The following is a 423682-nucleotide window of genomic DNA, read 5'->3' as shown; positions in this document are numbered from 1 at the left end:
AGTGATACTTACTCAATTCCAACTTGAATGATAAATATAAACAATAAAATTATCTTGAACTTATGGAAAGTTGATATAAGATATAACTAAGTTACCGATTACCTATATATATATGACTTATATTGACTTATCTATATAATTAATTATACAAACTTAGTATAAAATAAACATTATAATAATTTAAACTATGATTTTCATCCTAACTAATAATCATCTTTGACTTTCACTGAAATCATAAATAATACAATATACATTGCTCAACTATTTGTCGAATTGTATATACTGTGTATGCTTACACCAGTTAGACCTTACTGTCCTAGTATTGTATTTTGTTCGAACTTCATATTTATTTTATACTCCGGAACTATTAATGAGTAGTCAACCTAATGTACACGGATGAAAAACGAAAACTTTAAAATTTGTAACTATGATTACAAAACAATTATTTAATCATAGTATTGGATTTAAATAAAATCCCGTATTTTCTTATTTTTTTTCCCCCGATAATAAAAATAAGTGCTGAAAATTTTTAATTGTATCCTCTTTAAAATACAAACTTGAAACTAGATCCGATTTTCTATCCATAACCACCATCAAAGTTAAAATTCATTTATCGATTACTTAACGTGTATATAGACATAGAAAAACACACATCATTGTAAAATCAATAATTCATCGCTCTACTCACAATCTAAAAGTCAAAATATTTAACAACAGTTACTAAAATTCTGTCTTTAACTAGGTACTATAAATTATAATACATGTACGAACAATATTTATTTCGAAACTACTAAATTTGTTTTTGGATCACAATATTCATAAAACGAGTATAGCGTGTACTGTGTTTACAAAGAACAAAGGTATCTGACTATATTATACCTTATACTTCAAAAATTGAAAAGTGTATCAACATTTTGATAAATCAAACAAATCACATTCATTTTTAAAACTCAGAAAACATTTTATCAAATATTTAATTTGATTCGAGATAATAAAAGCCTTAATCTAAAATATACTTTTCGAACATACGGTTGTAAAACATTCGTACTCGTTTCATATTTTCGAAATCAAGTAGGCGCGCAATCAACGAATCTTTAAAAATTTAAATACTAAAAATGTATACAAACATATTCGGAATCACATCCATGAACAATAAACTACAGAATGGTCGGGAACTTGGCGGATTACCTGAACACCTATGTAATAAATTGATACTATTCTCCAGGGTTCTTTCTCAAATTGTAGAGCAATGAAAATTCAGTAATACTACATATATACATTGTATAATATATTACTATATATACTGTATATGGATAGATACCATATTCTATAATATATCTCATCGTTCTGAACGTGAAATAAAAATAGCATCATAAACACAAGACCTATATTACAATAACACTGCTATTGATTATTTATTTATTATGAAATATACAAGCTGATCCCTTTCTAAAAATGTCGATAACTATGTAAAAAAAACATATGAGGTAGACATAAACAATTAAAATATAACAAAATACATACAAACATGATATGTCTAAGTATAACATTTATATAATATAATATAAATATTACAGAATATAATACATATACATCTTTGTTTTGATTAGTATGTAAAAAACAATTAAAAATTATAGGTGAGTTCCGTATACCTATTATCGAGATACATGAAATGTCTTATGGTTTATTACATATTATATAATTGGTAGAACTGAAAAGTAGGTATATGGAATGTTGAAGTAAAACGAGAGGATATAATTGGGAAATTTTAAAGTAAATCAGAAAATGTAACTATTACCACTAATGTAAGGTTGGAGAATCAACAATAAAATACGTTTAAAAAAGGAGTTCCCAAAATAGTATCTGCGCTGAGCTAACAGACCTAAACCTAAATAATAAAATAAGTTACAACGGGGTAATAATCATGTGGAGTACATTGAGTACAAGCAATACCTTGAATAAGTATTATCAATATTATCAATAGTAGGTAAGTGGGTTCCAAATATTGCGGTACCAGATACCTACCATACTTAAGTATTAGTCGGACGATAGTGCTATAGAGAATATCTTAATAAAAAATTAAAGTTTAAAATAATTAAGCAGTAAACAGTTCCATGACTCGATCTATGTCACTTTGAAGAATAAACTTGATTTAAACATAGTAGAGGTACTCTAGAGGATGCTAAAAATATATATTTGATCTAAAATTAAGTAATTTCACCTATTGCAGGTAAATACATTATTTATTATACGTAGGTACAAGGTTTTTTAGGTTGTTTGATTCAAACTTTAAGAATAAAATCACATCAGTGAAAACCCGAAAACCCGTTGGATAGCTGGGTATACTTTGACAAACATATTTTATGTTTTATTTTAACAGACATTAAATTTAAGAACACACCGATAGCCAATAAATAAAAGTTGAAATATATAGGTAATTAAAACCATAATACATAATATGATATAGTGTGAATGAAACACTGGAACAGGTAATATATTATATTTATTATTTATAGACATTATAGATAATATGCATTATTGGTATGCGTGACAAAAGCGATTTCCTACTACCAACATTCCAAGTTTTTAATTCATTAAAATATTTAAAATATAATATAATATAACAATATAACCCTTCAACCCCATATGCATACATAACATAATTAAAAATATACATATTTAATATATTGTATTTGTATTATTGTTATTATATATGTATTATTATATTTATTGTATCATTAATATATATATATATGAATGTACTTACCTATATTCTGTTAAATAAATAAATAGTAAAAAATTCAAATTTCGTAAAATATGGTCGTTTAATTTAAGTAATGAGTTGGACGTAGGTATATATTATCCTATGATGTATACTTAGTCTTACAAATAATTTGTAAAATTTTTAAGTACAGTTTTTTTACATTAAATAATTAAAATTGGTCTTCTAAAAGTTATGTTACTAATGTAGGTACTAGGTAGGTATCTACAAGGCTACAAACATAACTATATACCTTCCTATAGTAAATACTAAATTATCGTAAATTGAAAAATTCTTGAAAGCGCTATTTTTAGATTTCTATAAAGATTAAAATAACATATTATGGTACAACATAATACGCCATACCATAGGTACCCATATACATTTCCATAGAAAATTAATTGAACATTTCTAAATAGTAACAATACCTACCTACCACAGAATTAAATTTGATTATAAAAAGGCGTTGGAGCTATGATCCCTTAAAAAGTTAACTTAAATAATAGGTACTTACCTTTTATCTATCTATTCAACTTCTAACTTTTACAAAACTAATATTTAACTTTAAATTTAATCTTAAATTTTTCTATATTAACCTGTTTAGCTGGCCACAAAAAATCTATATCATACCTCAATACCTCATACCTCAGTACCTCACTGAGTCCACTGAGATACCTGTTATATTTTTCCAATCTATCCAATGGATAATATATATTACGAGTAATGTCGAGTATATTACAGACGCTTTTAAGAATTTCAACTATTTTAGGTGCCGTTCGGTGGTCATAACAAAAAAAAACATTTGTTCGTGTGTTTGTTAAAAGGAATGAAAAACATGAATAAAAAAAGGTCACGTAACACACTATGTACAAGCTACAGGCACCAATATATTATGCACTCCCTAAGGCACCCCGCCGGAATAGAAAGAGTTCGGTTACTACACCTTATACAATATTATAAAATAAAATAATATATATATATATAGTCATTTACGGTTTAGTAAACCTTATACAATATACATACCTAAATGCCTGTATGCCTAACCCACATAATACATATATGTATATAGGTGTAGGTATATATTATACACTGCAGCCCTCACTAGTCTTATGACATTTTACGACTGTAAGCATGTATTATATTGTTAAATCCAGTCGTAAAACTCGTCTGTCGACGATAGACAGTCATATTATCTGTGTAGATATAATATTAATTTATTATTGCTATTATTATTGTAATATAGCTATACAGTCGATATACAGACCGATAGTCGATACCCTAATATTATGTTATTTGCGACCATATAAATGTTATACATTTGGACGCCAATAAGAAGCAGGTCTACCATCAGGACCAACACAAAAATTTATACTTTAAGCCTAAAGGTACCTTATATTATAAAATGTAATCAATGTTGTGATTAAAGTGCATCACAAATTCGTGAAAATGGATAAATTCATAATACGAATAATTTTATAATTGACTATATTAAAATAGGTACCTACTCAAAAGTAGGCATCACATAATATTAACATAATAATCAGTAATATATTACTGTATTATTTATATTACCTATTACTTACAACAGTGGCGTGGTGAACAGTAATTTCAGAGGCAGAGAATCAACAAAGAAAAGCATATCAACAAAAATATAAATGAATAGGGCCTGACCAATATAAATATAGGAAAGGAAACATATTATAAGAAAATTAAGAGACAACTTATCAAATTCTCTCAAGAGAAAATCTGAAAAAATTGTAAGATATATGTAAGTGGAATGAGACACCTGGGGATTGCAATATTGATTGGTGATGAAAAAACTTTCAAGTACTGGCCGTTATGCGGAATCAACACCTCTATTCTGATAGGATCCATATAACATCATAAGTGGACTATCCTAGAACATCTACAAAGGCACAAAAAGACAGGTACCAACATATTATAGAAACTAATTAACATAAAAAAAATAACATAAGATATCATAAAAGAATAATTAAGTACTTGGCCTAGATAGAATACTTGGTAAAAGTTATTACATTAAATTTATAATATATACATAATATTATTATTATTATATAATAATTACCCATAGGTATATAATTTTATCAATCAATAATAAATTGTAAAACTAAAAACTACATATTTTGATTCATCAATTAGGTATCAATTATCAAACTTGAGTCAAAGATAGAAAAAAGTACTCATTTGATTCAAAATTAAAATTAAATAAACAGATTACAAAGTATACTATGATAAAAATAAAGAACATTATAAACTTTTTTTATACACATAATATTATTATGTATAAATTTTCAAGTTACAAGTAATCCTTTTTTTAACCATTACATTTTTATTAATTGTTTGATTTCTATCTTAACTTCTTAGATGGGCAGTGGCGGATCCAAGGGGGGTAATAGGGTAATTACCCCTCCCTTGAGCTTATTATATTGAAATTTATTACATTGTGACTTGTGATAAATAATAGTTATATTCAATGTTACGTATCAAATTAACCCCCCCCCCTTGATAAATTTCTGGATCCACCCCTGTAGATGAGTACTCCAGTGTTTATTTCAGATGGTGACCAGTCACTGGTAGGGGTTATTACTCCTTCCCCCAAGAAAAATGTATGCAATATTTTCAATTCCCTTCATCATTTAAACTATGCCATACTCTCTTGAAAATGTACAATATCTCCAGTCTCCACCCTCGCACCAAAGAGATAGAATATTAGAAATAAACACTGGCTGACTAACAATCCCCTTTCGTCTTTTTCTTGATTTTAATATTGTTCACTATGGTTTTTAAACGTCATGATTAGCTATTTATACTGTTTAAGTAAAATATCACATCATGAAAGTTACTAATTAATATTAATTTATTGTTATTATTTTATAGTACAATATTTTATATTGATGCTTTATTTAGTTTCCACAAATTTCCATTATTGTTTATAGAACCACAACAATAATATCAACAGTATACACCTTCCTATTTTTCTTAAAAGATCATAATAAACATTTTTTGTCATTATTCAGACAATAGAAAAAATAATAATAATTTATTTAAATAACTAATTTTTTTTCAAATATACTCGTATTCTATTGTTTTTAAAATAAATAAATTTAACAACTTATTAATGTAAACATTAATAAAATTAATGTCATTAATTGTTGATGAACTAAATAAATTTCAGTTTTTCATTAGTTTTTTTCCATTAAAAATAAAAATATTAAATATAAGTGTAAATAAATTCAATATGATAAAAAAAATTATATTTAATGAAATTCTTCACTGGTAACTGAACAATTATTTACTGGCCTATTGCAACAAAGAAACGATTACCTACTGTTTTATTATAATAAAATTTGGTAATCTTGGGTTTTATAAAACTGAAATATTAGTTCATATTTTGAACAACACCTATGAAAACAATATAAATAATATATAATATGTAGTAGGTACCATAGGGCATAGACAATGTATAATGAGTTATTTATCAATAATCAACAATAATACATATTATGAAATATATTGAATTATATTTAAATGGATAAATAATATTGGTCAATATTAAATAAATAAAATAAACAAATTAATTATTATTAAGTACAGTTTTTAAAAAAAACTATATTACATAAACAAATCAAATAAATATCATTAATTTCTATAAAAATGTAATTGTATTTATAATAAATCAAAACCAAAAATATAATAATTTAAAAATTTAAAATAAAAAGAATGAATAAGAACACTAAAAATATTTAGTTTACGTAGGTAATTTAGTATCTAAAAAGTTACTAGTTATTTTCTTAATGGTATTTAAAAATATATTTACAATATACCGTACGGTTTAACAATATTGAGTAGATACTCACGGTGGAGGAATAAACTTAATGGAAAGCACAAAGTTGTTTTTTAACAATTAAATTGATACCGTGCAGGACATATTGCTCACTATTTCAACAGTCCAAAAATTATTAATTAGGTATGGTAAATTGGTAAATGTAGAAATACACACATTTATAAGTGTATATGAATTTAAAACAAAATTAATATAAAAGATAATAGTTACAGATACCAGAGGCAAGATTCATTACAATACAATAGTAAAAGAATTAATATATATATTAATTACATTTTAATATATATATAAATATTAAATCAAATTTTAAATTCATACAAAAATAAAATTAAAATTTTCTTCCTTAACAATATTCCCATCTAAGAAAAATAAATAATAACTAAAAAATACTAGTTTATTAGTTCATAAAGTAAGCACTATTGGATGGACATAATGTCAGGGCACTTAATTAATACTATTAATCACCAGTAATCAAGCAATAATACATATTTATAGAAACAAATAATATACTAAATAAATGAATATTTTAATAAACAAAATCCATAAAAAACTTTGAGCAATGCATTAACAGCTTTAATAATGGGTTTGTTCGTAATTAAACTATTAAAGGAATGTATTCAGTAACAGATATTGATGACATTTAAAATTTTATTTGTTTATAACAATTGTTTTGAGAAAAAAAAACTTTAAGTTCATAATACATAATAATACTAATGAGTATTGATGCACGTTTTAATGTTGTATAAACTTAAAACAAAAAATATGGCAATTTCTTGGGAAATGTGTACATTCTACAGGGTTGTCATCATCATCAATTAAAATTAAATGATGTTATTATTGGAATAAATAAAATAGTCAGTTAGTGATTGCTTAAAAATTACGCTTTTGATAAAATTCAGGCAGTAATATTCATTTATATTTGGATAACACAATTGAGCTTCATTTGTTTAAAATTTAAACACTATGGAAATGAAAAACAATTTGTATATAATAAATACTTACAAATTATTTTATTACTCAAAAAATGTGTGTATATCACGCATATTACAATTATCAATGATTCGATAAAATTATTAAGACTAAATCATTAAAACTAAAGTAGTAAAAAATAAAAAGAATATTGTTATTATAAATGTGTTAAACACACACATTATTGGTAACAAGTTTGACAGTCTAAGTTACATTACAACTGTTCAAACGAGATTGTACCCGATTCATACAACTTGGTCGAATAATAATAATAATAAATAATAATATGATTTTATACATATTATTATGGCACTACTCGTTTCAGAATAATCCTTTTTTCTTGATTTTTTTCTCCTTTCCATCGGTAGTCCTGAAATATAAATCAACATTTTGTTAAATATTGTGTCAATCTGATTTATTAATTTATAAGTTATAATAATTGAAGTAAGAAATATGACATACTCTCTTTCTAATGACCGCCTTCTCAGTTCGTCAAGACTAACACCACTACTTGATTCCCAGTCTCTGATTTCTACTTCAAGTTGCCTACGCCTTTCATCCAATTCACTAGCTTCAGATTCTAATCTTTTCAACATTTGTTCATTCTTTTGTTGCAACTGTTGAAAAAAAAAATTAATATTTTTAACCATGCAGTCGGTATGAAATCCCCTTAAAGTAAGAGTAAAATATAACTAACAGCAATTTCTGAATCTTTAAGTTTTTGTTTTTTTTCTTTGACTTTCATTTCAAACACTTGTTCCATTTCAGTTTCCATTTTCTTAAGTTTGGCATCATGATCACGTTTCTCGTCTTCCATTTGGGATAATGGATTCCTATTATTAAAAAAGACAAGAACAAATTATGTAAATTCAAATAAAATAGATTTAGAATGCTATACCAATTACGAAATTTCTTTATAATCTTAATTTATTATAAATTTATTGGACTAATTTTTGGATGAGGGAAAAAGTTATTGTTTCTTTCATACTATTAACTGAAACTTACCAAACAGCAACGAAGGAATTGTTGATTGCTCCTGGGGCGCACGAGCTGGACCAATGTGTAAGAAAATAATAATAATTTTTTTTTTAATTTATATTATTAACATAATCAGTATAATGGTTTTAAAAAAGCTTGTGTTCACATAAAAAGCGTTCAATACTATGAACTACAAAATACTAATCTAATTTTTTATTACATTAAATAAAATATATTTTGATATAAAAATTTTTAAAAATGTCCAACATACTCATATAAATAAATATAAAATGATAATGCCATTTCCTAACATTTTACTTTTTATCTCATGATGCAAATTATTTTTAGTAAATATAGTGAAACTGTGAAACCACTAAATTAGAACTGTAAAATAGTGAAATAGTTTATAAAATATATAGAAGCAACTTCATAAAAACATCTTAGTTTAACTACTGATCAACCAATTAAAAAACAATATTAATACTTAAGAGTAAAGAGTATTAAGTATAATTATATAAACATTTCAATAATTAGGTAATTAATAAATCAAATTATTTGATTCATTTTAAGCAATTATTTTTTATAATTAATTACTAAGCCATATTAATCTGACATACACTTTATGACAGATGTTAGTATGTAATTGACTATCAGAAGAATAATTTAATGTTTTTTTTTGATTAAGGGTCACAATATCATATTATGTGTATATCTTGTCTCATATAGGGATACGCTCTAGTCTGCACACAAAAAGCAACGCTATCAAGATTATCTATTTATTATTCCAACACCTAGAATGAAATTAATGAAGATTAACAAATCCATTGTTTGACCACTGTTATACATTAAAAAAGAAGAAAGGCATAGGCATACTCTAAGCGAGTAGATTAAAATCAATCTTTACTAGAGTTTAATATTGTATGATACCAAGTATAGAAGAAAAATGTATGCTTTTCAATGGAATCTATTTTATTATATTTATATTTAAATAAATATTTATTAAATACTTATGTTTCATTTTTAAATAAGAAATTTTAATTTAAATATAATAACAGTTCATAGCTTAAAAATATCAATATTATACATTATAATAGTTTTGTACATATAATATTAATTGATAATAAATGAAAAATATTGAACAGCTAATGAACAATATTTTGAACATTCACAAATTTTTAAATCTGAGTATCAGATTAAACAGTAATCACAGGCATAACTACAGGATGACAAGATACAACAATGCCCCAAGGCCCTGGACTTAGAAGAGCCCTCAACCTTTGTAAAAACAATTTATATTAACAAAAATTTTAATTTTGTTTTCAAATTTACGTCATACTGTTTAAGGACTAAAAAATGTAAAAATTTGCAAAATATATCACATTTCATATAAGAGTATGGGCTGGATTGAATTTTTATACTATTAATAGAAAAATGTAAATAACACAAAATGAAAAAAGAGTTACATTAAATTTTACTTTATTAATATGAGTGTATGACTGTTCAATAAGACATGGTACATTAATGTGAAATTACAAAATTTAAATTAATTAACTGAAGAAAACTTCTTTTTTTTTAAATTGAAAAAAAAAATGTTGGTAACATATAAAGACGGAGGCCAACACTTATTAGATACTGCCCCGGAGAAAGGAAACTCCAATTTATAATTAAGCCTCGGACAGTAACACATAGGTATTTTATTTTATCTGTAGTATAATAAATAGTATATTTTTATCAAACTAACTCCTATTATTTAAAGAACAAATATATAAGTAAGTACTCTGATAATCTGTAACTACATTTTGGAAAAATAATGAAACACTAATACACAAGCGAAATAATTATTTTTATAATAAAATAAATATTTTAGAAACAACTAATTTTGCATGTTCACACATACCTATACTGGTTAGGATTTTTAGCAATTCAGTATACTGAAATTCTACATTTCAATTTATAAATAGCATATTTGACTTGAGACAAAAAGAAGTTATTATTTTAATTTTATTTTTTATGGTCAAAAAACCCATGCAAAACTAATAAAATAGCAAACAAAACAAATATGTTAAATGTTTATAATGAAATAACATTAAATATATTTATGCAACTATTGTAATTTTTTTTTTTTTTGAGGGTCTCATCCAAAAATCAGCCAAATAAATGATAAACAGATATTATTTGGATACATAGAAGATGGGATATTCTATAAATATGAAATGGGCACAAACCACAACCTTGAAAGGCTATCAAAAACGCTTACTCATATATCATAATATATTAACTCACTTGGTCATTCCTTTTGGACCATCAGCTGAGAAACAAGCCAACTTTCTAAATCTGAAGTTTTCATAATGTACATTACTAGTCACTTCTTTTAGATCTTGTAAATGTGTTCTCAATAACATATTTCTTAAGGCAACAAAATCACAATGATCAAGATTTTCCACTGGAATATAGAATAAACAATAATTATTCATTCTCATACTTTAAATGAACTTAAATTTTAAACACACCTTCAACTAAACCCCAAGGATACTTTCGACCACGCACTTTCTTTCCATCCACTTCATGAACTTCAGTTGATCCAACAACAGCAAATGGCACTCGTGCTTTGAGTTTTTTTAAATTTTCACGATCTTCGTCTTTGTCAGAATCAGGAAAATCATAAATTTTGATTTTATGCTGAGCAATTTCTTTTAAAATCTAATAACAACAAAATGTACTCATTTAAAATATTAAACATAATTTATCATATAAATATAAATATAAAATAGTGTATGTATAAAAATATAAACCTGTTTTTTGTACTCTGTCACTTCATCTGGAGTCATGGTGTCTGCTTTGGAAATAATAGGTATTATATTTACTTTGTCATGAAGTCTCTGCATAAATTCTACATCTAAAGGTGTCATTCCATGACTATTTGACTCCAAAAAATATAAGCAACAGTGTACACGGCTATCATGTTGTACTTTTCTATTAACTCTAGATTCGGCATTTAAGTATTCTTCATACCTAGCATTATTAAAAAAGAAATTTCAGATAAACATTAAAATTTAATGATAAATAAATTAATAAAAAATTATATTTACCTTGACTCAATATATTCAAGCACCGGTTGCCAACAATCAGAATTGTCAACAGCATCACCAAATCCTGGTGTATCAACTACAGTAAGAGAAAGATTTACACCTTTTTCTTTTAACATACATCTATTAGTTTCAACTCGTACTGTTTTACCAACACGTAAAGAGGGACCAGGATGTTCTTTGCCATATATGTCAGCCAAGAACATTGTATTAATTAAGGTGGATTTACCAAGACCAGATCTACCTATAACAATTTTTTATATTAAAATTTAACTTTAAAAAAATGCCTGACATCTGTGCTAATCCAAAATATTTAAATGGAAAATAAGTAGTATGGTATAAAGTGCATACAAAAAAATATAAAACTGTACAAAAATCTAATTAACTTACCAACAACCATCAGCGTGAATTCAAAGCCTTTCTTTACAGCTTTACGATATACTTGATTAGGTAAATTGGCAAATCCAACATATCCATCTAATTTCTTCACTTTCCTATCGTTAACCTTTCCGGTACCCGACGTATCTGTCTTCAAAAGTTTTTCTTTATTTTCTGTAGGCTCCGCTGATGACTCAGCTACATATTTAAAAACAAAACATTAAAGTAAAATACTTAACAAGAATGAAAAGACATACGTTTAATGGCAACTGGTACTCGTGGTAAATTCATTGGTGCGGTTGGTGGTAAATTTGTACTTTGATTAGTTTTTATACTGGTAACAGAATTCTGATGGGGAACTGGAGAAGTTGAATTGGAACTTGATTGAACAGCAGATTGAGTTCCAGAAATTGTACCGTTTGCTGATACGTCATTCTTAAAGAACAACTCCCGTTTGCTTTGTAACTAAACAATTAATAATAAAGATTAAACATTTTAAAAAGAACAACAAACAAATTAAAACTATTTACATGCATTTAAGACAAATTAATCAGATTCATTATATTATCCCACAATCATAAAATATTTGATAAACTCAAACACTGAATTATACTAAATTATTTATATTGAAATAATAAATTGATATTTTTTATAGTTAGCATTAAAAATTAATAATAATAATGATTGGTAATTAATAATCTCATAATATATAATTCTAAAATTATTCACGATAGAAAATAATATTTTAATGATTATATAAAAGTTAAAAAAATATATATACATATATTATACGATCATGAATTTAAAAATGATTGCAAATATCAAGAAGTCTAATCACTTAAATATACCCCCAAAAAGGGGGGTAAATTATTAAAATAATAAATCCTATATAATACTAATTGTACAACTTTACTGTAAATATTAATATTACACATAAACCAATAATTGTACTATAAAAATAAAGTATAAATATATAATATTATAGAACGCAATAAATACGATTAAAAAACTCAAAGGTGGTTGGATATATTATATGATAACTGTTTAACAATAGCAGATTAACATAATAACTATTCTTATGAACGATATGGATTTTTAAAATATTGTTAACCAAAAATAATAGTAACCTTAGGGTCCATCAGCAGTATGGTATAAAAATAATCACATATAGAATAGGTAGTTGTTTTAAATAGTAATATTATTAACTTTAAAATAAATAATGTATAATTAATAATGTAGAAAGACTACGATGTAACGTTAATACAATAATTATACGATGACTGACAGAATCTAGATAATATGATACACACATTGCTTTCTGTGAACTATTTAGTAATATAAAGCACATAAAATGATATCTCTGTTTATTACTCAAACTTAACTTATTTTCACACAAACACTCACACACATTAATACTAGAAATAAACATGTGTAATAAACTAATAACTAATAATAATAATAATCATAATAATAATATACTATGATATTATGATAAACAACAATGAGTTTAGAAATAATAACGACTGTAATAAAAATCGATCACAACTAATTAAATGATTAAACATATTTTGCCACCAATAGTGTCCCAAGAGTGACGCAAGTCAAATGGTCATGTACGTGTCAAGAGCTGGTATGCCATAAAAATATATAATTATTTTTTTAACCTAGTTTAATTAATCTTCTATTTAGTCATAAAAAAATATATTTATAACACATCACTATTTAAAAATTTAACACAAAATTATATGTAAGTATACAAGTCTCGGCAGTCTCGCACACAAAAGATAACCAACTATTTCACGGTCGATCATTTTGAATACATTTTGCGTTCATGCAGAGAACAAAACTATTTGTAAGAACCAACTGGTAAAAATATTATCCCTAAAAACCTGTATAATAAATACAGTTTTGTGCCGAAATCAATTCAGCGGGCTTACACAACAATTAGACTCAATCACGTTTCGAAAAAAATCACAATAGCATTATAAAATTCCAAACCAAAATAAAATAGCTTATCTAATTATTCCAATTTATCATTACTGTCACACTCATATTTCATAATTTAAATTTATTATACTTTTGATTCATGATTTGAATTACGTTTTATAGGCGAATCACTCATAAAAATTAATTGCGTGGTTTATAAATTTTATAATAATAACTTTTTTACATACCTATAATATTAGAAAATATTTTGAGCTGAAAAATACATTTTTAAACGCTCAATAACATTAAACTATGGAAGATTAGAATAAATTTAATTATTAGTTAACAATAATATTATTATGTACATAAACAAATTACAATAATAAGAAGATATAGATAACATATCGCCTTCACCAACCATTATGAAATATTATTATGTATCTATATCAAAATGTAACAAGGCGAATTCTAATCAATAATATTATTTGTAATTTTATAAATTATAATAATAAAAGTACAAGTTTGGCTCCATTCACTTCCAGATAATAACATTGAAATAGAAACTAACAAAGATTTTTAAATTAAAAAGAGAATAATAGATGACAATAATTAATTAATAACATTTTCCTGCGGTAAAAATAAAACAATGTCATTTTATTTTTTATTTAAATTCTTTTGTATAAATACTATTAGAAAGTATCCAAGCTATAATATTATTTTTATGAAAATATACGTGAAATATAAAACAAGATAACGTGATTAAAATTATTAAATAATACAAATATCATAACCTTAACATTAATCCGGAAAACCTATGATCTAATGTATGTTCGACGATCCATGATAAATAAATTAAACTACAATGGGTTGTCCATTCACAAATTTATTTTTCTCACAATATCATATCATTTTAAACATTATCTTTATTTTAATGTACAAAGGCGTGGTTATATTATAATTAGAGCACGATGACGTAATTTCAATGGAAGAGCTAGTAGTACAAAAACAGAACACATGTGAAGAAACCGTAATAAGGGTTAAGAAGTCTGGGTGTAACCGTACTGACATTCCCTAAAAATCAAAATTATTACCATAGTTCAAAATGTTCAAATACTACATAGCATATAATATTATACTATAATAATCAAAAAACAAATTTTATACTAGATTTAAAAATGTGTAAAACATGATTCTATTCGATACAAGTCGGTCGAGGTAATATTTCTTAATAATTATTTTTCTGAGTTATTTTACGAAGGAGCACATGAAATATTTTATTTTCAAGATTATATTTGTTGTATACATTTAAATTATTGTCTACATTTTTTACGTTATTTTATTTGTATAAACAAAGTAAAGCATAATTGGTACTACATGATTTGAAATGTCACTTAACGTTGTCAAAAATATTACTAAATTATTTTGCATTAGATATCATCTATTTTACAAGAAATTGTATCAATTCAAAATACCCTACATAGTTATTGAGTATTGTAGTTATTGACTACAATTATTGTTAAATCATCTTAATTTAGAACAACTTCATGGATTTAAATATCTTCGATTGTATCGCATTTCAAATTTTAACTGTATCTATAAATTATCAAAATCTTTTTTTTTTTTATTTATAAAATCTTTAAGAAATATTTGCACTATACATTAAAATATTCTACACTTTTGCAATATCTATGGACGTCCTTACACATATTCCGATCGATTGAAATCATGATGTATTATTTTTGGGTAACAGAACACCCACCGTCATAATTTGATTGAATCCATAGATGTTAGTGAAAAATACATTCTACGATTTTATCAAACAACCAACCCTCTTTCGTTCAAAATTACCCTTTTACGTTTCATCCAACAAATAAAATAAAATATCTGTGAAAATAGTTGGCAAATAACTTTACAAAAAATATTTTAATTCTATTTGGGGAATACCTAGCGGGTTTCTTCATTTTATGATTATATTTTAGTTATTAACATAAATACAGTTACTTTATTTCACATAAATATTAATACTAATACATATTAAACAATTAATATAAGTCATGTACTTATGTAGAGAACAAATACCTCAACAAAAATCTAAATAATTAAAATTTTATAATTGGATTGGATAAAATATTTATAATTAATTTATATAGGTATATATAGGTATTAATATACATAGGTTTATTTTTAATTAAATATTACATTAATTAAAATGTTTTTCGTTAAAAATTTAATACAGAACAAATAAAATATTGAGATTGAGAATTAATATTAAAAAAAATAATAATATTATATTTCACTCAGTGGTAATCTAATACTGATAAAAATATGTTATGTATTTATTATAAATCCAAGGATATTAAATTTGTCATTTTCCAAACAAAACCCTGATAACTGTAATAAAAAATCTGAATAATATAATTATTCATCTACCAGTAACTATTAAATAATGACTATATTACTTATGGCCTCTGACAACCAGCATTTTATTATTAAATAAAAAATATATATGTATAACTATCGACATTGTATATATGTACTTCAAAAATTGTATTCAAATGCTATCATAGTTTTACATATCAATGATATTGTTCATTAATCTACATTTAACTATACAAGCCAATCCATATTTTATATTTTAATGATAATAAAATATAAAAAATAATGAGCCCATTGCATAATTATATATTGTATTATGCCTCCTCTAGCTTTTACCAAACATCTAAACTCTTAAGTGAATATAATAAATGAATATTCCGCAGTTCATTAAAATAGTATAATTTTATAAATAATATACTAGGTATGATTTATGAAGTATCTAATTTTATTTTGACAACTAGGTTACAAAAATTTCTATTTTTATTATAGATACTATTATTTATTTTTAATAAAAATTATGTTTATATAATATTATAAATAATAACAATATAATATTCACTATAGGAAATTTTCCGCCGATAGCATAATAGCTACCTATAATAGACGTGACTTAAAGTGGAATATAAATATTAAATACATTATGTAAAACTGTTAATCTCTTAAGTAAGTGTTGTAATATGTAAATAATAGTAATAGGTTTTTGCGTCGAAAGTCAAACCATCTAAGTAAAAGTAGTAAATTCTACGAAACCAAATTATTAAAAATTATAAGCACCGCGAAAATTAACAGCACGTGGTGTGACAAAGTAAGAATCAAGGTTAGAATTAAATAAGCGGACGCATCGAGAAACGCTCTTAAATATTAGTCAGCTGTGGTCGCCATGGTAACGCATACGCATACGATCGATTTTCTCCCCCGGAAAAGCAACTAAAATCAACAACACCGCACAGAGCAACCCTCTGTAGTTTTTTTACATTTCAAGGTCAGTATTCTGTTAAATTGCTCATTCAAATATCACAACGATTATATTAGAATTAAGTTGAGTTACTAAAATAATAGTAGTGAATTATATTCAGTAATACATTACAAGTATAAAGTTTATACACTTAAACAATTGTAACTATATTTTAATTTATAACACTACGTGTCTTTAACGGCTACCACTGAACGATAAAACAATAAATATCAAAAACTTTGACGAATTCAAACCAAAATTAAACAAATTAATTTATAGATATCCGAAGAACAAACATAATATTTGGCAATAACAAAATATACAATATAGCATAGTTATACCAACAATATTACATTAAATAGCTAGTATTCATAAAAAAAATTGCAATATTAATATTTTCTAATACTAATACGTCAAGTGGCCAAACTTGGACACAAATCGAATCTGAAAGACCGTATTATACGCGTCGATTTCTTAAGAATGTATACGTCACGTACATGACATATTAATATATCTTTCTTAAACACGTCATTATAAAATATTCTAAAAAAAAAAAAACAATACCTAAGTTTAATATTAAACAAATACACAACAATGCAAACTAAATGTGATGATTTTATTTGATTTAATTTCAATTTGCACGAGGTTATTTAACAAGTCGAAGAATTGAGGAATTTTAAGTAGTGAGATAAAAACCACAATTATACGGTTTTACAATATGTTTACTAGTGAAAAAATAATAATGTAATTTTCCGTTGTAAGAATTTATAACAGCTGCTATAAAGACCATTTTCAATTACAGTTATTACCACTGTTAATTAATTAAAACAAAAATATGAGAGAAACACTTATATGTATTTAAAACATGTATTAAACCCTCGAAACACAATAAGTACATAATATTAAAAATAACATCTATGAAATATAAAGGTCCAGAAAAAAATAAGATATAATTATCATTAAGAGGAAACACTCAAAGTGTTCTCGATAGTTCTTTTGATGGAATCAGTAAAGAATCATCATCATTAAAAATAAACCTTGAAATATTTATCTCCGTTGATGGTGATAAAAATTATTCACGTACTTATAGTCAACAAATTATTGAGATTTAAATATTTTAATTTTGGTAGTCAGTAAATTGTATGTTTGAGTTCATAAATAGAACTTTTAATAAATCAAATATACATCACAACTACCTATCTATAATATGTTAACATATGGCTCGAATTAAATATTAGAAAAAGACGAAATACCGCTAGTTATTAGAACTTATTCAGTAAATGTTATAAAATGTATACAAACAATTAGCTCAAGAATTCAATAAAGTAACCAGTATGTATGTATTGCAACATTTGTAATTCATGCATTTTAAATTATGCCCTAACAACGATGCCTATTGGTAAACACTGCTGCAATTGTACGATTTCACTTCACCTGCCCTCTATATGGTAACATAAAACATTAGGTACCATAAAGTATAGCTTGTAAGAGTGTGACTCATCACCTTGTTTAATGTTAAAATAATAAAGTCAAGTTTTCCACAAATTATTACATTGAACAAAAGTGTACTATATTATGTATTTGATCTTGTGTATCCTGTGCATTTGTATACTTAGAAAAACATACTATTAACACGAAAGCTATTTTTTAAAGTTTTAACAAAAACATACGTTTATTTATCAACAAAATGGTATGATAATTTTGCTTAAAAAATGTCCATTAATCATTAATATACATACTTAATAAATTTATAATTTTAAATTCTTAATGCACCGATATACTAAGCATCTACTATTTCTAGTTTTAAATTTAGCAACAAGCGCAGTAGATCCTGGTAGTTCCTATACCATTATGGCATTATTACAATGAGTAATAAAACGCTGCACTTTGAGTTCAATTAAAAACCATAAAATCCTTAAATTTATCTAATCCAATAAATTGGACAACAAAAATCTATAATGTTATGATTGCCTATCAATATTTAAATAATAATCAACTTAAATAGTTGATTATTCATTATTCAATTTTGCACTTTTGTTAATTTCGAAAACTACAAAGACTATCTTATTATAATTATAAATTATAAATATATAATAATTATAATAACATAAAACTAGAGATCAGCAATTCGTGAACATATCATTAAGGAAAATATAAAAAAATTAATGTATAATCAAAACATTTATTATATGATAAGTAGATACTTTTCATAATGTATTATAGTAATATAATACATTACTAATGATTAAATGATATATTGTATATTATATATTATCATTGGCATAAATGCACATAATAGTAACTAGATTTTAAGTTAGTGACAAAAATGTTCAAAACAATGAATCTTATAATTACTAAGATTAATTATAAAGATCTAGAAGTATAAAATATATTATGCCGTAGAAATCTAAATGGCCGCAGTATAATATAATAATATAATAATATACTGTATATATATAATTTGCAGTTACATATTGATTTAAATGATAAAATATATAATATATAGGTAATATAGTCCTTGTGAATTATAGAGCAACATAGAAGTATAGAAGTTAATTATTTTAGTATGCTTAGAATATAACAGTGTTAAAATAATATCAACTTTTTTTAGATGTTTAAAAATTATATTTTAAAATATAATGAATCCATAAATACGCAAATAAATCAAGAAATACACATTGTGATGAGCGAGACTGGGAAGAATGCAACGGGGATTTTGTTTTCAAAAGATCGTTCAGAACATATGTATTATAAAATTATAAATATAAGTTATAGCTTATAACTTATAACATTAAATTTACTAATAAAGCAAGAGTTAAAACTTAAAATGGCATACCCCTGAAAATCAATTACAAAATTATCAGTCCCTCAAATGTTATTATACATTGTTTTCAATAAAATGTAACTAATCAACCAATAGCAAATTTAATTTGTAATTTGGAAAATAAAACAGGTTATAATTTTTAACAGTCGCGTGTATTTACGTATGGTAAACATTCTTTGCGAATTCATGACTTTTAACGTTTAAATGTTTACTTTTAAAACTAATAAATCTTAACTATTAATAAATGTCATAATTCGTTTTTAGTTTATAATGGTGTCAGTTTAAACATAAACCCTAAAAAAATAAAACCAGACTAATAAATAGTTTAACGTTTAACTTAAAAACATATTCATTTAAATTTATTTTATTTTTAAACATGAAATTTAATGTTTCTAACCTTTAACATATACTTCATTGACACGGTATTATAGGTACTATAAGACAAATACAAAAATTAGAATTTAAAACCATGTTCAGAAGTATTAAACGACTGGCAGTTTTAATAGTTCTTCATCAAAAAATTTAATGAACTAAAAACCAAACCTTTAATTGAAAAATAATTGTCCATTGACTTAACAGACCTCGGACTCGACCGATGAGTGTGTTACGATGATTACTTCCATAAAAACTCGTAATAACGAATAAAGAATAACGATGAATCGATGAATTATTTTCTGGCGAAAACACGTGTGACTCAAATAAACCAGTTTACAACAGTCGTATTATTGAGCTACTGTGTGCACGGTGTAAAATATATTATTCGCAATGGAAAGACCTCGTCACCAAGTAGATGTGAAAGCTTCAGCGATACCGTCGGAAAGGTCGCGGCAGCGTCTCCTTGTCGGTCGCTATAATAAAATTTACATCAAAGGACAATAAAAAGTAGGATATACAGCTAAACATAAAACGAGATGTATGATATACCGTTGGTATCAGAGTAAATAATAATAAAAAAATATACACAATATAGAGCATATCGCCTATACAACGACAAAATATAGTTAACTATATAGACGAAGAGTGAGTTGAGTGACCGGGGTTTAACGTAGTTCTACATATTATAATAATAACCACACAATAGATATACGACACGTGTGCGAAGAGTTTTGTATTTATTTACGATAATGGAAATTTCTTTACGTGTCCAGTAAACAATGCAATCCGATCATTTAAGTATAAAGTAGAATCACTGAGCACGGACGTAAATACCAGCCAGGGAAGATAGTAATAACTCACCAAATTGAAAATAAATAACTAAATAACTGTTTTGATTAAATTAATACTCACACGTATAACAACAATTTGTACGTAGGCTCAGTATGTTATAAATTCTCAAGTTTCGCAACGGATCCTCGAAGGAGATTCGTCAAATTTGAATAAGAAAAAGTGGATTTAAAAAAGCAGACGAGCGCGTCAAATTGCGCGTTGACATTTGTCAACATACAGGTGGTGTATAAATACTCGTAATAAAATATGATAAACAGTATGGTTATTGCCCAGTGTCTATACATACATTATAATGACGGAACAACTGCAAGTCGATTTAAAAGTATAACACACGCTCACATATGGCACAAACAAACAACACTGTGCAAAGTATCTGACAAATGACGAGTATGATATACTGATATGTAATAAGCACGACAATGATATTACAATAGACGGAACGCCAAAAAAAGAGACTAACTACAATTCAACTTGGTTACACCGACAACACGATACGACAATAATTTATAATAGTTGTAACAATATTGTCATCGTCATCGTCACATCTATATCTACCGGTGGACGGTGAAAAGGGTAAAAAGAACATTAATAACTAAATAACATTAACGAAAAGAACTGACGGGTTTCTCACGGATTATAATTATATCATTCCATCTGGAATTTTAAAAAAAATGTATAGGTAGGTATACGTACGTATTATTATATTTATACATGAGAGTGCTACATCGGGCGTGTGTCGCTTTTTTATTCGTTACTAAAAGGGGAAGAATATACTTCGTTCAGAGCGTCAGAAAAAATTATAAAACGTAACCGTTCGTATATACCAGTGTACAATATTGTATCAACTCTATTCGAATAATCACTCCCGAGTTCACGGCCTCCGCGGCTCGAGTGTGTCTTATCTACGTCGATTTCCTGCACATTTTGTTATTTCATTCCGATCAGCGCAAAAACACGATAATTATTGTTGAAGTACCTAGGGAGCACATATCGATTGTTATGAAAATATAACCAAACGAGCGGTTTTATATAACACACCATACACACACGTGTGCACAACAACACTATACGATTGCATCCGTCGTTCGGTGTATTATCACCGCGGTCGTCGATTAGGTGGTTAATTAATTTAGCGACAACACTACATTACATGCGGTCGTCAGCGAAAGAATTCGATAACGAGACGTTTAAAATACACATCATAAACCGACCACCACCATCGACGTAATCGTATCAAGGTTGATTTATATACATGACATTATAAACGTCCACCTCGGTGGTATACATACGCAGCACTCGCAAGCCCAAGGTATATAATATGAATAACGACGATTATTATACATTAATATTTTAAAATCGATAGGAATAACATTTTTTTTTTCTTTCGAAACCATTTCGAAAATAATAATTTTATATATTATTACTACAAATTCGATTATGCCGTCGCAGAGTGTATAGTGACGAATCGCGCGTAGATAAGGGTGTGACCTTTAAAAACTAGTAGTCGGTGGGGGTGAGGGTGCGCCCCAGCGTGATCTCTATACGTACAGATCGGAAAACCAGCTCACCTACCTCTCACCCAACCCCCCCTGACCAGAACACCCCGAGATTCAACCTCCTAACCCCGCGCAACAGAAAACGCGGTGTGGCGCCCGCCCGGGAAAAACTTGCAACGAGTAAAAGCTTGCCTTGGTGCCGAGCACGGGTTTAGGTGCGGTGACGGGCGGCGGAGGTCCGGCCGGCGACGACTGATGATGCTGGTGGAGATCGTCAGCAGACGCGGTGGCAGTGACGGCGGCGGCGGCGGCGGCGGTAGTGCCAGTGGCGGCGGCCGCCGCGGTGGACGAAGGCGGCGCCGGCCCGCCCTGTTCGAAAATTCGCTGACGTTGGGCCAGGCGTTCCATGCTGGCCAGACGATACGCGGCCGCGGCGCTCGGCGTGTAAGACTTGGGCAACGTCGGCGGGGGCGTCGGTTTTGCCACTCCGCCGCCGCCGCCGTCGCCGCTCTCGCCGTTAATCATATTATTATTATTATTATTGTTATTGTCGCGAGCGTCAAGCAGCGACGACGACAGAGTAATTTATTGTTATTCGAAAAACGCTTGAAAACGAGAGCAATACACGAGTAGCGACACTACGGGCACACCGCACTGGAAACGCGCCACCACAACACGCGAGGGTAGTAGTCCCGCCGAACGCGCCCGTCGTTGGTATCGTCGACAAAACGTGCACGCAGCGCGAACGCGATCTCTTTACTGCGCCGGCTGCGGATTACACGGTGGTAAGAAGTCGACGCGCGGTGACGGCGGCGGCCACGGTGACGAGCGCGCTCGCGCGCGGTCGGGGACGGCGGGATTTCGATGCCTCGCGCGCCAGATGCCCAGCCGACGGTCACAGTGTTGCCACACGGTAGGAGCGGCGAGACGTCTTCGTGAATAAAGTGCGTATTTTTTTTTTCCGGGCGATTATTTTGTTATTATTATATTTTATGACGAGCGATGACTAAATATCGCAAAAAAAAAAAAATAATAATAACAATAATAATAAAAACGAACACAAATACTCTATCCGCGGTCCGAACATCACGTCCGAGAACGTTTAAAAATTTAATTAGTTTAAAACTTAAGTGCAACAAACATAATATTATACAGACTTAATAAACATATTGTGATAGACGACACTATAATATACGATTGTGTAGAGTAAATATTTTAAAATTAATAGGTATATATTCACACAACAGTAAACCATTGCGTTTTCGGTGTTCTTAGTTGCCGTGATAAAAAAAAAAAAAGAGATAAACGGGTTTTAGCAGATTATAATAATATTATAACATATGGTTTGCAGTTGTGAGTTGAGAACTCTGTACGGAATAATTTTAAATTCAAATTTATTATAAAAAAATAAACAATTATTTAGGAATAAGAATTGAAGTTTTTATAAAATTAAAATAATAACTTAATAACATTTTCAAACATACATACTATTTTTCTAACCTAAATATGGTCAAAATGCTGTTTTCAAAATGTTTTTATTATTACTAAATTATACGTAGGTACCTATATATATATATATCACCCATCAAGGAATCGAAAATAATTACTCAGGATTATAATTTTTTAGATTAAAATTGATTTTATATCAAACAAAAGTTGGTAAATTATACTATTTAGGTATTTTTAATAATATATTCTTAAGACTAAATAAAATAAATTATTCTACAGTTAAGATTACTTAATTACTTAATTACTTGTTTAGTGAACTAACAAGTGAAGTCACTGAAGTACTTTCATCTTTCATTTCTAAAAATTTTCTAGGAACCTACACAACATTTTTGGAGCACTATTATTTATTCTAAAATAATAGTAACAAGCATGATTGCTAATTAAATAAATAATTTAACACTACAAAGTACACTCAGAATCTAAATCAAAAATAAACTAAAACATTTAAAACTTAGGACTTGAAAAACATAAGTACACGAAATATTACCAAAAGTATACAATAATTATTATACAAAACATTTAAATGAAATTGTTAATAACAGACTCCGTTGGAGGATTGTATTTTATACCTAATATAGGTAAAGAAATAGAATTGAAACAACGATATTTCAACACTACTATAACAACAACGGATTGATTTCTGTTAAGAAAGTACCGAGTCCGTAAGTCGTAAAAGATGATACGGAAAAATAATAAGTATAAGATGACTAAGAAATATATGGCTTCGATCGATCTAATAAAGAAATTCCTATGGTTTAATAATTTGTATTTGTAAGTTGTAACAAAAACCTACGAGTCATATATGTCAGCATGTAAATACAATATACATAAAAATATAGAATGCATGTCTCAAACCAGAGAGGATATTATATTATAATACATACATTTATTTATGAATATATTAGAGTTCTAGAAAATAACGGTTTAGCAAATATAAGTTATAACTTATAAGCATTCGATAATTTAATACCTAACTATGAATATTCAGTGAATGCCACCCAATATCGCCAACAATTTACGGAATAATAAATACCTCAATAAATACGGATGACATTTTAAATAAAGTAAATAATTAGTGTTAGAATGTTAGAAAGTATTTAAAAATAAGTTATTCTTTAATTTTATTAGATTAATTAATTAACGCTTAAGGCATTAACCGATCACTGACTACGATTTACGAATTATAAAAACAAAATACCAATTCATTTCATCGTCTTCATTATAAAACTACAATTCCACACCAAAAAATGCTCTTAAAAATATTATACTTTTATAAATCGTTAGTAGTTTCAATGTTTCATACTATAATCATTTAAAATAACTATTGAATTTTAAATTTTAAAATTATTCTTAATGTACGATTTAATTACGCACAAATAACCTAATTCATTTGCATAAATATGTATTCACCTTATCCAATATCCATGTATATAGGTACGTACAAATATATAATGAAATCAACAGTAATAAACTAAGTTAATCAATCACTTATAAGAGGACACCACACTCACTGTATTGTTCCAGTCTTACAAACGAATTAAATTTCTCTAATATTTAAACACAATATTGGTTCTATTGAACGGAACATGATGTGTTGTATATTTTTAACACATAGCGGGAGTGACGTCCTCTTAAAAAAGGTAAACCACAATATTTTACACATATTAACAGAAATATATATATATGATCATTAGTTTAAAAATATTGTTTTCAAATTCTTTTTATATAACAGGAAAAAAAATAAAAAAAATAAAAATCATAATAATATGATTTACGTCACATAATATAATCAACAATTAAAATTTTTTTTAAAAAAACATAATATGCCATTATTATTATTATTATTATTTTTATAATAATATAATACATATTATAATATATATGATACTTTTTTCTAAAAAGTCCTAAAACATTGCTTTCCAAACATAATAAATTAAAATGTGTTTCATACCAAAATTATTCAAAACTATATTTTACAGTTTTCATAGATATTATAAGAATGGATAAAATATGATAACAATTTAAATTTAAATTATTCGCCTAAAAAGTGACAAAAAAAATTTAATCTTATTTTGTAATATTATAAATGCATTAAATCGTATCATTCTAATGCATTTTTCTTGTTATTTAAAGAATTTAAGTCCATGCCTTAATTATAAGACGGCGTATAAAACTAATAACATAATATGAAACATTGAGCGTTAATAGTATATATTAAATACAGTAGGACCATTTCATGAGGTTATAAGTTTAAGTTTCTTAATACATATCTCTCGCTCCTCCAACACCCCTCTCCAATTCTTTTAATACATATTTCAATTACAAAATGCAATAATTAAATTTATCATACGATGACTAATTTATGATTATTATAATAAGTATACAGCTGTCATTTTCATTTAATTTATGGTTTTATGTTTAACAAATGCAATGCGTAATCCATTTTTATTCAATTAAAACATTAATTGCGATGATTTGTATTCACTTAGGTATTTATAATATTTTCTATTACCTATTTAAAAATTATGAAGATATTATTATATTTAAATCAATATGATAACTTTAAAGATAATGTTTCTATTATATAATATAAAATATACATATTATACTTATATAATTATATAATTATTATTATTATTATAAGTATATTATTACACATTTTTAACTATTTAATTATTGTTGTAAATTATAATGAAACTATAAGACTATTGTTACTTATAAAGTTTCTAATGTAATGTTTATAACTTTGGGAAACAGACCGTATTTTTGAAAAAAAAAATAGTCATCTCTTAACAAAATTACTAGGCACCTCCCTTATTACTGTCTACTAGAATCTAGTCACTAAATTAACTTTTATAAAAAAATATTTAGAACCAGGTATGCATATATAAGATATAAATATTATTTAAAGATATCTCTGAAGTTAACAATTTTTCAAATGCTCCATATACATCAAAACTTCCGAACGGTGGAACTTCCGTGTAACGATCATTTTTTTTGTCCCGTCAAGTGTTATAAGGAAAATACATTAATACTTCTATATAGCGGGCACTATAAATAACGATGAAATTATAAGATAAAATAATAGAAAATTTATGCATGTGTATAGCAATATCAAGTCATTCATCACTAGAAATAAAGAGGAGGAGGAACTTAATGGAGAAACCGAGGAAAATTCAAAAGAAACTGAAGAATCTGTGTGCAATATATCAAATTACTCAGAGGTCATTAATCAAATAAAACAATTAGCTCTTTTTACTCTTCAAAATACGTTAAATAACGTTGATGGTTTAAATTTATTAAAAACAGCAGAAATTTATCTCGAAAAAAATTGTTCAGAAAATAAAAATTTAGTTTAATATTACTCAAAATTGTTAATTTTAATATATTTAAAATAAACACAACTTTTAAATTTAAAATTGTACATACATATAAGTAAATAACTTTTGTCATAAATACATTTTTTGCATGTGCATATTATTGCGCGAGTATTTTGGTTTTTATGCGCTCTATATAGCGGTCATCTGGTAGTATTGTACTTATTTTAACGGTCACCTCGGTAGGACGGCGTCTTTATTTTCGGTCCCTTCGGAGATCCTTACATGGAAATTTTACTATTATAACTAATTCAATTAATTCAATACACAAATTTCGTTTATCTACTATTGCCTATTTTATTTAATGCTTAATAGTGCAAGTACGAGTATACCGTGCACACATATGAATAATTTATAAATTACGTGCGTTGTCTTACTTTTTTGTGGCCACCAATAGAAAAACGGTCAGAGAGTGGCAAACGGAACTCGCAAATACACACAGCACAACACTATGGACTTAAGTGTAAAAGAATTTTATACTTGCTAACGTCGGTGTGAAAACGGATGATAGTCCGAGAATCGGACACTACAATACCACGGACGCAGAGAAGACGACTGCGGACTGACCAACCGAAAAGACTTGGATAGTCGGATTACCCGCTGGACGACGACGGTCATCTATACCGGGTTTACTGCGGTTGATTAGGTCGAGTTATTAACCACGCCTACACAGACGACGTCCAACACTCGGTTACTCGGACAACCACGGCATTTTCCATAGGACAACCTTGGGAATATATACCTAATTCGGCATTATCCGATTTTCAACAGTTTTCTATCAAACCATTTTCACGAATGCGTATCATAGCAATATATTATAGACTGATAGAGTGTAGACATATTTATTAATATATTTTTCAAGGTTCGTGGTATAAAGCGACAACATTCCAGCGACAGGAATATCGTTTTCCGACGATTATACCATTACAAGTGCCGGAACCAAGATAAGACTCACATGAGCAAACTAATATAAATTATGATATCATACTATTATTCATAAATTCCTAGTAAGAATATCTGTAATTCTATACAGCTCTAATGATTACTTAAAATATATTGTATTTCAAAATGAGCTTCTCAGCCTAGCTATGAGTTGTACAAATAAAAAAATGAGACGTCTAAATAATTATAGATTTTTAAAAAAGTGTTATAATAATAATTGGTCTTGCATCGAGAATATTAGATATTATCGAATACAATTGTGTAACAGAAGATTATTATAATAAATATCAGAATCTCTTAAAATAATCAGTCGACTAATGGCGATGTTCATGTATTTAAAACGAAAATTCAAGTGATAAATAATAATTTTTTTATGCTATTAGTCATACAATTAATAATATAATTACCTACCTAATATTACGCGTTTCATATCTTAGTACCTACTTTAAAAAGAAAAAAAATACAAAATTATATTTGATGTTTTAAGAGCACTTTGTTATCTCTACAACCTATAATACTATTACAAATTAAACATAATAAAACTATTGTTCAATAATAACAATAATTAAATAAACTAAATATAAGTGTATATAGTTAATGACAATAGATATATAACTTATTTTAATTTGTTTATACAGGGTAACTGACAGGAACCTGACGTTTTTTTTATAGGTTTTTACTACATACAAGAAGATGGACACCATCAACCCAACATAATCTTTCACAATTGACAAATGTTTCAAGTGACATGTAAAACAACCTTAAAAATTAAAAGCCAATTTTTAGTAAAAAAATAACTGAATACTGTTTATTTAAAAAACGTCAGGTTTTCTTAGGTAACCCTATATAAAACTCTATATTCTGCAATGCTATAGTCAAAGAACTCGAAGAACAACTGGAATTACAAGTAAACCAAAAAGAGCTCACTTCCGATCTATATAAAAATAAACCAGTTGACAGAGGTGTAGACAAGTTGTCTACTCGTCTACAAAGGAAACTCGATTTTATTCAGACTCCAAAACCACTGATTTTATATACCATGGTTGAACTCTTCCCCGTGGTGTACAATAACATGACTCACATGAACAACTTTCTAGTAATTTCAAATGACAATGTACACATTTTATATGTCTGTGATTAATATTAAATGCTTCAGATAAAAAAAATTATTTAGAATTTTAGATTCAATTATAATTATAGGTACCTATAATAAATAATTATAATAGTTTCATTCACCATCATAAAATATAATTAAACAATATAAGATTATAATACTTGATCACATAAACATAGAAAGGAAAAGATAGTTGATAAAATATTAAACATTCATTAAGTATCCACTTCAATTTCAATACCAGTATACCACTTTAAAAATATTTATACATATCTTTGTTTATTTTAAGTTTTTACATAACATTTTCTAAATTATTCTAATCATCACTCAAAACATTCAAAACTCTTTCACAAAATTACAAATAACTAAGTTGTCAAATTTAAAAAATAATAATATAATGAATACAATGAATGCTGTATAATTCATTAAATAAATCATTGCATGCTTCATTTAACTAAAATAATAGAATACTCTTAAGTAACCAAAACCAAACTGCCTAACAAACCACATATATACATACAGACAACCTACACAAACATTAAATTAACAATGACAACTGGTAGGTGACTACTTAAAATATAAAATTAGTTGAATATGACTAGATATGTCAATTGGACACTATTATTCACCTAATTTAAAAAATTAAAATGATTTAGATGTTATTTTCAACTACGGACATTTTTTTAATAATTTATTATTATACCTATGTACCTATTTATATTTTATTTAAAATGCCTGAAAATGTTTTAACCTCGGTTTTAACACTCATCAGTGTGAATATCACATAATAATATTTTATGGTTTTAACTTTGATAACAATGAATACAATTAAATATGCTTTTCATAATGCCAAGCAGACAATAGATTAATAATTTATTATAATATATAGGTAGATACCTAATAATATATTCAAAGTTATTTAACTATAATAATACTTATTTCAATCCTATAAAAATAAAGTATATGCAATATGAATTAATTATTTTAAGTAAAGCATAGAATGAATTCAAAGAATTCAATGGGTTATTTATTAAATAAATAACTTATTAACTATAAATAATAGAATAGGTAGATTATGAACTTATATAGTTATTTAATTATATTATTAAATATTAATCTATCATATAAATATATATATAATATATACCTAATAATGTATAGATTACTATGAATGGTAAATAAGAATAAATATTGTAGTAATTATAATAAATAGGTAGGTATTTACTTACTCTCAATTAATTATATATAATAATGATGATTATAAGTAAATACCTACCATAAATTTACTTATAGTCAAAAATCTGATTACTCTATTACATTTTTTAAATACCTACAATTATTGTTAAAAAATCAATGATATAATTTTTAAACATAAAAAATATGGAGAATGAAAATAGACATAGGGATAGACTTACTACATCATAAATCATGTAAATATTAAATACTCCACTGACATACAATTATAATTTTAATATTAATAAAATTTTTATTAACATAAACATATGCAATAATGTTTTTGAATATATTTAACGTCTCATTTGTACATTTGTACCTACCTACCACCTAGTTAGATCACTCAGAATCAAATCTAGATATATAATACTAATATTGATGTAGGTACTATCTTTGTGGAACATTTCTATGGTGAACTTTAAGGGATGCACCAAAAGTTGATAACTGGAATCAGCTTTACTTGGCCAACAAATAGGTAACTAAATAGGAATCGGAACTCGGTATGTTTAACAACGATAGTACTCAAAGTGATAATAACGGATAGCTTAAAAGTTAAAAGTTATATTTAAAAAATAAAAAAAAAAATGAATACGGTACTTACAGCTGCACGAATATTTCGAAGAGAATTTCAAAAGCCAATGCACAACACGAACGGACCAAAAAAAAAAAAAAAACAAAAAAAAAAAATAACAAAAATATACAAATACAAAACAAAAGTACACAAAATACAAATCAACAAAAATGTTTTATGGGTGAGTTAACGACGTGAACAACAACGACTACCACCGCAACAGCAGCGTTCACTACGACAATGATTATTATGGGGAAACAAACAATAATACGCAACAGGGAATCCGATTTTCGCGCGACGAAAACGGAACCGCCGAATCGGACGTGTTGTCCTAGGAGTCGCGCGCAAAACGCGTCGTCACCGGCAATATACAGCGTACACTGAGCGTCGAAACGCAGCCGACATCAAAGCGTTCAAACTGTTCAAAGCGATTCGCTTTCGGCGGCGGCGGTGACAACGACCGTTTCGCGCGGACGTCGCGTCGTTTTCGTGCGCGAAAAATAACGGATTGCCAGACGCGATGGATTATTGGATATTTTACTCACCGCTCCTCTGCATCGCGGTGAGGTCGAAAAAGTCAACGGATGCGGCAAAAATTCGGACGGGACGACGCGAAAACGAAAGAAAATTTTTAAATTTTAAAAATCCGCACGTCACATTATCAAGTATAGACGATGGTCGGACGGTAGCGCCGGGAGGGACGGACGAATGCGCGGCGTGAAAACGACAACAACTCCGTTGTATACGGTTTTGCGGGGGTGGGTGGCGGTACGGCCATGGAAAGAAAAACGATTCGGCAGTGATGAATCGGACTATCGATTGGCGCACAATCTTAGAATTGGCGAAAATTTTACCATCGAAATCGGATTAAACTTTTGTCACGGATCTGTTTTAAATAACAGCCTCTAGTAGCTGAGGCCCTCTACACCTTGGATCATAAATAATCATAATATACAAAATATGTATATTCTCTTTAGATCTTAATAGTTAATTCCTACGACAACTTACTCTATCGCTCTCTCGATAATACGAAATTGTTCGTTTTGTTTTTAGGTTAACATTAACCTTGTCTTGTGAACCATGATAACAATTTTTTCCCGATAACGTTTATTTACATCTTACAATTTTTATTATTGTGTAATGTGCATTGAACATATTTTGAACATTTCTATTTTTTATTAATCTTTGAAGTCTTTTCCCTTTACTGATTGCACTCCACGCAGGTTTCGGCCATTTCACGATATTAGTCGTTACGGGATCATTTGATTTTTGATAATTCTTACTATTTTGCCGGAAAATGAACGGTTTGCGATTATTCAGACGACTAGCCAGCAGCATGTCGGCACGCTCCAGCAAAACAGAACGTGCCATCGTCGTCACTGACGACGCGTCTACTATAGTGTGTTATCATCCAGAGAGTACTTTTCCATACGAGTTCACCAAACCTCTACCGGTCAACAATGTGCAGGACAACTCAGTGTTACGAGTTCAAAACAAAGATTTTTTGCACGAAGTGTTCAGTAAGCCCAATAAAGAAATAGTGCAACAAGAACTAATGAAAATGACGTACACCACCAAACACCGTTGGGTGCCACCCAAGAAATGGAAAAGAAGGTTTGCTCATCAAAAACTTGTAGACAGAGAATATTTATAATCCGATATAATTATGTTTATTATTTTTAAAAATGAATTAGTTCACGTTTTTTTAGTATAAGAGTACACACCAAAATTGTTTTATAATGATTTTGTTGAATAAAAATTGTATAATATCAAAGATTAAGATATTGTAAGTCATAAAACAATATTCTTTCTTCTATTTCCAGCTGTAACAGAAAAGCACATTTTTAATAATAAAATGTATAGTCAGTAATTATTAGTACTATATGATAATAAGTCACCTCAATAAGTCCGTTAATGATGGTACAACTGGTGGAATAGTTTGACAAACTTTTGGTTGATGTGATGGTTTTTTAAGTTTTAAATTACGATGTTGTGGGAATGTAGGCATCAATTTAGGATCAGATGCTAAAAATATAAATATTATGTTAAATAATATTTAAAAATTGCTAAATTAATTATTATTGTTTTAGATTATATAAGTTAAAATCTTGATTAATAACTAGGGATAGGATTTTGTTGCACTTAGCATTGTTCCTCAAAGCTACTGTGCGATGCTCGTATTGTCACTTAATTAGTGATATGAACATTAATTTATGGTTTTTAAATTATTTTCTATTTTCTTTAGACATAATTAAATTTTAAAGTCATTGTTTAATAATAATAAAATTCAACCCTTAATAAAAATGTAAACATTAATTTAAGATTATTACCCATAAATCCCACTCACAGACTAAAAAGAAAATATTAGACATTTAATTACCTAAATTTAAATAAAAATCCCCAAAATTATAAATCACATAGGAAAGAATTTAACCTATGTCATAACATTTAAATTTTTTTGATAGCATGAAGTTATCAGTTTAAAACTAAGGTTTTTCACTTAATTATTAAAAACTATTGGTTACTACTATCAAAAAATTAAAACGCTACAAAACAGATAAAAATCTTCCCAGTGCGGTTTATAGTTTTGATATTATTATCGAGGGAGTAAAGTCATCCCGCCTAAATTCGCTATTAACTATTGTACGCATGCATAAGACAAAAACAATTCATATGGGTGTGGCATCTTCTTAAATAAACAAAAAAAAAGGTCATTACGCAATGGTGGTTCAACAAAGTATGAGCTCTGTAGACATTCTTCAGCTGTTCCTCTTCTACTCGGTTCATACATGAACAAAAAGTTCAAAAGACGAATACCAGCATCTGATAACCACGGAAATCTGAATAAAAAAAATTTTATTTGAATTTGTACGATAAAAGTACTTTTAAATGTCAAATACTTTGGTCTAATATTATTATATGGTTGTGGTCTTAATGTAAAATTCTTCAGTGCAGGTAACGTATCAATTTCAGGCCATATTGAAGCATTGGGAGTACCAAGAAGTTGACATATCAAATCAAGTTGATGTATTTCGGTACGACCAGGTAATAATGGTTTGTGAACTAAATTATAAAAAAATTAAATAATAAGAAATTTTGTTCTGAAATAACAATATAATAACTAGCGTACGCAAAAGTTCAGCAAAAATACATGCAGTTGCCCACATATCAATAGCTGTTGTCAACTTAGGAGATCCCAATAAGACTTCAGGAGCTCTGTACCAAAGTGTTACCACTTTAGCTGTCATTTTCTTTGGTGGCACACCAAAAAAACGAGCTAATCCAAAATCAGCTTAAAGATAAAAAAAAATATTAATACTATAACTTGTGTAAACTATATTGACAACTAAATTTCAGTAAAAATTATATTTACCTATTTTTACACATCCTTTGTCAGTAATCAATAAATTAGATACCTTGAGATCACGATGAATAATGAAATTTGAATGCAAATACTTAAGTCCTTTTAAGAGCTGTAAAAATATACATTTTACTTGAGACTCAGTGAATGCAGTAGCCATGTTGTCTAATAAGCTGGATAAATCGTGTTCACAATATTCCATAGACAAAAATATACTAAAAAAAAATAGAAAACAAAGTTATAATTAAAATACTATAATATTACAGATATGAGACTAAAACTAAACATATTAAAAACTAGAATGTCTTAGCACACAGAAAATAATTAACAATTTTTAAATTTATATAACTGACAAAATAAATTGTATTTATTATTTTTCTTCTGAAATTAATGAAATTAAATACATCAAAAGTTTTAATTTAAATGTTAACATATATTATTATTAGCCTGATAGTTTTAGTTATAATAATAATTTTCATACATATAATGTTTTGTTAATATAATTTATGTAAAGTATTTTCTAAAAATAGATTATTTCATAATATTGAGTCCTTAAAAGGTTAATTGTTAAACCATGTTTTTGGTACCCTATTCACAATATATGTTCTTCCTCAAATTGTTTACTTAGAACAAAATCATCATTTTTACTAAGAAGGACAAGATGTGCAATACAATAATGTTTACTTTTTATAAATATTTACCTGTCTAAACTTCTGCCAACTAAAACTTCTTGTAGGCGAACAATATTCTCATGATCGCATTTCAACAATAATGATATCTCACGAAGTGCACTCATTGGTAATCCTTCCTTTTCATTTTCCATGCGAACTTTTTTTAATGCAACAATCTTTTCTAAAGGTGATTTTGAATCCTTTGCACGATCTTAAAAATACAATGCAGACTAATATTCTTTATTGGTCACCAAACTTAGTCAATAATTGGTATACAAAGACCAAATCAAAAACTAAGAAAAAGATATTAATAAAATAATAAATTTAACTTACATACAACACCGTATGTTCCTTCCCCAATGCGATTCAATTTTTCAAACTCAGCTACAAATCGACAACGTCCAAGCTAAATATGAACAATTTACAATGAAATATAAACAAAATAATAATAAATATAGTTATTAGAATTGTGCTTGCACAAACTATAAATTCTACTAATAAACCAACAAAAATTAATTAATTAAAAAAGATAAAATTATGATTTAAAACAGCTCATGTGTGGTCCATTTTACTAGAACAGTCTTAAACATTCAATTCAGGAGTTTTGTTGTATGTGATTGAAAACTGTAAGTTGTTCAGTTGAATACATAGCAAGAACTAAACAGATTATGTAAGGAGCACTTATGTGTATCATAAAGTATATATACTACTAACAAGGTCTTTTTCAGGAATCGGAATAGGTTTAAGTTCACGAAAAGAGTATAATGATCCTGAAAGCGTAACTGGACCAGTAGGATCATAATCTGCCAATACTTGTTTTGATTTCTTAATGCCTCCAAATTCTACAGTTTTTTCTTTTTTGCTTTTTTTCGAATGTTTCTCTATAAATTAACATGAAAAATTTTAAACCAAACAATTTGATATCATCATTACAATATTTATTTAATTGTACAAGATTCACCGCATAAATCGAATATAAAACATACTTTTTGATTTCCCCATGTTGGCCGAAGATTTGTTTTAAATGGAAGTTGAAATAAACAAATAACACATCTATTTGTAACAACTAAGGTCTAAGACTAACAAATGATTAATGAATTAAGATTTAAGTTAATTCAAGTATTCAACTAACAAATTGAACGACGTTTGTACTTTGTATCAACGATTCTGGTGTTTGCGGTTCGGAGCAAAACGCCGATTGTTATTACCACGGACCAAGATATTTTAGTCTCTTTTCTATGTCCGTGGTTATTACCATTATTACTTGTTATTATCAGAAGCAAGTGTGCCCGTTGAACGGAATAAAATTACCAGTATCGCGGTGTAATTCAAACATAGACAATGTTTATGAATTCAAACAATAAATAATAATCAAGCCAAATCTAAATTTTACCAATTTTATGAATAGGTATATTTTTTAATTCAAACAAGTAAATTATAAACTATATTTAAATCATGTTTGAACTGCAAATTATAATTTTATAAATAAATATATGCATTGGTTATTTCTAGGGTTGAGGACTTATAATTTTTCATATTTTTTTTTAGAAAAATTGTAGTAATCAACAAAATATGTGTTTCATAACATCAAATCAAATTTCAAATTTTATTTTGCATATTTTTTCATTGTTGCATAAAAATACATATTTGGGTATATTAGAAAAATTAAGAACATATTTGGCAAATTTTTGAAATAAATTATAAAATTATCGGACAAAATAGTAAATTTTCCATTTAAAAATAATATTTTCATTATCGGTTACGTAATTTTAAATTTACTATCTGACTAATAATTAATAAGCCGATAAAACCGTAATTCATATAGGAAGTGAACTTTAGTTGTCCGTCATATTTTGGCGCGTACTAGTTTTATCATTGAGAGCACTGCATAAAATATTTTCGTCGCGTACCCCATCTACATATTTCAAACTTTAAATATTATTTTTTCATTTTCAAATATGCAAAGAAAAAATAATCATTGCCTTTTCGTTTAAAAAGTTATGTTTCGAAGTTTAATGATTCTCTACATAAATATTATAATTAGATAAAATAATAAAATAAAAAAGCATATTTTTAGCTCATATTCTTGATGTTTAAGTGCATAAGTGCATACATACTTTTAGATTTTTAAGTACTAGAAGTCCAACTCTATTTATTTCTTTCATTCTAGTTCGAGTAGTTCTATTTTAAAAAAGTAACTTTAAAACAGATTATAAGACATAATATTTAATAATTTTTTGGCCGTCAGTTTGAATGAACGGATTCAAGTATATTTTAGGATTTTAATATTTAGGTCAAATTTGGTAAAGAAAAATTCAATTATTTGGTCTAAATTGGAATTACAAAATAAATTCAGAAATAAGGAATTTCTTAAAATAGTTTTTTGATTTCACGTTTTTAAAATTAAATGAAGTTATGAGAATTGTTTAACAGACAATTTTATATTTATTTTATGATAAATAATGTAACCGTAATATGGTAACCGGACAATTTCCCGCCGACTGTTTTTGGCATAGTAGGACATTTTCCCCCCATTTTTTTTAAGTTTATTATTTAATAAGAAATTATTTTTTTCATAAATATAATTAAAATGTAAAAAAATGTATACATATAGGTAAGTAAAATAGATTAAAAATTTCATTTTTTTTTCATAAATATAATAAAAATTGTATAACAAAAAGTAAAAAAATTATATAAGTATAAAAGGTTAAAAAATATTTATGAAATATAGTCTAAAAATTTCGACATAAAAATGATATATTTTGTGAAACACATTTAATTTCTGATTTGAATTTCTGTTAAAAAAACCGTATCTGTTTTAATTTTTAATAGTTTATTAATTGCCATTGAATTTGACTTTTGTAGTGCTTCAATGAACATCCAAATATTTGCATGCTGAGTTCTTACCAAAGTTTTAAATTTGTTATTGAAACCTTCACTCATATGCCTTCACTCTTCACTTATATTATTTGTTCTACATTTGTTTTTCTTTGTAGCATTATGTACATTCCATAAATAAGGAGGAAATATTAGTGAAGATCGCCATAATGACAAACCATTTGATTGTGTAGTAGTTCTCTTGTAAGTCCCATCGACGTACGTTCTATCAAAGTATAACAATAGTTCATCGATATCTGGATCATTGAAGTCTTTTGATAAATCATACAACACAGACATACCTAAGCAATTAGTATAATAAAACGTATATAATAGTAGTTATTGTAATAATATTATTAACATATTATATAATAGTACATACTTTTCTTAACATATTTTAGAGGTAATAATGCTAAACCTTTAATCATGGCAACCATTTAACGAACATTTTCATTTTCTTTGTAGTTTGTACTTTTTAGCTAATCCTATGTTTTGAACTACCTATACGCCAAATACTTTGGGAAGATGATAATAACAGCATTGAATATTAATGTCGACAAATACTAATTCAATCATTGATTGTTTAAAATCAATACTTATAGTTTTTAATTTCAACTCAGACAACATACTTTTAAGTTTTAATAAAAGTTCAACATAGATTTCTTTATTTTTTCTTTGTAATAAAGCATAAACACACGAAATTGATGTGTTTTTAATACATACGTGAATTATGTATACTTGATGAAATTCTTTAGGACAAGTGAAAAATGTTCCATCCATATACCACTTGGTCAATTTTGACAGCTCTAACATTCCTTCGGGAGACGCAAAAACAATTAATCGATTGTCATTGTTTTCATTATCAAATAATAAAAATTGTTTTGGTTCGGCACCTCCTGTAGTAGCCCAATTACTATTTATTTTCAATTCCGATAAAGGGCATAGTGAAAGGTACTATTTATTCCGAATTCTTCTTAGTGATCTTTTGATCGATTTTTCATCTGTCAATAAAACCATTGCTTCATTTGATAAATTAGACGTTTCTTCTGCAAAAACTCTGGAAGAAGTATCAAAATTGTTTTGGGCTTTAGTATACATATTCAACATGGCTTTTGTTGCTTCAACTTGGGCTGAGGACGGTAGATGATTTTCATATTCAATATTTTTCAACACATTTAAAATCGATTGATCTATTGTTATACTACCTTTACATTTTTTCTTTTTTTTTTCCACACACTCCCATCTAATTTTGTTGTTAGCAAGATTTTTTTATTTTGTATAGGTATATATAATCATTAAAACAATCTTTAAACCTCCCCTGTCAGTTTTAATAATTTCTATTTTATCCACGATCACAAACAAAAAAAAAAAATCTAACGATTTTTATTTTATATATTTTTCACTTTACGAATTACGAGTTACAACCACTAAACCACTACTAAAAGTCCAAAACCTTTGCTCATGAAGATATAAGATTGTAGAAGAATCTTATCTTAATAGTCTAAATCAAATAATAAGATAATTTTTGACAGCCCAGCAATTGATTGGGTTTTAGATACAATTTTAGATTTCAATGTTACTAGCGAATAATACAATATGCTAGTACTATTACTTTTTTATTTAGACTATCTTTTAAATATAATATTACTATTATTTTATTTTTTCAAGTAGTTGAATTGATCAAAAATATACATCTACTATAATAAGCAATTATAGTATAATTGATTTTATTTATAAAAAAAAATTATATTTTATTGGAAAAAATAATTTCTTATTAAATATTAAATAATAAACCTAAAAAAAAAATGGGGGTTCGCATCGAAAATATGTTGGGGGAAAATGTCCGGGTTGAAATTGTCCGCCATTCAAGCAATATAATATGCTTATTACACTTATATGCACTACTGTTTACTGTATTAAAATAGCTGTACTTTAAGCTTCTGGGGGGGCTTGGTTTCTGCAAGCCCCCCCCCGATTTCCGCCTATGTGGTGATACTGAGGACAATGTATAATAAATAATAATTAATTAAGCATATTCAATAACTCAATATTCATCAAATTAAATTAAAACTATATAGGTACCTAAAAACTATTTTTTTTTTTAAACAGATACAATTACCAATACACAGTTGTGAAGTGTTGTATAATATTATAATGTCATCATATTAGGTACCTAGGTAATTAATCCTAATGAAGCGGGGAAAGAAAAGTATTTGCATTAAGTTTGCTTTTGATTTTCACTAGAAATCTGAAATAGAGATAGCAAGACGTATTTCTGGAAGCTTCGTGTGATTTTGATTTTTCGGAGGAAAGATTTTCGTTTTTCAATTAAATTTTCATTTCACACAACTTAGTTACCGAAAAATTTAAAAATTTACTAGACAACAGGTACAACTTCGTGTAAGTACCTACTAAGTATCTATAATATAGTATATAAATAATAAATATAATATCGGTTCATGGTATGTGGTGGTCTCAGTTTTAGATAATACTAACGAACACTCGAGAGTCGTGTCCGTTACGTCTTATCAGCTCGGTACGGTGTTATCTGCGGTAGTGCGGTAGTTATTTCGTTATTTTTGTGAGTTATCGTGATTCGTGACACGCGTAAGCTGCTTCATACACTGTCACTGGTGTTGGTGTAGTACAACTTTTACTTTTTACCATTAGTACACAGTTCACAGTTTTGGTGTTTCCACTTAGTATTTGGGAACTCTTTCCAAGACGTTTTATTGACTGCAGTCGAATTATTTTTAACCGAGAGCTTTGTGTAAGATTTTTGTCTGATTACTAAGATGTCTCTAGAAGATGTGGAAAACATTAAAAAACGCATCGAAAACTTCAAGAAGACTCTGATGGAGTTAACTGAAGCGCCAGTCATGACCGAGACGGCGGAGCATAAAGTCCGGGAGATGTCCGCCGAAGTGGTTGACTCGAACCCCTACAGGTGAGAGCTGTTTATGACGTCTATTATTGAGGTTAATAATTTAATATTTATTGTATTTGACGTGACAATTCCAATGATTACAGCCGATTAATGGCCCTTCAACGAATGGGCATTGTGAAGAATTATGAGGATATCAGGAAATACACTGTGGTCGTGGTTGGCGTCGGTGGAGTCGGCAGCGTTACTGCAGAGATGCTTACACGTTGCGGCATAGGAAAGGTAGTGTTTGTTAATAAATAGTGTATCAGATATTTTTCCTTTAAAAAGAATATCAGTACACTATTAATTCATAATTGTTTCCTCTCTGATTCATAAGCAATATTACAAATTGTTGTTTAGCAGAACTAATCTTATGTTTTGAACTTTTGAACTATTAGTAAACAGAAATTATTTTAGATCTTTTATCCCATGAGTGGGTGGGGGTATTGTATATTTTCAAGGGGGCATGCCATAGGAATAAATAATAAAGGGAAATAAGAATATTGTATACATTTTTTTTTGTTGGGGTTGTCAGTATATGAAATAAACAAACACTGTTGGTGAATTTGCCTTAAATTCAAATTTAATATTGGGTCAATTTTCTCTTAATATTAAAGCTAACAGCTAACAACACATTTGAATACAAATTTACTATGTTTTGCCTGCATAGGTCTAAGAAAGAAAAGAAATATTGTTCTGATATTTATTTTGTCTTTTTTGACACGTGTGTTGATTTCAGTTAATACTGTTTGACTATGATAAAGTAGAACTAGCTAATATGAACCGCCTATTCTACCAACCATCTCAAGCAGGTCTGAGCAAAGTTACAGCAGCTTCAATGACATTGACAAAAATTAACCCTGATGTTAAGATTGAAACATACAATACAAACATTACGTTAACCACCCAATTTGAAGAGTTCTTGAACGTCTTAAAGTGTGACTCAAATACATTGTTTTAAGATATGAAAAATTACTTACAATTATTTTGTCTTTAAATAGGACTGGAGGAATTAATGGTGAACGAGTTGATTTGGTATTGAGCTGTGTAGACAATTACGAAGCTCGAATGACAATTAATACAGCATGCAATGAATTAGGATTAAAATGGTTTGAATCGGGTGTTAGTGAAAATGCTGTATGCGGACATATTCAGTACATTGTGCCTGGAGAATCTGCTTGCTTTGCGGTAATATATTTTTCACATAGATACCAAAAAAAACATTGTCATAATATGACACCTTTGAATTTATATTTATCTTATGTCCAATAAATCATGAGTAATATTCATTCACAGTATTATTTTACAATAATTTTTAGTGTGCACCTCCATTAGTTGTAGCTTCAGATATAGATGAAAAAACATTAAAAAAGGATGGAGTTTGTGCAGCAAGTTTGCCGACTACAATGGGTGTCGTTGCGGGATTACTCGTTCAAAATACATTAAAGTAATTTTTATTATTTTATTAATGGGCTAGTGATTAATATTTATAAATGGATTTATTTTTTTTATAGGAAATTATTGGGATTTGGAACAGTTTCTTGGTACTTAGGATATAATGCTTTATCTGATTTCTTTCCAAGCATGATGATTAAACCAAATCCAAATTGTAGTGATAATTTCTGTTTAAAACAACAATCAGAGTTTAAAAATAGAGTTAAAGAGGAACCCGAATGCACAAATGTAGATCCACTTGAAGATGTAGTTACCCACGAAAATAATGAATGGGGTTAGTATTAAAATATATTAAATACCCATATCACAACTAATTACAATTTCATTCTGACTAATTAAAAAATAAATATTTAAGGCATATCATTAGCAGAAGATAAACCAATAGTGTCAAATAGTACAACTGAACTCATTGAAACAGAAACATCAAAAACTGAAAATGTAAATAAAAATAATAGCATAAAGAGTGAAGAAGAATACCTATCACTGAATGATGGAATAGAGTTTGCGTACCAATCTGGTGATCAAACAGCTCCAAATGAAGAATCTTTAGTGAAAGAAACAGAATTAAGCGTAGATGATCTAAGAGAACAATTATCATTGTTATGATTACAGTTTACGTTAAAAATTTGTCTCTAATTCACCTCTCATAAAACCATTTGTAATTTAACATTTTTTCCAATATAGACCAATGATAAAGTATTTTATATTAATCCATACATAAATTCCAATTTAAGATACTTAATAATAATTTAATAAAATATGTATTGTATGTAACATGTTATAAAAAAAAAATACTGTGTGATACAAATTATTGTTTACTTTTTTTTTTTTTTTTATAATTTTTATTGTTGAATATATAACAGGCAATTTTATTAAATTAAAAATTATATAAATAAAAATATTAATTTTTATTGATATATATATATATTATAATGGATGGGCCGCTTAAATAAGTTGAGCCATAGTAACGGTTATCTTTAAAAAATTATAAAAAAGAAAATAAGACTGTACACAATTTTGAACATGTGCTTTTAGCAGTTTATTATATAGCGTACTGTAAAATATAATAAATATTAAAAAAAATCATAATTAAGTAAAAAAAAATTAAATAAGAGACTCTATTAGTAAGCTTCATCATCATCATGGTTGTTAGTATCAACCTCTTCTGGAGCAGCAAATCCTTCCTAAAATAAAATATAATTTTCTTTAGAGCAATTGTTGATTAGATTAAATAGATTTTTATAAAGTAAGCAATATTGAAAAAATGTACTGATGGACGAAAAGGAATTATCCCCTTATGTGATAAATGTGCTATTAACTTTTATTAAACCATGGAAATTAAAGCAAAATTACTTTTATTTTAACAATGTTAATCATTATCCAGATAATCTTAGGATAAGGAGACAATTCCTATTACCTAAAAATGCTTATATTAACACGTAATTTTTTTATATGCTTAAATTGAGGGAATCCACTCAGTGATTTTCTGTCCTTATCTAACACACATTACATGATGTTGATAGAGCATTAATTATTATGAATAAGAATAACTATGGTTACTAAAGTGAATCAATGAATCATTAATTTTATTTTGATTCTAAATATATTTATAAATTTTACTTGCCGGGTTCAGCTGTTAAAAATTGTATTTAAACATTTAATTGCATTGCGTCTAGTGGTTTAAATTAGAACAAAATTGTTAAGTTAAATATATTTTTGGAATGTCCAGTGACTAATGTTTTTAGCCAATAATAAGCACAAAATTCTTAACAAAATAATTGAATATTAGCCAAAAAAAAATCCTTAAAAACCTACTAGTGAATATTTAGTTATTTATAATGAAAATGTATTATAAATTACAAAATATAAACAATATAATGCCTAAGTATATAATTAAACATAATAAGTATACAATATAAAGCCTATTTAACGTGAACATTTATTATCAAATATTAATTGTAGATGATAAAAATCTGTTTACACACATACCTCTGTTGCATAAAGAATTTCCAATACTTTGGAGAATAATGGATGTTCACTTTCTTGTTCCTGGCATATCACCTCAATGTCACGCAATTTACCAAAATAGAAATCGCGTTCTTTTTCCAAACCCTCAACTGTAACTCTCAATTCACTCATCTAAAATCAAAATAATTAAATACATTGAATTGTTGTAATAAAATACAACTATATTAAGACTGAACTTGCCTGTCTAGTAAGTTCATCAATTTTATGATCGCCTCTATCACGCTGACTGGCTGGTGCTGCTGGTCTTGTTGAGGGTACACGATTAGACACTAAAAACAATTTTAGTAAATTAAATAATAGGTATATTAAAACAAAAATGAGTTGTAAATTAAAGATAATAAACTAAAACCAAGCAAACAAAGCATAATATTGGGAATCTGGGATAATTTCGAGTTAAAAATACGAACTATTGCTGTTACTCGCGGGACGGAATAAACGGTTTTGGGTGGTGGCATTTCTAGGCGGTACTGCTGCCGATGGTTTTTTGACAGGACCTGCTCTGGCTGCTGCGCCGGCTGCTCCCATTCCCTCACCACTGCGCGCACCTACTGGGTCGTAATCATTCATTTGGTAATTGGTATCAAAAAATTTTTTGAACCATTGCAAAAACTCGAAATTATCCTGAAAACGCCCCTTGACCAGCCTATCTATAGGTACTATCTGCAAAATAAAAATAAAACAAAAAAGATGAAATTTAAAAAAAATAATAATAAATAACTAAAAATAATAATAATTAATTAATTATCAACTATTTTTCAACTTGTTAAGCTTTTTTCCACAAATTTTCAATCTCAACAATTATATACATTAAAAAATAATTGATGTATTTTAATAATTGGTAACCAAAACTTATGAAATAAAATGTTAAAATTAAAATACAAAAATTATTCAATCTAAAAGAACTGAACAATATTAATTTTTAAGATTTATTAGCATTTTAGACATTATATCATGAGAACAAAACAATGAAAAAATATTTGATTAATTTTCTTTTAAAAGTATCTATTTTACCTAGTTTATTATTTATCATGAAATATTTCTAAAACACATATACCTAACCTAATTAATCCTTTATGATTTTAAAAATAAAAATAAATACAATTTCTATTAAAATTATATACGATTTTCAAAATATAGTGAACAATATGTAATCTATAATTGTGAGTTAATATAATACCTCTATCACGCAATATTTAATCCCATTAAAAATAAAAATGTATTTTAAATCAAAAATAAGAAAAACAATAAAAAAAAAAAAAAAAAAATATTAAATAAAATAAAACTTTAAATAACATCATTAACTAAAATTTAATTTAATCATGGAGAAAATTGTATACATTCCATATAATTTATTTGCTATTATAAACATGCAGTTATATTTTAAATGAGTAAATAAACATTTACTTTATTTCTTTATGAAAAAAAAAAGATCAAACTAAGTTTTGAACGTTCACTAATTATATTATCCTGACTAATAAACACACAAAAACCGAGCATATATGAATACCATGTCCATAGGACGGGCTTTTATAAGCACGAGCAGCTTGTGGTACACGGTATGGTGGAGGTGCTTGAAAACCACACACTTCTGCAGCACCAGAGCCAATCATAACACCACCACGTGCATCAAGACCATCATAATCACGTCCATCATAATTAGCATCAAAGAACTTTTTGAACCATTGTAAAAATTCAAAATTGTCTTGGAAACGTCCTTTGATTAAGCGGTCAACAGGTATCACCTGCAAAGTAATTGTTTACCATCCCAATTGAGGGTAAATACAAAACCCAAAACTAGAATACCCAGTATAGTATAACTGATACACAATATGTTATTAAATTACTATTCATAAAATGTACTATATTGTTACTACCCAAGTTAAATCTTTTCTAGTAAAATGTTGACTTATTTTAATTCTTAATAAATTACATATTTAAAAATTAATAGTTACATACCTTGTCAACTGCCATTTTTTTGAAAGCTCCTTGGAGTATTTTAAAATTTTGTATATATTCATGTTCAAGATTTGTTCTAAATTTGACTCGTTTCATTTGCACACTACCTAAAAAATCAATGATAACAATCTAATATATAAAAAATTAAAAAGTATATAAATAAAACTTTATGAAAAGTTGATATAATCTATAATCATAAACTATTTTATATGATTATATACTATTATATAAATAATAATATTAACTATAACTATTTATTATAAATAAACACAGTCAAAATTATTCATTAAGGTATGTAAATTTAAGTACTAATATAATACTTTTTTATGGATAATTATTTCAATTATGAACATATAAAAAAGTACAATAAACAATTCTAGGTTTAGAGACAAGTTTATGATGCTACGAAGGTCAAATTTATATTTTAACATAATTGTATGAATAAGTGAAACAATCATTAAAATTATGGTTTGTTTCAATTTAATAATATAACAGAAATCAGTTAAAATAAAAGAAAATGTTTCTGACAAATTGGTTTTAAATCATATATTTACTATTAGAAAAACAATATTGTAAATGATATAAATTAAATAATAAAAAAGTTGGAAGAGGAATTTTATACGAACATTGGATACCAAACCTATCTACAGAATTTTTTTAAAGTTAAAAATATGTCTATACACTTACAGGAAAAAATACAGTATATTTAAGATATTTCAATAAGAATTTTATGGCATTATATTTTACAAAAGAAAAATCATTATTAATATTTTTAAATAAAAAATAAAAAAATTAAATTAAAATAAAATAAATTTTTTTTATATTATTTAATATTTTTAATATTATAAAATATAGTTACACTTATATTAAAATATTCAAATTAAGGAATTTTTTATAGTTAAGTATATTTAGATAAAATGAATTATAAAAATTATGGATTTATTATATTCATCACAATAAGTAATTATTTAATCAAATGTTAATCAAAACCTTAATTAACATATTGACTTCAAATAAAAATAATGTTAGTATAAAAACTACTATATAGTAACAATATATACATATATTTTTTTAAATTAATGAAATGTTATCTTTTCAATTGTACTATGCATAAAAATTTGAATCATTAAGCTTAATTTTTTAGAAATACACATCACATGTAAGATGCAATTTGATTTTGTTCTTAGGTGGGGTTCATATTAACTAATTAAATTAACCTAAAAATTGGTTCGTTAGACATATGATTGGTAAATCATAAAGATGGATATGAAATGGAACATTTAGACACATGTTCTTTATTATTTAATATACATTTAATTAATAATATTATCAATTATATTAAGATAGTATAACAAAGAAAAAATTTGATCATTAAAACTTACTAGTATATGTCCTATAGGTAATATTATTTTGTATACATTTAAATTTTAAATAATATAAATTAAATATTTTCTATTTAATTTATGAATTAAAATTACTTACCAGGGAATAACATATCCATAAATTGACAGTAAGCAGCTCCTGAACATAGTTCTTCTATTTTTGTAAAACTTGCAGACAGAGTATCATTTACCCACGCTAACATGTCATGACGACTCAAGTTATCAGAAGTCACATTAGTTGAATACACATTTATAGCCATATTTGATTGATGTTCTAAAATTGTATAAAATATTTTTATAATAATAATTTAGATTAATAGGAAATATAGATAAATAAACAAATTTTTTAAAAAGTATTAAGTAAATAAAATACAATATAGGTAACTATTTTTACTTTTTTCTAATTCATAGATTCACATAATATAACAATGATCCCACATTAATATTATAATAATTGCTATAAGAATATTACAACAGTTTTAAGCACTTAAGAAGAAGATCCAAGATGGTTCTAATATTCATCAATTGCTTAATTGCTTATTAAGTGCCTACACACTATTTAAAAAAAATGCTCCCACATGTTATTTTAATAGGTATTATATACAAGTAACTATTAATTTTACAGATTGAACTATTTATATTGTATAATTTATAAGTATTTCAAATATTACAAGATACCCAACAAAATATTTCCCTGAAGTACTTCATTTTCATGCCTGTATTATACAGACATAACTAAAATAAGTAAATACATTTTATTTCATTGTATGGACATCAATTTCATACAAGAAAGCAGTAATCGCAATTTTATTAAGTGATACAAATTAAAATACCTAAATAAAAACACAATTTATTTTTAATTCTAAATTACGATTATTATAATGTTAGAAAATGTGTTATGTAGCATCTAACGGTTTTTCATATTATAATTTATGAAAATATACGGTACTTGCGCTAATTGGGTACTGGAACGGAGTAAAACAAGTAATTATTAGCGAACGTGATAACGTAGTTATTATTGAATTCAAAATATGGTGACGACTGACGACGACCGTCAGCGTTATAAATATCAATAGACGACAAACAAAATATTACCATATATGCACTAAGTGAAACAATCAGGCGATTAGGAGGTAAATGGTAATGCGGATTGCGGGTGACAAACAAATTGGAAAAACCTTGAAAAACGGCATCCGATAGATTTAAGGTTAAAGCAACTAGAAACTACCTATATTGTAACGGCGACTACAACTGCGATGACGATGATAATAATGATAAATTATGATAATAATTAATAGTAATAATAAAAGGAACGTCTACAGATGGGTGTGCTGAGACAACGCGCGACAATCATCGGCAAGAAGGGCGGTGGACGTTTAACGGCAACAATTTAGACGTTAGAAAATTAAAAGTGTTTAAATAAGTCAAATCAGTCGATGAACTCGAAAACGATTCACAGTATCACGTTCAAAAACTGTTTTGACTCGAAACGGGAGGAAATGGACCGTTTTACAACGGCCACCGATTCAAATTCAGTTATAGTAGCCGGTCGGTTGCCAGTGTCGTACGAGAAGAAACTTTAAAGGCTTCTCTATTAGCGCGAAAAACGTTATCACGCGTCTGTAGTCTGGATCTCTGGAGAACGGTTTTGATGATATATGTACAAATATTAGATACTTAACAAAATTTTAATTTTTATAAAAAATAACGACCTTTGCGGTACGCGAGGAAATCGGCGGGCCGCTTCACCTCCCCCACCAAGATTACGTGGGAGAATGGGTAGGGTATATGTTACATGCACAACGGTGTGCGGCAAACGCGGTTACAACTTACGAATAAGGTCACGTCATCGGGCGCCCGCGGGGAGGTACACTGACCGTGCTGGATTACTGTATAAGGCGAAGTTGCCGTTAAAAAACGATCGTATAGATTGATTGCAATTGACCGACGCCTACTCAGTGTGCGGCAAAACGAGAACGAACGAGTAATAACGAGGACTAATTTGTAAATGCACTTACCTGCAGAAACGACGATGCCGTCGAATGCAGTTGTCGTCCGGTCTTGTACTGTAACTTTTTTATATTTTGATCGGTGTTCGCCGTGAGTACGATTTCTCAATTATTGTCCGTGTGCTCGAAATGCTCAGTCAGAGTGAGTGACTGAAGCGATAAAGGAGTGATCACTAAATGTAACGACTAACGAGAGTCGTAATTAATCGTCCCGAATTCTTGATCAAAGAACGAGAGGACAGAAGACGATACTTGTTACTAAATAATAATAAAAAAAAAAAAAATTAAACGAAAAAATCGGAAATTTCCCACTCGACGAATCACGTCGGGATTCGCGATGACGGGCTCGGCTACGACGACGGCTGCCGACGAGTAATTTTTTCTTTTTGCGGTAGCTCGAACAACACCAGTTACCAGGTAAACAAACAACTGCGCGGGACCCTCGCCATAAAAACCGGTCAACGAGTAATAGTTGTAGTGTCAGAATTTATTACTCAAAAACTCCCTCTTGAAACGTGATAACAGCAATTCGATTTTTAGGAGAGCAGTTGAGCCAACGTTGATTTCTAAAAATCTCTAAAATAAAGTGTTTATAATTAAATTGAATTATTTTGAAATTCGAATTTATGTACATTTTATTATAAATTTTAATAAATGATTAATGAATTATATGTGCGTATTGTGTAGACGACGTACTTCGTGCAGTAGTAACTTCAACAATTTTTATGCTATAAACTTGAACACTTGATCCACCATAGTTTCCCTACAACTCTCCTAGACAAATAAAAATAATATATTAGGTACTTATTTGAAAAATTGAAAATGTTTAGATTATTGATTTATAAATATTACTAGATTATATTTTGAATAGATATACGTTCATTTTTCATGACGTTTGAGAATTCTGAATTACCTGTTCCAAGTATCTTCAAGAATACGAACAAATAAGGTCGTCCAATCGATTTACTATAAAAAAAGTACCTAGAACTTTAAAAAACATCCTATAATTTCCCATTGTTTTAAGTTTAATTTTTTTATTATTTTATTCATAAAATCTCTTGTTATGAATATGATAATAATTAATATAGTTAGTGTCTATTATAATTTTTAGATTTACATGATATAATCGTGTTTTAATAATAAGTAGCCAAGTAGGTAATAGATTATATTATTAAATTTAAATCGATTAAATAATTTTTTTTGTAAACAAAATTTACAATTTATACCACTTGGGCACAACAAGTAAACATGATGATACAAATATAATTTACTTACAAATTTCGAAAAAATACATTCCCACTAATAAAATAAAGTAAAATCAAAAAAAATTGTTGTCACTACAAAATAATTATTGTACATGTTAACATTTTGCCGGAATCAATAGCCAGAATTTTAGTCATCAGTGAATATTATAAAAAAAAAATAATAGTTCATTAGTACCATAGTTTGGGTACACTCTCATACCTATATGAACTATGCACATGGGCGCCCATTGGGAGGAGGCACTTGCCCCCCCTGGACAAAAAATATTAAAAACTTGTAACTCAATAAATGTTACCATAATATAATTATTATTTTTAAATTTGAGAATTTTTTATTTTGACCCCCCCTAAAATTTTATTTATGGGCGCCCATGACTATGCATACACTTTCCTGGCGCTAATGAATGCATACGATATTTTAACGTTATACGCTTTTTGACAAAGGCTACATTAAAAATCGTCTTTAAAGTATAATGTACAGCAACGTTTCTTAATTTTGGGGTAGTGATTACCTCAACTAAGTATCACGTTGGTTAAAAATTAATAAGACGCGAATTTACAAAACGAACCTTTTTATTTAAGATTTTTTATCGAATAAAAAAAATACTTATAGCTGTATATAACAAGTTTAAATTAGGTACTACACATGAAATGTATAAATTGATATTCGAAATGGTATAGGTATTTCTTTGGTAAATTGGTTAATGATATGATATTTGTAGTGTTTAAATTTGTACTTAATATAGATAGGGGGTCGCCAAATGATTGATCATATTTTATACCTATTTTGGGGGTCACGACACTAAAAAGGTTGAGAGACCCTGATATACAGTATTCAAATATGGTGGATACATTGGATTCAACCACTTCGATGTCAATTATTGTGTTAAATCGATGTCACTATTAACATGACAACGCGTTGTCGATGCTCAAGTTCCATAAATAACCTATTTGTTATTTTCTTCTGATGTAATTTATTGTTTTTCGTATAAGGACCTATCATCAAAGTGATGAATTTAAATATCACATAGCCTGCACATAGGTAGGTTAGTAGGTACCTGATATATGTATAATAATTCTTTACTCGATTTGTGACTAACTGTAAAATCGCATACGCGAGCTGGTGAACGGCAGAGTTACCTATTTTTTGTAGTATTAGAATTAAATAACCAGAATGACGTCGTAAAAACGAAACAATCGGTATAAATTTGGGGGGCGGCTACATCGTCGAATAAAATACGCGCTCCGTTTTTATTCTTATTAGGTCATTAGATCGCGCAGTTTGTGGTTTTCAGTCGACGTGAATAAATTATTTTATGTCAATGGTTTCGTCCATGAACCGGCGAGTTCGTTGTTGATAACACGTACTCGATTTTGATTACTCCGATTTCTCGGTGATAACTCCTCGACCACGTAGAAGATAGTGGTAATCGCAACTCGGTACTCGTAAACATTAGATCTATCGAATATTTCACGGTGTTTGTTTTTTTTTTTTTGTTAATTATAAACTATTGTTGCTGCATATTGGCTATAGTCTACTCTACTCGTCTACTTTTTAACTACAGTCAATTACGATTAATTCGTTATAGTGTATCACTAGAAAATCCAACAGTTTCTGAAAATGGCTAAAATTATAGGAATCGTTTCTAAGTTTTATGACGATTACACGAAGACAACATCCAAAAAACTTAAGATAATCGATGCTTATTTATTGTATATAATGTTGACTGGAATCGTACAGTTTGCATACTGTTGTTTAGTAGGCACATTCCCGTTCAACTCGTTTCTCAGTGGTTTTATTTCATCAGTTAGCTGTTTTGTACTCGGTGGTAAGTACTAACAACTCTTACTACCTTTAATGAATATTGTTAATTTTTTTATTATAAATTTTATTTTGAACATACTAAGATTACAATTAAACAATTACAGTTTGACAATCATTTGTTGATCTGTTGAGTTATTTTTAAACAACAGTCGTCAGACATTATCTTATAAACATTTATCATACGTTGGTTCGTTAAATATTTAATAATTCTTTGTGGAAACTCCCATTTTTCTACAATCCCACTTTAAATAAGGTTTTAAATTTATAGCATTAACTATCCATAAAATCATTACATTCATTTTTTAAATATTTAATAATTAATTTTAACAAAAATTTAATGTTCATATGAATTATATAATATTTTAAAATGTTGTAAATAATTTGATGGTTGCTTTCAATTTTACATGTTCACGTCAATGACCACCGTGGTTTGCCCTGCAGGTGCCCACCACCACTTGTAAAATTATTACATTTTTATGTTACTGTCAATACTGTTATGACTTATGACTGATACAATTTTTAAATTATAGTCTACAGTCTTAAGTTTTTAATCAAGGCGTAATAAAAAATGGATTATTGCATGTCAATATATTGACACCGGTCATGTTTACTCATGTTGACAGTGTCTTTTAACTTGCTATTGCACACAATTTATATTTTAGCGATTTAAATGGATTAGGTATTTCCCTAATTTAATACTAAAATATAACGATCAATATAATACATTTATGTATTATTATATCAATAATTTGATGTAATAAGTATCTATATCTGTCTTATTTATTTTACAATTTTTTAACAAGATTGTAAAATATTTATTTATAGAAATATTAGATATCATTAGTTCAATTATTTTCTCTATTTTTAATTATTTATGCAAAATCTTAACTAATTATTTTAATTTTTTTTTCAGTATGTTTGCGATTACAAGCAAATCCACAAAACAAAGCACAATTCAGTGATATAAGTCCAGAACGTGGATTTGCTGATTTTATTTTTGCACATATAGTGCTTCACTTAACTATTGTAAACTTCATTGGTTAAATTCAACATAAAAATTAAATTTAAAAAAATATTTTATTGTTCCATTTTTTTTTTCTAAAAACATTTTGTGTAAATAAAGGATTAAATAAATACAATTTATACTTATACACATTTATATGTATATTTTTTATTCATCAAAAATAATAATTTTAATATTACTTTTTACTTATATTAATAAATTATAATATACTATACTAAAATCTATACTATTCTAATAATTAAAATATTTAAACTTATGTTATAGGACTTACAATTTGACTAGGATCTGAGTATTAACACAATTCTGTCAATAAAATTACTTAAGTACATAAAATAATTTTAATTAAATATAGAGGTGATAATAAGTGCAATATCTTCTAATAAGGTTTATCACAAAAAAATATAATATGTTTTAAATATACATTACATTAATTTACATGACAGTTCTTGGCTTTATATAATACCTTTAATTTAATTACAATTTATTAATAAAAATAAATGTACATATATATATATGTTATAAATGTATGAATAAGAAATAAAAGACTCATATATTTATACCATGTAATGAAAAAATTATTTGAGAAGTGTTCACTTATTTAATGTTCTAAAAAAGTTTGCATCATCACAATGTTTTCTTGTGTAAATGAAATTAACTATAATCATGGGCTTCTTAAGGTTTTTTATGAATATATTAAAAATATATTTAATACGAGAACATATAATATTTGTTTTTCGTATTAGTTCTGTAAAATTTTCAAATAGTCAAAATATACTTTTTTTATTATAGAGCGCCTAAATATTTGTAGTGCTTTTCAATCTATACATTTAAAAATAAACCTAAATCCATATATGAAATCTAGTTTACTATTTATATCTTTTAAATATTGTGACAAATACTCTGCTTATAAAAAACAAATTAAATTAACACTGTATAAATATATATTATATAAATGTGTAAGACCAAAGCCTAATTATTGATAACAGTAACTATTACATTTTATAGTAGAAATCATTCAATCTTAAACTTGAAATTGTTAACAGTTGTAAATAGTTAACTTCAAAACCCTATACATTTATAATTGGCCCATTAAATTAATCGACATAACGATAATATTTTTGTTGAAACTAAAAATTAAACTGAGCAATTTTACAATGTTTTTATATCCATTATTAAAATTAAAATTTTAATTTTCCCATTTTTAATTGATAAATGCAACAATAATAAATTTAACAAATATTTTACCCCATTGAAAATATTTTTATTGTAAAATAATTTCAGGTGGGACTTAAATCACAAATGAAGTAGTAAAAGCATACAATAATATTCCCAATGAATAGTCAAATATGGGACATATTACATTCATAAAGTCAGAGCCAGAAAGCCAATCTTCAAACTTAATATTTTTTAGAAATTAGCTTTACATTTAGTTTTAGGTTAAAAATATCCAAATAGGTAAGTAAATGGATAAACTTTACCTATACCAAAAGTCCAAAAATCAAAGATGTCCGCTTGAATAAATATTATAATAAAATAACCCAAGTATAAATCTAGTCAATAAAGGATCTAAATCTCATCAATTGACAGTTATAGTTTATAAATGTGTGCAGAATCCACTAAAAAAAATTATTTTTAGTTATTTTTAAGGTGTATATTGTAAAATTTAACAATGATCTAGTATTTTCCAAACATATAGAACTCATTAATGTTATGAGTAGAGTAGATGTACTCCAAAAGATAGGATAAGCGATGACAATTTTAAATTGTCTAGATATCGATTTTCTTCTAATAGTTATTATATTTTTATTATTTTAGATATACTTAAGAGGACATTTATGTAGATTGGAATTTTGGACATTAAGATCCTGAACCTTATGTGTATTATTTTATATCCTTAAATTAAAATCAAATAATGGGTTTCTAATCACAGTCTTAGCTTTCTTTTGTGTGAGTGTATGTGTGCGAGTGTGTATGTGCCTTTACAATGTCATAATTAGTCAGTTTTTGATGAACTGTCTCCGTCTTTGCTCATGTACCTCTGCCTTGCCTTCATAATCATTGCTTGTTTTCGAGCTCTTAACATATTTTCTCTTTCATTGGGCGACTTGGAAAACTGGCTTCCCATACTCATAAGTCCATCTATGGCGGGTTCACTAGTATTTGTGTTAAAGCTAAAACAAAAATGAATACGTGTTTAATGTAGGTTATACATACAAAAAAAATATTTAAGATCATTGATAATATAAGTCAAGAAGATAGTAATTATACTAATGAATATCCTTCATATACATATTATATATAATTTGTATTAAAAGTGTCAATTTGTTCCCTACAATAATAAACATTTTGCAAAATAAATTTACTTAGCAGGAGTAGGTGCATTGATAAATTGTTCGACGTTGTTAACAATCGGTACATTTTCAACAATAACAGGTTCCTCTTCAATAAATTGTTGAGGTGCTACTAGTCTGCCTTCTAATATGTTATCAATAGTTAAATCAACAGAACGAGTAGTAGATAAATCTTCAATAATTGAATGCATAGTAAAGTGTGGAAATAATTGTAGAACCTAATATATATAAAAAAATATATTATATTATTGATACATTTAATTTATAAACAAATTTTACCTGTCGAGCCATTGTTTCTATTTGTGAAGTGTGTATTTGACTTGTAGGTCTTAGAGAATGTGTTACTTCAACAGAAAAACTGGGTAACCATGACAAATATCTAGATCCTTTAAATATAGAATTAAACAAATTAACAATTTTTACGTTTTATACATTGTCACCATTAGTTATTTTAATTGTTATATATTAGGTTTATAGGGTTGAGTTCTGAAATATATTCATTATTCATAATATTTTTCAATTTATAATATTATCTAAACTTTGTTAAATTAAAACATAAAAAATATAAACATTTCTAAATTTTTAATTGAATTGTATCTGCTGAAAGTTCAAAAAAATGTAAATTACCATCGAAGTGGAAAAAATGATGAGGAATGTGAGTAGTACCCAAAGGCTCTTGACCACCATTATTTGTTGAATTTGTTGGCATATTTTGATTTTGACCTAATGTTAATGACAATCTGCACGTTGGACATGATGGTTCTTGTTCCATCCAGGATTGTAAACATCCATTATGAAATAGATGACCACAAGGCAATTTTCTTGCTGAATCCATTTTTTCCCAGCATATAGCACAGTTATCAGAATTTGTATCTAATTCTTCATCAGTTGCCATAGGATAACTAAAATATTTGATAAATTTAACACATTAAATAATAATAAATTAGAAAACCTTAGAACATGATTGCATATAATTAACACAAATAAAATTGTACAAAATCAATACGTAAATTGCTAGTAAATTTGTATCATTTAATTTAAGGAAATGCCTAAAAAAAAAACGACCATTGATTTACACACAGTATTTATACCCCACGTGGAATTAAAAAATTTAAAAAATCCAATTATTCAGTATCAACTAATTATTTGCTAATTCTTATACATTTAGCATTTTAATTCTTTAATTTTTTTAAATGACTTAATTTATTCTCATAATTTCAAAACTAATAATTAAATTAAGATATTAATATCTCCCCCATAGGAGTACCTTAAGACATTATTTATTTAAACTTTTTGTTCATCAATTATTTCTATTGTGACTGGTGGATCAATAATATTCCTAACTTTCTTTCTTCCTATTTCATATTAACTAATAAATTTCATAGTTGAAGAAAATATTTTTATTATGCATTAGTTGATTTGAATTTTATGCTATACAAATAGTTTGATTATTAAGGGTAATGTGTGGCAAATGTACGTTAATAATTATGCGAAGTATAATAGAAAATATTGAATATTGTTGTACCTATATTATGTATTTTATAATTTATTCTTTGCTTAAAATATATTTTTAGACCATATGAGCTAATAACAAGCTTAAGTTAATAAAGCAAAAAGATGAACAATTCAATCAATTCATTTTTTATTTTTAATAATAATTGTCTATTGCCTCCTACCAAAATGTACCCTCAATAAATGTTGCAAATGTAACTAAGATCTCCTTGTTTGTAATATAATATTGTAATGATTATTAACTACAATAGTCTAGGTTATTTTTTTATCAAATATTTATTATTATAAAACCTATTAACGTTTAAATTTTTTTAAGTTTTTACTTTTTTGAATGACAACATAGATTTTGAATTTTATATTTTGAAGTAGAAAATTTTTCAGAGTATTTTGATACATAAATATCAAAATTTGGACGAGTAGTGTATGAGTTTTAAGTTATAAATTATAAACTATTTATCTGAAATTCGAAGATTTATCATTTCATTGACACAACATAAGTTATTTTTCCTAAAAGCGATATTGATAAACACATCTTAATTTTATATTTAATAGTCTATAACTTACTTTTTTTCTAGATGAGAATGAACCCAAAGAAAATTTTTATGTTTTTGTAGTCGTTTTTGAATATCACTGATCAATTGTCTCATATGCATAAATATTACAAAACCAGCCATTGTTAAATATGAACTAGTCCATATAATAGCATGAGAATAATGAAGGATCTCCATCACACGTATACCAAGATCCAAACTTAACTCAGCATAGTAAATCAATTTACCAGGACTAGTTGTATGGTTTATAGAATTACGATGAAAAAGTTGAATATAATGTCGAAGAAATATATGGACAATACTTCCAGCCAACATCAGACACTGTAAAAAATAATGATGATAAAAATATAAATACATTTGTTAATGGGAAAAAAAAATATAATTACCTCGATGACCATAAAAGCAAATATATGTTTCGATAAAGTAAGACCAACAAGGTATGCAAAATTTAACAGCAATAGAGAAAATATAAATCCGATAGATAAAAGTATGGACATATGAATATATTTCCAGTTCACTCTAGTTCCAGTACCCATAGACATCCACATCTATAAAAAATAATATTTTACTTATTACTAATATAATATTTTTATTTGTATCTTATGATAAAAACTATACTTTTTTGAAATATTAGGCATATTACAAAAAAAAATATATATTTATTTATTTTATGACTAGAATTTAGAAATATCAAACTTTAAGACGGACTACTTTTTGCATTTAAAATTTTATTTTTATAAAATGATTGATATAACTATTGAACTGTCAAAAACAATTTTATAGGCTTGACTCTAAATTTTTTTTATTGAATATTTATTTTTCAATATTATGAAAAAGGGGTAATAAAATATTTAACATTTAAAAATAAATCAAGACAAATTAAGCGTTTAATAACTATTTTAGAATAATGACCATATTAATTAAGTTAATAAATATTTACAAACAAGTATAATTACTAAAATATCGAGAACATTCCCCATCACCCTTAAGTTATATTGTACCTAGTTTTCACTCATTTCTACCAAGAAAGTTACAACTGTGAAAGTGTAATGTACTATTTTATACTAAATTTTTTCTATACAGGAAGAGTGGAGATGGAAAAAACTATATTATATTATTAATAGTCAATATTTCATGTTAGACCAATATACATATGTAGTTTCAATTTTTAAATTAATATTTGTATACCTACATTGATTTAATCAATAGTTTTATAATTAAATTGTTTAATTAAAAAACTTTTTAAAAAGTTATTTAAGATTTAAATTAATTAAAAGATTTAAATGGTTTAAATCAAATAACTGAATACAGATAAAATAAACAGAAATATGTTGTATTATCACATCATATTAATTAAATTATATGTTTTCATACCTATATCATTATGAAGTAATTTATATAATTATTTAATTATATTAAAATTAAATATTATGTTGTAGCATTTAAATTTTATTGATAGTAGTAACCAATAAATTTTAGTAATTAAATGAAAATGAAACCTTAGGTTTTCAAACCGATAGCTTTAATTGAATTCATGTAATCAAAAATGTAAAACGCTTTGATATAGATAAAGTTCTTCTCAATGCAATTTAAAGTGTTGGTTAGATCTTGATATGAATATTGAGGGGATCAAATCATCCCTCACAGAACAGTTTTCTAACTATGTTACAGGTGTAAAATACAGACAACATATGTAGGTTTGGCATTCTCGTAATATACGTATTATCCTATACTGAACTCCATAAAAATGATTAAATCAAATTATTTAAAATCTTTAAATAAGAAATAAAAATAAATAAATTGCACATAGTTCAATCAAAAATAAAATTATTTTTAAATGATTAAACCATTTCATTAACTCAATAGAGTTAATGTACGTTGACTTAAATCTTATTAACACTCATAGCTTTTTATTACTATATTTTCTGAAGTACAATACATTAAAATGTATTTTTTTTTTCTAGTAATTGATAATATAACATAAAATCATGTCAAGTGACACAATTATGCAACTAAATAAGGTAAAGGAGAAGAACATTAAACAGATAATACATCAAGTATATGTTGAATATTATTGTATTTCATAAAAATGCATATAGATTGAGAAAAATGAGTATTATATAGTAGATACATATTTAAATGCGAAGATTTATAAATAACTAGTAAAAAAGAGTTACAAATTGAATAATGAATAATAATATATAAGTACTGATTAAAATGATTAAGTAAATTAATAATTAATTAATAAGTGAAATGAATCAATGACATTTTCCTTTTTTTTAAATAGTGACATTATAATGCACATTACGAAAACTAAACAATTATTTAAACATAACCTATATTACCTAAAAGATTTATTATAAATAAATAATAATATGATAAAATTAGTTCTAAATAAATATTTATATACATATGTATTAATAGACAATAAGCAACAATACAAAAATATATACTATAGAGTATAAATAAGTAATTGGGTTACGAGAAAATAGATTTAGTACAAAATATGTCATATTAATTTGATGTAATGTCTTATGACTTTTTTTAGTGACAAAATTAAATAGAAACAAAATTGTTTACCTATTTACAAACAATTTATATTATTATAAGTTATGACTAAAAAATCTGTAACCCGTAAATATATACAGTGAAACTTCTATTTAACAAAATCTCACGGGGAAAAAAATTATATTATAGTTGAATTTGTTAAATAGAAAATTATGTTAAATGGAAGTTTCACTGTATTTCAAATGTAAATAAATGGTGAAGTATCTCGATGCCCTCAACAAATATAAAAACACTTATTTTAAATTTTAATGGATAGGTTAAATTAGTAAATTAGATATTTTATAAAATTTAGTAGATGTTTAAAGATGAATACAAAATCACACATGACATAGTAAGTAATCAAAAGATTTTTGAAAGTAAAAATGTTTGAATTTTTAACTTAAATATTTAAATGTCCACTTTTTTGAAGACAAAAAAACTATAAAAAAAACTAGTTTTTTTTATGCAAAATTAGTATTTGACAAAATTGGATTTCTAAGTATAATGCAACTCAAAAACAAAAAAACTATGAATTACTATTACTACTTACTATCTACTTGAAATTTCCACCAAATGTTTATACTATTATTTTCTATACACTATGCATAATAATATTACATGTTATAATCTTTAAAATCTTTTTGGGGTATTTATAGACATTTTAAATTTTTTATTGTTTCTATAAATATTAATTTAAAAACAATTCTGATAAAAAGCTTAAAAAAATATTACAACGTTCCTCTTCTCGTATACTGTTGTTAAAACTTTTTAAAAATATAAAAGATAAATAGGCACAATTTTTTTATAAGCATTTGAAATTAAAATTTGATCAAATTTCTATAGTTAAAAGAAAATCGATTTTAGTCATTTTGTTATAATTTAATAATATTATTCGTGAGCACATGACATTTTTAAGTGTATTATTATATTTTATTTATATAATGATATTTTCAAACCTGGCAAAAATTAATTCAACCAAAAATATTTACTACCTAGTACCTACCTAAAAATGTTTACTAATAAAAATACATCGTTTAATGTCTTTTACATCTTATGGACGTATCACCAACTGTATTATTTGATATATAAGAAAAAATAAATACGATTTTTATTATAATTAATTAAAATTTATGCGTCTTCCATTCATAGGGATATTATCTTGTCTTGGTAATAACATAAATTAATAAAGTATTATGTACATAATATACTTACATATTCAAATCGATCCTTACACAAACTGGTCATCAAATGAAGAAATCCTAGGGTAGAATACCAAAATAGCCAAAGCGCTACTTTATCCAATGTATAAGCTTTAAGGATTATAAACATAAAAATGAACTTATAAATAACCCAGTTCCATAGACGTTCGCGAAATTGTACGTGTTCTACTGGTCTTAAGTTACCAAGAACAAGTGACTGTATAACAGCACCTATCATCACTATGCTACATATTGCACCATTACAAAGAACCTGAAAAATATTTTTAAAAAAAATAATTAATAAATAGCAACCATCATATATGATGTTTAAGTGTTTATAAATAAAAGGAAACACCAAAATTTTAATATTAAGAAATTGTGAATTTGTTTTTCATAACAAATGTTTAAAATAGTAATTAATACAATAATTGAATAATTATCAAATACGTCAGAGATGAAAAAAATGAAAAAAAACATGTTATTATTTTTATTGGTATATATATATTTCTTCAACAGTTATTAAAAGAAATTCATCTTGTCAAATGTCAATCAAAGAGCTAATATTATGTAACTATGTTATTTATCTGAACTATGCGTAATTACGATAACCAATTCAGATAATAACAATTACTATAATTTATTACGAAGGATAATAAAATTATAATATTATAAACTGGGTAATAAGCAGTTAAAAACTATATTATATTAATTGCATACCTCAGAATCTAAAACTAAAATGAAACAAATTTATGTTAGCCGTTGGGAACCGATTTTTATTTAAATTTTGCTTTATAACATATTATCAAAATATAATGTTTACATAGAACATAATGAGTTAAACAAAACAATATCAAAAAATAAAAATATTTATACATCAACTACAAAAATAGTAATATAAAAATAACTTCTCTAGGTCAACAACAACAAATAACAATTTAGTAATAAATACATTTAATCTAGATCTAGATTATCTGAGCATGAACAACATGAAATACTAATGAAATAACTATTTTTATGAATATTTTAATGGTCTTTATACATATTATATTTTTGTTAGACTTATAAGTTATGAATAAGTGAACTAATAAATAATATTCAAATTCAAATGTTAGTATATAAGTAGTGCAAATAATCCCTACCATATTTTATAATACCGTCAATTCGATTCTTTTGCTTGAAAAAATGTATTTGAAATATCGTCAATTTACACTTATAATCGAGACATTTTATATTTGTTTTACAATAGCTTGACTAGTGATTAGACATAAAAATATACATAAATATTAATTATGTCAGGCGTGGGCCGTAGAGAAAGCAATAGGCAATACCAAATATACTTTCGTGGTACCTACCTATCTTCTGAATATGTTTTTAAGAAGTTGTTTTAAAATACTTTGATAGTCCACTCCTATATGACACCACCGGTGATTTGTACAGGTTTAAGGTTCAAATATAATATTTTTATGAAAACCAAGCTCCACGAAATTCGTTTTTATCGATCATATTCACTATTCGAATTAAAATTTTTAATGCACTATCACTATCTTGCGTCGAGTCACCATAAAGTTCTCTTAATTTCGTTAAAAATGAAAATTATATAGCTAATAGTAAGATATGATATTCCTTATAAAAAATTATTGCTTTTACTCGCGATTTTTTGCCCTATGTCTGATTTTCGCATATTTATTGTTTAATAATGTCAAGGGTATTTATTTATTTTTTATCGACTAGTGTCTAGTTAACCTTACCAGTTAAAATTACCTCTCTCCTTTACAAAAAATTAACGTTTGAGTTCATCAAACCGCGAGGTATTACTTATTAGTTATTAGTGTTATTACTTTATTATATTAGTATAGACGTATACATAGTTAAAGTATAATATATAATATTAGATTAATTTAAAGCTGTCACAATAATAAAATATTTTATAATCTTAACATTACAGATAAGAAATCATTGCTGTAAATTTATTATAATTATTTGTAATAATTTTAAATAATAGAATAATTATTAGTATATTTTTTCTTTTATAATAAGGATATGAAAAAATCAATTTAATATAATTTTTAAATGAAAAAAGCACGACATGTCCATAATATAACCACAATTAATAAATTATAAGCTAATCAACACCAACTTATATAATATGGGTAAATGATAATAGGTTAAGTAAAATATGTAAAACGATTAAATTATTTAAGTCAATAAGACAATAACACAATAAATTCAATAAATCATACCTTTAGAGATAAAAAGAAAAATACAGAATTATAGATAGTATCTATTATATTGATACATTATAAATTTATAAATGTGTTATGAACTGATCACATGTTAATATACGCCATTGCTTTGTATTATTTAAATAATAATGAATTATGTGTAGGAACACTTTGGTTTCGACGAATCAACAATAATTGATAATTCACCTCCATTCTTAGTCATTCTTAGTCACGACCTAACTTTTACGAAAAATTATCAGAAGCGATAATTGTTTTCAATATCCATCAATATAATTTCTATTAACTGTGATCTGTTTTATACATTTTTAATTAATAATTTGTAATTCTTGTAATCTATAAATATTAAATTTCACTTTCACTATAAGCCAAACTTTAAAAACTTATAAAAAAATATTTATTATTAGAATGACCAATACTATAGTTAATCTACAACACATGTATAATGTATATTGGTATTATATATTTACTTTTTCTATTTCCATATGATTTTTAGGTAACTATAAGATTATAGTTTTTAAAATAATTACAATATTACGGTCTTTTGATAAAATAAATAAGTACTTGAAATTTTTAGAACATTCCTTCAAAAGATAATAATATAATACTAAAAACAATCACACCAATATGGGCACTATGGCACTACCTATACACAATTGGAAAACGAAAAATTAATTTCTTAAGTTTTAATCAGGACATGTTACGTATCAAACTAAAAAGAGAAAAAATTGTTAGTACGTTTTACTTTATCAAAAATGTTATGAATTATAATCATCTTTCGTTACATTAACTACACCAGAAATAATTTTTTTTTCCAATAATAAAAATACTGAGTAAAATTAATGCCATAAAAATGTTTATAGGTAAAGCAATACCTTTTCATCATACTGCGTAATATTGCATAATTATTATACTGTATTTATTGTAATATTTATAATTTATAACTTTATAAGCATCCAATACATGTCTAGATAAGTGTTTTATCCGATATCGTATTCTATTAAATTACTAACTAAATTGTCTCCGTCAATCAAAATTATTATATATTTAACAGAAATTATATACGTGCTAGACGCTTTGTTGCTCTGCTGATAATTTCAATTTTATATACAATTAATGGTTTTGTGTGAGATTGAGATAAAATATTATTTATTACTTTAGTGTATTATAATTTATAACAAAAGAAAAATAAATATAAATTTAAAATTGTTACTCTATTAACAAATAATAATATAGGTAAATAAAAAATAATAACTAATAATAAACATAATTCAAATAAAAACATTTTCTATAATACGCAAATACAAACATATATATTAATTTATGAATTAATATTATGTTTATATAACTATATTAATTTACCTTGGTATAGATACATACATTTTTTAAATTTTTTAATTTAGATATTATAGATAGTTGAAAAATCACCAAATATATAGAAAACAACAAAGATATTATATATTCGGTAACTATTGAGTACCAATAGCTAAACATACCATACATATAATTGTGTACCTGACTGGATATTTCTATGAGTTGTAGTACCTAATGCATACCAATTTAACTCGATATTTGATAACTATTAAATGATTTAATGTTATATTCATAGTTAATCAATATTTACACTTATGAATTATTATAAATGATTATTTTATAAGGTTATACTTATCAGTTATCAATATTTGCAAGGGCCAAATCACAGTTGTTTCTGTCCATATTCATATACAGACATACAATATTACGACAATAAACTATTTCTTCTTTGTTTTTACATTACTGACATTACTATAATATATTATATTATTCTGATTTCTGATTAAATTATATATTATATTTATTATAATTTTAATAATTTAAAAGTTTTATAAGAATATAAATACCTATAGACTTAAACTTTTTACTTCAATACAATATTTTAACACAACCTTGGTAAACAATTATATAAATTTGAGCATTTTATGTTGTAACAAATGTTTTAACATTTAGTTGAGAAAAGCTAATGGACTTAGGAACTTGACCTTAGTCACGAAGTAAATAAAATTTTACTGAATAAGTATCATTATTTTAGATGTAATAACTTGAAACAATTATAATATTATTCTCGAATAATAAATATAAATAATTCATAACACACTTTAATGTTAATTATTTTTTTTAGATGATAGCAGATTTTTTATTTGTCCAATGACATCATTAAATTTAATAAGTAAATAAATTGTATAATTTTTATCATGTAAAATCTCATGTAAAATTAAATATCAAAACATTTATAGCGAAATTATTTTTTTATAAATAAATATTGTTTCTAAATTAGTCTATTAAAATAAGTAATAAACATTTTTTTTAAATTATATATAAATGTATTAATAAAGTATTTAGTATATTGTATATTATTTAAATATGCTTTTTAAACTTTAATTAACAAAAAATTATTTTTATAATTTACTATAGTTAACTGTAACTTAATTTTATACTTTTTAACTTTCTAAAGATAAATTTATTAATCGTTTAAATTATATTGAAGTAGAATTAAATATTTGGTGAAAATGTAAATTCTTTAATAATGTTATTCTTGAGGTTATTATTTCTTTTTAGTTTTTGAGTCACAAATATTGAAATGTACAATATAAAAATATTAATTCGAATTTTTAGAAAACTGGTGGTATGGGAAACACTGCGTTATAATATTCCAATGTCTCCGAAGTTATTTTTGTTAATTTTTTACGAAAATAAGACTTTGGTTCTCAAAAATGCCAATTACATTAAAAATTTTACAAGAAACTTATATCGTAGATTGAAGAATTCTCTACACCAAAATCGTTAAATATAAAAATAAAAACATCGTGGTAAAAACAAAACATACTCATTGTTTCGTCACACAAAATTAAAATCGTGATATGTTAATTTGTATAGCAATAAAAATTTAAATAAAAAACATGTTAATTTTTTAGTTAGTGAATTTTAGTTTTGTAGTAATTAAATATTACATAATTTATAAAAAAAAAAAAAATTATAAAACATATCGCCAATAAGTGTATTAGTTCACAAATAAAAACAAATAATGACTCGTAATATTCTTTTAAATCACATAACTTTCTTAAGCTATCTTCCTTTCAACTACTTCGTCTGTCATAAGTCATAACACAAATTCTTTTTACTGAGAAATGAATTTAAAGTTTTGTCAGTAAATATAATATTATAATAATTGGAAAGTAAAATAGAAAACATACATTTTAATACAAATTAAAATCATTAAATTTCTTCTTAAAATCAAACTTGTAGGTATTAAAATAAATAATAAAGTCTTACTAACGACTGAACGACCTAATAGGTAATATAGGTTATTATCATATTATATTTAGAGTTCATGGTTAAATCAATTATAAAATCATTTAAAGTGATTAATAAATAATAATTATTATAATAAATATTTTGTAGAATTTGAAAAATACTATAAATACGCTCTAGTCGCTTTAATTCCAACAAACCTTTCAGGAAATTTATAAACAACCTCGTAAATAATCGAATGCTAGTTTATTCGTAAAATTATGTATTTAGTATTTACTAATAAAATTAAATATTAACATTGGGTTACACCGTACACTAAAATATATTAATTATAAATAAATATCTAAAATAAAATCTATAATATTATGTATTAATTGTGTAATAATAATAATAATAATAAATAATATTTCAATATAATATTACTATATATACAGCTAAATATTGTGTTTCTAGGCTCTAGCTAAATATTTAAAATTATAACAAAGAAGAGGGTCTAGTGGTTCTATTTATAATAAGGGAGATGATTATTTTCTACTGTCCTTCTTAGTTACATATTATATTGCGATTATTTCGTTATCTAGACACGGAACGAGTATAGTTAAGGTCACCCAGAAACCAGTAAGTTAGTCAAACATTCAAAACATATAATTTAATTCTTTATTTCCTCAATCTTACATCCGAGTATTTTTTAACAAGGAAATAAAAATCACCTATCCCTTTTATTATAACTAAAAAATACAATATTTAAAATTATAAAATCTCTAAGCTGCTAAGTTATAAAGCAGTGGTTTTCAAACTGGGTGCCGCGAGTATCCACTATCCACTTAATGTGCCGCGGTTTTCCCATAAATTACCGATTGCATTGAATTGTGATATAAGAAAATAAATAAATAATTAATTCAAAACAATTTTGTTCATCTAAAAAACAGTCAGTGTGTCGTGAACATTTTTTTAAGTTTACGGTGTGCCGTGTATAATAAAAGTTTGAAAACCACTGTTATAAAGGATTTTCAACTGATAGAATTAAACTAAATAAGAATATTGAAAAAATACATTTGTCTTCAAATGTAAATTGTTAAAAGTCAATTCTGCACATAAATAAATTATAAACTGAAGTTGAATCTATATAATATTATATAACAATAATGACTGCCTGTATATCCTTTATGCATTTATATATGGCTGGACCAATTTTGATGAGATTGTTTGTGTATGATTGGTTCCGTAGATGATTTAGATTTTAGATTCACAACTGGACCCTAAAGTCCAACCCGGGGAGAAACTCAAACAGGGATTTTAAGATTTATGATGTAATTTTTTTGTTAATAAATATATTCGGTAGTTCATATTCATTTATAAGTAATTCATTACTTATAACATAAAAGTATAAAACACATTAGACATGAAATTTATAAGGGGCAACGAAGTGAACAAGATCAGTTAGTAATGTATAAAAATTAAGACAGCCGGCAAGAATGCAAATTGTTCAAATATTTTTAAGGATAACATCTTTATTTTTGTATATTATCTTTACCCTGGAAATTTAAGTTATTTTATGCATAAGTAGATGATACTATGATAGGAAGATCAATTTAATTAATTTAATTTAATATTCCTTATTTTTTAATAAATAAAAATAATATCTAATTTTAACAAGATGAATTTTACACCAAATAAGCTTATTAATATTTTACATTTCTACTAATTATCTAAGAATTAAAAATTATTACTGCATGAATTCTAAATAACTTTTACATATAGTAGTCCAAGATGGTGGTAAATTAGGTAGAAAATAATATGTATATGTATTTAATTAGTAAAGTTCATATTTTTTAATATTATTTAATTATACCTTGATAATATTTTCAATAATTAGGTATTAAGCCATTTTCAACTTATGAATAAACATGCAATGTATTCATAATTCATTAAAACTTAAGAGATTAATATTTAAACTAAAATAAACAATTTATTGAATATTTATTAATTTAAGTATACAAATTAATTTAAATTAACTGGATCACTTGATAAGTATAATAATTTAGGATTAAATAACTAATGATTGATCTAGGTAATTACTACTTAACATTAAAATTAAATAGGTTATGTATGCATCATTATATAATAACTAACATATTGGTAGGTACATACCTACACATAATTTATTAATTTTTTTTAATTAAATTATTAAATTCTAGAATCTGTACAAAATGTATTAGGTAGGTATAATCAGCTAGAAAGATAACATCTGAATCATTAAATAATTAAACTTAGATGTATAGTTAAAAAATGAGGAAATTTATAAATGAATACTTTTGGTGGTTATACTTATTAATTAAATATGTTTTACACAATATGTTAACTTACCAAAAAGCATAAAGGATCTTGCAACATAAATGCCAAAACATTAAGCATTTGTTCATAATATACATCCATTGGATCGGTTTTTGTAGGATCTGCATCAATCTGGATATTAGAATTTGATTCATGAGATGCATCAAAGCTGTATTTAACTGAATAATAGGTAGCTGCAGAAATGGATAACACAGTAGCCGAAATATATGTAGATAGTTTAGGAACAGGCAGTCGGTCAACCATCATGAATGACATACTCTTTTTAGCTTGTCTATTCGTAAAATATATATTTATTTTATTTTTAAGTAGTACACACACAGAATTTAGTATCTAATTCACGTCCCGAACATAATTTAAAATAAAATTATGGTTTAATAACCATAGTAGATATTTTAACAGTATCACTAAAGTCTAGAATTATATCGTACACGTACTAACATACGTAAATACTATAATAAATTATGTTCAAAAACCACTAATAGATAAATTTAAGCACAAAAAATCATAATTCGCAAGAACGACAACATTGAAAACGAACACGCAGGATGGGAACATAAAACTGGCTGATAAAATACTACGGTAGACGGTATATAGTTGTAGACAAGTCAAGTAGTACAACAATATTATCATGATAATAATGTGACGCGATCCGTGACGTCATAACGTCACGTTTGATTTGTTTTGAGCAGTAGCTCCCTCTATGGGTCATTCCATGTTACTTTATAACACGTAACTCAAGGCATAATGAATTACCTTCAGTGTCGCCGAACCCATAATCCAAGAGTTGGGAGCTCCCCCTCTTTTTTTCGGTGGATGGGGGTCCGTGTGTACTCAAAAAACTATTTATGTAAATTATAAATATATAATAATATTTACCAGAGGGATAAACAACTGGCCGACAAATAACAAACGCAACGTACTATTTGTTTTGGTAAGTTATGTAGCCCCATGCATAGTGAAAAAGGTGGTGGGCAACGAGAAATAATTTTTTGTCCCCCTGTTTCCTGTTTTAATTTTAGTTCGACACCTCTGATTACCTTGGTGGATAGGTTAACTATTAAATTTGTATTATTTCATTAAAAATGCAAACATATTTATGTATTATAGTCGTGTATGGTGTACAATATAATAAATTCATCATCACAATTCACAAATCACACGTCACATTATAAGACGTAATGCCATTGGTTACAGGTAAATATTATTAATATTCAAACGATACCAAGCATTATAAAACGCGTCCCTTTGGAACTCAATTTTTAAGGTGTTAAGGTGTATTTTGGTAATTTTTGCAAAACATAAAGGTCCAATTCTTTTAAAATTGATTACCAATACATAATAGATATTTTATCATAATTTATTACTCAGTACATTTCCAAATTGACATACGGTTAATACCATTGATTTTATAATAGTCTATACTCTATTATAAAATCAATATAATTATATCTTCTTAATATTATAAATTTCAATATTAAAAATTTGGTTTCCCATGCCTTTAACCTACAGTTAAAAATATATATTAATGGATACTTAATGTTATTTCGTTTAATTACGTGTAGTATTGTCGTAGCTAGATGATTTCAAAATTATTATCATAAATAATTCCATTTCTAAATATACATAGGTACTAGGTATTATACGGTTACTGTATCCGAGCGGCGAGCACCTAACAACTTGGTAATCTAATTTTTGTTCGAATTTAACGAAATACGCGAAACAGTGTATTTAGGTATCAGATAGTACCTACTATACACTGTACAGTGTACCTATGTAACTCGAGTCAAATTTGAACTTTTTTATCTGTAATATATATAGTTTTAAAAATTAAAAATAAAGCTTATAATAACATTGGCCAAAAAAAAAAACGGCGGGGAGGAGGACATGGTCCTTACTCCCACGTGGACGTCCTTGCCCTCCATAGGTTTGCTTGCATCAGTTGAATCATGTTTTTATTGGGATTTTATTATCCCCCCCATAGAATGATAAACCCGTAAACCTAGTTATAATTATTATTTTATATGTACATAACTAATAAATATTACAACGAAATGAGACATAGGTAGTCAAGTATATACAAAAGATGTTAAACAAGTATTATACACATCCGAGTGGTCAGTTTAATAATTTTAATTGAAATTGTATTTTGTAAAACATAAAAATACCGGAAACGAAGCAGAACCGGAACACTCACTGCGCCGCCGTAAGCTACGGATCGATTCCTTCTGGTTCTCATTAGTGTTGAATATTATTTATAGATGCCCTTGAACTGTAGTATGTCTGTACATCGTTATGACAACTCAACGACTGTTCAACACTTTATGCACTGACCGCGGGCGTCAATGTCTACAAGAAATGGATACTTAAAGGCTAAAGTTATAAAGGTATAACAAGGTGATCTCCAATAATATATACACACTTTTCCAAAGTATATTTTTATTTGATCAAGTGATTAACATATACCTACTCGTTGATGTAGTCAACAATGGCAACAATGGCAAGTTCAAATGTATATAGAATATTCGATATTAACCTTAAAATAACTTTAACCTCAGAAAATTATTAATAAATATTTAATTTTTGTAATTTAAAAATCAAAATAATTGAAATATCCTTTAAATATGTAGGTATTTTATTTTTGTACATTGTCCAATTTTCAAAATATTTAACTATTTTTAACCCATTTATAGGCTATAGGAATTTTTCGATTTTTTTTTTCATTATTGTCAATAAAAATTTTTACTAACAGGTTAAAACTTGCAAATTTAATACAATGTTCTTTGAATGAGTTGTAGGTAATTCATTTTGTTTTGTATTCATTATAATCATTATATTTATATTAATAGACATTTTAAATCATTTAAACATAAAATTACATGCTTAAACGAATAAATCATGTTAACTATTTTGTTAAAATGTAAATACATTATTCATCGAGACTTGACATTTGTACGTATTATATGAATTTTACTATAGTAATAAACAAACCTATGCGAAATAATATATAGATTCATTATAAGCTATTATACCTATTTATGCTATAAGCCTATTAACACTGTTTTATGGTAATTATTACATTAATGTAGTATTGACTAAAATATTAATAATAATATTATAATATATAGTAGTACCACTACAAATAATGCAACATTTTAGATAAAAATTAAATAAATCAACGGTACGTCGGTACCTAGGTAATATTTCAAATGGTGCCTCTGGCCACTTTAGAGCTGGGTACCACTCTGTTGTACATAAAGTGTCGAGCGGGTCACTACTATGGGTGTATTAAATTTAAATTCAATGATACATCATTGTATATGAAAAGACAGAAAAACTATTCGAATCCGAGAGGAGTTGCCTGTACTATTAATAACTAATAACTAATAAGTAATAAGTATACTTCCTGATATGTTTTATTGATATTCATATAGCTATTAAAGTAATTAATTTTACTTTTAGTATAACAGTATAATTAAATAATTATTAGTGTTGAATACTAGGTAGGTATTAAAAAAAAAAAAAAAATAGTATTTAATTATTATAAAAATATCTATTACTGTATCAATTTTTTTAATTCAAAATTAAACAATATCTTTCTGTACATACCTTAAAAAGTAAAATTCATAATGTCTTAAAATATTATAGGAAAGTAAAAGTTTAAAGTTCTCGATAACTTTTTTGAATTATAATATTGATATAACAGAATAATTAACATCATCTATTAAAAATAATTATCTATTTATAATTTTAAATTTTATAGTATCAGTATAAAAATAGTAATACAGTATAAAATATTTTAAAAATTTTATCGTAAATAAAATCCATAATAAAAACATTTGGTGAAAAATTCAAGTATCTACGGATATTCGCTATTGAGTTAGAACTAAAAAAAACCAAATCGATTTCGTCAAAAATTTTAGTTATTTCATACTTGCATAAAATTTTCCGTTTATTCTTAGTTTTTTAAAAAAAATTGTTTTAGTTTTTCCTTATAAAATTTATTTTTCGGATTTACTTTTGACACCTTAAATGGCTTAAATAGAAATTAAACTAGATTCAATTTTTTATCAGCTAGGAACCACTTCCATTTTTACTGCCCCAAAATGTGTTAACAGACACAAAAAACAAACACAACATTGTAAAATCAATACATATATTCATCGCTCTACTCAGAATTTAATAAACTTTACCCATCCTCCTAGCATATGAGTTCAGATGCTATATTTTCTTAGTTACGCCAACGCCACTGTTTAAAGACACAGAGCATATCAGCATATTATAGGTAAATCGCAGATCGTGTATGTAACTAATAAAAGTACCTATCTTTTTATCTATCAAAACGTCTGCAGAATCTTATCATAATTGCTGCAGTACCTATCTTTATTTATAAATGGATAATAAATTGTATAGCATAGCACAATTGAAATAGATGCAAATTGCGTCTTTATGTCGTTCGGTCTTTATTTCTAGGTTACTAAAAAAAGAAAATCAGCCAAAGGTGATAGGTCTCGGGTCACGTACAAACAATGTCATAGAATACGTTCATACAGTCATATGTATACTAATAGAAGGCAAGAATCGCACATGTGTATGAAATTATTATATTATATTATAATTTATAATTTACTCTTACAAGTATAAGCATAATTAGAATTTTGACACTCGTCACTCGTCATCGCGATTGCGATGAAGTGACGAGGACAACTGGTTTATGCTAGCAGTCAGCACTCGGCCCCATGGCTCCCAAAACCCGAACGAATACGAATTTGGTTTAAAATAATAGTATATTAATGTAGATACCTAGGTATATGAAAACGCGAGTAAACTAAAGAGTGCATATACTGTAAGTGTACTTTCTTATAGAGTGATTCATCAAGCATGCTCATCCCCAGCATGGTGACATCATCCCTATATTTTTTATAATAATGTATTTATTTAAAATTCTGATTTTTAGAATTTATAACAAATACATATTTTATTTTAAATATTATATTTTATGTAAAATGTCTTATATAAAATTATTTTTTCAAATGAGAACCACTTTTTTTTTTTATTGTAAATAGGTAATTCATTTCTCGATCAAAACATTTTTAATGTTATAAGTAATATTTTTTGTACCTACCTACAACTAAATCAATCATGAAGTTCAAATTATTAATATTGTTCAAGATTTTATAAATTAGAGTAGGTATAGTCGACTTGATAAATAATGATTTATGTGTCCCACACTCCCACATGACATACAGTATACATTGGATCATTAAAAATTCTAAAACAATAAAAAAAATGTATGAACTATAAACTAACTGCAATCTGCCAAGTTTCAAATTAAAAAAAAAAAAAAATAATAATAATAATAATAGCATGAAATTAATCAACAGCACGCAGTACATTAATTGTTGTAAAAACAAGGCTAAAATGTAGTAGTACGGTTTTTATAAGTGAACAAAAAAATGCATTTTTTTTTTATAGAAATTAATTTTTTTCATATTATGAACAACATTTAATTATAATTAAAAAATATTAGAGTTAACAAATTTTACGGCATATATTGGTAATTTGTAATGCACAACTAAGTGTACAATGTACGTACAGATACATAATATCGGTTAATAATTAATAAATAATAATGTTAATAGGTATAGGTCAATATAATTACCTATATAATTATATAATTTATAATTTTTTTTTGGTGAGACAACTTTTGTATTAATACCTATAGTATCATACTATCATACTATCATATTTTATAATTCTATAAGATCATAATATGTATACACTATACAAGTAACCAGAGCCAGATTAATGAAATTAAAAAGCCCTGAGCTAGGTAATTTATTTTTGGGAGTCCTAATTTTACAAAAAAAAAGTATATTTACAATAATAATGTCGATTGATATATTTATTAGTTAAATACAGAGGCGAATTTTCCGGACATGCTCAGCATGCTTAAGAATACAAACATTATTAGTATAAATACAAAAATTATTTTGTCATCAATAATAATAATATATCATAATATAACATCATAATGTTTGACAACAATTTCATCTAAACAGAAGAAATTATTATACTTGTCTGTGTTTTATTTTGATCGTAACATGTATTAACAAATAACAGAGCATGTGATAGCTGTGTGCGCAAGCTATGCAACGCTTGTTATTGCTATATTATGAAAGTAAGAAATATTCAATCAAAGACTCGCTCCACCATCAACCGCGGTACTAACCACCCAGGGCATGCTCAATGTGTTGTGCTTCGCCAATGATTTATATAATTTACGTTTACGAGTACGTTGTAAGTGCCAATTTTATTAATTTTTATAAATTCATAAATAAATATAAATTTCTATATTGTTTATCAATTATAAATTAAATAGAACTAAAAATCATAATGTAAAATGAGCATGCCCATATTCCGAAGTCAGCTTTTGCCACTGGCTTAAATAAAAAAAAACATTTTTTTCTCAGAGATAAATGAAAATGTACATTACATAGTTAATTTATTAAAAAATACAATTTAATAATATTAATAAGTGTTAAAATATAAAATATATGGTAACAATACAAAAATACAAATAAATGATTATTTAAAATAATTTTTCTAGATGCAAAAATATCTAAAACGTCATCAAAATATCAAATGAGTTTTTTTTTACACAGTATGTCTTTTTTAATTAACATAATTGTTTATGCGTTCAACCTATCTTCAATCAATTCAATCTGTGTAGATCTTAGTAGATTTTTAATTAGATTCAACTTTGAAAGTTATTTCAAATATCAAATGATTAATATGAATGTATCTTTAAATAAATATTATTAAATTCATTTTCTTTTAATCGTATATTTATAATTGTAGAAAAGCTGTGCAAGCCCATAATATTTTTATTTATTTTTTTGGGGGGGGGGGGTCACTGGGCCGTAGCCCTTTTAGCCCCCTTCCTTTAATTCAGCTATGCGTGTAACTCATCATTTATGCTAACTAAACAATAATATATATCTTAATTTTATAAATTTCTCCACTACAAATTAACAATACGATATAGTTAAATTATATAGGTTGGTGTAGGTAAATATTAAAAAAAAAAAAGATTCATATTAAAATATTTAAAATTTAATTCTATCCAAAGCTTTACTGAAGATAGACAATTGCTCTCAATATGAATCTCAACTAAATTAATTAGTTAAGGATAAAAGAGAATGAGGCATGCTTCAAGAATCACTCTACATATAGGTACCTACAAGCTAATATTCTGTTACCTATACGGCTATCGGGCTAACCTCTTGTAGGTACCTATAACATAATTGCAGTTGTCTGCGTTCTGTTTTCAATATTACCTACCTACACTATAATAATGGCGCCCATAATGAATATTATAATATTGTCTATCATTTCTTTTGTTCTTTTTGTTTCACGGCTTGTACATTTTTTGGTGTAATGTTCTTAATAATAATAATAATGACCTCGAAACGATGGTCCTTTGTTAGATTAGCAACCAATAATTTACCTAATACCTACCTATATAGGATATAGCTACATTATTTGTTAGGTTATTGAAAACTAAAATAGTCCCGTCGTCCGCTACAACTATAATAACTATATAAATTTGCTAATACGTTATACGTGTAAGTATAAATGTATTATTTATACTTTATAGGTACTATAATTTACCATTATTATTGTGTCCCTCTGAATATTAATCACTTTAAATAAAGTAATTTATTTAGTATTTAAAAATAATGGTTTATTAATAAATATTTTGTATAAAATATACAGGAAATATGGAACACATATTTGCAACGCTTAATTTGGAGAAACTTACCGCGAATAGGTACCTCCTTATAACGAGTAAATAAAGGTACGTCCTTCCGGCTACCATATTAAATACCTATTATCATAAGTATAATATACTAATTATTTACAACGCTGTTACGCCTACCAATATTATTTACGTCTCTATAAATTTATAATTAGGTACACATTATCTGTACTCTGTAGATGCGGATCTAAAAATAAAAAAGAAGTATTTAGGTGTCTTATACACAAAATAAACGCCATACCCGTCTTTTTGAATCAAAAATAATGCAATCGTATTTCAAGTGTTACTAAGACGTGATCAATAATAGATTAATATTGGTTATTGTGAAATGTTTGAAGAATCACAAGTTTTTTAATTGGCATTAAACTTCACTTTGTCTTATAGATGTAGGTATATTGGTATTTGGTATATGCATTCTGCATTAGATACAAAATATTTCAAACTGCTACATTGACAGTGACTATATTTTTTATTCTGAAATTCTTTATATATGACAAACTTTGTTTTTGTTTTATTATATTCTCATTTTTTGGTATGACGAATTATTAATATAAGTTATATAATTATACAATTAGTACTCACTACTTATAAAGTTGTAAGTCCTAGTTTTAAAAAGTGATAGATGATAAATAAATAAAATGTTCTGTCTAGTTAACGTTAGAGACATAGGCAAAACTTCAAATCAGGCCGTGACCTGACCTAATACTGGCTGGATATCATAGTATCATACTGACAACTGACTAAGTAGATAGAAGAATTTAAAATTAAAATTAAAAATACACTTGACCAGTCCTTATCAAATTCTCTGGTTTTGCCTATGGTTAGAGACCATAAATAAATTATAAGTGTATGATAAATTTTTTTATAAATCAAGTAATAAGTAATACAAACTAAAAATAGTTCTTGAAATAAATCTTAAAATAGAGATTTTATATTTCCTGAATAGGTAAATCTAATATGTGATATATTTAAGAAAAGCAGCAAATACTTAAAATATATATATTATAAATATAAAAGACCAATAGATGGTCACTAGAAGATAAATTGAACACAGTAATAACAAATAATAAAAACTTATGAAAATTAGTTAAGTAGTTATTAAGAGTAAGAAGAAGTAGTAGTAGTAGTAGTAGTTAGTAAATTGCACTAGGAACACAAATGTGTTTTTGATCATTTTCACAAAAATGATTAGTAGTATTTTCTGGGAGGTGATGCTCACATAAATAATTTTAGCTTAAACCCAAAACTATACGTAAGTCATTTGTCATAGAAAATATTTAATTACAAAGACTTGATCTATGGTTACAGATGCACAAAATTCAGTTTAAATCCAATTATTTAATTGCCTTTATATAAAATACTAGTAATTTACCAAACAAACCATAAACCCTATAATAGTACAGTGTAAGTATATTGTCAGCAAAATAGTTTTTTATTATAATTATTATTTTTTATTGACAATTTATTTTGGAAAATTAGAATACTTATAAAACAAAAAATTATCTTTTATACTTGAATGCTTTAAAACCGTACAAAATTATGTTCTTATAATTAACATTTAGAACTTAAATATTTAATTATTTAGCTTCATTCTTTACTCTGTCATAAATTTCATCACAATCTTCGTTCTTTATATGTTTCCATCCATCTTTGGTGATGTGATACACTAGAATTTATTTTCAAATTATTAAATTATAGAATCAAATTATATAAAATAAATAATATAATGTTTATTTAAATTTATTACCTCGAACAATTCCACCACTGTAAGCATCTCGATGAGTAGCATGGAAGATAGCTCTTTGACCAAGTTTTTGAGCTTCTTCATCAGTTAGATCCCATTTATAGCCAGAGTCAAGAACACCAAAAGCATAAATTGATCCAGAACCTACCGAAAAAACTTTACCTGGTGTTCTGGAACCATCATTGTCAATGTAAAATAAAGATGGACCCTATAACAATTATTTATTTTATAATAATTATTTTTTTAAGTTTTTTTTTATTTCTAAAGTAGTTACTTACATTTTTATCATATCCAGCTAACATCATTCCAATAGATAATCCATATCCTTTATAGTAATAAATCATATTTGACATAATTTTGGAAGCAGCTGTAACACTAATACGTTCTTTATTTCTTAACTCGTGTAATCTGCATTGTTTTGAGAGAACACGATCCCAGTAAACACAATCAGCTGCACCACCAGCTAATGTACCTAACATAAAATCATTGATTTCAACGATTTTTTTCATACATTGTGAACCAATGTACTGTCCTCCAGTAGCACGAGAATCAACTGCTAAAACTATGCCTCCTTGGTATAAAAATCCTAATGTTGTAGTACCATGATGAAAGTTTAACTCAATTGGACGACCCATTGTATCACGAGCTGTTATCATACGCATGTTTTCAACAGGCTAGAATATAAAAATAATAATATTTAGGTATAAATGTATAATATAATTATATGGGATACAAGCAATATTAGATAAATATTTTATAATGTTAAGAAAACATTTTTGCTACCTTGAGTATCACGGGTGTCTCACACCATGATACAAAAGACATAATTTTGACTATCTCTGATTAAGTACTATGAGAGTCACGAGGGACTCACATATCGTCATTATGTGTGTATCGTGTGAGTTGCGGGTGACTCTCAGATATTTCATTTTTTTTTAAAGTTATGTAGAATTCAATAACTAAGAAAACTTATATTTTTTGTGAGTCACGGGTGATACTCATGTTAAGTAAAAAAAATTTTTGAAATCAGGTGTGATAGCCAACGTGTTAAATGATTTCCATAGTTTTTTTCTGGTTATCAATGTTTTTAGATTAGCAGAGGACATAATACATATTAAAGGATATAATTATATGTTGAATTAAAAAAAAAATCAGCACTACCTATCACGTTACAAGTAAAAAGTTAAGTACCAATTAAATATATATTTTTATTTTAAATCAATGGATAGGTAGATTTTTCACAAGTTTAAAGAAATTAATTATTTTAATTAATAATATACGTAAATACGACATTTTTTTAACTATAATATAATTGTATTTTGTGACATAGAGAACTTTAAGTACTGTTTAGAGGCACTGACATAGATAAGTTAAATTAAGATTAGATTTCAGTGGCAAATCTAGGATTAAATTTTTTTTTGAGGAGGAGCATAGGTAGTAGCAGTTACCCACGGTTACTACCTAGATAGAAATATAATTTTGTCACATACTCAATTACTTATTTATATTTACTATTGAATTAATAAAATTTAACTTAGACCAATAGGGGAGAGACAAGGGAGGAGAATCAGTTAATCAGGATTATCGATTATCTGTAGTATTTTTTATCATAAAGTTCATAAACATAGTTTCTATATAAATGTATGGAAAACATTTTGTTTTAAAAATATCACTACTTTTCTTGTAACATGAGTTGCTTTGTTACTGATTTCATCCCAAGAGTCTACGAAAAGTAAGGTATCATTCGCATAATATATTACTATACGATCATGAATATTTAAATTACACATACTAACATACTATTAATTCGAACAATTTGTTTTCTATTTTTCAAGTAGCTTATTAAGTAATGTACCTAATAGATATTGGTCAATTCAAGTCTTGTGTAGAACAAAAAATAATGATTGACACTTACGTTTCCAGGAAGTGAGTACAAATTCATTTGGTTTACGGTATTGTCACTCTGAAAAGTTTCAAACGCTTCATTTTCTTCAACTTCAGATTTACTTTTGAATAGAGTGTCCTCGGATAACCCACACAAAGATAACATTGCCATGATTGCTAAAATTTGAATTCAATTTTATTTTATAAAACTTAATAAGCGAAAAAATAATATCGAATACTAACCAATAACGTTTATGGACTGAAGTTTAATAAATATTAATTAAAAACTTTATTCTTTTAATCTTAATGTTATTTCTGTCTTCTGATAATGCAAAATATATTTGTTGATTTATCATTATCAAAAAAACGAACATAACCTTACAAATATTTATAATGCAACGTTGTCTGTTTTCGTCATACAAAGTATATTTTTATTATAAAAAATAGTTTTAATAATTAAAGATTTCCATTCAAAATTAATTTTATTAATTTTTAATTAGTATATTAACAAAAAAAATTTGAATTAATTGTAATAAGTTTTTATAAGTACACAAATTTATTTTCACAATATATTTCATAACCACAAATATTGTTTTTACTTTGGCAACATTGCAGCGTCCACACTTCAATCTTCATTCGTATTTCGTGTTGTTGTGGAACAGGACAGACCCTGTTCCTTTTTTACTAATTTTCAGCACGCGTTTCGGTTACTCAATTTAGGTAAGTTCTTTTTTTTTATTTTTAATGAATTTATTTGTCTTTATTAATTATACTTTTAAATAATATTGATTTCTCTATCGTCTCCATAAATAAATTCAAAAACTAACTTTTATTAATTTGTATAGTTTCACGACGTGTGGTTTCCAAAACCCCACGTTATTAACTTTCAATTTAGTAATACTTTTAGGTCTGTACGATTCTTCAAGTTTTTTTTTGTAATAACTTTTTCCTTTTTTTTTTTTCATAATCATTAAATCTAAATGAAAGCTTTTCCTTCTAAAATATTATCGTAATTTTTGAGGTTATGTTATTCATTTACAGGATTAGGTCGGTCTCCTAAGATGGGTGGTTATAAATACGTGCAAGAAGTGTACCGAAAGAAGCAGAGCGATGTACTACGTTATTTATTGCGTATTCGCGTCTGGCAATATAGACAGATGACTCGCGTGCACCGCGCGCCACGTCCTACTAGACCCGACAAAGCTAGACGGCTGGGATACAAAGCTAAACAAGGTAATGTATTAACCTTTAACTCCCAGGTTATTAGTCAATTATTTTGCTAATAACATATATTTTTTAACGGAACAGGATTCTCCATATTTAGAGTGCGTATCAGGCGTGGTGGTCGTAAGCGTCCAGTACCTAAAGGTGCTACTTATGGTAAGCCTAAGAGCCATGGAGTTAATGAATTGAAACCTAAACGCTGTCTGCAATCAATTGCTGAGGTAAATTTTCTTTTATTTTAAAATATGATACGTATTCTTTCTTTTTTTCGTTAACGATTCAGTATGTTTGTTATAATCTATCATTTTAAAATAACCTTATGCTATATATTCAATGAAGGCTGAGTGATTGAGTAGAGTAGAACTGTAGTGTTAATATGCAATGTTACTTATTTAAGTTTTAGTTACAGGTGGTTTATCGTTTTCTTTATTGGCACCTATATAGAGAGTCATCACCCCGCCTCTTTGTTGTAGGCTATAGTTAAATCATTTTGTACAATTTTCCCTAGTGTTTGAATTTCAATAAAGTGTGTATTAAAGTAATAGAATTTAAGAAAACTCATGATTCATAAAAATATAAAGTTAGCCAACCGGTAATGGTAAGATTGCAATACCTAAATTTTTCTTTATATTGCATTACATGCTATTTTGATCCTATTGCATTCAATTTTGCTAACCCACATGATACTATTAATTTACCAATATTTTTTTTTTTTGAAAATTTTCTTAAGGTTGTTAAAATAGAAATATATATTTAAGTTCAATGATATTTGATGATTTTTTACCATTTTTTATTATTATCTTCTCAAAATGTTATTTTTAGTTTAATATAGACATTGATTTATTTAACTGATAGTTTTTTTTAAAATTCTAGTTTTGAAATAATACTACGGATGCTATGGTAGTAATAACAGTTAAAAATTACAAGCTCCCATTTAATATATTTCCTTATGCGTACAATTTGATTAATTAATAAGCTATATGATGTATTATGAACCATGCACCACTCCTTATTTCATAAATGAGGATATTATCTATTAAATTCTGATAGCTTATTACATTAACCTATTGTGACAATTTTCTTTGAAATAAAATGATGACAAAATATACACTACTAACTACTGATAGTCTATGAGGGGTTAAACTTCCTTGGATGTCTGAAAGATAATATTAGTAATATATACCTTATTATTTAAATCACTTTTATATGATGATTATGTACCATGCACCACTCCTTATTTCATTAGATGAGGATAATTTTCATATATCTGAAAAAAGTTTCACTTCTCTTAGTTAAATTTTGTGTGAAAATGCTAAAAATTATTGTTAATGATGATTATGTACCATGCACCACTCCTTATTTCATTAGATGAGGATAATTTTCATATATCTGATGACAAGCTTCAAATTCTTCTAGTTAAATGTTGTTAGAAAATGCTAAAAACTATTGTTTATGATGATTATGTACCATGCACCACTCCTTATTTCATTAGATGAGGATAATTTTCATATATCTGATACAAGTTTCAAATTCTTCTAGTTAATTGTTGTTAGAAAATGCTAAAAACTATTGTTTATGATGATTATGTACCATGCACCACTCCTTATTTCATTAGATGAGGATAATTTTCATATATCTGATACAAGTTTCAAATTCTTCTGTTTAAATGTTGTTAGAAAATGCTATAAACTATCGTTAATGATGATTATGTACCATGCACCACTCCTTATTTCATTAGATGAGGATAGTTTAATATATATCTGATAGTTGATAAATTTAAAGTCACTGTTATTATTATTTTTTTTTTAATAAAATATATTAATAATGTATTATTATTATTGGGCATCACACAATATTTTGTATTAATGCTAATAATTGTGAAAGTTTAATGATGACAAATATGTGTTAATAACTGCTGATTAAAATATGAAGGGTTAATCTTCCTTGGATGTCTGAAGACTAAATATTTAAGAATAAACATTTGATAGTTATTGTAAAATACTATATAGATATTATGATTTGATGCATAATGCTTTTTGATTATAAAAAATGTTAAGTGAAATGTATATGTTTATCCATTGATGAATATTGTGTATAATTGCTGATATAATTTTGTGAAGGGTTTATCTTCCTTGGATGTCTGAGGATACGCAGTATGTCTGTCATGTACTTTATATTTTTGTTAGATTAAAATAAAATAATAAAAATTATTTCTGCGGGCTTAATGGATTATTTTCCAAATATATTAAATAAGATTATATTTATTTTAAAACGTTATGGCATTGAGATACAATGATGGATGATAATCATGATGATAACTTGTGTTTTGTTATTAAATCACTGAAATAATAAATGTGGACAAAAATACATTCTTGTTCCCTTGGCTATCTGAAATTTTCCTTGTATTTATTAAACCTTACAAATTTAATAATTTAATAATAAATAGAACATTGTGTGATGATACTTTGTGTTTTGTTAGTAAAGCACTGAAATAATACATATGTGGACAAAAATACATACTTGTTCCCTTGGCTATCTGAAATTTAGAAATAATATTTATATTCGTTGACTTAACATGTCATATGTATTTACTTAATAATATACTATGATGATACTTTGTGTTTTGTTAATAAATCACTGAAATAATAATAATGTGGACAAAAATACATTCTTGTTCCCTTGGCTATCTGAAATTTAGAAATAATATTTATATTCGTTGACTTAACATGTCATATGCATTTACTTAATAATATACTATGATGATACTTTGTGTTTTGTTAATAAATCACTGAAATAATAATAATGTGGACAAAAATACATTCTTGTTCCCTTGGCTATCTGAAATTTAGAAATAATATTTATATTCGTTGACTTAACATGTCATATGCATTTACTTAATAATATACTATGATTATACATTGTGTTTTGTTTCTAAAGCACTGAAATAATACTAATGTAGACAAAGATACATTCTTGTTCTCTTGACCCCTTCCTAAATCCTAACCCCCCTGCACTGATCAATATTAATTGTTGTTTATGTTAATCTAAGTACAATATTGTACTTAATCATATTAAATAATAATTGGTTTAACATTTTTTTAAAACACATACCTACTTGATTTGCTGGTAACTTGTATGTGAGAGATTTGTACTAATTTAGTATTTATATGGTTTATTCTGGGCATAGGGAATGACAGATAAGCATTGCCCGACAAATTTTAGTTGCCAACCAAGCCTCCAAAACTGACTAATAAAGATTTAAATGAATATGTAATGAATTGTAATTAATTTGGTATGATATATTAACAATTTTGATATAAAATATAAAAGTTGCAATGATGATGATAACCTGTGTTTTGTTATAATCACTGAATAATAAATTAATGTGGACAAAAATACATTTTGTTCCCTTGGCTATCTGAATTGTAATTTGAAATAAGTTATATATCGAGAAAGGAGAAGACCAATTCAAATTATTAAATTATGTTTTTATTTGTGTTCTCCTTGTATACTATTTTAATTTATCTTATTAGTTGTCAGCTAATGTATTTTAATATATAACTATTTTTATTCTGTAATATAGGAAAGAGTTGGACGTCGTTGTGGAGGTCTCCGTGTCCTAAACTCTTACTGGGTAGGACAAGACTCTACTTTCAAATTCTACGAAGTCATCACTGTTGATACCGCACACCCAGTAAGTTCCTTATTAATTAAAAAATGATTTTAATTTAATGAAATAAACTATTTTCCTTTCTCTTTAGGCCATCCGCAGAGATGCTAAGATCAATTGGATCTGCAATGCTGTGCACAAGCACAGAGAATTGCGTGGAAAGACATCTGCTGGTCGCAAGTCCCGTGGTCTTGGAAAAGGACATGGTTTCTCACAGACAACTGGTGGATCAAGGAAGGCATGTTGGAAGCGCAAGAACACTTTGCAACTTCACAGAAAACGATAAATCCATTTTTATTATACTATGCTTTTTTGTATTGCGTTTATAAGACAACGTTGTATGTTAATAAAATGGTGTTTTATCTGAAAATGTTCCACAAGTTGTTTTTTTGTCATTTGTTAGTTTCTTACCATATTTCAATTTTAACCTAATTAGGAGTAGAGCAGAAGACTTGTAGCTCTAAATATGGAAACGCACTCACACACTTAAAAACCCTATTATATGCTCTTATATGTATTTTTTAACATAATAGGTTTGAAAATTAATTTTTTGAATATTCTTCTGACTTAGAAAAAAATAGAAGTCCTAGTATTTTAGTAAATATTATTAAAATTTGTCGATGATAGTAGATTAATAAGTCAATTGTTTAAGTCCGCATGTGTACCGGAGGGGGTCCATTGACGAATATTAAAAATACTAAAGTATAGTATATATAAAAACGAATATTTTATTTTTATTAAAGAGGTCCGGCAGAGAAAAAGCTTATGAAATGTTGGTTTATAATATTACTAGGTGTACTTCATGATATCATGTTTTTTGATAAGTATAGCTAAATAATTTTACAGCCATCACTGCAGTGTGTGGGAACCTTATTGCAGTAGGTTGATATACCTTGTTTCGGAAATATTACCTAATTTATTATAATATTAGTATTTAATTATTATAATAACATATATTTATACCATATTATATTAACTTATTTCACTCAAATTCTATGTTTATTGTTTGAATAATAATTTCTTAATTAGCTACCTGTATAATTATTTTTAGATTTTTTGGTTTCAGTATTGCGAAAAAATCTTTTATTACATTTTCCAAAGTTAGATGTATAAAGAACATTTTTATAAATAACTAATTGTAAAAAAAATTTAGGTCTTTTTTTATTGCAGTATTGATGAATTTCAACAAAATGCTAACTAACAATTTATAAAAAAAATTTTTTGTACAGATGTAAGAACAACTTAAATGGGGTTTTAGATAAAATTTTTAAGAATTTTTATCCAGCGAATAATTTTTATTAATATTTAAAGAAAAAAAAATCAAAAATGCCTATAGTAGCTTAAAAAGAGTCGAAATATTTTGAAAACTATACAATGATGATAAAAACATTTTGTGAAAATTTTAAGTATCTAGTTTTTCGTTTTTCAATTATAACAAAATATTAATAGTTTGAAAAGTAATAGTTATTATACGGGTGAATATATATTTACTATTTAGTATTTTATAACACTAATTTAATAGTTGGTAAATTACAAATCTTTTTCCAATAAAATATGATTAAATTATAAAAACAAGTATTTTATTTAAGGGTTTAAATACATCTATTATGGCTGTTTATAGTATCTTGTTAATTTTTAATTGTTATCAAGGCGATATTCTAAGAAGTGTATCAAGGAGACAATTTTTAATTCACTTACTATTCATACTCGTTAGGTATCATACTAATTTTTTACATAAGAATTTTTCGTATACCTACATTTCATTTTCTAGAGAAATAGAAATATCTAGTTATGGATCCAATCAGAAATGATATTGAATACGATAAATATTGTCCAGATGTGGAGATAATTATGACGTCGGTCGAAACCTCGACGTGTGAAATTGAAACTCCCGGCACCGAGATGGAAAAGGTCGAGGTGGCACCGCCGGTGGTGTGCCCCGTGGAAAAACAGACATTGTCGCCGAACGAGGAAAGTGACAAAGAGACGGAGACCACTATTATTGACACAGCCAAAACGGTGCCATTGCGAAAGAAAAAAAAAAGTCGATTCTTGTCGGCTCTGCGGAGAGGTCTCCGGAGGGTCTTCAGGACCATCTGCGGTTGTGGTTGCGGTATAACGTCATCGAACCACCCAGACGAGGAGGACTATAGGGACGGATTCGTCCACGAGGTCGGAAAATTCAATGACAGATGCTCAGTATAAGGGGAAGAAAACCCTTATTTATCGAGACCGTTAGACTGGTCAAATTAGATGTGGCGCATATTTAGCTAAGTATGGCGGTGAAACGGATGTCCGTTACACCGTGCAGCGTCCTGGCTAATCGGTGTGCGGCATCGGCGGCTGGCAGTTCGAACTCGACCGGCGGAGCACTTGGGCGAAAACGACATCGGACACGAACCATCGCACTGGTTCGCCGAGTTTTCGCCTCGGAATCCCGTCGGCCGAGCACGGGCGGCTGGCCGCCATCCGTTCCACACTTTTTTTCATATATTATTTTTTTTAAGTGTTTTCGTTAATTTATTAAAAACTAAAAATTATCTCTGTTATACCATTATGTAATAAATTATAATATAGATAAAAATGTTTGCGTACACAAAATAAAACTTTGTTTTTCATATTTTAATCGTTTATTATTATTCTCAAAAATAGACTCATAAATAGTAAATACGTAAGTTATACTTTATACCAACATTATTCGTCAGTTCAATATTCGTGAGAAAAAGTTGTACTATGTGTCTACTGTCTATGTATTTATGAAAAAAATACTGACAAAAGTATTTTTTAAAAATTAATTACTAAATGTTAGAATGTTAATTAAAAAGTAACTGACATCACGATCACTGTATTTTGTTAAAAATTAATTAAATTTTTTTCTCTGTAAATTACTTAAATTACTTGAGTCTGCTGCTAATACCTACAGTTAAATTAGATTTGTTTTTTTCTAACGAATGATAATAAATTGATAAGTCATTTCTTAGTTTGAAATTGTGTAATATTGTTTTTGATATTTTTTGAATTTGTCTTAAGAGGAGTACCTACTTAAAGTTATAACAATTCGTTAAAACATACGGGCAATACTATTCTATTGAAAATTGAATTAATTTTGTAAATAAATAGATAAGAAATTTATTTTAAAATTCTTATTTTTATAGTAATTATGATTTACGTGTGTCGTTGCATGATAATTTTTTACAGTTATGTTGTATTAATGATAATCGGTAAAAAAACAACACGACAATAAACGGCAAAGTGAAAAACAAAATTTTGGTTAAAAGTTGTTGAAATAATTGCAGTCATAAATAAGATTAATTTTAAATATAGGTATATAGAAATTAGAAATCACTTTACATATTTTATATTAATTTTTGCACTATAGATTTTGATTTAGTGATGTTAATACCTATATTAAATAAGTAATAATATGTAAGTTTTATTTGTTAATATATTGATACCTGTGATAAACCAAATTTTATCGTTAAAAATGTATTCTTAAGACGTTTTCGGTTTCGTCTGTAATATTTTATGTTAAGGTACCAACGAAGTTTCGATGAGCGAAGTCACGACGATAATATTAATAATAAAGAACAAATATCTCTCATTGTACCTTCGTAAAAATCTATAACTTATACTTATACAGTATAATAAGTCTAATTTACGATTTTTAGCGGGCTATTATCATTCCTCTATATGGATTTTATTGGTATTAATAAAAAAAATCTGATTAGAGGAGGTGGTAAGTGACGAATTAAAAATAGAGCAAAATTCACTGGGTATATTATGATGAAAAATGAAACAAAAATATATCTTGAATTACAGAATAAACTCAAAATTTACTAAATTTTTTAATAGCAATAGTACATAATATTCGACATCAATGATTTATTTTATTATTATTTACTTATTTAACTTAACAATTGACAATTTTATTGACTTATAATATACTTATACTTTGACTAATATTTGGAATTTAAAGTAAAATGCACTTGTCGTTTTTTTCTGGATTCATTATTATTTATTAATATACATAAATATTTAAAAGTTAACTTCAAACATATATTTTATAAATTTTTAGAGCTACAATAGTCTTCTCTCCTATATTATAACATTTTTATAAATAGTAAAAGTATACATATAATAATTATAATATTTAAATATGTATTATTGTTAGTTTGGTATTTTAGGTATATCAGAATTTTCATGATAAAAAATGTAGACTTGCAAACAACTGACATTAATGCATAATGTATTATGTTCTTTTTTAAATGGAAGGTTCAAATTTAGGGTTTGAAACACTTATATTAAAAAACAATAATAACTGAATAACTTTAGGAATCTTTTTTTTTGTAAATAAGCATTACATTTTTAAATTATTGAATGTTTAGGTGAATGTTGGTGTAACTGATATTTTGCTGGCAATCAAAGAATAAAGTTATTGTGGCTTAATCATGCAAATTGGTACCTACTTTTGATTAGTGTAAAAACTTAATACCTATCTAATAAATGTAAAATAGTAAAATAGTCATAATAATCAAAAGATAAAATAAAGTACGTGTGTATTCAATTTATTTATTTATTTTTTAATCTTTGGCCCACTTAACACAGCATAAAGGTATGAATATAATTGAAAACAAATACCTAATACCCAAAAGATAAGTATGAGTAACTCAATTATATAATAAAAAAGCTCACTTGATGAACATTAATAATTGTTTCATAAATTTGTATATATCAATGTAAATAAATATTAAATAATGGTAATAACTAATAACATATCACAGAATTAAGTTTTCAATAAATTGTGCTTAATGAAATGGTAACTTTCAACACGTTTAGTCTAGCAATGTTTTAGGAAATAGATTCATTTTAATGTAGTCATCAACAACCTGCAAACAAGTATTGTTAAAAATTATTACATCCGTTTCATATTCAATTTTATGCTAACCTCTTTTAGTAGTTCAACTGTAATTTTTGGATGTTTCAATACAAAACTTGAATCGTTCATTAATTTACTTCCATTCATTTCGATACGATAACCATTCAAGTGATCTTTATGAATGAATGGTGACAGAGGAGTGTTATGAACACCAGACTTTGAACAAGCTTCGGCCCATGGTACTGAATGTTTGTCATTCGCTTCAGACGCAATAACATCAAAATCATTCTTAAATAAAACATTTATTGTGTTTAAAATACTAACAATGGCATTTTGAAATGGAAATAATAATAGTTAACATACTTTACACAAAGACGAAAGAACTGAGCCCAGGAACTCGTGTTTAACTCCAAACAATGAGGACACAATTTCAGCAATCATATTTTGTTTGGTCTGACCACTATCCACTAAATTGTAAGTTTCCCCTACAGCTTCTGGTGATTTTAACAAATGCCATATAGCTCTACAAATGTCTTCAACATGTATTGTGTTACAAGATGTACTGCCTTTCCACAGTATTCGAACAGGTTCTCCCAGACCTCTATATAAAGAGCCAATCGCAATAGTTGGTGCTATAATAGAAATTTGATTAAATACTATTACTCAATATTTCATTGGCATAGACATACTGAGTCCAGTTCTGTCACCTATGCCATACACAATAGCTGGCCGGACAATGGTATAATTTAAATTTGGAATAGTTTTCATATGTTTTTCTACTTCATATTTGTACTTTGCAATGGATGTAAGGGGTATTACTTTGTCATCTTCTTTAATTGGTCCTTTATGGCTGGCAGTCAACTGACCTGATGACACTTCGACATAACGTCTTACACCAAATTTAGCAGCAGCGCGAGCACAATTTATGCTAAGCTTATAGACTCCCTCTTCATAGATGACGTCTGGTAAATCAACACGAGTTTCTCCAGCACAATTGATGGCATAATCAAAGGAACCTTCGAAAACGTTTTCACAAGAACCTGCAGAAATTGATATCAAAAATGTATATTTTTAATATAAATAATGCATAAATCACAAGTTTACTTTGATTTATCAAATTGGCACTGATAAATTCTACTAAGGGAGATTCGAAAGCCACCTTGTGGTTGTCGTTGAGCCAAGCAATTTGGGGTGGAACTTTGTCGACCACTCTCACAGCCGACACTAAATCATTGTCCACTAAATACTTGACCAAGTGACGGCCGATAAAGCCACAGCCTAAAACGGTGCAAAAATGAATTTAACGCTAACTTAAAAAAAAAAAGAAACAATTTAAATTACCTCCCAAAATTAATACTCTGTCTTTTGACATGCTGGATGTTTGTGCTACGACTGTTGCTGTGAATAAGGATAGAATTATTGGTCAAAATAGATATTTCCTTGAAGCTTCCTGAGACCAAATACTGCAACATGCATACATACAAATTTATTATTAAATTATTCAACATAACATGCGTTAATCATTATGATGAATGTATATAAATAGAAATTCGTACGTGGCGTAGTGGTAGCAGTCAATTATGATGATCGAATAGTTGTGTCATCTTCCGCTTATCCACCTTCCGGCAAGAAGTGTGTACAGGAAATGGTCACTGATACGCACGTTAGAATAATAATAAATTATTATAAATTATTATTATTATCATTATTATAATACTGGTATCCCGTCATACCTACTATACTATTTTAATTCTTAAACATATTGCATTGTTTGCGATGAGTGTTATATTAATTATAGACATATAATCATATAAATATGTCTATGACAATATACATAAATGTGTGCTAAATTGTGCCGACTGTTGAATGTATCATGTATTCATGTGTGTGAAAAGACAATTGATCAAACGATATACCCAATATACTACATAGGTATTGTTAATTATTATCATTATGCAAATGCAATGTTGAACGTACCTATTGTAGTAAGTTGTAGTAACGTAAATACGTAATGTTATGTTAATAATAAATAATAATATTAACAATATTATCAATTCCGAGATCGCATTACCTGCGTTTGTGATAATATTTATTATCGTTTTCGGTTTTGAATTTTCGATAACCGCTAAAAAAAAAAGCTTCAAGATTCTCATAAAATATCAAATCGTTTTATTGTTCCAATATGACTACTAATAACTAGTATTTTTTTTTATAAAATTAGTGCTTAATTATGAAAATTAAATAGTACTGGTCAGACGTGTATATTTTCTTATATTATTCTACAATTATTATAGTTATTAATTAAAGTAATTTATTTGTTTATAATCTTATGAATATATTTATTATTTACCTACTGTCTAATTAAATTTGTAATTTATGTATTATATATTACATAGTATATTCGTATAATATACTATATAAGTACATGTATATAAGGCTATGGAATTAATTTAGGCTACTTGTATTTTTTTGTACGACAAAAAATGTTTGCACAATTGCACTCCTCCATAGACAACTACCGGTTTTAACATTCATTTCATAACTGGAATACCATAATATTAATATCAATATACCATACACAATTTTGAATTTTTAATGTAATTTAAATAATCATGTTAGGAAATTAAATCAATTTTTTTTTTTTTTTGGAATATACGTTTCTAGTTCATACTTTTCTTTAAATTTTAATTTTTTCAATATATTTATTTCTAGAAATGGAAATTCTGTCATGATAATTTATAAGGCAATTCTTAGTTTTAACTATTTGAAACTTCAAACTGTCGTCTGCCGGTGCCGCCCGGTCGATCTGGGCACGTTTATGACGTAATATAAATATGTTGAAAAATGACAAATTCATTTAATTTTTCTTCCATGTTAAATGGATATCTTTCCCTGATTATAATTCCATATGACCTTATCAGTGAATCTTGCCTATTTATATATTATCTATGATTAAAGTAAATATTATTGTGTCAGTATTAAGTTGCGTATTATTTAACATTTTATGAACAAAGCGATACCCTTTGTCATTCATGAGAGCGGATAGGTGGACATTGGCCACTAATAGAAATCGATAATTCGATTGTTGCATATATTTTACCTAAGGATACTTATTACGAATCTTCTACGATCGCTACAAACTACAACCGACGTCGAAGATGGGTGCATTATTTTCATTGTGTACAGTCGGTCAAGTGAGTGTTATTATTAATTTTTAATTATTATTGTGTCCTCACCAATACAAATATTTTAATAAATTGTTTTTTGATAATTTTAAGCTGGCATGTTGTTGCGGTCAAGCAGCATGCTCTCTATTTGCATGTTGCCCGTCATGCGGAAATTCAACGTCAACAAAAGTTATGTACGGCCTCATGTTACTCGTAGCTATTATATTAAGCTGTATCACACTCGCCCCCGGACTGCAATCGTTTTTACAAAAAGTAATTTGATTATTTGTAATGATTACTAGTAATTACTAATTAGTAAATGTTATTAACGTCTTATGTGTAGGTACCATTTTGTGAAGGTGATCATAACACTGGTTTAACTAGTAACTTTGTCAATAATATATCTGGTGTTTCAATCGATTGTAAAAATGCTGTTGGCTACATGGCGGTTTATAGAATTTGTTTTGCCATGTTCATATTCTTTACACTTATGTCATTTATTATGATGGGTGTGAAAGATTCTAGGGATGGACGAGCTCCTATACAAAATGGGTACAACATTATTTTATTTTATTGTAACTTATATATGCTTTTATATAAGACAATAATAATAATAAATTTTTTTTTGTTTAATTAGATTTTGGGGCTTGAAATATCTTATTGTATTTGCTGGTATTGTTGGTTCATTTTTCATTGCCCCAGGAAGCTTTAGTCATATATGGATGATTTGTGGTATGATTGGAGGTTTTATTTATCTCATCCTTCAGTTTGTACAAGTTTTAGATTCTGCTCATTCATTAGCTGAATCATGGCTAGACAAATGGGAACAAACTGAAGATAAAAGATGGTAAGTTTTACATTAATATTTTAATAACATGTTTTAAAAAATGTTTAATTGGTAATTTTTAGGTATTTTGCATTACTATTTACTACTGTAGTATCATATGGACTAGCAATTACTGGACTTATTGTTATGTATCACAGTTTTACCCAGGTAAAAATAAACAATGTTTCATTATTTTTTATCACAAAAACAGGCTGGCGCCCAAGTAAATATGGTATATATGACACAAAATGATAAAACATCATTTGTTAGCTTAAGGATTAATAATTAAAACTGAATTTAAAGAAAAAAGCAGGGTCCTCATTTGCTAATAATATTAATCTATTAATTGTTTGTTTGACGTATAATTAATTGTATAGAGTGGAATGTAGAAAAGAATTCCTTTGGTGAATATTTGTCAAAGGCATTTTACAATTAAAAAGTGAAAGAAGTAAGGAAAAATCATAGTTGATGTTATGTGATTTCTAAGGAAAGTAATGTTATGAGACTATCAAGGATGACTAGGAAAAGAAATTATGTGTATGAAGTATAAAAAGTTGACAGTTGTACAATAGGGCCAATTGATGAAACTTTACGAAGGGAAGTTAGCTTGCGGAACACATTATACTGAGTGAAACTACAGTTTCATAGATAGATGAGTGAAGTGACATGAGAAGATAGAATAAAGAACTAATACGTGAGGTAGTATTGGTGTAGCGTCTAGTGGCAGCGTAACCTTATTATTTCAATGATGCATTAAAAATTTTTAACACCCACCCATGGTTATATGTTATGTACAACATAATATATATGTTATTTTATATCAACACCAAAATATTAAAAAGTATTTTGTTTATTTTATAATTAATTTATAATGTTAAAATAAGTTTCTAACTACTGCATGTATGCAGCTGCATACAATTAACCTCATTTATGCTGTTATTGGTAGCATTGATAGTGGACAAGATGAGAGTAAATAGACTAAGATGGTTTGGGCATGTGATGAGGTGAGACGAAACAAAAGCAGTAAGAGTGGTTATGACAATGAACATTGAAGGGAAAAGAGAAAGAGGAAGACCAAAAAAAAGATGGTTGCTGGCCTGTAACCCAGTCGTTGCTCCCCCTAAAAACATTAAAAAAAATAGAAAGACATTATTTTAATATATAATGCCCCCCAAAAAAGTTTATTTTGCCCCTCCTGAAAATTTGGTCTGGCTATGGGCCTGGATGGTTGAATACTATTGAGAATGATATGAGGGCTGTTGCCTGTTGGTGTGTCCATAGGAATAGGGGACGTGAAAAATTAAGAAAGTGGAGGTATAGAACAAAGGTGGCCAATCCTTAATAGTTGGGATAGTAGTAGATTATCAAATTAGTTTTATAACTTTTACAGTTAACTAGTAGTATTGAATATATAATCAATGGTAGTTGTAATAATACTCGGTCTACATTTATATATAACAATTAAAATATATCTATAATGAATATTAAAAAACATAAACTTTTAAATTTTTATTATATTGTGTTTTAATTTTTCAAGAGAATAAAATATATATTTTTAACATTTTGTAAACATTTGTTCAATTGTTTGAAATTATTTAATTATAATTTTATAAACTATCAAAAAAACTTCATGAAAAATCAACATTATGTCGACTTGTAAATAATTTATTTAAAATATTTTGATAAGTAAATTTTCATTTTCATAATTTATGATATTTAAAATGGTATTAACAATTTTTTTTAGGAAAACGGATGTGCTTTGAACAAATTTTTCATCACATTAACAGTTATAATATGCATAGTTATTAGTTCAATTTCAATTACTTCATGTGTACAACGGGTGCATGAAAAATCTGGTTTATTGCAATCGTCTATTGTTAGTTTGTATGTGGTGTATCTTACTTGGTCGGCACTCAATAGTGGTCCAGGTATATTTTGTTTAATATAAATCTGAATTCACACAAGTGTAGTATAATATAAACATTATAATTGTTTATCTTAGAAACTCAGTGTAATAAAAGCTTGGCAGAAATCCTGAGTCTATCTAATTCTGATGGTTCTAAAGTACATTTTGGTTCAGAAAATTTTGTTAGTATTGGAATTTTTGTTTTATTTGTATTATATTCTGCTATAAAAACGGGATCATCCTCAAAATTCTCTATGAGTAATTCTACAGAAAGAAGTGAGTATTAATTAGTGTTAAATAACTTAATAATATATTGTATATTTATATCTTAATATTTTAGTAGGCAATGATAGTGATCTTGAAGGAGGTCCAGTTTCTGGTAACGATGATAACTCTGGTAAACTATTTGATGATGAAAAAGAAGGAGTTGCATATTCATGGTCATTTTATCACTTCACGTTTGCAATGGCCACTTTATTCTTAATGATGACACTTACAAATTGGTACTCGTAAGTATAAACAATATATTTTTGTAGTATATACATTTTGTAATTATATTATTTATTAATATTACCTAAATGTTTTTTTAATCAGACCCAACTCCAGCTTAGAAAACCTTCATCCAGATTACGCTTCTACTTGGATTAAGATATTATCTTGTTGGGTCTGTGCTGGGCTTTATGTTTGGACATTAGTGGCGCCAATTATATTACCAGACCGTGAATTTTAAATTGTATCATCATTGAAAGTATTAAATAAGTTGTTTTAAGCTCATCTATTAATATTTTTGGTTATAATTTTATATCTATACAATATCATATTATTATTATTATTATTTAATTTTTTATAATAGTTAATCAATATGTTTTAACTATGGTAAATTATTCCTCTCTATTCTACCACAATTATTAAATCAATTACAAGCATTCATGATCAACATAAATATTAAAACCAAACTTGTTATAAAAACTTAAATTGTATTTAGTTGCTTTTATTTTGATTGTGTGATTAATAATTATGTAATGAAAAGCATTATATTACCTTAGATTTTAAATATAGCTTATGTGTAAGATATGTTGTAGAGAACACTTGAACAATTGACAATTTTTTTATATTGTTTAACACTATTCCATTTTTCTTATTTTAAAATATTGAAGTTAATTATATAAAAAATGAAACTGTATGTTATGCTTACATTGATAATATATTAATGATTTTGATTGATCATGTTGTGATATTATAAAAGTTAAATAAATGTATTCATACTTAATTATCTTATATCATAGTTGTAATTTATTATGATTTAGTGCATAGTACTTAAATATATAGTATATATATATATGTATATACATTGTATTGAGTTGAATATTTGTTTTTTATTTTATTAATTTTTATTATAGATCTATCCCCATTTTCCATAAGGTAAAAACTTATAAAATTGATTACAATTATTTAGAATTGTTGCTTAACATGCAGTTTTAGGTAAATTTAATGTAATTTGTTGTGTATTTGAGCATACTAATTTTCATAAAATAATAAATATAAAACAATGTATTGTTTTAAATTATAGATGCATGTTTATAAACATGTAAATAATAAGTATGTTTCAATTTTTACTTTGAATTATTATTATTTCGACAATACTTATGGTAGGTTGAGGGACTTTACTCAGAATTATTTTTCAAATTTGACAGTTAATCAATTTATCATTACTTTAAAATTGAATATCTTAAGTATTGTATCTGTACTTGCCATTATCTGAGTGAAGCAAGATGAATATTAGAATACCTAATATACTAAAATATAAGTGCATATGAAAATTGAAATCACCTGTGCTGGGAAAAGTTCCATACACAATTATACTCATTAAACCACCGATGTCCATAAAATGATTAAAATGTATAATTTTGCTTAACCTAAGCTTAAAGTCTGATAATAGTTGTCTGTTTAATTAATTTGCTTTATTATTGATGGCATAGGTCATATAATATTTTTAATTATAGACCATCATTGATGGTGCTGTTTTTTATTTTTATATTAAAAATATTTTTCATTATAATATGTAGGTAGTAACTTTTGTTTTTGAGTAGTGTGTTTAATACATATTAATATATTATAATTCTCAGTATTTTCTAATTGATATATTGGTATCTACCTATCTCCTCTACCGGACTAATGACTATCCAGTAGTATGCACTAGGTAGTGGTACAACTATAGCTTTGGACATTTAATACCATTTCCTCCCCTTCGACTAGAGATTAGAAAATCAAAAGTCTGATGATATTAGACTGATTATAATATTATAATCTATAGGTAGCAGGAACCTAACTACTTGGTTCTTAACTATTAAATTGAACTGTTATTTTAGCGGTTTTTGGGGAAAACCCATATATCCATGGATATATCATGTATGTATATGTATGTTATTATTTGCAAATTAAATTATTAAACGATGGCGGCGTCATGGAAGTGTTGCGAAAGCGTCGTCGGTTGCAAAAAGAAAAAATCCATTGGTGTTTTCGCGCCAGTTCATTGTCACTAAATTCGATTTTATTCTAAAACCAATGGTTTTATATTTTTACATAAAAGTTAATAAGTATCTGATAATTTTTTAATAATAGTATTCGTAGAGTTAAAAAGTAAATAGTTTGTCGATTGATGTCTGAATTAAACGACGACAAATCACCAAATGAATGCGATGTACAAATACCTACTGCTGCCGTAGTCGTGGTACCAAAGTAAGTAGGTTATTATAATTAATTCATAATTTAATAATATTAACAAGTAAAGTAGTACCTACACATATATTTTTTATGTACACAATAAACGAACCTATTCATGTGTGGCTCATTATATTTTTGAAGAAATTAACAATATTAATGAGGAATAGATAAAAATTAAATTAAATTAAGTAACTATAACCTAGCCTAAGCTTATAACATTAAGTAGGTACCATATTTGATATCAGTGGTTACCGAAATTTTTTTAAAGGGAATTCAATACTCTGTAGGCAATTTTTTTTTTTTTACTGTAATATTAAGAATAACAGAGTAAAACAGATTTTGCTGAATGATACCTAATATTTTGTTATCGTATATGCATCAGTAAGATTGAGAGAACACATACGAATATAACATAACGTCTCTTAAAGACTTACTTACATACCTATCTATTTTAATTTGTAAGTAGTTTGAACATTTAATGTAAATAACTAATTAAATTTTTATGTACTAACATTAATGAGATCTACGTACAATAGTCATACCTATATGGCTATATTGATCACCTTGGGGTTTAAGAAGTATTGCAAAAACAATAAATGTGAAAATTTTTGTTTTGAGTTTGTGAATCGATGTAATGGAATTACATATATATGTAGGTAGGTACCTGCCTATGAATAATAAATCAAAAAACCATGGCCCCTAAATCATATTTTGATAAATGTAATTAGTAATAAAGCTAAAAATGGGACAAACGCTTTAAGATAACTTATAAAGTGTATGTAATTATACGTAGGTATGAAATGTAGGTAAATAATATATTGCATTACATCGCCCATCTCGTGTACTAGAGCACAACATTAAATAGAAAGGACGAAGGGAAACAAAATGTCGGTGAGTGTGTATAGCAAGCGAACTACGCGGGCGCTACGTGCGGGAAACCCGGTCACCACCGGATACAAAAGTTGTTACCCCTTCGTGTCCCGATTTTTCCAGCACGTCTTACCCTCCTAAAGGGGCCGCCGCAGTTTCCATCCGGACACCGAATCGTGAACGTCACGCGAAGTCCGCCGTACACCAGCACGACGGGACATGATTCGTAAGACTATAATATCAGGTACCATAGTACTTTGATGTGGGAAGTCATTAAAAAAAAAAATTTTGTTTCAAATTTTTTGTATTCATCAGTGGGAAATTAGAATTTTTAGAATAGATTTTATTTAATTGTTGACGTTTTTTTTTTATAAATTAATGGTATTTGACTGTTTTAGATTGTCCATCTATTCGCTGTATAGGTATATAAAATATAGGTATTATAATGTATTGTATATTATTAGTTTAGGCTTAAAATACTGTCACTAAAATAAGGTTTCGTTTTTTTTTTAAATGATTTTTTTCCAGTTTTATAAAATTCTTTATGATCCTTATAATTTAAGGTTAGAAGTGTTGTATTTCATTTTATTTTATTACCTACTTATATAAATTATCCAAAATTAAATAATACCTAAATTACTATTCAACGAGATTCGGAAATTCCTTACAAATTAAAAAAAAAAAATTATTAATATTGTGTTGTCGTTCTTATAAATTTATTATAGAATTTTAGTTAATTACCTTATGATTTAAATAAAAATAGCTTGTTTTTTATAAACACAATATTTTAACTTGATAAATGTAGTTGAATAATATAGGTACGTAAAGTTAATTACTTGATAGGTAGGTAGGTATAAATATTACTTATATTCGAGAGTATAAATACATTTTTTAATTGAATGCCAACTTTAATGTATACACAAATAAACAATATTTAAAGAATGTTAGATATTCACATTTTCTTTTGAATGGATTAGTGAAAAACTATTATTTATTTGTTTATAATATAATTATTTTTAAATTTTAAATTTTTAGTATATATTTCTTAATATTCAAATAAAAACATGAATGTACTATTATATTTAGTACAAATATTAATATTTAATAATTAAGTGTTTTATCTTTTATAATACTTATTATACATTTTAATTTAACTATATTCAAAACGTCAAAATCGTGTTTCATTATAATATTATATTATTTTGCTCTCTGTGTTGAAATTATTGACGTACATAACTTAGAATATTCAAATTTAATTTAAAATACGAAATTTAGTGGAGAGAGTTTTTAAATATGCCATACATTCTTCAGATATATTATATTATACAATATATCGTATTGTTTAGTATTCTTTATAAAAATTAAAAAACTTGTTTCATTTAGTTAAAATTTGATATAGACAATCTGAAAATAATATATTATGAAATATATCAAATTCCTGAATGTTTATAAATGTTAAATTTAAATAAATATTAAAAACATTTTTTTATAGCTATGCTTTGATTATTATACATATCTTTAATAATTTATAGATATTATTATGGTTCAATATAATATTTATTATCGTAAACATACCAAAAGAGAACATTGATAATTTGACATATCAAAGTATAATAAGTATATGGTAAATTATGAATGTTTATAATGTTTAAAAATTTATTAGGAGCTATTTTTTAATTGATTTATATAAAAAAAGACCCCATAGGTCATAACATAACAAATATAAACTATAAAAAGCTACGAACTAATGTTTAATGTAAATGCAGGTCTAAGAAAATAAACATTTTGCAATAAATGGTAATTTTTAAAAAAAATCTGATAGACAAGTGGATACTGCTTGCTTTACTGTAAGTGTCAACTGGGTCACTATTTAGGGTGTGTTAAATTTGAATCCAATGATAATATATCATTGTATACGAAAAACAATTCTGAGCTGAGACGGTCTTTCAGCATATGTATAGGTATATTAAGTATATTTAGTAAGTCATTTATTTTATTTTTAGTATTGAAATTACGTTGATATAATTTTTTCCTAAAAAATATTGCATTTATTATATTATATATAATTAATTTAATTATTATAATAACATATATTTATATAATGTTATATTAACTATATAATTCAAAATTGAATAACATCTTTCTGTAAATAGTAAGTACAGTAAAACAGTAAAAATAGATTTAAAGTATAAATAGTTAATAGATAATATTTTAAAATGTCATTACGACCATTACGTAGAGTAAAATTCATAATAATATAATAAATGTAAAAGTTTTAAGTTCTCACAAGGTTACAGATGTTTTTAAATTGTAACAAAATAATCAACATCGTTATTTATCGTTTAAATAAGTAATTTTGTACTAATATGAACTTAAAATGTCTACAACAAATAATTGTCTATACTCTATACATATTTTTTTAGATTTTATGGTTATAGTATAAATTACTTTTAAGAATTTTTATATTGAATTTTCAAAACTTATATTATATATATAAAAAAAGTTTCGCGGATTTCTAATTACAAAATAGTTTTCAACTTTTTGCGATTTCGACGAATTTAGTCAAAATTCTAAATTCAAATGCATATAAAAAAAATTGTGCCTATGTGTTTTTAATATTTAAATACAAACATGAAAACAAGTTTTGTGGAATCTTATATAAAATATTCAAGAATTTTGCCCCAGTAAATAAATTTTCATCGACATTTATATAAAAAAAAAAACCTAAAAATTGAAAATTTGTCAAACAATAAGTAGATCAAAATGAGTGAAAATGTCAAGTGTTAATTTATTGTTATTTTTTTCCATAAATATATAATAATAAAACATCAACAATTTTAATTTGAAATGCTCATAAAAATTAATTTGTCGTTTTGGTAGAATATTAATAAATTTATAGGTTAAAAAATGTATAAAGGACCTTTTACTCAATTTTAAAATCTAAAGTACCTATTAAAACAAAAATTTATATGCACTTCTAACTATAAAATAATTTACTAATTTTCGTGATTTTTACGATTTGTGTCAAAATTCTAATTTAAAATGTTTATAAAATATACTGTGAATTTATTTTGATATTTTGTTTTTGAAAAAGAAATTAAGAACTCATAAAAAGCTATTCAAGTATACCTATTTACCCAGTGAATAAAACTTTTAATGGACATTTAATAAAAAAACGAAAATAAATTAAAAATGTCTTATGTCTATCAAAAGCTAAAAATAGTAAAAAAATGTTGTCGTAAATATAAATTTTTGGTGAAAATTTCAAGTATTTGGGTTTTTTGTTTCAAGTCATACAAAAAAGAAAAAAAAACAAAATCAATTTTGTTAAAAATTTGTTTTGCATAAAATATCCCGTTTTCCTTCATGTTTTTTTTTTTTATATTTTTACCGATTATAAAAAATTTATAATTTTAAGTAGGTACACACTATTCAATTTGTTACCTAAAATAATCTTCTAAGTTGAAAATTGAAGCATTTTATTGACTATTTATCGTATAATCATGAACATATTATTATAAAATCATCAATACAGTTACCCTTACCACTCTGTTTACAATCTAAATTTGATATTATTATAATGATAATAATAGTTTTTATTACAAAATCAAAAAATCTATTATAATTGCTAAATATTAGTATTTAATACTCGGTCGTTGTTTTATTGAACAATACTCATTATTTCAAAATCTATTGACATTTTAGAATTTTTTTTTTTCATAATTTCAGTCAAAATAAAAAAATATATCTTAATATTTTTTATTGTTATAACTTTTTAAGTTTTACTTTTTTTGAATAATAGCATAAATTTTCAAAAGAGAATATTTTTCCGAGTATTTTGATATATAACAGTGTAAAATTAGAAGAGTAGCTTATGACTAGATAAGTTATAAATTTAGATGAGCGAAGTAAATTAGTATAGAGTAAATAGAGTAAATATAATAAAGTTAAACAAAGAAAAATGAATGAAGTGTCGTTTTTAAATAACTATATATTTTAAGTACTAGCCAAATAATGTTTAATATTATATTTCTAAAAAAAAAATAAAATTATTAAAATTAAATATATTTGTATTAAATGAAGTATATAAATTCAGACTGAGTTGACATATAGTATGTGTACAAATTTTTGTCAAAATGGATATTTTGTTTGAATTTGGTTTTATGTTAATGATAAAAAAAAGGAATTATATTTTTGTGCTTTTATAATTAGAATAACTAGATCAAAATGGAGAAATTATAAATAAATTTAAAATTATTCATATTAAGTGCCTTTTGCCCTTATAATTATTGTAGGGTTAGTTAAAATAGATAAATTCAATAAATATTTTATGATACAATTTATAGTAACATTTAGTCTATTTAAATGATGATTAAAATTTCTTTTCCAAATTGATTAACCATAATATTAAAAAGATTGAGTTAAGGCTAATTGCCTAAATAGATAATTATTTTATAGGAGCAACTGAATATATATTCAGCTACTTTAAAAATATAAAATAATATACGTTAAGTATTATTAATTAACTGTATATGTCTATCCTATTTTAATTTATAGTCAAAAACTAAACCAATATATTTTATTTTATGTACTTCTTCGAGATTTATATGTTTTGAACAGTATGAGCAATCTAAGTCAGATATATATTTTAATGAATAGAAAGTTAATTATTAATTAATAATTAATTTTTTATGATTAATTTAAATATTGAATGATTTTAATTTAAAATGAATTAATTTAGATTTTAATAAATTCAATTTTAAATTGTTCTCAGAGAAGACAGAACCAATTAAAGACAGTCTTTAACATTTTATTAGATTATTGCGGTTTATAAAATAAGTTATTAATTATTTGTTTGGTTAAATATTAATATAGCAGTATTATCGGCAAAACTAAATAATTTGGTTTATTATTTGTTTATATTTTTACAAGATCATTTTTAAAAATTATGAATAAAAGGGGACTTAAATCATGACTTGATAATTATCATCACTCCACAATATATGTTTGGAGTTTCATTATAAGAATCATCTATTTTAACTCTGAGTTTTTTCGGTAAAAACAATTTTATAAGATTATTGAAAATACTGACAAAATACTCGTCCAGTTTTTAAAGGAAGTTATAACGGATAAGAGATATACAATACTAGAGTAAAATTGGGCATGAGTAATGTGTAATTTTTTTGTTGGACTAGAGGAAATTATTTTTCATATTTTACCCTATACAATTTTTTTTTAGAAAGATTTTAAAATAATTAAGATAACTTTTTAATACATACATGTATAAAATAGTTGAATATATTAAAATACATCTATATATTTAGCATACTTATGTTTATATATTATATTAACTATTAATATAGGAAAACAATTTCCTGTATAGTAGGCTTTGAGATGACCTCGTCATTAAAAACAGGTAGGTTATAGGTAGGTTGGATAAAGATTTGTTAAATTTGAATTCAATGATTTTTATGTTAATAATATGGTATGATAATCTAATTTTGCCAAATAACATATAATTTAATATATTATTATTGTTATTATAACTTAGGTACCGTAGTACAATGTAAATAGGATATATTTAAATAGTTTAAAATTAGTCTAAACATTTTGAACTTTTTATTAATTATCTTAATAAAATTATAACTTAAGGACGAGGGGAATTTTTTTGAAGTTTTTATAGTTAATATTATTTAAATTACAATAAAATAATGATAATTGTTTATGGAGCAAAAATGTAATGATGAAGAATAAGGTAAAATAATGTATTACATAATATTTTTAAGAAATGTCATGTTATTTAAATTTATGAACATAAATATTTACAAATTTTAATTGTTTTTAAAATCTGGCCTAGCTGATACTGAGATTATTGACTTTACGATTACCGTCTGCTACAATAGACTACTAAACAGAAAACGTTCAACCCGAACAGGCTCATTTAAATATTAATTAAAAAAGCAGAAACGACTTGCCAAAAACTTTTTGTACTAGAAGATAATTAACCAACAAAAACGACCTTGCTATAGTATTAGTAGTGGTGATGGTGTCAGCCGTTTTATCTGTTTCTGTCCATACCTCGAGACTAAAGAACATCCTTCCCTGTTTACATTGCACACGTTAAAAACTAAGAATATTATTCTTTAAATTGAATTTAAAATAAATTATAATTATTTATTTATTTAAATTAAAGCTTTTAATCTTGATACTAATTTTTAATTAAAACCATTTTCATAACGAACAATGAAAATCAGTACTTTTTATTATTTAATAATATGACGTAATATGTATTATATTTATGAATGTGATAATTAAATAATTAGGTTTAATTGTAGTTTTAAAATACGTATATTAAATAATTCATCTATACAATAATAAACATTGATAATTTCTGAAATTATTATAAGAATAATATAATATCTTAAAAACCTAATATCCAATGGTAAAATAACAAATATTATATTATTAATTAGGTTAAATTAATTCTTTAGTAAATTCACTAATAAATTTTAATAATATTTACATTTGATTATTGTATAAAAATAAAAAACAATAATTACAGATTGTTTGATGGGTTAGGGGCGGTAATTGAGGCGGTTTTTAAGTAATATAGAAACATAATCTATTGTACTTATCTATATTCCTTACAATTCACGTGATGGAGAGTTATATTCGAAGTATTTATGACTAGAAGGCAGACATGTTTGAATATGGCAAATTTGTGTGTTAGTTCAAAATGTTAAATTAATTTATTATTAACTAAATATATCATCGGTAAAAGAAAAAAAAAGAAAATTAAGAGAACGACTCAAGGCGTTTAAATATAAACACTTCTATCCCTCACTGCCGGGTGGTAGTTTTAATAATATTTAAATAACCACTTATAGTTATTTGTGTATCGTATAATAATAATAATATAATAATATTTTTTACCCGCAGGAATGTTTTTAATATATTCATATGGGGTAAACCTCATAACATTTTAGGAAATTATTTTTTAAATTCTTAGTTTATATATGAGTGATATTATTGCACATTATTTTATGTATACCTAATACAAATAAAACTAAAACCAATTTACTAATCACAGTGAATTATACATAGATAATTAATAAACACATGAAATGAAAATTACACAATAGTTTAATATGCATTTAATTATAATAATATATCATAATTTTTCTATGTCTTTCTAATTTCTTAAATTTTAGTTTTTGTCAAATCCTAAAACTTACAATTCAAATAAAAGCTCCTTAAAATCATCTTGTTTACATGTCTCAGTCGCTTTCATATTTATTGTATATAATTCAAAATTTCAAAAAAATAATTCTATGATAAAATTATAAAATTGCTGATGATACACGATGCACTTAGGATTGGTTCAATTAGAGGGCTCAGCCTTACAGTTTTATCCATAGTTCCCTAATTACTTAAATGTATTTTAGCATATTAAAATCAATTTTGAGGACCGTTTACTTAATATTATCGTAATAAATTATAGTAGAATAGAAATGATTAATTGTTATCATTTTATTGAATTATCAATGCGTTTGATTAAGTGATAAACAACCTGTTCTTTTATAACCATAATACGTCCGATGGTGAGATTTCGTTCCTTAATTCCTTATCCATGTTTAATATTGAGAGAGATATTAACAATTTAAATAATTCAATACACACTGAAGTAGTTTTAAATAAGTTTTTCAAACAAGATAGGCGTATAGTTTTTCATTAATACAAATTAATGATAATGTTGTAATATTTTGGGTAAATAAATGAATTATTTGCAGGAACTGAATATATTTATTTTTTTAGAAGTATTTACTTAATTTAAAATAGGTATTGATGACATTTTGAAAATGATTAAGTATTAATATAAAAATTATATAGATACATATTTATTAGTGTTTTAAACTTTTATATAAATATATTTTAGTTATTATCTTTTTTTACATTATTTCTAATAATTTCTATGGTAGAATGACAGAAGTTAATATGCCATTGTTTACAATTTATAGTAAAATACAATGTAAGTTCTCAATTGTGAATTGATACTAAAATTATTTGCTTGTTATTTGACAACGTTTTTTCCTTCTGAAAATTATTTAGTGAATTATTTTTCTAAAAATTTCATAACGGGTTTGGAAGATAATATAGAGATACTATAGTATATAATAGTATATAAATGTACAATTTTAATAATTTATATTAATCTATAAATATTTATAATTTTTATAAATGGTCCAAGTATAATTTATACTAGATCTAACGTTGTAACTATTTAATATTTTTAAGGCTATATTTTTCCTTAATATACATATTTTAATAACTACCCGTTTAAATTTTGAATAAAGTAAGTGTATCAAAATTTTCAAAAAATTATCCACTAAGTAAGATACGTAAAAAATAATTTAATTTAAAAATAAAAGTTTGTACTATGTACCTTAGAATAACTCCTATTACTGTAATATCGAAAACTTAAGAATGTGGTATATTTAGACATTTGAATACATTTATTATTGATTGAAAAAATGGAATTGATCATAGTTGATGAATCATACTGGGTATAGAAAATACATCTAATGCGTTTCATTTCCAGTCTAAAGATATTTAAAATACTAATCTCAATGGTCGTAATTTGGGAAATTTTTATGGGGGTAGGGGCGAACTTTATTTTATGTCGATATACCGTATACATACCGTATATATCTAATTAATACATTTTACAAAATATCAAGGGGGCAGTTGCCCCTCTCTCCACCCCCCCCCCCCCAGTTTACGCTTATGCTGATCTCTATTTTGAAGAATATTTTTTTTAAAATATATTATCGAGAACTATGCAAGTGCAATACAATATTTTCAAGTCCTATGGTAATCTCTTATGGATTACTTTTTCATAAATTGTTATTTACCATATTAGTGACTGGTGATTGAGTAAACTAAAAACATGATTTAATTATTTTTATTAATGCGTACTAAATCAATATTTTATACTAATATAAATGAAATAGAATAGATACTTATAGATTATAATAGCTTCTATATCCAAAATGTTTTATAAGGCAAATTATTAGCGAATAAGACATTTGCAATTAAATAATATTGAAAATTGTAAAAATCGTATTATACCTCCCTGTAAAATATATAATATTACGACTTTGTGAAGCTATAATCGATAAAATGTATTGATTTCAATTTTGATGGATTATATTTGCATATATTTTTGAATAAGTATATGCAGTATGCACTTCATTTTCTTGTATATAAGTTATTAAAGAAATCCATATCGTAAAATAGTGAGATTAAGTTCTACTGTTTTTTTCAAGAGACACTTGGTCACATTGATAATTATTATATCAATTGTTTTCTGGTTTTATAACATTTAAGGGATTTATTTATAGAACAGATTTTTATGAAATTATATAGATATGATTATTCTTTGAATTTTCGATAGTTATTCAATTTAAAACTATAATTATTTTAAGAGGTTTTTTAAAAATATTTTAGACTATTAAAGACTAAATAAGATACATAAAAAATATCTTACTACAAGATTAATTTATAATTAGTATATAATAAATTATAAATACTAGATACAAGTACCTATATGAGATACATATAAGATCTACGATACTTTATACCTTTAACGACTTTTATTAAATAAAATATATAAAAATGATTTGAGTTATTTTAAATAATTGCTAATTTATGTAATTATAATTACTATACGTTAGCATGGATTGAAATATAAGAAGTGAACGATAGTTTGAATAAATTTAAACATTGTTAGAGAATATAAGTTGGGATTGGGATATTATTTTGTCTTCAGAAATACCTTTGCCATTTTCTATAGTATGTGCTCTTATCTGTTGGCAAACATATTATATCCACTATTTGTCAAAGTTTTCTCATTACAAACGACATCTCTCGTGTTGCGTGAAATCCGTCTTCACTCTTAGAGTGTCGGTTTTCGACAGCTCGTAAAAAGGCTTAGAAATTGGTGGGTGTAGGGTAAAAGTTAAAATTTGATTGTTGACATCTATCTATTCGATAAAAAAGATAGAATATTAGCCACAAGCAACAGTCGACCTTCATAATATTTTTTATTACTTGAAAATTTCGATTCTTTTCTTCATAACTATATTTAGTTTAGTTTAGTTTTTTACATTTTATTTATTTTTTCAGTTATATTAAATGTTTAATATATATATAATCTATGACAACATGTAATTTTATATGTAGGTATTTAAGTGTATAATACATGGCAAGTAAAAAATATAATCTGAATTAAAGTTTAATATAAGTATATGTTAGTATATAATATTATACCAAGTCACAGATATCTATACAAATATTCAACTGTGGTACCTAATTTATGATAAAATGATTTTATGAATCTGTAGTATAAAATCTAAATTGGGTTAGGTTTTTTAAAATTTTTTTCAATTTTATAAAAACGGAAATATTTTCTTATTTAAATGTTTTACTTTTTGTTAATTTGTATACATTTACATTCTATAATATAAATAAGATAGAAAAAAGTAGGTCAGCACATTTCAGTAGTGGATGTTTGTCCATCGTCCCTTCGATTCTTGGACAGGATAGTGTAATTTTATTGTAGGTATTCGATTTTAATGTAATGATTGCATTCGATAAAAAAACGATTCTGAGCGGACGAGGGGATCTTTTTTATTTAATTTTATTCGTTTCTATGGTGATAAGCAAAGTCGAAATTAGTCGTCCTTAATTATTTAATATTACAAAATTGTGATATCGTACGTTTTTTCTCCTCTAACCGCTTTTATTTCGAGTACCGTTTTGAAAGTCCAAAAATGACCTCTTTAAAGTACCAGATCAAGAACATAACCTTTCAGAAAATATGCTACACTTGTACTTTTGAGCAAGTTTAGGGGGATAAAAAGTGTTTACAGAATAAAAAAGAAATAAACATCATTGTAAAACCAATACATTCCTCGCTCCACTTAGAATCTAAAATATGTTTGACTAACGTACTTAAATATTTGGTATATTCATAAAATAAATTAAATTAAAGAAAAATAATAACTAATTTAAATATTTATGTTTGATTATAGTTTAAATATAATCTTCTAATTCAAGTGAAAACATCATCTAACAATCAAAGAATGGCTACGTTTACTGGTGGTTCAGGACCTTCAAGGCAAAGATCTCTTAAGGATCGACTTCGAGAAGGAATCACAGGCAGCTTTAATTGGCAGTAAGTACAAAAAAAAATAAATTAAAAATCTATAGCAATCGAATGATCTTCACTTATTCCAGGTAAGTGGTTAAAACAATATTGTGTGTTTTTATGATCTATTCAAATAAATAGGTTAATTTTTGATTATACATTAAGCTTGCATCAGCATGGTGGTTAGAAAAATACATTATTCTGTAACAGATTGTTTTCTTCTGTAACAGAAAGGAAGTAAAAACTATAAATCATGTAGAGAATATTTGTTTTTATCTGAGCCCTTATAAAGAAAATTGCCGCTAGGAATCGATACTTACACAGTTACACACACTCAAACAATGACACATGATTTTTATTTATGACTTTAGGGGTCTACTTCAAAATATTATTCTCTCGTCGTTACCTTTATTCTATTTTATTATAATATTAAGAATTTATAAATACTGTAAGAACAGCTAGTATACGCGTTAAAGGTGTGATTTTAGAAGGAGAGAGTTTTTGTTACATTTGTTATATCTTAAATGTATATTAACAATTTAATGAAATGATTAGTTTAATCAAATATTCAGTATTTTAGTTTACTTGTAACAGAGAAATACAATGTTTCAATTAATATTTATAATAGGTTAATTTGTTTAATTGATTTGTTATATATTTATGAAATTAATTATTGTACATATTTTATGTGTATTTAATTAATTAGGTATAATATTTTTAATGACATTTTGTTAGCTATGAATTTTTCGATAAAAATAATACTGAATACTCTTTATAAATTTCTACACAAAGATTTAATAAATATCTTAATATAATATTTTACACTGTAAGTTTCTTACTATAACAAATTATTTATTGTATTTCCTCAACAAATCCTGTTCAAACAGATATTCTGTGTATGACTTCTGATTTTCTACCCTTTCAAACGACACTGAAAACATTAAAGACTGTAATAAAATTTTATTAGCAATTGAAATGTCACCAAAAGGTCAGAAGAAAAAGGCTTTCACACCAATGTGTTTAGAGAATGAGAGAATGTGCAATTATATATAAATGTATATTTATTTTCATGACGTTATTTTTGACAACAAGTCACAAAAAAGAAACTAAATAAAATATTATCTTATTAATATTATTTAAAATGATAGTATCCAACTTGTTATTGTCCATTGTTTTCCAGACATCATAAGATAAATTATTTGCTAAATCAATCGTGGTTAGAATTCAATAGTTAGATTGTGCAAATAGGTAGCGCAGCGCTTTGAAGCACGTGCATAGAGTACATAGCGATTTTAAAACTGTATAATTCAATTGCATCAGTGTCTACTTACTTATGATAGGTACGTGATTATTTGTGGTGGTATGTTTATAGCTTGGTGATAATAAAATTATAATTTAAAAAATGATAAAGATTTATAATACATACTAAATATTATTTTAGATATTACTATATTAGTTTTTAATTGATTTAGATTTTATGAATAATAATCAAAATATTCTTAATTCAACCAGATAATATACAATATATAAATAATAAAAAAAGGGTGATTAAGTGGGTACCGCTCTGTTGTATCGTAGGTTTCGAGTGGATCTTTGACATAGAGTAGGTCACTTATAATGGATGTGTTAAATTTGAATACAATGATAGGTATACGAAAAACGATTCTGAACGGAGGTGATTTATCAGCCTATATAAAAAGGTGGTTTATGTTTTAATGACTTGAATACTCCAAAATTCAATTACGTACAGAAAATACCAATTTAAACAACTTACTGGTGTATGACTAGTAATTTTTAACTATAGCAAAAATCTAAAATTATTTGATAGTAATAAATGGTTATTTTGCATGAGAATTTTTATTGAAAATCTTGTATTATACATTTTCAATTCTTAGCTACTTAAACAAAATTTTTCATTAATTTTTAGCTACGGCATAGTTTGCAAATATTTATGATTTTGACGAATTTTGTCAATATTTGAACTTTAAAATCTATAACAAAAAAAAATTGTGGTTATATATCCTCATAATTTTTGATTTACGATAATTCATGAGGAACTTTGTACTAAATTTTCAAGTCTTTTTACTCTGCTAAAAACATTTAATCGACATTTATAAAAAAAAAATAAACGAACATTTTTAACTATTTTGAAAATTAAATTATGTAAAGAAAATGCCAATCTAAATAATTTTCAAGTATCTACGACTTATACTTTTTGAATAATGACAAATATTTTAAAATCGTTTGAGGATAAATTGTTACGCGATTTCGTAAAAATTTAAAATTCAGATGCTCATAACATTTTTCCTATAATGATGCTTCTAATTTTCTTTATAGTTATTTAAAGGAAAACTTATGAAAAACTTAGTGTTCAATTTTTTAACCTTGCATATAAATATTGAAAATTGTATGAATTTTATTTTCAACTACAAAATTACTTGCAAATTTTCGCGGTTTTAACATAGGTATTTCATTAAAATTTTAACTTTAAACGCTTATAAAAAAAAAAAAAATTGTGAATAATGATTTTTGATTATTTTTTAATTACAATAAGAAAAACCACAAGAAACCTTATATTAAGTGTTCAAGTTTTTTTGGGCATTTAAATTTTTTTTATCGTTATTTCAAAAAAATGCTTAGAAAAATCAAAAATACCAGTCGTCTATAAATAACTCAAAAAAGCATTATATTGTTAAAATTCAGTTTATAGATAACGCTATTATAAAAATTTGGTGAAAAATTCAAATATTTATAGTGATTAGTTTTTGAGTTATATTTCAGCTATTTGAGCTATTTCAAAAATTGATTTTATCGAAAACGGGTTTTGCTTAAAAATTACCATTTTCCCGTCATTTTTTTGTGGGTTTCCATGTTTGTATAAAATTAGACCATGTATAATTATTAATTATATTAAACAAGTATATAGAATCTTTAAAACTTAAAATTTTTAAACCATTTTTGTTTAACTTGATGGATTATTTTGAAATCAATTAAAATAAAGCTAAATAATTTCATAAGTCAAATGAATTAGTAAAGTCATTTAAATAATAAGAAAATTAATTAACTAGTTAATTTAAAAAAATAAAAATAAACAATTTTTTAGCTCAACAAACTTTTTAACTAGTTTATGCCCATCACTTTTTGTTAATAATTACCATAGATGTTGTAAAACAGATTTTTTATTAAATAAAAACGAAAGTAGTATTTTATGTTTCCTTCCAAAATCAAAAACATCATAAGAGTAATGTAGTTATTTATTTGTTAGTTGTCTATCATTATTGGTGATCTTAGATAGTTAGATCTTAGTATAATATGATTGTAATTGTAATAGATAAAACTCATGAGTTCCCATATTATTTTCTTAGTGGGGCTTATTATCATACAATTTAATATCAAATAAATAAATGATAATAATATTAAAAGATGGCAATAAAATAAAATAAGTTGTGATCATATTTAAAACATACTATCATATTTTCTCGAAAAGTACTGATTATTAAAAGCTTATGAAGAAATAATTGTAATAAAAAGGTGTTACTTTAAGATATTTTAGCTAGGTATGTGAAGTACCAATGTATTTGCATCATATAATGTGGCTTATTATGTTTAAACTAATATCCAAATTTTATTTTGAAATACATTTAAATTACTCAACAAGCCTTCGATATTTAACAGTAGTTAAATTAGTTAAGTTATAAAACTTAATTTATAACTTTTTAAGTAGATGTTCAAATTCTTACACTAGAACAATAGAATAATAGAAAAAATGTAATCATATTGTTTCAATAGGTAACCTAATTCCCACGCCGACTGTATTCAATTGAGCAATCAGCCAATATCCCTATAACCTTTTCTGTTATATACTTTAGGTATTATATTATATACATCTACTATACATGTATGAGCATATTGATTGATGTGAGCACTAGTATTTTCAAATAGGTCGGTATTCACGAAAAATATCCTTGTTATTATTCGAGTAAACGATAAATTAAACATGTTCAAGTGTTCAAATTCAATTAAGTACAATGCCGGTATCAAAGGTCTTCTAGCTCAATGATAAACAGCCATATTTGTAATGTTGATGTTGGGTTTTGTTTGAAGGTTGTTCTATGTTTGTTTTTTGTTATTTTAAAGTCATATACACGTTGATGGATCATAGCAATTAAGGCTGGAATTATTTGCTTTGCACGCCTATCCGTTTTGACAGTATACGAGTAATTTTTTTTTATCAGCTTTTCAATTAATATCACCATGTCGGGCGTTCAATAATATTCTTTATTCTAAAGAACAACACCTACGTCATATAATATACGTAATAAAAAATAAAATATTGTTTGAAAAAAATTTTAGTTAGTGCCCTTTGATCTAAAATATAAACTAAGGTCTGAATTATATAAAATAAATTTTAGTTATGTAATAACATCAATAACTATTGAATTTGTCTAGGTACTTAGTATGTTTCTAAAAACATAATATGAAACATAGTAAATATATTATACTCTACTCAATAAAATAAGGTATTGAAATGCTTGTCACCTAACACGGTAAACTTGTCATAACATGTTCTCTGTATGCAAGTTTACCTTGGGTCCCTATATACTTAGACACCAATTAAAAATAAAACATAGGAATAAAACAAATATATTTGTCACTTTTATAGATAGGTACGTTTTTCCGTAGATTAAACAATTTTAACCTAAGATGTGTACCTATCTAAAATATTTTTATTTTAGCATTATTTATTACTAAAAAAATATTTAATACCTATGATCTAATGATGAATATATATTGTGATATGCTATGAGTTATAAGGAATTTGAAAAATTAATAGCTGTGGTTATAACATATATGTAGATAAATATTTTAAATGTTATGTTAAATAAGTTAAAATATTAATAAACAATTTTTATAATTTTTAATTTGGTTTATATGCACATCTTTGTTTATTTTTATCATTAAAATTGGGGTAATAATATATACATTTACTTAATAGTATAGTAATACGCCTTTATTAAACTTTAATCTTAGAGTTTCTCAGTGTTATAAATTAATTTAATATCGAATAACATTTGTTTTGGGAGTTATGGTATAATCATAGAGTTATATAGTCAATAGGTGGTTGAAGGCAGTACTATCAGGACTATTGGCGGATTTAGGTATGTGGTGGCCCATGAGTGGAATGCATTGTGGGAGCCTTTTATTCATAAGCAAGAAAATATATTTTTTTATTAAAATATTATAAAAATTGTAGGGGGCTACAGCCCACTTAGCCCTCTCCTAAATCCAGCCCTGATCAGGACCTACATATGTAGTGTGTTTAAATGCTGGCAATGAGCTAAATTAGGTACGAATATAATATCGAATTATACAAAAGAAAAACCTAAATAAAATATCATATTGTTCGTGTTTTCAAGTATCTATTTAAAATTTATATTTTTTTTATAATATAATTATAAATATTTGGTTAACATATTTTTATAAAATATTTATGATATTCATTTTTAGAAATAATTAATTTTAAATACGAATTTCGAATCTCTTGTTTTCGTTTTACTAACGTATAAGAGACCAAATTTTAAGTTTGAAAAATAATCTATTTTACATAATTATTTTTATTATTATAGTAATTACAATTTATAAAAAAATTTGAAGGAAAGCATATTATCTAGGGTATCACGTACATTTTATTGATATTTAAATTTTAAAGGATGTTATGGTAATTTAAATATTAAAAATAATAACAAAGTAAAATGTATTATTCTATATGTAAAATTTGGTATTTTATGCGTTAGTAAGACAAAGAAACACATACCGCGAGTATTATGTCATCTTTATAAAGTTATTCAAAATTTTTTTGTTGATAAAATGTATTATATTTTTTGATTGTTTCTTGAAAAAATATTGTATTATATATTAGGAGTTTTTAAATTGAATACACCTATACTCTTTATGATTTTATAATAGTAATTATTATGAATTAAAATGTATAATAAATATTGAATTTATAATTTTAAATATATCATTAAAATAGAAAATACTGCAATATTCGATTATTTTATTCGTTTAAAAAGGTCTAATAAGTAATATGGGAGTTACCAAGAAAAGTACATATTACTGTCAAAAAACAAATATTTTTTAGTTAGGTTTAATTATAAAACATTTGTAATATCATTGTGTCTTGAAAAAACTTTATAATTTTAATATTAAAGTGTTATTCTTAAAAAGAAAAAGTTTCACTGAAAATAAAATGTTTTATCTATATATACTTACAAATAGACAAATCATCAAAAATTGACACGCTTCTTGAAGTCCTTGAAAATATTTACATTGTAAATCACGTATCAAATGTTTATTACAATTTTAAAATCACTTCATGTTTAAATAAACGAAATTAAGAAAAAAATAATTAAATTTATGTGTTATTTTAAACACGTTAAAATAGTTTAAAAACACCAAAACGTTAATAGTAATTATTGTACATACTTCTAAAGCTTCAAATAGGTTACAATAATTATGCAAGACAACGTTTATACTCCAACACATTAATATTCAAAGCTCCAACCGAGACCTGAATATAATCTAATTGTTCATATCACCTAAGTCTTGGTTCTTTACTATCCATCTTATTTTTAGAAAAATGACATATAGCTTTATGTTAGAAGTCTCTTCTGCAATATTTTTTTAGTTATATAACTAATATAGGAAATTATTTCTAACAAATCATCGATTATTAGAGTAATACTTTGTTATATAAATAAAATAAAAGGATATTAATTTGAAAAAATAAATTTATATTTTTCAACAACAAAAAAACATAATATTATCGTACTGATCTTATGTACCAAAAAAATACTCACTATTCTATAATATTAAAAATATTGTTGATTAAGAATTCTCTTTACTTTTAAAAGACAAACTAATGATTCACTTCAGGTGATTTATTTTTGTTTCTTTGTCGTGTTCTATGATGTGTTTTATTTCATTCATAGAAATTTTTATTTTCATAAATGATCGTCCAATTTCGAGTTACTCAAAGTGATGTTTTTTTTCAAACAATACAATGTTTTCCTATTAAATTATTATCTGTGGCGTTCACGGAGACATTATTCAATGTAGTTGCGCGTTGAAGTTAATGTCTAATACTTAGCAATAATATAAACACCTCTTAAAAGTAAAAAGATTTTAATACTTTTAAAAACAATTGGGAAAAAAATCAACAAAATTAAGAAAAAATGAAAATTTTTACTCAAAACTACTATTTGAAAAACAAAATTTATTTTATTTGTAACTAAAAAAATGAATAAACGCAGTAACTTTTGAAATATTCTCCAAATATTTAAGTTTGCATAGTATAATTTTCTAAATATTTTCACTCCTTTTGAACTGTTTATAAAAAATTGAAATTCTTTTAAGTTAGTATCTCTTAAGATATTTATACATATTTTAAATTTTAAACATTTCTTAGTTAATATTTTTAAAATTGCCATTTAAGTATGTTTAATTGAGTTAAAAAGTTAGAAACACACAAGGTTTTTCTAAAGTTATTTAACCTGTAACCAAAAGATCTTAAAAATAAATAAACACAGTTTTTGTTATAGACATTTTAAATTCAAATTTGAATGATATTTCATATTAAAACAAAGAATAATGATTTCAGTTATAATTTTGTAATTATTTAAAAATATTATTTGTGGATACGAAACTCTTATTATTTTAATTTATATTATACATCATGATATTTTCAAATTCAGCGTCGTGATTATAATGTACTACTAATAGTAAAATAATTTACTTTTATACCTAGCATTATCAATATATCAAATATAGGCTGATAGGGTCTGTCTTTGCTCAGAATGATTTATCATTGGAATAAAAAATTTAACTCATATATTACAATGACTTCTCCTAAATAGTGAGGCACACCGCACACTTACACCTATTGTATAATAAAGTTGTTACTTGTTTTACCACTATTTTAGTTAATTGAAACTATCTTCAATAGTGAAACACATTTCGTGTATAAAAATATACAATTAAGGCATTTTGTAACTACGATATAACTTATCCAATTTCATTAAATCTAGATATTAATTTAGTTTATTAGGTAAACATAAACTTATAACTTTTAAAAATAAATAGTTATCAATAAATCACAATTAAATTTAAGATATTGTATACATAATACTCGTACATTTCGATATTATGTTTGAAATTTAGTATTTTATACTTTTTAATATAATTTTTTTTATTTATAATAACCTGAAGCTGAAACAATAAAAGCTTGTACGAATAAAAAATAAATGTTATTGTATATCTAATATGAACTGAAATTCGAGTGTTTGAAAAGATTTTATATTTTTTTTTAAATTATTTTCATTATTTAAGTTTACCATAATTTCATTGTTTATTTTCGTCTTTACAGAGTTACATAATTTAATTTTCTTTTTCATTTTGATTTTTAGTGACATTTAATATTCATTTTACATTTTTATTATAAAAATAATAACAGTGTAAATCATTGTACAAATATTAAATTGTATAGCGTTGTTTTGTAACAAAAAGATTATTTCTCATAAACTGAAACTTAATTATTATTTTAAAAACGGACTCATATATTGCTGAAATAATATTTTTATTGTATTTATGTCTTATACCCATATTTTAAAATTTAATTTAATCTTAAATGTATATAATAAAATTAATATAAGTTGATCAAATTTTTAATAGTAATAATAAGTATTTAATTAAATACTTTTTTTTCCGTCAGATTTTAATTTTTTATATTTTAATTAAAGTAAGTACCTAAGTAAAATTTTTTTTTTAGTTATATTTTTTATATAGGACTAAATTATTTAAATGGTTAATAATAATTTAATAATATAAAAATATATTATATGAGAATCGTAACTATACACAATAATATATCAATACTGATTAATAATTACAATTTTTTATTGCCTATTGAGTAAATATGTAAATATATTTTAATGACTTATTATAATTTTTTTATAATTTATTGTATAAGTAGTATTTTTTACTTTCAAACTATTTTTATAAAATAATTCCTCCTCTTTTAATATAATAAGTACATTAAAGTTTTATGCATTTTAAGTATTATTAACAACTTTGTAATTATTAATTTGAATAGATTAGGTAGGTACTATTATTTATAAATATTAAAATGATTGTTTTTAAGATTCAGGGAATGTAGAAACTTATTTTTAGAACTCGTATATTATAAGTTTAAAATGATAACATTTTATTTTAACGTATAGTACGGACTATGATAATTTTTTAAATTGTTGAAATATTTTTATTACAGGTTAGTTTTGTAAACATAATGTTAGATTTAAATCTCAATAAGTAATGACTCAAAGTCAATACATGTATTATTTTCAACAGTTATAAATAAGTTTTAAAATCGCCGTATTAAGTTAATGATTTCTTTCTAATCGTTATTATCAAATAGGTAGCCTGGTAGCGTATAAATGATCTTAGGTAGGTACTTGAAAAAAATTTATGTTTACAATTAGTAATTGAATAAGTACTACACTTTATGGTTGTATTAAGGACACGTTCTCATATTGCTATGTTACATAGTAACATTGAGTTATGAGTTCGTACATGGCGTGGTGATATTTTACTGCAATTAAACTAAAAAAAATATTTAAGCTTTTATATTATCATAATATATCAAGTATTAGATAAACTAAACATTGTATTAATCATAACTATATCCAATCAGTTATAATATTTATTATACTGGTACAATTAATACAACATGAGTAATGGATATTATCTTAAATTCTTACTACTAACCCGTCCATCAGTCGAATTTTTTTTACAAAAGTCCGGTCAGTTACCTATTTATGCTGCCTAATGTTAATGATTATTACCGTAACTTTTGTGCAATAGGTAGGTACTAGGTATCCTTATTCAGCATCCTTCTAGTGTTGGAGGTAAGAACCACACTGTTTAAAATTTTTAATATTATTAAATTATACTTATGTATGTGTATTGTGTAAGGTGTAAGCGGATGTACTACTTATGTATTTAGTAATTCACTACTAAAATTGTTATATTTTTTAAGATTTTCCGATTTTGAAAAGGACAGGTTATATCACTAAGTTTAAAATCAAATACTTTTTGTTAATTAATTCATTAGAAACTGGCTTTCTTATTGAATTTTTATGGATCATAATATGGCGTACAGTCTTAGTTACGTATAGATGTGAGTCGTCTTATAAATTTAATTAGCATGTATTTTCATGTAAGTCAGTTGTTTTGAATTATTGTATTATTTTTATTTTTGCTTATGTTTAAAATTTTACATTGAACATTTTTGTAACACTGGTTATTTATATGATCAACCCGTTAGGTGTTAATTTTAATTACAATATTATTATTTATATTTCATTTGACAAGAAAGTACTTTTATATATAATAAGTGGAGGGGCGTATAAAGGGATTTAGTTATGAAATTCAAAAGACTCAAATAATAGAGATAGAGATATTATATGGGGAATCTTTTGATGAAATTATATTTTTTATATTTTATTAAATTCAAAATGAATAGTTCAAGTCTCGAACTGAACTGGATTTTAGATGTTTAGTTTGGTTCTAAAATCTTAATATGGAAAAATTTTTAATTTTATTGAACTCTAAGTATGAATACGGATTAAAATTGCCATTTGTTATTTATTTTAAAATGAACTACACCATGATTTAAGATAGACGGTAGTTTAAAAGTTCTTAATCCATAAAATATTTTATTTATTTTGGTCAATTTCGTTAACATGGCAATTGTTTTTACAAGTTTCGTAAAAAAAAAAAAAAATATTGTAACAATAAAATACGTGAAAGGGTCCTACGGATCTGTTTTCTACAAAATACTTAACTATCCCCCTCCCCCCTCAATAAAAAACATGTCACAGAATTTATACCAATGTCTCTAAAATCCTCTAGAGTCTAGATTATTTTTATAAACAATAATATTGAAAATGTCTTTACCGTACATACTAACTAGCGTATGTGTTATATCATAATATTATCATATATTATGTAGTTTCGACTAAGAAAGTATTTTCAATTTTTGTAAACAAACACACTTCGGCATAATATTATATGTTCGTGACACCTACCGACCTACCTACACGTCATAATATAATCGTAGTTTTGACAATGAATAGGTACCTACCACGAAAGCACGCTACCTACGGAAACTAGTCGACAGAGCGCCCATTTCGTCCAAAAGCATTTTTTTCCTGACTTCCGTGAACATCACAGCCGCCGTCGGCACGGCGTATAATATTCATTTCGGAAACGCCGAGCACGTGCCCGTTCGCGTACCTATTCCCCCCCGTCACGGTATACCAGCAGCAATCGTCGTAATATACTATCACTACATAGTACACTATGTACTAGCTGTATATCATACAGCTATCGTACCTATCTATATAATACGTATATTATATTTATAGGTACTAGGTCTAGCGTATATATTAATATAGGTATATATATATATATTTATTGTACCGGCGGGCGGTGGCGGCGATGCAGCGCGCGCTCACCTACATCAGGTTGCACAGGCGAACCGGTTGTCATCCCGAGTTCAGCTGCAGTAGTCGCGTTGCTCTCGGTCTGTTCGCCACGCGCGTTTTTCTGTTTTCGTTTCCGCAGTGAATATTTTTTACTTCCATACAATATATAATAATATTAAATAAATATATATTCATATACATATTTATATATAATATATGTTCATACGTCGTCATATGCGCCCGTTGTCCGCGATTGTGTGCGAGTGAAAATATTATATATTAGACTATCGAATCGTCATCGTCATTAATATTATTATTTTTATTATTGTTGTCACTTTAATTATTGTTGTTATTATTATTACTTCTACGACTATATTATCACTATCTTACAAACGTCATTATAGTTGCGGTGTACACGTAGAGTGAAAAACGACTGTACTTGTTTTAAGTAAGTGATATCTATACATTATCATAAAGAGTTTTTCCTTTACCCGCAGTTGATATATTGAATATACCTATTCGTATGATACATATACGTATGCGATGTAGAAGGTGGTGCGATTACCTATCCATAGGCATTTAGCGTAGGCACTAATACAATAATTTATTATGTAGGTAGGTATTATAGTATAAGTACCATATAAGTATTTGCCAGTTAAAATCTGTCAGTTTTTCTTTTGTGTATGGTTTGCGTAAAACTTTCTCAAAAAAAAAAAAACAAAATAAAAAAAAAAAAATAATAAATAAATTAACATTAAAAAACCATGGTCTAAATAATAATCGTGCACAGTAAAGCGTGATGTCGATGAACTCGGTTTCGTGGTCACCAAAATGGCAAGTGTCCTTATATTATATATTTATATGATAAAATGATTGCAGCATAGAGCCGTAGGTATAATAATGAATTGGTAGACATTTTTGGTCTAACTAAAAAATCTTTTAAATAACGAGTAAATTTATATACATTTTAAAAATTCATACATGGCGTAGGATATAGGCATTGTACGTATGTTTTAGGGGGAACATTGTTAGTGCCTATCAAGTTAAAAATCATCTGAATAAATAAAGCACAGTAATTATTATAGTTAATAATAGACAAACGTTTATAATTAATTACTTTATTTATTATAATTCGAAATTGTATGACTCATTATCAAAACCAAATAGTCCATATTCATATACATTTTAGTAATTTCAGTAGTAGTTTTTATGTTTCTATTAAGAGTTTAAAATATCACACAATAGTTTCAACTCGACATTTTATACGTTTTGTACATGTCACTAGGGAAAGTTGCTGATCGTGTCTACGTGACGAAGTGATTTCGAACGCTTCGGCGAATTTCCAAAAAAAAAAAAAAAATAAAAAAATAGATAAAATATTCTTTATACTTTGAATCAAATACAAACTTGACTGTTTTATTTAAAATAATTTTTCATTATAAATTTAATACTTATTTATAAATATATGTGAGATAAAATGTTGAAAAACATTATCTTCATGTTAATATACACATTACAAATGCATAATAGATATATTAGATATGTACTCAAAAGTAATTACAAGTACTATTTAAGTGATTTTGTTAAGTGTTATAAGTTATATTGATCTGGATACTTAATTATTTTATTAATCATAAGTAAATTAGAATATAAATATTTAAGTATTTATAATTTATTATATATGCTGGGTATATTAACTGAAGTTTTTATTTACATTCTATTAGAAACAAATGATTCAATTAAATTATGTGGTTTTTTTTTATTCATTTTTATTAATATTTTTGTGTAAGTATACTTATTGTAGTCATTGTGTGCTTAATTGGATATAAGATTAAAATTCAAGGTTAAACTTTCACTTTTCTAGGCTACTCGTAAAAATATTTTTTTGTTAGAAGAGTAAAAAGTTTCCATATTCCAATTAACAATTTTTATGATTGCAATTAATCACTTTATTTTAGTGGGTACTTACCTATATTATAAAGAATATATACCTATTTTGTATTGGTTGTATAGTTGATTTTTTTTTTTTTTTGATATATATTAGATGAAAAATATAATATGCTTTATTAATCTGAATTTTTTATGTATATTGTCATATTGATGTACCTATAGTTTAATATTTTTATTTTTATGATAGGAATGCATAGTTTTAAATAATTGTAATGAATAATGACTTAAGTTAATTGTTATTAAAATGACATATAAGTAACTATAAAATGCGGATATACTTAGAGTTCAGATTCTATATGTACCTAGGTTAGGTCATATTGGTCATGTTTATAGCCTATCATCATCAGTTGACATTACAGATTCTGTTATAGATATGAAAAGAGTGAATAGGTAAACACAATAAATACAAAAATCAAATATGAAAATATTTATACAATTTTGTGGTAAACGTAAAATTTACCATAATATTTTCAAAAATTATAATCGACGATAAAATTTTTATTAAAAATATGGTTACATTGGTAAATACTTATAAAAAATTAAAACAATATCATAATTTTAGTCCTTCTTTATGAGAATTTTTTTATCTTTAATACATTATTAAAATTTCTTATTAAATTATTTTTTTCATATAGGTACATACTAACTAGGTATCTATATATTTATATATTAAATAATTGAATAATTTCTTAGCCGATGTGGCAAAGCGGAAACGGTTACAGGACCTCCCACTATATAAGCAGACGTTACTATAATAACAAGCTATAATGTTTAGGAATTTATAATTATTAAGCCAATGATTGGAAAATACAATATAGCATTAGTAATTTATATGTGTGTTATAATAATAATAATAATAATAATAATAATAATAATGATAATGATAAAAAAATAAACATCATAAGGTAGTTGGTGAATACAAATTATATGTTTTTTTTTATAAAGGAATGTATACACATCGCTCTACGTCTAGGGATCATAAATAGTTATTTATGATTCTTTGATAGTTACATATGATTAAGAAGTGAAAGAAAAATAACTTAAATTTAAGATCAATTTTAATTTTGAGTTGAAAAAGTTAAAACATACTCGACTGGCTTTAATGTGCATGTGATTTGTCTGATTTCATTAAATCTTTTGAGTATTATCAGCTATTAAAAAATATATATATTGTTATTACAAAATATTTCATATTTATGTAAATATAGTTAGCATGAATTATAATAATACATTAAATACAATTATTTTAGACTTTGAAATTACTCGAATAAGTTAGGGTTGATTAATTTTTTAGTTAACTGTAAATAGTTAATAGCATTTTAACTTAAATTTACTAACGTTTATAAATTTTGTAGTTTTGAATTTTACTTGAAGATAATTGCAGGGTTTATGTTTCATTTTCATATATTATCTTCAACGAAAAAATTATAAATAATATATTTCTTTTTGTTTTGTCTAATATAATTAAAAATCATGGGTATTTAAAAATATAAATATTTTCTTAGAGATTATTATTAATTATAAATGTATACGTTCCATTATAATGTATTAATTTTAATTTATATGAAGTGAATTATCATGGATTATGGTAATCAATTTTTTATTAATTTTAATTATTACTAATTAAATATTTATCTATTAATGATATATTTAATTTATTGGTTATAAGTATTTTTTATTTTTCAAATATTTAAATTGTTACACATTTGTTTGATAAGTAAATTAGTATGTTGAATAAAAAAAAAGATTATAGTTTAAAAAAAAATTATTTTCGTAAGTTAACTATTAAACTACATGGGTTTATTAGGTCTATTTAAATTTTACAGTATTGGTTCCATTAACTTTTATTTGTGTATTTTTAATTATTTAATATTTAAATTATTGTCACGTACTTAAATAATGAAATTAACGTTATAATTTTACTTTGTAATTTATTATATACATTAAAAAATATATGATATGATTCTTACAATCATTGCTTTTAGATTTTATTTGTAACTTGATTTAAAAAAAAATATTGGAATTCAATTCTCATTCTCTTTCATATTTATTAGCGTACATAAATATTTGTATTTTCTTCTTTAGAATATTAAAAACCCTCGAACATATTTTTATCTTCAATTCTTCCTGGTCACATCACGAATCCCAAACACATAATAGTCAAGGTGACGAGTTCTAAAAGCAAAACACACAAATATAATATACAATAAGTACATGTATATATATAAATTTAGAAAGACCTTAAAAAACAACAACAATTTAATGGTCAAACCGTGTTCTGTTTTCTCAAAATACGAAATATGTCTTCAATAGCTCAAACTCCCAAGATACACCCAACAAAATACAGTTAAAATATATGAGAGTGTTGGAGATATGCACAACAATACTATATTCAATAAAAACACGAGTTTGTTGATTAAGTTTCAAAAGAAATAATATGACTTGGAAATAAAATAACAGAAAAATAAATGCTCTTTATGTAATGATAATACAATAATTGATGTTTTAGAGAGGGATAATTTGTATTGATATATGCCTAAAATTTTAAAAATAGAATTGTCTGTGTTTTAATTTTTTGATTGAATATCTTAGGTGGGTATACTATAGGTAATATTATCATAAAATTAATAAATAACAACTAGGTACATCAATACATAATATTTAATATCTTCTTTTATTTTTCATGTACTCGTACTATTATTTAAAGATAGTTATAACTTATAAGTATATTCTTCATTAAATTGAAAATAATAACAAAAACTCGAGTAGTCATTACAAATTAAATAAAAATATGACAAAAATAAAGGATTATTTTAAATAATATTTTATGTTATAAAAGTAAATTTATTTAAAAAAAAAAAAAAATTAAATAAATAAATTTTAATCATAATTTTAATCTATAATTATCTCTGCAATTCTAATTTTAGTGTATTGACGTAAGGTTCAAAAATATTATTTATATTTGATTTGAGCGATGTTTATAAATTATAGTATTATTGATATGAATATATGGTACATGAGTATAACATGTCGCCTCAACAGAATTTTAAAGGGAAAAATTATCGAGGAAAAAATAGTAAAGTTATTGCGTGAACGACCTAATTCAGAGACTTTTTATTCCCGTGGGACATTATAAACTCGGGTCTTCCTGTCAGCATCGACTCATGTCACTTGTTTAGGAGGACGAGGAAAATATAAATCTGTAGGTCTCTTTTTCGTACAAATAGTTCAATGTACAAAATATTGATTAGAAGTTTTCAAGCTGTATAATGTATTGTTAAATAAGTCTCTTATTTAAGAAGTAATTTAATTCAATATTTGCAATCTTCAATGCAGTATTAATATTAGAATATTATTATTTGTGTAGAAATCAAAAACTCAATATTCCAGTCTTTATTATAATATTATTAATTAGGTAGTTTGCAGGTACTTTCTTTATTTTATTTGAAATAAAAGGTATAATTTGTGAGGAACATAATCAAAACAATTTGGTATAATAGATACCTACTCATTTTAATAATGCACCTTCGCTCGTCACAATAGTAACCCTAATCAATGTAATTTTGTGAAATTAATAAAATAGTTAAATAAATATGAATTAATTATGTATGTGACACCAATTAAATGTATGTGTTTATTTTAAATGTTGCGACTATTAACTGACACTTTATAACATAGGTATATATTATATTACATAGTGTCATACTGATTCATACTTAAATGTTATGTACGTTAATATTATATTTTACTTTAAAACTATTTCTATTCCTAAGATTAATATTATATGAATCAGGCTGTTTTTTTTATAAAAAATTGCATTTCTTTAGAATTATAATATTTGATCACACTTCTATGGTTTTAGTCAAATAAATCAGTTATTTGACAACATACGCGTTACCGTATAAAACAATACTAAGCGTTTTCTTTGGATAATACATACATTCCTACTAAAAGGCACACAAACACATAACATACGTAAGTTATGTTATATCTTTAAAACGCATTTAAAATTGCGTAGATACAAATATGTTTTTCGCATAGAGGTCAATTTATGTAGTATACTCTTATATAGCGGTGGCGTATTATACGCTAATGTATTTTTGGCATAGATAATAATTAATATACATAATATTTCTGTTGAGAAAAAATTAGCAGTAGACGGTTAATTAGTACTACAGATTAAGGCACTTTCTTTTCAGTGTTTAGGTATGTTTAATTTGTTTTAAAAATCTATGTATGAAATTTTAAAATTCGACCAGAAGAATATTTCAGTGAATTTCCGTTTAATATACTGAGTGAAGTGAATTCGTATGTAAATATTTTTTCTGTACGACTGTAAATATTTTTTATCTTTTAAAAACCGATTTTTGCTCAAGTTTAATGTCTAAGGCTGTGAATTTCATCTATCAAACCTCCTTCACCCAAAAAAATTGGCAGAAGATCACTTTAAAAATTATACAAAACACTTTCGTATATCTCCTATTCAAAATATATTTCTCTTAAATGCAAACTACTGTGAGTTTCAACTTTTATACCACGAACTCCTTCACCTTTTAGTCTGATTTGTCAAGTATCATATTTTTGTGTATATAGTATCCTATTCGATATTTTACAACGTTGACAATTTTTCCTGTGAAATATTTTTTTTCAAGTATATTGTGTTTTTTTATTTCTGTAATAACGTCTTAACCAAAAGGGATGGAGAATACCGTAATTATGTAGTCAAGACACTGATGCATTCTATACTCAATTATATAATAATAGTGCCAGAAAATTGATTTTCGAGTATATGATGCAACTGCGCCTCGTAAAATTCGTATTACTTCTTTATTTTTCATTAATTGTATTTTTATGCGTCCTCGAGCTAAAACATCGTTCCCTTGAGGTAAAACTTTCTGGGTATATATGGGTCAGACACGCGTGTGCGTAGGTATATCTATAATAACATTATCTTACCGTTTATACAAAAATGTCGTCGTCGCGTGTATCGTATATGTTGTATTTTAGTATTTATATTTTCATGCTCGTTCCTGGCAAATTGACCCCACTACAATATACAACAGTTCACGCTGTTACGCAATTAAGAGGACATCACTAGTGTTTCCGCGCGCATAACATAATATTATATTCATGATGCATCTACGTGTGACATCAGTGGCGATCACAGTGGCTCCTCCCCTCTTCCCTATGTTGTTTCATCATATTATGTACGTATACGTATTAAATATATATTTATTATACAGGGAGATTTACTAAATATGATTAATCATTTTATACTTAAATAATATATTTATTAAAAATTTGATTTTTAGAAAAACCATATTTTTGAATTGTTAAGGTTTTTTCTATTATTTAATGAGTATTCTGTGGAGATTTAATTTTTGTTTTTCTTATGAGATCTTCCCTTCCTCCATTTTTATTATAAATTATTTAGTTGATAATTATTTTGAATATTTAGATGTACCAAAATAAAAATCCGAGCTAATAGTTTTAGAGCTATTTAACATTTTATGTAGAAAGATAATATAGGAAAAATGTCGTTTTACAAATTGTAATAATTAATATTAACCTATAAATATTTATAAAAGTGGTTCAAGTATAATATATTCTAGATATAATGTGATATCTATATTTTTAAGGACTATTATCCTTATTATACACAATTTAATAATTGAGAAACTACTCGTTAAAATGTTGAATAATTAGGTTTACCAGAATATTCTAAAAAATTATCCACTAAATGTTTTAAGTAAAAAAGGGTAAATAGGATTCTCATTTGAAAACAGAAGTTTGTATCGCTACAGAACAGTCCTTAAGTAATATGAAAAATATTAATAATTTGAAAATATGGTTTTAAAATATCTAGGTATTGGTATTTAAAAATGTCAAAACACTAACTAGAATTTTAATAAGTTAATAAATAAAGGAAAAAATAGAAGTCAGTTTGTTTATGAATCACTCTGTATATGTTATAAATATACTCGTAGTATAACCGTGATTATATTATATATATATTTTAAAAGCAACCGACACATCGTTTAATGGTGGTAGCGGTCCCTTTCTTTTATCGTCCTTATCCTGGTTGCCCGATGGATGGGTGGCGGTTCAGTTGTTTTATTGGTTTCGTAATACGATCGCTAAAAGGCCACGGGCGCTCGTGTATATGCGCAGTGGCGGCTACTCCAACAGCGTTGTTTATGTTAGTGGCAGTGGCGGTATGTGTGGTGATTCGAAGCCGGAGAGGTAGCAGTGGTGGGCCTAATAATAATATAAAAGCGTTTTTCTGGCACTGGCACTAAGGAACAATCCAATTTCGGTTTTGATGGCAACACTCTTATCGACTTTGAGCCACAGGAAATCTATTAGTCTTGTATTATATTTTTTGTAGCTGTGCAGTATGCACAGTGTGTGTATTTATCGTTGCAAATGAAATAATTATAATGGTAAATTATAATATATCATACGTATCCGATGAACTAAACTAAAATAATAATAATAATAAAAATAATTTCACATGATTATATTTTTTTGTTTGAATTCATGAAGGTGACATTGGTGCTTGCGTTAATATTTCAACAACAGCCTTGGATTAACTATTAATATTTAACACGTTTATTCTAATTCACCAATTATTTACTCACGAGAGTTGCAGTTCACATTATAAAACAATAGAATAATAATATGTTTAATATATTTTATTATGTTTTTGGTGGGACTGATATTTATTTAATAGGACCAAACGTTGAAATTTATATTTACACAACTTTGTGCGATGAATATATTGATTTGAAAATGGTTTTTTTTTTGTGTAAACGATAAGTAATCGATAACATGCATTTTTAAGGGTGGTTTTGGATAGAATATAGAATTTTTAAGAGACCAAAATTAAAATATCTCAATATTTTTTTAAATAATCGAGAAATTTAAGCAAATCCAATTTTCGACAAAATTAATTTTGTTTGTTTTTTTTTTGTTTTGTGTAACTTGAAAACAAACAACCATGGATATTTGACGTTTTCATCGAATTTTTATAATCAATTTTTTAAGCCATATATGACAAATTTATATATTTTTTTCTTTTAGATATATTGTATTGATTTGAAATTATTCACTAGGTAGAAATGCTTGAAAATTGAATACAAAGCTAATCATAAGTTTTTCTTATATCTATTTAAAAGTATTAAAAATACAATGCCACAATTTTTTATTAATGAGATTCGTTAAAAGTAGTTCATACTGAAAACATAATTTTTAAAAAATATGTAAAGACAATTAATAACGATGTTAATTATTTTGCTATAATTCAAAAACATAGTTGTTAGCGGGAACTTAAAACTTATGTATTGTATGATTTTCACGATACGCAATGACATTTTTAAAATGTATGAATTAATTTTAACTTTTAAGAGATTATCTATATTATACTATGCATCTATCAGTTCTATCACATATTTTACCTTAAAGAGTTAATAATTATTATATAATTTGATATAAATATATACTATAACAATAACTAAATATTAATAATACAATAAATGCATTGTTTTACAAAATAAATTACTTCATTAGTAATATCAAATAAATATATCACGAAACATACTTAGGGACATGGGCTGACAATCGTTTCGGCTCAGAATCGTTTTTTGTATACAATGATTTATCATCGAATCCAATTTTAATACAACCATAATAGTGATCATAAAGTTCCTTGAAGGTTCGAGATTGAGCCGGATAGAAAAAAAATAAACAAAAATGAACTACGCACAAAATAAACGAAACCAGGAAGTTACTTACCATATAGATATAAGTGGAAAAAATATGGAAAACTGAAAAACCAACCTTAGGGTTGAACACTAAAAGAAAAAAAATAGTGACCTACTTAATATATAGGAGAGTGGTATCTATTTGCCTACCATTAATTTTTTTAAATGGTACTCCCAATTTTTTCTATAGATTCAGATATTCTATTTTTATATAAATAGTTTTATTAATATTATAAGATTGACTGTTATAGTAAGTAGAAATTGATAATTAATCTTATAATAATTTATTTGTATACATCTTTGTTTTTATAATTCACTCTAATTCTATTTATTTATTCTATTGTGAGAATGTGAGATAAAATAAATAATAATTTTAAAAGAGAAAAATTATAAAAATTAACACATTATTAATGTTATGTTATATATTTTTTTAAATTTTATTATTCAATAAATATTAATTATGTTTTTTTTGTGTATAAATATTAATTGAATGATATTGGGATTATGTATCTCCGGTAAAAATGAGCATGGTTAAAATTACATTAAAAATAGATTATTGGTAAATTTCAACTTACTTAAAATTTTTCAATTTTGTAATTAGAAAAAAATTGTCTGAATCTGTAGAAAAATATTGGCATTGCTAAAATAAATTCAAAATTTTAACTTGTATTGTTCAATAGCAAATTTAATTTTTTTTTAAATATGGATTCCAGTGCTCAGTTTTATTTTTCGAAAACTCCAAGTGATGTAGCTGAAATATTACATACATTAGTATAAAGTGAACACTCTTACATGCTTATATTATATAATAATTAATAACTATTACGCGCTATACTTTAACTATTTTTTCTTGTGACCAGTTACCCAGTAAGAGCACATCATGTTTATCCAACCTAACGGTTTTTAAAGTTTATAAATATTAACAAACCTCGTAGGTATTATATCGGTATAAACAATATATATTCATAAAAAACATAATACAATATGTAGTTTAGATACTGTAAAATATGTAAATTATATAATATATAAGTTCTAATTTTGGTAGATTTTGTGATTAAATATTTATAGTTGGATACAAAACAATAACTATAACGAAAAAATTTAATTCGTATACAGGACAATAGCAGGTTGGATTTCAGATTATTTTAAATTCTGAGAGAAACTAGGAAATTTCCGAGGTTTTTTAAGGTTAGAGTGTGTGTTTTTTTCAGAAAACATATTCAGCAGGGATATTAATTGAAGGTCATTTTGATCGTACTACTACTATTAAAAATAATACAGAACTAACAAAGGTACCGTTGTTATGTCCCTAGAAATATTCTAATTAAGTTTTTATTAAATTGCTGATTGTTACTAGTTTATTATTTGAAATAATTTTTATTCTTTCTATTTTTTTTCTTTTATTTGCAAAACCTGTTTTAAAGAAAAAAAAATGTTGCACAGTATATTTATTATTTTCACTTTTATCAATTTGATTCGAAATACCTACATTAATACTAAAACATTTTTCAAAAGATTTATATTATATGCACTAACTTGCAAATTAAATATAGTTAGGGGTTGTAAAAGTCGTGCGTATAGGCGTTATTAATAAGTAATTTAAAAATAGTTCATCAGTAAATATGTGTAATATATTCGTTTACTTTCGATTAAATGGTATCGCGGGAACTGAATATAATATCGATTTATTGCTTTTGGGCCATGTAAGTTTTGGGAAAAAATGGTGTATGTATGATATGGGTTACTTTTAATAATTAGAGTTGGAATATAACTAGGAGGACATGTACCTATTTAAACATTTTAAACCGGTTAGATTTTCGAGTTATTTTTAGTGACTCATTAATATGTGTATTTCATACACCATATACTTGTTTGTCACCACTCACCAATGGTGTTTTGTGATGAAATTAAAAATATTTTAAACTACAGAAACATTGACAAATAATTGATAATTATTTTAATAATTACCGGACATATAATTTACCTATATTCCATTTTGTATTATTTCTATATAAAAAAAAAAAAAAAAAACATTAAAATATAAAACTTTATATTACAAATATTATATTTATCTGACTGTCTAACTGTAGATGTAGGTTATGAGAAAATATGACCTCCCGTTCATCTAATTCCTGGTACATTAGATTTCGAAATATCGTATTAAAGATTACGCATTAAGCTAATTGATCTTCAATAACAAGTGGAATACTTTATTAGTCACTAAAATTAGATCTAGATGTTCGGTGTAGACGTGCAGTGAATTTTACATTTCTTTGTGAACAGCTCAGTAATCTAATCAAATGAAATTTCCATCTCTACTTGCTAGTTATTCCTCGTCTTTTTGGATCTAAAACTACTCGTACATTCTATGCTCCAATACATACAACTCATACATTATTGTTGCCTTTAACTCAATGTATGTGTTTTGCTATTGTTTGTACTTTTATTTATTTTTAATACATTTGTACTATTGCCAATTATAATCAAGTCATCGTGCTTATATAATTATGGTGTTATGCAAGTATATAAATTGTTGTCAATACAAACAATAAAATATTAAGAGTAAATTAATTAACTATGAATATTGACATATCAAAATAATACGCACATTTATGTTAAAATTTAATATGACATACATATATATTTTTATATATTATATGATATTATATTCTGTATCTATAGCAAAAAAGTTATGTAAATAATATTTAATAAATTTACTTGATTTTTAAATTAAGTCCCGACACGCGGCATATGTCTCAATAAAATAAGTTAAATTTAATAGTTCTAAGTTTATAACAGTAAAATTAATATTTAAGACATAGTTGATTTTTATATGTACATATGAAAATTCTAAAATAATAGTCTAGTATCAACGAATTTCTTTAAATCATAAAAAATAATGATTTAGATGACTTTCGAGTGTTGTTCATACAAAGCTGATCGCGTGCGTTCACCAGTTTTGCGAATTTCAAACATTCGAGTGTAAAGTTTGAATGGAATTTTAAGTATAAGATTGATTCAGTTAATAGGCCACATAATGAACAAGATATTATTACTGACTATACTCATATTTATAACGGGAAGTAATTATGTTTATTTTTACTTCAGTAAGTAGACGCGTTTATCTGGGATAAATTAAATTAAATTAGTAAATGTTCTTGTTAAAAGCCATAACCGTGTAGATAGTGTAGTAGTACATATATGACATAAATATTAGAGCTAGTGTTTACCTATATTTATTTTTGGGGCTTCGGATATGTAAAGAATACAACAATAAATAGCTTTAATAAGTTGGTTGAATTTGGGGATGAAAAGTTGCCTACGTACAATCTGTCCCAAAGCACAAATAATACGTGTACACAATTTGGTGCTAATTGGTTAAAGACTGTGGATTAACATTGGAACATCAAATAGGTTTTTAATTTCATGGAATAGTAAAAAATGCATAAATAAACAAAGATAACATAATAATAAGTTAAAATAATAGTTTTTTTTATCTATGACAATGTAGAATGACGTACTATGTAGTACGTAGTACTGATACTTTATCAGTATAATAATTTGTAACCAATGGTAATCATTTATGTACAAAAAATAATTGAGGTTTGTGATCTAAAACAAAATCCATGCGTAGGCTTGAAAAAAAAGAAGTTAAACATATTTTCAAAGAATCTATTGATGTATTTTTTATAGAAATTAGTTCAATAGTTTCTAAGATTTCCTTACACAAAAAATTCAACAACAGCTTTATATTATATTAGTTTAGATAAATCTATTATGTTCTAGTAGTATCTATTGTATTATAATTTACGGCCGAAGGATACGATATTTTTTTAACAATTGTATATAGACAGACATAATATATTATGCATTGGTGTAGTGTATCTATGTATCTAAGTGGGCCGTCACAATTATCCAATTATCTTAGATTTAATAAAATAATTTTTAGAGGATAATGCGAATTGTCTTCTCGTAGTACCTACTCTTTGTGTTAAATGGACAAATAGTTCTCCAACATTTTATAAAGTAATGCCGAATTAGACGAGAGAAGTTATGCAGGGCGCTTTTTTTTATTTCAAATACCAATAGTTTATAAATAAATAATTTCAATAATTTTTACCTTAAAAACACCACAATAAAGCCATGTTTTATTCTAGATTTTCAGTTTTATTTGCATTTTATTTGATATACCTATTAATGTTTTTTTTTGTGATCCGTGGACATGTAATTTTAAGGTCTACAATTATACATACATAATATATAATATAGTGCCATATTATAATAACAGCGTTATAATGTTTTGGTAGCATTTTCAAACTGTTGTCACAGATGACAATTATAATTACTGTCGCGCAAGTGCGTAAGAACGTATTGTAATCATAGTATGAAGATGAAACCTTAATATTTAAAATAGTATTTAAATGCTTTTGAATAATGCCAAAAACGCACAGTTGGCGGCGGCTGCATAATATTTATAATATACACGTTTAGCTTGATCTATTCATTGCGTGTGTTTGTGTACTGTGTATGGTGTGAGCTGGATGAGTGTTAGTGGCTTTTTTTATACCACGCGCGCGTGCAATTATATATCCATAATCGCATAGAACATATGTGTGTACACGCCAGTGAAAACGATTTTACCTATATATATAATAATAATAATATATTATAGCTAGTATTATAACACGATACCGTAAGCTTCAAAGACAAAACACACACACACACACACATACACATATATATGTATATATATATATAATATATAAACAGGATAAATCACGATGAATGCTTACTCCATTTTTTTTCTTAAATAATACATATTTTATAAATGTGATTTTTGAAATTTTTATTAATACTATATTTTTAAATTGTTAAAAATTTTTGTTTTTACCTAACTAGTACCCTGTGGAGATATAAACTTGTATTTTTCTAATGAGAACTTTCCTTCTCCTTCATTATTGTAAATTATTTAGTAGATATATTTATATTTAGTAAATAATTTACAGTAGAAAAGGACAATTCTCGTTTGAAAAATAGAAGTTCACATCACAGGGCACTAAAAAAAAACTTAAGAATTTAAAAATATAATATTTTAGTAAGCTTAAAAATTTTAATACCTATAAATAAACGCATTATTTAAGTAAAAAATAGAGGTATCTAAGTATATTTGATCACTTTTTATATTATACTGTAATTAGCTATGATGTGTTTATCAAATTTTTTTTTGGTTTGTAGTTTTTAATTTATCCATAGACTTTTATTTTGTATTTATGCTTCTGTATTTCAGAAATATAATTGTAGTTGCTTGTGAAAATGTGAAATTATATTATAATACACGTTCGATCATATAATTCATTATTACTAATTAATTTGTTATTATTCCATTTTATACTCGTAAACAAGCTGCACTTTAAAAATGTTCACAATGAGCGAAATGTGACTTATCACTAATATAATATGTAATAATAATTAAATGTTATGCTACATTCATTAATATACTCCGTGCGGAGTTTATATTATTACACGCGCGTGGTAATAATGATACTGTAATTATTGTGCAGACAATCATTATAATATCTAAATCTTAATGTTGAAGAACCTATTATTGATATAATGTTATAATTTATAATTCGAATGATATTGATCGATATGGATTGATGGCCAAAAATATCGATTTGTAATAACTAATAAATAACGATATTACTTAAATACGATTAGAGTAAAGATAGGGTTCAATTCAATTAACTTAATTCTGTTTATGTAGCATTAAGTACATATTTCCGTATTTTTGATACATAAAGCGTGCGTTATTTTCACATACAAGTATATAACATTAACTATACGGACGTAAGATATTTGCTTTATGGTTGCGTAGGTTATGTTTATCGACTTGATAAGTATAAGCTAGTACTTCCATACCTTTATTATAATTCGTATACTATTATGATAACTTCATAACAGCGTGGTGATGTATTATACTATTATTATAATATTTGGATATTGTAGCGAATATTTGCGATTACAGTTTAATAATAATAATAATAATAATAACGAAACTCTGTATCATTTTGTCATAGTTGTTTGAGATACAATAATAATATTATGTTTACCGTTTATAAAGTGTTTACGATGATATTATTATTATTATCGTTATCATAATATTAATATTATCAATTAGTTTTATGTTGTCTCAGACCTTAGTGATGGGATTAAAATATACGAATCGACAGTTCTATTTACTAAGTCGCGGTACATGATTATATAAATTATTATTATACCATAAAATAATATATAATACCTATGTAGCGTATTACATACCTATAATATGTGTCTGCACTTTGACATAGTAATGTTTATGAATCCACAAGACTCATAACCAGTAACCAGTTCTTTTTATTGTCTTGTACCGTAATCGTTGATGTTGCGTAAACGCCACTTCGGTACATTTCTTGTTTTAATATTTTGTTTGATGACCACGTATGATGTCTTATTATAACGATATAAATACAATTTTGATTAGTAAGTTTTTGAGTATATTTAAATATTCCGAAAATCAGTTAATCGGACAAATTTATTAATAAAGGAAAAAATGGGTTGAACATGCTGAGTCGTCACTATCGTACATTTTACGAGAAATTCACACGTTTTTATAATTTGTTTATGTTTTTCATCACGTGGTGATGGTTATTTACCGAGGTCAGGTGTAGAAATACGTATATAATATCACCCCCCTGCAGTATTATAATACTAATAATACATATTTATTACATTATTCTATTGTGAATACATTTACCTTTAATCTCTGTATGCACACACGCCTCGGGGTTGGCAAAAAGAGCGGGTTGCAGAGAAAATGGAGTATTTGTAAATGTATAAACACAGCGTTGCCTTAAGGATAGTTTCAAGACTTGAACGGACTCTTGGGTATATTATACAAACTTGATGTGATGTTTATAAACATTGACCGCTTTGTAAGTGGCTGTTATCTAGTGTAAGATCATTAAACGCGTGGTAATACAGTGGCCCAGTTGAATATTTAATGCTATCGCCACCGCCATTGCTTGTCCTCCGCCACTGCTATAACCGTACTATATATATAGTATATGCTAAATTTTCGGTTATGTGTTCACTGTCTACTACCAGCTACCTATTTTTAGGCATATCGTTCATTGTATAATATTTTGAATTGTGTTTTTTATTTAACGCTATTGACTATTTTTGTTATGTTCGTCCTGAAAACAATCGTGACTTTTTTTCGACCTTGTCAAATGTGCAGATTAATCGGCCTTTTCCAATATAACAGCTCGTGTGTCAAGGCTTTTAGTGAACTTTGGTAATTTCTTTTTATGCCTGTTAATTTTACCCTCCGCAACTCCTCTCCAGATCCGTATGTATCGATTTTCATATACACATTCAGCTTTGTGGAAAACTTAGTAGAAAAGCACTAACCCATTAGAGACATTAAAACTTTCACAAAAGGGTTCCACCCCGTCCATGGATAAAAGCTACTGGCGTCCCTCCTCACCATGTATAACCATTGAGTGTGAATTTCATTTCAATGGTTCGTTTAACACACACAATTTCACCTCAGGAGAAACTAAATCCCCAATATCAAAGCGTGACATGAACTAAGCAGCACATGCATGTCAATATTTACACTGCGTCAATTAATAATCGTATTATTATTATTTTTTTAGTTCGTGTTTAACAGAAAAATTTATTATGCAGGACATGTGTGTATATACTTAAAAAATATTAATTATTAATGTATTTTATATACTTTATGTCAAAATCAACAAAGCAATATGTTTTGTAAAATCCGGTGCTAAATCGTATCTAACCACAACAATTTTACCTATGCTATACAGTTTATATTTACAACTATACTACCAATACTTTACTTTCAAATTATTTTGTACCTATAACAACACAGAGGTATTCCAATAAACGAATGAGGCCAAGACACCGTCCAACAGTCTTGTTTATTTAGTATAGATCTAAAATATAAAATTAAATTCAAAGTATATATGCACAAACAACAAACGCTCTCATTTAATTAAAAATTATAAACTAATTTTTTTCCATTTAGTAATGTGAATATTATTAAGTTGTATATGTTCATATATATTATTTTGCTATTCAAATTAAACTGTCATAAGTCTGGTGTATATTGTTCGTAATAAATCATTGTACTTTATATTTACTTCTAAAACAGCAAAATTCTATTAGAGTTAAAAAAGTATTTTCAATTTTTAGAGCATTCAATTTCATAAATAATACTAATTTAATCATCTTATTTGTTTAATGTAAATTGTCAAATAAAAATGTATAAATAAATATTTATAAGCAAGTAGATATATTTAAATAGTAGCAACAAAATGGCATAAAGACAAATCTTGATTTAGGATATAATATATTTTTTGTCAATGGAATTATTTTTCTTATACGTCTAAAGTAGTCAAATGATTAAACATGTATTTTTTGCTGGATTCATTTTTTTCTATATTTTATTTATTTATGATATTTGTATATTGGAACTTTCAAGTTTATTTATAAGTTAAGTTGATACAATTTTTAAATAATATTTAATTTACTTGTCAATTATTTAATATCAATATTGGGATGAGCTAGTATTAAATTGAAACATGTTTAAATATCGATATAATTGTATTAAATATAGGTATGATTCAATTTATAGAATTAAAACAGAAAAAAAAGTAAATGTATTCTCAATCATAAAAACCTTATGAATTTGTTGAAAATTAAGTTATTTTGAGCATGTAAAGCATGTAAAACTTTTCCTGGTATTTTCGGTGAAAACAATAAATTGGTTAAACGGTTTATTTCAACTATAGAAAGTTTTAACAATAAATTTTAATAATAATGAATATTAATGTTCAAATGTCCCAGAATTAAGTACTTGAATGAAAAGAGCTTTATTTTATATATTTTTAAATTGGATTATAACTAATACCTAACTATTTACTTAAAATGTCCTAGATAATATAATTTACCCTACAATGCTACTATAATTATTTTTTTATGTGACAAATTACTGAAATATATTTTAGAAAAATATAAAATTATGTGGTATGGGAAGCACAATATTCACTATTAGGGATTAAATTAAATCTTTCTAAAGATACACAGTTAAATTCAAAAAAAAAAAAAATTGTTTATTATTAAATTTTTTTTTTATATAATATTGTGTGAATATTTTAAGAAAGCTTGTTAACTAATTAAGAGAGATTATTGAATTTAGTTCGAGTTTTAGATTTATTGATTGGCATTAACATTCATATCATATCTTGTATATTATATTATGCGTATTCAATAAATATTTATACGGTAATCAAGAAAAGCTTAAATACATTATACAGAGTTTTTAGTTTTCAAGGCTAATATTTTGGTTATTTTTCATAATCTTAAAATTATTACATATTAAATGTAATATGTACTTTGTAGGTACTACATATTTCGACCTTCGAGTATGTAGATGGACACAGGCACACAATTACGAATAATCTGAATTCGAAACGCCGTGTCTGTAATCCATATATGAATATTGTTACCACAATCCCTAAGTGTTTACTTAAACATGTGTATTTACTGTGAAAATATATACAAACAATTTGCATTGTCGAGTGAAAACAATTTAAGTACCTCTATACACAGCAGCTTTAAAATACTTAAAAATAGTAAATACTTATAATATATTCTTGACACGTAAATAAGTGTTATTGGTTATGATTAAATTCGTTTAAATAAAATAAAATCCTCGCTAGTAAAATTGAAAATTTTTATTCAAATAAAACATCTGTTTTCGTAGGTTTTTGATTTTTCCGCTTAACTCAAAAACCAATAATTTTATTGTACTTACATATTATAATAAGAGATGGGTTGTTACTGTCGGCTTAACTTATTGCGTTTCTTTTGAAGTGATCGTTGAAAATAAAAATCATGTTTGAAAGATTAATAATTATATCATATTGCTGCTGTAATAATGGATTTCGTATTTTTTCGACGTTTTTATTGTTTCTTCGAATATGAAAATCATCCATCGGTTGGGTTTTTTTTAAACAAATTTTATCATCGGTGAAAAATATGTTACAGAGGTTGGGTACCAATAGCGCGCGTGGTTTCCAATTTGCAAAGGCCATTCATCAAAAAAAAAAAAACGTAGACATGAGCCGCCGGTAAGGCTGCCGCCAACTAGGCTGCAGGACCAACTTGAAAGCGATCAATCTTGTTGAAGTGAGAAAAGAAAAAGTAAATAAAATAAAAACAAAAACAACGCAGACAAAAAGAAGATAACATTTATCGTCGGAGAGGAAAGACGATTTTTCAAGACGCGCGTGGCAGACGATTTGTTGAGATATTCATTATATATATTATATACGAAGAGGGTGAATAGAAGGGATGAAATTATTTGAACCAGTAAGGATGGGAGGTAGTGAGGTCGCTAAAGGATTTCCTGGACACTGCTATACTTTATATATATATATGATATTATGTGCGCCTGACGTTTACCGAAAACCAGCCAATAGAGCTGCACGCGGAATTACTGTCCGTTTCCGAAATCAGAGCTGCTGAACCAATGTGTTACGAACTAATAGTAATAATCGGATTTAAACCAGAATCGTTAATAACGTACCAACAATTATGTCATACCTCTACAAGCCGCTGTCAAAGAGAGTATTTATTGAAATAATATAAAAATAAATATCACACGATAACACTATGCGATATCACAATAATATTATTCATAGATTTTGATTATTTTTATTGTATATTATTAAAACACGTATATCGTAGATCGTATAGTAAAAATTAATAATTCACAACATAATATTATGTATATAATAAATGTTGATGATAATATACGTGTATATAATATAATGTTTATTATGTTATATTTAATAATCTCTGCGAGTATACAAAATTCTTAACAATACAAAAATTCGATATTGTTATAGATTTACAATAGTTATAGTATAGTACCGTTATAAGAGCAATTTGAGGAGGAGGGGAGACTTCGGGGTGATGAACAGCCTCTGTTTTGAAATAAGCAATTTCATAATTTATGCTATTTGTGGACTATTTAAAAATATAAAAGGTCTTCTAGTTTTATCTTTGAAATTATGCAGCTGAAAATTTCGCGTAGGTAGGTACTGCAATAATGCAATATATAGGAGAAACGTTTTAACGGACGCGTGGACAATATTTAATTATATCTATTTTTTTTTATATAACATAATATATTATATTATTATACAAGTTTAAAACTGTTAAAAACATTACAAAATTATTTTTACAATAATTGCAATCCATTTTGGCGTTTACTGTTTTGGATTTGACGAATTCAGGTGCACTGAAAATACGATTAACTATATAACTATATTAACTCGCTCCCACGATCACGTGGTTATTTGACACATTAATTTAAATAGTTTGACACGATATTTGCATACAATGACCATGACCACATGGGTTTCACAGATAACTTTGAATGTAAGCTTGAAAACTATGTATATGTGTTCACACGGTGTATCATGGAAACATAATAATTTTACATTAAAATTACTTTTGAATGTGTCAACTGTACATCTTTAAATCTACACAACCCTACTCAACTACTCAAGTATAATATATCATTCGTATATTATCGTATCCAAACAACGAAAGTGTGAAATCCATTGATATACAAAGTGATTAATTAAGGGTCTACTTTCATTATTTCTAAAAGTTTACACTTTTTATAATATTATTTTTACATAATTTTATATTATTATAACATTCTTAATCATTATACCTTTTTATGTCTTAACTTTATTAAATGATAACGTATATTTTAAATTTTATATTTTGGTGACAAATATCTTTTGGAGTATTACGATATACATAGAATTATAAAAATGAGTGATTGATTAATAATTATAAATTTAAATTGTGGTTAATTTAAAGTTATGATGATCTAAGTTGAGTGGTCGAGGTGCCCGGCAAACGTTGTCTTCTACTTAGCTCATCAAAATTTTAAATACCTAAAACTAACAAGATATATATATATATACCTCTTAGAAATTCCATTTTTATATGTTTCGCGATAATTTGCTTTGCAAAATTAAATTTAAAAAAGGTGGACAAGTGGGTACTATTCTGTTACACATTAGGTACAAATTAGACGTTATATTATAATCGACGTGTTAAAAATTTGAATTTATATATCATATAATATATAATATACCTATTATTGTATACGAATAACGATTCATAGTGGAAACGGTGTATCGATCTATATTACGAAATAAACATAATATATTTCGTGATAAATTTTTTAATATTTCTATTGAAGTAATTAATTTTACTATTAATATTATCGTAGGTTGATTTAATTTTTGTCGACAATTTTGTAATTGTTATATTATAAGTATCTAATTATTATCATATTAATTTTTATTATTTTGAAAAAAACTGAGAATTAGTTAAACCCTTAAAATTGAAGATCAAAATATAAACAAATAAACACACATTAATGTAAGATTAATGGTACATTTACCGCTCTGCTCATTAACTAAAATTGTAAAATATATAGATATTTGTTGTAACATATTTTGCAGTAATATCGAATAATGTAAATATAATAATTTCAAAAACGTTAAAAACTTTTTGAAATAATGAGTTTTGACACTTAACGAATCACCTCACGTGTAAAAAAAAAATCATGCAATTCTTATACCTCATCGATATTTTATATAATATTACGCGTTTGGACTTACACATGATACGTACCCATTGGATATAATTCCAGTCGCCTATATTGTTGAACAAATGGTGAAATTAAATATGTACATTATACGTATAATGTGTAGGTATAATATGTATTATACACTGTACATAATATAATATAAACGTATAATATATATTTATAACATAACTAGGTGGAAGAAAATTTCAGATTATACGTTTGATAAAATATAATTTTATAATATAATATAAAATTAATGTGTTTACCTCACTATTGTATAAGTTATTAACGCTTTGTTATGCAGACAAAAAAATCAGTGGATTTTATATGAACATACAACACATACATACATTTACCGCCTTATCTTATTCTAAACTAAATAATATACCTATATTACAATTTAAATTTAAACTCATAATGGCTATCACCTAGGATCTTTTTTAATTTGATGTATATTATATACAGGCTGATTCACCAAGCATGCTCATCTCATTTTTCTTCAATATTGCAATTATTAAAAATCCAATTTTTGGGATTTTAAGTATACTTTAAAATTATAATGTAAAATGTTTGATATTTTTTTACTATTTATTTTAAGGGCAGTCTTGTGGAGAATTCAGTTTTTCAAACTAGTACCTATTCTATTTTTAACTTTAAATTATTTAGCAGAGAATTTTTCTGAAAATTTTGATGTATTAAAATCTAAATTCAAATGACTAGTTATGAGTTATTAAACTTTGTGTAAGTTAGAATTTATCCTTTTATTTTAATAGTTTGAATGTTGAATGAGTATTAAAAACACCATAATTTTTTTAAAAATAATTCACTAAATAATATACAGTATAAATGAATCTCATTTGAAAAATAGAATAAGTTTGTATTACCTCAGAATAACTTCTTAAGTTAATCAAGAATTTGAAAATGTGGTCTTAAAGAAAATATAAATATAGGTATTTAAAAACTCCAAAAACCATGATTTGAATAAATTCATTAGCAAATGAAAAATAGATTTGTTCATACTTGGCAAATCATCCTGTACACCATATACCAATATAAGTCTTTATGGAGTTTCGTAATGAATAGTAAAATGTTAAGTGAGTTAAATAAATCCCCACTCATTAATACTTACTGTGCAAATGCTCAGTATAATATTGTTGTGTAGGTGTATTGAGTGTATTTATTTATTAATAATTAAGGTATACGTTTCACCGAGTCGGACTGTTAAACCCGTTAATTTAAATATCGCAATATAGCGTGTACAATATTATTGTAATAAATTGTTTAGATTTCGTAGGCGAGTTTTTACTTTTTATTTTTTAGTGATTATTAATTATATTATATTATTTATTATTGTTTTTGTTTTATATTCCACTATACCTACAACTATAAACATTCATATTTATCGCACCACTTACTGTCATACCGTATATGGGTATACAACATATATTATATTATTCATAGTGTTGGGGAGTACTTAACTTCAGTTACAATTTAATGTAACAAAATTCTTTTTTTCTAAATTACATTTTTGAAAAATTACAAAATTAATGTTCATTTTAATTTATTTTAAGAACCTATTGGTAATATATATAAATATATTATAATACTAGTAAAATATTCTGATTGTAATATTTTTGTAATATTAAAAAAATTGTAACTGACAAAATATTTTATTTTTTAATAAGTTGTAATTTAAAATGTATTTAAAAAACCTGGTTTTTGAAAAAAAAAAATGGTTCTAATTGTAATAAAATTACTTTTTTTAACTCAAAAGTTGTGTATACATCATAATGTAATTTAATTACCGAAAAAAAAAATTTCCCAACACTTAATATTATATAGTATATACGTATGAATGTTTGATATATATATATATATATCTGCGTGATTGGAAACATTTATTATTTATTTTTACACAATTATATAATATTATATTATCGGTTTTTTGTTTGTAGATTCAAGTGCAGCTTTTTTCGTTAGTCGTTACGCTACTTAGTAATCCTAGACCGGAAAACCATATGCACGTGTCGCACACACGCCGTTCAGAGAGCACACCGATACCGGATTGTCTTATAACAGATATGCCATAACGGACGCGCCTGCGCGCTGTTACCCATTATAATAATATTATAGTGTACCGCGCGTGCATGCATATTATTATTACTCATTATAATACACGTATATTATTATATACGCCGTCCCTACGCTCGATCATTCGCTCGTTTAGCCAAATTGTCCACGTGCAGCGGTCAAAATCGCCGAGTTAGCCGTTAACCGTTCGAACGCGCGCTCTTGCGCGTTCACCACGTCCGCGGTGGGTTCGTACCGGAAAATGGAAGATCTGTACATATCGTCGGCGACGGCCGAGTCGTGCACCAATAACAACATAGAGGAGGATTCGCCGAAGAAGAAATGGAACGGAGACCTGGCCATCCTGCAGGAGACCGCCGAGGATTGTGGAAGAGGCGGCGAAGACAGTGGCGGCGGAGGAGGAGGTAAGCCCCCGATGTCGCCGCCGGAGCGCAGGCAACGCCGAAAGTCATGGCAAATGGGGAGGTTGGACAAGAAGCGCCGGAAGAGTGTGTCCGTGCTCTCGCCCATCCCTGACGCCGAACAGCTGGAAACCACAGCACGAGAATCGGCTTACTACAAGTCTAAACGACCCAGCTGGTGGAACATTTTTGCACACGACAATTGGGCCCGGTAAATAATAATAATTATTAATAATAATACAATAAAAACTAAGTTATATATTTTATGAAAAAAATATGCCTCCGCTGCCCACTTGTACAATAATTTGATATTAGGCTATGTGAGCTATGACACGGCACTGATGGTTCGGGGGGTTATGCGAATGGAAAGTCAACGTATATAATAGGTAAAAAGACGCTACATCCGCCAGATTAGTATTGTATTGTCTACGTCTTTTAAACGTACAACTTACCAAATTTGTGTTTAACAGTTCCAATTTTGTATAGTAGATAACCTTTAATGATGAAGATTATTGACCTATTAACGACCTTTAAGGTAAGAACATAACCTACTTGTTTTCTCTATTGGGTTTCTTACGATACTTTAATTTTTGAGCGAGTTATGAGAATTTCTAAATTGGAATATTTTACACATTCATATATAAGTTAAATTACCGTAAAAAAACTCACGACAAAACACAGATAATCTTCTTGCTTTTAAGTTTTATTACAGGTAATTTAGTCAATTCTATTATTTAAGATTACTACACTAAATTGGAACTGCTGAATATAATAAATTGTGCTATTCTATATGTATGTACAGAGATAACATTACACGTAAATACGAGTATACGTCTTCTTAAAACCTAGGTAGTACTATAGTAGGTATCTATTCTATAAGGGTATAGTCGTTGGTACCGCGAGTTATCGCTATAAGAAACTTTTGGCACGCATGAAACGCATATCGTAATATAGAACATATATTATAGTTTCTTTCTACTTTTCTACTACGAAGTAGCTTAAAGATAAAAATATAACTTTACGAGTTGTTTAAAATCAGGGTATTTTTTTTAACATCTACGAGTATACACCTTTATTAATGTTAAAGGCGCCGTTTGGTATTTGTACTTACGTACCATACATATTATATATATTATACATACAATAAACTATGCGCATATAATATTATAAAGATTATTATTATATGTTTATTATTAAGTATGTTACGTATTATTCTAAGATCAATGTCTGTTTCTCGGATAAATGGTGAAGCGACGGTGTTAAAAAATTAAACCCACCTGTTCTAATAACGTGGCTGTCGGTCGACAAATACAATATCTAACTATTATATGGATTTTGAATAGTTTATAATTTGAATATAGTTCGTCTTATAGTGATTTTAAATACCAACAAATATTAGGTACCTAGTTAATAACACAAATAAGTGTATTTTAATAAACGTGGACAAAAAAAAAAAAAAGTAATAATAATGTAAAAATAATTTTACGGACAAAAGTCGTGTTCTGATAATTACGTAATTAAATACTCAAAGTAAAACATATAGAATAATAACATAATTTATGTTGAGTTTTAAATATTTTAAATTAAACGTATTTTTGTTTAGATAATATTATTTCTTTTTAGAAATTTGTTTCAATTAGTTATGCTTATGACTTATGAACTTATGTTTGGGGAAAGCCTTTTCATATGGTGTAGGAAAGATATGACATAGAAGGCAATATTATTTAAACCAATACAAATAGCTACCGGTAATCGGTATTCTATTGACCAATATATTAATAGGTAAATTGTAAAAATATAATCTTTGTTGAATTATTTCACGTACATAATAATATTCAAAATAAGGCGTTTTTATGAAACTTAGTCGGGTATATAACACTTACAAATCATGAAACTAGGATTGGAATTTTTTTTCTATATTTTAAAAGTTTAAACGGTCTATTCTTGGTTAAAAATAAATTCTGGAAATAAGAAGAAAATTTAGTTAAATATAATTAAATAAATAATATTTTTAGTTTAAAATGATAGGTATTTATCATATAAAATAATTATTTAGTTTAATAAAATATAATGTCTATAGTGTATATGAGTATATCTCATTATAATAGGAATATAGAAAAAATTCTGATTACATAATATATTTTGATTTTAGTTTCAATAAATTGTCATTATTTTTAATTTATTTGTTATTTACATATTAGTTATAACTTATAATTAGATACTTAATTTATTACTTTCTATAATCATTAAAAGATATATTGATACCTTAAATTGGTTTATAAAATATAAGTTCTTATTGAGATCAACTAAATTTATATAATTCAAATAATCTTAATTTATTATCATTCTCCTTTCTTCATATTTAATTATTAAATTATAATTCTTGAATGCTCGATAAGTATGTAGGTATAAATATTCGCAGGTCAGCAGTGAAAAACAATCTTGATAAAATATATTATGCAGTGTAAGAAATATAATACAGTGGGTGAAAGTAAATCATTCTATTGTAGTGTACAATATTGCAGTGGATAACTATAATCATATAACGATATAACTGATGTAATTTTCACCAAGAGTAGGTATAACTTAAATATAATAGAGGATAAATGTATAAAAACTTATATTACGAAAAGCGACAGATAACCTATACTTGAGTATACTGTATACTATATAGTATGTAAGATTGTTGATATAACACAGACAACTCTTAATTTTATATAATATTATCGTTTAATATCAGTGCAACTAGTAAAAGTCAATAAAAATATAATTTGTTTGTTTGATTGGTGATTAAAAAATATACATAAAGATTTATTTTCAAAATAAAAACTGGTTATTATAAAGGGGTCATTATGTCTCTAATATTTTATGTTCATGGTTAATTTTTATACAATTGACAATGCCACAAGTACAATAGCTTTTATTGTTTATTACATCGTATGTGTAGTGATTTAAATGAAAATCATTAAATGAAATAAAATAGGGTTTATATTTTTAAGATATTTTATGGAGATCACCCCTTTTTACCTGGCATTGTCGTAGCTTAAATTGTTTAGGTTATTATGGAGTTATGCAATTCTCCTTGAGGCACAAAATCATGAAAATATGGTTATTGAATAAATTCTCTTTGGATAGGTATTTTAAATTGGTTTAAGATTAAATCAATATTTTTATGGTAATTGTTTGTGATTGAAAGTCAATTTATTAAAAAAATTATTGAAATGCACAATCTTGTTAACAATTGTTATCGGTCAATTCATCTAACCACAAAAACTGATTTGGTTATTTATTTTTCTTTACTAAAACTTCTGTCTTGTCCATTTATTTAGATCGTCCTTAAGTCCTTGACCTATATATTTACTGAACTATTAGAGTAAATGCAACCTTGGACCTGTAAGAGCGTTTGTATATCTTTGTAAATCTAAATGACGATTTAGAACGAACGTATATACGATACTTACATTTTTATAGTCGCGCCTTCTTAAGTACACATTCTACTTAAGGTGTTATGGGCCGTAGAAAAATCTGTTCTTTTGATCCCGTTGAATGGTTCATTATTATTTGATTATCACAGTAACGTTTTTTTTTATTTTATTCATTTTTCCGCTTGTGACGATATGGAGCCTTACCCGTATTTACGCAATGTGGTTTTAGGATAGTAGAAAAGAAAAGAAATAAAGAAATAAATATAATATCAAAGAAATGCATTAGGCGAATTAAAACAAAGTTAGCATTTATCTTATTTTGAATAGTATGTTATGCAACAATTTATTTTTATTTTTCAGTATCGTATCGTTACTTAGTATTTTTTTTTTTACATTAATCAATAGTTAAGATTTATGTTTATACTCGTAATTATTTTAAAATATCTAATAAACTGTCGTTAACACTCAAAATGATTAATCATTAAGTATTTAAATTTCTTTTTAATTTTCATAATTCAGTTATATCTATAATATTTAAAATTAAATAACACGATATTATTTTATCCGTTTAATGTTTATATAAAATTATTTTAATGGTACTGTATTAATTTTTGTACCGTAAAGTAATTTTAATATGTAATTTATTCGTATTATATGGATTCAATGTTATTATTTTATAATCGTTTGAAAGATTATTGTGTTATCTGGTTATAGGTACATAGTTCACTTTCATAGTGTCGTGTACTTGTATATTATTGTTGACTGACGACTGTCATGTATTTAGTTTTGATTTGTCTATGGGATAAATGGGCAAATAGTAAAATCAATAGAGGCACACTAGGTTACTATAGTATATACGAGTTAATGAATAATATTTCGATTATATAGTCATATAGGTGGTTGCCGACGTTCATACGTTGTACTTATAGACTGTAGTATACATATTCGAAAAATAAAATCACAAACTTTCTGTTCAACTATGATTATTTCAAACCATTATTATGGTTAAGAGTAATGTAATCGTTTTGACTGGTTCTATCTTGTCAAATGATTTGGTTGTACTTAGTTTTATTCATGAAACACTATGTCAAATCGTATAAAGGTTTTGTAGTACATTATTGTTCTGTTCTTTTATTGCGCTAAGAGCTCAGACTTTGAAAAACTCTTTACTTGAATATTTCAGTGCAGTGACGTTGTAAAAGTTACATTTCTATTTCATAAAAACTTATTCAAAAGACCATTTATTAAATTTCGAATACTATTGTTTGTGTTCATGTGTCTGGAACTAGATATCTTTATGTATTTTAAGAAAAAATACAACTGTTCATTCTTACAAGAACAAAAATATTCTTGAATAAGATATCATATTATTTTGACTCTCATGACTATTATATATTATATATTTTTAAGATGGTACCTTTGGTCGACGAAGATTATATGATTACATTGACTAATATGAATATTGAGTAGTATTGTAATTTATAAGTTACAATAAAATTTGAAGTACCTGGTATCAAAATCAGACTATATAGTCTGCGTATGGTATACAATTTTCACTTTAAAGTATAATCATTATTGCTCATACTTCTATTTACCTCTTGATGGCTTACCGATCATTGATTCTTGATGGCTTATCGAGATCATTGATTTATGTAATTTATTTAGTTTGTTGTATAACATACCTTACTATTTTGGGTAGAGTCAATTTTTTTCTTCAGTTAAATGATATATCATTTATGTAACAAATTTTGGCACAACAATGTTTCTATGATCTGTATTTGTGATCTGTTTAGCGTAATAGATAGAATTAAGAGTTATGATAGATAGAGTTTACGATTATTATTGTTATTTCGGTTTAGTTTATGTGACATATTGGAGGTCACAAGTGATGTAGGTAGATAATTTTATAGGTATCCGGAAACATACAACTTATTTATTATTATAGATGTATTTTAATTTCAAGTTCTTAAAATCAAATTAAATTATTTAAAGAACATAATATTATAAACTCTGAATTTTACTCGGTTAACTATACTTGCCTACAGACGGAAGCTTTATGTATTTTTCCTTGAAATCTTATCATATTTGTCGTAACAGGAAATAAAATATAATGGGTAGATGCGGCATAATACGTGTATTGATAGTATAGTCATGCGATTGTTAAAGACGTAATCGTAAAATATAACCCTGACAGCATGTTATACTCTTATATGTATAGGTATATGATGGTTCCTGAGCCTAATTTTGTAAACAAGAATACTAAGTAAAGAATAAATCACAATATTAATAAGAGTTAATTAACTCAATAAAACAAAAAAATAAATAAATAGGTACACATTATTAAATACATATTAAATACTAAAAATATTAAAACAAGTACCATAATAATTTAGTAAATATAAAATATAGGTACTTAAAAGTTAACAAATGTAAGGTACTCAAATATCATACTTGGTCTATTTAATAGTAACGCGGAAGTCATTATTCAAATGTTTTTTTACGATATTTTATTATATAAAACAGTCAAGAAGTAAATAGTTGTAATTTAAACTCTGTTATGAAACGAAATATTATTTTCATTGTTTCCATATATAAATAAAAACTTTACTACCATAACAAACGAGCAAATTAAAACGTAGAAATTCATTATTATGTACTAGTTTACATAGTAGTTATACCTATACTTAAGTTTAATGAATTCAAAATACTTTATAAGCAGTTATTATATAAATGGGCAAAATAATTTATTGAAATTAGAACAATTCATTGAATGTATTTAATATTTATTGATTACTTACTGACACTCGATAAAAAATAAATCTCTTAGTTGTTAACTTATTATTTTTAAAATTTTCGTAGGATTATTTTAATTTAGTGAAGATATATATTATCATTAAATGCATAAAAAATATGCGTAGTACAATATGTGAAGGTTGTGTGTTTTTGGGGCGGACGTTAAATGAGACAAATTATTTATTTTTTTCTAAACCACGTGGTTAATCTAAACACTGCAAATGTGGGTAGCTTGGGCGTATACGTTTTGGAACAAATCCAAGACACCGGTAGGCCACTCACAAATCCCTCGCAGTAATCATGTCCGACAGTATATCCTCCCACTGACTTGATTTTTTGATCCTTTTATATAATAGGTAAGGTTTTTATGGGATTTTAAGGGTATTTTAAATTAAGTTAAATTTCTTCAACGTATTAAGATTTTTCACACTTGTCTATTTTGTTACAGTAGAAAATTATCTATGATATTTCGAAAATTATATCATTTCTATGAGATGTAGCATAAAATATTTGATAAACCCTTCAAATATATACGGTAATTTAAAATTGATCTTGTTAAAAAATTGTTTTGCGTAAAAATTCCAGTTTTCCTGACTAATTAAAAGAAAATATACTGAGAATATTTTACTTTTGGTATCTTCAAAGTAACAATTGATATACAAAATACAGTTTTTTTTTAACAGAAACCACTTTTAATATTGAAGATTACAGCATTTTTTACTGTTTTTATAATGATACGTCGCACATAAAATAATGTATACTTTCATACTATATATTATATTGACATTATTGTTCAGTTATTTTTAAAATTCATGCCAACGCTTTGTTAGTTAAACAGTCTAAACTATTTTATTTTAACTTTATTAAAACTCGTATGCTTAATCTATTGTTTTTTTTTTAAACATAATTGTTATTTAAGAAATCTTTTACATATAAGTACTTGGAGAATAAGTATGGTTAATAAATTAATGAGTCATAGTAGTAGACAGAATGAAGAGACCTTCTAGTGGAGGGACTTTGTCAGTATGTCATAAGATAGTTGGTGTATAAGTACCTAATCATATTATTTTCAACGAGGGTAATAAATATTTTAGTATCTAACGCAATTATAATTGTACGTTGAACTGTTATAATATCACAATTTCACTTCACTACCTAAGTTAAAGTATATATATTATATATATATTTTTTTTATTTATATTTTTTAAGTGTTAACTATACAGTATTTTTTTAAATGACTTTTTATTCTTTTTCATTAATAATACCAGTATATCACTACATAAAAGACTAGGTAGTTAGCACTTAGCATACCAATAGAAGTAGTTATACTGATTAATACATTTTATTCATGATGATGATGATGATGATGTAAGCACAAATAATTATTAAAATCATCATCAATCAAATTTTTTCTAAAATTTATAAATCTAATAACAAAAATAGTAATATATTCATGTAGAAGTAGAAAAACAATATCATTACGATTATATTTTAGTAGTGTTTTGCATTTATTATGCCAATTTAGTTAAAGAAATAATTACATAACAAAATACTCAATAACTTCTATTTTAAGCTATATACGTATATAAGAATTATATTAAATATATTATATTATTTAATATTGCCTATGCATATAATATATTATAATTTATATCTTATCAATAAAACTATTATTATCTTAGTTTTTATACAAATAACATTAACATTTTTTTAAATGGGAGTATATTATTTTTTTTCTGAAATTCTGCTCTAAGTATAATAAACACCTACATTAAAACACTTTATCGCACCTTCTTCACACTACACAAATTATTTAATATAATAAGTTTTTGTATTATGATATAGATTATAAACCTTTGGTACATTTATTTATACTATTAAATTGTATTTATTTGGTTATAATTTATTAATCTCAAATTTATAAAACTAACTTAACTTTTGATTTTAAATATAATATAAGAAGTTGTTCAGAGTATAATGTACATATAGTTTGTGGAATGTGCTTTGAGTATAATATGTTTGTTAAAATGTTTGTGATTATAAGACAATGATAATAATAATCATAGGTAATACATAGCTACCATGTACATATAATTTAACATTGAAATTAGTTAAAGAAAATGTTAATACACTCTACAAAATATGCTGTTAAATCACTTATTTACAAACGCATTTCTCGTTAGAGTTAGATGACATTATTTTTATAAGTGCATACTTAAAATAATTATTATTGCTATTATAAAATTTAATACGTAATTTCTAATACTCGTTAATTTTCATTAACATTTGCATAAATTAAACGTCGTAAGCTTAAAAATAATTTAGATTAACACAAAATTTTAGTGAATCAATCATTAGTTTTTAGTCATTATATCGGAGTTGTTACGAGTTAGAAGTAAATAAGAGACTTATCGTCTCAATAAATAAAAAAGGTTAATTAATTTAAAATTTACCGCAAGCTCTATCTCTGTCGATATGTTCAAACAGTAAAGACGAACTGATATATACATTGTATTAAATAATAAAAGTGTGGTTACTTAATTTAATTTAAATAAAAATATATTTACTATAACTATCTACTATAAAAATTTAATATTGGTAATTTTCAATTTATTTCTATCACTAATTATGAATAAAAGTGTGTATATAATTATTATAGAGTTCAATACATCGTTGTACAACTGTATATTATAAAAATTAATTATGAATATAATTATACGACGATTATTTACTAAACGTTTATACTGGGCAGGGAAATCGTGTTTAGAGCAATACATTTTTTTACTAGGTTTTATCAACACAACGATAGTATAATATAATGATCATTTTATTGGCAGACAAAATGATACAATATTTAAAAGCATTCACCGCAATAGTATTGCCACATGTAATTTTATAAAAAAACGGATATTAAATTGTTTTCAAAAGGTATAGCCGGTATAGGTAGCGATAATTTTGAAAAACGTTGAAATATAAATATTATCACTCGGCTTTTAATTATTAAGAAATTAATTTGGTAATTTGGTATGTATAATAGAATCAATTCAGCTAAGTATATTTGGATATGTGCATAAGTCTGATGTTTATTTGTCTTCGTATGGATTTAAACGCATTCCTCTCTCCATTAATGATAGCTAGGTTTCTGTTTGGGAATATCAGTGTATTGCGTCACAGGTGATTTGATCTCTCCCCTTTGGAAGTCGGGAATCGGTGTTTCATGTATATATTTTTAATTGCATCTATTATTATACAATTATTATCAAATTAGTATTAAATAAAATAAATATATATAATATATATATATCACTGTTAAAAAAAAAAAAATTCAAGAAGTTGATTATAGTTGTGGGCGTGGATGATGGGACACACACACATCAAGTGTGATATTAAAACATTTTAATTGCCCTCCCCTCTCTTCGGTCGAGTTTTGGATGTGCCACTTTAAGAACGAAATTTACATAATGGACATGCGTAATGTCGTAATGTGTCACGACGCTTGCGACTTTTATGGCAGAAGAACTAATGCTCGCGCGATAAGGAAAACAGTTTGAGTTCAGTTCGATTATTATATACGCTATACATAGTCGTACATTATCTATATACCGCGTATACGTGTGTCCCTGTTCGTCGAGTGCTGTAAGTAGCTGTAAGTCGAATGTGACGATAAAACGCACCAACGGATAAACAGCTGATCGCCAATGCGTGCGGGTACACAGTCTGACTAGCTGCGTACACATCGACTGTTGTAGCAGTAGTGTGACTGACGCGAAGTATGTACAGCAATACCGACGAATTTTCGTAATATTTTCATACATTTGGTCAATATGATAAGATGGGACAAGTTGTTGAAAAGGTAAAGTAAATTCGTACTCGAAAAAAAATCGCTTTATGCATTTAAATATAAGTAGGTATACATTTATAGTGAGCATAGCTGCAGGTCATGCGCACGTATATAATAATACATAATATAAGACGTATAGATTAAAACTACAGTCTACCGGCATAGTTAATATTTTTCTTGTTTGGTTTTTTATTCGCCCGCAGCTTCTCATTGGACTAGTTTTTGTTGTTATAAGCAACGGTGGTGGGTAATATATGAATAATATATGGTTCGGGAAAAAAGCATAAAAACCGTGAGACAAAAAAAAAATATTACAACAATACAATAATAATTGTCATTTGTCAGCTGGCGCATGTACGGCTAATTATTAACAGACATGTGTCGTTTCCAATTTCCTCGCGCGCACGCACATTACGAATATTATTATTCATCTCGTCTGTGTTGTGAGTGTTGTGACCTTAAACGGTTCTTTTGAACGTCATGACTTTTGCCGGAAAACCTATTCCTATTTTAAATGAGCTTAATTTAAATTCATCGCACAAGTTGGCGTACAATAATGACCGCCGCATTATTATTATAACGGGTGAATCTGTAAATTACTTTTTCCGTCTGGCACTACTCTAGTTTTTCGAAATATTTTCCACCACCTAATGTGAGCTAGTCGCGGCGGGTGCTTTTAACGGTATTGTTACGACATTGAAGTGTTGCGATGATCGTCTCGCATGCAAAACGATTGCAGTACTCGTATTTGTCGATTATTTGCAGTAGTGATTTTATTCATATTATATAAATTAAATAATATATTATATGCTTAACCGAAAAGTTAAATTGCGTTTGACATATAATAATAATTATATAAAGACTTTGATTAATTACGGAATTTGTATATCACATAATTCAATTGAAAATGATTATGTATAAATTAAACTCTAGTCAAACGTCTGTGAAGTACACGACCCAGTAATTATAGAATAGTAATTGCGCGAAGAATTCGAGTTCGTGTAGTGGAATTCATTATAGGCTTAAATAGAAATAAGGTTAAATTATTTTTCAAAATGAATAGCTTATATATTTTATGTTTAGTGTTTATCTTTATTCATTATTTTAAGTTGTTGTTTTGAATAATTAAGTACTTTAACATATGCATCGATTTTTTTTACAATATAATTGTCTTTGAACTTATAATTATATGTCATTGCGTTGTCGTGTAAATTAAATTGAATTATTAATAAGATGTATGAGATAAAAATAAGGTAACGGTTTAAAATATTTTGAAAACTTTAAATTTTAATATTTAAAAAGAATGTATTTACCTCTGTAAACATATACAAATATAATTTTGAATACTCGTAATATTTTTAGATTTTTATCAAAATTTGTAAATTCCATGCATAAAAATGTATATTTTAGTTTTTAGTATTTGTCCTGTTATGAGATTGATTTTGAGTTTAGTATTTATAATTGAATAGTTGATTAAAAAAAAATTATATTAGATTATTTTATTATTGGTTGATATTAACATTGGTCACAGTAAACATAAGTTATATGTAATTTTTTTTAATCATTTGAATAGTAATTAAATTTTGGTAAATAATTATTAATGTGCGAAAGATAGATAAATCGTTTATGACTAGTCCATAAGGTATTCCTTCATAAGATCTTTATAAATTTTATATTTTAAGTTATTACATACTTCTAAAAAAAAAAAAAAAAAACAGAAAATAAAAATGTTGCTTTTTATTGAAAAACATATATAAAAAAATTAGAATATTGAATAGTACTTGTATAAATAAATACATTTTATATGTAAAAATATTTTTATTTCATTTTTTTTCGAAAAATCATTATAAAATTTGCTAGTTTTAACATTATTTATAAACCGTAATTATAATCATTTTAATATTTAATGTGGCAAAAAACGTTCGTTCAAATAACTTGCTCAAAATAATGAACCGTATTTTTCTTACATATACCTATATTATATTATTTTAAGCAACTAAGCTTTTTAAAATTGTATAATGATTTAAATTTAAAACAAACGTATAAGAAGCATATTTTATCACTAACATTATTGGTTAAATAAATGGTTTTAACATTATTTTTTTATACATACCTTTATGTTATTTATACTTAAACCAAAGTGGCAAAGTATGATTCTGATGTAATTTAACTCTTCTATATTTCTGTAGTATTTGTAACATAGTTATGAACTTAAAAACAACTTCAAACCAGGACAAGCCGGGTTATACGAATTTTTATTATGGGAATACTTACATTGCTTATATAAATTTATTTGAATTAGGTATATATTGTGCATTATTTAAAAGATAAAATGATACCCAGCATTTTGAATTGTGGAGAGGAAGGTTCACAAAAGATGTGGTTTAAAAATTTAGTTTTTGGAGAGCTTTACTCGAGAATTATAAAACCTTTGCAGAATAAAACAATGCTGTATAAGTTAACGTTTTTCAATTTTTTGATTAATATAAAACCTTCAAAATCAGCGTAAATGTGCATTTTATTTTTATAAATCGCCGAATCGGCTTTTAATAGAAGATATAATAATATTATAACAATGTAGAGAATCTCATTAGTACTTTATTTTTGATATATTGTTTATTATTATTATGATTATGATTGTTTTTTTTGGAGTCGAAAAGAGGCGGAAAAACTTCCGAGGGAAATGTAATATCCGAATATGTGCTCGTGGAAATATCCTGTGTATAAATAATAGAAAAAAAATGTATTTATGCGAAATCGTGCATATAATGGACATAGCAACATCCGGTTTGAATTCAAGCGCGCACCCATTGAGAATACATAACATTAAGTCGACATAGATCCGAAACCGCAAACTCGGCACCCTGCAGTATAGAGAAAAACATACGTCGCATATTATAATGAATATCCCATTTATTTAATATATTTTATATCATACGTCTTTTTCTTTATTTCTTTCTGACCTTATACCGATTATTATAAATATATTCATATAATAACGATTGCAAAAGTGTCGTCCGATTCTGCAATTTGATAGATTGATCATTGAGAATATCGAATTTCTATCTTCAATAGTTACCTGTAATAGCTAATACATATTATGTATATTGTATAGGCTATAGAGGAAAAAATTAAAGTTGCGTTGGCATGTTGTGCTACTATATAAATATGATGCAAATGTGATAAACGTAATAAATGTATATATTGTAGACATTTGTTTACGTACATTGTGCAGTGCCCGGTGATAATTAGATCCAATGACATTTTAATTTTCACGCTTTGTAATTTAATTAAAATGAAACTGTCTAAGCTGAAATCAACTGATACGTATGTATAATATTGGCAACAGTAAACGGACACAATATAATATTGTTATAAGTACGTCTTTTGCACATAGTTGCGTGGTCATATATTTTCATCAAAAATACGTTTCTCAACGTATAACCCTGTTTCTCAGCCACCCCTCACTCATACCGAAATAATAGACAATAATATACAAAATTTAAATCGATATTAATCTTTATTTATTTATTTTATCACTATTAAAGACCATGAGCCATGATAATAATCAGAGAACGAATATAGTACAATTTGCATATTTATTATATACCACACTTAAAATTTAGCTGAATAGTTAATATTTTAGCTTAAAATTAGTTTTATGATATATAAAAGTATAGAACAAACTTTATTTTGCATATTTTTGCATACATTACACTTTTACAATTTTTTACACTACTAACTTTTTTAATTTTTACTTGTTTAGAATTTAACTAACTGTAATAAACATATTTTAAAATTTTATCAATTGCATATTAATAATTTGATTTAATTTTTCAGTAAAATTTAAATTACTACAGTGCTGTGTTGATAGATTAAGTTAGGTGAATTTTTTAAAGCTGTTCAAAATTCAAAAAAAGTTCCTAAATTATGTGTGGAAATAATTTAAAAGTTGTGTAACCATATAATAAATTAGATATAATAACATTGAATAAACATTTTTTGTTATCTTAACTGTATATTTTAATCGTATAATTCATGATATTTAAGGGAATACTTATATTTTTAAATTATTAATTCATGTAAATAACATGAAGGTTTTATAAACTTCTAGCTAGAAACAATATTAATAGTATTAAATTATTTTTTTTCTACGTGTATATTCTATATGAGTTCCAAATTTCGAGATAGATAAACATTCTTATCTATCACAAATAGAACGGGTACACTATAATAGCCACTCGACTCAATTTCGTGTTGCACAACGTGGGACGTATCACGTAGATGTAGGTTAGGTACCCCGAAAACAATTTTAGTCTTCAGTGTTTTAAAACTATTATTACCTACATTTTAAATGATATAGTTAAATGAACACTTTTTTAGAATGCATATTATATATGAGTGTAAAACCGTGTTATATTTTATTCGTGCCGTATAGAGGACCCACATGAACAGGCCTCGACGTCGAACGATTCGACACGGTATACCCCGCCGCATTATAGAGTCGGCGAGTCGTATATTACATAGTTTGCTGTAGTTGTCCCCTTGCTAATTTGTGCACTTGTTATATATAGTTTTATGTCATGACGTACAGAACAATAACATGCTTGTGCAATAAAACATAACATTGTCAAGCAACGAATTACACACGCTGGATAAATTCTCTTGACAGTCGGCTACGAAGTGTGTGCATCAGCGCATTTGTGTTTCGTTTATTTAATGTACCTATACTAGTATACTACAAAAGGTATATAATATATTATATATTATAACCTATACGTCGCGAATTCGATTGTAAATGTGTAAAGTACCCGAGTGAAACGATATTTTTCATGTTTTTTTGGGATGTGCGAAAGGAAATCAAATTCTAATGGTTCTTCTTTTGGATACCGTTTTCTTGGCTTTGGGTAAGAATCGAGTTTCAATTATATATAACATATCTCTGACTCTTTCTAAAGCTTTTTACGGATTGTTTGAGCATAATTCATTAACAGTTTAATAAAATGTCACAGAATCTTTCTGATTTACATATTTGTTTAAAATAGGTAGGTATATCGTAAATCGATTTGCACGTAGTTTCACAGCGTTGACGTTCGTCTATTTTTTAATTCATATTTTTCTGCAAGCTCAGCCTAAACTATATTTTATCGAATCACATTATAAAAATTTTAAAACCCACAATTGTAATCTTTATACACACACACATGCACACACACACGCTGTATCTAGCTTTTTACGTTGTATACAATGATTATACTTGTTGAACAAGCATTAGTAGGCTTATCTTCTATACGTTCTGAAATATCGTGTTTTGTTTACAAAATATTTGTTAACGAGCTGAAAAAGTTAAAAATTGAATAAAATTAATCGTTAAATTGAAAATCTTTTTTTTTTTTTAACAAAACAATATTATTTACACACGATTATACAAACGAGTACATACATACATGTATTATCTAATGTTGTTTAAGTATGGCAATAACAATATAACTTGACTGTGTTTATACAAGCAACAGAATGCCCTAATGAAACGAAAATATTAACCTATACAATTTGTTTGTTTATTTGGTGATTGAAATTTTTTGCGTTTTAATTGATAGAATCCAATTTATTGTTCTCGTCTTCGTTGTAATAATATTTTTTCGAACTATTCATCACATATACGTCTGATGCGTTTTAAAGAATAATATTATTGTCTATCGCAAGATACAATGAAAGTGTATATACAACACATTAAATACACGGCATTAAAATCAACTGCCAGGGTTGTGCGAATTTGTATTAGAAATAAATTCGGAGTCTTCTACAATTATTTGAAATGACGCGTTTTTCGACATGGCATGAAATACTATTTGAACGTGTCGAGGACCACATATTATATTATCTGGATGTGATCAAAATAAAACTATATTACTTTATTTATCATCTTCGTTGAATAATATCTATAGTCTAAAATAGATAAGTAACTGCAATTTCGCGATGAAAACCTCGGGGAAAACATTTAAATTTGAATACCTATCATTATATTATTATTATTATTATCATTGAACAATCTATCTAAAGCGGTATGTTATTGTATTTAATGGGAAAATAATTTTGTTTTGCATTGAACTAAATCAAATGTAAATGGTCGATGTCCGGAGGGGGACGCCCCGGATTCTAAAAGGGAACGTTTCAGTTAAAATAATTGTTTATATTAGCAACATATATATATTAAAGCTTTATGGTAATTATAAAAATAATAATGTAATGAAATAAATAATATTACATAAAAAACCATGTATAACCGTTAACATTTGTATTTGTAATTTTTACACTAACACCGCAGTATGGCGACAGCCATTTTCCTTCAAAATTATTGATGAACTATTAATGACAATGCGTAGTTTTCCCCTTATAGTTTTTTTCCGTGATCACAATAAGATATTATCACTTTCTTATTAATTTGAATCGGTATCTATACCTATAATTTATTGATCAAGGATATTGTTCAATATATATAATTATAGCTGTACAGTAGATTAACATAAAATATGAAATAAATTAAAATTAAAAATCACGAAATTAAAATATAATTTAGTATAAATTATAAAATTATTGTTATAATTTAAGACTTAAAATATGTATACACAAAAAAATGATTATACGAAAATGCCTAGAGGAGAATCTTTTTTGTAAGAAAATGCACAATGGATAAAAACTACACTATCTCATTTTTGGAGGAAAATTGCATCACTCTGCAATATACCCATAGTCTAGTATATTATATGAATTTGTATCTGTCAAATTATGGAGAATGGCTGCGGGGGTTGATGAAGTAATACGTGTTATAGACGTTATAGTTGTCTCGGTGAAATGCGTTGTTCACAACAATAGTAACAGTAGTTTACCATATAGAAGTAGTAGTAGTAGTGGTAGTAACTGGTAGCAGTATAGTATATAATGTATATATTAGGTAGATCATAATTAATATGAATAATATATTTAAAAAAAATATGTTTTTATCGAATTAAAATCAAAAAACTGGTTGTAGGTAGTAGTAAAAAAAAAAAAAAAAAATAAACAATAATTTCGTGTTTTCGTTCCTGTATCATACCTCCAGTGGTGTAAAAATAATACAATAATATAAAATTTGACATGAATACGTGATATTATATTATTATTATTTATCGCACGACGACGGCCGAGCGGGGAATGCCGTTTTCATTGACCAAGAAATCGCCGACGCCTCGTATACAGGTGGCACAATAATGTGCCTACTATTTTTATTTCTCTCCGTTGTTGTATACGTGATGACCTGCACGAATAGTTGATTCCGTCCACTCGTACCTACCTAATAATATTATTATTATTATTATTATAACATTTTCGTTGCTCTCGCGTTCACTCCTCGTTTATCATTATTATTATTATCATCGTCATCATCGCGGTGATTATTATAGATTGCAGTGCTCCCTTTCCTCCCATCAACTACCCCCAAATAGCGAAAACTCGGTCGATCGTTTTCTAACGGTTCGTCACGACAATAATAATATGTTTGAAGAGAGATGATGATGACGATGACGATGACGATGCGGCCGAGTGACGAGAATCGCGATCGCGCGATGACCGACTAATTTGTAATAAAACTCTCTCGAACTAATCATAATAATGAGTCGACTAGAACGCGAAGACCAGCCATGACGACCACCGCCGTATCCTCTCATTCGAAATTGTTCTGACTTGTGATCCGTAATCAACAAAAATCGTTGTTTCACTATTTATACATAGGTGTATATATATATAGATTGCAGTATTGTTCCGCGGGATAAAAATAAACCAACGGTAGATTTCAGACTTGAATCGCTTTACTCGCAAAATCGCTATGTACAATACGTATAGGTGTATTTCGTTAGCCATAAAAACTTTGTCGAGCGAACTTTGTTTTTAAATTTATTTAACTCCGTGTTTTATTTTTAATCGGTTATTTTTTTACGTCATCATATTATAGTGTTAAGTAACCAAGTGGAAAAAATATTTTGAGCTATACAAATTTAAAATAAAAAATCAAATTATAAAAATGTTCATTTATTAACTAATTTTTAGATGAGCACGACGACTTGTATTATACGAGTATAAGCGCACACCCTTCACAGTAAATTCTTAATAGATTCCTAGCGCATCTCACTAAATGGCACACCACCGGCACGCATAAAATAATTATGTGTGTTGTGTAGGAAATATTAAATATTTATTTGGTAAAGCAATTTATTGACTTTGATTTATTTGCACCTCGTCATTGAGTAGGTCACCATATAATGGCAGTGTTACATATTATATGGAAACGATTCAGGCGATGGGTCAGTCTCTGTTTATATTTTAAAAGGTTTGTTTATAACATATTTAATACCTATGTTAAATATTTATTTTCCAATTAATAACGTGTTGGGCTTCTAATACGATTTCCGATTGGGTATATTACGTATTGTATTATTGAATATTAGTTACCTATATTATTATAATATCACTTTTAATATTGACATTATATCAACTTTTCATAAATAATATGAATAAATGCGCCATTGATCTTGCTATACGACTCCATAGACCAAATCATAGTTTTTACTCGTGACACGCGGGACGATACTTAGTTCGATGTTTGTTTTATGTTATTATTAAATAATATGCGTGGACGCATAACGTAAGCGGTAATAATATATTGTAATAAAATATTTTGATCGACGGTGACTATCCTGAATCCGCGGCGAACGGACGTACCTATAGGTTTTAGGTGTATATACTATATATATGTAATTTACGATCGCGTCAAGTGGTTTGCTTTATCGTAATCTAGGTCAAGGACGGTCGCGTCGGCAATGATAGTGTTTTCGATCCCGAGTATGTATCTATCTGTCTTTCTCTCTCTTCGTCCGTCCCACTCTCTCGTGCAAACAATTTTAACGGCGCACGCGCTCGCCGAGCTCATCGCCGGTGTAACCGTTTGCAGTCGGTGGCAGCGGTGGCGGATAACAACGATTCGATAAATTCGAGTAATATTTAGGTACCTATATTACTATATGAGACATCATCAACACTACCTGAGATATTTCTCTCTTCCTACCGTCGTTTTCTGACACACTGCAAAACTTATCGAGTTATCATCACGCGTGTAATATTATTATTTAAGTCTGGGAATTTGTAAAAAAATTCATCGGTTTTATAGCTTACTGCTAATAACATAGCCTAACACAAAGTTATTGGATCAAGTAATTACTGTTGAATTCAATTTTCAAATTTTTATTTTGTAATTACTTGTATTTTTCGATTTATTGGCCCTAGGCGTTTGGCTTTTTTAACTTTTAATTTTGTAATATTTTTATTAATTCCCTTTTTTTACTTACAATTTATGTACTTATATTTTTTAAATCTATTACACGTTAAATAATACTTAATAAGTAAAAATATTTTATAGACGATAGTTTTTTTTACGTTTTCAATTATTATTTTTTAAGTTTATATCATACTTAATTTTCTGAGATTTAAATATATTTATACATGTTTTTAGTGAATTTTTGAAGATTTAAGGGAATTTTTTTAGATCTCTTATTTTATAAAATTTACTGCATAATATTGCAGTATCTACTTATTATAGTATATAATATTTATACGAAAATAATACCATACCCTATTCGCAATGAAAAGTTTCCACAGATTCCGTGGTGGAGAGGATGGAAACCCTAAAGTTTATCATTTAAACTCACTGTGTACATATTATATAGTATACCATTTATAGGTTCGTGTATGTTCAAACGGTTTTACAACGATTGGGTCTAAAAAAATAAAATAAAATAGTTCGCATTAAAATTATGCGCAAAAACACCCAACAATATCGAATAATATAAAATGTTATTTACACCATATAATACTTATAAGGGGACATAATCTTTACGTTTTTTTGCACCGAGTGTAGTTTTAAATGGTGCATATATTATACAGTCGATTTTTAAATGCACATTAATGATACCTACCATTGAGACGTAATTTTATATTTTCAATAGAAATTGCGTATTTTTTTCTACTTGTTTGGCCTCGATAAATCGTCTTTTTTACGATTTAAAAAAATTTAAACTTTACTTTTAAGTAACTTAAGTATGGCGTATCTATTTAAAATACAACACAATATTTTTCGTAATGCATATAGACAACTTTGAATAAAAAATAATAATACAACTGCTATTAAGATAAAATAAAACTTTTTCCCGTATTTTTAATTCTGAGTGTATTATAAATACATAATATTGTGTAAAGGTGATGACAATGATTCATGAATATTTTTGGTCGTTAGGGACACATGTCTGTATATTTTATGAAATTCCGGCCGACCCTAAGAGTATATAAGAATTGATAATCGTCTTGTGTTTCGAGTCGTATTTAATAAATAAATAATAATCATAAATCGCATTCTCACTCACCGACGCGTTTCATAAAATGTTACAACTTGACAACCGTTTGTCGTATTTTCGTCGGAAGATTTTATTTAGTCATGTAGATACGTGTACCCGTGTGTATTTCTGTGTAATATGTATTATGTAATAAGTTAATAATGTGTTTTTGCACCTTATACCTAGTTTGATAGGACTCTCTCGACTCTCTTTGTCGTCATAATTTAACAGCATTAAACATTTCTATAAAATTACTTAAGTTTATATTTTTTTTATCGCAAACTTGTACGCTTTATATAATGTATTATACGAATTAATCACAATTTACGTAGTCGTGTATTATTTTGATAATCGTTTTATCTCGAGTAACTCGTGTGTATTTTTTGCCGTTCGTAAAATATTATAATACAATGCGAATCGATTACACGTCGATTCAGTAACATGTCCGATTTGAACGGTTTTTATTATTAATTAATATATATTTTATGCGCATACACAATAAACATCGTAAATCACGTTACCCAGTATAATAATGGTAACGTTTATTATTATTCTAGCCAGCACACATCGTTAAATATTTACTTTGGAAATATTCGAACAATGACTATATATTAAACGCTAATAGGTTTTGTCCAATTATTTCTGAATAATCAAATTTTATCAAATACGTGTTTCGAGTAAACGAAAGTATTTCGTATATAGGTAGTGTAAATTAATCTGTTCGAAAAACTTTGATAACCATAACTCGCATAACGATGTCGGTCGCGTACCTAAATATATACGTAAACATATTATATTAATTTGGATACCGTTTTCAATTCGTTTTAGAATACTGAAATAATTCATATACAGGATGATTCGTCAAACATATGTTTCCCTTTTTTTTTTTTAACAAACAATATTTTCAAAATTAGATTTTTGGAATTTTTTAGTTAAATTAAAGAACATATTTTCAACACTTTAGTTTTTTACACCATTTAAGGAGTGTATTGTGGTGTTAAAGATTTATTTTGAGATCCCATATTATTTACTGCACATTTATTGTGAAGCATACGAATTTTTTTGTTGAAAATATTGATTTATTTAAATTATTAAAATTTGAACGAATAATTTTGGAATAAAAAAAATGTATTATACTTGTATACATATTAAAGATAATTAATAGTCCTCGAAAATATATGTAATAATATTTAGTACTTATCACAATAGGAAAATTTTTATAAAACATAAAATGTCAATAGATTACTATTAATTAGTAATTATAGATATTATATTTTTCAAATCACCCTTAGATATTTATTTTAAACATATTATAGTACAATCACGAATAATATTAAGGTACAAAACAATCCTTAAACTATGTAAAGAATGTGAGTATTAGAAAATATGGTACAAAAATCAGATCTTGAGTAAATTCATCATTAAAAAAAAAAAAAAAAAAAAAAATGGGGATTAACGTGTTTGGTATATCACTCTGTATATAGTATACAATACTTATACATTATACGGTTTGTGGGCAAAGTTCTAATATTATACTTTATGAGGATAGTTGAAAAATATGTTTTTATGTTAGTTCGGCCGTGTATATAGGCTCGTAACGTGTGAGCTTTTATGACGAACTATAATTTTGAACGTAAAATACAAGTACAAACGACATAGCACAATAATAACAACAAAACATTGTTTATATCCATAATCAACACCGATGGAATACGTCGTTGGTATTATTTTATTATTATTAGGAAAAAAACAAAGATAGAAACACGACTGACCACAATAATACACCTCGAAACCGGCTGCAGTATCGTAGGTCAAGATTTATACCATGTTATGTTACATCATTATATCCATAATTCACCATTATATCAACGACTGTTGTATACTTATCTTCGTGCTTGACAATCTTACAAATACATTTATTTATATATCTATACGTATGACCGGTCGAGATCGAGAACTGCTCCACAGCTGGTATACGGTGATGGTCATAGTACCGCGTAGTAGAGTTTTATTATTATTATTGTTCACTGCTGTGACCGACTGTTCACAATATTATTATATACGCTCCTACAACATAATATACACTTAAAGTCAAAGGTGGGCATTAACTAGATAAAAAGTTAAAGCTAAGTAAATAGGTATTATTTTTTTAAAAAACTTTTTTTTTTTTCAAAGGATAATTAATGACTTAGGTACTAGCAAAATAATCCATTGTAAAAACTTAGATCTTTCCATTTAATTAAAAAAAAAAAATAATAACACATTTAGTTAAAATCATGCTTTATACGTCATATTTATGATTGTCTATAAAACTCATTAATTATATTATATTTTTGTTTGATTGCGTTGTACCTATACAATAATTTGAAATAGGTATAAATAATTAAATAAACATTTTTCGATAAAGTAATATTTAGTTGATAGTGCGTACGTAATGAGAAAAGATTGTACTGCCGTATTAGATAGATTTTTGATAAAATATTTAGTTATTGTTTAAAAAAAAAAAAATATTAAGTTTCACAATTACTATACATATTACCTATGAAGACCCAGCTGATAAATTAAGTTAATAGTTTTCTCTATATATTATAAGTTATAACTAAACTGTTACTGTTGAATACATAATACATTGTGTGTCAAATATTAACTTATAGTTTAACGTTCTTAACGTTGACGTTACTTAATTAACTCGAGTTAATTGTTTTCATTAACTCGTTCACCTTTGCTTATAGTGCTACTCGGTACTACACGTCGTAGTACACAATACACAGTCGTGAATAGTGATGAATGATGATTATATTTTAATAATGATTGAAGATGACCTTATCGTTGCATATTACTTATATATATATATATATAATATATTATATAATATATATAATATAATATATAATATGTATATATATATGTATATAATGTAGGGCCAGTTATCGTGTGGATAACTGCAATCTCATTAAACATTATCAGCTGCAGTTCGACCGAACTTACGAATACTTACACACGTAGTACTCTCATATGTGTACTCATTGCGTAAACGTTTCTGTATACGAAATAATATAAATCACTTTGACTTGTTGCTGTGTACACGTATGCATTGGGTGATTATTTTTCAATAAAGATAAGAGTATTATTTTATTTGTTTTTTTTATTTTTTTTTTTTACCGTTAGAGTATTATAATATATTATAACGAGCGCTATCGCTGTGCATCATAAAATTCGGTAAAAATTTAGATTATTCTCCGCGATGGTATATTTTGAATTTTCATATTATATTGTTACTCTTCGTGTTTTTCTACGAGAATTTAAAATATATATTATTATATAGGTACGCGGTGAAAGGATATTTCATATTATTGTTAATAATATTATGTAGGAAATATCTATAGGGACCCACGATATACTATAAACTTCCTTCGTACACACGCGCGTCGTGAGTCGTGGGTAAAAAAATATTTATTATTTAATCGGTACATTACATAATTTATATTTTTTATTTCTTATGTTTAACAACAATTGTAGCGGTTATATTCTGTTATTAATTTTCTACATAATATTATTATTATGCACACGAGAAGAGTGTACGTGAACGCTTCTCCGTTGCACACGTGCAGTCAAAATCGACTGTCGACTGTATTTTAAAATGTCCTGGAGTTATTTATTATACAACTATCGTTTCTAATTTAATTTTTATAAATTTAAACGCGTATTTTTACGAAACACTTATAAGGACAGTGCGAAGATGAATACCTACTATTAAACGCACGAATCGGTTAAAAAACGAAATTCTTGATATAAATCGCGCAATAGTATTATAATATAATTATAAGTTATAGGCATAGATGTATACAGTTAATATTGTTGGTAGATTATAGTCAAATATTTATTTATTCATTTATAACTTTTACATACATTTTATCTCAACAGTATTTTTCCTTCTCTAACCTCTTATCATTAATATAGTCATCTGGTATTACCCATTTTATTTTATCTTAAAAAAATAGTTTATGCGTAAATAGACAACTATTAAAGTAATGTATTTATATTTATTGTTAATAATAGTATAATTTATGTAAAATTTTGTATATAATATACATATTAATTTTACGATACGAAAATTACATTACTATATTTTTTATTAGGCATAGTCGGCTAATATGAAATTTAAAATCCGATAATCTAATCAATATTAACTAATATAATAAAATAAAAACTGATAATTATTTATCATTTAAATAGATTTTAAAAGGAAATATCCGTATATATTTGTAACATATAGACTCAAAAACTAAAACACTTAAAATACCTGTTTTCCGTGAAAAACATTCATAGGAGTAAAAGGAGAAGAAGCAAAAATTCTGATACTGAACTATATAGTATATGATAAGAAATGTAATTTTTTTTAGAGCATATAATATATGGATTTTAAATTAAACGAGTTATATGATAGAATTTTCATAAATGAGCGATATAATATATGATATTATTCTGTAATAAATTACTGAGATATAGATAACGGTATATACAATTTTTATTATTATAATAGTGTTAGACATATAATAATAATAATAATTATTGTTATTTTGTATGATAGTCAACATTTATTACAGGATATATTTTTTCCGATCAAAATATTACTTGTCTATCGTCTATGACATTAAATTATACTTGAAAAAAAAATTTTAAAATATTGTAACAGGGTAGTCAACTGGCTATTCTGAAGACGACTACTTCGAGCACACGCTTATGATACCTACTCCACTGGTATATAATGCGTCCGCTATCGCAAGGAGTGCTCATTCGGTATTTTTTGATGCGATGCATAATATATACCTACATTTGAGGTTGATGCTCATTACACGATTCCTTTTTTGAACATTCATACGGTAACCGGTTTAAAGGTGGTATAGCTTCTGTCGGGAATTCAGACACAAGGCCTATAACTCTATAACATATATATTATTATATATTAGTTAGCAGTATAATCATCCGCTACATAATACCTCTATTTAAAAAATGTCCGTCAGCGTAAGGATTTTTTATTTTATATACGCACTACAGTATTATATAAACAATCGCACTTTCCTATGCACGATACACACGCATAAGTTTTAATCGCGCATTGCGTTGTCTTTTAAAATTATATTTATGTTTGAAAAATAAATCAATCATTTTGTTTCAGTCATTATACTTAGACATATCGATTGTTATAGTAAAATATAGTTATTTTAAAACAAAAATATTATGTAAAATCAAAAAAATAATACATACGCATATTAGTACCGTTACCTATATTTATGATGATATTATATTATTATACATACCTCTGTGGAGTTTGAAAGTTTTTCCACATTATTGCATAACATTTGGAGTTACCTAACACTTTCATCTTCGAAACAATCGCATTAATAGATTTTTAAATAAGTTTAAATCAATATTTATATGCGTAATATCGTACCTATTGTGATTATATATATTGTTCACGCGATATATATGTATATTGTATAATATTATACGTATACAACATTTAAACGTGTAATGATTAAAGGTATTTGGTTATTATTCTTTTCGTTATATTTCGACAGTCATCGCTTCTTTTAAAACAAAACAAAATACGTACAAATTAAAGTGTATTGTGCGCCAGTTCTTTATGTTAAATTGTTTACTCGCGCACGCGAGTACCTACGAGTCGAACAAGCAGTAGTATATTATAGTCACTTGTCAAATCGACAAGCTGAACAAATAAAGACCAAAGAAAATATATAAAACAGGGCACACTGCACATACCGTATACTACATACATAGTCTATTATACTATTTACTATATTGGTAGTTAAATTTATTTTTAATCTGTGAAAGGAAAAAAAATGTGACTACACATAATATTATGTACCTATTATACCAATAGGTAATCGTATAAAATTGCATTCCTGCAGTGCGCGAGTAGCGGTTTTGTTTTAATTTTTCCAAAAGAAAAAATAGAGAATAAAAAAAATATCAACTATAATAATAATTGAAATAATTAAAACACACGTTTAAGCGTTTACACAATAGCGGGTAAAGAATTTTATCATCAGCTGCACTCTTGATTGCATGTGCAGTCCTTTTGTTCGAGGTTAGCCCTCGAAACGATTTATCAGCTTTTATATATTATACACCCGTAATACACAAGCTACTATGTATAGTACAACGTTTAATCAGTGGATCACGCAGTGTGTTCGTTATGTAAAATATAAGTGCGTAACAACTATACAAGTACCCATACATGTACGTTTTTTCGGCAGAAGAACTTTTCAGAATGTGGATATCAAGGCCGTTCGATTATAACACAAAAGGCACTATAAGTGACATTTTTAAAAATCTATTAATTTTATATGGCTATTCATAATGCACATTATACTCGAACGCGCTCGTGTAATATCGTTCAAAAATATTTCATTTCAATAACTAAAAAACTACTTATTTTAATTTTGAACCAGATAGATAGGTACCTACATCAATTTTTTTTAAAATTATCCACTAAATAATTAACATTAATTTAGGAAATTCTTTTTTGACAAAGAAAAAATCTCAATAATTTGAAAACATGGTTTTTAAGTAGGCATATTTAAAACGTCAGAATTCGAATAAATTCGTTATTAAATGTAAAAATAGGGGTGATCATGTTCGGTATAATAATCACTTATTTTATATAATAATAACGTGGAGTGCTATATATACATAGTTATTAAGCCAACGGGCTACGAAATTTAATAAACCATGTGACGGATTATGTAATATAATATATATATATATTGAAGAGAAGTTGAAGAACAAGGCGGACTATATATAACTGCAGTGTAATACTTACACTTACATACACCCACATAATATAAATGTATAAATACATGTTAAGGTACCTATAGATGCGGAGAGTCGGTGAAAAGTTTATAGCCACGAAAGGCTTACGAAGCCTGTTAATATTTTCACGGATTTCCTCAGACGGAAATTTACTTCATCGAGTTCATCGAATTTCGAGCATAACGAGCAGACGCCACGGTTCACCGCAGATTCATATATATTATATTAGGTTATGTTTTTATTAATATAAATCCGGAATCCCAATATCTGCGCGTAAATAACGGCAGTGAGTGAAAGTCATCCCCATTCGTGGATCGTCCAAGAATTCATTTGATTTTTGCCATGTTTTCCTTGTATATAGAACCTGTCGATGTCTTACATTATATAAAAACTTACCTAATACAGGAAAAACTCTTACGTAACGTTAACCTAACGTGAAATGGTCAAATTTCGATTATTTCTATTTTATTTGAAAGACGAAGACTTTATGAGGTTTGCTTAGAACTTTGATTTTAAAACTCAATTTTCAGAAAAATGTCTGTAAATAACAAGTTTTTGAAATGTACTCTTATAGACACCACTTCACGTAATTAGGAATTTTCTGAAATTTCATAAATAGTCAATTCTTATATAAAGTGACTTTTTTATTCCAAAAGCTGCAGTTACAATTTAAATATAAGTACTATTTTTTTGATAATGTTTATTGATATTTCAGTTAAAAAACTAAAGATTATAAATCGTTTCAATGAAAATACATATGTTATTAATAAATTAAATAAATAAAAAAATTTAAATTCTTTAAATTCTAAGTTCAGTAACTTTATTAGACGATTAGGTCTGAAAACAATCTTTTTGTACTACTTCTATAGTCCTCTTAATATTATAGTGTTTTACGATACTCATCGAATAATTTCCATAGCTATTTTCTACTTACCTAATATGATAGTTATACCGATCAAGTGATGCGCGTGAATTTCAATACGTGCTATGTGCAGTATATCGAGAGTTGTAGTGTTATATTCTCTCTGTAATCGGGTCTTCAACCACTACCGAACAAGTGCGCATTGTATAATATAGGTATATATTGTTATATCTGGTATCGTATTAATCTCATAGTACCTACCATTGAAGTATACACACGACTGCCACAAGCCCAAGAGTGTGGTGACTGGTAAATTATATGTGAACGCGTTATAATCAATATGGCTCGGATTTTAAAGCATATGTTTCTTTTTTTAAATTTATGAGACAGAAATCTAATTTTTATACTACATTAATTCGTTTCTCGTCATTCTGTTCCAAATAAACCATTTTTTATTTTTTTTTTAAATTATTCTAGTTGTGAATTTTTTATGTTTATTCTGGTATTGTAATAAAAAAAAAATTATTAACAATAAATGTAAAAACCCAGAATGCGGATACTGGATTATTATTGTTTTCGTTATCGGCTTCTTTATTAAACGTATAGATTATCGATTTACATATAGCGTGCAGTACCTGTAGCACGGTCAGTATGCTTATAACATTTATATCGACCATTTCAAAATGTAAGATTTAGTGTTGTGATTTAAAACCTCTTCAGTGGATGTGAAGAGTTCGTTTTCTACATATAAAAATATTCTGTCGGACAATAGAGTCAGTTTCACTACTGAAAATCTAGAGAGATACATGGTAATTAATTATTTTTTAAATTTAAATTAATTTTTTAAAAAAAATTGTATTCATTTTTATAACTAGTTCATATTAATTTTGGTCATGCTTTTAAAAAAAAAAAAAATATTCTTCTTTTTTGATTTTTTAAAACAATCGTGTGCTTTTTTTAGTTGCTTATTATGTTTTAAAATCTAAGCCCTAATAATCAAGTATAAGGGTTAAAGTTTGTATTTCTAGAACTAAAGAATAAAGATTTTTTTTTTTGCAATATTATTATCAAAATTGACCAGTAATACTCACAAATTGTCTCACAATATTTAGATATATAAATTATCTATTTTTTTTTTTTTTTTTTTTGAAAGTTTTAAATATAATATATAGTGCATACTATTGGCGAGTATATTTTAAATATAGGTACTCAAATACAAAAAGTGCGTATTTTATGGATTTTGATACATTTAATCGAAATTAACTATAATATTAAAAGTAGGGAGTTATGATTTTGAAACAAAAAATATTTTTAGGAATTTACGCTTACCTATTCTATATTTTTAAATATTAAAAGATGCTTCACTTTAAATGATGCGTTCTTTGGTTAGGTTATTGGTAATAATTGAATTGTACATTTTAGTATATATATATTTTAATAAAAACTAATGTAGGCTGTATCGTTTTAAATTTCAAATATCAATCCTAACCCTAGACACGTACAATACACTTATGATATTAAGACGTAATGTTTATTATTTTACTTGATTGTATGTGTGTGTGTGTGTATGTGTATACATTATAATATGTATATTATAGTATACCCATATAGATATCTACTTCTAAACGACGTGTATATATAGTGTAGTAGGTACGTGTGTACAAATGATAAACTTCAAGTGTTTACACTTCATTTTCACGACTGGCTCCTGCTGGCCTCCGTAGGTGTATAATATAATATAATATGCTTTATATACGCGCATAAAGGTACCGTACGCACAACAGCCACCGTAATATGTGTCTATACTATACATTGAATTAGTGATCAATGTAATGTAATATAATTATTAGTGTTGTGTGTGTAAGTATATTATGTATGTGTGTATTCTCGATAGTAACTGTATAGATATACGCCGCTTTGGTGTGGCTGCGAGGTTACCCGCTACGGATAATATAACAACCGTGACCGCGAAATAATGAAAACATTATTAAAATACTATACTGCGCTCGACGTATTTTATTATAAACACACTACAGACGCATAGACGGCTAACAATAATGGATATACAGAGTGATTTTCCTTCAATAATGCGTTTATCAAAATTTTGATTAGGAATGTACTTGGGGTTTTCAAGTACCTATATACGTTTTATAAACCATATTTTCAAACACTTAGATTTATTGTGTTTTAGGAGTGTCACTTGACATTACAAAATTTTGTCTTTCAAATAAAAACCCCTATTTTCTACTGCAAATTATTAAGTGGATAATTTTTTCTTGAAAATGTTTATGTATCTAAAATCTAAATCAAAGTTTGAACGAGTGGTTTTTTAGTTATTAAAATATATTTTATACAATAAGGATAACAGTGTTTAAAAATTGTTTTAAAAAGTTATAAAATACATGTGATGTTTATCCTTGTACTAGTACTCACTATACTTAAACAATTTTCACAAATTCTAAAATTCTATTATATCTATATTCATTACAATAACTTTCACATGGTTAATGCCCCCATATAATATTTAAACCCATTATTTTGTGGATTACTATACTTATAGTAGCTACATAATGTTTAATAACTTGGAAACTACTGGTTTAAATTTGAATTATGTAACATAACTTCCCCCCTCAAAAAAAAAAAAAAAAATGCTTAATAATTTATAGTATAAGTATGAGTGGGTTTCCTTAGAAAAAATAAAAGTTTGTACTACCTCAGGATACTCATCATTAAATACCTATTACAGATATTTCGAGTAATTGAAAATATTGTATTTTAGCTTACTTAAAAATTGGAAATGTATTATTAAAATGAAAAAAAAATAGAGACCAGCATACTTGGTGATTTAACTTGCACATTATACTTATATTATTTGAATGTGCCCGCGTGCACACACACTTGTATACGCTATATTATAATAATATTCTTGCCGTCGTCGAAGTCTTGTAGATTTCTAAAGATCGCATTGTATAATGTCTTTGATCGCGGTGTTTTTTGTTGTATTTTCTCTGTTCTATGTAAAAACTATATATATAATGTATAATAATATATTTGTATCTGATGAAAAATATAAAATTCTACGTCGCGAGTGCAAAACAAAAATCGTATACACGAGAAATAAATGAATGGTGCCCCGGGCGTATAATATAATATTATGTACATCGAATATATTTATATGAATATTATTCTTTATTATTATAAGTTGTGTGAATACAGAAATCTAAATTCGAATGTTAACCTCTTTTTCTCCTTTTGAACCATTTCATCATTATCTATTCAACCGTTCTGAGTCCACGGAAGCATAACATTAATCTTAAATTATATATTTTCAAGCTGTGTAAGGTTATAATTATTATAGTAACATTGTTTTATAAATATATATATATATATATATATATACATAGATAAATAAATTTGTAAGCTATCATTAAAATCAAAATTTTCGAGGTCTTTTTATTTAATTCCATTTGTAGGATATCGACTTTATTGACTTTAGAAAGTGTTCATCGCGCTCACAATTTTCTACTATTACTATATAATAGGTGCTGATTAAATGCTAAAAGTTAAGAGTCCATTTAAATATTTTCACAGCTTAATTTGCCAGAGTAAACGGTCTACAACGCACTTTAATTATTATAGATTTAATTTTGATATTTTTACATGCATTATTTATTTTATTAAAATAAAAACCATGTTTTTGTAACCGGATGAAATAAATAGTTATACGAATTTAGATTGAAATGATGAAAAAAATTGAAAAATACATACAAAATATGTAATGAATATTCAATAGGCACTCGTGTTTATTTTGTATTATACAATTGCGTAAAGTATTTCACACTTTATTAAAACTAAAAATAATGTTACATCTATGCTAGATTTATTGAACCATAATTGACTTATTACTGTCTATATTCAATATAATGTGTCCTAAAAATAATTACTATAATTATTAACAGTTTAATTATAGCTTTTAATGCAAATTTAAATAATATTTGAAAAATTATTAATTTAAACCAGTATGTATGTATATATATTTAACTATCTGCAATTTCTAATATTAATTAAAATAAATAAATGAATATATTAATATTGTTTTACATGTAAATTAACTACTGGTATACGAGTATACTATATTATATAAATTCGCTAAAACTTATTACTTTAGTTTTTTTGTAAATTTAATTCAAATATGCGCCTACAGATAGATTATGTTATAATTATGATATCATGTTGTGCTTTTTAATTTTTATTACTCTTACAACAAACTAAATAGACCAAGGGTTTTCAAATAAAACTTCCTAAAAAAAGTGTTAGTATTAAACAGAGAATGTGCTAATTGTCAAGTAATACACTTATTTTAGACCATTTTTTAAACAGATTTAGTTTCACTTTTAACATTTTTTCTTTAAGACGATGCTTTTGAACTACTACTACTGAGTTCAACAACAACCTTTTAATAGATTACAGTTTTAGGTTGTTTTGTAATTTTTAGAATGTAAATTCTCGACTTGTGGAACCTTTGGCTATCGTCAGCTGTATTAAGTGTCACCAACGCAGTATCGGAAGTTTACCTATACATAAGAAAAATATTTTTAGGAATAGGAAATTATCTAAAAAAAATTTCGAACTTTTTAATTTTATGGTTTCTCTTTAAAAATGTAATCGGTTGAGAACCACTGCTATAAATGATATAGACCAGAGATGGCGAACCTATGATACGCGTGTCATAAAGTAACACGCGCACGCTTTTTTAATGACACACGCAACTATCAACATTCGTCGAATGTTAAATTTTGTTTAAATTTTTTAAGTTTTAAAAAAAGGGTCATTAAATTAGTTGACACGCGGTGAAAATAAAATCCAACATTTTTATTTTTTTTATTTGACATGCGGGTACCACGTAAAGGTTTGCCATGCAGTTATAGACGTTAAATATATTTTTATCTTCGATTATTAATTAATGATATCGTGCGTAATTAAAAATAATAAATATACTGTGCAGTATGTACTAAGGCATTTATAAAATTGAAATTTTATATCTATTCATCGGGTTTTTTTTTTTTTAATAACTCTGATGCTCACGGTTGACAGCTTTAGATCTATATAATCTATATATAATCTATTTAATATGATTATTGTTAATAAACAATGGTAAATATAATATACGATTGTGGTGTCAACTGTCAATAATGTCATGGTTGCTAGTAATACTAAACATATTATATTAAATGCTAGTTGCGAGAACTATGCATCGCGTCAAACGCGCATCGGTGTAGTGCTGCAAATTGCAATGGTCGATTTGTCATTTATTTTTCTTTGATACCGATTTCTGATTCTCGTTATTTGTTACTATCTCATAATATACATTAGAGACTTAGAGTAATATACAAGATACAATTAGAGCATTGTGTTATTTCCCCGTATTGTTTAAATTATTATTGTTGTTATATAGAGTCCTTGAGTCGTTGGGGAGTGTTCTGTTGCCCATCTGCAACAGTGTTTATCGAACCTATATATTATATTTAATTAAATCTAGAAAACGCTAACCTTTTTTTTTTTTTAATAAGATTTATGAGTATTTTTTTTTATCTCTTCATTCGTTTAACTGAAAAAACATAATTTAGTCGTTTTAAAATATTCTGTTTTCTACATCTAAAATCAGTTAGGTATGTATATTACATGCATACAGTGTGCAAATAATTGAATCATATTGATATATATATATAAGTATTATACACCTACGTGCAATAATGCTATACGTATAGTTACTTTTTACATTTGAATTCCACGATTGTTCGATGTGTTTTTAAACAATTTTTGTGTGTAAGTATTATGGTTATTAATTAGATTTTTTTATCGACCTTGGAAGTTCTAATTTTATATGTCCATCCATAGCCATCATTTAAATTCAAACTAGGTACCAACATCAGATTTTGAGATATCTAGATAAAACTTTTTTTTTACATTTATAATATTCATGAAACTCTATTTTAAATTAAATAATAATTTATTATAACGTCAGTGCATTGTGTATGTATAATATGAACTGGTCATACACCCAAAACTTAAAATATTATTCTTGTGTCTGTAAATATTTTGATTTTTATGATGATGATGATATACATGCTCATATATTATTATATTGTATGTATTGTATTTGACATGTTTTACATGTATACGCCTCATACGTGTTTAGTACTTATATAATATTAATTATTATATAGGTCTTGTGGTCATAAACGTTGCTGCTACTTTAATTTTAATCGGTATTTATTTTAGAAGTGTATCACTAATTAGTTATTAATATCGTTTTATTTTTTGTTTATTTTATTCTCACTTCAAACGGTGCAAGTGTTATAATATAAATATTAACTAATAAGTGCCATATATGTATATACGTACAATAAGTACCTAGTTAATGCATAATATAATATAATGATGTCATTATATTACTTATACGTATATACTATATATATATTATATATATATATTTTAATTTTACTTATTTATATTAGTTGGATTACCTCTTGTCTGTAGACAAATATTGAAATGTATATTTTCAATTTTGTCAAGAGTTGAATAGTAATAATTGAACACTACACTTAAAATGTTAATGGGAGTCGATAGTGTGTTACTATGTCGTGCATTTATGATAATGACAAACAACACAGGTCATAAATTGCGTTTTATGCGCTCGTATCGATGATGGTTTGTTGAAAACGAGTTTAATCTGAAGCGGAAATACTTGTAATCATCTGTTGACTACATATTATTTCAATTAAATATTTTTTTTTGTTGTTGTTGTTAGGTTTTCAAATATTGTATTGAACAATACGTGGCATAATATTAAAATATATATTTATGTACACGTATGTATATTGCTATTAATTGTAAAATATTTACGAGTACACCTAAATCCACACTTTTATAAAGTAGCTTTAAATTTCGCTCAGAATGAATAGTTAAATACGGCTTCTGGATACAACGAAGATTATATAACAATAACTAATAACGCATACTAGAAAAGTAGGATAACTAAGACGATTTTAATATTCTTGGACCGTATCTAATTATTCTTTAACGTATACGAAAGCATCACACGAGCTCGACGATGGGCGATGGCGCATATTATATCCTTTTGAGGTACAATACTTTTTTTTTATACTTACCTCATGACCTATTATTCATCATATTAAAAAAGGCTAAAGAACTAATATGTATATAGTTTATTAATAATGAATATTTTACTACTAACTTTTATCTTCTTGGTAAAATTTTACTTTAAATTGTAAAGAAAAAATTTGAACTTGGCATACTATTAAGTCATCGAACCTTTCCGAAGATGGCCATAATAATAATTACTATTTAGATATCTACTAAACGTTAAAATAGAATCTAGGGCGTTTCGGCCCGAGATCATTTCAATAGTAGAAAAATTGTAATAAAGTAAAAACGTATTATACCTACATAATAAATTTCAGTCATTTTTAATCAATAAAGTCAAGAAAAATTTAACTAAAATAACATACAATTGACAAAATAGAGTAGGCTCCACTTTAAAAATTCTATCCTATATAGTATATATCATATTTTTGAATCTTTTAGTATAATTTGTGACCAAGCGGTCGACCAAATATTATAGTATCCTTTCATTGATGGATCACATGGAGCTCCTACTTTAATATAATTTACATACCTTATTTGTCGTTTTAGAACTTAGATAATTTTTATACCACACGCAAGTTAAAACAAAATAGTAATATTTATAGTTATAATATCTACACATCCAAAATAATAATAATAACAATAAAAAATGTGTCATTGCCATATTGCCGAATTGATCAGGTGCCAAAACGGACATCATTGAATTGACATTTCACCGAAACATTCGCGAAAACGTCCTATTTTCGTTAAGAGGATATCAGAGAATATATGTTTCCTCTCTCAAATTCAAGTACGATATAGATACGGATTCACATCAAATCGTTTAGATAATAAGATAATAATGTTTAGGGTTTAACATGTTGGTTATTTCATAATTTTTTATTATTTAATTCTATATTCGTTTTAAAAAATTTAATTTATATTTTTAATGGCTATTAAATTGTTTTGGGATAATATTTAAGACAAATCGAAATGGCATACACTCGTACTCTCATAAATATACCTACTTTTCTTTAATTCTTGAAATAGGCAATTATTATGCTCCAAGATAGCTCAAAAACAGAAATAAAAAAAAATTTCTGCTCACAAAACAACGGCACTAAACATAATAATCTTACCTATACATTGTGGTCACTGATCAGCTGCGCGTACAAAAATATCACGGAATGATAATGTGATTTATCGTATAGCCGTTGCATACTTGTCCGCGATTTTCGCATTGCCGATGTCCCGTTGTAGTGCTCGATTGCCGTATTATTGAAGTTGTTGGTTTACCTCGTGCAATGATAATAAGTATAATAATAATACCTATTACGATCATTATGAAACATGTCGTTGTTCGCGTGTTAAAATAATACACCGTAATACATCGTATGATGTTTTAAGTATCGAAGCACGTGGTGGATGCCGACCACACTCGAAATCATGGACGGCGATGAGCATTTTCTAGGTCGATCACATTAATTTCCAGGCTAGTCCTGCATTTGGTATTATTGTTATTATTATTATTATTATTTTTTTTTTTTATTAGGTCATTATTCCACCCATAGTTCTACGAACTCAAACGATTACCGTTTTGTTTTGAAAACGATTTTCTACGATTTTTCACATAGCTTGTATTATACCTAATTGGCTTATTATTTTCAATACAATTAAATTACTACTATATAATATAACAATACTATATATACCTATACGTATCCTTTTTCGTCTTTATTAATACGTACCCAAAGCACACCATGACGACTTTTCCAAGGAAAACAACATGATATACAGTGCTTTAAGAGTATTTATATTATATAATAATAATAATTACGTCCAGTGTTTTATTTTTTAAATAATAATATGAGCACTAATTGTGCATAATATACGCATATTACCCACGGGCTATATTATATTAGATACGAATCGTTTTTGATTTCTATAGTTTACGGTGTACCACGTACGAAATATTATAATACAATATTTAACACACACCACCGTCATTATCATAACGTTAATATATATGAGATTCGCAAGGTCGCTATACTATACAGCTCGTATAATATATAATACATATTTATCTTTTTTTTTTTTCAATACCCGTCGGCTCAGTTTAAATACCCATTAATTAATATCTCTGCATTCGTCTAATCATCGTCAATATTATCTAGGCACTCGCTACATAATAAATTTATAACCGCACAATGCCGATCAGGAAACGTCGTTACCTATTCAATTCCGCTTTTTATATATTGCCTTGACGTACTTTCCCCGACGCCGTCTAAGGATTATTACGTTATGGAGAGCACGATTTTTTGTCTTGCGCCGGGTGTCGTAGTATAGCTAAATATATTAGCTTTTTCACTAGGTATTCGGTAATTTTGTTTATACCCTTAAAAGTGTAGAAGAACGGAATCTTACATCGGTGACAACCCCAACTGGACTATCTGCATATTATACGTATGATACGACTATATATTATGTATAATTATGTGCTGCAGGTAGCAGGTTAACTGGTTTGTTCGTAATGACAATAAAATAATCTCGTATACGTATTTTGTTATTATACATACTATAACTATAACTATATAAGCAATCTCGGAGTCCGAAAGTTGTTAGTTCACTATAATACTTGTAACTCGACGAATTCGGTTTTATGATATAAATATGCGTATTAGTAGTATAGGTTTACAGGGTGATCCGATTAACGTAAGACACTCATTAAAAACACTTAAGATTTTTGAAAATATTTTACAATACAACATTTTTGGAAAAAAGTTATTTTTTACTATTTTTTATTGTTATAATTTTTTAAGGTTTTCTCTATATTTGGATAATAAAATACATTTTTAGTTTCATATTTCATTCACTCATCTACACGTTAAATACTTATCTCATAAATAAACTAATTATTCAAAATCTAATTTTTATGTATTGAAGCACTCCAAAAAATATTCCACTAGTAATGCATGCCACCATCAAAACAAAAAAAAGTAAAAAAATGATATCGATTGTTTTTCACTAAGTAAAAATTAGGTTTTTCAAAATTAATTAATAATTTTTGAAATAATCAATGTGTTATTTTAAATAGATCATCCAGTATATTATGTGTGTTATAATACACCTGGTACCTACATAGTATCTTGAAGCGTTCAAGGACTGGAAGTTGTAGTGTCCGGTTCTTAAACTCAATGTATTTTATAATATAATACGCAAATGCATAATATTATTATAAACAACCGAAATAATTATTGGTGTAACTGTTACAAAAATGTAATTAAATACACCCGTGTGGCACACTGGCGTCTGCGTCTATATTATATTACTACAGATGATTAGTTTCTGTGCAAATTAATTTTTGTCTATCCACAGTCAATGGGTAATATTAAAATGTAAAAACCAAAAATCCATTATAAAATGTGATTTCTAAATAGATATAGTTATATTATTAACGTTATATTTTACTCGTATCCTACAGTAGTTACATTGCAGTCTGATACGCACATATCAACTAGGTATGTCATTTGATATACACACGCCACATACATACATATAATATTACTATATTATACCGGATGATCTATATAACTTAAAACACTCATTATTTAAAAAAAAAACTATTAACGTAAATGAAAGTTTATTTTTACATAATTTTAAGTCATTAAAAACAACATTTATCTAAAAAAATATATATTTTTATCGTTATAATTTTTAATTTTTTTACTTTTTTAATGGAATCATTCATTTTTAATTTCTAATTTCAAAACAGAATATTTTTGAAATACTCCGATGTATAAAAATCGAATTTTGAACGAGTAATTTGCTTATGAAATTAGTATTTAAAGTTTTGATGATAAGTGGAACAATAAGTACTACAGGGGTACACCACGAAATGTTGCCCCATTACTCTGCTCATCTAAACTTTAAATACTTATAATTGATATTTATTTTTATGTATTGAAATTTTCTAAATAATATTTTGCACTGAGGTATGAAATTTAACGTGCATGTTGTCATTTGAAATAAAAAAAGCATTTAAAACATTAAATTTAAATTTTTAAATTTTTTTTTTTAACGTTTAAAAAATATTTAATCATACAAATGTTTTTAAAGACTGTTTAAAATTATGTAAAAGAAATATTATTAAAAATGTTAGTGTTTTCTGAAATAATAATTAAATTACGTTTTATAAATTATATATATAACGGATATTTAGTTACTATATCATGGACATGCAGTAAAGTTTCTATTATTAAACAAGTACAAATTTAATTGACAATCGCATTTATATTATGTGACATTAATATCGAATTCACCTACCTAAAATTTGCATCAGTAAAATTTGTGGATGAATCGGAGATATAATTTTTAATTCATTGATGTGTACTTACCTATTTATAGTTATTCACATTGTGCACTTCTAAATTGGCTATTTTATAAAATGTATAGTTTTCGTTGTGTAGTAGTTTCTATACACTATAAATAGTTTACATGCCTGTACTAGTGATAGGCTAATGTTGCTATCCTATTTTGATATGTAAAGAGAATTAAAACCATCCAAAACCATTAAATATGTTGACACGGTTAATTAAATGAATATCAAAGATGAATTATTTATATACCATCGCGAATCTTAGCATTGATATAATTTTGTACAATCTGACGTATATTGTACATTATAAACGCTATAAATCGTATTTATAATATTTATGTACAATATATAATATATATCGTGATACAACGAATTATAATATATTAGTAAATAATTGTCTTTGTGGCAAACAATAAACGTCCTAATAGATTTAGTATTAAAATAAATAATATAAAAATATACAAAGAACAAAAAAATATATATACATCTAATATAAAGTAAATAAGCGTATTTTCCAATTTACCTTATCTAAGTTAACATAATATTCTTATATAATACACATACCAGCCACGTCCGTTTGTATTTAAATAATTCACCGAGTTCACGAGATATGACGCTCGTGACAGCATGGTAAATTTGATAGGTTTTTCGTATATAATTTTATATTTGTGTACCTATTGAATAATACTGAATTCGATCAATAATTTACAAACTATAAACCAATAAACTTAATGATTTAAGGTAATTGGTATAGGAACCTAATACCTTGTGATTGAGTTGTCTTAATACGCACATTAAATGGATCTGTTTTCTATACATAAACTATTTTAACATTTTAATTTTTTATGAATTTCAAATAAATTTGATTGCTCAATTTGGTACCTATGGGTATAAATAATTTATGTATATTTAATTTATGTTTACAATTAATTTAAGTAACGATAATTATCGTAGGTTATTATAAGAACTCAGATGTTGTTGCATTTGCGTAATTTGTTTTTAAATTCATCAATATAAGTATACAATCAAATTAGCACTAATTTATAGTTATATATGTTTTTAAAAAATATAAAAATGTTCTTTACAACATTATAAACACCGTTCAAATGTATGCAAATATATGCAGTTTTTAACTTTATGACACAACTTGACTCAAATATGTTTGACTTTTTTATGATATTTTACAAAAACACAATATATTTATCTATAATACTTTTAAAAATATATTACGATGTTTGAAGTGTGTAGACTGTGAATTACCGACAATTAACACTATACCTATTTAACAATAAATAAATAATGCTAGTTAGCTTCTTTTTCTTCAAAGATAATCCATTTACACATTTACAATTTGAGTAAACATTGTTTTATATTCAAATTCAATATAATATGGTTGTTTTAGATGAAATATAGGTACATCGAATAATTAAAATACATTATTTTTAAAATTAATTTTGGAAATTTGTTTAGTAAGTAATATCTACTGTGATATATTTGATTGATTATTAACAACCGGTAATCCAAGCTCAATTATACAATAATACAATTTATGTTAAATTTTATATTTAAATAGTTGCTATGTTTATCTCGTCATTTTAATATTTATTAAACAGTAGTATTCAAAATTAATTTTTTAATACAGGAATAATCATGGGGTTATTACGAGGATATTGCATAAACGCCATAAACTTACTCGCATTTATAAGTTTATTAAAATGTTATGCTATTTGAAATATAAATTTCATGTGTAATATATAATTCATTTAAATCGATTTAATCCGTATATTTTCGTTATGCTTTTTAAACTTTATTAATATTAAAACAACATGAAAGCATTTTAAACTGTAGATAACTTGGTATTTTATATTTTAATTAAGTTGAAAAACGAATTAATAAACGTATTTATTTGTGTTTATTAAGTTTTATTAAATGTTAAATGTTTATCTAAGAGCTAAAACACGTTAAAAAAGTTTCTTAAAACTGTTTAATAATTCTATGTGGTATTAATTGTAATAAAATCTAAAACTAAATCCAAAAATCTTATAAATAGACAATAGTTTCACTGGTCCGACTAATATTGGTGTATTTGTTACAATGATTTATGAATTAATTTTTAATTTTAAAAATAAATGTACAAACATATATAATAGGATCATATAGTCCTATACTCTGTATAATTGAATGTATAATACACTAACTTAAAATATACTTGTTTAGTCGAATTAATAAATATTTTTTTTATTTCAATAAAATTTTAATGTTTAAAAATAATTAGTCCGTCTCTCACTTAAATGTTAAGTCATTGTCTCGTTTTGAGGTTTTTTTCCCGTTTACCAATGGATAAATTCTATGCGAATAGTGTACATACTTAGACACTTAATGTAGATATAATTATTATAGTCAAAATGGTTTATATTTTTTTTATTCGGCCGGAATTCATAAATCAGGCCATCGTTATAGAACATACATATATCATAATTAACATAACCGAATCATAATAAGTAATATTATAATGATTACTTACAAGGTAGGATGGTGCCTGGGAACGGGAATACATTGGCCTATACTATTATAATATATTATATACAATATTATTGTGCCTATTGCCTATACGGAATACTCTCTCTCTCTCTCTCTCTATTTTAAATTAATAATAAAAACTTTGAATAAAATGTAAATCTTTGTTAAACACAATTGTTATAAGTGCCTATAAACCTTAACCCAAATACAACACATCACGTTGAAGAATCTATTATCTATTTTTGATACTGTTTAAAATTTAAATCGACCTTCATTTAAAATTATATGATTAGGTATTTAATTATACGTGTACAATGTTATGTTTACTATGGATTTCAAAAATGAGTTAAATAATTTCTATAGTAATTTCATACAACGTATGTGTTGTAGCATATATAGGTGCTGAGAGAAGTGTTGTTGATTTGTATTTTATATATGTAATATTATTTTATGTTCGAAAAATCTCGTGTTGAAATAACCTATTGGGAATTGTGGTGTAGATAGCATAAATATAAATTTTTTCAATGTAATTTTGAATAAAACAGCCGATGAAATAGTATATAATTTATTCATGGAATAAATTTAGTTAGGTACTCATTCTGAATGAAAAAAAGCTGCATAGATAAACACAAATTAATGATATCGTATTATACAATGACAATATACTACGATTGAATTACATTTATTAAATATAATCTTAATTATTCTGTGTTGCTTAAGTTTAACAATAAATAACAATTATACTACCACCTACCTACTGTGTAATGCGTTTAACAATATTTACCGAGTTGATAAACGTATTGAGAAATTAATATTACTACGTGCTTATAAATAATTATATCAATTTTTATGACAAAGTTTTTGTAAAAGTTATATAGTTCTTAGAGTTGATCATTTTCAAATCAATATAAATGACATCAAGATTTTAAATATGAATTTTCTATTAGTTTATTTCATAACTCTTTGAAAAAAAATCCTTTGCTATAACAGACGTATACAGTATTACAGTGTTGAAAATATCTACTAAACTAGACATTATACTTGTTGTCCGATACATAACATCAAGTTCATTTAGATCTGAATAGTATTGTATTTATAAAAAATAATCTCCTTGATTGATTATATATGAAAAAAAAATCCATGTTATTTAAATATTTGTTCAAAATTATTTCCGCGTTACATTAGTATGCACAATCACGGTAGACTAGTATCAAAATGTCGGCCGACAAAATAATTAATAATAATATTATTAATATTAGTTGCAACATAATATATTACGATGCAATATATAATATAGTAAATCGTGACAATGTCCGGGCCCTAAAGATATATAATTTGTTGTTCAGTTCAATGATAAAAAACGCCTTTACTCATTATTGTATTATAGTAAACGTTTTTATCAGTGCAAAACACGTTTTTAAGTTTTGTGTTTTGAATAACAATTCATCTTATTTCGTGTTAATATAAATCGAAAATTAATGATAAATAAATATAGGTATTGTTTTTGTAAAATGTACACATCATAAACACGTACAATATTGATATACGTATTTTATTTTTATCTCGTTTTATTTTAATTGCAAAATGAAGTATTTAAGCTACATTTACAATAATAATATTTTAGTTGTAAATAGTAAATATTATGCAATATAACTTATAGTAGGCTATACTTTAATAGTTTAATCTTGTAAGTACCAGACATTTAATATTATGCCATATAGATTTTAACAATAATTATAATAAGTATTGAGTACTTACAAGTTACTGTTAGGTATCTATTTAAAGTATGCTTGACAGCATAAAAACAGCTGATTAGTTACAAAAATGTTTATTCTATTTATTATGTGTAAATTATTGAAAAAAAAAACAAGAAAAAACTTCAACGATGTGGTTAGACATTGAAGTTATAGATAGAACGTATATAGCCGTAGTCCGCTGATACCTGCTGCATACATTAATCTTAACATATTATATGTTAAATATTTACATAAATGCACTACTATAATAATCGTACGTTATTAACCACAATACGTAATAATGATATCACACTGATTTATATAAACACAATTTTTCATTTTTGTAAACTATGATAACCGATATGAATAACTATTACCTACTAAATTATAAAAACGGAAACATGTTTTAAATTGCTAACTACGGGAGAGAACAATTTAATATATTTATATATGATACGTCATAACAGTGACTCTGCAATAGGTAAAATTACTAAAAACGATTTGTTAAAGACTTGCTCATTCTTATAGTCACAATCAACGTTTTATTTTGGCTAGAAAAACTCTTTATATATATTAGGTTCGACATTTTTTTTTTTTTGAGATTTTTTTAGTTTAAAAAGTAATAATGTCATTCCGTTTATTTTGGTGTTCATTTATAGCCGAATTTCCAAACGCTATATTGTATTTTAAATTCGACGATTTATTTAACCTTTTCCTGATTAATAATACTTGGATAATACTTACACTTTATAACTTGATGAAAAGAATTTCGGAAAATCGAAAATACTAGTTTGATAATATTTTATTCGAGTGCTTAGAACGATGTAGCAATATAATTACCAAAAAATTAATATTTTAATATCTATACAAACGCCAAAATAACGTGTAGTCACTACTACGCTGCGATGGTGGTATCTGAGGTGTTCTCTATCTGATTTTGGAATATTTGAATCGCGGAACACATTTTTTTAACGCGGTCGGTGGCGCGTTGAAGGTTTCGAGTTCAGGGTTACGTAAATCATCTTTCCCAGCGAGTATGTATCACAAAACAATCACAGTATATCGATTACGTGTGATAGTTATAAACTTATATATAATTTGTCAATGTCCCATCTCCTCGTAACGTTTATATTATACACTTAATAATAATATACAGGGCGCTGGACGATTCACCAAGTGCATTTATTCAAGATCGGATTTTTTAATTAGGCACATACTTAAATAATAAAGATCATATTTTAAATTTTTTGAGATTTTTTTGTGCTATTTGAGAATGAGTAGCTTGTGGACATGTAATCATCTGTTTTACGAACAAAAACTTTTTTTATCTACTGTGAATTATTTTTTCAGATCATCTTTCTATATCTAAAAATATTGACGTGTCAAAAAATGAGAGTGAATATGCTTAGTGAATCACTCTGTATAGGTATAGTGGGTAGGTGCACGCGGGAATATTCGATTTATCATCTGTTATTCGTCGGTGCATAATATAATTTATACTAATTTCCTACTACACTTGTATAATATAAATGCAAACCGTTATATACAAAGATATATTATCATATCGTACCACAGGCGTATATGTCACTGCACCATACGCCCGGCCAAATTCTTTTGTCCTCTTCACTGTATTATTGTGATGGGTACCTAACCTATACGTGTTACACTCATGTGTTATAATATGTGCGTCGTGATTATATTATTTAGGCAAACGCGTGTGCCATGAAAATAAAAACTATAGGTGTGTACTTGATACCAGCTGTACGGTGTATTTTTTAGTATCTTATAATTATACAAAATGGTAGACATTGCAGTGTATAAATATATATTTAAAAATTTTACTATTTTAACTAATTAGCTAATAAGTTATATATTTAACTTTTATTTTAACTATATTTCACGAATATCAACTAGGTATTACTCGTATTTTAACCAACTGACTTAACTCGAATCTTACTATGTATGTAAACTGTATAGCTAGGTTATAATATATGTAAACAATATATATTGATGAAAATAGTTTGTTATCGTAGTTTGGTGTTTTGTTATGCTATTATTTTTTTAACATTATCCAAAATAACTTCTATATTCTACTGCTTCAATAAAGTTGGAAGTTATCCCGACGTACATTAACGGAAACTTTGATATTGAACATTTAAAATGTTCATTATCGCTTGTCTGATAATCTCCGGTTATGTTAAGTTGTAGAGTTTTATCTACGAGATAAAACGGCTAAAATAAATTAAAATACAGCTATATTGCCGTGTAGGGACATTGTCAGCAAGGAATCGTCCATTCTTATCTGGTCGAAGAAGTTTTTGAATTATAAAAGTTTGTGTTGGCTCGTATGAAGTATAGCGTATTAATATATACTTATGTGCGTAGTATAAGTGTTTGGCGATCGGGTGTTACGTTTTGAAATGAGTTTATAGTCAGTCGTTTTTTTTCCTGTTCAAAGTGAATTCCCAAAAATTTTTAACTTAATATATTATATTTTCTAGAAAAACGCCTTAGAAGTCGTTAAATATAATATTATTTGAATTGTATCGATATAATGTCAGTTTTGATGTAGGCGAATCGTAATAATAATAATATGAAAAAAATCAAAAAAAAAACTAGTATCAACGAACGATAACGATCGCGTTATTAATTATTATACACCGACCGTGACACTGTGAATTGCAGTCTCCCGGACGATGACACATACGATATAATGGTATAGGTATACTCTCTTTCACGCCGTGAAGTTATAACGTATAGTACAATATTAGGTACCGACACATTGATGATGGTGGTGTACGTGTACAGAGCGTTTACGGTGATGAGAGCCGCGTCTGTCGAGATAATTTACATTGACATACCTAAATTTTTTGGCTCTCGAAATAATGTCATGTGTATTTTGACAAATAAAAAATAGCGCCAACACAAATTATACAGTTGGACGAGTGATAGGTATAATATTATATTATCGTGTATTATATAATATTTACAAAAATCAAGTGTAATTTGTTTAATATTTTTCTAAAGATGACCGTTATCGATATTTAATGCAATTCACAAAAATAAAACACTTGATATTTATCTGCAAAAATACACTGAGGTGGACATTAACTAGTTAAAAAATTATACAATTTTTGCATTCTAAGTGGAGCGAAAAAATTTTTGATTTTACAATAATGTGTTTTTCTTTGTAGAAAAAATTACCAAATTTTCTTCTGATTAATTTAATTTTTCAAGATGTCTTTCAAATTAAAAATGTTTTTGACATTCTTGATTTTAATGATTTTATACATTATTATTGTATACATGATTTTTAATAAAAATGATCTAATAGGTAGTATAATGACTAATAATAATATATTTTCAATAATTTTTCTTGTTTAAAAAATACTATCTAAATATAAATGGGCTAAAAATACTCTCTATATCATCCACGTAGTACCTACTTAAACTAGTAAATTAACCTTTTTAAAACCAAGCGGAGTTTATTATTTTTCCATATTAAGTTTTAAATATATTATATTATGTTAACTACCAACTTTTAACTTGACTGAGATGTATTCACTATACTTGTGCAGTTAATTATTTTCATCAACTTGCCAAACTTTTGTATATTATATATTATTTATCAATATGACTATATGGTGTCATTTTATTTCCCCATAATATATTATACGTACACTGGTCGTAAATGGTTCAATGTATATTATTATTGATTTACTAAAACTCGTGCAAAAGTGTGCGCATCGACTAGTAAAATATAATATGTAGGTACTCGTACATATGTATTGTGATATATATATATATATTATAGGATTGAGCAATAATACGGGTACATAAAATAAAATATTATTATATATTATTGTGCAGCGTATTTTAACAGCGAAATATACGAAACGCTCGTAAAACTCGATAGCCCATAAAGTCTGGATTCGAAATCAAATCTGCTGCGGTAATGATCTATCGGTACACACTAGATACTCTTCGCGACCGTGTCCGTTACGTATAATAATATATATCCCGTCGAAACGTATGTGTGTGTACTTTTCATTAACACTAAATAATAATATAATATTATTAAATTCGAACTGTATACGTATCCCGCCGAGACGAGATGAAACTGTATTTATTTTTGTTAGGCCATCTATACGGCTCATATGTAATAATAATACGCGCATATATACCTATCTACCACATATATATATTATATATGTGGGCACGTCGTACACGATGCGTAATATATATATGTCTTATTCACCGCACGACCTATTACAGTTGGCTACATCCCAAGTGACGCCCCTGCTGCAGATGGTTCGCACTCTTTTATATATTATTATTATATATATATTTCGTTCGGCCCCTGCCAAAGGATTGCGGGCCGCAGCATCGGCGGGATCGCGTTGACGATTTTCCGGGAGTCTATTAAAAATGAATTCGGTCCGCCGTCCGACCGCGCGGACATACCGTGTTAACTGCACGCTGCCCGCCTCCCTCCGTCACTCGCACACCCCCCCACAACACCTATCACACGAACCGTATACGTTTTATCGAACTCGCAGTGTTCGGGATTTCGAATTTCCCCCGAGCATTGGCGCGGCCACGCTTCGGCTCTCTGCAGTTCCCGTCCTTCGGACCCCCCCCCCTCGCCGACCAAAACCATTTTCACGGCAAGAGTATATTTTCAATACGTACCTATTTCTACACCCTGCACGTTTGTCGGAAATTCTTTTAAGTTTCACCCGATCCACAAACGCGCATTCTGCAGTGAGACTGTAATACATAATATACATATTACGTATACGTATATTTGCACATATTTTATATATTATAATACATATAAAATAGAATTTTGTACTATCGTCGAGGGGTGTGGTTATTATACATATACAGAGTGATTCTCTAAAAAAATTGTGCTCCTATCTTTTCTCGATTTATTCTGCAGATGCCCACTTCGGTTATATATTTTTTCAATTTAAAGGTTTCATATTATTCTTTTCTTGTACATTATTGTAAGACCGATGATCTTTTTCAAAAATTTATATGTTTCTACTTTGAAATTTAAACCAGTAGTTTTTGAGTTATTAAATTTTGTGTGTTATTGATTAAGTAATAAGGTTTGGAAGGTTTGGGGATTAAGATAATTCAATAAGTAGTAGTTTAAAGATAACATAAATTGTATAGGTTTTTTGTAAAATCGTTTTTCAAGACTGTTATGTTCTTAGCTTATATATTTTAATAACTCTGAAATTGTTTGTTTAAATTTTGATATTTAGATATATCAGACGTGTACATTTTCGAAAAAAATAATATGCTAAATAAACTATATGCGGTAGGTGTAAAAGGTTGATTTTAATTTGAAAAAAGAATCTTGAATTGATACAAAACACTGATGTAATATCATATAAATATATTAAACTTAATGAATAGATTTGAATTATTCAACACGTCGTGTATGCAAGATTATACACTTAAGAAATTTTAAAATTTATTTCGCTATTGATGATGAAAAACACTGGATGCAAAAACAATCGATGGTAGCTGCTGTTTGCAAAAACAGGCCTATCTATAACGTAGATTAGTATGAGTTCAGATTTTAAATCGTTTTATTAATAAATTCACGGGCGGGGCTGGTGAATATTTTCCGGCCGGTACTTGTATCGCTGATGAATATCTTAGGTAATATCTGACAATAATATAAAACATGTATTTTATTTTAAGCTACAATTATACACTCATTACACCACTTCAATAATAATAATAATGTATTATGTATATACAAACACTATATAGGTGACTGATTCACTGTTCACATTTATATTACTTCGGTGTAATCATGTATAATAAATATATTATACGGAGTGTAATCACGAAGATCTGGCAATTTTCAAATTGAACTATAATTTTAACATATCAGACATTTATGGTAGGTACACTCTGTATATACGACGAGGCGCATCGCTGCAGATGATAATGGCAATACAGTAACAATAATACCATAATGGGTACATTAACCTTATCCGAATCGAACGGGTCAGACAAAATATTATAAGACTATTATTCAATCGTATTCACGAACGACTGATTAGTTTTGCACGGATTTCGATTATTCGAATTACCTATATACAGGCGCGACGATGCTACTCTGCATGTGTTGCGTTTGAAAAAATAAGGTACTCCACTGCAAGGTCAATATTAAATATATTATACATCGTCTGCGGGTCTGTGTAAATGATTTCCGAGATGTGGGAGCTTTCCGTGGGAAGCATCGCAGAATATCGTCTGTAAAACTTCTGAAAATGGTAAATCAAAAAAATAGAGTTGAATTTTTGTTTGCCCCAGCCAAGATTATTTAATACCACGCTGAGTCGCGTTACTGCGCGTTCTGCAGAGGTGTCGTGTGTACTTCAAACCTCTACTAATATTGTCCAAGTATATTATAAAATAATATTTGTTATGAAATGCATACCTCTCGTGATATAGAACAATAATTGTATCGTCTGCTCGAATACTTGGTGTACATAATATTTATTGTGATTTAATATCTATGTATGATATTGAATAACACTTCCTTAAAATAAAAATAAATTGTACAGAGAGTTACAGATTAAATTTCTTTTTCGACGAATGTATAGTACATTACCTACCTATAAATAAAATATAACAATATTTGTTTCCTACGTAAAACTTTAAGTGTGGGTTTTAAAATTAAACATTAATATTTGCTAATTACTAATATAATGTGTTGTTGTAGTTTTGAAATATTTTAAGTTTAAACATTTGATTCGACCAAAAAAAAATAATAATAAATAATAAAAGCATATCAGTTGTATTAAAGCGGTAACGTACAATACTTTATATAATATTGTTTTACATTAAATCATAAGATTTAGTAGATAGAAAATATTGGAATTCGAAATTATGGCTTAACTTTACGTAAGTACATATTTATGTATAGCGAAATATAATATCTTTGTAATATACTTAATCATTAAATATTTTGAATAGCACGTCAAAAGCTCAGGAATAAAATACAAATGATTTACATGTATAGGTCACGTACCTGCAGAGTATATAAGAGCGTTTTAAGTGAGGTAAAAAGATGTGTATATATATATATATATATATTATACAGGCAAAGGTGGTGTACGAATAACTAGAAGAAAGAAGGTAACAAACAAATAACCTGTAATCCAAACCTTTCTTGAGTGTTCAAATCCTTCAGGAAACAGTGCGATATACATTATTTTATTATGAATTATACGAGTATGACGTATACAAGATTTACTATATTTGACGTTTTTGAACTTTCATCAAATACTCTCTCACACACTTATACATTATATAGTAAATTATATTAAGTTCGCGGTATACACTTACGCACACACACATTTACTCTGTCTATTTGGGTATAATATTTATCCTTTTCGACGTTCTACATCAATTGAAACATTGTTTGAAATGTCTTTATTAAAATCTTTGTTGTAGTTGTGCATGAAAAAAGCATAACAAATTTGATGCTTCTCAAAATGTTTACTGCTTGACCACCTACGCGGTTCCTTAGATATAGACTTCTACATCACTATAAAGCTCGTAAACACTCTGCGTATTATACAATATACATAATTGGCTATTAGCCATTAGGTACCTACTTGTATACTAAAAATACCAAATATTGTGTCTTATTAATGTCACAACTATTATTATTATTATTTTGTATATAAGTACGTGCAATTCGGACAAAAGGAATACATTATTATGATTGTCATTTGTCACATCAAATGATTTAATAGTTATTATACCTATAAAACGGTTTGCGCCAGTAGCTATTCAATGACGATATCGCACAAGCATAAGCAACGCTGTTATAATATATTGCTGTTTCCTTATAACGTCCGACCATCAATTTTTGAATGCAGTTTTCCGTCCACACTTCAACGCAATAAAATGTTTTACCTACCATCATCGAAATTTCAAGTTGACAAACCAACGACTATAATACGTATTTTATTATCATTGTATGTATACTTTACGTGTGTTGCCCAACCCACTCAAAGTTACGGACATTTACAAACTTTTGTAATTAAAATTTTCTATGCAATTTCCAGAATTTGTATATTTTCAGTTTTCTCAGAATATATTATATTATATTTTTTTTCGGGGAGTAGGGAAACTTCAAAGTAACCCATTCTCTCACTTACAATTAGAGACTCGAAGCTTTAACAATTATTTTGTTATGTCACTCGTCTCGATCTATCATATTATTATATTATAATTATTAATTAGGTACTTACTACTGTACTAGTTCTACAAAATAAACTTCAATTATAAAAGTGCCTAGTCTATAGTCATAGTCTATATTATACCTTCCCTAACTATAGTACGGCCACGCGTGACTTTCGATATCTACTCACTAATTGTCTTTCTCTCTCACGTGTTATATAATATGTATATTTAATGTACTTTTTTTCCTCTCTTGATCTCATCTTTTTCAACATAAATGCTATTTTCTCTAATAATGTCAACAGAATAAAAGCCATCCTTAATTTTATCCTTCAGAACGGTTTATAAATTTAAATGCATAAGCTTATATGTGATTTATTCACTTCAATTATTATTATCTTTATTTGTTTATCTGTTGTTTAATAATTTTTTTTCTTGTTGTTACGTCTTTAATCCAAATAACAGTTGAAATTTAATAGATTCTGTTAAAATCCCATTAAATAAAAGTATATGCGTATATAACATATTATATTATAATTTATAATATTGTATTAGTCACAGTTCGATTATGGCAATATATCTTATCACACAGTCCGCGGTCGGTAATATTTTTCCTACAGACATTATACGACCATATTGAAAGGAACTTAGTTGTACTCGCGAACACTTATTATGTACTATAATAATAAGCACGTGTACATTATTATTATCATTATCTTTATGATTATTGCAATGGAGATGATGGTTTGTTCGTCGTTTGTGCTGATTAATGTATATATGCGACCCAACGAATATTTATGGTAATTAAACGGTTTGCGTGGTAGTATAATACAAATTTGTGCTACGGTACGGCCGGGAATGGTGTATTGTTGCCTAACAAAAATGTTTACCCAATTCGTTTGGTCCCTTTATAGTCTATACCTATAGCCGACGATTCGTTTGTAACGACCATGTATTTACAACATTAAAATATGTATTATATTGTGCGTATACGGTCGTATAATATTGTTGTTTATACTTTTGTAATACACAATACACATATGTGAATCTTTTGCGCAGACGAGATAGATGTGAAACCCTAACTTCGTAGTGGACATCAAACGACAATTAAAACACTGAATACATTAACTGTTTACCAACACGTATATATTTTAACATACAATATTTTGTTATTATTTGAGATACACGTCTATGGGGGGTCTAATAATAATATAATATATACTTACAAAATAAACTACCTAGTGGCAACATATTGATAGTCTCAAGGGCAAAGCTGAATAACATTTTTTTTTTGTAGGTTGAGGGGTTAATTATTTTTATTTTTCATGGATGTTTGTATTATTAAAATAAGAAAAACATAAATTAGGTTTTTCCATTAATATTTTTATTTTATTTTATTATCTACACATATATATATATTTTTTTTATTAATGAAGAAATAATGTCAGAGTCTTGGGAGTTTTTGTATAAAAGAAAACCAAGTTTCAACAAATTATATGAGACTTTTTCAATCCTGTTCAAAAACCCTTTTGTACGAAATTGTAGTTATTTGTATAACCATTGGAGTGAACTGTTAACTGTATTTTTAGATATATACTATTATTTCTTTTAACGATGAAGGTCAAAATATTTAATTTGTTTTTCAACAATTATGTGTTGATGCCCGGCCAAGTATCGACAAATAATGTGTTGGATACGTTTGATTGTTACGAGAGTTGAATAAAGTTTTCCTCAAACTCCAACTACTGCTCTACGATGCTCTATATGAACGCAATCGTTTTTGCTGTAAATTCGTTTTTAATCGTTGAAATAAATATTGTAGTCGAGCCGTATAACTAGGAATCGCCTGAATTATTAACCATAAAAAAAAAAAAAATAGCCGTCTCTGACACCCATAACTATATAATTACATACCTATGTGAACAATTAATACACGCGTATTAAATTATATGCACTGAGCATAGACAATTCCTGGTTATTATATTATGATACGCTTGCACACAAATCTTTCTGAGTTTCCAAACTCTGTATAGTACACATGCGCACACTCAATATATATTATTCTATTATGTGTAACATGATGTACACATAACCAGCAAGTTATATGCACGTATATATACTGTGTGTCGGAACAGAAGTGTTCGTATGTACGCCACGTGTACACGCATTTTGTTGACATTTTCAATCCGCACAAAGCTTTTGAATCTCTTTAAACTCTATGTGTGTGCATGTGTGTGTGTGTGTGTGTGTGTGTGATATGTGTGATGTATCTCTTCTGCACACTCTCTGGGTTTTTTCGTCCTCAAATCCCGACCAAACCGACTGAATTCCGTATAGTGCAGTGTGCGAATAATTTTAAATCCTATGTATGTATATATATACATTATACTTCCTCCGATAGATTTGTAACGGTTTGCTGCATATCCTCTACTCATGTGTGTGTATATATAAAATTGTCGAAAAACCACACATGGTACATAATAATACATAATATACATACAATATGTATAGAAAAATGATCGTACATTAAATTATATGTTTGCATTTTTTTTATTCATTTATCTAAAAAAAAAATATTGTTATTTCCGTTAACTAAACAAATTTCAGTAAATATATTATGCTCCTCCCCTCTCCATTGAGTCCAGTTTAAATTGCACACAGTTACTGTAAGCCATTAAATTTAACACAAAAATATCATAAAATTTAATCGGGTCTGTGCGGTTATTGTTCCGAGGTATTGTGCGTTTTTTTAATTATTAAATATTATGACATTTGTTTTTTAATCTTTAACAATTATTAGGAAATAATAACATATTCATTATTGTTCAATAATAAATTATTATACGAAAAAAAAGACAAAGCAAGTAAATAAAATGCAATAGACAAGTTGAATTAAATACAAAAGAAAAAAAATATAATAATAAAAGAAAGAAAGATTAGTATTGGCAATAGACATACTGCGGTATATATAGGTTCATTAATAGTCAGTAAAAGTGGAACGGAAAAGAAATCAAAAAAAAAAAAAATCTAGTAGAATGGATAATCTGATATGGAATATTAAAATTAAGTTTGTTAAGTATTAGCGGGCAATCAATTTTGTTGGAGAGAAGTTTTTGCAGAAAGTCAATATTAGCCGAAAGTCTGCGGTCGACTAAATTGAGTAAATTGAGTTTATGGAGGACGCGGTCATATAGTCATACGGTGGATAATCAATTTTGAGTTAGAAATGCTTAAGAAATTTGCACTGAAGTTTTTCTAATTGCCAATATGGGTATCCCAGAGCTTTAAACCATTTTCAATAATTGGTCAAACATCTTCACAATAAAGAGTTTTAAAACAAGCACATAACTATTGAGTTTAGACGTAATGCATTTTAGAAATCCTAAAATTTTTAATGATTTACAACAGAGTTTTTCGATATGAAGATTGGGATTTAGTAGAGGACATATATAGTAAATTCTGCAAGATCACAAATGTCACTGTTAGTATGGGACAGATGTAAACCTTGAATAGTACAACTGAAGTTGACAGGGTTAAAACGACGTATGATGGTTAAAGGTTGACACTTGTAAATATTTAACCGGAAAACCAAATCATTATACCAAGTTGCAACGCATATTATATATTAATATTATACAATATATAGTAATCTACTATTATTTTTTTTAATAATTTCAAACAACGCTACAATACAAATTATGTACCTATACATTTAGCTTACTTGTTTTACAAGTAATTTACAGTATAATTAATACTGTAAATAATTGTATGATACAATATATTACCATTCAGAATAATTTATAACCAATGATATTATAATATATTTGTAAACCGGATTTATCGGTTTTTGTCATTTATTCAATAATCGGGATTATAACATAATGTTTTTTTTTTATACCGTTTAAGATTTTATTCTCGTTTACAGTATTTTTCGTTATTATAGTTTATCAAACTATAATGTATAATATGGTATACATATCATACTGTTAAAGTCATCATTAAATAAACATAATACCATGTGGAAATAAATTGGGTACTTTATATCGGTGTAGAATTATGATTTTCGAAACATTGTCATCGCAGATATAAAACGCTTTCAACCGATAAAATTATTGTTTATTTTCAATATTTTCAATATTGTTTAATCACAATTGAAACTGGTAATACGTACGATTTATATGCTTTGTTGTCATTATTATAATAAATATAAATTGTGGCGAGTATTTATCACACCTATAACTTATTCTTGCGTGCCCATAGCTAATATATTTCGTACGAATTTCATTCACTTTATACAATCAGCCGTATTTTTGCACACCGTGTATTAATACTGCGATTTATGACCTTTCTCGCCGTGCAACCGAGTCGTGCGGACTGCGGAGTCCGTTAAACGGAAAGACGTCAGTGGACAAACGGAGGGTGTATTTGCCGTATTTATAGGTACAGAATCGAGCACGAGCCTAGAGCGGCAACATTTTAAGGGATGGTAGATTTTGGCCTAATAATTCACTCGACTATCGAGGCAACGCATTCATCTCTTATTCACTTCGTATTTCAAACGGTATATTATTTGGCTTCTGTTTACTAAAAAAAAAACATAAACATTTAAAGTATAATTTAATAGGTATTAAATTATATTTATTTTTTTTATAGATGATCGTATAATAGACTTTATATTTATATGTATTTCATGAGTTTATTACATAAATTCGATGAGGGATAGAGAAAAAAGGGATAATTTATTGGAAAGTAAAAAATGCTCGGATATACCACACTTGTAATATATTTTATTGTTTACAAATATATGTATATTGTATAAATACAGATAACTGTTATATAATAACATTTATAGTTAGTTACTAACTGTTATTCTTATTTTCTATAGTCTAAATTAAAATAATAAAAAAAAAAAAAGATAATTTTATTCTATTATGATTGCATGCATTATAAGCGTTCGTTATCCAAACCGCATGTTATCATGTATAACATAATAATTATTGCTTACTTATTTGTTTTAATAATATAACTATAATATACTTATGTATAAGTACTTACATAACTTAAATGCAATCGTAAATGTGACCATGTCTAAAAAATAAGAATAATATGTAATTTATACATACATATATATATATTATATATGTATGCAATTTTTTATTGTTTAATATTATAGCCATTGCACTAGTTATTTAAGTTATTACATTCTGTATGTATAATAATATATCGTCGTCGTTGTGTCGCCGTCTCGCCAAACAGACCTCGGCCATCGCACGCGGAAGCTTATACTATAGAGGAATACGCGTTTTCGCAGTGAATTCGAAATATTATATATATTATGTAATCGCATTTAACCCTCACCGCGTTCGTCACACCACACTTTTGCGTTATATACATACCTGCTGTCACGTTTAAGTATGATAAATGTCCCGGAACACTTTTGCAAAATTGTTGTTGCTGCACAGGCGTCCAAAACTGCTGTTACACTTCTCTCATTTTCCGTTTATCGTCGCCCGCACCATAATATTATATATAATATACACGTATAGGTATATATAATATATATATATATGTATTAATCTATGCCCCTCCGACCTACACCACAGCCTCCAGCAACACAATACAGCGCAGCGATGTCGTCGCGTGTTTTTTTTTCTTCGCGTTACAAATTATACCGGCGAACGAGGCACTGCAGTATATCGTCAGTAAAACTACGATATAATATATCGTCGTAAAAACATTGTGTCGATCGAGAAAATTGTAATCAATTACGCGGGTACTATTATATAGGTACGCTTTGAGTGTATTATAATACGTATTATATACACACAGTATAATAGCATATATCCGCTATGCACATATATAGGTAATATACAATATAAATATTAAATTATGCATGCTCACGTATAAGTAGATACACTGCGCGTGACGTATTTGCCCACGAAAACGGTTATAGGTAATTTTGAAACTACGAGGACCATCTTATAACTATATACTACGATCAGTAATGACAATATAGTAAAATTTCAGTAAAAAATTTGAGAAATTTTACGACCGGGCCAGCGCAATACTTCCACCCCCTACGCCGTGAGCCATTATTGCACAGCTTTCGAAACTTTCTTTGTCCTATAGGATTTCAATAATACTGCATGCTATATATAGTGGTAGGTACAGTTATTATAGATATGTTATAGAAATACATTACTTGATATTGTACTAGATTGTATTTAAAATCAGAAAAATTCGACTGTAGTATTAATTTAATACAATTTATTCGATATTACCAACACAAGTACCATACTATTATTAAGTCATCGATCATCGTTGTTCGATAAGCCATAATATAAGGGGTCAAATTTAATAAGATTTTTTTATTTAAGGACAGTGGTGGGTTAAGTTCACTATTGAACACATTTAATAAATAAATATAATACATAATACCATCATAACCAGTTTTACATTAAATTATAGCGACATACAATATGTAATTCCGCACAACGTTTACAGAAATATTGTATATAAAATAAATAATAGTAATATATTTTTGAACTTGGTTGGGTATATTTTGGTCTTTTCGGTGATGGGTGAGAAATTTATTGAATTAAAAGTAAAATTGATGAAGATGTAAATTTAATCATTTCATTAAATACCCAGTAATTTTTAAGACTTAAGATGTCTTAAGACGTTATAATTTCAAAAACTATTAACGTTTTTGAAGTCATCAAAAATTGTTTTAATGAATATATATGCATTTTTAGTACTTTACTCTAATGTAGAATGTTTTTTGGAGTATTCCAATACATAAAATTTAAATTTTGGACAGTAGTTTGCGAGTTATAAGTGTTTAAAGTTTGAATGAGGGAAGGCGAGTGACGTACAAGAGTACTCCACAAAATGTTGGTCTACTACTCCCCACTTATCTTAACTTCAAATTGTCATAACTAATAAGCTATTTGTCTAAAATTTGAGTATTATACATTGAAATATTTCAAATAATACTGTTGTACTTTGGAATATGAAATCAAAAACCTGCGTTGTCAAAGAGTAAAACTTTTAAAAAGATAATGGTAAAATAAACTAAAAATGTTGTTTTATCACAATTATTAGGTACTTAAAACTATGTTAGGTAAAAAAAATAATTTCAAAAGCGTTAGTTCTTTCTTTTTTTGAAATAATAAGCGCCTTACGCTGTATGGATCCGCGAATATTATTTATTATATACGTATACATCATATTATTATGTAGTGGGTCTAGTCGGTCTAGATCTAGAACGCTTGAAATTGATAAATATAATATTATGTTAATACTGTGTGTTTGCGTCGTGATGTGTTGACATGCAACGATTATCGTGAAATTAATTAAATGTGTAACCGCTCATAAAATATGCTATCGATCGTTTGTTATCTTCAATCATCGAGTATACACGTAACGAATTCTACGCATAAATATATAGGATTTCTAAACTTTCAAGACCCCGTGTATAAACTCGGCTTTTTATGATGAAATGGGGTAGATTCTGTTTCTCGTGATCCATCGGTGATTACTGCGAGTCGCATATTGCAATATTTCTGTACTCTATATCCATTGCCCCTCAAGTACACATTTAAGTAAGCCAATTTATTTTAATATTCGATCATATTGTCTACCCACCTTTCTTTTTTTATGAGATTTTACAATATTTCGACCAAGGTTATGAACGCGTGTAATACATGCCGCCGCAGTGTTGTTCAATTAGGTTTTATGTACCTACGTCGTTATGCGAATATAAAACCATATATATATATATATATATAAAAAAAAAAAAAAAACAATTATTTATTTTATTACTATATTGCTTATTATTTATTATTTCACAATCTCTAAACTGAACTTATTGCTTCGTTATATTTTATACTAGACGCATAACTCGAATGTTATTGACGTTTAATATTTTGATTCTATCTATTTCAAGTAATTTTGATTAATACAATATTTTGTGATTATTCATTCTGTCATTCAAAATAGTAATCTCATCTTGCTACTGTATAGACACATATTCGGGAGTATTTTTTTGTTATCGAATGTTATTATTAATACCTGTAAGCAAAATTTAAAAATTGTGATAGGTAATTGATGGTCCTGCTAAGGTTGTAAACAGAACTGATATCATAATAATACATGTATTTTAATGAACCTATAGTATTATATATATCTACCTTTAATTATCATTTTTTTATAATATAATAGATTCGTATTTTGTACACTTCTACGCATTTGATAAAAAAAAAAAAAAAAAAAACCGGAAATAAATGTAGTACAAATGAAAATGAAATGTATCAACTTTTTATACACGCATTGATATACCTACGTGTCTACAGTACCTGTCATAAATTAAAAAAAAGAGTTATAAACTATGTCTATTCACCAAGTTATTTTTGTCGGACCGGATAAGTCCATTTTTCAAATTTGTGGTATCTCTGACAAACCTTACCTCCACTGCATTAAAATTACATTCCTGCCCGATGGCTTTGTATCTACTGATTTATCGTATATTCATATTTATGAGTTCTATGTGATTTCGTTTATAGCACTATAGCCATTATAATTATTGTGTGTACGAATAGTTTTCCGCAACGTGACACAATAATGACTAAATATATACATTTTTGAAGAATGCAATGTAATCTAAAATATCAGTTTGTGATTTTATAAGATTTTTATTATATTATTATTATAAGATTTCAAATTCTTTTCAGCCTACTCGTTTATGCTCTGAAAATATTGGTAAATGAATACTGAATATTGAATTACTATAGATTATTCATAAGTAGTATTAAGTACGTCATAACTTATCTATTAAACTTTAGACAAACCGATGAAATGCGTATTACTGTATTAGTTTAGTTATTTATTGAAATTAAAATTAATTGAATGATGCACAAATGAGTCATTGAACGACAATTATTGGTATGACATCGTAAACGGAGACCATCTGTCAGCTTATATTACTAAATACATTTCATGTTTCTATTGATGGAATTTATTTTGTTAAGTATTGCATTAATTATATTATTGTGAAATTGTATATATTCATACTAAATTATATAATTACAATAAAAAATTAAACACTACCCTATTATATGGGTTATTTCCAAAATTCAAACGGAGAAAGCAGTGCTATACAAGCATCCATATTGATCTTATACTATCGTTCCAAATTATAATAAGTTATACCCATATAAGTCTCATTAATGATGTCTACTATTATTAATCATGTTCAAATATTATTATTATTATAAAATATTATATTAACGTACATACGAATTTTCTTCTCGACGACGGTACTGAGTGAAAACAGAGTCTGCGATCTCTTTTAATATATGGGTACGTGCGTCATTTACGAGGAGCGCGGCTAATGTAATACCATTTTACTGTTCATAAACTTGAACAAAATTGAACACTATATAATATATTATAAATATAATTACACGAGACTCGCAACAAAACCACCGTCGATATATTTTCTTGTGCACATTTTACGCTTCTTATAATACAATTACGAAGACGTGGCGGGCGTTATTTCTTCTATATATTACTCTGTTTCGCGCGAACGCACTGCAGTCCTAATAAAATACGACGGTATATTGTAGTATATATTGATATAGCCAATATAGGTATAAGTAATAACTTTGGTGAAACGATTTACTAATATAATAAAGTTATGCGCAGAGATTTCCAAATTGCAAGTGACAACAATTGGGGGATTACATTAGTGCATCATCGTTTCCACAACTTTTGTCATACAATATTTGAAAGACCTCTTACAGTATTATAATATTATAATTTATGAAATGTCGTTTCATATATACGTTTTAAACCGTATCTATATATTTATAATAATTTAATCAAAGCGCTGACTCGTATTTTTTGAATTTGTATAATATTTTGTTAGGTCTATAATTTTATAGGTACTTACCTACATATAACAATAACAATTTATCCATTTAAATAAAACGAGTGTAAGCCCAATTTGTAATAACAGGTGATAATATACTTAAATAAAATCTAACAGGTTAATAAACAGAATAACAGAAAAATATGCTAAGTATTTATCTAACCTAATCTAACATGTAAAAGAGAAAGAAAACAACAATTGATTGTTTATTTAATAAATCAGAGAATAAATCCAAGTCAGGATAACTATTTCAAAACTCAAGATTTGATTTGGGTTTTTTCCGAAATTAGAATTATGAGATAGAACGTAAAGAATGAGGGATATTTGTATAATTATGAATAGATGAATTCCTTCTGGATATTATGATAAATTATAAAATAATACGGAGTGTTAATGTGGCCGTTAATAAGTTAATATATAGTAATGATATATCCGAGTAAGGTTTAATTGCCAACCGATACGGTACAAATTTCAGAAACGGTCGTACAACTGCTTGCGAATCGGGTGATAAATATTCATATAAAATTTTTTTCAAAATTTGAAATGTGTTGGATATATATAGGTACCTACGAATAAAACGTATATAGTTATAAAACCACCTACAAATAATATTATAGGTTCTTAGCGATTTTGGCGTATATACAGATGATATACTATTCTTTCTTACTGTATATTTCTATTGCTCATAAGTCATAATGATTCGAAAGTGTTCGATAGAATATAACGTGAAACCCGCTGGTTTATAGTTTCACTATGGAGTAGGGAGTTTTATGACATTTTGGACACGGTCTGTTTCCTGTCGCGGGACATATATAATAATATATATTATATATGAACATACACGTGTTATACTGTATTATATAGGTATCTTTACCGCTGAATCGGGGCAATGCCGCGAAAGCTGCAGAGATGTATCTTCATTTGTGTTTTATTTATTTATTGTTTGTTGCAGAGATATATTATGTATTGAAACATTCTATAATATTACTTTAAAAAAAAAAAAAAATAGGAAATTATACTGGTCTATGATTGCGCCACCGTGACCAACGTTTAATATTTTCAGAATACTAGAAATCGTACACAAATATTCAAAAGATTATCATTGTGGTTAAGTTAACCTTAAGTACAATTTTGTCGACTTCAATTCTGAAGCTCTCGTTCACAAAAAATACATAGAAAATGTAAGATATTTTAAAATGAGGAAAAAATAGTGACGTCGCGGTACCTACTACCGAAAATGTCCTATTTGACATAATTCACGTAGTGGCCGAAGACCGTAATCCTCCTCCTAAATTCTAAATTAAACAATAGGTACGATTTTTCAAAATATTTAATTTTTTTTTAGTTTTTTGTCAAAATTTTTAATAATTTTATACTTTTGTATTTAACGGTTATTTAAAAACAAATATATTTTATACGAACGATATTTACTAACGGTATACAGCGGGTCGATAACAGACCAGTACCGAAAAAATGTCACGCGATGAAAAATTCTGGTAAAATCTGTCCTCGTGATACTGCGGGGGAGCGGGAGGAGCGAGAGTATATATAATATACACTGAATGCGCCGCACACCTGCAATATTATATAATACGCAGATGTATATACACAATATTATGTACACGCGGACTGGTGGCGGAAGAGTTGTAATCCAAAAACAGCAGCTGAGGGCTACGCGCGCGTCATGTAATTGCCGAAAAACGTTGCTACGAAAATCCGTTTCCATTAAAAATGGCGATAAATTCTTAGCGCCGGCGTTTAATTTTATTCCATCACCGGTTTTGGCGTCCTGTGCACATTTTTTTTTTCTCTTACAAATGTTTTCGCACACGACCACGACCGCACATCCCCCTCTCCCTCAAATATACACCCGTTCCACACGACCATCACCCCTTTACGCCGTCGTCGGTAAAATCCTTCCATATTATCGAAATGCATTACGATAGCATCTATATATGTGTGCATGTGACTTACATATTATACACAATATAATATTATATATGCTCATTTGTGTGTGTGTGCGTGCATGCTGTATTGTGTATATATGCATATATAAGTTAGCGAGAAACAATAACGCGCCACTGACGTTGTCGTGTCGAACTCGTCGATTTCTATGTAGAGTCGAGGTTTGTTTCCCGAAACAACAATGACAGAAATAATTACATATTATGTTATCGGCGCCCGCTAATTTAGTGGGAAAAAAAAAATAAATAGTGAATATTATTCTTATTTCACGGAGAAAGCGGCGTTGTCGGCAGCACCGCGGGTACCTCGTCGTATCATAATATTATCATAATAATAGTCATCGTTGACCGCGTGCGCGTATGATGAAAACAATACATGATGTATGGAGTACAACAGCTATATGTTCATAATATGAACTATATTATGAGCGCGAGTATTACATAAACCGAGGCTGTTTTATAAAATAACATCAACTATTCGAGTTTATACATTAATAATAATACTTTTAATTACCATAGTAATATGCATACAAATGCAAAAGACTTAATTTTTCATTATTAAACGTGAAATGTAATACGTATACGGTCGTTTTTCTAAAAATAATATTTCAAAACCGTTTACGAACAAGCATAACATGGTGTGAAATTGCTCTAATTCTCATTATACCTAATATTCATCATTATACCATTTATACTATATAGAAGTGTATATCGGGTGATACATTTAACGCAAGAAACTATTAACGTTTATGAAAAAAATTGTATGTTTACATTATTTATGTTGTCAAACAACAATCTTTTTTTTTCATTTTTTGTAGCGTTATCATTTTTTTAAAATTTTTTATTGACAAAATGAATTTTTAATTCCTCATTCCGAACCGAAATATTTTTTGGAGTACTTCAATGTACAAAAATCGAATTTTAAATGAGAAGTTTAGGAGTCATACATATTTAAAGTTGAGATGAATGAAGGGGAGTGGTACAGGTTAGGTTAAAAAGGTTTAAATATGAAATAAAAAATGTATGTTGTCATTCAAAACTGTAAAAACTTTTTAAAAAATGTTGTTTTTAACGACCTAAAATCATCTTAAAGAAATATTTTCAAAAACGTAAATGTTTTCTAAAATACCGAATGTCTTACATTAAATATATCATTCCGTACATGTATATTATATTATTATATTAAAACACGTGTTAACAACTGCAACTGTAAAGCGACTTTTCACCATTATTGGAATGTGGGTTGGTGGGTGTTACACATGTCTTACACTGATTGTACAACTATAATTAAAAACAGAAAACTATTAATGCTTAATTATAATTTATTTTACGAGTTTTCCGACTAGGAATGTTTCACTCCCGATTGCTCAACTCGATCGAAAGAATAATGCATACCTATAGGTTTAGGTTATCGCTTTCTGATACGATGTGTAATTGTAGCAGCATAGCCATAGTATACTGAGATTTTCGAGGAAGAAATTATTGAAGTATATCAATATGTATTGATTAAAAATCGAGCGTTCAAGAAGTTATACATGAATAAATTGTAATATACCTGCTATAGGGATACGTATAGTATTTTTCTTCTTAAAAATCTTTGATAATAATATATGCTTTGTGCTCGTTGCGTTTAGTAATATAGACTGTGGTAAGAATTATAATGCCGAAAAAAGACGATTTCTATATTATAATATACAGCGAGTGAACGAAACTAGAACAAAAATCGCACTACATTCATAACGTCAATAATATTATACGCCTATCGTCGTTATAATGTATTATATAGTTGCACGACTGTATTATTTTTTTATTTATTGCTATTAGGTATATAATATAACATTTATGTTATGTGTGTTGTACAGTTTTTGTTTAATGAGTCTCGGTGGTCATAAACTCTGGCTACTTTATTTATTAAATTTTTTGTGTAGGGTATAGTAAATATAAAGTGCGTGTGCGCGTGTGTGTATTTACTTGCCGTGCCTCGAGTTACAGTTTAATGTGTTTTTAATGTTCTATTTTTACCGATTTATCGAGACCAATAATATTATTGTGTAGGAAAATAATTAAAACCAGATATAGGACAATTTATATTACGATATATTTTGTATTTACCTTTTTTTTATGCGTTTAATATAGCATAGTGCCCGTCGCCCCAACCCCTACCATACGGTGCATTGTCATAAGCTCATAACCAATTACCAAACATCATATACCTACATTATACTTTACCTTTAGTAGGTATAGTGAATTTTCGTGTCTGATGATTAAATTAATTGTCGTACTTTAAGAGTGTAACATAACCTAACCTTGGATATTTATCTATAAAGAATACAATATAGTCGAAATATATAAGGTTCAAAAAATGAACGAAAATAAACGAGAAATCTAACATTATACAAGCATACCTACGTAATTAACTATAAAACTGAACCATCGAACGATTCGAATTATGTTACAATGATTTCGTAGACGTTGTTAGTTGTCCATAGGCCATAGCCTAATAACCACGCTCCAGAGGTTTCATATAAATCTGCAAATAACTAATATAATTTCAGTATTCTCTAGTTTTCTATTAATATATTTCAATATTGATCCTTCTAAGACGTAAAAATAATAATTTGGGGAGAGTGTACCACGGGATGGTGTCAATACTTCTCTATAAAAGTGCCGACGTGTCGAGAAAAATATATATTATTATAGGTAGATACCATTAGACATTAGTAGGTACCTAAGTATATATTTTAATTTTTAACTTTGACTAATCAATATTTTTGATTATAAAATATTTATTAGTTTTCTAACGCGTTTACTGTGTACAATTGTATACTGGTACAATTAATTTTTGTATTATTCTATAAGAGAGTAAGAAACAGTATAAATTCGGTTTACACGAATTTGGTCAAAGCATGATAATATTCAGTATTCTATATTTATACTTATTTGTGTATTTTATAATTGTGTGCAAGTGTATAGTACTTTTAGTAGCTACTAGACAGTTATTTGGCTTATATCGATAATTATATTTTAGTTATTTAGCATATTATTTTCATTTATTTTATTTAGTGCACGTTTTTATTTATTATTTTGTAGTTAGTTATTTTGCATTTTTTTTCTATTACAGTTCTCGAAGAAATTCTGATTTTGGTGCTTCGAGTGATGATCGTATTCCATATAAAAGGTACTAATATTTTTTTTTCACTTCTTATTATCTCAATGTGCCAACACCGCCTAATCCGGCAGTAATTAAAATGTATATACTGTCGTATTGCAGTAAGTCATACCCATTCGTAATCAAATATGGTATTTTTGATTTCCAGGGGAAAGAGTCGAAGCGTTGACCATGGTCTTTCGTCGCCATTCGACTTGGATTCCTTGCGGAGTAAAGTTGAGGGCAGGTTCGAGAGTGTCGATAAACTTAACAGAGGTGAGTTTCTCAATATCCACGTTTTTATAAAACCCATTTTGAGTACTGTATAAAATAATTTTATCCATATAAGTTGTTAATCAAAAGTTAAAACCAAAATGCTCGTAATTCACTAATATAAACGATAGGGATATGGCCATATGAACATATAAATAAAAATAATTTTAACGACATGATGCATTTCAGCAGTACATCATGAAAAATGATACAAAATATATTTACTCTATATAATGTGCACCACTGACGGCGTTTATGGATTTTGAATTTTCGCCTCGTTTACCTAATTGCGCGTTGCGCCTGGGGTCAGCTAAACACTAATTGACCCTACCATGTCCTAGACCTGTCGAACCCAAAAACCCTTTAGTTAATTAAATATCCTTGGTGATTTATGGTCTGCTGGTCTATATAATATATAGGAATAGGTAGTGTAAAACGTTGTCGGCAACCCGGGCTTAGGTTAGGTATAAAACACCCGATACCAAAATAGTAAACTTAATTAAAAAAATCGAGATCTACGGCAGGACAAATGAGTCATTTCATAGTAAATAATCATTACTTCTTATTTTTATATTTTTTAATTCTTGAACATTAATGTAATATATATATATATATATATAGTAAATACGAATCACCAACATTCACTACAAGGTTTTAGAAAATGTTAAAAATAACAGTATGGAGAAAATGTAGTGAAAAATGTACTTTATGCGAAATAAACGTTTTGTTGGGGGTGGGGGTGTAATACAAGGTTTTAATAGTTCGTAGCTTAAGTTAATGATCAAAAACATACCCTAAGCATTTATGATGTTGTTTCGTTACAGAAAAGTTGTAAACAGTGACAATTTTATTTAATTATTGTACTCTGAAACAAGATACTTGTTTTCGTTATTAACATAATGCGTCGCGGGTTGCCGTTTTCGTAATATAATATTATATAATACTAATCAAATAAATAAATTGGAAAAAACAATTCTATTTTGCTTAAATTGAACGGTAAATCATTTTAACAAGTGTACAACATAAAAATAAAAATAGTATTGATAGCAGTTATGTACTTTGATTTTTGCACGTTAATTTTTTTTTACGCGTTATGTCGTTATGTTCTGGTACAACGTACTATTATTTTATTTTATTTTTTGTTTGAAAATTAATAAAAGTATACCATTAAGAATAAATATCTTATATTATTTTAAATAATTCACTATGGGAAGAAAGAAGAAGAGTTCCTATAAGTCATTATTTCCAGTATAGGTGTGGTTTTATATGTCTTTAATATATTTTTAAAACACTTAAGATAATAAAATGTAAAAATGATAAAAAAAAAATGAATTTATAAATAGATTGTTCCTGTATGATGCGTCTAAACAATTCTAGAGTATTTATTTCATATATTGGCTAATTATTCATTGTGCATGTGATTCATGATTTGTTTAATTACTTTAATTCCTTGATAGTTAATTGGTTATTACTCATATTAGATAATAGATAACATTTTTGTCAATTAAATAAGTAATTCGACCAGAGAATTACAGTATTACGTATAATATTATATTGTTTTAATTATTAACGGCTATTTACTAATTATTTATAGCAACGATTGCAAATTTTTATAGAAAATTATTCTACTTAATACCTATGTCCTTATAAAAGTCTAACACGTCATGACAAGATTCACGATTACCGGTACCGGGCAGTACATTTATTGATACATGTATTTCTTTATTGAAAACACGAACATACCTAACGATTTACTACTCGTTTTACTCGTACACATTTGTTGGGGCATCCTGTTCTTTTATTGTATAAATGTTTATAACCCTATCCTGTAGTTTCTTTTTTTCTTACAATGACATATTTAGAAAAAATAAAACATTGTTCCGTCCTAATTCTGATTATAAATTTATAAAGATATATTACATTCATGTAACCACTAATCGTTTAAAAATCAAAATTTTAATAGTGGAATTATAAAATTAAGGAATTCTTAAATTTTTCAAAAATTATTCTAATAAACAATTCAAAAAAAAAAATTAATACGTTTCGAAATAATACCAATGACTTATTGTTAAACGGATCATCCTATATATAATTAAATACCATGTTTCCAGGCTTAAAGTGTGATCCAAAATTTAAGTTAAGTTGTTCTTTAATTTATACATTTTAAATTCAAGCCGGCTGGTTCGATAATCAATTAGTTTTATTGAGTATAGTTTATTAAAAAATATCGTTTTAACAAATAAACTAGTCACCTGAGTTCGATTTAAAAATTTGAAAAACATATATGTTCTTTGTGTACTATATTTATTTATAGGCATGAACATGATCAAGTTTCAATTTGTTTGTAATCTTGCAAAATTATTCCGTATCACTTCATACTACGCATATAACATCTATCATCATGATTCTTGAGTTCTTGACTATAATAAACCTACGTTATTTAATATGTTAATTACCTATTCATTGAGTTTTGATATTTTTGTTTTTATTTATGTTTTCATAATTTTATTTTTTCTCGTTTTAATAATTTAAAAAAATATTATATTTACTGTTTAGTAATTTGAACAAATATCTAAAAATTTATTTTTTCGAATATGATAGTTTTTTGAATCTATTATAATTAAAGACAACACAGTGTTGAGCGGGGGAAAGTGAGGTGATGAAACAACATACATTTTTTGTGTAGTTTGTTTATGTTAATACTTAATTTAATACAATTTCAAAATGAATAACGATATAATTCAACTGAAGTATTCAAATTTTTATTTGTTTATACTTGATTTTATTTATATGCGGATATTCAACTATACACAAGCTTTTAGTAAAATTATTTACTTGTATTTACGTTTGGGGTAGTATGAACAGATAAAAATATAATTTTAATTTCCCCAGTACTTCTGTTTATAGCTGAGCACACGATTTAACTATTTATAATACTAAGGACGTACAAAAGTAGGCATCTTAGAAGTCATTTAAATAATTCAAGTATAATCTCTATTTTACTTTCATGTTAGATTTTTCAATTCGGTTTACCCGTCACATAAGTGCATGATGACATTCGTAGTATATAATATAGTGCATGTGTACATGACTATATATATTATATAATTAATTTGCTTTGAAAATATTCTTTAGTTGTATAATTAATAATAAACGTTCCTAGGGTTAATTAAATACGAGTTTAATATTAAATGAAATGGTGGGGTATGTAATATTGTAACAATGTAGTTTCTATTTTCATACTTTAAACTAAATATTAGATTCGACACAAAATTAATTGTAATTTTTACGTACCTACCTATTCTGTCCTCTGAGAGTATATAATTGGTATGTGTTAACAGTTATTGTAGGTACCTTACATAGTATCATATCGATTATCATTTTTATTCAAACTTTTGTCGATTTATGGATAATTTATTAATTTTAAGTCGGTCTTATGATTAAAATATATGTATTTTACTTTTTTAGGTCAGATAAACATTGCTTCGAAAAGTATAGGTGTATAATAACATAATGAATTAGGTTTGATTTGTGTTTTAAAATGGAAACTTGTAGTTGTACCGTACGATTTAAAAGGTTCTGCGCCTTTAATCTTTTTTATTTAAAAAAAAAAAAAGATTTTTTTATCTTCCATCGGTTGTATTAAACTGCGTAGTGCGTTTGTATTTCTCTTTCTCTCTCTCTCTCTCATCCACCCTTACTCTCTCACTCACACTCTATCTCTAACTCTCTCCCTCTCTCTCTCTTTTGCTTTCGTCGCCCGGACGGGGCCGTGCAAGTTCGTGCGCCGTCGACCCGGCGGCGGGACTATCAGCTGTGGGCTAATTTCGGACAGGGTGGACCGATCGATCAGCTATCCCCTGCGTGTATGCTCAATGTTTATAAAATACTGGTCCGCTCCCCGGGACGATAATCGTTTTCTACACTTTCCGGTTCGATGTCCGTACGCGTTAATTTTTGTTTTTAACTGTTATCGTCACAAACGATCCTATATCAAATATAGCGCCGCCGGGACCGAGTATCGATCTCGCAACACTGACTGAAACCCGGCCGAGCTCGAGATGGTATACCAAAGGTACGTGCGTGTAGTGTGTGATGTCTTTGCCCACGACTGTGTCATATCATCGCAGCGGTTTTTGTATATTATTATTAAAAAAAAAACTATGAGTAAAAAAATCATCATTTCGACGTCTCTCAGCCTTTATTTTTCCACTTGTGTATACTCGCTGCAGTATCTATATTCGTTTTGCGGGTATACACACATAGTATTGCGATTAAGCTTAACGCATCTATAAAATTAGTTGTCTCATCATTGTCTCTGTTCAAACATCATGAGAAATTCTTCCATATGGTAGGACAACCTAATCTAACCGCTATGCACGTTAAAATATATGGGGTTTGTCTGGAACAGCTGTTTAGTTTTACAATTCCCTATCCTCTATCACATTTTTTCCTCTCTACTTCATCCAGAAAGTATAAATATCTAATGGTATTTACCCCGTATACATAAATATTATTATAATATATATATTGTAAAGCTGTTCTCTAAGTCATCCTTTGCGAACGTTTACGTAGTACGATTATATATATATATATATATACGTTCTAAGTTGTATATAGGTACACCAATATTGATTTTCAACAATAACCGAATGCCCGTACGGTGTTTAATATTATATTATATGGCTCAAGGTTATAAACAAAATATTATATGTGTACCATAATATATATTTTATACAGTAATATAACACGCACGCATCACGCCGCAACAGTATTATTACTATTTGCCGATTCTCAAGAATAATAATATCATGATATGGATAAAAATATTAAATATATTATATCGTCATCGTCGTCGCCGCTGCCACCGCTTATTATAGACGTTTTATTATTATTATACTGTCACACTAGCCCAGGGATGATCGATATACCTCGCGCGTCTTGCGTACACCATGAATTTCAGTATAATATAAGGTACGTACGCGGAGGTGTAGGTATTATAATATATTATGTATAAATCGTTTCGGCTCGACACCGTCGCCTCCCCACCCTATAATTTTCACTTGCACGTAGGTACAATGTATTATAAATTATAGTGTTTTATATTCTTATTTTCGAGCGTCACATACACGACTGGCAATAATTTTAAGTTAGGGCCCAGAATGAGTTCACCGTGAGGACGACAATGCCCACCATGATCCCCAAATATCCCTCGCACTGCCGCGGTCGCAGCGGAGGTGTTCGTACAGCTATCGTGCTGCAGTGGCAGTAACGACTAAACTATTAAGAAGTATCGAAATAAAACTCAAAAATACACCCATCCCTTAGTGTCCAGTATTGCATATAGGTAAACTTTATTCTTATAGTACTTTATTACTTAAGTATAATAATAAATATCGATCACTGGGTGTCTGGTGGATATATGTAATAAATAAAATTGATGCAGAAATATACAAGAACTCTAGACGTAAATACCTTATTTATAGGCATTCAAAGTTATAAAACATTATTTAATACTTGATATAGGTAATATTAAAAATACATAATATAAGAGCAAAACGAGATAACCTAAACCATTTGAAATAAAAATTATAATAATAATATCAACTACGATAACGATTTGACAAATCATACTATGTATAGTATTATTTGAATTTTTTACAGACAGGAGAATATAATATTATTTTATCTAAGTATACTTACTGCATATATTATGATTTAACTGACAAAAGATAAAATGTGGATTTATTATAGTGTGTGATAATAAAGCTATTACCTATATATAAGGTAGGTAAGTTACAGCCACAAGCACTACATAAGTACAAAAAAGGGTCAACATAATTTTTTTTTTAAATTTGAAAACAAATATTATTATTATTATTGTTCATAACTTTGAGTAATATAATTTATCAGATTTAATGGAATAAAATAAATCACTGTGTATTGTAACTTTTTATAACTTTTGCCTTTTGATAGAATTTGAAAGTATATCGCAGGGTAGCCTGCATGACACTGATAATGAGACATCTGTCACTGAGCTATAGTCATGTTATCATATTATTTACTTAATATGTATGTTACAGAAAATATAGAAAACTTAAATAAAATATAAGTTCAGACAGCCCTTAAATTTAAAAGAATTAATATTTTTTTTATGTTTTCAATTATTTAAACGTTGAACAATTTTAATATTTAACAAGCTTATATATTTTAATGATATTTATATTTTTTATTTTCAATTAAACGCTAAAAACAAAATTGTGAGCACCAATGAAATTGAGCATAACCATGAAAAACGGTTGAACTACTGAAATAAATAAAAAATAAATAAATACATTTAACATTTATAAAAAATAACAAACAAATACTTTGGAAAACATAAACGCAAGTTTTTCAATTTTGAATAGTTCATATCTATATAAAGTTTAAACAAAATTAATTAAATTCAAATTTGGATTGTAATTATGATAAATATCATATATTATATAGGCGTACAATTACACATACATTGCATACAGATAATATATATACATTACAATTATAAAACGTAAAAAAAGCACAAACGTTTTTAATAACGTTATTTGTAATTATTTTTGTACATTATACACATAGGTAGATATACCTGTTATATGAGTTTATTTTTTTTATCATCCTGAAATTGTATTTAATTATATAACATTTTTTAAATATTTTTCTTTTATAACGTTATAAAATATGTTTAAAGTCCTGAGCATACAGGTATAAATTATTAAGTTTGGATGTTAAAACACTCAACTTAAGCCTAAATTAATGACCAACATGACGTGATGGCGTTCGATAGTTCATTGTGTATATAATAATATAATATAAAAATTCGATATAATCAAATAAATTCATTATTTACAAGTTTTTTTTTTTAAACTTCAAAAGTTCGAACCCAATAACATCGTAATATTCTAAAATAGGTACTAAATAAAATAATATGTAAATAATGATAATTGTCTGAAAATCTGACCCAAAAAACATTTTAAAACAACACGAAGCATTTTATATTTTCAAACGAAATTCAGGTTATTATATTATAAGTATATTGATTAAATACAGACACAAACACATTTTTTTGTTTGTCCGTGACAATAGTTTTTCTTGCGAAAACATTCTATTTTATACAACTACCTTATTGCGGCATTCGGTAAAACGGTGTTTAATTTTGTACATACATATTAGGCATTTAAAATATTCATATAAACTATTTGTCCTTGTCGTGTTGAATTTCTGTAAACGTAAATATTAGACAAATAATTGACGTTTACGCGAACAAAAAATACGTACTATTAGGCATCATTAATTAATTTCACGGCAAATCAATTGTTTTATGTTGTAAAAATGTCCAATGTGATACTGATTGTTTTTTTTTTTGTGTATTATTGCGCATATATTATTCACGCATATATTTTATATTTACTTGGGGGTTTACAAATTAATATTCGGTGAGATTGACAGAGAACGTTATGCATACATCAAAAGTAAATGAAATATTTTAATTTTAGATTAAATAATTTCGATGAAAATATTCGTATAGTTTATTAAAATAAAAAAAAAACAATTACGTCTTGATATTATAGGTTTTTAATAGGGCTGTAGTCTTTTATTGATTTTTCTTATAATTTTTTTTTTTTTTAGTAATTAGTATTCAAAATCGACCTCGTTGAATCCTTTGTAAAGTACTTTAATCTTGTTAGTAAAAAGAGGAAGACTAAGTTTGAAACTTCTTTCTAATTAAAAATACATTTCTTGTCTGAAATATATTTTTGAAATTGTTTTTCAAGATTTTTGCAAACGAAGAACAACGTTTTTTTTTTCATAATTTATCGAGACTCAATGTTTTAAAATAATTTTAACGTATACTTTTTGTATGCATTTATGGTGACTTTATGTTCGCAGGAGCATTTGATAGGCAACTTTTCATGCATTAGGCTATTGCCAATGTAGTGTTATTGTCATAATTAGGTAAATGATCATTGTTTATAAGTGTGAGGAGTAAGTTTGAACCTATACTTGCTCTTCACGAGGCAAGTATAAGTACAGGTTCCTACAATATAATGGCTATTTTATGAACTTGTATGCACATGCACTTATACTCTGTAATGACGAGTAAATATTTTATTTTTCACTCAAACGAACTATTAGAATTTAAATTATTTTAATAACTCAGACTAAATGCTACAGAAGGTGTTTATTCCAATTTTCATTATGAAAAATTATTTGAATTCTTCGTACATTTACAAAGGACTGGCCGAATCACATCTTTAGTTGATTAAAAGTGTTAGTTTGAAATATTTTAAACGCTTTTATTTCAATTCAGAAGACTAAGATAAAAAAAAACCCGGCTCGGTCTTTCTCTCGCAAATGCTGGTAAGTTATCGAAATAAAAGTTGAGGCGTATATACCTGTTTGAATAATCAGAATGAATAGTTTTTAACAAAAATACAATTGTTGAAAATCCCCTAACGTTTACAGTTTTGTTTTATTAACCTAGTTGTTACAGCTGTACTAATATTGTATATTATATTATATGCGAATAAAAAACTGTTTTTATTTTCAAATCCGATAAACGTATGACCTAAATATGAACATTAGAAAATACTATAAACCCGAACATAAAATTAAATCACAATATATTTTTTGAAAATTCATCAACTTGGAATTCAAGATTGAGTTGTATTTCTAAATTATGTAATTCTTGTATTCGACCAACTTCTTTAGATTTAGAGTTCTATATAAATAAAAAACTCTCAAATTTTCAAGGATTTTAATGTTGTATCGTAAAAAACTTTTTTGTTGAATCAATTTCAAGAATAAAATCGTAAAAAGTTGGTTAAAAGACAATTCCATTCGATTTGACGAAATCGGGCAATAAATAGTTTGTTCTTGTCTGAAATTAGTGATCTTACCTACACATTTAAACCATGTATAAATCCAGGATTACTTTTACTTTTAAAATCACGAAACGCATTAATAACTAGATAGAATAAAGTTAAAGTTTTCGCATATTTTTGCTCACATACTAACTACTATTTATGAGAGCTGCAAAAATTGGTCAATTATACAATACGTGTAGAACAAATAAAACTTAACTTTGGATGGTTAAAACGATTGCCTTAAAAATAAAAATTGGCAAGAAAAACTCATCACTGTATGTACTATTACATTACCATATAAAATTATATATTATGATGTTGAATAATATAATCGTGAGTGAAACGGTTTTCAACTGAGTTTTTTAATCTATAGTATGTATGCAGTTATTCAGAATATAATTGACATGTGAGATTAATTACATTTCTTTTACTTAACGAGATTGATCAAATTCAAAAAAGTATTCGGGTTTACTAATGTTGTGATTATAGCTACAACCTTGGCTATTATGTATTGTCACAACAGTATAGTTAGGTGTAAAATTAAAAAGAAAAAAAGCTGCAGAATTTTTAGAATATTTGTCTTTATAATATAGATCGTCCACTAATAAATGTTCCGGCTCACTGCTCGACGAATTTAAGCCGAGATTTTACGGCGTGTTGATAATGATAAAAACGTTATATGGAACAATAAAATAAAAGTAATATCGTTCGAGTCAACACTCGACATTATGACCAGTGAGATTACTGATCAGTTCGATAACGATCTACCTATATACAATGACGGGTTATCGTGACGACGTAACTCGTTCGATTACCACGCTGTAGGTATTATACTTTTTTTATTATATATATATAGTAGATTTAGGTAGGCAGTAGGTACGCAACAAATAAAAAAAAAAAAAAAAAAAAAAAAAAAAAAAATCGTGATATTAAAATTTAAAACACAACTCTATGCGCGCGTAGTCGACGGCATGTCGATAAAAGCGGTATATTTTATTATATTATTATGACGTCCTGTTTCGCGCTCAACTGGTTTGCATCTTTTGTATCACATTTGCGGTACGTACTTTTTATTTACGAGCCCGAATGAGTTGCGATTAAAAATAAAAAAAGTACTAAAAAAAAAAAACCTTTCTAAAATCGATACGTTTCAATCAAATGTACATATAAATAATGTCCGTTGACCTATATATATATATATATATAATATTTTTAATTTATAATGACTGCAAATAATATAATAATGTCGGTCAGTCGCTACTATATTCTAATGTAATATATGTTCACTGTCTATGTACATGATAAATAGAGTAAAACGCATATTATATTAAATTATCACAAATTTCCGACCACCCCAGGAAAACTGTTGAAAATCTGTCAACTAGGATTCACATACTACTTATAGACCTATCATTCGTCTGTTTATACAATTATTATTATATACCTATTATAATAAAACGATGGTATTATCGCGTCGTCAATTAATAACATCATATCTAAATTGCGTCGATAATATTAAAATTTATAATAAACGTCATAACAAATAAATTATATACATTTTATAAACAGGTACCTATAGTTGTGCGTTAAAGCGTAATTTATCGACACTCACAATATATTTACAGCGCAATATTATTATCACATAACGACATAACAAACATAAAACCGTGTGAAGTCGAGATTAGATAATATTTTTATTTTTTTAATTGTACGATCTGTACATTTTTTTGGTATAATAAGCATAATTTTTGATTGTTTTTAATTTTAATTTGCATAGTCTTGAGAAAGGTTAGATCACTCGTCGTTGTTACTCGTTTGTCAGTATAAAGACATTTTTTTAAAATGTAAATAGTTAGATTAGCCGATTAGGTATAATATAATTTCGAGGGTTAGAGGTATTGTGATGCTATTTATACATCGAAAATCAATTTTATATGTCCATAATATTATATATTTTTACATACATCGCAACTTTAACTTTCATAAATGTTTGGATACGTAGTAGTTACTAGTTACCGTGTACCGTGGACAATTATTACCGTATTATAATACTAATTATTATAATTGTTTATTTTTGTTATACGTCCTATACACAGATAATAATAATTATAATAATTTGTTATGTCGTCGTACGAATAAAACCTTTAGAAGCCTTTACTCGTCGATAATTATATATCTACATAAAAATATAGGTATTCTGATATACTTATACGAACGCATTATGGTCACATCCTTGGTTTCACGTCTTATAGTCTTTTTATAGTTTTATTCCGTAAGTGTTTTTTTTTTCGAATTTCATAGACGTTCGCCTTGCCACATCACAAACGTATATAAAATTTATCATTTATATGTATCAAGTAGGTATATACGTTTATACTCGTGCCATTCCAATATATATATGTATATAACATAATAACCTACTATCTATATACCTAATAATACTTAGCGATGATGAGAAACACATGATATTGCATACACAGACAGCGCAGCGTAGGATGTACACTTTATGTTATATTTTATAATTGCGTTTGACATCAATCGACTACTATTACAGAACTACTGTTGTCTGATAGGTACTATATGAGTATAGTATCACAAAGTTATTTATTCTGTGTTGGTATAACGAGCGGATCGTTGTATGTAGACATTAGGTAGGTAGATAGTGGAGATGATAGACATATTGACAAGTTGTATAAAATATGTACTGCACAGTAGGTACACGAATATATGTGTTAATAACGATTTTGTTTGTATATATATAGCTTGTAGTCTGCAGAATATTGTGTACTCGAAGTTGGCCCCAAGTTAATGAAAATAATTAATTTGCACTATAGTTATGTTAAATCAATGTTATACATATTATAATGTTTGATAATCATAACAAAAAATATATATTTAATTAGTTTCGTTTCGTTTTAAAATTTATCGAAACCTATATTATTAATAACAACGCTAAAAGTAATTAATACAACAGTTCAATGCACAATTCAATCAAAGAGCTGATATTAATTAAATTGTTCTAAGTATGTTTTTCCCCTTTTATCGTCTAAATCATCTACGATTTTAACTGTATGACAATTGTTTTTAGGCACATATTTCGATAGTTATTATTACCTATCTGGTACAAATTATAGGTTTATAACTTAACAATATTTGTAAATTATAAGTATCTGAGTATTCAAAATTGGTTTTGAAAAAAACTTGTATAGCTTACTGTAAGAAGAACGTCATAATTTAAAGGAATTGTATTAAATATTTAGACTGTTCAACAACAAATAATTTAATATTTCTAATATTCTAATATCTATACAATATATCAGAACGGTTTTGAATTTTATTTTTAAATATAATTTTTTTATTTTGTATGTGTTTTAAATGGTTTTCTTTCATTCGTAATATTTTTAAATTAACTCGTGATCTTTCCCTAATACTTAACAATTATAATACTGATGGCTTGATCTACTAGATATGCATTATGTTACAACCGCGTTCACATTTCCTTCCCATCACCACAGGAAGTGAAAACCGAACCCCTTGTTTAATCATTTATAAAATTATAACTAATAAATGGATTAGGTATTATGGTCTTTAATTTGTGGCTTTATTTTGTTTGTTGCAATCATACTTAACTTCTTATGTTAATATTTATATTATATTATGTATAATTCGTAAAAATTGTATGTAAAAAAAACCCCCCTAATAAATAGTAGGAAATAGAAAAATATTATCGTTTATTAAGTATATATTATGTCGAAATAGTAGTATAAACCGATATTAATTAGTGGCAATAAATAAACTGTCATTGTGCAATGGCTTATAATAAAATTTCTCAAGTAATCAAACACTAATTTGATTATAACGTTATTTATTAGGAATTAGGATTAAGTTACAATTCTTAAATGAAACTTAAATAATTATGTTATAATTTATTCAATTTTTTATGACAATAGTTCAAAAACATTAATTTTTTTTATACATGAAGTAGGATGTGTATAAAAAAATATTATTAAATCATTATTCATTAGTATTCGGAGCTTTAAAATATCCTACGAACTAGACTAACACTGTAAATTAATTAGCAAAACTACATTCATTTTGTTATTTTAAAAAAGTTGTATGTATTATTATACATTTATATCTTTTTTATATTTTTAACCATAATAATCAAAAAAACTTTGGATTCATTTACATGATAAAAATTAAATTTATGTAAGAAATCAGTATTTTTAAAGAATTAATTTAACACGTAATATCGACAATACATATAATATGTACCTATATCAGTAGATGTAAACGTTTGTATCTTAACTGCGATAACTACTCAAAAATTGGTATCCTTGACTAGTATACCTAATCCTTCTTAATTCTTATGAAAATTCATTCTACTACTGATAATAAAATGTATTAGGTTAATCAATGTGTAATGTGTATATAGTAGAGCATTAATTATCCACGATAATTGAGATGGACTAAGTTAAGAATAATCAAACAAATGCCTAAAATAATTAAATATATTTTTATTGATTAATACAAATTAAATTATACTAATTTACATGTAAATTAACTAAATGAAGTTACAAATAATATTAAAAATACACGAAAAATTAATTTTATAAACAATGATTTTTGTCTGTATGTTTTATTTGGAAGTACCTACCTGATTTTCTTTTTAATAATATAGATCTATCCCGCATTATATAAGTATCATAAAAATAAGTTGTGTTACTATTTGGGTTGTTATTGTTCCTAAATGAAACACGTGTTTGTATTCAATAAAATGTATTGACTTCAATAATGATTCGAAATGCATAAAATGATTTGACACGCATTTAATCAACATGTGTTTCGATTTCCAGAAATTATGTTTTAGTTTCTATAGCAACAATGTGTTGAGTCATTATTTAAAATCTGAATACCCTCGATCTGTTCAATCTTTCACATAATTTTCTAATACTAATATTTCTATATCACCATTTCTTATTTATCGTCAATTATTACGATAAACTTGAATAGATTATATTATTAATATCCATTTTTATAGACATATATATGTATATAAATTATGAATTTCGAATCACTGAAATTGATATTTTCAAGTAGTTTATCAACGATTATGCTAAATAAAATAAAATAAAATTTTGTTTTTTTGACATTTATAAATGTTATGTATATTATTTGGTTAAAAGTTTATCAACATTAATAATTTTAGATGAAATTGTTTTTTGTATGTATATATATTCTATATTCTAAATTATTTATTTATTATATTAATACATGTTTACATAAAAATCTAATCTTAAACGATTTATACGACACTTCCGGTTTATCGGGTTGTAGGCATATCCATTGTGCTCAAGTCGATGACGTTGCTGATTATACGACAATTATTTTGTCAGATCAATCGAAATGCCTAGCGCGTACCAGCTTTAGACTTAAGCATATAGTTTAAAACTGATCAGTTAATTTTCATCGTTCTAACTATTCACTACAGTCGTCAAAATATATGCATTGAAGATACTTACATTTTCATATGGTAGGTACCTACTTATTATTAATAAATTTACATATCTCTTTAGAACGTTTCTATTCTATAAATTATATTTAATGCACAAGGGTTTTAGAGAAAACGTCCACCGATAAAATTTGCTATTTTCCAATATGATTTTAAGTGTTTCTTAAAAAGCACATTGTTCATTTTTGCATCCAAAAGCTTCTATTTTGGAAATATATTTTTTGTAAATGATCTATTGATAACTTATTTCTGATTTACTTACGTTTTTTAATTTAGATACATATTTTGTGTGGTATGTGTGTGTAGACTATATAGTGTATACCATAAACAAAACATATTTTAATCATTGTTTTATTGCATTAATTAAAACTTTATAAGGTTATATCTATATGCAAAAATATTAAACTTCTGTCTCGCTAGTATTACTATTACATTACATTTTTACCTAGTGTGAAAGTGTTTATAGGTCTCAGTGACTCACTGATCTGATTTAGTACTAAAATAATTAAATTTAAGTAATCTATATGTAGGTTATAATACTATAGGTAGGTACTTTCTTTATTAGAGTTATTATATACTTATGAAGTCACCATGGCGCCATTATTAACGAATACAATATATTATATTATCCAGCAGTCAAAATACAAACATTTTGAAAATGACTCAAATTATTGCGATTTCATTTCAATTACAAAGTGGTTGATATTTTTAAGATGTCTAGCTTGTATATAGCTTAAAAACAATTTCAACCAAACTTTGTTGTTTGTAATAACGAATAGGTAGGTTCCTACAAGTTTATGTTATATTAATTCACTTAAGTATATTTTTTTAGTAAAATTAATTTCACTTAAATAGTTAAATTTAGCCATATTATTATTTAAATATTTAGTAATTTAGTACTTACTTATTAATATTTCACTAAAATCTAATTTAATACATCTTTATTTATAATTAAAGGAATGAAAAGAATTTAGAATTAAATTTAAACATATCTATTATATTATTAGTGAATCCATTATGATTTATACATTTCATCAGACATCAAGATTTACTTTATAAAACTATATCTATACTAAAATCTGTTACTTAAAATAAGATTTTAAAGTTTTTTTTAGGTTACCCGTGTAAACATTTTAATATTTTATATAGTTTATCCTAAATTCCTAAAGTAAAATACTTATAAGTATTAAGTAATAGTTTCAAAATATTAAAACTAAACTAAATTAACTTCATTCTTTATTTAAAATATATTTGATACTGTTTTCTGTTAATCTCTCAGGCTTGTTGAATTTGTGCCAAATCGACAAACATTTTTATCTAATATTCAGTATAACATTATTAGGAATATAATATCATTAGATAAAATAATGTTTACCAATTATTACTAATATAATAAAATAAGTAAGAAAAATGTCAAACTCATAAAGTCATTACTATAGTACAATACAAAATAATAATGACCTTACATTTTAACTATTTACTAAAAATTAACTTAAATAATTAGGTTTATGATTACTGAGCACATTTATTTATTTTTATTACGTTCATCGTTTACAATATGTACCTACTTACATTTTAATTTGTATCGTCTCGGATCATCATAATGCAGTTTTTTTCAGTATAATTAATTATCTTAAAATACATTCAATAAATATAAATTATCAACAATTTTAGTAGGTATATTGTATTTTTAAATACTTATGACAATTTTAAATTTAAAAAGATTATATATTTGATTTAAATAAAACTATCATAGCGATAGTTCTATATGTTTATAACTAATGATATATATCACAATTCGACTATAAAAAAAAACTTAACTACAGATGATATATTGTGTATAATTATGATATAAAACACTACAAATTATTAGGTGGGATATTATGTATAATTATTAATAACACAGTTACACCAACAAATTTATATAACACGTGATACATCACATTATTTTTTATATAATATTTTTAATTCAATGGTAGTACCTACTGTAGTAGTATTGTTCTGTGATTGTAGTAATAACCAATTAATCGATAACAATGTGTCGTAAAAAAATATTTCAAACACCTATGATAATAATATTAAATAAATAGTTCCTATAGTGTTATAAATAATAATAGTACATAATAGTTAAAACAAAACCTTATATGAATCATAAAAATCATGATTTACGCTGTTTGTGCTTATATCATTTTTTCACTATAATTAAATCAATTCAATATATTTATAACCTTTTGTCTGTTAACATTTTATTGTAATGTTTATTTTTTTATGTAGTATTGATATGTAATATTTATGAATATTTTACAAGACAATTCTTGCTTTACCATTCAATGACACAATCGGAAAATTATTTTCAAAGGCCGATTGTTACTAACATCGGGAAAAATGGTTACAAAATAAATTTTAAATTGTTACTTAAAATAGACTATGCCAAATAGGGTTTTTTTGAAAATGTATTTAAAATAAAAAACTCAAAATGGTTTAATATTTTTATATAACATGAATATGTTAGTACTAGTACCATAACTATAAATAATTATATGTGTAAAAAAAATATTTATTGATAACTATTGTTAAATAAATATAATAATTAATAATTTGAATTTAGTTAGGTATACACTTTATAGGTATCGTACACAATATAAACTGCATAACATTTGGTTGTTAAATAACTAAATTACCAAATTATTAATTGTCTAAATTACGTAAATATGTAATTGAAATTGGTAGGTAGGTATACAGTATTATTATAATATTAAGATTATATGTAGAAATACCAATAACCGTATCTGTTAATCTTAGTAAAAATAACGTTAAAAAAAACAATCAACTTATAAAATATTATGAATAGAATTTGCGGTATAAAAACGTATATAAGAACACACAAAATTTATAAAAGTATAAAATATTGACAGAATATTAATAAATATACAAATTAAAATTTTAAAATCTGTAGATATACTACAATGTAAAAAATAAAACTATATACATAATTAATATGCATATACCCGTTTTCCTATAACGCCCCAACCCAGATTGTTAGATAGACACGACACAGAGTATCGTTTGGTAGGGTGGATCAGAGGGACTTATAATTTTTGGCATAGTAACAAAAATATCATATTTCAATAATTCGCACCTAAAATAAGATTATTATATTAAAAATTATAATATGCACCAACTAATTAATATTTTTTTTGAACTATAATGTATACTAACACAAAATCATAAAAACTTGATTAGAAAATTATTATGCAGGTACATATACCTATATACAAATATGATTGATTGGTTTTTACATAGGAGGAGGCGTTATTGAAAAAAAGTGTGTCTGTACAAGGGATGAAATAATATAATGCGAATCACGTCCCACCATGCGTATTATCGCCCTCACTTCGACCACTGCAGTACTGAGTGCATATCTACCGGCAAACCACTTATATAAATTCATTCTACGTCACACCGACTAAAAATTGATTTTTTTCAACAAATTTTTATAATTTACACATTTTTTTTTTTTAATTTTAACCCATCCTTTTTTATTCCGTGTCACGAAACCCCGCCAAGTCCTTGATGGTCCAGCAATCTATTGTATGTACGCATATATATAGTAGAGTACTTACTGGCTGATATTTCGATGCGTATCATACGAGTACCTATAAGGCTATAACCATCACAGGCAGATTCTAACGAAACTGTTAAATTATTGCAATTTGAAAAACGCGATCGAAGGCCAAAACTATATTATGTGAAATGTATTTCAACCCAAAACTCAGTTGGAGATCGATACCTATATATTATGATTCATTTTTGTTCGAATGTGTGCTATGTCTGTGGTAATAGTAGGACGGAAGGGTGGAGTCCCTCTTATTTAAAATTTAAAAATAAAACAATATTTTAGCATAACTACTCCTTCTAAGTATATCCCAAATAATCAAACGTTTAAATTTTCAAATAGGTATTCTCATATTTTTTACACTTTTGCAACCCCCTTCTAATTGTTTTCCAATTCAAACACTGTATTTCGTCATTCCATTCCGTGGTCGATCACGTTTTTAATTTATAGTTGTTATACATAAAACTGTAGGATATATCTTAAAGGTGTGGCGATCGTTCTAAACATAGGAACATTAACGTTGAGTAATTATAATCATAGTGGTGTGTACTTATATAAACATACTCATAATAAATTATTTTATTATTCTATGTGGATCGCTTTATCCGGGTGATAATACCTACACATATAAATTATTATTATATATAGTACCTACATAAGAGTATAAGACATATTATACATATATACCTACCTACGTATTTTTTCTACTCTGTCTTAAATTATAAATTCTTTCCAAAACCCCACCTTACTAAATTGGTTATAAAAAATGTATAATATATACGACGTAAAACACATCAATGAAAAAATAGTCGAATAGTCGCTGTAGAGTGTAGGCTGTTAAGCTAATAAAATTTATTGGTTTGAAAAAGTGTAGTATAAATTCGTCTGAACATCTCGAGGATATATTTTCTGTTATTTCAATTTAGGTAGTTATTGATCACGAATAAATCATGATATAAGTACATGATTGGTGGAATTAAAAATCGGTAATAAACTACCTAAGTACTTACCACTGGTACCACGTGAACCATTTTATTTAGTGGTTTTTTTCTTTTGTTTTTACCGTTTTTTTTTTTTTTATTATTCAACGGTTAACGTCGGTTATAGTATTGTAGGCCGCAGAACCGATTTTCTAAATCATTCGATCGCGACGGAAAATATAACTTTCTACGGATCACTGCGACATGCACCCGTCGTCGGTCGTTTTGTATAGTTAGGCGGCAGATGGCGTTCTGCGGGAGGCCTGTAGTTTGTCTTTGTTTGAACGTATTCTATTCTGTGGTATTGTTTACAAAATATTAAAAAAAACAAATGATTGGGAGGTATCCAAAGGGGATTTACTCGCTGCGAATTCGTATCGAAATTCAAAGCATTAACTTGTCGATGCGCAGAAGCTTTCAGAAAGCTCGATGCGCAGCCGGCCGGCCCGCACCACAGTACCGCGGTTACTCGAAAATACGCGCGTTCGACCGTAGTCCATAATATTGTTACCGCGACAATAATAACTGACAACGATATGCGTTATCTGTGGACGTCACGTTATCACTCGTCAACGAGTGTCCTGCGAGCGCCGCGACTGGCTGCTAATCATTATCATCATTATAATAACATTGTACTTTACACAGTTGTTGTATAGGTAGACAGTTATTTTTTTATAGTAGTCTAGTACAGTACACAATTATTATAGTAATTATTACCCAAATACACTGTCGCGTTTGGCTGTCGGTGCCGGTTGTTGTCGCTGTGTACTCGAGGAGGAAGTCAACGATTTCGTTTTCGGCCTATACGATTATCGTTATACATGTATCGATGACCCGATAAATATAAATCTACTCCACTCGACGAATAATTGCCATTTAAATTAAAGTGTGTCGTTATTTGCTCAAGCACTTCACTCTGCAAGTGTGCGTAGTACGGATTCGTACGCAAATTATCATGTAAAGATGTAAAATATAAAACGGATAGCGTAGGGCCCGCATGAAATAATGTGACGTTTAAAGAAGTAAGTGAGCTTGTTTACTCAAAAGCCCTTGCGCTTTCTCGTTTTTACTATAATTAATTGTACCTCCGCTTCATTTGCATAGAAACGTTCTTAAGCTCTTAGTAGTTATTTATTATCTTTTAAACTTTACTATTTTTTTTTGTTTTTCATACATTCTTCTTAACGTGTGCTCATAATTACTTTAACAATGCAGCTTTATTTGGCCAACACTGTCCAGATGTATGTGCACGTTTAGTAGACAGTTGATACTACCATTATATATATATGCAGTGAAAACCTGCAGGAATTATGGTAATGGAATCTACTAGCCTGATTAATTGTGAAATTGAACAATTTTACACTCCGATGACGGTGACAATCTATAAGAGCTGCTGTGGTGGTGAATATTATGTCCGTTACCAAGTACTGCCAGGTTTGATTTTCATTATATTTAGCTGTGTTGTCCTTACTTATCAAAACATTGCAGTAGCTGTTGTATTATTAACAGATCCTTGAAACGGTTCCTAGCTATCTGATATAGCTTAAGTTTTCATTAGATTTAATCACTAAAATGTTTACACCTATTCTAAGGTACCTAAGTATTAATCTAGATATAGTTACCTATGGTGTATACTGCATTTTATAGTAATTCTCTAGACTAATAACATTAGCTGATGTATTTTTTTCATTTTAAATTTTTGCCATATGTCTGTATTAAAATTTAAAGATTGGTTTCTACTGGTGTTTTATTTTCTATTAAAATTGTTAAAGTAATAATAAATAAGTATTATCTAATTAATTTCTATGCTTATTGATTTTCTTTCCACAAAAAGGTAAATTGTATATCTATATTTTTTTTTTTACTGGCAATATCCTATACATACAATGTGCAATGCAAGTTAAATCCTACTGTCCCAGTATTAGCATAATAGATTCAATATTTTAGAATGGAAAACTATACTTCCTAGTTTTAAACTTGGAGTGAGGTCAGGAATTTTAATTAGAAGTGTTAAGAATACTTTAAATCAAGTTATCAAGATAATTGTTAAAAAAAGACAGGTCACTTTCTCTGTGAGTTCTTTCGTGAGGAATTCTGTAATTTTATAACTCATTGTTTATTTTATGTGTCTAAACATGCATAAAATGCTCTGTAATAAATTTAATGTCAGTTGATTATTATAAACAACTCAAAATATTAGCTTTTTATGTATTCCTTCTAGAATACTCAATAAACAAAAATTCTTACTAATTAAATTACATCCTATTTTTTATATAAACTCTTGTTTTACTAAAATTGATATAAATATACCAGAACTGTGAAATTTAAGCAAATTAATATTTTAAAAAAGTATTATTCATTTTTTAGTTAATGTTAATTAACTATTTATATATATAATACTTATGTATTATATATAATGATTTTAATAATAATCATCTTAAATAATTATACGTAAGTAATTAGTGTTTACATGATGTATAATTACAATACTTATGCATTGCTTTTTACTTTTGATATTTTTTAAAATGCCATACATTTTCTATACAATTGAAATACAATAATATTGAATGATCAATGAATGCCACGAATTGAAAACAGCTTTATTAATTTTAATAAAATTAGGTTTGATACAAGTTATAAAAACATTTGAGCTACAGACTGAGAAAGGTGAGTTTCATTTACACATACCTAATGATTATTGCATGCAAGTTTTGCATGTATGATTGTTTAGAGCTTGGTTACTCGATGTCGATACATTTATGTTTATATTTTTCAATTATTCTAATTATTAATAAGTTGGTTATAAATGTATTTATAAAAATCAATGGGAAATGTAACTATTTGGAGTATTGGATTTTTTTATTGTTATGTATTAAAATTGAAATATCTTTTTTATTACAAAATGTGTAGGTTATTATGAATTAATGAATTATTCATAGTTTTACTACTTTTACTTTTTTTTTTATCTTCAAATTGATAAATGTTAAAGTAATTAAATTCAAACTTGTTAGATAAAAAAATTCTATTTACTGAATTCTGAATGAAGTGCTGTTATACTTACAATCATTTATAATTTGTTTTAATTATGGCCATGAATGTTATATTGTTATTTTATTTTTATCTAAACAATGTTTTGGGTAAAAGATGGTCAAAATATTTGAGTTTAGGGTTTCAAATCAAGTTTAGATGGTACATTTTTTAGATTCAGTTTTATAATATACCAACATTCTTCACCCAGATAAACAAAGTAAAGTGAATGCCATTCTAGAATTCCTGTCTGATATTTTAATTGAAATTTTGATAATTGTTTAAGATATTTAGTCATCGTGATTTGTGATTCTGCCATTAGTTTTATTTGATTTTAAGAATGACAACATCAGAGCCCTAGGGAATTTTATTAATACATAAAAAACAATTCTGAGTAATTAATTATTTTCAAAATATATGCATATTTGATAATAATTCATATTTTTATGCTTATGCGTAGGGAAAAAGTTTCTGGTTTAGTGTTTAATGAATATATTGTTATAATAAGTATTAATATCTGTATTGTGTCATGTAGAGTACGATAAAAAATATGTTATAACATAATATTATGTGTTTAAAATACATATTTTTTACTAGTTTTCATAATCAATAAATAATTATTCATTTGATAAGACTTAATGATCAAATGGCCTTGAAATTTAAATCGACTCAAAATATTAAATACTATATAACGTGATACTAGCGTGATTGTCATCATGATTTACATGAATTACTTAAAAATAATGATTTAACACTATTAGTTATTTGTAAACTCAAATTTGGCGCTGTTCAGGTTCAAGGAGTTGTGCAGTAATTATTTACTCATACAGTCATACTACATATACATAGTAGAATCCTGATAATCATATCACAGATTAAATAAAATCTGTAATCATACATTCATACTTCTTACACGTCTTGTCCTTTTAGAATCTGTTATTCTGTTCAGGGTTAATTTCGATTTTGTTTAGCTAACTTGCTAACTGCTAAGTTAGCTAGCTAAATTAATTTTAAGTAATACAATGTATGATGTCAAACGTCTATAATAATGATAACAGTTGTTGAAATGATATTGATATCACATTACAAAATTCATCTGGTGCTATTAAAGATTTCAAGATGAATGGATTAGATACTAATTTATTAAAGAGTAAAGACTAAAGACCTCAGAAGTCAGAAACTCAGATACTCCAAACTTTAGAGTTACTTAATTACTAAGTGTTGTGGGGCAAATACTCATCACCTATGTACTATGGTGTGTAGGTTTTTATTTTGCATTCAAATTAATAATTAATGAAGAATATTAGAAAAATGAATACATTCATATTAAACTTGACATGTAGGTACCAACCTCAATTTAGTAATATGATGGTAAGTATAAATAATTTGTAAGGGTATAATATCTTATACCAGTTATGTGTAAACTTAAATAATGAAATAATAGCTGGATATTTTTAATTATAATTTATAAATTATTTTAGTATGTGTTAATAAATAATCAGAAACATTTAACTGTCACTTATTATGTAGGTATTTATTTAAAAAAAATAAATAATCATACAATATATTAACTAAAATATTTATTTACCAAACAGTGATAACAAGACATATAATCCCATTGAATTATAATTATTACTATAAATAGCAAATCAATACTTAAAATAATATTTACAATTAATATAATAATAATGAAAACAAAGGATATTACATATATCTAACTCATATAATTATTTAATTATTAAAACTATACAGTACTTAAATGATTTTGTTGTTATTTTTATTGTTAACTACTTTAAATAATTTTCATGATTATTTTAATATATAAATGTATTTATTTTTATAGATTCAGGTACGGATGGGGAAAGCCAGAGCGGCAGCAAAGAGCAGCTTAGCGAAAGAAAAATGCCTAAGCCTCCTCCTATTTCCACCATCACGTATAAGGTAATGCATTAAATTTCATCATTTTATTTTATTTTTGTTTAATACATAGGAAGTTAAAATTTTCCAGGTTGAAGCATCAGATACATTGACTTCAGTTGCTGCTAGGTTCGACACAACACCATCTGAGTTAGCCATACTGAACCGGCTATCATCACGCACACTATTTCCTGGTCAGATTCTTCGTGTCCCAGATAAAAAGCGAATATCTGTGTCAGAGTCTGATGCATCTCAAGTAATTTTAAATTTATAAATTATGAATGATTAAGGTTTTAAAATGTTTTATTTTATTTTTAGGGAGGTCTTAGTAATTTAGATTTATCAGAAACTAACAGTTTCACATCGGCTGATGGAGAAAGTAGACCTGGATCTGGGCCTTCAACTGGAAATGATAATAAAGATATCATTGATAGAAGGGAAGATGGTATGATAAATGAAATATTAATAATATTATTAAAAATATATAGTATTTTTCTAAAATTTAAAAAATCAGTTTATTATTATTTGATAATATAATGTTAGTGACTAGTTTAAAATTTATAACAACATTTTAATCACAGATAAGATTTAAAACTATGTATTATAAAATGGCAAAATATTTTAGAGTAGGATGACCATACGTCTCGTTTTATATGGGATTGTCCTGTATTTCCACTTATGCCCTGTTGTCCCGACAAAAGTTATTTGGGACGCATTTTGTCCCCCTTTTTACAAGTATATCCCATATTAATCCCGTTTTCCCCTTACTGTTAATTTATAATTATTTGAAATTTATTTTTTTTGTTCTACGATATTTTTATTTCCAAATATTCAATAGAATATTAATTAAATCTATACTTTCAGCAGTATTTTTAGATTTTTTTTTTGACAATAAATAGTTATGATTGCTGCTGGTAAAAAATAGAAACTAATAATGTCACATCATTGTCGAAAATGTTAAACCATTGATTGTAAATACTAGTATCAATGGTAAAATGTACTAAATGTTATTATTATTAATATATTGGTGTCGACTAAATAAGTACAATTCCACCCGCCACAACCAGTTTGTTGTCAAATGTAATATCAATTAATTTATATTTTATAATATCTTTAATATTTTGTTTACTTAAGATTATAAATATTATTTGTTATTAATATTTACACATGAGTGTTAAGAACACGATGATATTCACAGTATAGTCGTAGTGACATGTGGTTTAATTTAAAATTCACTGTACCATAAAACCTAATTTATTTTCAAAATGCCAATAAGAGGAGTTTTTACTCTTCTTTTAAAATTAGAATTTCCTTTTTTAAAAGATGCTAATGAAGTAGGAAAAATATTTTGTGCCATGTGTAAGTCTGTGTTTTCTGAAGAACATGGTGGACGGTCAGATATTACACAATATGTTACAAAAGTATACAAAAATTTACTGGCGTTATTAGCTGCATCAAAACAATAAAAGGTAACTTCTTATTTTTTTTAAATGATCCGAGTGGGTCCACTAACGAAAATATATACGTAACTCAAGTTACCGCAACACAAGAAGAGATATTTGCATTTCATACCGTGGTACATAATTACTCATTTTGATCAATTTTTGTGTACTTTTTAATATTTTATTTGTATTTCAAAACTCTTATACAGCATACATTTAATTTTTTTTTTTTATATTAATATATTTAGTTAGGTAACTAAAGTATCCCGTATTTTTATTTTATTTTTATGGTCACTCTATTTTAGAATACAACTTAGTGAGTGATTTTTCACATTTTACCATATAAGATATTAGTCAATTCCACATCGATCAAAAGTTATAACTAATAACTAGGGAATGGATTTTTATTAAAATCAGTACCTATTATATATAGTTGAAATATTGAGAAGTTGACTAGTTTCATAAAGTCTTGAATTTATGTTTATTCTATTTTATTATTTCTAATATTTTGTTGATGAATAATTTTATTAATTTTTTTTGTATACATTTACAGTATTGTGTTTGTATTATTTTATCTGATGAAATATGTATGTACCTAATTCAAACAATTATGGAAAATTAAAAAATGTATGTTGTTTCCAAATATTTTCCAATTTTTAATAATTTTTCATTGTAAAAATGGCAGAAAAAAAAGTATTGCTTCGTGACAATTTTTTTTTGTAAAAAATGGTAATAACAACTTAAATTAAAATTAAATTAAAAAATTAAAAAATGAGTGATGTCCCTACTATTATGATTTTTATAAATTAATTAAAAAAAAAAAATAGTATAAATAAAAAGTATAGTATGAATAAATATATATTTTTTACTATTTAAGTAATTTTACTTTTATAATAAATTAAAATCTCTAGTTCTCTAGTTTGAATTATTAAGTAATAAAAAAATTCATCATGTTTAATGATACTAAACCAATAAAATAAAAATACATGTTCAATAATAAAAAAAAGATATTTAAATATTTTGAAAACAGTTGTTTTTTTTTCTATTTCTATTTTGTTTCAACTGAACATTTTAGAAGTACACATGAAAAGACTATACATTTGTTTTTTGTTTACAAATAAAATTGGTATAATTATTTACTAGTCAATAATTTAAAATATTATATATATATTATTTTGTCACATCAGAAAATGAACTAATTAGATACCATATGTGATTGTATCTTGTAATTTTCAGTTGGTTATCTAGTAATGACAAATTTATTATTACAGCTTTCCTTTGTTGTGGTATGCGTATACATGTTGTCAGTTGCAAATTACAGTGATAAAATAATATAAAAATGTAATCATTTCAATATGATTTAAATGAAAATATTATACTTGCAAAAAATGTGCTAATAACAAAAATATGTAAAATCTTATAAAAAAAAAAATCAAAAAGTATGCAACAATAATTTTTTATAGCTAAATAATATCATGAAACACATATATATCAGACTAGTCTTAATATAAGCTTATTTTTTTAAAATATACAATTATACAACTTTCTGAGTCTTGATCATTATACAATGATTATTGAACAATATTCACGATATTGAATATCAATACATTTTATTGAAATATAATATATTTTTTCATGATTATCAATTATATATTTTTGTATTAAAAATATACAATCTATTATTTATTAATAAATTAGAAGCATTTTTTAGTTTCAATTTCTTTTATGTGTTCTAGTTTATTAAATACACGTCTTCTGTAAACTATTTTAAACAATCTTATAGTTCCTTATAATTTTATTTTATACTAGTTTTATTATAATGTAATAAATTAATACAATTTTTAGAATGTACATTAAATAATTTTTTCATTTTTAAAAATATTAGAAATATTTTGAGTATATATAAAACTATAATCGTTTCTAGAATTTGTTTTATAAAAATTGTATACATATTATAAATAATATAATTACTATACACATATAAGATTAAATTAATATCCTATTTTATAAGAATAACATTGTTTTAGTAGTATTGAATTTAAAAATACCAGAAACTAAGAAGTCCTTGTGTAGTATGAGTAAAGGTCTGATCTTGAAACACCTCATTAAATAATATCACTACATTAAATTATGAATATTGAAAATAGTGTGTGCACTTTTTATTATTGATATAATGAGTTAATTACATTAAAACTATGAATTCAAATATAATAAAGATATTAAAATATTAAGATAATTATAGTATAAAATTTAATTAATTTTACATGAAGACTCTAACTTTATATATTCGTCATGTGATTTTTTAGTAATAAGCATATTATCTCCCAGTACATAATTACAATTTACATAAAAACTGTTTTATGTGTGTACTGTGGACATAATATTTTTAAAACAATCTGTGATTATTTAATTTAAATAAGGAGCATTTACTTTGTGTTATCTTACTGATGGTATTGCTCTCAAGTACAATGAGCTTATACGCAGTTGTCACAATGTGACTGATTTTAAAACTCTTATCTGCTTTAACAACCATACATGTTTCAATTTGATACTAATATCAGTAATTAATTTGAGTTTTCTCTCTTAATAATTAATAATGTCATTTACAGTATTATTTTAATATTTCTTGCTTATGCAAAACAAATCTAAGTAGTAGTTTAAATTCGTTTAATTATTTTAAATTTGTATATACATTTTTATGTAATATTACGTTTAATAAAATGAGAGGCATAGTTATGTCTCCAAAGTATCTCTTACAAGATAAGGGATATACATATTTCGGTATTAAAAATCTTTTAATTATTACATTTAATTTTTCTCTTGTCCAACATTTAAAGTTTTTAGACAATAACTAATTTAGTAATTTATTGTTGCAGACATGTTGGACACATTACGGCCTTCATCTCCAAAACCAGGTCATCCAGAACGTATTGGTTCTTCAGTATCTCCTTCATCAAGTAGATCGCATTCGCGCGGTGTAGAAAGGTTCCTCAAAATAAATGTTAGACACATCACAGATGGACAAGTATGACAAAAATTATAATTACAAATATAAAACAAGTTAAAATAATTATGCGAATTTGCTGTAGGGTGTGGTGGGTGGTGTATTGTTGGTTACTCCTAATGCTGTCATGTTTGATCCAAATGTCTCTGACCCGTTGGTTATTGAACATGGGCCTGAGTCTTACGGTGTCATAGCTCCTATGGAATTTGTGGTGAATGCTGCCATATATTATGATATAGCGCACATGAGAGTTGCTGGACCTTACCAGTCAACAGGGTATGTTATTTAACATGTATAAATTGTGAATAATAGTTAAGATTTTTATATCTAATTGTTAAATAATTTTAGAAATGAAAATGAGAATATTACAAAACCAGCAATTTATCATTTATCTCCTGCTCTTAAATCCGAAACAACAGAAGACAGTGAACATAAATCCCCAACAATGTTAACTACCATGCAAACTGATTCATTAGACAGTGCAACATTAGATTTACAGATATCTCCTGGAGGTCGAACTGATTCTCTCTTGGCTAAGGATGAAACTTTTCCAGAACTTAGGTAATTTAAATTAAACCTATTTATTTAATTTCATATTATATTTTAATTCGATTTTTAGATCTTCAACTGAAGATGAAGAAGAAGATGGTAGCATTTGTTCATGCAATGCACAGAGAAATGATGGAGCTGCATTTCCAAAAGCATTTGATCGTGATCTAGTCACACCAAGTCCCATGAATAGATCTAATGATGCATTGGTTAGTTTTTTTGAATAATTTTTTATCTAATTATTAATTTAATAACTATAATATTTTAATTTTAGAAGAGATCAGATAAAGAATTGGCTATTGAACACATTGGTAATGAAGATGATCGGCCACTTTCTTCAATGTCAGCAGAACAAGATGCTGTTTGTAGTATACGTAATATGGAACAGCGCAGGCAATCTTCAATTGACCAACACTGGGCAATGCCAAATAAAGTCAGATCTCTTGATGACGAACCTCCAGTTCATCATGCAGTACAAGGTATTTAATTTACTAAACATACCTATTAATTGTGTGAATTATATAATTAATTAAAAATTTGTAAAAAAAATGTCTTAACGTTTTACAATAATGTAATTTTTGAAATTATCCATAAAGTCATAAATTAATAATTATAGTAATAATTGTATTAATTACGTGTTCTAGAAAATGTTGAAGACTCTGAACCATCAAGCGGTTATCTAGTGAAGCAATCGTGTCATGATTCGGGCATTGATATTCGAGATCCACCTGTATTACCAATACCTCGTAAAACTGTTTATTCTGATGCTGATATACTTTTATCAGAATCTGAATTTCTTCCACCAGTGCCTGTTTTACCATTGTCTTCAGACCATCTTAACGATGCAGTTCAATTACGTAAAAAGAAAACTACATCAGTGTCATTTAGTTTGGAAGATTCTAAAGAACAGGACTCGGCAAGTGCAACAGAAGTTCAAAAGGTTGATGAACAAGCTGAAAAACAGGCTCAGGAAACTAAAAAAAATAAGGTATGTTTACAGTTTTTGATAAAGTTACCTAAAAATTAAAAAATATACTTAATATATATATATATTTTTAGATGTTAAAAAGGCTTTCTTATCCTTTGTCTTGGATGGAAGGATTCACGGGTGATAAAGATAGCGAAAAAGAAGCATCAGTACCATCTTCAGCTGAATCATCTCATCTATCACATTCATCTAGTGTGTTCTCTAAAGTTTTTTCGAGGTAATTATCTACATTTAATTTTAAACAATTTTAAACAGATATCACTTTCTTTATTAATATTTTTAAGCATCTTTTATACATTAAATAACAAATGTAGTATATAACAATTTGTTTAACATGGCACTTTTGTAAATAAAATGCGTACTAAAGGTATATACACACTTTTTTTATTACACACTATTAACTAGCAACTCCGTAGGAGGAGCTTTTTTAGTTTTCATATTTTATTGTTGGTATTATTGAACTTTATCAGGCAAATATTGTAAAGTCAAAATAAAATTTAGATTTTTAAAAAGATATCCAAAATATAAGTGTATTGGATATATTTTTATATAAATTGATAATTTTTATAAAATAATTTATCTATTTCATTTGTTAACGAATATGAGAATAGATATTAAACAGCTATTATTTATTAAATTACTCTTAATGATAATAATCAACATAAGCTTTATATTATATTTATATTTTTTTATTGGGACTTTTTGGTAAAGCAATTTTTTTTCTCAAGAATTGTATTTAAGCATTTATTTAATGCTAATTTGAAAGCATTATTGATTTGAAGCTATTAAACTTTAATTTTTGTTGCCATAATTATACATTTAAATGAAAAGTAGATTACCCAACAATTATAATATTAGTTGGGCTTACATTAGTAGTTTGTATTATTAACAATATTTTATTTATTTTTTATTGTTAATAAAAAAATATTTTTTCCCCCACACAACTTTTTGCAAAATTATATTTCTCCAAACAATTCCTATAAATTATTATTTTTGATGATTAATGATAAAGAAAACTAAGAGAGAATCCACTACTTTATGTTAGTTTGATCTATATAGACCTGGGATAGAATTTAAATGAACTCTATATTAGTTGATATTTGTATTTATAAAAAAATATGAAGAGAACAAATTGAACCAGAGTTAATTAAAAAGTGTAGTATGAGGATGTGATGATAATTTTGTATTATTGCTAAGCTCACCAATTAACATGGTGACTGATTTTGGTTCGAATCTGTTCCTAACGAAAACACCGAGCGAGGAGAGTGGGCGATTCCAGTTCCCGCCACCTCAGGACTGTTCGCCCGCCCCACCTTCGGCCACCCCATCTAAACGGGAAGGCCTCGCTAGCTTCTCGCCGTCATCAATTATTAACAGCGTAGGGTAAGTGGTCACACACTGTACCCCTAAATGTCTATCTGTCATTGATATCATGGTGATGTTATGTGTGTCCCTTATCCTGCCACCAAAACCACTTAATGTAGTATTTTAATTTTAATGCATTAATAATTTTAATCATTAGAATGCCATTCAATTATTATTATTATTAATATTATTTTTATTTTATTATTATATTTTATATACACTTTTAAATTATTGTAATTAGTTATATTTGCTTATAACATGTTATAAATTATAATGTTATAATTATTTTTAAATTATATATTATTTGAATTATTTTTAATTTGCTTTATTCTTACATTAATATAGTATGCTAAACTATTATTTTTAAGCTATAAGTTTTACTTTAATTTAATCATTTGCTGATTTATTAGCTGATTTGTCTACAAAAAATTACATTTTGTATATAATAACATTTTTACTTTATTTTTATTTTGTTTGTTCATACGAGTTTTTAATGGTTATTATAGGCGTTCATCAGTCACTACATTTATACGTCAGCAACATAATAGCTCAAACAGCCGTTCAGATAGTCAGAGCACTTCAAAAAGTACGCAACCTAAATTAGATTATCGAAGTATGGTATCTGTAGATGACATGCCTGAACTTTTTGTATCTTTTGAAAGTAAGTGTAGAATATTTTGTTGTACAAACACATACATTTTTCCATCTTGTTATACTATATAACATTTTTACTCAACAGAATTAATTCCAAGACCCGTCCATACATTTGAAGAACCACCTCCTCTTTATTTAAGGCTTCGAATGGGTAAACCAAAAGACAAGAAAATACCAAAGTCAACGCCAATCATGTCATATGGCAAGAAAAAGATGAAGCCAGAATATTGGTTTAGTGTTCCTAGAAACAGGTAATGTAAATATTAGGTACCTGTTTACTATTTATGGTAGTAAAATTACTTTAATTTGTATGTTTTGTAGTTATTTTTAATAAAATTGCATTTAATGTGAGAAGTTATATAATACATAATATTATAAATGTTAAATATGTTTTGGTCAATTAAATTAAAAATAATTTTGAGGTATAATTTTAGGGTGGATGACTTGTATCGTTTTCTAATGCTATGGGTCCCCCTCTTGTATGGTGACTTAGATGAAGAAATTGTAGCATGTCGTGGTTTTGAATTGGTAGAATCCGATACGGAACTATGGGAAGAAGCAGAAACACCACCTGGTGATACTAGCGATAAAAAGCTAGATAGAAATGAAAGCGAAGCTGGTGATCTCACACGAGAGTCTTGGGAGGTAAGTTCCTGTACTTAAACATCTAATTTTTTAAATCTGAAATATTTAATACAAACTACATTGATGGTATATATAATCCATGATTCATGATATTTAGCTTCATGTGCCAATTTTATACGTGACTAAGTATTACAAGGTGTCCCCTGTTTTTAAATTAATATTTTTCTATAAAAGGTGTTAAAAGCGCCATATTCAAAATTGTATTCGATGCTGAAGACTCAGGCCGATCAATTCGGATCGTCAGATTCGCAGGCAAATAACGAGGTACACTGTTAGTTATTAACAGAGACCTATAACAAAAATAATTTGCTATTTAGTCAGACATAGTGGTAGTGATAATGTAAATGGCCAATTTTTTTTCTCCAATTGTAATCTTAAAAAACTGACCATTTCACATAATTGCATTATAGCTATGATTATTAGTAAGCATATTATTTCACAATACTGAACTGTTTGTCGAGCCTTTGATGGCAATTTTGCACAATTAATACTTAGCACATAATTATATCATTTCGAAATTATTATATTTTTAGATTATATCATTATCTTATATACGTTTGGTGCTTTTACATTTTAGTTGTAATGTACCCTTTAGTTTTTAAAACACTAAGATTATTTGATAAGGCTTTAACATAGTTTAGTGCTTAATTTAAGCGATTTAGTTGCTTTCATTATTAAATCTATTGGATCAATATTTATCTAGTATAGAAATAATTGATGAATTTTATTGTACGATAGTAACATGAATAATTAAAGACTAAATATTAGGTGTATTTAAATAGGGTTATTATGTATTTTATTGTTGCATAAAACATTCTAAGTTCGGAATGAAACCTAAGTACCTACAGTTTAAAACGTTTAAATAATATGATTTGTTTCAAAACCGTAATTGCGGATTCTGACGTCACAAATCTTCGTCCTACTGCTGCCGGAGTGCTGCTATTCCACACTTCCACACCCGACACGGCGACACCTATGGTGGCTATTTCATAATATGTAATATTATAATTATCGCTCTCTCTGCAGGTTCGCGGAAGGGGAGCATTTTTGGCCTACGTGAGTACGTGACCGATTTATAGACATGGTCCGTAGCAGGACGTGTGATATACCGGATTTCTATTCAATATAATATTATATTATATAGTTCCTAACTATTGCCGTCGATCACATCTACGTCATCCATTTGTCGACGCGATAATCTTTTCGTTGTGACAGTTGTCGCGCAGGTCTTCTGTCCGGTGTAAAATCGTCCGAGTCTGTTAACTGTTTCAATTATTGTAAATCTATCGTCGTATAATCCACAATAGTGCTTCGTGTTGGTTATTTCACATACCCGGTACGTTTTGTCCAAACAATGCATCCTTTGTTATTTGTTTAACCCGAATTGAATTACTTAATCTAAAAACTACTAATATATGTATTGTCGTTGTTAATTCCAAATTCTGTAACGAGTTCTAAAAATTTTGCAAAAAATCACAAATTGCACGCAGATTATAAATAATTTTCAGAATTTCATGAGTAACAAAAATTACGATGAAACACGTGAGTACCTACTCATTTTTTTCAAAAATAAAAAACAATATCTTTATCTTATAGAAATTAAAAAAAAAAAAAGTTCAAAATCGTTGTATATTATTTTAATTTAAAGATTTATCATTGATTTTAAATTGAATATTAACCTTTGGCCGCGTGATTTTCTTGACACTGTGGTTATATACATATTTTTTTGGATTCTGAAGTAATTATATGTTTTTAGTAAATTGTTTATATATTTGTTGTCATTATTCCAAATAAAAGATTTTCTAAATTGTTCTAAATAATCTTATAAATAGGTACTAAAAAGTAGACCGAGTTTTGCTCAAAATTGTTTTTCAAACGTATAATGTAATTTTTTTACAAAAATATTTTTAATAATATGAGCCTACTTCATAATGACTAATATTTTCTTGCTTAGTTTGGATGACTGAATTATTATAGGGATTGTCTGTTTTTATCATCATATTTTATATTAAATAATGTATAATTATTATTGGTATAAATTGCGTAATTCTAAAATATTCATTATAAAGCTTTAAAAAATAGTTAGAAAGATTAGATTAGTTTAATACATTATAGTGTCGATTATTGTCTTTTCTTCTGAAAACTTTCAATTATTATGAATCAATAAAGCACTAAATTATTTTTATTTTTATTGTTATTCATTTTATACGTTTTGCTATAGTAAATAATCTTTGTTTAAATCATGATTATCATAGCTGTTAAACCGTAATCTAATAATTTTAAATTATGAAACAGCATTTACTTGAATTTCTTGAATTAATTTTTTTAAATATCGGAGAATGGTGAAATTATTATTCAGCATTTTTTATAATCGTTTACTAACGATCAAAATTCTAATTTCTAACATTATTTTATAAAATATACAAATGTATGTATTGTATTAATATTATATAATTAATAGAGTAGTATTATTTTAAAATAAATTTAATAGAATGTGACATAAAATATTAAATCACAACTAAAATCTTATCTATTATAAAATGTATGAGCTGCAGTAATAGAAAGTATATTATATTATACACTTTTAGAAGAAATAATTTACAGGAATACATACAATTATAAACAACTATTTTTAGATTAATATTTTTTAATTATATTTAAATATGTATGATGAGTAAGAGACATAAACAATAGAGGTCGGTAGAAGGGAACTTTCTAAAATTGACTCGCTCACAATCAGCTGTCACGGTGACCAACGCATGTAGTTTTCCCAATCAGTAGTTAAACGCAATAGCTTCATAAAGCATTCCGTGTTCCGTTCGTTCTATTAAAATATTGTCAACGTGTAATTGTTTTTATTTTGATTGAAACATCATGAACATATGCATATCAAATTAATGTATCAAATTATATTTATATATAATATTATGCTGCTTACGTCCGGCCCTTTATTGATTAATTCGAGTATGAACGCGTCTTCGATGTGATGCAGTATGATTTCTAAGACTTTCAAATTTTTACTACAACATGAATAGTTTTGGGAAGTCGTCAAAAACAAAATTGACGTCCACTAAAGCATTTGTGAAAAAAGCTCAACAATTATTAAACAAACGCAAAGTAAATAAATAATACGTTTAGTACCTAAATAATGACGTACAACTGTGTAGGTTAACAATAACAAAAACATTACTATTATGGTATCATTTTTTTTTTAAATAAATGAAATTGCATTGATTAATAATGAAAAAACAAATAAATAATGACGTTTATTAAAAAAAAAAAATAGTTATCTGTGTTGTTGATCATTATTAATATACGTATTTATATAACGTATAAATTATTGTTTTTTGCAATTTTATTCAGTGTATATTGAATAGTTCTCAAACTTAATATTCATTAAATGTATCATATTGGTTATTGTTAATATCTCATATTATTGTCTAATCGTGTTTATTTATTTTTGTAATGAAGTGTGTCTATAGTATAATATAATTTTACAATTAATTACTTAAATTGATTTTTATAGTTTTAAGTCTCACCGGGACTCGAAATGGTATTATATGATGTATTTTTTTCTTTAACTGATAGTTCCAAGTACAAAATCTAATATTTATCGTAGTTATTATGTTTCTTAACTAGTTATAACTTACAAATAACTTAATGAAAAAAAAAAACACTAACTCACTATTATAACCAATTTATGTGTTTTGTATTTATCAAATTTTTTAGCAAAATCATTTAACCATGCTAGTATGTTTTTTTTAGTTTTATCAAACATTAAAACATAAATGGTTATTTCTACTGTTCGAATATATTTCAAGCTTATTTCGAATGTATGCGATTACAAGTATTAAAACATGTGTCTTAAACATTACCCTTTTTACTTATTTTTCCTTCTTTTGAATTTAAACTTTTGATTATTGATAGGTTTTCACTTTTATACGTTTCATTATCACTCAAGTATATTGTACGTATATCTATATTTATTTTATACATCAAGTATTGTATTAAAGATTTTGTATACTTACCGTTATTTACGGTTATTATAGGGTTATAAAAGTTTGTTGATAATTAAATTATTAATATTGTAATTATGATTTTTTACCACCTCTACTTGTATATTATACTTGTTATTTATAGAATACCCTATATTTATTACACATTTGTATACGTGATAATATATAATATATACCTACAAATGGCATTAAATATTTTCTCTTGCATATCTATCGATTTAACATTTACTTCGACTCGAACATTTGTTATTTTTAAATATATTTATCGTTTACTAATTTTTGTCAGTTCAGCATAAAAATTTAGCTTATGCCACGTATTTAACTCGTAATTAATATACTAGTAGAGATGACAAATGCTGGTGCTATATATGTTGACCTTACTTGTATTATCCTCTTAAGTTCATTGAAGAGTAAAGATGACGTTAATAATACGTGTCTCTATAATACGCGTGTTACAAAGACAATGATAGGTAGTGTTTCATATAATAATATGCGTTTAGACTAAATCTATGATATTTTTACGTTCAAATAATCTTTTTAGAGTGAAAACATGTCTGCTAGTATACTTTATTATATCCTTAAATATTTTAAGTTTGTATAATAATTTATCGATTTTTCAATTTAATGGCTTACTTTTCTGTTTGCGCCTATAACTCTAAACGAGTGTGTGTTTCGTGTATGGTTATTATAACCTTGAACGATCCAACTGTATTGGATAGCCAGAGGCCTGAAGACATTATAGGCTACAGTCTATAATTTAATTTTTTTTAGTATACTACGATGTCGTGATGTTATTTTCCGCCATATGATATTGAGTTTGGTCTTATCTTGTTCCGTAGGTTTGAATGAATTTGATTAAAATAACAAATCTTTTATTCATTTTATATGGTATAACATAAATATATCGATGTTCAAATGTGATTTGAAACAAAAGGTAGTTTTGTTATTTTTTTTTTTATTCAAAAATTCATAACTTGATTTGAATCTGTATTATTTATTAATATATAATATATTTTATTTATTATTTTAATTAGTTTAGAACACATCAGTTTATCACTTTACTTTTATGTTCAGCCGTTTATATGATGACAATTATTTTTCTAAACGCTGTCTGTTCCAGCCCATTTGACCTTCAGAATTTTGTTATTGAATTATTTTCTTAACAATACCATATATGCGTACATTTAATCATATATATCTATATATATGAATATTAAAGTTGTTTTTATTTAAATTATAACACATTAATTATGATAATATTCCATACACTGTATTGGATAATATTTTGAACTCAATTGATGAATTATAGTTAGTATTGATGTTTATATAATAATTATTTTTTACATGATTTTCAATAATTATATTGATGAATTTGTATAATTTCACGGTAATAGTTTTTTAAAAGTATTTTATCACATTTTTAGTTTAGATAGTGCACTATAGGTAATTGATATTAATAAAGCTTGTTAGGTTAAAATTAAACTTACATTAGTTGTCAATAAGCAGTTATTATTTTGTATAATTATAGGGATTTAAATGGTAGTCAAAATGTTAAATATTATCATAAACGAAAATAATATTTTCCTCATTTAAAAAAGTTAAATATATATATTATATATATTTACATACAATTTATATTCCTTGATTTTTGAGTATAGTTTTACGATGTATAAGGTATAACAGAATATTTACTGACTGATATAATTGACGACATACATAATACATTTTGTTGTCATAATTATTTTTAAAATTTAAATATTAAATTATTAATGTATTTCTGTTATACATAGTCCATTCATCTTGATTTTTTGATGTTTTTTTTTCGGTACGTAGCACGTGTTTTTATAAAGTGTTTATGATTTTGTTGTGGTGGTCATCCGTGTATTTCGCACAACAGGATGAACTAATTTATTAAACATCCTTTGAATATCTATCCATACATGCCTTTTGATTTTTCTATGTGTGAGCCATCTAGCGTTGTAATGTTTTGTGGGTTGATTTTTGTTTTTTTTCTTGTAATAAGATTTTATATGGGTATTATCATTTATTTTACTATTTGCGTCAGTTTTCAATGTTTCGATAATATTTAAAGTTTAAACCAATATTTCCTAAAATGATTGATATCGATGTAAGTAATATAATTTTCAATCTCATTTAAGGGCATTGGATTATAAAAGTAGGCGGTGGCTTTTTTACTTGTATTATATGATTCAGTGATTGTGTAGTATATGTTAAGCTTATCGATGACTGGTTTCTTCAGAAATTGCATCTTCATATAATGTGTGAATTATTATTTTATGTATTTATATTGTATTTTTAAAATAGTTATTATTTTATTGTTAAAAGCAGGACCGAATATATATGGGAGGGCAATCAGGGCATTTATCTCGAAAGTTTTATTCGGAGGATGCCAAATTACTAAATAACAGTGGAATAGTAAAAAGGGGACTGGGTTATGAGAAGGCTCTAATTTTATACTTATAGGCCCGGGTAAAAAATATTTTAGATTCGGCCCTGGTTAAAAGAAATAATAATTTAAGAATTTAAATTATAATTTAAAGAAAAATACAAAGATAATTCTGATTCCAAAAGCAAATATCTACAGTTTGTTCATTAGGATAATATATTTTGTTATTTATATAATAGTATATATATGAGTATACATATTAAATTAATTTGTCACTGCATACTTTGTATTTTTATTTTTGAGAGGACATCTATGGGATTTTTTTTATTAGGCGGTAAAAAAAATTTTTGGGAACGTTTGTTTGGACATCATATTTTTATGTCATTGGAAAATAAAATTTTGTTTCACGATGATATAAAATTATGTTAATATAACATTTTCAATAGGTATTAGTTGAAATTTTAAAATAATGAGCATACATAAAATAGATCATCTTATATATTTCATCACGCACCTATTTAATAAACATATTAAATAGGGGAAATGGAATTTATAAATGTCTGTACTTAGATAAATGATAGATATTAGTTTCCACCTATCTTTTTTTTTAAATTTAATCAAATTAGCTATCTGCACAGTTTTATCTCAAATAATAAAACTTGTTTATTTACACAATATTGATGAACGTGTATTAAAACAATTAAAAACAATTAGTTTTGGTGGTAAAATTATTTAGACGTGAAATCACAAAATAGTGATTTATGTAATGGTTAAAAAATAATCAATTTAATAATTTTAAGTTGAGTTCTTATAGACAATTATATGATAAAATTCCATAAGTTCATAAAATATTTACCTGTAATATTTTAGTTAATACTAAACGAATTTCCACTGTTATATTTTATGCATATTTAACGTGTTGAAATTTTCAGTGTTTGGCACTGCAGTAGAGTACAGATATCATTTTACTACGATTATAGAAAATGTGCAGTATTTACTTAAATGCAAGTGAATGTTTTATGGATTTTATATAAATGTATAATTTATTATACAATTGATTATCGCGTATACTTGATATGTAAATGTCGTAAAGAAATTTTTAACTTTCAATATATATATATTATATATCTATAGGTAGTTCCCGAACTAGACAATTAACTACCTATTTCAATCATGAAAATAACCGTAATATTTATTGTTACTTCACGTGACTACGATATTTTAAACCTACATCTCTATATATTATAGGTATTATATTTATATATTTGCATGATTTTTTTATCTTATAGATTGTTATTATCTCTTACCTCGGCTTATTACCAGTATTACCCGATAATGGACAAATAAAATAATCAAAATGCGTAATTTTATTTATATTAACTGTTTCTTTTTACACGCATTTATTATTTCTTAGTTCAGATTTTCAGCATCTGTTAAATTGTATGATCATATAGTAACTACAATATACAATATCATAAAAATGTATGTTTTGAAAGAAGGAACCTCGTAAACAAAATAACAAAAAAATAAAAAAATTCTGATTTTACAGTATATACCTTACCTATACATATTATACCGGACTAATTTTTGCCATTTACCTGTGTGACACGTGTGACCTATATTTTAAGCGCACTTGCAGTGTATACCTATGGCGTAGTGTTGATAGTATAATGTACAAAAAGCATGTGATCATATATTTTTATTTTTTATTTCCTGATCATTACCTAGCTGTACCTTTGTATAATATTAGGAGTATATAAAGTATATCACAAAGATCTGCTTATTTTATATTAAAAAAAAAAAATACATTTAATCAGATCTTCGCGATACACCCTATACATGCACATATAATATTCCATATTCAACACTTCTAAGCAGTGATGACTAACTATTTATGTTTACTTTACCTATACCTTGTGTTATGTTTTTTAATAGAGCATGTGTGTCTATACATAATAGAATGTGTATAATTGTGTATGAGTGCACCATAATAACATAATATTATATATCGTTATATTATGTACTTTTACAATAGTTTATTAACATAGTAAATTACATTGCATTGCAGTTTATCAAAAAATATTACTATGTTATTAAATTATTGTTTCTTATACACGTTCGACGAAATGCATTATTCGACCGTGTATGATGTTATATTCCTACCTATACGAATTTATGGTTTTAGGCCAACTTAAAATTTTAATTTCAATTGAACTATTCAATCATATATTATACAGCCCCACACAATTTTTTGATCGTTATAGTTGTATTCTGTGCTCGCCCTTAAGGCCGCCTATGTTTATAATATAATATATAGTTGGGCATGTCCCGCTTAAGTTGTCATACACAGTGGCGATTCTAATCACCGATTGTTTTTTCTTACACGCATATATATAGGTACTGTCTATGAGTGATGAACTCCGTCGGGCCTTCTACGCAACCAGCGTCAATTCATTAGACTTCGAATCATATATTCCCGATTTACACGGCATCACCGAAATCTTGACCGAAGACCACAGGAAACAGTTGAGCAGACATTTGCCAGCTAGAGCAGAAGGTAAATATTATTATTACTATATTGAATAAAACGAATAAAAAAAAAACGACATATATATTATAATAAATATACTTAAAATATTTTTTACATTTAACCCCTGGGTCTTATTATTGGTACCTCTATTGCTTTTTGCTACAGTCAAAATACCTACTTAACTATTATACATGTGTTTATAGGATTCCGTAGTTTAAATGATTGATTTTCAAGGCTATACTATCTATTTTCAAAGATTCGTATATTTATTTTTTTATAGTTAATAAAAATTTAACACACCGTGACATTCGAAAACTGCATCTCCCCTCTTCATACCGTTAAATACATCCCTAAGCAAAATGTAGTTTCTTATAATGTAGTCTCTAAAGACAAACTAGCTTTTAATATTAAAATTACGTGTAAATACGTATTTATTATAATATTTATATATGGCGTCATATTATTTTTTAAACATTTCATCCTTGGTCTAGTTATTCTTAACCGTCCCTGGTATCAACGTTGACAAGTTATAATTTCTCCATTTTCATCAATCAAAACTACCTACATGTCCACCACATAATATTTATTTCTCTACACTATATATTGTCAATTAAAAACACAATGTTTAATGTTTATGCATTAGCTAGCTACTGAATACGACATTTTAATTATGAACTGTGTAGTATTTTTTTATTTAATTAAATGCAATATTTTACTATAGCTTGCGGGAATACACATTTTTAAGGGATAATAAATAATATAATGCTACCGTTTAAAAATGATATAAAACTTTGCAATGTAATTTAAACACAATATTAATCGTATTATTAATAATCCTATTAATGCATAGTTAATCTTATTATTTTTGTCATCCGTCTGTACAGGAAATTTAAATAAAACGTGCTGATGAATTTATTTTGTTGTGATGTTGGTTTATATTTCAAACTTTTTAATGTGTCTCATCTTTAAAGTTGCTAACCAAAACAAGTCAACCATTATGATTTGTTTATTCTAAACTAGCATTCTATTTAAATCTTGCTCAGATCTATTTGATATAAACATATACCTATATATTATATGGTTTTTTTGGATATTGTCCATAATATAATATATTAGTTTTTGTTTTTATTATCATTTTAAAAATACGAATTTTTACTAAATGTTTTATATATATATTTATATGCGTATAGATTTAAAGTAAACTTTATTAAATTTGGTGTTTAATAAATTAACTTTTATTTTATAGATAAATATAAAATTATACATTTAAATATATTTTATCCTTTGTGTAATTGTACGGGTATAGATTTTCTGGTAGTTTTTTTGTTAAAATGTAAATTTACTTTATTGGACATTTATATGTTTTTTTAAGATTTAATGTTTCTAAGTGACTGGAGTCACCATTGCCCAGCTACTTAATATTAATGAATCTTCTAAGGTCACCTGTTTATTCGAAAACAAATACCTACGACGCAATAAATTATGTCTAAAACTGTATTATATTAAATGTTGAATGAAATTATTTGACTTAAAAAACCTTTCCCAGAATTTGAATTATATACGCTGTATTAGAGTTCTATTATACTTTAGGTATAATAATAATTTAATATAAATTTGTATGAGATGAATAAAACCTTAGTTTAAAAATTAGCTTTATAAGTAGTTTGATAAACGATTTATGAAAATTTTTGATTTGTTTCAGTTTATGTACAATTAGAATTAAAAACCTTCATAACAATATTTTGATTTAATACACATTAAATCAACACGACGTCCCTATTATACATACCTATTGGTTTTACAATTGTCTATATCGAATAGTTTCTCTTTTTGAATGTATTTATAGAAAATAAATGCTCCGTATAGACTTTTTTATTTACTCCTTTAAAATTTTTAAAAATGATAAAATAAGCTTTCCTCGTTTTTTTTTATATATATAAGACCCAATTGCGTATATAATTATTAGGCTTTTGTTATTATTGTTGTGCTTCATCGGCAGTGACGGTAGCATACTTTAGTGTCGCTAATAATGGACGGTTTCCTGTCCTTTGTCGCGTATGCCCCCGTCATCATCGGTCCAATTGCTGATTTTTTATATCGACATGTAAAGTTTACCAGAGCCATAGTACATAACTCTGCATCATCAGAGTTTATACCAACAGTATTGTATTTGTGTATATACGTCTGAGTGTCTGACTTCCGAGGCTTCTATAACATTATTATTATCACCGTCGCTATATTATATATCTCGTCTTTGATGAATAAGATTGTGTTTGGAAGGCTTTACAAAGGATTATTTCTATTAAATAATAATAAAGCACACTAAAAAATTCGCGTTTCATGAGTAAAATTATATTTTATACATAGCTTGTGATATTATTTTAAATTAGATTTTTTTTTTTTAATTCAATATAGTTTTTATCATCAGTACAACGATTTGTATTTTTTCTTGTAAAAAAAAAAACTTGTGTGGTAAGAAGTACACCTTTACGTTAGTTTTTTATTAGGTAATTATTATAATACGTAAACGACCATAGTACCAGATTGGTAACAAATAGTGAAAATATTTTTTTTATTTTGATGTCGCTATTTTTGTGTAGAATTGCCTGTGACTTGATATATTTGAATAGGTTTCTACTATCTATATCACTTGGCTTGGAGGAGTTGTTCTCTCTCTCTCTCTTAATGTAAATATTGTAATATGTTGTGTGTAATATATTTTTCTTCTCTCGTTTCAGGATATATGTGGACACTGGTCTTTAGCACACTACAACACGGTTTCTCTTTAAATTCCATGTACCGAAAAATGAGCAAAGTTGAAAGTCCTATACTCCTAGTCATCCAAGACACGCAAAACAACGTAAGTAGCCAATTTTATTTTTTATTTTTAAATCTAATTTCGATTACGCGATACTTAGATCGTCTAATTGTCTATCATGTTGTTTTTACCACGATCACTGTTGCAGGTGTTTGGAGCACTAACGTCGTGCGCGTTGAAAATGAGTGACCATTTCTACGGTACTGGTGAATCGCTGCTATTTACGTTCTGTCCCGATTTTCAGGTGTACAACTGGACCGGCGATAATATGTACTTCATTAAAGGCAACAATGAGAGCCTATCGATCGGGGCTGGAGAGTGAGTATATATATATATATTTTTATATTTTTAAAATTCAATTTAAAACCTATTCCTATATGAGAGTATTCGATGATGGATTTATTAATTCTAACCTTTTTTGCTGAACGAAAACATATAGTTTGCCCCCTTTGTTTCTCTATACCTATGCTCTAAGATATTTATGTTCATTCGATCGATTTTTTTTCACAGTGGTAAATTTGGTTTATGGCTGGATGGTGACCTGAATCAAGGCCGGACCGAAGCGTGCAACACATACGGCAACGAACCCTTAGTCAACGAACAAGATTTTGTTGTCAAGATCCTCGAGTGCTGGGCGTTCCTATAAACTAAACAAACCAATTATTTTACACAAACATACATACACACACATATACACAATTCACCATTTATTCGTTTTTTTTTTGTTAGGGTGCTAAATTTTAATAACTTCTCGTCAATCATTTGCGATGGCGAAATTACAATTTATTTTTAATTTTTAACCACACCGAAACTCCATAAACTCTGTTCCCCACCTCTGTTGTACCTGTTTGTATATATATAAAATTAAAATAATAAAAGATCAGTAGGAGAGAAATTACATAATACAATTTAGCTCAATATTATATACGAAAAAGTAGTTGAATAATGTTATGATTATGATTTTATTTATTTTTTTTTTTTTATCTAATTTTATAAGTGTAACAAAAAAACGTAACATGTAATAACATTTAGTAATTATGTCTAGTCTCAGACGAGAGTTCTAAGAGTTGACTCTGTGTTGCTTGTCCAAACCTGAAACCCTTGAAACAATCATACAGCAGCACTGATTATGTTTTTTTTCTAAACCACTTGTTGTAATATCGAAGAAAAAAATTATATCTCTTGTGTCCAGGGACCACTAGTCATCGCACGTATGAGCACTTCATGCGCCTATAACAATATTTTTTAAAAATCAATCTACCCCATTTCTGTAACCGTTAGACAATCACAATAACTCAATCTATCCCGCCCCGCCTTTATCATGTCTCTGAATCTCTCGATTAATTTTTTTTTTTATTATTCGTTGTATATTATTATTGTGTTGTGGCAACACTGATTTGGTAGCTGGGCGCTGTAGTCCTTAGATTATTAAATTTATTTAAACCATATTATATTACTATACGTGTATTACTAAAGTAAATTAAAAATAATAAAAACTCGTAAAAGATTTAGTATATAATACACTAAATAAATATATCCATATAATATTAATAATTGTGATAAGTCTTGCATTGGCCTAATGTAGTATTATCGAGAAAAAAATTATGCTAGAGCGTCGTAAAAATAACTATTTTAGTTTAAGGAGATTTTAGATATTTAACTTAATATTTATAAATATATATTTATACATATATATATTATAATATAAGAACATTACTGTACCTCTAGCAAAGTCAATTCCGTAGTGATTAAGTGGAAAGCAATTAAAATGAATTTTGAGTGAGGAAGTGAATTAAAACAAAATACCTATGAAAAGTATATTATTATATTAGTGAAATGCATCGTAATTTATATTTGATAAATACCGGTAACTCGTAAACTAATTTATTTATCGTTGTATTTCATTGTAGATAAAATATATATGTTAATTATTTTATTTCTTTTCCTTTACTGATAGCATTATTATTGTGTATTTATTATAATTTTATAAATGATTGCGAGCGAACCAGATGTTTGTACCTAATTATTGTTGCGCGTACCAGTTTGAATAAAAGCCTTAGAATGTGCTTTGTGTTTGTTCGTTTCTTTTAATTTCTTTTATTATTATATTATTTTATTTTTTTAAATATATTAGACGGTATTATTTATATATATATAATTAAAAAAAAATAAAAAACATAATTATATTATAATTGTTACTGTTGCGCAAGTGATTTATTTTGATTTTGACGTGAAAAATAAAGTTAATGTAACGTTGAAAAATAGCCGTCTTATTCTTACCCGTCATCCTGCCTCGTCCACTCCATCTATTGTGTATAATATTATTCAACTATTGTAGCTCATTCGGATTGCGAATGAATCATGCGAATTAAACTGACATAATGTTAATTTATATTATATTAGATCTTTCATAAATATTGGACGTGTCACAATGCAATGTTATTCTCATAAAATATATACTACGGGTATTAATGATCCACCTAATCTGTGTTTAAAATAAAAATATATCAATAAAAATGTACGTAGTGACCTGGACAATATTCTTACCTTAAAGTTTTATAATAGGCGAATCGATTCTAATATTAAAGCTATAACGGCATAAAATTCTGCTAAACGCAAATTTGCAGCAATATTGTACCTACGTTAGTAAGTCGAAGACAACGCGTGCGGATACGATGTTCTCTCGATCAAATTTGATTAAGATCATTATAAGAGTAGTAGGTAGGTACCTATTCTATAGTATGCTTTTTCAATATATTTTAATCTTAAACTTTATAATAGATACAAAAATTGTAAGCCTTTTTTTTTAGAAACTATTATGGCATAGTAATTATGAAATATAGTTGTAGAAAGCTATCTTCATTCGATTAAAACAGTTTGAAAAAATCCGACAATCTTATGAAGCCCGAGAGTTTTTCTGGGAAGTAATTTTTGTTAATTATTTAATAATATTATGCTATGTACCGAACGCGTTCAATATTACACGGTTGCCAACATGAGGCGTGGCCGTACGCGGATATCGGTACTGATAACAGATAACAACGAACGACGTCCACGCGTGAGAACAAATCACGCACGACAATGGGCGGTGCCTTACTTAGTAAACGGTCGTGATTGGCGCAAAGGCGGAGCCTTCGCAATAGTATCGACGCAATAATGCACAACGCCTATTGACCGGTGGTGCGGATCACAAATTCGATTAGAACGTTCAAGACTCCCGAACGAGAAAGAAGATCGTAAAGGAAATAAAGGAATTACATCAAAAATAGATAATTATAGCTCACTGGACAAGGAGGACCTCCCTAAAAATACTGAAATGCACTCATCAATATTTAAAGATAAGTGGTATTATTGTCATCTGCTCACTTTTTCTTGTAGTATTACTATATAGGTATTATATTTTATGATTAGTAACTTAGGTAGGTACTCGTTAATTATTATATAGCTGTAATGGTTTTTCGTAGCTATATATCTAGGTATATTAATGAAAACTGTTGTAGGTATTTGCAATAATATGAAAATAGAATTTAAAATAATAAATAATTAGAATAATATTTTTAAACTATACCTACAAAATATACTGCACCTAACAGGGACGTACACAGGGGGGTGTTTTGGGTGTTCAAACACCCCCCGAAATATTTGGTTTTTGTATGGTTATTTATTTATTAAATTTCAATATTAATTTTTATATTATACTTTAATAGACAGGTATAATATTACATTGTGTTTATGAAAAACCTACTAAAGGAAAATAAAATTATACCTATTGTGTATTGACGTGGGTAAAAAGAATTCTAAAATGTGCACAGACATGGGAAATACCAAAACTATACATGACGGAACAATTACTGCGAATTGTAGTGTTATAATTTATAAATAATGACGTTTCTATTCGCTTGCGTTCGTTCGTGTTCGGGCTCTAATGTAAACGCACCTTTATAATATTTTGTTATCGACATTATCGTTAATGTTTTTGTTTTGTATCTGAAACGAGGCACGAAAAGTGACAATATTATACTATTTTATTTCTTAACTCTCAAGTTGGTTTATAATATTATACTAATATAAAGTATGGAATCGTCAAAAAAAAGAAACACTTTACTTTCTTATTTCTCAACAAATAAAAAATCTCGAACTGAGAATAATGAGGTGCGTGATAGTTTTTATTTTTTTTGTTTATTAATATTTTAACTTGTTTTCTAATGTTGATTGTTGCGCTATTTAGGCACCAGCAGAAATAGAAATTGAATGTTTATCGACATCGCCAACGTCAAAATCTGTAGTAGTAGACAGTCAACTTGTAAGTACTTACTGCTTATGATTTTGCATACACCTCAGTACCACACGTCCACACGGTTTATTTACTTATAGTTCGAAATAGTTTGTATTATTTTCATTTCCGATAAGGCGATAACCGGATATTGTACGATTGAAGTGTTTGAACTGTAGACTTAATAATAAATTTCCAGTACACTAGTTTTTCTGTTCATGTGACGTGTGTTTTATCATCTATTTATTAGGTCTCTTATCATTGCGCCGGGCATCGCGTTTATTTTATTAACAATTTTACGTAAACTATTATATTTTAATTTATATTTAATTAAAGCGCAGTGGCACTTTTCACGTTATTCGGCCGAACTCTTCAATTGATTAGACCTCTAACGATTATCATATTTCAATAAGAGATGAATTTCATGTTTTATAATTACTTTTTACTCATTTTTAGGACCCCCCTAATGACGTGGCTAATTTTTGTCGAAAATCACTAAATGATAACTAGAAATATGAACTTATTGTAAAAGCATGGGTACCTGATATTACCTGTAAATTTCCAACTTCAAGTAAATGGAAATTAAAATTTCAACATTCTTGGTTGCGGTCTTTTCCTTGGTTGACGTATTCAGCAATCGAGGACGGAGCCTATTGTAGAATTTGCGTCTCATTTTCCCAAAAAAATGCAGGTAAAGGAAATCACGAAAATCTAAAAGCTTTTATACAGACTTCGTTTCGCAGTTGGAAGAAACCCCTTGAAAAATTTAAAGAACATCAAAATAAATTATCCCATAACCGAGAAGATTTCCTGTGCTTTGTTCCAGTTGAGATTGTTACAGGGGAAGGACTTGCAAATACGCTTCTGACCACTTTAAATGCCCTTGGTGTAAACACACTTTTTATGAAAGGACAAGGTAATTATTTTTAAGTCTAGTAAATTGTTAGTCATATAATTGATATTTTTTGTATTATTATTTTATTTTAATTGAACTAAAAAGTCCGTATGAATTAAATAAAGTGATAAAATAAAACGTGAATATTTATTTTTTCTTTTAAGGTTACGATGGAGCGCGTGCCATGAGTGGACAATACAATGGTTGTGCAGCTATAATTAAAAAAATCTGTCCAGAGGCTGTTTATGTGCACTGTGCTAATCACAACTTAAATTTAGCAATAACACATGCTAAGGTGGGTGGAACATTTAAACTCACTCAGTTTATTCTATGATGTTTTTGAATATATATGCTCTGCGCTTGAAGAACTGGAAGTAACAACCTGTAAAGTTGATGGAGTACAACCACACACTCTTCTTTTATCAATTTGTACACCTCAATTTATTGTTGCATTATTAGTACTAAAACCGATTTTTAGCTTGACTAAAAATCTTAGCTTATCATTGCAAAAAGTAGATTGCGATTTAAGCAGTTGCGTTCAGTATTCAAATAATTTGTATGAAGAAATCAATCAGATGAGAGAAAATGCAGAAAGTAATTTTAAAAACGTATTTAAACAAGCTATGGAAATGGCAGAAAAAACCGGTGTCCAAATGATCATTCCTCGGCGTGTTAAAAATCAAATACATCGTGAAAATTATGCAGGCAACCCTGAAGCATATTATCGTAAATCGATATTTATTCCATTTTTAGATCATTATCTGGATCAATTAAGCTCAAGATTTCTTGACCATAGTACACTACTTTTAAAAATACAGAATATTTTGCCGTCGAAATGTATAGCGTTGGATACAGATGGAATTAAAGAAACAGCACACACTTTAATAATAGAATGGCCAAATGAGATACTTGGAACATCAGAGGACTTAATAGCCGAAATAGTTATGTGGCGAAGGTAAGCTCTAACTTAATCATTCGAGTTTTGCATGCTAATTTAACTCACTAATATCAGTAATATTGCATTTATATATGTTACAGGCATTATTTGGGCATGCCAAATGAAAATCGACCAGTATGCTTTATCCAAGCTCTAAACCAATGCAATTCGACACTGTACCAATCAGTTCATCGATTTTTGCGTATTGGTGCAACGCTCCCAGTATCCGTAGCTACAAGTGAACGCTCGTTTTCTTCCCTTCGTAGATTGAAAACGTATTTACGTAACAAAACAGGCGAAGAAAGATTAAATGGATTAACATTGTTAAATGTACATAGAGACATAGAAGTGAATTGTGAAGATATCCTTAACATAATGGCTAAAACTACAAGAAAATTAGATTTAGTATTGTAATTTTTTTTGTTTTTATTTTAAAAAAGTATTGTAAGTACTAAGTATAACTAATTTTCTTAAAAAAATTTCGTATGTTTATTAAAAAAAAAGTTCTACTTTTCAGCAACTGATTTTCAAAAACAACCCCCGAAACTTTTTTCTGCGTACGTCCCTGCGGCACCTAATAAATAAATAATACAATTGTTAACATTTTACTAACTACAAATAATAATAAAAAAATACAAAAACAATATTAAAATAATATGAATAATATTATAAATTAAATACAATATATCTACTTGTAAAACATTAAAAAAAAAAAATGTATTAATATTTTTTTTAATTGATAAATACTGAGTTTTTTTATACAACATTAAGGGTATAACATTAGGTATATGAATCAAATTATATTTGAATTACCTACATAATTTTTCACCAAGTACAACGTAGAAAATTTTAATATAATAGGTACTGCAATTAATTTAATTATTATTAATTTGATGCGTATACATAGAATTTTTTTGGAAATATTGAGTAAAGACTTGTGAAATTACTTCGGTTCGGATAATTTTATATAGGTAACTAACATATGTACCTATATAGTTTTATGTTTTAACCTTAGTCCTTAGTTATTGTTCAATTATATTTTACTAAGCAATTTAGTCACAAAAAGTTGGTCACAAAAAAATTGTAGGTATCAGCAAAATAGATCAAAAGCAATAAATTGAAAACTGTACTTCTAATTACGAACTTACGATCATTCAGAAAACACATAAAATAGAAACATTTAAGCAAGAAATTGATTCAATTGGTAAGTACAGTTTATTATCTGAATAAATTTCATCATGTCTATATTATATCTTGAATTACATTAAATAACTATACTAAGGTAGTCTACATTTTGACAGTTTATAATTATAAAAGATTAAAGATCAGTTTGGCTAAATATTTAGGTACCTATAGGTAGGTACTTTGTGAGATATGATAAATTAATACGTGTCTTAATAATTCTTCAAAATACCTACTTATACTTATGTGAAAAACAAATAGAAAGTTTTTCAGTATATTATTTACTTATTATACAGTTGCTAATACACGTATAATATAAATTGAAAATGTATAAATTGTTATAAAGTTTATAATATAAACATAAAGAATTTAAGACTTACGAGTATAATATGGCATTAAATTTAATATTTATACAAATATACTGCAATGTTAAACATTTATAACACTCAATTAAAATAAATAATAACAATAATTAAATTCTCGCAAATGGCGATAAACGACTTATTTTTAAATTAATAATAAATATAGTTTCGATTTTAAAAATTAATTTTTTTTATCCCAGGTACTAAAATAAACATTATACTGTAATATTATTCGTTGATACATCGCAGCTAATTTTTATACAATACAACTAGTTATATAAAAGCTTTTATATAACAAATAATATTTGATAATATATATTATTTTATTAATCACATAAATAATAAATTAAACATTCTTGGTTATCAAAATAAAATTATAATGGGTTATAAATATTTCTATATATATTATTATTTAATTATTATATCTTGTACATACCTATAAGAATTTATTTTTAACTATATAGGTCCACAAAAATACAAAATAATAACTTTTTCTATTATTTAATTAAATATTAAACTAAAATCAAAGTTAATCAATTTTCAGTTTGCAATTAGCTAACATTTTATAAATGAATAAATCTAATAGACTTATAATATTTATATTTAAAAACCGTATGATATTCATGAAATTCAATTTTAATAATATCTATAGGTGATTACAACATTTTTGCTTTGGCCATCAGGCGGTAGGTACCTTATATTATGTTTAGCTTATAGGAAGTGTTAACGGAAACAGCTAACATCGATTGCTGATATTGTCCACGCTATTACCCTTGACTAAAAAACTCACGCGTGTTGCAAATCGTAGTAGGTACAGTGTAAAAAGTGGCTGTAAGAAAAAGTGTTGTTCAAGTATGATGGCCGGTATCTAAAATATATATAACTCATTAAACTGCTGCGATGGCGATGGTAAAATATATATACACATATATATATGTGTGTGTGTGTGTGTGTGTGTGTGTGTGTGTGTGTGTGTGTGTGAATTTGTAAAGTTTGAGTTCAACCGACTAACAGCGATGCACAACATCCAACATTAAGCGCAAGTAGGTAACTATATATTTTACTATTTAATTAAACCATTTTGATACGATTAACAATGTAAAAACTCGTGTGTTAAAAGATATAAGAGAGACCGAAAAGTATTATTGCGGAGATGTCATTACAAGACGGCCGACATCTGATTCAGTGCAGCACGTGAAATGTGAGAGGAGCGACCTCTGTGACGTTTTTATTAAACAGATCATCTAGGTTCAGTTTTAAGAAAGAAATCTGTCACGGCTGACTGACAAAAATAATAAGATGTAACGGGAATACAGTATAGATCTCTATAACTGCTAAATCCTATACAATATGCCAGTAATTCGAGGGTTTACGAGCTCATCTCACGACGTCTTATAATCTAACATCCCCGCGAATTATGCGATACAGCTATTATACTTAATAGTACCACTTTTACGAGTGAAAAGTGTTTATTGTTTCTGTAGGTACTTACATAGATTAGTATGTAGGACTTATATACCTATGTCCTATATTATACTATATATAGTATATAGGTTTATTGTATTTTACCCTGAATATATGAGGATATCATATATCATATAATCATATGAATCATATATATATTACATGAAAATATGATCATCTTTATTTTGTACGATGTATAATTCTTGTACATGTATATTGTATATACGATGTACGCATAATACATTTATACATAGACCTTATTTTCTCCACTTTTTAACACCACTTTGAACTTTTTTACTGAGTTGTTCCAAATATTTACTTGAATGTCCCTACGTCACCCATTTTACATTTTGGTCATGGGAAGAAGGCTTCAATGTACTTGTTCTCACCTTTACTTGTATTCTATATCTATATTATATAATTTCATGCTAATATTTGGCATTGAAACTATGTAAGCTACGACATACAATAGATTATTATTTATTAGGTATACATATTAGTGACAAATGGAAATGTAATATAATATACAATATGCGTTCAGTTTGTGTAATCGAAGATTTTTATTTTTTTCGTTAGTTTTTCTATAAACGCACAATATAATGTAGGTATAGGAAGTGTTTTTACAAAATATAATATTACAAACGGTTTAAAGTTGTACATCTTATACATTTAACATTATGATACATTTTATATACGAAAAAAATGCGCGTTTCTTCGAATCTCAAATATTATGGTAACAGAAATTAAATCCATAAAATAACATAACAACTAATTCATCATTGCGTGTTACAATGTTAATAATACAATATTACTATTTCGGTTCGGTAGGAAAACAGCTTCAGTTCAATACATCGAGCACCCAATAATGCAATAAAAAAAAAATAAGTTCCTCAGGATTTTATACGGTTATTCTATTTTGTAATGATGTAGACATTATAAAATTAATGTTCGTGAATCTGCAGCAGTCTGTCTCGAATTCAGATAATTCCATATGTCGTCGTCGCGTACAGCTGGACGATCCATAATATGATTTCCATAATATAACGCTACGACACCTTCCAGTCGTACCATGGACCCGAAATCAAAGGCTCAAGTTGTTCAATCGTTTCGACGTAAGTTATACATAATTATTTTAATAATAAAATTAAAGTGTTCCGATTGATACGTTTGTATGTGTGTATGTGAATGTTTTAAACAATCTATGTATATTATATATATCGAGTTATTCGTATAGTGCACACGTATCATATATATTATACATATAATATATTAGTATTAGTATGATATTCACGTTGATGGCGGCGATGCGTCGCTTCTACTGGTATGATGTATCATAGGTATAATGACTAGAACGAAATTCGAAGCTATCGTCGTCTATAAAACGTGTTAAAATATAATACTGTATATACGCCACAGCTGTCTGAAATCAATAATAAATACAATCTATAGTTATAGTTTATTAAATCACCTATTTGGGGGCAGCGGCGTGCCTGGCATTTTGAATAGGGGAGGAGGCGACTAGGAAATAATAAGCAGAAAAAAAGGTCATTAGAAAATAATAAGTCCTTTGTACATTGTATAATGTACTAAATACTAATATAATAAGCTACAAATAAAGCATTACATAAATAGAATGGCGAAGCTGTGAAAGTAGTATATGTTACTATCCTAACCTATTTAATTTTTTACTTAATAAATTTATAAAATTGGACTTAATAGGTACCAATTAGTAAATAAATAATAATAAATAGTCACTATAGAGTTAATTATACATCATAATATTCACAGAAATATAAAATTATTAAAAAAAAATTCAGACTTTTGAATATGCTTATTATAGGTGTATTATATTGTCTTATGTACTATAAATAAAAATAAATTTTATTTCTCTCTAACCATATTTACTAAATATTAATAATATTGATATGTCTAATGTCTATGTATTAACTATAATAATTAACGAGTTTTATGAAATCTGTGAACTGCCATGTGATATGAGTTAAATAAAACAGATAATATTCTATATGAACATCTAGTGGACAATACTGAATAGTTTGTTAACGGTCGAGTAGTGACAAGAGCGCAAACGCGATTTAATAAAATAATAACTTTTATGAATTATGATAAAATATTATAAATATTATTTATAATCTATAATTTTTTTGATCCAGGGGGGATTAACCCCTATACTTTCCCATGGGCATGCTTCTATTGGGAGATACCTATATATAACATTATTATTAATGATTATAGGGCTCGGATTTTAAAGTATATAATAATATTATGCTTCTTATTTATATATGAGATAGAAATCTAATTTTTATACATAAATTCGTTTCACGTCATTCTGATTCCAAATAAACCGATTAATTTTTGTTTTTTTATGTAAATGCTTTTTTTGTTGCTTTTTTCAGTTATTTCGCTGTATAATTTTTACATGTTTATTATGCTACTATAGTAATAATAAAAAATTGAATTAATAAGAAGTGTAAAAACCCAGAATGCGGACTAAATGGTGGTTATATTGGATTATTATTGTTTTCGTTATCGGGTTGTTTATTACATTTATTAAGCGTATAGATAATCGATCTACGTATAACAGCCTGCAGTATCTAAATGATCAGTATACCTATAACATCGATATCGACCATTTCAAAATTTAAAATTTATTGTTGTAATTTAAAACCACTTGTATGAAGTATGCACCGATCACTTCAGTGGATGTAGAGAGTTCATTTTCTATGTTAAATATTCTGTCGGACAATACAGTCAGTTTAACAGTTTCACTACTGTAAATCAAGGGAAATACACGGTAGTTAATTTTTTTTTTAATTTAAGTTAATTTTTAAAAAAAAAATTGTATTCATTTTTATAACTAGTTCATATTAATTTTGGTCATGCTTCTTTTTTTAAAAAATAAATATTCTTCTTTTTTGATTTTTTAAAAAAAAATCGTGTGCTTTTAGATTCTGAACGAAGTGATGAATGTATTGATTTTACAATGATGTGTGTTTTTTTTTTTTTTTTTTTGTGTCTGTGTACAGCATAACTAGTTGAAATAATGCTCCAATTTCAAACTACGGGGGTGGTTTACGATGTAAAAGTGAATATCCTTGGAGCATTATAGAGGTAAAAAGTTAACATTTTCCAACAGTTTTCAAAAAAATAGAGAAAAACAAAAAAAAAATGACGGAAAAACGGCAATTTTCACGCAAAACCAGTTTTCGACCAAATCGATTTTTTTTTGTGGTTGTAATTCAAAAAATAATCACTGAAAATACTTGAAATTTTCACCAAATGTTAATGTCAGTAGTATCTGTATATAGTTAAATTTTCAAAAATTTTTGACTTTTTTTGAGTTATTTATAGACCACTGAAATTTTCGATTTTTTTGAGAAATTTTTTTTGAAGTGTCGATAAAAAATTGTTGGATGACCAAAAATTTTGAGAATTTAATACAAGGTTCCTTATGAATTGTTTTTATTATAGCTAAAAAAAAATTAAAAATCGTTAGTCACAATTTTTTTTTATAAGCGTTTATAGTTCAAATTTTTACGAAATCTGTCGAAAACGCGAAAATTTGCAAGTAATTTTGAAGTTGAAAAATCATAAAAATTTTTTCTTTTACAACTAAGTTTTGAAAATTTGGTACAAGGTTCTCCATAAATTTTTCTTCAAATATCTGTAAAAAAAACTCTACCGGATTCAGACAAAAAAATTTTATGAGTGTTTGAAATTTAAATTTTTACAAAACCGCGTTAAATAACGGTTTAGCCTCAAACGATTTTTGATATTTGTTATTATTCAAAAAGTATAAGTCGTAGATACTTGAAAATTTTACCAGTTATTTAGATTGGCATTTTCTTTACATGATTTAATTTTAAAAATATTTTGAGTTTTTTTGAGCTATTTATAGACAACTGAAATTTTCAATTTTTCTGAAAAAATTTTTTTGAAGTGTCGATAAAATTTTTTTGGCCCTATAAAAATATTTGTAAATTTTATACAAAGTTCCTCATATGTTATTCTTATAGTGATTAAAACATTATAAGAATACATAGGCACAATTTTTTTTTATTAGCATTTGAAGTTCAAATTTTAACAAAAATTTGTCAAAATCATGAATATTTGCAAATTATTTTGTAGTTCAAAATTCATAAAATTGTTTGTATTTATATCTAACGTTAAAAAATTCAACACTAAGTTTTCCATAAGTTTTGCTTCAAAAAGCTATAGAGACAATTTGAAGCGTCATTATAGGAAAAATGTTTTGATCGTTTGAGTTTTAAATTTTTATGAAATCGGAATATTTGTTTCAAAATAGAATATATGACAATATTTAATTATAATATATTCTAGACTGACAAATCATCTCCATTCAAATCGTTTTTCGTATACAATGATACCTATAATTGCATTCAAATTTAATCTACCCTAGTCCGAGGTCCACCCCACCCCCTAATGTACGGCAGAGCGGTACCCACTTGCCGACTTTTTTTTAGTTGCTTATCATGTTTTAAAATTCGAGCCATATTAATAAATATAATTTGGTGGATCCGTGAAGTTAGATTAATTTATATTTTATAGTTTTTTTATGTTTATCATCCCCCAATTGACAGTATAGTCCAAAATTTAGACTACAAGTTTATAGAAAATCCAGACTTCACTCGTCGCCACTCAATTCGAGTAGCTATTATAAGATCGTAATGTAAACGTACATATGTATAAAAATACAGAAGTACATACATACCGTTGCCTTTCAAAACAACATGTTCTGGAACCATCTCCAAGGGCTTGTTTTGCAAATCGCCTTCTGCGTTGGGCACCCAAAACGTCTCAAGCACATGGCCAGCTGTTGATCACACTCGCACAACCGCTGACTGCAACCACCTCCTAATGCTGTATAATCAGCAGTAAAATAGATGGTATTATATATGAAAATATTACAATGAAACATTTAAGTCGTATATATAACAAAGCGAGTACACCGAGAGCGTTCGACCTAAGCTATACCGATTATCACGAGGGAATTTTTTTACAATTCGAGTTTTTAGTTTTTTAATTTTATTCCATATAATATATACCTTTTTAATGACATTACATTTACAGGTCGAGAGTAAAAAGTTATTATCTTCTAATATATTATTACCTACATGCAGTGTCTTTATTGTATATGTCGATGCTTTTTATTAAAGCACCCGTGAGTAAAAAATTAATCAAACTAAACAAATATGCGGTGAGAGATGACTGATAGTAAAATAATTGTATCTCATGCCGCCCTCCAAAATTACCTTCCAAGAAGGTATATCTATAGATTTGTTCGGTTCTCATCGAAGTGGTTATAGCAGTTTTGTTGATTTAATCGTGCACTATGTATACATGTAAATAATTGTAATTAAGAATATTATATTTTATTTGTTATGTTTGTGATTTATACGAAATCGTAACCGTTGTCTGTCGTGGCTGATGTCTATTTACCGTTCTCGACGGGCGTACATCGCGTGGGGGTTATAAATCGAAGAAACATCGAAATAAGAAAACTACGGGAAAAAAGGTTAAACTAGTAACGGATCAATCAATGAGCCGCGTAAGCCGATTTCCGAGCTTGATGTCAACTACGGCACTGTGCATTAAAGTAATATATACCACGAAACTGCAGCTTTCTAACGTAGTTTTAACTTAAACATTGCACATTTAATAACTATTTGAAGGCCGGCGTTGTTATTATTGTATTTGATAACTAGGGCTAGGATTTATATGCATTTGCATGTTTTTTTCCTTAAGTCCAAATTTAATGGTTGTCAGATTTGTCCACGATTTGGCTAATTCTCGTTTAAATAGAACCAATTTATTTTTGCATATTTTTGCATATTTTGAACACAATGCATATAATTGCATATTTATAGATTTTTGGAATTTTGACTTTTTTTAACTTAAATTTTCAAATTTTTATAATTTATTGTTAATTTTAAATGTGTTTTTTTCATAAAATCGATAATTTTTGGTTTATCCGTCGAATTATTGTAAATATAAAGTATAAATATTATCTATCTAAGAAATCGATATTGATTAACTCCAGGATAAATCGCATTATTTAAAATATGCACCAATAACATCGTGTGATGTGGAAAGGAGTTTTAGTCAGTATAAATCTATTTTACGTTCAAATCGCTGGATGTTGTATTTGAAAATTATTGAAACAACACATTATAGTAGCATGTAATAATGATATAATATAAACTAATATTCAATATTTTAATGTATAATAATACAATTTTGAATTATGATAAATAATAATACTCTAGAAATAATAAAAATTTGTTTTTGCATATTTTTGCATATTTTGGTAAATAAAATGCATATTTTACAACTTTTTATTGCATATAAATCCTAGCCCTATTGATAACTTATATACAGTATACACGCATAATATAATATGTACATAAGAATATATTACTACGTTGTGCGCGACAGATTCGGTTTTTATTTTGGAACAAACTACACGATTATAATCAGTGTATGTAATAATATTATAATACACAGGTTAGGACTTTAGGGTATACGGCTATGTCATATTGTAATATATATATATGTATTATAGCTATGTGTAGTACCTATATTTTTAAGGTGAAAATAATGATCACTTTGAATTATTGTGCACGGCGTTATTATAATTTTTTGTACACTTCTCTACTCTACGGGAACTTTGTTCGTTGCAGCATTTTTCCCTTTGTTATATATAATCTGCATAGATTTTTTTTTATTATTATAATATACACCTCTACAATTCTACATATACAATTGCTGAGAAGTGCAGGTAATATCTAATTATTATAATAGCCGGTATACATAACACATATTATTATTGTATTATTTCGTGAATGTATTTAATGTTTTTTTTTTTTATTATTATTTCACCGCTTCTCCTTTTTTATACGTGATTTTGCAGAATTGTATTTATTACTTGCAGCTATATTGATATAACTATTATATACAATATATATGCATACTTTTGTATTTTTTCGAATAACATATACAATATATATTTTATTTTTATTTTTATTCCAGCTTGAGCTACTAAGGTTATTAGTTTGCTTAATTACTCCCGTTCCCTTTCAAATAGAAAACATCTTTCACCTTTTATTTAATAGTATTGGTATTATATAAAGAATAATGGCTACAACTATATATATGATATTTTTAATAATTCTTGGGCCATTAACCAATTTATTAGGTTTAACACACACACATATACATTACACACTGCATATAATAGGTATTATTGTACTATCGTTTATGACTAACTAGGTATAATTGTCATTTGCAGAGATGCAATTCTGATGTCGCGACAACTGACGACGTGTATTAACAACCATGTGTGTGTGTTTTTTTTTGTGATTTTTAAATTGTTTAATATTATACTCACTGCAGAAAATTCATATTTAAAATCGCATTGTTTCAAGAACCCAACTCAGATTTTCTATATAGCAGTGTAAATATGTTTGGTATATTTTAATTATTTTGTTTCTCAAAACCGACATTCTATCGTAACGGTATACTATACTTATCAATAAATAAAAACGTATTCGATACAAATTACAATTGTTCAAAGAATGGATATACTCTGCGAATTAACTTTATAGCCACGGAATTTTTTTTTTTGTGATCTCAGCTAGATTGTGATATTTTATAAAGGCATCAGTTGCATATTGTTTAAAACCGTTTATTATAATTATTATCATATAAAAATAAAATAAAAAATTATTATAAATTCTTTTCCGTGGTATGGACACTCCGCTGCCAACAGGCAACAATTACATTGATCTCAACTACAATGTATAAAATAATAATATGCTATAGTACTGTTATACGTGCAGGGTTAAAAACGTTTCTATTACACAGCCTCTTTGTATATAGCACGAACGTTTCTGTTTTATTCGTATAATCGTATTGTTTTAAACTCGTCGTTTATGAATACGATCGTCTTTATTCATTTTTACCCGACTATTATAATCATTGTTGTTACGACAAAATACCCACGATTGAATTTTTTTTTTTTTAATTCGTTAATTATATGTACTTACAACACAATGGTTTTTTGTTGTAGCACGTCCAGGCGTACGGCGTAAAGTATTCGAGGAACATTGGACAATCGGCACTGTCGTAGCACCAATCGTGCATTTTGCAGCAGCTAAAAATTGTCCGGAAAGAACAAAGTAAAACAATATGAATTTCCATCGTTTGACGAACGACAAATAGATTAATTGTGTTTATTAACTTGTCTATAGGATCAACCGGCGATCCAGAACCCAGGAAACCGCAGTAACAGCCGTAGCCAAGGTAAGAAATTGGATTGCAACCGGTAGCGCACACGACCATATTGTACAGCTGATATACACTCCTTTTGGGTCTAAGACAATGCAAATAGGCACGAACATGGCAAATTAACAACAAAAATATTAGATATTGACCTTCTTAATATATGTACCTAATTGTAGGTAATTAGAGCAAGGACTCTCATGCAGCATTTGCATATATTACGTGTTGATTGATTGTCTAGCATTATAAATAGGTAGCACTCACAAAATATGTTTCATAGAGTTTTCACTAGGTATACTACGTCTAGTTAATGCATAGGTATAGTTTAAACATGATAATTGACGATTGTTTTTATCATAAAACAGACAAATTATTATGTAATAATGCGTTACTAATAATATTTGAATAATGAAAAAAGAAGAAAAACTACGGATATTTATAGTATCGTATACATATATGATTATATGTTTACTGTCTTTAAAGAAAAATTGCGTATTATGTAGATTTTTGGATAAAAGATTCGCTGGTATGATTTATAAAAAAAATTACTTTAAGTTTATTCTAAGCGATCCATTTAACGTAAGATACTCATTATTTCAAAATATAATTAAGATTTTGAAAACATTTTTATAAAATATATTTTTAAAGGGTGTCCTGTGAGAATTTAACCATTGCGATATTTCCTTAAAATAATGGAGACATCGTAATTTTTTTTTTATATATGATTCACAGAAACAATGATTAAAAGTATTTCATATTTTAATTTAATTTAATGTTTTGGTAAAAAATAAAAAAAAAATGTTTTATTTAATTATTTTCAAAAAAATCGAAGTAGATATTTTGTAGTTTATTTTTCTGAACATTTTGATGTTTCGATATTTTATTTTCGTTAATTTCATTATTTTTTTGTATTTTTTTTAGTTTCGTGAAAAATTGTGAATTATATATTAGTGCCAGTAATATCAAACATGTGGCCCACGGGCTCGCGTGGCCGGCAAATGCTTTCACTGTACTAAAAAATATTGAAAATCATAATTTTAATGAAATAAAATATCGAAACGTCGACATTTTTAGAAAAATAAACTAAAAATTTTTTTTGAAAATATAACTAAATAAAAAATTATTTTTATGATATCTCCATTATTTCAGAAAATATCGATCGCAATGGATATCCTCACGGGGCACTTAATTTTACTACTTATTATGATGATTATTCCGTTTTTTTTTTTTATAATGACAACATAGATTTTAAATCGAATTTTGAAATAGTTGTTTATTTTATAAGTATGTATTTTAAGTTGAGATGAGCGGAATGTAGTAGGTACTACGCAACATGTTAATTCACTGCTTCACTCATCAACTTTTAATAAAAATATCTAACTCATAATATTATGTTCCCATTAAAAATAAGTAAAAATGTAATTGATAGGTAAATAGCAATAAAAATAATAAAAATACATATTTTGTTTTTCCAAAAGTGTTATAAATATTCAGTGTCTTACGTTAAATGGATCATCTTGTACATAACAAATAAGTATAATATATTATTAAAAATACACCATTTAATCGTGCTTTTTCATACCTATATTGGTCTTTACCGCCGGATTGGCCGGTCTCCAACAAGGCCGACGGTCCCCATGGATTGTTCGTGTAGCTGACGTAGATTTCTATGGGCACGGAGGTTCCGTTTTTGTGGTATATTTTTCGAGCCAAAGTGTTAATATCTGCAAAAAAAAAAAGAAAACCTATGATAATTCGTGTTCTTTTATGTAGGTACTTGAGTGTGTGTGCGTGTATGTGTCTAAGTGTGTGCATACTATTACGTGGAAAATTCCTGTAAGTCGCATTTTACGATTTGTTAAATGTTGTCGATGAAGACGGAGAAGAAAGCACGTCTGAAGATCTGTTTGATTGATTGATTGATGATGCGTGTGTTTATCGAGAATCCCCCACATGCGGGCGACAACGTTACACGCGATATATTTGAAAGATCAGAAACCCACAAAAGAGCTAACTACAATTTTTTTACGGCCCAATTAAAAAGAAAATCAAGTTTTGCTTTTCCGTGTTATTATATTTAAATATATTGTATATCATTGGTATAACGACGGCCACCGGTCAAAAAACTCTAAAATCTTGTATTGCAGAAATTAATAATACTATTATCTAGATGGTTTTAACTTTTAACACTATAACTATTGTATCTTTATCATATGCCTACATAGTATAACGACATCTAACCTTTAAAAAAGTCACATCATTTTTATATCTTAATTTTAAAATACTTGTTTTTTATTTTTATTTTAATACTATATGTTACACAATATCGTAAAACACTTGGTTTTTATAGAAAAGTTTTATATATTTTCTAATATCTTTTTTCTTTTATTGAAAATATAAAAAGTGTATAATCAAACGCGTTGTAAAAAATAACAAGACGCAGTGGTTTAATAGATATAGAAGCGTCTAGTGATACAACTTCGAGGTATATATTTTAAATACTTTTATTTAACTATATTTTACAAAATTGAAAGGGGTTAATGTATAGGACGTGGGTAGTAAAGTACGATAATAGATATAATAATATGCGTTGTATATAATATGTGAATAGTCACAATAACATGATTACAATAATAGTCGACGTATATTGCATTTATATGTCGTAGACGACTCTCAGACGTATTAGACAGACGATCCTTTGATACGACCGTTGCATATTTATCTCATTTATATATAAGTAGGTATGCGTCCTATAATATTATAACTTGATCTACAATGAAGACATATTATAATGTTTGGTGTACAATATATATCTCAAATAAATTATTAGGGATTATTAATTTACATTACACGACTAAAATATAAATACCTAGCTATATGTGATATATACCTATGTATATATAGCTCTAATTTTGGATACGGAATATCCTTATTTATTATTTTATAATATATAAAGTGATATCAGTTCGTATTGATGGTGAACGAGCAATGGCATTTAATTCGATTTTAAAACAAACACAACATGATAATATGATTGAATTATATGTGTGCTGTGGCTTGTGGTTATGTTTATTAACGTATAATACGATATAAACACAGTTTTATACAGAATAATTCACCAAACATGATACTCATTATTTTGTTTTAGTTCAAAATCAGTCATTGGATTTTTTATTTTTTAAATATAGTTAAAGACTATATTTTTTCAAATCTTTGAGATAATTTGTACTATTTCAGTAAAAGTGTCTCATGTGAAGATACAAACTATTGTTTTACAAATGAAAATCGTCACTATTTTCTATTGTAAACGTTTTTTTTTTGAAAATTTCGATACATTAAGATCAAAATTTGACTTAGTAGTTCTTAACTTTATATATTAAGGTTCTTAATAATAAGGATATCTTTCTAAGTAGTATAAAAAAATATCAAGACATTTAAATTATGGTCTTTAATATTTTTAAAAATCCCAAAGATTAAAATTTGAATAATTTTATTATTAAAAGAATAAAATGGATGGGGGTAAGCATACTTAGTGAATCACGACTCTGTAGGTAAATTAATAAAAATTGCATTATCAAACCACATACACAAGTGAATAATTGGAAAATGTAGAGCGTATAAAATATATAATTTATCATCTGATACTTACATACCATAATTATTACTATACAGTTAAAGTGGCACTTAGCAGTAAGTGTTGTTGAATATAAAATTAATTGTCAATGTATTAATTAATCTACTGGCTATACTTTATAAACCATGCTGCTTATAACTTCTCTCATTCATTGTAGGTAGGTTAGTTCATACCAATTCTTATTTAATTCAATAACAATTTTCTTCTTTATTTTTATTATTATTATTTATTATTAACATTACCGCTTAATTAATACTTACATACCGTCTATAATAAAAAATACTACCTTTAATATTAGTAACTACGTGACTAAAATAGGTACAAATAATTGCAGATTATGCTTATCCAACAATTATTACTTATTTCAGATTTCTATTTCCACTTCCGGAATAATCGAAATTATTGTCATTTTCATTATGCTAAAACTTCTTAGAAAAAATATATCAACTCTGCTGCAATTGAATATTGTTTACAAATAGAATCTTATAATACAGTTTTACTTTTTTGTATTCAGTAATATTATTCTGACCTGTAAACGATAACAATGTCTTTCATTTCTTTTCTGCGCAGAATTTATTTATAGTTTATACTATGTATATATAATATATAGTATTCGTATTCCCTATAGCGGCTATAGGCCAAACAATACATACAGACATATATCACGTAGATGTTTTTACTGTAATCAATTTTCCTAAATTTCTTCCACTCATAAAGAAATTTAAAAGAACATTACTTTTTCGGATATAAAATTAAATAATTGAACGAAGGCTACTCGTGTCAAACCTAACCTCGCTTAGTTAAATATTTGGAAGTACGCTTTGATTTACAAAACGATTGAAGGGTATTCCGTCTCCCATACAATCGTACATAGGTACCTATACAGTAATTCTGTCTAGGTGCATGCGAAAATAGATACGCAGATACGTCACACTCGCCATATTATATATTATAGAGTCGAGTCCGTTTCGGTGCATAGGAAACGGAATTTGCAGACTGCTATATCATATACATATATATATACACTTGGACATTTTCATATTGCGTCACACAGACGGTGCAGCGTGTTCGGTGTAACAAGATTTTCTTTTATATATATATAATAAATAATAATAATATATTATGTAGTTTTCATTTTTATAGAACAAGGTCTCTTCAATCGATAAATATATTATTACGTCCACAATATCATGTGCTGCTGCAGTTTCCCATTACAATAATGAATAATTGTATGCAAAGTGTACGCCGAAAATCCGCGTGGCCAAGACGATAATTAACCAATTCACACAATAGTTGAGTTGTCGGGTAATCAGTTAAAAAAAAAAAAAAAACAAATAAATAAATAAACAAATGAAAAAAATGGTGGAGGTAATCAGTGACCTTACTACATACACGCATAAATCGATTACACAACAAATCTATACCTCGTTGCTCATACCAATATATTATATACTAATCAGTCGCTACCGCTACCACATTATAATATAGGAACAATTATACTAAGTAGATTTTACGTTTTAAAAATAGAATTTCAAAAGTAGCTAGTTAAGTCGATTAGTTACGTATATTAAGTTTAGATGAGTTTATTAGAGTGGTATAAGATAATGTTTGTTCACTACATCAGTCATTAAAATTTTAAATATTTTTTACTAATAAACTATTATACGTAGATATACTCATAATAAGTGTGATTTGTGCACATCAGAATAGTTCAAAAGTTGTTCTGATAAAGAAAACATTAAATAAGAAATTAAAAATTTAAGCCGACAATCAAAAAAGTGAAAACATTAAAAAATTATAGTTATAAAAAATAGTAAAAATTAAATTTTTTCAAAAATTTTGTTTCGTAAATAATTATTTCAAATGATGCGAAATCTTTTTTAAAAATGTTGATAGTTTTTGAAATAATGACTGATTTTTGATAACATAATCCTTGTACTCGTATAATAGAATTTTTATATTTTTATCGCTAAATTATGCTGTATCAATCGAATAGTGGCTTAATTGATAAATTAATGTATAGGACTGTAACGATACCAGAAAACAGAAATTTAATTATATAGTAACGGGCTATGTAATTAAACGAAAAAATATCGTTAATTATAATTATAAATAAATGTACTCCTCGAGGTTTTATAACCACACAAACTTAAAAATATTCTTCGAGAAATATTTATATTTAAAAATAAAATAAAATATTTATAATGCTTTAGTTAAAACACATCCATCGCCTATGTAGGTTCAATTAAAATTTCATTATATCTATCTTTATTAACATTTGAAAGCAATTTTTATTAATTTCAAGAATTCAAATCAAATTCATAGTAATTTAAATTAAATAAAAATAAAAATAAAAATGTAAATAAACTCTACAATTAAAATTGACACCAAAAATATAATTTCAGTAACAAAAATTATATTCTAATGATTTGACAATAATATAAAATATTTTAACCTCATCGAATACTTCAATAACACTCATTATCAATCAACTATATTAATATTATTAATTATTGAATATACTTCAATTATTATATGGTAATATCATAAACCATGTTATTGAATTATTCAAACTGCATTTTTCACAACTCTATTTTTACTATAAACTTTACCATACTGTAATATAAATTTTATTTTAGTAGGAATTCAATATTTCGTAACATTAATATTTTTATTTTTTTTAAAAATTATTTTTGAATATGTAGTACAAAAAAAAATATTTAAAAACAAAACTATTTTATAAAAAGATAGTCTCTTAAAATCTATAACGTTACTCCCATGCCCTCCTTAATCGGGAATTAATTATTTAGTTTTTGGATACTTGATTATAATTTATTATTGATCAGTTGTGAATTTATTATTACTGTTTGTAGTCAGCTTATATCAATAAAACGATTTAATAGCCATAGATTCTATTATACATGATCATTGCTTTGGGAGCGTTCTTCTATGTCAAAATCAATATTTTTGGTGACTTCAATAAGGATATCAGGTACATTCAATTATTATGCTTTTGATTTCATCGAAGCTTTGATTTTTGATTTTAGATTTGTTATTTATATATTTTTTTTTATTTCAGTTACCAAATAAAAACTACTTTCATTGGTACAAGGTTTAATAACTATTTACAATATGTAAATATCAAGAACAATTATTTTGAATTTTATATTGATTTCATTTTCGTTATTTCAAACAAATTGTATTCATAATGAGAATTTCAAAGAAAAAGAAAAAGGAAGAAAAGTTTGAACATATGGTGGTAAGTTTACTATAAAATAATATTATTTATTAATTAATTATCGAAAAATTATTTTATTTTCAATTAAATAAACTCATGATCAATTGAAAATGTAAATCTATTTTATAATTTATCTACCATCAATAAATAGTAGGTATGCAATGAAAATGTTACAATAATAGCTTGTACATTAAAAAGTATACATAAAATCATTGAAAAACTTTAACTATAAGATAAAAAAAAAATTGATTACCTAACTATTTGTATTGTTAACTTAAAAACATGCTATTATTTAGTATTTAAATTTTTGACATTTCCTTTACTCATGCCTTTCTCCCGTCTTGATATTTCCTGTCACCGCAAAATTAAATATACAATTATTATTGAATTTGATTATAATATATAATCGTGGTTTTTCACAACTCCACGGATATATATTATAGTCTGTTATATAAGATGTTGGAAACATGTACTATAAAGGTTCTCATATTTTCGTTCAAAATGAGTAAAAAAATTTTACTCGATCAGCATTTAATAGTAAATAATAATTAGGTAATGTCGAATAATATTATATAGTCTATAATAATATATGAGAAATAAAAAATGTGTCAAGTCATTTTTAGGATTTCGGAAAAACAATATGACCCGCGTTGAATACTTACAATGGCTATAATATTTTATGTGTAGGCATTCACTATATATCATAGCAAATTGCAAAGTAAAATAAATTCATATCACGAGGATGAATATTGGCAATTGCTACTTGTGAGAGACCTTTTAAATGAATATAAAATGCACACATGTATTATATAATATGATAATATATGTTATTGTTTTTATTGCATTTTTTCCATCTGCGTATAATGTATAAGAATAATATATTAAATATAAATGCGTAGGTGTAGATCAATCACACAGTTATGAGAATCTGATTCGCTCCCAATAATGATGCAATGACATATATAAAGTTGGCGTGAAGTGCAATAAATAAAGTATATCATAGGGAATGAAAAAATTCTATTATAAACCATATACTCGTAACAGATAGGTTAGAAATATATAAAAATATACACGTAATATATTATGTTTACATAAATTTGTTCGTACATTCAGTTATATCCGAGGTGATCTAACAAGCATGCTCGCCCGCCTCTTATTTTCAATAATGTGGTTAATCAAATTTAGTATTTGAAAATTTTAAATATAATTAAAGACCATATTTAAAAATATTTATGAGATTTTTTTTGTACTATTTAAGTACTCTGAGATTATAAATCAATTATATAGATACAAACTCATATTTTTCAAATGATATCCCTTTCTAGTGTTCATTTTTTAGTGGGTAGTTTTTCTGAACATTTTTACATATCAAAATTATGATTCAAAAGTATAATTTTTAAGTTATTATAATTTTGTGTACTATAAGGACAATATTAATCTATAACAATTTTAAAAAATATAAAAAAAATGAAGTTAATATACCTAACTATGTATGCAATATTTCATTTATTTTATAAAAACATTTAAGGATTTATTATCCTTAGTATGTACAAATGAATAACTGCAAAACTCTTTGTTAGAATTTAGAATTAGGTACTTCAAAATTAGATTTAAAAACATAGACTAAAAATTTATATCGTAATAAAGCGGATTCTCATTAGTATTACTGCAGGAGACTTTTTAATGTAGTACAAAAAATTTCAAAAGTTTAAATATTTTGTCTTTAAATATATTATTTAAAAATTCCAAAAATAATTGAATTGATTCGTTAGGTAATAGAAAAAAAATAGAGATATGCCAGCTTGGCGAATCACACTGTATACACTGTAAATTTTATGGTTAAAATTATAAATATCGATTTTTTTTTTTTTAAGTATACACGTTTAACAACGGTTGTATGTAGGTACGTGAATGAAATGTGAACAATCAACTATTACTTAGATTGTATGTTAGCATTTTGTAACAAACTTACAATGGAAATGTCGAAAATAATATAACATATTATACATTTATATTAAATAAATGATTATTTCCCAGTAAATCAAATAGACATATACTATAAAAATAAATGTATTTGTATCATACTAACAAGACGAACTTTCGACTTAAAAGTATATATGGTGTAGATAACAATAAATAATGCTGTTATAATAATAATAATGCGTTAAACGTATTTACGTAGGTTATTCATCTTTTACAAAAAAAAAAACTATTCTTATTCTTCTTTCCTACCTTTGTATCGTGCACGTTAAATGAACCAAAAATGTTATTTTTTTTATATTTTACAATATAAATTGTATGTATATTATTTCATATTCCAATAAGTTACACTGGTTCTAATAATATTATTCTTAAAACACTTTGCTTACTATGGCAATTATTTTTATTATAAACTTTAAAAATTTAAAATTATTGAGTTTATAGGTACATAGTATATTATCGTTTAATGATTTTAAAGGGAAGGATAAGACAGCAAAACGTATATGGTCAACCAAAATCAAAATGTAAAAAACAAAATCCCTGATTTTTCTAGTATAGTTTTACTAATCATTTTAGTTACCTACTAATAGTAAGTAAGAACATCATAAAAGAATAATTGATTTTAGTGGAAATGAATAGTAATTTAGTACCTATACTAATTAGTAGTCAAATATTTATCTAAAAACTAGTTTCTGTATTCTTTATCTTAAAACTCAATACTCGAATAGTTTTTTGTCTTGTTCTTACTCTTAATTTGTATAAATGTCCAATGTATATAAGAACTCATAGTATAATTTGTTAACAAAAATATTTTTTTTTAATTTCACTAGAATTTATAATTCAAATTATAAAATGAAGTATTGGTATTTCATATTCATAATTTTAAAATGATTTTAATAAAATAGTAAATAATATGCTCGTTAAAAAAATAACAAAATTCAGAAAATAGCCTTTTATAAAAATATAAACATGTTATTCTATATTATATAATAACAATTTAAAAAAGATAAAATAATTTAAATATGTTTATTAGGTAGGTTGTGTGAACTTAAGTCTAAAATAATTTTAGTTATCCATCATGTGTAAAACGTAGTATATACTACGTTATAAAAACATGGATTGATAAATGTATAACTTAATTTAAAATTACATTATTTTCACTTATTTATTCGTCATTATTAAGATAGATTAATAAATGTAAGTACAAACACTAATTTTGTATTTTGTTATTTTAATGAGGGATCAATTACTTAGTTATAATTTATAACTATAAACTGAAAAATAATTAGTAAAAGTTCAAAGGAGTAACAATTTACGGTATTATTGTGTTTACCCGACTGACATAAAACGAATTTTACTAAATAAATTAGTCCGAAATAAATGTATGCCGTAGAATAAGAGTAGGTGGATCACCCGATATAGATATATACTTAACATGTACTACGAGCATAATGTTATGTCTTATATTATACAAGATTTCCAATAAGGCGATTACGTTAAATGAATTTCGTTAAAATATTAAAATCTTTTGGCTACAATCTTATAATCAAATCATGCTGTGATAGGAAAAGTGAATAATTATTCATCGGATACACTCTGATGATGGTTTGCGTGACGTCTGTTTAATGTATAATGATTGAAAATGGGAAATGTATCATTTCCCAATATACAAGTACACAATTGCTCTGTGCTCGAGACGAAAATCAAATCCATTGCGGTAGGCATATATTTTTATTTCAATGTCATTGCAAACCGCATATTTTACTTTCTCGTTTCTAACGGACCACTCGTTACAATTACTAACAATTAATAAACTTATATCTATTATAAGCGTATTATATAGACATCGTACGTCATTTAATTGTTACGTTTTGATGACTGAACACGTTATTTGAATTAATCGGTTGGTCTTGCTTATTGATTTACGACACAAATATATATTTAACTTCTGAATTGCCATACATTTGTCCGTCGTACAACACTACGACTCAATGGTCTACTAGATTTACACACAACAAATTTCATTAGGGAAATTTCTATCACAGAATAGACGATACCTATACGGTTATATTATTATGAAGTACGTTTTTGAGTTTAGTGTCGTCGTTCGAAATATTTATGCAAGAGATATACCTACTTATTAGTTATTTATAAAATTCAAATTTCGTTATTTCGTTTACACATATTATAAGTGTAGTACTTTAATAGTTTAAACAATTAATAGCCTATATTATAGGCCATATAATAATAGACACGTAAAAAATAATTTACTTGAATTTTAGCCTTTAGGTATTACAGTTACATTTGTTAATACACCATACATTATAATAGCTTATAAATTATAATGATTATTTTAAAAAGTTATAATATTCTAAATCTTGTGAATTAAAATACAATATATTATTAAATATATCTTGAGATCTTCAATATTTACCAATTTATGTAATCACAATGAAATATATTAACATTTTACGTCGTTTGACCTAAATGTAAAGCTTTTTCAAAACAACCGTCGACCTGCGTTTCTTTACGAATATTGAATTTTGATTTTTTAAACGCTAATCACAATTTAAACATAATATATTAATTTTATCAGTCTATTGCATAAGCTATAATATTGAGGTGTCACTGACTATATTTTTTAAATCTACAAATAAAATTATTCAGAAATTCCATTTTCTTTCAATTTTGGTTGTTTTCGTTATTATATTGACTTTTTTCATTTAAATATTTTTATCAAAATTAAATTTATAAGTTTCTTTTTATTGGCTCTATAAAGTCGTACCTACCTATACTACAACTCGATATTACGTTGGTACAATTTTTTGAAATCTTATATATTTTTAAATGTTTCCTTTTTAAAATATGAACTTCTTCGATTCCGAATTTCCGATACTTCACCAGTCAATATCATCTATCAGAGTTTGCAAGAATTACATAAATATTTTTAGGTATTTTATTTTTTTCAATCAAAATTTAAAATATTTTTTATATTAGGTACTTACTTAATTTTTTTTTGTCTTTGATTTCTGCATTCCTATTTTTAGAAATGTGCATACTTTGGTCTATAAAAGTTCCAGTTTAGTTAATTATCATTGACAGTATCAGTTAACAATACTATCAAGCACATATTATTTTTTAAAGTTGGTCGTCTCTGCAGTCGTTTACTGTATTAGAGAAGTGATAATAAAATTTCTGTTGGATAGAAACTAAAGTATTTGAATATTTCACTCATTATTCGTGTAGTTTAATGTCTTATGGACTTTTAGCAAACTTATATTTAATTTAATTTTATACACAGTTATAATCTTAACCTATTTTCTAGCGTTTCTCTCATATAATTATTAAGTTTATAATGTAACAAATAATTTTTGACAAAAATATTTGTAACATTATTGATTAGTTATTACAATAAAAATCTTAATTCCTAACTACCTAATTTAAAATCGTAAATTTCGTCATTATTATAATTCTGAAATTGTCACATTGTATTCATACAACGATCATTTGAATAATATGAGAGTACGAAAAAAATATAGAAGCATTAATTATTTTTTTTTTTTTTTTTTAATATATTGGTATTTAATATTTGTAAAGATGCAATTTACTGTTATTACGTGAGTATAAATTAGAAATGATTGCGTAAGAAGTACAGCTATACATTTATGATGATCAAGTCATGTTTATGGCCAATAATTATTTTTTGATTTGACTAAACAAATAACTTGTATTTTTTTTACAATAATTTTAAACATAAATGATAAAAGTGTACACGAACATTTTTACAACATTTATTTTTGATTACACAAAATACCTACATCGAATATTTGTTTTGTGACGACAATCTGGTATTCAAATAATACATTTCTGACTTCTGTGGCATGTTATTTTTTACATTATCTCCTTAATTGCAATATATAAATACAAATTCTACTTTTATAGGTAATGATTATTAGTTTTATATTATTTATTTTTAGCGCAAATTAAATTGCACTGAACCGAATGATGAATAATATAGGGTCCTATTGTGTATGTTCCGAAACGGAAACTATCTAATCTATGTAGAATTAAGGCCTTCAATTCTAGGCAGGAAATACACTTTGAGTGACTAAAACACCGATGAAATGTTTTTAAAAATTATATAACTTTTGATAAAAAATAATGTAAAGAATTGTAAATTAGTTTCCGTTTTAGAAATATTACAATATTACATAAATATTTTAACTATAATTTCTTAAAATGTCATACATCATAATTTATTATTATTAAGATAATACATTTTGACGGTTCTATAGAAAATAGATATCAATAAATATTATGTAGGTAAGGTTTAATATAAATGTTTAAAATATTGTGTTTTTTAATTAATTTATAAAATTATAACATACTTTCCACGAAAATATATTTTAGCACAATAAAAATTAAATATCATTTAATTAATTTAAGTGATATGGTAATATGGTATACATTAGGAAAATATAGACCTTACATGATACAAGAATAGTTGAGTGTAACTATTCTAAGTTTATTATAGATATCTCTTAGTTATTTTTTTAATATTAAAATTTAAATATAATCACCTATTTTCTAGGGGAAGTTATAAGCGCCTATTGTTATTCCTATATTTTTATCATGTGAAAATTGGTTTAATTTTAACTTTTACGTTCCGAAATTTAAAATATTTTAAGTATCTAAAATAAAATAATGATGAGTTTCTTAATTATTTCATTTTTTATAAATTTACAAAATCGGCTTGTATAGTTATTTAAATAATTTTTGTAGAGCATACGTTTAAATGTTTAATTGCATTTGTTTTACAAATACTTACAACAAAACATGTGATTTTCGATTTCGAAATTGAAAATCAAAATCATTATTCAACCCAATATATTTACGTTGTAAAGATGAATCCACCTTCAACTTTTGAATTCCTTTTTTCGTTTTATCAAGCTCGTAATGCACATAAAATGTTTTGTATTATGTCGGTTACGTGTAAGAAAATATAAAAATAATATTTTACGAATAACAATAAACTGAAAGATATATATAATACAATAAAATAAAACCCACATAGTGCCTCATTGCTTTCATCGACTGCAATACTAAATTAAATAAATAAAAAGGACCTACACACAGTAATAATAATGTATAGGTATAAGTCGTCTGACTTAAGGTGAACGTCATAAAATCAAACCAATTTGTCTCTACCGGAACAACCACTTTCAGTTCAATGCGATTTTCTTTATATAGAATAAAAATGAAAAATTGTTTTTATGAGTTCATTTCTATACAAACACTATACGTCTATAATACATACATTCAATTTTCTAGATTTATTCAGATAGTTTTAAAAATAATAATTGTTTAAGTACAATATTGGCTGTATGGATAGAATTTCCAATTTCTCTCGAATAAAGTTCACGACGCGAAAATGTCGCACGCGCTGAATAATACGCCTGCAACCATCATCGAACAATTTCGACTTGTAAAAATTTATTCGGCATAAAACAAAAAACCAATTGTAATATAGTTAGGTAGACCACATTTTGTTGGAAAAAATTTAATGCATTGCCATGACAACATTTTATACAGAATCAACTCGTATACATAATAATTATTATTTGAACGAAAGTGTACGCGTTTTGTCGTTTTGGTTGGCGATTTTAAATGATAGACACAAAACTGAAAAGAAATCCTAATCCGACGCAACGACCTGTGAACACAATTACAGATGAAGAATCGCCAATAATGACTTCAAATATTATAATTTTCTCTCCGAACTAAATCGTAATAATTAGATCTATCACTTATATTCTATGTCTTATAATGTTTCGAAAACGACAATATTAATGTAACGAATAATTCAGTTTGTAAATAAACTCGTCATATTCAATATTATTCATGCTGAATATTATTCGCATTTAAAGTTTATATTTCGATGTTTTAAAATATTTTAAATTTAACATGTGCTGTGTAATCGTGTATACATGGCATAAATCTAACCTCTCGAATAGGTAGTTATATTGTCAATAACATAATTTTCATCCACCCTTTTGTTTGTTCAATGCTCATACAGTCAAATTACACCATGAGGTGTATTGTTATGACATTATAATAACATGACATTTATCATTACCTAATGCATTTATCAAATGACAGGGTAAATCGTTCCAAGTTGTTCCAAGAAAATTGTTCAATAAACTCAATGTTTACACTGTGTGAATTCCTGATGATGGATATGTAAATCCTATAAATCATAGTTCTTTTTTATGATATATTTTTGTCCACATTGGCCGCGATTTTTTTTCATTTTTTTTTTCACTTGTATAACTATGGTATATCGTTGAACTCGTAGGTACCTATCTAAACCCACGTGGTCAACACATATAAAAAATTACACGTACTTCAAGCTTATGTATACACTTATAAAGATTTATAAACGGGAAACAGTAATTTACTTTGACCGTGTGAAATATATATAAAATAATTAGCGAAAGTTTCTCAAGACGTGTGCAAATAGATTATAACGAGTCCTGAAAGATATATACATAAGTCGCCTGTGAAAAACACACATATATAATATGTGTGTCGTATACAAGCTAATTGTAAATTTTCCAAGAGTTTAGGACAGACAAAAGACTTATGAAATAGTATATTTTACTGCTTCAACGGCAAAACGTTTCTGAGAGACTTAGCGGATTTAGCATTTAATTTGTATTTATTCAAAAACAAACTCACCTTGCGAATGTACCATTTGCTGTAGGATGGCCAGCAGAGTGTATATTATGTCGACTGGTTTTAACATGATTCGGGGAAAAACTCGCGTAAGATTAAATAGAAATAAAAACCGAACGCCCGAATTTTCCCCCGGACGGCCACAACGATGTTTACCTAGCTGTTTCGGATAATCGCATTTTATAAACGCATACGACTTAAAACCAAAAAAAAATAAACGATTAACAAGAGAATAAAACGCGAACGTTAGTCCGCTCGTAAAATATTTAGTGTTATAATTGATTTGTATAATTGTTATTAATTTGTATATTTTTTTTTTTTTTTTGGCAAACAGCCCACCACTATTTGTTTACGACTAAACCGCTAAAAACCCGTTAAGTTCCTCGGTGGCAGATCGGCGACCGCCACCACCACCACTTTCACCTTCACGCCCGCAACGTGCGGCAGAAAGCGAAAAACCAAGACGTAAGGTTCAATGTCGTTGTCATAATGATCCCCCCCCCCTCATAAAGGTGCACAGCCTAACTTGATATACAGTTGGAAGTCGAACGATAATAATCCGCAGATCGCTATCCGCGGTTAATAAAATAAATATTAGTCGATATCGATTTGTCTGATGTACGTAATTATGGTCAACATTGTTTAGGACGACAATGATATCAATATTAATAATTTTATCTGTTATAATTGTAGAATTCATGATAATATTCGATAAATCTGAATACACATATTTATTCAAATTCTATGCCATATTTCTTAGATGCAATTTGTATTTTATGTACTTTTAATAATTCACTTAATGCAACCATACACAATCGTTACAGTTAACACTCTATTAATTTTTTCCGTTAAGTTGTACTACATAGTTGTTTAATATTGTGGTTTGTTACTTCTAGTTCTATGAAGATTTCAGTATATATTTCAAGAAATTATTAAAATAAATCAAAATTTAAAATTTCTTAGGAATCTCAGAGATAAAACTACTTGTATTTGTAAACTTATATAGCTTATATTTATGCATATTACTTTGAAGAGGAAACTGCAGCATATTGTTTGAATTATGATTTTTTAATAGACGTATAGAATATACAGTAATGATTACAAAGTGAAATATTTCTTGTTACACGAAATCCCTGTAGTAATAACACTTCATAAATTAATGATTTGAAAAAAAAAATTATAGTAAAAACTTAAAAACTTTCATCTTTTCATTGATAATTAAATTTATATCATTCAATAATATGTTCATTTTTTTTTCTCCGTAATAAATTTGTAAGCGCATTTGTTATTTTTCGTGTTATAGGCTTAAAAACAATATTGTTACTTTTTTCCGTTTTTAATGTTTTCATTATAACAAACATTATTAAAAATATATTTTTTCATAAACCAAGATTTATCGTTTATTATTACTAGACATTCATATCCATTAAGATTGTATTGTTGTTTAAATAATGTATGGTAATATAATACTTTTTTATTATAAATTGCACGTGCTGCTACATTATTAGTTCAGTTGAATATTATTAAATTCTATATAAAAAATTGAACTATATACATTAACTTATTAGTTTACGACTTTATTTGCACATTTATTTATGACAACCAAATTTATAACACACCAACACTGTTGGTTTACATACATATTTTATATTATTATTAATAATATTGATTTTGACTTATAAATTTAGAATTTTCAATAATTACAATGTTACTTATTTAATGTACCTATTGATATACTTTATTATTATGTCATGCTATCATATATTATCATAAATCGTTGATTATTATTTATCATAATCTTACATTAATAAAAATTGTTATCAGTTTTATTTTTAGTTGTAGATAAAGATCCATACAATACTTAAGTTATACACACGGATAATTAATATGCAAAATTATCGAGTTCGGTAAAAGAGTAATTTTCTTGTTTTTTTTTTTTTTAACTTTCTCCTAATCTTCAATCTGTTTACTCGTGTTAATTTCGAGTTAGTCTAATTAAATGAACCATTCTATTCAATTTATATTTTCTTCCTTTTGGCGTATAATACATGCAAGTGCAGCGTATACGCGTAGGCTATAATTTACAATGCGAAATTCAATACACATATTTGTATCAAATTACTAACAACAATTTTATTGATAACAAACTCAAAGCGTACAATAGAAAATTGTTACAAAATGATTTGCGAACTATTTACGCGATCGGTAAATTGCAGATTGTTTGTAAAATTTATATTACGACTAAATAATTTAATATTTCTACAGAAGTCATATCGTTTATTATAGCGAATTTTATTTAAATGGTTCAAATTCATTAAAAATGTACATTTGTAATACGTATTCTCACGGGCTAATAAAACGAAACACACAATCGCTCCTTACGAATTCACATTGTGTTACGTATACTTGTTGCTATATCGCGGTTTTATTGTTTAACATTTTTTTATACCTGTATCACGTCAGCCCCTCTGTATATTATATAGTATTTATGTTCTCATACTATACATACACGTTTTTTTGCCATACGCGTAGACACGGATAAATATGTCCAAAATTCCGATTCCGAGTCTTTAATATTGATAACTGTGATCGAGCTACGAAGGATTTTTGATTTTAAAAAATTGTCGCGTACCGGGTCCGGATAAATCATATTTATTTTATCAACAGACGATCATTATCTGTCAACCCGTTCCAATGCTCATCGATGTATCTACCTATATATACTGTATAATAATAATAATAATGAAAAATCATAACACTATTACGTGACTTGATGGCTGAAACTAACACGATAACACGCGAAAAATATTAACCTTGGAGCAAAAAAAAAAAAAAATAGATACACGTTTCGCTCTTGACCGACAAAACGCATTATCATAATGCGATATTATTGGCAATCGGTCGTTAAAAACGGTTCACAGTAGGTGAATCCGAAATAATTAAAACATTTTAAGACATTTTAATTTGATACATATTTTTGATTTGCATACGTTTACTAGCGAATTCACATTTTTACAATTATTTCATATTTACTTACAATATTTCATATGATTATAACATAATACAATATAGTTGTATACTTATATGACGTGTTGTATTACTTTCATCAATTTAAAAATTTATAGAGTACGTCATGTGATTTACACATCGATGAATACAATATTATGTGAAGAGTTAGGAAAAAAATCAAACATACCTAAATGTTTGAAATTCCGCATTAAATGTAAATTTTAATATTAAATAATAAAAATACACAAGATCAGATACAGTTATCAATAACGAGGAGGAAACTATTTGATTTTAGGTGAGTTACAGTCAAATGTCAATTATTTAAGAACGCATTAAAGTCTACAATATCCATTAGTGCATTTGAAAATTAAATTAGTTTACAGTATAATTTGTATGCCATGTAGGTTGTAGGTAGAACGTAGGTATTTTATAGGTTCTAACCTATTACCCTATATATAACGATATATTATATAATTGCTAACGTAAATAATATTATGAGAAATAATTTATCAAGTACCGAAATTGTCATTTTTTTTTTCAAAGTTCCAACTAGATTTATCGGATTTTAACATGAATCTCAAGTCACGTAATCATGTCATGTTTTTTCATGTGTATTTAAATTTAAAATTCCGTGAATTTATGAATTTCTAAAAAATGCATATGTAATTAATTGGGAAATCACAGATATTTATTTCACATTACGTGTTTAAAACATTAAATTATAATAAAATGCTAAAATAAAAAATATATTAATAAATAGCGAAAAAACTAAAAATATCTGAACCTACTAAAATAAATATTTCATAAGTACGAGTAAAAAGATAAATACTGAAGCAAATACTTCGGGTTCTAAATAAATAACTGATTATCGATCATCTTGTGTAGATTCTAAAAACCATTGGAATATACTGAACGCATTGAAAATAAAATTCCACGCGTAATAATAAACGCGTATAATAATAAAATAAAAAAATGTAAGTAAAATAAATTGACAGATTTATGTGATATTAAATTCACGAATTTATGTAAAATATATTCGTAGATTTTATATTCACAAGATTGCGTACATTAATTATAATTTCCCGTACAGCAGTTAACTACAAGTGAAATAGAGACCTCTACATCCAACGTAGATAAATGTTTAATAGTATATTTTAGCTAATATTCTTTATTTATTTTTTTATTTCAAATAAAATCATGTCTTTTAGTATAACGAATTACGCAAACCATATTGAAAAGTTCAAGTAAAATAGTACATTATAACGTTGTTTTTACTAATTAAAAAAGGTATCTGTACATAGAAAGATAATAAACTGTTTTGAATTATTTTTAAAACTATTAATGTGTAAAAGAATAAGAGTCGAACTAAAAAAAAAAAACACCGTTCAGTTGTACAGTAAATGTCAATTATGGGTCACCGTTGTGGATGTATTCAATTTGAATTTAATGACTTATCAATGAATTCAAAAAAACAATTCTGAGCAGAGGCGGCTTATAATATCACTAAGTATACTTAATTAATTTTTTTTTATATTTTTTTTATAGTGATTTGTTTTACTATAAAAAAAATTGTTAATCATATAGTTAAAATATGTAATATCTTCCCAAATTTGAATTTTGAAAATTAATCTTATGTATGCTTTAGATTATTTGGATTCAGTATGAATTGCGTATGAGGAATTTTATATTAATTTTTCAATCATTAGTTATAATAATTGCATATTTTCTAAATTTTCAACTGCAAAACAGTTTTCATTATTTCGACGAATTTTGAAAACATTTGATAAATTGTGCTTCATGTGCAGTGTTTTGAATTTTTAAATATTTTTTTATAATTATAAGAACTACTTAAATAGGACCTAATACTAGTTGTACTTTTGACTACGATTTACTCGATCGATATAAAGTTAAGAAACTCTAAAATTTATTGGATCGTAATTTTGAAATATATTCCCAACGTTATAGTAGATACGACGACGAGGCGTTTCATAATACATATAATAGTATAATACCATTTTATAGAATGAATTTCAAAACTTTATTGACATTACCCTATTGGTATATCGGTCACAGAATAATAACCAGGCCCAGCAAATTACCATTATAATGTAATTACTATGTATTATTATTATATACGAGTAGGAACTGCCTATATTATCATGCGCCTATACGTATTGGTGTTATAGTTATTCTAAAATGTCCGTTATTGTAGATTTTGGATCTTTATAATAATATCGATCGATATTATATTCTATATAGACGTTTCAATATCATATAATTACACGTTATATATATATATATATATATATTATTTGACCCGATGGGATCGTATATATATAGGTAATATGCGTATCTATATAGTACAACGATCACGATTTCGGTTCTTTTCTTCGTTTGATGTACGTGTGGGTATACGTACGGTTCGTTTGTGTAGGCATATATACACACTATAATACTATAGTACTTGTGTATAGGATCATGTACAGTGTACATTGTGCGACTATCGGGCGAACGCCGTAATAGCCACAAGGACGGGCAACAAATCTAATAACCGCGATTGTGTTGCGACTAATAATAATAATAATAATAATATAATAATAATCAGGTCGACGGAGTACTGCTGCCGTCGTTTAATAATTGTATATTATATTACATTATATAGTAGGCACATATATATATATAATGCAGCATAATGCTGTCACTCGTCCGTAATGCTGTGTATTGTTGTCGCCGACCACAACGAAAACGCGTAATCGCGAGAAAAAATAATCGAAGAGTGCGTATAGGTGTATGATGTTCTTACAATATATACAGCTTTAAAGGAGACACTAATCTATATACTATATGTCAATATTAGATAGTGATCGTAAGAAGTACGGTAGTCGGAAATAGGGGGAGGGGATGAGTTCACATCTCAAATAATCTTATTAATAATAATATATTATTTAACATAAACAAATATAGATAATAGAAATAATAAATTAAACTTTGGTACTCTTTTAATAAAAAGCATAGTCTGCGAGAAAGCGACTTGGTTTTAAGATGATAATTTATGAAAAAAATATGAAATTGCCAATTAACTAAAAAAATTAACTTTGAAATAAACTATTAGGTAGATATCAGATGAGTTAGTGAGTAGATATTAAAAGCAATTTCGTGTCTCGTATCTTGAGGTATGGATATGTAATATTATTATATAAATATATATTGTAGAATATCGACCAATACCGATATTTTGAATCGCACAATTATAATAGGTAGGAATCATTATCGTTTCAGAGAGCAAGCGTAACGTACACGCAGACCGAAAACGGACATCCGGTAGTGTTGATGCCGGCAAACACTGGACCTTCAAAACCGAAAGCGGTGTGCTTTCGAAAACCCCGGAAACGTCGCTCCTTCGCGGCGTCGCGTTGTCACCGGACGTCGTTCGACCTGACGAATCAAGTGATCGTTTACTTCGAACCGGGAGGCAGCGGAAGATACGAAGTGGTCGGCGGCAGGACTCCGGGTCACGGCAATGTTGAGGACTCCACCACAGGACAAAAGTCCGTCGGACGTACCGCAGAACCTACACCGGTGGACGCGAATCGGAAAGGCAGGCCCAAGGGATCCAAGAACAAATCTCCACCATCGTCGTCTGCAACGCCATCCGGATCCGTCGCGTTCAACTACCGGTGCGAGAAGAAGTCGCTGACGTACACGTTCGCTGGCCCTGTAAAGTGCAAGTCGTGCGACCGGACGTTCAACGGCGATCCGGTGGCCCACTGTCTAGAGCACCATAAGACCGTGTGTCCCATATGTGGACGGACGTACCGGCCACCGCTGTCCACGCACATCAAGTCTCACGGGACCCAACACGCGTCGCTGACCGTTTCCTGTTACGAGTGTTACGCGTGCAAGGAGAAGTTCGGCGACGAGTCGACCATGGCTGAACACGTGCGATCAGCGCACCACGTCACGACCGCCGCCGAGTGTCCGCTGTGCGGCGTCACCGGATTCGAGACCGTCGACACGGCCGTCAATCACCTGGTGGAAGTCCACTGTCCACAGAAGACGTTCAGCCACCCGACGGTGTACCGGTGTCGGGTGTGCCTGGCCGGGTTCAAGAGCCAGATAAACGTGCTGCGGCATGCGTGCAATAAGATCAAGTCACCTCAGTGCACGGAGTGCGGCAAGACGTTCCCGTCCAAGATGCGGTACGCGTTCCACTTGCAGTTTCACGAGCACCCGAAGTGGGCCACCATGCACCTGCACTGCGACTTGTGCCTGGCCGAGTTCGAAGACGAGTATCAGCTGTACGATCACATCCGGTTCCGGCACGAGCTGCACGACAAGGCAGTGTGCGAGGTGTGCGGCCGAACGTTCAAGTCGTCAATGGGCTTGAACATCCACCGCCGATATCACAACGGGTCCCGGGACTTTGCGTGCAAGTCGTGCGACAAATCGTTCCTGAACAAATCCACGCTCCGCGAGCACGAGATTTCGCACATGGAAGTCAAACCGTTCCAGTGTCACATATGCGGCCAGTATCTGAGCCGCGCGTCCAGGCTCCGGTCGCACGTCAAGACGCACCGGGCTGCCGAGTCGACCGAGCAGACGTGTTACGGGTGCGCCCGGTGCGGTTACGTGGCGCCCAACCCGGCCACGGTCGCCGATCATACGAGCAAGGAACACTTCGACGACGACGCGCTGTTGACGGCGACGGTGGAAAAATACGGATGTTACGCGGTGAGACTGTCGTCGGTGGTCAAGTGCGAGTACTGCGACTCCACGTACCTGGACGCGGTGCACTTGAACCGACACAGAGACGCGGCGCACGCGGGCGGAGGAGCCGTCGACGGGGACGAGGCGTTCATCTGCGTGGTGTGTTCGTCCACGTTCAGCACTTACTCCAGACTGACCACGCACAAGTTAACGCACGGGATAAACATGGAGTCCTCGTGCGCCGCGTCCGTTAAGCCCGACCGATTCGAAATACCGCAGTTTTTCTCTTGCGAATACTGCGCCAAGATGTGCTTACACTACACGTACTTTTGCCTGCACCGGCGACTGAAACACCCGCCCGACGTGCAGACGCACGTGTGCGAACATTGCGCCATGGAGTTCAAGACTTCGTGGAGACTGACGTACCACAGGAAAACGGCGCACGGTCAATCCGCCGCGACAGCCGACGCGGACGAGAAGCCGGCCGAGATGTTCAACTGCAGCGTGTGCTCTCGGCAGTTCGTCAAGATCGGCGCGCTCAACTTGCACAAGACCCGCACGCACATCGACGTGGTCGGCGACGTGTGCAAGTACCTGTGCCACCAGTGCGGCAAGTTTTTCAGCTCCGAGTTTTCGCTCAAGTCGCACGTCAAAACTCACGATTTCGTTGTCGGCGGCGGTGGCGGCGCTGACGATCGCGAAAACAAATCCTTCGTCGATTTCGACGAAGCGACGTCGCAGACGCGGCCGAATAACCGGCGCCGCACGTACCGGAAATCGGTGACAAACGCCGCTGCACGTCCTACGACGCCGGTCAAGCAGTCGTGTCCGTACTGCACCCAGACGATCGACGACAAGGCGACGTTCATCGAACACGTCAACGGTCACCTCAGAGATTGCAAGCCCGTGTTGCCGGCGGGCACGGTTTGCGAGCTGTGCGACGCGCGTTTTGGCGACTCCACGATACTCAAATACCACCTGGACGACCACGTGAAAATGAACCAAGCCATCCTGTGCCGGGCGTGCTACTCACCGTTTCTGTCGGAGGCCGCTCACGACGCGCACGTGGCCTCGACGTGCGAGTTCGCGACGATGCCGGTCAACGCTTTCGTGAACTCGGCCCCTGCCGACGCTCAACCCGACGTCAAGTTCATCGGCGTATCTGACGCCCCGCAAGCCGACGTCCTTCCGCTGATCGTCGACTGTTCGGAGATTTTCGGCAAGAGCACCACGACGATCACGTCATCGTTTACAGTCGACCTAAAGTCCATCGAGTTGCAGTCCACCGAGCTACTGTCCACCGAGCTGCAGTCCGCCGAGCTACTGTCCGCCGAGCTGCAGTCCGCCGAGCTACTGTCCGCCGAGCAGCAGTCCGCCCAGCTGCAGTCTGCCGAGCTGCAGTCTGCCGAGCTGCAGTCCACCGAGCTGCAGTCCACCGAGCTGCAGTCCGCCCAGCTACAGTCTGCCGAGCTGCAGTCCGCCGAGATGCAGTCAGTCGTGATGCAGTCCACCGAGCTACAGTCCGCCGAGCTGCAGTCCACCGAGCTGCAGTCCGCCGAGCTGCAGTCCACCGAGCAGCAGTCCGCCCAGCTGCAGTCTGCCGAGCTGCAGTCCACCGAGCAGCAGTCCGCCCAGCTACAGTCTGCCGAGCTGCAGTCCACCGAGCTGCAGTCCACCGAGCTGCAGTCCGCCCAGCTGCAGTCTGCCGAGCTGCAGTCCGCCGAGATGCAGTCAGTCGTGATGCAGTCCGCATTCAAGGAACCATTAGCCGACGATAAATTCATGGAATCGTCCGTGGTCGATGAGCTCCTGTCTATAATATCCACGCCTCGATCTTCGGCCACGCTGGATACGATTGATTTCCAACAATCAGACTACATGTCGTTGGAAGAAATATTCAACAGCATCTCCTCTTTGGACTGACGTTCTTACGTATAATATTATATTATTACAGTGTTCGCGATATACTCTAATGCAATAACTAGTTGCTGATTATTTTTTTTTTTCCCGATATGCATCACATGTTTTCTTGTTCCTATACTTGCGTTTTTTTTTTTGCGTGCCTATTTTTAACCTCGTTTTTTACTTTTTACAAAGACATTTTTTTCGAAAAACATATCTATTTATTTTTTCGTCGGCCTCCAAAAAGCAAACGATATACTATTATGCCTATACTCGTTTATTATTATTGCTGTTATTATTGTCAATGTTTGGGCGTCATACCCATAGTGAATTTTATTTTTGTCTCAATGTCGTGTTACATAATCTACAGTAGTGTTATGATTCTCGTAAACACATTATATTGTATATTGTATTATATTATCCAAAAAATGAATTACAAATTAAAATAAATTACAATGATTATTCTGAATATTGTATTACTTTTTTTTGATCATTAGGCGCACTCATTATTATTCACATGCAAAGTGCGTATCGAGTCAATTGAAAATGTAAACATTTCTTTGGAGATTACAATTTGTTAATTAATTTGATAGTTAATTATCTATATTAAAGATTGAAAAAAATAATACATTTCTGACGAAATCGAATTTTATAATGAATTTATAAAGTTACATTCGTTAAACGTGGATTAAAATGTGTGTTTCGAGATGAATTGTGATGAATTGATGAATGAAAGGTAATAATCCCACATTTATTATAACAACGCAATTAATGTAAATTAGTTGATATTATACTTTGCAAGTATCATTGGTGCACAAAGTATTTAAGTATACCATATATATGTATACAAATACATGTGTGTAGTGTGTATACTATAATATATACTACACATTATATGTTATATATAAATGGGTAGTGGGTAAATTTGTATTTATTTACTTGCACAACAACTTTGGCACACGTAATTTAACTATTGTCATACGCGACGCGCAGGTACCTATAAAATATTATGTACCTACGTACAAGAGAATATGCATTTGGTTGGTCACGGTCAATTTTAAAAATATAACTCTGTTGTTTATTTAAATTTCAAATCTTGGCAGCGAAAGTGTATACATATATACAATTTTAAAATTAAGAATGCCACAGTGCCTATCTATGTACACGCATAATGTTCACGCCAACTATGTGTGTGTGTGTGTGTGTGTGTGTGATACCTACTGTGATTTATTGGCGATATGCTACCATAATAATATATAACTATAAAAAAAAAAAAACAAATTATTATGTAGGTACACACAAAAAACGTTTATAGGTATGCGTGTGTATAATGAATACGTATCTATGACTATGGAGCATACAGTAAATATATTATATTAATATGTAGAGTGAAAAAAAACGAAATACTATTCAACCGCAAATCGCATTAAAATATTGAAAATTGGTTTATGAAAAAACAATACTTTTTATTGAACGTAGAATACTTGAGGATATATATTTATACGTGTGCGTAGGACGGTATACCTTAACTGAATAGTAATAATAACAATAATAATAGTAGAATAAAATATATTAAATATATATATATATTGAATGTACCTACCAAATAGGAAGTCGTCGAGTTGCGATTCGATTTCAACGAAATAACCATATTATGATTAATATCATTTTATTCTGCAGTAGTTTTGCTTATTGATTGTCTTTTGTTTTTTATGCGTATTATACTGGCGTATTGTTATAAATTATTATTGTATAATATATACTTCAAAATCCAATATTGACAGCGCACTTTATTGTTATTGTTACATATATACCTAAAACAGATCGATAATATAATATAAACAATTTACACATATCAATCGGAAAACACATTAAAACGCAGGTATACGTTTATAAATAAACCCAAAATGGATTAATAGTTAATATCGTTTTTAGGCATTTCAGATTATCATAAATTAATTAAATTAAAATGTTTTTACTTATTTGTTTATAACGATTTAAATAATTGATAGAAGAATGTATAATATACGTTTTCATACACAAGTTTGAATTCATTTTCATTTTTTAAAATTTATCAATAATTTCATTTAAACATCTGTAGGGTACTTCAATAAATAAAGTTTATTTTGTCCTTTTAAACTTATCATTGAGATAATGTTCTTTAATTTCACATATAACCCATTATATTATAGTTTTAAAAATCAAACAATCTATATAATCTCTGCCGTGGACTCAAGACGAGTTCACCCTCCGACTAGATAATGTGGACGGTGATTTCTTTAAAACAATTATATCCAGTTAGGTTATAGGTATATAATATTTAATATTAATAACATCATGCACTAAAAAAAAAATAGTTAAGCTAGTTTTAACAAGTGTTTAAATTAAAATAATAATAAATAACTTTAAAAAATGAAAACTAATTCAATCTTATGTATGGAAACATATTGTCTTATGGATCATTGAAATCGTTTTAAAAAATTATTAGAAGTATAAGTAACAATATTATACTATTTAATTTTAATCAAAAATATTTATTATTTTTAATGGTTTAAAAATGTATATAAATATAACAACAAAAATAATAAAACATGAGTCATCGACCCTATACGGAAAACATCGGATCTGAAGTCTTATGTGTTTACTCTAGTAAATCATACATAAAATTATGCTCGTTTATTACTCATAGTGGCTATAGTATCCTCTATATTTGATGGACATATATTGTTGAGTTCGATATACCATAAGTAGTTAATATTATATAGGTACACAATTTGTATATTACACAGAAGGCTAAATATATACATTACAACTATATATTATATAAGCTATTATAGTCTTTTGAGAATAACGTGTTACAGTAAGGTGGCAATTTACATTTGAAGACTGTATTATGGTCGTTTTAAACAGACGGCTAAAATTTATAAGTCAAGGTAGCAACACTACACTCGAAACGAATTATTCCGTAAAGAATAGGTATTTAGGTGCGGCCCCGCGGGTAGAGTGACAAAAACAAATCGATTTCTGACACTTTGTTCGGAGCTGCCTAACGCACACACTGACATAATACATAGGTATACTGATATAATGTATATATAATGATACACACAAACAGATATATACACAATGTGAACCGTTAATACACGCTGCGTTCATTTTGCCAACTAATATTTGTAAATTTGAAAAAAAAAATTTTTACTCGGTTTAAAATATTAATGAATATCAAATAATAAACTAAAAATATTTTTTAGATTCCGAACGAAACGATGAATGTATTGATAATACAATGATAATACAATGATGTATGTTTTATTTTAGGGTATCTGTAATCAGTGTAAACACTGATAAGTAGTGGATAAAATAAGTCGATTTTTAAAGTGGTTTCTGGTTGCAAATTAGATTTATTTGTTACTTTTGGAAACCAAAAGTAAAAAATTCCGAGGTCTTTTTTATATAAGTAAAAAAAAAAAAAATTAAGGAAAACCTGGAATTATCACGTAAAGATTCCATACACCGGAGTCTTTCTTACAGATAATATGTAAAAATATTCACAAATATAGGTACACATTCAAATTTTGACAAAATTTTAAAGGTGTTTTGCAGTTGAAAATTTATAAAATATAAAATTGTTATAGCTATGTTTTGAAAATCGAATACAAAGTCTTCATAAGAAGTTCTGGTTTATTTTTAAATCGAAAAAATCTAAAAAATATAAATGCGTAATATTTTGAGTTCAATTTTGGACGTAACTACATATTATTTTACTATGAATAACGATAATATTAATTAATTTGTTATAATTCAGATCATTATTCGTGAGTACAAAAACTTTACGTATATCATTATATTTCATATACACGCAATGATATGCAATGTTTTTGGCAAAAATTAATTCAACCTACTGTATTACTAATAACAAAATAAATTACTTTACCTCGAAAGTATAACTTGAAATATATTTAGTGATATAAAAACGATTGAATGATTTTCGCTCGGAAGAGTTTATAACATACAATGGTATATTATTTAATTCAAATTTAACTCAACTATCACAATAATATGCTCAATCGAATGTAATCGCAGTAATCACTGTGTATAGCAGAGTACTACCCACTTGTCTACTATTTTTTTTAATGAACTTTTAAAGTTTAGATGAGTGGACATTATTGTACAACACGTTTTTCGGAAACACCAAATAATCACCCTACTTATCTACAGGCATATAAACTTTAAATCTTTAACACAAAAAACTATTCGTTAAATAATAAATACTTGATATTTATACATAAAAATACATTATAAAATACACAACCTTAAAATTTGAAACTAAAAATAGAATATTTTAAGTAAGTATAATTAATAACAATTTAAAAATTAAAAACTAACAAAAATGTTATATATTTTTTTTAAAACCGAATACTATTACTTTAAAATTTAAAGTACCGTACCTATGATGGAAATTGATTGACAAATACTGTAAAACGTTTACTAGTTATTATAGTTAGAATAACAAAGCGTTCCTTTAGGCTATTTACAGTTACTTACATATTATGTTCAAATTCACTTATTGTGTTCTTCATATAGATTGTAAATACTTAATAAACGCTGTTATATGTGTACCTATAACAGTTATTTAACTATTATATATACATAAAGTTATAGTTAATGGATTAGCATTTAAAAAAATAACCTTGTAGAATTGTTATTTATATTATGTTATCGTTAAGTTTTTCGAATAAACGTAATACCGCCGCCCATATATTAAAATACAATCATTACAACTGCGACTTGATTTGATCATTTGTTATAGGTACTCAAACAAACGTCATCACGACTTAACGGTATTACATTATTTCTTATAAAAAGTGATCGCGTTCGGTTTTAGCGATGCCTAGTAATGAATAGATAATAATAACTGTTGCGTTGTGATAGTTATTTTTTTACATGATGCATTTGTGTCCTAGATAAATCTTAATGTGTTTCAAATATGCATAACATATCTAAAATGTCGTATAAAATGTTGATACATACGTATCATAATAATTAATTAAATATTGGTTTATGAATTGTAGATATTAATCATATATGTATATTCAGCTGTTATTATTATTAGACTATTCACTATTATCACTTTAGGTATAGGGTGATTTTATTATTCCTTAACAGTCGTTTTTTCGGTCGATTATTTATACATAAATTATTATTAAGCCAAAGTTATAATATTAATTTAAGAAAACGTTTGTAGAAAACAATATGGTTTTAATAAATCTAAATCTACAGAAACAAACTCAGTCGTATTTTACTCATATTTAAAAAATGTCATAAACTATTAGATAGTATAGACGAAATTGATATAGATCTTAAAAAGGATCGAAGATACGGTTGATCACGACACCTTATTGTTGTTAAAGTAATGTGAACAATTAATTATTAATTAAGGAAATTACTTCGTTTATATAGTGTACCTCGGGGTGGCCAATTATCTTAATTTCTGTTCATTATATTCGTTAACGATATTGAAGCTACCTTCAAGTCATATAAATATACATTGTTTGTCGATGACCTGAAAATCCAAATGATTCAATGACTATATTATAACCTGGACAAGTTATATAATAGTATATTCAGTGAATAATCTTTCACTAAATCCTTCTAATTGTAAATATGTCTCATTTAGTTTTCAAAGGTAAAAATGTATTACATCAAATAAAATAAATGGTTTTGAATTACAGACTTCTTATATTATGCATGATTTAGGCCTTATACTATCATCCGATTTGACATTCAATGGTTTTGTTGACACTTTATAATTTATTGGCATTTTAAAATGCAATTGCTCCAAATTTAAAGGAATAGTGACCGCTGGTATAAATTTTAAAATTCAGAATTAAAAATTAGAAATACTAAACTTTTGATTTATAACTATCTAATATAATTAAATTATTTTAAATTATTATAATATACCTATAGTAAAATAACTGTTATATTTTGTAAAAATTATAAATATTTTGTATTTGGTTTCGAAAGATTTGAGATGAATCACTAGAATTTGAACCATTCAAATATTTTTAGAATATACCATTATTAAATCGTAGTATTAAAAGTTATTTGTTGAAAAATGGTAAAGTGGTATTTTTTTTTTACATAAATTGATCAGTAGTTTGTGTTATTAGTGGTAATTAATTGTTAAATCAAATATTAATCATCTCAACAAAAAAACAAACGCCACTGTCGTTGTTATATTTACAAGATATAATACTCGTATTTCGTTATTTTTTAAAAATATGTCATTTTTAAAAAAGTGTTGAGTATAGGGTTAAAACTTAAAATAACTATTACAAAATAATAAATATAGCTATAATATATGATGCTGTGATCGTATAATTTGGCAAAAATCAAATGGTAAATAATATATTACATAATACACATAACAATGGATACACCAATTGTTATTGTTAGGTATGTGCTTTTGTAAATATTTTTAGCATATATGATTGACGTAATGCAACTTAAAAGCTAAGTTAGGTTTAAAAAAATATAAGTAATTATAGCTTGTTTTCTGTGCCTCAGAGAACACTAAGAGACAACTATTACCGCATAGTTGCGGGAATGTCAGTTACCACTAATAATCCATATACCTTAATGTTATTATAATTTAGCCATTTACAAAATTAATATTATACTTCGTGCCAAAATATAATTAACAAATAATAATAATAACAGTTACATATAATTTGTTTATTATAATTATTCAAATAGGATTCAAGAAAATTGAAAATAAAACATATATCTGTTGCCGATTTAATTTTTTTATCAGTGATAAATTTTTACTACTAACCCCGCTACTTAATCAATTATTAAATTAATAATAATAATTTTTTTTTATCGACAACTACGTATTAGGTAAATAATAGATAAAAATAGTCCTTAAAAATATGAAATAAATGTAATATTGGATCTAGTATTTCTTATGACTAGATAAATATTACAAATTACAAAATGTTGTTAGATTAATGTCAAGTGTTTAATCTACCAAGCTCATATAAGAATTTCATACAAGAAACATCAGCGATTTTAAAATGTCATCGGCTCATAATTTATTGGGAAAAATGGTTATTCTAATTTGAAAAAAAGAAGTTGGTGTCGCCATAGAACACGGGCGTCTTAAATGAAAAAAATTTTAAATCTAATTATATAAATAAAAAAATACGGCTTTTAAGTATACTTGAAAATTAAAAAGTTCAAATTAATGGAAAAATGGGAGTAGGTATGCTCGGTAAATCACCTTTTCTAGTACTTTACAGAAAACAGCTAAAAGGTTTATCAAAAACATCTTTCAAGCATAAACTTAATTATTGTGAAATTATAACGATTCAATCAAATTTTAATTCGTATAGGTTATGTATTTACATATTTACTGTATTTAGGATCTTGAATTCTATTAACAGACCGAAAACTTAAGTTAATGGCTTTGTAATACATACTTTTTCTAATATAAGTATAGGTACAGCATTTATTATTAATTCTAAGTTGAATATTTCGGCTTATTGTATTTATTCTCTACACCTGGAAATTCAATCTTCCTATTTGTAAATAAATCAATTAGTCCATTTGTTATTTACATAAAAGTATGACTTAATATGGTATACATACACTTTCAACTAGATAAAGTTAGAATTTTTTAATAAAATATAGATAGCAAAATTAAGATGGATTAAATTTCATACATCATTTTCAAGAAGTATTTTTATATCAAATCTATTTTATTAAGTAATTAAAATTCACTAGCTAGACATTTAAAAAGTGTATAAAACCGGAAATAGTAGTTTCTTTCATATTAGTAGTAATTTCATCATTAATCTATATGGTTGATTAATCTGAAAATATAACCTGTTGGTATTTTATCACGAAGAATTTATAACCACATTTGTTTAATGCACAAGCCTAAAAGCCAAAATTATATGGACAGACGGATAGTTTCATAGATATTATGGCGAAAAATACGATAGCTACTATAATGTACCTTACGATAATTATACACTGCGCACTACGCAGACTTCTATAATATAATAAATGAAGAGTCCAACACACATTAATGCTTTTTTTGAAAAAAAAAACCCATATAACTATACACACATAAATAGATAAATTACACGAGTTATATATATATAATATAATGCATATAGATAATGAAAAAAAAACATCTATGACATTTATCTAAATATTATAATATGAAGCCTGTTGTATAAGCGAAAGCTTCGTTTAACTACAAACATTTTTTTTTATAATTATTAAGTATAATGTATAATATTATTATATAAATAATCTAGAAATTGATTAACTTAAATCAGAAGTCGTAAGTAATTTATATTTTTAAATCAGTCTTACGATGTATCAGTAACAATAGTACACATAGGATAATCGTGCAGAGCAAAACCCTCCCCATAGAAATTTCCGTTTTACATATTTTCTTTACGTTAAAAACTAAATAATAATTAATATGACACTTTGTCACTAGCTCCAGAATGAATATAAACGTTTTTATATGAACACAATGGGATTTTTTTTCTAAGGCCGCTTTCACGGTTATGTATTATATAAATCTGCTGGATCTAATGAGTGCGAGAAAACGTTTTATACCGTTACGTAAACCTAAGCGGATTAAACATGTATTATCGTGTTTTTAATTTTGAGTGTATATATTGACAATAATACATTAATAGGAATGGAATATCGAATGCAACATATAAGTGGAATTACTCTTTTATTATTGTACACACTTTTGTGTAATATGATATATAATATATATATATGATTTATACATATATACTGTAGTTGGTATTATTGTACATAACTATACATAAAAAATTACAAGCTGCTCAATAAATATTCAAATGTTTTCACTATTTTTAGTTAATTTTTTCCAGATAGCATTAAAAATATTCAAAATTAGTTTACCTATTTTTTTAACTCTTGAGAGTACCAAATGGCTGTTAGAACAATATTATGCTAGCAAAAACCAAGAAAATAAAAACAAATTTTCTGCTCCGTGATGATTACTGACACAAATATTATATTTCTAAAAAAACACATAATTATAACACCAATTATACATCTTCGCTCTCCTTATAATCAAAAATCTTTTTTTTTTATCAAATCCATTACTTACTTATTTTCACTTAAATGTTTACAAACCGATATAATATTATATCATTATAATAATACGTGTCAAAATTAAATACTAAATATTGAATCTAATCTATATAATATATCGATATTATATTCTTTATTTAAATACCCTTACACTTAAATACAAAATAACCAAGACTCGGCAAATAAAATATAACTTACGTATTTAATTGTTGAGGTATAGGTATGGTAATCTAAATTTTATAACACATATAGAAAATTATAATAATACGGTGAGTTTCAAAAACTAGGACATAAATCGTTATAGAAATATGTACTTGTACTAACATTTTCTCAAAATATTAGTTTTATTATAATGTTGTACTTAAATAATAAAAAAATACATTCAATAAAATAATCTATTATTAAGACTAAAGCATAATATTTAGTTATTAAAATAATATATTATGTATGAGTGTATTTAATTTAATCAATTAAAAACACTAAGATAGGTACTTATAGTTAATTAATATTTCAATACCAAATTTCAAAAACCGCAGACAAATATATCTGAAACTCAATACATATATCTAGTATCGTTAACGGGTTATTAAAAATAATTTACTGTAGCATTAAAACTTAAGACTTCCAACAAATATGCTTGTTTTGAAAAAAAATGATAAACTATAAAATCAAGGTTTTTATACAATAAAAATTCGTTGGCCATATTTCTAACATAATACTTTGTAAGTTTGTAACTCTTGGAATAATTAAATGTTCATAAAAGTATTAAAAACTAAAGGAAAACTCGTCTTTGTATAAATATCCATTTTTGTTTAATTACGAAAAAATGTTTGTTAAGTGTGATTATCTACAGGTATATTGTTCATACATATTTTAATAAAACAAAATTCTCTCGTATATAAAAAAAATTAAGCTTATGATTACTTACGTTTTTAATAACATTTTTCCAAAGCATTATTTTGAAATATGAATTTATGAATAGACACTGCAATATACGTACTGCAATGCAATTTTTGATTCTCCCTAGAATTTAAAAGATATTTCCTAGAATTATTTATAAATTTTTCCATAAATCACGGTTATTGTTTTTTTTTTTTTTTTATTATAACAGGAAAAATCTAAAAACCAAAATAATCTTATATAGTCTAAAATTTTCGTTATGTTCAGTCTTATAACAATTCAGCTATATTAAAAAATATTCAAACTAAAAAAATTAAATATAATTATTATTATTTAATGAATTATTTGTTATTAAAATTTTAATTCTTACGAACTTCAAATTTGTAATTTGTAATGTGAAAAAACACCAAAAACTTATTTCGTATAGGTTAGTTTAATGATGAATAAGTTTATATCAGAATTATTACATTATTAATATGTACGTGTATAATAATACGCGTATGGTACGAAATCTAATCTCGATTATTAATTGTATTTATACGCTATACCAAGGTAACTATACTACAACAGATACCTATATCATACTTAAAAAACTCATTAGGTGTTTTTATTCATCGAATCATTATGGTTGTTTCCGTTGTCCTCACATCGAACGAATCATTGCGCTAAATATGTCCGCAATAAAATATAATATAATTAATGTACCGTTGTGACTGTAGAGAGATATTTAGATAATTCGGCCCCATATACCTACCTATAGTTGTTTTTGTGTATAGGTACGTCAATGTCAGTCGGCATTACGATTTCTTTGAGTCTAATTACGTCTAGTCGGTCGGTATCGAAGAAATCAACGACTGCCGTACTTTCGTGTCTCTGTTACCCGTCTCGGGTTCGGGTATGATTATGATAATTTAATGAAAAAAAAAGTGGACAGCACTTATTGTTACGCGCTTTGATCCAGAACGGCCCCGTTGTAATAATGAATATAAATATATACTTATGTATATATTTTTTTTTGTGCAATATGTTTGGTTATTTTTTTTTTATTTTTCGTCCTAGCACTATAATAGTACGTTATAGGTGCTTGTATGTTTTAATTAGATTATCCACGGACCCAGGAGGTGTAATCCGGACCAAATCGAAATAAAAGAGACAAAACGCATGAGTAGAATGTTGTCACGCGACCCAATCGATTTTATATATTATAATTGTTTACTAACATGCTAACGTTATAAACATTATTATGAGCCACGAAGACTTATATGGTTGTGTGTGTTTTCAGTGTGTCTAGACACAGAACTCCGAAGGACTGTAAGATGCATATTAATCATACCATACATCCATGGACACGGTATCAGCATGTTACGTTCCGGCTATTCGTATTATACATTATTGTTTATTATAGGTACTAACGAAAATAAATAAAATCTCTGTATTATTATTTGGAAATAATGCAATACATGAAAAACGAATAACGCATAAATATATAATATAAAGGTGGGCAGTTATAAGAAGCTAAAAAATGTTCATAACAATATTATCATAAACCTACTAGTATTAATCTACTTTTAAATAACGTTAACTCAAAACAAAAAAAAGTCTCCGAATATCTAACCTAACTGACCGAGGTTTAGATGCTCACATTCAGTTCAAAATTAAATCGTATAAATGAACAACGAAAAATCAAGCTTGACCTATACAGAATTTATAATTGTTTACAATACACCGTTTTTATATGTTATGTATAGATGTATAGATAGGTAATAGGTAAATACCTATGAATTTTTAAATTCCTGTTATTGTTAGTAGGTAATGAAAACATAATAATTATTACAGTTTTCCAAAGGTTTTGCGACTATCAAAAAAATGTTAAATATTTAAATAATGATGATCGAATTCGTAGAAGAGTAATATGTAAAGCATTTATGTGTTATTTAACTAACGTTTTAAGAAAAATACATCATTTTTAGAAGACGATTTGCAATAAAATATTTAAATTTATATTTACTATTATTATGAAATAAATAGCGGTAATATTCAAAGTACAAAATACTAGGTATGAAAATCATGATTTTAAACTTTTATATGATAGGTATATTAAATACTTCTACAATAACTAGATTATTTATTTCTAAATTTCATAATACATATTATAGTATTATAAATCGCTGTGGTAGCTATACACTTTTTTCTATTTAAATTTAAAAGTATACCTTTATAGTTTATACGGTAAAAGTAATGAAATTTATTTACATATTGTATATTGGTTAAACATAATTCAATTCAATTAAAATATGTACAGTAAAAACCACAGTATACCAAATAATGTAATTTTAGTTAAAAATTAATAATATTAAAAAATTTTAAACTATCTATAGCACAGTAAAAAAAAAAAAAAAATCGTTCCCACAAATCGAATGATACTGACCAAATTAAGATTGAAACATCAATTTATTATCGTTAGTGAAAACTATAAAATCAAAAAGTAGGTAAGTACTTACCTATCAATAATAATTATAGATTCATAGAAACAATATTACACATTGTAAAATCTGTAATAAATAAATTTGTCTAGTCACCTATAGATTATATATAATCTATTTTAATAACGGCAAATTCTATTAAACTTTCTAAATTATTTCGTTTTAAACAAACGATTTAATTTTAAATAAATAAAATATATGACCTGATATCTGGTGTTGTAATTAATTAGCATATAATTCTTTATTATTACAACCTGTGCAACAAGTTAAATAAATATTTTGGGAGACGAAAATTCTTGTGGTTTATTTATTGTTGCTATTAATTTAATATTGAATGAAATAAATATCGAAGCAATTACTTTTAAAAATCTTACCGACATTTGAAAAATGCGAATTATGTTTTCATTCCATTCACTGGCATAAGATAATTTTCAAGGTTTGAATATGGAACAACTGATATACATATGTATAATTTAAATTATATATAATATGACTGCTGGTCACACACATATATTATATATATATATTTATTATGTGTGTTATGATGAATAGGTATCTGAATCTGTGTATGTGTGTATATGCATACACTGCAACATAGATATGTAATTATATGAATTTATATAAATATAGTTATATATAAAATAAATTATAAATTATTAGTTATAATATTGTATTCATTAACTGAAACATATAATAATAAAACGTAACTACCTATATGGCTATGTGCGAAAAGGTTATTGTTCTGTTTTTTTTTTTTAATCCCTCATATGGCTATATCTAAACAATGACGGGGTGCAAATGACGTATCAATAATACGTCTGGCGGTGAATGAAAAACTTTAGTAATTATAGTTTTATATTGTAAAAAATAATTATTAAGATTGAATAAATTCATTTTTCTCACATAAGCTGTACGATTTGTCTGATATCGTATATATAAAATATAAATAATTTAAATAATATTCGAAAATTATTGCATTGTTGCAGTATAAAAACTCAAAATTGCATTTAAAAATTACACCATGAATTTAATTTAATTAACTATAATTATAATTATACACTCCATTAATAACTTATTAATAACCTTCTATTTTACTAAGCAAAGTGATAAATGATAATTACCTGTAACGGCTGTAACTACAACAATGAAGATTTGAAATTTAAATTATCTAATTATTAAATTTTAATTAATTAAAAGTAAACAACTAAAACTATATTATGATTTATGGACGAAGAGAGATAAGTGTGTTATACTCTAGTCTGTAATAGCCACAAGCGTGGTTGTCTGAAATAATATAAATCATTACCTAAATGATAAACATTAAATGATTTAAAAATCATCCATATTATTTTGTATATATTTTACTAAGTTATAATATAATAGGGACCATTTGTAAATCTTATTTTAATAAATAATATTTTTAGTACACGAGTATCATTTTTATTTGTTTACTTTTTTGTAAATCTAAATTTCAATTATTTAGATAATCTGTGTGATGTTTAATAGATTGTGTATCTATTAAAAAATTATCAAATAACAAATACAACATACCTACCTTCCAGCTATAGTTATTGTCAATTATTGCAAATTGATAGTAAAAAAATAAACATACTTTCACATAGAAGTAAATTAGTAATAATTTTAATTTGTAACAAATTAAAGATCGAAGTTATTTTTCTCACAATGAAACGACGAATTTGGAATATAACAATATCTCATAAGTCTATAATAGCTGACATTATCACATATTATATTATATTTTAAATAAAACAATTCAGAAAAAAATCAATCTTTTTTATATAATTTATAAATTATAAATATTTAGTATGTACTTCTCGATAAAAAAATAATATAAAATATTGAAATATTATCATATGCATCTATTATTGACTACCAATGCATATTTAAACACATTTATGTCTTCTAAAAAATTGGCCGTCTTGACTGACGAAGTATTGTTATATTATCGACGATATATTTTATCTAATATATATATATACTTAAATTTATATTTATTGATTTTTTTGTAAATTTTAGCATATTCCTGTATAAGTATAAAATCAATATACCAATATATTTATATATATGCATGTATAATTTAATTAAATATCGCTATCTACTTAAATGCATAAGTTTAATAATCTATAATAAAATATAACTATAATATGGAAAATGTTTAACCACATAATATTAGATTTAATATTATATAATTTTAGAGTTAAAATATAATCAAAAACTGATCTAAATTATACTGTTTAGAACTTATTGGTGGGTTATTATATATAAATTATAAATTAAAATAATTTATATTATGGTGTTATACTGTTTTTAAAACTAAACCATAATTTGCTACTAAAATTTTAATAACTACCTATATCAAAACTTTCCCAGTTTAAATTGTTTTTAATAATAAATCCATTAGTGTTATAATATTTCCGAATGATTATTAAAAGTAATTTTATTATAAAAGTATAAGGATCTATTTTACAAAAATACATTTTATTTTATTAGGCAAAGGATCTACTTGATTTTTTTCTTATTCAAAAATTAATATTAAAATTAAAATTATAATAAATAGAGTTAGAGTATATTGTTATATAATTAAAACACATGGTGTTTAACAGTAGTTAAAACTTGATTTTAATCCATTATATTGCCTAACATTAACTATTATATGTATATCACTATATCACTCGCCTAAATTTTAAGAGAATAATATGTATAATTATTGTTTCTCAATTCATTTAATTATAACCTTATATAATGAGTTTTTTGTGTTAAACCTTATAATGTTTTATACATACCAATACTCGTATATTATATTTTTTTATAAACAATATAATATATTTACCTGGAATTCATAACTTAATGATAAAATTTAAATGAAAATTCTCGAATATAAAATTACATTGATGTGAAAAAATAATATCATTAATAAAAATCAAAACAGGAAAACTCATTACAAATAAAAAATATGCATCTATAGTTTTAAAATTAAAACCTCATTCACAGAAGTAATATAATATCATCTAATATTTAAAATATATTTTTCGAAGAAACATTTTAATCAATGAAGTAATTAATAAATACTCTATTAATGAATGTTGTACTGTCTAATTAAACACAATGATTAGTTAGTTTTCTATAGCTTATATTTTTTGGTCATTTCAGTGATTAAATTCAATATTAATAATAGCATGTTCATATTTTTATCTTTCTCATTCATTATTATGCTTTGATACATAATCACCATCTAGGTTAAAGCATATATTTTGATTCTGAATAAAATGAGTCGTCATTTTTTTTTTTATATCACATAATATTCGTAAGTATCTCTAAATAAATGGTATGAAGAATTTTAAAGTACTTCGCCCTATCTATCGATTTGAAGGATACTTCTTTATTCTTAGGTCATGTTTTGATTTTCTTTAAGTTCCCGTAACGCTATTTTTACACCTTTCGGTAACCTATTATTCACTTTTCACAAATGTAAAATAAATTGAATAAAGAGCAGCATTAATTATGCATTTATAAGAATAAAAAAAATAAATTTTATCAACACTAAAAATAATAAAATTAATTTATTTTGTATTTGTAAAATATTATAAAATAAGACTTATTTCCGTGATACTATGACTATACATTGTACCTTCATTTTATTTTTGGCATTTTTATAATACCTGAAAGTAAATTTTTAATATGAAAACGATTATAACAATATTTTAAACTTTTAATTATAACAATATAGATTGTACTATCGACTAAGTGCATTTACTATAAAATTATAGCTATACAACATTCTAAACAAAACATAAAACGGAAGTCTAGTCACAACACTTAGGTAAATGTAAATAACTAGAAACTCTAAAACAAGTAATAATTATAATTAATATACATCACAACTTCTAAGTGACGAATAATTAGAATTTAATGTGTTTCGAGTCGCAAAAATACAAACAATATTATGCTCTTGTCATTATAGTTCTGTTATCCCTAGTGAATTTTCATTTATACAACGTACATAATAAAGAACAACAAAACGCAATTCCTATACGTAAATGTGTCCATTAAATAAATAACTAAGTATTTTAAGATTTATGATGGTATATTTGATTAGATATACCTAAGGTAAAATACTATATAGGCAATATACTATATACTATACGATCTTTAAAACTATATAGGTACATATAAGAATCAAAAATTGTAATAGTCAATAAATATTAATCCGAAAAATTATTGTTCAAATAAGTATTAAACGCCTATGGTTAATGATTATTAATGCTTATTTTAGTATACTCGTATTATACAACAGTATTAGTTTTAAAAACAAATTATCCAGTTTGTTTTTTTAATTTCTAAAAACAAATAATTTAATTAATTGAACCGATTATGTAGTCAATGAGTAAATAACTTTTTAGATAAAATTCTATGTTGAATTAAATATAGCAATATTGGATTTTTCAATTTAACTATTATAGGTATATGTGTTAATCTATAACACAATTAGTTATATTATATTCATATTCCTAATGAAATCATAACTTATAATTGAATTCTGTAAAAAAAAAAAAAAGACTCACCGCTATTCGCCGAGAAAAGGTTTCAGTGTACGAGAGCGAGGATCGCCTACACGCACACACAAACAGGGTGTGCGCAAACAAGGGCGGAAGGTATAAAAGACCTGCGTTTACGATGTTGCGGGTCACTTTCGGGGCAAAAGCTCATTTTGACGATTGACTATCAGTGTTTGTGCTTATGTATAGTATAACCATGCCTTTGAGACCATCAATCGCAACAACGTGCTATTTTTGTATGGTTTTACTAGCGATTGTAGTCATATTTACAGTGGATAATGGAGCAGCTAAACGTAAGTGATTATTTATGATTAATTATTTAATTATTAATAGGTATTTAAAATATTTATAACTTTTATCAAAAATTAGAATTATTCTTACTAACCAGTTACATATCAAAGTATTAAACAATAAAAGTGTTATTATTATATAAACATAATATTAAAATAGTAATTAAACGCATTGTATTTCTTTAATCATTATAGACATTTTTATTTAATCAATACTTATCAATAATCGTAATATTAATTTTAATATTTTATTCTTTATTGTTTTTTTTTTTTTTTTTTTTTTAATAGAATGTTTTACATTAGATTAGTACATTCTCGTAATCTTGTCCAATGTTTTTCTATATTTAATAAATCATAAATACGAATACATATATATAAAAAAATCTTATATTATTTTCAATGGACAAATTATTTATTTTGACCATCAATCAACGCATTTGAAAACTAAATGGTATATTGTCAACCGCTTACCACATCCATCTTTTATGGAATGAAAATCTTTTTTGATTTTATATAAAATAACAAATCGAAATTTTTTATTATAATTTTTAAAACATGTTTTCATATAATTAATTATATATATAGATACATATGTAATTTATAAATATTGAAACATTAAAATAAATTAAGAACTTTTTTTAAAGTTAAAACAAAATATTTATAAAATAAATGTAATTTAACGCAAAATAATTATCACGTGACAAAGGCATACCTAAAATTAAAGCAATTTTATTGATATGTGAAATATTAAGAATATATATTCAACAAATATAATCCATTTATTTAAAATAATGAAAATTTTTTAAAAATATTTATAATTGAATTAAAAGCAAAAAATACTATATCATAGTAATATGCTATGAACTATACACTTATATTAAAATAATAACTAGTATGTGTTCATTCATATTTGTTTAGCAAAACTTATATTTTTAAATATCTAAAATAAATTACGTAGATTTGACGATTACTTTTATTTTATAATTTAGTAATTAGTGTTACACGACATATATATTTACTTATTAATATCTTTATTTTTTTAATTTTCCAAAATAATTTATGGTTTATACTTAATATTAATAAAAATTAAACATTTTTCCTATATATTAATAATTATTATACATTCGTTTATTCTAGAATTAACAATGAAATAGTATATATATTATTATAATTTGTGAATTTTAAATAACATATCAAAATAATATAATGTTAATATAATAATATAATACAATATAATATAGTACATATGTGCACTAATATTGCCTGTATATGTCGCCGTGCAATAATAATTATAAATTTATAAATAAATAATTATGCTCATTATATAAAAATAATAATAACAGACAAATGTTCCAACAAAATTCATTGACCTCGATCAATATTAATATTTCTTAAAAATGTATTATGTATTTATAATTTGAAATGTTTATGCATTTATGTATAATTTTTATATCTAATGCCAAATACCATGGGTACCTACCTAATAATTATTATATGCTTAGTCTATTTATGTATCTAAAATGTTTTATGACAAAAGTTAATATAAGTAAATAGGTATTCAAAACAAAGGTTTTTTTTTAAATTGTGTTTTAGTTATGGTGATGTCTATGATGGTTTATATTCTATGTGTCTAAAGTCTGTGGTTATGTTTTTCACTTTTATATTTTATTCTAACTATCCACATTAAAAACAATACATTTTTTATAAGTTCATAACCATCAATCACAGTTTTATTTTTAAAATAACTTTAGATAATTTAAAACAATTATATATTATAAATTGATAATACACTCTAAAACAACTAGTTACGAAAATTAAACATATTTTAAAATTATTATTAATTACGAGTATTTTAATATCTTACCTACTGTATGATTGAAAACAATATAAGTTTAAAGTGTAACTTATTTATTTATTTTTAATATAATAATTAATAATTTACCGATACTTACTACTTAGCTAAAAATAAATAATCTTTTAGCACAAAAATAAAATTCAGGAATAACTTAGTAATATAATTAAACGAAAAATTCAAAATACCGTTTACTTTGTTTATCGAAAAAAAAGATTAAATACTACATAAAATATGTTATAATATACTATATATTTTATACCCATTTACCTATTATAAAAAATAAAACGTCATTATTTTTAGTATCATAATTCTATTTATTTCAAGAACAAATAATAAAATTTATATTTACACTTTTTACTTCTAAGCAGTATGCATTTCATAATGTTATGTCTTATAGATGACTTGTTTATAAAATACTACCACTCAAAAATGAAAAATAACAATAAATTATTCGTTCAAAATAATGATTAAAATTTTCAATTTATTCCCGAATTTAATAATATTTAGTGATTTGACAATTTCACATTAAAATTACATTAAATAATAGTATGAAATCCTTGTGACACTTTATAAAATTGAACCTAACGCAATTGGTGACATGTATTACGTATTAGTTCCGTTCAGAAATTATCTTATTAATTTTTATGGTGTTTCTATTTGAACATTTCATTTAAAACAAGTAAAATAAATATAGATTATTTGTTTCTAGTTACTTTGTGAATGTACAAAAATCATTTTTAGAAAGAATGAAAGAATTTAGATACTAACAGTTTACTGTTTGGAGTTGAGAAGAAACTAAAACTTTATTAGTTATATCTAAATTTTTTGAATCGACGAAAAATTGTACATTTGTGAAAGACGACAGACACATAATATAATGAGTATATATGATTTCAACTATTCAATAAGATAACTTAAATTTTTATCCTTTCAATCTTTCAAAACTACCAATGTCACGCGTTATCGTAATAATTTCATCACTACCTATATACATTATACATTTTAAAATATTATGTCAATAACTTATTATATTATGTATTCTTTGAAAATGTATAAATACAACTATCGATAATGTAAAGTATTTAAAATCATGTATTTATGACTTATGTTGAATAGAAATAAATAAAAAAATATATCTACGTTTGAAAACTGATGAATATTAAAAATAATAATATAATAATATAAAAATTCAAAGAAAAATTAAGATCAATAATAACTGGATTCATTATTCTCTTTGACATGTAATATCATTGTCATTTTGCTTTATGCAAAAGCTCTAAAATGATGACTTATTGCTATTCTATTTTAAAATATTTTTATATGCACAGCGAATAAATGTAATTAAGTACCAATCACGCATTATCTATGTATGTTTTAATATTGATCTAATTTAAATAGTTTTAAAAATTATTTATTTTATAAAGCTTTTATATTATAATAATACGAGTACATGAAAAGACATGAACATTAAATAAATTTTTGGTAAGTACACAACACTAAGAATTGAGTAGAACTTATAAAATAGAAAACAAAACCAAAATGTATATAGGTACAATATATTTAAACTGAATACCTACAGATCTATATCATTTGAATTATTTTGATATCGCTAATAGTTATTTAATATCTATATGTTATATTTTTTCATCAATAACTAAATCTGATTATTTATCATTATTATTATCTCAACTAGTTAAAAATATTTTAATAAAATGTTAATTATCACATCATATTCTATTTTATTTCCTATCTGTATTTGGTGTAGCTGGTATTCAAATTTTTCAGCCAAATTAAAAATATTATTTTATAATTAGGTACTTATATTGGGTTGCATTATTATTTTCTAAAAAATTTTATATTATTCTTTACTTGAATGTAATTTTATATAATATGCAAACCGTACATACATCTAATATTTTCGCCAAACTAAATTTAAGAATGCTGTATAAGTGTACAAAATACATATATATCAAATAACGATTTTCTGTTTACTTATATAGACATACAATAGCACCCTGCAAAAACAAAAATATAGAAAATAGCGTGTTCAATAATAGATAATTAATGAATAATAAACACACTAATAACAAAATTCGAAAGTATATTGTTTAAAATGTTTTACTAATCATTCAACAAATTACCCACTTCCGTATTATAATTTTATCAGCTGTAAGTATAAGGGCAAAAAAATGTTAACAGTTAAAATATATTTAACCCTACGAGTGTTGTTTTAGTTAAGTATGATATATGAAAATTAAACAATCTGAAAGTTAAGGATTACTGTTGTGAAAAAATTTGTTTTTATTCCTCTGATAGATTAATTAAGTTTTTGCCTAACATTTCTATACACTCAATCGAAGGATCTAATTAACTGTTATAAAAACTTAACACATATATTTTAATTATCGGTATAAATAGTGTGAAGTATGCTTACGTCATATTATACTTCTGTACTATTATAAGACAATTTATTATTTTATTAATTACAATTTATATTATTATCTCATTAAAATTATATTGCATGATAAATCAAATAATTTACTTAATTTTAACATTAAAAAGTACACCAATACTTCTTAGAAATGTATAAGTTTACAAATCATTATTGTCTTAGCGGTCGTAATAAAAAGAAGAAAATAATAATTTTTAATAACTATTATTTTTAATTAAAATAAGATATCAATCTCTTTGAATGATTAAATACTTCACCTTGTAGTAAACTGCCAACTATATTAGTTTGATTATCTGAAATAAATAAAGTAATCGAACTGTTATAATTTATAAGTATTTAGTATAAGTGCAAAATAAGACAAGGAAAAAAATCGCTCCGTTCTGAATCTAAAATAATGACAAATATTTTATGTGACGTTTTAAAAAAAAATAATCATACTTTTAAAGAAAGTACCTATATTTTTATGGTTCCAATTTCTTCATCTATATTTAAATGAGTATAACTGCAATAATTTGTCAATGCAATTTTCACATTTCGTATTTTAAATTTTAAATTTTAAATAATAATTGTTTTCACAATAAATTGCAATATTATTTTTTTGGTCGAATTGCTCCAAACCTATAAATAGATAATTATTTTTAAGTTTCTATATTTTTAGTGTTTGTTTACATTGTATCAAAAATTCATCGTTGTTTCAGGAAGTATAATATTTATTTTGAATTAGATTCTTCAAAATTCACGTTTTCTTTATTTAAAATAATCCTAGTCAATGTCAAATAATTTAACTGCCTGTATACGAGTCTGATATGTATTCAATTTAAATTTAAATCTATCATTGTCGAAAATAATTTACAGTTAAAAGCAATTATTTAATAATTAGAAATGAATTTTACTTGTAAAATATGGTATTACAAACCGCGCTGATTGTAGTAAGCATATATAATGTACAATAATTGATATGTAAATCCAAAAGACTTTAAACTAGATAGGTAGGTACAGCTTAGAATATATAGCAATCTGAAAATATGTTTTTTACAGTAAGCATAAATTATGTAGAGTTAATTGATCAGTATTTCAAGAAAGAATCCATCCAGAAATGGAACTTCATATCGGTTTATATAAAGTATTTTAATGTGTTATATTTAATATATATATATATATATGTGTGAAATAATATGACGTATACACTATACATATAATGGTTTTGTAAACATTCTCACATACTTTTTTTTCTTCAGTAATGCAGTTATTCAAAATCTGATTTTTAGAGTTTTTAAATAAATACTTAATGATTATATTTTAAAATTTTTGAAAGTTTTTAAATTACCTCAAGTGTTTCCTGTAGATACACACACTTCTGTTTTTCAAGTGAAAACCCGCATGGGAGTTAGTTTTTATCAAAAAATGTTCGTGAGCTTTGTATCCAAATAAAATTTTTCAAGAATTTGAGTACCACCTATAATATAATATTTTTTTAGTATAATATTTAAAAATGTCAAAAATCAGTATTTAAATAAATACATTATTAAAGGAAAATAATGGGGGTGATCATGGTCGGTGAATCATCCTATATTTACAATTTATATTTAATACACATATTATAGGTACAATCGAACCTTCAGTTATACGCTCTACATGCATAATGAAAACGTTATTTGATCCAGTTCAACCTGCGTTAGTGAATAGTTCAACGGACGTCATAAATAAACGTTTAAATGAATTATGATACTTGTGAATATCGGAATTCATCGCTTGCGAGATGAAAATATAGCACGTGACGATTTTTATTACAGCGCGCACCACCTCTGTATGTCTTATAATTCATTCGTTATTTTTTTTTTTTTTGCAAAAAAATTTTCCATTTTTACGTCATTCGCTGTTATGCAACAGCGACAGCAGTTTTATTAGTTTATTTTTACTGTACAATACGAGCAGGGTAAACTTGTCGGTTAGACACTAGTAAAGCTGTCAGGGAAAACATTTCCGGTCGTACATAATACGAATTGCGTATACATCGACTGACTGGAAGAATCTATACGGATTTTCAAGGATTTTACCTGAACTTTTATTCTTTGACGTATTGGGTCTTGGTGATTTCTGTTCGCCATGGTTTAGTAAAAAAAAAAAACAGGTTTTTTTTCTCTCTGTAATACGAATAACATATAAAAAATAAAATCGTCGTATATTTCTTATTATGTTAATGTTAAACCAATTCGTCCAAATACTGAAATGTGTATCTAGAAACAAAAAGACTGCAACTATTTGAACTAGGTATACATTTTCATGAGATCTTCTTGGAATAATATTTATTTATACTAAAAAATTGTTTAACAAATTAATGAAAACACGTCATTATTAAAATATGATATCATGCACAACCATCTAATAATTCAAATTCTATTAATATTTTTCCAATTTTTAGCTTATTAGGTACCTATTTGAAAATGTTATATAATTACTTGATACATTTACCAATATAATAACAGCATTTTTTATTTATTTACTCAGACATGCAATAAATGTAAATTGTATTTTTATATTTTTGTTTCTTTAGGTTTTAAATTAAACTACCTACCTACTGAATTTATTAATGTTTGTAAAATTGAAAACATTCTTTTATTCATATTTTAAAGTCTTCTAAAATCCAATGACCACTTTTGTAATGTGTTATCTTCCACATAACATTCCTTTACATAAATCTATAATCTATTACCAACAAAATGGTCAAAATGTAAGTTCAAGTGTCAATTAAATATTCTATTAACTGATGTGTGCTGCAATTTAATAGATAATGTATTTAAAACTCCACATTCTCATAATATTCGTAAACATTGAAAAATTGATTTAGTATTAGAAATGAAACATAATAACATGAGTATACTTTATATACCTATTTACCAAATTTTTATTATGTTGTGAACCAATATTAAATTAAAAATAAAATAATAATCAAATATTAAATTTGCTAAATATTTTTTTTCATTTTAACAGTGACAATAAATGAAAACATAATAAAGTATTTTCATTGACCCAAAATTAAAATAATTAAAATCTAAATGTTGTTCTTAATTTGTATAAATTAAAATTGCGTTGTTTCATTTTTTGTGCATACCTAGTCACTTTTTAAACCATATTTAATTACGTTTTGTTTTTTAAATAAACAAATCGTTTTGTCCCTCCTACTGTGATGTGTTTAGACTTTGGACGTCTAATAAATAATATCGTTGTCTGTTTTTATTATATACATTATTGAAACCACGACATCCTAGCTTTGGTTTTTTAATCATCATGCCTTAAATTAATAAACGCCGTTTTACTAATGTTCACTAATCATATAAAAAAGAAATTAAAAAGAATTTAATTTTTCATAATAAAGTTTTTTTTTCTAATTAAATTATATTTTAAATATATTAAGTTATATAACACTGTCACTTGGTTAAGTTAAATTAAAATGTTTATTAACGTTTTGTAATTTTAAATTTCTCGTCATACACGATGATTCACTCTGTATAATAATAATCTTTTCTTTTTGTTTATTAATATAGTTAGCTTATAATGTAGTAACATGTAACAATTTTATTATAAAAATGTCATTTTCTGTACACTAATATCTTAATAATTTTAACAAATTACTTTAGAGTATTAATTTAAAAAATCAATATCAACAATGGTACGTCATTCAAATATGAATTGAAGTCTAGTTAAAATTAATTACATTGAATCTAATATATATATATATTATATTTTCAAATAGTGTTTTTTTCATTGGCTTAATATGTTTTAAATAAAAATAAATTCATCAAACATCAAATACCAAATCATATTTTTATGTAATAAATAAAAATGATAAAATATAATACGTACCAGTATTAAAAATATACCTAAATATAAAAGGAAATACGTATAATAAGAACTCATGACGTTTGTAAAATATAGATTATTAATAATTATTTATTGCATATAAATATATTACCTACCTATTCACGAAAGAGTTTATTTTTTTTATAAACTAAAGTATATATACCTACATTTATGTAAAAATCATTTGACATGATAATTTTAATATTATTTTTCTATAGATGTTAGTATAGCAAATAAGGTAAGAAAATATTATTTTAGATTTAAATGAAAAAAAACAATAACATAGGTAAACTTATAATATTAAATATTATAAACATCAATGATATTGATATTATGTGATTTTCCTATAAATATACATAATAATCATACTAACCAATAACTTTAAAGTTTCTAAGAAAGTTCTTTAATCTTTGATTTATTTCAAAGTTTGTTTATACAAAATATTTTTAAACTAAATTGAATGTCTACAAAAATAAATAAATATAATATTTTTTTTTATAATAATATTGCAAGTAATATAATATCATTATATATAGTTTACTAATATTTTTTAGTTTTTCAGTCGTGCATTTGTATTAATACGCGTGGACATCTCAATAAAATAATTTGTCTAATAACTTAGACTACAGTCTATAAGCTTTTAAGTCCTAACTATTAGAAACTATTGTTGCTATGAATAGTATGAATAATTTAATTACTGAATTGAAATATTAATCATGTCTTTATTATATAATAATAAATATATTTTCACGTATAGTGAACATTTCAAATATTTCCCGAGTTACGAATTTCAAGGGAAATACTCGACGACACTTTTTATTGCTTACTCGTAAATCGTAATGTTTAATTTATCGATCAATTAACGCCTGTAGATATTGTAATGCACCATTATTTAATTTTAAAAACAAGAATATGGTTTTAAATTGTTATTTTTATTACTTTAATGTACTTGTAGCTGTTTTAATAAAACTAAATAAAATTTATTTAAAAATAAACTTAAACTTTACTTTATTTTGAAACACATTACTATAATATTGATTTAAGTGTTAGTTTACCGTGAATATTTTTAATTGTGGCGTTGTTATAATTTCAACAATAAATAAGACATTCTATATTAAATATTAACAAAATTTTAAAACCGTATAAACAGACGCGGGTAAGTAATAACATTTATTTATATAATGACGTTAAGTTAAATGGGACTAAAGGTTTGCTATCTACCTATATCTTTGAAACACTATTTCATTTTATACAATGTCACATACTACATTTAATTCAAAGACAATAAAATCTGGCTTTGGTTCTTATCCTCTACATTATAAACAAATAGATAACGAATTCAATCGGATACTTTATAACATAGTATAGGCGAAGTTATTAATTTGTTAAATAGCTTCAATTACATCTAAAATAAATACCAATACATCATTTAAGTTATAACACCTATAATTACCCATTTGGCACGCGGAAAGTTCGATCATCGGTAACATAGAATAAAATCAACTTTAAAAATTAAAACTAATCGGTTATAATAAACTAATATGTAAAGAAATTAGAAAATAAGAGAATATTTCTGTATACAAATGAAACGAAGAATCGTCAAAATGAATTTACAAATAGTTTTTACTAAATTTGTTGTTCTTGAATTGTTGTATGGGTGGTATAACATAATATTTTCTTTCTATTCATTGTAATACCTACTATACTTATCTTATTAACCAAAAGATTATGTTTGTAGGTTAAAAAATTATCAAAATTGTCATAGAGATTAAAAGAGTAGAGACCAATAATCGTGATTAATCATGAATAAAAGAATTGGAAAATATTCTTAATGATAAAATTTATTCAACATTTAAATACTTAATTATGTATTTATGTTAATTTCAATGACATCCTTAACTCACATTAATATTAATTACGAAACTATAATTGTATTATGCAATTTATAAATCGATTATATTTTTCATCTATATCTATTATCTATACTTGCAGTGTTTTTTTCTTTTGAAATAATTAAATCGAATATCAAAATTTTATTTTATTCGCACAGTTAAAGAAATGAATGATGAGAAAAAAATATTAGAATTATATTATTAATGTCATTATTGGAACCATAATTCAATGTCTTTTCAATTGTCTAATGTTTATTGGTGACTAAATAATTAAGGAACCAGAATGGCACAACTAACACAGCACAACATAATATTATAATTATTATTAATATCAGAAGTAATTGGGAAAAAACAATGAACAGAAACATTTATGCTAAACTTAGGGGAAGGTTACGATTTAAATCGAATAACAAATGATCCGGATTCCGGATACATGCATTAATATGCGTCAGGGACGTTTTACCGTTTTATAATATGTTATCCGAAACGTTATTAATTATGCGACAAAATCGATTTTAATTTCAACAAGCTTATAATATTTCCAATGACTGAACTTTATTATAAATAATAATTGTTTTCCGTTATTGTTTAACCTCGAGATAGGAATGTAGGCACCATCACAATTTTATTGTAAACAGAACAAAACTCAAACTCAAACCCAGCCATAATATACATTATATATCTATCACAATAACTTAAAATTGTAAACAAAAAACTTTAATATCAGTTCATTTTGAATACAAATTGTTTAGTAATAAAACAAAAAGTACCTACTTAAAAAATTCTTATGTTTTCTATTGTTTCTATTATTCTTAATAATTTTTTATACAAAATAATATTTTTTAGTAGATATCTACTATACTATTATATTTTAAGTATATTTGTGTAACTTAAAAATGTTTGAGCTTAATAAAGTATGTAGGTAATTACCTACTACATTATATATATATTTTTTTTTTTTGTGTGTATACCTAGTTAATAATCATAATTCCCATCATGTTAATAAACATAATCCTATAAGCTTATAGGAAATAAATTAATCAAAACTTGTAGTTTAGAATAATATTTTGTATATGATTTAATTTAAAATAAACAAAAAAACTATTCTAACAAATTTAAAAATATTTTATGAATAGTTTTATTATAATACATACCTACTTGAAAAACTTCTGATTTAAATAATCTTTCTGTTTACAATATACAGTCATATACAATCATATTACACTAAATATACGCATTTAATCATTTTCAGTCATTTTAAAAAATAAACTTATATTGACAAAAAAGGTCGGCAATTACAAAGTGCCTCTATGCTGTTTAGCAAGTTTCCAGTAGATTACTGTAATAGCTGTGTTAAATTTCGATAAAATTTTACTGATACTAATACATCAATATTTAAGAAAAACATTTCTTAGTAAAGACGATACATCGTTTATATCATTAAATTAATTTTATTGTAGGTTATGAAGTGATGAATGTATTGATTTTACAATTTTAGTAAAGTGAATATCCTTGGTGCATTATAGAGGTTAAAAGTAAGAACTTTTAATTTTTCGGTAGTTATCAAAAAACGGAAAAATAAAACAAAAGAAAAGTGACGAAAAACTTGAATTTTTACGCAAAACTAGTTTTCAACAAAATCAATTTTTTACTGAAAAACAATTCGCTGTAAATAGGTACTCGAATTTTTCACCAAATGTTTTTATTAGCGTCATCTATACACGATTAAATTTTTGAGCTATTTATAGACAACTGAAATTTTCAATTTTTCTGAGTATTTTTTTTTTTTGACGTGTCGAAAATAAAATTTTGGGTGCCCAAAAAATCTTTAAAATTACATACAAGATTTCTTATAAGTTTTCTTATTGTAATTAAAATCGAAAAATCGTTGTCACGATTTTGTTTTATAAGCTTTTAAAGTTAAAATATTTACGAAATATGTTAAAATCGCGAAAATTTGCAATTTTGTAGTTGAAAAATCATAAAAATGTTTCTATTTATATCTAAGGTTAAAATAGTCAACACTAAGTTTTCCATAATAGTTCTCCTTCAAATAACAAAACTCGAAGCGTCATTGTAGAAAATGTTATAAGCATTTAAATTTTTAATTTTTACGAAATCGCGTAACAATAACGATTTATCCTCAAACGGTTTTAAATATTTGTTATCATTCAAAAAGTATAAGTCGTAGATACAAAATTTCACCAGTTATTTAGATTGACATTTTATTAAAATTATTTAATTTTTAAAGTATATCGCTTTTTTAAAGCTATTAGGTATTTGAAATATTCGTGTTTGTTTAGCTTTTTATTTTATCAATATCGATAACTTATTTTTGGTTGAATCTAAATACTTGAAAATTTAATACAAATTTCCTCATCAATTAGTCTTATAGGGGTTCAAAAATTATAAGAATACACATGGACAATTTTTGTTTATTAGCATTTGAAGTTCAAATATTGACAAAAATTCGTCAAAATCATGAATATTTGCAAATTATTTTGTAGTTAAAAATGTATAAAAAAATTTGTATGAGTAGCAAACAATTGAAAATTTAATAAAAGATAAAAACCATAAGTTTAGCTTATAATAATTTTAAAAAAAGTTGAGTTGGCCAATTAAAAGTTTAAATTTTTACGAAATCAAAAATTCACGCCTAAAATAACGATTTATTGTAGTGACCTATACTCTATGTCCGAGGTCCACTCGATACCTACTCTACAACAGAGCGTTATACCCACTTGACCACCCTTTTTTTAGTTGAAATGATATTTATTTTTTCAGTTATTTGTGTCTAAACACACTGTCTGGTGTGAAAACGAAACATATTTAGTATCTACGTATCCCTATACTATCTTTATTTCGTTTATTTCGAAAAGAGAACATAATAAGTTAGTAGTTACACAAAATAAGGTTTGTGTCTCTCCTGTAAAATTTGAATTTCGACGTATATGTATAGTATATTATAATATATTAAAATAATTGTTTAAAACGTATCTACATTTAAGCAATTGTCAACTATCCAACTATCCACCACAGAATGTATACATAGAGTCGACGACGAATCAATTATTATTGTCGACGTATATGAGACATGACAACGGTTGGGTGCTTTGAACGGTCCTGCGAGGTTTGAAGTATAGATCACTGCATTCTAACTACGACTGACGAAATTAATCTTGAGACTAAAATATAAGATAGGTTAAAACGCATCCAATAATAATAATAATAATAATAACCAATAGAAAAGTAGTATAGTAAGTCTTCAGCGCGCTGATTGGCTGTATGATGCGAAAACCCACAAATGTTATCGTTCAATAATCATTATTATTTTTATTCATTTAACGAAGTTATAATAATATTTATATAATATATTTCTCGGTTGTAAGAATAATAATAATATCAATGTGAGGAAAAAATTGTTTTTATTATCTAAAAGTATATTTATGAAAATTATTTATAAACACCTTAAATTATTATTGTTTTGCGTAGATGGTAGTATTAATTTAATTTTGGTATTAGGTGTTTTGAGTATTCCTAGTAATTTTTGTCTTGTGTGTTTATGTACATTTTTGAGATGAGTAATTTTTTTACATATTTAGAAACCTTTTTAGTTGACTAGGTATTCTCTATTAAACAAAGTAAATTTTTCTGGGGAGTCTCTGGATTTTTCTATTTATGGAAAACGATCATCAACTATACCATTTTTAATACACCAAAGTGAGTATACACCAATTTCGACATTGGGCAATGATGCGTTTTGTACGAATTTTCGACTTATCTTTGGGAGTAAGATATTGGTTGTATCAATATCTTGGTAAATAAATGGTGTCTGATGTTCAGTCAACAAAAATAATATTAATCGCCTGCATACAAGAGTTGGGAACATAGTTTATTATCTATATCTATATGATCAAACATATTGCGCCATAATTTCGTGCATAATCACTTAATTGTTTATGTCAACCCCCTTTTGTACTATACATTATTTAGTAGATAGTTTTTATAATGCATTTTAATTATTCGTTTAATTTTAATTTTATTTTTTTACATTGACATTTTATAAAAAAAGATTGTCCACTGAATAATTTAGTGTAAAAATGAAGTGAGAGGATTTTCATTTAAAACACACAAGTTTAAATCACTAAAGGAAACAGTAGTCAAAAACTATTACTACAACTCTTAAGTCTAAATTATCTCATTCAATCCATTTTTAAAATAGAAAAACTTTACAATTTATGTAGTTGTATTTTTAAGATAAACAAGTTAATGTGTATTTTAATTATTTTTTAATAAATTTTTAGTTGAGTTTCGAATAAAACATTAATTATTTTTAAGTATTTATAATAAGTTTAGATAATACTCCGTTCAACAAAATAATACTTATAAGTTATAAGTTATGGCTGAGTTATGATTGTTATGAACATTTTCAAAAAACTAAACTGATTTGGAAAAAAAAGATTAAAAATGTATTTTTTCATCCAAAAAATTAAAAACTTAAAAATGATAGTAAAAATAAAAATACAATTTCCAAAATTTTATTTATGAATAACTTTTAAGCAAGTAAAAATTTATTTTCAAAAACGTTAATAGGGATTATTTAAAAATAATCTGCAAAAGTACCTATTCACTGTTTAATGAATAGTTAAGTTAAAAAAACGATTGAGAATAATATTTTTGAGGATATAACATATTGATACATCATTTAGATTACATTTTTTTTATTATTTTGAAAGTCGAATACAAAATCAAATAACAGTAAAATATAAAACCGATATGTCATACTATCAAAAATATTATTTTCTATAGTTTTTGTAATAGATGATTTTACTCTAAGATTACTCAAAAATCATAAAAAAACGATTTTAGGTATAAAAGTGTTATCTATTATGTTATGCGTGAATCTGAGAGAGAAAACAAATATTGCGCAGTGACATCCTCTTAAATAATCACCCTACAGGATATAGGTACCGAGAACCTAACTTATTTATACATTATGTATATAATTTCTATTATATCAGCTGCGTTGTAGCGGTTACAGCAACGCCGAAAAAATGATTTCTTTAAAAACATACTTTTCTTACATGCGTATTTGTACCTGCGTTACCTCATCATCATGTATAATAAATATATATAAAATATATAATCGGGCTTAAAAAAAATAAGTACAAAATTGGAGATTTATATTGTTATTAAAATATTATTGTCGCGTTACACCGAGTCTATTCTACATTATACAAAGGCGTAACCGATAAAGTCCACGAGTTAGGTATAGGTTCCTAAAATATATAATGTGTGTATGAGTGAATTGTGATGATAATTATAATAGACACGACCGTCGGTGACGGCGACAACGATAGATGTTATGTTATTCGGTGCTGAGAAAACACGTGCCCTTTCTCGACATAAGCCTGTATAATGAGATATTATATAGATATATATGTATACATACACTAAACACATACGCACATTGCACACATCCTCTGCTGCTCCATTGGCTTTTGGCTCACGATATACATATTATATAAAATATTTACGTGTATAATATCAAGACCAGTTGATCCGATTAAAATGCTCGCGGGGCAAGCGTGTTTTTGTATTTCACATGTGACAAACGCTTATAATATATATATATACCCACACCTATAGTCGCTAACAATGAAATAAGGGATTGAACCCAACAGAAAACAACCCACCACCCGCACTCCCTTGAAAAACGACGAGGTCTCGCCAAATGCAACAATATCGAATCAATGCCATGACTGCATATTATACAGAGTGACTCGTCGAAAAATTTTCACCCACATTTTTCATTTAATAATAAATTTATTAAAATTCTGATTTTTATAATTTTTAAATATATATACCTTACTCCAAGACTATATTTTCGATTTCTTGAGATTTTTCGTTACGTACCATATGTTCTATGGTTAATGGTTATATAAACTTCTGTTTTTCAAATGAAAACCTCCTATTAAACAGTAAATTATTTATCAGATTTTCTGAACATATCAAAATCAAAATAATAGCGTGTTTGTTTGAGTTATAACTAAACAAATATAATATTTAACTTTTTGTACAAAGGACAAAATATTATAATATAGGTTCATGATATAATAACTAATGGGTTTGGAAGATATGGCTTTTTAAAAAAATTGATTGATTAATATTAATCAATCAATATTTATTTATGATTTGTTAAAAAACTAATCAATTACAATTAATATACTATCAAATATTACGACTTTATAAGCTTTATATTTTTGTAAACCATCTTTAAGGACTAGGTATATAAAAGGTATACTAAGTTTACTTAGTATAAGCATTTTAATAACAGAAAAACTACTCGTTCAATTTTTGAATAAGGTATAACTACAGCACATAAATTTAAAAAAAAATATTTTTATACAAATAAAAAAAAAGTTGTCATTTAAAAAATAGAAGTTTGTATCTCCTATAAAAGCACTCTTTAAGTATTACTATAATCTTAAAATTCTCAAGAACTTAAAAATTCCAAAACTTAGATTTGAAATAACTTTATTATTGAATAATAATATTCATATCTATCACGTTTTTATAATTTATTTTTTATATTAAACATACGTATCAATGGTAGCCCCAAACTGCTTATCCATATAGGGTAAAATTACCAAAAGAAGAACAACAGAAAATTTGAGTTCTCTGGTATAAATATAATTCTAAATAAGTAATATGCTAATTATTGACTCGTATTATGTTTTATACATTATATTATAGCTCTTTGAATAATTGAAATTGAGAAAAATGAAAAAAAAATCTGAGCACCAATGGCATATTGGCTGTTGCTACGATTATATAATAATCGATGTCTATAAAAGTAGGGAATGTCAAAATGTATTAATTTTAGATCAATAACTACAGTAACATTATATTTTTGATAATTTTAAATAATAATTTTGTATTTTTATGAAATGTGAAAAAAAACAATTCATCTTCTATTAGAAGTACCTATGTATAATTTATAGATAGATATATAAATATAATTTAATATTACCAATTCCATGTTTTAACTTTATAATTTATCAATAAATATAAATAGGTAGATTTTTACATAAAAACGAACTTCTCGCTATATTTTCAATTAGAATCAATATATAACTCAATTTTTGATTGGATTCTGAAAAATTAGTTGGATTTTAACAACATAAAAATAATTAAGTTAGTCACTAACAGCATACTAATATATTTACTATGAAATTGATTGTTTCGCATCTCTATGTATACATTTAAAAAATATATGATTGTACTACCATAAAAAATTGTTGCGCGCGGAGGCCCAATCATAAGCCAGATAGACTAAAGATATAAGTATGTATATAAAGTGACTCGAGTTGGTATTCGTCGTCGTATATAATATTTTTTTTATTATTATTATTATTAGAAATAACTAAACGGTAGATTTTAGTTCACATTACTCGAATATTTTGAAATTGTTGTTAGTATTACAATTACTATTACCAATGGATAGCTAGGTAGCGGTGATATTGAATTGAATCCATGCTATTTCTGCGTCTGCTATTACTTACATCATAAAATGTATTCTACACTTCCGTATAGGCAAATAATGTTTCAACTATTTCTTGATACATATTCTTGTAATATGTATGTAATATTTATCTATAGCTCATGTAGGTGGATGCATCGACTATAAACATTCACATTTAACTCTATGTCTCTATTACACAAACGAATCTTCTGTTAAATATAAATTAGATATTAAATAGGCAGGATTTCCTGCTCATGACATAGGATTAAATTTTGAATTAGGAAGTATATATTATGTTTCAAGAACGTAATCGGAAAATGATAAATCTAATGTTGGAGAAACTGATATTAATTGTGTAAAGGCGTTATCAGTGCCGGATTAACCTACAAGCAAATTAAGCATTGCTTAAGGCCCTCGAAAAAATTCGGCCCGTAATTTTTTAGATTCTGAACGAAGTGATAAATGTATTGATTTTACAATGATGTGATGTGTTTTGTTTTGTGTTTGTGTCTATGTACAGCATAACTTATCAAAATAATGCTTCATTTTCAAATAACGGAGGTGGTTTCCGATGGCAAAGTGAATATCCTTGGTACCTACATTATAGAGGTCAAGAGTAAAAATTTCCCAACAGTTTTCAAAAAAAACGCCAAAATTTTGTATAATATTATAATATGTAGCTAAGAGTTGAAATTTTAATACAAGATTTTCCATAAGTTTGGCTTACAATAATTTTAAAAAAAACTTGAACTTTGGCCAATTAAAAAAATTTTATCTTAAGTTCAAATTTTACCAAATCCTATGTATAATATATACATATTTTAGCATTCAACTATAATTTAAAAATGTGTTCGACACGATTTTAACACATTTCTTTTTAATTTGTAGTTATCACCTTTTTTACTAGCCAATTAGGCCCGTCTGATTTATTTGCTTAAGACCCGTGAAACATTTACTTTAACATAACTGGGCTTTATGTTTAGTTATTAAGTTTTTAAGTTATTATTATTATTAAAAATAATGTAAGCAATCACGCACATTTTTGGAGACTACTCTGTCAACCTCCACGTGGTGTACTCTCCTGAGTAACGATAATAGGCTGAAGGGACTCAACTCGAACAATCCAACAATATTGGTCGGACTCAACTCCGATAACCCAAAAGTATTTGCGGGACTCAATTCAATGTCAGCCTCAATAACCCAAAAGTATTTGCGGGACTCAATTCAATATTAGCTATAAAAAGCAATTTGTAGAATGTAAAGGTATAGGGTACGTATACCGGAAAGAAGAAAGTTGGAAACATGTGCCCGGTTAAAAATACTTAGGACACACCATCATAGCTCACCCTAACTATTTGTGCAGCATAAATTTAAAAACTCATATTCATTTACACGAATACGCGTTTTTAAATAGTTATTATTATTTGGATCCGGAAACGGTTGCTATTGTAAAATTTTCTGTTTTCCACAATAACAAAACATTAACACTGTTATAATAATTTTATATTAATTAGTTAATTAACAACTTCGTATTGATGTTATAATAATGTTAATTAATTTTATAACAGATAAATTCAAAAATAAGACTGTATAGTGTATACTATATACTTACCTATTTATTGCAATAATCAAAATTCGTATTTTGTTGTCATAATACATATTAAGACTAATTTTTAAGTGCGCCATAGGAAAAAATTATGCCCCGAAGTGAAAGTGCCCCATAAAAAAAAAGGCAGACGTACGAGTATAGTGTATAATTGACAGTACATTATATGCGTGCAACAGGTATCGTTGTCGAATATTATACAATATACATATCTCAATGTTGTTTTATACCCAAATACACAATAATTTAAGTTTGTAATTAATTAAGTATAATCGTTCAAAATATCGACGACGTCTCGTGGCAATTCAAAATCTCGATATTAATTAACAAAACGTAATTTATGCACGCGTATCGGCGGTATAATAATATTATTAAATATTTATAACAATCTGTACAAGGTATATACTCGTATAATGTAGATTGAATTGTAATAATGTAATAATTATAATAACATGATCTCCGTCGATCTATATAAAAGCGTATACAATACAGTACAAACTTACCCAAACGCATAAGCGCATTAAACGTCATTAAGTTATTGATGTTGTTACTTGTTTTGTCATATTGTGATCTGGTAATTATATATAATTATATAGGTACGTACTTTATAATAATATAATAAAATCGTACAATGTCGCCGTATGTACTTAGTGCGCACGAGTGTCTGAGTGTAGGTATTACAATATTACCGCAATGGTTGAAATTTGACGTCGTAAGTTGCAATTTGCGACAATGAACACATATCGTGACATTATATTATTATGTATCTGAAACGTAAACCAATTTTTGTAGGTATTAAACATCTGCAACGATCGTTTATTGATTCAACGTGGGCAGCGGCTATTACGGGTCCTATTTGATCAGTTTTACAATAATTAATTTTAAACTTTATTCCGGACATCTTATTATCACTATACTTACTAGACTAAGTGCAAATTAGTTCGCAGCGGTACAATACGTAGCTTAGTTGTACCATATCGGGCACGTTTGTAAGGAGATGTTTCGGATTTTTATTTTCATTATAGGTACATATCTGCGAATATGTCGTTCTATTAAAAAAAAAAATAATAATAAGTAAGGATTATTAAATATGTTTTAATAAACCGTATGCTAGATGTGTTATGTTAATTGAAAAAAAAATAATTTACAATTTACAATTTATAATATTCACATTTCAAAAAGTAAAAACATCCCCCGAAACTTTTTCCTGCACATATAAGTCTTTGAACCTTATAAGCTTATAGTATTAATATATTAATATAAAGGTACCACTATTATTACCCAAATAGTCAAGTCTATCTAAAATCTATTACAAATAAAATAATATCTATCATAGCCACATCATTAAGTTTTATTACATTATGTTATTTTATTCGACAGGTGGGTGTGCCATGTTTGGCCATTCCTGTTACGGCGCTCACGGTAAACGATCTTTTCAAATACCCATGCAACAACCGGCTAGAGATTGGCTACCAACGAGTGAAGAAGAGACTCAGATCGACGACGCGATCAATAAGTATTTTAAAATAAAGCCGTCGTCACCGCACTTCACACCATTTTGGCAAAAAATGGTGAGTTTTCATACATTATTTGGGTATAAGTTTAAAAAACAAAATTAACTATAATCGCATAGTATAATTCAAGAACAGAATTAATTACCTTTATCGAATCTAAGAATATACTTTCATAGTGAGTATATTTTTATAAACATTTGTTTATGATGATAGTTCAAGTCTTACACGCTTTTGGGAAGATTATAATATATTGTTTGACATATTTTGTAAGCAGTTATTTTTCTATTATTCTTGGTACGATCAAATTGTTTTCTTTGACGTGAAAATATTTCTACCACTATTTTTATCGATCATCTTCACTCATACATCGGTTCATTCGAGTATTTTTTTCTAATTTTTACATTTTATGTATGTAAAAATTCACCTACTAATACCTATACCATACGAAACGTGCCAAATGCTACTGGTCGTTTAAGATGATGCTACTCCAGCATGTGCCTCATAAGTTATAACTAATTCTGTCTAACGAACGTAGGTACCTATACAAAATGATAACAAGGCGAATACGTATTCAACAGTTTCTAATTAACTTATAATCGACCTCAAAGTTAAGGCCGCTGTATCTGTGTCTTTTCGTTTGTTTATTTTTAGAGTATTTTAATTTTTAAGTGAATTATATGTATGCAAAATATTTGTTTAAAATTGTACATAACTCGCTTAACAATTAAAATATTGTAAAAAATCCGTGAGAACCCACACATAATGTTCTTGTTGCTTTTGATAATTGGTCAATTAACAGTAATATACTAATATTAAAGGTCACTACACGAAATTTGAACCACTGGACACAAATATAATAATTACCACATTTTGTACAGGTTTAACAGTCGGAGATGACACGCGCTGGCGTGGCGTCCTCTTCGACAGTTTGCCAAAAAAATTACGAACACGCACATCAATCTGTTACAGGTGCAGATGTACAATGAGCGCAAAAATAATCTTCCTAGCAACGACAGCAACATGTGAAGACGGAACCGATCGAGAGATTGAAACGATTCTGTTTTCTTGATTCGGACACATATAATATTCTCATTATTGTCGTCAGACATATCGATTAGACTTAAAAATCCCTCCACAGAAAAATTAAAAACAAATTTTCCCTCGTCTCATTATATTTTGTAATTTCCCTATACTATGTTACATACGTATAATGATGATGATTATAACAATTTATCATATTATTATTATTATTACTATTATTTAATATTTTTTTTTTTTAATAATTATTATTGCGATGGTATATTATTTTGATAAGATCAAGTAATAAAATCGTGTGTTACCTATATATTATAATATTATGTTTAATTTATCAGACTTCAAAAACAAAATATGTACACCTATATACTCATAGAATACATATATATATATATATATATATATATATATATATATATATATATATATATACAAAATAGTATACGACCTTATATGCAAATAGTTTTCCCGATTTAATAATTTAATAATAATAATAATATACGGTTTGGACATTATAATATATATAGTATAATATTATTTATTGTGACTTGTGATTATTATTATTAAAACATTCATTAATACTCCTATACCCGTAATCAAATATAGAAAGACTTGATGCGACTTAAACCCCCAATAAAACTATATTGTTAAATTCCCCTAAATCAAATTGTTATTTAAGTGAAAACCAATATCAAATATAATTTTTTCTACAATTTTAAAAATGTATCCCAATATGAAATTATAGTTGAACATTTTTTTTATAGAATTTGTTTTAATAGTACAGAATTATATTTTCTGATAACTATTGGATGATATAAACGCACGCAACAAGAACTGTTAAGCTTTCCGTGGAAAATATTTTGAGTGAATAATATTATAACCAAAAAATGTAATACTTTACTACAGACATATTATTATATGTATATGTATTTGTCAGCTGTGAAATTTACTCTGTTTCCTCAATAGATGTAAAGATATTTATATCGTATTGGCGATTTCGCGTTATGAGCAACGAGGTAACCGTCCGCGGTCGGCGAGAGAAGTCGGAGCGGCTGATTACTCTTGCCGACCGCGGACGGTTACCTCGTTGCTCATAACGCGAAATCCGCCAATAGTTAATGTTGAATGTAAATTATGTAAGCATTAAATAATATTTTGTATTTCTACGTGGATAACTTAAGTTGTGATATTTGTGGAAAGGTGGTAAAGGAGATACACCTCAAATTTTTTTTTTTAATTAACACAATAAGAGACTTAAGTCCCCCCAAAAAATAAAATAATAATTCATCTATTTGCGCCTACGCTTATACAATTATAAGCGTTAATAATAAAACGTAGGTATACGTATATATTGATCGATCTTGTGTTTAAGTATATTTAAAACTCACAAATTTATTGTCACAGTGCATCTATGGTAGGTCCGTCAAATGTGTGAATAATGTGCAATTCAAATACTTGCGGGTCGCGGGATACATAGACTAAACGGACATTTTTTATTAGCAAACCTTGTTTATTTTATACATTTCGTAAGTTTTTTTTTACTCTGCGAGCAATTTTGCAATGGCACCTGCAATTTGAACAAATAAATAATACAAATAAATCGTATGATTTTATTTTTTATCACAACACGCGTCTACAATTTAATATTATCGATTTATAGTTTATATATATTATTATGTTTATAGGTATGCATTAAGCATAGTAACTTAGGTAACCAGCTACCAGTTAGCACCTATAAAGGGCGAGAACATTTTATCCCTCCAAAAATAGGATACATATTGTTATTCAGCAAAAATATAAAACAGTGCCAAGTATTTTTCTCCACGCGTTTTTTTTTTAACTATAAGGGAATTAGGGTCTAGGACATTCTATAGTGAGGCCATTTCGGAGTAGTTATTTTAGCATAAATCATTTTAATTTATTGAAAATCTATAAAAACATTATTATTATAACAAAATATTCTGTGCCACCTGTCAATTATGTAACAAAATATCTCGAACATAACATGATTCTTGAACATTTTTTATTAATCTTTTTAATATTAATATACAGTGAAACCTCGATAACTCGAATCTCTATAAATCGAATAACACGAAGGAATGCCTTGGCCCCTGCATAACAATATATATTTTATAAATTTTCTGTGAGTCGAATTTTCGATAACTCGAATTTTTTTCACCCCCCCCCCCTCCAACCAATTCGAGTTATTGAGGTTCCACTGTATTTTTAACTTTATAAGGAAACTACTTACTGAATTAAATTTAAATAAATAATATGTATCCCTTTCAACTTGAATCTTTTTTAAGCATTTAAGCACGTTATGAATGAATATAATGTAGAATAGACCATTTCCATTTCAACATATATTCTTTGGTTGGCAACCTCTGAATGATTATTTGTTATGTGTACCTATATTGTTACCATTTAAAACTCATTAATTTAAACTCTAAATTTATAGTGAAAATATACTTTGTCCATATTCATTTTAATTTAATCTTTCCACATAAATATCCTCAAAATATTTGAGTAAGGTCTGAAGTTTTTCTAGCAAATATGCATCCAACACATAATATGCTAACCTAACGAGCAAGGTCCTATTAGGCATAATAAACAACAACAATATTTGTCAAAGTTCAAATCATTATTCGTGGAGACATGAAACTTTTATGTATAATATATTAATACATTTTATACACAAAATTATATTTTTAAATGCAATAGTTTTGGTAAAAATTAATTTAAGCTACTTCATTACTAATATTTAAATAAATTACTTTACCTGTTAGCAATATCAAAAAACAAAATATGAAATACTTAGTGATTATCTACCGTACAGCAGAGAGGTACCTACTCTTGCCCATATTTTTTAATATTAAAAAAAACAAAGTGATTCAACTTTATTAAAATGAACCATTAAAAATACACTTGTTTTTATAAAGGTATTTAAAGTTCCTAACATGAACAATCATTTTATGATATCTGAAACCTATAAACTTCAAATGTACTTTTATAAAAATTATCGAGTGTTTGTCAGTAGTTGAAAACTTTTTGAACTAAATAATTATCAATAATACATTATTTTTTAACAGGAGGGGGAAAATAGATAAGGGTGGCATTAAAACTATACTTAAGACAACAAACCCTCAAATACATCTACGGACACACCTACCAACAAGCTACAGGTAAAGTTGGTATGATCATGGTCCATGGCATGCAATAATGCAATCGGAGTGAATTGGACTTGTCTAGTTAACATTAGAAACCTATTGATGTTGAAACTAACTAACTACTCCTAGAAAAATTTTTTAACAGATTTCCAAAACTTTGAAACAACGCTTTTAATGTTAAACTTAAAGCAAATCTTGCCATCACACTGTATGGAATTTGAATTAAAAATAAAATATTTAACATGTCTAAATCCACCTCTCTTATTAGTTTAAAAAAATATATTTTTAATATCTTATGATCATAAGTTAATTGACATGAATAATAAGTTAATATTTAAAATTAATAAGCCCTAACTATATAATAGAGGCACAACTACTTAACTACTTATTAATAAGTATTGATAACTAGTACCTACATAAGTAGGTACCAATTTATTTTTTAATTACTTTTTATTATAGATTAGTTATTTTTTTCTCACTTCTAATTAATGTTATAATTAACTTTACATCACTTTTTTAGATATACAAAACTAAAACAGAAATTGTTTTGCTATTATTTAGAACACTTTGTACCTGAATGTTCAGCAAAATTATTTCATTAGAAATGGGATGCAGGAAAAACATTACATAATCAAGTGTATGCAATTAATTCGCCAAATTTTTATCATTTATTTTATACAACTCAAATAAAAAAAACATTGAGTTGTTGGTGACATTTCAAATAATAACTCATACCTAAAACTAATAACCATATCTAATAAATTGAATATAATTCAAAATATATTAATATAATTATATAATATCTAATGGGTAAATAGTCGAGATAAACTTATTGAAATAATATTTTGGTTTAACTCGTAACAAAATGAAAACTATCTAAAATACGGCAAACTTTATACAATTAAATCAAAGGGTTTATAAACAGAAAATATTTAATAAGTATTCATGTTTTATCTAAATATATATCTGTAATACATAATTAATATATATTTATACATAGTTAATGCAAAAAAGTTTTAACAAGTTTTCAAAATATTGGACCAATTTTATCATTAAGTAGAAAAATAATGGTATAAATATTAATATTATTATGTATATATATATATGTATTGTATATCAATATTGCATTAAATTAAATCATATTTTTTGGACACAAAAAACAAACAAATAAAATTAAAATATTAAAGAAAATAAATATTTGAAGAATAAATAAAAAAAATAATAATATAACAACAGTAGTAGGCTATCATCAATTTATAACAAAAAAAAAAAAAAAATAATAATAATAATAAAAATATATGTATAAAGGAATTGACTAAAACCATGAAAGTCAACCAAAAACAAAAAGTAAACAAAATGCCCACTCAATTTCTTTTAATTTTTTTATATTATTTCAGCTATACCGTCACCCGAATTAATGTTTGGTTTGTTTATAATTATTATTATTTTTTTTTTTGTTTCATTTTTTTTTTTTTTTTTTACAAACACCAACGAAAACTTACGATATCAAGTCTTGTCTCATGCAAAGAGATCATATTGTTTGTTGTTGTTGTTTTTGTCCTAACGATAATTTACAATTAATATATATTATTATCATACAATAATTTCATATAATAAATTTATACATCATACTCAAATAGTACTTAAAAATAATTACAAAAATAGCGTGCTGCAATCTACGGCACAAATTATTTACATTAGATTTTTTTTTTTATTAATAGTGTTTATATTATGCGCTATTAAATATTTATAAATCTATTTAATATATGAATAATATATATTATGTGTAAAATTTGATCCTATCACAGAAATTGTGTACAGTTTTAATATGGGCAACATAACAATTATTACTATTATTATTATAAATGAAGGAGTCTAATGCGACAATTGTTAAAAGTAAATAGAAAATAAAAAAAAAATGGTAAAAATACTTATATGGCTACAACTGTATCAGTTCATCCATTTGCGACAGTTGGGAGCACCACAGTTGCACGGAATCTTGTGTTGATCATCTTCAATATCAAACTGGTAGTCATAAGCAAGCTGACATGTCAAAAATTAAAACTACCATTAGTAAATTTCATAATTTTTAACAGACTATGAAAAATGAATTAATATATTTTATCCTTAAAACTCACCTCTTCGCCTCTGGCAATTCTTCGCTTGGCAAATATTATAATTCGAAGCTCTCTGTCTACTTCCACTTTTTCAGTAACACAGTTAGGATTACATGAGTGATTAATATAACGAGCTAAACCTCCACTAATAGTAGCATCAACTACCCGATCATCATCCAAACGGAACATATATATACCACGGTTCTATAACAGAAATATACACATTTAACTATCATTTAAACAAAAATATTTTTACAAAGGGTTTTACCTTAGCCTCATAAAGTTTCTCTCTATAATCACATAACTGTGATCGGATAATTTCACCAATGTATTCAATAACCATAGTATGTTTTTCTAAATCTCTAGCAGCATACAATCCCAAACCTTGGATTTTGGACCTAGTAGAAAATAATTTAGATTAGTACTAACCTAACCCTAACCATAATTACAGTTTAGTAGTAGCAATATTTACCTGGCTAAGTATACATTATTCCTCCATTCCTGTTTCATTTTTTTATATTGCGAGGATTTAGAATGAACAAAATGTTTAGAATAAGGACAAGTAGGAGGAGCTGATAAGTCCAACTGACTCACTAATGATGAACCATGAGATGATGTAAATGATCTAGGTATGTGTGATCGTAACTTTCCAGGAAGAACTAATCGTCTACGGCCTTCACAACGAGCACATCCACTTGGGTTAATAGCTAAAGGAAGTTCTAGAAGAGGATTACGACCATAACGAAAACGATAATCAGATTGAGTCTCAATACCTGCATCAATGTCAAAATAATTTGTAATAAATAGCACAAAATTAATAGAGTTAATCTATATTGGTTTAAATAATTTGTCATTATCAAAACAATACCATGTATTTTCAAAAAAATAAGTTATACACATCAAATTTTTCAGAAAAAAAAACACATCATTTAGTGTAAAATACACAAAATCTAAAGAGAATAAAAACATTGAAACATCATCATTATTTTATAGTTAAATTTTTTGTCTCCTGAAAAAATTACATTTTGGAGATACATGGTATTGTTTCAGCAACGACAATATTTTGGTTTAAAATAATTTGTGCTCTTTGCCAATTTATCACACACAATACTTACCAGGCAAACTTTCCAAGACACGAACAATTGCCGGTTCGGTAAGTCCAAATAAACTATCACCGCTCACATGCTGTGGATGTAGCTTTAACAAGTTATTTGCAGTTCTCATACTAGCAATGGCAGACAAAACTTTTGACCACACAGCTCTTGGACTAGAATCTTTAAGCTCTAGGTCTTCATGATCTACTTCTTGTACAATAATTCTAAACTCTGGCCGTGCATTTACTTCATGAATAGAACAAATATATTTACAACGCTTGTTAGGTACACGCATACTCCAAAACAAACGAACCTTAAAAATATATTTTGATTAGCAAGTTTTGTAACAGCTAAAAATTATTATGTATAACTTACCACTTTGAAACCAATTGGATAAATAGAAGTTGATGTATGAAATGCAGCTAATTGATGAGGTAATAACTGACCTACATTGAGAAGTGTAAGGCTACCAACACGCAACAAATACTGATGAGAACTTGAATGATGCATTACAGCAGCAACTTGCCGATTTTCGTCTCTATTAATATAAACACGTCGATGAACAGACAATGTAGTCAGCTCGTTTTCTTTGTCGCTCTTTGGAGCATGGCCACTGCAGTATAAAGTCTTATTTTTATAGAAAACAGCGTCATCTTTGACAGCACAAGGTAAATGATAATTTGTGGAACACCTAAGCTTGTAACATTTAAGTGTTGCACCGGGCCTCTGACATACTATACACTCTACACTGAGAGATTGCCTTAAAGCAATATCAACTTTCATCAAAGCTCCATTAACAGTTTCATAAACATCTTCTGACCATAGTGCACAGTTTAAGTGAACCCATTTATCAACATCAAAGTTTAATAACCTAATTAATACATAATAGAAATTTATTGTCAATTCATTTAAATGTTGACTTCAAAATAAAATATAAAGAAGAAATTGTAAATTGTATATACCTAGAGGGTCCATCTGAAACACCATCTCCAAATTGATGACAAAACAAACACATACGTTTATCTTCTGGTAATTTTGGTGATGTAACAGTGATTCCCATACGAAACAACATCTATACAAATAAACAAATGTTAAAAAAATAATCAAAATTAAAAAAAAAAAAAAAACATAATACCTCCATTAGATCTTTGTCAGTAGATTTTTTATGCTTTGTAGGTGGAGCTGGAACACTATTTGTATTCCAAAGTCTGTAAATATTACTCTTATGCATAGTTTTTGTTTCTTCAACAATAGGTTCAGATTTTATTTCCTCTATGTTTTGTGAAGTGTCATCAATATCCTGATATCAATAAAATTATATATTTATACTATTAGCGGGTCACTAAAAACAATGAAATTTACTTACCATTTTTTCAGTAACATCAGTTCTATTAGATATTGGACTAGTTGTTTCAATATCTACTTTCAAACGCTTTGGTGGTGAACCTTCAGATAAATGATTAACATTGGTTGTTGCTTTATCTTTAGATTCAGTTGGTGGGCGTAATAGTGAAGCAAAAGTTTGAAAGCACATTGTACTACAGAAAAATATTTCATCTGCACACTCTTCAACAGATAAGAAGGGAATTTCGCTTGCTTTTTTTTTTATTAAATTATTTAATATAACTAAATCACAATGGCGGCAAAATTTGGCAAAACCATTTAATATAGTTTGAATATCTATTGGAGCTCCTTCTTTTCCATCTTTGGTTTTAGATCTGTATAGTCCTAATTTGTGTGACATTGGTGTAACAGTTCTTTCAGTAACTTTATAATTGGGAATATCAGGTAAATCGAGTAAATTAGCTAAGCCTTGAAGAACTCCCATAATATCTTCAGCCGCATCTGAAGTTATAGTTAATGTAACTGTCATGGTATTGGAATCCCGTAATGGTAATGCAGGTGAACTTCGTGGAGGCGTTTTACCAACTTGAGATAACATTCCTTGTCTTACACCCTGATTTTCTTTATCGTCTTCAATATTGATTTTATAATTGGGACGAGGTTTTAGAGCTAATGGTGCAACAAGTTGATGAACCGGAGACATATATCGAGTGAAATTTAACAATGTATCTGTTGAATCACTATCATCATCATAATTTTTAAGCCCTATAAACATTTAAATGAATTAACCAAAATCAAAATAATAAATTTTAATATTAAAAAAAAAATACCTGGGAAATGGATTGGAGTTTGACATGCTGCCAACTCTGGTGAAGAAGAACTCATTACAGTATCTGGAGTATCATCACGATCACGTCCAATTTCAAACTTCTTTTCATCGTCTAAAATATTTATTTACAACATATAAATAAAAATAATGTACATAATATTTAAGTTTATTATCACATACTATCAGATTCAAACTTCAGAGGCTCAAATTCTTCGCTGTAAAAACCTCTTTGAGTGGATGGTTGAGGTAATGGCGAGACAGGTTCCAAATCACCAAAAGGTTTTGTATTGTAATAATCACTCTCGCCTGGCAAATTACACGAACCCACTTTACCGTTTAAATCACCACTTTTAAAGCTAAAAATAAAGTATAGAATTCTTTTAAAGCTGAATGGATTAGAATAGAATACGATAAATCAATAATGTATTAATGTTTTTTATACTTTTGTTGAGATAATACATCTCCAATGCCAAACAATGGACAAGCAGTTAAATTTTGGTTTAAAGATGGCTCAATAACATTCATTGGCTGAAGTTGTCGTAATTGTGACATAAGTGCATCAATGAAAGAATCATAATCCTCTTCTGGTTTAGAACCCTACAATAATAATAATCCAACAATATAATATAGGTGGTGTTTACAACATGCAAAAAATAGTTTGAAAATATTTATATATATTACCTTCCGATGTCGTTTTTTTGGGATGATTGTAGAACTTACATCTTTCCCTTGACTTTGCCTACGTTTAGCATAATATTGCCTGCGTTTATATTTCTTTTGATCTAAAATAAAATAAATTCAAAATAAAGACCCAATAAATTAGTATAATATAAAATATAAAAAATTTAACCTTGAGTATCTGCATTCATGTCTATTGACATATTCATTGAATTATTCATATCAGCTAGATCTATTATTCTAGTAGAATTTTGAGGTGACACTAATTCATCTGATGACATGATTTCTCTTTTTACTTCTCTCTCGGGGCTAAATCCGCTCATTGTAGTTACAGGAATATGTACTTCATTTTTATTTTCTTCGTCTAAACGCTCTAGTTTAATTGCAGAATTAATAGACTCCATGATTGAATCAGATGAAGCGATTGGTCGAGTCGAAGTTGTTTGAGATTGTGGTTGTAACTGTGATTGAAGTTGTGATTGAAGCTGTGGTTCTGATTGTACTTTCAGTAAAGATGGTTGTAGAGGCGGTGGTGGAGTAGGTGAAGTTTGTGTAACTGGTGTTTGAATATCAGACCGTGGTAGAATAACTACAGGTTTAGGAGAAGACTGTGGCTCAAGTTTTAGAACTTGAGCTTGTGGTTCAGATTTTTGTACCTGGATTTGAGGTTCAGGCTTTTGTAGCACCTGAGGTTGAGACTCTGGTCTTGGTGGAATAGGTTCAATTTCTAGTTTTAAAGGTTTTAGTGATTGATGTTGAGATTCAAATTTATCATCTTTTTTTGGTGAAAGTAATGAAGGAAATAATAAAGATGGTGTAGGCGAAACAGGCCTAGCAAGTTGAGCTTCAAGAGAAGGTATAATTGGCAAACTTATTGCAGTTGTAGTAGTTGGAGTTTGATTAGCACATGCAGTATTTTGAAGAAGTTGTTTAAGCAATACATTCTGAGATTCCTCAACAACTTTAGGCGTACGTGATTCCTGCTTAGGTACATTTATCATACATGATAATTGAGAACTGCTTTTCAGTTCTTTAGCTTCAGGTTTTGATATTATTTGAATTGATTTAGCATATGAAGTCGAAGACGCAGTAGTAAATGCTGTTATTGAATCCCAAGATACTATTTGAGAACTCTGCACAACAGATGTTGTACGGGCTGGTAAAACTATAGTTGAGTGTTTAGTCTGCTCATCTGATTTAGATGTCTCAATTTTAATGAAACTGTCTTTCTGTTTGGGAGACATAATAGTACTTAAAAGTTGTGCTATATCTGAATGCATAAGATTATCTTGCTTTGCTAATAGTAAACTTTGTTTTACTTGTTGATCTTTTAATGCTTCTGCTGGAGAGTTTAATATTATAATATTTTTACTTTGGGTAGACGGATGAGATCGAAGTAGACTAGTCACTTTTTTTAGATCATCAGATTGATCAGTTTTCAAAATAGATACTAAACGGTTTTCTTTTTTGGGTGATGGAGCTGGTTTTGGAACTTTGGCATAAGAATGAAACGAATAGCTTTGAATAACATTATCAATATTTTCTTCTTCGTTTTCTTGGCTCAATTCTGCTAAGCTGTTTTCTTGTTGAATAACCTCAGCTTTAAATTCTTCTTTTTGTTCTATATGTGGTTCTGGATCATTTAGTAATTTGTCCAGATTGAAAACAGATTTTTCTGGTGACCCACTCTTTTCTTCCTGGTCACATTTTATGCTATCTCCAAGTTCATCAAAAAACATCAATCTATCCATTTCAGAAGCTTCATCTTTTGGCAGACCACCAAGAATGCTATCATCATTTTCATTCAACATCAAACCAGGTGAATTAATTTCTCTATCCATGTCCAATATTTCTTCGCCAACTCTACTAGAGTTTAATGATATCTGACCAGGATCCATGTTCATGTGTATAGTTGATATCATTTGTATATCATCTAATTCTTCAATGCTATCTTTTTTGCAATTTTCTGATAAATTTACATCTTTGTAAACTGGTAAATTTCGACTACCTTCATTTTTAGGAGATGTTGAAATAATCATTGGGTCTGTATTAATTCCTTCTGGTGCCTCTTTTTGTTTGGATATTTGGGTTGGAGGTGGTTGTGGTGAAGGAACTGGAGGTGTTCTTGAACCCTCATCATCTGAATCTCCATACTCCAATGACACTAATGATGAAACTTTAGATACTGGTATTGCACTAAGTGGCATGTCATTACTTTTGAATACACTTCTTTTTACTTCATCTTGAGCATCTTTACTAACAAACTGTCTCCCAGTACTCCACATAGGTGCCCCACCCTTAAGACCTAATTTAGTGTACTTAAATCCTTTAGGAGGTAAACAATAATGTCCACCTCCACGAAGTCCTAATTTTGCATACTGATATCCTTCTGGCGGTACATTATTTTCTTCCCTGTTTTCTTGTTGATCTGGCATCAATGGACTACTACCTACATTTGATCGTCTAGCAGGCATAGGACTTGTTGTTGGTCTAATATATGGGTTTTGTTGCATAGGACTCATTGGAGAACTAGGAGGGCCCAGGCTGTTTCTTGGACTCTGCGACGGTCTAGGACTTGGTGAACTGGGAGGTTGTCCAAATGGTGAAGTTGCTGGGGGATGAGTATATCCCTGGACCATAGGACTTTGAGGCATTAATGGTGATGTAGGTTGTACAAACTGAGTCTGTCTAGGGCTTTGAGAAGGCATTGGTGAATTAGGAGTAAACTGTACAGGATTTGGTGACTGCACCGGTTGTGAAAATTGCTGAGGACTTTGTGACAGCATTGTCGATTGAGTTGATATCATTGGACTATTTGGTTGACAGTACTGCTGATTGTTGGAAATAGGACTTTGTGGAGGCATTGGAGATAAAGGTGGTTGATTTGGGCTTTGAGGAGGAATTGGAGACTGTTGTTGAGACTGAACCATTTGTCTAGTAACTTTGCCTTGAGATATAAGTTGTTGTTGTAGAAATCTTGTTTGTTGCTGGCGCTGTAATAAAATTTGTTGCTGCTGTTGTTGCTGTTGCTGTTGCTGTTGTTGTTGCTGTTGTTGACGAATAATATTTGGATTAACAATTTCTCCTGGTTCTTGTTTAATAGTTTGTTGTAACAATACTGTTTGTTGTTGCTGAGGAGACAGTTGAGACTGAATAACATTTTGTTGCTGGGGCGAACGTTGAACTAATTTTTGTTGAATTTGAGCATTATGTTGAGCCATGATATGCTGTTGTTTGGCTATCTGTAACTGCAATTGCTGATGTTGAAATAACTTTTGCTGTTGAGTCATATTGGTCTGTCCAGGATTTTGTTGCTGAAGCTGCTGTTGCTGCTGCTGTTGTTGTTGTTGTTGTTGTTGTTGCTGCTGCTGTTGTTGTTGTTGCTGTTGTTGTTGTTGCTGCTGCTGTTGTTGTTGCTGCTGTTGTTGTTGTTGTTGTTGTGTTGTTGCTGCTGCTGCTGTTGTTGTTGCTGCTGCTGCTGTTGTTGTTGTTGTTGCTGCTGCTGTTGTTGCTGCTGCTGCTGCTGTTGTTGTTGTTGCACTTGTATTGTATTTTGATTATTTTGTGATTGTAATTGCAATTGATTCTGATTATTCTGTGGTTGCAAAATTTGTTGTTGTTGGGGGACATTTTGTTGCTGTAACTGTTGAAATTGTTGTTGCTGTTGTAAAATTATGTTTTGCCTCTGAATGACTATCTGCTGTCTTTGTTGAGGAGATAAATCTGCTTTACCATCTTGATTTCCAGGTACTGTTTGCTGAACGAGTATTTGTCTTTGTTGCTGATTCTGTCCATCGTTCATTTGTTTTTGAATTTGATCAATTTGCTGTAACAACATTTGTCGATGTTGAGCTAATTGTATTTGTCGTTGTTGAACTGCTAATGGATCTTGATTGGCAGAATTATTTAATTCTTGTTGTTGCTGAGAAATAAGTATGGCTTTTTGTGTAAGCTTCCTCTGTAAGAGCAACTGTTGTTGCTGTGGAGTTAATTGTTGGAAAGTTAGTCGTTGGATCTGCTGAGGTTGTTGAATTTGAGATCCTTGGCTTATAGTAACATTGGTTACCTTAGAACCTTGATATATATTCGAAGTGTTCACCGATGGCATATGACTCTGAAGAGATACAAGTGTTGGCCGTGCTCTTAATGTTAAGCCATCTGGAGATCGTACAAATCTTATAGGAGTCATTCCTGCATGCCTTTTAAAGAAAAAGATAAAATTTAAAATAATTAGATTTTTTTCATACACATTTTTATTGATATTCTTTTAATTAATGTATTAATAAGATATTACAACCTAGGTTACACACATAACCTAATGTATTATAAAACTATTAAAAAATTTAAAGATGAGTTATTTGGCTTAAAATAATATTTAAATTTTGAAGGGAGTTTAAGTATTTTAAACAAATTATATGTTACTCCAGAGTAATATTAATTTTAAAATTAAAAAAAAAAGATAAACACACCAAGAGGTGTTCATGGTAAAATTACTATCTTAAAATTTAGGTCAATTCACCAATTCACTATAATATCTATTATATTCATATATATTTATTATATTTATATCTATTATTATCTAGTGGCTAACAGTATTTTCAGTAGACCATAAATAACAGAATACCTGTTTTTTTAAATTATAGTGATATACGGTATACCGTAATGGTTAAGAATTAAATATACCATATAAAATTGGCATTGATATCAATATTTGAAATTATTTTTAATGCTATCAGCCATAATTTAGTTTAAACTAACAACTCAAACTTAAAATTAATTTTAATATTAGAGGCATTTGTCCTACTTAAACTTTAATAAAATAAAAGATGAATATTTCTTTACAAAATAATAATTGTAAATAATAATTGTATGACTTTACATAAACTAAAGTATTCATATAAATTCAGAAGGTAATAAAATTCCATATAATAATATTATATTGCAAACAATTTTTTAATAGTTTTAGTGTAAACATTGTATAATCTTACAAACCTTGTTAATAATTGGTCTTGTGTATTTGGATTAACTATTACTTGCCGGGGACTTGATTGACCAGGATTACGTAACTGGGGTGAAGGCAAGTTAGATCTAGGTGATGGTAATGGGGACTGTTGGTTTGGACTAAATGGGTTTTCTTCAGTCTATAAAAACAAAAAAATATTTTAATACATAAAAAAATCTTATTTCAATATTTTTCTTTAACATACTTGAGATAAAGGAGTGGAAATACTATTGTGGGGAGACATGGAGTTTTGTTGATGTTGAATAGTCCCAACAGTTGAATTTGGAGACATCATAACACTTGGAGACTGCGGACTTTCTGCAGTTGTTGAACGATGTTTATTTTTGTACTCCTAATCATACATGTTATTATTATTAACTCATATGAAACATTTTATCATAACTCATATGAAACATTTTATCATTGTTTATAATATTACCTGTATAATAGCCATATGCTGTTTATTTTGCTTACGACTTGAATCCAATAGTTTTTGTACAGCTTGCTGTTCTTCAGTAACACGTCGAAATTCTATTGAGTCATGTTCTGATAGCTCATTACCTTGTTTTCTAGCAACACGTTGTTTACTATTCATGCTCTTTCTCATTTTTCTTAACTTCTGAACTTCGCTTTCATAATATTTCAATTGCTTAGTAATATTGTTACTTTGTTCATTAAGCCATACTTCATAAGTATGCTGTATTTGGCGATCTTGTTCTGTAGCTATAACTTCAGGTGGTTGTGCTGGAGGAGTTAGTACTGGAGCATTATAAATTGGAACTTTTAGAGCTATAAACAAAATAAAATTATAATATCAATCAGACTAAAACAAAAACTTAACTAACATTGTTCAGTAAATTGTTGTCTTGCTGGTGATTGACTGGGTAATTGCTGAGGTTGTGACCAGTTTTGTACAGGCTGAGATGTTGATCTTTGCAAAAATGTAGGTCTTTGCATATGTATTTGATCACTGACTTGTTGTTGTTGTACAACTCCTGTGGCACCTAAACAAATTTTTAATATTATATTAAATAGTAATAAATAAATATATTGTATAAAAATAAAATTACTTTGTTGAATTATAGGTGGTGATGCTATAGCAGAACCACCAGCAGAAGAATTCATAACATCAGCTCGCAAAAGTTCAAAATCAGCATCACTCATTAGAGCAGGGAGAGAAGAACCAGTGGATGAAACATTACTATTAACACCTGATGAATCAACATTTTGTCGTTTCTCTTGTTCCCGTTTTTCTTGTTCCAGAAGATCTTCCAATAATAAGGGCTGTTCCTAAGAAATATTTTTTTTTTTATTAATATTCATTAAATGACAGTAAATTTATAATTCATAATATTCTACAATAGACACTAATTATTTCAAAATTTTATAGTGCTAAATGACACAAACAGTTGAACCATGCATGCTAAATATTGACAATAAATAATATTTAATTATAAAGCATGCTAAAATTATGTATAAAAATAATATATGTAAAAAAACAATGATATAATAAAATTAACAAAATACAAGAATTTTTATTTTTATTTTTTTAAATTATAAACAAAATGTATTTATGAGAATTATGTAGTATATTATATATTTAGAAATAATTGTATAAATACAATAACTGAAATAAATAAAAATGTATTATGATTATAATATTATTATAAATAATTAATATTATTATATATTTATTACATAAAAAAAATCTATTATTATTAAAATGGTATTCTTGTCATATACGGTCTACAGTACATTACTATACAGTATACACCATATGCAGTCTACCATATGTTTTTTAATACTTAATTAAAATATCATTACATATAGGTATATAGAACATCATAAATATCTATAAAAATAACTATCAGATATTATTTATTATGTATTACAATATGATTTTAGGTCTCTTAGAAAACATTCAAAGTCGTCTTTATCATTTTTTTACCATTATTCTGCTAAAAAATATAAGTATCAATTTGAATAAGTCAATTTTCCTTTAAAAACATATAAAAGTATTTTCCTCTGACTAAATAATTAAATTGAAATTTATAGCAAATAATTAATATAATTATTAAAAACTTTAATTAGAATTAAGTTAAAAAGTCGCCAGATTGACTTATTGGGAATGACTGTATACGGCATTATGACAAGTATACACTAGACCGCATACAAGAATAAAATAAAAATATACAAGATAACTAAACAAAAAGATATATTTCAAATAAAATATAGAATTTTAAATCAATGAAGTTCTGTAAATATTTATGATAAATTTTTCAAAAACCAATTAAAAATTTATTTTTTAATAATGTAAAACTAAAATTAAAACTAAAAACCTAAACACTGAGATTAAAAATCCATAGCTGAAACATAATAATTTAAAAAAAAAAACGAATTAAATTTCAAAATTAAAAGTTAGAACATCAACTATGAGGTGTTGGACTTTTTTCAACATTTTAATTTTAACTAAGATACGAGTATGTAAAATATTACAAATTGAAAACTGTATATCAGGGGCGGCCAAACAGTCGATCGTGATCGACCGGTCGATCTTGGATAATTTCAAAGTCGATTGTGTTAGAATTTATTTTTAGAGCCACTCGCCCTATATGTTTCTTAATAATTATTATAGTTATTCAATAATAAAAAAAAAATTTAGATGGAAGTCGATCCTCAAAGGTGAAATACATTTTTAGTAGATCGTGACCAAAAAAAATTTGGCCACCCCTGCTGTATATTATATGTATGTAAGACGGAGATACACATGCTGGTGTAGTGGATACTCCTCAAACAATGTTTAATATCCTTAATATAAAGGATAAAAATCCATAAAATATGTTTTACAAAAATATAAAGATATAATATTAGATTTAGTATTTATTATACTTAGACCATTCAATTGAATTATATATGTTGATAAATTATTAATTACTAAAATATGTTAAGTCAACTAACTGTAATATCTTCTAAGTTTATGATCATAAATAAAAAAATATCTCCAATTTATCAAATCTATCATTCAGGATTTTCAATTCATAAAAAGTATTCAATCAAGATTGGTTACCATAATCACAAACCTAATATTCTTACTAAACAAAGTTAAATAACTCAAAAACTACTCATTAAAATTTTGATTTTTATACATGATTTTAGAAAAATTATCAGCTATATAGTTTTAAGTAGAAAAGGGGGTTGTCATTTCAAAAATAAAATTTTGTATCCACAAAAGACACTCCTTAAGTATTATAAAATAATCTCAAAAATTTGAGAATATGGTCCTTAAGTATACTTAAAAATTTTAAAAATAGTTTATGGATAACTGCATTATTAAATAAGAAAAAAATATGAACATGCTTGGTGAATCACTCGTACATCTTTGGTAATTATAAGTGTTAATTAACATCAAAATATTCATAAAGTAATACATTTAAATTAATACTTCATATATATATATATGGTTAAATTGATAAACATTTAATATTTTAAGTTATATTTAATAATTTACTAGTCTATTAAATATAAATAGAAAACTAAGTACTGGACAGATTATGGAAACCAATTGAATCATAGTAAACATTTAATTTAATTTATAAATTTAATCAAATGTATTTGACTTAGTTTCATAGTTATGATTTTTATTATAACTAAAAAAAAACTATAATATAATAATACTAATTAGTGCCAAATTTAGTGAGTTGAGTAGAAAATAAGATAGAACTAATAATAAATAAAATATACAAACTATGTTTTGACTCAAAAAAAAATTAAACGATATTGTCAAATAAATTTAATATCAATTAATTAAAATTACCATTTTGTTGTCTAATAAGATTTAAAATATAATTCAAATAGAAGTTAATAATTCAATTTGGTAATAATAAAATTATTTTTATTATTGGTTTGATAGTAAAAAACAATATATGGTTCATAGTGTTATTTTTTATGTAAATAACCAAACTAATTCAACATATTTTTTTAATATTAACAAGGTTTATTTTAAAAATTTATTTAAATTACACAAATTATAAAAATTAGATTTGTTGTATTAATAAAGTAATTATGACAGTTATAAGCATCTAAAGTTAAATCGAATATGGTTGATTCCTAGAATATGAAATAAACTTATGTTGTCTACTCTTTACCTAAAGTTTAAAAAAATTAAAATTTTTAACTGTTTAGTTTTGTATTTAATATTTATTGATATTGATATAATTATATTGTTTAATGTTCATTCTATGTAAAATTTTACAATTTCTGAAGTTAAAATTAAACAAAATTTTTAGTAAAAATAATTATAACAACATTTTAACATTGTTTTAAAGAAGTGAAAAAACTTAAAATGAATAAATTTTTTATTATGAGTCAAAACAAAGTTAAATTTATATTTGGTAGATATTCAGTGTTATTTAATTACAACACGTCTAAAACAATGTGTAGTGCACGTGATTATTATTAAATTTAATTGTTTAATGTAAGTAAGTTTATTTTTATTTCACAGTATTTAATTTCACGATATATCATCCATCTCAATTCTTCTAATTACCTGAAGCAACAATGGTCTTCTCTGCATTTGAACGCCCATAAGACTGTGTGGTACCATGTCATTGTGTGGTAAAGGAGCCCTCATACGGACCTGAAGGGGGGCCACATATTTCATATATTATGTATATTTTCAAGCACATAAATTTGAAATATTTCACCCAACATTTAAATTAACAGAATAAAACAATATATTTTATCCTTTCCTTAATTTTTACAATTGCACATTACTTATACACAAAAAAAATTTTAATCAGATCAGATGATGTTATCAAATTAAATAAATACTTGATAAAAGTATATTTAATTGAAAAAATGCATGCTTTCTTTCTGAAAGTCTACAAAAAAAAATATCTAGATGCAAAATAGGAGAAACCACTGAAGGGATTACAACAAATAATTGAACTACTATTATACTAAGACAATAATAATTATAACATAATACAAATAACACTTTACCTGATGTTGTCCTGGGTATGGCGGAGGAGGTCCTGGATAAGGTGGAGGTGGAGCCAACTGGCGAGTTTGTTGAACTGTTCCTTGCTGTATAATCTGCTGAGAACTTATCAAGCGATTAGGCACAACTGTACGCTGCATTTGAATTAATCGCTGTTGTTGCTGAATAGAGACTGAAAATCAAAATAAGAATAATAATAATATATTATTTATAAAATATATAAATATAAAAAAATTTAATTTAATACTTTACCTGGTCCAATTGGTGACATTTTAGGTATTTGATTTTCTGCAGAAAAATTTGACATGAAATTCATATTATTTTCTCTGCTCTGCATCACATTACCTATTTGATTATCTTGAACAATCTAAAATTATACAAAATTAAATTATTATACATTAAATGTTTTTCATAAATGTATATTACTTGTGCATTAACAACATTTTGCGAAGTTTCAAGTTTTGGAGAATGAATAATATCTTGTTCAAACTTTTCAATTCCTAAAACTGCTACACTATTTTGATCTTTTCTATGATTCAGACTACCCAATCTCTGAAGGTCATCTACTTCTTCCTTAGATTGTTTAGTCTCAATTTCTTCTGAAGACTTATCGTTTGGTACTGTTTTGTTGTGAGCACTCTTATTGGATTCCTCATCATCAACAAGATCGTATAAGATATTAGTTTTATTACCACAATCTAAGTTGTCAAGTTCTGGATCAGCGTATTCCAATATATTAAAGTCAGCTCCCATTTCAGCTACAAACATACATATGTTTGGTAATTTATTATAATATATATATATATAGTAAAGATTAAGAATATTCATAGATGATTTACCTAAGAGTTCATCATCATCATCTAAATCACCCAAAAGGGCATTGACTCCATCAACTTCACCAATATTGTTTGGATCTCCTTCTTGTTGTAGTTTTTCTAATTCATCCCTAACACTATCTGTAATTTCTTCACTTCTACTGTCTACATTATCAGCACCTAAAGCATAAATTTAATTACAGTAGTAACTTTAATACATAAATTATTTTTAATTATTTTACCATTAATAGAATTTTGCTGAGACTGATGCTGTAATATATCGCTATGTCTACCAACAGATACATTTTGACCAACTATAGATTGGGACATTGAACTAGGATCATTTATTATTGAAGATACTTCATTAATTGGAGCTTGGTATTTCTGGTCTAGGCTTTCAGGTCTTTCAACTAAAAGAAGGTAAATTAAAATTATTTACATTAAATTATATAAATTATATTTTAAATAAATACCTGAAAATGGTTGTTGTTGCTGTTGTTGCAGCTGCTGATGTTGCTGTTGATGCTGCTGTTGTTGCAGCTGTTGTTGCTGTTGCTGTTGTTGTTGAAGCTGCTGTTGTTGCTGTTGTTGTTGTTGCTGCTGCTGTTGCTGCTGTTGTAATATTTCATAAGGCCTAGAAGTTTGTTGTGTTAACGCTTGTTGTGTAATTGGATTTTTAATACCAGATACAAATTGTTGAGCATTCATGTTATTATTAATAACTGCACCAGCAACTGTACCAGCAGTAGTTGATCGTTGTTGTATTAACAATCGAATTCGAGGATCTGATAGCTAAAAATATAATTGATAATGTTAATTTGTAAGACACATTTAATTATATTAAAATATATAATGTTTTACTTGGAATTTTTGATCTTGAGCTCTTTGCCGAATAACCATTTGAGCATTTGGAGTACCCATTGGTTGGAAAGGCATGCGTTGAGTCTTAACAGCACTTGGAGGTAAAGGCTGGCGAAATGTTGGTCCAGAGGATGGAGTTTCAAAATCTTGATTTGGTACATTTTGAGAACTAATTTCTTGATTTGGTGTATCTTCGTTATTCCACATACGCTGATCAGCTGGTGTTTCTTTTTTAAACTGCTGTCTTTGAAGTAATTCCCTCAAATGTCTTGTCATTTCTTGATTAGCTTGAGGTGATGAAAATATATCTTCTCGGCCTCGTGGAGAAGTAGGATTAAAATGAATGTTTCTTTGTTGAACAGTAGAAGTTGAAGATATTGGTGGACTAAACAAGTCTGTTGGTCCTGGTGTTGACTGTGAACGTGTATATTGAGGCGACGGTGATGCTGAAGCAGGACTCACAACTCTGGTCACTTTCAATACAGGTGAAGGATATGGTGATCTAGATTGTTGTTGAGAACTTACACTACTGGGACTTTGTAAGGGAGTTAAAGAACCATCCTACAAAATTAAATTTATAACCTCATTTACTAATATTTGATACAAAAATAATTAATTTAATTTACCTGATTAGTAGCAACTTGTAATTGAGTAGCCAAATTTGGTGTATGAATCAACACTTGTTGGTCTGAATTAGTAAATTGATTAGTATCAATAGAGAGATTTCTTGGATTAACTGATATACTTCTTTGATATACTATTAAAATTATAAAATTATGTATAATATATATTTATAAATAAAAAAAAAAAAAAATAGTTTACACATTAAAAAAAAAACCATTAAATAATATACCTCCTTGAGTACGTTGGTCTTGCATTACTTGCTGCTGTTGGGCAGCTTGTGCCTGCTGTTGTCGCATAGCTTGTAACTGTTTCCACTGGCGTTCATTTTCAGCTTCACGTGATCTCTGCTGAGATATCATTTTATCTTGATCCTATTACCATAAAATAGTAAACTTATGTTAATTATATTTATAAATTTCATTATAAAAATGAATACTCAATAAGTTTGAAGAACTCAATATGAAGAAACAAATATAAGTATAAATTAAAGCTCATTATTATTTTTTATTATTAATGCATCTGATGAAAAAAACAAATAAGAATGATAAATTATATTTTATTTATACATTAAGAAGAAAATTCACCAAAATCCCGTTTGTTTTGTTTGTACATAGTACTAACATAAACATTTATTGTTTAAATCTATTTATGTATTTTTGTGTACCCTTATAGAATTATATCTACTATGTTTTTGGTTAATTAATATATTAATATATATTTATATAGATATATTGCATTAAATATTATCCATATACCAAAAAATTCAAATAACTACAGTACTAAAAAATTAAAAATAAGCTTTGTACTCTAAGGAATCTAAGCTACTACACACCATGCTATATTTATAACTAATCAACAGCGCTTATTATACCAAGTATAAAATAAATGTATCAGAAACTAATGCCAGGATGTAAAATAGCTTTTAAATTGAAGATATTTTAGAAAAAAAAAACCCAAAATTAATCAATGTTTGAATATAATCTATAAGTATTATAAACCACCAGATTTATTAAGAGTTCAAAAACAAAAAAAAATCCAAATGTTGTAGTTTGACCAAAAAAAAAAAAAAAAATGGCAGCCATATGCAACAAATTTTATCATATTTAGTAAAAATTAAATTCGTTTTATATTCAATAAAATTGGACAATTCCCTCTAGTAAAAATGAAATAGCTATTTTTAAAAGAACTTTCCATACACTGCTTGATTTAGATTGTAATTAACTTAAAAAAAACCATTGCTAAAACTAATGTATCAAATAGATAGCAATAAATTAAAATTTAATTTTAAAAAATTCTTAGTTATAAAAAATGTACAATATAATTCAATACTAATTGAATTTGGCCAATACTTTATTTGCATTAAGTCAACCAAATATTACTATAATTCAAATCCATCACCAACAATAGTTTACAAACATAATAGTCAGCAATATTGTTAAGATACCTCATAATTAAACAAATAACAGCATTTGATAATTTTCACATAGAAAGATAAAAAAAAAATAACTTAATATGTAATTCAACAATAAATACAGATTATTTATGAATTTAGAAGCAATATACGAGTAGCTGGGAATATACTAAAAACACAAAAAAAAAAAATAGAAGAGGCTGAACAGTCAAATATCCAAAGAAAATCATTTCCCAGAACGTGCAAGTGAACGCTCACCACAGGGTCATAAGTCTCTTGACCGAGGGACGGGAGTGTACGCATTATCTCAGATGGTGTTAGAACACGTATTTGTTGGTCAGACAGCGGAGGTGAAGTGCTGACTGAATTGTTAGTACTGCTAGCGGTTATGTTAGTTTTAGCGCCCTCAGTGCCAGCTGATGATGATTCATTTCTTACCAACTGAACATTACGTATTGTGCCAGTTGGCTGTGATGTGATTATGTGTAATAGGTTATTGCGTGAATCAGTTTGATTTTTAGTATCTAACGTAGCTAATATTGAATTAGACATTATTAATGATGGAACTGTTTGTATTATATGAATACTGTTTGGGGGATAATGCAAAGTTCCCCTTTCAGATGAACCCGATGCTACATATTGATATTGAATTGGTTCAGAGGAATTCTTTTCAGCAGGAATGATGTGGATAGTTCTTAAATTAACAGGATTAGGAGATGGAGGGTTTGGTAAAACTGGTATATATTGTATTGTAGAGGGATGAGTAGGAATAGTAGTAGGAAATGTTTGCTGAGGTGGGTTAGATTCAGGTTCGGGATCAGAAGGCTGTGGAGATTGTGAGTTAGTATGACCATCACCAGCGGCAATTAGTATTGCGGGTTGCATCAGTTCTTTGGTGGGACACACCTCTCCATTGTTAATCGTCGGACTCTGGGTAGCACTAGATGTTGAACTGGTCCTGTTGTCGCCACTGGTACTGTCTTCCTTCACGGCCTGTTTTGTGTTGTTATAGAACGGGTGCCATTAAAGAAACAAATCCCAAAAGCAATAAAATGAGAACATATCAACTAAAGATGCTAACACTCTAATGATGGATATCAAATTGTATTTTTAGATCGGTATTGAAAAAATAACATGTTGAAAATGCAATTTTTTCATAATCATATATTTATATAAATAAAAAATAAAGTTATCTAATATAATTATTTTAATAGTTAAGAAAATTATTTACTTATTAATTACCTATATAAATAAGAATGGAAAAATATTTTTCTGAAAGTTCATAAAATATATTTTTTTAAATGATAATATTATGTAATTCAAAGTAAGAAAACACTTAAGTATAGAAAATCAGATAATACAAATATGCATTGTATATAATTGTCTTTATCAGGTATAACTGAGGAAAACAATACTATAAGATAACCTAACCAGGTCGACGCGTCATTTTAAATCATTCAATTATATAACTAAATTAAAATTTGATTTCATATTAAATTGTACTAAATAACCAAAATTACAAAAACAATAACTGTCAAGTGTCAAGAATTGTTTTTAATTTGTCATTTAATCATTCAAACAAAAATAAATAAATAAATGTTTTTTTTACCATGAAATTCAATTTGACTGTTGATTTTCATTATTTTATATTAATAAAATATTTTCAACTAGTGTCATGAAGGAAATAATCTATGTGCTTAATCCTAGAAAAATGTGACAACTTAAACAGGATATTTTGACATTTGTTAATTAATAATTTCACTTGAGGATCCTAATACTATAATTCTATTTATTATATATATTTGGATTTGTGTGAACTGTAATAAATCTAAAAATTGCAGTGTAAACATTACTAGTGCTTTAATATTATCAACAACTAGACATAACCAATAAAATAAAACCAATATTGTTTTAATTTATCTGTTTTCAATGAATCCCAAAAATGTGCAAAACGCTGTAATTTGTGATTGGCCTAAAACACAGAAGTAATATGATGATTTATCATATATTTTAAATACCAAAAGCGCTTTGGCCAAGTCACATAAGCACACACAAATAAATTTTAAACTTAAGCCCCAATAAAAAAGCTTCATTTTATGTAAAGGAACTTTTAAAAATACCATGTATAATCTTCCAATGTACATATATATTTTGTCCCCACTAGATATTATGATAGATAAGCTCATGGGATGAACGCTAATATTAGTCCATGATTTTCATATACCATTATGATATAGTGCTTAATATAATAAATTTTTCTCGATAGAAATTTTGCAATAACTGTAATTCTTACCTGTTGCGCTTTTTTCTGTCTCAAATTAGTTCTATTTTCTCTTGCTTTTAACAAAAATGGACTCTTTTGTTCTGGAGACAATGTTCTCCACTTCTTTAATATTTGTCTTGATCTTTCAGGCCAAGCTTAACATTTAAAATAAAAATTAACATAACATTGAAGTTTTAAAATAAATATATATCATACAAGGAAATTCTGTTTTCCATTCAGGATGGGTAACATTAGCATAAAGGACAGCTGATATTGAAGCTTTAGGTCCTAATGCTTCATCAGCTTCCATCTTTTGAGAATTTCTTTGGCTCGTATTTATAGCTGACGACTGGGATCCAACACCTTCTAAGCTATCTTCACCACCACTATTTTGAACCCAAGGACTATGAGGTTCAGAAAATGCTGGACTAAATTGAGATGGACTACTAAAATGTTAAATAAAATGTTTCATATTGTTATTAATGTAAAAAAAAAACATTATGTTTATTATAAGTAAATAAAAAAAATTATTATTACTTACTTGCTATATTCAGAATGATATGGAGACATTGCTGGATAAATAGGAGAAGGCATATTGGTAACTACAGGTGGTAATGCTGGAGCTGGTACTTTTCCACGGGACATATTAGTTTGTACACCTAATAATTTTTTAATTAGTTACTTTTAATATTTAATTGTACTAAATAGGATTTACCAGTACGAGATGGAGACATTATTGGAGCATGGTTTTGATTTTGAACCATTACAACTCCATTTTGAGCTGGAGGTATGGTGGCCATATTATTATTACTTATTAATAACATATTAGAGCTATTCGGGTCTTGAGATTCTTGTGAAGCATCATCAGTTAAAACAACTTTGAAAATTTCCTCTACATCCTTACTATTCATATTTGGTAAACCTGTATTAAAATACAATTTTAATTTAATAATTTTCACTAAGAAACAATAAGTTTAGATCTAAACTTAAGACTAAAAAAAAAATATTTAATCATTATATGAAAAATAAATGTTACACATTTAAATTTAAAAACAATCAATAATACCAAGATAATAATTTATGATATACAGAAATAGTTAAATTCTGTTATCATTTATTATCTAATAAAATGAAAAACCTAAATGAGGTGAAAAATTTGTTTAGGTATTAAACTCAAACTATGGTTATCAACTTAATTATCTTAATCATGTTGTTATATTATAAATATTAGTTATTTACTATATTTAGTTAAAAAAGTGCTAACTATCTGTCATTTTATAATACATGACTAGTATTCATACGAAAATACTCATTCAGCTATTCAGTCTTATATTTTTATTTAGCAAACCATATTTATAAAATATGTAAATCATTTTTATAACTATTAAGTTTGATGATATTCTATTTTTAATGTAAAAATAAAGAATAAAAATAAAAATAAAAATTTGAATAAGCAAATATTGAGCTAAATCTAAAATAATAAAAAAAACATATTTACCTGTCTCTCTGACCATAGAATCAATATTAAAGTGGGAACCAAGAATCTCACTAAATTCATCTTTTTGAGCTGTAGTATTGGTTCCATTTATATCAGGTTCTTCCACTACTAAACCAGTATCTAAAAAAAAATATGAGTTAAATACCAATTTTTGTTGATATGATAAATACAAAATACCTTCCATTTCTGTCTTAATACTTCTATTTTGTTCATTCATAATAGAATCTAATAAATTATCAGACAGCAAAATATCTTTCAGTGTATCATTTTCATTTGCTGGCGGTATTTCCTTTTTCTAGAAAAATAGTAAAAACAAAAAAAAAATACAAAATTATATTAATATCTAACAGAATTTTTTCCTGAAAAATAATGATTTATTACTAGTTTGTACACCAGCTAATCATTTATAAAAAACTTTTAAATAATAAAATTTTAAAATACAATATATATTCCAAATGTGCTGCAATTCATAAAAGAAATGTTTATACTGCATCACATAAGAGAATACAGCAAGCATCAACCAGAAATCTAACCCAAATGTCAACTGTTCAAACTCATTGTATGCCATTAGAAAAATTAGGAAACATTATTCAAACAGCTGACATTTAAATGGATGTGCAAGTAATATAACAGTATAATTAAAGATTTTAATTTTAGTTTTTTTAATGTTTGTATATTAAACTTTTGTAAATTAAATAATAAACGGTTTAAAATTTTAGGTAGAAGTATTGTAAAAGTTTCAAGTAGTTATAAAAAGTTGGAAATTTTAAAAAATATGACTTTTCTCTCCCAGTATAGTTTACACATATCAGTTATTTAAAAAATTTTACTTACTTTTTCAACAACTTTAGGTTGTTCATTGTGTTCAATAATCTCTTTCTTAATATTTATGCATTTATTAACCACATCTTCTTTTGTTTGTTGTTTAGCTTTAATATCTTCCATGATTTTTAACTCAGCCTAATAAATAAATATAAATATTGTTTGATAAAAATAAATTAAAAAAAATTATAAAAAACTTTTAATGTAATGAGATCTAACCTGAGAAAGTTCAATTGTTTTAATATCTTCATCTTTTTCTTCTACTTCTTCAGACTCACTACTGTCCAAAATCTGTGCAGCAACATTACAGGCATCCAACAAATCACGACCAAAAAATGCATCTTGTATATAATTTGGATAACTTTCAGCAATTTTACTCTTAGGTTTTTTCCAACGATTTTGTTTTCGCCTTGGTTTATTGTCTTCGCCATCCCCATCTTGAGTATTTTCTTCATCCTTGTCTTTAGCTCGGGGCATACGACCTCTAACAACAAATCCCCCAATGCCTAATTTTTGAAGATTCCTAACTCGTTTTCGACGCAAAACCATTACACCACTTTCTAATGTTAAAATACTAAAACCTTCAGGTGCTTCAGGAGGACGACCATCATCACGTGGCTGTACTGCCATCCCTTCTTTATAAATAGGTTCTGGTTCACATGGTTCTTCTTTAATATCATCAAAATCCATCTTATAAGCATCATCGTGATCTAAAGAATCATTAATAGTATCTAAAATAAAATAAATTTATTAAATATTTATAAAATCACAAAAATATAAAATAGATATGATCTAAGCCAGGAGTCTCCCAACTACGGCTCTCGAACAAATTTTAACCAGCCTGTGGCCCTCATAGGATAGTAAATATATAAGGAGATATCTAACATTTAAAAATTAAAAATTGTATGTGTTATAATTTATGTATAAACTTTTGGCAAGAGATGATGATATTTTTTGTGGCCTTTGAATAAAAAAGTTTGAAGACCCCTGATCTAAACAAATATAATCTTACCTCTACTATTACACACAACAGATTCAATAGCTGCCATAATGGCAGCTTCTTTTTCCATTTGTGCTTTTTTCAAGTCTTTTCGCTTTTTACGTTGATGTGATATTTCAATACCACTAGTTAGAACTTTCATATGTTGAACACCCGATTCAGATAAATAAATTCCATCCATACAATATTCATTAATTATACCTTTAGCTGCATCAGGACTATTATCACGTGATGAAATTTTCTGTTTAATTTTAGGGCTTGAAATATGTGCTAAATGTGCTGGAACCGTCCCACGAGGACGACATAATAAACAACTATACCCATCTTCTGCACACTTTTCTGCATCATCTTCATTTTCAATTTTATCACATTTTCCATGTAGCCATCTAGAAAATAAAACATAAAAATCATAATTTAAAACTAGAGTTGTAATGATATAAAAAATATAAAAAAAATTACCGATCACACTGGGAACATTTAATAATCAATTGACTATCAGTATAGGATTCTTGACATGATGGACAAATGCTACGAGATGCACAAGGTCCACATTCAGAATAATTATTCAACCAGGAACAATTGAAGCCTGGATCATTTGAACCACATGTCAAGCATTGAGCACACCTTCAAACGCAATGTTTTTAATATAATTTAATTTAATTAAAAAATAATAATTTATCATACTTACCATTTGCATTTCCAAGTTCCTCTAGGGACATAATCAAGTTTTGGATCAGTACAATAAATATGATAAGAAATATCACATTCATCGCACAGAATAAGTCTAGACTCATCGTTACGTTGCCCACACCCTTCACAGACTGTACAATCTAAACATCTCCATCCTTTATGAAGGATAACTTTGGTTACCTGTAAAATAGAATTATTAAGATAAATTATATTCTTGAAAATTATGATTTTATGCAATAACTTACTTTAACATTCACACAAAAAGGGTGATAGCACTGACCACATTGAGAACATGAAATAAGACATGCTTCTTGATCTGTACCTAAAGATCCACACATAACACATATATCTTGACCAAGTACAAATTTATCTTTAGCTGAGCATAAAACAATTCGACTTTCAGTGTTTGGTTCATTGTCATTTGAAGAATTTTTGGAGCTTACATCAGATAAAGGTCTCTGCAAAATAGTTTTAAATAATTTAAGACAGTTAAAACTTGAACAATATTCTTAACCACTAACTTGCAATCCAAGACCTGGTACACCAAAAATGCCTCGCATTCTTCCTCGAGGTCTCTTTCTAGGAAATTCTACAAGGCGTTGTCCTTTTTTCTGGTACATGGGTTTTAATGCAGCAGTAAGTTTTCCTAAACCTTTAGCACGCCCAGCATATCCAGATAGCAATAACCGTTTCTTAGTTACTTTGCATGCAGCATATGGTTTTCCTTTACCCAAACCATAACCACCCATTCGACCATCATCAAAATCTTTATTACTCTATAAATCATAAGATAGAGTTTTGAATTTCCCAACTATTGGTTTATTTAATCAATTACTAATTTAATTACACACCTTAAACTCTAAATCATGTTCAGGTTGATAAACATCCATTGAACTATTTGAGTCTCCAAATTCTTCATATCCATCACGGCGCTGTTGTACAGCATTTTTACATAAAGGACACATATACTCAGATGCTGAACTTTTGCTGTGGCTAGTAATATACTCAGCCTCTGGATCACAAGCACCATGTATGTATTTTCGACATGATATGCATTGAACCATTTCTCGATGAGCAGCAGCTCGATAGGCTCGATGACAAAGTGGACATGAAGAACCTTTATTACGTTGCTGATAACAAGAATCACAGACAGTATAATGGGCATGCCAACGAGATGATAATCCAGCACCTGGAGTACGAGAACCACAATCCGTGCATACACGACAGCACTGAAACAAAATAATAGTAAAAATAGTCTTTATTATCTGTTATTTGAAAAATAATAAATATAACTTAGTATACATTCAATAAAAACGAAATATTGTTAAGTTAACAATAAAAGTATAATGAATAAATATTGTAATTACTTTGCATTTCCACCCAATTTTAGGTATAGTTGTCACTTGAGGTCTTAAACATCCAGGATGATAAGCTTTATCGCAACCTTCACATAACATAACTTTAGTCTGTTCAGCTGGTTGCCGACAAACTTGGCAAATTCGGCAATTACCACATTGCCATCCAGCTCTTACTCCTTAGAATTTAAAATATTTATAATAAAAAAGTATCAATTAAAATAAATAATAAAAATATCTCATTTAATCATACCTGGGAGTAGAGCTAATCCTATACAAACACCGTGATAATGGTTACCACATACTGTACACATCATTAAATTAGAAACATCTCCAAGAGTTGAGCAAATACCACAAGCAACATTGGCAGAAAGTTCTTTAATAAAATAATCAATTAGAACAAATTTTAATTACATTTCAATATTATAATTACCCATTAAAGGAACATGGTCAAGATGAGAATTGCATATTAAAGCTGGTACACTCATCTCTTGAAATGAAGCAGAAGCAAAAATACAAGGATAATGAAAATATTTTAAACAGTTGGTGTATGTACATGGAGCACTGGCACCTAAATGGCCACAGTAAGAACATCGTCGCATTAAGCTCTCCAAAATAAGTTCAGGCACATTTTCCAATGAATCAGATGCATCACACTTTACACCTTGAGTCCAAGTAGCACAAAACTGATGTACATAGACATAACCGTTTGATTCAAATTGCTCATATAATGTGTTTAAATCAGGAACATCCAAATGGCCAATAACACTAAGCTCATCCACAGGTTCAAAACTACAAGTTGAAAATTGTTGTTGTCTAAAAACAATAGTTTACAAAAAAGAATGTTATTGATTCACTTGAAAATACTAAAATGCAAGTAATTGATAATGAAAAAGATAGTATTGAGCATTATACAATATGAGAATTATGACTCACTTAAATTTAGCAGCAGATTTTTGCCTTCTATACTGTATAATTGGTGCCATTTCAGCAGTTGGTGATTGTAATGGCATCGGAGTTAATTGTTTAGTAACTAATTGCTTAATAAAATCATCTAATGTTGACTTAAATTCTTTATCCCATTCTAACCTTAGAAGAGATCCTTGTCCAAGTTGACTTCGTTCTCCTAAATTACAAAATGCACAAACTTTTCCTGGCCTAAAAATAAAAATATAAGTAACACGACCAAAACAAATATCAGAAACTATTTACCAAGTCTCTTGATATAATACATTTCTATCATCAATAGCAAGATCAACTGATGATGAAGTAGGGGGTGTATTTTCATCAGTTCGGGAAACATTTGGAGATTTACCTTCAGCATCTTCCCTATTAATAATAAAATTTAAAAAATATGTTATACTTATTTATTTCTGTTTCTATGATATATTATATACATATAGTTATTATTATTATTACCTTCTCCATCTTTTGATTTTTAAATTCAATTTTTTCATTTGTAAAGGACTATCATAAGATGTTATAGGTGTAATAGCATTTCTGCCAGGGGAACATGATGTTGTTTCTTCATAATTACCTTCTAAAAATAAATATTTGTAATAAAATAAATTAATTTACTTCTTAAAACTGAATGTATAAAAATAATGTACCATCTGTCTTAATAGCAATATCAATAGGTGTTTGATTAGAAGAAGTTTCATCTACTGATATAGAAGCTGCTTCTGTAGAAATACGTGAACAATCTTCTTCTTGATAATCTGGATCATCATCCATATCTTCGTTATCATTATCATCGTCATCGTCATCTTCATCATCTTCATCATCATCATCGTCTAACAAAGGAGCACCATTGTCAACATCGTCATCAGAACATGGATCTTCATCTATGTCCATTTCATCAGATTTATCTAAAGATGTTTTAGACATCTTTGACTTGTCATTATCCATTTTCTAAACAAGAGATAATATATTTAAAGACTTTAGAAACTTTAAAGAGATTAATGCTAATGGTGTTAATATAACACTAATATAATACACTATCATAATAATAGAGTAGTATTATTTATTGCAAAATATAAATGTATATTACTGCAATTAGAGTGATATAAAAATAATTAACTAATTTTCCATCACTAGTTCACTACTAAAAACATTTGAAACAATTCTTATCATTTTCAAGGAATGAGTTTAATTAATGCTTCTGCAAGTTAATAATTTGTATTAAAATAACAATATTATTATCACCTATTATAAATATAATAATACAATATAGAGAGAAGTTATGATTTTTAATGTAAGTACCTACAACAAATAGCTTATAAGTCACTTTTAACACATATATGTATAATTCATGACATTTAAAAATAATAATAGATCTAATAACCAATTTTAATTTAATACAAAAAGAAAATATAAATAGATTATAAAATAATTCACATATCAAATTAATTAATTAATTTTTTATAGCTTTTCTTGCCTATTTAATTGTAATAATTTAACAATCTACCATTGAATGGGACAAATAATAAATCTAAAAATATAAGTACACAATCAAAATGCATTGATGTTTAAACTTGTTTATTTTTATAATAAAAATGTATCTTGTTTGTAGCATTAGTATAAAAAATATAACTATAACTTACAAAAAATAAATATACATGAGTAATATTCAGATGCAATTAGAAAACATGATTTAATCATGAAAGTTCATAAAAATTAAAAAAAAAAAAAAAGCTGTTTAAAAATAAAATTCAAGTTTAATATTTTCAGACACACTAAGAATATAGCATAATAATTAATGAAAATATTGTGAAACATTCCAGTGCGTCAATGAGTTGCATCTGAACAAGACTAATGTAAAATATTGCAAACAATCACCATTTACAGTGACATAGGTCCCCTTACACAAGCACAGAGTCTATCATCTAAAGGTTGTAGACTCTTTTATGTGTGGCAGACGACGAGGGACGGCCAGTCGCCAGTCTAGCGGTGGTGTGGAAGAGGGGGGGCCAAAAAACTGACCAAAAGCGCAGAGTTCGAGAACCGTACGGCGAAATACGCGGGAGTCAAGTTCGCCGGGCCCTCTTCCCGAATGAGAAACATGCAAGCGATAACGGATACGAAAAGCTCTGCCGTACAATCGTAACGACCGATCCGCAAACAAGAGTAGTGGGTTAGCGTAGTGATGAATCCAATGGTGGCGGCGAGAGACTTACTGTGTGTTTGATCGTCGGCGACTGCAGTCAGGCCAAAACGCATACTATTTGGCGGCAAATCAGCGGAACGCTTTGCCTCCAGGAATTGAGCAGGAGTAGTAGTGGGCGAGACGCTATCCGTTACGCCGAAGAGCTTTTGACCGGAGGTTCCTTACATGGCGAATGGGCGCGAAGAAGCGGCTGGAGCACAAAAACTATCGGCACACTACACGGAGCGAGGCGTCGCCGTCGTCGTCGCGGCGATGTTTGTCGTCGTCGTCGTCGTCGTGTTCGGCGGCGGCGGCGGCGGCAGCGTCAACGGCGGCTGTCGTCGGATAACGCGCGAGTAAGCGCGAACAACGACGCGAAAACGTAAACCGACGAAAACTGTACTGTAGCCCTACGGGAACGAGAAAAACATTTTTTCACATTATCGGATAATCAAAACAAATCGACAACAGCCTGGTACCACCGCGGGCCAACCGACAGGCTAGCCAACACGACGATGGCGGCGTGTCGCGCGCGCGTCCCCCCGTCACAGAATTCAGAATTTGTCCGTGGAGGCATCGGCGACTTTACGTTAAGCGGTGTTCTCCCCACCCTCCCCTTTATGCGATAGCCATTAGCTCCAAGGTCTGCTATCTGGTTAGCGGTTACGCTCGACGACAAAAATATTCCATCATAATATTAAATATACCGACATTCGCATTCGGACAATCGACTCTTCGATAGCAAAAGCAAATACATGGCAGTATGGGACCAAGACGAATGTCCGTTTGGACTCCGGACTTTGGCACTTCCCAGTGGGACTATAGAGACGTCACAGTGTCACGATGACAAATCGGTTTATGAATTATGACTAACTATATTTTATTTTTCTATGATCGGCCCCGTCAGCCGTTTGTAACAGTCGCCGCATACGTTTGCCGCTTTTTGGTTAGATTAGGCTAGTCAAATCGTATTTCTGTGCTTTGTGCATTAAACACAAAATATGTCTTTACTTTTTAATCGTGGTACAATCTATTGAACAAAAAAATTCTCGATTTTTTGGAATAAAAACTCAAAACATGCACATCGAATATCGCGCAAGCGACACGCCGTACGGTCTACCTCGATAACATATTATTAATAATTATTGTTACAATATCATATGACACGGCTTTTTTAACGAATGTGAACGCCGCGCGCGTAACCAGATATGTTGACAGACATATAAATTACAAATTAGTAAATTACACATAATTAAAATTATAAAGACATTATGTTCTTTCAAAGGATTTTTTTGACACGTAACCGTGGATTATAATATATTGGAATTGTACCTACATAACTAGGCTTGCCATTCGTCCCGGCGATCATTAATTTTATCCCGGTTAATAGAAACTGAGTGAAAATAACTGTACTTTAATATTGTATTATTTAGTAACTAAACATGGAAGGAATAGTATTGTACATGTACCTATGTAAAATTAATTTTGGTCTAACTTGTAATGAATGTTATTAAAAAAATTAAGAATAATATAGCTGTATTGAAAAAAATCCATTCAACAGCAAAATATCAAAATTAGCTTATACCTAATAATTAATGTAGTTTTTGTAAAAAAAATTGTATTGGTTTATTAATTTTTAATAAAATAATGGATATTTATTATTTCCATATAATTATACTAACTAATGGTTTTTTAAATGTAATAATATGATGTCTCCGTTTGGCGATTTTAGAATTTGGCAAACCTATACCTATAACCTATTGTGATGGCTGAATTTTGATTTTTCAACGTAACTATGCTAAACATAGGAGGTACATAGGGTACCGTATACCCTATGTCTTTGATGAAGTCGTTTATTGTTTAGACGTTGTAGTAAGGATGTTCCATTTTAGTTGAACTGTTTGAATAAACGTGTTAAATATTACATGTTAATAATATTTGTTTTCAATGATTGCAATATAACGCCAGTGGCGTAGCTATCATCGAGCAAAGTAGAGCAGTGCCCTGGGGCCCCTAGAACTCAAGGGCTCTCAAGGATCTTGGTAAATTTTAAAAATACATCCGTAAAATAATTAAAATAAAATTGAAAAAAGGTTGGATATTTTTAATATGATAAATGAATATTAGAAATTTAATATGAATATTGTACACCTGCAGTATACCTACAAATATACACAATATGCAATGATCGATGTTCGATTACAAGCTAGTAAAACGGCAAAGCAAAATTAAAAAACATTTTGACGAATTAGCTTTTGATCACCGATTTGGTAATAGAAAAAAGATAATTAAAATAAACATTTTTTATAATATATTGGACATAATAATTATCACTCAATTAAATGCGCATTTTATTGGTATGAGTAGTCAACAAAATTTTTGATTTTTTAACTCCAAAAGTATTACATAGCATTGACGAAAGAACTCTGTTCCAAAAATGTGATCAGTTTCAAAGCAAGTATTCGGATGTATAGGACCAAATTTTTCACTCCAGTCTCTCAGTGTTTACCATCTCACTTTTCCTGAATTAACTAAGACGTGTAATGTTTACCAATTATACAAGGATGTAATAACCAAATTTAGAGAGATGGAATGTGATATAACAGAAGTGTTCATGGCAATTTTACTGTTTTTTACCATTCCTATAATTTCAGCAGGAGCTGAAAGATCCTTCAGCAAACTAAAAATATTTTAAAAATTATCTTAGAAATAGTACCGGACAAGATCGACTCAAATATTTATCATCGATTGTAGACTATAGTTGAAAACAAGACAGCTTCAAAATTGGATTTAAGTGTAGTGATATATCACTTTGCTAATATTAAAATTCGTTAAAGATTATAAATTTGATTTGATAGACTTTATTTTATTTGATTAGATAGAATAAATAAATTAATAATGATAAAATATTAATATTCAAAATTTGTTTTAGTAATTAAAGGATTTCCTTTTTGAGTATCAATTAATTATCTTTTTATTATTTTCATTAACGGTTTCATAGAGCTATTTATATTTTAAATAACAATATAACGTTAATGTGGTTTTTCCTATAGATAGAATTAAGGGGCGTAATTTATTTACTGCCCAGGAGCCCTATCTCATCTTGCTACGCCACTGTATGACGCTGTAGTGATTATAGTGGTGCACGATTAAAATTATAGTATAATCGAGTAATTGACCAAGAAAGCTCTTAAATAAGACATCTTTTACACGATATATTATTTTTACCTCGAGTCCACAACGTAGATTGGCAGATCTATCGATTGATCTAAGAATTTCGAAATTATATTATCTACCAACAACAGATTTAACGACGCCGGCTGAGGGAAATGATTATATTTACGCTGCAAGGCCTGCATTCATCTACAAATTGTTATTGTATGAGGCTATGAGCCGAACGAAGTGACAATTCAGTTTAGCGGAAAACGTTACAGTAGCCTAGAGAATACAGGCAAAACATTATTCCGATATTGTTTAAGTATTTGTTGACGGAAGATATAATATTAATAATATTATACAGAGTGTTTAAAACGTCTTCATCTGATTACGAACTGATATAGTTCGGCAACGGTTAATCGCAGGTTAATGACCAATGTATTAATGGAAAGGTTAGATAACCAAGTTTATTTTAAGTTATCTAGTTGATAAATTTGGCTCCGTAATTGTGGTGGATTAGGGTAAAGGTATGCTGGGGCCATACTAGAAAGGTTGCTGATCATATTATCTGGTGTCACAGCATTAACAGCATCTTATTTGATTCTGATCTTAAGCTCTTCCAAGTTTTTAGGTAATTTAGGTAACATACACTTTCTCTTTTACGTAACCCCATAAAAAAAATCATACTCTGTGAGGTCAGGGGAACGTGGTGGTCAGGGATGAATCATCCACCGCCATTATACGGTGCTAAATTTACCAACTAAATAACTTAAAATAAACTTGATTATCTCTAATCTTCCCATTAATACATTAGTCATTAACCTGCGATTGACCGTTGTCGAACTATACCTTTCGTAATCGGATGATGACTTTTGAAACACTCTGTGTTATAGAAAATATGATCGAACAATAAGTGGTGTAGTACAACAGTTGACAGTTCTATATTTACATAGGTATACCTACATCGGAATTTGCCATCGTATGGGTAGGTACCTATAACACATTAGCAATTAGCATACATAACCCTACCCTTCCAGCCCTACAATAATTTATAAAATCTTAATGATCCAAGAGTTTAACTAAGGTGTCTTTTCATATATTTGTTTATACAACTTACACCCATGACTCATCTATATTTTACTTTGAACGCATACTTCACTTTCTTTGATTCCAAAAAGCATTTTATTAAATTGTAAAATGATTAATACAATACGTGTAGTAAAAATAAAAATCCATCATTGGTAATTGGTATTAAGCACTTTATTGAACCAAGTCTCAAATTACTATCGTTTTATGAGAATCAAAATTTGGATTAGCGATTTAAAATAATATAAAATAAATATTTTTAAAAATATCAATAGTTTTTTGAAATAATGAGTGGTTATAGTAAATAGGTAGATCACCGATTATATAATATATATTATTATTATATACATTATATCTACCGTGATTTTTACTAGTGAATAAAATAACTCAAGCTATCTAAAAAAAGCGGAGTCACGGTGTATTCATAGATTTAAATTTTAAACCCATATTTTAACACAACCACAACACGAAAATACGTAGTATAAATCATTATATATAATCATTGCAATAATGCAATCTCAAAATCTTCCGTATACCTAGGTACTATTAATTATTATTATATAATTATATGATATTATAGGTATACTATTAGTATTATATGTTATTGAATTTTGATATTTACTAAGGATTTTTGGATTTTTGTATCTTAGCGAATACCTATATTATATTATAATTCTTAAGTAATAGGAATTAGGTGTAGGCTATATGTCTAAATGACTATATGACTATATAATAACTATATAATAAGTATAAATGTATAATAATCAGTAGGTAGATGATGTCGAGGAAGCAACACGTAAAAGATTCCACTGACCACTATGTCATTGGAAGAAATATTTTCTAAGTGTTCACTTCGAAAAAACAAAAGTGCAAGTCTTCATTTTGTCCTGGTCTATTTATTATGTTTATATACTTAAAAATGTTATCGTAAACATTTTATTTTTAATTGTATTTCTCCTCATATTCCATTTATAAATAATAAGAATTTAGAGTATATTATATTATAATAATGTTATGTGCCAAATAACCAAATACTTATGCTTCAGGACAATTACAAAAATTTTAAATTATACTTCTTTTTTTTAAGTACATATTATTCAATCACAGCTTCTACGTTCATAAAAAAAATAATTTTGTGGCTCACCCAAATTAAAGTAAGTAAATAGTAATCTTACCGATTGGCACCTTAGGAAACGTCGCGGTATTACTGCTTAGACCGTTATGGCTATAACCTAGGACTACACATTTTCAAGGTAGAAATTAAATAAAAAATATATTTTGGCGTGACCCAAAAAAATACGTTTAGGTATTATTTTTTTTTTTAATTTAAAAAAAGGGGTGTGGATGGCTGTTTACGTATCAATGTATATCACTATTTACTTTTAGGAATAACATTTCAATATGTAAATTTATTTCAGCCCATGGGCAGTAAGAACTTTAATTCGGCGGGCCTATGCTAAGTCTACTAGCTACTCAGCCCATTAATTAATCAGGCTCTGTATATTATTATACAAATCATTACCATTATAAAAACAATTCTAAGCGGAAATGGTCTGTACTCTGTAGTCAACCTATATACAATTTTACCAAGTATAGGTCATATCCTAGCAACATTCATCGGAAAAAACAGCTCCATACCAACTAAATACATTATTCTTTTTTATTATGATTTATATAATAAATTATAATCATAATGTTATCATTACATTTGTCTATGTAACACACCTGTCACCTTAACATATCCATAACCATAGACATATATAAACAACATGTTGTTTATATATGTCTATGTCCATAACCAATTATTTTTCATTAAATATTAAATTATTTTATTATATTATTATGCATCTAATTTATTATACTAGGTTAGGTTAGGTTAGGTTAGGTTAGGTAATACATTTATTTTATTAAAAAGTAACTATAAAAAAAATTATTTTTATAATATAATAATATTTTAAGCGGCATTTATTACACCTAATTCAAAATCCAAGTGGAAGTACCTTGGAGCTAGATACATATCGCGAGTTTTACATTCGTTTATTATAATATTAAACATTTCCTCGTGTGTAACTTGAGTTTTGCGCTCAAGAATACAATAAACTGCTGTAACAAACTCTGATTTTTTTTGTACACGTAGGTATCATATATAATTGTTAAAAATTTCAGGAGCCAGGCCAAGGTTTCCATTGCTATACCATGTATCCTACTCAGCTAGTAAGCTATAGCTTTTTTTTTTTAGTAGATACTAAGATACCCACAATAGTTTCCACATAGAGTCTACAATAAAATGTAATACCTTCATCATTTTTAAGATAGAGTCAAATGTCAATTACTTGTATTGCTATATACTTTAATCTTTTATATTTCAAGTGTATACTTAATATTTATACCTACATAATCTAAAATATTTGGTGAATTATTTTATTAAATATTATTAAGAATTATGATATAAAATTATATAAAAATGTAGATAGGTATATGATTTAAAAATTTAAAATTATAAAATGTTTAAATGTACACTATAATAAAAAAGTGGTATGTATTAAGTAGGTACGGGGCTTTTTTTACCGTATTTTTTTTACAGAGGTTTTTTTCCCTAATACCCAGAAGACATATAATAATTTAAATGTTAAATGTTTCTTCTTATTCGTACCTATATATGTATAAGTTATAAGTTATAATTTATAACTATTAATATAGACATATAGTTCAGAGTTCTATACCTACTTACAAGTTGCAGATACTAATTTTATTTTTCATTTTTCTTATAAATTCTGATTATTATGACTGCAGCGTTGCCGACTATGCCGTATAGCACATAGCTATAAGTATATTTTGATAAATTGAATTATAGCGGCTGAAACCTCGGATCGCTGTTTTTTAAATATACTTATATTAATTTATTATATACCTACGAACTACCTACCTATACTTAAATTACAACAATTCGATAGATTTATATTTATGGATTGAATGATTTTCATGTATTTACCAAGGTCTGTAATTTACTAACATATTGCCATTTTTACTTATTTTTTTCAAATTCTGATTTTGAGACGATTTAAGCATATTGAAGGAATAAAAACCACATTTACAAATATAAAAAGAAATAGTTTATGATAAATTATAATTGATTTAGAAAATATATGGAGACCATATATTGTATTTAAGTAGTTTTAAGTACTTTATGTCTATATTGTATATTAATTAAATGTATAATACCTATTTAATAATTATTAATTATTATGATTTTACACATAAAAAGTTAACTTGAATAATAAGTCGGAAATATATGTTTATAAATATAAATTTATGAAAGCTCAATAGGTTACACTGCCACTGCTAGTTCTAATTTTCTATACTCCTTGAAAGGTAACCTCAATACCAAAAAAATGTATATAATAGAAATAATAAATATTTGGAAATTAATTTTGAATTTTGATAATAATTTTAAATAGTGACTATAATAATATAATATACCTACTTTTATATACATTTTTTTCATTACTTGTACAATTTTATATAATTTTGGTCAATATGATAACGTTAATATTATAATGCAATTTTTGGTAAAAAGTATCTAAGAGCAGTTATTTGTTATTGAACTAATTTTGCAATAGATATTTATCAAGTCCGTAATTAATTAAAAAAATTAAATAAATATGGCTATTCCTAATATAGCAGGTGATTCTTAGTTTTATATTTATATAACGTGCTTATTTTATGTGTGTATAATTGTAACAATATTTTTTTCATTTATTTTAGTCCGAGGCTCTACAGGTTTGGCTCTGCATCAGAGCCAATCACCATATGATCCAGTCTCTAAGTTTCCATCGGATGTCTCACCAACATTCAAGTTTATGTTGTTTGGACCAAATGGAAAACATTTTGCTTGGATCAACAATTCCAAGTGAGTTGTAAATTTACATTTTTTTAAAAATGAATTAACTATATATTTTCTGATTTTCTATAAGGGTTGTAATTGTTAAAACTTCTGATTGGAAGACTATTGCTGAACTTGATTATCCAAAAGCCGCACAGTTAGCATATAGCAGTAAAGGAACTTACTTGGTCGTTTATGAGCCGTTTATGAGTAAATATAAAATTATATATTTTTAAACAGAATGTTATGTTTTGTGGTGATGAGATGTGAGTTTCTATTGCTCTCACAGTCACAGATATGTATACTTAGTATATTATACATCTATGATTATTCTATTTTTCCAATGGTTTATGAGTTAATCACAAAATAATAATTATGCTTATAGAATTTTTAGTTGTTAATTCTGTTTATCACACATAAAATATAGCAAATTATTTCAACAATAGTGAAAATGTATCACACATGTTGAGATAGAAGATTTTCAATTAGACCATATTGTTACATATTGGTTTTTTGTAGTGATACGTATTGAAACAAAATACACATCAAAACATATAACAAATTTGGATGTTCAATGAGAACGTTCTGGGCTTATATTATTTATAAATTATACGGGTGTACCGGCGCACTGTAAGCCACTTACCAACATTAAATTCCAATACGAATAGATACGTATCGCACGTATCACTTTTTAACGTATTGTAAACTTCTTGAACACTTGAGTCCGTTTCCAAAACGTATCGATACATATTGTTTTCTTCCTTGAAAATCTTGATACCTTATACACCTGACATAAAAAACAAAATTAATATTAATAAAATTGATATTTTTAAAATCTCTTTGATTAAATATTAATATATGTTTCCTTGTGTTTTTCTTTTTTTTCGAAATTTCTGTTAGTTGTCTATTATTGATATGATGTCTTATTAATTAATTATTTTTTTGAATTATAATATATGTAATTTAATATTTTTAGCTACACCTAGTAATCCAAAAGGCAGTCCTAATGTGCACATTTTAAAAACAGCTGATGGTCAACTAGTGAAAAGTTTAGAATACAGAGATTATAAACTTTGGTAAAATATTTCATAATAGTTAAAAAATATTTATTTATGTATTTATGAAAAATAAACAAGTCCATTATTTTGTTAGTATAATATTGTTGTCCTTTATAGGACTCCACAGTGGTCTTCTGACGAGAAAATTTGTGCTCGGTTTTTGAATGGCGATGTATTATTTTATGAAAATTCTAATTTTGATAATATCATACACAGAATTAAAGGACTTAAACTAAATAATTATTCAATATCACCAGGAAATCAACCACTTAACATTCTTTGCTTTATTCCAGGTACTTAAATACTTTTTTATTTACTAAATACTAATGATTAATAATAATTAATTTATTGTTATCTTTTCATTAATGATTAATGTAATTAATAAAAATTATAAGTAAAACTAAAAACTCAACTTCAAATTGATTAATCATAGTTATTACTTATTAGTCTCATATAAACTGAAATAAGATACGTAAGTACTGATTACGCAGTTAATTATTTAGTATTATCGTATTACAGTCTGAATAATGATATTGGGGAACAATTAACACATTTTAACCTAAATTGTCTTAATAAAAGATCCGAAACCCAATATTGGAATAAAATAATTTGGGTTTAAAACTGATATTAATAGGTTGGTTTTTTAATTATTATTAAGTTAATTAATTAATCTATATTACTATTGTATGCAATTTAAATTAACATTTAAAATCATTGATTCTAGCTAAAACTGGACCTTCAAATGGTCGTCTATTTCAATATCCAGATTTTAGCACTATCGTTGCCAACAAAAGTTTTTTCCAGGTATAATAAATAATGATGATATATTTTTTTATTTATTATTGAAAAAGATAATAACTATATTTAATATAATATTTGTATTCATAATTCATAATTTGCAAATATTTAGGCTGATAGAGTTGAAATATTTTGGAACCTGAAAGGAACAGCATCCTTAATGTTAACAAGTACCGATGTAGATAAAACAGGAGCATCATATTATGGTAAACAAGGTCTACATCTAATAACTTCAAAAGGAGACACTTCTCAGGTTATAGTGAGTAAGTAATTTAATATTATATATTTAAATACATTTTAAATTTCAATGTGTCTAAAAATTTATTATTTTCTACAATTTAGATAAAGAAGGACCTTTATATAATGCTGCTTGGAGTCCATCTTCCAATGAATTCTGTGTTATTTATGGTTTTATGCCATCAAAAGCAACTTTATATAATTTAAAATGTGATGCTGTAATGGAATTTGGAACTGGAACTTTTAATGCCGTTTACTACAATCCATTTGGGAATAATATCCTTTAAATATTAAAATATAATTTTTACATTTTTAAATAAGAATGCTGTTGCTCTTATCATTTTCTTTAACTCTATTAACACTTCTTCTCTTGGCTGGGTTTGGTAATGTGCAAGGAAATGCTGAATTATGGGATATAAATGGAAAGAAAAAGATTAAAAAAATGGAAATACCAGATACTACATTTCTTCAATGGTCTCCGGATGGTCAACATTTTGTAACAGCTACAACTGCACCACGACTTAAAGTAAGTAATGGCTACAAAATTTGGCACTATAGTGGTGCATTACTACATGAAAAACCTTGGGGAAAAGATGAATTGTATCAAGTTGTTTGGCAAAATTATCCTCAAGGCACTTTTAAAACACCCAACATAGTTTACAAAGCTGTTGAAGGTATTGCTTCTAGTCAACCAATTGGTAAGTTATTTTAATTGTTCTTACTATATTGCTAAATATTTATATAGTTTAAAGATTTGCATGGGCTAAGCCGGATTATAAAAAATTCAAGCCAGACCTTTTTCTCAAAAATATTACTGCTAGGACTGGACTGGACATTTCCTAAATTTAAACCAAACTGGACCAAATCTTTTATTTCTTAAATAGATATGGACTAGGCCGAAATTCTGTATAAAAAATTTTAAATTCTTACTGAAACCATGTTTTTTTAAACATCATATTCAATTACGAATTAAAACTGATGTTGGCCCATTTTGGTTAATAATTCAATAATAGTATTGAAATATAATAATTAAATAATTTAAAAAATAAATAATAATATAATACAGAAAAACAGTATCTATCTAAACAATTAAAAAAAAAAAAAAACTATCCTTTACAAAGGGCCAGGCTTGCTAATGAAAAATTGTACTCAGACTTTACCAGGCTGTCAAAAAAAAAAAAAATTATTGGGCAGTCTGGGCTGCAAATTTTCAGTCCATGTAGACCTCAATTAATTAATTTCAATATTAAATCTAATTTCTTTTTGGTTTTATAATTTATAGCATCTAAACAAGTTTATCGACCACCACATGCTCGAAACACTGATTTTAAACCCACTAGCTTACATGAAGATTCGTCTCTAGAAACAAGTATGATTTTGTTAACTGTAATTTTGTTAAAGTACATGGCTTAATTTTTGGATTTCATATAATAATTCAAAGCATTGTTTAATCAAAATTAGAATTTGAAAATTTTGTACATTATAATTATTAATTTATTTTATTTTCCAAAACAATAATGACCTACAAAATATTTGAAACATTTATTAGAAAACCAATCAAAAGCATATTTAAAAATGAAAAAGAAGCGTGAAGCTAAACGACAAGCAAAACAGTCGCAAGATGTAGACGATTTAAGCAATAATAAACAGAGTGCTGTTAAAACAATTGAGGAACCCAAAGATAACGAAAAACTATTAAGGATTAAAAAAATTCAATCTGTATGTTTTATAATTGTTATTCAATCATTTGTTCATTATTAAATAGTACTTTTATATTTGTTGTCTTACAGGATTTAAAAAGTATCAATCGTTTTAAAACTTTACAATCGTCTGGTAAAGAATTGGATAATAACCAAATGGCAAGATTAAAACTTGAAAATGGTTTATTGGCTGAACTTAAACAATTACAGTTGTAAAGAAAAATATATTTAATAAAAAAAAAAATATCAAATGTAATATTTAATTTATTACGTTTAATATTATAAATTATTCATTTTCTACAATATTCTCTCTAATAATATATTGAATAGTACTGTACTCATATGTATAGCGTGATGAAATTATATGGAGAGGCTATAGCCACCTTAGCCCCCATCATTCTACGCTTATGACTACTAGTAATGTAGTTCTGTAATGTTTAGATTTACAAAATAAGTATATAAAAAGAATTTCGAATTATATTTGAAAAAATAGTTACTTAAATAACAGTAGATGGGACCTTTCCAATCCTTAACATCTATCATCTATGAAAGAGTAATGCGTGGACTATTAAGATATTTTATAATATATCATATAGACACATACACATTATGATATTCCGATAACCGCTCGGTGAGTGAGAATTATTAGGTTACTCACATTAATATAAACTTACACACACACATGTGCACGGTCCAATCGCCGCCGATACAATATGTGAATTGAATTGCCTAAATTGTACTCCTAAATAAATGACTGGCACCGACCGCCTTAAAGTTTAATTTTAGGTTAGAAGTTGTTAGAATTTTAAAACTTAAGATATATTATATTATTTGAGTAATTATTTATATTATTTTAATATAGGAATATACTACTACAGTCTACAATTATATTATACAATTTTAATAACTATTTCAAAGTATGTAGAATGGTATGTAGGCTTTTTAAAAATAATCTGACTAAGAAATAACATTTCCTATTTTGACTAACTTTAACCCCTCTTGATAGATAGGAGATGAATTTTGAAAAAAGTATTAATTAGTATTAAAGAATGAATATTTAATCAATTATTAAAAAAATGAAATCTATATTTAATGTTGAATATAAGCATTAAAAATGTTATAATATCATTTACAATTATAAACAATATTAATAAATTATAAAATTTTGTATTTTATTTCAATATGTATAATTTAAGAAAAAACTAAAAAGCTTCTAACTGGAGGTTGGCTATCTGTGGCTATAGCCTACAATTATAAATCATCTTGATGATGGCTAGACAGTGGACATAATAATATTAATAATAGGGAATGCTTATCACTCAACCAAATTTTCTTATTGATAACATCGTGTTGATAATATCACAAAATAGATTAAATTTCATCTATTCAGAGATAAAAATAACTAACGAGCACATTTGGTTAGTTGTTACTCTCTTATTATTAGTCACTTATTGATTTTAAAATTTAAATTAAACTGCCAATTAGAATTATTTTATAACTGCAGTTATGTACTATTACTATAAATAAAAATATGATTTTAAAAAACAATGTTTGGATGTTGTCTCGGTCATTTTTCAAATGGACCTGGCGCAAACGACGGTATTGTTCTGCAACAGCGAATTCACTAAAAGAACCAAACGTAAATGAAACATTAAGTTCTTTTAAGAAATTCAAGTATCCGGAGAGCATGTTCGTGTCCTGTAATGATGTAGCAAGTAAATACCTAGTCAACATATAATACTAATTGTTTAATTGATACAATCGTATTATACTTATTTTTACAATATTAATTTATTGATTGTGATTAGTTGCAATGAAAAAGAAATATTTATATAAGTGCATATATATGTCTCATGTTTTTATTATTTAATTTGTAAATATGTTTAGAAGATATATCAGACACAATATCTATACACTTGACCAAAAAATATGGTAATAAACAAATTGAAATAATTGAAGCCAACCCTGGTCCCTGTTTAATCACACAGAATTTATTAAATAAAACCAATTACAATATATGTGTATATGAAAGTAGTTATAATGTGTTCAAAAAATTCTTAATGGTTAGTATTACATTTTGTTTTACTATGAGATAGCATTATTTGTATGATTTATCTGTTATTTATTTAAAAAATATAATATATTATTTTAATTATAGGCAGTTCATTCAATTCACGGTGACAGAATTAAAATTAACCCTGGAAATTTTCTCTTGCTTTGGAAATTTGGGTATCAAGATCGATTAGATCGAGGAGACAGAGTCTCAAAATTTTTATCAAGTGCTGGTATACCACAACAACCATGGAATCAAGAAAGTATGCTTTATTATTATTTTTTTTTAATTTATAAATATTAAAACATTGAATTAAAAAGTAAATAATATTTGTAGATCCATCACTTAAAATAATTGCTTCGTTACCAAATAAGAAGTTCTTAAATTATTTGATTTATAGTTTTATATTTCAAACTGGATTGATGGTTTATGGTCGACCAGAATTTTATTTTTTACTTTCACCATCAGTATTTAAAGTAAGATATATATATAATTAGAAAATTAAAAACTCAATAATATTATTTAGTACGTGATAAAAAATTACAATTTTAAAATGATTCAACACAACATAAAACATATGAATAAACAACTTATATTAAAATATGTTTTATATTTAAAGATAGTTTTTTTAAGTCAAAGAGATAAACTACTTTTTTAAGCTTTTTAAGAGGGTTTATCCTAGGGGAACTCTGGACTGTACATTGTAAGGTTGGAAGGAGTTTGATCGTTTTCTGACTTGGAATATTTGTTTAGAAATAAAGGAGATAATAGTTTGTAGTAGGTATTTGGGGATAGCTAGATAATTGAATTGTTGTTCTAGTCTGGTGTTACTGTACCATACCTTGTTTAAGTCTTAAGATATGTCTAAGAAGACAGCAGTTATAATCATTGTTTATTGTTTCTTTTCTAAGCCACTTTTTGACTTAATGAGATATTGACATACAACGTACATTTTTTTATACAGTAAAATGACTATTTAAGTTATAATTAAAATTATTTAATGAGACACTTAGAAATAGATCAACATTTAAACAATTAACAATTTGCATTAATCTATTTTAAAGGATATTTTGATCATAGTTTGTCAGCATAGCTGAGACGCTATAAAGGCTAGCTAAATAGAATAGTGTCTAGGTGTGAGGTTTTTAAGATTTTATTTGTAGTAAGGTCGTGATTTGGACTTTTTTTTTATTTTCTAGTTAAATTATTATTTGTCTTATTTCTACGGGGGATGTTGGAGTAATTCTGCCACTTTCATTGGTAATTTAATATGATGTTTTATCAGCATGTTTAATGTATGTTTTATCTTCTCCTATAGAGGTGAAGCAAAATATGGAATGATTAGCAAAAACTTCGGGTTTTTCAGCATTTATTTCAAATTTGGCTGGCCTGTTTTTCAAATGTTGGATTATGTTGCTCTATTAATTGTTTAGTGGCTAGTTTAAATAGTTATAAACTTATAAAATAATAAAAATAGTGTTGTAAATATATTGATACTTAAAATTCTTAAAATTGAATTCTATTTTTGTAATTTAACATAATAATATATAATATTTACGTATAATTTTTGTTTTTAGAGGTATTCTTGTGAACCAATTATTGATAAAATGTACTATAAAACACAAACAATTCTATTTCAAACTATCTTTGATATAGAATTAATAAAAACTTATCCAAGAAAAGCATTTTATCCACCACATATTTCAAAATCTGCTAGTAAAAATGTGCGTTTTAAAGAGGTTAGTTGAAAAAATAATATGCATTATTTAAAAACAAATAAAAAATTATTATTATATATTTATTTTCATTTTAATTTAATTTTTATTTTTAGTTGAAAGAAGCAGACGATAAGTATATGATCTTAGCAAAAGTCGTAGGTCGTCGAGATATTTTAAATAACGAAGGTTTAACAGAAGATTTATTAAAACCATATTGGTACTTTGTCAAGCATCATACACTAAGTCGTAAGAATTTTGTAATACCAATGTTAGAGTAAGTATTAACAATATATTCTTATTTTATTTTTTTCCAAATAATTATAATTGTTAATTTTTTTTTACTTTTAGGCAGTGGATTCCGGGTTGTGGACCTCATTTTATAGCTCAAGGATACACAATATTTACACAGTTTGGTGATCTAACACCTCCTCAAATTTTACGATTATTCTTAAAATTTATTAGTTTACCAGAATATAATGATTCACCATTTCTAAACTCAATGGAAAGTAGAATTGCTAAATTATTACCTTCATTACAAATTACATCTGAAGACTCTATTATTGAACAATCTGAAAGGAACTCTTCTATAGACATTGAAGAGTTTAATAACAAGGACAATTAATTTATGAGTAAATAAGACTGAATTTAAAATAATGATGTTATTATATTAATATTATAAATTATAATGTATTTGTCAGATTGTGTATTTTATTATATTTGTATTGATTTTTTTTAAATTAAAAACAAAGTAAATGTATTTAATGATTTGTTTTATACATTGTTGTAACAAGATTAGTTTATACCTTATAAAAAAACTATGATCAGAATTATGATTGCTATACATTTGGATAATCATCTAAATTTCATATTTTAAGGATTTATATTTTAAAAATAATTTAATATACTAATAATAATTTCTACGAATTTTAGAAAAATAAACTGAAGTAATTTTAAGTAATTTGCAAAATTTAATAGATATCTGCTGTTTCATGTAGACATGTGGTGGTAACTGCATTTGTTAAAAGCATTATATTTATTATGAGTTTTACAAAAAATTATTAATCATACAAAGAAGTATGAACTATATTATTAAGTATAAATTATTCAATTTAATATTCCATTTAATGTATTAACTGCTGTTTCATATTGTTTAATGATCGGGTAAATGTATGTACATTTTCTTTATTCAACATTATGAGAGTGTCCAATCTATCTTTAAAAGCAGCACGCTCCTCTTCTACCAGTTCTAGTCTGAATGTTTTAAAATAGTATTCATTATAATCTTGGTTATTATTATTATCTATAAAGTGTTACTTATTCTGTAATTCTAATAATTTCTCATTCGCATTTAATTCATTTTTAAAGTGATATTTTGATTTTGATCTTTTGTTAAATAATGTTGATGAACTCAAGTAACCCATCTTTGATTTAAATTTTTGGAATTTTAGGTTTTCCGTTAAATATTTATTCTGTTAAATAAATTATTCTGTTAATATAATAAAATTTTTAATTCTGATATACTTACTTTAAAATCAACAGCATCTAGAACGTGTTCACAAATTTTATTATGAGCTATGCATAATAGATTCACAAGTTGTTGATTTTCGAATCCATTTAATTTCTATTTAATAAAACTATATTATAATCTCAAAATTATATTATTCATTTGGTATTAATTTTACCTTACAAAAATTTCTTTAGGATCCATAAAGTCTATTGAACACATATCTTTATGATCTCTGTAAAATTGTAATTTAGTATTTAGTACTTAATATATTATCATATATGTCTTTACTATAATTATTACTTAGTTGTATCATTATTCTTTAGTATTTTGGATTCTAAATGAGATATTCTCATATCTCTATCACTCAAATCAAATGCTTGTTGTTCAATAATTTTTTCCGCCTGTAATTGTTTTTTTTTTTAATCATATTAGTACTTTATCTATATTTAAACAAACTTTATCATATTTCAACTGTAGCAATGCAATTGATTCTTCAAGTTTTGTTACAGAGTCCTTAGTTTTAAACCATTGCATATTATTATTACCTAACTCTGCCTATAAACATATAGAACAATTAATAGTAATGAATATATACGAGATTTATTATAATATGTTAACAATACTTTTAATTGATCAATAAGTCGGTTGTCTGATTCAGACTTGGATAATAATTTTTGAATTTGTATTCTTAAGACAGTGATTTCTACATCCAATGCTTTACTACGTCTTTTCCATATTTCCACTGATGTAGTCAATTCGGTAACCTTCAATTGAGTATCCTTTAATACCTGCTCATTAATTGCCTTACGTGCTTTTTCCAATTTTTTGGTGTTAACTAAAAACATTTGATGGTAAGAACTGATTTATTTAGGTATTTCTTATTTTTTAAAAATATTTTTGTTTGAATAATTTTATTACTTATTTATTAATTCAAAAACTCACTTATAAAGGATTTATTTCTATATCACTTAAAAAATATTAGTATAATAAAATGAATTAACTGCTGGATACTAGCTGATTCTTTTATCAAATAACACTAATTATTTTAAAATCTACTAAACTTTTTGTATAATTTCTGGTTGAAATAAAATTTTTTATCATTAGTTTTTAAGTTTTTAATTTTTTTGAATGAACGTTTTTATTTATGTTTTTTTTTTGTTATTAAATTAAGCCTCCGCAGTGGTGGCCATTGGCTGACATTTGACAATTATCTTTTTATTTAGTTAAAATTTGTTATTAGAATATTTTTCACAACATTTACAATTTTTATTTCATATTCTAAAGCAGAATGTTTTTTGGAGTACTTCAATTTTAATAAATAAAAACTAAAATTCTGACTAAAGTTATTATTAATTAAAGTTTAGGTAAGCACAGTGGCATATTTACGGGGGGGATATGGGGGAAAGATCCCCCCTTGGTATTTTTTTTACTAGTAAGTTTAATAACGTTGGTAAGTGTACCCCCCTCACCGTCGAGGAAATTATGTTTTCCAATTTATATCCCCCACTGGGTAACCAGAGTAACTAATTCTCATTTTGCGGGGTATCCCCCTGACCATACCACTTGCTAACCTAAACTTAAATATTTGGATCCATTGATCCATGTCAATTTATTGCAACAAAAACATTGCAGAAATTTTGGTATAATAATAATAACACTGTTATATTAAAAATTAAAAGTTACAGCAGAATTCTCTATTCGTGGATATGGAATGTCAAAAAATGGAATATGAAATAAAAAATGTATATTTTCATTCAAAAAGGTTAAAAATAAAAATTATAACGATAAAATATATTGTTTTATTTTAATTGGAAATTATGTAAAAAAAGTATTTTCAAAACAATAGATTTAGAAAATTTCTATTAATAATGGGTGTTTATAAAAGAATTGTCATACCTACATAATATGTCAAAAAAAGAGAAACTTGGTATAGTTTAATTTATTTACTGAACTTAAGTTTATTAAATATTCTTATTACACAAAAAAAATAATGTATTATAGTTGAAAATTTCTAAAAAATACAAATCATCAAGATTCAAATTCTGAGCATAACTGAACAAAAATATTTTTATTTATCCAATAATATTTCCCATAAAGAGCATTTTATAAGTAGGTATATATTATATCAAAACTATAATAATAATACCAGTTAAATCATGCAGTTCTTTGGTTTTTGAATCACTTTGTTTCGCTTGCAGCTCGTTTATTTTCTGCTGCAAGACCAATATTTTTTGAGCACGTCCTATATAATTTGAAGATCCTGTGCCCATTAAAACTGTTTGCATCACTGCTGGATCTCCAATTTCATTAGATAAAGCCTATATTATAAATCATCAATACTGTTTTAGTCTATTTATAATTCCATTCCCATTAAAAATCATTCTTACATTTTGAGTAATTTTTAAATCATTTTTTAATTGCATTATTTGATTTCGGTAATTGCAAATCTTTTTATTCAATGAATTGCATTTATCATTCAATTTTTTTAGTTCAGAAAAATCTTTGTTTTCTAGAATGTTAATTAACAATATTAATAAATACTAGTATATTATAATATTCGATAACATAATATACTTGTATAACCATTAGATGCTGATGATTTTATTATTTGTAATTCTGACATAAGCTCATTTACCCTCTCTGTCAATTGTAATATTTTTTTATTTGCAAAGTCTGGTATGATGTTATCAACATTACAATTACATTTTGAACTATCGTTCTTTATAATATTTTTGTTTTCAATTATAGATAACAAACGGTCATTTTCTTCTTCTAAACTCTATTTAAATATTTATAAAAAATTATGTATAATTCCAACTACTTTACCTTACTTTTATTTTATGTAAAAGATGCTTGTTTGTATGTTGAATACTTGTCATGTCAGAACAAGTTGAAATGATCATCTCATTCTAGATAATAAACAATTAATATTTTAACTTTTAATAATTTAAATTTATGACCCTTTCTTTTATTATTACTATAAAACATACCTCTTTATTTTGAGTATTGTTACAAATTGTATTAAAACTTGATTCATCATTTCCATCCATTGATTTATTTCCATTGTCTATAATAGACTGAGTAAAATACTTTTTAATAGTATCCATAAATTCAAATGCACACTAACATTTACTTAACCTGAGTCCTGAAGTATTTATTTATTGTGTTTATCAAAGATTAATTTATTAAATAAACATGATAGTTCCTAGGTGACAACTGAAAAGAAAATATACTTAAGATTTTTCTATTTTTTAATGTACCAATTTATTCAAGTATTGTTTTTCTTTATATGGTTTTAATTGTTTCATTCGTAAATTTCACTCATAAGTCATAATGATTAATTGTGTTGAATAATTCAAACAATATCAACTATATTTAATAATTTTAATGAGTTATTTTTAGAAATCTCGAATAGTCTACTGTGTTGAATTTTAGTATTTAGCATTAAATGTAATTAGGTACATTTTCTTATACCATGTAAACATAAAAAGTTTATGTATTAAGTGTTCTAAGAAAAAAGTTATGCACACAATTACTTATTCCTTTGCTAAAACCCTTTGTTATCCTTAACCTTGAATATGCTTTATGAGTTTCTAGCATTTTTACATCAACACATACTACTACAATAATAAATAATAATATATATTTAATTAATGTATTCTGATAACAGTATTACGATGTTTAAACCCATCATTATAGACCGACAGTGAATTATTTATTAAAATAGAATATTTTATTTATTTAAACATTTTACTAGTTACCACCCTTTTCCCTTAAAATAGTAATAAAATACCAATTATCATATTAAATTTTATACAAGAGTTAGATAATTATTTAAACTTTATCAATATATTTTTAAACTATATTTTGTCCAAGGACTAAAAATGCCATAATATATTGAATGTCTTTTTTAAAAATGGTAGGTTATTGTTATTTATAGACAAGGATAAAAAAGTAACAGTGAAATAACTGTGTATAATAAATGATTTTCTATTTATTTATAATCTTTTTTTTTTTTGTAAAAAAAAAAATCCTATAAAAACAATAAATAATACATGTTACAATCACTGATTATAGTAAAATAATAACACAACCTTTTAAGTTTACACTGTTACTTTTATTCTACAAATTTATGTTTCACTATTTACAACAAAAGGACTTTCAACATTAATTAGAATATATATCAAATTACTTAACTTAATGATTTAATAAACATGCACAATTTAACTAGGATAACATTTAATTAAATTTTATGCTTCAGCTAATTTATTTAGAATAAAAATTCATAAAAATATTTGTATTATGTATAATTTACAAGAAATCAACAAGAAAAAAAATATTATAAAATGACAATTTTTTTTTTTTTTTTTTTAATTCTTCATTCAAGTGAAAATGTACACATAAACAGTATTCATAATAAACATACAACATTTTAAATTCCTTGTAATGATTAAATATATGTAAAAGAATATCGATTCTGCGAATCACTTAATTTGTAAATCAAGCTACCATCAAGATCAGCTGATTCTTTGGTAGGCATACTTGACATAAAATCTCGACAAAATTCAAATACTGAAATAATTCATCATAAGAAAATAAAAATTCATTTTTTCTTAAAAAAATATTAAAATGAATTAATACTTACAAATACTAGATGTATCGTCCTCAGATAAAAGATAAGTGTCTAAACTACTGGCTAATTTCCAACAAGAATCTACATATTCTTGTTCAATTTTTTCCATTAATTCAACATCAATACTATCTTCTGTTACACTTTTCATCCATAATTTTGTAAATTGTTCACATGCATTCCATAACTATATTTAAATAACATTTTTAAGATTTAGAACTTTTACTTAGAATATATTTTATAAATACCAATGCCAATGACTCATAAGAAAATTTCTCCATTGAACCACTAAGCATGCATAATCTAATAGCCTGGCTAACATGATCTTCAAGTACTGTAAAACGAGTTTTTAGTAAATAAATAAAAATTATTTAAATTAATTTGTCACAGAACAATGAATTAAAATAACATAAATTATAATTATAATATAATTACTATATTTTTCTTTTTAAAATTTCATAGAATAAATAAATATCTTTCAGATTGAGAATGTTTTGGTTAAGTTATAGATTCAATTTCTTTTCATTATGAATTATGATGATAATAAAGTATATTTACTTGAGGGATAGACTCATATATATTCTTGGTGCCATTATTAAATTCAAGTACAAGGCTTGTTCAGCCTTTAAAATTTTTTTAATAAAATAGTTAAAGCTGCTAGCAATCAAATATCAAAATTTAAAGTGTATAAAAAAAATAAAAAAATAAATGTATTATTACAATGAATATCAATTGATTTTATAGCAATAAATTTTCTCTTATATTTTTAAAATCATCTTTTATCAAATTTTCAACATTCTATAAAGTATAAAACACTTTTATAATGTTTTCAAACTTTTCAAAATCCTCATAATATTCTTCTGTTAATAAATCTCATAATTTTGAGTCTAATAATATATTTTTGGTATGCATTGTTTTTTAAGAAGAAGATATTTAAAAAACATAACTTAAATTATAATCATATAATCTGTTATAGAATAATAATCGCGTAAAGAAAATTAAAATAAATCTAATACATCTTCCATAAAAGTTATAGATAAATTTACCTCTTCAAATATTAAAAGAAAATCATAGATTTAAGATTTATATAATTTTAAATTTATAAAAAAAAAAATTTAGTTGGGAAAATATAAAGAAGTAAAATTAAATATGAATTTTAAAAAAATGATGAAAAAATAAAGTACTTATACTAAAATATTATGTAAATGTAAGGATTTTTAAATTGTTGATAAATGTTAAAAAATAATAAAAAGCTATTAAAACATAAAATAAATATTGATTGACTAATATTTATTATTTATATTGACATTAATACAAATAAATATACAAATACTAACCTTTTTCAAAAGCATCCAAACCATTTTTTACATTTTTAATACTATCAAATAGTTTAGAACCCAGATATCTTGATGCAACACTGAAGAAGTATGTTTGTAGTTTATAAGTGGTTGACATAATCCATAATCTAATAAAATACATTCTTTTCACGTCTAATGAGTTATCATACTTATTTAAATCTGAAATGTTGTAATAATAATTAACCATTACTACATTAAACATTTAAAAACATATATTTATTTACCTTTGGTTTGTAACTGAGAGATCATTGCTACAGCTTGCTTTGCTGTTATTAATAAACGAAAAATTTTGTTATAGTAAAATATCACCTCATTGGTTAAAATTAGGCTTAATGGAAATTTTACCTATATGTAAATGAAAATATAATTAATAAGACCAGATAAATAAAAAACATAATTGGAGATTTAAACTCACATCATAAGTAATTGTAATACGTTCAAGTTCATCAGCAAAATTATCGTTGAATACATCATTTTCTCCAAAAAAATTATATTTTTCAGTTTTATAGTTCAGTGATAAATTACATGAATGATTACTAGATAAAATTGAACTATGATCGTCACTAAGAAGTGAATAAAAACAATTGTTCAAAAATGAATTGCGCTCAATCTATAATAAATCAAATTTAATTTGAATATTACAAAGACTTAAATATAGAATAACAAATAAAAACATTGACAAAATCCAAGAGTAGCAAAATTATACTAAAAAATTCTTTTGTTTTAAATATTGAAATAATAATATTATATATTTTACCTTAAATTACCTATAAAAAATGCAGATATTATAAAACAGTAGTAAGGTCAGTTATATTGGGTAGTAGAAAATAAAACAAAAAAAGAAGTATAATATAAATATAAATTAAATAAATATATAAATTATAATAAGAAATAAATGTATTAAAGGTGGTATAGGAGTAATTTTAGACATAATAAGGGCAAATAAACAAAATATTGACGGCCCCAACGAAAAAGATCGTATCTCATTTTTTGCAATTTTTCAGTATGAACCAAACATTCAAGTTTAAATTCTTATTCTGTTTTTTAATTTATTAGTTTGAAAATAATTAATATTTAATCTATTTGGAACACTAGACATACAATCTTTTTCATGGGAAATATAGAAAAAATATTCTTTATCAGATGATGGTGATATCTCAATATTGACAAAAATCGAGATACGACCTTTTTCGTTGGGGCCGTCGATATAGGCAAATAAAAACGTTTGAACACGTTATGAGAAGAGGTAACACGGAAGCAGTGAGAGTAGATAGAAAAAGAAGGAGATGAATACTAAAGAAGAGCCATCTCTTCTAACAGAATGGAAAACAACACAAAAATATTTGGTGTAAGTGAAGAAATGGAGGGATAGAGCTCTATAGAGGTATAGAACAAGGGTCACACATAGTTAGATGTAAAACAGTGAAGTAAAAAAGAATATATTTTACCTTATACTCCATAGCTCGATCAATTTGAACAGACTTATTCACATCTTCCATGAAAATTATATTGTACAAATTTTTTAAATGATACACAAATTTATTTTTCTTAAGAACAATATCTCCAACTACCAGTCCAATGTTATTTATAGCTTTTTGAATAATCAATAAAAACATATCTACCATTTCATAACTTGAAGGTATGGTCAGGTCAAAAGTTGATTGGTCAGTAGTAAATCTAATCAGTCAAAACAAAAAAAATAATAATCAATATTGTTGTTGATTATTGAAGTAGAGTATTTAACTTCTATTTAAACAGACCCACACTAGATCTAACAATTATTTTTAATTAAAGTAAATAAATAAAACATTGCATCATAATGGTGTCTAATCAGGAGAAAAGGTTCTAGGTTTGAGTTCTATTAAACAGTTTAAAATTGAATTACACAGATTAAAAATAATAATTGAATTAGTTTTATAGAAATTCGTATTAATTAAAATCTTATTTTATCTCCCTCCCAGCTTTAAAATATCCTAAACAAATCAGTTTTTTCACAAACAATTACATGCATAAATAAAATTAATTATGAAACTAAACTTTTTATAATTTTATCTACTACTTATAACATAAGAATTCAAAATAAATATAAAAATCAAACACTATGTCTATACTATAATACAGGCTACTCAATAATTGGAATTTAATATTTTATTGAATGAGTTTTAAAGTTATAAGGAATATTTTTGAAAATTAATTTTGGATTAATTAAATAATATAAAGTAAATCTGAAAATATATTCACATATAAACAACTTACATTACATAGATTAGACTGGGAGCTAAAAATACATTTACATAATATTAATCATATTCTTAATTAATTGTTACTTCAAAATAATTTAATATATTTAGTAAGCAGATACTTACTTATAATGGATACAAGCTGATGCTAACAATGGCAATTTATTCCAGTTTGAAGGATTATATTCATTCAAAGGATTAATGTAATTTTTCCAGAAGGTATTAGAATTCTTTATTTCAACTAAAAAACTGTTATATAATTCACCTGAAAACATTTAAAATTAAAAAAAAAAAACTTTCAAATAATTGAAATCAACAGATATTTTAACATACCTCTAGGAACTTCACATAAGGCAATAGCATCATTACTCATTTCTGATGCTACAAACACTTTCCAATCACAATTATTTAAAAAATGTATTAAATATTCAAGAATTTGCGGTACACATAAATTACAATCTTTTAAATATTTATGTATATCTTTAAAGAATATATTAAATGCTATACTACTATCTCCTTCATAATTGTGTATAATAAATTCATTATTTTCATCAACTAACTGCCCAGCATGAATCCATAATTCTGTCATATGTACATAAGGTTCAAATGCATATAAGAACAATGTCACAACAATTAATTTTTGGTAATCAATAATTGCAGTTTGAATGGACCAAAATAATACTGAAATTAATCTGAAATATATATAAATATTTATATTATTATCATCATACTTAAAAAATACATTGAAATATATATTAAACTTACTTAATTGAAGTTTTCCAGTTATCAATAGACTCCCAATTTGAATCTACAGCTTTTGAATGCACAGAATAAACATAAGAAATAATTTGAAAATGCATGTACATTTCTTCTTCAAATGATAATAATGTGTCATGGCCAACTAAAATTGATTAAGTAAACATTAACTTTTATATGGTAACAACAAAAATAACATTTTACCACAATTTTTAATTCTATTTTCAATAAGACCCATTTTATTAATTATTGGTTCTAAAATGCACTCCAATCCTTTAGCATATGCTCTTAATGTATAGGATACTTTTTTTAATCCTTTTAAATAGCATGTAAATTGTATTAGATGGCTAAATTGTTTTATGTATGGTGAAATAGTTAAAATCCATCTATTAAATACCTCCTAAAATAATATTAAATACTAATTAATGATCAGTTAAATTTAAAAAAAGGTTAAATTAATCAATGTACAAATACAAAGCTCAAACGTACAGGCGATATAGATGATGAAATAGTCATGCATCCAAATAGTTTTCTTTGTTCTTCTAAACTGTACTGAAGAATATATGATGAAGTTAAATTGTTTTTTAAACACTCGAGTATTATGAAATTATCATCTATAATTTTAAATATTTTATTATTTGTATATCTAAAAACATATACATAGAAAATATTAATCTTTATTTATACAGTTAGTTTTTATTTTTTATTTTAATTGATTGACATAAATATAAGCAAAATATATTGTTTACTTTTTTAAATTGAAATAAAAAGAATATTGTCCATCTTTAGCAATTGTTTCAGATTTATTGAGCCACCAAAGTTGAGATGCTCGTTTTATCAATAAATTTCTAGCTATATTTTCATGGGAAAAAACTAATTTAAGATATTCTCTACTAGATAGGGAATTATTTCTATCTTTTATTCCATTAACTATAATCTTCTGTGGTGATACAACATTTAATGAACGAAAATCAGCTTCATCTTCAGAATCTGTTTCAGAATCAGACTTTATATAGTACTATAAATCAATAAAAAGAATTACAAGTTATAAGTACTTATAACAATAATTACACATTTTTGTTTATTTTTATATAATATTATATATATACTTACAGAAGTCCTACCAATGCTTAGTAACTCTTGAATTAAATCAGTTTTCCATGAATCCCCAAGTACTGCAGTTTCACCTTCTAGTTCAATTCTGACTGTGTCTAAATTAGTCTTACGGAAAGCATTTCTAGACCCACAAGGATTATTAGCCATATTGATTATCATCCCTATGATTGCCCATTTTACAACATTAGATGATAGCTACCAAATATTGAATGACATTTTTATAAATATCAAGTATAAAGAACAATTAATAATAAATACTTTAGAGCGATTATTGATATTTGAATAATTAATAAATCGGTGAATACGCATTTCAAATTCCTTAGCTTCCAACGGAAATCCGTGAACATGATATTTTTCTATTAATCCGTTAACATAATGTTCAACATCTGACTGTTTAGGATGTTCATAATATTCGTCATGCAGATTATTTATTATTTGAGCATATTTCAGATAGACTTCATTGAAGTTCTGGAAAAAAATCAATACAATATATTAATAGCTTTTGTTTTTAAAAATATACAAAGAAACAAACTTTAAGTCCAGTCATCATTTTAATGAGTTCTAAAATGTTTGCAAGAGCCTTTGACGACAAACTAATAACAGGCGTATTGTCCATTTTCAATTTGGTCCAAATAATATTTCGTACACTTATAAATAGTTACATAAATTAGTCTTAAGCTTACAATATACACATAATTAAGTGAATTAAAATATAAAAACGAAAAAATTTAGTGGTGAAATGATATTAAGATGATACATTATTTTTACATTAATTTATTAAGTTTAAGCTCGTAATTAAAAAAATTTATAAAAATTGAAAATAATTTTGGCGGTTGTGATTTGAGATTTGTATTTTGTATAGATAATCAGTAAGATAATATGAGAGCCTTATCAACAAGCCTCTTATGGTGTACTTGTGTCTAATTGGTCAATATACTGTATAGTAAAGTGTGCGGTTAGTATTTAAGCGCTATCTATCTATCATTATGAGATGATAGAGATGATAAGGGCGATAAGGCTCGTTTTCAGTTTTCCACTGTTTCTACTTTCTATAAAATAATACCTTATATAATATACAAATAGCACAATATTAAAGATTTAAAAATCTATAGGATCATGCTCCGATACTGTAGACCCTTAGTTTATTTAGTCGAAGCTGTAGACAGTAGTCCACTAGTCCAGTCCATTCTATGTTGGTTAAATTGTGATTTCGATTATAGTAAATAAAAGTTATTCACTTAATAAATTACTATATAAATAATTTAGGTGATTATTTAAAAAAACAGAAGATTATTGTATTACCTATTGCAATATGAATCTTCTACAATTAGTAAAATAAAATTGATAATTTAGACTAGGCAAATTTGAAAAAAAAATTAGACTTTTGAATAACGCACGATTGCTATTGAAGAAAAAACGAGGTGACAATCTGGTAAATTAACCTGTGTATTTATATTCTTATATTCTATACATTATAGATTAGCCATTAGGTATCGTGTAGACTATATGGCGACCCACAGACAAAGTGAAAATCTATAAAAAAAATGTTATAAATTCTTAAACACATACCTACCTATTGATTTTTGAAATATTGTGATAAAAAATGCCAGAAAGAAGTTAATAATTATAATTAATATTTTTTTATAGCAATTGCCAATTATTAATCATGACAAATAAAATTGATTTTTACATATTATAAATTTCAAGTGTATTTTAAAACAGATATTATAACTAGTAACTACCATATAAGTAGGTAGTTGATTTACAAAAATTGTTTAAAATAATAAAAAATTAATAAATTTATTTTTAAAATTTATTTTTACGGATAGATATGTGGTGGTAATAAGTGGTATCCAAAATATTTAATCTATATACCAAAAGGTAAAAGTGTATGCTTAGATACTACATTACATTATTTTAGAAAGATCTTAAATTGAACATAACTATTTTTTATTGTGTTACTAATCACTAATGTGTTAATGTATAAATAATTAACAAATTTATAAAATTTAATTTTGTTTACGATTGTGTCAACCACTCAAAATCATTATTAAATTTCTTAGAAATTTTGGACAAGGACAATAATGAAGACAAAAATAATATAACTTAATAAATACCTAACATTAATCAAAGTCTGTATATTAAAAGGCTTAAATCAAATCTTAAGGAATTCGTTTTCTCTGCATATATGCATTTTATATGTCATTGTTTTTCTACTTAAATTTAACGCAGCATGTTGGCAAATATCGCAGTACTCCCTGCTCCGGACGCACTATAGGTACTAGTCTAGACTAGTGCTGCGTCTGCAGTAAAAACGTACCAATTTAGCCCTTAGAGCCTAGGTTTTAGATGTCGATTGGACGCCAATGTGAGAAACAACCGTTTCCTTTGTTTGCAATAAGGATATCATGATATTTTTATATTCTGTGAGATAATATCGAAGGTTGAGACGTAAGCATACTTCAAGGCGCTGTTCTTCGAACACCTGCACCGTTTGGTGCCATTTATAAATTTTCAAAATATCGAATATTATATACAATATATATATAAAGGATTCACTATATGCATGCTCAACTCAATTTTTTTACGAGTATAATTTTTGAAATTTTAAATTAGTTATGATGAAAATATTTTCAACTAAGTATTTAGGTAGCGGTATTAACTATTAAAGGAGTATTTTATGGCAATACCAAGCTTAATTTTTATTTAAATAATAACTAATTTTTTTTATTATAAATTACTATAAACACTATAAACAGGTAAATTCATGAAAATGTTGATATATTTAAACATATAAGTTCTGATAACTGATGAGTATAGTTTTTGAATTATTAAAAAATGCATGTATTATAATAAGGATAATATCCCTTAAAAAGTATTTTATAAAAATATATATAATACATATTATAAGTAAATATAAAATTGGATCTAGTACTTATTATTACAACTTAAAAATTACAAATTAAATGTTTATAGATCAATATTAATTATTAAAATGTTTAAATCATTAAATCTCCAGTTAAACCCATTATTTATATTATTTTAATCGCACAATCACACTTTATAGCAGAAATGAAATGATGAAGGTAGATGTTATTATCAAAAACCGAGATGGCGTTATATTAACATAATATATATTATCAGTTATCACAGAACAAGGTTACATGTATAACATAATATGAATCGCATTAATTGTTGGCTCAGATGACGAATGAAAATAAAAGGTCGGTCAGCCAGTGGTCGAGCTTCGGACTGGGTTTTATGGTGTGGTTTATACTTAATTAATAGTTTTTTTTCTATAGCAGAGATAGTCACATAACATGTGAGCCAAGATAAAATAAATAATACATAAATATATAATGTATAATATAATATATATAAATAATAATAAAAATGATTTTATCATGATGTGAGTATTGTAAGCCGATCAATAGGTAGGTCGTAGGTACAAGACTTTAGTTATGTGACACTGCCACGCCCTACGGTTGGTTGGTAAAGTATCACCAAAATTAAAGATAGTACTATCACAGAATAGATTAATAATTAATTAATAATTTTTCAATCTCAACACTAATAACTTAAGCCTTTGAACAGTTCTATCTCTACCTACTACCTTACCAGTCACCACTGTGGCGTTGCTGTTCCGTTTCAATGGGCCATATTATTACTATTTGAATTTGAGACCTTTAGCATTCAATCCGTTTATACATAACATAATAACCATGATCCACTGCACAGCGTGAACCCTACAACAGTGGTGCGCAACCTGGGTGTTGCGAAATTGTATTAAGGGGTCTCCAATAATTTTACACCTCATAAGTTATATAGGTATTAGGTACTATCAGTGGCGCAACCAGGGCGGTGGTATATTATTTTATGGTGTTATACAAAATAAATAATTTTGGGGGTCGTGGATCAAAAAAGGTTGTGCGTAACTGGTCTACAACCGATTATTAAACAGCTGTAACATTTCGGATCATATTTTTAAGTGAAACTTGTCGCACTTTTATACAAATTTTGTTTTAATGTATGACTATTGTTTTAATTTTTTTTCCATCATAGGTCTTAACGAATTTTAAACAGTACTTAGTCTGATAACTTTAAACGGTCAACGTTGTACGTTTGGTACTTTGGTGGTTAGGGTTAGGCTCTAAGAAAGAATAACCTAGGCGGTATTCGGTATAAGCCTGATATTCTCATAATAGTTAACAATGGCGTCTAAAAATGGGTACTGAGTGGTCAAAAGGACATTTCCCTTGATATTTTTTTTTCTTGTGCCACTGTAGATAGTTATTTCTGTGAATTTATTTTACATTGCTGAATTTAAAATCTAAATGATCTCAATTTAAATAAATACATACACCGCATAAAAAAACAATTTGATTTGATAAATATCGATAATGAACGATACAAAGTTGAAATCCAGTAAAATATTTAGAAGAGTAGAATCATCTATAGTAATTTTTGAAAAGAGCCTTGCTCTGACATCTGGAAATGGATACGAATACGACTCGAACGAGTCTACGTAAGTAAGCGGAAATCCATTAAAATTGCAGAGTGGTATAATGTATTAAAATCTGAGTAGAGGTTGCCCCCATATAACATCTGTAAAAACTACTATAATTTTTATTTATATTAAGATATTTTTTATTTTTGAAAGATAAAATAATATATTTTACTTATTTGATAAAATAGTTATAAACAAATAAATAGTTAAAATAGTTAACCTTACCTATAGGTACATTTGTAAGTATATTTACAATTATTCAAAAACATAACTTACTCTAACTTGATTAATTTTTAATCAATTTTAATATTTTTTTTTTAACTGTTTTAAAAAATATGTTCAATAGAAATTTAAAATTTTTAAATGCATAAAAATTTTTTTTGACAATTTTTGAATAAAGAAAAATATTGAATTTTATGCCATTCAATCAGAATTTCCATACTTGGTACTGTAAAAAAACTGTGTTTTAATATGTTGATTTTCATAGCGATATAGGGTGATACTGCAGGACTTTTGGGACATACTGTAGGTATACTGTATTGTGTATAGCAGGGGTCGGCACTCGGCAACCCATAGTCGCGTATAAAGCGATTTTATGCGACCCGCGATTACAATATATAATTAGTGTAAAAATATGGAATACTACATTATGTATTTATGTTAGTTGATAAACTACAAATAAAATAAAGTGTATGGCCCGTGAAAATTTTTTTTTTTTATTTTTGGCCCCTGACACCAAAAAGGTTGCCGACCCCTGGCTATATAGTATTATTATATAAATGGCTATATTATATTGTATTACGTATTCTTTTCAACAACTGTTCCAATAATGTCTTTTGTTAAATGTTTTTCAATATTGAGAATAGACTACAGAAAGATCAAATAATTTTGAACCATCCATGTTATCCACCTGCATGTTTTTATTTGTCTCAAGTCGTTAGTATAGGGACTAGAATTATATGCATTTTATATTTATACCTGTTGATTAGTTAAAAAAAATTGCTAGGTTGCTAGGTAAGACATAAATTCAAATTTGAGCTTTATGAATCTATTAGTGCAATGGGTGAAAATTAATTTTGCATATTTTTGTATATTTATTTTATAATGATGTGTCTTTTTTTCTGCATGTCTGCGTAATCACTTTTAGGACAGTAAAATGCTTCAAAGTGGGTATGATTTCTGGCATAAAAAATTACTCTAATCAGTAGGTACTTGGATCAAAAGTAAAAAAATCTTAATACTTTTGTTATAATCGGGAAACCGGAATTAATAATAATATAATAACCAATAGGATGACCAAGATTGAGGTGGGAGACCAGTTAGTGTCGGACACTGATTAAGTAATATCACGCGACTTTTAGCTACCTAAAGGTATGAATAAGCCTTAAGGAAAGACAGCATAGTATATTATGTTTGTCAGAATGGTCTTAAAGGCCGATAACTACAAAGAATAAACATTCGAGTAGGTTAATTTACTCTATAGTATATAAATACCCGAATTTGTAAATGTTAAAATATTGAACTCAATTGTGTTTTATCCTATATGTTTGTAAAGGTGCTCACACGCTGCAGTGAAAGCGGGGGTTGTGGTGGTGATAGCGTTAAAATTAGTGATGTGCATAATCTAATGATTAAGACAGTAATCGAGACATTTTCATAATCGAGATATCACTCGAAATAATCATTCGAAATGTTTAATAATAATATTGTAAAATATATAAATATTATAAACAAGATATTGCCATTTTCGAAAGAGATCACTCGATCAAAATAATCGAAATGTTTTGAAACTTTTGAAATCAAACTTTTAAATAATCCTATTTAATTGGTAAAAATACAATTTTTTACTATACAATAAACATTAAACTGTTAGTTATTATTATTTATATTATGCCTACTGAATAATAGAAAACATTCGATGCCTTATAAATTTATTTAAACATTTTAATTTTTAATAAAATACTTTTGCAGGTTTATAAATAATAAATATACATAGATAGGGAACTAATTATTAATAAAATAAAAACTAAATTTAAAAAATATTTAAATTACTGTGAAAAATTCATAAAATCTAAATTTTTCAGTGATAATTAGTTTCTACATTTTTGGTGATTACAAATGTGTTCCGTTATCGAAAAAATATCATTCGATAATAATATAATTGATTTATTCAATAATCGAAGTATCTCGATTATGCTCATCGCAAGACTTAAAATGAGTTGTGATTCCGGATATCCGGACACAATTTACCGCCACCGCTGCAGTGTGTGAGGACCTAAGACGAAGACAACACATACGAGTGGCACAATTTATTTTCTTTCTGTGGCCCATGCTTAACATTGATGCCAAATCGTTTTTTATCTGTTTTCTAGTAACCTTGAATAATAATCACCTGATCACCCATAATATAATATAATATAATATTATATAAGATATAACATATCATTTTATTTAAATATTGTCTCAAAACAGTTAATGTCGATTTAGTTTTATACATTGTACCTATAATGTTTAAAATAAGTAAAATATAAAACTGATATGTTAAATCTTCATAGATATTATCTTTTAAAATTATTACCAAAATTCAATAAAGCAGGCAATGAGCGGATGACCATAAACTCGGTCAATGTATCGTGTGTTCACTTGTATTTGGTTTTGGTGGGTATCTCGATCGTAGGCATAGTACTTAGGTACTCGATAATTGTTGAGTATTATTATAGTATATATTACGTCGTATGATAATTAATTGACGAAATTCGGAAAGGCGGACGTAATAATGGAGTCGGTATGGACGTCAGTCATAACTACGTAGATACTAGATAATAACTAATAAAAGACCTTTTTTAATCTATGAAGGTACATCAGTACATCACAGTGAACACGCGAGAGTGCGTGACTTACATAACATTTGTTACCCGCACACCTGTTATATTAACCACGTGTCGCAAATCGTAGAAGACATCATGTTTGTGTGTACTATGTGGGGGGAGGATAGGCCAAATATTTTATCATATTATCATTATTCGATTTAACTATTGGGCAATGAAAAATTTATCGAAACGTCTTGAATTTAAATTTTGCTAAGAACATGGTGCGATATAGCAGAACATGAAGTCCTATGATAGGGGGGATCATCTCTACTATATGTAACAATTTGATTAACGTATAACAACATTAAATAATAATATTATTGGTTGTCGGCCTCGGACAAAGCCACGAATAATCGAAAAACGACTACTTTGACCTGTTATACTGTCAGAGGTTTTCAAAATTGATGTGAATCCCACATTCAGCATTACGCGATAAACATAATCGAGTTACTAATTTCAAGAAAATTTCAATTCGAATTTTTTTGTACCCACGTACATTACTCAGGTAATGGCCAATGGGTTTTTCGATTGTGATCAATGTGGTATTGTGGTGATGACTGATGGCGTCCGGAGTCCGGACTCCGGAATGCAAATTTCATTTCTAACAGAAAGAGCGCTATCTAACGGACGGATCGAATTCAAGCCGTTCTAACGCGTGACCCGCAAACTTGGCAACGTCGCTGTGGGGTCCTCGACACAGCCGTTCCTCCATGGTTTATGGGTGCGCGGGGCGGAGAGACGACTCGTCGACCCGTTCTCATTGTAGTACCGTCGGCCCCGCCCGTCTAGACAGGAACGACGCCGCCGCCGCCGCCGTCGTCCGCTGGCGTTGTGTGCGCGCGCGGTGGTGAACGCAGCATTCCGCGGCTACCAAGGACGGACCGACCGAGCACCGACCGACATTTTAAGTGAAGCCGCGTAAAAGTCGGAACTCTGCCCAATGTTTGTGCATCGATTGTATTGTCGAATGTTCAAGATGCCTGCATTTAAATAGTAAACAGTACTAAATAATAAGTAGTAGAAACAATATTATATTAAAACATTGTAATAAATAATCATCTAACTATCCAGAAGTCCAAAATCATAAATATAAATTATTTAACTTAAGTGTACAAAGTGTTAAATTTTCGTAATTACGTTTGAAAAGAATTTTTTTTTTTTGTCGAACCGAATAAATGACGTACATTCGGTAATCTGTCCTCAAACAAAGCGTCGAAACAGCTTCCAATAAAATGGCCCTTGTCACCAATATTGACGGGCCAAATTTACTCGATGAAAGGTGCAGTAATCAATAAAAAAAAGTCAATAAGATGCGCCCTTTAATCAGGGGAAACGATTTTTTTTTACATAATATATACATATATACATACATATATAATATATAATTTATATTTATATTTATTTATATTACTAATGAGCTTCACATTCTCGGTTATCGTAACCATACAGTATAACTACTTATCTGCAGTATCAGGAACAAAGTACCTAATACCTATGGTTTTTGGGTTTTGGATAATATGATGAAGTAATAACGTGTAAGTTTTTTTATTTTATCGACCAGGATATCTCGTTGGTTTCGCGACGAAACGGAAAATCAATTCCAAGCTTTTTAAAAACGGCCGAAGGTAAATAATCAAAAACCGATATACATTTCTGTAGTTTCTGCTGGCTTCTTCGTCCATCGGTTTGCGCATCGATTGGACGCCGCCATCTTGTTTTTTGTTTCTCAGTACGAGTTTGCGGCATATACGTGTATCAATTATATATATATATATATATATATATAAGTATATATTTATATGTATACATATATTGTGTACACTGTATCCGTGTTCGTTGTTGTGAAACTCCTAGCCGCGCCCTCCTACCCCACTGCGATAAAACGAAATCGTTCACTCTGTCTCGGCCCGTTTCTCTCTTCCGCTTTGTTTCCAATGGCGCGAGTTCTTCTCATACCTTTCTAATAATATTCCACTACTACTACTATCACTACTACTACGCTATTTCATTGTTAATACTAATATTATTATTATTATTATTATTATTGTAATGATCGTAATTTTCCGTCTCTGTCTCTCGCGCGCGCGCGCAACTACGGTACAGTACGTAGATACACTATATATGTATATGTGTTACATAACAACCGTAGGTACCCTCTTTCTTCGCAGGTTAAATCGCGACAGACAGCTGCTCCTACGCCGCCGGCGCGACGCCCCTACCGTGGTAATTGTGGTAAAAATATTTTTTCCGTTTCTGGCCCGCTACGCCGACTGAGGGGGGGCCCAGCCCCGATCACCCCGATTCGCGCGAAGATCTATTGCGCGCCGATATCCTCGTCGGCCGTGTAATAATGTGCTGCTTCCCGAGCCGCGTCCACGACAATCATCACGCCACCATAATTTCGCGTACTCTTCCCATTTTTTAGTATATCGATAATATTATATTATATTCGTACTCTCACATTAATAATAGTAATTATTTTATCATTATAATGTGATTATACGTCATATGATGTAATATCGATTTGTTAATATTTGTAACACGAATTTAACATATATATTGTCTAGAATTTTTTTTTTTTTTCGTTAATTTTATTGCCGACAAGCCACATCAATCGAAATTTCGCAATCGCCGGTGTTATGATATTGTTGTTGTTGTTGTTGTTAAATAACAACGATGACGGTAAATATGATAAATTGCACCGAGATCCCATTACAATAATATAATAATTGAATCATATCATATTTGATTATTAGATATACACACCATGATGGTATTAGACCAACAAATTGTTCTAAGGTATCAGTATAATAACATAATAACATCATAATTATTACTATAATAATGCAATATTAATATTATAAACCGATAAAACTTAAATTTTTTAAATAATAAATTATTTTTTAATATTCTTGACTTCACGTTATTATATTATATTATATTACTTTCAGCCGTACTCAAGAACCTATTTCATTTGCTTTTTTATTCATCTATACTTTCGCTCTCTAAATAATAGATTATTCCCGATATATAATTATTAAGTTAGTTTTTTTTATTAAAATAGGTAATCAATGCATGCAACTTAGGTATAGTAATGACTCATCGTGTCCTATATTTGATCAGATGATCTCTTGTTTCGATTTGAAAGTACATAGTATTATCTATATAGTATATTTTATTTATTTGTATGCTTATTTTATTTATCATAGTTATGTAGTAGTTCGCTCATTAAATTCTCGAAAATTTTATCTTCAATAATATTTCAATGCAGTAGTGTTATATATTTTTTACTATACAATATGAATTATGATCTTGACATTTTTTTATATCATACAGACAACTTATGGTAAATTCTGATTTCTATTTCGTAGGAATTATATTCATTGAAATTGTCGAAGCGAAACTAGAATAATAGCTGTTCTTTTATTTCATGAAATTCCTTACGTATAACGCCATACTCTGCCCACGTAAACAATATATCATAATTGGCCAAAGTGTAAAGTGCATATTTTGTGTAATGCGTTAAAACTAAAGAACTTCAAAAGTCGATTTAATGGATTATTTCAGTGCACACTGCACATAGTAAATTGCGTTGTTGCCATTTTATATTTTTATTGAACCTGTGTCGGTCATTAAATCGTGATTTTCAGTATTATGCAGTAGGTATCTTAATGGATAAAACTGGTCGATGGTTTTACTAATATTGCGTATTAATATTATTACATATTCGTGTAAAAACATTATGACTTATTATACTTCATTTATCTATTATTTTATTAGCTTAAAACTAAAATCTTAGATATTTATAATTAATATAACAACATGTTAAATGATTCCGAAAATTGTTTTGTATTAGTAGGCGTACCTATTAAAAATGATATTTTGTGTATTATGTGGTTTATTAGAAATACTTAAATCATTTGTTCTTTTTTTTATCGATATATCTCATTTATTTATCCATACAATTGTATTTTATTTTTATTTAATATTACGTAGGTACAAATTTTTTCCGATTTACTGTAATGTTTATTTCATTTTCAATAGTTTTTTATTTATAGTTTATACTATATTTGAATTATATATTATATTGTCCTAACATTAGTGTTTAAACTAAAATAGTTAAAAAAGACTCAAATGCAGTAACTACGTATGTTTGTTTATTTATTTGATGAAATTAAAAAAGATTGTAATTAAATCATTAATCGGCAGAATATTAAAATGGAAAAAAAATTGCTCTAGTAAGAATACATAAAATTAACTTCGCCCAATTTTAATAGAAGCTTATTTTTTAAAATCATTTAAAATTTAAAATTAGAGTAATTTACCTAATTAAATTTCAAACGATTTATGTAAATGTAGATTATAGTCTATAGAGTATTGATCTTATTTTTTGTGGTTGTACATATTTGAACTATACCAAAATTTAATATTGTACCCATTGTGTCTTTAACTATCCGAAATTATAAAAATAATTTTCAATTTAAGCGTATTATAGGTATATAGATAATTCAGATTTTGGTTATAATATCTCGGTGTTTATTTTATAGATTTACATATTATGTAAAAAAATAATATTATTTTTTTCAATCGATAATAAAAATATTTCATTTTTACGAAAATCTTTTTCGTAAATTTAAATATCGCATATTTAAATTTTCTTTCGGCATAATTAATTTTAAATCTCAATTATTTGTATTGAAACTTTAATAAAAGTAACATTACCTACATAAAAAAAAAAAAATTATTTCGTATTATTTTTATAAATAGTAAATAAAATAAAATAAATTAATTAAAAAATATATTGTTTTATACATTTTTCGTTAATTCCCAATAAAACTATATGATTACAGAATTAAAATAATTAAATACTAAGAAATAATTTGAATTTATAATTAATAGTATTTTATATAGTAAAACGACATTAACTTTAAAAATAACTTCAACTAAAGTATATTTATAGTAGAGTACTTATTAAAGATATTAACTCAAAGCAAAAAAACTATTAACTAATTTATCTCTTTTACTTACCTACCTATACATTAATAATTATAACTATCTTATATTTAAGTAGCCATCAATTAAGATTATTAATTATTAGTATTACCTAGTAGGTATTTTGGTGAACAAATTATCTTTATTGAATTCTTAGAAAATATTGAAGTATAATTCCAAAGGAAATAGTTGACTTATTACTAATAATTAATTTTAAACTTATTTAAATATATATAATTCTATAGAAACATTTTTATAAAATAATAATGAATTAATTAACATCAAATAAATAAAAGCTAGAATTTTTTCTTGTATTTAGGTAGATTAGTATTGTTTCTTTATAGTAGTTCCTGATACTGTTTTTTTTTTAAATTGTTAGATTACATTTAATTGTATCTATATAAATGTTTTAAATAGAAAACTAATAAATACTACTAATAATAATTTTATAGTTAAAATAGATATTTTCTATTGTTTTAGTAATGGTAATGGTTGCGAAAATGAGGTCGACGAAGACCTTGAGGATGGAGAGATTTTTGATGAAGAAGATGATAATGAAATGGCTGAATCAACTGAACAAAATACAGAGCCTAAAGCATCTAAAGCAAATTGTGTTGGAGAAGGTACAAAAGAAAAAAATTTTGAACCTTCGTGGGATATGGTAAGCAATAAATTAGACTATAATTTATTGTATTATAATATTATAATTTTTTTTTGTTTATATTATATTAGGAGCAAAGACCTCAACAGTCGTCTCATCAACAAAATATGATACATGCTCCTTTACATAAAAATTTTTCTGGATTTAATAACAATAGATCCAGAGATAGGTTTCCTAGAAATAAAGGGGTTATAATGAAAAGAGATGTTAGCTATCAAAATATGGATGATGATAGACCTAGACGTAAGAGACGTAGATTTGATCAGAGCGATGAAAAAGAACAACCTATGTTGAGAAATAATCAAAATGTAAGCAATTGTGTTAATAATGGCTTCAAATGTTTGTATTTTATTTTATTATTTTTTTAATTATAGGGCTTGTTTAATAGAAGAAAAAATAATGACACACCAATGGAACCTATTGAAGCTGGTAATGATGAAGAAATGTCATATGTAAGAGGAACCAATAGTCCTGACGTATCCAATTTTGAGTCATTTCCACAAGAATTTGGTAAATTACTTTGTTTAATCTTATATATCATACAATATCTTTAATAAGTTGTATTAGAATCTTTGAATAATTATTGTAAGATTTATTTAGTTTATTTTTTTACCAGTAATTATGTTACTTAAATTAATATGCAAGTTTATGCATGCAATATGTGTGTTGTTAACTTATTACTTAAGGGTTGATTGTCACATTTAAAAAAATGGTATTATTATATTTATAAAGCTAAAGTTTTGTGTGTATTACTGTAACAAATTTTATATTCATTTATGTTTTATATTACATCATTCATTATAAAATTAATACATTTTAATAGAAAACGAAGAAGAATTTCGTCCTTTGAATAACTTTAGCCGTAGAGGAAGAGGAAGACGAGGTGGTGGTGGTAGTGGTGATATGGATAGACGCAATAGAGGTATGCCTATGAAGCGACGGGTGATTGCTGGTTCTGGTATGAAAAATAAACGATCTGAAGATGAAGAAAAAGTTTGTCAATATTTTCTTCAAGGAAAATGTCTTAAAGTAAAATTTGATAAAATTATATATATAAAAACTGAATTTTGTTTATTTCATTGTTAATATTTTGTTTTATAGGAAAATAATTGTACTTATTCTCATCAACAACCAAATGGTCGCAAAATGGAACTGTGCAAATTTTATTTAATGGATTGTTGTAGTAAAGAGGATAGGTGTACATTTATGCATAGTGAATTTCCTTGTAAATATTATCATACTGGTATGAAATGCTATTCAGGTGTAAATTGTCGATTTAGCCATGCCAAACTTGATGAAGAACAAAAAAAAAAGTTATTGAAGGTAATATTTAGTAAACAATAACATTGATTTAATATAATATACACATAATCTAATGAATTATACAATAAAATATTATTTATTAACATGTTAAAATGTGTATATATTTTAGTCTTTTGGAAAATTACGTTATGATCCACCAGAGTATGAAAATGAAAATGAAGATTTTAAGGTATTTTTGTTTTCTTATATTTTTTATATGTATTATGTTTAATTTTTAATTACTATTCATGTTTTATTCTATATAAATAATATATAATTGATATTTTATTTTCAGAACAATTTTGAAGAAGAACCAAAACCACCACCCTCTTCCGAAATTAATTTTGTATCTAAAAATGATAAGAGTAAAATTCCATCATTATTGGAAATGCAAATACCTGTACCTCCTGAATTAAAAAGCACTGATAAAAATTCAGATGAAGATCTAGGTAATTTATAATTATTTTTAATGTAATGATTAAATATGTTTAATAATCATTATATTTTTCTTTTAGAGGCTAATAATAATAACAATAACAGTAGTACACCTATGCCATCACCTTCTCGAGACGAGCCTATGGTTGATGACACTTTGTAAGTATAATGTAAAATTAAAAAAAAAAAAATGTGGTAGGTCAACAGTTAAATAGCACAACTAATAAATAAATAAGTAGTATATGATTAAAGAAGACTGAGTTCATCCATCCCTTGTACTATTAGCTTGGTGAAGAGTTTTTTTCTAGAACTCTTGGGTAGTTTTAATTCATAATAATTTAATATTTTTCATATTAAATAGTTAAAAATATGAAAGCAAATTCCTGTAACCCTTTAATGGGCATTAGAAAAAAAAATAATATTTTAAATTGTGTAGGAAATAGCTAAAAAAAGGAAATTAATAAAAAAAAATATATATGTATTATAGAATTTTCTAAGTTAAGTGTTTATAAACATTTGCATTGGCGCGCTTTACTGATGAATTACTGCAGGGGTCGGCAACCTGCGGCCTGTGATTAAAATTTAAAATAAATATAAAAATATGGAATACCACATTATGTATTTATGTTAATTGATAAATTGTAAATAAAATAGTGTATGGCCCGTGCAATTATTTTTTTAATTTTTTGGCCCCTGACACCAAAAAGGTTGCTGACCCCTGAATAACTGAAATAGAACTTTCATGATTTTAATTTTTTTGGTGGGAAATTATTTCCTATTACCCTATAAAGGGTTATAATTTGTTTAAAAACTAAATACAGAAAATATATGAATAAAAAAAAAAATATATAGTTTATAATACTCTAAGTTTAGTGTTTTATTGACATTTACGTTGGCGCGCTCTACTGATGAATTACTGAAACAGAACCATCAAGATTACATTTTTTTAGTGGCAAATTATTTCCCATTGTCCTATAAAAGATTTTAATGAGTTTTGAGTGGATGGGTTGGTAAAATATAAATTCTGAAAAACTGTATAGTAATAATATTAAATATTATTTTTTTTCTACACCAATAATCAGTTCAAAACAATTTAATTTTAAATTTTACAGTTAGAGGGATAGTTCATAAAAATTCTTGTTAAATTATTAGACTGGACGATGTATATTAATGAAAATGTATGAATGTGATTTTAGTGAAATTAACGATACTGAACAAGTATCAAGTATGCTTCAAAATAATCGTTCAATATATAAACCTAGAAAATATCAAAAACACAAAGATAGTAAAGAACGACAAAAACAAGAAAAAGAAATTAAGAAAAAACAAAGAGAAGAAAGACACGAAGAAAAAAGAATAGAAAAAAACCGACAACGTAAAGAAGACTTGTCCATGCAGACCAATGATCAACCTTTATTAGATGATCTAAGCGATGATGATGAATTTAATGGTAAGTTAAAATATAAAATAACTTATCACTAAATTAGTAAAATTTGAGGTGCTCTAAATTTTTATTGTTAACAGGCCAATCTACATATTTATATAAAAACTAAGGGCCGCCAAAAGAAAAAAAAATTATTATTTATATTTTTTTTTAAAACAAACATATTATATCAATATAATGCATAACCTGCCACATTAAAGATTAATATAAATGATGAAATTATCATATTAATAAATATAATAATTCGTAATGTTTTTTAGGAGCCAATTTTCTGATCAGTCAAACGGCTTGTTGTGATGTTTAATCTGATGCTTAATTTTAATAACAAATTATCAATATGGTTTCTTAATTTTAAATTGTATTCACTTAATTTCAAAGCAATATTGTTATGACTTATTTTAATTCATCAAACTTATAAACACTTTAAAATGATTGAATATATGTACTAAATGTTTTCTGGGGATGGAAGGAGATACAAAAAAATGAGGGTTGTGAGATCACGCTGTTAAACATAGAATTTAATATTCATTTATTAATTAATAATGTATACTTTTATAATTTTAAATAGGAGCATCAACATATTATAATATAGTATTGTTTTATAATTTAATTTTTAAATTTATTTTAGATCTTGTTATTGATGAAGAAAAATTTCAAAATGATGTAAAAGATCAATCGTTACCAAAAAAACAAGTAGAACTTTTAAAACGAATTCAAGTCCATCAAAAATATGTAAGTTTAAAAATATATTCTAAAATATAAATACTCTTATATATGTGTGTGTGTGTGTGTGTGTGTGTGTGTATTTAATTTCTTAAATGGATAATAATAAAAGTTAAACAATGTATAATTGATTTTTTTAATAATAAATATAATATAATTAATATTAATATTGATTAATTTTTTTATGCCAATTATTTATAGTATAATGAAATAGATATGAGTGACGATCGTTATGGTCATGAAGAACAGTATTCAAGTGATGTTTCAGAGCATTCGGTTTCTACTCCAATAAATAATAAATTAAATAATTTACAAAATGAAGAAAAAGAACAATCGCCGACAAATTCTCCATCTAATTCAAACTCATCAAAAGTTGAACAAGTATATATTTGTTATATAAAATAGTTGTCTAAAAAATTATAATTTTTATAGCTTTTTGATGATACTTATTTTTATGCCATATTAGTTCTTTAAATACAAAGTTAAATTAATGAATTATTGTGATGTTTAACATTTTATAATTTATATTTTACTAGGTTAACCTTGATAAAATTACTATAAGTGATGATATGGCTAAACTACTAAATACCATAAAAGCATGCGTTGATAAAACACCAATAGTAGATCAACCTTCTCCATTTCATTTACCAGCTTTGGAACAGCCTTATAATTTTGAAGAAACTATTCAAGAAAAGTATATTTTCATCACATAATTTTAAGTCTATACTTTATACAATTATTTTGGTATTACAGAAAAAGTATAATTGAAGAATCTCCTGCTAGCCCTACTACTAATGATAGTTGTGCTGTGGAATTGGGAAAATCAGACGTAGATCTAAGACAATTGCCTTTTCAATTTCCCGTTGCAGCAGCTACAGAGATAGACGCTTCTCTTGATAGTCATCCGCCAATGAAATATCACATGTTACCATGCCAAGTGTCTGTACCCGACTACTCTAAAATTGCTCCTACGGTAAATAAAATAAACATTATTTCAATTTTTTATAAAATAAAAAAATATATTATGAAAAAATAAAAAATATTTTTTTTATGCTTATTTTATGTAGATGGGAATTGATGATCCACGACTTAGACGTAGTATAACAGCGGCAAAGGATCCAATATTTATTCAAAATGTCCCTTCAACTGTTAGTGCAGTTACTGTTAGACCAGCAGTGACAACCCAAAAAAGTGCTCCTCGTGATCCTAGAAAACCACTAGATGTGAACACTAGTACGTCAGCTATTCGTGTTCCACTTCTACCAACACCTAACCCACTTCAACCACGCCCTATGGATAGTGATATGAGGCATATGCCCCCACCTATTATGTGTCCACAAATGATGGCAGTACCAAATGATCCACGCAGAAAACCCATGGTTCCTGGAGATCCTAGGCAAAGGCATCGTTTTGACGTGGACCAAAGAATAAATAATATAAATTATTTTTAGTTTGATAACTATTTAATAATGGTTAAACATTATTTTGCATATATTACCTATACTTGGACTAACTGTTCAAACAAAAGTTAATTTGATGTATTTATGTTGTATAATGTAATGTACACTTGTGTAATTACTTATTAGTAAACAATTTAATAACAATGACTGATTTGTTTTTTGTAGTCGAAATCCTAATACTATTGTTATTAAGACTATTGCAAGAAAATTAGGTAAAATGTAATGGATTATTAATTTTTAAATTTAGTGAAAATATTTAATTATTTTAAGGGTTCTATATCAATAATGGTATATTAGTTTGTAATATAGACATAGGTGATTTATTTTGTAAGTTAAGATATGATCATATTTTTAAGTAATGACATAATATTTTTTTTATGTACCCGAGTGCTTTATTTTATTATTGTTATATTATAGTTGAGTATTACAAAATTAATAACGCTAAATTGCATAAACGTTTGCTGTTATGTATATTTTGAGTTATGTAGCTTTTAATTTTGTTATCTATTTTTGAAATATTTGCTTCATTATACATAATACGATACTTTGTTGTACACGGTAATTAAAAGTATTAATACATTATATTATTTATGATATTGTATACAAATACATTTTTATTTATTTATTACTGCTGTAATATGTGAATTTATTGTTTAATATTGTTATGTTTAATAAAAAAAAAAAAAACACTTATATTTAGCAGTGGCATGGCAAAGTGGGTAATTGAATGGGTACCACCTTAAGCTTTTTAAAGAGTGCTGAGTAACAGTGATTAAGTGATAGCATAAAAAGTGATTTAGCATAAACTAGCATTTTAATATTTTTTATAACAAGTAGTTTAAAATATAAAAGTAAATTATTGTTGGGTTCTGGATGGGAGGGTGAAATATTAGACAAGAATCTGAAAAAATTCTCAATGCCACTGATATGAGTACTTATATTCTATCATATGAATATGAATGTTTCAAATAAGATAAATTGATGTTAAATAGACATTAATGAAGTTTCCTCCCTCTTCCATTATGTATTTAACTAATCGACTAGATGTGCTCAAAAGTATAGGAACTTTTATGTAATAATTTTTAAATAATTACTTTATGTAATTAATTAGTTTCCAAGAAAACCTTTTTTTAATTTCAGAGGGCTAACTTCATACAGCCTAATTACTGTATGAACTAATGCACATATTTTTTGATCCACATACCTCAAAACAAATTTGAGTTCAACACATCAATTTTGAGTTTGATCTAATATTTAAGTGAATTATTTAATTTAGAGATAAGAATATTATTATCTTGTACGTCTAATGAGGTTTTATTGTTGTATGCTGTTTTGATTTTGAAATAAGTTGTAACTATGTAGTATGTAGATATAATATTGCAATTTTGAAATATTCATAATTTGCTTTAAAATTAAAATAATTAAAGTTTGTGAGATGCTTTAAATCAGAGATGGTGAACCAATGACCCACACAACTGTTTAAGAAAAGATTTGATTCGTAGATGAAGGAATTTTTTAAGTTTACATTTTAAAAGAAGGGTTATCAAATTAATTGACATGTAGAGAAAATAAAATCCAACCAACTTTTATATTTGGCATGTGGGAACAGAAAGGTTCTCCATCTCTGCCTTAAATGATATTCTTACCTTTAAATTGTTTAACAGGCCAATATTGAAGCTAATAATACCATCACCATAGATTGATATTTAGTACCTACTACTGAAGTGCTGAACTTAAATTGGGTCAGAGAGAGAAAATAAATGGTAGCTACCTAGGTAGTGCATTTGCACCACTTAATATAATTAGTAAGTATGTTAA

The 423682-nt window shown here is 26.8% G+C and overlaps 21 protein-coding genes, 3 long non-coding RNA genes and 1 pseudogene across 58 annotated transcripts; 12 read left to right on the top strand and 13 right to left on the bottom strand.

The window, feature by feature from the left end:
• Positions 1-6277: 6277 nt before the first annotated feature.
• Positions 6278-23616, bottom strand: LOC114132667 (septin-7). 4 transcript variants are annotated; one of them, XM_050198997.1, is made up of 11 exons: positions 23034-23616; positions 12295-12502; positions 12050-12235; positions 11663-11903; positions 11366-11585; positions 11084-11273; positions 10857-11016; positions 8601-8645; positions 8293-8428; positions 8058-8212; positions 6278-7965 (listed from the first exon to the last, which is right to left on the bottom strand). In XM_050198997.1, exons 1-11 carry the CDS (start codon positions 23364-23366, stop codon positions 7917-7919), a joined length of 1923 nt encoding a protein of 640 aa, XP_050054954.1. In that variant the 5' UTR covers positions 23367-23616; the 3' UTR covers positions 6278-7916. The 4 variants fall into 4 exon arrangements, with proteins under 4 accessions (XP_050054954.1, XP_050054956.1, XP_050054957.1 ...); XM_050198999.1 differs by lacking the exon at positions 23034-23616 and adding an exon at positions 13165-13191; XM_050199000.1 differs by lacking the exon at positions 23034-23616 and adding an exon at positions 12568-12588.
• Positions 23617-32696: 9080 nt separating this feature from the next.
• Positions 32697-33367, top strand: LOC114132668 (39S ribosomal protein L42, mitochondrial). Its single transcript, XM_027998181.2, has one exon. It carries the CDS (start codon positions 32885-32887, stop codon positions 33239-33241), a length of 357 nt encoding a protein of 118 aa, XP_027853982.1. The 5' UTR covers positions 32697-32884; the 3' UTR covers positions 33242-33367.
• Positions 33233-36842, bottom strand: LOC114132666 (cyclin-dependent kinase 10). The gene is made up of 10 exons (XM_027998177.2): positions 36606-36842; positions 36334-36500; positions 35953-36025; positions 35650-35830; positions 34961-35163; positions 34718-34879; positions 34488-34650; positions 34306-34427; positions 33486-33612; positions 33233-33410 (listed from the first exon to the last, which is right to left on the bottom strand). The coding sequence occupies exons 1-10, from the start codon at positions 36619-36621 to the stop codon at positions 33401-33403; spliced, it is 1224 nt and encodes a 407-aa protein (XP_027853978.1). The 5' UTR covers positions 36622-36842; the 3' UTR covers positions 33233-33400.
• Positions 36843-37250: 408 nt separating this feature from the next.
• On the bottom strand, positions 37251-40935 carry LOC126549728 (uncharacterized). The gene is made up of 3 exons (XR_007603841.1): positions 39702-40935; positions 38879-39553; positions 37251-38798 (listed from the first exon to the last, which is right to left on the bottom strand). It is a non-coding gene; the product is annotated as an uncharacterized LOC126549728 (long non-coding RNA).
• A 171-nt stretch (positions 40936-41106) lies between these two features.
• LOC114132650 (ubiquitin-like modifier-activating enzyme 5) lies at positions 41107-43685 on the top strand. Its single transcript, XM_027998159.2, has 7 exons — positions 41107-41443; positions 41527-41662; positions 42162-42358; positions 42424-42610; positions 42742-42869; positions 42937-43151; positions 43233-43685. The coding sequence occupies exons 1-7, from the start codon at positions 41292-41294 to the stop codon at positions 43481-43483; spliced, it is 1266 nt and encodes a 421-aa protein (XP_027853960.2). The 5' UTR covers positions 41107-41291; the 3' UTR covers positions 43484-43685.
• Positions 43686-43892: 207 nt separating this feature from the next.
• On the bottom strand, positions 43893-50628 carry LOC114132648 (microtubule-associated protein RP/EB family member 1). Of its 5 annotated transcripts, none has more exons than XM_050199856.1 (7): positions 50262-50628; positions 48344-48517; positions 46862-46968; positions 46413-46647; positions 45086-45174; positions 44867-45016; positions 43893-44061 (listed from the first exon to the last, which is right to left on the bottom strand). In XM_050199856.1, the coding sequence occupies exons 2-7, from the start codon at positions 48501-48503 to the stop codon at positions 43999-44001; spliced, it is 804 nt and encodes a 267-aa protein (XP_050055813.1). In that variant the 5' UTR covers positions 48504-48517; positions 50262-50628; the 3' UTR covers positions 43893-43998. The 5 variants fall into 5 exon arrangements, with proteins under 5 accessions (XP_050055813.1, XP_027853956.2, XP_027853957.2 ...); XM_027998155.2 differs by lacking the exon at positions 46413-46647 and adding an exon at positions 45313-45565 and having other exon boundaries at positions 50262-50619; XM_027998156.2 differs by lacking the exons at positions 46413-46647; positions 50262-50628 and adding exons at positions 45313-45565; positions 49339-49487.
• A 2295-nt stretch (positions 50629-52923) lies between these two features.
• On the top strand, positions 52924-54490 carry LOC114132656 (dolichyl-diphosphooligosaccharide--protein glycosyltransferase subunit DAD1). Its single transcript, XM_027998167.2, has 2 exons — positions 52924-53343; positions 54253-54490. Exons 1-2 carry the CDS (start codon positions 53136-53138, stop codon positions 54381-54383), a joined length of 339 nt encoding a protein of 112 aa, XP_027853968.1. The 5' UTR covers positions 52924-53135; the 3' UTR covers positions 54384-54490.
• A 137-nt stretch (positions 54491-54627) lies between these two features.
• Positions 54628-70995, bottom strand: LOC114132652 (E3 ubiquitin-protein ligase AMFR-like). Its single transcript, XM_027998161.2, has 8 exons — positions 70419-70995; positions 62537-62794; positions 59164-59325; positions 58791-59098; positions 57342-57616; positions 56994-57100; positions 56727-56932; positions 54628-56534 (listed from the first exon to the last, which is right to left on the bottom strand). Exons 1-8 carry the CDS (start codon positions 70659-70661, stop codon positions 56357-56359), a joined length of 1737 nt encoding a protein of 578 aa, XP_027853962.2. The 5' UTR covers positions 70662-70995; the 3' UTR covers positions 54628-56356.
• Positions 70996-79617: 8622 nt separating this feature from the next.
• LOC114132653 (proteasome subunit beta type-5) lies at positions 79618-82243 on the bottom strand. The gene is made up of 5 exons (XM_027998163.2): positions 82097-82243; positions 81885-82030; positions 80248-80643; positions 79973-80177; positions 79618-79891 (listed from the first exon to the last, which is right to left on the bottom strand). Exons 2-5 carry the CDS (start codon positions 82023-82025, stop codon positions 79803-79805), a joined length of 831 nt encoding a protein of 276 aa, XP_027853964.1. The 5' UTR covers positions 82026-82030; positions 82097-82243; the 3' UTR covers positions 79618-79802.
• Positions 82244-82409: 166 nt separating this feature from the next.
• Positions 82410-87117, top strand: LOC114132654 (60S ribosomal protein L15). The gene is made up of 5 exons (XM_027998165.2): positions 82410-82573; positions 82895-83086; positions 83162-83298; positions 86661-86771; positions 86839-87117. Exons 2-5 carry the CDS (start codon positions 82915-82917, stop codon positions 87031-87033), a joined length of 615 nt encoding a protein of 204 aa, XP_027853966.1. The 5' UTR covers positions 82410-82573; positions 82895-82914; the 3' UTR covers positions 87034-87117.
• Positions 87118-91296: 4179 nt separating this feature from the next.
• LOC114132661 (uncharacterized) lies at positions 91297-93676 on the bottom strand. Its single transcript, XM_050199670.1, has 8 exons — positions 93357-93676; positions 93180-93275; positions 92965-93086; positions 92728-92901; positions 92313-92663; positions 91987-92255; positions 91693-91911; positions 91297-91633 (listed from the first exon to the last, which is right to left on the bottom strand). Exons 3-8 carry the CDS (start codon positions 92993-92995, stop codon positions 91580-91582), a joined length of 1098 nt encoding a protein of 365 aa, XP_050055627.1. The 5' UTR covers positions 92996-93086; positions 93180-93275; positions 93357-93676; the 3' UTR covers positions 91297-91579.
• Positions 93677-94575: 899 nt separating this feature from the next.
• Positions 94576-98800, top strand: LOC114132658 (probable serine incorporator). 2 transcript variants are annotated; one of them, XM_027998170.2, is made up of 9 exons: positions 94576-94817; positions 94902-95063; positions 95134-95342; positions 95428-95637; positions 95700-95784; positions 97361-97544; positions 97619-97798; positions 97866-98031; positions 98117-98800. In XM_027998170.2, the coding sequence occupies exons 1-9, from the start codon at positions 94782-94784 to the stop codon at positions 98250-98252; spliced, it is 1368 nt and encodes a 455-aa protein (XP_027853971.2). In that variant the 5' UTR covers positions 94576-94781; the 3' UTR covers positions 98253-98800. The 2 variants fall into 2 exon arrangements, with proteins under 2 accessions (XP_027853971.2, XP_027853970.2); XM_027998169.2 differs by having other exon boundaries at positions 97863-98031.
• Positions 98801-101266: 2466 nt separating this feature from the next.
• Positions 101267-262872, top strand: LOC114132669 (oxidation resistance protein 1). Of its 14 annotated transcripts, none has more exons than XM_027998184.2 (23): positions 123928-124316; positions 148282-149029; positions 216011-216067; positions 216207-216313; positions 240189-240286; positions 240354-240518; positions 240581-240707; positions 244581-244729; positions 244794-244984; positions 245057-245269; positions 245328-245466; positions 245535-245736; positions 245902-246245; positions 246317-246462; positions 247443-247628; positions 248117-248271; positions 248350-248515; positions 248699-248909; positions 249084-249173; positions 257730-257889; positions 260601-260722; positions 260829-260998; positions 261191-262872. In XM_027998184.2, the coding sequence occupies exons 2-23, from the start codon at positions 148659-148661 to the stop codon at positions 261324-261326; spliced, it is 3705 nt and encodes a 1234-aa protein (XP_027853985.1). In that variant the 5' UTR covers positions 123928-124316; positions 148282-148658; the 3' UTR covers positions 261327-262872. The 14 variants fall into 14 exon arrangements, with proteins under 14 accessions (XP_027853989.1, XP_027853985.1, XP_027853983.1 ...); XM_027998182.2 differs by having other exon boundaries at positions 245532-245736; XM_027998188.2 differs by lacking the exons at positions 123928-124316; positions 148282-149029; positions 216011-216067 and adding exons at positions 101267-101360; positions 112210-112352 and having other exon boundaries at positions 245532-245736.
• Positions 262873-263513: 641 nt separating this feature from the next.
• LOC114132660 (52 kDa repressor of the inhibitor of the protein kinase-like) lies at positions 263514-267653 on the top strand. Of its 2 annotated transcripts, XM_027998171.2 has the most exons (6): positions 263514-264832; positions 264909-264983; positions 265410-265644; positions 265697-265869; positions 266013-266803; positions 266887-267653. In XM_027998171.2, exons 5-6 carry the CDS (start codon positions 266136-266138, stop codon positions 267197-267199), a joined length of 981 nt encoding a protein of 326 aa, XP_027853972.2. In that variant the 5' UTR covers positions 263514-264832; positions 264909-264983; positions 265410-265644; positions 265697-265869; positions 266013-266135; the 3' UTR covers positions 267200-267653. The 2 variants fall into 2 exon arrangements, with proteins under 2 accessions (XP_027853972.2, XP_050057707.1); XM_050201750.1 differs by having other exon boundaries at positions 263514-264983.
• A 2681-nt stretch (positions 267654-270334) lies between these two features.
• On the bottom strand, positions 270335-294069 carry LOC126550052 (basic phospholipase A2 pseudexin A chain). Of its 3 annotated transcripts, none has more exons than XM_050200857.1 (6): positions 293703-294069; positions 279695-279836; positions 278072-278203; positions 277878-277984; positions 274540-274692; positions 270335-271213 (listed from the first exon to the last, which is right to left on the bottom strand). In XM_050200857.1, exons 1-5 carry the CDS (start codon positions 293767-293769, stop codon positions 274553-274555), a joined length of 588 nt encoding a protein of 195 aa, XP_050056814.1. In that variant the 5' UTR covers positions 293770-294069; the 3' UTR covers positions 270335-271213; positions 274540-274552. The 3 variants fall into 3 exon arrangements, with proteins under 3 accessions (XP_050056814.1, XP_050056815.1, XP_050056813.1); XM_050200858.1 differs by having other exon boundaries at positions 270335-271209; positions 274544-274692; XM_050200856.1 differs by having other exon boundaries at positions 274544-274692; positions 293703-294065.
• Positions 284580-303786, top strand: LOC114132662 (zinc finger protein 91-like). Its single transcript, XM_027998174.2, has 3 exons — positions 284580-284738; positions 284826-285005; positions 299988-303786. Exons 2-3 carry the CDS (start codon positions 284955-284957, stop codon positions 303336-303338), a joined length of 3402 nt encoding a protein of 1133 aa, XP_027853975.2. The 5' UTR covers positions 284580-284738; positions 284826-284954; the 3' UTR covers positions 303339-303786.
• A 16761-nt stretch (positions 303787-320547) lies between these two features.
• On the top strand, positions 320548-342770 carry LOC114132657 (uncharacterized). The gene is made up of 3 exons (XM_027998168.2): positions 320548-320723; positions 341292-341482; positions 342395-342770. The coding sequence occupies exons 1-3, from the start codon at positions 320612-320614 to the stop codon at positions 342449-342451; spliced, it is 360 nt and encodes a 119-aa protein (XP_027853969.1). The 5' UTR covers positions 320548-320611; the 3' UTR covers positions 342452-342770.
• LOC126550265 (uncharacterized) lies at positions 324491-336746 on the bottom strand. 3 transcript variants are annotated; one of them, XR_007604312.1, is made up of 7 exons: positions 336648-336746; positions 333782-333965; positions 326644-327171; positions 326355-326483; positions 325921-326044; positions 325481-325645; positions 324491-325320 (listed from the first exon to the last, which is right to left on the bottom strand). It is a non-coding gene; the product is annotated as an uncharacterized LOC126550265 (long non-coding RNA). The 3 variants fall into 3 exon arrangements; XR_007604314.1 differs by having other exon boundaries at positions 327085-327171; XR_007604313.1 differs by lacking the exon at positions 326644-327171.
• On the bottom strand, positions 340175-345960 carry LOC126550264 (uncharacterized). Of its 3 annotated transcripts, none has more exons than XR_007604310.1 (5): positions 344930-345960; positions 344712-344869; positions 343849-344027; positions 340833-340960; positions 340175-340763 (listed from the first exon to the last, which is right to left on the bottom strand). It is a non-coding gene; the product is annotated as an uncharacterized LOC126550264 (long non-coding RNA). The 3 variants fall into 3 exon arrangements; XR_007604311.1 differs by having other exon boundaries at positions 340177-340482; positions 340542-340763; positions 344712-345960; XR_007604309.1 differs by having other exon boundaries at positions 340178-340763; positions 344712-345960.
• Positions 345961-346272: 312 nt separating this feature from the next.
• LOC114132664 (uncharacterized) lies at positions 346273-376644 on the bottom strand. Its single transcript, XM_027998175.2, is given in 53 exon segments — positions 346273-347670; positions 347766-347948; positions 348013-348142; positions 348217-348517; positions 348860-349151; positions 349214-349709; positions 349801-349910; positions 349974-350138; positions 350205-350947; positions 351013-351123; positions 351192-351367; positions 351454-351608; positions 351693-351793; positions 351862-355126; positions 355129-355888; positions 356682-356830; positions 356897-357043; positions 357131-357480; positions 357537-357695; positions 357762-357981; positions 361238-361327; positions 361693-361862; positions 361943-362057; positions 362117-362448; positions 362530-362685; positions 362748-362915; positions 362979-363297; positions 363367-363927; positions 363993-364123; positions 364220-364361; positions 365660-366394; positions 367695-367819; positions 367881-368110; positions 368206-368323; positions 368380-368586; positions 369163-369282; positions 369340-369457; positions 369997-370122; positions 370204-370715; positions 370997-371370; positions 371444-371608; positions 371673-371854; positions 371920-372132; positions 372196-372450; positions 372526-372903; positions 373042-373208; positions 373283-373405; positions 373463-373845; positions 373966-374187; positions 374242-374358; positions 374449-374569; positions 374640-374940; positions 376206-376644. Coding segments are annotated over 52 exon segments (15579 nt in total). The 5' UTR covers positions 374938-374940; positions 376206-376644; the 3' UTR covers positions 346273-347577.
• A 7221-nt stretch (positions 376645-383865) lies between these two features.
• On the top strand, positions 383866-388348 carry LOC114132665 (eukaryotic translation initiation factor 2A). The gene is made up of 12 exons (XM_050200704.1): positions 383866-384100; positions 384182-384326; positions 384391-384509; positions 385276-385375; positions 385475-385650; positions 386082-386161; positions 386268-386418; positions 386498-386668; positions 386755-387090; positions 387675-387761; positions 387942-388111; positions 388183-388348. Exons 1-12 carry the CDS (start codon positions 384079-384081, stop codon positions 388306-388308), a joined length of 1683 nt encoding a protein of 560 aa, XP_050056661.1. The 5' UTR covers positions 383866-384078; the 3' UTR covers positions 388309-388348.
• Positions 388349-389226: 878 nt separating this feature from the next.
• Positions 389227-392639, top strand: LOC126550005 (dimethyladenosine transferase 2, mitochondrial-like). Its single transcript, XM_050200705.1, has 7 exons — positions 389227-389807; positions 389980-390155; positions 390251-390407; positions 390482-390621; positions 391723-391884; positions 391977-392137; positions 392212-392639. The coding sequence occupies exons 1-7, from the start codon at positions 389624-389626 to the stop codon at positions 392483-392485; spliced, it is 1254 nt and encodes a 417-aa protein (XP_050056662.1). The 5' UTR covers positions 389227-389623; the 3' UTR covers positions 392486-392639.
• A 190-nt stretch (positions 392640-392829) lies between these two features.
• On the bottom strand, positions 392830-396569 carry LOC126550004 (uncharacterized; annotated as a pseudogene).
• A 1049-nt stretch (positions 396570-397618) lies between these two features.
• On the bottom strand, positions 397619-404737 carry LOC114130709 (uncharacterized). Its single transcript, XM_027995738.2, has 16 exons — positions 404003-404737; positions 403729-403938; positions 403468-403665; positions 403104-403372; positions 402844-403000; positions 402559-402754; positions 402364-402499; positions 401932-402290; positions 401725-401863; positions 400807-401035; positions 399774-399968; positions 399583-399703; positions 399338-399517; positions 398249-398334; positions 398016-398187; positions 397619-397942 (listed from the first exon to the last, which is right to left on the bottom strand). The coding sequence occupies exons 1-16, from the start codon at positions 404084-404086 to the stop codon at positions 397821-397823; spliced, it is 2853 nt and encodes a 950-aa protein (XP_027851539.1). The 5' UTR covers positions 404087-404737; the 3' UTR covers positions 397619-397820.
• Positions 404738-411641: 6904 nt separating this feature from the next.
• Positions 411642-422492, top strand: LOC114130676 (uncharacterized protein PF3D7_1120600-like). Of its 7 annotated transcripts, none has more exons than XM_050200118.1 (16): positions 411770-412126; positions 412409-412472; positions 416320-416500; positions 416572-416808; positions 416875-417010; positions 417324-417529; positions 417602-417823; positions 417933-417992; positions 418098-418251; positions 418318-418396; positions 419434-419687; positions 420310-420413; positions 420606-420785; positions 420941-421098; positions 421158-421377; positions 421472-422492. In XM_050200118.1, exons 1-16 carry the CDS (start codon positions 412120-412122, stop codon positions 421853-421855), a joined length of 2646 nt encoding a protein of 881 aa, XP_050056075.1. In that variant the 5' UTR covers positions 411770-412119; the 3' UTR covers positions 421856-422492. The 7 variants fall into 7 exon arrangements, with proteins under 7 accessions (XP_027851497.2, XP_050056076.1, XP_050056075.1 ...); XM_050200117.1 differs by lacking the exons at positions 411770-412126; positions 412409-412472 and adding exons at positions 412759-413529; positions 413604-413646; XM_027995696.2 differs by lacking the exon at positions 412409-412472 and having other exon boundaries at positions 411642-411840.
• The last annotated feature ends 1190 nt before the right edge of the window (positions 422493-423682 follow it).

This window comes from Aphis gossypii, chromosome 2 (assembly GCF_020184175.1).
Source record: "Aphis gossypii isolate Hap1 chromosome 2, ASM2018417v2, whole genome shotgun sequence".
In the NCBI taxonomy this organism is placed as follows: Eukaryota; Metazoa; Arthropoda; class Insecta; order Hemiptera; family Aphididae; genus Aphis; species Aphis gossypii.
This window is presented reverse-complemented; position numbering and strand designations above follow the sequence as displayed.

Excerpts from the sequence above, each read along its gene's own strand:
- LOC114132667 (XM_050198997.1), bottom strand. The coding sequence starts at position 23,366 with ATGATTAACGGCGAGAGCGGCGACGGCGGCGGCGGCGGAGTGGCAAAA. Across the intron at positions 8,429-8,600 it reads AATTCCTTCGTTGCTGTTTG|GAATCCATTATCCCAAATGG; the intron begins GTAAGTTTCAGT and ends TTTTAATAATAG. Across the intron at positions 7,966-8,057 it reads AGGCGGTCATTAGAAAGAGA|GACTACCGATGGAAAGGAGA; the intron begins GTATGTCATATT and ends TTTATATTTCAG.
- LOC114132668 (XM_027998181.2), top strand. The coding sequence starts at position 32,885 with ATGAACGGTTTGCGATTATTCAGACGACTAGCCAGCAGCATGTCGGCA.
- LOC114132666 (XM_027998177.2), bottom strand. Across the intron at positions 35,164-35,649 it reads GTTGGCAGAAGTTTAGACAG|TATATTTTTGTCTATGGAAT; the intron begins GTAAATATTTAT and ends ATTTTTTTTTAG. Across the intron at positions 34,651-34,717 it reads TATTTTTGCTGAACTTTTGC|TTCACAAACCATTATTACCT; the intron begins GTACGCTAGTTA and ends TTTATAATTTAG.
- LOC114132650 (XM_027998159.2), top strand. The coding sequence starts at position 41,292 with ATGTCTCTAGAAGATGTGGAAAACATTAAAAAACGCATCGAAAACTTC. Across the intron at positions 41,663-42,161 it reads CACGTTGCGGCATAGGAAAG|TTAATACTGTTTGACTATGA; the intron begins GTAGTGTTTGTT and ends TGTTGATTTCAG. Across the intron at positions 43,152-43,232 it reads CCACGAAAATAATGAATGGG|GCATATCATTAGCAGAAGAT; the intron begins GTTAGTATTAAA and ends TAAATATTTAAG.
- LOC114132648 (XM_027998155.2), bottom strand. The coding sequence starts at position 48,503 with ATGGCTATAAATGTGTATTCAACTAATGTGACTTCTGATAACTTGAGT. Across the intron at positions 45,566-46,861 it reads AAAAAATGGCAGTTGACAAG|ATAGTACCTATAGATAGGCT; the intron begins GTATGTAACTAT and ends TTTATTTTGCAG. Across the intron at positions 45,017-45,085 it reads TTGATGAACTTACTAGACAG|ATGAGTGAATTGAGAGTTAC; the intron begins GCAAGTTCAGTC and ends TTTTGATTTTAG.
- LOC114132656 (XM_027998167.2), top strand. The coding sequence starts at position 53,136 with ATGGCTAAAATTATAGGAATCGTTTCTAAGTTTTATGACGATTACACG. Across the intron at positions 53,344-54,252 it reads TAGCTGTTTTGTACTCGGTG|TATGTTTGCGATTACAAGCA; the intron begins GTAAGTACTAAC and ends TTTTTTTTTCAG.
- LOC114132652 (XM_027998161.2), bottom strand. The coding sequence starts at position 70,661 with ATGTCATTCATGATGGTTGACCGACTGCCTGTTCCTAAACTATCTACA. Across the intron at positions 62,795-70,418 it reads AAGATCCTTTATGCTTTTTG|GTTCTTTGTAATGGTGCAAT; the intron begins GTAAGTTAACAT and ends AATATTTTTCAG. Across the intron at positions 57,617-58,790 it reads CATTCTCATCTAGAAAAAAA|TTATCCTATGGCAACTGATG; the intron begins GTAAGTTATAGA and ends CAAATATTTTAG.
- LOC114132653 (XM_027998163.2), bottom strand. The coding sequence starts at position 82,025 with ATGGCAATGTTATCTTTGTGTGGGTTATCCGAGGACACTCTATTCAAA. Across the intron at positions 80,178-80,247 it reads TAGCTGGATATGATAAAAAT|GGTCCATCTTTATTTTACAT; the intron begins GTAAGTAACTAC and ends TAATTGTTATAG. Across the intron at positions 79,892-79,972 it reads CAGTGGTGGAATTGTTCGAG|TGTATCACATCACCAAAGAT; the intron begins GTAATAAATTTA and ends AATAAATTCTAG.
- LOC114132654 (XM_027998165.2), top strand. The coding sequence starts at position 82,915 with ATGGGTGGTTATAAATACGTGCAAGAAGTGTACCGAAAGAAGCAGAGC. Across the intron at positions 83,087-83,161 it reads GGGATACAAAGCTAAACAAG|GATTCTCCATATTTAGAGTG; the intron begins GTAATGTATTAA and ends TTAACGGAACAG. Across the intron at positions 86,772-86,838 it reads CTGTTGATACCGCACACCCA|GCCATCCGCAGAGATGCTAA; the intron begins GTAAGTTCCTTA and ends CTTTCTCTTTAG.
- LOC114132661 (XM_050199670.1), bottom strand. The coding sequence starts at position 92,995 with ATGTCAAAAGACAGAGTATTAATTTTGGGAG. Across the intron at positions 91,912-91,986 it reads TTCTTTCGTCTTTGTGTAAA|AATGATTTTGATGTTATTGC; the intron begins GTATGTTAACTA and ends GTTTTATTTAAG. Across the intron at positions 91,634-91,692 it reads CAGTTGAACTACTAAAAGAG|GTTGTTGATGACTACATTAA; the intron begins GTTAGCATAAAA and ends ACTTGTTTGCAG.
- LOC114132658 (XM_027998169.2), top strand. The coding sequence starts at position 94,782 with ATGGGTGCATTATTTTCATTGTGTACAGTCGGTCAA. Across the intron at positions 95,638-95,699 it reads CAAACTGAAGATAAAAGATG|GTATTTTGCATTACTATTTA; the intron begins GTAAGTTTTACA and ends GGTAATTTTTAG. Across the intron at positions 97,799-97,862 it reads GAGTAATTCTACAGAAAGAA|TAGGCAATGATAGTGATCTT; the intron begins GTGAGTATTAAT and ends TTAATATTTTAG.
- LOC114132669 (XM_027998182.2), top strand. The coding sequence starts at position 148,659 with ATGGAAGATCTGTACATATCGTCGGCGACGGCCGAGTCGTGCACCAAT. Across the intron at positions 245,737-245,901 it reads AGTTCATCATGCAGTACAAG|AAAATGTTGAAGACTCTGAA; the intron begins GTATTTAATTTA and ends TACGTGTTCTAG. Across the intron at positions 249,174-257,729 it reads ATTCGCAGGCAAATAACGAG|GTACTGTCTATGAGTGATGA; the intron begins GTACACTGTTAG and ends GCATATATATAG.
- LOC114132660 (XM_027998171.2), top strand. The coding sequence starts at position 266,136 with ATGCTAAGGTGGGTGGAACATTTAAACTCACTCAGTTTATTCTATGAT. Across the intron at positions 266,804-266,886 it reads GAAATAGTTATGTGGCGAAG|GCATTATTTGGGCATGCCAA; the intron begins GTAAGCTCTAAC and ends TATATGTTACAG.
- LOC114132662 (XM_027998174.2), top strand. The coding sequence starts at position 284,955 with ATGAGAATTTCAAAGAAAAAGAAAAAGGAAGAAAAGTTTGAACATATG. Across the intron at positions 285,006-299,987 it reads AAAAGTTTGAACATATGGTG|AGAGCAAGCGTAACGTACAC; the intron begins GTAAGTTTACTA and ends TTATCGTTTCAG.
- LOC126550052 (XM_050200857.1), bottom strand. The coding sequence starts at position 293,769 with ATGTTAAAACCAGTCGACATAATATACACTCTGCTGGCCATCCTACAG. Across the intron at positions 279,837-293,702 it reads GCAAATGGTACATTCGCAAG|ATATTAACACTTTGGCTCGA; the intron begins GTGAGTTTGTTT and ends TTTTTTTTGCAG. Across the intron at positions 274,693-277,877 it reads CAACAAAAAACCATTGTGTT|CATTAGGAGGTGGTTGCAGT; the intron begins GTAAGTACATAT and ends CTGATTATACAG.
- LOC114132657 (XM_027998168.2), top strand. The coding sequence starts at position 320,612 with ATGTATAGTATAACCATGCCTTTGAGACCATCAATCGCAACAACGTGC. Across the intron at positions 320,724-341,291 it reads GGATAATGGAGCAGCTAAAC|GTGGGTGTGCCATGTTTGGC; the intron begins GTAAGTGATTAT and ends TTTATTCGACAG. Across the intron at positions 341,483-342,394 it reads CACCATTTTGGCAAAAAATG|GTGCAGATGTACAATGAGCG; the intron begins GTGAGTTTTCAT and ends AATCTGTTACAG.
- LOC114132665 (XM_050200704.1), top strand. The coding sequence starts at position 384,079 with ATGGCTATTCCTAATATAGCAG. Across the intron at positions 386,162-386,267 it reads CCAACAAAAGTTTTTTCCAG|GCTGATAGAGTTGAAATATT; the intron begins GTATAATAAATA and ends GCAAATATTTAG. Across the intron at positions 388,112-388,182 it reads GGATTAAAAAAATTCAATCT|GATTTAAAAAGTATCAATCG; the intron begins GTATGTTTTATA and ends GTTGTCTTACAG.
- LOC126550005 (XM_050200705.1), top strand. The coding sequence starts at position 389,624 with ATGATTTTAAAAAACAATGTTTGGATGTTGTCTCGGTCATTTTTCAAA. Across the intron at positions 390,156-390,250 it reads TGTTCAAAAAATTCTTAATG|GCAGTTCATTCAATTCACGG; the intron begins GTTAGTATTACA and ends TTTTAATTATAG. Across the intron at positions 390,622-391,722 it reads TTTCACCATCAGTATTTAAA|AGGTATTCTTGTGAACCAAT; the intron begins GTAAGATATATA and ends TTTTGTTTTTAG.
- LOC114130709 (XM_027995738.2), bottom strand. The coding sequence starts at position 404,086 with ATGGACAATACGCCTGTTATTAGTTTGTCGTCAAAGGCTCTTGCAAAC. Across the intron at positions 402,500-402,558 it reads AAATAGAATTAAAAATTGTG|TTGGCCATGACACATTATTA; the intron begins GTAAAATGTTAT and ends AATCAATTTTAG. Across the intron at positions 399,704-399,773 it reads GTATTACAATTACTTATGAT|GTAAAATTTCCATTAAGCCT; the intron begins GTGAGTTTAAAT and ends ATTTACATATAG.
- LOC114130676 (XM_050200117.1), top strand. The coding sequence starts at position 413,487 with ATGATATTGTTGTTGTTGTTGTTGTTAAATAACAACGATGACG. Across the intron at positions 417,530-417,601 it reads TTCAAGGAAAATGTCTTAAA|GAAAATAATTGTACTTATTC; the intron begins GTAAAATTTGAT and ends TTTGTTTTATAG. Across the intron at positions 420,786-420,940 it reads ACTCATCAAAAGTTGAACAA|GTTAACCTTGATAAAATTAC; the intron begins GTATATATTTGT and ends ATATTTTACTAG.